The sequence below is a fragment of the Panthera tigris genome, chromosome B3, assembly GCF_018350195.1.
Source record: "Panthera tigris isolate Pti1 chromosome B3, P.tigris_Pti1_mat1.1, whole genome shotgun sequence".
In the NCBI taxonomy this organism is placed as follows: Eukaryota; Metazoa; Chordata; class Mammalia; order Carnivora; family Felidae; genus Panthera; species Panthera tigris.
Genome location: NC_056665.1, coordinates 41138168 through 41678682, shown reverse-complemented (window position 1 = coordinate 41678682; position 540515 = coordinate 41138168). Strand labels below are relative to the sequence as shown.

At 40.9% G+C, this 540515-nt stretch overlaps 5 protein-coding genes, 1 long non-coding RNA gene and 1 pseudogene across 33 annotated transcripts; 5 read left to right on the top strand and 2 right to left on the bottom strand.

Moving 5' to 3' along the window:
* Positions 1–7184: 7184 nt before the first annotated feature.
* APH1B (aph-1 homolog B, gamma-secretase subunit) lies at positions 7185–146803 on the top strand. Of its 6 annotated transcripts, XR_006218586.1 has the most exons (8): positions 7185–7441; positions 8861–9031; positions 14592–14662; positions 16020–16142; positions 35305–35432; positions 45464–45658; positions 74325–74399; positions 82921–83393. XR_006218586.1 is itself a non-coding variant. In XM_042988698.1 (7 exons), exons 1-6 carry the CDS (start codon positions 7329–7331, stop codon positions 45629–45631), a joined length of 774 nt encoding a protein of 257 aa, XP_042844632.1. In that variant the 5' UTR covers positions 7185–7328; the 3' UTR covers positions 45632–45658; positions 146153–146803. The 6 variants fall into 6 exon arrangements, 5 of the variants coding, with proteins under 5 accessions (XP_042844632.1, XP_042844635.1, XP_042844631.1 ...); XM_042988698.1 differs by lacking the exons at positions 74325–74399; positions 82921–83393 and adding an exon at positions 146153–146803; XM_042988701.1 differs by lacking the exon at positions 74325–74399.
* On the top strand, positions 31920–34953 carry LOC102958545 (annotated as a pseudogene).
* Positions 65455–116600, bottom strand: CA12 (carbonic anhydrase 12). 4 transcript variants are annotated; one of them, XM_007084485.3, is made up of 11 exons: positions 116415–116600; positions 111325–111345; positions 85241–85420; positions 84230–84372; positions 81796–81891; positions 80856–80919; positions 80515–80672; positions 79123–79249; positions 69790–69822; positions 68832–68919; positions 65455–68008 (listed from the first exon to the last, which is right to left on the bottom strand). In XM_007084485.3, the coding sequence occupies exons 1-11, from the start codon at positions 116494–116496 to the stop codon at positions 67936–67938; spliced, it is 1065 nt and encodes a 354-aa protein (XP_007084547.1). In that variant the 5' UTR covers positions 116497–116600; the 3' UTR covers positions 65455–67935. The 4 variants fall into 4 exon arrangements, with proteins under 4 accessions (XP_007084547.1, XP_007084548.1, XP_007084549.1 ...); XM_007084486.3 differs by having other exon boundaries at positions 65455–68005; XM_007084487.3 differs by lacking the exon at positions 69790–69822.
* Positions 146804–235015: 88212 nt separating the features above from the next.
* Positions 235016–337392, top strand: USP3 (ubiquitin specific peptidase 3). 7 transcript variants are annotated; one of them, XM_042988693.1, is made up of 18 exons: positions 255206–255267; positions 255414–255582; positions 265017–265077; positions 266188–266305; positions 268699–268830; positions 286138–286221; positions 288147–288228; positions 289453–289535; positions 291787–291900; positions 294601–294714; positions 304791–304937; positions 305609–305653; positions 308299–308405; positions 308548–308628; positions 332706–332824; positions 334051–334164; positions 334306–334373; positions 336614–337392. In XM_042988693.1, exons 5-18 carry the CDS (start codon positions 268802–268804, stop codon positions 336777–336779), a joined length of 1353 nt encoding a protein of 450 aa, XP_042844627.1. In that variant the 5' UTR covers positions 255206–255267; positions 255414–255582; positions 265017–265077; positions 266188–266305; positions 268699–268801; the 3' UTR covers positions 336780–337392. The 7 variants fall into 7 exon arrangements, with proteins under 7 accessions (XP_042844625.1, XP_042844623.1, XP_042844624.1 ...); XM_042988694.1 differs by lacking the exon at positions 255414–255582 and having other exon boundaries at positions 255213–255254; XM_042988692.1 differs by lacking the exon at positions 255414–255582 and having other exon boundaries at positions 255237–255267.
* Positions 337393–342460: 5068 nt separating this feature from the next.
* FBXL22 (F-box and leucine rich repeat protein 22) lies at positions 342461–346771 on the top strand. The gene is made up of 2 exons (XM_007099275.2): positions 342461–343355; positions 346435–346771. The coding sequence occupies exons 1-2, from the start codon at positions 343021–343023 to the stop codon at positions 346769–346771; spliced, it is 672 nt and encodes a 223-aa protein (XP_007099337.2). The 5' UTR covers positions 342461–343020.
* A 6398-nt stretch (positions 346772–353169) lies between these two features.
* On the bottom strand, positions 353170–540294 carry HERC1 (HECT and RLD domain containing E3 ubiquitin protein ligase family member 1). Of its 10 annotated transcripts, XM_042988679.1 has the most exons (79): positions 540132–540294; positions 503484–503553; positions 495585–496540; positions 491092–491187; positions 483703–483897; positions 482597–482908; positions 480336–480432; positions 479597–479740; positions 478241–478368; positions 475628–475772; positions 475354–475525; positions 474034–474168; positions 473501–473666; positions 468291–468416; positions 466972–467193; positions 463062–463214; positions 462803–462935; positions 460817–461008; positions 457843–458064; positions 455601–455774; positions 452306–452420; positions 452097–452217; positions 449786–449957; positions 447178–447490; positions 446590–446710; positions 440351–440402; positions 433368–433636; positions 431391–431606; positions 430630–430750; positions 430163–430400; positions 429819–430012; positions 426463–426618; positions 424250–424356; positions 423608–423718; positions 420584–420760; positions 416339–416578; positions 415887–415970; positions 413611–414131; positions 411058–411833; positions 408810–409008; positions 406408–406568; positions 400448–400564; positions 400014–400245; positions 398993–399117; positions 397822–398042; positions 396609–396877; positions 395804–395856; positions 394911–395111; positions 394117–394291; positions 391616–391886; positions 391270–391483; positions 390250–390506; positions 389026–389153; positions 387529–387656; positions 386103–386303; positions 384779–384909; positions 383774–383973; positions 383288–383393; positions 380949–381095; positions 378878–378979; positions 377644–377817; positions 375885–376178; positions 374555–374620; positions 374277–374402; positions 373360–373498; positions 372119–372300; positions 371261–371416; positions 370423–370545; positions 369338–369440; positions 367613–367782; positions 366107–366245; positions 363986–364155; positions 362598–362767; positions 362152–362317; positions 361282–361358; positions 360234–360486; positions 359580–359732; positions 356456–356761; positions 353170–353821 (listed from the first exon to the last, which is right to left on the bottom strand). In XM_042988679.1, exons 3-79 carry the CDS (start codon positions 496512–496514, stop codon positions 353636–353638), a joined length of 14637 nt encoding a protein of 4878 aa, XP_042844613.1. In that variant the 5' UTR covers positions 496515–496540; positions 503484–503553; positions 540132–540294; the 3' UTR covers positions 353170–353635. The 10 variants fall into 10 exon arrangements, with proteins under 10 accessions (XP_042844613.1, XP_042844612.1, XP_042844620.1 ...); XM_042988678.1 differs by lacking the exon at positions 503484–503553; XM_042988686.1 differs by lacking the exon at positions 503484–503553 and having other exon boundaries at positions 390250–390455.
* LOC122239454 lies at positions 408430–455050 on the top strand. 5 transcript variants are annotated; one of them, XR_006218583.1, is made up of 6 exons: positions 408430–408852; positions 413651–413810; positions 413989–414085; positions 419346–419454; positions 423649–423791; positions 423885–424241. It is a non-coding gene; the product is annotated as an uncharacterized LOC122239454 (long non-coding RNA). The 5 variants fall into 5 exon arrangements; XR_006218584.1 differs by lacking the exon at positions 423885–424241 and adding an exon at positions 454915–455050 and having other exon boundaries at positions 408431–408852; positions 423649–423757; XR_006218585.1 differs by lacking the exon at positions 423885–424241 and adding an exon at positions 449723–449791 and having other exon boundaries at positions 408431–408852; positions 423649–423757.
* Positions 540295–540515: the final 221 nt, after the last annotated feature.

The window sequence follows — 540515 nt, the reverse complement described above, 5'->3', positions numbered from 1 at the left end:
TCAGCATCTAAGCAGCCCTGGTGTTTGATGTACCTGCAGCAGATCCCAGGGGAGATGTCTAGTAGGCAGATCAACTTGGAAGTTGATCCAGCCTTTGGCCTCGTCTCTGTCTCCCCTATTGCCCTTTTTCCTCTTCTGTTGTAGCTAAGCTTCTTCAAAGAGTTGACTGCAGTTACTGTCTTCAGTTTTTCAGTTTTCATTTATCCCTCAGCTCTCCTCCAGTTTGGCTTCCACCCCTGCCACTTCACTGACATTGTATTTACAGTTGCCTAGTTGCTAAAGTAGCTGACAATTTTCAGTCCTTATCTGGGTTAACCTCTTGGCAGCATTTGAGCAGTATATCTCTTCTTCCTAGAAATGTTCTCGTGACGGCTTCTGTGACAGTGTTCTCCTGGTTTTCCACTTTTTCCAAAAATAATTTCATCCCTTTTCATGGCTTTTAAATGTTCATAACTTCTGTGGTCAGCTGAATAATGGCCCCCAAGGATGTTCATGTCCTAATCTCTAAAACCTGTGATTGTTACTCTATACAGGGAAAGGGACTTCGCAGATATGATCAAGTTAAGCATCTTGAAATGGGGGGTTGTCCTGCATTATCGGAGGGTGGGGAGCATGTAATCTCGAGAGTCTTTATGGGAGGGACACAGGAAGAGTTGGAATCAAACGGAAACTATGTGATGACAGAAACAGAGGGAGAAAAGGTGTGATCGTGAAGGGCTGTGAGCCAAGGAATGTAGGTAGCCTCTGGAGTCTGGAAAAGGTGAGGGAAGAGATTTTCTCCTAAAGTCTCCAAAAGGAACCAACCTGGCCCTAACAGGTTGGTAAGGTGTATTTCATAATTCTGCCCTCCAGAACTCTTAAGAGAATAGATTTGTGTTGCTTTAAAGCCACTAAATTGTGATTATTTGTCACAGCAATGATAGGAAACTAATACAGCTTTCAAGTTTATATCTCTAGCCCCAACCTCTCTGCAGATGGGCAGACTTCCAAGTCGATCTGCCCACCAGACATCTCCCCTGGGATCTGCTACAGGTACCTCAAACATCAAATACAGTCTGAAACTCATACTCAGCTCTCCATCTGTCCTCCTCCCCAGCAGTTCCCACCAACAGCCCTTAAACCTAAGAGGAAAAAGCTCTTCTGTCTCCTTTTTTCTTCCTTGTGTTAGATAGCATCATCACCTACTTAGATCTGTACACAGTTCACTAGCCTCCAAGTCTTATTTATTTATTTTTTTAATTTGAACTAAGTAGGCTTCACGCCCAACGTGAAGCTTAAACTCACAACCCTGACATCAAGAGTTGCGCGCTCTGCTGACTGAGCCAGCCAGGTTCCCCTTTGGAGCATTCTTTTTTTTTTTTTTTTTTTAAAGATTTTATTTTTAAGTAATCTCTCTGCCCAACATGGGTCCCAAATTTATGACCCCACGATCAAGAGTTGCATGCTCAGTAGCCTCCAAGTCTTATAGATCAAACACCTTAATCTCTTTCTAATCTGTCCACTTGTTCATTGTTTCTGCCTCTGTTCAGGCCTCGTCATCTTTCGCCTAGATGTCTGCAACCTCTCCTAAGCAGTCGCCCAGTGTCGAATCTTATTTTCCTCCAAGCCGGTTTTCACAGTGCCAACAGGCTTTTAAAACTGTAATCTTCAGGGGCGCCTGGGTGGCTCAGTCAGTTAAGCCTTCCACTTCGGCTCAGGTCATGACCTCCCGGCTTGTGAGTTTGAGCCCCGCGTCGGGCTCTGTGCTGAGATCTCAGAGCCTGGAGCCTGCTTCGGATTCTGTGTCTCCCTCTCTCTGCCCCTTCCCCACTCTCTCTCTTTCTCTCTCTCTCTCTCTAAAAAATAAATAAGAATTAAAAAAATAAACTGGAATCTTCTATCACTGCCAAATTTAATACTTCAGTGATACCTCATACCTTGGGGTATAAAAAGCTAAACTCTTTAGCCTGGCAAACAGAGCCATTTACCACCCCCACATCTTTCTCTCCAGCCTTGGATCTTGTCATACCCTAACTCATACCCGTTTTAAATGTCACCACTAATTGCAGTTTCCCAAATACACCACGTTTTGTCATTCCTTTTCTTATGCCACTCCTTCTGCTGACTTCCTACCCCTTTCCTGGCTAACTCTTCCTTATCTTTCAAGACTTACTAAGGGTTTTTCTGGGAAGACTTCTTGCACAACCCATCCAGGTTAGGAACCCCCTCCTCTGTAGGCCCAGAGTGTCACTGTACCGGATTCAAATTGTCTGCTTATTTCCTTCCCACTAGACTCTAAGCTCCCAGGAGCTTGAATCTACGGTATCCAGTAAGGAGCCTGGCACAGAGTAGGTGTTTAATCAGCGTTGAAGGAATCAGTGAACTTCATCGAAATTAACATGTGATTGAAGAAAGCTAAGTAATTTAGGAGTTTTTCCCCCCATTTACTTCATAGAGAAAAATTTAAAGTAAATTCATCAATGCCTCAGTGAGTATAGCAAGAAAAAGAGGAGCTTCATTATCTGGTTTTTATTCTAGCCCTTACCTTACATTATTTTAGTCTTTATTAAATACAGAAGAATTTCCTTTTAATAAAATAAATCACCCAGAATGCTACCTATGTATTGATAAATTGAGGAAACTTTTTCTCTCCTTTTCTTCATGTGTCCTACCTTCAAAATTTGGGTTTTCCAATATTGGTTCCGGGAATATATAAGAATTCCCCCATAGCAAATAAAATTAATTTCTGTCCCTCAGAAATGCCCTGCTTTCTTTCACTTGGAGGCCTTTCCACTTGTCCATCCATTTCTCCCCTGCTTCTCATCTTTGCTAACTCCTAAGCAGAGACCTGAGTGAGTGCATGTTCTCTTTAGCAAAACTTCACACATCTGGACTGGGTGCCCTTCCCTCTTCCTATACATTCTCACAGCACCCTGTACCTGCCTATCCGGCTTCCCACTAGACTGTAATCTTCACGGAGACAGGAGCACAACTGGCTCCTGGTGGATTCCCCTTGCCCAGCATTGTGCCTGATAACTTCATCGCTATTCAGCATGCATTTTGAATGAATGAATAGATGGTTGAGTAACTCTGAATCTATCAGCACTACCAGAAACAAAGCTCAAGTGAGTTCATTAGTATCTTGTGAGTTACACGTAGGTATGTCAAAGCCTTATCTGATAAATTGCTAAAATGTGGTATTACTTTTGTACCCCCCCCCCCCAACCTCCCTGCCCACACCCAGCTTCCTACATGCACCCAATTCTGAGGAATTCCCAGCAGGCTATATCCAGAGCCATACCATGTGCCAGCCTCCTTCTGCCAGTCACCTCTTAGGGATTTAACCATCATCACTTAGTACCTTATGTTTTCAAGTTTTCAGGGGACGTTAATAGTGCATAAAAGCTTGAGGAGTCAATAGCACTGCTACTTAGCCTCAAACTCCTCTCTTGTAAACAGAATTGTTGAAGTCAGTGTAAAAGTGTTCTTCAAATAACAATGCATTATATAAATGTAAGGTGCTATTATTCAGAGAAAACTTGAAATCAGTTTTTCCAGTAAATAACCATGAATGCTGAAGATGACTATTTTCTTGGTGATTTTTCCAATTTGGTCTAGTTGCTTTCTTTTCTCTTCCAAAAGACATCACTTAAAGATGTCTTTACTGATGGGGGCGGGGGGGCAGACACATTACATTTTACATTACCTTCCCATTGTTTTTAAGTGGATTTGAGGACTAAGATTGAACTGAAATATGGTCAAGACACTATGAATACAAATTGCCCCAACTTACAGTTCTGCCTGTTGAGTTGCCTACTACAAGATATTTGAGGCAGCTTTAACCAAGACACAAGATCTTAGTTACAATTGGGGTAATCAAATCATTAAAATAGGGATAAAAGAATACGTCGTTTTCTGAGGTCATGGCAGTAATTATAATGCTAAAAAAAACCAGAATAGTTGCTATAACTGACTATTAAATTTAGCTCGAAGCTTCCTGAGAGTGCAATAAAGCCTGAATATGATGAGTTAGCTCTCAAAGCTGAGCATGTGTATCTATCGGGAGAAACAAAACTTTTTTCTAGCTCTGAACTCAGGTAGTAAAGCATGGATCTACTAAAGATATTGAACAATGATAAAGTTTTATAAAATATGCAGGAAAAATGTAGATGGCCACTTGTGGTATAAAAATCTTAATTTATGCTAAGGACATGAGTCCATTACGCTTCGTGAAGACATTTCTGCATGGAGCTGAAGTAATGGAATTGCATCTGGTAACTTTGATTCAGGATAGAACCAAAAGAATATGTAATGGTGAGTCACTCCATCATTTTGAACTGTGGTCTCAACCTGAGTTTCAGTAGGTACTATATAAGACATTTCAAAATGAAGTATATTGTGGAGTAAATGGAAAGTATATATGTCTGTTTTCAGTGAGCAAAGGTGACGTTTTATAATTAAATACTTGTAGGGATGCCCAGGTGTCTCAGTCTGTTAAGCTTTTGACTCTTGATTTCAGCTCAGGTCATGATCTCACATTTTGTGATATCTAGTCCTGCATCAGACTTTGTACTGACAGTGTGGAGTCTGCTTAAGATTCTCTCTCTCTCTCTCTCTCTCTCTCTCTCTCCCCCTCTGCCCTTACCTCTCTATCTCTTTTCTGTCAAGATAAATAAAATAAACTTTAAAAAAAGGAAGTAAATACTTGTAGTTGTATTACTTGAAGGCCCATTATCAGAGACGAGATGCAAAATATTTTCAGTCAGGTCCTGGCTACCAGCGTTTCTCTTTTCAGTGTTCATTTCCAAGAGCTTTATTCATGATATTAAAGGATGAGTAGGAATGGCTAACACTTATATACCACTTACTGTGCAGGCACAATCCTCAAAATAACACATAAAGTATTATTATCATTATTATTCCCTTTATTATTTTTTTTAACGTTTATTTATTTTTGAGACAGAGAGAGACAGAGCATGAATGAGGGAGGGGCAGAGAGAGAGGGAGACGCAGAATCGGAAGCAGGCTCCAGGCCCGAGATGGGGCTTGAACTCACGGACCGGGAGATCCTGACCTGAGCTGAAGTCGGACGCTTAACCGACTGAGCCACCCAGGCGCCCCTATTATTCCCTTTAAACATGGAGAAAAATCTTAGATGTGAAATCCAGGAACTTAACCTTCTGATTTTAATTCTTAAACCTCTCAGACGTTGTTCCATTAATATAAAGTAGCAAATGTTTATAAGTTCCATCTTTTAAATTGTTTCATTCACTTAACAGCTATTTAGTCAGCACCTTCTAGGTGTGTGGAAACAGCAAAACAAAACAAAACAAAACAAAGCCCCTACCCCCTAAAAATTTACATTTTAATCGGGGACGCAAAGGAGTAAGTGAAAACAGAGCAGGGAGATTTTACTGTTCGTATAGGGTTGGGGGTAACCGGAGAATGTCTTCAAAAACATCTTTTCTGAAGACCTGGGGGTGAGGGGACAACATAAATAGAAACAACCCTGAGGACAGCTTCGTCCACCACTTTTTCGTATGTGTGAGTTATCACCTAGGTTACCGCTATTCCAGCTTGGGTTTTATATACGATGGAGCACGAAGTTCCCGCAACTGTGCCAATGGCAAAATGTGCTTTAAAAAGACACATTTAACTTTTACTTAAAAAGTTAAAAAAGACAACTTTATTTAGAGATGGAATCCTGCTTGTGTCCGGCGCTATATTTCTTTAGGGGATCTGGAATCTTCCCCCATTCTGGCTCCAAAGAGGGCTGGGACCTCCCTTCCTAGACGCCTCGCGGCCGGCACCAGCGGCCTGATCGAAGTGTAGGAGCGGTGATGGTGGTTTCGGGGACTCGGGGCCCTAGGCTAATGTCGCCAGGTACCCAGGGAAGGGTACCTCGGAATTCGGTCGGCCCTAAACGCCCAATTCGGGGGGTGGGGCGGGAGCTTGGCGATGAGGCCCGGCCTCCGCCCCGCCTTCCAGCATCATTGCTTCACACCCTCCGCCCCGCCCCAACATCCCTCCGCCCCGCCCCAACATCCCTCGCCCCGCGCCAACCTGCCACTAACCTTCCAGGCTAAGACCCGTCCCGCCTGCCCCAGTTCCCTCCGCCGCACCCAAACACCCTCCGCCCCGCCCCCATCACCGCCGCACCGCCCTATCTCTCCGCCGCGCTCCGCCCCTCCCCCTTCTCCGTGTTCCGCCTCGTCCCCCCTGCTGCGCCCCGCCCCCGCCCCGTCTCCAGCCCCCTCCGCCGAGCCCCGCCCCACCACCCCGCTTCCAGCCCCCTCCGCTACGCCCCGCCCCCCTTCCAGCCCCCTCCGCCGCGCCCCGCCCCGCCTCCAGCCTCCTCCGTCGCGTCCCGCCCCTCCGCCCTGCCTCCAGCCCCCTCCGCCTCGCCCCCCCCTCCAGCCCCCTCCGTCGCGCCCTGCTCCCGCCCCGCCTCCAGCCCCCCACCGTCGCGCCCTGCTACCGCCCCGCCTCCAGCCCCCTCCGCCGCGCCCCGCCTCCAGCCTCTCCGCCGCGTCTCGCCCCCCGCCCCACCTCCAGCCCCCTCCGCCGCGCCCCGCCTCCGTCCCGCCTCCAGCCCCCTCCGCCGCGCCCCGCCCCCTTTGCGCCTCCAGCCCCCTCCGTCGCGCCCCGCCCCCGTCCCGCCTCCAGCCCCCTCCGTCGCGCCCCGCCCCCGTCCCGCCTCCAGCCCCCTCCGCCGCGCCCCGCCCCGTCCCGCCTCCAGCCCCTTTCGCCGCGCCCCGCCTCCAGCCCCCTCCGCCGCATCCCGCCCCCGTCCCGCCTCCAGCCCCCTTCGCCGCGCCCCGCCTCCAGCCCCCTCCGCCGCGCCCCGCCCCCGTCCCGCCTCCAGCCCCCTTCGCCGCGCCCCGCCTCCAGCCCCCTCCGCCACGCCCCGCCCCCGTCCCGCCTCCAGCCCCCTCCGTCGCGCCCCGCCCCCGTCCCGCCTCCAGCCCCCTCCGCCGCGCCCCGCCCCGTCCCGCCTCCAGTCCCTTTCGCCGCGCCCCGCCTCCAGCCCCCTCCGCCGCACCCCGCCCCCGTCCCGCCTCCAGCCCCCTTCGCCGCGCCCCGCCTCCAGCCCCCTCCGCCGCGCCCCGCCCCCGTCCCGCCTCCAGCCCCCTTCGCCGCGCCCCGCCTCCAGCCCCCTCCGCCGCGCCCCGCCCCCGTCCCGCCTCCAGCCCCCTTCGCCGCGCCCCGCCTCCAGCCCCCTCGGCCGCGCCCCGCCTCCAGCCGCCTCCGTCGCGCCCTGCTCCCGCCCCCGCGCGGCGCTGAGCTCTGTCGGCGCCTGGCGTACTTCGAGTCCCCGCCAGGCCTCCGGGCCGGCTTCCGCGGTCGCCATGACGGCGGCCGTGTTCTTCGGCTGCGCCTTCATTGCCTTCGGGCCTGCGCTGGCTCTCTACATCTTCACCATCGCCACTGAGCCGTTGCGCGTCATCTTCCTCATCATCGGGTGAGGCGGTTGCGCCGGGAAACCCGGGCCCGGGGCTCCCCTCCCCCGCCGGAGATACCGGCGACCCCCGGCGTCCGCACCAAACGGCTCGATCTTGTTGGGCTTGGAGGGGGGAAAGGTTGGGAGGGGTGAGCCGGGACCCCGGTCCCCTAGTACTCCTCGTCCTCCGAGGGTCGGCGGGAAAAGAACAGGAGCCCTGGGACCCCACAGTGGGGGCTCTGGGGAAGGAGCTCACACTGGGTCTCAGAAAACCCTGATGCTAGGCTCCTGAGTTTTTGCCGAGGGTCCATGGGTGTGGGCTTTAGTGAGTCGTGAACCCATTAGAATTGCATGAAAAAATTGTGGGTAAGTTCACATATTCACCTTTTATATTTCTTGAGGGGGGGGGTCTCTAGTTTCCCTCAGATTCTCACAGGCATCTGTAATCCCGAAGGGGTTAAGAGCACATTAGCACTTGGGGTTTAGGTGCTTTTAGAACGTAATGCCCACCCCCTACCCCGGATCAGCCACTTCGGAATGTCTCGGGCGGGGGGGTGGGTTCGGGCTACGGATTTTTTTCCTTAATGCTCCCCAGAAGGACAGCCAAAGGCTGGAAACCTGTGAAAACACCGACGCACCTGTCAGTGCATCTCCTGGCAGGAGCTTGGTAAATACTGAACTCTGGTGGCGAACGTGATCATAATCCCGGTTCTCACCTGTCCTGCAGCCTTCCCGGGGCTCCCCACGTCCCCCTCCTCCCTTGAGTCTCACTTAGTACCAGGAGAAACAGCCTTGGTAGGCCAGTGATTCCCACCTTCTCTGAGCTGTTTCACCTCTCGCAGCTGTAGTGAAAGTGCTGCATCACAGGTGTCATTTTAAACACAATAGAGATTTGGGCAAAAGGTTTGTAAAGCTGGTTATAATCATTTAAAATCCACAGGTATGTTGCAAAAGCGGGACTGGAAAGCTGATTTAGATTTTCAACCATCAGCGGTTTCCAACCTCTGAATTTTATACTAATCACTGTGTTAATAGAGATGTAGACATTTTTCTGGAAAAGGCTCATACTTACACATCAGTGGGCAAAGCCTTAATTAGGAAGAGTAGCAAATAACCAAGTTTCTAGCTAAATGGCCCTTGGCAGGTAGTCTGCAGATGTACTTAGAAATAGCAGAGTCACTGGAAAAAAAAATGACTGTTAGGAAAAATCTCACGTTCCTCTTGGAGGGCATGTTCGTCTCCCTGGGGAAAACGAACCAGTGATGAAGAACAGTTGATCCAAGCATCACTTTATGAGGACTCCCCCCCCCCCCCCCCGCCGCCTTGTTAAGGAGTCAGGAAATCTGTTGCTTCTCAAGTAGGGGTTGTTTGTTTGTTTTTTTCACTTTTAAGTCTTTATTAATCCTGTTCACTTAACCTTTTCCTCCCTCTAATTTTCAGAGCTTTTTTCTGGTTGGTATCTCTGCTGTTTTCGTCCCTTTTTTGGTTCATGGCAAGAACCATTACTGACAACAAAGATGGACCAATACAGAAATATCTGCTGATCTTGGGAGTGTTAGTCTCCGTCCTTGTCCAAGAAATGTTTCGATTTGCATATTATAAACTTTTGAAGTAAGTTAAATGTTTGCTTTACCTTTTTTTGCATTTATACTTGAATTATGATTTAGTAGTTTGAAAATGTTAATATAGTGTGGTGTTTGAGGGTCCGTGTCTTCCTAACAGAGTTGAAAGTCAAGGGATTGTACATTTTCAGTCTGAAAATACTGAATATTTTAACTGAGTATTTTAACTTCCTTCATTCACTCATTCAAAAAATACTTCTTCAGAATTAAATTAGTGCCAGGCACTATCCTGTGCACTGGGAATGATACATCCTGATTAAAAGACAGTTTCTGTCTTCACGGAGGTTATTTTATAGTGGAAAGAGATGACAAATGAATGAACAGGAAGATACATTGTATGTTAGAAGACAATAAGTGTCTTCCAGAAAAATAAGCCAGAGAGTTATTGAAACAACAAGAAAAACTGTTCCAGGTTAGAATTTCTGTGTGCTTCTTTTTGCTGCCACTTAAAATAAATAATTCTTGTGGAGATTATGCCTACCACTGTTTTAAATGCATTAGGGGAAAACTGGGGTTTATTTTGTGATAGTTCATGGCATTTCATATCTATAATAGAAAAATAGATTTAAAAAGAAGCCATTGTCTTGAGTTTCATTTTTTGGTCATAGGCTGTCTGTAGGACCCATGAAGACCTCACATGAAACCACTGATTTGAAACACAGCTTGATCTTGGGACCATGTTTTCTTTCAGGCAGTCATGAGGTTGACTTTGATTATGTAGTAAGAATTAATAAAGTGATGTGTGCTCTTTTTATTTCTGCAAATGAGATGATTAAGGCATTCCACGAATTTCATAGATGAAATCAAGACAGAGCCTCAACAACATCTCTTATAATAGGCTTCTGATAATTTGTTCTTGCCACTATGCCAGGCCTTCTCTGTTTTTTTTTACTTGTTGCTTTTAATAACAGATATTGAAATTTAACACTGAAGCTGTTTTAATTACAAATAACAAACCCAGGAAGCTACTGTTTAAAAGCAAAAGTTCTATCTTAGAACAGGTTTAAAAATGATATTTCCCCTAGTTTCTGGAAATATTAAAGAGCAAAAACAAAATACCGACAATTACTTTTCAGTTTCCACAGGAGTACAGTACCCTTAACAGATGGACCATCTATTCACCTGTGGATGTTTCTGGTATGCAGCAGTTACTTTCATTCAAAAATTTAATTTTAACTTTAGAATATATTAAGGTAGACAAAGTCTCCCTCTTTCTGACCTCTGCCCCACATGGCCAAATGAAATCTTTGTTAACATGGTTGTCATCTTGTCTCTTACAAGGCTACCCATACCTCATTTCTTCACCTGGCCCTCAGAAGACGTAGATATGGCTTCCAAACCTATTCCATCTCTGTTCTTTACGTCACTAGACACCCCCGTTTTTAGTGCCTGGAGTTCACCTGTGCTTAAGACAAGCACAGTACTCTGCTGTGGTCGAAGTGGTACCGAGCAGTGGCCCTTCCCACCCTTGACTGGGCACTGTCCTCTGAACAACTCAGCCTCAGATTGCACTGTTTTTTTCCTGTCAGCAACATCATTGGCTCATGTTAGTTTTACATTTTCCACATGATGATCCTGATTTTGAAGTAGGTTAATTTTGAACGATTTTACAGTGTAGGGATATGGGTTTAATAACCCCTTAGGGCTTTAGGTCTGTAATTCAACTTGCCTGGAGTGGCTAAATCTGCCGTTCTTTACCACCTTCGTTCTTCATGGTGTCTACCTGGAATGCAGCCTTTTATTTTGCACTGTCCTATGTTTCTAAAGGACCGCAGGCTGAACATTACCATTTTTAATAAGGGTAGTGAGGGAGTGGGGCCATATGTGGAAGGAATTACAGGTCAGTCTGATGGCTCTCAGGCCCGCAAGTTCAGTAAAGCCACTTTGGCTTTCTGGGGAAACCATGTTTACTCCTCTGAAAGGGCCTTTGAAAATTAGCAACCAGGTAACACGACAAACCTGTATTCATAGGTTCCTTTAAGGACACCTGAGTGGCTCAGTCGGTTGAATTAGGCTCAGGTTATAATCTCACGGTTCTTGGGTTCCAGTCCCGTGTTGGGCTCTATGCTGACAGCTCAGAGCCCGGGGCCTGCTTCAGATTCTCTGTCTCCTTCTCTCTTTGCCCCTCTCCCACTCACACTCTGTCTCTCAAAAATGAATAAACGTTTAAAAAATAATAGGTGGCTTTATTTGCCATTGCAAAATGCATCTTTGCTGAAACTTTGGATTATTGTACCGTATCTTCCTAGCACATTTTAGACATACTGGCTGTCACGTAGTTATGTGTTAAAACAAGTTTGAGAATTATTATGATACTTTATTCATGACTAACCTATAAATACATTTAAGTTGTTGTCTTATGCTATGCTGTATTTAAATATAGGAACTTTGGTTCAGTCGATATTTTAACTATCTTCACTGTTAAAGTGGGTTCTTAACTTTAAAGTACTGCCTTAATCACATATTTGCTATCCGAATTTGGTGCCAAGATTAAAATGTGAACATTTTGCACTGTTTTTTTTTTTTTTTTTTACATATATGAAATTGAATCAAAATAATTATCATTGTAATCTCATAGTTTTATTTCATGGGTCAGGCTTTAGGAAGAGTACTTCATCTTGAATAATGAATAATAATTTTCACCCTAGCAAAGAGTTGTACCCTGAGAAACTGGCATGTGGCCACAAGTAATAGCTCTTCCTATATTAATTTTTTAAAAAATCCAAATTATGGGCCTGTACATTGCCTACAATATACATTAAAAAAATGTTGGCTTGGGTTAACCTTTTGCAATTTAATCCAATTTTGTCTTACAATGCTGATACCATAAATATTTCCTAATTTTAGAAAATCTTCCATTCATAGAAAAGATACTCTTTACTATAGTTTCTTAAAAGGCATAATCTATTTTTAAAAATTTCTAAAATGGAATGTTTATATGCATATTTTTTGATACTGTTTGTCTCTTACTACACATACACAAAAGAAGACAAAACATGATTTATCAGTAGTTTTTCAAAGTTTGTATTTTAAAAATTGGTCTTTTTCTTTTATGTTCTTGAAAATAGTAATAAATGCAAACAAAGAATTTTCCACTTCAGTGAAACTGTCAAAAACGCTGTCCATCAGGAATATGGAAACGACTTTTTCATTTCCTAATGTTAGCATTGAGAACTGTTAATGCCATTGACCTTTCCTCTCACAAATTTGTAATGTGGAATGAGGAAGTTTATTAAACTTTTGAAATTATATATTTAATATATTTGTGATAGCAGTACTTTGCTATACCAGATAGCAAAAATCTTTTATTCATTATTGAGCAATTTAAACAGATCCTCCAAAATTTAATGATTCTGTTGTATTCTTACGTCCATTTGTTGATAGAGATTATTACTATCATATATGTCTCTAAGCATTTTTTTCTAAGCTTTATTATTTTTTTTAAGTTTATTTATTTATTTTGAGAGAGAGAAAGCACGAGTCAGGGAGGGACGGAAAGGGAGAGAGAGAGAATGAATGCCAGGCAGGCTCCATGCAATCAGCACAGAGCCCAACTCAGGGCTCAAACCCGTGAACTGTTGAGATCATGACCTGAGCTGAAGTCAGATGCTTAACCTACTGAGCCACCCAGGTGCCCCTTTTTCTAAGCTTTAATTAGCCTTTAATAACATTCTTGTGACAGGTTATTTTATTTTATTTAGAAAAATTGAACATTTTAGTTGGTTACTGCTCCAGAGAAAGATGATGACAGGCACTTAATGTCACTGTCCTTGCTACCAAATAATGCTTCTAAATGGAGTACCCTGAAATCGCATATTGTTTGTCTTGAGTCTGGAAAAGCAAAAGGCCTTTTTCATTATGCTTATTGCTATTTTGGTTGAATTCTGCATTGCCTTAATTTACTTTTTAAAAAAAAATTTTTTTTTATGTTTATTTATATTAGAGAGAGAGACAGAGTGTGAGCAGGCAAGGGGCAGAGAGAGAGGGAGACACAGAATCGAAGCAGGCTCCAGGCTCTGAGCTGTCAGCAAAAGAGCCCAACACGGGGCTTGAACTCACAATCCGTGAGATCATGACCTGAGCTGAAGTCAGACGCTTAATCGACTGAGCCACCCAGGCGTCCCCGCATTGCCTTAATTTAAAGAAATCCGTGATATTTATACTTATGTAATGAATAAGCCAGCTGTACTGAATATGTGTACCTTGAAATTTAAATTAATACAATGCCCAGAATATAAGTATGTTTTGGTTAATTTAAATTTTCTGTTTTTAGAGTTAACCCAACTCATTTTGTTTCCGCATTTGCTAAGAAATCAGTCTAAAACGTTCAGTTTCTTTATTGCTTTAACAGATATACTTTATAATAAATATAATGTAAATATCCTTGGAGTCAGGATCATTGTTGCAGAGTTTCTAGCCAACAAATGTTAGTAATAGTGACAGTAGTGGAACAGACCAGCCACGTCTTGCATTCCTACATACATCTGCATGGGAGCAGGGACTCATGGTAAGTTTCTGAATTGTTCACAGCACAGATATGATCACTCTGAAGATCATTTCACATTGAGCAATATTTTAATGTTTCATTTAGGTATTCATTTATCTCCTTTTCTGAGCGCAGCATTTTATTCTCCTCTGATTATTTCTTATCTGAAGCCTGATTGGGATATGAAACAAATATGTTCAATACTTTTATCATCCGAAGACCAGGTTAAGTACTCATATAAGAGTTCAGACCATGGGTATTCTAGGATTTAAGAATAAGAAAGTAGAGCACCTTAGGGACCTAGATCCCTCACTGAGTGGCTCAGTGAGTGGAGTGTCTAACTTTGGCTCAAGGCATTATCTCACGGTTCGTGAGTTCAAACCCCATGTAGGGCTTTGTGCTGACAGCTGGACCCTGCTTCAGATTATCTGTCTTCCTCTCTCTCTGCCCCTCCCCCACTCACACTGTCTCTCAAAAATAAGCATTAAAAAAAAGGGGTAAGGAGATAATAGCAATCACCAGTCACTGGCAAAGGTGGTTTCTTTGAGACACTGCTGAGTCAGTGAGACTTTGGAGGATGAGTATAATTTAGGTCCTATGAAGTGGAAGGTAGAAGGGAGGGTAGCAACATAACTATAACCCAGGCAGGAGATAGTATAAAGTACCACTAAACTGGGATTGAAGATATAGTACTTTTGAAAGAGAAAACAATTCAGAGTGATAGATGCCATAGGATATTGAATTAATTATTTACTGAGCTCAGAAAGTAGTCAGACCCATACTTTTTTTCTTACTAAACCCAATCCTTGATGGCTTGTTTACTTACATTTTTCTTATTTTTTTCTCTTCTACATTAAAGTCAGATAAAAGGCAAAATGTTGGTTGTAAATTTCGATTTATTTAAGTTAATTGAAAATTTTCTGGGTTTCGTTTAAATGGATTTTAGATTTAGAGTATAACCTGATTAGAAACCTCAATAAGCATCTAGGTTTTGAAATATCTTGTGTATTTTCCTGATATGCTATTTTCCTTTTAAAAAATTGTCTGTATGGTTTTATTTTAGAAAAGCCAATGAGGGTTTGAGGAGTATAAACCCAGATGAGACAGCACCCTCTATGCGATTGCTGGCCTATGGTAAGTTGGAACTGCATGTTGTCGTCAAGAGAAAAAACCATGCCTGGCATAAGAGCCATTTTTACTTTCATGTCTTTGTAGATTTTAAATAGTATTTTATCCCTGCCTTGGCCTGTTGGTGTACATTGTGTCTTTTTCTAGCTTTTCAGGACCATTATATAAAGAAAAATAATTATACAGGTGATCTGTGTGTCCATTAAATATTAACTAGATTTGAAACTTGGGTTTCTAATATGTATACACCCTAACAGTTTTTAAGTGATGTTTCTCTTCTCTGGATGGTTACCATGACTTTGGCTATACTAGGAGGACTTTTCATATTAAATAATTAATACCCTTGTATAGTCTTCTTTCAGAATTATGTTTTAAAGACTGGATCTAGGTCCCTAAGTTGAATCACCTTTGTTTGACCCAGGAATTACTTTCTATAATCCAGTCATCCCTCAAGATCAGTTCCAGTTTTGAACCCTCAGAATTTTTTTTTTTCATTTTATTTAGCTTTATTTAATTTTACCTTATTAATTTTTGGAGAGCTGACAATATACATTATGACATAGGTGTGCAAAGATGAATACAGTTATAGACTTTAAGGTGCGAAACATTAACCAAAACAAGAGAAGTATTAACTCCCTTACTCTATGCCTGGCAGACCAAATCTAAACACTGTTTTAAAAATGATATTGATAAAGTAATGACAGCTCAACATTCTGACCTCTTAGTTTTTGACCTTTTCATCTTCAAAGACCTACCTCCAACTTTCCTTAGCCTCCCCCTCCCACGAATGGTAGGAGGCAGAGTTAGGAGGAATCTGTACATAGTTTATCCGTGTTGATTCTCTTGTCCTAAGCTCCCAGTTCCCAACCCTGGCTGCACATTAGTGTTACTGGGGAGGCATTAAAATATATTCATGTTTAAAACCCACTCTGGAATAATTAAATAGAGTTGCCATGAGGAAAGGGAAGAGATCTGTTCAATTTTAAAAGTTGCACAGATGTTTGTAATGTGTGGTCAAGGTTGAAAATTAGTTCTACAGACTGTTAACATAAACCAAAGCCAGAACTTCAGCAGTGTCTTTCTCTGCCTTGCCTATTGCTTCTGTGCCTTTCTAGATCTTTTTCTCTCCTTTTCATTTCTCTGCTACATTCCACTGTTTATTTCCCTTCCTTTTACACCATTCTTGCTCTATTTATCATTTAGCCAAGCACTCATCTTTTCTGAGCCAGCTTTCTCCACAGCTTCTCCAATAGCATGTGTCCTTTTTCTCCTTTAAAAAATAATATTCTCTAATCCTTGGAAATTTTATTTGAAGAGAAATCATAAATAAAAAGGGTCTAACAGTGTGTTTCTTCCTCTTTAGTTTCTGGCTTGGGTTTTGGAATCATGAGTGGAGTATTTTCCTTTGTAAATACCCTTTCTGACTCCTTGGGACCAGGCACAGTGGGCATTCATGGAGACTCTCCTCAGTTCTTCCTAAATTCAGGTATGTGCCTACCAGTTGTGAATGTCAAGTCTTCTGGTCTAAATGATCATCCTTATTGAAGTTACCTGGCTTAGGAATTCAAGTGAATATAAATTTATGTGATACCTTTTAAAGGCAAAATACTGTTAGACATCAGAAGGAAAGGACCTAGGAGGGGCGCCTGGGTGGCTCAGTCAGTTAAGTGTCTGACTTTGGCTTAGATCATGATTTCACAGTTGGTGGGTTCAAGCCCTGCATCGGGCTCTGTGTTGATAGCACAGGAGCCTGGAGCCTGCTTCACATTCTGTGTCTCCCTCTCTCTTTGCCCCTCCTCCACTCACATGTGTGTGTGCTCTCTCTTTCTCTCAAAAATAAACATTAAAAAAAAAGAAAAAGAAGTAAAGGACCTAGGAAAATAAAAATTTGGTTAGGGTATTTAGGATTTTAGGGTGGAATTTAGCATACATAAAATTTATTTTTATTTTTGTGTACTAATAATGTTGCTGTGTAGTTGATATATTGTAAGTGAATTTTTATAGGATATATGCTTTTTGATTTTTATTAGTTTGTATTTATTTTCAGTATAAGCAGTAGTCTTTACTTAGTCATCTTGGCCCCTTTTTGGGATAGGCAGTATAACTGGATTTTGAAATTGGGAGGGAAAATGGTTGTTTAATGTGATGTTTATGCGTCTACAATGTATATTTAAACATACCCGTATCATTTAGAGACTAACAACAAATCTTCCCTTTTCCTTAAGAACTAGAACACTAATAGAACCTTAGAATCCCTTGTTTTTCATTGTTTCTTCCCCACAGGTAACTATTGCCTTGACTTTGTGTTATTAATTCCCTAGGTTAACCGGGTTTGAAAGGTAGGGTTTGTTTTTTTTTTTAACTTATATACGTATTTTGTTCTGAAGGTAAAACATGAAAGTTTTACCTTCATGTATGTATCTGAAAAGAAATTAATAGTTTTCCTGCTTCTGAATATTTAAAAATAAATCATGCGACATTCTTTGAAAAAAGAAATTGAGAGGAAAAAATGATAGTAGAGAAGTTGACCTTTTTTTTTTATTGCTTTTCAAATTTTTATTTAAATTTCAGTTAGTTAACATAAAGTGCAGTATTGGTTCCAGGAGTAGAGTTCAGTGATTCACCACTTACATACAACACCCAGTGCTCATCACAACAAGTGCCCTCCTTAGTACCAGTCACCCATCTAGCTCATCCCTCACCCACCTCCATCCATCAACCCTCAATTTTGTCTCTATCATTAAGAGTCTCTTATGGTTTGTTCCCGTCTCTCTTTTTTCTTTTATTTTTCCCCCTTCCATTTGTTCATCTGTTTTTTTCTTAAATTCCACATATGAGCGAGCTAATTGTCCTTCTCTTTTTTCGCTAAGCATAATACATTCTAGCTCCATCCATATTGTTGCAAATGGCAAGATTTCATTCCTTCCGATGGCTCAGTTATATTCCATTGTATATACATACCACATTTTCTTTATCCATTTATCAGCCGATGAACATTTGGCCTGTTTACACAGTTTGGCTGTTGTTGATAGCGCTGCTATGAACATTGGGGTGCATGTGTGCTTTTGAATCAGAATTTTTTTTTTTATGAAATTTATTGTTAGCTTGGTTTCCATACAACACCCAGTGCTCATCCCAAAAGGTGCCCTCCTCAATGCCCATCACCCACTTTCCCTTCCCTCCCACTCCCCATCAACGCTTAGTTTATTCTCAGTTTTTAAGAGTCTCTTATGGTTTGGTTCTCTCCCTCTCTAACTTTTTTTTTTTTCCTTCCTCTCCCCCATGGTCTTCTGTCAAGTTTCTCAGGATCCACATAAGAGTGAAAACATATGGTATCTTTCTCTGTGTGACTTATTTCACTTAGCATAACACTCTCCATTTCCATCCACATTGCTACAAAAGGCCATATTTCATCCTTTCTCATTGCCAAGTAGTATTCCATTGTGTATATAAACCACAATTTCTTTATCCATTCATCAGTTGATGGACATTTAGGCTCTTTCCATAATTTGGCTGTTGTTGAAGTGCTGCTATAAACATTGGGGTACAAGTTCCCCTATGCATCAGCACTCTTGTATCCCTTGGGTAAATTCCTAGCAGTGCTATTGCTGGGTCATAGGGTAGATCTATTGTTAATTTTTTGAGGAACCTCCACACTGTTTTCCAGAGTGGCTGCAACAGTTTGCATTCCTACCAACGGTGCTGGAAGGTTCGTTCCCCTTTCTCCACATTCTCATCAATATCTGTTGTTTCTTGTATTGTTAATTTTAGCCATTCTCACGAGTGTGAGGTGGTATCTCATCATGGTTTTGATTTGTATTTCCCTGATGGTGAGTAATGTTGAGCATCTTTTCATGTGTCTGTTAGCCATCTGGCTGCCTTCTTTGGAAAAATGTCTATTCATGTCTTCTGCCCATTTCTTAACTGGATTATTTGTTTTTTGAATATTGAATTTGATAAGTTCTTTATAGATTTTGGATACTAACCCTTTATCAGATATGTCATTTGCAAATATCTATCCTTTCCTATTGCGTTGGTTTCCTTTTAGTTTTGATTGTTTCCTTGGCTGTGCAGAAGCTTTTTATCTTGATGAGGTCCCAATAGTTCATTTTTGCTTTTGTTTCCCTTGCCTCGGATGACATGTCTCATAAAAAGTGGGTCAGAGGGGTTGCTGCCTGTGTTCTCCTCTAGGGTTTTGATGGTTTCCTGTCTTACATGTAGGTCTTTTATCCATTTTGAATTTTTGTGTATGGTATAAGAAATTGGTCCAGTTTCATTCTTCATGTTGCTGTCTAGTTTTTGCAACATCATTTGTTGAAGAGACTGTCTTTTCTCCATTGGATATTATTTCCTGCTTTGTTGAAGATTAATTGCCCATATAGTTGTGGTCCATTTCTGGGTTTTCTCTTCTGTTCCACTGATCTGTGTGTGTGTGTTTTTGTGCCAGTGCCATGCTGTCTTGATGACTACAGCTTTGTAGCATAGCTTGAAGTCCAAAATCGTGATGCCTCCAGCTTTGCTTTTCTTTTTCAGGATTACTTTGGCTATTCAGGGTCTTTGTGGTTCCATACAAATTTTAGGATTGTTTGTTCTAGCTCTGTGAAAAATGCTTGTGGTATTTTGATAGGGATTGCATTTAATGTGTAGATTGTTTTGGTGTAGTATAGACATTTTAAAAATGTTTGTTCTTCCGATCCATAAGCATGGAATGTTTTTCCATTTCTTTGTATTCTCTTCAGTTTCTTTCATAAGTGTTCTATAGTTTACAGAGTACAGATACTTTACCTCTTTGGTTAGTTTATTCTTAGTTATCTTATGGTTTTTGGTGCAACTGCAAATGGGATTGTTTCTTTGATATCTTTTTCTGCTGCTTCATTGTTGGTGTATAGAAATGCAACAGATTTCTGTACGTGGATGTTATATCTGCAACTTTGCTGAATTCATTTATTAGTTGTAGCAGTTTTTTGGTAGGATCTTTCAGGATTTCTACAGAGTATCAAGTCATCTGCAAGTTTGGCTTCTTCCTTGCCAATTTGGGTGCCTTTCATTTCTTTTGGCTGAGGCTAAGACTTCCAATACTATGTTAAATAGTGTTGGTGAAAGTGGACATCCCTGTCTTATTCATGACCATAGAGGAAAAACTCTCAGTTTTTCCCCATTGAGGATATTAGCTGTGGGTTTTTTGTATATGATCTTATGATGTTGACATATGTTCCGTATATCCCTACCTTGTTGAGGGTTTTTATCAAGAATGGATGCTATATTTTGTCACATGCTTTTTCTGCATCTGTTGAGAAGATAGATCATATGGTTCTTATCCTTTTATTAATGTGATGTATCACATTGGTTTGCAAATATTGAGCCACGCTTGCAGCCCAGGAATAAATCCCAGTTGATTGTGGTGAATAAATCTTTTAATGTACTACTCGATTTGATTTCGTAGTATCTTGTTGAGATGAGTTGACCTTTTTATTCAAAGATACAGTATAAAAGGACCACCTCATTTCAAATTGCTTTTTCATCCACCAGGTAAAAATTGTCGTCATGCTGCCATGATCATACATTTAGAGTTGATAATGTACATAATATAAAATTTATCTTAAATGTTCAAGAAGAATCTTTTAAAAATAGTTTTAAGAAAATTCCATTGTATTTTTTTCTCCACAAGTTATATCATTAAAATAAGTGTCCCCCATAAACACGTTCTATTAATTAAAAATTATTTAACGTCTTATGGGGTGCCTGGATGGCTCTGTTGGTTAAGTGTTGAATTCTTGGTTTCAGCTCAGGTCATGATCTCATGGTTCGTGGAATGAGCCCCGTATTGGGCTTTGCATTGACAGCACAGAGCCTGTTTGGGATTCTCTCTCTCCTCTTTCTGCCCCTCCCCCCTCAAAATAAATAAAGATTAAAAAAAATATTTAACATCTTATACTAAAGGAATTTCTGTCCTCAAGGATCTTACCCTCTGGCAGAGAAAATGAGACTAAAAAAAAAAAAAAAAAAGGAATAACTGTTTTAATACAATTTAAGGTAGCAGTAGAACCAGATATTGGAAGGTATGCCCAAATTTTAAAAACTGCCACAGGTATGGAGGTTCCTCAAAAAACTAAAAATAGAACTACCCTACAATCCAGCAATCACACTACTAGGTATTTACTCAAAGGATATAAAAATACAGATTGAATGTAGCACATGCACCCCAGTGTTATAGCAGCATTAACAACAATAGCCAAACTATGGAGAGAGCCCACATTCCTTACACAGAGGAATATTACTCAGCCATCAAAAAGAATGAAATCTTGCCATTTGCAGCAATGTGGATGGAGCTAGAATGTATTGTGCTAAGCGAAATAAGTTAGAGAAAGACAAATACCATATATTTCACTCATATGTGGAATTTAATAAACAAAACAGATGAGCATATGGGAAGGAGGAAAAGAGAGGAGAGAGGGAAACAAACCACAAAGGACTCTTAACAATAGAGAACAAACTGAGGGTTGCCTGAGAGGTGGGTGGGAGATGGGCTAGATGGGTGATGGGTACTAAGGAGGGCACTTGTGATGAGCATTCGGTGTTGTATGTAAGTGATGAATCCCTGAATTCTCCTGAAACTATGATTGCACTGTATGTTAACTGAAATTTAAATAAAAACAAATTAAGCTGCTGAGGTAATTTAGTCATCCTGACTGTTTTAGTGATCCCCAAACCCAGTAGACTCTTGTTCTTCATTTTAGTCCAGGCCTTGGTATCTCCTGTCTAGATTACTACCATCAACTCCCAACTGCTTAGTCTTTCCTCAGCACACATTTCATATGAATCTGTCCTATATGCAGGCAGCCACCAAACTGATCTTCTTTATACAAAAATGCATGACTTGCTAAGGTCTCTTCTTTCCAGGGATTAAGTCAGGGCCCATTACATCTGGCTACAAGTTCATGGGTTGGACTTATTTAGAGGCATCTCCAACAAATCTAATTTTCTTCATCGTAAGCATTCCATAATTACAGCATTTCCGGCAGTTTTTTAAAGGAATTATAATGAACATTAGGTTTTTAGAATAAATGTAATGTTAATAGCTAAAGTCTGTTAGAGTCTAGTATAAATGAACAAAACATAATCAGGAGGGAGTATTACTGCTACGCTTTTCTGTATTTTCTGAAATTGGCCTATTATACTGCTACCTAAGCAGTTTGGTTCACGTAGCATTCTCCTAATGGAATTTCTTCTGCCAGCTTCTTTCGCTAGATGGTGCTAATTCCCTTTCATAAGACTAGCTGAAGATGATTCTTTTGGAAGAAAGTGAAAGAAAGATGTGCTAGCAGTTTGGGGATTGTATTTGCAATTTCTATAAATGCAAGAGAAAATGCAATATTCCAAAGAAAATGAAGTATTTTAATGTCTCTGGCTGTTAGGATGGCAGGTTGACCATGCTGTGAATATGACCTATAGAAATAAAGAACAGCTGTCATTTTATTATATGCAAGAGTTTCTTATTTGTTATAGCATCATTATTTGGAACATAAACTCTGAATTATTCATTGAAGACATTTTCATTGCATTTTTTTTCAATATATGAAGTTTATTGTCAAATTGGTTTCCATACAACACCCAGTGCTCATCCCAAAAGGTGCCCTCCTCAATACCCATCACCCACCCTCCCCTCCCTCCCACCCCCCATCAACCCTCAGTTTGTTCTCAGTTTTTAAGAGTCTCTTATGCTTTGGCTCTCTTCCACTCTAACCTCTTTTTTTTTTTTTTTCCTTCCCCTCCCCCATGGGTTTCTGTTAAGTTTCTCAGGATCCACATAAGAGTGAAACCATATGGTATCTGTCTTTCTCTGTATGGCTTGTTTCACTTAGCATAATAACACTCTCCAGTTCCATCCATGTTGCTACAAAGGGCCATATTTCATTCTTTCTCATTGCCATGTAGTACTCCATTGTGTATATAAACCACAGTTTTTTTTATCCATTCATCAGCTGATGGACATTTAGGCCCTTTCCATAATTTGGCTATTGTTGAGAGTGCTGCTATAAACATTGGGGTACAAGTACCCCTATGCATCAGTACTCATGTATCCCTTGGGTAAATTCCTAGCAGTGCTATTGCTGGGTCATAGGGCAGGTCTATTTTTAATTTTTTGGGGAACCTCCACACTGTTTTCCAGATAGACTCCACCACAAGTCTGCTAGAACTGATACATGAATTTAGCAAAGTTGCAGGATACAAAATCAATGTACAGAAATCACTTGCATTCTTATACACTAATAATGAAGCAACAGAAAGACAAATGAAGAAACTGATCCCATTCACAATTGCACCAAGAAGCATAAAATACCTAGGGATAATTCTTTGCATTTTAAAATAATAACCTCAGGGGCGCCTGGGTGGCTTAAGCGTCTGACTTCGGCTCAGGTCATGATCTCATGGTCCGTGAGTTCGAGCCCCACGTCGGGCTCTGTGCTGACAGCTCAGAACCTGGAGCCTGTTTCAGATTCTGTGTCACCCTCTCTCTGACCCTACCCCATTCATGCTCTGTCTCTCTCTGTCTCAAAAATAAATAAACGTTAAAAAAAAAAAAATTAAAAAAAAATAAAATAAAATAATAACCTCAGATTTGTATATATTTTGTGTTTGTTGTATATGTTATTTATAATTGCTATTGTAACCACTTATTTAGGTATAAGCTCATTTTTTTTAAGTTTATTTATTTTTGAAAGAGAATGAGAACATGTGCGAGTGGGAGATGGGCAGAGACAGAGGGAGAGAGAGAATCCCCAACGGGCTCCGCACTGAGCATGGAGCTCAGTCCCACGAACATGAGATCATGACCTGAGCCAAAACCAAGAGTCAGTTTTTTAACTGACTGAGCCACGCAGGCACCCTGCCATGAGCTCATTTTTAATTTGTTAGTTAAATCTGTAAGTTTATATGTTAGTTTAACATATGTCATTACACATGCCTAAGTAGTAATCAGAATAGGGCCTATGGGGTCACTATGTTAGTGTCAGAGATACACTGTATATAATACCTGTCTGTACATAAATTTTTGTGTTACAAGTAGGCATAGTTTATAAATGATATGTATTTCTAAGTTAATTATTTTTATTTATAGTTGTGTAGCAGGCGAGCATTAAATTTTATTAGAGTCATTACCATCTTAGTAATGCTGTATAGAGGCAAAAATATGGAAATTGGAGTCCTAAGTTCAAGTCTTTTTCTGGCTCATTAATTTAGTATTTTGGGCAAGTCCATTCGATCATTTAATCACTCATTCCACACAGGAATATTAAGTATTTTTATCAAACAGAAGTTATACCAAGCTATGAAAATACAGCTTAATTGGTGTCTGTGCCTTCCACTCTTAGTGGGGGATGAAGACAAACAGCTGATTATAGTAAAGTGTGATAAATGTTATGATGAGGAAGAGCCATGAGCACACAAAAGTCAAGCCCTGACCCATGCTCAGTTGACCTTGTGCTTGCCTTTTTAGTACTTTCTGCAGTTGTTATTAAGTGGTCAAGTGTGTAGTTATTTATGTCTTTCTCTCCAGCTGGATGCAAAGCCTTTTAAGCGCAAGAACTGTATCTGTTTTGTTCACACCAGCACCTCGTGGAGTCCTTTATTTCTCAAATATTGATGGAAAAAATGAAAGCTGGGCACAGCTTATGGAGAAAGTGCTATTGGAGTAGAAACTGAAAGATGAATAATAGCTAGGCAGGCAAAAGAAGGAGGTTGTCAGGGAAGAATGTACTAGGTGGAGGGAAGAGGTCTTTTCCCTACTGTCCTGGAGGTAAGAAAGACGTTGTTCATTGGGTAAAGGAAGTACTAGACTTCTGTCTAACCCTCAATTTCCTCATCTTTCTTTTTTTTTTCTTTTATATTTGGCTTTTATTTATTTATTTTAAATATGAAATTTATGGGGCGCCTGGGTGGCTCAGTTGGTTAAGCGTCCGACTTCAGCTCAGGTCACGATCTCACGGTCCGTGAGTTCGAGCCCCGCGTCGGGCTCTGGGCTGATGGCTCAAAGCCTGGAGCCTGTTTCCGGTTCTGTGTCTCCCTCTCTCTCTGCCCCTCCCCCGTTCATGCTCTGTCTCTCTCTGTCTCAAAAATAAATAAACATTTAAAAAAAAATTAAAAAAAAATAAATAAATATGAAATTTATTGTCTAATTGGTTTCCATACAACACCCAGTGCTCATCCCAACAGGTGCCCTCCTAAGTACCCATCACCCGCCCTTCCCCCCTCCCATCCCCCAAACAAAATTTCCTCATATTTCAAGAAGAACAAAAATGATGCCTAGCTCCGAGTTGTACTGAATTAAATGAAATTAATTTAGAGAGTAAATAATTGAATAAACTGTAAAATGGCATAAAGGTAGGAAAGTCGTTCTTATCAGGGTAGAGAATTTGGTTCTTGAAATTAAAAAACAGGATTTGGAGGATAATTTCTCTAGTTTATGTGGAATCTGGGTTTATTACTCTGAATTGTGTCTCATGCTTTAGAAGAAAAATGTCTTTAACTGGTACTCAGTAAGAAGGGCAGCTAATATTTTATTTTTAAAACTTCCCCAAATCATTTCATTTATATTTTCTTGGCAGTGCTCCTATCTAGGTAAGGTCTTAAACATTGTACCCACTCACTAGGAGAAATCAGCACAGGTCAGATCATCATGTTCAGTTCTGAGCATTGTGATTTAACAGGAATACTAAAGAACTAAAATTGGTACAGAAGAACATTGTGAGTATGGTGAAAGACCTAGAAGCTGTGTCCAATGGGGACTGATTGAAGGAAGAGGAATGTTGAGCCTGAAGGAAAATAAAAGTAAGAGGAACACAGGAGATTCGATATTTGTCCCAATTTGTCATTCCCGTTATAGAATTATGCATCCACATCCTTGCATGGCCTGTCGTGGCCAGGATGTACTTCTCTGCGCTTGAGGTTACACGCAGTAATGTGACGTGAGTTGGTTAATTAATGGATGTAAGGTAAGTCAGAGGCCAAAAAAGCACTTTATGGTTGGGCCTGCCTCTTTGGACTCTGGTCATGTGCCATGAGAACGTGTCCCGCATAGACTTGCATGCAGCTGTAGCAGCCTGTAGCAGTGCTGCCCGGCTGAGCCCAACCTTAATCAGCCAGAGCACAGTCAGTGAGACCTTTAGACCAATGAACATGACTCTTATAACCCAGTGAGTTTCCTTTTTTTCCTATAATATTTTAAGTATAATCCTTATAATATGTCAGTTTGTTATATGTTTAGACTTTTATTATTTTTGTTAATGTTTGTTTATTTTTGAGAGAGAGAGAGAGCGTGAACAGGGGAGGAGCAGAGAGAGGTAGACACAAATCTGAAGCAGGCTCCAGGTTCCGAGCTGTCAGCACAGAGCCCGATGTGGGGCTCAAACTCATAAACTGTGAGATCATGACCTGATCTGAAGTCAGACGCTTAACCAACTCAGCCACCCGGATGCCCCAGGTGTTTAGACTTTTAAATGAAAGCTCTTTGTAAGCAATATTATCTCAAATGACTGTCTTACCAATTACAAAGTGGTAGACTAATAGATTAACATCTATTAATGATACAGAGAAAGTTTTAACAATGGAGATTAATCTGCAATTCCTACTCTTTTCTGAATGTATTAGAATCTTAATTTCTTAGAATAAATTATCAGAGCTATCTGCCACTGCTTGTGATGCAGTAATATGTCATCAGTGTTGTCATCACATATATTTTTTCGTTATGTTTTCATTATATCAGTAGCATAATAGTCTTTCCTTCAAGCTGTCCATGTAACAGAGAATGGGAAACTCTACTGTTGGAATGTCCTTGGCTTGTTAGAGACTAGCAGCTTGTGATACGTTATCATGGATGCAGAGCACCGACAACCGTCTTCAGGCACTGTGCAAACAGGCAGCTCAGGAGGCTGCTTCACAGTTTGGCTGAAAAGAACGATGCAGGCTGTGGCTCTAAGACTTGGTGGCTCTTTCAGATATGTTCCAGGCTACTTTCTGAGACACTGATGTCTTTTCTGTCACATGGCTGAGTGGCTGGCCCCTGCTGACCCCTATGCGGCTCAGGTAGTCTACTGGCTTCTGCTGATTTTTCTTCAGGCCATGTTTCTTCTTCTTTGCATGTGAATAAGTCCTTATTTTCTTCATCCACTACTGCCTTTAATTTTTGGTGTTTTTGTGTTTAGTTTCTTTTTCTTCCTAGAGAAATTCCCAGAGAATTTTTTCATAGCAGTGATGAGCAGGATATTACTCTGCAGATGATTTGCACTGGATAAAAGTAACATTTTTGGAATATCATCTGATATAGTATCTTTTTTTCCTTCAGTCCCATAGGGACATATATTTTTTCCACTACCTCACTATTTACAAGTTTGAAAGGGGGGGCTGGAACCCACCCTGTTTCCAGCTTTATTGACCAGTCTGGCCTTTCTCAGTCACCTCAGCGTGATCCTGTGAGCTCCGTTGCTGTGTTGGGAGCATGTTCTGGGAGTCCTGGCATTTGCTGATCTGTTCTGTGCCTACTTCTCGTCACCAAGGATGCTCTTCACTTCTGGGATCAGTGGTGCCAGTTTGCTCCCCTGCCTCTCCATGGTTCTTCTAAAGAGAACTAGAATGTTCACATCAGGGCCGTTGCATTGCATCATTTCTGGGGAAATCTTTCGTATTGTAATATGTTTCACTGGTGTACTCTGAGGTTTTCCTCAGTACTCTGAGTGCTATTACTGGAGCAAGTCTTAGCCAAATTTCCTGGAACCAGACTTTTTGTATTTTATGCATAAATGTTTAGAAATCTTTGTGGTTCTTTTTTAAGGAATTAATCAACCTTGAGGTTTATTTTAAGGGATAGGTCTATTTGATTTTATCAGCTTTTTCATTATTCTGCAGTTCTTCACCAAAGAAGATATATTTTATTTCATCAAAATATCAAAAAATATTTTGATATACAAAGATTTTGATTTACAAAGGTTTACTCAAATATTAACTTTGAATATTGAATATTTTTTTCAACTTTTTAATGTTTTTTATTTTTGAGAGAGAGAGAGTGAGCGAGCGTGAGTGGGCAGGTACAGAGAGGGAGAGGGAGACACAGAATCTGAAACAGGCTCCAGGCTCTGAGCTGTCAGCACAGACCCTGATACGGGGCTTGAACTCGGAAACGGCGAGATCATGATCTGAACCGAAGTCAGATGCTTAGACTGAGCCACCCAGGTGCCCCTTTACTTGAATATATCAATCTTGAGATTGAATTCCCAGTTTCAGATGTTGATTTTCCATCTTTGGGGGATTTTTTTCTTCTTACATTGAATGGAACAATGATTTGAAAATCTGACTTCTCATCAGTAATTCTGGAGGACAGAAAACAGTGCAACAACATCTTTAAAGTGATGTTCTTAAGAAGTCTTCCTCATTTCAATTGATGCCCTTCCATCCTTCCTCTTGCTCAGGCAAAAACCTTGGCACAATTCCTTTCTTGGCACAATTTTTCCTTTTTTCTTATAACTCACATCCAGTCCAGCTACACATCTTACCTCCAACTTTCATTGAAATCTCCATCCAAGTTCTTTTGGCCAACTACACATTTTATCTCCAACTTTCATTTAAATATCCATCCAAGTTCTTTTGTGCTTAGTTTTGGTTTATATATAGCATTAGAAATGAACGGTTTGAGAGCTGGTTTGGAGCAAACACTTAAAGGTAAATCTTGGGATGCCTAAGTGGCTCAGTCAGTTAAGCGTCTGACTCTTGATTTAGGCTCAGGTCATGATCTCATGGTTTGTGAGCTCAAACCCCATGTTGGGCTCTGCGCTGACAGTGTGGAGCCTGCTTGGGATTCTGTCTCTTTCTCTGCCCTTTCCCTGCTTGCTCACTCTCTGTCTCTCTCAAAATAAATAAATAAACAAACAACTTAAAAAAAAAAAAAAGGTAAATCTGATGGTGCTGAAACTATTCCAGGCCAGAGACAAACATGGAAAGGCCCTAGTTAATGTCGTAAAGCCAACACAGCATTAATACAAAGCAGTAGAATCCCGAGAACCCACACTCCCGGCCCACTGCCAGAGGATGGGTTTCCCATTAGGGAGTTGTACCCTAGGTTCCCATGAACACTGCCTTAGGCCACTCATGCTCCCAGTGGCAGCTGTAGCCAATAACTTTTGGCATAGTTATCCAGCATTTTTGTGACAATAGCTGAGTAGTAGAGTTTCAGTTTTTTTTAAGTGTGCTACATATGGGAAATAAAAGAGTTGACTCATTCTTCTTCAAAAAGCCTTCCTAGGATCAACAAGCAGCATTTGGAGCAGAGTTTCTTAATGGCACTATTGACATTTGGGGTCAGATAATTCTTCGTTAGCGGGAGATGGAGGGCAGTCTTGTGTATTGTAGGGTGTTCAACAGCATCCCTGGCCTCTGTCTACTAAATGCCAAAAGTACCCCGCCCCCAGTTGTGGCACCCAAAAATGTCTACAGATATTGACAAATGCTCTCTGGGGGCAAAATTGCCTCACTTGTGAATCACTGAGTTAGAAGGCAGATTTGGGTTCAGTTGGAGAAGAAACTTTCCCACCGTGACTGCTTTAATGAAGTAAGCTTCTAGACTGGATTTGAAGTGGACCCTGTGGGATTTACTTTTTCATTGCACAGAGATTAGTTCATAAAACATGTAAGAAGTTTCCCAATGCTGACTCCCCACTCTGATGAACTAATCTGAAGAGAGGATTTCATCATTTTTTAACATTTGTTAGGGAGACTTTAAACAAAATCATATCTTTGACAGTCTGTTCAGTTCATGAGAATATTTCAGAAGCATTTTCGTAAATATGAAATGATAAATGCTGTTTAAACACCAGTAGTTAATTCAGATTGCTTTCAGAACATCTCTTTTATGATCTGTATTAAGGGATAGTACTACCCCTTTCTTATTGCTATGTAATATAAGATAGTTTTCAACATGTCTTTTTTAAATCTTGGAGAATGTTATTTGATCAATGTATATATTTCTATATTATTATAATTAGGTCACAGGAATGTCATGTTTTTTAACGCTAAATTTTAAGTTAAATCACTCTTACAGGAAAAGCATTTTCAAAAATATTTAGTTCTGTGGCTTGACTTCTACTTTGGCTAGGTCAGTGGAGATTGCTCAAGAATCCAGAGAGTTTCTGCAACCAAGAGGGATGGAGAACAGTCCCTCACTTCACAGAACCTTGACACCCCAGACTCTTTTCTTACTTAGAGAAGGAAGCCAGAAGCTCATTAGTAACTACATTCTGTCTCTAGGCAGTTGAGGCTAACCCTTGGCTTTGCTAAGTCCTCCTCTGCCTGTTGCCGCCACCACCCAGCAACAGCCTTTGGCTCTTTCTGGCATAGTTGGAGATACTCTGCAGTTGTCGAGGGAAGCCAGATGATAGCAGTGTCTGTGCTGGTAGGATCTAGTATTAGAATCAGTCGCTGTTTTAAGCTGCTATCTTTGCAGGGACAGAAAAGTAGATACAGGAATAAGGGAGAGAGGGACAAGCATGAAAATGAGGATATTTGTGAATCTGTGTGCTGAAACATTTAGAGTATATTCAGGAAGAACAAAAGAGCCAAATAGTAAATGTGGCCTCTTAAAGATAACACTGAAACATTTTGCTTAAAAATGGGTTAGATTAAAACATTCTTTACCAAGGGAATTTGACTTAAAAGATATTTGGAAGAGGAAGTCCATTATCAAACCAGCAGCTACAGTTTCACAAACAGATGTACAAAATTCGTTAGAATGTTAATCAGGTTTCTGATTAATGTTCCAAAACACTAGAAATTATAGAACTTCCTTTTATCAGTCTGTATTATAAAGAAGTTGTGAAATTTATATGATTAAGTTAGAGAAGTTTTTTTTTTCTATTTTTAAGAATATTAGAACAAAGCACACTTAGGGTTAGATTCATTGAAGGAATTGTTGAATTTTATAGTTAGGAACATGAAATGAGAAAGTTTTACTAATGAAAAGATAATATCCTAGAATAGCAAATCCTCTAGTTGGAATTCTGTTTACTAGAGACAAGCATCAACATAGTATGTATGTACCTCTAGCTACATGTACATGGCAGGATACTCAGGTCTCCATTTCTCTTGGACCTCTAACCAGTTGCAGAGGGAATAAACAATGAATCGCAGTATTCTAAAGAGCACATTGTAATAGGAAAGTCTTGTGATGACATGGAAGCCAGCCAGAAATTAATGCCAGCCGAGTAAATAAGCAGTCTGGTAAGCATATGCAGTGTTTTCACAAATGTCCGAGAGGTCCCCTTTGGATACTGTTAATAAAACAGGAAACTGAAAGGATGAGGCAGAGTCCCATGGGATTGTGTTTTGTGCGCCGTGATAGCCCCAGTGCCTGGAACAGTGCCTGCCCATAATGGACATTGAATAAGTATGGGGAGGAAGAAGACAAATGTAAAAGTAATACCAGGTCAGAGGAAGAAATAAATGTCCAAGAGTGAAGAAGAGTGCATTTTAAAACATAGCCCAGTACCTAGGAAACTTGGATAAATGTGGTAACCGCTTGCTGCTTTGCCTCGCTTTCTTTCCCATATGACAGTATAACTCATTAAAGGCTCTGCCCTACTCATCTTTGAACCTGGAGACGTTGGCAGATGGTAGTATCATTTATTGAAAAGCTGTGGTTTATATTAAAGCACTGTTCTTCCCTGGAACAGCCCTATGAGGTATTATTGGCCCCATTTCTGAAATAAAGGAAACAGAAGGGGAGGGAGGTTAAATAATCTGGCCAAAGCCATATTGTGGAGCTCGCATTCCATCTCAGGATTATGTGACTCCTGAGCTCCTATACAGAATCTTTAGGCCAGACTATCCAGGTGCTCAGTAAATGTGTGCTCAGTGTTTTTTAAAAATGAAGACTAGGTGTCCTAAAGAATTCACCAAGGAGATGGCATCAAGCTAGATCTTAAGTAAAAGTAAGATTTGGATGTGGTGAAATGTTGCCATCATCCCAAAGGTACATATTTTAAAACTCCTCCTCTACTTTAAAGTATTTGTCATCGTTTCACTAAATGATGTCATTATATATAAAAACTTGCCTTCTAGGGGAGCCTAGATGGCTCACTTGGTTAAGCTCCCGACTTAGGCTCAGGTCGTGATCTCACAGCTTGTGGGTTCAATCCCTGCGTCAGGCTCTATGCTGACAGCTCAGAGCCTGGAGCCTACTTTGGATCTGTGTCTCACTCTCTCTCTGCCCCTCCCCCGCTCATGCTCTGTCTCTGTCCCTCTCTGTAAAGTAAACAAACATTAAAAAAAAATTAAAACTTGCCTTCTTCTAATCACAACAATTATATCCTTTTAATGTATAACAGTTTTGTCCTTTTAATATAGTTTTTAGATGTTTTTAACTTTGTATAAATAGTGGTTGGTGTCTTACAATATACTTATGTCCCCACTAGCATTATATTATTGAGATCATTTATATTATAGAGCATATAGTATTCCATTGTGTGAATACACCACAGTTTATCCATTCTGATAATGATGGAAATTTTTTGTTAATATAAACAATGATAGTATAAATATTCTCGTATATGTCACTTGGTGCACATATATTAGAGTTTTCCAGGGTAGTGGTTCTCACATTTGAGCATACATCAGAACCACCTGAAGGGCTGTTTAAACACAGGTTGCAAGGCTCACTGATTCAGGAAGTCTGGGGTAAGTCCCAAGAATGTGCATTTCTAACAACGTCTCAGGTACTAATGATCTATTGATCCAAGAACTAACTGCTTCAGAGTATATATCTAACTGTGGAATTGTTGGAGTGAAATAGAGAGTACATACTTTCAATTTTACTAGGTAATGCTAGATTGTTTTCCTATCATCAATGTGAAAGCAAATTGTCAGACTTGAATTTTTGCCAGACTGGTGGGTGTTAATGGTATCTTTTTATGTGGCTGAAAGGGGAAATCGATATGCTTTTTTTTCTTCATATTAAAACTTTCAGAATAGACCCTAGAAGCAGCTTCTTGGCTGCTACTCGAACCTCAGGCAGGTTCAGCCTACCTGCCTCCACTCCAACTTCCACACTGGCCTCCACCATGTCTATCAGGGTGACCCAGAAGTCCTACAAGGTGTCCTCCTCCGGCCCCCGGGCTTTCAGCAGCCTCTCCTTCACTCATGCGCCTGGCTCCCGCATCAGCTCTGCCCTGTCCTGGGTGGAAAGCGGCAGCAGCTTCCAGTGTGGCCTGGGCAGCAGCATGAGTGTAGTTGGGGGCTACGGCAGGCCCGGGAGTATGGGGGGCATCACGGCTGTCTCAGTGAACCAGAGCCTGCTGAACCCTCTTAAGCCGGAGGTGGACCCCAACATCCAGGCCATGCGCAGCCAGGGGAAGGAGCAGATCAAGACCCTCAACAACAGGTTTGCCTCCTTCGTCGACAAGGTGCGGCATCTGGAGCAGCAGAACAAAATTCTGGAGACCAAGTGGAACCTCTTGCAGCAGCAGAAAACCTCTCGCAGCAACATGGACAACACGTTCGAGAGTTACATCGACAACCTTCGGCGGCAGCTGGAAACCCTAGGCCAGGAGAAGCTGAAGCTGGAGGTGGAGCTTGGCAACATGCAGGGCCTGGTGGAGGACTTCAATAAATATGAGGAGATCAAAGAACGTGCAGACATGGAGAATGAATCTGTCCTCATCAAGAAGGATGTGGACGAAGCTTACATGAACTAGGTGGAGCTGGAGTCCCGCTTGGAAGGGCTGACTGATGAGATCAACTTCTTAAGGCAGCTGTACAAAGAGGAGATCCGTGAGCTGCAGTCCCAGATCTCGGACACGACTGTGGTGCTGTCCATGGGCAGCAGCCACTCCCTGGATCTGGATGGCATCATTGCCAAGGTCAAGGCCCAGTATGAGGAGATCGCCAACAGCAGCCAGGCTGAGGCTGAGACCATGTACCAGATCAAGTACTAGCAGCTGCAGACATTGGCCGGGAAGCATGGGGATGACCAACATCTCCCAAAGACGGAGATTTCCAAGATGAACCAGAACACTAACTGACGCCAGGCTGAGATTGAGGGCCTGAAAAACCAGAGGGCTTCCCTGGAGGCCACCATAGCTGATACCAAGCAGCGTGGGGAGGTGGCCGTGAAGGACCCCAATGCTAAGGTGGCCGAGCTGGAGGCCGCTCTGCAGCGAGCCAAGCAGGACATGGCCCGGTAGCTGCAGGAGTACCAGGAGCTCATGAACATCAAGCTGGCCCTGGACATCAAGATCACCACCTACTGCAAGCTGCTGGAGGGCGAGGAAAGCAGGCTGGAGTCTGGGATGCAGAACATGAGCATCCACACTAAGACCTCCCACCAGCTACTTGGGTGGGCTGGTCTCAGCCTACAGGGGCCACATGAGCCCTGGCGTCAGCTATGCCTTCCAGTCCGGCTTCAGCTCTGGCCAGAGCTCTGCTTCCTCTGGCCATGTCAGCTCCTCCAAGGCTGTGGTGGTGAAGAAGATCGAGACCCGTGATGGGAAGCTGGTGTCCCAGTCGTCTGACGTCCTGTCCAAGTGAACAACCACTGTGGTCCCTCCCAACCTCCCTGCTCCCGTGGCTGCCGTAGAGCCTGTGGGGGAAGGAGCTGTGCAGGGGAGCGTCGGGAATGGGAGGCCCACCTAAGCCTCACCTCAGTTCTTGGCCTACCCTTAGGGGGAGTCCACCACCCTGGGTACCCCCCTCTTGCCCATGTCCCCAGCTAAAAGCCAATTCAAGAGTTTTTTCCCAAATAAAGCCTCAGATGGCTCTGCCAATCCCCCTCTTCCCCCCAAAAAAACCTTTCAGAATATGCGGAATTGGTTCATCTTAAATAATATTTTCAGGGCACAGGAAACACATTCTTTTCGACAGAAAAATCTGGGATCAAATTCAGTTTTGGTTGCCTAAGAAGAATCTTAGATAATTGTTGTAATTTTTAATGTTTTTATTCTTCCATTGGCCTTTTTAAAAAGGAAAGAACACAGGAGCAATTCCACTTTAGTGAGACTTGTGTAAACTGAATGTACTCCATTTAATTGAGGATGGTGCAAAAGGCTAATTTGGAAAGAGTTGATTAGATACCACACTAGTTTTATTGCGTGCCTCAGAGATACTCCTTGAAAGCCAGGTCCAAGCTGACTTTAGGTTTAACAGGTTTAACAGGTTCACATTCTGGATGAGAAGCTACTGCAGACCTGGCGCCTCTTTCAGAAATGTTGCTTTCCAGGGGCGCCTGGGTGGCTCAGTCGGTTGAGCATCCAACTTCGGCTGAGGTCGTGATCTTGGGGTTCGTGAGCTCGAGCCCTGCATTGGGCTCTTTGTTGACACCTCAGAGCCTGGAGCCTGCTTCGGAACCTGTGACTCCCTCTCTCTCTGCCCCTCACCCTCTCACGCTCGCTCTCTCTCTGTCTCTCAAAAAATAAACATTAAAAAAAAAAAAAAGTGTTGCTTTCCAGTTTACTATTTGAGCAAATGTGTGTCAAAGTCCTGCTTCTGGCAGGTGGTAGTTAAACTCTCAAGGTGGTGTACCGCACCCCAAGAGCCTGTTGTATCATGACCAAGTGTGACTGGGCTTTGGCATCCGTGTCTGTATGACTGGACACTAATTGATAACTGTCTTTCAGCTTTCATGACGCTGGTTATCATATTGCTGCACGTGTTCTGGGGCATCATATTTTTTGATGGCTGTGAGAAGAAAAAGTGGTCTGCCCTTCTTGTAGTTCTTCTGACCCATCTGCTGGTGTCAGCCCTGGTGAGTATTGATTGTCACCATGCTCACAGTATTTTTTGGATCATAAGTCCACATACGGTACATTCCACTCTCAATGAAATACATGCTCATGGGAAGATGAAGCTCTTTAATGAGTGAATGGTAGATAGATAAATCATCTATTCCTACAGAAAAAGCCACTCTTAATTTGTTGGTTGATTTCATTAAAGATTTTATTCTATGTATCTATCTATCTTTTATGGGTATAGTCAAACCTGAAATAGTCTTGCATTAGGCTTACATTATGTAACACATCTTAAATAAGTACCATGTTATTAGAAATCCTTTTCATATATACATTTTAAGAGCCTTATATCATTACATAGAATTATATTATAGTTTGCTTAACTGATCACATCTATTTCAAAATTTTGTTTCTTACGATGCTGTCTTGAACATCTTTGTACATGAAATTTTTTCAATATGATGTTTAGATTTCATAGAATGAAAATATGAAATTAAATGGTACAAATATTTTTAAAGCCCTTGATATAAATTGGTAAAGTCCTCTCCACAAGGGTTGTACCATTTCTACTCACTCTGATAAATAGCAAGGGTGCCCATTTTATTCCCTCCTCACTGAAATTATAATTATTATGCCAGTTTTCTAAATAACTAAAATTTAAAAAGAAAGCTTGACTAGCTATATTTCTTAAGAATATTTAATGGTTTGGGTTTGACTTTCATGGCCATTTGCCATGTATTTACATCAGAATTATCCCCACTACTGCCTTGTCCAGACCCTTCTCATTTCTCATCTCTTAGTTTTAGAAGGGTTCTTTCTGATGGTGTCCTACCTCATGTTTCTCTCTTCTCCATCCACTTAGAATTTATATCAAGTTTTCTCATACTGGGCTCCTTGACCTCTGATGCATCTAAAATGAAGTTTTGCAGGGGTGCCTGGCTGGCTTAGTTGCTAAAGCATGTGACTCTTGATCTCTGGGTCGTGAGTTCAGGCCACCAGTTATAGGCGTAGAGATTACTTAAAAGATAGATAGATAGTTAGATAAAAATGCAGTCTTATTGCTTCCCCTTCCTAAAACCTTTCAGCGGTGCAGGATACTAAAGTTAGTGTGATGGCAACTATGTGAAGCCAAATCTTCATGGAAAAAAAAGACTGGAAAGAGAAAGCATTAAAATACTAATAGTATTTATCTCTGAATGGATTCTTTTCTTCTTTATAGTTTTTTGGCATGTTCCAAATTTTCTGCAATGTACACTTCTATAATCAGAAAGGAAATTAAATGAAAAAACAAATGTCCTTTTCATGGATCCATTTGGCTAATTCATTCATTCGACAAATATTTACTGAGTACCTTCTATGTTCCAGGCACTGTTTTAGGTAAACAAAACAGTTTAGTGAACAAAACAAAGATCCCTGCTTTTACAGTTTAGTGGTGAGAGAAAGGCAGCAAGCAGCAGGCATAATAAATAAGAAATTTTATCATGATAGGTGCTATGGAAAGTAGAGCAGAGTTAAAAGGAATCCAGAGTGTGGGGAGGCAGAGGATGTCCAATTTTTTAATTAGGTGGTCAGAGTAGGCTTCGTTGTGAAGGTGACCTTTGAGCAAAGAAGTGAAGTAGATTGGTCATGGGGCTCTCTGGGGAAGAGCATCCTGGACTGCACAACCAGTAGCAAAGTCTAAGATCAAAGAAATTGCTTGGCGTATTTTTGGAAGTGAGGGTGGCCAGAACAGAGGGAGCTAGGGTAAAGGTAATAGATACTGTCACAGAGTTGAAGGTGGGGAGGGAAGTAGAGGTTAGAAGTGAGAACCACATCTAGATAATGCAAGACATTGACATTTACTGTCAGTGAAATGGGAGTCGTTGCAGGGTGTTAGGGCCATGATCTGACTCAAATTTTTAAAAGATCACTTGGCCGTGTTAAGAGTGAACTGTAGCAGGGAAAGATTATAGTCATCAGGAGAAGGATGGTGATAACTTGGGTGAAAAAGCAGTGGATATAATGAGAAATGATCAGATTGAGGATATATTTTTGAAAGTAGAGCCAGCAGTATTTCCTTACAGATTGGGTAAGGCATAGAGTGAAAGAAGAGGAGCCAAGGATGTCTCCAAGGTTTGGGCCTGGACAGTTAGAAGGATGGAGTTACCATCAGCTGGGATGGGGGAGCTTGTGAGGGTGGATCAAGGAGTTCATCTGGACACATTGTAAAGATGAAATAAAGGTGCCTATTGGACATCCTAGTGAAAATATCCATTAGGCAGTTGGATGAGAAAGTACGGAGTTGGGGAGAGAAATCCAGGCCAGAAATCCAAAGACTGAGCTCTGGGACGCTCCCACATTGACACTGGGGAAAGAGAAGGTGCCAGCAAAAGAGACTGAGAAAGAGCCACTAGTGAGGTTGGAAGAAAACCAGGAGCCAGATGTCCTGGAAGCCAGATGTGTTAAGGAGAGAATGATCAGCTGTAGTAGATGCCTGTGGAATAAAACCCAGACTTCTTTGTTTGACATAAGCCTCTTATCAGCCTTACTGGTACAGAACTTAACCTCCTGCTGCTCCCCACAGTTCACATCATATGCTCCATCTAAATTAATCCATTGTGGCTTCCCAGTAGGTGTGCCTTGTCCATGCTGTTTTATCTGCAGTGACGCGTCTCCCCCTAACCTAAGTCAGTTTGGAAAAGGCTTCCATGTGAAGCCTCCCTGGAAAAGGTGCATATTCCAGACTGAGCACGATCACCAGCCCTTATTCATAGCTCTGTTATAACACTTATCCACAGATAACACTGTTTTATTTAATATAGCTATTTATTCATTTATTATTATTTTTAAAAATTTACATCCAAATTAGCATATAGTGCAATAATGATTTCAGGAGTAGAATCCAGTGATACATAACAACACCCAGTGCTCATCCCAGCAAGTGTCCTCCTTGATACCCCTTGCCCATGTAGCCCATCCCCCCATCCCAAACCCCTCCAGCAGTCCTCAGTTCTCTGTATTTAAGAGTCTGCAGCTACTTTCGAGGGAGTGCTTTTCCTTTACTCTCACGATGTGCTGCACGCTTCTCCCCTTTCTCTGTCCTCTCTCTGCAAAAACAGCTCCCTACCCTCCACAGCTTCTCTCTCTCTCTCCCCACTTCACCTCTCCGCACCATGTACCTGCCAAGTTCTGTGGTTCAAGTTATGCAGATTGTTGTGTTAATCCTCAGATCAATTTCCTAGATGTGCAAAATAATGTGGTGCTGATCTAGCTGCATTTCAGGGATGAGAGAATCTGAGAACTTGAGTGCTGTGCTGCTCTCCCATCTTGGCCTCACCATCTTATTTAATATCGTTTTTGTATATCTCTCTCCAACTAGAGTTTGATCATCAGGGATGATCTTATCTTGTCAGTCTTTGTATCCTCAATCCTATAAATGTTGTAGAATATTGAATAGTTGATATTCTCTTTAATGATTAAAGAGAACCCAGGAAAATAAACTAAAATAAAAAAGAATTTGGGAAATTTGGAAGATTATCTACCAAAATTTTAATAGTAGTTATCTCTGAATAGCAGAGGGAGGAGGGGAATGGGGTAGTGCTTGGTGGCTCAGTCGGCTAAACATCTGACTCTTGATACCCGCTCAGGTCTTGATCTCCCGGTTGTGAGTTTAAGCCCCCTATGGGGCTCCATGCTAGACATGAAGCCTACTTAAGAAAAATAACACACACACAGAAACATATACAGATCAAAACTGTACATCTTGTAACCTATGTAACTCGATCCTACATGAAAACTGAAACATCAGATCCCATGAGCCTCCTACCACGGTCCTGACTTCTAACACCATGGCTTGCCTTGCCTTTTGGTAGTTTATGTAAACAGAACTATATGGTATTTACTCTTGTGTCTGACTTCTTTCGCTTAACATTATCTTTGTGAGATTCATCTATATATATTGCTCATTTATTGCACTCTAGTATTCTACTTTGTGACTGTACTATGATTTATCCATTCAACTGCAGAAATGGTATCTCTAGTTTTTGACTTTTGTGACTAATTATAATGCTTTGAGCATTCTAGAATATATCTCTTTTGAATATATGTGTACATTTCTTTTGGATGTATGCCTAGGAGCGGAATTGCTGATCATGGGGCGTGCATATGTCAGCTGTTCATACCACTCAGCTTTTCAGAGTCGTTGTATTGACTTATATTCCCATTAATTTGTGAGTGGCAGTTCCTCCACCTCCTCACCAGTGGTTGGTATGGCACTGTCTTGTTACTGATCCCCCTGGGTATGTGGTGGTATCACATTATGGTCTTAATTAGCATTTCACTAATGATTAATGAGATTAAGCAGATCTTCATATATTTATTGGCCATTTGGATCATTCTTTTTTTTTTTTTTTGAGTTGTAAGAGTTATTTATTTTTTAAATTTTTTTATATGAAATTTATTCTCAAATTGGTTTCCATACAATACCCAGTGCTCATCCCAACAGGTGCGCTCCTTAATGCCCATCACCCACTTTCCTCTCCCCTCCCACCCCCATCAACCTTCAGTTTATTCTCAGTATTTAAGAGTGTCTTATGGTTTGCCTCCTTCCCTCTCTGTAACTTTTTTACCCTCCCTTCTCCTCCTCCCTGGTCTTCTGTCGAGTTTCTCAGGATCCAGATATGAGTGAAAACATATGGTATCTGTCTTTCTCTGCCTGACTTACTTCACTTAGCATAACACTCTCCAGTTCCATCCATGTTGCTACAAATGGCCAGATTTCAGTCATTCTCATTGCCAAGTAGTGTTCCATTATATATATAAACCACATCTTCTTTTTTTTTTTTAATTTTTTTTAACGTTTATTTGTTTTTTTGAGACAGAGAGAGACAGAGCATGAACGGGGGGAGGGTCAGAGAGAGAGGGAGAGACAGAATCTGAAACGGGCTCCAGGCTCTGAGCTGTCAGCACAGAGCCCGACGTGGGGCTTGAACTCACGGACCACGAGATCATGACCTGAGCCGAAGTTGGTCGCTCAACTGACTGAGCCACCCAGGTGGCCCAAAACCACATCTTCTTTATCCATTCATCAGTTGATGGACATTTAGGCTCTTTCCATAATTTGGCTGTTGTTGAAAGTGCTGCTATAAACATTGGGGTATAAGTACCCTTATGCATCAGCACTCCTGTATCCCTTGGGTAAATTCCTAGCAGTGCTATTGCTGCGTCATAGGGTAGATCTATTTTTAATTTTTTGAGGAACCTCCACACTGTTTTCCAGAGCAGCTGTACCAGTTTGCATTCTCACCAACATTGCAAGAGGGTTCCTGTTTCTCAATATCCTCGCCAGCATCTGTAGTCCCCTGATTTGTTCATTTTAGCCACTCTGACTGACATGCGGGGGTATCTCAGTGTGGTTTTGATTTGTATTTCCCTAATGAGGAGTGACGTTGAGCATCTCTTCATGTGCCTCTTGGCCATCTGGATGTCTTCTTTAGAGAAGTGTCTATTCATGTCTTCTGCCCATTTCTTCACTGGATTATTTATTTTTGGGGTGTGGAGTTTGGTGAGCTCTTTATAGATTTTGGATACTAGCCCTTTGTCTGATATGTCATTTGCAAATATCTTTCCCAATTCCATCGATTACCTTTTAGTTTTATTGATTGTTTCCTTTTCAGTGCAGAGCTTTTTATCTTGGTGAGGTCCCAATTCATTTTTTGCTTTTAATTCCCTTACCTTTGGAGATGTGTCAAGTAAGCAATTGCTGCAGCTGAGGTCAGAGAGGTTTTTTCCTGCTTTCTCCTCAAGGGTTTTGATGGTTTCCTGTCTCACATTCAGGTCCTTCATCTATTTTGAGTTCATTTTTGTGAATGGTGTAAGTTAGTGGTCTAGTTTCATTCTTCTGCGTGTTGCTGTCCAGTTCTCCCAGCACCATTTGTTAAAGAGACTGTCTTTTTTCCATCGGATAATTCTGTTTTTTTGAGAGCAAGAGAAAGAACAGGCATACACACGTGAGTGGGGGAGGGGGTGAGAGAGAGAGAGAGAGAGAGAGAGAGAGCATGTGAGCAAGGGGGGGGGGGGCAGAGAGAGAGAGAGGGAGATAGAAAATCCCAAGCAGGTTCCATGCTGTCAGCACAGAGCCCAACTCAGGGCTCGATCCCACAAATTGTGAGATTATGACCTGAGCTGAAATCAAGTCAGACGCTCAACCGACTGAGTCACCCAGGCGCACCTGGATAATTCTTTTGTGAAGTACCTATTCAAATCTTTTGCCTATAAATCATTTTGATTTTTAGGAGTTCTTTTTATGTTCTCCGACAAAACGTCTTTGTCAGATATACACGTTGTAAATAACTTCTCCTGTACTATGGTTTATCTTTATCTCCTCATACTGTTGTCTTTTTTTATAAGCAAAGTTCCTCATTCTAATGTAGTTTAATCAATTTTTCTTTATGGTTTGCAGTTTTTGTGTTCTGTTCAATAAATACTAACCTATCTGAATTTCAAGTTTTAAAATTTGTTTATTTTACTCATTTGTGTATTCTAATTTTCTGCAACAATCACAGCTGCTTTTGTAATTGTTTAAAAGAGAAAAAAATTTAAAGAAACTAAAGAGAAATACAAAAGAGCTTAGCACCCTGTAAAATAAATTAAAATTCAGTGGATTTGAGGTAAATTATTCTGAAGAGTCCAGAAAATGCTCAATGCCTGCCATACCCACTGATGCCTCTTGAGAAAAGCACTTTTTCTGCATAAGTAGCTACGTGCAAAATCAGCCCATTTTCCTGGCCAGAGCTGATAGGTGGGATCATGTACAGGTATGGTGAGGGTAAGGACAGTGAGGAGCCGTGGAGGCACTTCCCCTGAAGCCCCTTATTGGCAAAGGTGTATGGTGGCAAGTTGACCCAATCAGATTCTCTCCTTTGGTACGTGTAAGTGCTGGCTTACGTGGGAACCCATCTCCTTATCTTACCCTGGCCCAGTAAAGGAAGTATCCCTCTTTCCGTCAAAGGCCAGTCCCTCCTCCTGGCCACCAGATCCAGTTCTCGTTTAAGGACTTCACTCCTCTGATTGTGCCCTTTATCCCATACCACCAGCTTTTCCCTCTTTTCATCAACATACAGACATAACTTTTTGCTTTTTTTTAGAGAGCATAAGCAGGGGAGTGAGGTGGGGGGGGGGGTGGGGAGAGAGAGAGAGAGAGAGAGAGAGAGGGAGAATCTTAGGCTCCACGCTTAGCTCAGAGCCCGATGCAGGGTTCCATCCCATAACTCTGGAATGATGACCTGACCCGAAATCAAGAGTCGGACACTCAACCACCTGAGCTACCCAAATGCCCCCATGTAGACATATCTTTAAAAAAAAAAAAACAAAACTCTCCTCTTGCCTTTCCCCCTCCTAGCCTTCACTCCTTTTTTTCTCTTCCACATCACAGCCAAATTTCTCAGAGTTATGTCCACTAATTTTGTCTCCACTTCTTCACCTCTCCTGCTTCAATCCAGTCTGGCTTCTGCTCAACCACCTTCTTTGTTGTTGTTGTTGTTGTTGTTGTTGTTGTTGTTCTTAAATTTTTTTTTTAACATGTATTTACTTTTGAGAGAGAGAGAGTGAGCACAAGTAGGGGAGGGGCAGAGAGAGGGAGACAGAGGATCTGAAGCAGGCTCTGTGCTGTGAGCATAGAGAATGATGCTGGGCTGGAACTCACCCAGCATCCCAGCTGGAGCCACCCAGGTGCTCCTCAACCACTCTTCCAAGATTGTACTTGTCAAGGTCAAAACAGACTTTCGTTTCTCCAAATCTGATGGACATTGGTGTTTTGGTTTCTTTTTTTTTTTCATTTCAGCAGCCTTTAAAAGAGTTCACCTTCTGTGAAACATTTTCCTCTTTGCTATATCACACTGTCCTGATTTTTCTTTTACCTCACTATTTGCTCTTCTCAGACCCCTTTGCTGACTCTTTCAGTACAAGTCAAGCTAACAGATTGGGGTACCTGGGGGTAACAGATTCAGTACAAGTCAAGCTAACAGATTGGGGTACTCAGTCAGTTGAATGTCCGACTTTGGCTCAGGTCATGATCCCATGCTGCATGGGTTCGAGCCCCGTGTCGGGCTCTGTGCTGATGGCTCAGAGCCTGGAGCCTGCTTCAGATTCTGTGCCTCCCTCTCTGTCTGCCCCTCTCCTGCTTGCACTCTGTCTCCCAAAAATAAATAAACATTAAAAAAAATGTAAAAAAAAAAAAAAAGAGTCAAGCTAATAGAAAGGTGTTGACACTTTTAATTTGCTCCTATAATACTAAGCAGCACAAACAATCTATAAATGTTCTCAGGGCTTATTCTTCTCCTTTTCCTTCTTTCTACAGTAGCTCCCTGGGTAGAGACATGGCTTTAAATACCATCTATGGGGGTGCCTGGATGGCTCAGTCAGTTGAGTATCTGACTCTTGATTTCAGCTCAGGTTATGATCCCAGGGTCATGGAATTGAGCCCCATATTGGGCTCTGCACTGGGTATAGGTCCTGCTTTAAGATTTTCTCTCTCTCTCCCTCTCTGTCTCTCTCTGTCTCTCTCTCTCTCTCTCTCTCACACACACACACACATACACATTCTCTCTCTCTTTTTTAGAGAGAACTCTAAAAAATAATAATAAAATAAAAATAAAATTTTAAAAATTTTTAAATTTTATGCTTATGGACTGTGCTTTTGTATTCCTCTTTCCAGCCCAGGCCTCTCCTCTGAGCCCCATGCTCATATACCTAATGCTTACCTGACATTCCGTCCTTTGAAATCTCACAGGCATTTCACTCTTAGCGTGTCCTTATTGGACTTGATTCTTACCCATCATTTCAAGCCTGGTCTTCCTCAAGTCTTTGTCATCTCCTTAAATAGCACCATCATTTACCAAGAGCCAGAAACCTGGAAGTCATTTTGGCCTCCCCCTTTCCCTCACATTGCATCCATCAGCAAGTCCTGTCAGTTCATACTGCCCACTCTCTCCATCTCTACTGCCACCACCCTGATTTCATCAACCAGTGCAGAATCTTCCCAATGAGTCTCCCTGCTTTCACAATTGCCTCCTTTAATCCATTCTGTGCAGTTTTAAACATCTAAGCCAAGTCGTTCAGCCCCTCCATGTAAGCCTGTTCTGTGACCCTCCATTGCACTGAGGATAAAATTTACACTCCTTACCCATATGCTACATAGCTGGTCCCTGCCTTCCTCTCTGATGCCTCATCTCTTGTGCTGCCTCTCCATCCCTACACATCAGTCATAGCCCTCTCTCAGGTTCTCAGCTGCCCCAGACTCTTTGCTTTACTGTCATTCCCTCCCTCAGTCTACATGAGGCTGGCTCTCTCCTCCCAACTATGTGTCTCACTTTACGTGCCACTTACTCAGGACCTCTCCTGAGCAACCTCAATAGACCACCTTATTCTTACTTATCCTGGCACCATCACAATTAGAATTATTCTGGCTAGCATTCATCACAATGTGTAATTATTTAATTCATTTATTTGTTCTTTCATTGTCTCTCTTCCTAGCGTATAAGCTCCAGTAGGTACATACTTTGGTCTTCACTGTTGTGTAACAGAGTACCTCTTGGCTTTTCATCATTGTTTTTTAAATAAACTTTTGGAAGCCTCAGCAATTATGCAGCTGAAAAAGAAATGCTGTGCCCTCTTGTTCCCTTAAATACTGAAGGTTCATACTAAAGTAACTTGGACGTGTCCTACTTTCTTGCAAATATTAAGAGCCAGCTAACACAGAAATTATTATAAACTGGGCCCAGATTATATAACATGTATCTTCTCTTGGGTATTCCATTAGATGCTGACTTCTAATTACCCTCTAGGTTTGGCATTTGAATATTGCAAAGTGCACACCTATGGGTTAGCGTCTGTTGACTAGGTTAGTTCTGTTCGTCTTTGTGGAACTCCGCAGTACATGACATACATCATATGTTTGTTGAAACACACCCCAGCTGTTGAAAGTATCCTAGATTTTCCTTTAGCTTTGGTTACTCTACATGTTTAATAAGCTTGCTGTTGCTACCCAAACTGCTTTATTTTCCTTTTGCAGACCTTCATAAGTCCTCATTATGGAATAAATTTGGTGTCAACATATATAATTGTGGTACTCATGGGCATTTGGGCATTCTTTGTTGCTGGCGGCAGCTGCCGAAGCCTGAAACTGTGCCTACTCTGCCAAGACAAGGACTTCCTCCTTTTCAATCAGCGTTCCAGATAACCTCTGACAACCAGCACCTGCCAAACAGTAAGCTGCATCTTTAGAGGAAGCACAACTGTGCCTTTTTCTAAAAATTCCTTTTCCTGGTGGGATTTAGAAAAAACAAAACCCTCTAGATAAATAAAATATGACTTCATGCAACAGCTCTCTGGAAGGATACAGCAGTGGATGTACACATCCTGGCTGCACATTAGAATCGAATCCCTTGGGGAAGCGTAAAGAATATTGATATCTGGGGCTTCACCCTCCACATATAATTGGTCTGGGCATTTGGTCATTTTTAAAAGCTTTTCCCAGATGACTCTGATGTGCAGCCAGGTTGATAATCATCAGCGTCCAGATAGGAACTTTCTGAGAACACCATAAATGAATAAAAGTCCGATGTTTAGCCGTCTCTCAACTCAGCTTGTGCTGAGCAGGTAAATCTCTGACTGTCAGATCCTGCTTAGCCTTTGTCTTTTTAAGTTATGAAGTCACAAAACGCTAAAGGGCTCTCACTCCTGTGAACTTTTCATGTTCTTTATTGTACCCTAAATTTATGAGAACATGGTAGGTTGTGCTTCTAAATGCAATAGTAAATTGCACTGACTTACTATGATAATTTAGCCAAAGTAAGCTAGTGATTAACAAGCTGCATTTTTTCCTGTAGTTTTACATTCTGGATTCTGCTTTTTGAGGCATTACTTTGTTCGTGAGCGTAGATTCAGTTTCTTTACCTAAAAATCAATTATTTTCTGATTTCTGGGAAGGTATGATAAACCAAGAATTTTTGTGAAACTTCCGTAAATCTTTCCTGGGTTTAAGGCTTTTCGTGAGCTGTGCCCCGAGGCAGTGTTTCCCAGCTGAGTGCTAGCAACCAGCTGGGCTAGTTGGGGTGAAGTCCATTGTTCTATCTCTGAGCAGTTCTGCAGGTTGCTGAGTGATGTACCCTGGGACACGCTTCACTAGAGCTGGTGAAAGTTCAAAAGCATGAGGAAAACAAGCCAGTAGAATGATGTTGACACTTTAAATTTGCTCCTGTGATACTAACCAGTACTTCCTCCTCCTCACCAAGTGATGTAGTGCAGAATTAGAAATATGTCTTAAACTGCCAAATTGATGCTTTTACAGAATCCGTATAATCTTTAGAGCTAGCAAATGTCTCTGGGTTTTAGTAGCAGATACAACACTCCCTTTATAGGAATACCCAAGGTGTTTGTTCAGCTTCTGAGCAACCTTTTGATTTCCTTTATAAAGAGGAAATGCCAGTGAATTGTGCCTTTACTAACTAGAAATTGCTCCCAGTTAATGGCTTTTAGAGAGTGGATGGTGTGAAATGAAAATTCCCTACACATTAAAGTGATAAGCTCAATGGATCCCATATGTGCAGTAGAACACCCAAAAGAAATGGGAGCAGCAATGAGAGAGAGCTCACCAGTGCCATGACAGATGGAAGAATTGAACGGTACTGTGATGGGAAAGAATAATGAACGTGTCTAAAGTGGAAATGTGGCCAGTGTTTTGGGCTAGCCACACATCATTCCAGGGGCCAGACCTTTCACATGAACTAGATCTTTATCGGTGAAATCTCCCCCCATGTTTAAATTATGAGAATTTCTCAATCTAGGGATTCAAGAGAAATAGGATTTCTAGCAAGGCTGTAAACAGTCCCATAGCAATTACAGTTATTACCCTAAAGTTCACTTCACAACACAAATACTGACGCTTCCCCTGGAGTTTGCAGTTTTCCCCCTTTATACCAAGTTTTCCTTAGATGAAAAGAGCCACAGGAAGAGTCAGAGGCATAGAGACTGAGCAGTGAAATTTACTGTGCAGAGTTAAGGGAAACAGGATACTCACTGAACTGCCCTTTATTCCTATAGGAATGTGGTGTTCTTTGATGAACAGAATAAGAAAAACAGATAGTTGGTTATTAGTATTGACTTACACATCTCTTAAATGGATAGTCTGATAAAATGTTTGATCTGTAAAGTATTGAAAAATCCGAGAATATTAGTCGTACACATTCCTGCCCTCTGAGGATATCCTCTGTGCTTTAATAGTTTAATATTAAGTAAAGAAGCTGGGATATGGTACAATCTTATTTATAAAAATTTCTCAGGCCAGAGGAAAATTTTCTTTGATGCTAAGACTCTTGTCTGAGGAAATTATTTTTGACTCCCTATGAATAAAGGAACTTTGTAATCCTGATTTCTCTTAAAATGTGAACATTGCCATAGTCAGCTTAGGCACTGTTGTCATAAATAGCCCTGATTTGCCTGATGCCAAGGACACCCAGAAGGAGAGGAGAGGATAGTATTCCTCTGTTGCTGTGTATATATCGAGGTGCCTTTTTTTTTTTTTTTAAACATTTGTTATCTATGGTGAGCCTTCTGAGCCCTGATAGTATTTGTAGAGGAGGTGGTGTTGATATTTTATGTTTTCCTCCGCACCAAGCTTTCTCAGTTTGGAAGGAAATGTGGGTTATAGAGTTAAAGTTGACCTTGGAATATGAATATTGTTGCAGTGCTTGAATATTTTGCCATGTGATTAATAGAGATTGGTTTTGTTGCTCTCTAATAAATTTGTATTTATTTTGTATTCATTTAAGTCAGTAGTTGTAACTGCAGAAGTTTTGTTACCTCAATCCTGGCCCACCTGGCTGATCATATAGTAAGTAGCAGTTTCTTTTAGAGCATCTAATGAAAACATGGCTGAAAGGAAGAAATGATGATAATGGCAGATTGTCTAGAAAATGGTTTTTGTTCTCAATGTTATTTTTTTATTTTAAATCACACTTCAGTGTTTGCTGAGAGTGGTAGATTCACATCAAAAATATTAGGTGTTCTTATCCATAGAGTTGGTGCAGTATATAAGCAGCTGTTGACAGAAGCTTCCTCGTACCTGCTACTCCTCCCACTTCCCAGTCACCTCATACTAGCGCCAAGACAGGGATTAGCTGTCATTATGGGCCTGAGGGCTCCAGGGAGGCCAGGGTGGCGGCCTGTCTTGGGCAGCGGCAGCCTGATCCCCAGGAAGAGCTCCTTGAAGGTGCTAGCTTTTGTTAGCTAATTGTTTCTTAGGCCCTGCTATTCCTAACTCTGGGTGGACCAAGTAGGTATCACAACAAACCAATTTTAAAGTGCTTTGCTTAGAGCATTTTGTTTATGATTGCAATGTTTACAGTTCTCATTTAATACAAGGCTTTACTTCTATTAAATTCTAGTGTTTAGAGAGGTGGGGTACTGTATGTATCATTTTATGTAAGTATGCAATATGTATCATTTTATATAAGTTACGCCGTTATGTCATGTATCCTTGTAATGTCAGGCCTTGCGTTCAGTACACAATGCAATAGACTCTTTGCAGAACTGTATTTTTCAGTGAACAATAAAAATATTGTTTGGCACTATTCATTTCCCATGTTTCCTCTTTTTGGAGTAGTGTATCCTTCAGTATGTGTTGTTACAGTTTTTGTCTCTTATAAAACTTGGCTGTATATTCTGTTGTTTATGACTGGTCAGCTCTGAGACTTTTTAAAGAGAAATCTTTGTTACCTTAAAGTTCCTAAGGCCTATTTCATTTCTGTGTGTTCAGAAGCAGTTTGGTGCAGAGAAGTTCTTTGAGGTGTTCTAAACCAAGTGGAAGATTATTCTTGAAGATGCTAGAATCACCTTGAAAAATCTCCTCTAAGTAATTTTTTTTAAAAAGTTTGAGAGAGAGAGAGAGAGAGGGAGAGCATGAGCAGAGGAGGGACAGAGAGAGAAGGAGAGAGAGAGAATCCCAAGTAGGCTCTGCACTGTCAGCGTGGAACCCGATGTGGGGCTTGAACTCACCAAACTGTGAGATCATGACCTGAGCCTAAGTTGGACACTCAACCGACTAAGCCACCCAGGCATCCATCTTTCTAAGTAATTGTAAAACAATGAATTTATAAAACAGCATGTAATAGTGGCTAAAGATGGGAATTGGTTGACAAAGAGAGTATAGTTTACTTTCTACCCAGCGACCCTGAGCAGCCTATAGAGTCCTTATGTTTTTTTCTCTCCTTGATGTGGAGGCAGGGCAGCTGAGGCGTTGAGCTTGGCTTTCACCATCAGACAGGCTGTGAAGAGAATTGTTATGGCCTGAAACGCAAACCATGTGATACCTGTTCACTCTGGTTTGAAATGAGGCTGCTCAGGTTTATGTTGACTGTGTTATTCTGTGAAATAACCTCAGAGACCAAGAGCCTTTTGGTTGTAACTTGTAAGCCAGTGGAAGAGATGTACATTCTGTAGGTAATAGCCCAGATTTGTGTACAATTTTTTGGCCCTTTCCCACTGAAACTGTGGCTCTAGTTTAATTCATATTTAGTTGGAACAAGGATTTCTCTGTGACCAGCCTCAACACATGAGAAACCTCCAGTGGAAAGAAGTACATATTTTATCTACATCTCATTGAAAATGTTGAATAGAAGGAGCTACTTAACTGGCTTTTGGATTTATCTTAGTAAAAGAATTGGGGACTTGACACATTCTAAGGCGACTGTAATTATGAGCCCTGAGCAGGTCCTGGCTTTAAGACTCAATAATACAAGGTACATGTTGCATGAGTGTGGATCACTATAAACCTTTCTTCGATTTTGTAGTAAACCATTCTTTTTTCAGTGCTTGAGCAAAATCAGAGATGGAGTTTGTAGTGTTTAATCAGGGCCTAGCATGCACAGAACACTGTATTAGATACTTTAAAAAGATGGAAAAGAACAAGATGGTGGAGATCTTTGTTCTCTGGGAACATATAATCTCACCGCACAGATTAAAACACATAAATATTACTTTAAGGCAACTAAAAATGTACTACCAATTATGAAATAATACAGAATAGCTTGAGTGCATGATACTTGCAATTTTAGTGGTAGATGAAAGGCACCTAGGTAATGGATGTAGATCCAGAGGAGAAGGTGTGACTGAGGACTGAACCCTGGGAAACTCCCAGCTGAGAGGTTGGAAAGGGGAAGTGGAATTGTGCCCTGAAGGAGGGAGGAAAACCGGGAGGTGGCCTGAGAGGGGAAAGTATGTCACATACTGTTGGATAATGAGTAAGATGAGAAGTGAGAATTGATCGTTGCATATGAAGAGATGGAATTTCATTGTATGGATGAACACCTAAATGGAGTGGGTTATAAATATTGGGGGATAAGGACGTAGACACAGCATATTGGGTACAGACAACCATTATAATTGTAGTAGAATGTACTACATTGTGTAGTAGAATTGTGTAGAATGGGATGATAGCCTGAGGAGTATGAGGGGGCAACAGAGGGTGTCTTTCTTCCCCCCAACCCCCATAATTTATCATTATAACAACATGTTTGTATGAAGATGGGAATTATTTAGTGGAAAGGGAAAATTGATTGATGCAGGAGATGGGGAGGATAGTTGCCAAAGCAAAGTACCTGAGGGAAGAGTAGAGTGAAATTTTTAGTATTAAATGCTTATATTGGGTAAGTCAGAATGCTTAAAATAGATGACTTCAAGCTTTTTCTTAAGAAACTAGAAAAAGAGCAAACTAAAGTTTACAAAATAAGCAGAAGAAAGGAAATAATGAAAAGAATAGCAAAAATCACATAGCAGAAAAACAATGGAGAATTTCAATAAAACAAAAATCTAGCTCTTTGAGAAAATCACTACAATTGATAAAGTTCTGGCCAGATTGGTAAGGGAAAAAAAGAGGGTACAAATTATGACTATCACTACAGATCCTACGTTTATTAAATAAAAATAGAATATTATAAACAACTTAATGCCAATAAATTAAAAACTTAGATGAAATGGACAAATAGCTTTAACAACTCACCCAAGAAGAAATTGAAAATCTGAATGACTCTTCAGACTATGATAATTATTTATTAAACCTGCACACCATATATTGAGTAACAGGAACTGAAATAGGCTTTTAGTGTAAATTTTAATCTGAGCAGAAGTTGGATTGTATTAAATGTTTGTTGCAGCTGTAAGTACCAGAGGCTTCAGATTCCTCTAGTGTCCTGTTTTGGTCTCCCCTCTTGACTTTGGGCTTCTCTATATGCTCCTTGTCAAAGAAAGTCTAAGTCTTACAGCTCTTTCAGCTATAATCCAGTTATTATGTTGGAAACCTATTGGTGTGACAGTAAAAGACATAAGAGAAAGAAGGTGTCCTATACTCTTAAGAATAAATTTCAATTTTGTAGTGGGCCTGCATCCTTAAACTAAGCGTCTCTTAACTTTTTACCCACCCTGGGTAAGACAGGAAAGCCAAAGAGGGCTAGAGTGGGAGGAATGCCTTCCCCCCAGGTAGGATAAGGCTCTTATAAGGTCTTTTTCTGTGGAGAGTAAGTCTTTGTTATGGATAACACTGGGCATAATTTACGATATTTGCTCTTACCCTTTCCCTGACTGAGCCATAGGGGATGGACCATGAGATTGTGGTCATGTTTCTAGAGGTAAAACCTAGAAAAATGTGAGCCTCTTAAGATTGTGTGCTAGTCTTAGGGATTTCTCACTGTTAGGCTATTACACACTCAGACTGCAGCAGTTTGTTAAAATTAGCCTGTAAGTGTCCCTATTTATGACTCTGGTGGCTTCTGCCCTAGGCAAGCAAATCTCAGTTGTGACTCTGCAGGTTCCCCTGTCTTTCAAGATTTCAGGGTGGTGGCGTGTCCTGAGACTCAGTTCTGTAAGAAGTGCAAAGCATTATTGATTGTTAATTGGTTTAGTGTTTTCTTGTTGTAAGGATGGGAGCGACAACTTCCAAACTCTTTACTTATTGGAGCTAACCAGAATTCCCCTGTCTCTATTAAAGAAATTGAATTTGTAGTTTTCATGAGGGCAATTCCTAGAAGGCTTCATTGGAGAATTCTACCACACAGAAAGAAGAAAGGAGAAGGAAACAATACTGATTCTACACAAACTGTTCTACAAAATAGAAGAGATGGCACACTGTCCAGTTCATTCTATGAGCATTACCAATGATAACAAGACCAGACAAAGATATTATAAAGGAAAACAAAAATAAAAGCTACAGATCAGTATCTATCATGTATAAACATGTAAAAATCTTCAACAGTCTTTTGGCAAATTGAATCCAGTAATATATAAAAGATAAGATGCATGTGACCAAATGGAGTTTATCCCAATAATAAAAAATTAGTTTAACATATAAATACCATTCAGTTCACCATGTTAACAGACTAAAACAAACAAACATGATCATATCAACAGATCCAAAAAAGCTTTTGACAAAATCTAAATTCCATTTTTTTAAATTAAACAACTCTCAGCAAACTAGGAATAGAAAGGGATTTCTTTGACCTGAAAAGAAGACATCTATGTAAAACCTGTATCTAAGGCCATGCCTAATGATAAAGTACTGAATGCTGTCTCCACTAAGATTGAAAACAAGGCAAGAATGTCCACATTCACCACTTTGATTCAACATTGTACTGGAGGTACAAAAAGACGAAAGGAAATAAGTCATCGATCAAAAAGGAAGAAATAAAATTTTCTTTTTTCAGATAATATGAATTATTAGTGTAGAAAATCCTAAGGAAGCTACAGAAAGGTGATTACAACTAATTAGTGAACTTAGTAGGGTCATAGGATATAAGACCAACATAGAAAAATCAATCATGTTTCTCTATACAAGCAGCAAACAATTGGAAATTGAAATTGGTTGGCTCTCTGGAACTAGTTTGCTTCTCAAACTGTAGTGAAGGGCCATTTTAAAAAAACCTAATTCATCAATACTTTTGTAAAATACAACAAAAATGAATTATTATAAAAATGTAATAAAACATTCAAATTACAAACCCAAAATTGTTGTTGTTAGAGTCAACAGATACAAAATTACATTCAGTAAATAAACCAAAGCAAACATAGAGGAAAAAAAGAATTACGAAAATGTATACGTTTTATTGACCATGTGCTTATAGGCAGTTAATATGGAACCAATATTATACTCAAAACTTTCTGTTCTATAATAACTGAACAAAATGTCATAATGAAAAGGATATTCTCCATGTTGAATGCCTGTTTAACACACCATGAAGCTTTTTTATGTGATAAATAATCTTGTATCCTGTTTCTTAATTTACCTAGTCTATTCAAAGAATAAAGCATATTTATAGTATTTCTGTGTTTATCATACTAGTTACCAAAATATACCATAAATCTACAATAATGGATATGGATAGAAGATTCAGGGGCAGGCCAATGTGTATATGAAAATCTAGTATATAATAAAATCAGCATTTTAAATTAACAGGGGAAGAATCAGCTATTCAATATTTGGGCTGTTTGATAATTTGATTATATTTGGGGGGAAAATGTACAGCCAGGTCTTTCACTTTTACTGTAAAACAAAATCTAAACATTAAAAATTCAAATGCAAGAAGTAAAACTATAAAAGAACTAGAAAAAAATTAGACTACAGTTGATCCTTGAAAAATGTGGGGGGATAGTGGTGTTGACTCCCCCGCCCCCTGCATGCAGTTGAAAAATCTGTGCATGACTTTTGACTCCCTAAAAACTCAACTACCACTAGCCTTACTGTTGACTGGAAGCCTTACTGATGACATAAATAGCCAATTATCACATTTTATGTGTTATATGTATTACATACTGTTTTCTTAAAGTAAGCTACAGAAAAGAAAATGTTACTCAAAAATTATAAGAGAATGGGAATGCAAGCTGGTGCAGCCACTCTGGAAAACAGTATGGAGGTTCCTCAAAAAACTAAAAACAGAACTACCCTACAACCCAGCAATTGCACTACCAGGCATTTATCCACGGGATACAGGTGTGCTGTTTTGAAGGGACACATGCACCCCCATGTTTATAGCAATACTATAGACAATAGCCAAAGTATGGAAAGAGCCCAAATGTCCATAGATGGATGAATGGATAAAGAAGATGTGGTATGTATATATACAATGGAGTATTACTCGACAATCAAAACGAATGAAATCTTGCCATTTGCAACTGCATGGATGGAACTGGAGGGTATTAGGCTAAGTGAAATTAGAGAAAGGCAAAAATCATATGCCTTCACTCATATGAGGACTTTAAGAGACAAAATAGATGAACATAAGGAAAGGGAAACAAAAATAATATAAAAACAGGGAGGGGGACAAAACAGAAGAGACTCATAAATATGGAGAACAAACTGAGGGTTACTGGAGGGGTGGTGGGAGGGAGGATGGGCTAAATGGGTAAGGGGAATTAAGGAATCTATTTCTGAAATTGTTGCACTATATGCTAACTAATTTGGATGTAAATTTTTAAAAAGTAAAAAAATAAAATTGAAAAAAATTGTAAGAGAAAATACATTTATAGTACTGTACCGTATTAACATTGTAAGTTTACATCATCTGTTTACAAGATGAATTGTCTGTCAGTACCTACATCAGTATTGCCTCAAATGATACAAAACACTGTAAATGTTATATGTATTACTAACACTAGACATCAAAAATGAAAAGATAATGTGAAAAAGAAACTCATATTTATTTACAGGTATAAGAACTCATGCATTGAGAAGCAGCAATATGATTGCTTTATGATAACCATATTTTTATGTAATCAATAAGATTGCTTCATGGTAGCCTAGCCTACACTCTGATGAATTAATTGTTATAAGATTATTATGGCTTACAGTATTACAGTCATATTCATAATACAGTATTGGAAATATTGTTGCTAAAAAAAACGCTTGTGAATGATAGGCTGATATGCAGTTTCTCTAATTATAAGAAGCGTGCTGTAATTCCTGAAAGCAAAATTATAAAACAGAAAACTAACACATTATTAACTTTATGTTAAATATCACTCACCTTATGCCTATGTGAGGATAGGCTCTGCACTCCCATGCAGGTTTCACATGCAGTGTTCTACATGATGAACACTTAGGTGATGATGGTAATGGTGACACAAAATGTCTCACACAATTACTGTACAGTTGTTAGATTTTCATATGAAGACACTCACATATATACATAACACATAAGTTTTTTGGCTGTACAGCATGATTGATTATTAAATGGAAGTGAATCACCATAAAGGTTTTCATCCTCATCATCTTCACATTGAGTAGGCTGAGGAGGTGGAGAAAGGAAGGATCGGTCTTGCTATCTCAGGGCTGGCAGAGGTGGAAGAGGTCAAAGGGGAGGCAGGAGAGGCAGGCACACTCAGTGTAACTTTATGGAAATACATCGCAATTTCTGACTTTTTGTATTTTCATTTCTCTAAAAATGTTTCTATCCAGTATCAATTGTTTTTCCACCGTTTGTTTTAGTTTCGGTGCCTGTATCATAGAAGGGTCCATGTTGTAGAAGTCACAAGCGGTCTTGAATAATCAGAACCCTTCTGCCAGATTGTCTAACATCAACTTGTTTTCTGGCTTCTGTGACTCCTTCTTTGTCTCCTTCCTCATCGTCTGGCACTATTTCCAAAGCATTCATTTCCATCAAGTTGTCTTCTGTTCATTTTTCTGGTGTGGTGTCTATTAGCTCTTGAATTTCTCTAAGATCCTTGAAACTCTCACCCTCCACCTTTTTTTGCCATATATAATCTCTATGACTGGCCCTGTTGTAAATCCTTTGAAGTCATGTTTAACATCTGAGCACAGCTTTCTCCAGCAGGAATTTATTGTTCCTGGCTTGATGCTTTCATGGCTTTTTCTATAACAATGATTGAATCTTCGATGATGTGATCCTTCCAGACTTTCATAATGTTTTCCCTTTCAGGGTTCTTTTCCATAGTGTTGACTATCCTTTCCATAGAGTATTATGTATAATGAACCCTAAAGGTCTTAATGACCCCCTGATCTAGAGACTGAATTAGAGATAATTGTGTTTGTGGGTAAGTAAACCACTTTGATGCCTTCTGTGATGAGCTCATGGAGTTCTGGGTGAGTAGGGACATTGTCCAGTATCATAAGAACTTTAAAAGGCAGTCACTTACTAGAGATCCTGTCTGGCTCAGTAGGAACAGCATGCAGTTTTTGATCTTGGGGTGGTGAGTTCAAGCCCCACATTGGGTGTAGAGATTACAAAAAAAAAATAAACATTTAAAAAAAAAAAGCCTGGCTGTCACTTACTGGCAAGGTACTTCCTAACTTCAGGAACATTGACGGAACCAATCCAGAAGAAGAGTTCTGTTGTCCTCTTGTCGTATAACCAAAAGATTGGCACCTGGTCTTTTTTTCCCTTCAAGGCTCTGAGCTGAGTAGCATTACAGATAAGGACAACCCTGACTGCATCTGCACAGAACAGTAGAGGTAGCCTATTCCTTCCTGCCTTAAATCCTGTTGCTTAATTCTTTATTAAGAAATGTCCTTTGTGGCTTTTTCTTCCCCCCTAGAATAGGGCACTTTTGTCTGTATTAAAAACCTGTTCAGGCAGATAATTCTTTTTTCAACAGTGATTTTCTTAACAGTGACTAGGAGCTCATCTGTTGCCTCTTGGTTGGCAGAAGCTGTTTCTCTTGTTATCTTGACACTTTTTAAGCCAAACCTCTTTCTAAAAGTATCAAACCACTCTGCTGGCATTAAATTTTACAGCTTTCAATCCTTCACCTTCCTTTTGCTCTGAGTTGTCACATAATCACTTTTCTTTTTCTCAAATCATGATTAGAGTATATAGGAATGCCTTTCTTATAGCAAGCCTGCACTCACATTAAGGGTGCATTTTCAGTACAAGATAAAGATGTTTTGCAAAAAAGTGCAAGATTTTTTGCACCTGCTGGCATAGCTGCAGTGACAGCTTTGTGAATTTCGGTTTTGTTGTTGTTGTTGTTTCCCACAATGGTCCTTACACTGGATTAATTTGCCTTGGAAAAGCAGGCAACCGCAGCTGCAGACCTCAAAGTATGGTGCAATTCCACTTTTTCTTGTAACGTCGTGACTTCTGTTTCTTTTGTGACTTCTGTTTCTTGGCAATGTTTCCAGCATTACTTAGTGGTACTTCAGAAGGGTCCTGTAGTGGTATTCAAGGTTTATAGTATTGCACTAAACATAATGAAAACTATGTGAGACCTGAGAGAGATCACTTTTTACTGTGATATGCAAAAATACTGGAGAGGTAAATTGGTCATGCAGAGACGATTAGCGTCACACAGCGTTTTAAGCAGATGCTTGCAATGCTTGAGTCCACCTCAATAGCAACAGGAGGTGGCTGTGAACTATTACAGTAGTACGTTATGGATTGCAGTTAATTTTATGCAGTTAAGATTTAATGCTGCATTTTTGTGTGTTTACATTTCTCCTGACTAAATGGCGCCATGTAGGTAAACTTTCACTTTTTATGATAGATTTGTGTATATTTCATGGAAATAAATGATAAAGTAGACCATTATCTACATCTTTTGTATGCATGATATACCTAACATTTTCTTAATTTTTTTTATATTTCTAGGCTATGCAGTTGTCTAAGTTTTTTTAAATTGTTGCAAGTCTCCAAAATTTTTTCAATAAATTTATGGAAAAAAGTCTGCCTGTAAGTGGACCAGCACAGTTCAAACTTGTGCTGTTCACGGGTCAACTGTGGTTTCATAATCTTAAGGTAGATAGAGTATTTCTAAGCACTTTACTATAAATCACAAAGGGGAAAAAATGGATGGATTTAACTGCATAAAATTTAAAACAGCAAAAGATACCCTAAAGAAGAAGACTGGGAGAAATATCTTTGGCATATATTACAAAGAATTGCCACCTATAATATATAAGAAGCTTCTATAAATAAAAAGATGACTGATTTAGTGAAGTGATCAAAGGAGGTCAACAGATAATTCACAGTATATAAATGTAATAGCCAACAAACATAAGATAAAATGCTAAACTATTAATAATAAAAAAATATAACATAATTTTTAGATTTATCAGATTGTCAAAGGTGAAAAAGATTGATAATATCAAGGGTGGTTGAACATATGGTGGAAACAGCATGTTGTGAGATAGCAAATTAGTACAACCTTTTGGGTGGTAATTTAGCAAAATTTATTGTATCTATAAAATGTTGAGATATGCATATTTTGAGCCAGCAGTTCCTTTTCTGGGAATTTATCCTATTAAAATATATCCAAGTGCAAAAGGATCTTGCATTAGTATTGGAAGGTAAGGAATTTGCAATGTCTGTCAGTACAGCTTTGCCTCAAGGAGCAGAATACTTTATAGCCATTAAAAAGAATGAGGATGGGGGCTCCTGGGTGGCTCAGTCGGTTGAGTGTCCGACTTCAGCTCAGGTCACGATCTCACAGTCCGTGAGTTCGAGCCCCATGTCGGGCTCTGTGCTGACAGCTCAGAGCCTGGAGCCTGTTTCAGATTCTGTGTCTCCCTCTCTCTCTGCTCCTCCCCCGTTCATGCTCTGTCTCTTTCTGTCTCAAAAATAAATAAACGTTAAAAAAAAAATTAAAAAAAAAAAAAAAGAATGAGGATGTTGTTTGTTTTATTAGGAAACAAAAGCAAGGTATAGACCATTCTTCCATTCAGCACATATTTCTTAGGCTAGGCATTGTGCTAGATACTGAGAATACAAGAGTGAAAGTAGACAGGTATGATCCTAGCCCTTGTAAAGCATGCAATATGTATCCTATTAGTCCATTTTCTTAAAAATTTAAAATAAATATTAAAATATGCACACACATAAAAGCCAGAAAGATAAAACTAAATTACTAGCAATTTTTATTTTAGGAGTTAGGATTATGGGGGACTTTTGGTTTTATACATATATTATTTGTATTTTTTAATTAGCATATATTGTTTGTGTAATCAGACAAAATGATAAGCCCTTTCATGATTTTTGTTGTCCTTATTAGAAAGTGGATATCATTCGAGGCCTTTCACAATCTGATCCCAACCACTTTTTCCCTATCTTTGTTTCTCAGATGTTCCCAAACACATCCCTGAGAGCTCTTATTATCCACTGTGGACTTTCATACCTCTACCTTTTTGCTTTTGTTTTCAGTTTCAACCAGAAAGCATCCTATTCCTCCTTCAAGGTCCTGCTCAAATTTTACCCTTTGTGAAGTCCTTCCTGATTAGACTCAAAACAAATGGCTTTCTCCACTGTTATCCTTCAGCATGTATTTTCTTAAATCAAGGAATAATTTACATATGATAAAATGCACAGATTTAGAGTATACAATTGGATGAGTTTTGACAAACGGATACGCCTATTTGGTAAACACCACATCTATCAAGATATAGAACATTGCCTTTCCCCAGGTGGTTTCCTCATGCTCCTTTCTAGTCTGTTCACCCCAGAGGTAATTGCCAGTTACAACTTCTATCGCCATTGATTAGTTTCACTTGTTTTGAACTTCATATAAATGGAATAACACTAAATGTACTCTTTTGTGTCTGACTTCTTTCATCCAACATAATTTTCTGAAACTGATCCATGTTTTTGTGTATATCAGTAATTTACAACTTTTTGCTAAATACCATTCCATCTTTTGGATATACAATTTGTTTATCCATTCTTCTGTTGATAGGTACATAGTATTCTTTTCATATTACTGTTCTGTATATTATGTTTAGTGTTTTCTGCTTGCTTCCCCAAAAGACACTGTGATACCAGTTATCACTGAATATAGGAACTCTATCTAAATCATGTTTGAATCTCCATCACTTAATCTATGCTTAGCAGACAGTAGTTATTCATTAAATTTTTGCTTTTGAATAAGGAGGTGTGAGAAAGGAAGGCAGTTGAAAATTACTTTGAATGATAGAGGAGAGATCAAGGAAAATGCTGTTCTGACAAAATGTGTGAGGTTTTCCACACCAAGCAATTCTCCAGTTCTCAGTGGACACTGTGTAGATGTTCTATAATTTAACTCATTTCTAACTAACTCCCCAGACCCACAGGTTAAAGGCTCAATCCCACAAGACTGCCCCCACTTCAAACACCAGTTTGTCTGACACCAGTTTGTCCCAGATTGTCACTTGTACTTCTGACCAGGCATAAGTTGTAAGTTTCCATGGCTCCCTTCTCAGGTCTGATAATTTGCTGGAACAGCTCACAAAACTCAGGGAAACATTTACTTATATTGACTGCCTTATTATAAAGGATATTACAAAGAATACAGATGAACAGCCAGATAGAGAGGTACATAGGTCAAGGTGTGGGGAAGGGGCACAGAGCTTCCGTGTCCTCACTGGGTGTACCACCTTCCCAGCACCTCCAGGTGTTGGAAGCTCTCTGCACCCCATGGTTTAGAGTTTCTGTGGAGGTCCCATTCTATAGGTATGATTGATTAAGTCATTGGCTATTGGTGATTGAACTCAATTCCCAGTACTCCCCTGGAGGTCAGAGGATAGGGCTGAAAGTTCCAACCTTCTAATCACATGGCTGGTTCCTCCGGCAACCTGCGTCCCATCCTCCAAGCATCACCTCTTTAGCATAAATTTAGGTATGGCTTAAAGGGGCTTATTATGAATAACATTTGGGATCTCTGTACCAGGAACTGGGAACAAAGACCAAACACATATTTATTATTATATTACAGTATCACAGGAGATTAATCCAGATTTCACCCAGTGGCTAAGAGAAGGTGGTAAGCTCCAAAGCATGCTTGTCCAACTCCATGAAAGATTGTACGTTATTTAGGAAAACTTTTTTTTTTAATTTTTTAAAATGTTTATTTTTGAGAGAGTGACAGAGCGTAAGCAGGGGAGGGCAGAGAAAGAGAGGGAGACAGAGAAGCCAAAGCAGGCTCAAGGCTCTGCACTGTCAGCACAGAGCCGGACACGGGGCTCAAAACCAGGAACCATGAGATCATGACCTGAGCCAAAGTTGGACACTTAACTGACTGAGCCACCCAGGCGTCCCAGGAAAACTTTTCAAATGGTTATGTGTTGGGTGGCTGGGAAGGAAGGAAACTAAGGTGCATGAGAACTATTGTTGGATGTCTAGGTATCTTGGGAAACTAGTTTCAGCAGACGAATGAACTGGTTATATTACCTGACTCACCAGGAGAGTCTTTGCTTCTTGTAGAGAAGGTAGTAGACCCTGTCATCACTGACAACAAAGTTCCTATAGAGGTCTGCATCTGTCCTTGAACCTGTGGCCCTGTGTTTGTTGTTTTCATTGCAGGTAATTAAAAGTTAATATTTGATACTAGTGAACTCAAGCAGAAACAATGACTTTGACTTCCAGTATCAAGAGGTCATAGCTGGTCATGTGAATAGAGAGCACACTTCTTCCTGGGCTCCCACCCACAGGGTGGGTCCCAGGGAAGGTGCCAGTCCTGGGCAGGCTTCTTCTAGATGGACCAGGAGGATAAGCTCTCAATGGAAACTCCAGGACAGGGCAGGATGTCATTTGGCTGTGTGTGGGCACGTATTTAAAGTGTAAAATTTGACCAGTCTTGACCTATGCGGAGAAACCATCACCACAAACAGGATAATGAACGTATCCATCACCTCACCAGTTTCTGGTACCCCTTTGTAATCCCTTCATCCCCCACCTTCCACCCCCACCTCATCCCTAGGCAACAACTGATCTGCTATCACTATAGTTTATTTTGCACTTTTTAGAATTTTATACAAATGGAATTAAAGTGTGTGTGTGTGTATGTGTGTGTGTGTGCATGTGCACACGTGTGTATTTATTCCTTCTCTCCAGTTCAGCCGTCAGATAGAGAAAGTTCAATGAATGCATCCTTGGGACACATTTGGTTTGCAGAAGTAAGAGGTGAGGGTTACATCCCAGGAGCTGTGCTGACTCCTTTTTCGACTTGCAGTTGGCAACCTTTGGACCGACTTTTCCTGAACAGAGGCCAGGGGTTAATATGACCAAGCAGAGTGGAGGCAGGAGGTGGTTGTTGACTTTCCAGAAATTGTTGGCACAAATGCCTTTATTTCCTTTAGCCTTTGGGGCTTTATGAGGTTGTGGCATGATTGAGATAAGCATAGTACGTTCTATTATAAGAAGGTGTTTTCATGTCACTGGAGCTGCGAAGGGCAGACCGTACTGTCACTGCAGATCCTAGAGCCGCAGGAGCTGTGTCAACTTAGCCCAGAGCAAGAGCCCTGGTTTGATTTCCTACTTACAAGGGCAGTGTTTCCTCTTTTCCTGGGTTGTGAGATAATGGAGTGAAGGTACGTTCAGTCTAGGATATACAGGTGGGAGACTTACTGAAGCCTCCCTGGTTGACCTGCAGTCATAACAATATGCTGACCTGGTTGCAATGATTTGTTTATGGTGAATAATTCTATTACAAGGCACTGTGGCCCTTATCCCTACCCATTCAATATAAAACGAAAAGGCACAGGTAGAGCATGGGGCCCCTCCTCTCCAGCACTGTCTGGGCCTATGCCTTCTCTCCCACCCTCTCGTAGTGGAGTCTGAGCCAGATGACCATAGAGGATCATGCACTCCTGCCAGGCTGTGTACAATGTGGACATAGATGGCAATGCCAGAATGTGCGGTGGGCACCTCTGCTTCCCAGCAGGCCTCTCCAGAGGTCTCCTTTCCTCTTGTCTCAAGACTTCTCCCCATACCTGAATGGAAGGCAACTTACAGCCCCTTCCAATATGAGGGGCCAGGCCCAGCTGACAGTTCAAGGAACTCAGGTTTCAGGCATTTGCTCTCTTCAGGCTGGCCAGGACTGGAAGAGTGGAGACAAAGCAGCAATGTTGGGACTCTGAGATCAGGAAGAGGATGTTGTCGGGGAGGTGGGGGGGCGGGGGTGGGAAGAGGGGAGTTAGCACCTGGCACTTGGCCAGGGAAGTGCAGCAAGGTCCCCTAACAGGTTAACCAGGCATCCTTGTGCCTTTAGCTCAAACTCCTGCAAAGTCACCAGAATGCCCTAGATCGAGTCACTACTGAGCATCTGGACCCCAGGGCCTGGCCAGGGGACATTGCCAGGGTGAGGAGGGCTGGGAGCCCCCATGGAGCTACAAGAAGAGGTGTGAGGGAAAGGAGATCTATGCCTAAGGTCTGCTGCTCTGTTCACCTTGTCCTGATTTTCTGTCTGCCCTCTTTTCTTCTGTCGTCCATATCCACCCACCTGGATTCCCCCATTTTCTATCTCTCATCCCCCATCCCTTGCCCCTCAAAACTTTGTTCTTAGGTTGATTTTGCATGAAAGTTCTCTAGGTTTAACTCTCACCAAGGGTATGTCCCAGGAGGTGAGCGGTCCATCTCTGCACAGTGGTTGTGCTGGCCTCTGGCCATATGTGGCTACTGAGCACTTAGGATGTGTCTAATGAAACTGAGAAAAAACTTAATGTATTTTCCTTTTTTTTTTTAATGTGTATTTTTGAGAGAAAGAAAGAGAACAAGTGGAGGAGGGAGAGAGGGGAACAGAGGATCTGAAGCTGGCTCTGTGCTGACAGCAGAGAGCCTGATGCAGGACTTGAACTCTTCAAACCACGAGATGACCTTAGCCAAAGACATTTAACCAGCTGAGCCACCGAGGTGCCCCTGATTTATTTTACTTTAATCACTTTAAGTTTAAAAGCTGATAATTGATTCAGTTGTTGGGAAAACTTTTAAGTGTGTTTGGAGCAACTCCTGGCATGTGAATCTGCTTTTTCAACTGTAATTTTGTCAAATCTAAATACAGATCAGATATTTTCAATGAAAGTTCAGCATCTGAATCAAGATGTGCTATAAATGTAAAAATACACAGTAGGTTTCAAAGACTTACTACAGGAAAAAAGAATGAAAATAACCTCATATCAAAATATTGATTACAAAGTGTAGCGTTTTGGACCCACTTTTTTCCTTTTGGGAGGTGTGGCTACTGTGAATGTTCATGTGTCTTGCATTATGTTGTCTTGTATTCTGTTGGGCTTTGTGCTCCAGAATGTCCATATAGCTGGATTTACAAGAGGAGGTAATGGCCAACCTGAAGAAGGACTTGAGTGTCACCTGGCATCCCATGGCTCTTGCCACCTCACATCCCTGATCATCAACCCTGATGAATCTTGAGTTCAGGGAATGGGGAGAGAGGCTATGGAGAGATGAGGGAGATGATTTCTGTTGCTCGCCCCAGCCTCCTCTCCCCTGTCGCCCCAGCCCCAATGGGAATGAGAGTCACAGGCACTCTGTGTATGCCTCGCTTCACCTGTCCTCACCCCAGAAGGATGCTAAAGGGGGCAAACTGAAGAATCCCTGTGTTCTGACCAAGAGACCATCAGAACCTGGAGGGTTCTATTCTAAAGTGTTTCTATTCTAAAGCTGGGTCCACTGTTTTATCACCTACTGGAGCAAAATTACCCTTGGACAGTTCATCTATTTCCATCCTTGGGCAACTAAAGTGAAGACTGGAAGCTTTTCTAAATAACTCAAACAATTTTGTAACCGGTACAAGACTGCCTCTTTTAGCAAACCAGAATATGAAATCTGGAATTAGATAAAAATTATATGGAAGGCGATAGCATGTTTTGAAAAAAAAAAACCCAAAATAGGTAGCAGGCAAGCTAAAGGCTACCAACCTACTAAGTGCAGTAGCTACTAAGACCCATTCTCTATATTCATGTCACTTTGGTTAGGAATGCCTCCCTCTTTCCATCCATCTGTTCAAATGTGACATATTCTTTAAGGCACAGCTCAGATACCCGCTTCTCTCTGAGCGTTTCCCTGATTATTCTAAACTTCCCAGCTGTACTCCCTAAGCAGCTGTGTGATCCTAGGACTTTACTGCACATACCATAGGCCTCCTTCCTCAGTAAAATGATTAAATACATCGGTGTATTTTCCTTTGGAGCAGGGTTCTAAGACCTGGATGCAAGTGACATCATTATGATCAGTTACATGTCACCATAGACCAGGAACTACCAAGTGCTTTGCCAACAGTAATGCTTAGCCTCACCTCCAAAAAATCAGTCTGATGTGAAAAACATTTTATTTATAATTTCTCATATTTATAGTTTAGGTCTTCATTACAATCATTCTTACAATAAATACAGAAGTGCTAAACGTCATCATCACAGTGGCCCATGATCCATCCATGACACAGGAATGGAGGGGTGCTGCAGACCCCACTGCTCCCCAGCGGTGCTCAGGAGGACTTCAGAGAGTTTAGCAAAGGGGAGAAGAATCTAAGGTCTGAACTTGAAATAGGATTAATAGTCAATGCAGCAAAATCCTAGAATGTCTATTAAGGAAACAAGTATAAGTTACTGTTTTTACCAGACGGCACTAAAGAAACAGAATATAGAAACTCAGGTTATCCGTTGGTGAAGCAAAGAAGCCAGGGCCTTCCGTGTGTCCCTTTCCCAGTCTGTGCCTGGTTTTTGTGATCTCTACCTGCTGTGCACCCAGCACAGCACCGGGGCCCTCCACCAGGTGCATGGGAGACAGAGGAGCGTCACACACCACAGTCTGGGTTCCTGTAGTAGCCACTGGTGTCAGTGGAATGAGAGAGTATCTGAAGAAAGGCTTCCCAATTCCAAAGCTGCTGTGTCCTCAGAGGTCCCATAATGATTCACATGGAAGTTGACAGTGTTGATTCTTGGAGCCTTCTGCCTGCCTCCCTAGCATTGCTTTATCTCAGCCACAGGGCAGGAAAAAATGCCAGTTTTCATGGCTCAGTAGATCTCCCTTTCTTTGAGCAGCTGTCATGCCAGGTATGATGATCTCTTTGTTCTCTTACAAAATTTGTTCAAAAAAGGTATAGAGAGACATTCCCATGGCTCTGGAGTGGTTTATGTTGGTTTCTGATGGACAACTTTGGGCCAAGGCCAAGAAAGCATCCCCTAAGTCACATTGCTCTGTCATGAGGGCTGTCCCTACTGTCATTTGATCAGCATCAGGCATGCTAATGGCAAGGTTGGGATGCTGCCCCAGGCTCCAAAGCTGTCAGAGTTCTCATCCACACACATCTGAGTGTCCATTAGGTCTTTCATAACTTTGTTTAGCAAACTAGCTACAAAGCCGCAGGGCTTGCCATCGCTACAAAAAGTCATGACAGTAGAAAAGGGAAAAGACTTCTCAGAGTCAGAGAGAGGAGTAGAAGGAAAAAGATGTTATAAAGAAATCTGTGCTTTGATAGGACATTCCATGCTGTCAAAATGAGACCAGGAATCAGAAAGCTGTGTGTGAACTGCAAGGTGCTGGCCATGAGAGGTTGGTGCTGGAAGCTCCTTCTCAGTCATGGAACTAACTGATCTCCATGGGGCTCTTACATCTAGGAAAGAGTTAAGTCTTTTCAGAAACTGCGACTTGAGTGGAAGACCATGAAGAATCTTTGTAACATTCCATTATTATTGGTCCCTAAATACCGTGGTGCCCCCACCCTGCACAGATAACTTCCCGCTTTCATAGCTCGAAAACAGATTTTAACCAAGCCCCCCCCCCCCGATTTTAACTCAATATTCCCCAAGTCAGAGAAGTAAGAAGTCCCCATTCCATCCAGCTAGGCACTAGAGATACCACAGAAGTGGCAGAAATGAAATTTGGGCAAAAGAGATGAAGCTCTTCAATCGTTTTGCATCTGCCCGTTTCCTGTAGAGTCAAAAGCAGTTTGGGTCATCTCAGAACTCATGTCTAGGAGAGAGAAAGCAACAACACATTTTCAAGGAATAGCCTAATCATGTATAAAGTGTGTGGAGTACAAAGCATAACTGCCCCACCTACAGGAGTCTGGGCTTGACCTTAATATTCTGTCCTTCTCACACTTATGGCTTGACAGACAACTTCTGACTCCAAAGTGAGGTTCCTCCAGACCTTAGGTGTCTTCTCATTCTCTCCCTCTCAGGTCCCTTCACTACATTTGAACCAAAGTACAGGACTTTGGAAATGCCTCTACTCTGTTTCAAAGAATCTCTCTTGTTTTCTTTTGTCTCTGATACCTTGACCCTTCCTGAATCATTCTTCCTTCCAATTGTAAGGTCAGACCAAAGCTTTTGTCATAGCAGGAGGAAATCAGAGGAGAACAACAACCCCTTCCCTGAGGAAAGAAACTGAGTCTCAAAAGCAAATCCTAAGCAGAGAGTGCACATCCAGGTCTGGAAGCTTTGACAAGAAGCAGGATTTCCAGGATCCTTGAAATCACACTCAGGTGAATCCCTGGGTCAGAGTGTTTTGTGCCCCCAGAATCCAGACACCTTAATGGTCCACACAGCTGAAGCAGACTCAGAGTTTCTGCCTCCTTGGTGAGTTATTCCCATCCATGCATCGCACTGGCCAGTGGCCGTTGCATCAGGATGGCAGGGCACCCACCGAGAAGCGCCCCCATGGGTCTGGAGTGTTTGTGGGTTGAGCGTCAGAGAACCTCAGCTATTTCAAGTGTCTAGGGAGCCACACTGTGTAGTGTCCAAACCAAAGTCCTTCCTTGGACGTGCCTGGGAGTTCTGGGGCCTCAGGCATGAGCTTCGGTCTCCTTCTTGATGGCCGGTTTGTAAATGACTCCTTTGTTGTCACCTTTTTTGCTACTGGAACAGGAAGAACACACATTTAGTCTCAGTTAAAGAGAAGAGACAGGCAGAGAGTAGCCTGACTCAGCTATGAAATAAGATGAACTTTAGGGGTCAGATTCCTTTCTTAGGGACCTTTCCCCAGTTCTGTCACTCTTGGGAGGAATGCCCCCAAATAAAGCATCAACCAAAAAGGAACCTCATCTGAAGAGCTTGTTTAAATGTAGACTTTTTTTGAGCCCAACCATCAGAGACCGATTCAGTCTGGAGTGGGGCCCAGGAATCTGCAACTGTTCTCTTTTAACAGCTGCATTTTGAAGAAGGTCTCATGACTACCCTGACTTCAAACCTTTGATTGTGTATAACAAAGCTCCTGGAAACTTTTGTTACAAATGCCAGAAGAAATAGATTTTATAAAAACCAAACATGACAATAAAAACATGAGCAAAGGGCATTAATAGCTAATGTGAGTGATGAATCAAATTTTCCTTCTTTTTTCTTTTTGGGTTCAGAGAAGAAACGGAGACAGCCTTGCAGCTTGTATTTAGTCAAATGGGGCCTCCCGCGCCCCAGTCGAGAGACTTGTCTCTTGTCTAAGGTGTTAGCTGGTGCAGCAAGGCTGGCAGACACACCTCCAGCTCTAAGCATAAGGATCCTTAAATGACCAGCATCTCCTGCAGAGGATGCGAGGGGCAATTGTGTTCTGGAAACAGCACCCGTAGGATAAGTGTTGGTACAGGTGACAGGGGCCCTTCGTTCTGCAGGCTGCCTTTCCAGACAGATCAACCCTCATGGACAAATAAGCTACCCACTCTCATTTAGAACCAAAACCAGCTCCTACCTCTTCTTTCTTCTGAAAAGCCAAATGGACACTGCCAGGACAACGCAGATGCCAAGAACGCCAGCCAGGGCCACTGAAAGGATGATGCCTGGTGAAGAGGCAATGAACACACATTACCTTCCTCCCTTCCCCTGCGTCTCGTCCCATGGCACATGGGTGTGAAGTCATGTGACAGCTGTATAATCTGCCACAGAAAGGTGTCATTTCCCTATTTCTGTTCTCAGGTTCTGGTCTTTAGCTCAGCAGAACTGGCTGGAGTACTTGGGGGGGATGGGCATTTGCAAACTGTAGTGACTCTTCAAGGGTTCTCAAACTTATACCAGGATCATCTGAAGAGCTTGTTTAAATGTAGACTTTTTTTGAGCCCAACCATCAGAGACTGATTCAGTCTGGAGTGGGGCCCAGGAATCTGCATTTTTACCAAACAAACAGCTCTAGCTGATGCTGATGTAAATGGTTCATGAACCACACTTTGAGAAACCCTGAGCTACAGAATAAGAACTTACTCTGTCTTTGTTTGCTGGATTTAAGGCCCATTGGGATGCCTCTATTGGCTTTTCCCCCAAGCTCCATTGCACAGTCCTAAGCAGTCCAAGACAACCAGGGGTCCATTGCCAAGATCACCTAGCCAGTCACCCAACCTCCACACTGGGCTCAGGCATGTTTTTTTTTTTTAGACAATGGCTTCCCACCATGGCCAGCAGGTCTTGGATAGCTCGTTGAATGTACACATGCTATAGAGTGATTAGGTCTTTCATTAGGGAAGCATTTGATTGGCGGTTCATCTTTGAATCACAGAGTGACCTGAAGGTAAGACCCACAGCAAGGAGAGGACCGGGAGCCAGAGCAACAGCACAGAGAAGCAGGGAGATTGGGCTGGAAGTATCACAGGCCCAGATCACACCAAGAATCACAGAGATCACCCAGCTGCAGCATGCAAGGCCGGCAGGCCACATACCCAGACTCAGTCCTGTGTAGGTAAGGTCTTGCACTTCAAAGGGGAGAGGAAAAGGTTGAAAATTAACCACGTCAAACCATGGTGGATTTGACCAGTGTGCTGAACATTTGGTTGGAAGTACAGGGCTTATACAGACTTTCTGAGAGTATTCATTCTTGACTCAGGTGCCTGATGGTATAGAGGGAATTGCCCACCTTGGGAGTTCACACTGTGATCCTCCTTTCCAATTTTTGTCACAGCAGTCTTTTTGCTAGGGCAAGACTTCAGTTTTTAGTACAACATGGCTAGAGTGGGAACATAAGGAAGGGTAAGGATCAGAGTCTCCTTGGGCAGGCTATTATCTGCTGCTTGGATACCTATCCCTCTTCATCTGTAAGGAATCTTCCAGGTTCTGGCTGTCTGGGGCTGGCAGGGCTTAGCTGGAGCCTGTGGCTAGACTTCTGCTCCATCCCTGTCTAGTCCTGTTATCATGATTTGGTTTTGTTTTTGCTTTGGCCCCACTGGACAAACTGGAGAAACCCCTCCCTGATACTAGCCTCCCTTCTCTGATGTGGAACGAGAAGATTGTGGCTTCTCTTAGTGAGTTCCTTTGGGGGTAAGTTAGGAGTCTTCAGTGGGGCTGAAATAGTGCCCAGCTCTCTGAAATAAAATCCCATAGTCAGCCTCCTAGGGACCTCCCTGGGGGAGGGTAATGGGTGAGCCCATCTTCTTGAGTAAGACAGTGATGCCCAGTCATGAAGCTCCCCTGGGTAACCCCAGCATGCTCCTTCCAGGTTCTTAGAACTACTCCCCATTCTCCCAATCAGGTCCTGCATCTAAAGAAAGTCTCTGTTACACATACCCTCTTGTCTGGTGGTTTTCTGACCTTAGCAGAAACTTCTAGCATATGTGTGTATGTGTCGTGTGGGTGCTTGTTCCAGCTCACATTGGAAGCCAGAGTTGTGCTCGGAGTTGTGGCCACCCAGCGTGACACTCAGGAGAGCCTGTGCCCACAGAGCCCACTCTGAGACTCAGACCTTGGGAGAGCCCTGGCCAGTTGTGAGATGTCAACAGAGGACCAGGGACTCAGACTTGGGGGCACTTGACACCCTGGGGAACCAGACCTGAGACTGCAGGATGAGGGTTTTTTTGTTCACTCCCTTCTCCTGTTATGTGGCCAGAGTCTGGTTGATTCCCCCGGAGCCATCAGCCCTGTGTCTTTTCCCGGCTGTCCTCTTCCACAGTCTCACACTGACCCTGCAGCCTCCCTCATCCAAGGCTGGCCCCTAGGAGTCTCTGGTCTGGCCTCCCCAGGTGGCCCGAGGCTGTTGTCAGAATAAGCAGAGCCGGTATGGAGAGGAGCTATCCACAAAGTACAGGGTGGCCTGTTCTCTTGGCTCTTGCTCGCCATCAGCAGCCCATGGCCTCCCAAGTGGCAGAGAGAGTGTGGCTCCGATGGCCTGATTCTCTGCTCCAAGTCTCTTCTTGTAACCTGAATACAAGGACCAGTCTGTGGCTTAGGGAGACACTCAGGATATGAGTCTCCCCTGAGGAGAGTGTCCAGTATTTGTATAGCATATGCTGTGTTCTCTGTACAACCTCTGGCCTCTGCACACCGTAATTTGGTATTTTTGGGTTTTTTTTTAAGTTACCTAGAGGCAACCAAGGCCTCTAAGATCTTAAAAACAACAACCAAACCCCCAACTGCTCATGCTTTCTTTTCCAAGCCTTTTGATGAAATATACTTTTGTTCTTTGTTCCTAAAGCTCCAGATGTCTGTGGTACCAAACCAGTTCTCGCCACGTAAGACCATCACTAGTAAGCCTAACCACTGGCTAAGCCGCCCCAACTGAACAGTTTCTAAAGTCATTGCTTTCACAGTCACCTCAAACATCCTTGAGAAACACACAGGGCCCCGGACAGCTGAGCAACCCCACTCCAGACTGTAGGGGGCACCCCCAGGGAGCTTGGGGAGCAGAGCCAAGTCTACAGAAGCAAGGCCCCCAGAGATGGGACTTTTCTCAAGAGTCCATGGCCCAAGTTGATGTCTTATCTGGAAGGAAATCTGGCTGCCCTTGGCTGTATTAGGCCCTGTAAACAACGGCCTAATTTAATCCAGGGCTCTAACCTGGGTTCCTTGCTCCTGGATGACCACTTGTGAGGGCCTAAATTGCCTTTCTGTGGAAATAATGAAATGAGCAAGCAGCCACAAAGGCAAAGTAAGCCCCGGAGACTGGGACAGATGCTTTTCAGCCAAGACTTTGATGCAGCAAAGACAAAGCGGCTTGACTGAGCAAGTGAAAAGCGTAAGCCACTATGGAAGAGGAATGGTAGTGAGGGTGTCACCTCCCAAGAATTCCACCCCCAGGGGAGCCCAGGGCAGGAAAATGTTGTTGGGATGCTACCCCCTGCCAGTTGAGACAGCACCAACCATCCAGGAAGCGGAACTTCTCTGCAGAGCCAGATGAAGTCCACAGGGCTTGGGCCCCCCTGGAAGCAGCTGCTAAAGCATCTGCTAATTAACAGGAGAGGGGAAAGTCAGGGAGACTTTGGGGGCACAGGGAAAGCTCTTGGGGCAACTGAAGAAGTAGAGCCCAGAGAGAAAAGCCAAAGCCTGCATCAAGCAGAGCCTGTGTGATGGTGTAGAGAATAGGGAACACAGTTGATGATGGGAGGGACACAGCCAGAGAAATTCATCTGCAGATTAAACAAAGAAATGGTTTGGTTTCTAAATGGCGACTAACACAGGCAGTTCCCACTGAAGAACAGTGAGACAGGAGAAACAGAGACAGGCTGCTTGACGGAGATGGCCCACAAGAGCTACTGCATGAGAACATGACGAAGGGGCTTCCGAGCTGGTTGGTTAAGAGGGTGCATGCCATACAGATGTGGGAGCTATCTGCTACTAGAAAGTGCTCTGGTACGGGTCAGGGTGAGCAAAGATAGGGCAGTATGACACAGAGAATGAAATCACACAGATACAGAAGAATTCGGTTGTCACATGCCTCCCCAGGAGGGTACAGATCCCGGAGAAGGCAGACAAACTGATTGCCACAGGGGCACTGCTACCTGTTGTTGCTGGCTCAGGAGCTGGATCTTCCACTGGTATCTCGCTGGACCGAGGGATGCTGGTTAACTGCTTTTGAGGTCTTCTGAAGCCTCAAGTGCAGACACAGAAAAGCCCAGCAGAAGGAACAAGCCCCTCGTTCACACAGCTTGCCGTTCCTGGAACAACTCTAGCATTTTCGAGATCTATTTGCAATTCTGTTTATTCAAACAGAATTTTAAATAAAGAGGAATACAATCCTTACTGTTATTCCTTTCAAAATGTTATTTTAGGGGCGCCTGGGTGGCTCAATCAGTTGAGCATGCAACTCTTGATTTCGGCTCAGGTCATGATCTCACGGTTTGTGGGATTGAGCCCTGTGTCAGGCTCTGTGCTGACAGCATGGAGCCTGCTTGGGATTCTCTCTCCCCCACTCTCACTGCCTCTCCCTCGGTCATGCTTGTTCTCTCTCTCAAAATAAATAAACATTAAAAAAATATTAAAGTATGGACTATTTTGGTAAGTGACATTTTACATAGTTACATACACGTGTATACATATGTATATGCCTCTTTAGCAGTCTCCAGTCTTATAAAAGAGACAAGAAGAGCTTTGGCTTAGCAGGGATTTGATAGTTTTAAATACATAAAATCCAGTTTGAGATGATAAAAGCTCTTATTATTATGCTTAATACAAGTCATAGAGTGAAGTAACTGAAATGCTAGTCCTCTCTTTGGATGATGCTTTGGTAAGAAAAGCAAGGAAGATGCCCTCAGTGACCACAGAACATAGCTATCTTTGGAGAACATATTTAACTGGAGGACTTTTTTATTGACACTATGGAATCCCAAAAAGAAATAATTTCTACAGATCTGCCAAAAGGTTGCCACCACATTACATCAGGGTGCTGGTTTTCTACAACCATGATAGGGACTGAGGGCTTTGCCCTCCAGATGGCAGGATTGTAGGCCCAGGACAGAAAGCCACACATTGCTCTGAGGGGCCTGAATCCCGGGGCAGTAGGCGTGGGTTACAATCCCAGCACTGGGGGTTTAGTGCGCTCCGCTCCCTTCAGTGGCCAGGCACAGGCTGTCTGTGCTGAAGGAATGGTAGGTGGTGGCACGGGGGCCTCTTACTCCTTTTAGGCCAGAGCAACAGAAAAAGCCTGACAGCATCCCTAGGCGACTCTTTCCTAAGACTTTGAAACTTGCCGGCTAAGTTCTGATCTTTAAGGCTTCTTAAACCAATGGATTGATTTGAATGCCTGTCGGCAACCTGAAACAAAGCAAAAGAAGACTTGAAACTAAAAGGTGACCCCTGGCCAGGCTTATGTTCAAATCATTCTGCAGAGAAGAGCCTGGGGAGGGGAGCGGAAGGGAGCTGGCTTGGTTATATCCTCTCAAACTTGTAATGAGCACCAGGCACGATGCCTGCCACAAAAGTGAGTCCCTGTCCTTAGGGTCTTGGAGCGTGTGGGTAATCTAGACATTGTTTTTCTTTTTCTGTACAGCAGTTCATTATCCTGTGCTATGCTAAGAACCATAACAGAGATGAACGGGTTGTTCTAGCCGCATTGAAAGAGACTGTAAGTCACCTTCAGGGGAACAGGGAAGATTTCTGGCATGACGTTAGAGTGGGGTCGTGAAGGAATTTTCCAGGTGGAAAGCTGAGGGGCATCGCCGGCAAAGGGAGTCGTGTGCAGAAGTAAATCATATGCACATGTGAAAGCAGTGCCTTGCTAAGGGAGGCCCTGCAGGGCGTGGACGGGTGCCAGGGGGAGAAATGCCGGAAAGATAGCTGGGGCCACCTCGCCGTGGGTGGGTCCAGCTTTCTGACTTTCCACCTGGTCTGCCCTGTGCCAGAGGCTTGTTTTTAAGGAGCAAGAGAACATCCACAGTGAGGTTTTTGTTCTCCATAATGCTCGGCTTGGGGTATGCTGAGGAAACATGTGGTGTGTTGAATTGCACTAGATGAAGGGGCTAGGGACTTCGTAGCACATTTGACAATTACTCCTGACTGTTCAGCCCCCTGGATCCAGGGGAATTGGAAGGTGGGAACCCCTCTGTCTTTCATTTGGATGTCTCAGTAGACTTGGTGATACTTTCCATCTAATAGTTTTTATTTAAAAATAGGAACTTTTAGAAACAAGAGGTCAATAACCACAAAGCATACAGTCTAGTCTCAAAAAGTAGATAATTAGCCATCTTAGCTTTGTAAGAGTTTTTCCTCTTTTTAAAGGTTTTATAAAACTCCCCAGGTCTCTAAGGGTCAAGCAGATTCTAATCGTGCGACTCCACAGATTTAGCACGGGTCAAAGCCCTGCCCCACTACTGTCCAGTGCTCTTGTCTAAGAGTGCCTCAGCTGGCTCTGGGCTCTGCAGTGGGGAACATGCAGTTGCTCAGCAAAAGCCCACTAACGCATGATTATAGAAACTCTTTGGCTTCCCCTTGTCCCTCGAGTGTCCCTTGCCCTGGTATATTAAAAATAGGACTAGATAACATTAGCATTTAGGTTCGATAGGCTCTTGCTTTATTACCCACCACCGTCAGGACCCAGTGTTGCTATCTTTAGCTGGGAAGAGGCCAACGTGAAGGAACTAAGAATCAGGCTCCTGGACTGTAAATCTGCCCGTGCCATCTTTCTCCTTCTTCACAGAAGGCATCTGACTCCTGTGAGATCTGGTCTGGTCACAGGATGTCTCCCCCCTCTCTGGGGTCCCACCTTGAGGGCAATGACTCTTGTCTCCCCTCTTCAGCTCAAGTCCTCCATTTGTACCCCTTGGAAGAGGCACTTTCACAAGAGCTTAAAAAAAAAGTGCCTGACGTGACTTTCACCTCTCCATCAAGAGTGGTCATTTTAACTAAAGGCAACAAGAAACAAAACACACATGAGAGAAAAAATGGTATAAAAGCGAGGGAGAAAAATGATAACAAGTTTCCGAAGCAAATTGCTGCCTCGGAGGCATCTGGAGCCCTGATAAAGGGGTTTGTATGCTTCTCTTAAGGGTGGATAGTTCTCGCCTGTCCACTTCTCTTGGCCTTGGACATAGCCAATTATACAAAAAGCAGGTATATTCAAATTCTAAAGGAAGGTAGGGAACAGGGTTTCTCTTGAGTTTGGTGGTTCTACCTTAGAAACCCAACAACCTTTCGGTTTCAAGGGTAGCCATCACCAGATTGAAAATGTCATGCTGTAATAGAGGAAAGACCAGGGCATATGATAGAAAACTCCAGAATCCTATCATATAAGTGAAAAAAAATCAGCATGGGCCTAGGAAATTCATCGTGTAATTCCTGGGTAGTGGTTCTCAATTTTGCCCCTCATGCCCTGGAGACATTTGGCAATGTCTGGGGACATTTTTGGCAGTCATAAGTGGGGGGATGCTATAGGCATCTAGTGGGGAGAGGGCAATGCAATGCACAGGACAGCCCCCCAGTGAGAATTATCCAGACCAAAATGTCAATAGCACCAAGGTTAAGAAACCCTGCCCTAGGGCTAAATCATAGACTACCCCTTAAGGACAGATTACTACCTCTTAAGGACAGAAATTAAGTTCTTTATTCCTTTTCTAAGCACAGTTGAGGAAGCCTGGTAAAGTTAAATGATTTAGTCCCAGTTGTTCCAATTTGGCTAAACCTCAGAGCCTACTCTCAAAGTCCTTGCACTTTCTCTCCTAGAGGATTTCCTTAACATCACTTTTCTCCTGGCTCAATGTTCCAACTCCATAGTTCCTGTTAACTTCCAGAGAAAGCTCTGAATAAATCAGGCCCTAATTACAAGTTTGCCTTAATGGAAGTTTACAGATAATTCAGCACAATTGCTAAAGGTTCACACTGACACAGGCTCACTCCATAAACCTGTAATGGCATGTTATGGTCTGAGGCCCCTCCAAGTTGGTGTGAGAGCCCCTCATAAATGCAGGTGCCCCCGGGGGGTGAGGTTTGGGGCTTCTCTCCTTTGTGGCCGTCCTCCCCATTGTTCCTTGGGAAACAGCCCCAGTAGCTGCCTGTGTCTTCGAGAAGTGGGAGGGGACAATTCTAGCCAAGTTTCTATAATCAGCCTCCAAATGAACAGGTTTGCCTTGGACTGCCAGGGTTTCTCACTCCAAGGGGAGAGCTGGGCACAGCCTGGGCTCTTGGAAGCAACAGTTCTGGGTGAGCCGTGCAGGAAGGGCAGTGGCAAAGCTGCATTTGGGCTTTGATCTTGATGTCCTGAGCTTGGAGTTGGTCTCCAGGCTTCTGCTAAGAGGCCCCTCAAGCTCCCCAGCCAGACTGGGAGAGTCTATTGAAGCGCTCTGCTACAAGCCTGACTGCACTGCCCACTCTGTGAGGGCCAACTTAGACCTGAGCTGGTCTAAGAAGATGGCTAATTATTCCCAGTGCCATAGTCCATTGTTACAAGTGGAGGTTACTTTGGGATGTCAGACTCAAGTTCCTGTGTGGTTTCTTCTGATCCTCTGTAACTGCCCTCAAACACTGTCCCTGCAACGTAAAGTCAGGATGGGCAGTTGTTAGTATCCACTTCGAATCCTATAGCATGTTAGCGTTGAAAGGACATTAGCTCACCTTGTCCAACCTATCATTTTATGGCTAAGGAAACCAAGGCCAAAGAAGGGACATGATTTGCTTACATCATACAGCAGGGAGGAAACAAATTGAGGCCTTGAACCTAGGTCTTCTGACTACAGGGGGAGTCTTTATGACCGTATCCCTTGTGACTTATATAGACCAATCCAGAGAAGAGATCTGATTATTATCTTGAATCACAAATAAGATCTACCTTATCTATGTGGGCCAAGTCCCTTATCTCCAGGTAGTTTTTTTGTTTTGTATTTTATTGAAGAGTTGAAGTATTTTCCATTTACCCTTGACTACTACTCCATTTAGAGGAATGGGAAAAGAGAAATTTATATCCAAACTAGATCACAAAGGGATGATCTGTACATTTGAAGCGTTTTCCTAGAAAAGAACTTGACAGTCATCATCATATGCGTTCTCTGTGTTTAAGAAGGACCATTGTTCACAGATGACGTTTTCAGACCAGGAAACTGAGAAAAAGAGAGAAACTACCTTAACCAGTGGTGTGTGGCAAGGAGAGCACAAAAGATAAATTCTTGGCCAGGTCTGATTAAGTGATTGACAGGACATAATTCTGATCATATATATGGGTCAGTGCAAAAGGGCATGTTTCTAAAGCTTTCTGGCAAGGGCCCTGAAATACTATCTTCCTATGTTTAAGCTTAGTCAGTGGTAGTTATAATCTCACACAATAACAAAGGAATAAGAAGGTGAGACAAGGAGAACTGATTCTCGGACAAATGGGTTAATGGGGTCATCTTTAGATATGAACACCTGGCCCAGTTCCATCACAAGTGACATAAGGAGAAAAAGTGGAACTTGCACAGACCTACCTGTTTCTGACCATGAGATTCCCATGTTGGGAGTGGCCCAAGAGTCTATGGTGAGAGTGAACTTGGAGGTTTGAAGAAGGGTGTGGCCCCCCAGAGTGCTCTCTTACCTGTTTCCCTGAACCCCCAGCTTCCAACAGTATTGACAGGGGTATTGAACAAGTAAAGATGTTAAATGTCCTTCTGGGGAGTTATGGTTACAGATTTAAGAGGAAGAACGGAGCTTTCATAGCATTAGGAATAAACCAAACTATTCAGCTTCATTCAGTATAGCTCCTGTGTGTCGGTGCTTAGGCAAGCTTAAGGAGATGAGACAAAAAGGCAGTGAATGCAGACGCTTTCTTGCCTGATGGATCCTGCTACATCAGACCATGAGCTACTTATGCCCACAAATGTGGATTATGCCCACTCTCTGAAAGTTTAACGAAGGAGCATCCCTGGACGTTGGTGATGCTGATGGTGCTATGAATCACCTGGTGAGGCTGAAGATGGGCCTTGATGCTAAGAAAGCCTACAGCAAGAAGTTAGGAGTTTGTCTCGTGAAAACAGTCCTACCATGTGTCTTAGGAGACATAGTTCTCTGACAGAGAGGACCCCAGAACATCCTCTCTTCCCCATCTGTGAGAGTCTCCCAGACTTAATGGGGGCTCCGGTCCAGGCACCTAGAAGCCCTGGCTGGTGCTTCCCTGTAAAGGCTCAGGGAAGTCAAGAGCAGTGGAGGGAGACCTCAGTAAACCCACACACAATAGCTTCTTACATACTTGGTTCCCTTGGCAGCCAGAGTGCTCTGAACCCACCCCCTAAGTGTATCAGTGACAAAACCCCGAGGGTAGGGCACCCGACTGCAGATAAAATGGATGTCCTGGCACCATACGCCCCCCACACACCGCATCTTCTCACCTTGTCGGAAAGAGATATACACCAGCCTCTCGTCAAAGTTCTGGACCCGCCGGAAATTGTTGACCATCTCTCTGGGGGATGGGTCATCCACATGTGTGCAGTACAGAGCAGTCTCCAAAGCTAGAAGCTGCAAGGCAGGAACACACCCCATGGGCAAAGTGATGCTCCCTTGCCTGACCTCAGTGGGGAGGAGAACTCTGGGGCTTGGCAGGAGGCACGTCAGAAAGCAGTGGGAAAGCCAGAGAACTGTTTCCCCTCCCTCGCAGGCGTCTGGTTGCCTGGACACCGGGTGAGCTGGTCTGTCACCACCTCCCAAGGCTTGGGGGGAGGTTACAGCTCTTAGCTGCTGGGTGGTGGAGGGGCTCCTCAGCCTCTCACAGGCCTGATTTTGCAACCCGACTCTAAATCAGAGGGGCCTGGGGCTTATTCTGGTGGTCCCATCACAAGGAACAAAAAGAGGGAGGCAAGAGTTTCACAGTTCCTCTGACCACTGGTTCCATGGAATTTTCGTACACCCACATACATTATATAATCTGTTTCCAAGGCAGCTTCTAGGTTACTGCTCCCCTGAACATTTCATCTCTTGATTCATCACATCTCTATTCCTGTCTGCCCACCTGCTGCCATTTATCTACATTACTCAGATCAGTAGCTCATAGTAAAAAGAACGACCAACAGTGAGGGCCTTACTGGTCCGGAAGAGGGGTTGGGGGTGGGACGGGCCATGAGCCAGTGTGCAGCACTGCCCCTGGCCCTGTCTCCTGGACAGTCAGTTTTCTTCTTGATGAATTTCAACTGTGGAGTAGGGGATGGGCAGCGACCAGCAACCCCAATCTGACTTTGGGGCTTTGTCTCCAACCAGCAGGCGATCCCACAAGCTCCCTCAACTGTCTATCCCTCACTTTCATCATCTGTAAGATGAGAAGGTTGGAGATGATTGCTGAGGCTTCTGTCCCCCAGTTTTGCACTAGACTTTGAGCTTCTTGAGAACAGAGACCATTGCCTACTCACTGCCGCAGTCCCAGCACTCTGGTTGGTTAAACCATCGAAACTGGGTCTGTCTTTATTCTGCCCTGTAAAGGAACCGTGCTCGCTCCACCATGGAGGCAAACACTATGCAGCCACTGAGGGGTATATTAGGAAATGCAGCCTAACGACTTGCTTGTAAGGAATTGTGGAGATGGGTTCATTTTTCAAGCTTGACTTGATAACTCTGTTTTTGAAGCTCGGCCTGTAATTTTTGCAGTGCGTCCAGGAACCCGCACTATTTGGAGAGGTTTTGCACAGCTGTCAGTGAAACTCTAAGTGAGGAAATCAAGTTGTTATGATATTGGGTGATGGTAGAGATGGAGGTGCCACATGGCCTCTGTCTCAGAAGAGCACGACAGTTACCTGCTCCTGGGAAATTTGCACAGGGTTCCGGAAAACCGTCCAGAGCACTGTGGGGTGGCAAGGAGGTGTGGTCAGGGAGCCTTTGTAGCGGTAGTATTCGTCAGGCCTCTCAGGAAGCAGCTCTTCAATGCTGAAACCCGGAATGAGCACTTCTTGGCCTGGAGAGACATATTGGGGAGATGGTGTCCGCCTTTCTCCCCATGGCAGAAGTGCTGCTGGGCATGCGACTGAGCCTAGAAATGTGAACAGCACCTGCCCCCTGCATTCATTTTTCTTCAGGTCACACGGGGGTGACTGTATTCTCCTCTCTAGGGGTAGATAAGCATCCAAGAACCCCTTACCTTTGTATTTGACATCTTGAAGGTGCCTGAAGATCTTGTCATAAGATGGATTGAAGGAACCCATCTGCAACATAGATGGGGCAGGTTGAAGTAGGACAGAATTATATAGGCTGAGCCTGGTGTAACAGTTGCTAATGGAAGGACTGGACTAGGGGTATATAGTCATCACTGCCAAGGTCCTCCCTGAAGGATTCACTTTACTAGGACAATTATGAAGGATCGCTAGCCTGTTACAGAGTGAGGGTGATGGTCCTGTCCTCTTGCATCTCAGGACGCGAGGCACTGAGTCCTCAGGGCACTGGGGCTTGAGCGTCGCGAGGCAAAGAATATAGCCTGTGCTCTTGGCGATCAGGCTTTGAGTCTGAAAGCCACAACTAGCATGTTTTCTAACCAGAACTCAAGAGAGATGTAGTACGTACAAGCCAAGTCAGGCAAGCAAGCATGTCGAAAAACGAGGTACTTGTCTTATTAGGGAAATACATGCAAGTGAATCAGGAAACATTCCCATTTGGGGGATTAAGGAAAGAGCTCACTCCAGGGTCCATATAAAGACTACAACTTGGATGTTAGGAGTTGTGTAAGGGATTCGACACCTGATGAGGCAGCGCTGAATGATCCCCACCCCCCAACCCCATACACACAGGGCCTGCCTCGCTGGACAATTCCAAGCTTTATACAATAGGGCTAGCACCCAGTGCTCATTTTCTCCAGTGTTCCAAAGGACATTCCCATTTCTGCTGCCCAGCTACACAAAGTGCTGCCTCCTGGCCAAAAGACAAGGTCCCCTATGGGGGCATACCTCTGGCTCTAGAGGCAAGACACAGCCAAAATGAGAGTGAGCCACACACATCCAACGGACGGGCAATTCAGGGACCAAATGCCGAGCGTGATACCATCCTGGCTTCAAATTTCATGTAAAACCCCTTTCAACATCTCTTACCTCTATGAGAACAGCTAGGACGGCGAGGCCTTCTGACTTGTTACTGGCGGTGCTGGCGTTGGCATACAGGTCCGAGTTATAATGGACGATATGCAGCTGCAGTGGAAGGAAAGCTGCTCACCATGGGTGGGCGACTCATGGGAACCTTTTGCTTTTGCAGGGGGAGGACACATATTTATCCCTCCGGTGGAAAAAGAAATCACAGCCCGGCTTTTATACGGGTTTAATCAGCCATATTTCAAGAGGCCAAAAAAACAAGGACGTTACTCTCTGAATGTAGATTCTTAGCATTCACAAAAAAATTCTAAGCTCATTTTTTCAAAGCAGGAATTACTTGTGATTATTAAAGTGAGGGAAAGAGAACGTTCTGAGAAATCTTGGGTTTCAAAAGTCTAGGTAACTGGGACGCCCAGGTGGCTCGGTCGGTTAAGCGTTCGACTTGATTTCGGCTAAGGTCTCGTGGTTGTGAGATTGAGCCTTGAGTCCAGCTCTGTACTGAGCCAGGAGCCTGCTTGAGATTCTTTCTCCCTCTCCCTCTGCACTCCCCCCCGTCAACATTGCATGCACACATGCTCTTTCTCTCTCTCTCAAAAAAATAAATAAATAAATAAAAATGTCTAGGTAAGCATTAAGGTATTGTTATGATAAATTCTGACAATAGGTTGGACCTAGTTTTTAATCCAAAATGTGGTGTCTGTCACTTGTCCTCCAAAAAAACTATATTAGTAGATACATCTGTATATGTGACATACATTTTTGCTGAGTCTTTGCCTCTTGAGACTGTGACACGCTGAGATTTTCTCTTTTCCTTCATCTCTTTCTCCGTCTTACATGGTCGTAAATAGAATTCAAGCAGATTTTACTGAATACGGCTTAATGTTCCCCACCTTTCAAGTGGCCCTTTCTAATTTTCACAAGTGACATGACATCATTTCTTTTTTTAAGTAGTCCTCGCTATGAAGGATGTAGCCTGCCGCCTTGCCCCCCACCATGTTAGCTTGGCACAGCCTTGAGAAATGGGGGATTCTGTATGGCTGACACCCTGCAGGTCCTAGATCCGTATTTCTTTTTACAGCTGCCCTTTGAGTGTGCGGTCTGCTTCAGCACTTTTCTTACTGTGTTCAGATTAAACGGAGAGGAACAGAATTCCCTGCTGAAGAGATGAAGAGACTCTTCTCTATAGGACCCAATCCAGAAGAACTGTGCACTTTCAAGGACCCTCCACAGGGAATCTGCCACTTTCGGGTCACCTTGATGTATTTTCTCTATTAGAGACATTTATGGCCCATCTTCACCAGGCCCTTGGTGATGATGTGGCTTCATAGCAGAAAATATAATGATGAGAAATCCATTTAAATGCCCACACTCTCCCAGCCTACACCCTAACTCCTTCTTTATTCCCCGGGTGTAGGTAGAAGCCTCCACATTGCAATTAGCCTGAAAGAAATTGCAGTCCTGGGGTTTCAGAGATGGGCCTGGTTTGAAATGCGTGCCCCTCCAAGAGTGCCGTCCTATTGGGCCAGAATTATAGCCCCTCCACACGTGTAACTCTACCTATAATTAGCCTGAGACATTAAGCAGTTCAGCAGTTAAGAACAGAGGAGAGTGGTCATGTCATTATTTACCTTGGGCTCCACTGGCTGATCAGTAGCATTTATCTCCTTGTATTTATTGCCCTGTAAACAGTCAGAGCCACACCCCCAAGTTCTGTCCTCTGGGAGCACTTAAGTGGAGCACCTCAAGCACCCCCACCGTACCCCCTGCACACCTATAGTGCAGGAACAATGCTCCACTCCTTCCGTTTCCTCTGGGCATTTTGGGGTAGTGCCTCAGAACGACACAACACAATGTTGTGCCGACGTCCCAGACTATCCTCTTTGACTCTCTCATTGCCGTGATGTCCCGTGAATTATAATGCCAGTCTTCCCTTGGCTTGTGGCCCTGGGCCCCAAGGTTCCAAGCACAACCCATGCCCAGGAAAAGGAAAGCTGGAGTGGGAAAGGCCTGTGCAAACAGCATGGCTTGTGAAGAAAGATGGAGAAGGTGGGGGAAGCAATTAGCCCAGTAGGATTCAGCAGCGAGATACGATACGTCAGCCAGACAAGCCGGTGGGATCCCGATCTGTGCAGGCAGAAGAGCGATGCCGACAAAAGGGGCATGTGTGCCCCACTGTGCCACCCCGGGAGCATTGCCTTCTGAGCGGCGCCACTCAGTAAAGACAGAGACAAACTCCGTACGTTCAGGAGGAAGGGGACCAGGGCACCGCGGAAGAACCGCGGGGGGATGGGAGTGGCTCTGCCTTCCCTGAGTGGGTGTGTGGAGCCTGAAGGCAGCCCTTGCTTACGCTCTGATCTTCGCTGCACACCAGCCAGATGGAGGGGTGCCAGACCACCCACCGCCAGGCAGCCTCTGCCGGCCTGCCCGCTCCACTCACCTCAGCAGCAAAGTGCTTCCCACCGACAGTGTGCTCGGAGCCGTGAGGGTCATTCTGGTTCCCCCAGTGCAGGTGCAGCTGGGCGGCACTGTAGCGGGACCGGAGGCCCTGGATGTGCATGTCCGAGGGCAGGTTCAGCCTCACTGTGGGGAGTGGAGCCTTCAGAGCCCTGGCCAGCTGAGCACTGCCTGAGAGCAGTTAGCGATGCGACACCGGCCCGGGGCCCAGACAGGAGGCAGGTGGATGCAGTGAGTGGAGACACAGCCTGGGGCTCAGAAACCTGGGCTCTTCTCCTGAAAATGTCCCCATTTCCCTAAAGCAATTCTAGTTGCACCAGCCCCTTCTAAGCTCCCCTGGGAAAAGGATGGCAAGAGCACTAATACTAGATGGGTGGGTGTGTTTTTACATATCCACATATTACACACCCAGCTATCAAGATAGAACCTTTAATGAAGTATCTTCCAAGCCATAGAATAATATAACAGCAACAATAATAATTGCTATTTATGAAGCATCTTCTGTATTCCAGATCCCCAACATACATAATCTCTAGTCTTTCCGCAGTACCCATCAATATGCCCATTTTCCACATGAAAGCTCAAGGAGGTTAATATTCTTACCCAGAGTCTCATGACTCATAAATAGTCAAGCCAGGATTCAAATCCAGGTTTGTCTGACTCCAAAGCCTGGGCGACCCCACAGTGAGTTGCGTGGCTCCTGGTGTGTTTGCACCAGGGAGCCCAAGGGCTCAAGCCTGTCCCCCGCCTCCCCCCCACCCTGCCCCTTCCCAAGAAATGTGCTTCTTATGCGAGGCGCTGCCCTGGAAGAACTGCCTCCAGCATCCCCCCCAGTGAGTGGTCCAGGCATCTCTCATCCCTCCCCCCTCCCACCGCCCCATCTCTTGGGGGCTGTATTTCAGTGTAGCCCCCTCCCTGCCAAGGGCAAGAGAGCAGGCCAAGGAGCTGAGGGGAGCTCAGACATCCCCTTGCAGTCCTCAGAGGTCTCTCTCACCTGAATGGCCATCGTTGGTCAGGAGAAACTGCTCATTGGCAGAAACATTGTAGCCTTGGAACCCAAGGGGCACAAGGCTGGCGTCGTACTGGAGGATGTCACTGTGCAGGTCTATTGGGGACTGCAGCACGCCCCCACATGACGGGTACTTCTTGGACCAGCTCTTCTCCCCATCTGGACCTGAAAGGGGAGATTCAGGCCCTAAAGTGAGTCCATTTCCCACAAAACTGTTTTCCTCACTTTCTAATTCTGTGTCCAATACAATCACTCCTTTTCTCCTCTTAATCCCCAGAGGTATATTCTTCGAGGCCCAGAAATCTCAGCCTCCTGCCATTTGTCCTTAAAGGGAGATGGGTATAGAAGGACTAGAGCAGCCCCATGCCACGGAATAGGGCCCACCAAGCTCCGTTTTCATTGCTCATATTTTGGCACAGTACACATCCTTTCCATGTGAGGACCTGTTGATATTCAGCAATTTAGCCTCTCTTTATGGAGCACCTATTATGAGCAGGAATTACTCAGGGTCTTGGGGCCACCAGGTTGAACACAACCATAGGGCTCCTGCTTGCCCAAGCTTGCATCCTCTGGGATGCTCCAGGCTGGAAAAAGTGGTGTCTTACTGACCACAGCTCCAGGAAAGTCTTCAGGGCTTGTGGATTTATAGATATGATCATCTTGATAGGAAACCTTTGAGGACATTGACTCTTGATAGCCACATCCAGAGCAAGTGTAAAACCCCATCTGATAGGGATGCTTGAAAAATTCCAAGTAATTAGGGGATCACAGAGCTAAGTGCACAGTGTACCCTGAGAGAGGGTGACAACACTACAAACTAATGACAAACGATCAGTGAGGAGGAAGAGACTTAAAAATAAATCCTCCGGGGCTCAGGCTTCTTGCTAACTACCAGGTGATTGTCCTTCCTCTGGAAATGGAAATAAACAATCCAATCCCATGTTCAGATAAACTTTCTTACTCCCACAGGGAAAAATCTTTAAAGAATGTAAAGCTGTGCTTAAAAGATTATCTCCCGTGGTAATTAAATGGATTTTCAGGCTGAGGTTTCTCCAGAAAAGTGAATAATTGGCATGTCATGGCTCGTTAGGGTAAAACCATTGTGCCCTGTGGGCTCTGAGTTGGGGACCACGCTTTGCCATCTGGGGTCCATTCATCAGTATTTTGGCACCAGGAATGATGTTAACTGGAGCAGAGGGGAACAGAACTCCGCTTCCAGGGAGCCTTCCATAGACAGCGGCACCATTTCCCAAGAGTGTACGTGTGTATTCTGGTTCCCTACCCCTTGTTCTCTAACTAGGGGACTTCATCTGAGAGTAAGGAGAGTCTAAAGAAGAACTTGGGTGCCCGTGTTCATTTAAAATGCTATGAGGAATTGATCCGAGGTCTGGACACGCAGTGGAACCCTGCTAATTTTTCCGACTGTCAACCTTTGGATAGACCTTTTGGGAAATGTTAGGGCTTGAAGGGATTTCACCATCTCCTGTCCAACCTTCCAACAGACACCAGTTTCCTCACTTGCACAAGCCAGTCAGAGTCTTCACGGAGATATATTTTAATTTCCCAGACCTCAGAGCCCTGGACTCAGAAGCAACTCACACCAAGATGGCAGAGGGAGAGGGAGGCCGGAGGACATCAAAGCTGTCACTCCATGGGGCAAACCGGAGTAAAAGTAAGACCGTTACTCAGCTGAGGGCAAATCCAAATTCCTTAGGGACAGTAGGAAGCATAGATGAAGCAATCATGGGGACCCTTCGAAACCCTCGGGTCAGGAAGAGGTACAGCTACCGGGTGGCAAGCCTTCTGGAGTGAGGCCACCAGCCTTTTCTCTGATCACAACATCGTCTGGACCCACAGCCAGCGTGGCAGAAGGCTACCAGCCAGGCACGAATGGAAAAACTCAGTGAGTAAAGAGGCGTAGCGATGAGATGATTTCTCCTTGCCCACATGACTAAAGGGAACTGGGTCAGAAGGACTTTCTCTTCCCAGAGCAGAGGTTCCAAAAGGTGTCATGAAGACAGCCGTCTAGTGATAACTAAACCAAGAGCTCCTGGGGGACAGGGACATCTCTTGTTCATCTCTGTGAACTCATGCTGTGATTAGGGTCCCATGCATAACAGGCATTTAGTAAACAGCTTCCCAAAGAATAAAAGACCCCAAAGAACAGAGAGCTTGGGAAAAGGTTGTCAGGAGGAACTTTTCTTTTTCATTGCACCCTAAATACTCTTTGTTGGAAGCCACACTGAATTAGGTATTTGGGGGGCAGAAAGACTAGGGATATAAAAGGCAACAGAGTCTGTGTTGGCAAAACCTCCCGAGGAAAGAAAAGCAACTGCACAGGACCAGAAGAGTCCAGAAAACAAGATTTCAGCGCCAGCTGTCCCAGCACCTCGGTGAGTGACCTTGAGCAAGTCACATGCCCTGCCTGAGTCTCCTTTACCCTCGTACAAATGAGAGGATTGAACGCTGCGTTCTGGAAGTTCCATTCTGGCTCTCAGTTCCGAGACTGATTGAGATTACCTAGGACTAAGCACCTCCACCCTCGGTGTCAGGCAGGTTTGAACGGGTTGGAGACGGTTGCTCATGCCAAGGCAGCTCCTGGGCATGTGACAAGGTGCCCAGTGGGGAGCGGTGGTGAGGCTGAGCGCAGGGTGCTGCTACTCCGAGGTCTGGCTGGAAAGCCATCTGCATCAGAAACTTGCCACAGGTGTTGGCTGCCGTCCACAGGGCGCCTCGTCTTTGAGCCCCACTCACAGGCGCTTTTATAAAAGGGGCAACAGGGTCTAGTAGAAAAGGCTACTCCTCCTGCCTTGTTATTATTTTTAGTAGTTTTGGTTGTTACATCTCTAAACTCTATAGGATCCGAAAGGCAAGAATTGCCCCATTTTACAGATGAAGAATCGACATTGAATGATTTGCCCTAAGTTAGACTTGGGCTCAGGTAACAGAGTTACCTTGCCTGGGTGCCAGGACCTCCATGCCCTTCTGTTTTAGTATGTACCCAGGAGATTTGGTGCATGCCTGTTACCCCCCTCTCCTGTGCTCGCCATGCAGGTAAGCATCATGTCATGTTCACCTGGCACGGAGCAGGCCCTTACTTGTTTACTGAGCTGGATTCTGATGCTAATTTTGTGCTTGTTCCTCTCCAGGGAAGCATGCACCTATGAATGCCCCTAGCTTCCCTTTTACCCCGTATAATTTATTTTTTCCCATTAAAAAGAAAAGAAGAAACTTAGGTCCTTTGCTCAGGTTCAAAATTTACCCTCCTAGCTTCCTCGTTTACCTGCCTGAGGGTTCGTTCTGTTTGGGGGCCACTCACTGAGAACAAAATCTGGTTGCTGCCCTGGAGCCTGGGAGATGGTCTGCCAAGTATGGGGCTTCACCACAGTTCATAGGACCCTCCACCAGCACGTGGCAGCCAGTGTCCCCTTCTTGCACATCTGGGGACACTGTCAGAGCAGCCTCCCATCGTTGTGGCTTGTGAGTGAGACAGGTGTGAGGTGCTGTGTGGGTGGACACCAGGGCAGCCGGTATCAGGGCTGGGGGTGTTGTCAGTAGACCTCTCTCTGCCCCCCACCCCTCGCCTCCGCCTGGGCAGTTTGTGACTTGTTGCAGAGGCAATGCTGGCTTTTTACAGGCAGCTCCAGCCCGGGCTGTGGTTTTTCAACTTGGCCACGATTTTCACACTCATGCCAAGTGCTCTGGTGCCAGAAAACCGCCCTTGGGATGGACTCTTCCAAAAGAAGCATTTATTATTTCCAGCTATCAGAAAAATGCCACTTTTCTCATCTGAGTTTGGACTTTGCCTTTTCAGTTAGTTGGATTCCTCGCATGATCCTAATAAAGGAGATCGTGTGTATCTCCCAGTTTGTTTTTCCAAATAAAGTCCCGGCATTATTTCTTTTCCAGCACATGTTTTTCTGCTTTAGGCAAAACAGAAGTGGACCTCATTTTTGTTTTGAAATGTGACAAGAGATTAACATGGCCCAGCTCAAAATGCCTCTCGCGATCTCTGAGTGGGAATTATGAAGCTCGGGGTCCAAGATTTGATGCCCAAGGACCAGAATTTTTTTCCATGGAGAATTTCAAATACATACAACGGGGGAGAGGGGAGCACAGTGAAACTCCGTGTCCCCCAGCTTCGACAACTAACAATTTGCAGAAACAAATCGCACCCACTCTCCCCATCCCTGGATAATTTTGAAACAAATACAAATGTATTTTTTCTGTACGTATTTCAGTATGTGTCTCTAAAACACAAGGACTCAAAACCACAAGACCGTTACCACACTTCCAGAGTGAACGACTCCTTAATATTATCAAATCTAGTCAGAACTCAGTTTTCCAGTTATCTCCTAACTGTTGAATGGTTTATTTGTAAGCTTCGGGGTTGAAGTACGGTCCACAAACTGCAGTTAATCAACCTGTGATGGCCTGGATCTCAATTCGATGGTGTGATGCCTCATCAGAGAACAACTGACCCCACTCTTCCAAGGCTCCAGATCTCAGAGCCAAGCTGGCTGTGTCCATCCTGTGCCCTCACTTGGTCATGGAATCAAACAGAAACTGTTACCACCACCGTCTCCACCACCCTGGGGTAAGCCCTCATCATGTCCACCGTCAAGGCTTCCTGCAGAGTTCCGTGCCTCAGCCTCTCCTGTTAGTTGCCAGGCTCCTTTCTCTCATAACCGAGTTTAACCAGACTAACCAGACGTTGCCCTGCCTCTGTGGCACCGCCCCTCCACCCCACCCCCCTTCTCCAGAGCACGCCCACTCCACCCAACAGATCAGAGCAGAGCCATAGCCATCTTTCAAGGCCTGTCGAGGCCTTCGGTGGCCCTCATACCCTCCCCCGCCAGCCCCCATGATCAGGCCGGCTTCCCCATCCTCAGAACAAGCTATGAACTAACTCAACCTTCCCATATGTTCTTATGCTAAAAAATGTGCTTAAAATGCCACCTTCTTTCCTCTTTGCCTTTCTGAATCCTGTTCACTCTTCCAAGTCCAGCTCAAGTCCTGCCAAAACTACTTCCAGGGCTTTCTCCCTGCCCCGGGACTCCTTGGCCAGCCTGCTGGGGGTTCACACGGTGGTACAGTGATATGAATACTCACTTAAGTCTCATGTGTGACTGCTGTCTCCAGACTAGCATATGAACCTGCTCCAGACTAGAACTCTGTCTACAAATTTCACAGTCCTTTTGAAGACTAGAGCTTTTTGTCATGTCCCTCCCCCATGTCTGATGTAGCAACACTTACTAAACACTTAGTAAATTGATTTGGGGGATTTCTTAAGCTCATTCCAGAAATCTAACCATAAAGGGTTGAGAAAAGACTCTGTGTGTGTGTGTGTGTGTGTGTGTGTGTGTGTGTGTACATGGGCATGCGCACATGGTTATAGGAAGATGAGGATAACAAGAAGGGTTTTGTTCTTAATAGACAGACTTAAGCATACTTCCATACAGAATGGAAAGGGGAGTAGAGAAGGAGAGTTGGATCCAGGAGAGAGAGGAACCTATGGATGGAATGTGGCTCTGAGAAGACAGCGGGTTGGGGAGGGTCCAGCCAGCAGAGCACAAATTGACTCCAGGCTGAAGGAGGCACTCAGTAAGTATTCAGCAGATGAATCAGAGCAGGACACTGAAGGCTGCCTGGAAGTGAAACCCATAGACTGAAAACCTAGGCAGAAATCCAGGAGCTCAGCGGGCCCGCAATGCTGATCAGAGGGGATCGGCTATGGGAAGACAAACTTTCTCCACATTCTGCAGTATATGCAACCAAAGTGCGCCAGTGAGCCTAAACAAGTCAGTGTGATTTTTTTAATGAACTTATATTTTGATATTTTCTTCATACATCTTGTGTCTTGTTTTAAAACTTAATTACAGAGAACTTCAAAGCAGGTGCAAAGGTACCATATAATGTACCCATCTGTCAATCCATGATTAGTTTAGTTTTTGTCTGTCCCCCCACCACTGGATCACTTTGAAGAAAATCTGTGGATGCTTATGTAAAGATAAGGAGTCTTGGGGCGCCTGGGTGGCTTGGTCAGTTAAGCGTCCGACTTCGGCTCAGGTCATGATCTCATGGTCCGTGAGTTCGAGCCCCGCGTCGGGCTCTGTGCTGACCGCTCATAGCCTGGAGCCTGTTTCAGATTCTGTGTCTCCCTCTCTCTCTGCCCCTCCCCTGTTCATGCTCTGTCTCTCTCTGTCTCAAAAATAAATAAACGCTAAAAAAAAAAAATTAAAGATAAGGGGTCTTAAAAAATAACCACAATATTATTTTCACATCCAAAAACTGTTGGCAGTAATGCCTTAATGTCATCAGATATCCAGAGACTGTTCTGGTTTCCCCAATTGTCACATAAGTTCATTGAACAGTTTGTTTGAGTCAGGGTCCAGGTAAGGTTCATGGATTATGACTGGTTAATATGGCTCTAGGTTTCTGTTTAATGGCTTTAGGTCTCTCTTTCCTGCCCCCCCTTCATCTCTCCCCAATATGGGTGTATTTACTCTGTACATATATGAGGTATGTCTTTGCCTCAAACAAATAATAATTTATGCAAGTAAATGGAGGATAATTTTATTATTTTATAACCTGTTTGCAGACATGGTATGGGGTAAGTAAAAACTTTATGGGTTGAGTAATTTCTTATATTTTTATGCCTGGTACATATACTGTAATAATAAAAGCACGGAGAGCGCCTTCGAAGATGAGAGCTATGTAGTTACTGCTACAATGGGATTCCGGTTTCTCACCGATTATTCTCTCTCCCTGACTATACATCCTATGTGCTCAAGAATAATAAAAATTTTAATAAAAACATTGTCTGTAACTTGCACTGTATCCGATGAGTCTGGACAAAAAACAAAATGCATTCATTGTCATCCTATTTTGAGGTTTGTCTTTGAGCCTTTCTTAAGTCGGTCCCTCAGATCCACCTGCTGCCCCTGACATTTCTTCATGGTCATCCTCTCTGAGATAGACTCATCTCCGTGTCTCTGTGAACCCTTGTGCAGGCAGCTGCCTGGGAAGCCAGTCCTGTGCCACAGGCTCCAGGGCGTGTCTCTTCAGCATGGCCGCCGAAACACAAAGTCAGATCAAAACTTGTGCCAACAGATAAAACCATCGTGGGAAGGTTTACAAGGTCTACATATTATGGATGTTGACATGCCTTTTTTTCAACCAGTAGTCAAAGTTTCAGTGCAATAAAAGCTTCCGGTCAGTCCCCCAAAGGATCTGACTATATAATGAAAATGGACCTAGTCCTGGCATGTATATACTTAAGTGGAAGTGATCACAGATGGTGTATCAAGTTTGAATACATTTAATGAAATTGATCCTGTTTGCAATTAAAAATGGGTATTCAAATGTTGAATAGAGGAGGAAATTGCTACTCTCCTTGGAATGCTACTTAATTTTGAAGTTCATTCATTCATTTCTCCAACAAATGTGCCTACTATGTGCCCGACACTGTATTGGGTACTGAAGATGCAATGGAGAACAAAACAGATGTGGTCTCTGTCCATGGAGCATCCATTCCAGAGGAAGAGTCTGATAATAAAGTGCAAATAGGGAAACCAATACATAAATATAATAATTACAGTCTGCAGTCAGTGCTATGAAGGAAATCAGCAAGGACTAGGATGGAGAAAATGGAGGGATCACTGTGGACCAGGTGCTACAGGAAGGCTTCTCAGAAGAGGTGCCATTAAAATTGAGACGGAAAGGATGGATCTGAGCCAAACATGAGCAAAAACAGAGGGATGGCATTCCAGAGAGAGGGCACCACAAGCTCAGAGGACTTGCTGCAGCAGAGAGCCTATGTATTTTATATGCATGTGATGTATCAACTCAGAAAGAACCTAGGATATATCTGGCTTCCCCATGCCCAAGATGGGCATCGCCCTATGACAACGAATCTTTCGGCACCTGCTCATGTACACTCCTCTGTTAGGTCCCCCTTTCAGGGAGCTGGTACCCACCTTTCCCTGAAGGCCATCAGTCATGGTCCTGTGGCTAGAGCCATATGGAGCATGGCTAGGCCATAGGACCCCATTCAGAGGAGAAGGCAGCCTCTGGGGCCCCCTCTAAATCCATCTTGAAACCACACATCCTGAAGATGTCATTAGGACATGGGAGCCACGTTTTAAAACTATTTAATATATACTTTATAGGTCCTGCAGTTTACTTCCAAAGTTGATTAAAAGATATACAGCTTCTCATAGAAGTCCAGTGGGTTCAGCCTATGGGGAGTAGGGAGTTCCCACAGAGTCCACCCTAGCTGGGTTCTGGCCCCCCTGCAGAAGGCCATGTTCTGCCGATTCTGCCTGTTTTCCTGCCAGTCAAGTGGAGAGGCATGGCCACAATAACCAAGATCCTGCCCGGAAGGAAAGGAGGCTAGCAGGGCTGTGGGTTAATGATTGGTGGATGAGGTCTTACGATTTTATTATAAACAAGTGGAGGCCAAGGAATCAAACTGGCATTTTCCTTTGTTAATGTTACAAATGAGTCAGAGACAGGGCAGTGAGCAAGGACTGGAGAGTCAGGGTTACTTATTATTTATACAGCTTAAAGCTGGATTGCTGAAGGAGGCCCATTCTTCTTCCTTGGATTTTATGTTACGGGTTAATAAAAAGGGAAAAGTTTATTTTTTAAGTTTATTTTTGAGGGAGACAGACAGAATGAGAGGGGGGAAAGGCAGAGAGAGAGGGGGACGGAGGACCTGACAACGTAGGCCTTGAACTCACAAACCTTGAGATCATGACCTGAGCTGAAGTCAGATGCTTAACCAACTGAGCCAGCCAGGCGCCCTGACAAGGGAAAAGTTTTCTAAAGATGCTTTAATCTGTACTTTATCTCAAACTTTCCTCTTTGTTATTTCCATTAGTATTTGGGCCAGCTTGAGAGGGAGAGCTGATGCTGGCGTCAGCTGGGCCAGTTTGAGAGGATCAAGCCTTGGTGTCATTTCTGGCTTAGCCGTGGCAGTAGGGGGAGAAGAGGTGAGCTGTGAGACTGACCGCCAACTCAACTCTCTGCTAGCCCTCAGAAGCCCCTCCCCTCTGCTTGCCATATCTAGAGGTACCCCCACAGTAGCACTGGAGTTGTGGGGGGGGGTGGAGGAACGAGGGTAAATATCTCTCCCTGCCCCTCTCTCCCCCTAACACAGGACAGAGTGTTTCCCACTCCTCTGCCCTCCTGTAGAGCCCTTGGCGTTTCTCTTTCCTAGTAACACATACACTTTTCAAAATAGTATTTTCTATCTTTCTATCCCAGTAGACCAGTGGTTCAGTCTAGTCTCAGAACAGCTGTTGTCAAGCTTGAGTGACCATCAGAATTCCCTGGAGGGCTTTTTAAAACACAGATTGCTGAGCCCCACCTGCAGAGTTTCTGATTCAGCTACCAGGTGAGGCTGATGCTGCTTGTCTGGGGACCACACTTTGAGAACCACTGTCTACAGCAGTGTTTCTTAACCCTGGATTTACACTGGCATCTCTGAGAGCTTCTAAGTGTGCCCCTGGCCCCAGCCCCTGACATCTGGTTTAATTGGTCTTGGGTGGGATCCAGACACAGGAAGCCTTAAAAAGCTTCCCAGGTGATTCTAATGTGCAGCCAATTTGAGAAGAGCTGATGAAAAGCCCTTCCCAGATCAAAGGCCTTGAAGTTGGAGCCCCGGCTTTTACTCCCCATCGTCAGGGTAAGATTGCTTTTTTTTTTTTTTTAATTAATTAATGTTTCATTGTGGTAAAATATATATAACATAAGTTTGCCATTAGTGACACTTGGTATATTCACAGTGTGGTGCAACATCGTCACTCTTTAGCTCCAGAACATTTTCGTCACCCCAAAAGGAAACCCCATCCTCATCCCCCATTTCCCATCCCCACCTCCAACCCCTGGTAACCACTAATCTACTTTCTGTCTCAATGGATTTGCCTATTCCGTATGTTTCATCTAAGCAGATCGTACAACATGTGGCTTTTCTGTCTGGCATCTTTCACATCATAGAACTGTTTTCATGGTGCATCCATATTGTAGCATATATCCGTACTTCCTTTTTATAGCTGAATTCTATCGCTTTGTATGGATATACCTTCATTTATTCATTCGTATTGTTGCTTTTTATTGTAGTTTAAATATCTGACTCTGGTTAAATTGCTATTCTGTTGTGTAATAAAGCATCAGTGCCTCTCCTGTGAGGGTTTTAGAAGAAGTGTGACTAGAGTCAGCAGAAAAGGAAGATGGAGAAAATGCAGGCTGCTTTCCCGAGAACAAGAGTCTAGGGGTCAACGAGGCTCTTACTTGAATGAAAAGGGGAACCTTCCATCATCATGCTAACAAAGGCATGTTCCATACAATGTGGTGTAGCCGTGTGCCCTCCCACAAGAAGGAAGCTGGTGGGAGGGCAAATTAAGTGGGCAGAGGCTGCCTTTGTGACAGGCTCTTTGGCGAAGAGAGATGTGAAAATGTCTCAGGTGCTCTGAATCATTGGTACAGCCGTCTCCTCTAGCTGACAAGAAGCTGCTTGTCTCCAACGCCACCCCCACCCCTTTGTTAAAAGGGTGAACCTGGGGGTGACAAACCGTGACTGCATTCGGGGTTAGACAGTAGGTGAGGGACAAAACTGGATATCTAAGTTGAATGTGGCCTTGGCAAAATACTTAGTTGTGGACCTTGGATGTCTGTTTACTAGAACGAGTACTTCCCCTTTCGCTTTTACTGTGATATCTTTCCTCCACTTTTCAGCCAAGCATCTCACAAGAATTGTTTAAGCTGCTGGCTTCTGCGTCTTCACTTCCCATTCAGACTCCCTGCCCTGCGACTCTGACTTCTGGGTCCATGTGCCACTGAATTCAAATAGACTCTTCAGCCCTCGTTTTTCTTGCAGCCCTTGAACCCAATGCCCCCACCCCCGTTTCTGAAACCTCTCCTCTTCCACTATCTGTAACTCACTGCCCCCTTAATGACAGCTGTCTTACGGTTTTGTTCTTGGCTCTTTCTTTACTTTCACACATGCCTCCGGACTGAGGCCATCCCCTCCCATGGTTTCAGCACCACCTCTGCCCTACGCAGTTTCCTCCTGAGCTCCAGACCGGCTGCCTACTGGATGTCCCCATTCGATGTCCATGGCTCCCTGAAACCAGACATGGCTGGAGAGGAAGGCAGACAGACAAACCATCAAAAAAGAATAACCAAACTTGCCATATTTTCCTCTCTTACCCTCCTCCTTCCAAAACCTCCCTTACTTCTTTCAAGGTTCTCTGTCTCAGCTGATGGTACCACCCACCACACCAAAGCCTGGAATCCCAATCTACCTCTTCCTGTCCTCTCCTTTGGCCCCATTGCTAGGCACAGAGACATAATGATTTTATTTTCAGGTATCTTTTTTAAAGACTTTTTATTTTGAAAAATCTTAAATGTATGGAAAATTGAAGGTACCACAATGAATTCCCATGTACTCTTCACCTAGAGTCACTAGTTGTTAACATTTTGCCACACCTGCTTTATTACTCGCTCTCTATATACATATATATGCACATTATTATTGTTGTTACAGTTCCTCCTCAACCTGTGACAGGATTACGTCCCAATACACCCATTGTAAGTTGAAAATATCATGTAATTTGAAAATGCACCTAACCTCTCGAACATCTTAGCTCAGCCTCGCCTACCTTAAACATGCTTAAATTAGCCTACAAATGGGCAAAAGCATCTAACACAAAGCCTAGTTTATGAGAGAGTGTTGACTATCTCATGTAATTTGTAGAGTGCTGGGCTGAAATGCTGGTCAGAGTGCTTGTCTGGATACAGGATGGTTGTAAGTCCCTCAGGTCTGTACCCTCGTGGTGGTGTGACTGCCTGGGAGCTGCAGCCGCCCTACCTGGTGTCACCGAATGGAATCACACCAGGTATCCCTAGCCAAGGAAGAGATCCAAATTCACAATCCCAAGTATGGCTTCTACTGAATGCGTATCACTTTCACACCGTCCTAAAGTGGAAAAATTGTAAGTTGAACCATCACCAGTTGGGGCTATCTTTTGAGAGGAAGTTTTAGACCTCATGCCTTCCTGTACTTAAATACTTACATGTCTGTCTCCTGAGAACAAGGACATTGTCCAACATAATCACAATATAACGATCCCAGTCACGAAATTTAACAATTAGTACAGTTACCTAATATACAATCAACATTCAAATTTTTTGTACCCAGTCTCAAAGGATCTTCCCATAGATTGCCTATGGTAACGTTAAAATGGAAAGCTACGGGCATTATCTTAACCATGTGATCAAAATTATCACCAGTCGAGAGCCTCCTGATGAAATACATAGATATTCAAGGACACATTATTTCTACGGTATTCATGCCAAAACGGACAGCCTAATCTCATGAGAAACCCTCAGACAAACTCAAATTGAGAGACCTTCTAGGAGATATCCAGTCTATATGCTTCAGAAATGTCAGAGCATGAAAGGTCTAAAGAGGCATGCATTGAGTTACCTGGATTGACTCCTGTATCAGCAAAAGTGCTATCAAGGACCACATTAGTTTCTTTTAAACTTGGCCTTCATGTGTTCCCACTGGCACAGCCTTTGTTCAGACCCACAGCTCCATATCTGTCCGCCTTGTCTGGCCTTGTCTCTCCAGGCTTACCCCACAGCCCTCGCCTCTCCACACTAATTCACACCACTTCTGAACATTACTTTACTGAAAATTCTTCAGTGGCTCTTCAAGCCTTTAGGATTAATCCCAAGGCCTTTGCTGCAGCCCTCAAGACCTTTGTGATCCCCCCTTCTCCAGCCTTTGCTTTCCCCACTGCCACCTGTCAAAAATCTGAGGTCAATGGAGGGGGGACCTAAAATTTCAACCAGACTAACAAGTTAGGCTACCACAGTTTCATGGGAAAGACACGAGACTCCTGAGTCAGAGACAAAAGACAGTTTAATACTCACAGCAGTAGCAGAGTGACATTTGTGTCTGTTTCCCAAGCCCCAATTCCACAGGGTACTACAACGAGGGCCAGGTGACACCTGCACATGCCAACTGCTCTGCATCATGGCCAAGCAACTCCCAAGTTGGGAAAACCTGCCCAACTTTACCCCCAAGGGAGATACTGTCTTTATCTTATTGGATAGCAAACAAACCTGCTCTCTGTCCTGGAGGGAGACACTGTCTCTGTCTTCTAAAACTATTTGCTACATACACATCCTTGAAATGATTGTCTGGAACAAAAGCCATCAGTGCCTCTGCCCACAGATTTGCTGAAACACAAGAGACCTAGGGAGAACAAGCTCCCAACACCACTCCTCAAACACTAGGCTGCTGCCACCCTGATTCTCTAACCACTCCACACACTCTTACCTGCTTTTTGGACCTCTCTTGCCTTCAGTGGAAAGCCATCCTCATCCCTAAAACACACACCACCCATGCACATAAACATTCACATGCTCTTCTTGCTGTGCTCCTTTGTCTTTCAAGAAACAGCTCCTCAGGCAGGCCTGACAGTCACTCTGCCTCCAAATTGAGGCTTGTTGTCATCTCTCCGTGTCCACAGCTCCAGCACACATTGTCATAGCACTTAATTTGCTCCACTCTAATTGCCTGTTTACATGTCTGCGGGTCCCTTGGCTGTCAACCCATTGAAGGCAAGGGCTGTGTCGTGCTTGTCTCTAATCCCAGGACCAGCCCAAAAAGGAATCATTAAGGACTGCTGGCAAGAATAAGTGACTCTGTGAATGGACTGTTATTGTATAGCAGCCAGCAGTTTCTTCCTGTCACTTGAGGTAGAGTCAGATGTACAAACCCTTGAAGCTGGAAGATTGGCATGGGACAAGGGGTGGGGCAGGTGTGGGGTTCATAAGCACCTTCAACGTTCTGGGGGAGGAGCCAGAAATTTGTCCTCGGGGAAGCCCTCCCCGTGTTGTAGGATGGAGCACTTGGATAAGCCTTCTTAGCTCTACACACCTGAGGCCTGGAACTACCCAATGTTGCTATGAAAACGTAACCCTGCTGTAGCCATCCAAATGCTCGTGTTTCAGGCTGAGATGCTAAGCGTTCTGTTTAGTGACCCAATGATACAAACTGGGTGCATCTTTAACAGGTCTGTGTCCTTGCAAAGAACACTGTTTTTCTAAATATGAATTTAGGTGTCCTGAACAGGAACATTGTTGTCCCACTTGTGATGTTATTTCCAAAGTTTAAGTCATTGTGGTCAAGAGGAGTGATATTACCCCTCCGGGGACATTGGCAATGACTAGAGACATTTTTGGAATCCCAGCTGGCAGGTGCTACTGACATCTAATGGGTAGAGGCCAGGGATGCTGCTAAATTTCCTACAATGCACAGGACAGCCCCGCACGACAAAGAATTATCCTGCCCAGAATGTCAGCAGTGTAGAGGCTGAGAAGCCCCAGGCTAGTCTATTGTGACTTCCTCTTCTGGGCGGTATGGAAGAAGGACCAGGTCATACAGTGCAGAGGAGGTTTTTCTTGAAGGAGTTGGGTGCTCTCACTGTGAATCATCCTGGGGTCACAAAGAGGAATAGAAACCTGGTGTCAGGGAGGAGGGAACACAGTCAGGAGGACTCCAGGCCAGGAGACCAAGGCCGGTGCCTACATGGTGGTAGGGGACCCATGGCAAAGGGATGATTGTTGCCCTCAGGGAGATCTGTAGACTGTAATTGCCTGTGTCATTCCAGGGCCTGAACCAATTTTTTTTTTTTTTTTTTTTTTGCTAAATCCCAAGGCCTAATGAATTGTTTTTTAGTATTAGTGTTTTTTGTTTTTGTTTTTGTTTTTTTACACTACCATATAATGAGCGCTTACTATGTACCAGGTATCACTCTGTATCTGAGGTTGGCCAATATTTTCTGCAAAAGACCAGAGAGTAAAATATCTTAGGATTTGCAGGCTGTACTGTTTCTGTCACAACTATCCGGTCCTTTTGCTATAGTGCAAAAGCGGTCCTAGCAACTGCGTCAGTGGATGCATGGAGCCACACACCAAGAAAGCTTCGGCTACAGAAACAGGTGGTAGGCTGCCTTTGGCCCACGGGGCATAGTTTGCCAATCCCCATTCTGTATGCGTAACATCTGTTAATTTAATCTGCGTACGAGCCCTATGACATAGGTACTATACTCTCATTTAATAGAGGAGGTGACTGGTGCACAGAAGTTTGAATAATATGCCCAAAGTCATACTGCCAGTGAGTAGCAAGGCTGGGCTCTGACCTTGGCAGTTCATACTGGCCACCATGGCAGCTCCCAGCGCACTTTATAGGGTACAGAGCCCGGGCATCGGCATTGGTTACAGGGTGGTTAAGAGGTGACCGGCAGGTAGGCCCTGGGTAACCGTCCAGAGCTAGAGAGGAGGAGCAGCCATGGAGGCATTTGTGACCTTGTAAACATTCCCCAGGGAGTCTGGGAATCATGAAAAGAAAGGATCTGGTAAAAGACAAACTTTCTGCAGTTACCCTTGGTGGAAGCTGAACTAAAGTGAAGGGTGACTGGCCTCGAAACACGGGCCTGATGTTAGCTCAATCCTTCACTTACCAGCTTTCACAATGAGGAAGTTCTTTCTGATAGCTAACCTACAGCACTCTTGCTGTTACTTAAAGCTACTCCCTCAGTTTTCCTGTCTAGTGAGAAAAGCTGCTTTTTCATGGGTCTCTCCCACCTGAAGACCTCATCCCGGCTACTTCTTACTATCCCCTTTCCGGAGAGGCATGAGGCACAGCAGGAGGGCTTTGGAGCCCTCAGGCTGAGCTGCTAAGCACAGCTCTGCCACTTACAAGCTGTGTGACCTTGGGCACATGTCATCGATGCCCTGAGCTTCACTCAGAAAATGAAAGTGACAGCACCTCCTCCCATCCCTGTCATGAGGAATAAATGTGGTAGCGTAAGATCAGTGTCTAGATGTGACAGACTCCCAAGACAGGCTGGGCCCTGGGCCATTCTGAGCTAAATTGTCTCAATCCTTTCTCTTGCGGGCCATTTGCCAACCTTTTCGAGCAAGCTCTCCCTTTCGCCTCGCTGGAAAATAAATCTAGGGTTCCCTGTGTGTCTCCGTTTACTTCTAATGAGATATGCGTGGTGATGTGGCATTTCGTTTCAGACTGGCTTTTACCTCTGAAATCCTATCATCCCAGATCAAGTGTCACCTTCTCCCTGGTGACTTCCCCAACTCCCAAAGCCAAAAATACGCAGAGAAATAAACCCTTCTTTCCTCCTTCACTCAACCAATGTTTCCCAAGCATCTTGCCTGGGCTGGGGTCTGTGCATCTGTCCAGGCAGCCCCTATGGGGAGGGTGTCGCTCCCCACAGGCCATGCAGTTATGTGCTCCTTCTGGATGACCCTCCTTGAGGCTGGAAATGGCTCCTTGCTCAGCCCCGTACCCTGCAGAGGCCCTAGAACACTGCCCTGCTTGCAGTAGGCTTATGCTAAAAAAAAAAAAAAAAGCCACTGAAGCAAAAACTTCTCCAGTGATAACTGGACACGTTAATCTTCACTGGAAAGCAAGCGCTTGGCTATTATTACCAACCCAAGAGGCACCTGTGCTTCGGGGGACAGTTATGTGAAAGGAGAACACTAAGTTCCTGCAGTTCTCCATTTCTCTCCAGGGTGTAGTAAGTTTTCGGACCAGGCAGCTTTGCATACTCAGTGTTACTTGCACACCTTCCATACTCAGGGATGGGACACTCCCTCCTTCATCCTTGCTGACAGACACATTGAAGCATCGCACCCAAAGGTTTATCAAGAGCCGGGGAGGTTCTTGGGTCACTGCCAGAAGGAGGCACAGAGGAGTCACTTGTAAGATTGCACCTGAGGGTCCCTCCAAGCTGAGTGTGTAAACAGACCATGGCTCAGAAACCAGCCGAGAGGCTACGCCAGCTCACAGGCTAGGGGATGGAATTGTGAGCGTGTGTGAGTACAGACGCATCTCAGAAAGCAGATACTCACATGAATATGGATGTGGGCGTGCATGTGTGCATGTGTATGTGGGTGCATAGGCACACCCTCCTTCCTGAGGAACCAGGACAGAGCACAATGGTCAGGCATTCCTCTTCAGTCTTGCCGGCTGCCTCTAGCCCTGCAGTGTCCCGTGCTCACACGACACTTGCCGACTAGATGCTCCCTCTGCCCCTGCCACCCAGCCCACTCACTTGACCTCCTTTTCTGACCTGCTTCCTCACCTCAATTCGTCCTCTACTCCCTACTCTTCCTTCCAACGCTGATCCTTCTGATTCCAATGATCACATTCCTTTAGCTGCCCTTCCTCTTCCTAAGAATCTGAGAAGGGTATTGATTCAGGAATGCCCCCAGAGGAACCCCGACAACAGTAACAGCCGTGTGTTGCCAACGGTAACGATGGCGGGGGTGTGTGTGTGTGTGTGTGTGTGTGTGTGTGGAATCTATTGATTTTTTTCCTACCAACCACACTGGTCCTTGATCTACATTTCCCATGAGTGTGGCACATGGAACCTTATCAGATATTTATCTATGTCAAAACGTATTGTGTTTTCTTTAACCACTAAGCCTTTTATCCTGACGAGGGGAAGAAAAGTACGTTAATTTGGCATAATTTGTTCCTGGCAAATCTACATTATTTACTTTAAAAAAAAAAATCACTGCCTTTCCTCAAGGGCTTTTACACAATGTCATGATGTGCAGTCTAGGGCATGCAACACCTGGTATAAAATAAACATCCGCAAAATGACCGGGAAAGCACATGCAATGGGAACCGGGAGACACAAGTTCTGGTCCTGGCTCGGTGCCTCCTGCTCTGTTTGGGCCACTGTGGAACTGTGAGTTTCCCCTGCCTCATTTGTAAGTGGGGGTGGGGTTTGGCTACATCAGTGTCCCATACACGCACACACACACACACATACACACACCCCAGGATCCCACGTAGGCAATATGGCAGTCTGGATGCCAGTTTGAACAGAGACAGGCACTCATCCACAATCAGGCTTCACCGTGTCTACATTTCTGTTAGGTGTCTACATTTCCAGCTGATTTATACCAACAGGTCATTACCCCTATCCCCCCTCCCTTGGTTCAGACCCCTAAGCCCCTCTCCCACATCCCTCTGGCCTCCCTTTCTCCAGTGTTCGCGCTCCATTCACTCTCTACCCTGCAGCTGAGATGATCCTTCTAAACTGCTCATCTGATCACCTCAGGTTTGTACTTGGAATGCTCCAGCAGTCCCCTGCTGCCTCCAGAATGAGGTCCTAACTCCTCAGCTGGCTCACACTCGTCACACTCTGGCCCTGGCCTGCCTCCCCAGCCCCAGTCCCCCTCATCAAGGTTCTTGGGTGGTCCCTAGAACATACCAGCCTAGGTGGTCATTGCATAGTTTGTCCCTTGGCCCCCAGTGCCCTTTCATGCCCTGCCCTTTGCCTGGCTTGCTCTTATCTGTCCTCCAGATCTCAGATTAGATATCACCTCCTCTAGGAAAGCTTTCTCTAGTCCTTTCCCCCAAACCCTAGGTGAGGTCTCTTCCATGCTTCATCTCTCTGTATTGTAAGGCCCTGTCTAATTCACTGTCTCCTCCCAGATTCACAGTTCCACAATGGTAGAGACCATGCCTTACTCGTCATTCTTTAGCATCTAGTCCAATACTTGGCACTTAGTATTCACTCAATATTTGTGGAGTGAATGTGAACCAATTATCTTGGGCTAACTGAAAACTCTGATTGGTTTTTATGTGCATCTTTGATTAATAACAAAGGAGAAAGATTATTTCATTAATGTATTAATTTGCTAAAACAAATCTTTTAAGCAGTGGTGCCCATGGAGGGGGCAGAATAAAAAAGAGTGGTAGAAATCTAGAGTATCCCTACTATAAGGTCCCTTCTCGCTAAAAATTCCAGAAAGCTATTTGTTGTAACCTTTTGGCTCAGGACCAGGAAAAATATCTAGAAACCAGAAGGGTGATATAAGGAAGAATCTTTAGATTTGTAGGTCATAGAAGAATAGACAGTTACTCGAGTCAGAGCCACCAATTTGCCTCTGGGCTTCCTGGTGGCCAAAGCCAAAAGGGAAACAGTCATTTGCATGATTGCCTCAGACTTGCTACAAAATGTCTTGGGGGGGGGGGAGTTTTTGTTCAACAACCTTAAGAGTCACCTTTTCTCACTTCTCCACTCCTCGTCCACCTCCCAGAAGGTGGAACACCCAGGAACAGCCGCTGCTACGACAGCACTAGGCACCATTTGCCAATGTCCTTGTTCCCTGCTTTAAGTAAATCGCACTTTGAACATAAGGAGCCTTTCCAGAGTGATCAGCCCCTGGAAGGTGGGGGCTGCCTGAACCTTGCCCTGACTGTGCTGGTGTCTGGACGGGTCTCATCCAGTTCACCCAGGAGTCACCCAACTGATCTAGTCACCAGTTAATGGTTGCAAAACCATTTAAAAAGTTAAGATGATTTAAACAAACCATTCTGAATTACACCAGTTCTGAGTCAGCCTTTATAGGCAGAAGGAGGTGCAGCTGGCGTTTCTTCCTTCCTGGTTGGCATAAAATCGAGTGCTTGTGAGGAAATCGGGGAGCTTGCTTCTTAAAGAAACACTTTTGTTAAAAAAAAAAAAAGCTCCTAAATTACTTTGTTTATGAGTACTTGTAATATTATCAAACAGAAAGCATACATCAACCGAAAATGGGAAAACGTTATAGTTTAAAATCAAATATGATGACCCATCATTCCCGTATGCTGTGTTGGGCAGTGTGCGTACCAGCCATTATTTTTACACTTTTTTGCCCCCACTGTTTTCGCTATTGAGTTATCAAAAGTAATCATTTCAGCTCCTTTCCTCGTGTTCTTAGCATGTAACAGGGTGCTTCTCAGTGAGTATTTGTGGAACAACTACCATATTTCATTGCTTCCAGACACCATTGATGGTATGTCCCTATTTCAGAGACGCTAAAATGTGGGGGAAATGTGCGTCTGAGAATCAAGCCATTATGGTCTTTGTCCAAGGCAGGCACTTGGCCACATGGTGTGGCCCCTGGAAGTCTGGCTGTGCTTCTGGGCTTCTGTACCCCTCACCCCTGTGGGTGTCGCTGCATAGGACGGTAACAGAGCAGGAAGGAAGGCCCTCCCGCCCAGGGGATTGCAGAAAGGGTCTCGGATCCATTCTCTCCCTCCCGGAAAACCAGACTTTCCAGTCCCTGCCTAGAGCCTCCTTCACACACCTGCTTTGAATTCAGCCTTTTTTTGCTTTAAATCTTCCTTTGAGCCAGTTTACCCCAAGGTAAACTGCCAAGGGCTTTCACCAGCTCCTGGGGGGCCCTGTTCTGCCCTCACCAGGAGGCCTGGGGCAAAGGGCAGGAGGCGCAAGTCTGAGCACCGCAGAAGGCCTGATGGGGCCCCTGAGGAGACCTGCTCCTAGCTCCAGTCAGCCAGCTCTCACCCTGCGGTCCCAAAGCTTGACTCTGCCTCAGGTGGGTGAGGGTTTCTGCCTGGGGCTGGGCTTACTTAGCTCACAATCCTCACAGCCCAGCCTCAGGTTTCTGCCCAGGTTCAGACCTCCACCCTGGCATCCTAAATCAAGGATCAGCCTTGGCGCTTCCCAGGGGCTGGGTCGGGAGGCCAAGGAAGCTGCAGTGACTTCAGCTGTCTGGCTGAGGTGGCTGAGGTGGCTATGGCTGTGGAGCCAGGTATCTGGTCCCTAGAGGCCAGAAAAGCACCAGGGAGATGATGTCTGACTTCTCCCTGGCCTAATGGACAGAGCTAGAAGGAACATTCTGGCCTGTGAGGAGCTCGTGTTTTTTGCCCGGTCCCTTTCTTTCTCACAAAGGAAATGTCCATTTGCTCAGAATACAAAAGGAGTACCTCCTTGCTATTAAAAGCTCAGGCAATTCAGAAAAGCCCGAAGAAGCAACCCCCTCCCAACCCAGATCACGTCCGTTTGGTGCGATAGGGTTTACAAGGCATTTTCCCACATATTAGCCAATATAATTCCACTCTGTGGGGTGGAGGGAAAGAAAATGGTGATTAGCTGTATTAGGGGCTCACTATGTGCCAGGCTCCACTAGGCTCTTTCCACACGTGATCTTACTCAATCCTCCATGAAGCAGACCCGTGCTTCTCAGACACCAGTGGGCCTCAGGATCCTCGGGTGGGCTTCCCCAAATAGATGGCTGGGCCCAGCCCCAGTTTTTTAATTTGTAGGCAGATCTGGGACGGGCCTGAGGTTTTGCGTTTCTAACAAAATCAAACACGGTGCTTTTGTTACTGCCACAGAACCGGAGCTGAAGAGGTTGCTGTTTCCTCCCAGCCTCCTTCATGTGTTCCTCTTCCAGTTCTTTCTTAGTGTTTGGGAAGGGCATCGCGAGTCCCAGGTGACGCTGATGCTACTGATCTGAGAACCACGGAGTAGACGCTATTACTCCCATTCGGTAGTTGAAAAAAACTGAAGTTCAGAGAGGTTAAGTTCCTTCCCGAAGGCCATTCAGCCAGAAAGCGGCCCAGCAGATATTCATGGAGGTCTGCCTGGGTCTGGGTTCCATACACTTTCCACTTCTTCCTCCTGGTTTTCTGCCTCCCCCACTCCCGAGCCACTACACCTGCCTTTAGGAACGAATCCTGGCTTCCCTATGGTACTACCCAGCTGGTAAGGCCAGCCATGAACACTAAAATGCAGACATTTTGGTAGCTACAGGCCAGGATCCCCCCGAACACACAAACCTCAATTCCACAGCTCAGAAGAGATGAGAAATGAGTATGAGTAGGCAGACCATACCACATCCTAACAGACCCTGGATGTCACAACCTCAGTTAGAAGTAACTGGAACAACAGCACAGATTTCATAAATGATAGTGGGTTGGATTGCTAGCCTCAAGGGAAATCCCTAAGGCATAGGGCTGGGGATTCAGTTCCCTGGTATGAGAAACATGTTCCAGCCTTTTCCTGCTGTCTCTCCTCACTGTGCTCGGTGCCTCTTGGCATTCACCCTCAGGACAGCAACTGGAATCGGGGGAGGGGCGGGGGGGGGGTCACTGGGGTGTTTGGAGTTGGTTGGGCCTCTTACCTTTGGTAAAGACAAGAGCTATTTTTTTTTTTTTTATTCATTTATTTTGAGAGAGAGGGAGACAGAAAGAGCAGAGGAGGGGCAGGGAGAAAGGGAGAGGGAGAGAATCCCAAGCAGGCTCCGAGCTCAGCACAGAGCCCAACATGGGGCTTGAACTCATGACCACGAGCTCATGACCTGAGCCGAAACCAAGAGTCGGATGCTTAACCAACGGAGCCACCCAGGAGTCCTAAGACAAGATCTGTTCTTAACTAATTGCACGTGCTTCCTACCTGTGTTTTAAGTTCTCCCTTTAGCTCTTAGTCTGCTTCCCATACTACATTTGAGAGTGAGGTCACAAGTTGCCTTTATCTATACTAAAGAATAGAAAGTGAAGAGTTTTTCCCCCAACCTCCCCCTTGTTTCGTATCTAGCCTGTAGAGTTTGGGGAGGCCTTGGGAAGGATGTCATGTGTCAGGGAAAGCTTGTTTGTGGCAATTTAGTGTTCCAGAAGATTTGGGACAGAAGGTGGGTGGAGCCCAGAGTTGGGAAAACCAGAGAGGTTTGCCCCGTAAAGGATCCCTGCCTGATTCCCAAGGAAAATCCTTTAAGACAGGGAATCTATTGTGTGGGACCAAGGGGAGCAGCATGAGGAATGCAGTGACAGGGCCTGGATCACACGGAGTCTTGCCAGAGTCCAGGGCCTTCTGGCCACATGGCAGAGACGCTGGGCAATAGGGCCTGTGAGGGGCTGCAGCCCACTGCCCGGTGCCCCCAGGCCACACCACCGTCGTTCCAGAGTTCCCTGCACCAGGATGGTGGGGCTGACCCAGCGGATGTCCTGCAGGGCCCCGACTCCAGGAGAGTGGGACGCCCGCCCCATGTTCCCCATCCATCCCATCTCCTTTGAAGGCTTATCTTTTATCTCCCAAATCTCTAGCAGATGATGGTATCTGTTTCTGAGTTAGCTCACATCTAAGGAGCACCGTAGCAATGACTGCTATGCTCAGGCATGGGGCACGGCACCCGTTCTCTGCTCATCTGACGTGTCCTTAGGTCATTAGTTCCAACACATTCATCCTTTTTGGCTGCTCTGTCGTTTTGAACACACTAAGGGGTCTGGGGAGCATTTTTGTCGGGGGAGAAGTAAAAAAAACTTCCAGGGTAAGGATGACTCTCCCAGCCAGCTGGAATTGGTTGACTCTTTTATTGAATATAACACACGTACAGAACAGTGCATGGAGCATCCGTGAACAGCTTGATGAATTCTCCCCCCTCTGAGCACAGCACCCACACCAAGGAACTAACCGTGACCAGCACCCTCCTGGTGCCTCCTTCCAGTCACCTCCACCCCATGAGGGCCCCGGCTACCCTGACCTCCGTCAGCAGACAGTGACTTGAGCGGGCTGGCGTTTATCTCCCGCTCACAGGACAACCTGACTGGAAGTGCCCTCCAGTCCAGAGTCGGCGGAGCTTCCCGGGCTCAGCAGGATTGATCTGGGACCGACGAGCGGTGGGGAGGGCCTGCTCGGCAGCTCCAAACCCCGCTGACGCACCCAGCTGCTGCCCCAGCCACCCCAGAGGGGTGCACAGGACCGGGGGTGGGGGGGGCCATCTTGCCTATCAGAGGGTTCTCCTGTCTGCAGGCGGGCCATCCGGGAGCTCAGCCTGGTGACTTTGTGGAGGGGGAGGGGGTAAGAGCTCTCTTTCCATGTGCTTCTAGAAGTCCTACCCTGTGTTCCAGGCCTTGGGAGGTCCCTGGTTCAGGATGACTCACCCGCATTTACGTGCAGAGTAGCTGAGGTCTGCAGCCTGGGAAAACTAGCACGTGGCATTTGGTTGGACTCGCCTCATTCAGGGCAGCCCTCACTGTTTGGAAACCATTTCCCCCGAGCACCTATGCCAGGCCCTCTGTTTCGCCAGGTGACGCTGAGCACAGGTGCCCGCTGCCAGCCTGGACCCGTCCCCAGCCATCCTTCATTCGTCCTCCTTCACTGGCCCCCACTGAGGGCTGACTCCACATCACGTGTACTCATGTCACTAACAGGAAGCCAGATCTGTCTTTGTGCTCACCCCACGAATGTCACGCACCATTAGACTCTGCCCTCTGCTTCCTCAGCAGGGGGCTGCTACAGAGGTGCCGGCCAGAGCCCGTGGTCAGGAAGAAACGCTTCTGCACCGCTCCTGAGGCCCCCCCCCCAACACTGACCCTCCCGAGGAGCCCTGGGGCCCAGACTCTGTGGGTTCTTCCTTTGTCACGTCCCTTGCCCTGCCCTTTCCTTCCCTCTTCAGCCCCTACCACCACATTACTCTCCCTAAAACACAGACTACTCCCGGCCCTGCCCCTCCATCTATGGAAAAAGTGGGAAAGCTCCACCCTGCCCCTGCCTGTCTCCCCTGTTCAATCCAACCTATCTTTCCAAACTTAGAGTTAATCACTCCCCTATAACTCTTTTTTTTTAATATTTGTTTATTTATTTTGAGAGAGAGAGAGAGAGAGAGTGTGTGTGTGTGTGTGTGTGTGTGTGCAAGAGGCAGAGAGACAGAGGGAGACAGAGAGAATCCCAAGCAGGCCCCTTACTGTCAGTGCAGAGCCCAGTGTGGGTGGTGCCTGGATCCCCTGAACCATGAGCTCATGACCTGAGCCGAAATCGAGTCAGATGCTTAACCAACTGAGCCACAGATGCCCCACCTCTTTCTGTACTTGTTGCCCCTCAAATACCACCTTATTTCCTGCCTCCACTCATGTGATCCCATCATCTTGGCCAGTGCCACTTCTCTGAATCCACCACCACACTGAATCCTCTCCATCCTTCACGGCCCAGGTGAAAGCCCTTCTCCTCCAGGAAGCCTTCCTTGACCATCCAGCCCTAACCCTCTCTATCCTCCTCTGAACCATCAGAGCACTGAGCCACTTATTACCTGTCATTATCTATTTAGCTTTGAATTGTGAGCTTAAAGTATTCCCAGGTACAGACCACAGCCCACCCTTCTGATCACCCACGCACTCCGCAGTGTGCCTTGCACACAGCAAATACATAAGGGATGTTAGTAATGATGGAGCCATGCAGTGCTAGGACCAAGGGGACCTTGACCTGTAGGATCATTGGTTAATTAGCTCAGTGACTTTGCTGTGCCTCCTGGGTTAACAAACATCCAGAGGTTAGCTTTTGCAAATCTAAGGCAGACCTTTTTTGGATTCTGCTTACGCTGTCGAGATCAACTCCTCTGCCTGTCACCACTCCTCCTGTGCCAGTGAGGCAGTCCCAGCCTCCTCACTATACCAGTCCATCTTGCCCATTGCTTGTGACCGTCCCTAACAAGACATTATTAACATTCCTGTGCTTGTCAGTGGACCTGCTACTTGGCCTCCATTCCCACCCCAGCTGACGACCAAATTTCCAGCTCATTGCGACACAGCAGCTGGGCTGATTTCAGGCTGCTAACCTTGCAGGCCCGCCAGAAGTGGCTAATGTCATTCTTGAGCCAATCCCGCAGAAACCCCATTGCTTACTCAATGTCCCTCTCTCTCCTCATGCACAAGGCAGGCATCCCTCTTTCACGAAGGACTAACTGTCACTACCCCTGAACTATGCTTGTTTACAAACATGGCAACAAGAAGTTAATCCTAGGCACACTGACAGCTTAACTCCTGGGGCCTGAGCCAAACTTCCAGAAAGGAGCCCTTTGTTCTTTGTTTTTTGGAGAATAAATGTCCTCCAGAGGAGAAGGTCTCTCTCCTAGCCAAGGCCCTTGCAGTCTGGAGGTAACCCGGGCACATTCACCTGGGAGGTTTGGTAGAAATCCTTGCAGGAAGCTGGAAACCTTAACGCTGGGATTCACAGTTTACGTGCACAGAGCAGGCTCCTCGGCTTGGAGAAAGTGCTGCGTGGAACCTGGGTGGAACCGTCCTTTACAGAAGCCGGGGTACCCCCTTTTAATGATAGCAGAGTTGCTCTTCTCAACCCCCACTGTCACCTCCACAGATGGTGGAGTTTCTGGCTTTCTCATTAAATACAGCCATCCATCTCCTCAAAAATAAAAAAGTATGCAAGATCTCTACTTACCAAAATAGCTCCACTTGGATCCTGCAAAGAACAAAACAAGGCAAAGTAAGTGCAACTGAACTTGAGCAAGCTGGAGAAAACTAGAGATTTTATTTTGAAACGGGTGCGGTCACAAAGGAGGTGGACACCCAGGCGTAAGACGTCATTGGAGTCGGTGTCAGCACAACCGGTTCCCAGAGTCACCGTGCTCCAGAGGGAGGCACAAGGCCATGGGTTCGGGCAGGGGCTCAAGGATCAGGGAGGGGGCTTCTTGATTAGAAGCCTCCCAGATCTTAAGCCAAATTTTATTTTTCTGAATACGTAATAAAATTCACAAGGCTCAAAACCCAAAAGCTCCCGAAAGGTACCAGTGAAAGCTCCTCCTCCCACCCGCTCTCCCTGCTTCCATTAGAGACAGCCAGTTTTATAGTTGATGAGAACATTTTCACGGTCTGACTACGCACACACATGTAATCACGTTCTTTCTCCCCCTTTGCACACAAACGTCCGCATACTGGAAACGTGGGTCTGCATCTTGCTCCTTCCCACTGAACAGCATACCCTGGAGAGCGGTTCACCTCCGTGCATAAAGAGGAGAAAAGTCATCTCAAAAGGCATGTTCTTCGTGGAGGAAGCTGCCACCCTCACCTGCGTTAGAAGGCCAGGGGCGGTAAGAACGTGGAGAAGTTCTGCCGGGAATATAATGGAAGCCGCCTACCCCCTCCCGCTCCACGCCCTTCACAGGTAGAAGTCCTCTGTTCCCACGTCAAAACACAGTTTGGGAAAAGAGGCTGCTGGGCGGCACTTTTAGTACCCCGCCTGACACCTCCCTCGTCACCTCCAGAAGGACACAGAGACCCTGAATCGAGACTCAGGGTGTCTCAGGGGACACCGCCAGGGAGAGGGACTCTCTAAATCCTAAGTGCCTCTCCTGGCTTCTCTGGAGGCCTCCATCATTCTGGGCCCACGGGGTATAGTCGGAAGAGGCTCTCACGGCTCCTTTCTCTCCTGGGAATTGATTTGCAGTAAAGCTTTAACTGACCAGCAATCTGCTCACTTAGCACAACTGGCCATTTTCTACTCAAGCCAATGGTGATTTTGCAAAGCTAAAAGAGTTTTTTAAAAAAGGGAGGGTGCGCTTGGGTGGCGCATTTGGTTAAGTGTCCGACTCTTGAGCTCGGCTCAGGGCGTGACTTCACAGTTTGTGAGTTCGAGTGCCGCATCAGGCTCTCTGCTGTCGGCACGGAGCCTGCTTTGGATGCTTTGTCTCCCCCTCTCTCTGTCCCTCTCTTGCTCATTCTCTCCCTTCCCCCTCTCTCTCAAAATAAATAAACTTAAAAAAAAGTTTGGAAATTGTTGAGTCTCCTTCTCAATCTGTAGTGTGGGAAAGAAGGGGGTGTTCAGATCTCTTAGAATATCCGATGAGTACCTAAGGACCTCTTCCCCAAAAAATGCCTGTAGGCTTGGACACACAAGATTTCACATACAGTTAATTTCCAGAGGTCCACAGACCCTCTAAAACCTGCTCTGGACCCCATAGGAGTTAACAGTCCTAAGATTAACCTTCCCTGAATTAAGAGTTAGATGAAGACACTCAGAACCATGGGGAAACCGAACTTGTACACTACCCCCAAGTGTACCGCTGGACCTTTTACTGAAACAACACTGCAAAGGAACAAAGGAGGCATTGCCGTGGAACCAAGCTACAGAAGACCTCAACCCTCTTTGCTGAACATTTTCCTTCAGCGGTTTTGCCTGAGGGGTTCATTATTAAAATACAATCATGGATTTCAGAGACAGAAGAAAGACTGCCACTTAGGCTGGGCAGCGCACTTGGAAGCTCAGGATCTAGAAGTTCACAAGTAACCGGGGAGTTTATCCTCGCCCCTAACCCGGAGAGACGGGCCACTGCGGTGAGCCTGGAGACCACCAGAAACACAGCTGCTGCCCGTGAGCAGTCCTGCCTTGTCCAGAAGTTGAATTGCACCTGCCCCAAATCAAATCATAGCCCCAGTCTTCCGCACCTTCCGCTCTCCTCCCCAAAGCTGGCCACGCTGGGGTTTTCCCTACTGTTGTAGCTCTTCCTCTGATGAAGCATCTGTGTGATACTTTGGAAAGCTCAGGGACCAGTGGTATAGAGTGGACATCTGGGACCGTAAAGCCTCGCAGGACCAAGGACTCGGTCTTTAAAAAGCAGCAGCATCCAGAGTAAACGTTCCCACCCTCCTCTCCCCGAGCAGGCCTGCCTGGTCCTTAAGACCAAGATACAAATGGCAGTCTCTGGAAAGACTCAGGAGCTGGAGGCTGGGGAGAGGAAGCATGATAAAATGAAGGGGAGAGTAGTCTAAGGGGGAGGGGGTTTCAGATGAAGGTCAAGGCCCAGCCTGGTCCATCTTCAGCTCAAAATTAACCTTAGGAAGACTTTCTAAAGGAAATGTGTGTGTGTGTGTGTTTGCTTTATCTGCAAGTAGCACCTCCTGGTTCCTCGCCTCTAGCTTTAGGGGCAGGAGTCTTTTTTTTTTTTTAATGTTTATTTTTTTTGAGAGAGAGAGAGACAGAGTACTAGCTGGGGGTGGGGGGAGGGGGTGGGGGTGCCGAGAGAGAGGAAGACACAGAATCCGAAGCAGGCTCCAGGCTCCGAGCTGTCAGCACAGAGCCTGATGCGGGGCTCGAACTCACGAACCACGAGATTATGACCTGAGTTGAAGTTGGACACTTAACCAACTGAGCCACCCAGGCACCCCTAGGGGCAGGAGTCTTAACAGACTCACCTGACCATACACAGGAGGCAGGCCAGGCCAAGGCTCCTTCAGCCACATTTCAGAGGCTTCCTGAGGGAGCAGGCTCTTCCAGAAGGAAAATTTTCCCCTTCCTGGAAAGGTGATCTTTTCTGTTAGATGTTGGAGGCTCAGCTCAGTGCCTGTTAGAACCTGCAGGCCTACTCTGTACTGGGCAGGGAGAATGCCCTGAGGGCTCACTGAGGAAGTAGTATGGATAAGGATCCAGGCCAAGGGTTCAGGGCCCGCCTGCTCCCTGTCCTGGGTGTTAGAACCTTCTCTGAGTAACTGTCGTTGGGGAGGCCAGAGACTGTCTAGCTTTCTATGCCAGGTTCAGACAGAGCAGGCTCTGCAGAATTCATTGAAATGTTCCCCCAAAGCAACTAAAAATTCCAAGGTTTTCTCCAGAAGACACTTGACCTCACTTTATTACATTCCCTCCTTCCCGACTCAAGTCATTTTTTTCAGACATTCACCAGTGCCAAACGCTGGAAGTTTAAGTGCTCCAGGGGGAGGGCAGACCACACTCCGACCTCTTTACCTAGTTTCACCCCCCTCCATTCCCAACCTTGGGTTAATACTGACACTCTACGTCTCAGTGACGTTTGCTTTGACCTTGTCCCCCAAGGCAGTTAAATAGCCAAGAAACCTGCATGAGGAATAGCAGAATAAAACCCGTGTTCTTCAACTCTGGGGGGTAGGCAGGCTGGCTACTCAGTGTGGGATGAAAGTGAATTTTTTTACTTCAAGCTTCCCCTGCCCCAACTTGGAGAATGGGGAGGGAAGCAAGGCAAAGGAGGAGGGAAAGGAAAGGAAGAGGGAGGGCACGGAGAAGAGGGGAAGAAGAGGAGGGGAGGGCAGGGAGACAGGGGAAGAGACAGCAGGGAGGAGGAGCTGCCCCAGAGTGAGGGGAGTAACAGGCTTTCTGGAAGGCGAGCCAATAAATGACTGTTTCTCTCCCGTCTTGAGCAGCTTGGAACTACAAGGGAGATTTCTAGCAAAACTTGAGGTCTTGGTGCAGCTTTCTTGAGAGGGGAATATATGTCAAAGTCTGCAACTGTAAAAATTAATTTCCACTTTTAAATAACCCCTTTCTCCCACCCACCTTCTATTTCTCGTGGGCCAGATAGGGGAAATAATATCAAGCCTATCTTGCCAGCCAGCGGATTTGAGTTGAATTAAGAGTAATGCCAAAGCTGCAACAGGCCAGCTCCCCAGACCTTCCTCCTGCCCTGCCCCACGGGCATAGTGACCTCCAGGAGAGGAGGAGGGTTGGAGCTTGCATGCTACAGAGGAGGTCCAATGTCCCATGACCACTGCCTAGTAGGGGAGGAACCATTTCCAGCCATCATAGTCACTTTCAGGCCTCCTATAAATGTTTCACCCTAATCTCGGTCCAGGAACCAGGCACCTACAAATGCCCCTACAACTTGGGACAGACTCTGTCAAGGGCAGGAGCCACCATCGGTTAGCCACCCAGAAGTTTCCACAAATGTCACCATCTACCCTCAAGAAAAGTGCTCTGCCGGCAGCTGGAGAGGCAGGGGACAGGTTGGAGTCCTGCTGTTTGTTCCTAAGGATGAACTAACCTTGACTTTGGCTGCTCACCCAAACTCACTGCCTTGACCTGAGCCTGCAGTTCAGGTCCTCCCCGTCTCCTGTCATCCCATTGGGCACCCTCAGCCTCCAGCCCTTCGGGGTTAAGGGCCCTAATTACACTCAGAAATGATGTGTGTATGCTCTCCTGAGTGCACACACACTTCCCTTCAGGATAGTGGAGCCTTCTGGAGAAAAACAGTGATTAAGGATGGGATGCATCATCCCTTAGACTTGGAGGTAAAACGTCATGGTAGAGAGTCTCTCCTCCAAAGAAAAGCATCCTCCACTGTGGAAGGTTCTGCAACTGGGACGCGGCAAACCCCTCCTGGTAACCACGCAGCCCAGAAGGCCACACTCACTTCTCTGCCATCTGCACGTGGACCGAGGCACAGTACCTTAAATCCCGGTTCCCTTTCTCCTCCCTTCAGCAAGTTCCCAAGCCGCCCCTGCCGAGCTGGCGGGAGCTCAAAGAACACACAAAACATCTTTCAATCCGAAGACGACATGCTTCCCCCAACCGCAACAGGTCGTGCCTTCCAAAAGAAAACGAATTTCCCAAAACGCATTTTCTAGATTGTCTTAAAAACACGCGTTTGAAAGTATGCATGTCCTTCCCGGCTCCCCCGCAATGATTTTGCTTTAGCATGAGAGAGAGAGAGAGCCCTGCAGGAAACCCTCCGTCCAGGTGTAGCTGAGCTCCTGGGACCGGGAGGAAAGAAGAGGCAGGCACTTTACCGTGGAGCGGGGCCGGGCCGGCAGGCTGTTGGTTTAAGCACAGGAGCAGGAGGACGGCGGCGGCTTGCAGGCTGCGGGGCATCGCTGGCTGCCGGGGCGCGGCGGGGGCGCAGCCTGGGCTCCCGCTCCGTCCCCTCCCGGGCTCTCCGCGCTGGGGACCGCGTGCGCGAAGCCCCACCGCCTTGCGAGCACGTCTGCTCTTCGGGCTCCGGGCTCCCCGCGGGCTGCTTTTAAGGAGCGACTCAGCCCCAAACACATGATGTCATCGTGCTGGGGTGGGGTGGGGGGGAGAACGCCCTGCCTACGGGAGGTCTGGTGCCCGGGGCTGCGAGGTGAGTTGTAGCCTGACTCGAGCCGCGCTCCGCGGGGCAGCGCTGACCCGGGAATCCAGGGCTCGTTGGGAGCAGCCGGCAGGTGTGGGTCGAGAGCCGCCTGCCTCGGGCCCGCCGGGACGGGTGCGGCTGGGGACTGGCTCCACTGGTCACCGCCTTGATCTGTGGCTGCCCTTAAGTGAGAAGCGCCCTGAGTATAATGCCATAGGGACAAGTGCCTCCTTCGGGACGCCCAGTTGCGTGCCTGCCTGGACCGGGCACACACATCAGGGACTGGAAAGGACAGCAAAGGGGCTGCACTCCAATTCAGAATTTCCGCAGGTTGTGCAGTGCAGCCTGCTTTTGAATTTGCACACAAAGAAATTAATTAATTAAGAATAGGTAAATAGGGTGGGCAGTGAACAGCTTTAGGAAGCAATTAGACTTTCCCTAGTAACATGTTAAGTAGACAAGGCTCATATTCGTTCGTAGTACCAATCCGTTCTCTACGAAGCTGGGGGGCGGGGTGTCCCTTCTGTGGGGTAGAAAAAGACTTCGATTATTTATTGAGTACCTTCTATGTGTCAGGCACTGTACTAGGCATTTTGCATCATGCATCAATGTCTGAGTTCTGCTTCCAATGCATATTATCATCACCTGTTGCTCATTTCTGCCCATTTTTCTCACATATCTATATTCTTTTTTTTTTTTTTTTTTTTTTTTTTTTTGAGAGAGAGAGAGAGAAAGCTCAAGCAGGAGAGGGGCAGAGGGAGGAGAGAGAGAGAAGCTTCAGCAGGCTTCATGCCCAGCGCTAGCTGGACATGGGGCTCAGTCTCATGACTGGAGATCATGACCTGAGCTGAAATCAAGAGTCCCGTGCTTCACTGACTGAGCCACGCAGGCACCCCTGTATTCTTTTAAGTATGTGTATACATACATCTAGTCACATACTCATGGTTCTGATTCCCCTTTGTATTTAGTCCATGTTCATTTGTTAAGTCAAAAGTCTTACTAACCTGCTGCCTCGATACATCTTCCTCCTGCTGTTACTGCCACTTGCCGTTCCCACATCCTTGTCATTTGTTCTTTTGGCTTCCCCGGGCCATCTCCATGTCTGCACTGCTCCTCGTGCTGGGCTCAATTTCCTTCCTGCTCTGCGACCTTGCCTGTTCTCTTGGCTCCAGCTGCCTATAGACGCTGTACAGACCACATGGTCTGCTGAAGGGCACCCACCGGCCCTGGTACACGACCCCTGCTTTTGTGACTTGGCCCATCCTGCCCTCTTCTCTTGGCCACAGCAGCCTGACCAGCCTCCCATCTCTCCGGTCTGTGCTGACTCTCAGCCTATGTGGACTCTCAGGCTGGCCTCAGTGACCAGGGAAACCACTTGTCCATGCAGGTTTTGGAGAGAAGAGCAGCTTCTGTGCTGACAGTCACCAGCAAGCACATGCCACCCACATTAGAAGGGGTGCTACTGTTCTGTCCCCAGCAGCTCAGCTACTGTTTGCATTAATCAAGAGCCCTGAAGTCTTTGTAAGGAAGTAGCTACAAAGACAATCTTGTTACCGGCACTTCCAGACCACAGCAGGCTTAAGGATGACCTTTTCTGCCTGCAAATCTTGATAAAGAGCCTTGACTAAGCTCCAGAGCAGCGAGTGAACAGTTCACTTACAGTTCTTAAGACATTCCTGCCTCCGATTTGTCATCAAGGGCTTTAGAAGATTAAATGTACTTGAAGGACACAAGAGATAGGGAAGAGCTGTTGCAGGTTCAGAGATGCACACACTGAACCTGTGCAGATGAAATCATTCACCCCACGTCTCACAACGACTTAAAGGTACCCTGGGCCATGCACACACATTTCGTTACTCTCAGTTCAGGTGTTTTCCCATTATGTCTGGCTAAACATTAAGTTCAATTTCTCCTTGAACATGCATCTCTAAGTCTTCTCCAAGGATCCTCTGAGATCAAGGTGGACGGGTTTAGAAAAGAGGGGGAATTTAATAGAAGAGTAAGGCAAGATTGTGAAGTGGGTTTGGTGCAGAGAAAGGAGAGGGCTGGGATGTTCACTGCATGTCTAGAATAGAGATGTGGTTAATTAGTAAAGAATGGATAGCAATCAAAAGAGAATTGGGAATATCAACTAAGATCCAATTGCCCTGCTTTGAGTGATTTTTTTTTTTTTTAAGTTTAGGGGATCAGAAAGGGGGAAAAGCAAGCAGGAATGGATGGAGTGACCAAATTTCTGAAGTATTAAAGCTGAACATCAAGCACCCCCTCGCTCCCCAACAAACAGCACAAACCTAACCAGCTTAAGTTCCCAACTCTGGGAGCCTTCCCTGCCAGAGGCTCCCTGAAGCCTGCGTAACTGGACACGCACGGGCTCGCTTTGCCATCATCAGATGGGGCTGTCATCCGCCAATAAATAATCCATTACTCAATGGGTTAAGGTGGAAAACGGACCTGTGGCACACAAAATGTGGCAGCTGGCCACCAAACAACATGCCCAGGCAGAAGGCTCCAGGGTGAGGAGCTCCTGTATAATGTCGCCATCTGAATTGACGAGAGGGCGAGGCTGCTGAGTCAAGGGGCAGAGAAGTGTGGGGCAAAGGAGCTCGAGATTTGGTGTCGGGGGGTCTGGGCTGAAGTGCCTGCCCCATCACTACTTACCGAATGGCCTTGACAGTGGTACAACCTCTTGAAACTTCAGTTTCCTCCTCTGTATAGTGCAGGTTGTAATCCTGGTCCCTGGGTGACTAACAGAAATGATATATGGCTGGAATGAGGGCGAGTGGAAACTTTTCTGTTCATTCATTCACCCTCTGTATGCTAGGCGCTGTGCTAGGCGTCCTCCTTGCTCTTGGAGAGTGTGGAAACGTAAAACAACCTCATAAACAACTATATCAGATTGGAATAAGTGTGATGGAAGGTTGATGTATAACCAGACGGGAACCACTCTGCCTGGGGCAATGAGGGAAGACATCATCCATATAAGAATTAGATTCTTTGACTTCATAAAACCTCTGAAGCACACTGCTAATACCAATCTCTTCTTTCCCAGAGCTGGCATCGTTTGTCCATACATAAGCTAATGTGTAGCCATAAGCATTCCAGTATAAAGAGTTTGATTTCCTGGGGCACCTGGGTGGCTCAGTCGGTGAAGCGTCCGACTTCGGCTCAGGTCATGATCTCATAGTTTGTGAGTTCGAGCCCCGCGTTGGACTCTGTGCTGACAGCTCAGAGCCTGGAGCCTGCTTTGGATTCTGTGTCTCCCTCTCTCTCTGCCCTTCCCCCATTCGTACTTTGACTCTCTCTCTCTCTCTCTAAATAAGTAAACATTAAAAAAAAATTTTTTTAAGGAAAAAAAAAGAATTTGATTTCCTAAGGTATTAACTAACTTTTCACATAGTGTCACTCAGGGTTGCCCAGGTGGCTCAGTCGGTTAGGCATCTGGCTCTTGATCTCAGGTCAGGTCTTCATCTCAGGGTCCTTGGGTTCAAGGCCTGTGCTGGGCCCCAGGCTGAGCGTGAAGCCTACTTAAAAACAAACAAACAAACAAACAAACAAACAGTGTTACTCAGCTGGGAATGACTTGTTTATGGGGCTAACGAAAGGACTAGTGGGCAGAGGACTAACATTTAGTGAGTACCCACTGTTTGGCACTGTGCATGGCACTTTATTCTTACAACAGCTTGTGGGGATAGTGTTAGGATTGCCATTTCACAGATAAGGAATCTGAGGCTTGGCAAGGTTAACTCCTTTCCTTGAACGAGGCTGTTGGGTGGCAGAAACTGAATCCTCAACCAGACGATTCTCTGTCTCCAAGACCCAGGCAGGCTCTTTTCACGGCTCCCCTAACAAATACCTTAGATGGGGATACTTTATATCCTTGTAGGATGAGGATTCTTTCATTTTTTAGATGCTTTGATCATTTATTTGTGGATTAGGGGCACAATGTGCCAGAATGCCCAGCATGGGCCGTGGCTGTGTCCTCCCTGACCCCCATGGGGTTACTGAGAGCCCCTGCACTCTGATCAACACATAGCACATCTGCCAAAATGTGATACGAGGAACCTGAGACCACAGAGCTTTGATATGACACGTCTCTCCAGCAAATGAGAATATGAGCCCGACTGCCTAGTTACTTGTTATATTAATGGACTTGTTATATAATGAACCAAGGAAAGGGAGTATGGAGGAAGGCAGAGGGAAAGGAAGGAAGGAAGGGAGGAAGGGAGGGAGGGAGGAAGGAAGGACAAGGAAGGACAAGGAAAGAAAAGGAAGGAAGGAAAGAGGGAAGGAAGGAAAGGAGGAAGGGAGGAAGGAAGGGGAGGGAGGAAAGGAAAGGAAGAAGGAAGGAAAAAGCCACAGGTTTTCCTTTGACTGGGTAATAGCTGAGGAGACTTCTGGGCCAAGACTTGCACAGACCCCTTGATCCTGGTGCAAGTGTCTAGGTCTTTGAAAATGCAGTCACTTTTGTAGCTTTATTCACATGGGCTTCTTCACTTGTGAAGCTGTGGCTTGGAGTCATAGCCTCTGTGTGAACCCTAGCTACCCTGCTCACTTTCAGGCAGGAGCGTCACAGGATAGAGTGACCCACAGGAAAGAATGCTGGACTCATGGCTTTGCCAGGAATGAGCTCTGGGCTTATAGCAGATCTCTTGTCCAGCATAGGCCTCAGTTTTCTGATCTGTAAGTGGAAGTAAGAACGTCTAGCCACACAGAGGGTTTCGAGTGTGGGATGAGACCATAGATGTGAAAGTACGTCGGAAAACCAAGTGAAAGTACTCGACAAACACGATATTCCTAAGAGAGGGCTTGAAACAAAAGATATTGTTTTGATCTCGGCCTTGGTTTACCAAAGAAAATGAAAACTGGATTCCAACAAGGGACCCTAAGTTCTCATTCAGCCCTTGCCACCAGTTACCATGGCAACTTGTGACTCTGGTCCAGCTACTTGTCCGCTGAATCCTTCAGCTGTTGCTTCTGTCAAGTGGGAAATAATGGCTTGTCATCAGGACTTTTATAAAGCACTCTGCATGATTAATAACAAAATGACAGTAATTTAAAATTCTATGCACAAGGAAAGTACGCATTGTCAGTGAAAATAAACCTTGGTGCAATATGTTTCCTCTTTCCAGGCAAACGATTCTGAAAACCATGGTTAGCCGACAAGAGACTGCTTAGGAGATATAATTAGACTACAATAGCTTAAGGTTTCTCACATCCATCTCCTTTCACCCCTGCTGGTTGGATCCACTCTTCTCTAACCTCGGGGGTTTGGTCCAGATCCTGGACTATTCACCAAAAGTGAATAGTCCTCATATCAATTCTGACAACTTCCGCCCAGGGTTAGGAAGGCCGAATGGTATAAGGGAAAGAGTTTGGCATCACATGAACCTGGGTTTTGAAAGTCAGCAACACCACTCACTACCCATGGGAACTTGGGCAAGTCACTTAACCTCTCTGAGTTTCAGTTGCCTATTTTTCTTTTCTTTCCTTTTCTTTTCTTTTCTCTTCTTTCTTTCTTTTTCTTTTTCTTTTTTTTTTTTTGAGAGATAGAGGGAGTGAGAAGGGAAGAGGGGCAAAGGGAGAGAGAGAGAGAGAGAGAGAGAGAGAGAGAGTCTCAAGCAGGCTCCATGCTCAGCACGGAGCTCAACATAGGGCTCAGTCTCACAACTGTGAGATCATGACCTGAGCCAAAATCAAGAGTCAGATGCTTAACTAACTGAGATACCCAGGCACCCCTCCTGTTTTCCTTTTTAAAGAGATGAGGGCCATAGAGTAAGAATACCCCAAAGAGCAATAAGGAGGAATAAACAAAATAAGCTAGGCCTGTAAAGAACTTAGCCCAGTGGCATATAATGAGCACCATATAATGGTAGTTCTCTGCTATAGAAAGGCCTTGAATGGCTGATGGGGGACTATTTCACCCATTGTTCCTGGTTTAGGCAACCCCACCAACTTCCCTGGTTTGGGCAACCACACCAACTTTCATGAACCCTAAGAGAAGAATGAGTGAAGATCTCAAGACATCTCTTTTCCCCTAATTTTACACATTGGCCTCTCAAAGAATGTCACTTTTGTCATAACACACCAGCCTTCCTACAGAAGCAATGATACCTTTTAATCAAGGAGACTCAGAACTACTTTATCACGGGAAATGCCTGATCACTAGAATCTCGGAGCTGGGAGGTACTCCTGAGCTCAGAGATGCCACATGCTATTAGAATAAGCTAGTAATTTCCTCTTGCTTCGATACCCTTGTTTTTTACAATTGCAGGAATTTATAATCTGATCCCTCATTTCCTTTCCTTTCAAAGAAAACTGGCAAGCAACTCCCACCTTCCTTCGGCCCCAGTGCCAGGCAGAGACTCAGTAGGCTGGAAGCCTGGTGCAGTTAACATTGCTGGCTTCATGGCATGGACAGGTGAGGGCCACTGAGCATCTCAACAGACCATCCAAGTTGAGTTGGCTCTCGGGTCAGGTGCCAGCCCTTGGCAAGGACCCAGCTCCATCTCAAGCCCTGAGAAAGGGCTCAGGTGTACCCAGTGGCCAAGGACAGCAGATAGGCAGCCAAGGCTTCATTGTTCTCTCACCCAAGAGAGTATGGCCAGTGAACTAGAGATACCTCCCTGAGGAAAGGCTGCACGGTGAGCTCACTGAGATGAGTAAAGAAATCTTACCTATGGAACTAACTTCTTTATGCCCACCCCATCCCCCAATCCTTGAAATCAAGAGTCTGAGGCTCAGGGAAGAGGAGAGGGGCCGGAGGTTGAATCAGTCACCAACGGCCAATGATTTCCTCAGTCATGCTGATGTAATGAAGCCTCCAGAAAAAAACAAAAGAACTTCTGGGTTGGTGAGCACATGGAGATGTGGGGAGGGTGGGCCCTGAAGAGGCATGGAAGCTCCATACCCCTTCCCCAGACCTCATCCCCTGCAGCTCAGCTATCTGTTCCTGAGTTGCACCCTTTAAATGTGTGGGGTTTTCTTTTTAATGTTTATTTATTTATTTTGAGAGAGAGAAATATATGCGTGCATGCACACAAAGGGGCAGGGCAGAGAGAGAGGGAAAGAGAGAATCCCAAGTGGGCTCCATGCTGTCAGCACAGAGCCCGACGCAGGACTCGATCCCATGAACCGTGAGACTGGCAAGATCAAGAGTTAGACACTTAACCAACTGAGCCACCCAAGTACCCCTGTTTGTTGTTGTTGTTGTTTTGAGAGAGAGTGGAGAGTGGGCACAGGGAGAGAGACAGAATCTCAAGCAGGCTCCAGGCCCAGTGCAGGGCCCAACACAGGGCTCAGTCTCACAACCACGAGATCATGATATGAGCCAAGATAAGAGTCTGATGCTTAACTGAGCCACCCAGGCACCCCGAGTTATATCCTTTGATTATAAACTGGTGATCCAGAAAAAAAAAAAAAAAAGAGTTTGAGGCTCACTTTACAGTGGAATAAATTATAACTAGGTTACTTACATCTTCAAATTCTGTTTCTCTTGGGGAGGATGGGAAGGAAAAATGCCTCAGATACCTCAGTCATTCCATTTTTGTAACAGAAACTGTGCCAATTAATTCCAGTGAGAATTTGTAAAATTCTTTTGAAACATTTAGGAAGGATTCCATACTCCATAATTACAAAGTGTACTGATGCTTGTTACTATTGAGTTGTTCATCTTTAGTGAAGGCATCTGATCCCCCTGTGATAAGAAGGATCTCAGAGTCATTACCCCTCTGAGACAAAAAACATGTTAACACAGGCCCAGTTCATAGTAAAGAAATCACTTCAGAGCTAGTGAATAAGAGAAATCCCGTCATGGGGTGCCTGCCTGGCTCAGTCAGTAGAGCATGCAACTCTTGATCTTGAGGTTGTGAGTTCAAGCCCCATGTCGGATGTAGAGGTTACTGAAAAAATAAAATCTTTGAAAAAATAAAAGAGAAATCTCATCGTAATAGTTCCTATATAACGAGCTGCCAGCAGAAGGGAGATGGTAAAAACTGGGGAAGAAGGCAGAGAAAAGTTATGGAAGGAACAGTGTTAACCTGTAGCCATTGTCCAGACTAAAGGGGAAGAAGCCTGGGGAAGTCAACGATAACTCCATGGTCTTCCGCCTGAGGGATGAGCAACATGTGATTTTGTGAAAATTCAGGAGTCTGATGCTGGACAAAGCATTCCTGGCCAAGACTGGAAACACAACTTTTTTTTTGTTTCTTTTTTTTTTAATGTTTATTTACTTATTTTGAGAGAGAGTGTGAGCAGGGGAGGGGCAGAGAGAGAGGAAGAGAGACAATCCTAAGTAGACTCTGTGCTGTGAGCACAGAGCCCGACATGGGGCTCGATCTCATGAACCATGAGATCATGACCTGAGCTGAGATCAAGAGTGGGACGCTCAACCTACTGAGCCTCCCAGGTGCCCCTGGAAACAGAACTTTAAATGCTCAACTATAACAGGGAAACATCTCAAATGATTTTTTTTTAATTTTTTTTTCAACGTTTTTTATTTATTTTTTTTGGGGGACAGAGAGAGACAGAGCATGAACGGGGGAGGGGCAGAGAGAGAGGGAGACACAGAATCGGAAACAGGCTCCAGGCTCTGAGCCATCAGCCCAGAGCCCGACGCGGGGCTCGAACTCACGGACCGCGAGATCGTGACCTGGCTGAAGTCGGACGCTTAACCGACTGCGCCACCCAGGCGCTCCTCAAATGATTTTTATAAACAAAGTTATTTAGAGGGAATTCATAAAAGGAAAAGAAATCACATACGAATGCATCCTAGTTGACAATAACTTCTTGCACGTTCCATTCTTATTCATGTGAACAAAAAATATTTATCCAGTCACTATCAAGTATATTTACTTGATAATGTGCATACAACTTTTAATAAAAAAAAATGACAGTGGATCATAAGCACTTTTCTACTTTTCTACGTAATCTTAATAATTTTTACATTGACAAATCTTAAGTTTCAAGAAGTCATGAAACCTGGGAAGACTAGCGATTTAAAACAGGGAATCAAATTTCTTGAGGGAGTTCCTCAAGAAGGTCAGGAAACTCCTAGAAGAACAATGGAAGATACAATTTGACGGATTTAGATAAATATGACACTGGGTAGATTGTAAGTCAGTGGCTTGATGGCTTTGGGAACAAGGGGAAGTGATTGCATATACAGCACTGGCTGCACAGGGGAAGTGAGCCCACAAGGATGGGTCCAAGTTCACAGCCCAGAGCAGGAGCAGCCATAGTGTATGACAATGAGTCTCTTTCGAAGTTCACATGCTGCACAGTGTTTCACCAGTAGGCACTCTAAAGAAGCTTCTAGGCTTCAGAGCTCCTAAAAGAGCCCAAGACCAAGACCAAGAACCAAGGACATTCAATGAAAGGAAAAGTTTGGGGAATCATCAGAACCACACATTCAGGACATCCAGAGCTGGGCATTTTCTTCCTTGTCCCACTTCTAGGTTGCCAGCCACCCTCCTCCCACTCGCTTGTTGTGCTTTTCCTTTCTTCTTCTCTATTTCATTTATTCCTCCCCCGTGAACGTTCTCCATCTTTCATTCTGAAGAATCAATGGGCTAGGGCGCCTGGGTGTCTCAGTCAGTGAGTGTCCGACTTCAGCCCAGGTCATGATCTCGTGGTTTGTGAGTTCAAGCCCTGCATCGGGCTCTGTGCTGACAGCTTGGACGGAGCCTGGAGCCTACTTTGAATTGATGTCTCTGTGAAGAGGGATTAGCTAGGGCAGTAGGAAGTAAACTCCGAAGACCCTGTCCCAGGAAACAAAGTGACAGTTTTACTTGTTACACTTCTGTATTGTTTGAAGTTTTGGGATTGTTGTTGTTGTTGTTGTTTGTTTTAAGCAAATCTGTTACACAGTGAAACAGTCACACAAGTCAAATTTTAAAACCATTGAAAGAGGCAAATGTTTTCTTTTTTGAAGTAAAAAGAAGCAACAGACAACTGTTAAAGAACAAAAGTGCAACTGAGTACATTTGAAGCTCTGATTGGCTTTATGAAGCGATTCAAGAATCTCGCAAGTGGAAGTGAGCTTCCGGAGAGGAATTCGACCACATGGAAGGTTTTTATAGGAAAGACAGTGGGACAAAGACGTCATTAGCAAAAGAAATGATTGTTCCAGGAGAGGGCGCTTTCTCTTTGGGAAAAGGGCGGGGGGGGGGGGGGGGGGGCGGGTCTCATCATGCAGATTACTTCATCTCCCCTTGGGTGGGGTGGAGAGGACCCTCGGGACAGGTTGCCTCATTGGTGCTGGCTGGCCTGCATTTGTAGGGAAGGTTGAAACTACAGTTAGGTTAGGTATAAAGCCCCCGTTTCAAGACTTGGCCTCAGTAACGCCGTGTTGAGCCGCTGGTTCTTTTTCACACTACCTAAGGAGAGTCTACAGTGCCAATAAAAGCAGGGGCAAGATCCCAAATAGCAAATGCAGAGGAAAGGTCTCAGATGACAGGCAGTTAGTGCCTCCGAGAAATCCCGTTCTGCAAACACACAGAGCGAGCCTCGAGAAAGAACCCTGATAGGAGGGAAATGGCAACTGATAAGAGGTGGATCATTTAACAACGTCAGCAGGGAGGACAAGGAGACAAGGCAAGAGCAGCAGGAGTCTCGAAGATTTGGAAAGCTTGAGGCAAATACAGAGAATAAAAGGAGCTGCCATTTCCGAAGCCAGGAGGGAACATTCCAGACAGAGGAGAGCTGGAGAAAAAGGGACCAAGAGGAGGAAGGAGAGAGCAGTTAGGGCTTGCACTGCAGGAAAAAGAATGGTTCCGATTTTTTAAAACGTTGTACTAGGGAAAGCTTCCAAACACATATAAAAACAGGGTACAGGGGCACCTGGCCAGTTCAGTTGGTGGAATATGTGACTCTTGATCTCAGGGTTGTGGATTCAGGCCCCACACTGAATGTAGAGATTACTTAAAAACAAAATCCTGAGGCACCTGGGTGTCCGACTCTTGGTTTCGGCTCATGACATGATCTTGTGGTTCCTGGGATTGAGCCCCGAGTCAGGCTCTGTGCTGAGTGTGGGCCTGCTTGGGATTCTCTCTCTCTCTCTCTCTCTCTCTCTCTCTGCCTGCCCCTCTCCCCCCATGTGTGTGTCCCTCTCTCTCAAAATAAATAAACTTTAAAAAAATCTTTAAAAAAAAAACAGCAGTGTAGTTACAATGAATCCCTGTGTACCCATCACCCAGCTTCAACAATTGGCAGCTCATGACCAACTTTGCCTCCTCTATACGCTCACCAACTCATTACCCCTTCCCTGGGCTGGCTTGAAACAAATTCAAGATTCAACATCCTTTCAGTGGTTCTCAGACTCGACTGAGCATCAGAACCCCCTAGAGGGCTTGTTCAAACATGGATTGCTGGACCCCACCCTGGGTTTCTGATTCTGCAGGTCTGGAGGGGGACTGAGAATTTGCATTTCTATTTATTTACTTTTTTTAATGTTTATTTATTTTTGAGAGAGAGACGACAGACAGAGCACAAGCAGGGGAGGAACAGAGAGAGAGGGAGACACAGAATCTGAATCAGGCTCCAGGCTCTGAGCTGTCAGCACAGAGCCCAACATGGGGCTCAAACTCACAGACCTCAAGATCATGACCTGAACGGAAGTCGGACGCTTCACTGACTGAGCCACCCAGGTGCCCCAAGAATTTGCATTTCTAACAAGTTCTCAGATAATACCAGTGCTGTGGATCCAGGGGCCACACTTTGACAACCACTGTATTATTTCATCTGTACATATTTCTCTTTCAAAAACGACCCCCTTATCTAAAACATAATCACAATGTTGCCACCACTCACAAAAATCTATCGTAATTCCTTACTATCATGTTTTCCCAGTTGTCCTCTCGGTGGTCTTACCAGCCACTTGTTGATCTGTGCTCCGGACAAGGTCGGGGCCTTGCCGTTGGTTAGTCTATTTTCTACTCCTCTGGTCTAAGGGGTGGGGTTTGAATGAGTAGCGTGAGGGTCGTTTGGGCGGTAGCATTGAGAGATGTGCCACTGTGTATTGTGAATAGAGCACAGCCTTTGGGTCTGAATCGCGCTCTGCCACTTGCGACTGACAGAGGTCGGACCTGCCACCGAAGTGCTCTGAGGCTCATTTGCGTCATCTCTGAAATGAAGAGAATAAGCCTATCTCATGGAAGACTTGCGAGAACTGCACGAACATCAAGCCTGTGGCATGGTGTCTGGTCACCTGTTGGGCTAAGGAACCAGAAGGCATGGTCGGTAGCAGCTCTGTGACCTTGGGACCTCAGGCACATGCTTCCCTAAGCTCCAGCTTCCTAACCAATAAAATGGAGATGATAATAATAGTACTTTCGTGGGGTGTGAACGAGCTAATGGGCGCAAACAGCTGAAGCATGGCATCTAATGTGCAGTAAGCTCTCAGATTTGTTGTTGCTCTTAGGAAAATACCAGTTATTATTAGGAGCACAACGAATGTCACTTCTCTTTCACCTGAGTAGGAACGCCTTCTTAGAATCTTGGTTTTCAGAGTGACGGGCTGGGAGATCCCAGGCCGTGAATGTTCATGTTCCCCATCTCACTTATTTCTTAGTTTGGTTAATGGCACCACCATCCTCCCGGGTGCCTGAGTTAGAAACTGGGGGTCGCCTCGACTCCACGCCACATTCAAGTGCATCATCCATTATGAGGGTTTCCCCCTTCAGGTTGCCGCTGGGATCCCAAACTGAATGAAAGAACCTAATAGCGCCCGGTATACAGCAGGTCCTTAATCAACACTGATGGTTTATTTTTACTTCCATTGCCTCTGCTCTCCTTCTGACCACCGCCCTCCCCCCACCCACACTGCCCAGCAACTCCCCTCCCCAACCTCCCTGGCCCCCCCACCCCCCCGCCAGCCTCTCATTCTTCAGATGACAGCCTTTCTCCCTGTTTCTCCCCCTCCCCCACCCTGTCTGCAGTGCAGTCTCCCTCATTCTCCAGCTGTGTAAGGATCCACTTTCCTTTTGTTGTGCCTCTCTCCCTTTGTCCCTGATACTTCCGGCTGCCTCCTTCCCATAGGCCTTCACTCTCGTGGGTTTTTTTAAATGTTGATTTATTTTGAGAGAGAGAGAGCATGCACAAGCAGGGGAAGGGCAGAGAGAGAGAGAGAGAGAGAGAGAATAGCAAGCAGACCCTGTGCTGTCAGCAGGGAGCCCGAGGTGGGGCTCAGTCTCGTGAACCCTGAGATCATGACCTGAGCTGATGTCAAGAGTTGGACCCTTAACCGACTGAGCCACCCAGGTGCCTGGCACGTTTTTGATAACGTGTTCTTGGCTACGTATGTGAACTTAAAAAATACATTATGTTTTTTTGCGTACATTCTGTTCTTAAACCCACCTACCACATCTACTTATCCGGCCCCCTGGCAAATACCCTCAACTCCCCGCGGCCAGTACTACAGTGAGACGAATGTCTTTGTTGATGATCCTTTAGGACCTGGACAAGAGTTTCTCTGAAGCATATGCCAGGAGGGGAATCACTGAATCATAATATCTATGCCAATTTCCTTTGACAAAGTACTGCCGGGTCATCCCTGAGAACTACAGAACTCTCGGCATCTGAAGACTCCGTTGTCCAAACCCTTCCACTAACAGACTTGATGAAACTCTGGCACGGCTTCAGTCGCTTAAGGTCATCCCTGGGATGATCCTAGCCCCCTGGAAGGGCCCACCCGGGATGAAAGTTCAGTGCTGCCAGGAGAATTTGCTGTTCGTTCCCGCAGATGGGCCCCGAACCCCCTCAAAGGGCAGTTACTTTAGAAAGCTTGCAATTATGAATTCTTTCTCTGCCCTTTGAAACGCAAAGCTACCACCTCAAACTGTTTCCTAAAAGACCTAAGAGGAAACATTCAGGGAGATAATGCTCCTCTCCCGCCTATCCCTGTGGGAGGACAAAGACCTAACTTGAGCGGGCACCTCGTTGCATCTCACACCACTGCCTCCTTCATAAAGACTGGAGAATTTGTTTCTCCTCAAATAAGCACCAATTAACGAATCCAGGTAGCCTTGTCACATGGGCTGAGCCCTCTTAACCCCCATCTCAGTATCTTTCCCCTTGCACATCCTTTCAACACCTCCATGTTGAAACGTTTCCAGCCTTTTGTTTTGAGGATGTTGAGTCCCATTCCCTCTGGACTCATTTTCCCTGTTGCAACATAGTTACTGAATAAAACCTGTCCTCGCTGCTTAAACTCGTGTCCAGCTTTATTTGTGACATGCGCTAGAAAAGTCCTAGCAGTGTACTTTCTTCCCAGCAGGCGACCAGAAGAGTTTCAGACCTTGCGAGAATTTCATATTACCCAGTCCCCTAATTCTTGCCAGCCTCCTGGGTAAAAAGAGATCTCTTTTGCTATTGTTTGGATTTTCATTTACCTGTAACGGGTGGGATTGAGCAGAACTAGTGGACTTTCTTGTGTGAGTCACATATTCATATTCTTTGTCCATTTTCCTACTGGGTTCTCCATCTTTTTCTGATTGATTCGTAGGACTCTCTTATACATCTAGGTAATAATCCCTGTTGGTTTTTGAAGTCTCAAATATTTTTTCTCAATCACCTGTCAGTTAATTTTGGTAACAATATCCATCATTATCATTAATTTTGACATAGATCTCTCCATTTTTTTGGCCTATGATTGTACTTTTTAGGTCTTGGTTTTAAAAGAATCCTTCCCCACTTTAAAATCATAACTATATTCTCCTACATATATTTCTGTGTCTTTTTTCGTAGGGATGGTTTTCACAGTCAATCTTTAGTGTATCTGAAATTCACCTTTGTTTATGTGTGTTGAGGCTTCAACTTAAGTTTTCCCCATGTAGTGAGTCAGTTTCCCTGTACTATTAACTTAGCAACTTACCCTGTCCCCACTGATTGTGGTACTTTTTTCCTGTACATCAGGTACACTCACACCCAAAAGCATATACGTTTCTGGGCACTTTATGGCCCTTGGTCTCCTCACACGTTTCTGCACCATAGTGTTTTTTATTCCATGACCCTGGAGTATAGTGAGGTAAGTCCCTCCTCTTTGCTCTTTTCTCAGAATTATGGATTTTGATTTTATTCTTCTAGATAAATTTCTGAATATGCTTTACCTTTCCACTCAAAAAATTATTAGATGTCTATTGAAATTGCCTTACATTTTTAGATTCACTTTGGGAGAATTGGGATCTTTACATGTTAGGGAGTCTTGTCTACCAACATGGCATATGTCTCTGCTCATTCAAGTCTTGTATTGTGCCCTTTAATAGTTTTACATTTGGCTTCCAAAAATGATTTTGAACTTTTCGTTAATTTTTAGGTACTTTATAATTTTGTTGCTCTCATGAAAGGAATCTTATTTTCCATTATATTTTCTGGTTAAATATTGCTAATACAGAAGAATGCTACTGATTTCTGAAAGCAGACCTTGTTCCTGACATCCTTGCCAGGATTCTATTCATTCTGGGGTGATTTTCTATATGGATAATCAAATCACCTGTCAATAGTGACAGTTTTGTCACTTCCTTTCCTTTTTTTTAAATTTGAGAGAGAGAAAGAGAGAGCAAGCATGCAAGCATGGGAGGGGGCAGAGGGAGAGAGAGAGAATCTTTTCTTTATTAAAAAAATTTTTTTAATGTTTTATTTATTTTTGAAAGACAGAGAGAGACAGAACAGGGTAAGGGCAGGGAGAGAGGGAGACACAGAATCCCAAGCAGGCTCCAAGCTCTGAGTTGTCAGCACAGAACCTGACACGGGGCTCGAACCCACAGACCATGAGATCATGACCTGAGCCAAAGTCGATGCTTAACGGACTAAGCCACCCAGGCACCCCAGAGAGAGAGAGAGAGAGATACAGAGAGACAGAGAGAGAGAGAGAGAGAGAGAGAGAGAGAGAATCTTAAGCAGGCTCCATGCTCAGTGTGGAGCCTGAAGTGGGGCTCAATCCCATGACCCTGGGATCAAGACCTGAGCCAAAATCAAGAGTCAGATGCTTAACCAACTGAGCCATCCAGGCACCGCCCCCCCCCTTTTTTTTTAATTTAAATCCATGTTAGTTAACATATGGTGTAATAATGATTTCAGGAATGGAATTTAGTGATTCATCACTTAAAACACCCAGTGTTCATCCCAACAAGTGTCCTCCTTAATGCCCCTTGCCCATTTAGCCCATCCCCCCACCCAACACCCCTACAGCAACCCTCAGTTTGTTCTCTGTATTTAAGAGTCTCTTGGGGTTTGTCTCCCTCTCTGTTTTTATATTATTTTTGCTTCCCTTCCTTTATGTTCATCTGCTTTGTATCTTAAATTCCACATAAGAGTGAAGTCATATGATATTTGTCTTTCTTTGACTAATTTCACTTGGCATAATACCCTCTAGTTCCATCCACATAGTTGCAAATGGCAAGATTTTATTCTTTTTGACTGCTGAGTAATATTCCATTATATATATATATATATATATATATATACACCACATCTTCTTTATCTATTAATCTGCCAATGGACATTTGGACTCTTTCCATACTTTGACTATTGTTGATAGTGCTGCTATAAAGATGGGGGTGCATGTGCCCCTTCGAAAAAGCATACCTGTATCCCTTGGATAAATGCCTAGTAGCGCAATTGCTGGGTCGTAGGGTAGTTCTATTTTTAGTTTTTTGAGGAACCTCCATACTGTTTTCCAGAGTGGCTGCACCAGTTTGCATTCCCACCAGCAGTGCAGAAGGGTTCCTCTTTCTCCACATCCTTGCCTACATCTGTTGTTGTCCAGGTGTCCCTTTCTTTTTTTTTTTTTTTTTTTAAGTAGGCTCTACACCCAACGTGGGGCTTAAACTCACGACCCTAATAAGATCAAGGGCCACATGCTCTACCAACTGAGCCAGCCAGGCACCCATTGCTTCATTTCAAATCCTTATACCTATTACTTCTTTTTCATGTCTTAACATGTTGGCCAAGACCTCCAGTATTCTGTTGAGAAGTAGCATTTCCTGTTCTTAGAGGGAATGTGGATCTACCTGAACCTCTTATCTCCTTCCTATCCCCAGGGGCTAAGCCTGCCTTCATGTAGCCACAAGCTCTATTTCCTACTCGTGCAAGACTGGTGATTCTGTTTTGCCATGTAGTAGAGTTGGGATAAACCCTAATCTGTCCATGGAAATATGGGGGAGATGTAAGTTCCCCCACCTGTGGCACCTTTCCTCTTCCCCTATAGACTGTAGTCACATACACATATACCCTGGGACCCAACTATTTGCTGTCTCTCTAGAAGCTTCTCACAGTTATTACATTAGATACTCAGATTCACCACTGCTCCATTTCTGAGGTGTTCATTCCCAGCACTGGGTTGAGGAAGGTAGCCAGTAGCCTAAAATGGGTTGCCATTTTGTCAAGATCCAGAAGCCAGAGTGACATTTCTCAAATAATTCCCATCATGAGAGTGCTTTAATCATAGACCGTTGAAGGCCCTCATTATAAATTAATAAGAGCATTCAAGGACTTGACAAGGTGGCCTCACCTCCTTTTCTGCTTACCACAGCATACCCCACACTCAGACCATCCTGGGTGATCTCCTTTTCCTGAATGTGTGTCCATTCAACCTTATCTGTTTACCATCAGTTCCCTCTGCAAGGGATTCTCTCGCCGTTTCTCCACATTGAGAAAGCCTAACCATTCATCAAGGCTCAGAACAAAAGTCATCAGTCTTATGCTGTCTTCCCAAGTTTATCTCATTGGTGTAAATCATTCCTTCCACCATGCTCTCCAGAGCACTTGACTATCAGATTTGCCTTACAGTTTGTTGTTACTTATCTAACTGTTCCATTAGATAGCAACGTCCAGAAGGTCAAGGACTGTGTTCTATTCATCTCTGTCTCTGCAACAATTCCTCGTACACAACAAATGCTCAATATAAATGCTTGTTCATCAAATGAAAGGGTAGAGATCACAAATTACAGTCGTGAATAAAGATGAAGTAATGCCGATCGAATGTGTATTTGCAGAGATGTTGTTACCTGCAGTAATAGTCGGCAACACGCAGATAGGAGCGAGAACAGACCCCGTACGTGCCTAGTCATTCTCGTTATTCTGTGATAAACCTTGCGGGTGCTATAGTGACAGGTGTTCAACCTGTGCAGTGCGGAGCAACCCTGGGGACAATTGGGGAAGTTAGCGTGTGGGCAGACATCCCTGGGTCTCTCCTTCTGAACGATACTTCTTTTTTTTTTTTTTTTTAATTTTTTTTTAACGTTTTATTTATTTATTTATTTTTGAGACAGAGAGAGACAGAGCATGAACGGGGGAGGGGCAGAGAGAGAGGGAGACACAGAATCGGAAGCAGGCTCCAGGCTCTGAGCCATCAGCCCAGAGCCCGACGCCGGGCTCGAACTCACGGACCGTGAGATCGTGACCTGAGCTGAAGTCGGACGCTTAACCGACTGAGCCACCCAGGCGCCCCTCTGAACGATACTTCTACTTATGCTGTATGCTACAAAGGCCCTTGAACTGTGCCACTTTACAGATCAAGATTATAAGATACCTGGAAAGGGCTTTCGAAATACTACCTTTGGAGCACCTGGCTGGTTCAGGTCTGACTTTGGTTCGGGTCACGATCTCACGGTTCTCGAGTTTGAGCCCCACGTCAGCCTCTGTGCTCTCAGCACGGAGCCCACTTCAGATGCTCTGTACCCCTCACCCCGTCTCTCTGCCCCTTCCTGCTTGCTCTCTCTCTCTCTCTCTCTCTCTCAAAAATAAATAGAAACATTTTTAAGTACCTTTACTTTTGATAGGAATTTTCAATAAGTGGGAGAGATTGGTCATGTGGTAGAGGAAACATGGAAAAAGTAAATGAACAAACTGAAGTAAAATTAATCACGTTTGTATTGTTGCTTTTCTTTGAATGGTGGTTTCTTCTGTGCGTTTATTCTTTTTGGTTTTGCCTGTCTAGGCAATAAGTAAAGAAGGTAATATATATATACACACATATATAATTAATATATAATGATATAAATATATCATTATCATATAATAGCTGAGATAAGGAGGAATTAAATTACTTTTCTTCCATAGATTGTTGCAGCAGTGGCCCTCAAATCGTTCACACCTCCCTGTACGTACATCCTTGGGTAATACCTTTCACACTGACTCCAGGCATGGCCATGTAACTTGCTTTGGCCAGCGATAAGAGCAAATATGACATTAGCAGAAATTTTATTTTTTTTAACATTTATTTATTTTTGAGAGACAGAGACAGAGCGCGAGTTGCGGGGGGTGGGGGCAGAGAGAGAGGGACACACAGAATCCGAAGCAGGCTCCAGGCTCCGAGCTGTCAGCACAGAGCCCTATGCGGGGCTCTAACGCACAACTGTGAGATCATGACCTGAGCCGAAGTCAGACAATTAACTTACTGAGCCACCCAGGCACCCCTGACTCTAGCAGAAATTTTGAAGGGCTTGCATATTGACCTTGCCATCTCCTACTGCTCTCTGGTCCCCTGAGACTGCCATGGTGCGATCACCACGTGAAGCCTGGGCTTGAGGATGAGCGAACATATAGAGTAGAGACAAGCCATCACAGCAGAGTCCCCAAGAAAGGAGCTTATCAATCTTCGGGTATGTGAGTGAGGCCAGCCAACCCCAGAGGAGCCACCTACCGACCTCAGAGATCCATCACATCAACTAGATCAGAAGAACTGTCCAGATGACTCACAGAAGCCTGAGAAAAACTAAATGTCTGTTGTTTTAAGCCATTAAGTTTTGAGATAGTTTGTGACACAGAAAAACCTAACTAATACATTCCTCAAGAAAGCCTACTCGGGCTAGAATCTAGAGGTCCTGGTCTCCAGGTTCATGTTCAATTGCTGTTACTCCTTTTCTAGTCAACGCTCAGGTTGAGATATGCAAAACTTATGTATCTTAGGTATGCTCAGGCCTCTTGAATTCCTCGAGGGCAAAGGTCACGACTTTATTTTTCCAGTTGGCTTAGTACATCACTTTATTCATAAAATATGCTCAGTACAAAGTATTACTTTTTCTGAAAGGGAGTGAAAGTTTAATTCTTACAAGGATAAAGGTAAATTACATGTGATATGTATAACCCTCAAACTTTATATAGGACGGAGGTATTTCTAGTTACAAAGAAGGTTTTAGACTAGCTATCTATCCTAAGAGAGAAGACAGAAAGGAAGGAAAAAGCAAAGGCCATGTTTTTGTCCCCATGATACAGAAGAGAGTCTTGCAGAGTCACTGGCCTGAACAACTTCAGGGAGCAACCATTCACATTGAGGTCTATACTAATAGTCTCCCCCCCAGTTGTGCAGTGCGCAATGTACACAACTGTACACGAGGCCCCTGCCTGGCACATAGTAAATGTTGAATGAATGAATGAATGAGCAAATGAGTGAGTGAGCGTGTGTGTGTGCCTACACATCATGTTTGTGGCATTTAGCAGAGTTTTAACTGGAAAGAGAAATAAGCCAAATTAGAAGGAGTATCCCTGTTTAGTGGGCTCCCAGAGCACAAACCACTTTGCTTTTGGTGTGGAAAAGTGAGAAAATAGCCAAAGCAGCTATAGATTCAAAGAAAAAACTTTCACCAAATGTTTGGTTAATGGTGACACCTAGTGGTAGTATCCAAGGTGTGGGTTTTCCTTGGAGTAATAAACTATTTTATTTTACACGTTAGGGTAGCGGAGTCCTTGGGAAGGTCGATTCCTGCTCTCCTAACAGATTGGGCAGTTAAGGCCGATCGGCTTCCCACGGTCAGCACAGCTGGGACATTTGTTGTTCTGGAATTTAGCCCTGGAGAGGGCATTCCCTTGCTGCTGCCACAGAGACCTCGGAATAAATGCCAGAGGTGGTAGGAAACTCCCTTCCTTCCAGTGGTACAGGGTCACTCACTGTCACTTAAGACAACTGTTCTCATCTTTTCCACATATGTCTTAATCTTTCTCCCTCTCCTTCCTTTGCTTCTTCTATTTGTCCATTGCCCAAATCGCCAACCCATGTGGCCATTTAGAATGAAATGAATTAGGGGCGCCTGGGTGGCTCAGTCGGTTGGGCGTCCGACTTTGGCTCAGGTCACGATCTCGCGGTTCGTGAGTTCGAGCCCCGCGTCGGGCTCTGTGCTGACAGCTCAGAGCCTGGAGCCTGTTTCAGATTCTGTGTCTTCCTCTCTCTCTGACCCTCCCCCGTTCATGCTCTGTCTCTCCCTGTCTCAAAAATGAATAAATGTTTAAAAAAAATTTAGAATGAAATGAATTAAAACTAAATGAACTGAAAAATTCAGCCCCTCACGTTTCAAGTGCTCCACAGCACTGGTGGCCACTGAAGTCAGTGCAGAACACGATCATTTCCATCATTGCAGAAAACCCTCCAGGAAAGCGCCAGCCTGGAGTTTGGTTACCTACCTCTCCAGCCTTCCCTCTCTTTTCCTTCTCAACACCTCTTCTCTAAGGGGTGATTCTGCCGCCTCCCTCCCTCCCTGCTCACTCCGGTTTATTTGGTGGCTTTCCGTGTTCTGTATATTATTATGTAAACTCGTTGAGGTGACCTTACCAAGTGAACACAAAAATATATAATCATATTGGACAGTTTATTCAGGACAGTCAATGATTCATAGCATCTTGTTTTCCATGCATTGGAACACATCAAAATATTTTTAAACTCAACACATCAACACATCATTTAAAACAATTATAGCTCAGGCTTTCTGTCTCTCTCTCTCTCTCTCTCTCTCTCCTGCTTTTTAAATCCACAGGTTTCTGCCCTTCTACTTTGTCTTGAGTTAAAGTGGCTTTAAAATTAAACAGTATATCTTTTTTAATGTCTGAAAAAAATATTTTTTAAGGTTTCATTTTTAAGTAATCTCTACACCCAAAGTGGGGCTTAGACTTACAACCCCAAGATAGATTGGGAGTCGCATGCTCTACTGACTGAGCCAGCCAGGTGCTCCAGAAAAAATATTTTTTATGCATAGAATAGCTTTGAAGTAATATACCAGAAACTTTTGGTTGAATACTCTTTTATAATATCTTAGTTTTTACCAGATTTTTTTGCATGTGTATATTTGTATCTGTGTATGTATTTATCTCTATGTATAACTTTTTATTACTTTTTAGACTTTTTTAAAGTTTATTTATTTTGAGAGAGACAGACAGTGCCTGTTCAAGAGGGGCAGAGAGAGAGGGAGAGAATCCCAGGCAGGCTCCTCACTGTCAGCACGGAGCCCGACGTGGGCCTCGAACCCACGAAACTGTGAGCTCATGACCTGAGCTGAAACCAAGAGTCAGATGCTTAACCAACTGAGCCACTCAGGCGCCCCTGTATGTATAACTTTGTAAATTAAATTGAATTCTAAATCACTTTTGCAACTTAAATCCTTTCTGAAAATAAATGTCACAACCCTGAGAGGATCCAACCAGAGGCTTTGCAGGATACATGAGCTCTCGGAGGGAGAGTAATTTCTGAATGAGCCTGCAATGTTTGGGTGGTGACCCATCTCTTTAAAGAGATCAGGCGGGACGGGGCGCGGTGGGGGTGGATGTGGCACTGCATGAACTTCAGATTTATGCCTAATGACAATTTGCCAAGAATCGGAATGCACTGACAAGTGGCCCTCTTGACTGTCGATAGGAAGTTACATTGGCTGGAGAGTCTTCCTTTTCCTTCCCACCCATGATTAGAGAAGAGTGACTGAGAGCTTGTCCCCTTGGTGCCCATCTCGAAAGGGACCTTGGAAGGTGCTAACAGCTTGGATCCTCCCTTTCAGGGGCACACTCACCCCCCCCCCCACGTCTCTGTAAGGGCTTGATGAACAGGGTGAAACTTACCATCTCTTGGGGCACTTGGGTGTCTCTGACGGTTAAGACTATGACTCTTGATTTCGGCTCAGGTCATGGTCTCACTGTTCGTGGGTTTGAGCCCCTCTGTGCTGACAGTGCAGAGCCTGCCTGAGATCCTCTCTCTGTCCCTCTCTCTCTCCCTCCCCGCCCCCTCAAAATAAATAAATGAACATTAAAAAAAAAAAAAAGAAGAAGAAGAAGAAGAACATGGGCTCGGGGCATGATCTCACGGCTTGTCAGTTCAAACCCCATGTCCGGCTCTGTGCTGACAGCTCAGAGCCTGGAGCCTGCTTCGGATTCTGTGTCTCTTCCCCTCTCTCTGCCCCTCCCCCTCTCACGCTCTGTCTCTCTCTGTCTCTCTCTCTCTCTCTCTCTCTCCTTCAAAAATAAATATTTAAAAAATTCTTTTAAACAAAAAAAGAACAAAGGTTACCATCTTTCTTCCTTTTCCTCTGATCCCTCGGCTAGTCATGGCCACCTACCCTCCGTAGAACCATCAGCTTTCAAAGAAGAAAACCGGATAAACCCTGAGATCTCTCCTGACTTCAAATCTGGTTTCAGCTCAAAGTTACTTCAGAACTTGGATTTATGCAGCATTTATGTAAAGACATGTATCTCTTTGAAAAGAGATTTGGGGACCAGGACAGAATCACCATACTTCCATGATAAATAACGGCTCTATTGCCAGTATGAGAAAAAGGGAAACTGAGGCAGGGCACAGTAACTGTGGTGTGTGCTGGGATTTGCAGCCACTACTTTTGACTTCCCGTAAGCCAGTTTGCATCAAAACCATATAATCATATGCCCAGACCAAACTGTAGCATCTCTGTGTGGATTCCTCTAAATAAAGTGCCGCCTGGACCATGCCACCCAGGGGAGTTGGTTTGTGGTTCCTTCTGACCGTGGACGCCTGTGGTGCCAGCCTGGCTCGGGCAGAATCATGGTCCTTCTGAAAGAACAGGCGTTTATGTGTCAGCTCCGTGGGACATGCAGGAGTCCGTTTCTAATGGTGCTCTGTGATGGGAAGACAAATAACATCCCATCCCTTCCGTGGAGGACCAGCATGGTCCTTATCCCAAGGCAGACTGGCCATGGAAAATGGAAAACTCAGGATCATCAGTGCTATGAAGGCCCATGAAACACTCCTAGTCCATCCCCAATTTTATGGAGAGGGAAACTGAGGCCCCAAAAGGTTAGGGGGTCAAGCGACCTTCCTAAGATTATATAAAGGGAGTACAGGGCTGCAGCACAACCCCGGCCCCTGCCAGGCCTCCCAAACCATTTGGTGCTGCCTTGTCTGCACCATCCCAGCGGCCCCGAAGCCCCCTGTGCAAAGACTTCCTCTAGCCTCGTGGAAAGATGCAAACACCTTCATAGTGTCCATTCGTTAATATGAAGATTCACATACTGAGGATTACTCGGTGAGTGTTTTCAGGTCAGATTTTTTTTTATTTATTAATTTTGAAAGAGAGTGCGTGCGAGCAAGAGAGGAGCAGAGAGAGATAGGGAGAGAGAATCCCAAGCAGGCTCTGGGCTGATGGCGGGGCTCGAACCCAGAAACCCATGAGATCATGGCCTGAGCCGAAACCAAGAATCAGGCATATAACTGATGGAGCCACCCAGGCACCCCTCAGGTCAGATTTTAAATGTAGATCTGTGCTAATAAATTAGCTAGTAGCCACAGGTGGCTACTGAGCTCTTGAAATGCAACCACATAAACATGCTATAACTGTAAAATACACATCAGATTTTGAATAGTTGTTATGAGAAAAACAAACTTTAATCATTTTCATACTGACTAAATATTGAAATAATATTTTAGATATATTAGGTATTATTTAATGTATTATTAAAATATGGGTGTATTTCTTTTTACATTAAAAAATTTTTTAATGTTTATTTATTTTTGAGTGAGAGAGAGAGAGAGAGGGAGAGAGAGCATGAGTGGGGGAGGGGGAGAGAGAGAGGGAGACACAGAATCCGAAGCAGGCTCCAGGCTCTGAGCTGTCAGCATAGAGCCTGATGCGGGGCTTGAACTCACAAACCGTGAGATCATGACCTGAGCCGAAGTCAGATGCTTAACTGACTGAGCCGCCCAGGCGCCCCAGACAGGCTTCTTTTTATGGCAGTCTCAGGGCATTCTGAGTGATAAGGGCAGAAGCTGCAAGTCCTTTTGGGTTCTAGGCCCTGAACTCACGGGATGCCCGCTTAGCCATCTGATATCAGTCAAGGCAAGTCACAAAGCCAGCCCCACTTGAAAGAGTAGGAAAATAAACTCTGCCTCTTGGTGGGAGGAGCTGCAAAGAATCGATGGCTGGATTTCATTCACCACACACATGTACTAAAATATTCATTTACTCTTTTGAAATCTACATAACGCACGGCAAACCTAGAAAGCATCGTCTCAATTTCCACCATCTCCCTTAACTGGTTAAAAGGAAAAGCAACTATCGCGAAACTATCCAAACACAGAAGGTTTAATTCTATTTAAACCTAGATAAATGTGTGGGTTTTTTTCAATGGAAGAATAAAAGGGGGGCGGGGAATGGACTTTTAAAGAGAATGATGAAATGCAGGCCTGGAAATGGAGTCCCCAGCAGGAACATCTGCTACCACTTAATATTTAACTGTGTGAGCCCCAGACGATGAGAATGGGTGGGATTTTAGTGTTTTGGAACTTACTAAGCACCATCTATTTGCTACACTAATTTTTAGTTGATGTGGTATTCTGTATTTTAGGAAGACAATTTGAAGGGCACAAAATAAAGCTAAAATGAATATAAGTGAGCAAAGTGGGGGGAGCCCCGCGGGACAGCAGGTGAAGGGGGTTAGCAGGAGTGTAGCTGGGTATTCATTAGATGTGATTGTTACATTAAGTATCAGTTTTGCACTAAGACAAAATGCATGAAAGAGAAAAAAGGAAAGGGGAAACAGCGAGAGGAGGAGAATCTTAAATGTTAAAAAGTGCAATTTGTGAAAAAGCTTTACTTCCAAAAGAAAAGAAAATTCATTTAATTTTGGAAGAAACTCTTTCTCAAACAACTGCCGTTTTCATCTCCAAACCCAATCCACCACATGTGAGATTGCGTTCAGTTAAAGAAAACATGTTCTGGAAATGATTTACACACTCAGGCATCAGGAAAAGTCACTGATAAAAGTGAATGTGCAATTTTCTTGGGGAGAAATGACCAATGACCACAGGGATTCAGAGAGTATGGAGTGGAATCAAGGGCTGGGGGATCCAGGCTGAAAACAAGAGAGAAAATGTAAGCCAGGTGAGAATGATCTGGATACGAGAATTGCAGGCTACGAGAATTGCAGGCTACGAGAAAGGGAGATAACTGGGCAAGAATCTGCTCGATTCCTCCCTACTGGGATCCTGCAAAAGCATTAACTGGCCTTTTAAAAATGAGAAAAAGGAGAAGGAGAAACGAAACGAAAAGGAAGACCCCGAGACATCACCAGCCTGGACCAAAAGCCAAAATGGGGCGTTTAGAGAGAGTTGCAAGGCCTGTGGCAGCTGTGGGGTCCTGACCCACCCCTCGCCAGCCATTTGACCTTGGGTGAGTAATATGATATCTTTGAACTTCAAGTTCTTAGTCTGTAAAATGGGAGCCGAAAGTGATGCACATAGCTTGCCAGGCACTCAGTAAATTCCTATTATTCTCTCGGGGCGAGCTAAGCTCCTGCCATTTTGTCACGCTTCCTGTCTCCTCCTCAGCCCTGACATTTAAGCTCATTCAAGACAGGCCCCGACTCAGGCACGGCAGCTTTGGGGGTCCCAGCAGAAGCGGTGAATAGTTTTCCTTCTGGTTGGGATCTCGTGGGGCCCAAAGGGGCAAACCTCAGCACAGCTCTCATTTTTAAACATTTTGTTGCCTTAAGAGGCAAATGTAAATACTTCCCAAGAGCCTCAGTAGATTTCCAAGCGTTGCCTGTGTTGCGGCATCTGCGTCACCCCAGAGGTAAAATGCTTAACGTTTTTAATGTGGATTTTCCTTCTCCCGAAGCCTTTAAAAAAGATCTATTTCTCTGAGTGCCTTTTGCCAAGAGACAAGAGAGTAGAGAACATGCCTCTGTTGAGTTTTACTTCTAAGCATAACGTCATCCTTTGCATTAGCTGAATTCACTTTAAAAAATACTTACTGAACATTTACTATGTGCCAGGCAAATAGAGGAGCTCAGGTGAAACAAAGAAAAGTGAAACATAGTTCTTGCCCCTGAAGAGGGGCAAGAGGTCCAGAGGGAGCTAAACCGAATACACACTCAGGGACCCCCAATCAGGTAGGAACAAGGTAAACCGGGGAGTTTGAAGGAAGGGTAGCATTTTCTCTAGATTTTTATCACATCAACAACATTCTAATAAAAATAATGCTCCAATGAATAGTGATTTTCTGTTCTCTGTGCTCCCTTACACAATCTTATTCAAGCATCTATGTGATTTTTATAGTATGTTCACAGTACAGTTTTGTGCTCTCCTAAGCATCAAGTTATAAGCATTTCCTTTTGCTAAATACTCTCCATCATAATTTCCCTCTGTTGGTGAATGTAATTGCCTTTACGGTCCCCCACTGTAGGATGGTTGGGCTATTTCCAGTTTTTTCATAGTTAAAATTTATGATGTAAAGGGTATCTTTACGCATGTAGCTTTTTTTCTTCTTTAGTATAATCTTATTTAGGTTAGGTCTGCAAAGTAGGATGGATAGGGGTCGAAGGGCATGAACATTTCTGTATCTCTTGAAATATATTGCTCTGTTGTTTCCAACACCCTCCCCCAAAACTTGGACCCATTTACGATGTCACCAGCAACCTGTTTCTTCAAAACAATGTCAGCATTGGGTGATTTTTTTTTTTTTTTGGCTTTTTGTTTTTTTAATCTGATGTCATAGCTATGCCATGATGCCTCACTGCTATCTTAATTGACATTTCTGCAATAACTTTTTCCATATCCTTCCTGGTTGTACCTCTTAGTGAGTTCCTGTTCAGGGCAAGGGGGCAGAATTCTACAGGCAGAGAGCCAGTGAACAGGCCCGTTGGGGAAAACAAATGGCTCAAGCAGGTGTCGGGATGGAAGGGAAATGCAGACTTTTTGGTTGGGGGATAGGGTATACCAAAAAGAGAAATGGTGGTGGTGAGGCTAGAAAGGGAAGTGGAGACCAGCTTGTGCAAAAGTTTGCTTTGAATCCTATGGGTTTTTAGTGTAACTGGTACAAAATGCCTCATAGGAGCGAACAGTGAGATGGCCTGAGTCTCTTTACCTTGATGAATCTATGTGACCAACACCCAGAACAGCCAGCTTCACGACCCCCTATTGCTTCTGTCCAAACAAGCTCCTGCTGCTCCCTTCTTTGGCACCCGGGGCCTGCTGATTCCCTGGCTCCTGCCCACCTGCCTCACCTCCAGTCGCACACTCGGGGAATCCTGGCCCGCCTCCTCAGCGGTGTCCCGCACTCACCCTCAGCATGTGGCATGGGTCATGCTACATGGGCTCTCTCCACCTGACCCAGCCCAGGACCCAGCATCAGTCCTGAGCATTGGCTCCCCAGTCCTGCACTCCTCCTGCGCCCACCCCGGCCCCCTTGGGGATGTGTTCTCTCTGTCCCGCAAGAGGGTTAAAAACCACCAGACTGGGAAGGAGGCATCCACAAGGCCATCCTCACCTACTGGGAAAACTGGGCAGCCTGAAACAGAGCTGTAGAGGAGTGTGTTGTCCTTTGAGAAAGCACCTAGGCCTTGGTTCCTAAGCTTGGTGGAATCTTACATAATAGTGTTTGCAAGTATGAGAATCTCAGCTGTGAAATAAGGCTCCCAAGACAATGGCCTGGGAGCACTCTCTGACCCAAGGGTTGCCCTTGTGACTTTCTATAAGCAGACCTTTTGATAGAAAGCCCTTGGTTCCCAAAACATGCCTGTGGGAAATTTCATCCCCCCACTAAGCCTCAGTCTCCTTATCTGTGAAGTGGGAAGAATAAAACCTATGCAAGGTGTTGTGAGGATTAAACAAAATAATGTATACAGAGGACTCAGTGCCTGGAGACACTCCATAAATGGTGGTCACGATAATTTGGGTTGATTTGGTCAGCTGCCTGCCTCTGTGCCTCTTCTGAGCGCACCAGCCTGAACACCCACGATGAGATTATTGAGCATCTGGCCCCAAGCCCTCAGGCCGGGGCCATTCCCTCCAACCAGATCTGTAGACCAGAGCTTCCTTTCAGACATCTGTGGTGGGTCCAAATGCGGGTCTCCCCGATGCCCGCCCATGTTAGTAACAACTGTTCCTCCAGGGCAGGGAGGGGAGAGCCAAAACCAAATCCATGCTGGACCTTGATGGGAGGGGCTGCACCCAGGGGCCTGAGGTGGGCGGCTTCCCTCGAGGCATCGTGGCTTCCACACTGGTTAGGGGCCTTGCAGCACGTGGCACCGCCCAATCTCAGGGGCCACTGGTGGGCCACGTACTGAGCTCCCGGTGCTCTGCTCAACCCACAAAGCCAATGTCATTTTCTCCCAGTGCCCTCCAAATAGGAGCGGGAGAATGCTGAGGGTTCTGTCCCTGGGTTCTCTGTGTGGACAAGCACTACTCTGTCTCCACAGGAGGAAGGTGTGAAGTCATGTCTGTGGCAGCCCCGTGGAAACAACAAAGAGCTACACAGTGTCAGGCTCCCAACTGTGAGTTTTGGCGTGAGCCCCGCCCCTACGATTTACTGACCCCTGGAGACCAGCTGCAGGTAGCGTGTTGTGATATTTGAGCAGATTGCATGGTTCGCCAGCATGGTTTTTCAGACAAGGCAGATGAAATCACACCCTCATCAAACTGGATAGACGCCCCCAGCTGGGGTCTGGCGTAAGCTGTGTTGATGATATCATCCGGATTCCAAGCTTGTCCCCACACTTACCTGGTGCACAGCCCGAAGGGAATTCTGGCAGCTCCAAAAAGTAGAAAAACAGTTGCTTTTGATCCTGGACTATACTCTGCTCTCATATTGTGGGAGAGCAATTATTAACTTGTCTTAACTTGACATTCAAAACCATCTCAGTGTCTGGTTTTTATTAACTATATCCCACCAGACAGCCTAAGACAAGTGAAGGAAAAGGTAAAGCTTTGAACGTTATCTTAGAGACCAGCTGGAGGAAAATTAAAAAAAGAACAATCATATTAGCATGTATTCAGTGCTGCCCTCCGCTAAATCCTGCCTGCGTTCTCCCTTTTTCTTGACAATGATGTGGGAATCTCGTATAGCCATTTGCCAAACAAATGGATTTCAGCTATTGGAATAATCAGTATTTGGTTTTTACAATGAAAAATAAATTGAGCTTTATGTCCACATGTAGTAAAGTAATGGGGATGCTTTTCTCTCTACACCAAAACACAAGTTGTGGTAAATGTGTTGGTTGCATGACTTTTGTACGTTCTTTGACTAATTCCATCTCTTCTTCCTGGGGTAAGCTCACTACTTATATTTGCAGAGGCTAAAGCATGCATTTAAAGGGAGGCTCCCTGGCCACAGCTCATGTTGCTGCTCTGTGCACATGCTGTTCTGTTCCTCACTGCAGAGGGCCCTGCATGCACATAGGCTGACTTCGTCCTCGTGCTCCCACCAGAGCGCCCTTGGCTACCTCCTGGGCCCCTTGCTGTGCACGTCAGACACACTACCCGCCTTGGGGAGGACGGATCTGGGGAAAAGTTCATCAAAGGGTCTGGGGCTCATTTCAACAGAGAATTCCAGGGCCCCAGGCACCACAGCCTGATCTGGAAGGTGCATCTTGTCCCCGACCCCGTTGGCTCCATCTTGCTCCATGGGGGAAGAGCCCAGGATAGGAAGGCCTAAGCACGTGGTCCCGTAGAGCTGAGTGTATAGGGCAGGAACCCTGACTGCCTGATCCAAGGGTGACATTTAATGGTGTGTGCCAATGCCAGCCCGGATGGGAAACCAAGTGGAGAAGCATCGGCTGTTCTGGCCCCAGAGGGCCAATAAGTATATCCCTGGACCCAGTGGAGGTCCCCAGAGTGGAGCTGACAAGGACTGGATGCCCTCTCCACCTAGATATCATGTGGGTTTGTTTTTTTTTTAAGTTTATTTATTTATTTTCAGAGAGAAAAAGTTAGCACATGTGCATGCAGGGTTGGGGCAGAGAGAGAATCCCAAGCAGGCTCCGCACTGTCAGTGCAGAGCTCAACACAGAGCGCAAACTTATGAACCCGTGAGATCATGACCTGAGCCACAGTCAAGAGACAGACACTTAACCAACTGAGCCACCCAGGTGCCCCTATGTCAAAAATCTCCTTAGCCTGGCCTCAACCCATTCCTCCCAACTTAGTCCCAGCATGTTTCCAATTAAAGGTTAACCTCCTCTCCCCAGTAAAAGGATCTAGGCCTAAAGCAGCTACTTCAGGAGGCTTAAGCCATGAGGCCCCCCCAAGCACGCAGAACCGACTAGGTGAAGTAATCAGAGAGAAGGTTGGCTCAAAGGCTAGACAGAAGAACAGATGAGAAAAATGAGTCCTGCTTCTATTCCTGAGTATAGTACCTGGAGAAAGGGGTTTACAGACCTAGAATTTAGTGGGTAAAGGCATCATGCAAAAGCAGGACTTGAAACCTTCCACTTAAGTCAATAAGAGCACTGAGCCTCAGTTTCTTCACTACAAAACAAGAATCTACCTCCTTGCAGGGATATTGTGATGCGTATGTGGAGATAATGCAAATGAAGTGTTTTATGCTATCGAGTGCTTCACGTATGTAAGGGCGTGCTACTGGGTAATCTTGGAGGTCTTTTCGAGTCACTTGGAAAAAATAGTTTTGATGAGGTATACTTTGTGTACCATGAAATTCACCCATTTTAAGTGTACAACGCAGTGATTTATTTTTGCACAGTAACAGAGTTGTGCAACCCTCGCCCCGATCCAGTTTTAGAACATTTCCATCGCCCCAAAGGGACCCCTGATGCCCATGTGCTGTAGAGTTCCATTCGCACCACCCCCCAGTCTGAGGCAACCATTGATCTGGTTTCTGTACCTTTGGATTTGTCCTTTCTGGACACTTCACATAAATGGAGTCATACGATACATAGTCATTTACATTCAAGTTACTTTTTACAACATTTTATATGTTGTCTTTTCCTTTTTCGCTCTGTAATTCCCAACTCACCAGACGAATTTATTCTAAAAGTTTATGTCTTGCATTGGTCTTTGAACCTCACTTATGCTTCCCCAAAGAAATACTGTTGTAAGTCATGGTTAAGTTCCCAGACCAACTCCCAATGCCTACTTAACCCCGAACAGAGCCGAACTAGAGTATAAACACTTCCAGCCTGAGCTTTGAGTCCTGAGAGGAGGGGGCCATGGGATACAGAAGGGACATAGGTTTTCTCCTGCTTTCCCTTATACAGGGTGCTCCTAGTAACATCCTTGGGTTGGGCAAAACTTCCTACTGCACCTCTCTCTAGATCAAAATGGGATCCTTGGATTACCCGCATTAGAATTCATTCATTGGGGCACCTGGGTGGCTCAATCAGTTGAGCCTCCGACTTTGGCTCAGGTATGATCTCAGGGTTCATGAGTTCAAGCCCTGCATCGGGCTCACTGCTGTCAGTGCAGAGCCTGCTTGGGATCCTCTGTCCCCCCCTCTCTCTCTGCCCCTCCCACACTTGAACTTTCTCTCTCAAAGAGAAATAAAAATCTTATTTTAAAAAATTCATTCATTCATTCATTCAACAGAAGCATTTCAAGAGCTCTATGAACTATGCATCAATTCCCCTATCCCATATTTGGAAACAGAATATCTGGGAGTAGACCTCAAGAATCTATCATATTTCACAAGCTCTCCAAGAGATCAGAATGCACAAGACAGTGTGCCTCTTCTATGCTGGACTGGCTGTCCCTGAATTTAGGGTGTCCTAAGCCATTCAGGCCTAGGCTAGCCACAAAGTATCGATTACCTATCTCCCCTCCAATTAATAAAATTCCCTTCCCTCAGTGTAGCTCTTTTCTGCTAGATAATAAAAGAGCATCCAGCACTGCCCCTGCATGTTTCTGTATTTTCCAAGTTTTCTTGTCGAACAGTTTAAAATTAAAAAGAAAATAAAGATAACAACAGAGGCAAAACTGGATTCTGTAACCCCTTGTCCTTCCCTGCTCAGAGCCCTATAAAAACTGCACTTAACAGCTTGATTATTGTCTCCCTCCCTCCTGCTGGGGCACACGCTTTGGGGGGGGGGGTAGGGAGGGAAGGGGGGTGGGGGGCTGCCTTTGTCTGGTATATTCCTGCTGCCTTGCCCAATGGCTGCCAAATAGTAGGTGCTCAATAAGAATCTGCTGAAGATTGTGAAAGATATTAGAAATCTGATTGAACAGCTCAATACTTTGAGGAGGGGGCACCTGGGTGGCTCAGTCGGTTAAGCATCCAACTCCGGATTGCTGCTCAGGTCATGATCTCACGATTTGTGGAATCGAGTCCCACGTCAGGCTCTGTGCGGACAGTGAGGAGCCTGTTTGGGATTCTCTCTCTCCCTCTCTCTCTCTGCCCCTCTCCTGCTCACGCCCTCAAAATAAATAAACATTTAAAAAAAACCCAACAACTCAATTCTTGGGGTTAATATTTCCATTCACTCAAAGGTAGTTAAATTTTTCAGAGACTGTCTCTAAGAGCAGGAGGGGTACCTGATGATTCCCTGCAGTTTCTGACAGAGAAATTAAGGGAAAATAAGAGTCCAGGCTTTTTGAAGAAAGAGGATTTGGGGCCCAGAGACCATCACATGCAGGCTCTTGCTTTTAACTCCGCCTTCCCGGTTTGTGGGACTCTGTTACAGAGGCCTGAAGAAATCAGTACACTGTCTCACCTCACTTCCATTTTTCCTTCACTTTTGCTGTGCCGTGGGATTATGTCCTTCCATAAAGTGTTTGCCTTAGGCTCTGTTGTCAAAGGCAGTTAAAAATATTATATATATATATGTATATATAATATACATATAATTTTTATATATTACATATTATTATATATATTATTTTATTATATATTATATTATACATTAATGTATTTTACAATATATAATAAAATTATATAATATGTGTATATTGTAAAAATATATATAATATATATTTTATAATAAAATATAATTTATAATGTAATATATAATATCTATAAAATTTTAAGTATTATGTATATATTTATTATGTGTATATAAAAATGATGGTAATATTACATATTATGTATATATACATTTGTGTATATAAATATATATTTGTGTGTATTATGTATACCTGAGGTGGAATTCGACCCATGATAGATAGGAGATGATTATATATATATATATATATATAATGGTTCAAAGACAGCCTAAGAAGGCCAGAGGCCCTGAAAAGGACACAGAGAGTACAGAGTAGAATGGCCTTGATGACCAGATAACAGATGAGGTACGTGATGTCCCAGAAGCCAGCACATTCTGCGCCAAAGCCTAGTCAAGATGAATCACAGTTCAGGGAGTAAACATGGGCAGGTGTCTTCCTCCACTATTGTGATGACACGTAAGCCCCCAGGATGAAGGAGGACAGTCACCCTAGGGAAAAGAAAAGAGAGGAACAAATACAGACTTCACTGAGCTTAAAACTAAAATGACCAAGAAAACCCTCAAGTGTCTGAATTTTCCTGGAATTGACTATCGTCTGACTGTTACTGTGTCTGCATTTAACCAGAAGGCAGGATGGGAGCTCGTGATAGTATTTAAAGCTAAATTTCAGAAAAATTTGGTATTTTAATTGGTATTTTCCCCATGTTACAGATGGGAAAACCAAGACTTAATCACGGTTAGGCAACATCTACGTGTTAGAGCTGGGTGATAGTGTCAAACCTAGGTGCTTCTAGCCCCCGAAACTGATGCTTTCTTCAGGACTCCACATTCCATATTAAGTGGGGTTTATCTGGTCACTTTTCTAAGAGAGGTCCGCACATCTGCCAATTAAGTGGCCAATTGGCTCTTAACCAAATGATGCTTTGGGGTCGGGAGTAGGAAAGACTGAAACTGGAGAGGAATGGAAAAAATAGAGGGAAAGAAGTGAAGTCCCACGCCCACTCATCTTTGTTTCTCTTTCTGGAGAAGGTACATCTTGTCCAACAGGTTACTTCTCCCTTCAGTACAGTCTGATCCAGGTGTAGCTCCCACTTGGCCTGAATTCTTGGTGACCCAGTGTTTTGGGGGACTGATTTGAGAAGGTTTGAGTTGACAAGCTATGGTGTCATGTCACAGGATGTCTATTATTGCCAGAGTGTTCCCCAAGGGACAATGATAATCTGGGTCAGTCATAGACTGTTCTCTTGGTCTGACTCATAGACAGGCAGACTGTCTCATAGACAGTCATAGACTGTTCTCTTGGTCTGACTTTATAAAATTCGAAGGATTCTGCTCCCAACTGGTTCTTGTAATTAAAGAGCAACAGTATTCCTGTGGCAAAAACTTATAGATTATTTATATAAAAATAAAAAGAATGCCTGAAACTATAGAAACTGGAATCTTCTGACCTAACTATGGTTAGCAATAGGAGAGCTTCATGTTTACCAAACACTTCCTTTCCTTTGGGCCCCAGAGTTACTGAGTTCATCTTCTACCAATCTACTTATTCTAACAATTATTGGGAGAGAGGTTTTAAAATCTCAGACAGTTGGGGCACCTGGATGGCTCAGCTGGTTAGGCATCTGACTCTTGATCTCAGCTCAGGTCTTGGTCTCAGGGTTGTGAGTTCCAGCCCTGTGTTGGGCTCCACACTGGGCATGAAGCCTACTTAAGAAAAAAAAAAAATCTCAAACAGTAATTGTGGTTTTGTTTATAACTCCTTGTAGTTCTATCAGTTTTTCCTTCATGTATTTCATGAAGCTCTATTATAAGGTATACAAGTGGTTAAGATTATTGAATTGAATTGACTTCTTTGTCATTATTTCATTACTCTCTTTATTCCTGGTAATATTCTTTCTCTGAAATCTACATTGTCTGATATTTGTATAACCACTCCAGTTTTCCTTTGACTAGTGTTAGCATGGTATATTTTTTCTATCCTTTTACTTTTAACCTATTTGTGTTTTTATATTTAAAGTGAGTTTCTTATCGATAGCATATAGTTGAGTCTACTTTCTTATCTTTGTTTTAATTTGCATATTTAGCTCATTTGCATTTACTGTGATGATTTTTATGATTGGCTTCAATTTTCTCTCTTGTTCTGCCTTTTTTCAGCTAATTAGATATTTTTCATGATTCCATTTTTCTCGATTTATTGGCTATAGCTCTTTGTTGTGCTACTTTAGTGACTGCTTTAGGGTTTATAGTATGCATCTTTAACATCACAGTTTAACTTCAATTGACATTATACCACTTCATGTATGATGTAAGAATGTTATAATGATATACCTATGTGTAATATAAAAACCTTATAACTGTATATCCTTCTGGCCTTTGGGTTATTGTTCTCATACATTTACTTCTAAATAATGGCATTATTATCTTTGCTTTAAATAGTCAATTATCTTATTTTTTAAGTGTTTATTTATTTATTTTGAGAGAGAGAGCGCACAAGCACAAGCTGGGGAGAGGCAGAGAGAGAGGGAGAGAGAGAATCCCAAGCAGCCTCCACACTGTCAGTTCATGGAGGCTGATGTGGGGCTCGAACTCACAAACCATGACATCGTGACCTGACCCAAAGTCAGACGCCCAAACAACTGAGCCACCCAGCCGCCCCATAAATAGTCAATTATCTTATGAGGAGATTAGGCTAGGAAGAAAAAATCCTTTAAATTGCTGATGCAATTGTCATTTCTGATGCTCTTTATTCTTTTATGTGGATCTAGGTTTCCCTTTGGTATCATTTTCCTTCTGCTTATTAGACTTTCAATAACATTTCTTGTAGAATATGTCTGCTACTGATGAATTTTTCCAGCTTTTGTGTTTCTGAAAAAGTATTTTACCTATCTTTCTTTTTCCTTCTTACAAAACTTTTTTTAAAGATTTTATTTTTTTTAGAGCAGTTTTAGGTTCACAGCAAAATTGAGAAGGAAGTATACAGATTTCTCATGTATCACCTACCCCCATACATGCATAGCCTCTCCCCTTATAAACATCCTCCACCAGAATGGTACATTTGTTGCAGTTGATGAACCTACATTGACACATCACAGTCATCCAAAGCCCAGTTTATCTCAGGGTTCATTCTTTGTATCATACATTCTGTGGGTTTAAGGCAAATGTGTAGTAACATGTATTCACTATTATAGTATCATACAGAGTGTTTTTACTGCCCAAACAATCCTCCCTGCTCTACCTGTTCATTCCTCGCACTCCAACTCCTGGCAACTACTGATCTTTTTACTGTCTCCACAGTTTTGCCTTTTCCAGAATGTCATACAGTTGAAATCATACAGTATATAGCCTTTTCAGATTGACTTCTTTAACTTAGTAGTATGCATGTCTTTTCATGCCTTGATAGGTCATTTCTTTTTAGCATAGAATAATATTCCATCGTGTGGATGTACCACAGTTTATTTAGCCATTCATCTATTGGAGGACATCTTGGTTGCTTACAAGTTCTGGTAATTATGAATAAAGCTGCTAAAAACTAAGGAGTGCAATTTCTGGATCATACGGTAAGAATATATTTAGGGCTTTTTTTTAATGTTTATTTATTTTTGAAAGAAAGAGAGGGAGAGGGAGAGAGAGAGACAGCGCGTGAGCAGGGAAGTGGCATAGAGAGAAGGAGACACAGAATCTGAAGCAGCCTCCAGGCTCTGAGCTGCCTGTCAGCACAGAGCTGAACACAGGACTTGAACCCACAAACCACAAGACCATGACCTCAGTTGAAGCCGGACGCTTAACCGACGGATACCCAGGCGCCCCAAGAATATGTTTAGTTTAATAAGAAACCTCAAAATGTCTTCCAAAATGCTCATGTGATTTTGCACTCTCACTAGTGGTGAGTGAGAGTTTCTGTTACTCTGAGTCCTCACCAGCAGTTGTCATAGTTGACAGTGTACCAGATTCGGCCGTTCTAATAGGTATGTAGTGATACCTCATTGTTTTAATTGGCATTTCCCTGATGACATAGAGTGTGGATTACCCTTTCATATGCTTATACATCATCTGCATATCTTCTTTAGTGACATGTCTGTTACAGTTTGGCCCACTCTTTATTTGGGTCGTTTGTGCGTTTAAAAAAAATTTTTTTTAATGTTTATTTATTTTTGAGTGAGAGACAGACAGACAGAGTGTGAGCAGGGGAGGGCCAGAGAGAGAGGGAGACACAGAATCTGAAGCAGGCTCCGGGCTCTGAGCTGCCAGCACAGAGCCCAGTAAGGGGCTTGATCTCACGAACCATGAGATCATGACCTGAGCTGAAGTCAGGTGTTCAATCGACCTAGCTACCCAGGTGCCCCTAGTTGTTTGTTTGTTTGTTTGTTTGTTTGTTTGTTTTTTTAATTACATCTTTTTTTTTTCTTATTGCTATCTTATTGTTGAGTTTTAAGAGTTTTGTGTATGTTTTGGATAACAATCCTTTATCAGGTATGTCTTTTGCAAATATTTTCTCCCTGTCTGTGGCTTGCCTTCTCATTCTCTTGATCATCTTTATTTTTTAAAGATATTTTCATTGAGTACAGAATTCTAGTTTGACAGATTTTTTTTTCTTTTTAGCACTTTATTTAATTTTTTGGTAAAGTTTATTTATTTTGGGCTAGAGTGTGAGCAAGCACAAGCAGGGGAGGGGCAGAGAGAGGGAGAGAGGGAATCCCAAGCAGGCTCTGTGCTGTCAGTGCAGAGCCCAGTGCAGGGCTCGATCCCACAAACTGTGACATCATGACCTGAGCTGAAATCAAGAGTCAGATGCTCAACTGACGGAGCCACCCAGGCACCCCTCTTTTTAGTACTATAAAGATGTCATTCTACTATCTTCCAACTTGCTTCGTTTCTGACCAAAATAATCTGTCATCTTTGTTTCTCTGTAATATGTCTTTTTTCCTCCACTGCTTTTTATTCTCTCTTTATTACTCGTTTTAAGCAATTTGATTATGATGTGCCTCGAAGTTTTTTTCTTCATGTTTTTGTGCTTAGGGTTTGTTGAGCTTCTTGGATCTGTGGGTCTGTAGTTTTTGTCAAATTTAGAATATTTTTGGCCATTATTCCCTCAAATATTCTTTTTGACCCCTGGACCCCCATTTCTGGGACTCTAATTTCTAAATTACACGTATGTTAGGCCACTTAAAGTTATTCTTCATTTTACTGAAGCTGTAACTTTTCTTCAGTCTTTTTTCTAAGTTTCATTTGGGATAGTTTCTATTGCTATGTCTTCAAGTTCACTCTTCTTTTTTTCTATAATGTACAATCTATTTATCCTACCTAGTGCATTTTTCATCTTGGACATCATAGTTCTCATCTCTCAAAGTTCACTTTGGGCCTATTTTATATCTTCCATGTCTCCACTTATTATGGCCATTCTTTCTTCTAGTTTCTCAAGATATTGAATACAGTCCTAATAACTTGAAAAATACATTGTTGTACATGAATTATAGCATCTGTATTCTTTCTGGGTCACTTTTAACTCACTGATATTTGTCTTCATTCTGGATTATACTTTCCTGACTTTACGCATGCCTGGTACCTTTTGTTTGGATGCCAAACATTGTGAATTTTACTTTGATGGATGTGAATACTTTTGTATTTATATAAATATTCTTGAGCTTTGTTCTTGAATGCAGTTAAGTTACTTGGCAATAGTTTGATCATTTCAGGTCTTATTTTAAAATTTTGTGAGACTAGATCAGAGCTGCATTTCATTTACAGTTATTTTTTCCCCCAAGACAAGACCCTCTTTAGTACTCTAGTCAGTGCCTCCTGGATTGTGATGTTTCCACTCTGGCTGTTGGGAAAAGGAATTACTTTTGGCCCAGTGTGAGCTCTGAGTACTGTTCCCTCAAATCCTTTTAGGTGGCTCTTTTCCTTGTCTCAGCAAGATTCTTCACATGCATGGGCTGACGAGTATCCAAATGTGTACTCAAGGGGCCTCCTTTGCAGATCTTCAGTATTCTCTCTCTGTGCAGCTCTCTCCTCTCTGCTACTCTGCCCTGTGAGCTCTAGCTGCCATGGCTTCCCTGGACCCCACCTCTGTTTATTCAACTCAGAGAATCTCTCCTTCTGAGAGAAGCCTCACCTGAGATCAGGCCCTCCCCAGGGCAGCTCACATCTGGAGACTTAGAGAGGCAGACGTTTTGCATCACTGTGGGACACTCTGAAGGCCACTACTCATCCCTGAGTTCCCTGTGGGTTGACTGAAGCTTTGTCAGTCCTGCATAACAGTTCTTCTTCTCCCGATGCCCAATCCTGGTTTCTCTGCCTGCGTTTTGCAGGCAGTAATTCCTAACAAATGCCTTGTGCCCAAGCTCTGGCTCAACATCTGCTTCTGGAGAAGCCGGCTTGAGATGATTATCAAGCCAGTGACTACTGTGGGCAATTAAGTGGAGCTTAACCTCCAGGGACCTCTAGGAGACAGTGCAGGGCATGTGCCTCAGAGTTATTCTGTCTGAGGATCAAGGGAGCTGGAGAATGTATCTACCAGCTCCCCTCAAGCAGGGACTGAGGGCTGCTCTGGGAGCTGTTAAATCCTGGCCCTCTGGTCTGCCCCTCGGGCAGTACAGCAGGTTCCAGCAGCCAGAGAAAGCCCTCCGGCAATTATGTGGGATGCTGGAGCGGGGCCAGGCCTAAGTGCTGGATCCAGGCAGGCAAGATTCCTGGTTGGTACAGGGACTGCTACATTCATACAAAGGAAGAGTAAATAGCAGGAAAAATGAACGAAATATTTGTATCAATATGAATAAATCTCACAAAAATAATATTGAGTGAAACCAGCAGGTTGCAGGAGGAGATATGTAATAGCATATAATTTATGGAAATGTTTAAAACATGCAAAACAAGAGCAAATATTTTTGCGACTTAGGTATTCATAGTAAAAGTAGAAAATGTGATGAACAGCGAATTCAGGTGAGTCATGACCACCGACAGGGAGGGAGGGATGGGATTAGAGGGTGCACACAGGAGGCCTTAAAATAAAAGTGTATTTTAAGTGTTTTGTTTTTTATGCTGGGCAGTAGGTATACCTATGACCATGACATTATAGTCTAAAGTTTTTCTAGGTCTGAAATTTTTTAAACGAAAAAGTAGTATTAACCAAAGTAAAATCTTATTGAAAGAATCCAAATGGTTTTAAGGATTAAAGATCTTTTTAAGTTGAAAAATGCATCTGTGAGAAGAGCAACAGAGAATGTGATAGGAATTGCCATTGGAAAGTAGAAATACTTCCAACTTCATACTTTCCCTGTCTGAACTTTTTTTAACATGAGCAGAAACTGCCTTTTAAAAGTTTTTTTTTTTAATATTTATTTTTGAGAGAGAGAGCATAAGTGGGGTAGGGGCAGAGAGAGAAGGAGACGGAGGCACTAAGACGGAGGCACACACTGGGGTGTGTGGTGTATGGGGATACAACCCTATTACCATACCATTGCCGGGATTCCCTCCGTTGCACCTTCATTCCCCTGACTTATTCATTCCCAAACTGGACACCTGTATCACCCTCTCCCTGCCATCCCCCCTTCACCCATTTTGCCTAGGCCCTCACCCCTTCCCCTTGGGCAACCAGTTTGTTCTTTGTATTTGTAGGTCTGTTCTGCTTTTTTTCTTTTTCTTAGATTCCACATCTAAGTTAAGTCATAATGGTATTTGTCTTTCTCTCACTTATTTCACTTTGCATTATACCCTCCAGGTCCATCCATATTGTCCCAAGTGGCAAGATCATTCTTTTTTTTTTTTTTTTTTTTTTTGTGGCTGAGAAATATTTCATTGTGTGTATCTATCTACCTACCTACCTATCTCTTTATCTGTGTCATATCATCTTTATCCATTTATCAAGTAATGGACATTTGGGCTGCTTCCATATCTTGGCTATTATAAATAGGGTTGCAATAAACATAGAGATGCACACATCTTTTTTAATTAGTGTTTTCATTTTTTGGGGTGGAGGGGTAAATAACCCAATAGTGGAATTAACTGGATCATATGGTATTTCTATTTTTAAGTTTTTGAGGAAACGCCATACTGTTTTCCCCAAGAGCTGCGCCAGTTTGCATTCCCAGCAACAGTGCATGAGGATTCCTTTTATTCCACATCCTTGTCAACACTCGTTCCTTTTTGTCTTTTTGATACTAGCCATTCTGACAGGTGTGAGGTGATATGTCATTGTGGTGTTGATTTGCATTTCGCTGATGATTAGTGAGGCTGAACATCTTTTCATGTGTCTGTTGGCCATCTGGATGTCTTCTTTGGGAAAATGTCTATTCAGGTCCTCTGTCCATTTTTTAATCAGATTATTTGGGTTTTGTTTTGTTTTATTTTGTTTTGTTGGTGTTGAGTTGTAAAAGTTCTTTATAGATTTTGGATAGTAAACCCTTATCAGATATGTTATATGCAAATACCTTTTCCCATTCAGTAGATTGCCTTTTTATGTTGTTGATGGTTTCCTTCACTGTGCTAAAGCTTTAACACCACTATTTTAATTTCCATTAATCCTTTTCCAGGTTTGCCCACACACATACATAGTGCCGAACTGCAATCATATTGCACATGTATTCTATACTCTACTTTTCTCACCTAATCATACATGGTATGACCATAAATGTTTCTCCATTTCTATATAGTCTAAAGAATCATCCTTTTAAATGGCTGCACGATGTTCCGTTGTGTTGATGCATTCATCCAGTCCTCTATTTTGGACATTTATATTGCTTCTCAATTTTAGATATTGAAATAACTTTATGATAAATATACTCATAGAAGTTTTTGTTTATGTTAAATATAACCTTAGCAGAATCCCAGGGGTACAATTACTAAGTCAGGGGGTGTGACTGTCTGTGTGGAATTTTGCCACGACACACATAAAGCTTTCCCTCTGACAATGGCTGTTTACTTAAAGCCCTGGCCCTCCCAAATGCCTAGGAATCTTCATTTTAGAAATAATCTATTTTGGGCTTGTTTTTGTTTTACTAGTTTGTGGGGAGGCTAAAGAAGACAGCTGGGAGGAGATGGGCAAACCCCAGTTTGCCCAAAGAAATGTCTATTTTCTTTTTTTTTTTTTAAGTTTATTTCGAGAGAGACAGAGACAGCACAAGTAGTGGGGAGAGGTGCAGGGAGAGAGGGAGAGAGAGCATCCTAAGCAGGCTTCGCACTGCCAGCACAGAGCCTGATGCGGGGCTCGAACTCAAGAAACTGTGAGATCATGACCTGAGCTGAAACCAAGAGTCAGATGCTTAACCGACTGAGCCACCCAGGCACCCCAGAAATGTCTATTTTCTAAGGGGCATGAAGAATTTAGGGGGAAGGCAGTCCTGACTTCTAATCCTGACTACTACTGCTGAGTTGTGCAGCCTTAAGAAAGTGGTCCCCTCTAAGACTCAGTTTCCTCATCTGTGAAATAGATATCAACTATGTCTACCTCACGGGTATGTTCTGAGGATGAAGTGAGAAAACGCACTGAAATGCCGGATGCAGAGCTTGGCCCCTAGCAGGTGCTCCCCAGATGCGGACTGATACTACGATCAGCAGAAATACTCCCCCACAGACCAGTGCATCAAAGGCACAGCCCAGCCCTGCTGATGCAAAGGGTGCAGAAGCTGGACCCACAAATCTGCCTGGCCGCAAAGTCGCTTCCTATGTGAAAGGCTGGTATTTCTCAAGGGTTCTGATGCTGGTGATAGTTAAATGGTTGAAGGAAGGGGAGGGAAAGAATCTTCTCTGAACTTGGGAACCTGTACTTTCCATATTAGCCCAGAAATGAGAGGAGACTGGTGTTCCTTGGACAACTATGATGTCCTAGGTGTTTCCCGGGCACTTGTTGCCCCACGGTCTCTGTGCAGTGTGAGGAAAACTTGGAGTCGTCTAGGTAACCCATGTTTGCACCCTGACCCCCCACAGCTGGGGAATTGCACAACTGTATGTAATGTTTCCTTGTGCATAAGATGGGGGTGATCAATCATCCTCGTGGGAAGAAACCATGCCTCTAAGGCGCCTGGTACATAGTAGGCACCCAGTGGCAGCTGTAATGGAAACTTGCCCCAGCGCTGAGCCTGGGGTGGGGTCTCCTGCCTCCAAAATCCACATTCTTTCCACCACCATTCTTCCTCTCTACGCACATACCATGGTCTGTGTGACACAGAACACTGAAGGAATACTTTCATGTTGATTCCAGGAAAGGATTCTTCTGGGCGTCTATGTTCAGAGCATTCTATAATCATGAAATTCATCTCTCCACTCACTTCTGAAAGTTTCCCTTCTTATTCAGGACCTCAAAAGGGATGGAGACCCCGAAATGTAGATTTTCCCCGGATCAGAACAGCCACTGGAAACAGAAGCCCTGATACCCTCATGTAGAGCAGTCCCTGCCTCTTCTTGGATGACGGCTTTCCCTGGAATAACTGGACATTCATTCATTCACACAAGGGGAAGCAAGCTCAGAGAAAAGCAAACCCGAGTTTTAAAGCCTTGGAGATATTCACCACACCTTGTTGAACCTGTTTGGTTAACAGGTAAGGAAACTGAGGCCCAGTCAGTCACGTTGGTCACAACTGCTCCACGCTTTCGTGTCTGAAACAAAATTACTAACCACCCTGTGCTTCTGGTAAACAGTGTTTGAGGTTTCACATCAATACGAGCGATCATATATGACAGCGTCTCTGGCTGTGCCGTTAAATTACCACCTTTCTAGAGTAATCTCTGCCCGAAATACGCTGCGGCTGGAATGGCCTCTTGCACGTGAAATGACCGCGGGCCCCATGGGCATGCAGAGGTCTGAATCAGGAGAAAGGTGACCCCCTTGGCAAGATGGGAGGAAACCTCACGTATTTCAACTTGCTGGTGCCAGACTCCACACAGGGCCTGCTTCTGTCAAACAGTCCCTCTCTGCAGCCATCCTCACGTGACGGGGTGGAGCCACCACGCTCGCTTATTTTCAGCGGGAGCAAGCAGGGGCTGCTTCATAGAGGAAAGAGCTAAGAACGCACTCTGCCCACAGCGGGTACCGCGTTTTGCTGTTCTTAGCCTCGGTTTCTTATCTAGAAGGTGGGGACGGTAACCTTTCCCGCATCCAGTCCTATGCATGACCGGCAATACCGTCGGTAGATTGATGCCTCCCACATTCGAATCTCCGTCCCCAGTGGCTCTCCTGAGCTCTAGATTCATGCATGTGACTGTCCCCTGTACCTCTGCTTTGTCATCCAATAATCAACACGCCTCTTCTCTGTAACCCATCAGTCTTCATCCACCTGCTCAGGCCAAAGATCCGGGGGCCCCAACTCCTCTTCCTCCCCTCCCCATGCTTAATCCACCAGCTGGCTCTGCCAGCTTCACCCATAGGATGCATCCAGAACCTATTTGTTACCACATACCCTATTTCCACTAGTGCCGGCATTTTCTTCATTTTCTTGCCAGGAACTGAAGGATCCCTGTATCAGAATAGTGTTTTTTCAGTACATAAAATGCTGGGGATTACAAAGAAAACCAATCATACTGAAATATAGCTACCAAAATATTTTAAATAACAGACTTATGGTATATTAATGTATGTGCTTCACTGGTTAAGTGAAAAGACCTAGTGGCAAGTCTAATAATTATTATAATTACAAAGTAGTGACGAGGATAAGCAGTATTTCTAGACACCTGCAGAAACTGTATGTAACATGATGTAAAACCATCTGTGATTTCTAGCAGTGACAAAGTCACAGGCACTGTCCGTACTGTGATCGTTGCCTACATTTATCATCGCGGGCAATGCTAACGTTTAGTTAGAGGTTAATAAAAATAAAGCGAAGCCCCATCTAAGGGCATGAACTCCCCGAATTCTGCATGCGAACACCTGGAGTTTTACAGGAAGCCTCCAGGCTTGCAACCCGGCCTCCCTCCGTCCATTTTCCACACCACAGTCCCCCTGACTGCTTCCTATGTATGTCCTATCATATCACTGCCCTGCTTCAAACCCTCCAACAGTGTCCCATCACCAAAAATAAAATACCAAGGGACCACAACAACAGGGCTTCACCTGATCCGGGCTCTGGCTGCCTCCCCGCCCTCATTCTACCACTTTTCCCTCACTCGTTACACCTGGTGGGCCCACGGGGTCTTGGCCCAGTGACACTCCTTACCCCAGTACCCACACGGCTCCCTCACTTCCCAGGGGCCTCTGCTCACATGGTGCCTCCTCAAGACACTTCCCGTGGTCCCCTCCCCACCTACCCTGTCTCAAAAAGACCAGCCCCTCTTCTCAGTCACCTTCTATCCTCATGCTCCACTGTAGGTCCTTTCTAGTGTGTATTCCTACCTGAAACGTGTTATATGTGTCTGGTTTTTTCTTGCCTGTCTTCCCCACTAGAGCGTAAGGCTTTATTCACTGTTCTTGGGGAAAACAATGCCGGCCCTATAGAGAGAACTCTAGACGGAATGAATGGAGAAATGTAAGCTTCAGACTCCTCAGCCTTGAGAGCACCGGCCAGGAGAGGCCAGTCAGGGTAGTTCCTGGAGAAACTGGAAGGCGAGCAGGGCCCCTGCCAGTTGAAGTTGTCCTCTGTTTCAGTGCCTCACTTCATATGCTCCGGTCCCCACGTCACTCATGTTGCCAGTGGACAGCCCATCTCAGAACCTACAGAGAGCCCAGAGGAGAGCGGGGCACCAGGCAAAAGGAAGTCCTGCAGTAGCCGAGCCCAGCCTTGGAGGGCACTGAGTGAGCTCTTGATGTTACCAGTGCAGCACCGAGGCTCTCAGCCCCTGCCCCAGGCTGAGGTCCCCTTCCCCAACGTCATTGTGCTCTCCATGAGGCATGTTGAGAAACACACTTCCGGAGGGGAACCGTCTTAGTCCATCTGGGTGGCTGTCTCAAAATGCTATAGGCTTCATGCCTTATAAACAGCAGGAATTTATTTCTCACAGTTCAGAAGGCTGGAAGCTCAAGATCAACATGCCAGCATATTCTGGTGAAGCCCCTCCTCCTGGTTCATAACCAGTGCCTTCTCACTGTGTCTTCCTATGGCAGAAGGACAAGCAAACTCCCTGGGTCTCTTTTATAAGGCGCTGATCTCATTCATGAAGGCTCCACCCACCGTGACCTAATCACAATCCCAAAGGCCTACTTCTTAATACCATAGGCTTGGGGGTTAGGATTTCAACATATAAATTTCAGGGGGACACAGACATTCAGGCTATAGCAGGCTATACTGTCTTTATTGGTCAGTGCTCCGCCGATGCCCCTGTAATCGACCGTAGTGGGCTTTTCAGCCTCACGGTCTTGTCCTGGACAAGGACTGGGACCTGGACAAGGACAAGGATCTGGACTTCCCTCTCTCCTGGCCTGGCCTACCTGATCTCTCAATTTCAGGTTTTGGCAGAGCCCCAATAACCTTCAGCTCCCTCCAACCATCATGCTGCCTGTGCCCCAGATCTATGGTGGACCTGCCTGAAGAGTCAGCCCGTCGGCCACAGAAGAAAGGGGCTGCCCTCCCCTTTAATGGCCTGTCACATCTTGAAGCAAACAAAAGCAATAATCTAGCTTAAGTCCCAGCCCGATTCACCAGATTTGATTCCCAATCGTTGAAATTTCCTTCCCAGGCCTCTCAGGACCCAAGGCTGGGCGGAGGAGCTGGGTTGAGCTGGCCCCTGGGCCACATGGCATGACACCACGGGGGAGCTCTAAATCAGGATCTTGGGTGAAGTTGGGGCCTTCCAATGGAGCCATGCTGAGAGGCCGACACCAGCCCAGAGCAACAGGCCTGCCAGCTTGGGTCTCCTTAACATACACAGGCTAAGTGTTCAGAGGTCACAGACCATATACATCAGTATTTTAAAATTACAAATCAAGGGGCACCTGGGTGGCTCAGTTGGCAAGCCTCCGACTCTTGATCTTGGCTCAGGTCATGTGATCGAGCCCTGTGTCTGGCTCTGCGCTGACAGTGCAGAGCCTGCTTGGGATTCTCTCTCTCCCTCTCTCTCTCTCTCTGTCCCTACCCTGTCTCTCTCTCTCTCTCTCTCTCAAGAGAAATAAACATTAAAAATAAACAAATAAAATAAAATTACAAATCAAGCTAACAACAGCATGAAATAAATATGTTCTATCCTCCTACCTTGGCAAATACACCTTTATACCATACCTTCATTCCACAGGATGGAATCCCAGGTTCAGTTGTAGAATTTTCACATTCCTCAAAGTTCCAAGTCCAAATACGATAGCAGAGGAAAGCCCCCAACCCCCAACCTGTCGGTCCCCCTGCCCAGTTTTCTTTCCATTGCCAACTCTGTGTCATACCACGAGGGGACTTAGGTGAATGCATCTCGGCACCCCAACTCCCCACACAAACGTCATACTCACAAACAGCTGCCCTTGATATCTCCTCAGCCGAGGATAAGCACAGCAGCAGTGTAATCTAAGAGGGAGGTCATGCAGCTTAGAGGCTCTTGGGTAGGGAATGTGGGAGCCCCTGGTACCCTGAGGATGGTCCAGTAGTGAGGGCACAGCCACTTGGCACCATGAACTCCTGACCCCACGGGGAAGGCCAGGGCTAGAGAAGGGCCAGAGCAGGCCCTATAAAGTGTGAGGCCCAGGGCAAGTGTCCCCCTTCCCCCAGGTCTAAGGGTGCTACCTCCCCAGACCTCACAGCTGAGCTGGTTGTGACATGGGACATGGGAGGGTACTGGGGAATGGAGCGTAGAGCACTTGCCTGAGGTGGCAAAAAGGAGTGAAACTCTGTTTAGAGGGTGCTAAGGATAGACCCGTTATAGCATCAGAGGCAAATCCAAACCCATCTTCGGCTGTTTCTAAAAATCTTCCCTTAAAGGACGATTTTGTTCTCATTGAGGATTTAAAAAAGAATCCCCTACAAATAGTTCCAAAACATTCTCTTGTAAAAATTCTAGTATGTTGGCAAAAAATAAGCTTTTCTGCTTGATGGCTTTACCATTCATAAAATATTCGATCCATCCAATTCAAAAATTGGAACAGGATATTTAAACTTTCAATAAATACAGGTAAGGACAATGAACCTTGAATTGTGGTTTTTAACCTTGTTTTTTAGTCATGACCAGTTTAGGGGAGAAATACCAGGGGAAATGGGAATAAAAAGGTAAAGTAATTTCTTAATGTAATTTATTGTCAAGTTGACTAACATACAGTGTATACAGTGTGCTCTTGGCTTTGGGGGTAGATTCCCGTGATTCATCGCTTACATGCAACACCCAGTTCTCATCCCAACAGGTGTCCCCCTCAATAAGGCAAAGTAATTTTTAAAAAATAAATGAAGTTGGGGGGCACCTGGGCAGCTCAGACTGTTAAGTGTTAGACTCTTAATTTCAGCTCAGGTCATGATCTCACAGTCATAGGCTCAAGCCCCACATCCAGCTCCGTGCTGAACGTCGAGCCTACTTGGGATTCTCTCTCTCTCCCTCGGCCCCTCACCCCCAACTTGTGCTCTCTTTCTCTCTCTCTCAAATTAAAATAAAATAAATGAAGTGGAATAGGTATAGGAAGAAACAGAGATGTGTGCACAATGAGAAAAAGAAGCATAAAAGACCTACCCACACTGATGAATATTATACTAGTGCCTTTTAAGACACTAAGTATTTTGAAACCATGTGGCATTTTTACAACCATAGGCACCAACAGCGATATCATCTCTAAGTACTTGCCATATGAGTTGTATGAACTTGTGTGACAGACTTCTGGTTTCTCAACTTTTTCTAAAACTGTCTGGGCATGAATCACAGAGGCTGGTTTATCTTAAAAGCATTAAGCAAGTGGCAGGGGTCAGATATCTGAATCAGCAGGACTCTCTTTTGTCCCTATAGCAACCAGTCATCCATAATAACTAATTTTTAGATAGGACTGGTACCTTTTAGCCTGTGACGTCATATTGCCTCTAGTGGTCCCACTATAGCCACGGGTGGGTGCCTATCCTTGAGATACAGATAAAGAAACTGGAGAAAGGGGAAAGTGCTTGCCTAGGGTTTGAAAGCAAGTGAGTTACTAAGAGATCTAGGGCAAGAAGGAGCAAGCACCTAGGTCTCCTGCCTTCTAGTGCTAAGTGCTCGCCATTTTGCTGACACTCAGCCTCCCTTCCCCCACCTTCCCCACCCACTCAGTGGAGAAGAGCTTGGGACATCCATGTTCCCAACAGCCAGGTGACTCAGGCACGGATGCCTGACAATGGCAGCAGGGAGGCATCATTCTGGGCTCTTCTGATGAGAGGTTGTAGGTGTAACCAGCTGTATGTGGTAGGGGAGGGCCCAAGAGGCAGCTCTAGGGTGCCTTGTTTCTAAGAAGCCAAGAAAAAACAGGGTCTAATGGTGCTTTGAAATTAAATGCATGACATCCAGGTGGGCCAAATATAGAAACAAAATAATAGACGTGCTTTGGGAAATCACCATCCTTGCCACGTCTGAGGACACTGGCCCAGATTAAAAGGGAAGGAGGGAGGGAAGGGGCAAACCAGGGAGGCCAAGCTGCGGCTTTGAGCCAAGTTTGCCCCTTGAAGAGAGGTGCCAGGGACACTGTTCCTGGCTACAGCTAACTGTGACCACTGGGCGAGCCATAAGTAACTCAAGAGGTGGCCCTAAGAGTCAGAGCTTGATAAATACACGTGGGATGAAAGAATGACTGCATGGACAGATTGACGGATGGATAGAGGAACAGAATGAGTAATCAGTGCCTTGCTATCAAAGTTTCCGTGGGCACAGGGTTCAGGTTACATTTACTGCTCTGTATTTCTGGAGCTGTTTTTCAGGTTGGAATATTGGATTCTGCCTTTAACCAAATTTTTCAATTTTCAGAGTGACTTGGCCACTCCACAAAGCTGCAGACATTGGAGTGGGGAACCCATCACTCAAAAGTCACATCTAAAACTTGGCTTGATTTTGTCTAGCCCTTGACAAGAATTTCTAAAAACATTGACCTATGACTTGACTCTAATGGGCTTTTGTTGTTTAGTTTTAAGAATACTTTTGGGGGCGCCTGGGTGGCTCAGTCAATTGATCGGCCTACTTCAGCTCAGGTCATGATCTCGTGGTTCGTGAGCTCAAGCTCTGCATCGGGCTCTCTGCTGACAGCTCAGAGCCTGGAACCTGCTTCATATTCTGGGTCTCCCTCTCTCTCTGTCCCTCCCCAGCTCATGCTCTCTCTCTCTCTCAAAAATGAATCAACACTAAAAAAAAAAAAAAAAAAAAAAAAAAAAAAAAAACGAGTACTTTTGTCCATGTGGCAGAAAACAATAGAAAGAGCACTGGTGTTGGAGTCAGAAAACTGGCCTCTGTCCTCAGATGAGATGTGTCATCATGTGAATCTGAGTTTCCTTATTTGTAAATGGATAGGATTCTCTGCCCCTCACAGGATGTTGTAGGAATCAAACGCAAATGAGATGATGCCTCTGAACATTCTCCACACATGGAAACTGCTAGTTATAATAGTTATCGAGTGCCTTCTTGATGCGAGGCATTAGTTCTAAGTTCTAAGAACTTCACATGAATCAACTCATTTCATCTTTATCACAACACTGTGAGATACTGTGAGATACCTGTGGCACTGTTAGTACCCTCACTTCTAAATGAGGCAACCAAGATACCAGCCCAAGACCACTCAGCCAGGAACCGGAAGCCCTCAGATACAAGCCAAATAGTCTGGCTATTGCCGAGCCTACACTGCAGCGACCGCCCATGTGCTCCCGAGCGTCGCTGTCATACCACTAAATGCAACGTACTCAAGCCTGTCAGTGTTGGGGTGGACGGTGGAGTGCTATTGGCATTGACGTCAGACCAAAGGCTGATTTTAAAACTTGTACCAGGCCCGCGATTATTGCTGATGTTTGTCTGAAGCCATTGGTAGAAATGTTTCTTCAGATTTGTGACCCATGACGCTGTCACAGAAGGGGAAACTAAGGCTGAGAGGTGAAGAGCCTTAGACCGTGGTCACCTAGCTAGGAAGTAAAGTAGCATGGGTGGGATTTGAACCAAGTCCCCAGAACCCACGTATTTGCCCTCACAGCAGGCCACCTCTTCTTGTCTGTGCATCCTGCTTAGATCCTGGGACGGGGCAGGCTGGACACTGGGACAACGTGAAGAACATATTTTTCTCTTGCCACTCGAGGTTCCACATGAAGAAAAAGCAATCATTTTTGTTTTGTTTTTATTTACTCCGAGAGAGAGATAGAGAGTAAGTGGGGGAAGGGCAGAGAGAGAGGAAGAGACAGAATTCCAAACACCAGTGCTGACAGCACAGAGCCTGATGTGGCGCTCGAACTCACAAACCGCGAGATCACGACCTGAGCCGAAATCGAGAGTCAGACGCTCAACCGACTGAGCCCCCCAGGCACCCCAAAAGTAGTGGTTGAATGATATGGCTACGGCAAGGCAAACAGACCATTTTGGAGGACAGGTTACTGTCCTGGAAAGGAAGACACAGACAGGACTCAACAGTGGGGGCCGGGTCAAGGGGGCGTGCAGTGACCAGAGGGCATCAGAGGACACGGGAGGCGAACTTGGCCTATTCCTCAGGCCAGCCTGGTGTTGAGAAGAGGTTTGAAATGAGTGTGTTTACCTTGCCACGGCCCTTCCTGCAAGGCAGCGTGGCCCTGGTGAACATAGCAGTGTGGCTCCTCAGATGGGATCTGGTCTCCGGGCTCACCTCGGTATGTCTACAAGTCCCATACGCTGTGGCTCAGAGGGATGGAAACACGTTTGTCTTTGAATGGACAGGTCCACATCCCACCCATGCTATTTAAAATCAGAGTGGGCCAAAACAGCAAGCTGGGATCCCAAACACCAGTGGTTTTCATTCTGGCCCCCGAATCCAGGGGAATGATTTCCAAAACCTCTTTCAGTTGCCCAAACATGGCGTCCACCTTAAACCATCTAAAGATGTTCAGAATAGCCCCAGACGGGAGCCCAGAGCATTTTGGGCAACTTGGGAGCTCAACTGAGTCACAGCTTTGACTTCTTTTAGGTCAAGACTATTCATCTAAATAAGGCACAAGAGAAGCTGGTGTTTTAAGCTGTCAGGACAGATGAAAATAGCTCCCCAGCCTCCCTGGAGTCTGCTTTTCCACCTCAGCACCTGACACAGAAGTCACCAGGCCTGCGGCCAGAGATCTGTAATCCAAACTGTGGTGAAGGGGAATAACCGCCAAGGAGGCTCCTCTGTTAGCTTTGGATCGCCAAGTGAGGACGGGCCTCTGGCCGCCGGACTCTGGCTTGGCCCACAGACCTCAAATGTCTGAGACGGGAACGATGACATGTGTGGGGCTCTGATCACCAGCCTCGGAGGGCACTCGCTGACCAAACGGGATGGCGTGCCATGAGCCGTGGGCGTGGGGGAGGCCTGGGTCTGGCTGGCGAACAACAGTAGCTGCCTTTTCTGGAGCACCTGCCTGGTAGAGATTTACATTAGAGACTCCTTGCTAAGGTCAGGTTGGACAGAGGAACCATCCTGAGCAGAGGAACAAATTGGAGACCGAGTGACTCTCCTGATTCAGCTCCGTGAGGACAGCACTAAGTCTGTCCCCTTCACTATCCTTCCCGACACTCAAACAGTGCCCAGCCCAGGGTAGAAATAGCAAATCGTTACTGAGTGGACTTGACCTCTCCTCGTGGGGCTATTGGCATCAGAGTACTTTCTTGGAAATACCGGACATGTCAGCCCCCGTTCTGTGGAGAAACGTTAGTTCTTTAGTTTCTCTATCTGTAAAATGGGCGTAAGGCTCCCCTGCCTTTTTCCCATGGTTGCTGCAATGAATGCGGGAAATATTTGAAGTCTGAAAGCATCTTATAAGCGTAAGGGGTTAGTACCGTTGCCGATGAGGGAATCTCTGCTCAGATCTGTTGTCCCCGACTTTGAAAGCAGTCAGAACCTGAAAGCATGTCAGAGATTCGAGATGCCCTTCCGATTGTGAAACATGGTATACTAAAGGACTTTCTCACCTTCGGGTTTCCATTATAGCACTGCACTGTGGCCACCCCTGTGATGATAATGTTGGATTCACATCCACCAGAGGGACAACCAACCACCATTGTAAGTGGCTAACGGTGAACTCAGCATTCACATCTGAGCGGTGAAGAGTAAAGAAGTGGGAATTCTTCACCTTTCTTAGGCACATTAAAATAGACCTGACCAACACAGTATCCTCTTTAAAAATCAATTCTCTGGAGGGGCACCTGGGTGGTTCAGTCAGCTGAGCGTCTGACTTCGGCTCAGATCATGATTTTGTGGTTCGTGAGTTTGAGCCCCGCATCAGGCGCTCTGCTGTCACCGCAGAGCCTACTTCGGATCCTCTGTCTCCTTCTCCCTCCCTCCCTCCCTCCCTCCCTCTCTCTCTCAAAAATAATAAATAAAAATTTAAAAAATAGATAAATAAATAAACTCTTTGGGTGTTTTGTATTAGAATGAAGATCCGGGCAACTCCGTGAATATAAACATTAGCTACTATTCAGTGAGTACCTTCACCTGGGCCAGGTGTTTAACCAACACAATTTCCTTTTACTCCTTCCTTCGATGCTATGAGGCCAGTATTATTCCCATTTTATAGATGAAGAAATCCGAGCCCAGAGACTTCAAGTAACTTTCCCAAGATCACCAGCAGACACCGGGGATTTCTCCAGCAGCAAAGAGGAAGAAGCAAAGAGAGTAACGGTTTTGGACCAACCAGTGGAGTGACAAATGACAGCAAGATCCTTCCGGTTTGTTACAGACCATTTTTTCCTTTTCCACTTCAAAGTGTGTAACAGGCTGGAGGCATCTATAAGCTGCCGTCCGGGACATCCGGCTGCACCTGAAGTAAATGAGATCAATGAAACGAACCGAGATGTGCCCACTGCCAGGGATAAACTGGAATGACCAAGTGGTTAAGGTTAGTTTGCAGCAATCACACGGGAGCTAAGCCCTCCAAACCACTGCTGTTCTTTTCAAAGGAAGCACCTTGGAGGACTCCACTTCCTGCACTGGGCGTCGCAACCTGGCACATCGGAATCACTGGGAAGCTTTAATACACTGATGCCGGGCCCGACCTGCCAAGATTCAATTGAGTTGGGCAGGCAGGGCCGAGGCATGGGGATTTTTCACATCTCACCGGGCGGTTCTAACATGCAGAGGGTTGAGAATCACCGCCCTGGGCTGAGCCTTTTGGGAACTCTTCCTGTAGAAATGCCTTCAAAGTCTGTGGCACTTTCCTTTGAATCTTATCAATAGTAACCAATCTTCTTCCTTTAAAGATAGATTGGGGTTCTTGAAAAACAGGCGAAGTCATTCAGAGCTGAACCTGTGGGATAAGAATGAGATACTCTTCTTTGTCCCAAATAAGATGAGAAACCTCAGAAATGCACTGGATCCCATGTGTGGCTCTGCAGGGGGTTTCAAAGGCAATAATGCACTAAGCACCTGCCATACGCCAGGGGCGGGGCTGGGGCCAAAGCTGTCAAGATCAGAGCTGGTCCTCCGGGAGAGTGGGAACCAGGACCCAGGCCTTGGATTCCCTGTCACCAGGGCTTGCTCACACTGGCCTCCCTTTGAGGGACTTTGCCAAATGCCCCATCCCTCTCCTGCCACATGGAGTTGTGGCATCTAAACGCTCCTGGTTTCTGGGGCAAAGATGCTCTGCAACCAACATCTCACCAAGCTACATTTGATCCTGAGCTGTGGCCTGAGGTTGAGGGTGGGTGACTTCCCATCCCTTCCTCTGTGCCCACCCATAGATGCCACAGGCCCTGCCCATCTTGCCTCATCCCTTGATGGAGTCTTCCCAGAAGTAGGTTCCAGAATGGGAATCAAGGTGTCAGGAATAAAACTCTGGGACACAATGACAAGGGGAAAGGGAGGACCTGACTTAGCCTTTCTTAGTAATGCCGTGGTCTTTTTTTTTTTTTTTTAAAGAATTGTGGGTTTTGTTTGTTTGTTTGTTTTAATGTTTATTTATTTTTGAGAGAGAGAGAGCACAAGCAGGGGAGGGGCAGAGAGGGGGGGGATACAGAATCCAAAGCAGGCTCCAGCCTCCGAGTTGTCAGCATAGAGCGCGACGCAGGGCTTGAACCCACAAACCATGAGATCATGACCTGAGCCGAAGTCGGATGCTTAACTGACTGAGCCACCCAGGCACCCCAGTAATGCCGTGTTCTGGACAGTAATTTCACAGTGTAACCTCAGCAGCGTCTACACAGCTTGAGATCCCAGTTTCCCCAACTGTACATAAAGGAGATTTATTTATTTTTGTTGTTTGCTCTTTTTTATTTATTTATTTTTATTTTTTATTTTTTTCAATATATGAAATTTATTGTCAAATTGGTTTCCATACAACACCCAGTGCTCATTCCAACATAAAGGAGATTTAAATCATTAATCTTTAAGATCCTTTCCAGCTCTAAAATGCTGTGAATCTAAAACTCTATGGGCCTGATTTTTGTTTTAAGTTTACTTATTTATTTTGAGAGAGACACACACACAGAAGCCCAATCAGGCGCCGGGCTGTCATCAAGAAACCTGGTGAGGGGCTCAAACTCACTAACTCTGAGATCATGACCCAAGCCAAGATCATGAGTCAGACACTCAACCTACTGAGCCACCCAGATGCCCCTATGGACCTGAATTTTTAAAATCAAGACTGGATTTTAAGACAAATTCATTACAACTCTGGTTTGCTACCCAGAGGGACTAGGAGAGGATGGGCACAAAAGTAGAGTGGACACCTTGGGCTTGAAATCCGGAGACAAGTCTTGATGGCTTGTGGTGTATTCTAGATGTGTCCATACAATGAGCTTTCCAGATAAGGTTGTGAACAGTCCCCTGGTGCCAGAGTGAGAGAAATGCCTTTCCTTGCTGCCTCTTAACACAATTATTGTCATGTCTGCGTGGTGGTGGTCATAGAGGCAAGACAAAATCATTCTGGAAGGAGAGCAGAACTTCTGCAAGTACTGCTTGTTGGCTTGATTATTTTGTGGAGGGGCAAGCCTTGCTTATGAACCCTCGTATTTCTGTAAACCAGAGGAGCTGGTGGAGCTGGATCATTTGGGCTTCGTGGACTCACGTAGCTGAACATTGAAAGGGGAGTCTGCCAATCACCCTTGTAGGTTAAGGCCCGTTTATCCCTGGCCGCTTTCAGAATTCTCTCTTTATCCTTGTATTTTGCCAGTTTCACTATGATACGTCGTGCAGAAGATCGATTCAAGTTACGTCTGAAGAGAGTTCTCTCTGTGCCTCCTGGATTTCAATGTCTGTTTCCTTCTCCAAATTGAGGAAGTTCTCAGCTCTGATTTGTTCAAGCACAACCTTCAGCCCCTTTCTCTCTCTTCTTCTTCTTCTGGAACTCCTATGACACAGATATTGTTCTGTTTCATTGAGTCACTTAGTTCTCTAATTCTCCCCTCGTGATCCAGAATTTTTTTATCTCTCTTTTTCTCAGCTTCATCTTTTTCCATAATTTTATCTTCTAATTCACCTATTCTCCCCTCTGCCTCTTCAATTCTGGCTGTCACTGCCTCTAGTTTATTTTGCGCCTCATTTACAACATTTTTTAATTCCTCATGACTATTTTTTAGTTCTTTGATCTCTGCAGCAATAGATTCTCTGCTGTCTTCTGTGCTTTTTTCAAGTCCAGCAATTAATCTTATGACTATTATTCTAAATTCTTGTCTAGTTGTATTGTTTATAACTGTTTTGAGCAATTCTTTAGCTGTCATTTCTTCCTGGAATTTCTTTTGAGGTGAATTCTTCCATTTCATCATTTTGGTTAGTTTTCTGTCCCATATGTGTTTTAAAAGCTTGTTATGTGTCCTGCACCTGTGAGCACTACTATATTAAAGAGGGGTCATGCACTGTCCAGGGCCTGGCCCTTCAGGAGGTGTTTTTTGGAGAGTGTTACTTGCTCTCTCTTGTTGTGAGTTTGGTTACTTTCTCTCCCTACTCGTGGTGATGTTTTGAACCCTCCACTAGGTGTGCTTTGATTTGTTCCTTGAAGTAGTCCTGTGGCTCGTCAGGTTGTCCCGGTGGGTCCCTGGAAGCGCGACTGTCTCTTTTCCTCCCGGACTCTCAGAGTTCAAAGTCCTTTAGCTTCGACACTGCTTTGTTTGTGAGACTAGGAAACTTCGGATCCCCTTATTTCTCTGCCATGTTGGCTCCTCCCCCCTGCAGTCTGCCAATCAGACTTGGTTTCCAAGCTTGGTCTTGCCACTTACTAGCTGTGTGACTTTGGACAACTTTGTCACCTCTCTGAGCATTGGTTTTTATCACTGGAAAATATGTAGGGATATATCCAGCTTGCAGGGTATAGGTCCGATTAGACACAATAATGCACATGAAGCAACTGGCAATAGGAGGTCAATGCTCAGTAGCTGAAACCTCCCCGTAACCTCTGGGTGTTTACCACCTAAACAGTTTGAGAACCACCTGCACTATTTATTGCAAGATCTGCGCAGTAAGGGAAAGATCTCAAGGAAGCAAAGACCTCTGCTCGAGGGAGGAAGGTTGGACCTTAGCAGCCAGGACTCCTGGGTATTTCCCTTTCTCTTCCGTCACCCCTCTGACAGTGCAAGGGGACACCGCCCTCCGTCTTTGGCAGTAGAGGCACTAAATTATAGCAGCTCGAAAGCCGTGCTAGCAAAACCATAATATAAACACAAAGCTTCATTGTAATTCCCAAGCCAAAATTATTCAAATCTGGGCCAGGGACCAGCCCGACATTGAAGGGTCTGGCTGGAGGGCACCCACGTGGTTTCCTGGAAACCTCTCCCCGACAGCACAACATATGGTCAAGATGACAAGCCTCTGTGTAACCCCAGGTTAAATGCATAATGTGCTTATTACACATTTAAGTATGTTGTTGATGTTTTGAACAGGCAGCTTCAACATTTCAGTATATACCTATCATTAAGGAGAGTTTTAAAAATAAGATCCTATGTACCTGGGGTGGGAGTGATGAGAGATAGAGGCATCAGCATGATGTCACTTAACTTCAACCTCAGGGAGCCTGGGTGGCTCAGTTGGTTAAGCGTCTAACTCTTGATACTGGCTCAGGTCAGGTTCTCACAGTAGTGAGATCGAGCCTGGGTAGGGCTCTGTGCTGACAGCCCACAGCCTGCCTGAAATTCTCTTTCTCCCCCTCTCTCTGCTCCTCCCCTGCTGACATTCCTTCTCTCTCTCTCAAAATAAATAAACTTAAAAAAAAAAAAAAAAACCTTCGACCTAAATACACTCAGGAAAGAGGCAGTCTCTGAAAGGCTTGCCCATACAGAAGTGCCCTCCTCATCACCTTGCCCCCAGGCCTAAGGTGCCACCATTAGTCTGGGTCTTTGTCCCAAAGGGAGAGAGGAGAAAGGTCAACAGGAGTTGGGTTTATTAACTCACTTAACATTGGAGTCACCTGGAGAGTTTACAGTAGTGATGTCACCCCAACCCTCAAGCCTCTCCTCCCCTCCCCTTCCCACTCCAGTCCTGGTCAGTCTAGAAAGCCTGAGGCTCAGCAGACACCCAGTAACAAACTACAGGTAGGTATTGTGTTCCCATTTTATAGATGAAGAAATTGAGGCCCAGAGAGTTTAAGTGATTTTTCCCCAAGGGCACCCAAGTAATTAATAGCAGACTGGATTTCTCTGGCTTCAAAGAGATTCCCGGCTCATCAGGCTGCCTTGATAACCCAGAAGCATTAACTCCTTAAGCTATTAATACATCAGAAGATTTAATTTATAGTAATAATGACCTCTTACATTTTTATGGAGGTGTTATGGTTCACAAAGCACTTTCACGGTAATTTGTTTTTTGATAGTAAGAATAAGAAAGATAAGAAAGTTTAAAGATAAGAAAACTGAGGCCCAGGAACATTAATACATAGTTACACAGGTAGAGGAACCACAATTTGAGTGCAAATCTTCATGTTCCTATTTCCAAAGCCTGGAGCACTTGGGAGAAGGGGGTGGGGGAGGTACCTTTTTGGATCTAGGGAACTGGAAAGTTTCAGAGCAGGACAAGCTCTCGGGTTCACTAAAGGCAGGAACCTGAGGGACTTCAATACCCAGGAGGCAGCAAAAGAGGGCAGGTGGCCATAAAGAAGGCTCCATCCTTTCTGCAGTTGGGTTTCTGGCAGCCAGCCCAGCTCAGAGAAGCACGTGTTGCTAAGTGTAAGGCCACTAATGCCCAAGTGCCCTCCCAGGAAAGACATGAAAGGAGAAGGCCTTTTGTCTGGTTCCCTGTGCAACTGCCCCTGCATAATGTGCTGAGTTCTGTTTTATTTTTCTAAATTCTATATCACATTCAGCACCCAAATATTGGTTTCCAAACACCATTGTCCAGTAAAAGCACCAAGGGCTCCTTAGAGAAATAGTTGATTCCAGGACTTGGGCAGAGAAGTAGAAGGTGAGTCTGGAACATCTTGCAGGACCAGAAAATGAGGGAGTTTTGAAATTTTTTAGATGGGAAATATCCCAATTAATTTTAAAAAGCTGATAGGGACATTAAAAAAAAAAAAACAGCGGGAAAAGGTTACCTACTGGACAAACCAGAGACAATTTGGGCATCAAAATAAATAATAACTGTAAAAGATTATAAGATGTTATCCATCCAAAGACTCTATTAGCCCATATTGACACTTATAAACACAAACAGATATACAAATAGATAAATAATTAATTAAGGGATAGGAAACAGTAAGGAGAAAGAAAGCTCTTCCTGTCAAATAATAAATGTAGAAGAAATGATGAGTAAGAAAATCATCATTTTCTAACTATTATACTAATAAATGATTGTGTATTTAAAAAAATTTTTTTAATATTTTGTTTTTAAGTAATCTCTACACCTGGGCTGGACCTCACCACCCTGAGATCAAGAGTTGCACGCTCAAAAAAAAAGAAAAAAAAAATCACATGCTCTAATGACCCTAGCCAGCCAGGCCCCCCAATGATTTGTGTATTTTTTTATTATTGTGTACTTATTTATTATTTTTTAACGTTTATTTATTTTTGAGAGAGAGACAGAGAGACAGAGCATGAGTGGGTGAGGGGCAGAGAGAGGAGACATGGGATCTGAAGCAGGCTCCAGGCTCCAAGCCATCAGCACAGAGCCCAACACGGGACTCGAACTCACAGACCATGAGATCATGACCTGAGCCGAAGTTGGTCACTCAACCTACTGAGCCACCCAGGCACCCCTGGTTTGTGTATTTTTAATTACAAAGTGAAAAGAGTCCCTTTACAGTTGAAAGATCTAGAAACACAACCTTAACAAACTGATCAAAGTTAACCTCACCATTAACGAGACAACCAACATCATGTGCCTCCTGGTATGATGCACTGAGGAGGACACACTGTTTCTGCCAAAAACTCGTAAGCTGGACCTAATCATGACAAAACAGCCAGACAAATCCAAATTAAGGGACATGCTACAAAACCTGTGCCCATGATTTTCCAAAATGTCAATATATAGAATATATATAATGCACTAAAATGTTAAAGCTAGCGGATCTCATTGAAGAGTAAGCAAATGTTGTATTATTTGCCACTCTTCCATAGATTTAATTTTTTTAAAATAAGAACAGGAAGTACAGGTAGCTTTAGAAATAGCCACACAATATTCAAAGTGAGTTGTGAAGAACCAGGGAAAATACTTTTATTCTGAAACTCGGTTACTCTTTCTAACAGCAAAAAAATACTGAATCATTTACCTGTGTCACTGCAAGGTGGGAAAATCCTGTATGCCGTATAAGCACAGCTCTGTGTCAGTAGTTTCTAGGTGAAGCTCTTCAAAACAAAGTTATTTTTTTAATTGAAAATGAAATTTTAAAAATGTTTTTCTAGGGGCGCCTGGGTGGCTCAGTCGGTTAAGTGTCCACCTCTTGATTTTGGCTCAGGTCATGATCTCATGGTTCATGAGTTTGTGAGTTCGAGCCTTACATAGGGCTCTGTGCGGACAATGCAGAGCCTGCTTGGGATTCTCTCTCTCCCTCTCTCTCTGCTTCTCCCTCACTCACACTGTCTTCTCTCTCCGAATAAATAAATAAACTTTAAAAAAATAAAATAAAAAATGGTTTTCTATAGAATTTTATTTTTTTATAGACTTGGCAGTTTTGCTCAGACTTTATAGTTATTTAGCAGGGCTTATAATTCAGTAGAAATGAAAATATATACTATGTTGCTATATTAAAATAGCTACACAAAGAATGTATTTACTTTTAATTTAGTTATAAATAAATAATAGTTTTATATAAATTAAATAAATTTTATATAAATAAAATCCTATGGGAATTTTCATTCTGGGATATTGATGTATATCCTATGACTTTAGAAACATGTTAGAAGTAGAAACTTTATAAATATATAGTTCGTTGTAATAGTCTTTATCATAAGGAGACAGTACACAAAAAATACCATGGTGTTACTCTCCTACTTGAAGATTCTTGGAGTGTCCCATTAAGTCAACAGAAGCCCATGCTCCTTATGTGGACCCCCATATCCTTCATAACTGGCTGCAACCCACTTGCTAAAATCATCTCTCTTCCCTGCCCAGGCACTCCCAGGCTCTTTCCTGAAAAGGCCCTATCCTTTCAAGACAGAGTCTTAGCAAACATTCTTCCCTGGCTGGAAGGCTCCTTCCTGCTCCCCAGCAGGTGTCTCCTTCAAATAGCAGCCCTACCTCAGCCCCATCCCTAACCCCTGCCCCTCTTTCTGCTCATAAATGTCCCCGGGGTAGCACTGCCTCACTATATTTGAACAACATATCATGACGGTGGGATCTTTCCTCTTTTCCAGAATTGCCTGTGAGAGCCCATAGCTGGAAACCTCACATTTTTAGAACAACTCCACCAGCTACCCCTGTACAAATTTTCTAACATGCAAAACATCATTTCTAGAGAACCAGCACCCCATTTCTCCCACCCGAGCCCCATGATTCCACCCTGGGTCCCTGCAAGATGCACTGGGGGAGGGGGATTGATGCTTAACTTTGAGGGGTGAGCACGTTTGTAAATTGAGATGACTTTTTTGCCATCTCCTGCCATTGTGAGAGGGTCCCCTGATTGGTCCCATGCATAAAGGCCAACAGTAGAAGTGCCAAGATAATGACCCTGAGACAATCTTTTGTAGGGCCTCAGAGCTTGCTGGCCTGAGCAGAGCTGGGGGAGGTGAAGAGGAGGCTCACTAGGGTGAGTTAGCTAGAAGGGACCAGGGCCACTTCCTCTGCTGGGGAATATCATCGCAAAGACATGACCTCAGATTGATTTATAAGCCAGACCCGGGCACTGGGAGGCTCCTCACTCCTCCCCTGTCCTGGGAAAGTGAGTTCTGCTGGCTTTTCCTGCTCCCAGAGGCAGCACCAAGGACCTGGCCTTGAGACAGTGATGTGTTGAGAACATCTACTTTGTAGGCGTGACTAAACCCAATTAAATCCTCTTTGTAAACTTTTAAGGGTTTGGAGGGCGGCTGCAGGGACCTATTGGTCTTGCTGCAGCCAGACGAGCCTCATATGTAAGTTCCCTTTGCTTATTAAAATTGCCAGGACCAACCTGGAGTGGCTGCCTCTTTCTTCAGTCTCTCTGAACTCTCTGTGCACCGACCCTTCTCAGGTTACACCAGGGGAGTTCCTAAGAGGGTTTCAAACCAACATCCTCTAATCCCATTTCTGGAAAAGTACGGCTGGGGGGTCCAGAGCTGGAAAGTAAAGAGACAGGGAGAGCAAGCTGCAGCATGGTACCGCCAGTGGGGGATGCACATGAGGTGGGGGTGGAGTGAGGCAGCCGGAAGTTGGGAGCCTGATCAATTCTGCGCCGACCGATGTCAAAGGGATTGCGTGAGCTTGAGTCCTGTCACACTGGGGCTGGATGGAGCTTCTACCCATCCACACGGAACCTCTTGACAATGAGGTGGCTCAGGGACCAAGGTCCCCTGGCCATCCCAAAGATCAGCAATTAGAGCAACCAGGGGGACCTCCTCCCCATCACAGTCAGTCAGTTGTGGGAGAAGACTGGTTTCCCTCTCAGGTTTCCAAGCCTGGAAGGGCAGGAACAGGGAGAGAAGAGGGGCTGGAAAAGGACATTTCCCCAGGGATACACTGCGGGAGCTGTGAAGCTGGGGAGGGGACCCAGAACCCTATGAAAGAGAAAATGGGAGTTTGCTGCAAGAAGTGCATATTTGTAGATGTTGGCACTGATTTTTTTTAATGTTTATTTATTTTTGAGAGAGACAGAGCACGAGCTGGGGAGGAGCAGAGAGAGAGGGAGACACAGAATCTGAAGCAGGCTCCGGGCTCTGACCTGTCAGCACAGAGCCCGACGTGGGGCTTGAACCCACAGACTGTGAGATCATGACCTGAGCTGAAGTCAGATGCTCAACCGACTGAGCCACCCAGGCACCCCTGCACTGAAAAATTTTAAAACAATTTAAAGGCCATGTATTAAGTGTATTCCCATTTTAAAGTACGCATTTGGGGGAGCCTCGGTGGCTCAGTCCGTTGAGTGTCAGACTCTTGACATCGGCTCAGGTCATGATCCAAGGTCTTGGGATCAAGCCCCAACTCAGACTCTGTGCTGAGTGTGGAGCCTGCTTAAGAGTTTCTCTCTCAAAATTTAAAAAAAAAATTTTTTCTCTCTCTCTCTACTCCTCTCCCACTCACATGTTCTCTCTCTCTCTCTCAAAAAATAATAAATAAATAAAGTATGCACTTGAATGGCTTCCTTGTGTAAAAATGTGGAGCACATAACTGTAATACACAAACTCCTTACTTGTGAGGAGCCCAGGCGCTTTATCATTGGGTAGTGAAACCGCTGTATGCTGAACTTCAATTGTATTAAAGTGGTGAAATTTAGTTATTTCAAAGTTGTGTTTATTTTGTATGATGGGATTTTCTCCTGATGGCATGGCATAATACTTACTTTAAATTGTCCAAATTTCCCCTCTTTGTGTGTCTATATGTGTCCTATGTTATTTTAAGAGCATGTAAAATGCTAACAACTTTTCTGAAAGTTTCAAATGATATAAAAATAGGGGTGCCTGGGTGGCTCCGACTGACTTGGGCTCAGGTCATGATCTTACGGCTCACAAGTTCAAGCCCCACGTTGGGCTCTGTGCTGACAGCTCAGAGCCTGGAGCCTGCTTCCGATTCTGTGTCTCCCTCTCTCTCTGCCCCTCCCCTGCTTGTGAGGTCTCTCTCTCTCTCTCTCTCTCTTTGTCTCTCAAAAATAAACAACCATTAAAAAATTAAAAATAAACAAATAAACAAAATAAATAAAACATTACCCCAAAGAAGTTATTATAAAGGTTGTGATAACTACCACTGATGTTTATACATGGGTGATCACACATGGGTCCCTTTTATTAACGAAGTTGAAATGATTTAGACATCAGGTCACTTTTTAAGAAACGTAAATGCCAATGGAAAACAACATTTTCTTAATGGAAATAATAGCCCTTTCTACTTTTTTTAACAGCTTTATTGAGATATAATTCACTTACCGTGCAATTCACCCATTTAAAGTATATAACTTAAGGCTTTTGATATATCATTAAATTTTAAATCGAGGTAAAAAATATATAACATAAAATGTGCCATTGTAACCATTTTTAAGTGTATAATTCAGCGGCATTAATTATATTCACAATCCCTGATATCACACTATTTTTCTTACTAGGAAAAAAAAAAGTTGATTTTTCACGTGAAGTGCTTTTAATTCTCTGCAGGGAGGATGAGATCTTTATGTTCTGATACCACTTGTGAAAGATGAAGAATAAATTAGAAGGGAGACCTGAAAGCAAATTTAAAGCCCTCACATCTGCTGACCAGGCCTGTGCCTTGTGACTTTAAAAAAAAAAAAAAATGATTATTTGTAATTCCTACATACTACGAAAATACATGCTTTTAAAATGTTTCATCCTTGGGGCACCTGGGTGGCTCGGTCGGATAAGTGTCCGACTTGGGCTCAGGTCATGATCTCACGGTCTGTGAGTTTGAGCCCCGCGTCGGGCTCTGTGCTGAGAGCTCAGAGCCTGGAGCCTGTTTCGGATTCTATGTCTCCCTCTCTCTGACCCTCCCCCGTTCATGCTCTGTCTCTCTCTGTCTCAAAAATAAATAAACGTTTAAAAAAAAATTTTTTTAATAAAAAAAATAAAATAAAATGTTTCATCCTTCTGGGGAAAACGTGTTTTCAAAAGGAGAAAAATCCCTCTTTGGGCTACAAGAAAAGTCACCTGTGTGAGCAAGTGTATCCACATGGTAACCTGGGATGAGCACTGGGCGTTGTGTTTAAGCGATGAACCACGGGAATCTACCCCCAAAACCAAGAGCACACTGTATACACTGTATGTTAGCCTGTTTGACCAGAAATTAGATTTAAAAAAAAAAAGATAATCTGCTGATATAATAAAGTGGATTAATTGTTACTTCTCAGGGGAGAAAAGAACAATCCGTCACAGTGCACAGACATACACGTTCAGGAGTGAAATACAAATGTAGTTGCGTTTTTATAAAGGTCCTCAATATCTTACTCAACCCAAAGAGACAGCTGAACAGTGGGAATCTGAGTTAAGGTGGCAAACCCCAAGGAGGGAACGATAGTGAGCGAGGGGCACGAGGCATAGTGGAGGCAGCCTTGGACCTGAACTCAGGTACAGCTGGGACTGGGACCCTTTTCTGCGGTTTACCAGCTACTCGGCCCGGGCAAGTCATTTCCCTTCTGATGCCTCAATTTGTTCTCACCCATGAGAAGGAGCGTGTCGAGTGGAATGCTTTCAGGTGCAAAGAACAGAAAACCCAACTCAAAACAGCTGAGACAATCAAGAGTCTCGCAGGGAGAAGTGGGAGGGAGGAGGGTCAGGGTGGGCTCTCAGCTCCAGGCTGTTCTTCAGCCCCCGGGTTCCTTCCGTCTCCCTGCTCTGCTGGTGTCTGCTCAGGATAACTGCTCCTTCTCCAGGCCTCAAGCTCAGACGCAACACCGTCCAGCAGCCAAGGAGCAGAACAGCAGCTCTTTGAAGAGCAAGGAGAATCATTCCTCGAAGCCCTTCACCAGACTTTCCTGCATCCCTCTAGAACTGTGCCAGGTGCCTAACTGGCGACTAGCAAAGGGAGTGCCCCCCACCCTGCCCTGTGCTGCTCCGTGATCTGGGAATCGGGGAGCAGCGCCCACCCCCTCTGAGGCCCAGGAAGAAGGAACAAAGCCGAGGCCCAATATTCACAAAAGGAGACAGATGGGGACCCCCGGAATAACTGGTAAGTGGGTAACCAACTCTGCTGCCTGCGGTTAAAAATAAGACCTATTCTAAAGTCTTGATATGAAGGGGCACCCGGGTGGCTCAGTCGGTTAAGTGTCAGACTCTTGATTTCAGCTCAGGTCATGATATCGTGGTTCGTGGGTTCAAGCCTTGTGTCGGGCTCTGCACTGACAGTGTGGGGTGTGGGGCCTGCTTGGGATTCACTCTTCCTTTCTCTTTGCCCCTCCCCTGCTCCTGCATTCTCTCTCTCTCAAAAATAAATAAACATTGAAAAAACCAGAGGCGCCTGAGAAGCTCAGTTGGTTAAGCGTCTGACTTCAGCTCAGGTCATGATCTCGAGGTTTGTGGGTTCGAGCCCCGTGTTGGGCTCTGTGCTGACAGCTCAGAGCCTGGAGCCTGCCTGGGATTCTGGGTTTCCCTCTTTCTCTGCCCCTTCTCTGCTCGTGCTGTCTCTCTCTCTCTCTGAAAAATAAATAAATATTAGAAAAAAGCCTTAATATGAAGATTAAATAAGATAAACATGTGTAATCTATTTGTAAATGTTAAAACACTGGGCATGTGTTAATTACTGAAATTACAAAGTGTTGAGCACAAAGGAGGGAGTAATTTTCGCCTCTCCATTTTCATATGCTAAATCAGATGAGTGGACAACCAAACTTTCCTTCCTTCCTTGTTTCCTTTTCTTTCTCCTTCGCTCCCTCACTCCCTTCCTTCCCTCCTATCTTCCTCAAACGGTCCTGGGAGCTATGCTGAGTGATAGAAACAGAGATATGAATTAGTGTCGTCTTCCAGGTGCTCCCAGTCTGCCAGGGAGCCCTTAAAACTTGTCTTACACTGTAAATGCCATAAGGCGGGCAGAAAAAGCCCCAGCGAGCAAAGAGCCCAACTCTGCCTGAGCGGTGAAGGGCAGGTGGTGGCGCGGCCAAATAACACTACGCCTGATCTGATTTATTTCCAGTTTAAACTTGAACATAGCATGGACATACTGATGCTAAAATAATTGCTCCGTGATTATCTAAACTGGGCGCCCTGCGTGTTTGTGGTCATTGAATCTGACAATTCTGGGAGTCGGGGGATATTAGAAGAATTGAACTGAGTGAAATTAAGTTGCTGTGGCCAGTTCGGAAAGCTGCAGGAGTTGGGGGGTGGAGAGGAGGGATGGAATTGGGTTGTTGACCTGAGTTAAATAGAAAGGAATGGAATTTCACTTGTTGGGGTGGAATAAAACACAATGGAATCGGCTGAGTTGAGAGGCACGTAGTAGACCCACCTCTTGGCTCCTGCTCACCATTTATTGAGTGCTTGGCTTACACCTGACACGATGCTAAGCACTGAGCATGCGCTATCTCCTTGCACCCACTCAGAGCAAGGACCAAGGTGAGGCAAGTGAGGTGCCTAGGATGCAAACCTTACAGGGACCCCCATGCTCAGGGCCAGACAAGTATGCCCTCTTCCCAGCCCTGCATCCCTTCTACAAAACACAGCCCCATGTCACAGATAAGAAAGCTGAGGCTTGGGAACGATTTAGCAACGTGTTGAATTCATCAGCAGTGGAGTTGGGAGGCAAACCCAAAGGTCTGTGCCCCTAACACACTCATGGGCTGTCTGAGAGGGGCAAGTGGTAGAACCACGAAATGAACCAGTCTCCCTTCCAGCCTGCACTTCCTACACACAGCTTAATTTGTGTGGAATGAAATTCATGTAACATGTTTAATCTAGGGTGAGCAAAGTCTCTCTACGTGGGACAGAATGGAGAGAAGTAACCTGTCTTTGGGGTTGGGGGATCCACAAATCCTTGCCACTCTGGCTACCCATTAGCATGCCTGGAAAACTTGAAGAAATGCGAGCCCCACCACAGATCTCCAGGGGTGGAGCCCCAGCATGGAAATTAAAACATTAAGGTTGAAAATCACACCTACCCCTAAGACTTGAGAATGCCCGGCTGATGAATTATCAGACATAAACTCCAACTCTGAAGAGAGATTGTTTCTGCCTTCCCACTGGGCCCCTCGCCAAAGGCCTGAGAGGTTTCAGGGGCCAAGTTGGATAGGCCATGGTAGGCTGTGTGAAAGGGAGTCTGGGGATACGCTGAAGGCTGGGGACCTTTGGCCTTCCTGTGTCCTATAAACAATGAGAGCAAGAAGATAGCAACGTGGGTGTTTTGATCCCAAACAGGCTTGTTTTAGTGTAGGCAAGACTGTGACATTTTTTAGTTCTGATAGGGGTCAGGGGGCAAAGAGAAGGGTAGGACTATTACTAGCTCTATTATCTTAGACATCTGCCGATACTCTTTGCTAGAGGTTCTCTCGCCTCTTTATCCTTGAAGCTGCCTAGTTTGTGCACCCACCAGAGGGAAGATGTGGAGTTGCACAGAATCCTGTGTCATGTCCTCAGAAGGGAAGGGGAGGGGAGGGGAGGGGACCCAGGTGCTGAGAGGAGGGGCCTTCCATATGCCTGGCTCAGCCACTGACCGTCCAGGTGCCCTTCACAGGCCCCTTAACCTGCTTGAACTTCAGCTTTGTCATCTACAAAATAAGGACAATTGTTCCTCTTCTACCTACTTCCTAGACTTGGTCTAAGCAGATTGAAGGGGATACTAGTTTAAAGCTGTGCTTGGAAAATGTGGACACTTCATGCAACTCTGAATATTTATCGTTCTAATTAGAATTTCGTATGTCGTCTCTGGGCTCTCGTGGAAGGCTCTAGATATTTCTGTGAATACCTGAAAGGACTTTCAAAAAATCTTGATAGTATTTCTGACGCTATCTCTGCAAGCTTCTTATAGAACCCATATTAATTTATTTTATCTCTACGGACCTTACACTGACACTCAAAGTTTGCTACATGCTCAGGGGTCCATCAGCTATTCTAACTTAACATTTCCAGGGACTTCATACCATACTTCGCAGGTGTTTGCAAGGATGAGAAACAATAGCACAACCTGGGAGATGTTTAGAAATGCAGACTCTCGGGTTCCACCCCAGACTTGTGACTCAGAAATTCAGAATCTACATTTTAAGATCCCCAAGCGATTCAGTGTACATTTTGGTGTGAGAAGCCTTGTTCTAGTCACCAACTACAGAGTTAGAGAAAAGCTATGGGAAAGAAATGATGCCTGTGCCTGTGATACTTGAGAAGCCCTCACTCAGAAAAGCTTCCAGACCCCTGTGCCAGGAAGTCGTCTTGCACCTGCTAAGGAGGGCAAACACCCCCAATATTGCACAGCTCCCGAGACAGGAGAAGAGGTGAGAAAGGGAAGCCAAAGGCAACCAAGTGATGAGTGTGAGGCTCTGTACGTGCAACTACCTGCTAGACAGACTTCATTGCCCCATTTCACAGATGAAGAAACAGAGGTTGATCAAGAGTGAGCAACTTGACTAAGGCCTTGCATCTGGCTAGTGGAGGAACTAGGATTCTAATTAGTATCTCATTAGCTACCTCATAAGGCAGAATGCATTCCACCACTCCACTTGGAGCAGAAGACCTGCATATAAACGCTGTGTTAGGCTCATGCATCTAGCTTCTAAATGTAGATCATTGTATTACAAAACTCTCATTGTGGTTTTCCTCCACTATCTCCTTCCAGAACATTTTTATCATTCGATAAAGAAATGCCATATCCGTTAGCAGTTACTACCATGCATCTTCCCCCAGCCTCTGGAAACCACGAATCTATGCTGTCTCTATGGATATGCCCATTCTGGAAATTGCATACAAATGGAACCATACAACATGTCTTTGGTGACTGGCTTCTTTCACTTAGCAAACGTTCTCAAGGTGCATCCATGCTTGAGCATGTATCAGCACTTCATTCCTTCTTAATTGCCATGTAAGGTGCCATTGTATGGTTATAGGATGGTTTGCTTATCCATTCATCAGTTGGTGGTTTCCACTTTTTGGCTATCATGGATAATGCTGCTGTGAACATGGGTGTGTGATTTTAAGTGGACGTGTGCTTACAGTCTCTTGGGTATATAGGAATGGCTTTTGCTGGGTCTTACAGTAACTCTGTGTTTACGAACATTTTTCAGAAACTGCCAAACTGTTTTCAGAGAATCTTTTCACTATTTTGGTACTATATTGGAATTAAACAAGATCAGCGTGCAGTTAAAGAGACTTGGGGAGCCACAAAACTGAATAGACAAGAAATAGAAACGATTCAGTGAACTTCAACCCACACTACATCTGAAAAGTGGGCAAAAAAAAAAATGAATTTGACCAGGACCTAGAAAAGCCAGTTGTCTACAGGCCTGTGACTCATTTGTTTTGTTTAAAAAAATTTTTTTAATTGTTTTTTAATGTTTATTTACTTTTGAGAGAGACAGATCTTGAGCAGGGGAGGGGCAGAGAGAGAGAGGAGGACACACAGAACCCAAAGCAGGCTCCAGGCTCTGAGCTGTCAGCACAGAGCCCAACAAGGGGCTTGAACCCAGAAACCACCATATCATGGCCTGAGCCAAAGTCAGACGCTTAACCAATCTAGGCACCCAGGTGCCCCTACAGGCCTGTGACTGTTAATGACAGCACAGGATGCTGGAGACCTGGGCCCAAGTCCCCACTTGCCACTAGCTGACTGTGTAATCTTGAGCAGGAGCCTTCCTCTTGCTGGCCTCATTTTTGTCATCTACACATTGAGAAGTTCTGTCTGAATGTGATCTCACTCCCTGTAGTTCTATGTCCATCTTCCGCCTTCCCACATCTCGGAGCTCCTACTCCCAGTGATCAGGTGCTTTCCTGATATAGATATTCACCCTGGAGTTCCAGAAGCCTCAGGAAATGGCTAAAATTACAGGTGCCCTGGAAGACCTTTCAAGAATGATGACAAGTCAGGAGGGCAGTCATATGCACAGTGGCAAGCGAAGTCTAATACCACAGGCACAGATGGCACTCAGCCACTGTGAACTGAACGATGTGGGTGAACAGATCCTGCATGCTGTGGATATGAAGATAGGATCCATCTGCACTGAAAGAATAAAACAGAAACAGCAACCACCTGACCAAACTCCACATGTTTAAGCTTTGCATTTGAAAAAGAATATTTATTACATGTTAGTCACTCTAAAAATTCTATGTACTCATTACAGAAAGTTAAAACACAAAAAATTATGAAAAGAAAAATCAAGCATCCCACTACTATCAAAAATAACCATAATTTACAGTTTAATGTTTATTCTTAATATCTTTATAGTTTTAATTATTGGTATTCTAGTTGATAGTTTCCTATTTTTTTCTTATTCCATGTCATCAATGAGTCATCAGGAACTTGATTTTCAAGGATTACAGGCTATTCCATTGTATAGATAGACTATTGTTTTTTTAACCATTCATTCATTATTAGATGTTTATTGGGGGGGGGGTCCTAAGTTTTGTCTCTGAAAATAAACGATGTTCATCTTTGGGAATCCCAAGCACCTGGGCATTTAAAGCCCTTCACAATTTGTGGTGCCTTGTTGGCTCAGTTGGTTAAGCATCTGATTTCAGCTCAGGTTGTGGTCTCACGGTTCCTGAGTTCAAGTCCGTCATTGGGCTCTGTGCTGACAGCTCAGAGCCTGGAGCCTGCTTTGGATTCTGTGTCTCCCTCTCTCTGCCCCTCCCCTGCTCATGCTCTCTGTCTCTCAAAAACTGAATAAACGTTAAAAAAAATTTTTTTTGGTGGGGTGGGGGGGCGCCTGGGTGGCTCAGTCGGTTGAGCGTCCAACTTCTGTTCCACTCATGATCTCACAGTCTGTGAGTTCGAGCTCCGCGTCCAGCTCTTTGCTGACAGCTTGGAGCCTGGAGCCTGCTTTGGATTCTGTGTCTCCCTCTCTCTCTGCCCCTCCCCCATTTGCTCTCTCTCCTTCAAAAATAAATAAAAACATTAAAAATTAAAAAAAATTTTTAAAGATTGTTTCTCTCTCTCCCCCTCCCCTTCCTCCTCCCCCTCCCCCTCTCCCCCCACTGCCCCTTTCCCCTGATTGTGCTTTCTCTCTCTCTCTCTCTCAAATAAATAAAATGAAAAAAAATGTTAAAGCCCTTCACAACTTAACTCCAACGTGACTTTACAGCCTCAGCTGCCATTAGTCTCCAATGCAGGGCAGATGTTTAGCCAGCAGGCACTGATAGAGCCATCCTGGGTGTTCAAAGACGAATAACATCCTTCAGCAGGTGGTTAAATCGATCAGAAGTCATCTCTAACTGCTGTCCTGAGCTCCCACGCGCACACACACACCTCGGGGTCCCTGCCCTAGGAACGTCTCCCAGACCCAACAACTGAGACTCACCTGGCCAGTAATCATCAGGACTGGTTAGCACGTGCACTTTACCAAGTGTTAACTCGGGACTTTGCCACCTTCTCCAGGGTGACCCTTTTGTTGGTGCTGCTTCCCCCTTCCTCTGCCTCTGGCTACATTTCACCAGTCCTTCAAGACCTAACTCAAGTCGCCTTCTCCATGAAACTTTATCCAACTACTCCAGATCAGTTCGATCTCTTGGTTCTGTGAACTCTTACAGTCTTTTGTTATCGTATAGTTACTGATATAGTCAGCAACTATACTGCGAATGCTATGCTTGACACGGTGTTTGCAATTGTACTGTTACTCACATTTTCATACATGCTCACTTTTCTCCCCAGCCAGATCCTGGGCTCCTCTGACACAGGCACGTGTCTTAAAGTCCTCTTGACTCTCTGCCACAGACAGTGCTATAATTTATTTATCAAGCTGTTGCCTCTTCCTAGACATACTGGAAAGTGATTTCCTCATATCCCTTGCGGTTCTGTTGGGACTGTTTGAATTCTAACCAAGAACATGTGTGCAGAAGTAATGTGCCTCTTCAAAGGTCTCATGCAAGCCTTCAACCCTCTTTTCTTCTTTCGCAGGATGGCAGAGACGGTGGCCTCACATGATGGAGGTGGCCTGGGTCCCTGAAGTACCACACGGAGCCTAGCTGCTCAGGAGATCACTGAGGCTGCCTGGGACAGTAAGTGAGCAAGTCTAAACCTTCAATGTGCTAAGCCACTTAGGTCGGGAGATTGTTAGTGCCCCCAGTCTGTTTTTATTGGGAATACAAGCTAAGAAAGGTGTTTGCATTTTCAAAGGGATATAAACAGAATGCAAGAGCTGTATGAGGCCTGCCAAGCCTGAACTATTTGCTCTCTAGCCTTCTACAGAAAATTCTTGCTGAGCCCTGGAATAACCGATGATGCTAACATAACTCTGCATAGCATTCAGTGGCCGTACAAAGTTCACTCCTCTGGTCCTTCCCCAATAGACTATCTGCACAGTGCATGAAGTCATGTGCTTGATGCGTGCTTCATTCATCTCTGCACCCTTATGGGTACTGTGCAAATAAATGTCGAATGAGTTAAGGAATATGGACATACCTACATCCATGTGGATGCGCTGTTCTAGGAAGCAGAGGTCACATAAATCTAAGAGTGAAAGATGTACCAGATCCAGTTTATATGCTCCCTATTATGTCTCCTTGGCCCTCAAACATTCCTTGTCCCAGGCCTTGACCCCTCTCCTTAATTCTTGGCCCAAGTGGTCCTGGCAGAGCTCATACTATTTGTGAGCTCATAAGGTCCTAGCAGCTACCACCATCACCCCCTCTCCCAGTGCCACTGGTTGCCTCCACCTCCTCTAAGGACAAGGGCCAGAGTACTAGGTGCTTCCATCTTGCCCACCACAGCAAGAATCACAGCAGCTCAGACCCCCAGACCTGAGCTCACCTGACTCATAGAGGCCTTGGCTTCTCCAGAGGTTGCCCGAAGTCTCAGGGGGGTGGGCTTGTAGGGGCGTGCAGAAATGCAAGGACTAAGTACCCCGTAGGGCAAACTTTGATTAGCCAGAGACAGGAAATAGGAAGGTGCTGGAAAGTAAGGTGTTCTTCTCTCCTCCAAGGCTCCAGATGGTCTCTTCAGAGAAATCCCGCATGACCCCATAACCGGCCATGCCAGCTCAGTACCACCATCCAGTATTTGCTCTTCCTTCCTCCCTCCCTCTCTTCTCTTTCCCCCCTCACTCTTGTTGCCCTGGGTGAAGCCAGCCAATAAAGCATCAGTGCATAAGACTGGCTGCAGGCTCTGTTTTCTGGGGAACTCAAGCTAAGACAACAGGAAACAAATACTTATGGATTCCTATTAAGTGCCAAGCACAGTGAGCCTTCCCTGTGTTGTCTCATTTCATCTGTAATACTACGATTATTTTTTTATTTAAAAAAAATTTTTATTACATTTATTTATTTTTGAGAGACAGAGTGAGACAGAGCACGAGATGGGGAGGGGCAGAAAGAGAAGGAGACACAGAATCCGAAGCAGACTCCAGGCGCTGAGCAAGAGTTCAGCACAGAGCCCAACGCGGGGCTTGAACCCACGAATGGTGAGATTATGATCTGAGCCAAAGTCGGACACTTAACCGGCTAAGCCACCCAGGCACCCCTATAATACTGTGATTATTAACTGGGTCTTCCAGATAAGAAAACTGAGGTAAGAGGAAATAGGCAGCTATTAACTGGTGATAATGAAATGGAGTATTCAGACAGGCAAAGGGCACCATGCCTCACCCTCAGTATGTTACACTTTTTGTGATCTCCTAAGAGTTTTGGTCCTTTGAGGAGCCTTTAGTTCATTCAGTTACATGCCAAAGAGGTTTGGGGCAGAATCAAACCATAGATAGCAGCATCTGACCTAATAACAAACTGTTGTGAGGGGTCCTCCAAATGACCATACAGAATCAGGAGGAATTCCAGGAAAGGAGACAGAGCAAGAGGGAGGAGGATGGGTTTGAAAGACTGGTGAGGAAGCTTTCATGTGGTTCTTTCCAAACCAAGGAGAAGCCTGAGCCCCAGAGGCTCAGGCCCAGTGTGAAGCTGGGTGACGGCAGGAGTATGTTAGCTGATGCAGAGGTGCTACCCTTGCGGGCTGCTGGGATGTGAGAGCATGGGGGCAGGAGCTGGGCACAGCTGAGCAGGGCCGAGGGACGGGCTTCACCACCTCTGAGCCGAGCAGACTGTAGGGTAGGGAGCTCCATATCTGGTGTGGAGGCGCCTCCTAGGGGTTTTGGAGCAGCTGAAGGATGCAGGACACACGGCCTTTGAGAGCCAAGCCTGCAGCCCCCAATGAAGTCTTTCTCTTGGCACCTGTCAGAACTGAAAGCCCTCTGTGCTGAGAGGAGACATACTAGAATAGAAATAACCTCTGGCTTACATTTTATGGAAAGATGCAGGAGCTCAGAAGACAGAACAGTCCTAAGAAAGGCATTTGGAATTTTGTAACTTACAGCAGGAAATGTGGGAGATTATCTGTGTGATCTCAGGTGAAAAATAATTTCCTAAACAAGATGCCAAAAGTGAAGGAAATGATGAAGGGAAAGATGGACTGTGCATTAAAATAAGAACTTCTATTCATTGGGGGAAAAAAATCACAGAGCGTGACAAGACAAGCCAGAGACTGGGAGAAGATCACTATCACACATACAACTGGCAAAGAATTTGTGTCCAGAATCTATAAAAGGCAGCTACACCTCAATAGGAAAAAACTTAATTTTTAAATGGGCAAAAGACATGAACAGGCATTTCAGACATGAAGACCAAAAGGCCACAAGTACATGAAAAGATGCTCAACGTCCTTATTAATAAAGAAATGCAAACTAAAACCAAAATGAGCAAATACTGGATGGTGCTATGGAGCTGGCTGTAGCTAGTCACAGGATCAGGTGGGATTTCTCCTCTGGTGAGTTAGTCTCGAGCCCTGGCTGACAGACAAGTGCCTTCCTACTTCCTATCTGTTGTTAATCAAGATTTGTCTTGTCCACAGTAACCAGAAATTTAGAAGCAATCAAGCATGAACAGGAATGCAGAACAGTGCAAATTCTCATATACTGTTGGTGTGTTAAGTTGTATAACCTGTTGGAAGAGTTTGGCCTTATCTTAAAAATTAAAGACCTACATGCTAAATGACCCAGCACTTCCACTTGTAGATACATACAAGCTGTTACCCATATGCTACAGGAGACCTAGAAAAGTATTGTTTATAATATTCTCAAACTGGAAACAACCCAATGTCCATTTGCTGTAGAACAGGTAAGTGAATGATAGCACATCCCCATCATGGAATACTATATACCAGTGAAAAATGAACGAGCTGCAGCTGTATCTATCACCACAGGGACATCACAGATGCAAGAAGTAAGTTATAGAAACATACTTATAGTACAATCGTCTTTATAAAAGTTCAGAGACATGGGGTGCCTGGGTGGTTCAGTCAGTTAAGCATCCAACTCTTGATTTCGGCTCAGGTCCTAATCCTGGTTTGTGAGTTCAAGCCTTGCATTGGGCTCTACACTGACACTGCAGAGCCTGCTTGGGATATTCTCTCTCTCTCTCTGTCTCTCTCTCTCTCTCTCTCTCTCTCTCTCTCCCCCCCCTCCCCCTCCCTCCCTCCCTCCCTCCCTCCTCTTTCTCTGTCCCTTTGCCTGCCTCTCTCTTTCTCTCTCTCTCTCTCTCTCTCTCTCTCAAAATAAATTGACTTTAGAAGTTCAGATACAGGCGCCTGGGTGGCTTAGTCTTTTAAGCATCTGACTTTGGCTCAGGTCATGAATTCACGGTTCATAGGTTTGAGCCCCACATTGGGCTCTGTGCTAACAGCTCAGAGCCTGGAGCCTGCTTCAGAGTCTATGTCTCCCTTTCTCTCTGCCCCTCCCCTGCTTGTGTTCTGTCTCTCTCTGTCTCTCAAAATTAAGTAAACATTAGGGGTGCCTGAGTGGCTCAGTCAGTTAAGCCTCCGACTTCAGCTCAGGTCATGATCTCATGGTTCATGGGTTGGAGCCCTGTGTCGGGCTCTGTGCTGACAACTCAGAGCCTGGAGCGTGTTTAGGATTCTGTGTCTGCCTCTCTCTCTGCCCCTCCCCTATTCACACTCTGTCTCTCTCTCCCTCTCTCCCTTTATTTTATTCTCAAAAATAAAAATAAATGTTTAAAAAATTAAAACTTTGAAAAAAGAAGTTCAGAAACAAAAAAACTAATACATTTCTTAGGGATATCAAATATGTAATGAAGCTATTTTTCAAAAGGACAACAAAGATCCACACAGAGTGAGGCTAGCGGAGTGAAGGGAAAGCATCTGGGAAGGACAAGTAAGGGCTTCACAGGAGATTTGGGGGATATTTTTTCTTAAGGTCAGTATGTGTTTTGTTGTATGAATGAACTTTTCACTAAAAACTCTTTAAAGATCAAGAGCTGTTTTTTTTTTTAATTTTACGTATGTATGTATGTATGTATGTATGTATGTATTTTACATCCAAGTTAGTTAGCATATAGTGCTATAATGATGTCAGGAGTAGATTCCAGTGACTTATCCCCTATGTATAACATCCAGTGCCCATCCCAACAAATGTCTTCATTAATGTCCCTTACCCACTTAGCCCATCCCCCCCACCCATTACCCCTCCAGCAACCCTCAGTTTATTCTCTGTATTTAAGAGTCTCTTATGTTTTGTTCCCTTCCTTGTTTTTATACTAGTTTTGCTTCCCTTCCCTTATGTTCATCTGTTTTGTATCTTAAATTCCTCATGTGAGTGAAGTCATATGACATTTGTCTTTCTCTGGATAATTTCGCTTAGCATAATACCCTCTATCCTCTAGTTCCATCCACATAGTTGCAAATGGCAAGATTTCATTATTTTTGATTGTCAATTAATATTCCATTGTTTGTATGTATGTATGTATATGTATATATATGTATACATATATATGTGTGTGTGTATACACATATGTGTGTGTGTGTATACACACCCACCACATCTTCTTTATCCATTTATCTGTCAATGGACATGTGAGCTCTTTCCATACTTTGGCTGTTGTCTATAGTGCTGCTATAAACACTGGGGTGCATGTGTCCCTTTGAAACAGCACACCTGTATTCCTTGGATAAATACCTAGTAGTACAATTCCTGGATCGTAGGGTACTTCTATTTTTAACTTTTTGAGGAACTTCCACACTGATTTCCAGAGTGGCTGCATCAGCTTGCATTCCCACCAACAGTGCAAAAGAGATCCTCTCTCTCCGCATCCTCGCCACCATCTGTTGTTGCCTAAGTTGTTCATGTTAGCCATTCTGACACGTGTGAGGAGGTATCTCATTCTGGTTTTGATTTGTATTTCCCTGATGATGGGTGATGTTCAAGGTGCTGGATTTTTTTAAAGGTCAGTCAGATAAGGGGCGCCTGGGTGGCTCAGTCGGTTAGGCGTCCGACTTCAGCTCAGGTCACAATCTCGTGGTCCGTGAGTTTGAGCCCTGCGTCGGGCTCTGGGCTGATGGCTCAGAGCCTGGAGCCTGCTTCCGATTCTGTGTCTCCCTCTCTCTCTGCCCCTCCCCCGTTCATGCTCTATCTCTCTCTGTCTCAAAAATAAATAAACGTTAAAAAAAAAATTAAAAAAAAAAAAAAAAGGTCAGTCAGATAAGTTTCAGAGGGTACTTTCTATGTAGCTGATCCATCTGGATGGGCTCAGGACAGAACATCAGGGCTGGGGGAAGGGAGGGCATTCACACTAACGGGGGGCTTACCCTACGCCAGGGTCTAGTAGGCATGCACACTCTCAATGGGCATCAAATGCTACATTGCCAATAATGCAAACCACAAACAAACTGAGGGGCTGAAATTCTGAATGACAGCGAATTAGAACTTACTGCTGTACCCAGTAGTCCATGTGGAATATTTGCACAGTGTTTCACAATTTACAAAACCCTTTCATATGAGTTGACCCGGTTGGTTCCCATGATCTCTCTGAGAAGTAGCCAGAGAAGGTTATTTTTAGGCCTCTTGTAAAGGAGAAGAAGTCAAGTCCAAGAGAGGTGATGTGACTTGATTGAGGCCACACAGCCAGCACTAGGTCTTAGAACCTCTGGTCAAGTGCTCTATGGTAATAGCTGCTGCCTCTCTGTTCTGAGTGTGGTAGAGAGAGATTCTACCACAAATCTGCCACCCACCTACCCCTGCCAAGCCTGCACCATGCCCCTCTTCCCTCCAGCCACATCCTTCCTGGGAATGGGTCAGCCTGCCCCCCCCCCCCGCACCCTCCCACCCACTGGGACTACTTCTCTTCTCTGGTCTTGAGTTATATTTCCCTGTGTCCCAATCCTTAGGAGTCTTCTATTTCTTTTTCCCTAAGGAATTTCTTCAGATGCTCCTTTTCCTTACTGTCATTATAGCCCCTCTACATAGATTTCAATCTGCCTCTTACTATATACATCACCAGTTTATTGACACCTGTCCAGACTAGAATATCCCGGGGGTGGCACCCTGGCACACAAATCTTATAGATGGCTCTGTACAGTGCAGTCATTGTCAATGGAAAACATAGCAAGATGGTTTGGAAAAGCTCCCTGGAGACTCTTATTGGCCATTCCAGGTCCCCACCATACCCCCATTTGAGGATCAGTGAGTAACACATCTTAGCTGTGGGAGCTGATGGAGTTACCTGACCTCTCTGAGCCTCCATTTCCAAATCTGTTACTCTACAGGTGTTTTTAAGAAACTAAATGAGGCGGTGCCTAATGCATAGTATGTGTTAATCAAACATTTGTTCCTTCTTCATCCAATGATCCCAGAAAATAGTAGTGGGGTGGGTTATTAAACCCAAAGCCTTTCTGACAGAGTCAAAATCGCTCACCCTCACACAGGCCCAGTTTCTAACATTTCCAGTCTTCTTTCAGGAAAAGAACTTGTGCTTAAGCCAAGTATTTGAGCTCCTGCTTGGATCCCTGGGTGGTGGGGCACTTGGAGTTCCCAGAGAGGAAAGGCCCAGAGTTCTTGTTGGAGGCTAGGTAGGAAAAGGAAACCAACTCCCACAACACAGAAAGTGTTCCCAGAACCGTGTTCTGGAAGTCATCCAGGCAGGCAAGAGGTGGACAATTGGGGGCAGGGGCCTGGAAGGAGAGAATCACAGCTTCATTTAGATTCAAATCTAGGACAGATGAGAACCAGGAGCTAGAGGTTCTAGCTCTCTCTGTAAGCTTGGGCAAGTCACTTGACTGCTCTGGGCCAGGGCTCTGGGCCATAGCAGAAAGACCTTTCCAACAGAGACATTCAACGATGCTTTGTATCCTTCAGAGTCACTAGGAAACGAATTAACTCTCCAATCACATAATTTTCATTTACGTTATTGTAACCTGGGCTGATGTCCAACTCTTTAATAAACAGTGGGCAATTATGTCCCTTCCATTAGTGAGTCAAGCCCAGCCAAGGGTGTCACAGAATCCCTTTCCTCACTTAGTAGTTCTGGGCAGCAGAACAGAGTTGCACTCTAGATTCTGAAACAGCTGAGCTTTCTTAGGAAGATTCCAGAAGGACTTATTAACCCAGTGAATAATGCAGTAAGTGCCATTCTGACTCCCTGGGGTGCAATACTGCAGTCTTCTGGTGCTTTTCTGTCTTCACAGGAAAGACTCAAATGCTTAACTGCAGTAAGAACAGCCGTTTCACAAAGGAGCAATTATACAGGCAAAAAAAGAACCTGTGCACTGATATCCAAAGAAATGCAGATTAAAGCAAATTTGGGACCCTCTTTTAAAATATTAATCCTCAAAAATGTGTTAAAGTCACAACATTCAACGTACCCAATGTTGCAGCAAAATTGGCTCACTTATATAATATAAACTATGCCATTATAAATAGTAATAGCTCTTTGGGGAAACAATATGGCAACACATGGGATCCTAGAACCATATTCATGATTACTAAACAGTAATGCAATAAAAAGTCCGCATGAAGAAGTCAACATCAGCAACTTCTCTTATAGAAAAAGAAAAGGGAAAAAATGTGTCCAAGCTTAAGGGAATTGCTACATGGATTTTGATAGGCCACACATTTACCTCCTACGTAGCTATAAGGATAATTATGCAGATTAGCAACATAGAGAGGAGTGTTCATTATGATTGAACTATAACAAACTTCAGGGTAACATGCATTTTGATTATAGCTTTTTAAAATGTGCATACACGTGTAAAACAGCTGGAAGGTGTTGAAATACAAGTCGCTGTAGCATTCAGTTTTTCTGTTCAGATGACATCTTGTCTTCAGTTAAGGTATATCAGTTAAAAAAGAATTCATCTTATCACCAAACTTTCCCACTAGACAATGAGACCAGGAACTTGGCTTGTTTTGTTCAAAATTATTTACCAAAGCACTTGTCTGGTACGTATGAAGTGCTCTGTAAATATTTGTGGACGGACTGACCACTGCTGTCTCTAAACAGGGTCTAATAAATCCCCGACAAAGACCTCCTGTCTGTGCAACGACGCCCTTGCCAGCACCTTCCCAGTCTCTAAAAACAAGAGCACTGTCACTTAGAAACAGCTTTTCAAAACTCAGTATCTTCTCTTTCTCAGAGTTTCACTGACAGAAGGAAGACATCACCCTAAAGCCACCACCGGCCCCAGGGTCACCTCGGCTTCCTCCTGCAGCTTCACCCGAAGGGCAGATCTTGACAGGGACACAAGGGGGAGCACTGGATCTGGATACTAATTCTTTACACCAGAAGGTGGCAGTCTATACACTTTGTTAGGGCACAGAACCAACACCTTCCAGGACCTTTTTGATCATCAGATTAGTCAGTGGTGGACCATAGTGAGCATGTGACAAGGGTCACCAGGGCCTCAGGCCAAAGTCAGGAGTAGATGGAGGCAATCGATGTCTACTGTGCCTGGTACTAGGAGAGATGGCATCTCCTTCGTTTTACAGTTGGGGAAACCAAACTTCGTAGAGGCCAAGAGACTGCCAAGTCCCCAGTCTCTAGTAGATGAGTACTGGCCAGACCTGAGCTCAGGTCTCCTTACTCCCATCCCTACCCTCCTCTACCACATCCTGTGACTCCCAGCTCCCCAGCAGCAGCAGCAGTCTGTGAAAAAGTGGGCAAGGATATTTCTAAACCATGATTTAAATGCTTTTTACACAACTTAGATCATACCCTTTGATCATACTCTTAATATTACAGTTAAAACTGGAGGCAGCCTGAATGCCGACCCTGGTAGGAGCTGGGGATACTGTACTATGGTCACTATACTGACACTGGGAAGATCAGAGCTGATGTCCAGCTTGTCACGTGGGTACTGTCATACTGGTTGTTCCATTACTGAAATAAATATTCCCATACCAGTCGGTAAATAGTATGACCTGAGTGTCCCCCACCCCCACTTGCCAACCTCCCTGGCTCCTCCCCTAGGATCCTCCTGGATCTCCCCATCCAGCCACTAAATGGTGAATGCCTGGCCCAGGAGGATGCTCCAGGACCCTACCCTGTCAGTGGTCAATGCATATCCTAGGAACAGTTCTTAAATATTTTCTAAACCTCCTCTGGCTAAGATTCCCTACAGTCACGTAAAGGGGACCTTGTTTTAGAAGGAGACCAAAGACACGGAGATCGATAAAGGCAGAGACATCATATGACTTAGTAAAAAGAGGTAGATCTTGATGTAATGAATATAAGGAATAGCAATGAGGCAAATTTTTATTTACATAAAGAAGAGTTTCTAAGAAGCCACAGAGTTTGTAAATATTTGGTAATTTCATGAATGGGAAAAGTGGCAAATATTGTCAGTTGCCTACTCAATAGCCTTTCCCCCTCATTCCTTCTTAAAAGAAAATTGCAATTTTGTTCATTTTCCTCCTACTCTTCTGACAACCAAGTGCTTTGGGGAAGGTTGAGCCTGGAGGTCTGGAAAAGGTGGGGGAGGGTTGGTACAAATCTAAATTGCCCAAGGCCCACGTGGCAGCCCATTTCTCTTGCCAAGAGGTTAATTTAGACGTGGGCTGGTCATGCCATTCTGGCCAGTGAGGTAGAAGGGAAGGTAGCTGGGAGATTCTAGCAAGACTTTCTTTGCCCGTATAAAGAGTTCATGGCAGGAATGCCCCCTTTGTTTCCTTTGAGGATGTCTTGCTTAAAACTAAGGCAAATATCTTGCATCCCTAAAGGGAGAGCTAAGAGAACGGAGTCTTAGTCATGACGTCTTTGAGCTGCTAAATTAATCAACCCTGGAACTGCTCTACAGCTAACCTTCTTGTTATTGTTCAAGCCACTTTAGTTGGATTTGTTGGTATTTGCAGAGTCCCACTAGAACGTAAGCTATTTGTTCACTGCTATATCTCCATTATCTATAATACTGTCTGGTACACAGTAGACCCACCATCAATATTTGTTGAAAGGATAAATGATAGAAAGCACCCTCATTGATGTAGGAGGGTGTTAAGTTTTTTGATAGTCTTGGTGTTAGACTTTTCCATTTAATGAATGTCATTGACCGTTTATTGTGTCTAAGGCATTCGTGTTATAGAAAGTGGCAGACAGAACCAGATTTGAATCTGGCCCTGGTACTTACCACTCAAGTACCCTTAGGCAAATTGCTCATCTTCATTCAGCACACATGCAAAAGGAGCACAAATGACTAAATTATAGGGGGGTTATGAGGCTTAGATGAAAAACAGCCATAGAATCAGACACACGGGAGGGGCTCAGCTGGTGTTTGTTCCTCACTTCTCTGGATTTCCACATCCTCAGGTACCAGGACACCAGGATGAATCAGGCCAATTCCCTCCTTAACCTTGCAAAGGGCCTCACTGGCCAGGGGAAGAATCAGACACATCAACAAATCAACCAAGTGATCAATGTTAACATGACCAGAAATGAGACAGTGACCTCATGGACATCTTGATAGTGACACCTCAGGGTGAACACAGGTGAACACAGCATAGCCCATGGGATACTCCAGCCAAATCTGTACACCATGAACCCATCATGAGGAAACAACCGGCCAACCTACAATGAGATGCTTTGTATAAAATAACTGGCCTAGACACTTCAAAAATGTCATGAAAGACCAAAAAAAAAAAAAAAAAGGTAACTCTTCTAGATTAAAGAATACAAAAGAGACATAACTAAACGCAATGTATGAATCATGATCTGGACTTTCCTTTGTGATAAAGGACTACATTGGGGTACTTTGTGAAATCTGAGGAAAGTCTGTATGTTAGATAATAATCAATATCAAAGTTAATTGCCTAATTTCGATAATTGTTCTATGATTAGCTAAGAGGATGAGAAAACATACACGTTGAAGGAATAGAGGGGTATAAAGTCTGCAAGCAACTCACCAACAGTTGGGAAAGAATAAAATTATACCTCCAGATAAATAGACGGATAGATCTAGAGAGATGAAGGCAAATGTGGCAAAACATTAACATTTAGGGAATCTGGGTGAACAATGTACATGAATTCTTTGTATACTATTCCTACAATCTCCCTTTAAGTCTTAAATTATGTCAAATAACATTTTAAGAAAACATTTTTAAGCAATAGCAGAGCCACATCTGGAAGGAAACTAGGAATTCTGAGGTTGGGAAGGAGGAAAAGGGAACCCCGGGCCAAGTAAAGACTGAGGAAAGCATTCAAGAACCCACTGGATGCTGGTGGGCCCATTTCACAGAAAGCTACATTTGAGCAGGTTCTGGAAAGAGGAGTCAGGGCGCTCCAACCAGACAACAGGAGGAAGGGCCTTTCAGTAAGTGGCCAGGAAGTATGAAAGAATAGGGCACTGGCAGGCAGGAGTCACATGTGGGCAGGCACTGGCTGTGGGCAGGAAAGCCAGACTGTAGGTTGGGGTTGAACTCTAAAGGAACGAACGCCCTGCACAGGTGACAGGACTTTATCCTGTAAGCAGGGAGTGGGCAGGGAATAAGATATATGTCATACACGGTGGGGGGATGAACGTAGAAGAGCAGGACAGGAGCTACGGAGACCCAGGACTACTGCAGCGTTTGGAGGCTAAAGACGTTGAGGGCTTGAATGTTGGTTTCCCCGGCTACCCAAAAGTAGAGTGTTACTATGAAAACTTTTGTAAGCCACAATAGTATAAAGTGAAGCAGGAATCCCCGTTAATTTATGTGGAAAAAATTTTTGAGCATTCCCAGAGCCAAAAAAAATTGCCTCTCTTAGGCCTTTCTTAGGACACATCTTGCTAACAGAAGCACAACATAAACCAAGAAAAGGCTGGGATGCTCACACTTTTCAGGGCTGTGAGGGCTGGATGCTGCCACGTGAGTGTAGTTCATGCGGAAGGAGCTTGGTGGCGCCACTGTTGCGGCTGGGGTGTGTGCTTGATAGTGGCTGACTGTAAAACAAACACTAAATGCTATTCTCAGTTTTCACATTTAAAAAAAAAAATCTTTTTTAATGTTTATTTTTGAGAGACCGAGCATGAGCGGGGGGGGGGCAGACACACACACACACACACACACACACACACACACACACACACACCGAATCCGAAGCAGGCTCCAGATTCTGAGCTGTCAGCACAAAGCCCGATGCCAAGCTTGAACCCACCAACCACGAGATCATGACCTGAGCGGAAGTCAGCGCCCTAACTAACTGAACCACCCAGGGGCCCCAATTTTTGCATTGTTTTTTCAATCATAAAAGTGAAAATCCTCTTTAGATCTCTTTTGGCTAGTGAAAATAGATACTAATGTAGGGTTGTTTTGTTTTGGTTTTTTTTTTTTTTTTACTTTTTTTTATGTTTATATTTTTTTGAGAGAGAGACAGGCAGAGTGAGAGTGGGAGAGGGGCACAAAGCGAGAGGGAGACACAGAATCCAAAGCAGGTTCCAGGCTCTGAGCTGTCAGCACAGAGCCCTATGTGGGGCTCAAACTCACAAACCACGAGATCATGACCTGAGCTGAAGTCGGACGCTCAACTGAGCTACCCAGGCACCCCTGTAGGCCTTTCTGAAAAGCAAAGTGATGTAACATGAACTTTTGATAATTAGGGGATACCTGTAATGCCTTTCAGCCAGAACTAGAATGGTAATATTTACATTTATGTCTCCAGGGGGAAAACTGGAATCCCATTTTGGTGCTCTAATTTGCAGAGGCCACGGGACAACTGCTTTGCTGGCAAGGGCGAGTTCCTTTCCAGGCTTAGAGGGTGAAGCAGACATGGACACGTACGTGGACAGCCAGGGATAGAGGGCCACTAGCCATCGCATCATAAAACGCCTTTGCAAAAAAAAAAAAAAAAAAAAAAAAAGCCTTTGCTAAATGCAGAAAACCACCTACATTCCCTGTCCTAGTCAGCTCAGTCTCTGATAAACCCCACAGTGCCTGCCTGATTTGCCAAGATTTCAATGTGCTCCCCACGTGGGTACTATGGCCACTCCTGCCACATTTCCACCCAGGATCCTAAAGACCTGGCCACAGACTTGACTCCTTTTATTGCACAACAGTTGGGCATTTTCAAATCAAATAGAGTCAATCCATTCACTTAACACTCAGCAAATATTTGCCCAGTGCTACTGTTTGCTCAAGGGACTTAACTAAAAGGAAAAGGGAAAGCAGGCAGGGTGAGAAAATGACTAGGTTATATTAGGATAAGAGTGGTTTTTCCCGTCGGGTTTTCACTTGGTATACCCAAGTTAGATAGGGATTTGGAATTTGGATTTCAAACTTGAAAGGAATTGTCGTTGCTGGATGAATGAGAAGTGGCATTCTGAGCAGCATGTTAAACGCTCGTGGAACAAGATGATCCATATTCAACCTGAAGATTGTCCTTAGATGCATCTAGAATTCTTACTCGACCAGGGAGTTGTTCGTAGTCATGGTGGGTAGGATGATGATGATGAGCACCTTCTCTGTGCCAGGCACTCTGCTAAATGCTTTCTGCATATTCTCTCCACACCTAACCACCTAATCCTACAAACCAGGTATTGTACACTTGAGGAGGTCAGGATTCAGAGAGGCTGATGCACTTGTCCAAGGCCACGTAGGGGCATGTAGGGGCAGAGCCAGGATCTGAATTGAGGTCTTCTTGTCTCCAAAAATTACAACCATCCACCCTCATGCCATGTCCCACCACTTCAGAATGGGAGGGGACTTTCAGGTAAATTAACAAAAGTGTGTGCTAAGTCAGGGGTCCTCAAACTTTCCCAGGCACCAGAGTCACTGGGAGGGCTTATTACAATCAGGTAGTTGGGGGGGAGGGGGGCGCCTGGGTGGCTCAGTCGGTTAAGTGTCTGACTTCAGCCCAGGTCCTGATCTCACCATTTGGTGTGTGAGTTCAAAACCCCACACCAGGCTCCCTGCTCTCAGCACAAAGCCTGCCTTGGATGTTCTGTTCCTGTAGCTCTCTGCCCCTCCCCCACTCTCATTCTGTGTCTCCCAAATAAATTAACATTATATATGTAGATATATAGTACAGATAGTTGGGGGCCACCCCTAGAGCTTCCGATTCAGTAGGTCTGGAGTGGGGCCTGACAAACCCAGGTGCTCCTGGTGCTGCTACTCAGAACCACCGCTCTAAGGGACAGACTCCATTAACTTTCCCACCTCCAGGTCAGTTTGGCCCCTCCAAAGTCTACTCACTTTACCTGCCTGAAGAGAAGAGGGAGGGCAAGTGCTGCCCCAGATCTTCCCCTCTGTTTTCATGGGAGCCCGTGTTAGAGACCGCAGGCTCCGTGCCGACAGAGCGGGGCCGCCCTCCCCCTGCACCCCGGTGTCAATCCCAGGCCCCCCTGGACTTGCGCTCACTTGCTGCTGCTTGGTGGACCGAATCCGCTTTCATCTACTCTGTCGAGTATGGTTTGAGAACTCTGCCTGCTTGCAATACCCTCTTTCTTCCCATCCGCGGGACTTTAGACTGAGAGTAAGAGATCTGATTCAGGGTGACATGGGCCATAGGTTATCTGCTACCTGAGATCCTTGTTCCTCTGGAAAGATAAACTTTCTGGCAGCTGGGTGACCTTCCCGACTTACAGGTTAATATGGGAATATGTGTTTCAAAGGCTCATGAACTTTTAGACTTGGAAGAGATCTTAGCCGAAGAGGAAAGGAAGGAAACTCATACTTAGAATATGCCACGTATCAGGCACAAGGCCAGAGGCTTAGTATGTGTCATCGTATTTACTCTTCAGAGTGACTCTATGCGTTAGGGTGTGTGTGTCTTTTGATCCCACGTACAGATGAGAAAACTCAGATTCTAAGAAGTTCAGCAACTGGCCACTCTGACACAGCTAGTAAAGAACTCCTCCACGATCTGCCCCCAGGTCTGCCCCTGCTCTCTCCACTAATGCTGGCCCGTCAGTTCACAACACTGATATCCTCTCCACTTTCAACATAAAGTTATTGAGCTTTGGGCCACCCACGAGGTCCAAAGCCTGCCTTAATAAGACAAAATCTGAGTCAGTCACGTAGTAGTCAGTGCTAGGGAAGCAATAACAGGTCCAGTTTGAGATGCAGCCGTGGTGGGCAGGAAAGAGGCCATGGTCAAGTGCTGGGGGAGCAAGTGGGAGGTCCTAGGATTCTAGAAGAGTGGGTTGCAAGAGCTGCTCGGGGCAGGCAAAGACAAACAGGGTCACACGGGTCTCAGAGGAAGATGTGACAGCCAGTCTGGGGCCTTAAGTTAGAACTAACTGCTGTGCTCCTGCAAAGAGTCAGGTGCCAGCCTTCCTGGCCAGGCTGCGGGCCTTTGTGAAGGCAGCTCCCATGCCCAGAGGCATGTCTGTCAAGTGCCTACCTTTGTGCCCCAGCATTGTGCAAAATGAAGAGGCTACACCTTTAAAAAAAAAAAAAAAAGTCATCAAAGAGTACCTGTTTAGGAACAGGTACAAGCAACTAACTAAACCCAGGCAGATAAATTAATTTGAATATAGTGCCTTATAGTTTGGAAAGGCTGTTCACATACACACACGGTGTCCAGTGACCCTCACGAGGACCCTACCACAGGGGCGAAGAGGAAGGTTGCTGTGCTAGGCATTCTGTCCTTCCACACCTGATGTCTCACGGACACTTGGCACACCCTAGGAGACTCACAGCGGAGGGGTGGGTGAGCCTTCCTGGAAGTGTAGCAGTTGAGTTGGGCTTGGAAGGACAGGTTAGGAGTTCTATGTGCAGAAAAGAGGAAAAGGAGGTTCCTGCAGGTGGAGGGAACGCTGCCATTTGTTTCACTGTGACTTCGGGGTTGTAGGCACTGTAGCCTTAGCTGAGGGGAGGGAAGCTTGAGACAGCCTCTGGGCCTCTTCCCTTCCCAGTTGAAAGGCTGTAGCTTTTTTACATCTGCCCTCTTGTGACAGCTCCCTCTGGAAGAGCCAGTATGTCTCAAATGCTGGCAAATAGGCATCTCAGGGGCTGGGGACATGTGCTTTCAGCTGACAAGGGCTGGCTTGGGGATAAAAGTTAAGATTGATTATTTTCTCTCTCTGCCATCCATTTTTCCTCCATGACTGTTTTCCTAGAGTCCATCATGTAGTGATGGTGACAGACCAGGAACAAATGAGGGAGGAGCCATCAACCATGGGTGTCATCTGTCCTTGTTGAGTCACTGAAAGAAAATGTTAGCCCAGGGGTGCCTGGATGGCTCAGTTGGTGAAGCACCTGACTTCGGCTCAGATCATGATCTCACAGCTTGTGAGTTCGAGCCCCGTGTTGGGCTCTGTTCTGACAGGTCAGAGTCCGGAGCCTGCTTCAGATCTGTGTCTCCCTTTCTCTCCGCCCCTCCCCGCTCATGCTCATGTGCGCATGCTCTCTCTCTCTTTCAAAAATAAGTAAACATTAAAAAATCAGAAAAAAAAAAATGTCAGCCTGGAATCAATGAAAAGTTGAGCATGAAGCCAGAAGAGGAGGAGATTTAAATGTGTCTCTGAACCAGGGCAAGTAAGAAAGCAAGTCTTGGACTGGAATTTAGCAGAATGGCTTCACCTTAGCAGCTGGGGAACCAGGGGCCGGGAGGACCTGGGAAAGGACTCTCACAAGAAAGCACAGACATTGGTGAGATTGAGGGAGGAATGGGAAGAACCGTCAGGCAGCCTGAGTGGTCGCCCAGCCCAGCTAGCACCAAGAGGAAAGACCATTCCTCCACCCCAAACAGATGTGGCCACCCCTCTGGGGTGCTCTTTGGTGGGGCCAGACTGAATACTGCCCAAGGGAACCTTGTACAGCACTCACACTGAGACTGTCTCTTCAGTGGACCCTGGACTGAGCAGGTGGAGAACCTGGCCCTGCCAACCCCAGCAGCACCTGGATGAGGCCGTGGCCAGGAGCCAGATAGTATGACTCAGGCAAGGGGAGTCCCAGGAAAATCACTGTGAATCACTGTGAACTCCTACTGCCATCAACAGGCCCTCATTTGTTTCCTCTCAACACTACCCCGTTCCTCAGGACCAGGAGGAGGAAGGATATTGAAATCGTAAACTGCGCAGTGACTGAGATTTTAATAACCAGTTGGAACTACAAGCCTGTAAAACCTTAGAGGGACCTAAATAAATTGCTTGCTCTAAGCCTATGGAGGGATCCAGGCCAAGAAGGGTTAATGCCATTATGGGAATAAAGCTAGTTTCATGTTTGCCCATGTAAAAGTGATGATAAAAACAAATCCACCAGACTCAATCCCCCCACAACAACCCTTGGGGATATTTTGTTTGTGTTTTTGTTTTGTTTTGTTTTATTTTGAGTGTTTATTTAGTTGTTTTTGACAGAAGTGAGCAAGTGGGGGAGGGACAGAGAGAGAGGGAGACACAGACTCCAAAGCAGGCTCCAGGCTCTGAGCTGTCAGCACAGAGCCCAGTGTGGGGCTTAAACTCATGAGCCATGAGATCATGACCTGAGCTGAAATCGGATGCTCAACTGGCTAAGCCACCCAGGTGCCTGTTTGTTTTCTGATTGAGGTGAAATTCACATAACATAAAATTAACTATTATAATGTATACGATTCAACTGGCATTAGTAGATTCACAATGTTGTGCGACCACCACCTTTAGCAAGTTCCAAAGCATTTTCATCACTCCTTGGGGTTGTTTTTATGCCCTTTTTATGGGTGAGATATTAAGGCTCAGGAAAGAAAAGTGACTGATTCAAGTTCATCAGTGGTAGAGGCCACACTTGAACCCAGATCCTCTCGCTCCCCTGAAAGGAGGGAATGTTTGTCTTCAGACTTCAGTAACAGCCTCTGAACCCACTTCCTGTCCTCTTGTTTCCCCTCCCTCCAGTTCTCTTAGACACAATTAGTAGATTGATCTCCTACAGCAAGGCTCCAACAGCATCATTCCCCTCCTCAGCCTTCCAAAGAGTCTTCTTAGCATCGAAATAATGTCTGAGCTCCTTTACATCGAAATAATGTCTGAGCTCCTTTACGGCTTTAACCTGTATGTGATGGAATCACCCCGCACCTTGCAAATGCTCACTCATTGTTGGTGGGAACTCTGGGACTGGAGGCTGATCCCGGCCCTGCCCCTTCCTTTATCCTGTCCATCAGCTGCCAGCCAGCCTGCATTTGCCCTTTAGATTTCTTAGTTTTGGACACCAACGTTGGCTCTGAGAACAATAAGAAACCCTTATTAAGTTCTTTGAGTGTTCCCATCAGAGCCCCTTGCCTTGACTTGAGGGGAAGGACAGGAACCTCTTCTCCCTCCACTTTGGCTGGCTAAATTATTTTAAGGTCAAATAATGGATGCAAGGTAGATATTAAATATGTTGATGGCAGCATATATGTGTTAGTTGAAAAGATGTTCTTGGTGTATTGTAAGATGCCAAAGGGTAAAATCATATATATATAATTGTTCCAAAAAATATCAATCTATAGAAAGAGTGCATATATATGTCTTGAACTGATGCACATATTTGCATGAGAAAAAAGTGTGAAAAGATATACTCCAAAATATGAATGATACTTCTCTCTGGGTGGTGTAATATGGAGTGATTTTAATTTTTTCCTTTTGCTTATTTTCACATTCAGTAAGATTTTTTCCTAGAAAAACATGGCTTGCGTAAGAAAAAGAATACCGAAGGGGAAAAGCGTTCCTGTAATACTTTGGTTGCCCACCTCAGTGTGGTTTATCTCACAGCTCATTCATATATGCGCCTGCTTTCCCTTTACCTTGGGGACATGGATCTCCTCTTATTCGTTTTATCTTCTCCATGACAACCCCATGACCTGCTCAAGAATGAATTAGCTGGCTAATGAGTGGACTCAGGCTCTCCTCTCTCTAACCCCTCTGATCCTAGCCCCTCGGGCAGGCCACCAGGAGATAAAGCTCCTGACACTTCCCAGTCTTGAGTACCTGAAGTTTCCTGCCAGGCAGGGGTGCCAAAGAGCAAAAGGGGCAAGGGGGCAGCCACAGGCATACACAACTACCTCATCTGTGTCCTGTATTCACTAGACGAACATCAGAGGGAGAAACAGCAAGACTGTAGACCCAGCAAACTCTTGTGCATGTGGGTTTCTTCTCCATATGCTTTCATTACCGTAAGGCAGATGTTCCATTGCCAGGGCAACCAGACCGGGGAGTATGCACAGAACAGCCTCCACCTCAACCTTAATTCTATTTTGTTAAACTCCCACTGGGTTTTGAGCTCACTTCACATTTGTGGTTGCAATAATGTAAACATTCTTCAGTTCTCCTGGTTGGGTGGTAGTTGCGGGGGAGGGGGGCAGTCTTCATCTTGTCTTGTCTCTCTTTATAAGGTCTGCCTGACATGTATTATTTCTTCTACAAATGACCTACGAAACTCATTTTATTTTTACCAGCTCACTTTGATATCTTTCACTCCTCCCCTACTGTGTTGTGATCAGTATTGCTCACTCAAAATAGATGACTATATATATATATATTTTTTTCAATATATTAAAAACTAACAAGAATATCAGAATTGGAAACTTCCAGTGGAGAGAATGCTAGAGAAAACAGCTTTTAACTATGTTTTTCCCCCCTTGATTTGCATCCCCGCCCCCCTCCCCCCCGTTTGGTTTTCCTTCTCCAGCTCCATAGTAGCACAAACACGCATGTTTCTAAACTACATTGGAGAAGCAGCTCTCTGTGGCATGGCCTGATTAGGGTGAGCCATGATTCTGCCTCTCTTTGGTAAAATCAGAGGTCTCAGCATGACAGGCTGAGAACTAGACTCCTCAGTAATAATGAAACTCATGTGCCCTCCATTTCCCTCTCATTCCATCTCTTGTCCCAGTTAAATTATTTGTGAAGTAGACTCCATTCCTGGAATTGTGTCCCAAACAAAGTGGTTTTCTGGAGAGTTGAGCTTCAGTCATCGAAACACACTAGGCTTGCCCACCACCTGAAGTTTAATTGTTAAAAGGAGTTAAACCTAATTAAATAGAATCAAACCAGATTGAACTGATAGGCCAAAACCTAGCCTTGCCCGTAAGGGCCACTGGCCCTTTAAATGTAGCCCAGCTGAAACCACAGTGTCTAAGAGGAGGCACGCACACTCCTAGCACCCATTCTGGTAGTTTGGGAAGGTTCTCTTCTTACTTAGCTCATTGCTCTGTGGTTCAACTCTGGTTTCTCAGTTACTGCCTGTGGTAAACGACTGGCTTTGAATCAAGTCAAGAGCGTGAAGTCTCTGAGAGAATCCGGGTATGAGCTCAGCCGGGGTGTGAATGAGCATAAACGGGGTGGGGGAGGAAGAGAGGCCCCACCTACAGTCAGTGAGGGGAAAATGTAACTCAGAAACATAAGAGAATTATGAGGTGAAATGGTCCCGCCCTCTCTGGATAGGTCCCAGCCATGAAGGTATCCGAGAACAGCCAAGGCTAGAGAGGTACACACAGGCAACTTCAGGCTACAGCCTGATCCTGCACCCGGAACTTGAAGGGAAAGAAGAAAGGTCAACCAATGTGCTAGGTTAAGCAGTTAGTTTTCCATGACAAATCTGGGACGTAGATCTTATTCCCATTTTACAGAAGGGGAATCTAGCCCAGAAGGCTTAAGCTGTATAATGGGCAGGCCATCACCTTTAGAGACGAACTGGGTATCTAATATCACTGCTTCACCTCCCTGACCCTCAAACTCCTCATCTGTGAATGGAGATATTAATGCCCGCCTCCCGGAGTTGTGAGGATTCCATCCAATTAAGGACAATAATGCACAGAAAACAAGGCCCTGACACACAGGAGGTGGGTTTTCAGGGAACGTGGCTCCTCTTGTTCCTTGCCCAAAGTCAAGGTCACCCATCCCCCTGGGGGGTAAGTCGGGGACCTCACTTTAGGGCAGGATCTCCATGCCTCCTCTGGTCTCCCTGTGTGTGCTCAGGAATCGGCAGCTGAAAGGAGAGAGAGGGGGGTTCTCCAAGCACCCAGTCAGCTCTTCCTCACACTTGTCCCTCCTCCAGCCCACTTCATTGCCCAACCTGTTGCTGGACTTGCTTGCTTTCAAGTGACATCCCTTAATGTCCACAGAAGAGCCAGTTCTGCCATGTGGAGCTCATAGTAGCCCCAACTCAGACCTCGACCCACTGACCATTCTGGCCCCTTCAACCTCTGTATTAATACCCCCTATTTCCCCCCTTTCCCCCTCAGGGCCCACCATCTTTCTTTCACGTGGAGGCACAATGTTTGTGGCCTCCTCTGGGAAGCCTCCCATCACACTCTTAGCTGCAAATAACTTTGTCTTGCTCTGCTCACTTACTCTTGACCAAACAATTGTCACCTACTGCTCTGCGTCCCAGTAGTTAGCTTGAGACTCATCCGGGGAACTACAACTCCACTCCCCAGGAAGGAGGGCCCCTGTCTCTTTTTCCCTTCAGTGGTTTCTGTCCTGCCTCCTCCCCCAGGGAGGCCCTGCCACTTGAGGAGAGGTCAGCAGGGGAACTTCCAGTTTGCACTGACCAGCTGAATCAGGTGAGAAAGAGGAAACCATGTGCCATCCACTTTCTCTAATCCAGTTTTGCCAACCATTAAGACCCTTAGCCCTGGGTCAGTTTCTCAGCTGGTTGAAACCCACATGGAAGGAGGAGCAGGATTTCTGCTCAGACCTCAGCGGCAGACTGGGACCCCTGTGGGGTCAGAAACTCTTTCTTGTTTTCAGTAAATTAAAAAAAAAAAACAAAAACAAAAAAAAAAACCCTACTACATATAAAAGAAAAATACAGCATATCTGTAAATTATAAAGCACAATAATAAACACTCCACTTAAAAACTAATCCAAACGGTCTCCTCCCATATATCCTGTCTCTTCTCAAAAGGTAACCACTGTCCTGTATTTTGAGCTTAAAATTGCCTTCTATTTTTTTGTTTTCAGTTTTAGCAAATATGTATGCACTTCTGAGCTCTATATACTTTACCTGTGCTGGGTTTTGAGGATGCGGTTCTCTATAAACAATCTCAAGCTGAATTTAAACTTCAGTGGTCATGAGATTTACCATTTAAGGATGGATATGTACCTACCCTGTCACTCAACAATTCCACTCCTCAGTATGTACCCTAATGCAGAGCTTCTTAAACTTTTTGGTTTTAGGATTCTTCTGTGCTCTTAACAATTATTAAAAGATCCCATCCCAAAGAATTTTTGTTTTTGTGGGGTTGTGTTTATTGATATTTACTATATGAGAAATTAAAACTGGGACGCCTGGGTGGCTCAGTTGGTTAAGCATTCAACGTGGGCTCAGGTCATGATCTCCTAGTTCGTGAATTTGAGCCCCATATCAGGCTCTGATCTCAGCACAGAGCCTGCTTCGGATCCTGTTTCCCTCCCTCAGCCCCTCCCTTGCTTGCATGCACACTCTCTCTCTCTCTCTCAAAAATAAATAGATATTTAAAAAATTAAAACTGAAAATTAAATTAATTAATTTTATTTTTTTAATGTTTATTATTATTGAGAGAGAGACAGAGTGTGAGCAGGGGAGGGGCAGAGAGAGAGGGAGACACAGAATCTGAAGCAGGGCTCAAACTCACGAACTGCGAGATTATGACCTGAGCCCAGGTTGGACACTTAACCGACTGAGCCACCCAGGCACCCTTAAATTAATTTATTAATTTTAAAATAAACTCATTACATGTTAACACAACATATTTTATGAGAAAGAATTATATATACTTTAAAATTTGGGGAGATGAGTGGCATATTTTTACATTTTACCAATCTCTTTATTGTCTGGCTTAATAAAAGACAACCTCACACAGATACATAGTTGGAAAAGACAGGAGTATTTTAATTTTTTTTTTAATGTTTATTTATTTTTGAGACAGAGAGAGACAGAGCATGAACGGGGGAGGGTCAGAGAGAGAGAGGGAGACACAGAATCTGAAGCAGGCTCCAGGCTCTGAGCTATCAGCACAGAGCCCGACACGGGGCTCGAACTCACGGACCACGAGATCATGACCTGAGCCAAAGTCAGATGCCTAACCGACTAGGCCACCCAGGCACCCCAAGACAGGAGTATTTTAAATAGCCTTTTCTGATCACGATGCATATATCCTACAACCTCTGGAAAACTGCACTGCATATGCCTGACAGAAAAGAGGGAAAAATTATTGTGAAAATAGTTTTGACCTCATGGTCCCCCAAAAAGGACATAGGGACCCCTAGGGTCCTTGGATCACACTTTGAGAAATGTGGTCTCAGTGAAACTTAAACATGTGTGCTGGGAGGAATGTGCTAGATTGTCCATTGCAGTATTGTTTGTAATAGAAAACACTGGAAACATTCCAAGTATCACCCATCAGCAGGAGAATGAATAAATGAATTGTAGTTCATTCACACAATGGAATATTTTATAACAGTAAAAATAAAGCCTCTTTCCCCCATCTTTGTATATGGGAAGTCTATGTATTAGCAGAGTTCTTGCATTTTGATTGAGTAGCTCAACTGATAGGTAGACTAGAGTGTTAAATGAGGCCTTGCACAGAGTAGGTATTTAAGAAATGGACAAATGAAAGAACGTGCCCAAAGGCTGTGACTGAAGAAGCAAAGCCAGAGTCACCTAACTTCCTGCCGTGACTTTTGTCATGTTAAATTCTCAGGCTGAAGCCTTCCTATTTTCTGAAGCACTTGATTTCAGACAGATGATTAAAAGCTAACTTCCTGTTTTAAAATGATGTTTATGTTGCTGTAAAATACTTTGCAAACAGCGGGACTTGATAAACTGTGAGCTCACAGAGAATTCAGCACATTTATAAAAGATCTTCCCTCTGGAAGTTGGAGAGCCCAGAGCTAAAACAAGTACATTCTGTGTTTAAAACTGAGTCTTCTTGCTGGAATAAAAACATTTCAAAGCAAAATCTTCCCACACATCTGATCCCCAGTTAAAAGGGAAGAAGGAACAATTGAGAGCTTTATAGAGGCCAAACAGGCCACTGAAATAATCCTCATCAGCACAAACTCCTAAAGGTTGTAGGGAAGTAGACCCAAGATTCCTATGAATGGAATTGTTTCCCAAAGGGCTCCCTTCTCCACCATCCCCATCACTCCTGCTCCTCCCCACCCCCCCACCATGGGCAGTGTATGGTACATTCTTTCAACTACAGGTGCAGGCAGTAGCATTACAGGGGCCACAGACTAAGGAAGTAGTAAAGGATACGTGTTACATCTGTCCTTCAAACGCACTTATATTAGTAGTTATGAATACGGTGACACTTCATGTATCCAGAGGCTCTTACCCAGCAAACTTACTGGTTTCCAACATAGATTCTCCACATATTAGTATTTTAATATTGTTTTGAGATATCAAATATCAAATTTTTTCCCAAAAGATTTTTCCATTCTGTACTGTCCCTATGTTGCCAATGCCACCTCCCCCACACCCCCCAACACACACACACACACACACACACACACACACACACACACACACACACACTTCCCTAGCTTAACTCCCAAAGAGCAGGCAGCCAGATATACACCCACTAAGCAGGAGACTGGAGGCCCCAAGGGAAAAAGGCTTAAGAGATTGACAGTTGAAGGTCACCTAAATAAACAGTGGGCTCTCTGCCTAGTTGTCCTGCCTGAAGCCTTTTTATCAAACAACCTTATTCTCCCTCTTAGACACACACACACACACACACACACACACACATACATTTTCCAGTCAGTTTTTCTGATGCTCCGCTCTTAAATAAGGATAAATAAGCAAAAATCATATAATTAAGGCAAAGTCTCTAATTTAAAAGCAGCTAAAACAAAACAATGAACTCAGAGAAAAGAGAGATATACAGAAAAGAGGAGGGAAAAAATTCTATATTTAATCTTCAGGAAGGGAAGAGAAAATAATGTATCCATGAAACAAAAAAGGAGCACTTGGAAAATAATAAAACACTCTTGGACTTAAAAATATGATAGCAGAGTGGGGTCTGGGTGGCTCAGTCAGTTAAGCTTCTGACTCTTGGTTTCGGCTCAGGTCATGATCTCCTGGTTCATAGGATGGAGCCCTGCGTCCCACTCTGTGCTGATAGTGCAGAACCTGCTTGGGAGTCTCTCTCTGCTTTCTCTCTTCCCCTCTTCTCTCTCTTTTTCTCACTCTCTCTGTCTCTTGAAATAAACATTAAAAAAATTTTTTTAAATATGATAGCAGAAATGACAGCTCAGTAAAAGAGTCACAAGATAGAATTTAAAAATCTCCCAGACCAGAAAGTAAACAAAAAAACCCTGCATAACTTTTTGTTGAAATCAGAAACTTAAGATGCATTTGCTTTATCAACCAAAAAGTATTCAAGAAGCCTTGGTTTAGGAAATCAACTTTTCTATATTTCCTGTTCCATCAACATCTGGCTTCTTAGACATGATTGGATCCCACCCTCTTTATCTTGTGTTTTGACGTCCAAGAGTTACTTACTTCAAATGTAGAGGTATTTGTATGGATGATTCCATAAAATCAAATGCTGATTTCTGGTTAACAAATAAAGTGTTACCGACTGAGAAATAGACAAACCAATAAAAAAAAAAACTGTCCAGCAATAGACCCAAGTATATATATGAACATAACACTTAATAAAACTAGCATTTTAAAGGAGAAAGGAAGTACTATTCAAGTGTGTGGGTATTGAGACAATTGACTAAACACCATTTTCCATTTGGGAAAACTGTTTAAATTATATTGCTACTTCACTCCTTACTCCAAAATAAATTCCAGATGAATAAAAAACTCAGTGTAAACCATGAAGCCATAAAAGTATAAGAAGAAAGGGGCACCTGGCTGACTTAGTGGGTAAAGCATGCAACTCTTGATTTTGAGGCTGTGAGTTCAAGCCCCACATTGAGTGTAGAGATTACTTAAAAAATAAAATCTTAAAAAAAAAAGGAATATGTTTATAATCTTGAAATTAAGAAAGCATGCCATGAAATATAGAAGCTCTAAAGGCAAACGTTGATAAATTTGAGTATATAAAGTTTTTAAATTTCTGAACAAGAATAAACAGAAACAAAGGCAAAAACAAACTAATAAAATCATTACATATATGATAATTGGCTAATTTCCTTATACAAAGAGTTCTTACAAATGAATAAGGAAAAAATCACCCAAGTGTATCAGTCAAGATCCAGTCAGGAAGACAGAAACCATGCTAGGTAATTCCAGCAGGGATAATTAATGCATCTGATTACACAGATGCTGGAGAGTTAAAAGACAACGGAGTAACACATTTAGAATGCATATCATACATAGAGAGCTAATAGTGTTAATTTAAAAAAGTGCCTGAGACCAAAAAGAAAAACCAACTCCACATCAGGCAAAATACATGAAAATTCACGTAAAATAAAAATGGGTCTTTTTAAAAAAAATGTTTGTTTATTTATTTATTTATTTATTTTGAGAGAGAGAGTGCACAAGCAGGAGGGGGCAGAGAGAGAATCCCAAGCAGTCTCCAAGCTGATGGCACAGAGCCCGATGTGGGGTTTGATGCCACGACTGTGAGATCATGACCCCAGCCAAAATCAAGTCGGACACTTCACTGACTGAGCCACCCAGACACTCCTAAAAATGAGTCTGAAATGCATGAAAAGATGCTCAATCTCATTCATAAGAAAATAAAAATTATAAATGAGATAATATTTTTCATTTATCATTTTAGAAAGATCAAAAGCCATTTAAAAAAAAAAGTACAGACTTAGAACCATCCAAAACAATTTAAGCAGAAAAACAATGCTGCAGAATGGTATGACCATTTGCTGTTCAAAAAATGAGAAAAATAATATATATATAAGCATATACAGTAATATTAATATTATATAAATATATATCCACATTCACATACATACAATAATAATTTCTGGAAAGAGAAGAGTTCTAACAGTTGTTTTTGTCTTCAGGAATGGAACCTAAATAAACCTTGTGTATTTGTATTATGGTAAAATAAAGTCATCACTTTATTTTAAAGTGTACAATCCAGTGGCATTTAGTGCACTCACGATGTTGTGCAACCATCACCACTATCTAGTTCCAGAACCTTTTCATTGCCCAAAAAGAGACCCCATACCATTAGGAGTCACTTGCCATTCCAACGTTCCCCCAGACCCTGGCATCTACTAATTTGCAGAGAAGAAAATCTCTATGGATTTGCCCCTTCTGGATATTTCATATAAATGGAATGATATAATATATGGCCATTTGTATCTGGCTTCTTTCAGTTAGCATAATGTTTTCAAGGTCATCCAAGCAGTGGCATGCATCAGTACTTCATTTCCTTTTATGGCTGAATAATATTCCATTGTACAGATACACCATGTTGTGTTTATCTTTTGTCAGTTGACAACATTTGGGTTGTTTACACTTTTTGGCTATTGTAAATAGTGCTGCTCTAAACATTAGCATGCAAGTTTTTGTTTGAACACCTGTTTTCCATTTAGGTGAATATATACCCAGGAGTGGAATTGCTAGGTCATAGGATAATTACTGAAAACTCTGTAGTGACTTTGGAATGTTATCCCATGTGCATATATTACCGAACCAAAAATGGACTAGTGTAATAAAAATAACGAGAGACAGATATTTTGTTTTACAATCACTGTTGGGCAGCGCTGCAAAATCAGCATTGGATCAATAACTGGCCTTGTGAAAGAAAGAAACTAAAAGAAACTGAGGTGTAGGAAGTAAAAAATCCAATTTTAAAACATGACTCATAGAACCAGTAGGTCTTCAGGCTACAAATGCTCCCCATCATTAAATGTTCCAGTAGCATTGCCCTGGTGAGCGTGGGAAGGGCTGTGAGAATGTTTTCTAAATCCATTTTTTAAAAAAAGTTAAAGCGGTAATTAAAGTTGACTTGGGCCGCGTGATTACGTTGGTTTGTCAGTTGCGTGTACTCTCAGCGGGAGCCCTGGCTCCCTCAACACCACGGATGTCCTCTAGGGGGCGATCCCAGGGGACACGCAAGAGCCCCTGAGTTGCTCTGCACAGGCGGCCAGGGAGAATTCGTCCAGCGGAGCTTTTACAAAGGCGAGAAGAAGAAACATTGTACAAAGAATCTAGTGTGGGAAGGACACTTCGAAAACATATTTCTCAAGTCCTTTATTTTTATAAAGGAGGATGAAACCCGGAGTGGTTGCTGATGGTCACACAGACTTTAAACATCAAGTCTGGAAAATGCCGCCTTGCTGCAGTGCGAGGTGTGTGGAGAGTGACTTTTCAAGCCCCATCTAGCTGAGTTCGGATCCCTCTTCCTTCCCCCTTGCGTCCCCCTCGCGTCCCCCTCGGCCCCCTGCCACCCAGTTTTCACCACTTACTTAAATGTGTGACCTTGAGCCAGTTACTTAAGCTTCCTGAGCCCTTTTCATTATCTGTTTAATGAACGGAAGAAACGCTATCATGTACCTTCAGGACCTTCCTCACGTCTCGTGCATTGTTGGTTCTCAGTAAGTTTCTGTAGCCTGAATGAATAGGTCCTTCCTCTAGCCCTCTAAAAGGCAATGGTTGCGCTGCCGGAATAAGTCTTTACTGATGACATTTTAGGCAGTATCTTAAGGGCTTTCTCATACTGGGAAGGCAGACTGTGGGAGGGGAAGGAACGGAGAGTTTGGGGTGGTAGCCCCACTCCAGTTGGAGTGAAAAGCTCCTCTGTGCAGCAGGAGCAGCCCCGGTGACCACCTTGCTCCCCTGCCAACATCTGGGCGCCTGCGTATCTATCAGCCAGAGGTCTTCAGAGCTCCCAGGTCCAGACATTCTTTGCCGGAAAAGCGGGGGCCCTCGTGAGGGAGAGTCCCATTCCTCTTGGCCCAGTTCCTGCCTCCTCTCCCCCGGTGCTCTGACAAATGGCCCTGTCTGGTTGTTTCAAGTAATACTGATCAAAGCATTTTATGAGAAGTGCTGTTTATGCCCAGCTACACAATGATTATGCATATCATCAAACACCAGAGTAACATGGTGATAAAGCTTATTTTGGTTGCATTATGAAACTGAGGTCGTGTTTTCTCAGTCTTTATAATGTATATGGCACAAATTTGTTTAAAAAATTAGGTAGTAGGTTATTCTCACAATTCTTTCCTTGGGGGAGAAGCAAGGCAGGGATGGGGTTAAAATATGCTTTTTTCATTAAAAAATATTGCTACAATACACAAAATATGGAAAATAAAGAAAACTCCCATACTTACATCATTCAGTTGCTATTAATATGTTTCAGTGGGTTTTTAAAACACTTTTAAAATGAGCTTTTTAAAAATTTTTTCTTTAATTTTTTCAATGTTTATTTATTTTTGAGAGAGAGAGAGTGAGAGACAGAGCGCAAGCCGGGGAGGGGCAGTGACAGGGAGACACAGAATTCGAAGCAGGCTCTAGGCTCTGAGCTGTTAGCACAGAGCCCTACGCTGGGGCTCAAACTCAAGAACCATGAGGTCATGACCTGAGCCAAAGTTGGATGCCTAACTGACTGAGCCACTCAGGAACCCCTCAATGTACTTTTTACAACGTTGTAGTCATGGTAACATTTCTGATTTTAAAAATTTGGCCTCCTCCAGAAAAAAAAAGGGGGTGCCTGAGTGGCTCAGTCAGTTAAGCTGCCAACTCTTGATCTCGGCTCTGGTCATGATCTCATGGCTTGTGGGTTCAAGTCCTGCGTCTCTCTCAAAATAAATAAAAATTTGGCCTCCTCAGTGCCTAGCAGTGATATTCACTCATCAAACATTTCCCAAATGCCTACTCTGTGCCTGGCAGTGGGGCACAAAAATGAATTACACAGGGTCCTTGCTAGGATACTGTTCCATCTCCTCTCACAGTATCTTCAGCTTGTTTATGTATCTGCTAAATGGTCCTATTCATAGAGGGTGGGGACTCTGGGAAGGAGAGCACAGTGATGGATTAAAGGCAGGTAGGGGAATGTATGTGGTAATAGCAAGGAACAGCAAAGAGCCTGGTGTGGCCAGAGAAATAGGTGCTCCGGTCAGCACTTGCTAAGTGAAGGACTTATCCCAGCATGCAGTGCACACACTTAAGTTTAGTCCTTGGAGTTCAAAGTGGCTCTCAAATCACAACTCCTTCTGCCTCCTTTATTCCAGGTTTTAAAAAATGTTATCTGTGCAGATGTTATCCTCTTCAAAATAAAACCAGTTTTTTAAGAACTCATTCCTCCCACCGTCCTCTATCCTTGCTTTCCATTTCACTGAGAACCTGTCTATGACCTTGAGTTTTCCTCTTCTCGGTCACTTACATGGGTCTCTTCTTGGTCTCATTTCCCCAGTGCCTAGAATTGTACCTGGTTTAATTCAGTGTTCAATCAAAATCTCTTGAATGAGTGAATGAATGTCCCTTTGTGAGTTTCATCAATCCTTTTGACATCCGCCCCCCTTCCTTTAGCTTTTCCATCTGTCATACCCATGCCAGTTTTATTTACTTGTTTTTTAAAATTTTATTTATTTTTGAGAGAGAGACAGACAGAATGTGAGCGGGGGAGGGGCAGAGAGAAAGGAGAGAGAAAATCCCAAGCAGACTCCCTGCTGTTAGCGCAGAGCCTGATGTGGGGCTGGAGCAGGTGAACCCGTGAGCTCATGACCTGAGCTGAAACCAAGAGTCAGACGCTTAACTGACTGAGCCACCCAGGCACCCCCAGTTTCATTTACTTGTGTGTGGGGTGTGTGTGTGTGTGTGTGTGTGTGTTAACCCACATGAGTTACTGTCAGTTTTTCATTTACTCTGTTCCTTTCCCTGGGAGAGGTGCCAGGTGCTACCTCCCAGGGGTGTCTCATTACACACCAGCCTCCTTTGGACTTTAAGAGGCTGGAGATCTTTTAGGGAAGGAGGGAGAGAATGCCTGCCTGCCTACCTACCACTCAAAAAAGCAAGCTGATCCAGCCAAAACTCTCATGCCTTGGACCTTCCCCAACTTCACCCCAAGATTCCATCTGAGGATGAATCTAGATACCATTTGCACGTCACCAATAGGAATGAGAAGCTGCAAGTCAAGCAAGAAGTAAATAAGGGTTCCAATTTGAGAATAGAACAAGCAAGATTCGTGCTTTCTAGTCAAATCCAGATTTCCAACCACGTGGTGACACCTTCATCATACCACACCAAAATGCCTTTATGAGGCTATTATAGAGAAACAGGATAAAAACCCTGAACTAGGGGTGAGGAGACCTGGGCCCTCCTTCTGATGATTTGATATCCTACACATTGTACACACTCTTGGACTCTTTTTTTTTTTTTTTTAATGTTTTAACATTTATTTATTTTTGAGACAGAGAGAGACAGAGCATGAACGGGGAAGGGGCAGAGAGAGAGGGAGACACAGAATCGGAAGCAGGCTCCAGGCTCTGGGCCATCAGCCCAGAGCCTGACGCGGGGCTCGAACTCACGGACCGCAAGATCGTGACCTGAGCTGAAGTCGGATGCTCAACCGACTGAGCCACCCAGGCGCCCCAACACACTCTTGGACTCTTTAGGTCTCATTTCCTCATCTGTAAAAGGGTGGGTTGGATTAGATGATCTCCAAAAGTCATTCAGATGCCAAATCCCAGTCCAAGATTGTAACTCCAAGGGAAAGGCTGCCACATGACATTCAATTCCTCCAACAATGAGTGTTTTGCAAACTAGTGTCACCACCAACCCCCCCCCCCCAATCCCACAACACTGCCCTGTCACAGGGACCTAGATTTTATACAGGCTGGTGGAGGTGGTGTCTGGAAGGAAACAGATCACCTCATTCAAGGGAGCTCAGCCCTGGGAAAAGCTGATGGCCCTGCCCAAATTCTCAGAAGACTGAAATGCATCAGAACGCCCACTTAATGTGTACTGAGAACCACAGCTGCCAAGCAGAGAATATTGCTCTGTTCCCACTCTACCCTTTCCACCCTACACTATACCCTGTCCCCCCATCACCCTTTCCAGGATGCTGCTCTTAGAAACCAGGGTAAGATCAGAAGGCTGTTGGGCAAGGTGAATGTCTCCATGATAGCATAGGCTCTCTGGTACTCTAGAGTCTTGCCCTCCTGGGCCTCTGTTCCCCACACCCCAGTGCCAGGGACACACTGGCCAAGATCCTTTGAAAATGCTCTTTCTCCATGCTCCAAGCTGTCATTCCTATTCTCCAGTTACCCAGGCTCACATGAAGGTATGGAGATGGCTTTGGGAAGGGTCTCTTGTAGGTGCTCATGTATCACAAATGAGACTGGAGGGGCTGATTTCCTGGGCAGTGTATGACCTCTTGGGTTGGGAAGGGAGTGGCACACCTCCTCCAGGGCCTGGAGTCAGCTTCAGGCCACAGGCCTTTCTTTAGAATCATTTGGTCTTTGCCATCCCCTCTGTAACCAGACCTAGTTTGCAACCAACTTATCTTTATCTTCCAGTGCAAATATTCTAGTAGCCTTCTTCCCAGATATCCACTCCACGGGGTCCTTGGCAAAAGTTAGGGCTTGAAAAATGTGCAGAGGATGAAGTTGGTGACTCATGTCAAAGCCAAGGCTCTATCCATCAAGTCGCTGTACTCAAGGGCTAAACATTTATTGAGAACCTACTATATGCAACCCCCCGGGGCCATGATAAATGTGCAGATGAATGAGGAAGGGGTAGTTCTTGCATCCCAGGAATGCAGTTTCTAATTGTGATCTGGGGTGAACGTAAAGGATTCTATTCCAAAGCAGACTGAAATAAGTGAGATCTCTAAAGTACAAGCAGTGTCCATGGGAACTGGATGGAGAGAGATCAATTCACACTGTGTGTGTGAGAGAGGGAGGGGTGGGGGAGGGGAAAAGGGAGAAAGGAAGAAGAGAAGGGACGAGAGAAAGAGAAAAAATATGACTAAGATGGGTACTGGGAAGAATTTTTCTAGAAGATGGGCTTTGTGTTGGGTCTTAGATCTCCCACAGGCTGCAGTAACATGGGCAGAGGAGGCAGCTTGAGTGAGAAGCCAGGGCGAGAGTGCTCAGAATCTCATTAGCAATCAGGCCAGTGTGGGGGTGTAGAGAGAAGCCAGGCAGGTGAATCAGGACCTTGATGCCAGGGGAGGGTCTAGCTTGCTTCTGGGAGCAGTGGGGGAGCTGCTGGAAGCTTCTGACAGAGCACAGGCAGGAAGAGATGACCAAAGTTTGCAGTGAGAACTGGCCGTGGGAGGTAGAGATGAGGCCATTGTGGTTCCTCCCTTCTTTGGCCACCGCCTGCTGCTAGGCCGGGCACTCAGTGCGGGATAGAAAGAGGAGGATTGCTTCCAGCAGTGGGAGCTCCCTATCTTAGCACAGGCTGAGCATAAGGCCCCTAAAGGCCTGTGGGAGAGATTCAGAGAAGGAAGTGGCCTGATTTGGGGGCGTGGGGTGGCTGTAGGAAACTCAGAAGGTCCCGAGGCAGGAGGAGATGGTGGACATGGGCAGGGGGAATGGAAAGGAAACACATTCTGGAACATGGTGAAGAAGTCTTTTCAACTCAGCCAAAGCAAAATAATAGCCTTCACCCCCTACAAAATCAGGCTCATTTCTGGCTTTGAAAATCTTGCTTTTTTAAAAGTTTATTTATTTATTCTGAGAGAGAGAGAACAATCACAAGTGGGGGAGGGGCAGAGAGGAGAAGGAGAGAATCTCAAGCAGGATCCGCACTGTCAGCAAAGAACCTGACATGGGGCTGGAACCCTCGAACCTCGAGATTATGACCTGCGCTGAAGTCAGATGTTCAACAGACTGAGCCACACAGGCGACCCGGAAAATCTTTTTTAAGGAAGTGCAGATGAATTTTTCTTCTAAGTGCAATAAAAACTCAGTGAAATTAAGAACACAATTGCCTGGGTGTTCAATCCACTGAGAGAGAATTATTATTTGATTGAATTATAAGAAAAAGAGGTAAATGACCACAGACAAGTTAATATCAGAATATTAGTCATAAAAACACCTACTATGGATACCGCAAGCAGATGACTCAGCCTGGGGCCCATTTGAAGGGTGTGGGAGAAGCAACCCCACCTAAAAGTTTGCTCCACCCTATTAATGTTTTTAGAGTCCTTAAGTTCTGAAGAACTTCTGGTGTCCTCCTCTATAATGTATAAAAGAGAAAAATTACACATATGCTACAATTTAACTTCATTCTCTGATTGCAAATTTTTTACTTCATTGGAACCGATTTTGTGTGTGTACGTGTGTGTGCATGCATGCACTTTTCTTTTTACCTGCTTTGCTGATTCCTTAACCAGGACCGCCCTTACTAGCCTGTCACCATATCCAACAGCCTACCATTATAAAGACATTTGGGGGGGCTCTTGAAAATGTTTATATTTTAAGGGTTCCCTATTGAAAAGGAGAAGATGGAACATTACAAGGCAGCAGAGTGGAGGTGGGAAGAGCCAGGCTGGGGAGGTAGCCTGCCTGGCTGTGAGACTCTGAACAATTTTCTCAGTCCCTCTGGGCCTCAGTTTCTTCATCTATAAGATAAGGATGGGGGTGCCTGGGTGGCTCAGTTGGTTAAGCGTCCGACTTCGGCTCAGCTCATGATCTCACGGTCTGTGAGTTCGAGCCCCATGTCAGGCTCTGTGCTGACAGCTCAGAGCCTGGAGCCTGCTTCAGAGTGTCTCCCTCTCTCTCTGCCCCTCCCCCGCTCATCCTCTGTCTTTCTCTGTCTCTCAAAATTGAATAAATGTTAAAAAAAATTTAAAAAAATATATAAGGAGGAACCAAAGAATAGTAGTATCCCTCAGGGTTGTTCTGAGGGTGAAATGAATCGATACACAGAGAGTAGCTTCAGAAGGGTATCTGGTCCGTGGTGAGGCTCTAGAAGTGTTGATAGGTTATCTCATTTACCTTCACAACAGTCCAGTCGAGGATCATTGTCCTCGTTGTGGTTAGATGAGGCCCAGAGTGAGGCTCAGAGAGGGTAGATAACCTGCTTTAGGATACACAGCTTGGAAGTAGCAGGATTAGCTGACAGTCAAAGCCAAGGTGATTTGACTCCAAAGACCCAGCTCTCCCTCTTAATGTGGTGCATGGTTCTCTGAGTGGGGAATTGCCTTAGCCTTACGTTTTTTTTCTTTAAATGTAACTTACCTTTTTGATAACCAGTAGTACACAACTCAAAAGAAATAAAAGGGTGTACAGTGAAAAAGAAATTTCCCTTTCTCCCTCCTCTTCACTCAGCCTTCCTCTCCAGAGCCAACAGCTGTTACCAATTTCTTGTATGTCTTTCCAGAGTGAGCCTTAGACTGAGCCGCTCACTGCTTAACACACACTTATTTACCAGAGTAATGTAATTCCCTGAGTGCCTCATATGCACTGGGGACTTTTTTCTGGGCTACTGCTGCCTTCAGAGGGCTCACTGGCTTGAGTCTAGAAGTTATTTATGGAGGAAGTTGCTGTACTGAGTGCTGCACCCAGTATTTTTCCCTCTCTGGCCATCTTTTTCCCCAGTACAACCAACATCCTGAGCACAGGAAAAGGCCGAAAGAAGTGCACAAAAAAACTCTTCTCTAACTTGGCTTTGCACAGACTCTGGCAAGCGAGGAGCACTCTGGTGTCAGAAGCCAACCAGAGGACTCTGGGGGGTGCTGGACAAATGTGACATCTCTCTGGGACCAGCTTCCTCCTCTGTGAAACTCCTGACCCTTCCAGCTCGTTAATCGTTTTGCCCGAAGGACTCTTGAGAAGGGTCATTTTCTGTGAAGCCTTGTTGCTTCTGGTCTCACTTCCAGCCCAAAAGGGCCAGCTACTCCACGGGTGACTGAGAATGGCCAAGAGGGCTGGAATGCCTTTTCCCTACTTTCCCACCATTGTTCTGTAGATGATAATAATGTCAAATACCTTTTTTCCCCATGCTTCTGCCAGTTTATAACTGGATCAGCCACAGCACTGCTTTCTATAATGTAATTATAAAATATGTTTATAGATGCACCTGGATGGCTCAGTCATTTAAGCGTCTGACTTGGGCTCAGGTCATGATCTTGCCATTTGTGATTTCCAGCCCCGCGTCGGGCTCTGTGCTGACAGCTCGGAGCCTGGAACCTGCTTCGGATTCTGTGTGTGTGTCTCTTTCTGCCCCTCCCCTGCTCACACTCTGACTCTCTCTGTCTTTCAATAATAAAATAAACGTTAAAAATAAATTTAAAAATTAAAAAATATATATGCTTGTAACCTTTGAGGTATAATTACATAAATGCAGAAGTTATGGGTGTTGGTGACTTCAGAAAATGGTTCCAATCATGACATGTGAATCCCTGTTCTCTCTTTCCAAATAGTAAGTATATGGCTAAGGGAGAGTGAGCATTAAGTAGGGAAGTCACCATTTTGGAAGCAACTATTATTATTCCCATTTCATAGACAGAGGCTCAGAGAGGTCAGGATGCTGGCCTAAGGTCACACAGCAGGCCAGTGGCAGAAGCAGGATCCTAGTCTGATTGGCACCAAAGCTCCACTTCTTTCCAATGCACCAGGCACCTCACAAAAAGGCCTGGGACTATGTTCTGCATTTTGAGAAATTCATTTTCTGGTGAGCTGAATATTCCAGATAGCTGAATTGTCAGGTTAAGGTTAGGAAAGGAAAGGGGAAGGTAGAGATGGAGGTTCTCCAAGCCTAGGATTCTTTCCCCATCAAAATTCCATGAGCCTCTCCTTTTCAGTGGGTTGTAAGCTCCTCCCATCATGACACAGTCAGGACACAGTCTCCCCTCACGATTAGGGGTAAAGGGGAGTCACATCTGCATTCTAATCCCTGCCTCTTTGTTTCTAGGTAGGTATACACTGTGGTTTTAGTTTGCATTTTCCAGGTGGCTAATGCAATTCAACATCATATAGGTGTTTAATAATTGTTAGTGCCTTTCTTTACTCTGTCATATCTCTTATTCTTCTGTATCTTTGCACCCTTATCCCCTTTCCCAGGACCTGGCAAAGTGCAACCCCGAAAGATGCCAGAGTCTTGGGGCCCCAGATTTCTCTGTGTTGGCAGTTCTCTGCTTTGGGGAGTCAGTAGTCCTACGTTGTCTGTCTTCTGCCTACCTCCCAGCTCATCTTTCAGCTTTCCATCTCCTTCTATATGACTCTCCAGCCAGACTGGCAGGTTCAGATCCTCTCCAAGCCTCTGAGCATTTGCAGATACAATTCCTTCTGCCTTGGACACTATGTTCCCTTCCCACCACCATACTTTACCTGGCTAACTCTTAGGTATCAATCAAGTCCCACATCATATCTCACTTCCTCCAGGAAGCCCTGCATGATGCTTTCCCTCACCCCCACCCACCAGTTTGGGTTAGTTGCCCCTTATTTGTGGCTAAGCAACATCCTGTACTTCCCCTCCTAGCACTTATCACACTGTGTTGCAATTGCCTGCTTCTCTTGCCCCTTCCTCATCCCTTTGAGATGAGACTTTTTGTATCCCATGAGCCTTGAGCATCTGTGATATTTATTGAATGGTCTGGCCCAGATGCCTTTAAACGAACAAAAATCTAACCTTCTGGGCCAGCTATACTAGAATCAAGGATTTCGAGCCATCATCCTCCATTTCCCACACCAATCCTCCTGTTTGACAAGGTATTGAGAAAACGAACACTTCTTGAGGATCTACTGTATGCCAAGCACCAAGACAGGCCCTTTACATGTAAAGCCATTTTCACAATTAGAAGACTGGAAGCTCCACGTCTAGATAGCACTTTGAAACTCAAAGGCTCTGATGTGCAGTCATGCAACGAACAAGGAGAAAGGAGTGATACCACAACACTTTCCATCTTGTTAGTGGCAAAGAGATGTTAGTAGAGGGGGACCCCCACATAGCACCAGGCTCTGAGTCCCTGAATCTTCAGTGCCTCGCATATGGCAGCAGCACAGACAAGATTTGTCAAACAAATGAATGAACGGTTGAAGAGAGAACGCAGAAAGAGCAGATTGGAAGCCTAGGAAACCCATCTTTCTTTCCAGATCTGACCTAAAATATTCCCCCCACTTCCTCCATGTGTTGATACACAAAACTGGACACTGAAGTATTTTTGTCTTGGGCAGTTGTCCACAGTGCCGGCCAAGGTTGATCCTTGCGATTTCTGCTCAGTCTCTATTGACTAAAAATGGCTACACCTAGTCACAAGGGAAGCTGAGAGATTGCTGGTTGTGAACCCAGGAGGAAAAGAGACAGATTTGGGGTAAACAGCTAGCAGTCTCTGCCACAGGACAGAAGGATCATCCTGGCTCTGCCAGTGTCACTGGCTGGCCATGAGTTATCACAGGATCACTGGATGCTCACTCTGGAAAGGCCCTCGGGGATAATTTAATTCCACCCCCTAATTTTACAAATGGGACACTAAGGCCTAGTGAGAGAAGTATTTCCTTCACTGTCAGAGTTGTTTGGTGCTAGGGTCATGCTGTTTTGCTTAATCAGTCAGTGCTTTATCTGCAAAGGGGATCTTTTTAAATTTTAGTTTAGTTTTAGTTTAAGTTTATTTATTTTGAGAGAGAGGGCACGAGCAGGGGAGGGGCAGGGAGAGAGGGAGAGAGAATCCCAAGCAGGCTCTGCACTGTTAGCTAGGAGCCTGATGTGTGGCTCGAACTTAGGAACTGCAAGATCATTACCTGAGCCAAAACCAAGAGTCAGACGTTTAACCTACTGAGCTACTCAGGTGCCCCATTATTATTATTATTATCATTATTATTGTTTATTTATTTATTTTGAGAGAGAGAGAGAGACAGAGAGCGTAAGCAGGGGAGGGACAGAGAGAGACACACAGAATCCGAAGCAGGCTCCAGGCTCTGAGCTGACAGCACAGAGCCTGATGAGGGATTTGAACCCACCAAATGGAAGATCATAACCTGAGCCAAAGTTGGATGCTCAACAGACTGAGCCACCCAGGCACTCCTATTATTTTTTTTAAGTAGTTTTTACTCCCAGCGAGGAACGTGGAGCCCAACGCAGGGATTGAACTTATGACCCTGAGATCAAGACATGAGCTGAGATCAAGAATTGGAAAGTTGGATGCTTAAATAACTGAACCACCCAAGCGCCCTTGAAAAGTGGGTCTTTAAACAAGAGAACCTTCTCATCTCCTTCCTGAAAGCACTGTGAAGTTTACATTTCAACGATAAAGAAAAAAGCATTAAAAGCAATACAAATTAAGATGTTGATGAAATAATGATTATTACAATGGGAGTAAATGATTCTTTAGTTACTTAGAAGGCTCTTATGTGTCCTGTGGTCCTTAAGAGTCTTCATTATTAGGAACATCAGCTACCCCCCCCACACACACATAATACTGCAAAATCCTTTAGCTGACCATGTGTATGAGGGGTGAAACTACCACACCGGATAAAATACCAAGTACTAATTGTGTAAATTTGTGCAATTACTTCACCTTTGAGCTTTAGTTCTTTCACCAATAAAATGGAAATGATAATATCTACCTCTCAGGTTTGTTGTGGGGATTAAACAAGAAATGAAAACCACTTGATGTAATATTTGGCACCTAGTTGGGACCCAATAAACGTTAAGTTTCTGTTGTTATATAACTGCAATTCTTTCTGTGAACACCTAGGGGACCATTACATAATGATTGATATAATCACTCTCGAAAGGGGCACTTTCAACATTTAATCAACTAATAGGATGTTTTCTTAATATCTGCAATCGCTGAACTAGGTACCTAATATCCATTGAGAAAAAGATAAGCAACTCTACCCAAGGGAGACTGAACCCTAAACAGAAAGTAACAGCACTATATGACAAGCTTAGGGGACAGAATGGGTGGGGGGGGGCAGGGGGGGCTAGGAAGTCTGCTTACCTGAGTGATGGAGGACTTTCTTGAGGAGATTATATGCTTCATGGGGAAGGAGCAGGAGCTGTCAGATAGAAGCGAAACAGGTAGGGGAGGACACAGACGTGTAAGGAAGCACATTTTCTAAAATGAGGGAGCTATTTCAGTACTGCTGGAACAGTAAAATAAATAAATAAAAAGCTTTAGCAAAAGAGAAGGGACAGGTGATTGACAGCAGTGGGTTTCTGATTGATTTTATCTTGCCGGAGATGGGGAGCCACTGGAGAATTGGGGGCAGGGAGATAATGCGAATGGGGTAAATGGAAGAAGTGGGAAAATTACACCGCAGGTAACTATTCGTGACTACGAAAGAGAACGCTGGCTGGCTCAAGGCCACACCCACCTTCCTTCAGTTTTTCAAATAGTTACCCAGGACCTGCAGAGAACCAGGCTCAATTCCAGGAGTTGGAAATCAGGCAGTGAACAGGACTGGAAAGGTCTCTGTTCTCATGGAAGAGACTGATACTAGATAAACAAGTAAACAAGCAAGGAAGTATCAGATAAGAGCCTCTTGGAAAATCAAACCAGGTGATAAAAGAGTCCCGAGGGGCTGTTCCTACCTGCCCCCTCACTTCTGAATCTTCGCCAAGCCTTCTCTAGATCTAAGTTTGGTTTCCCAAGGAGGCTTTGCTCTTAGAAAAAAAAAATCTCTACGGTAAATAATTAACTCAGCTCTCTGTGCGCTTCCAATAAGCCTGCGTGGAGATAGCTAGTCTTCTCCAGGGCCTGGTCAGTTTGTAATCCTTGCTTCGGGACCACCCACTTCTGGTACAAATCTCAAGTGTAAGGCTAGGGGAAGGTCACAGCAACCTTGCGACCTTTCCTGATCATTGTTCCCATGGCAACGTATGATGTCCCCTCTCAGCAGGCCCCCTCCTTTATATATATATATATATATGTGTGTGTGTATATATATATATATATATATATATATATATATATATCCTTTATAAGAGAAACCGTTTGATAGCATGGTTGAAATTGTGTATTCCTGTCCTCTGAAAAGTGCAAACTTTTAAAATACTCCCGCTGCTCCTGGCAGGAGCTCCCCCCACGTCCCTGCCCCGCCCCAGTTCCCCTCTCTAGAGGGCTGGTCGGGGAATCCCCATCACTGCCTTCCCTACTGCCCGAGCTGGAGGTTGGCTTGTCACCACCAGGGCTCTATGTATGTCAGGGCTCCCAGGAGCCAAAGGGATGTGGGCTAAGAACAAAAAAGCAAACATTGTTATAGGTAGCCGGGAGATATCAGGAACTGAGAAAGTTGATTTCTCAGTGTGCATGGCCATGGTCTTCCCCCTTTTGACACATTTACTCACCGTGAAGGTTCCCCCCCAAAAAAAATGTGTGTGTGTATACACATGCATATGTATGTATGTACATGTATACATATGTATGTATATATGTGCATATGTGTGTGTGTGTGTGTGTATATATATATATATATATATATATATATATATATATATAAAATGAAAGCTGAGACACAGGAATGTTCTCTGTGTTTTAGGGAAATTTAGTGAAAGCCCCAGGAGGGCCTTTCTGATTTTGCCCAGCTTCTCTGGACTGTTTGACTGTTGGAAAGTCATAGTTTGCCCTTTGGGAACTTTAGCAGTCAGTGATGACTAAATTAGGGCCCCTACTCACAGGAGTTTTTAATTCTACTTGGGAGGAAGAAGACGCTAATAAAAACCTTCTTTTCCTTTTCTTTCTTCTTCTTCTTCTTCTTCTCCTTCTTCTTCTTCTTCTTCTTCTTCTTCTTCTTCTTTTTTTTTTTTTTTCTTTTAGCAGTTTACACTTTAGGTGCTTGCACATTCCTAATGTCATTAAAATGATAAACTCAGAGCCCAAAGGAAATTTAGAGATCAACTGGGAGGGGCAGGGGAGTGGCAAATACCTGGCCTAATACCAGCCACTTCCTCAGCTCCTGCCCCTGGTGGACATTGCTAATTGATCACTCATTCATTCATTCATTCATTCATTCATTATTGAACACTTACTTATTGGACATCGTCCATGTTCCATATGTTAGGAATACAGAAGGAAATCAGACAGACTTGCTTGCTACTCTCATGGACCTCCAAGGGGGAGACAGACATTAAATAAATAATTACACACGTGAAGAGTGTTTCGAATAGGCAGAGTATGGGGGCAGACAAGGGCATCACATAGGCATCACCTGGAAATAACCTAGGGGTGGAGAGGGGTCAGGAAAGGCCTTTCTGAGGAAGTAATGTTTAAGCTGAGGTCTAGAGGATGAGGAAACTGAGTCTCTTGGAGGGTGAAAAAAGCAGTACATACTGGAATGAAGAGGACATGGGTCAGCGCCTGCTCCATGGCTAAATGAGAGGGTATGGATACTAAATGGGGGGTAGTTGTTTAGAGAGAAACAGAGGTTGCTCTAGCCAGGCATTGGAAGAAGGACTGGAGAGGACTGGAAGGTCAGATTGAGCAAAGGTCCGATTTATTGTTTATCCACCCCCTTCCTGGGGAATTATGTCCTCACAGGCTATTAAAAAAAAAAGCTATAAATTATGGGCTATCTACTAAGTAGTGGCAATTCTTATGAAGTCTTCCATCTTCCTTGTGAGATAAGTATTATTTTTCCAGTTTTACAGATTAGAAAAAAAAGGGTTGGGAGGACTAGAGAGACATTTGCTTGCTAAAGTTGGCCATCAAGTAGACAACAGAGCTAGTATTTGAGCAGCTACACTTTCCACACTCCTCACTGCCATAAAATCCCCAGACCGGGGCATGCTCTAAAAGCAATCAAATAAAACTTGGAAAGCAACAGAAGAACTTTAATTCCAAAATATTGCTGGGAGAAAAGGGTCGGCAGAGGTGCTCCAGGTGACTGACTGAACATCATGAGGCAGAAGAATGCGAGGAAGAAACCGAGTCCTGGTGGAGGGTGTGGGGGGGGGGGGGGCGGGAAGGGGGGAGTGGGGCGTAGGAGGGGTAGGAATGGGAAGGCGTGACAAGTGACCGGGAGGGCGTCCTGGGCTGCTTCAGGACTGCGCTGCTGCGGGGAGTTGCCCAGCTCTAACCACTACCCGGCCCTGCCCGGTTAATCATTTCCTGACCTTCCTTCCCCCTTTCGCCCTGCCCGCAGGATTGCCACATCAGCCCCCACCCCCACCCCGCCCCCGCTCGCCTCCTGGCCCTGCAGCTCCTTCGCCGGGTTTTACAAGAAGCTCCAACTTTGAGGCAATATTTGTAATAGCCCCGGACGTCCTCAAGGCCATTCCCCAGAGAGATCGCAGGCTAGCTCGGGTGTAATGACTGCCCAAGCGGCCGGTTGAGGATTGCCCTGGCCCCTTTTTCTACAGAGCGGTCTGAGAGCTAGGGATCCAGTCCTCGCAAGGATTAACCAATTCCCCCAGGCCAAAAAGGGTATGGTAACGGCAGCTAGCAGAGCGGTGCGAGGTTTAAATGAGATATTGTGTGTCAAGTGCCTGGCTAGTAGGTGTCTAACGAAAAAAGTAGTAGGATCTAACCAATGTTAGATCCCTTCCCTTTTTATCACATAGTAATTGAGACCTCGCACGCAGCAAACCCAGGTTACATCTCGCTTAAACCCACACTGGGGGGTTAGGGATGAAAGTCCAACCACGTGTTCCAGGCAAAGCAGATGGTGAGTCACAGTGACAAGATCTGAAGCCAGGTTCGTGGGCGCCCCCGCGGTCCCAGCCACACAGCACCCAGGTGACTGGCTAAAGGCCACGTGTTCAGAACCTGGAACCAGGTCAATATCGAACCTGTCGCAGGGAGCATAACACTAAATCGGGACTGTTCTGGGATGTATGCAGCCCGCTGGGCCACCGGGAGCCAGTACCTAAACCTCTCTGCGCTTGTGTCTTCGTGTGTAAAATGGGAGCTCCAGTCCCCGTCTGCCCAGGTGGTTTTTATTTTCTTCACACTTTTCTGAGTGGCCAGATGTTCTACCACAGAGTAGTCAGACCACCACACAACACGCCGGATCAGTCTTCTCTGTGAGCACTCGCTCCTCCGCGGTAAACGCAGCGGACCTGCCCGGCGTGTGGGGGCTTGGCGCCCCACCCTTACCGGTAAGAGGGGGAAGCCACAGCCGCTCCGCGCTGCAAAGTTGGGAAGTCACTCGCGAACGCAGCGGGATTCTCAGCGCCACCCGCCCGCGCGCTTTGGAACCCCACCCGGAGCAAGAGGACGGGGGCGGGGCCGGGTCTGGGGGCGGGGCCTGACTAGGGGCGGGGCGGGGCCGGCCTGGGAAGACGGAAGCCCTGAGCCTATGGGTGGCGGTAGAACCCGGATCGCGGAATTCCACGTTCTTGGGAGCGGGGCTTCTGGAGACGGCGGGTGGGAAAACCCGGCGCCCGGAAGCCTTTGCTTTCTTTGACGCAAGGGCTCGGGACGCAGCCGCCGTCGGCCGAGCGCCCGGCGAGGAGCGACCCCAGACGGAGCCTTCGCAGCCGCGCCGCCCCCCGCCCCGTCTCCCAGTCTCCGAGCCTTAGTCTTCCTCGCCGCCCTCCTCGTGGCAATGGAGTGTCCACACCTCAGCTCAAGCGTCTGCATCACTCCGGACTCAGCCAAGTTCCCCAACGGCTCCCCGTCGTCTTGGTGTTGCAGCGGTGAGTGCGGCCCCGGGGCGGCCCTGCCGCGCACCCGAGGCCCCGGTCTCGCCCGGCCTGCCGTCTAGGGGCCGCGGGCGGCCGGCGCGCGGACCCAGGGTGGGGTGAGGGCGAGCCGGGCCCGGCGGCTGGGGAGGGGTACTCGGTGAGGCGGGCTCGGGCGGGCGCCGCGGGTGGAGCGGCGGCGGCTCCTTTGTTTCCCGCGGCCCGACGGCCCGGCCCGCTGAGGAGAGGCCCGAGAGGGGCGGGAGCCCGCGGGGGCCACGAGCGCGTGGGGGCAGCGGCGGGCGGGGGCCCGGGCCCGCGCGGCTCGCCCCCCGCCCCGCCCTGCCGGGGGGCTGTACTCACCCGTGTCGCCGGGTCCGGGGCTGTGGGGGCGGGTGTCCGGCCCCCACGCGGCGGCCGCACGTGTGGTGGGGCCCGGGTTGCGTCCCTCCTCAACCGCACGAGAAAAGCGCCGCTCGCCGGGCGCAGCTTTGTCTGGGCTGCGGGGCGCGCAGGGGCCCTTCGCCGCTTCCTCCGCCCGGCTTCCTTTCGCTTCCCGGCAGGCTCGGGCAACTCGATCCACGCCAGGTGGGAGCCCTCAGCCCCGAGAGGCGCTCGGAACTCGGGCGGCGGAGGTTGGAGTCTTTCATCAAACGTGAAGGGTGAAGTTTGAAGACAGGCTGCGGGCTAAAAAGCTCCGGAGGCTGAGCCAGCAGCTGGTTTGGAAGGGCGGTTCGAGTTGCCTTTCATATCTTTTGGGTTGTCTGAAATTGCGTTAGGATTCCCGAATTCATGTGCTGTAGGACCGTTATTAGGTTTATGTACTGCTTCTGCGTTACTTAAGCATCTTAACTCCTTCTGTTGGGCTCTTTGGAAGCCCCAGTGCCCTCTTATTGTCTGCTCTAGCGACTTAGGATCGCACCAGCCACACTGCTTTGATTACTTCCTGGTAGGGCCCTGGTGCCGCCGCTAGAGTCTTTGTTTATTAGCTTTGAGATGATCAATGGTAGCTTGAGGTGTAGTGTAAAATTTGAATTGTGCATTTCAAAACCCTTAAGTTCATTTGAAGAAATATAGGAAAATGGCAATGGTACAGTTTGGATGTGTGACATTTGTCATTGTGGTTTGGAGCTGGGAAGGTAGTTGAGAGAACGCTTTAACACTTTTGACAGGTTACTTCTTAAATGGTGATTACGTCCTTGGAGAAAAACATAGGCAACGCCACAAAGAAAAAGGTACTCTAGGGTAAGGACTAGAAATAACTGCGGTTTCTTGGAGCTTTCAGAGGTTTGATGCTTTTTCGTGCCTTTGTAAAGTCAGATGATCTTTTTCTGCATGATGCCTTTAAAGATTAACTGGTTAAATTGGTTTTACAGTGCAGTATTGCAGTTTTTTTATGAAGGTGCAGAAACTTGTACAAATTAGCTTTCACCTACAAATTTCTCTTCCACAGTGAATGTTGAGTATGGAAAAATAAATACGGTGTAGCAAATCGTTTTACAAATTGGTTGGGGGTGCATTAGCTATAATTGTAGCTATAGCTGTCGTGCTATAACCTAACTTTTAATCCTCCCCCCCCCCCCCCACCTGCCCCAGAGATTTGAAAAACAAAGGACCAAAGTAAACACTAGGAAAAGCTTATCACTTGAGGAATGGGGCTCTTGCTCATCTGTAGTAAACTTCAGGGGTACAAAGTGGACAGCACACTTCTCGTTTTTTTCTAGGTAAAATCACATCAGATTTAAAGATGGCCTCGCTGGGCATATGCATCTAAAAAAGAGGGACGCCTGGGTGGCTCAGTTGTTGAAGTGTCTGACTCTTGGTTCCAGCTCAGGTCATGAACGGTTCATGGGATCAAGCCCTGTGTTGGCCTCTGTGCTGACAGCACGAAGCCTGCTTGGGATTCTCACTCTCACTCTCTCACTCTCACTCTCTCTCATTCTCTCACTCTCTCTGCTCCAGTCACCCATCCCTGCCCCCCCCCTCCCCTGTGCTTGTGGGCGTGCTCTCTATATCTCAAAATAAATAAACATTAAAAAAATTATAAAGGGGAAAGAGCTTATGCAAGTGGCAGATAGCCTGTTGTGAGTCGGTCTTGGCCTTTGTCAGTCAGGGAGTCCACTTGACTGTGGAAATAAGTGCAGAAAAATGAGTATCTCTTGAGGAACTGAAGTTAAAATGGAGCATAACTAACAGACTAGTGCTGATAACAAGAACAAAGTATTATGTGTAGCCTTAAAGATGGGGTGATTTCTCTCCCAGGAGGAGGATGGCGGTCTTTGCATCTTGAAACAAAATTTGTCTCTGACATTGCTTCACAAGGGTGGTTCTAGTCACATGCTTGGATTTCTAGAATCAATAAAGCTAGATTCACAACTTTATGTTTTTTTTCCTTCTGTTCATGTTTTGTGAATTGAACCCGTTTTGTATGGGCCTCCCATTTTAACCTGTTGTCATCCATTTGTTGATATAATCTTCTGTTACTGTATTGAGCTTGATCTTGTTCTTGCCTGCCTGTTTCAGTGATTAAATGATTAGTAAATCTGTGAGTCCTTAACTAATTCATCATCTTGGAGTGTTATGTATTCTGGTATTTATTCTCTAACTCTTGAATTTATTTTCTTTCTTTTTTTTTTTTTTTTTTGGTAGGGGACCAAAAGGGTAGCCAGTGTGTTGAATAATGCTGTGACTGAGTATTGAGTCCGATTACATTCTTATTAAGGAGGGAAAAAAAAATCCCTGTTTTGGCACTGGGACAATAAAAGTAATGCCCTCGCCTTGTTTTCTTTGGGAGCTTGCAATTACACCACAGTGAAACAGCCTTAAGGCAGCCAAGCAAATTGCAAAAGGCCAACATCCTAGGCTCTGTTAGCTAGCAGTACATCCTTGGACAAGTAGTTCTTTTTCTTTTGAGCATCACTTTGATTATTTCAAATGTAAAAAAAAAAAGGGGGAGGTAATACTTCACATCTACTTCACAGGTTGCTGCTAGGATGAACAAGATAATTTTTCGTGAAAGTGTTGGGAAACTCCTGTACACTAGGCAAGTAATAGGTGGTATTACAGCCAGAACATCTTTATAAATAGGACTCTGCATACTTAAATATCTAAAGCCCCTTAAATAGGGCCTGGGACAGACTGGCTTTATGCTGAATTACGCTTTGCAAGGAGATATCTTACCCAACAAGATTAGGGTGTGTAAGAAGTAATTATATTTCAGCATTAACTTGAGCTTCTTATTTATGGAATAAGGCACTGTATGTTAGGTTATATAATTGTATACTACAGTGGTTCTCAAACTTTTTCTTCTTGGGACCCCTATATACTTAAAAACTACTGAAACCTCAGCTTTTGTATGGCTTGTATCTATTGATATTTGCTGTACTAGATATTAAAACAAAATTTAAATATATTTTAGTAAGTCATTTACAAATAACAGTAATAAACCCATTACCTGTTAATAGAAACAATAGTTTACATAAAATAACTGTACTTTTCAAAACAAAGATTTGATAAGGAGAGTGGCATTATTTTACATTTCTGCAGCTCTTATTATTGTCTAGCTTAATAGGAGACAGCTGCATTTTCGTATCTGCTTCTGCATTCAGTCTCTTGAGATACCACACATCATGTAGCCTCTGGAAAACTCACTGTATGCTTATGAGAGAATGAGGGTAAACAATAAAAGTAACATCTTATTATTATTTATGAAAATGGTTTGACTTCACTATACCCCTGACAGGGTTTTGGAAACTCTCAGGGGTCCAGGACCACACTTTGAGAATGCACTAGTAATATAACTTTACTAACTGTGAAGGACAATTGCTCTAATAAAAAGCTTTAAAATATTAGATAAATCCTTAAGGCTAGCCACATTTATGTCTTTGTGGAGACTTACAGGGTTTTTCAAATATATTTGCTGGGAACGGATCCAGTTCTGTTGGGGTCCAGTTCTGTGGGGATCCAGTTCTGTTGGGGTCCAGTTGTCCTGTCCTCTCAAAAAAGTTACAGTCTAATCTAGTTGGTGAGAGACAGGAAGCTAACAGGTTAGAAGATAAATCCATGTTGTGGTTTAAGGTAAATGTTGAAAATAGCAATTTCCTAATAAGGTAAAGGCTGATTTATGTCTAATCTTTGCTAAGGGCATTTCATTTTAAGTGAAAAAGTTTTAAATAAAAACTAGGACATTCTCTCAAGATCTTTGTTACGTGCACATACCAGATGTTATTTTCAGAAGCTGGAGGCTTGGGCATTTCTTACTTTTGTGGGTAAAATGACTGAACCAGTGGTAAAATACAGGAGAGAAAACACAAATTGTTTAAAAAGGTGCCCTAAACACAACTGTTTTAATAACTAAAGCCAAAGAATAAGCATTTGGGCCTCAGGCGTTTGGATTAAATAAAATAGCCAGTTAAATTGGAGATATTTTAATAGCGTAGTCATGAGAATTTTCCCTGATTAATTCTTCAAAGAGCTGAGAATACCTGTTTAAGTTTCCAGTACACAGTTGCCCTCACATTATTCTACCCAAGAAAACTAAGTGTAAATGAAGTAAGTGTTCTCCAGTTGGGGGTGGACATTAGAGATACCCCCACCTGTTTTGAAGATCCGTTTAGTAAGAATAGGCACTAATTATTGAGTCCTTGACAGTGGTAATAAATTTGTGATTTTTAGTAAAGCTTGTGATAAATGTGAGAAATTACCTTGATCTGGTGATGGGTTATCTTGTGTCATATTTCTCTTACAACCTTCATCTAAAGAAGACTCTTGGATGCCCAGTAGACTAAATTTTCTAGATAGGATCAGTCATTTGTTCATCCTTGAGTCGAATGTATTTTCTGCTTTTGGTAACACTGTTTGAAGTACTTATTAGGTGCTTAGCATGTATATAAGACACTCAGTAAATATTTGCTTAATGAATGAAGGAATTTCTTCAACTTAAGATCATGGCTGGAATGGCCTTAAACTTTATGTTGAAAATAAATGCAGAGTGAACTTCTCCCCAGAATGCTTTCACCAGACCTCACTCCCAATATTTTAGTTTCTAAGGTATACTTTGTCTGGATTAGAGCAAATGGCCTTCTGCAATGTTGTTGGCACAATGAATTTGTATTCTTTTGGCATTCTGTGTTTATAGATGGGCATGTGTACATTTTAGTGTCAGTGTGGTTGGGGCAGTTAAAAATCAGTGGACAGGTGATGCTTTTCACATTAATTCTAGAGGCTAACATTTGAATTTTATATACTTCTCTTGAGAACTTAAACTTTGTTGGTAATATTTGTAAGCTTAAGTCAAATGTAATTGTCTTTCTAGTTTTTCTAGCAGGATTGCCCCTCACCCCCAGAACCTTAAACCAGCCTTAGCAAAGTCTCTAAATAATTGGTAGTAGATGTGAAATACCTAGAATCTAGAGTGTGCTTTGTGTATTTGCTTGGAGAGGCTGCAGTCTGGGCATTGAGCCTAACGTTTTGCTGTTGTGAAGTTTTGACACATTGATCAGAAGTTATTTTCTAAATAGTATTCTTAGTAGTATGCAAAGAATATCCTTCATGTCCAAAGCAGAAGAAAGGATAGGGTTAAGAGGAGAATGTGAACTCTTTGTTTCGGTTTCCCGTTATTCATTTATTCTCAAAATAATTCCTTCTCATCATTATTTGCTTTTACAGCATTAGCCTTAGGCCTTTATAACATCCTACTTTTTAAATCATTTTAATATATGCAATTTCCTTCTTTACTGGAATTTAATAGATTCATTTTTGGATTGTTGAAACTAGATTTAGAAATACTTACGTTTGAAAAAAAAAAAAAAAAAGAAATACTTACGTTTGTAGTATTTGTAGCTCAGTAAGCAGGAGAGTAAGTAGTTTAGTTTGAGCTCAGTGAGTAATTTAAATTCCTGTTTTAAAAATTTAATTGAGTCTCTCTTCTATCAGGGAGTAATTTACATGTACATTTCCCCCAACTTTGTTTTTTTTCTTTCTTTTAGAGTTTTTCTCTCTTTCTTGAGCTATTTTATATATTTTTTCTTTTTTTTAAATATTTTTGAGAGACAGGGACAGAGCGTGAGCAGGGGAGGCGCAGAGAGAGAGAGAGAGAGAGAGAGAGAGAGAGACCCATAATCTGAAGCAGGCTCCAGGCTCCAAGTTCTCAGCACAGAACCCCACATGGTGGCTTGACCCCACAAATGACGAGATTATGACCTGAGCTGAAGTCTGATGCTTAACTGACTGAGCCACCCAGGCACCCCTATTTTTCTCCTTCTTTAAAAAAAAAATATTATCCTTCGATTAACTGCAGTTTCCCACCTCCCTCCTTATGGGTTTGGTGTTCAGCCTAGGCATTGGAATAGAGTTGGGTAGGTAGTTTATCAGTGCTTGAAGTGGAAAATATATACGGTTTAATATATTTTAGTGTTTCATGTTTATTCATAGCTCCTTTAGACATGAGAGCAATTGCATTCTGGGTGTTTTAATAGAGCTTTCCTGGACAGATGGCTTAGAAGGAAGTACTTAGATTCTCAGCAGGGGCTAGTACTTTTTGGATGGTATATTTGTGATGAAGCTTACCTTGATTGACAGTTTAGAATGGTGAGAATAGCATTGATATTAGTAACAGCTTGTTCATCTTACCTAGAATTATTTTGTGTCAAGACCTCTCAAGATGCTCTGTGATTCATAGTAAGTCTAAATTGAGAATGTAGGTAAGAGTAGGTGTCTTTTAGATTGAAAGAAAATTTACCTAAAACTTGTTCATTGCAGTTGTATCCTGGAATCTTTTGGGGTTTGAATGCTTTTTAATATAGAAACTTGTATGTAGAGATCATCTTTTAGCTGCTGTGAGTCTGCAGATGTTAGTATCTATAGTAATTCCAGATGTTTTCTCATCTATTAGTTTTACTGAGTAGGAGGAGAATGGAGAACAACATAAAGTAACTTCAAAGAAGATTGCTAGCGTTTAATCCTGACTAATTTAATTAACTGCCCATCCTTGTAGTTTTTCCTGTTTTATGGATTGTGAAACTGAGACAAAGATTAAGAGAGTTGCTTAAGATGCTTGGGGGTATTAGAGATAGCCCAAAGCTTAGATTCAAATACCATTCAAACCATACTTTCAGCTTGCCTTTTAAAAAGCAGGGTCTTTATTTTGTCATCCAGTAACTTAGTGCTTAATAATTTAAAGGATTTAAAGTGTTTGGAAACATACTGGAAATAATTCCTTTGAAGATTTTTGGCAGAAATATGTTTTAAATTCCACATTTTGAAAATAATTGATTTTAAAATTCTGTATTTGATTAGCCTTTCCTCTCCCTGCTTATTGATTAAAGTGCAGACAAGTTGGAACAAGATTGGTAATGTGGTTGGAAGAAACTGCTGTTTTTGAATGTCATAACTTCATTACAGTTCAGATCTAATTTTTTTTGTTGTTGTCTGAAATTCATATTACTTTAGTTCAGATATAATAAATCAGCCTTCTCAACATAGCAATGGATAAAATGCAGTTAGCCTTTGGTTATTTTTAAAATGCGCTTCTGTTCTTCCAGCACCTAGGTGGCTGGGTGAGCATCTGACTTCAGCTCAGATCATGATCTCACATTGTGTTCGTGAATTTGAGCCCCACATTGGGCTCATTGGCTCACTGCTGTCAGCTCAGAGCCCACTTCAAATCCTGGTCTCTCTTTCTTTGCCCCTCCTCTGCTTGTGCTGTCTCAAAAATAAAAATAAAACATTAAGAAAAAATAAATGTGCTTCTGCTCTTGAAGTTGTCCTTCTCATTTTTAATTTTTTTTTTAATGTTTATTTTTAAGAGACAGAGAGAGCACAAGTGGGGAAGGAGCGGAGAGAGAGGGAGACAGAATCCACAGCAGGCTCCAGGCTCTGAGCTGTCAGTGCAGAGCCTGACATGGGGCTCGAACTCATGAACTGCAAGATCATGACCTGAGCTGAAGTCGGCGGTTAACCACCTGAGCCACCCAGGTGCTCCAAGTCCCTTCTCATTTTTAAATTTTGTTTCTGGTAGAGGAGATTCTTCTTGGAGGTGGTTTTCATATGGGGTAGGGAAGATAGGGAATTCTTAAGATATGAAATTTTGCTTTTGCTTTTGGTAGCTCAGAGGTTTTTTGAATTTTTGCTTTTAGGCCAGTGTACTTTGTAGATTCCACTTAGTTATAGTCTAAGATTTTCCAGTTGTATTTCTTATAAAGGTTAATTATAGTTTTTAGACTACAAAGATTAAAACAGATTTCCCTCTCTTAAGTATTGAAAAGTATGTATGTGTGTTATTTACAGATGTATAAAATGCAGATGAACTTAGGCCATTTCAGATTTTGAAAACTATTGTTGAAATTAAACTTAGACATTGAAGTTTATAGTTGTCTTAGTGTTTGTGTTAGCTAAATGCTTCATGATTAATAAATACAAGGTGGGAATTCAAAGTTTATTTTTACAATATGAACTAGCTTGTATCTTTGGAAAGATATAACCAGCTGGTTTTTATGTGAAGACTTTGTACTGTGCTTTAGGATTGAATAGTTCTATCAGTGGGCCGTTTTCCATCTTGAGTAGACATTCAGTCCTGATATTTTTTCTAGTTAGGTTTAAGACAGCCTTGTAAACATCTGTTTGCCTGTTTATCCTTGACCTACCCTGAAGGCTCGTCATTTTATAGACTGTTCTTGTACTATCTCATCATCAGAAAGAGCAGGCTGGTGATTAACTGTCATATTCCTACATGTTTAATTTAACTGCTTGTAAGATAGTACACTTATTGTATAATAATAGATTATTCATTCCTTTGTTTTGAACATTTGTTGCACAATATTAGGATGGTAATGTTTTGGTCAAAGTTTTTGAAGATCATACTGAAATTTCAAGGAAACAGTTTTTGCTCTAGAATGTTTTGGAAAAATTGGTAGATAACATGTTAGAGAAATGCTTTAATGTAATATTTCTTAAAAAAAGAACTTCTATTTAAAACTTAGAGTTAGTTGCTGGCGTGGCTGGGTGGCTCAGTCGGTTAAGTGTCTGACTGGCTCAGGTCATGATCTCACAGTTCATGGGTTTGAGCCCTGCGTCAGGCTCTGTGCTAACAGCTCAGAGCCTGGAGCCTGCTTTGGATTCTGTGTTTCCTACTCTCTGCCCCTACCCCCCTCACAGTCTGTCTGTTTCTCTCTCAAAAATAAATAAACATCCATCAATCAATCTGTCAATCATTCTTAGAGTTCTTGGGTCCAGTACTTAGGTTATTGATTGATGAGCTTTTAATTTTAATGCCACACTGTTAAACATCCTTTGATTTATTTGAGATTAAATCTAGCTTCCACTTAAATTATTTTGAATGTTAGGGGAGCCTGGGTGGCTCAGTTGGTTGAGCCTCCAACTTCTGCTCAGGTCATGATCTCATGGTTTGAGAGTTTGAGCCCCGTGTTGGGCTCTGTGCTGACAGCTCAGAGCCTGGAGCCTGCTCCAGACTCTGTGCCTTCCTCTCTCTCTTCCCCCTCCAGCTTGTGCTCTGTCTGTCTCAAAAATAATAAATAAATATTTAAAAATTTAAAAAAAAGTTATTTCGAATGTTAATTGTGAGATGCATTAACATTGGAGAAATTGCTCTGCCCCGACTAAGGACTCAAGTTTTACCTTATGGGTATGCAGTAGTTGCCAGACGTCAGCATTCATGACATGAGAGTTTAACTTGAGAGCTTTACTACATCAGTTACATTCAGTTATTTTAAGTGTTTTGTTTGTTTGTAGTCTTTTTAGAGCCTCATTTAAAAACATTTTTTAGGCTTTTGTGGGTTTTTCTTCTTTGAACAACTAATAGATATTTTGGGGAAGTGTGGGTCAGATTTTAGATTTGTGTCTACTATTTTTTATAAAATTCCAACACTTGTTTTTTGTTAAACAATTAGAACAGCTGTTGGAGTTTGCAGGTGCCTATTTTCTGTAATATTTGGTATCTAGCCCCTTAGGCAGAATATAACCATGTGCCCATTTTATAGTTTTTCTTTCCATTTTTTCCATAGTCACACTGATTTTTGGAGAATGAAGAGGTTCCCAGCATACCAGTAAATACAAGTGTGGTGTTCCCCACCCCACCTCTTTGTGCTTTACTGTTTCCCTTTATTATGTAACCACAGAAAACTAGGAAGAGAATTATACAATGCAGATATTAAACCTGTTCTCTCAGTAAAGTCTTTGACAATGGGAGGTTCTTGAACTTCTTACTTATTTTATTTATTTATAAATATAAATTATAAATATTCATATATGTACACACATATATATATGAGTCTTGTATTGCATATACTTGCTGTTTTGAAATAATAGTTGTGTGGTGTTTATATTTATGACCTGATTGCTTTCTTTTGAAGATCTCACTACCATTGGATTTGCTTACTCAGTTTATTGGCAAAAGCATGGAATAGATTAGATCTTGCTATGTGAAATAAATGGAAAAATTGGATGTCAGAATTATTCTTTTTTTTTTTTAATGTTTATTTATTTTTGAGAGAGAGAGACAGAGCACAAGCGGGGGAGGGCAGAGAGAGAGGGAGACATGGAATCTGAAGCACACTCCAGGCTCTGAGCTGTCAGCACAGAGCCCGACGCGGGGCTCGAACTCACAAACTGTGAGATCATGACCTGAGCCGAAGTCAGACACTTAACCGACTGAGCCACCCAGGTGCCCCATCAGAATTATTCTTAAGTGATGCATGGCTTTTGTTTTCATTCTGCATAATCTGCTTCATAGGGGAAGTTATTTTTGAAACGATATAAATATAAACTCTTGGTAATTTTTCTGTAGTTATTTGTGTCTGGTCTTCCAAAGGCAAAAGTGGCCCATTTTGACTCTAGATTTGGTAATCTGCTTTGGCTTTAGTAGTTTTAATCCTCCTCCCCACTACCCTTTCCCCTCATTTGGAGGTAGGGGCACAGTTCCAGCAGTTAGCTGAAGGCTGGTAGGGTAGATATAGCATACATAATAGCTTCATTAGGTTTTTCACCAAAATAGGTCTGAAGAAGTCAGAGTTTGTGATAGAATGACTAATAACAATTTTATTTAATGCATTACTGTTTGGGGGCTTATATAGTTTCACATACATTGTTTCCATATGCTGTTTGCATTTGATGTTGAAAACTGATTACAGAAATTTCCAAATAGATTAAAATGCTTGAGCATTTAATCTCAGGTGAGGGGACCAGCCTTATGGATCAAAATTTGCCTCTATGTGGGAAGTCAGCAAGACCAGATGCCCTCTCTTTTCTAGCTCTGTAGGTAACTGGATCTGCTAACCTATAGATGACACGTTTTGGCCAGTTTTGAAATTATATTCTCTAATAAAGAACACATACAATTAGCTCTGCAAATTCTACTTGTAGTATATAGGGACTTCACTGTGTGCCTAACACACCTCATATGATAAGTTGCTATTGTAAATTTTATGTCATGTAAGAGATTTTTAAAAAATTTTAATTCCAGTATAGTTAACATACAGTTTTATATTAGTTTCAAGTGTACGGTATAGTGATTCAGCAATTCCGTACATCACTAAGTGCCGTGTAATAATGAAAAAATGGTTTGGGCAGTTACATGAATTGATAGGACTTTATCAATTTACCTTTTAAAGATTAATTCATGTTTTCAAAAAGTAATACGTGTACATAATTAAGTCATAGTAGCCAAAGGTTTAAAACACAGCAGCAATTTCCCTCCCCTCTGCCCTCAATTTTACTGCCATAGACAACCACTTTAAGGCCCATTTAGTTTTCTCTCTCATGCAGGTAAATACCTGTATATTTCTAAGTAATACATTGTTATTTCTTAATTTATTGCTTTTAGGCTTTATCTCTTGACATCTTGCTCTGGTAAATGGGGACACTAGTGTTTCTTCCACCCTCCTTTCTGCCCATTTTTGCATTTCTCAATATAGTTAGAGTACAAGTTTTGGTTAATATGGAGATTACTTTTTCTTTCTTGTCCAGAATTTTATTTTTCCTTGAGTTAATAATTGCCTTTCTTAAAAAATTTGCCTTCTACAAAATTTCTCCCAGATTTACTTCTAAATTTGTCAAATGTCTATGAATATTGTTTTTCAAGCACTTAAGCAGACAGTCTCTTAGTATTATTATTATTTTTTTTTTCTGAAGACCTCTTTTCCAGGGCCTTCTTGCTCCTATTTGAACAGATTGTTCTCTAGGCCTACTGTGCACTTTTTATCCTATTTTATCCTATTATTCCCTTGCTGTTCTCTTGTCACTGAGATCTCCCATTTCCTGGATCCCATTTCTTTTTCTTTCTTGGTTTATTAGACTTTTGTTGGAGTACGTCATACAGCCCCCTCCTCATAGAAGGCAGATTTTTGACCCCATGCAAGCCTGACACTTTTATTCCACCTTCATACTTGATTGCTTGACTGACTATAGAATATTAGTTAGAAAAGATTTTTCTCTGAGAAATAGAAAAGTGTTGTTTCTTTGTTTTTAGGCTTCCAGTGTTGCTGTTGAGAAACCTGATGCCTTTCTGATTATTAAGACTTCACATAGTGTATGTCCTTTTATTCTTTTTTCTGGATGCTTTTAGGATATTCTTTTTATCCTTAGTGTTCTGAAATCTCAAAGTGTGATATGTGTTGGTATGGGTAGTTTTTCTTTTATTGTGATGGGTACTGAAGGGGCCTTTCAGTTTCCATGTGTGATAGCATACTTATCTTCCCATACTCACATCTCTCAATTTGTTCTTTTTTCTTTCTGGAACTCCTATTAATTGAATGTTGGTTGTCCTGGATAGAACTTGCAATTTTCTTATCTTTTTATTTCTTTTCCCTTTGGCTCCAGTTCCTGAAATAGTTCCTTACTTTTTTCTTCTATCCTTTTTATTGAATTTTGATAATCATATTTTTAATTTTCAAGAGCTTTTTCTTGTTTTTCTGACCATTGCCTCTTCATATATCCTATTGCTTTTTTGCAGTATCTTCTATTACTCCAGAGTTTTAGAATTTGTTTTAAAGTTCTTCTGTGCTTCTGTGCTACAACATTATTTGTTTCCTCTGGATTCCTCTTGTTCTTTTGTTCTTCCTTCCTTCTTTTCTTCCTTTCTTCCTTCCTTCTTTTCTTTTCTTTTCTTTTCTTTTCTTTTCTTTTCTTTTCTTTTCTTTTCTAAGTAATTTCTGTGCCTAACATGGGGCTTGAACTCATGACCCTGAGGTCCAGAGTTGCATGCTCTACCGCCTGAGCCAGCCAGGTGTTCCTTTCTTTTAAAAGGATTCAGACTAGGGGTTTTTTCAAGGATTTGTTTAATCTTTGTCTGTCTGTCTTCATACAAGAGTGAGGTACTAAAAAGCTTCGTGAGTTGATGGGGCTTGTTTATATTTGGCTTTGCTATGAGGTAAGGGAACTTTTTTCATTGAAGGTGACACTGAAGATGTCTGTATGAGAACTTTTTTTTAGCTCTATTCAGTTTTTCAGTTTTCCAGTTTTCCCAGGCTATACACCTGGCCACGAATGCTCTGACATCAGGGTGTAGGAAGTTTCATGATTCAGTTGTTCCTTACAGCCCTTAGATCCATTGTTTTCAATCCTGTCCTTCTCCTGCTGTCTGCTGTGCCTAGTGTCCCTGAGTCCAGGGCCACCTCCTGTCTGCATTCTTTTCTGCTGGCAGTTAGGTTGTAGCTTCCTTTGCACCACTAAGATTCTTAAAGCTCCTCTAACTTCTTCCTGACTTCCAAAAACATGTTGAAATCTTTTGTGTGCTTTGGTTGCCTCACATGTTCTCTTTATCCTTGTAAATTATTATCAATTTAATTCCTTTATTGTCATTTTAGTGGGATGTTAGGAACAGGAGATTAGAGAGAAGTTGGTCTGCCATGTTTAATTTGGTGTCTATTTTTAAATGAAATATTTTAAATCTGTTTTTAGGGCAAGATCTTTGTCCTATCAAAAATGGATCTTACTAATTATCATTCAGATAGTTAAATCACTGAGACTGAACTTTTGCCTTACTCTGAGTAAAAATTCAAACTCAGATTTACCTTCTCTGATGGACAGAGCAAGATATTGTTTCTATTAGAGTCAGCAGAAAAACTAGGTAGACCAGAGGGGTTTTTTGACTCTGCTTAGGAAACCAAATCACAAGCCAGACTTTGAATATGTAAAATAAAGTTGTAAGGTCTTTTGGACTACTACATTTAATATGTTGGAATATTTTTACTGGATTAGTTCATCATCAATATAGTGGAGTTAATGCTGGGTTCATAAAACTCTTTGGCTCTGTGCATTGGTAATTTAGCCTTGTTCCTTGTGTTTTGGTATTTTAAAAAAAGTGTGTTCTTTTTAAATTAATTAACTTTTTAAAAGTTTATTTATTTATTTTGAGAGAGAGAGAGAATGAGCGGGGGAGCAGCAGAGAGAGAGGGGGGAGGACAGAGGATCTGAAGCCAGTGGACTCCTTGCTGACAGCAGAGAGCACAATGTGGGGGGCTCGAACCCACAAACCATGAGATCATGACCTGAGCCGAAGTCGGATGCTTAACTGACTGAACCATCTAGGTGCCCCAAAAAGTGTGTCCTGAATTGGAAGTAAAGAATAAAATTTTTTTTAATCTCCAAAAACTTGTATTTTGATATAATTCCACACTTAGAGACACATTGCTAAGAATGGTACAAAGAACTCCCATGTACTTTTTTTCCCCCAAGGTTTTATTTAAATTCCAGTTAGTTAACATACAGTGTAATACTGGTTTCAGGTTTAGAATTTAATGATTCCACACTTTCAAACAACACGCAGTGCTCATTACAACAAGTGCCCTCCTTAATCCCCATCACTTGTTTAACCCATTCCCTCCCCTCTTTGGTAACCATCAGTTCTCTATGGTTAAGAGTGTTTGCCTAGACTCACCAATCATTAACATTTTACCCCATTTGTGTTATTTATGTATGCACCCTCTGTTTGTATATTTCCCCCCTGAGTAATTTGCAGATAAAATGCTTCTTTGTCAATAAATACTTTAGTTTGTGTTTTTTCTAAGAACAAGGAGTTTCTTTTCAGTAAGTGTAGGATATTGGTGAAAACAGGACATTAATACTGATAGAATATTAATGGTATGCACATTCCATATTCAGATTTCTCCAGTTGTCCCAGTAATGTCCCTTATGTATGTCCTTTACAGCACTTTTCCTTTGTGTTACACCTACCTAGCTACCTCAGATCTAATCCAGGATCATGCATTTCATTTTGTTGTCATAACTCTTTAGTTTTCTTTAATCTGGAACCGTTTGTTGGCTTTTATCTTTCAGATCATGGTATTTTTAAAGAATACAGGCCAATTATTTTATAAAATGTACTTCAATTTGAGTTTTTCTGATATTTTCTCATGATTAGATTCAGGTCATGCACTTTTTTCATAGGACTACTACAAAAGTAATGTGTCTTCTCAGGACATCCTATCAAGAGGTATATGATGTTGGTTTGTCTCATTTTTGGTAATGTTAACTTCCAGTATTAAGGTAATATTTACAACGTTATTCCACTGTAAAGTTACTATTTTTCCTTTTGCTATTAGTATCTTTTTTGGAGGTCCTTTAGAATTTGTGTGTATATACTGTTCCAAGCTTTCACCCAATAATTTAGCATCCATTGATGATTCTTGACTGAATCACTTATTAGTAGGATGGTTGCGAGATGTTGAATTTTTTTTTTTTACGATGTTGAATTTTTAATTTGTATTTCTTCTAAATATATTAGTATTCTGTAGAGAAGAGCTTTCCTTTCTCTCCCACCTATTTATTTATTCATTTATTGTGTTAGTATGGACTCATAGATTTTTTAAATTTTATTCTGTGATACTGTTATAATTTGAGGCTCATATTAGCATATATTTGACTAGTGGGGGCAACTTAAGCTATAGTTTTGACATGTCCCTATTGTTGTTTGAGCTCTTTCTTACTTTCTGACACAGGATACTCCAGTCTCGTCTTATACTCAGCCTTCCCCAGCCTTGGAGTCAGCCATTTTTCCAAGTATCCCTTACTCTGTTTAGTGGGAGTGATGTTTGTAAACTAGGACATCTCAGCAAATAAGAGCTAAGAAATATAAATAAATGCACATGTCTATGTGTGTGTGTGTGTGTGTGTGAGTTCATATTAATCCTTATAATTCCAATTCAACAATACAGGTCTGGTCTTGCCCAGTATTTCCCTTCAACAGCCTTTTCATATTTGCAATTCTCTTCTCTGACATTGAAAATCTGGTTCTCATTTTCCTCAGTATATGTACTTATTTGTTCTGTGTGCCATAATCAGAGAAAGTAGTTCCAGAACTGCTAACCCATACCATTATAAAGAAAACCCCTTTTAACTAGAGTTCAATATTTGTTTATAGTTATGTTTGTCTGTATACTGACAATATATAAAGTATTATGCTCAAAAGCCACTTAGGTTACTTTCTGTCTTTTAATAAACTTATTTATTTGATTTACATTTGGGTTCATTTGCATTTGATTCCCATTTTGGATTTTTTTCACTTTATCTTTAAAAGCTGATTTTTATTTTACTTTTTGAGTGTATAAAACATTAGCATGGTTCCAAAAGTTAAAGCTATACTGGTTGGGGGGGGGGGTGCCTGGGTAGCTCAGTTGGGTAAGTGGTTGACTCTTAGTTTTGGCTCAGGTCATGATCTCGCGGTTCATGGGTTCAAGCCCCATGTAGGGCTCTGCACTGGCAGCACAGACTGCACTGGACTTTGCTTCTTTTATTTAACAGTATACCCTGTATATCATTTTATGTTTGTAAGAATTTTGTTTAATGTTTGCTTATTTTTGATAGAGTGAGCGAGCACAAGCTGGGAAGGGCAGAGAGAGAGAAGGAGACACAGAATCTGAAGCAGGCTTTAGGCTCTGAGCTGTCAATACAGAGCCTGATATGGCGCTCAGACTCATGAGCTATGAGATCATGACCTGAGCTGAAGTCGGATGCTCAACAGACTGAGCCACCCAGGCGCCCCTCCGTATTATTTTTTAACAGCTTCATAGTACTCCATCTTTGGATGGGTCACAGTGAATTCAACAATTCTCCTGTGTTTTGGCTCCTATATTTAGGTTGTTTCCAATGTTTTACAATTACAAATAATGTTTCAATTAATAACCTTGTACAGATATGCTTTTGTATCAAGCGTATTGGAAATTTTAACTTTTTAGTTGTGTGAGCAGTAATGTGTAAGTCATTTTATAATTATACCTCAACCTATTTGCCTGCCTGCTCATGTCTTCCCATCTGCTTTGGCCTTACAAATGTATTTAAGGCTGTTGAAGGGAAATACTGTGTTGTAATTATTTTTCTGTTTGAGAAACCTTGAAATCAGAGAGCTCTAAGTGGCCTTGGAAACATTTTTAGTCAGTACATAATAGCTAATCATATGTGTTCTGGGCCCAGTTTCATTTTAAGCAGTTGACTGCTCCTTGTGCATGCTAATCAATGCTATTTTACCACCTGAGTGTGCAGACTGAACTGTTTCTGGGACTTCTTTCTTTCTTTTAATTTGTGTTAGGTTCCTTCAAGTTGTACTGCTGACTGGCTGCTCCCTGGGGTTATAGAATTGCATTGGATGAGACAGAAGTGGATATTTGGGCATCTGTTTTCTCTGATGGTCTCAGAGCATTAGTCAATATTATAAACTGCAGATTTTCAAAGGAATGGCTTCTTGGATTCCCAGATAATGCTGCTGGCCCTCTCAGGTGGCTGAGGACTTCCAGTCTTTTGTTCCAATACGTGGGCATTGCAGCAGAAGGAAGACTTCTTCCTACATTAGTAGATAACCATGTAAAACATTGGCTAGTACAGTTTCCCATCACAGGGACCATGAATGATTATACATGTGTTGAGGTAATGATTCCCTCAGCCTAAGGGTAGCTGTAGCCTCCCAATAGATCACTTTTGGTTAAGAGAAGCCTTTTGAGTTTATGTGCATGTGCCATACAGATGTTGATCATTTTCTGTGCATGTCCTGACATGGAAAAGGTTGGAAAAGTAGGTTAGAGCACAGTCTCAAAATTAGCGTCAAAGAGCCAAAGACTTGGCTTTTTTTTTTTTTTTAATGTTTGTTTAGTTTTGAGACAGAGAGCGAGGGAGAGAGAACTTGAGCTGGGGAAGGGCAAAGAGAGGGGACAGAGGATCCGAAGTGGGCTCTGTGTTGACAGCAGAGAGCCTGATGCAGGGCTCAAACTCATGAACTGTGAGATCATGAACTGAACTAAAACCAAGAGTTGGACGCTTAACTGACTGAGCCACCCAGGCGCCCCAAGGACACTGCTTCTTAAAGAGAATCTGGTAATAAGGTGGATAAAGAGGAATTAAATTTCAGCCTACTGGTTCATAAAAATTGGCTGAACACCATATATTTAATTTGGTGTGATTTAAAATCATTCCTATTTTCTTCTTTGCTAAAAAGAAATTTGCTAAAAAAGAATTGGAAACTTAAAAAATATTTATGTTTACCCAAAGAAAATGAAAACACTAATTCAAAAAAGATATATATACCCCCGTGTTTATTGCAGTGTTATTTAGAGTGGCCAAAATAAGGAAGCAACTCAAGTGTAGACTGATAGATGAATGGATAAAAAAGATGTTTTATACACACACACACACACACACACACACACACAGGAATATTACTCAGCCATCAAAAATAATGAGATCTTGGCATTTGCAGCAACATGATGGACCTAGAAGGTATAATGCTAAGTGAAATAAGTCAGAAAGACAAGTACCATATGATTTCACTTCTATGTGGAATCTAAAAAGCAAAACAAACAAGCAAAGCAGAAACAGACCCCATAAACAGAGAACAGATTAGTGGTTGCCAGAGGGGAGGGGTGGAGAGACAGGGAAATGGGTGAAAGGGAGTGGGAGGTACAGGTTTCTAGTTACGGAATGTTTAAGTCATGGGGATGAAAGGTAAAGCATAGCGCATGTACAATGGTATTGTAATAGTGTTGTATAATGACAGATGGTAGCTATACTTGTGGTGATATAGAGTTGTCAAATCACTGTTGTATACCTTAAACTAATGTAACATTGTGTGTCAACTATACTTCATTAAAAATAAATAAATTAAAAAATTTTTTTAATGACTTGGCTTAGTGCATTGTATTGGATATTGGAATACCCAAGGTATATTTTGCTTGATTAGATTGGTGAGCCATCATATAATCTCTGTTCTAAATACCTTTGAGTTGAGTGTATTTCAGTGTGGTTTTGACACTTAAGTCGTTTCTGTACTTAAATATTTTATCTGTGTCTTTTTATTAAGTTATTTAAACCTCTTTGCACATCTCTCAAAATGTACATCTAAAATGCATTTGCTTTCTAAATACAGTATATTTCTTTTACATTGGATATGTAAAATTTAATGATTCTGACATTAAGGTGGTTATCGTACTTCAATCAATTTTGAAATAAACTTCTTAAAATTGACTATTTTACCTCTTTCATTTGATGTTTTGAATATTATAATTTTAGGTCAGATATAGGAGGGGTTTCTGAGGGATTTTTGCTGACTTTAATGTGACTTATGTATTTGAATTTTTTTATGAAAAAGAATTGTCAGCTGCAATTCCTTTTAGTGAGTGTAAACTAAGGTAAAAAATTCTGAGAATTGGTACTCATGGTATATGTGGACATATGTTAACTGTATTATATATAATAGCAGCCACCAGAATTAACCCCTGGCAGCCATTTTATTCTTTTTAATACATTTTTGAGGGAAATAAACTGACAGTCACTGGTGCTGTCTCTTTGTTAGGTCCTTTGCTGTGCACTTTGTATCTTTTGTCTTAGGAAATCTTTACCATAGCCATGTGAGGTGGTGTTTGTCCTTTATTCCAGATGAAGAAGCTAGCTCTGGAACCAGCCTCTTAAGGTCACAGAATAAAACAATGGTAAAGCTAGAAGGTAAACGTAAAACTGTTGGTTATGAAGCCCATGCTTGCTTCATTATGTCACATGACCTCTTAACATGTTTATTTTGAGTCTGTAGAGTAACAGCTACCTTCCTATAAGGGTTAACCTAATCATTTGGTGTATTTTTTGTGTTAAAGAAGGAAGATTTCTTTTGGCAGCATTGAGTCAAGGGCAGATGATCAAGGCCTCTGCCTAGTTCAACCAAAATGATATAGAAAGGAGTTCTGGCCATTGTGCCCGTCCTTTTCCTGTTCCTTCTTCTAGGCTGGCCATCCAGCAATTTTCTCAGAAATCCAAGAGAAAAGTGTGAGTACTTCCTCAGAAATCTTGGCATTCTAGATAGGATGGGGGGACTCTTGATCCCAGCTAGAAAGGCCTGGGATCAGACATTGCTGAGTAAGATAGGGATCAAGTCAGGCTGGCTGAGGAGTATGTTAGAACTCTTAGAGCGAAGATAGAATTGGAAACAGAGATAGAGTATTCATTCATAACTATACAGTTTTTCCAATCGAACCTTCTGTAAAATCTGAGGTTACCCAGAATGCTTATTAAAGAGCATATTCCTGGGGATGCCCGGCTGGCTCAGTTGGTTAAGCTTCCCATCTTGGCTTCAGCTCAGGTCATGATCTCATGGTTCGTGAGTTTGAGCTCCGCTTTGGTCCCAGCACAGAACCTGTTTGGGACCTTCTCTTTCCCTCTCTGTCTGCCCTCCCCTGCTTGCTTGCTCACTCTCTCTCAAAATAAATAGATAAACTTAAAAAAAAAATAATCCAGAGAGACCAAAAAAAAAAAAAGAAGAAGAAGGATAAGCTCCTGGGACACCTGGGCGGCTCAATCAGCTAAGCCTCCAACTTCGGCTTGGGTCATGATCTCACAGTTCGTGGCTTCGAGCCCTGCGTTGGGTTCTGTGCTGGCAGCTGGAGCCTGTGCCCTGGTTCAGATTCTGTATCTGCCTCTCTCTCTGCCCCACCCCTGCTCATGCTCTGTCTCGCTCTCTCTCAAAAATAAGTAAACATTTAAAAAGAACAAAAAAAAAAAAAAAGAAAAAGAAAGTTGGATCCTTAACTGACCAAGCTACCCAGGTGCCCTGAGGCTTTGTAGTTTTAAAGGAGAGAAAAGGAATTCTTGAAAGTGCCCATAACACTTCCATAAGAATCTTTATTCAGAATTTGGGGTTGCTATGGGAATAGTGTTTTTGAAATTTGAAGTTTGTTTTTATAATATAGGGCAACATTAGAAGTGATTTTTGTGCTCAAATAAGAGTTAGGTTGTCATATGGTAGTGACAGCACATCTGGATTTGAGTTATTAAAATATTGAGAGGATATAGAAAGAGCCAGTCCCAGAGATGATGGCAGTTTAGTTGATGATAGACCACCATGTCTTTACTCTCTTACTACCTCTATTGCAGAGAGGATAGTCTAGCCCTTATATAATTTTGATTCGTATGGGTAGAACCTTTTGAAGGTTCCCATCCTCGCTTCTCTTAAACAATGTCAATCATTTCAGTGAGTTTGGTAGGTGTGAGTGATGGATGCTATATCACTGATAGCTCTCTTTCTAGATGTGGTTTTCTGGTTGTCTACTGCTGCATATCAAAGCTACATGTTAATAGCTTAAAGCAACCATTTTATGTTGCTTATGATTTTGTGTGAATCAGGAATTCAGGAGGAATTTGGCTTGTGTTGCATCTTATGGAGTACTTAGGGCTGGAGCCGTCTTCTTCCAAGATGGCTTCTTAATTCACATGTCTGGTGCTTCTGTGCTCCATAGTCTCTCTTCCTTTCCCAACCCCTGATCCCATGGTATCGTATTCTCCAATATCTCTCGATGTGGCATGGGTTTCTCATAGTATGTTGGTCTCAGGATGATCAGACTCCTTAGATGGTGGCTGGCTTTTCCAAGAGTAAGCATTCCAAGTAATATCAAGAGTAAGCTGTCAGTTTCTTAAGGTCTGGACTTGTAAATGGATACAGAGTCTCTTCTCTTATATTCAGTTGATCAGGGCAGTTACAGAGCCTGCCAAATTCAAAGAATGAGGACATAGACCTACCTCTCGATGGAAGGAATGTGAAAGTATTTGTGGCTATCTTTAATCTATCACAGGGCCATTAAACAGGAGAGAAGGATTATGAGAAATACTGAACCGTGACTTTACCAGAAAACAATTTACTTATTTAATGATTCAGGAGAGATTAATGGATTGCTAGCCTTGAATAAGAATGGGAGTGAGCAGGAGAGAGCTGCCAGAAGGAAGAAGGTAGAAAAGGTTCTTATGGGGCAAAGTGGAAAGGCGACCAAGGTACGCTTTGCTTCATAATTGCTTTTCCTGCCTTGGCCCTGAACTCTTTGTTCTGTGATCTTGGCCTTGAGTCCCTCCCTGCCACTTCTTTCCCCTTTGGATTTGGTGCTCATGCTTGGTGGTCATCGTTGTCACCATCATCATCTTCTCCTCCTCCTCTGCACCCTCCTTGCTCCCTCCTCCTCCCCTCCCTCTAGTATTTGGACCTCTGCCTAGTCTCCCAGACTCTGCATTGACTTACTTCTTTGGCCCTTGGCACCTCCCGTTGCTTTTTAAGAGAACTCTCCTATTTCTCTGTTCCTTGGGAACCCGATGCCCACTCCCAGAATGAACAGCATTGGGTGATGGGGTGCGACAGACAATGATTTTGGCTGTGTTCAAACTGCTCTGGCACCTTTGGCGTTTGATTAGTATAGCTGGATTTCTTCTTTTCTGGACTACATTGTGGCCCAGTTCTTGCTGTCTTTATGTGACTTTACCAACTCTTTTCCCCCAGTGATTTCAGAGGATTCGAGTTGAAGATAGAGACTTCAGAATTTGTAGCATAGAATAGGCTTGTGAACATATGGTTCAAATAATATTTATGGTATAAAGAAGATTATATGCCTTGCTCTTAAATATCTAAAAATACATTAGTTAGAGGGTAAGCTGGTTTAGTCCTAGAATATTGTTCTACTTATATTTACTGGAATACTCATAGAATTTTTATGATAATACTGCTCTGTTCTTCAGTTTCACAGGCAATAACACTTTTACTATTGACACTTTTGTGTAATGTGTATGTGTGTGTGTTTTGAATAACACCTGCAAAAATTTTGTTTTCACTGATTATATTTTTACAAACCCGTAAGTTGTAGTCTTGGATTTTGATATAATTTACCACTCATGCTTAATAATTTAGAATTAAGTCTGTTTCATTAGGGCAACTTCATATTATCAGCATCTTTAAATTTAAGCCATTTAAAAATTTTACTATACAAGTAGTAATGGTTTCTGAAAAAAATTCAAACACTGTAGTAGAAAATAGGCCCATGTGGCTCCAATCCTCCATCCCATTTGTTTTACATAACCACTAACAGTTATATACTATATATCTTTTCAGACTTTAAAAATTCCGTAAACAGGTATATAATATACACACGGAAACACATAGTATAAAATCTTTCTAAAAATATGACAACCTTCTGGACTTACTGCTTTATAGCCATCCGTGCCTTCAAACAGAGTTTGATTTCCAGTTCTGTCACTTACTAACTTAGCAAGTTACATACCTTGTCTATGCCTTAGTTTGCTTATCTGTACAAAGAATAATATATTCCTTATTGGATTTTAGAGGATTAGATTAAGTAATATTCATAAAGTGGTTGCCATGGTGCCTGATACATAGTATGACCTAGATAAATATGAATTAGATAAAAGTGAACTTGCTTTTTTTTTTTATTTTTTTAACATTTATTTATTTTTGAGACAGAGAGAGAGCATGAACAGGGGAGGGTCAGAGAAAGAGGGAGACACAGAATCTGAAACAGGCTCCAGGCTCTGAGCTGTCAGCACAGAGCCCGGCGCGGGGCTCGAACCCACAGACCGTGAGATCATGACCTGAGCCGAAGTCGGATGCCTAACCGACTGAGCCACGCAGGTGCCCCTGAACTTGCTTTTTAAAAAACCCGTATTGTGGATGTTTTCTTATGGCCTGGTAATATTTTTAGAGTGCTACACTTAAAAAATTTTGTGTGTGTTTGGGGGGAGTAGTGTTCTGAGTTTTACTGTCATAGCAGCCGTGTTTGTCTATAACAGTTTTATACAGTGATTCCATACACTTACACTTCCTACCCCTCACTGTTGAAGTGAGTTGCTGTTACTGATGGGCGATGTGGTGGGAATGTGTTTGCCTCTCAAGTGGTGGGAGGCAGGAAAAAAAGCTGAAAACCATTGGTTTAGAATTTTATACTACATTAGCAATTAATCCTTGTGTTAGGCCTTCAGATTAGGTGGAGAGTAGAGTTGGGAGACTTCTGCCTATATGGGAAGATGACATTATTGTTTCATTTTTTTCCTTATATTCTTTGACTAATTTTATGATTAGAGAGGACATGCCTATCGCCTAGTCTTCATTTTACAATGAAGAAATAGACCCAGAATAGTAGTGATGGTCTCAAAAAATTTTTTTTAAGTAGGCTCCATTTCCAGCACTGAGCCCAATGAGGGTCTTGAATTTATGACCCTGAGATCAAGAGTCAGACACATAACTGATTGAGCCACCCAGACACTCCTGATATTCTCAGTTCTGGTTCTAGTAATGGTAGAACCAGGACTAGAATCTTGGTCATTGGATCCTCACCTTTCTGAATTCTTAAGAAGGTAAAGAGCCTCACTTTGAGTTGAAGCAACTAGTGAGTAATGGATGCACTATAGGTGGCTTGCCTGTCAGTGCTGTATGCTTGAACTATTTTGTGGGTAGAAACAGTGACTAAGTTGTATCATAAGCATTGGTGCATGATGTTTTATTAAAAACATTTTTAGAATTTCATGAGAGTTGTTGATAGGCTTTGAATATCAAATGTCCTGTATATTATTAGGTTCTAGGTAGTGACTACTAAGGATATTGGATATCAGTGGTTATGTGGAAAGAACGTTGTATTCAATGTGGATGCCATCTTGTCTTGTGAACGAACTCCTTGTCTTCGGAACACAAGCTGAAAACATTTGTGTGTAAATGACCCTTTAAGCACAAAATGGGCCCCTAGTTTTCTGCCTTTCTTTATCTCTTGATAAAGGAGCACACTACCATTCCTTTTGCAAAAGTAGTTAAGGAATAAAATCATTTTGGTCATAGATCACTTGGATGCCTTCCCTCTGCCTGTGTGCCCTATTAGTTCTCACCTCCTGGTTTCCAGGAGAGTTAAAACTTTGGGGCTTTTAGGAAGAAGATCTGGCATGAGCATGTTTTAGAGGCTGGTGCTCCTTCACCCCTCTCAGCATATGTGTTACAGCTTCTACCTTCTGGAGACTGGCTCTAGCCAGGAGAAGATCAAGACTCTCTACCTCCAAAAAGGCCCTTTTGCCAAACTGTAGAGTTTGTGGCTGAGGTGAGAACAGGGCCAGAGGAAGGTTGTGATGCCATAGTTGAAGGAGGAGAGTAGAGGGAGCCTAGTTAGTACCAACCTCTGAGCTGAGATGCCCAAGCTTAGCTTACAGTTGGAAGAATCCAAATAAATTGGAGAGATTGGTGAAAGAAAGAGTAACTTTGAGGACATTTTATAATCTGAGTAAAGGCAAAACTCCATTTATGAGATCCAGTGACTCTGTCGGGGCCAAGTGTAACTGAGAAATACACCACCTGACTTCCTTGCCTTGATATCACCTTTAAGTATAATTAGGTGTAATAAAAAGAGCTCTAATAAGTTCTTAGATTTATCTTTTTAAACTTCTACAAGTTTCTATCCTTATAACTGTTTCTGTCAAGTTCTAGCATTTAAGATTTAAAAAAAATAAAACCTCTTCAGTTTAATATTTTTATTTTTCACTGAATAGATAGTATGAATATTCATAGCTTAAAAACATTTTTATTGACTCTGTGTGGTTGTGTTTTTAAAAAAAACATATATATATATGTATATATATGGTCTACCCTTGATCAACACAGGTTTGAACTATGTGGGTCTACTTATATGTGGATTTTTTCAGTAAATATAGTGTAGTACTGTAAATGTGCTTTCTCTTATGATTTTCTTAATATTTTCTTTAGCTTACTCTTATATAGCATACAAAATATATGTTAATGGACTGTTTATGTTATCACTAACACTTACAGTCAACTATAGGCTATTAGTAGTTAAGTTTTTGGGGAGTCAAAAGTTATATATGGATTTTTGACTGTGTAGGGTTGGGACCCTAAACCCTCCCTGCATTGTTCAAGGGTCAACTGTATATTATTTCAGTTACATTATGGTTCATCTAGCATTTTATAGAAGAGCCTGGGAAACTTCTAATACTGTTTCCATGGACAATATGTTCATCCTACAGATAAACTTTTGAAACTCATCTGCCTATAAACTGAGACTACCTTTTATAAGATAGTGCCCCTTAAGGTGATAAAATAAATAATTTTAAAATTATTTGTAGTGTTCTTTTATTCATGCTACGTCTTGTTCTCAACAACAATTGAAAGTTAGTTTAATGTACCCCTACAGTGGGGTACATTAAAGGTTCCTTGTTTGGGAGTGCCTGGGTGACTCAGTCAGTTAAATGTCCGACTTCGGCTCACGCTATGATCTCATGGCTTGTGAGTTTGAACCCCGTGTTGAGCTCTGCTGACAGCTCAGAGCCTGGAGCCTGCTTTGGATTCTGTGTCTCCTCTCTCTGCTCCTCCCCTGCTCATGCTCTCTCTCTCTTTCTCTTTGTCTTTGTCTCTCTCAAAAAGAAAAGAATATAAATTTTTTTTTTAAAAAAGGTTTTTAATTTGGATAAGGTATGTATAAACGGTGACTGTTCCCCAACACAGTGCAATAAGTGGCTTCAGAATGTCTCATCATAACCCTATTCTCTATAGTTTTTTAGCTTTCAAATGTTTTTTTGCTGTTAAAGTATTAAGCCCTCAGAAAGCACTGTCATTTAAATAGCCAAGACCAACCTTCTTACTGTAAATATTCATGTTAGAAGAAGTCAGGTTTCTTAACTTAGGAAGTGAAGTCTTTTTTGAGTTTTATTCAAAGGCACAGTCACTTTTTGCAGTATTTCTGAAAGTCAATACTGTATTTTCTTTTATTCTCTTTCTTCATCCCTGTGTAACATACCTGTTTACCTACTTATTTATTTTATTGAGGTACAATTCACATAACAAAATGAACCATTTTAAAGTGAAAAATTCAGTGGCATTTAGTACATCTACAGCCATGACCTCTATCTAGTTCTGAGACATTTTCATCATCTCAAAATAAACTCTATACCCATTAAGTAGTTACTCCCATTTCTTTCTGCCCTAGCCTCAGGGTACTATTTTAAAATTTGACATTGAGAAATTAAAAAGCTAATAAAACTTTTTGAGTTAATTGAGATGCTATAACACAAGATGTAGAATATGTTGTTCTAAATTCAACAGCATGCAGAAATGCATTTAATATGCTGACAGTGGAGAAATTAGTTTATAAAGTTGTATGTGCTGTGTGTATAGTTCCAACTATAAGGAGGAAAAAGGAATACTTCATAGAAAACACACCAAAGTGATAGTGATATTACTCTAGATTTTTTTCTCATTTAAAAGAGGGAAAAAAGTTTCCATAATTAAAATGAAAACAAACTCTAGATAGTTAAAAACTTGGGCCTAAACTTACTGTTGTAATATAATTACTTGTTTCAGGTTAATACTAAACTTCAACAGCTCCCCCCACTCCCGATTGAGTTATATGTTTCTTAGTATTTAATAAGAGAAAAAGATTTGCTGGAGGAACAAAGTTATAGTATTCATGGTTTTTCAGTCCTCCAGTTATATCTCAAACCATGAATACCTGTTTTGAGTAAGCTGTGTTCTAATTTATTTTCCTTTAAAAAATAAATACTTTAGAACTTTCTTTTCAAACTATAAAAACATCATATTCCTGTTGATATAAATCAAATACCATGGGGGTGTACAAATGAAAAGCTAACACTCTCCCCTCAAATATAGTCTTCTCATGTACCTGCCTATAATAATTGCTGTTAGTAGTTTGGCTAGAATTCTTCATGGCCTTTTGGTCATGTGGCTTACATGCCACGTATAATAAAATTGGACCCAATCAAGTAAAAACCTCAAATGCCTTCAGGATGGCCCTGGCAGTTACTGTAAAGGTGTGAATGCATTAAGGAAAGGTAGGAACCTTGCCTGCTGGAAGGAAATTTTACCACACAAAGCTTTCATATTCAAGAAGGGTTAGAGCCCTGTGCTGGCCAGACAAGCAGAATCCCTTGGGCAGTGTATCACTGTGCTTTCCTATTCCTTGCCCACCTCTTCCCTCCCATACAAATATAGAATGAATGTATGTCAGAGATTTATTTAACTCATTAATGAAGGAAATAGCAGTATGATAAAGCTGATTCTAAGAGCATTTGAGGAATTGAGTGCATGTAGATATTGAAGAAAGAACATTGAAATAAATTGCTAAACTTGATGTAAAATTGGTTAATGTCCTATATAGTAGTAAAACCATTACTTTTGGAGTGTGCTGGACAGATACATCTCAAAAATCTACCTGTTTACCTCTAACTTCATAGAATTTGGGTCCTAATCAACAATAAACAGTAGTCAAACAGTAGTGCTATAATTAAATATCTTTGGGAGGACCTCTTAATGCTTCATTACATGTTGAAAGGGCCAGTGGTTCTTGATTAACCTCATTTCAAGTTTTGGTCAGTTTTTCTTACCAGCCAGAAAGGCCTGTTGTAATGTGTAAGGCAAGAATAGTACAGTAAGGACCAGGATTTGGAAGAGCTTAAACTAGGAAATTTGAACTTTCAGCAGATGTTTATTGAGTACACACTGTGTGCCAGGCAATGGATTTATTATACTCCTGAGTGTGGTTGTGCCATGGTGCCCCTCCCATACCCCTAGGAGGTGGACTTATGGTTCTCAAGGGGTTGTATTACGGGGTCACCTGAGAAGCTACTTTTCTCAAAATACACATGTTCTTTGTCCTCTTTCCCCACCCCAATGTAGATATCTTTGCCTGAGTAAAACATAGGAGTTTTGAATAGCTTTCCACGTGATTTTTGTGTCTCTTCTTTTTGAAAATCATTGTTATGTTTATTGGGCTTTTTTTAAAAAAATTGAATAGGTAAACAGTAGGCAAAATTATAAGCAGTATTTTAAAAGTTTTCATGCTTTTCTTGCCTGTCCCATCCTTATAATACTTAAACTAAAATAATGTCCTGATTTACCCTCAGCAAGAATTATATGCAGTTGTCCTATTTAGAATTGAATTTCATGCAACCAAGACATTCATCTGGGAAGAGCTGGGTTTAGTCTTCCTAATTGTATCTTTAGGCTTTGTCTCTAAGTAAACTGAAAGAATTGTCATTTATATTAGTATATAATCTGCCTGGCAAAGACATGTGATTAAAAAATTAGACTTAAAAAATGTTTTTAAGAGAAAATAGACTGTCATTAGCTTGTTGGAGACTGGTAAAAGTAAATGTATATGTTCTTAACTTGTGATTGAACTGTTTGAGTCAACAATTAAAATGAGCAGCTGCTGTGGACATGCATTTCAGTTCTTTTCAGTGTAACTTTAATTAGGCAGCCATTCTGTGTACATGCACTCACAAAGCAAGGATTTAGGATTTCAGTACACCTAAGCAGCCATGGAATTTATAACTTAACCACAGGATATGATATTACAGATTAGGGGAGAAACTGGGAAATAACATGATACAATTGGTATATTGTGTATTTTTCTTTTTATTAGTGTGCCGGTCCAACAAAAGCCCCTGGGTCTGTTTGACTTGTTCAAGTGTCCACTGTGGAAGGTAGGTGACATACTTATTACCTCACTACCCTACTTGATTTTTTCAATTTGCCTTTAAGCTTTATGTCAAAGTTTTATTGATTTGGATTATCAACACCATTGCTTAATCATAGTCTGTAATTTCTCTGTATGGCTTCCCTCTCCTAATACAGTCTATTTGCTCAGTGATAAAACTGAGGAAAATCTAGGGGGAAAAACCTTTGTATTGATACTCAGAAGAATTAATTTGATGATCAGATAATCTAGTAATATTTGATTAAAAAGATGAAATGAGAGAACTTCGAAATCTTTAAATAAAAGTTTACCTTATGGTTGTTTCTTAAACCTTTTAATAGGGTAAATTCAAGCATACACAAGAGTAGAGAGATAATATAATTGAACCCCATTACTTTCATCACCCAATTTCAACAGCTGTCAATACGTTGCCTGTCTTATTTCTTCTATTCCCTATACCATGCCCGGCTTTACTAACTTTTGAATCAAATTCCAGTTATCACATCATTCTTCTGAAAATAAAATAACAAAATGTTTACAGATAAAGAGTTCCCTTTATTACAGATAAAGGATCCCCTTGAAAATGATCTCACTGTGGAGTTCATTATTAATTGGTGTCTAAGATGTACCAACTGTTTCATTGTTCCATTAATACATTTTTTGTTTTACAAAAAACTCCCACCCCCACCTCCCCAATTCTGGTTCAAGCCTAGCTTTTCCTCCCCATTCTTGGCTTCAAAATGATGTTACTTAAATACTTTGATAACTCTTTTCTTCAAACTCAAATAAATACCAACCTTTGTGTTCTTTTACCTTGGCAGTAGCACATTTATTCCTATTGCTCTTTTAACTTAGAAAATCCACTTTGAATTTACTTAGAATGGGAAATCATACTGTCACACAGGTGGAAATATACTTTGTATTTATTAGGACTATTTCCCCATTGTTATTTTTAAATCTTCATTGCATGAAGAAAGCATCTATGTTCAGTTCACTTTTGATTTTTTACATTTTGAGTCGTGGAATTGAGTATTTTTTCCATGTACACTTAAAAGTACGTTTGGAAAATGTTAACTGCATATCTTAATTGTGGCTGTTGTGGTTTTGAAATCTCTAGGATTTGGGGAACCTGAAAATACTTTGTACAGATAACATTTTTTTTAAAAAAAGAAGAAAAGTACAAGCACTTAAATTCTGCACTTGAAGAGACAGATTCCTCTCCTAGATTTTGAGAGGTGAGAATTATAATGCACTAAAATTTATGTAGTTCTGTTCTCCAGTTGTCTCATAGTGCTCTACGACCTAAATCTTGAAGGTCATATGCCAGCAAAAAGACCTAGCAAACTCGCAAAAATTGGAGAGATTAATATTCTTAATAGCAAGCAACAAACAATTCTCTTAAGTAGGTTTTGGAAAAACAAAATGAAAAATTTCTAGACTCTGCAGGTAGTCTGTTTCTAATTGCAAGCAGTCTTAAATTTAGAAATTTTACATAGTTTCAGAGAAATATGATTAAATAGATTAAACAGATAATGACAGTAGCTTGTGTTTGGTTCTTCATTTTACATAGCTGATTGGTTAATTTTCTTTCATGTAATCCTGGGTATTGATTGCCAAGGGTTCTGATTTTCAGTAATTTTAGGCCAGTTGTCTGCAGAAAGTCTTAAATTGAATATTCCTTCAACTGGAAAACATAGTTTGTCAGTAGCATATTTGATTTATGTAATTTAGTTGGCCTTCACGACATCATCCTGTTTATTTTTCAAATTTTTGTGATTGTTAGAAGTCTGTGATATATACATTGATGCTTTTCCTTCTTAGACCAAATTGTCCAGTTAAAATCTAATCTAAATGAGGGAAATACTTGTTTTTATGTTATTCATCTTATACGTAACTGTTAACTTCTGAGTGATATATTTGAATATTACCCAAAACATTGCTAATCTTAATGTCAGCAGTAATACACTTCCTACTTTTCAGTGATATTTTACAGTAACCATTGAAACCTCTAGTACATTGAAAGACTATAGTGTGGTGGCTAAGTGAAGTATACGTACTATGTACAGATGACCAGTTTTCAAAGACTTAAAGTAATGCCTTATTATTATCATCATTCAGTACTGCTTTTTCTTTGATTTGGAAGGTGCTCATTATAAATAGTAGTTGTGTTTCTCATAGGACAGTATAAATTATATAAGCATAGGAAATTGAGGTAATTAGATGTTGAACCTATATGATGCCTTGGAATTTAAATATTGGGTGTTTCTTGACCTATGCAACGTATGTGCGTAATATGACCACTTTCTAAGCACAGAGGTTAAGTAACTCGTCTAAGTTCATGATGTCTAGCATGTGACAAGGTTACTTTTGAAGCCAGGAAGTCTAGTTTTTGAGCTTATACTCTTAATCTATATTTTATTTTAAAATTGCTTTATACCTTTGTGGACAAAGGACTCATATACACACAAGTTTTGGTTTTGTTTACTATGATGAAAAAAACAGGGGAAAAATACATCAAAGTTTAAGGTGAGGTTGTAGTGCCTCTGATGCTTCCAGCTTTCCTAGGGTAGAGGCTGGACCTGAAGTTCATCCTCCCTATTTACCCCAACTGTCCTACTTTCCCCAAGGTGAGTGTTGCTCCTAGTATAATTGAGATGCCTCATGACAAAATGTTACTTTAATTCTCTGAGTATGTTTATTTTGGTACCATTTAAACAACATTTGTTTTGACTGAGTTTTCAATTAGGCCTTGCCTCCTATAAATCGACTACTGTCTAGGGACTGGGAAATTTTGTTTTATAAGGTCTTCACAGTACTGGTCAGTTACAACATAGTACAGTATTTAGGTGGAGGTTGAGAGGAATTTGGGTGTACACCATACGCATTATTTCAGTTTCATTCTGCCTTCTGTAATACATTGATTTATTAAATCTGAGTTGGAAAGTATTAGGAGATTTTTATGAATATAGTTGACTTTTGATTGTCCATGTAAAGAAATAAGTTTAGGTTTAAGATGATTTGTACTTTCTGTTGTTTCCAAACAAACGTGTTTCCATATGAGTGGAACTAATTATTTAGGCATTCGAATACAAGATCTGAAGCCATATTGATGAGAAAGAGACAGAAGATGATCTTGTTTCCATATCTGACTTTCACCTTTTATATTAAGCAGCAGTCCAGGCATAACCTATGGTCCTTTGGGAAGTGGTTGAGTGATTTAGTTTACAGAGTTCACCTTTGAGAACAACCTGAGTTGGGGGTTAGCAGTCTGAGAAAAGCTTAAAAAAAGAAAAAAGCTACAGCAAAAGCCTTAGCAGAGGGGTTGATAAGTGATAATGTCAATGGTATTGAAACTGATTTGCATAGATGATGCTTTTCCTTGCCTCACCCTAATCTGTGTATAATTAAAAGTTGACTGTCATGTTTGATTGTAAAAAAGCATATTTTAAGCACTCAGCTTAATAAATCACTATCCAATTGAATGCTTTTATAGGGCTGAGTACTCTTAAAAGGAGGAATTCTTTCTCATTCTAGTTTGATTATCATCTGATTTTATTGTCATCTGCTACTATTTTAACTTCCAAAGTAATATTTGGATTAAAATAAATTTTTATTTGGTTTTTATAAGGTATGTGAATGGCCATGCAAAAAAACATTATGAAGATGCACAAGTACCCTTAGCTAATCATAAGAAATCAGAAAAGCAAGATAAACCTCAGCACACAGTGTGTATGGATTGCAGTAGCTACAGTACATACTGGTAAGTATTAGTATTTTCTGGAAATGATATTCCTTAGTGTGCAAACGTTGTCTCATTTTCCTTGCTCTCACCTCTTCCCCGTCAATCTCTAAACCAGTGCTGCTGCCATTACCTCCTTTTTGTTCTGTTAGGACTCATAGGGGATTGGAGCCATTGGGAATGCCTGGCCTTATTCATTCAGTTTTTACTCTGCATTGTTCCCTTCAACTTCTGGGCCTCCTTCTCTTTCCCACCCCCTCTGTTCCTTGTTCATCTCAGTAAACTGCAGGGCAATGAAAAGCATTTGTTTGTGGTTCTTTATAATTCTTTTTCTTGTTTTGTTTTTTATTGAAGAATATTATGATACAAACTTCTGTTAAAAACAAACAAACCAAAAAAAAAACAAAACACCAAAAAAAAACCAAGCGTATGCTTTTACTGTCTGGGTAACATTTTGTTATGTAATCTTAAAAATGTAACTTCTTTTTAAAAAAACTGTTCTGACACTCTGTCTTCTTCCAGCACAGATCCATTCTCTTCTCCTCCTCTGTAGATAAATGTTAAGGATTTCATGTGTAGCCTTTCAGGCTTTTTTTTTTGTTTTGTTTTGTTTTGTTTTGTTTTGTAAATATCACATCCTTTAAAATATTAGAGTCCCTGTTCTCTCTTTGTAATATAGTATACATATATATTTCATATAAATGGCAATGAAAGAAGTATCAATTTTTGTGACTACTTAAAACTAGGTTATTTAATTTACAGTAACGTTTAACAATTCATATCCATTTGTTATACTCAGAAGGTCACTGTTTTTGCAGTTTTAACTTCAGTGTTAAGCAAATGTTTTTCGTTGACTAGTAAATTATGATGATGAATTCTTTACTTGTTTTAATCAGTTTACTCTCAATTCAAAAGGTTTTTGACATTGAAGGGGGGAAAAAAGCCATTTGAAGGATCCCTTTGGAGATTTTTTTTTTGGCCATACAGCCCTTGAATGTCACATGAAAGCAGTACTGGGCGCGGATGGGGATTTAAAGTCTAAATACCACTTTTGATTCACACTCTACTGAAGTTTTGTGCTAATCTTTTCTATATCATCCTTAGTTGGTTATTGTATTGTAGGAAAATGTCCATTAAAAGGAGGAAAGAATGGCTTCCCGTCTTTAAAATTTTTACAGGTTGAACATTATTAAATTGTGGCTATTGAATAAATACCTTAAGATTTAGTCATTTAGACTACTACTGTTTCGGTGGAAGATGTCCAGACCTGGAAGAGAGAGAAGTTGGAGGTAGATAAAAATAAAAAGTTTCAATAAAAATGAAAATCTTGCCGAGATTTTGACACATGGTCTAGTGCTCAGTTTATTGTTATTTGCTGTTGTAAAACACTGCTTCCTATGAAAGTTAAGCATTAGCCAGGCTTTTAAAGTGTTCTCATTAGTTTTTCCTCTTTTCCTTCAGGACACTTAGATACTAGAATGAGGTAGCTACCTAATTGACAGAACCATGTTTCTTTAAGACTATTTCTTTTAGTGAGTGGAAATTAAGATCATTCTTTAGGTATAATCTCACAATCATTGTTGTGAGTCAGACCACTCTATACATACCAGATATTGAAAACACACATTTTTCTTCATTTTCATTTAGCAGTGTGCATGAAATGTTAAATTGGGAAGTTTGGAAATACAATTCGATCTCTGTGTGCTATGTAAAAAGTTTGCAGTGGGTTTTCTTGCAGCTGGTAAGATTATGAGGAAACAGTAACTCTGAGGAAATTTAAAAAATTATCATAATGGAGTGGAATTAATATTCATAGGTCTATTTAAAAATATGTTGTATACTTCAGTGTCTTTATTTGTAAAAATACATTTGAGACTTTATGAATTTTGAAGGAATGCCTTTATTAACCAGAATTGCAATTTGATTTGTTTTATGTTGGTATAATATGCTAAAGTACGTGTGGTTTCATGGCTGAATTGGAATTAAATGGCAGATGTTTAAAAAAAAATTTTTTTTTAATGTTTTTTACTTTTGAGAGAGAGAGACACGAGTGTGAGTTGAGGAGGGGCAGAGAGAGAGAGGGAGACACAGAATCTGAAGCAGGCTCCAGGCTCTGTACTGTCAGCACAGAGCCCAACACAGGGCTTGAACTCACGAACCATGAGATCATGACCTGAGCTGAAGTCGGACACTTAACTGACTGAGCCACCCAGCTGCCCCTTAAATGGCAGATCTTGGGGAATATACACCATGGCAGAGCCTTCTTGGCCAATTGCCAGTCTTTTGTGTGAAGTTATACAGAGCTGCAAGTGTATGGACACTCAGAGCTTCTGCAACGTAGGACGGGAACTGCATCTGGTCACATTACTGTATCATTTGGGGGTTTAAAAACAAAATGCCAGGGACTCACCCTGTAGCAGGATTACACTGATGCCTTAAAAGAAATCTGTGATAGTTGCAAGCTGAGAAAGCTGTACTCTAAATTAAGTTTCCTCATACCTCGGTGTGATTAAGAAAGAAATGAAAAAGGATTTCTTCTTTCTGTATGAATGTGTGTGTGTTATTTTCTAGTACACTTCAGTAATTTCACTTCAGTTTATAAATTTTCCTTGCCCATAAGTTTCTTGTGGTTAGACTCAGTGATTTGCTTCGTTGGTAAAATATTGGTGCATTAGTTTTAACTTTATTGTTATTACCGTGGTCAAAATCTTTTTACTTTAGTTAATGTTAAAGCTCCTTTTCCATGTGCTCTGTACTCTAAAGAAGTTGAAACATGCTCTTGAGAAACATGCCATATCTTTATTTCCCCTTTCCAAGAGTCCCTGCCCTGTCTTATCTTTGCATATCCTTCAGTGAAGTTAACCACTGAACTCTCCCCAGTCCCTCCTCCCAGCTTCTATTGTAGCTAGATGTAATCGCTCCTAAACTCATAGTTCTTGGGATACTTGTAATTTCCTGCTGTGCATTAGGTTATTTGTAAATGTCCTTGGTGACTGCAGGAACCATATGTCAGATCATCTCTTCCGCGCTACTCAGTGTCTGGTGCAGAGAGGGCAGTATGTGTTTGGAGGTTTGTATTTTGTTACGTATCTTCCAAAAATGGGGAAGGTTACATCACATCTATAATATCGTGTCCTTTGGTCATTTTGGAGGACTGAATAGCCATGGAAAATCTTTCTCCAAGAAGACCTAAATCATGGCAAGTGTGAGCTATTTTATTTACCTCCCAAGAAGGACACCTTGCTATAGCTCCCTTCACTTCTCACATAAACAGGACATCCGGAAGAAGTTCATATCATCCAAACAGAACAACATAAAATGGGTCACTGTTTCTAAAGAGGGAAAGCGACACCAAAAGGAGTAATTTTGATTTGACACAGACCTACTCATTTAGGAGATCAGTCAGCTAAACTGAGCTTTGAAGTCAAGTGAAGATTTCTATAAAAATGAAAATCTCCCCAAAAATGAAAATCACTCCCACAAGGGCTAGTGTTCACTTTTATTATTTAAGTAATTTATTTTTTCCTCACACCCCATCTTCTCTCTCCAGTCAGTAAAAATGGAATTGTATGTGGTATATGTTCTTTTATCACAAAGAAACTAAGATTAAAATTAGGAACTTTGATTTCTTATGTAGATATTTGGAGTTAATAGTTTTTAAATACTGAACAAATAGCTTTTGACATCTGACATAGTCTTGCCGATTCCGATCCTTATCAACAGTAACTGAATTTCTGAGGATACAAAAATATAAAAGGAATATTAAAACTAAATTACTAGAATTTTTCTTTTCTGGCAGGTAATGTTTTAAGGCACTCTTTCACACAAGGGAATAATTATGAAATGTTAAGCAATTCATTTGTTTAGAAAAAAGACTTGTATTTCAGATTTTAAACACCTGTAACAAATAGTTTTAACTAAAACTAGTAAAAATAAAGCTCTTATTTGTGGACTTAAATTGATACCGAATTGTTCTCAAAGAAAATTGTGATTGACTATTAAAAAGGGGAACATCTTTTCACTATCTTTATAAACGATTTTAGTACAAATTTTCAGTGATGTAAAGATTAGAGAACAGGAAGAGTTTTGTTTATTTAAAAACAGCATTTTGAAGTTTATTTATTTATTTATTTTAATATGAAATACATTGTCAAATTGGTTTCCATACAACACCCAGTGCTCATCCCAACAGGTGCCCTCCTCAGTACCCCTCACTCACCCTCCCCTCCCTCCCACCCCCCATCAACCCTCAGATTGTTCTCAGTTTTTAAGAGTCTCTGATGGTTTGGCTCCCTCCTTCTCTAACCTTTTTTTTTTTTCCCCTTCCCCTGCCCCATGGTCTTCTGTTAAGTTTCTCAGGATCCACATAGGAGTGAAAACATACGGTATCTGTCTTTCTCTTTATGGCTTATTTCAGTTAGCATAACACTCTCCAATTCCATCCATGTTGCTACAAAAGGCCGTATTTCATTCTTTCTCATTGCTGTGTAGTATTCCATTGTGTATATAATCATTTTGAAGTTTAAAAAGAACTTTTTTAATAGAGGTGTTCTGAAAACATAAAGGGCTCTTTCCTAATAAGCTAGTACTTGTTTGCTTTTAACAAAGGATATAGATTTTCTCTGCAGGTATTGTTCTAATTTTCCAAAATTGGCCTATTCGATGGCAATACATTAGAATTTAATAAAAGAATTTAAAAATAAGCTTGCTATGTAAATGAGTTCTTTTGAGTTTTAACTTTTCTTGGTTTGAAAAGATGAAGTCACTAGATTACAAGCTTTTTTTTTTTTTTTTCTGTATCCATATCTAGTATTTATAATAAAACCAGAGATCAAATTTGCCTCCAAATATAACAATACTATACAAGGGAATGAAAAGGAATTTAAAATTTATTGCTGGATCCCCTACTGCCCTTTTTGAGGGGTACTTTTTGCATAGAAATTTTTGTTTTATTTTGAGGGGATTTTTTGGTATTAGTATTATACTCAACTTACCGTTTAAAGATCACTTTGTAGGGGCACCTGGGTGGCTCAGTCGATTAACCATCCAACTCTTGATTTCAGCTCAGTTCATGATCTCACACTTCATGAGTCTGAGCTCCATAGCAGGCTCTGCGTTGACAGTTGCCTGCTTGAGATTCTCTCTCCCTCTCTCTCTCTGCCCCCTCCGCTGCTCGTACATGCACGCTCTCTTTCTCTAAAAATAAATAGCATTAAAAAAGATCACTTTGTAGCTGTAGGTTAAAAGATTGTTTCTTTACTGTCGCATAAAAAATCAGGTTCATTTGTATGATGGTTGCTTCTTGTTTCCGATTGGTGGAGAGTCGTTTGGCTTGGGAGTATTTTCTTAGTTCTTCAAGGATGCGATACGGATCTTTGTAACTTTAATAGCACTTAATAGGAATGGAAAAACAACCTTAGAGTTTTAAAGTTAAGAAAGAGAAATTTTTCTCTGTTTTGGGTGTGATATGTGTGCCATAAAATATGGTAGCATTTGAGCAATTAAAAGTGGCTAGTACAGGGGCACCTGGATGGCTCAGTACGTTAAGCGTTCAACTTCAGCTCAGGTCACGATCTCATGGCTCATGAGTTTGAGCCCCGCATTGGGCTCTGTGCGGACAGCTCAGAGCCTGGAGCCTGCTTCAGATTCTGTGTCTCCCTCTCTCTCTGCCCCTCTCCTGCTCTGTCTCTCTGTCTCTGTGTCTCTGTCTTAAGAATAAACATTAAAAAATATATAAAAATTAAAAGTGGCTAGTACAGGGCACCTGGGTGGCTCAGTGGGTTAAGTGTCCAACTTTTGATTTTGACTCAGGTCTTGATCTCACATTTTGTGAGATAGAGCCCCACATCAAGCTTTATGCTGACAGTACAGAGCCTGCTTAGGATTCTCTCGCTTTCCTTCTGCTCCTCCCCTGCTCTCACGCATGTGTGCATTCTCTCTCTCAAAAATAAATAAACTTGGGGCGCCTGGGTGGCTCAGTCGGTTAAGCGGCCGACTTCAGCTCAGGTCATGATCTCACGGTCCGTAAGTTCGAGCCCCGCGTCAGGCTCTGTGCTGACCGCTCAGAGCCTGGAGCCTGTTTCAGATTCTGTGTCTCCCTCTCTCTGACCCTTCCCCGTTCATGCTCTGTCTCTCTCTGTCTCAAAAATAAATAAACGTTAAAAAAAATTTTTTTTTAAATAAATAAACTTAAAAAAAAGTAGCCAGTGGGACTGAGGAATGTTTTGTTTTGTTTTATTTTAATTAATATAATTTTAAATCACCACATGTGGCTGGCAGCTATTGGACAGTTCAGCCTCAAACTATTACAATTTAACATTGATATATTTTAATGTTATAAATCTTTCAAAGCATTTAGACAAAAATCTGACAGAAACTCCAAAAAGAAAATAAGTCAGTTTCACAAATTAAAATAGTTGCAGATAATTAAAACTTAAAGCAAATATAACCCAGCAAGATGTACCAAAAAGAAAAATTAAATAATTAATTTCATGTGAAGTCTGCAGACATATTCATTATTTGTATCAACGTATTTCATAAAGAACCCCCAGTTATTATATCATTACAAGCAAAAATACATTTATAAATAGCCATTTCTGAATTTAAAAATCCTAATAACATTGAAACAAAAGGAAATTATTAAAATGTCACAGTCTTCTAAAAACTAAAAAAAAGGAAGCATCATGTACTAAAGCCATTTCCATTAAATCAGAAACAAGACAGAAATAACTTTTATAATCATTTACATGCGGGGTGCCGGGGTAGCTCAGTCCTTTGAACATCCGAGTTCAGCTCAGGTCATGATCTCGCAGTTCTGTGAGTTCAAACCCCACTTGGACTCACCTGCTGTCACCTCAGAGCTCTGTCCTTGTCTCTCTCTGCCCCTCCCCCTCTCATTCTCTCTCTCTCTCTCTCTCTCTCTCTCACACACGCACACACACACACACACACACACACACACACACACACACAAATTTTAAAAACTGTTAAAAAATGAAAAAAAAAAAAAAAAAGATCAGGGTACCTGAGTGCCTCAGTCGGTTTATCATCCAACTTCAGCTCAGGTCATGATCTTAAGATTCCTGAGTTCAAGCCCCATGTTGGACTCTGTGCTGATGGCTCAGAGCCTGGAGCCTGCTTCGGATTCTGTGTCTCCCTCTCTCTCTGCACTGTACCCCCCCTCCCCCACTGCCTGTGTGCGCGTGCGCTCTCTCTCTCTCTCTCTCTCTCTCTCTCTCTCAAAAATAAATAAATATTTAAAAATCACTTACATGATTGTCAGTATTATTTAGCATTGTTTTGGCAGTTCTAGCCTTTGAAGTAAGACAGTAAGTAAATGAGATAATTAGTATTAATATTGGAAAATGGGAAAAATTTGTTTTCAAATTACATAATAGAATGCCCAGAAAATTCACAGAAACTTTAGTAGAAAACAACTAGAATTAGTTAAGAAATTTTGAAATGGTGATATATCATATACAAATAATAATAGCTTCATTAGCAGTTATCAATCAAAAATGGAAATACCCAGGGACAGCTGGGTGACTCAGTTAGTTTTGGCTCAGGTCATGATCTCATGGTTCGTAGGTTCAAGCCCTGCAGCCAGCTCTGCACTGGCAGTGTGGAGCCTTCTTGTCTCTCCTTCTCTCTCTGTCCCTCCCCCATTTGTGCTGTCTCTGTCTCTCTCACAATAAATAAACTTTAAAAAAAAAAAAGGAAATAATCAAAGAAACAAAAAAAACCCCAGCGTAATGGCAAAAACTATAAACTATATGTAGGAATAAACGTATTAAAGACACAAAGCAAAGACATAGATCCTTTGTGAATAAAATTCCGTGTTATAAGCAGTCCTTGCCTCCCCAAATTTTTACCTTCAAAATTTTTACTTGAGAGTCTAATTTGCATAATGATTTTCAAACATAATGTGAACAGGAGTGTCTGGGTGCCTCAGTTGTTTGAGTGTCTGACTTTGGCTCAGGTCATGATCTCACGTGAGTTTGAGCCCTGCATTGGGCTCTGTGCTGACAGCTGAGAGCCTGGAGCCTGCTTCAGATCTCAGATCCTCTGTCTCCACACCCCCACACCCCCTCCCCCCCCTTCCCTTGCTCACGCTCTCTCTCTCTCTCTCTCTCTCTCTCTCTCTCTCTCTTTCTCAAAAATAAATAAACATTAAAAAATAAAAACATAATGTGAACAGCATCCAGAAAAAATCACAAGAGCAGATGTGTTGCTCTTATTCAGTAAATATCCATTGAGAACCTACTCTGTGCTAGGAACCTAGTTTTTTTAGTGCCAGCAGTCACCAAAATAATGCCCTTGAGGGGATGAAAGAAAATATAGGACTTCTATTAATGTTTTTATTGGGGTTCCTGGGTGGCTCAGTTGATCATCAGACTCTTGATTTTGGCTCAGGTAATGATCTCACAGTTTGTGGATTTGAGCCCTGAGTTGAGCTCCGTGTTGATGGGCTCTCTCCCTCTCTCTCTGCCCCTTCCTCATTCATTTGCATGTTCTCTCTTTCTCTCTCAAAAATAAATAAACTTTTTAAAAAAAGTTTATTAAAAAAAAAAGCTCTGGCCAGCATTTCATATACCTGCTGCTGGTAGTCTTTAGATTAAGTGGTCATGTGTCATGAACTGTACACAGAATGTCTTGAATCAGAGCTTCGTGTGTGGAGTCCTCACCCTTGTTCACCTTTAGCGTTTTGCAGTTTATTGCAGTCTGCTTAGTTACATGGATTTACTTAGTTTTTCCAAGTCAACCCTCATCACATGATACACTATTTAAATGATTTTTACCAAATGGGGCACCTGGCTGGCTCAGTTGGTAGAGCATGCAACTCTTGATCTCAGGATTGTGAGTTCGAGCCCCACATTGCGTGTGGAGGCTACTTACAATAAAAAAATAATACAAGAGATTTTTACCAAATGAGCCCTGCAAGATAAGAATGCAAATACTAGTGAACAAGAAAAGGGAAAGCTAACAGACTTTCCCACTCTGAGCTCATCAAACACAAGAGAAGATAAAAATATTGGCTATCTAATAAAAACACAGACTAATCAGATCCGATAAGTTTGGACAGAAAGCTTAAGCTATAAGAAGTATGAATTTGTATCTATTATCATTAATGTCAAATTTCACCCTGTGTATATTATGCTTTGAGATATTAGTTTAATCATAGTGTGAAGATATCATGAATAACAGGACATTTTCAAATAGTTTATTTTACCTCCAGCTTATTTTAAGATGTTTCTTTTTTATATTATGCACATTAATTTAGATTTACTTACATATATGTGATTTTTTAATACAAACGTATAAATATATTGGGGGTAGTTTTGTGGTTTACTTTTTAACTTGATTAGGTGCCTGATGAAACTAATTTGGAGATTTCTTCTTAATAGATGAGGGTTTTGCCTTTTAGAATTAGAGGGGGCATGTAGTGCAGGAGTGAAAATAGGGAAGAAAGAAGTGTTTCTAAAGTTAGAATTGGGGCGCCTGGGTGGCTCAGTCGGTTAAGCGTCCGACTTCGGCTCAGGTCATGATCTCACGGTTCGTGAGTTCAAGCCCCGCGTCAGGCTCTGTGCTGACAGCTCAGACCCTGGAGCCTGTTTCAGATTCTGTGTCTCCCTCTCTCTCTCTCTGACCCTCCCCCGTTCATGGCTCTGTCTCTCTTTGTCTCAAAAATAAATAAACGTTAAAATAAAAAAAGAATTTTTTTTTAAGTTAGAATTAAAAAAAAAAAAAAAGCCAGGGAAAGAAAGCACATACGGAGATGACCAAAAGTGAGGAATATTTTTGTCATTAAACAAGTGAATGGTCCTACATGGAAGATATTAAAGAAAGGTAAGGGAGTTGATATATATGGGATGAAAGCTTAAATCTAAATGCAAAGCATGTAATACTGAAGTGAAAGGGAAGATTGGGAGGGAAAGGTGAGAGAGAAGAGAATGAAGGTAAGACTAACATTGTGGGACCATCAAATACTATAGCTTAATTTGGCTGTAGTTATCTGTAGATTTGAAAGTCACTGTATAAGGGGGTGGGTGGGGTGGGAAAGATCATACCAGAGGAAGTAACCAAAGTAGAGAATAGAATGTTAGTTGAAATAGAGGAGAAAAAAGATCGATCTGGGGGAGATTTTATAAACAGAAAAGTAGAAAGGATTAGATATGATTAGATGTTAGAAATTAGAAATAAATGAAAATCTAAAAGTATACACATAAGGAATCAATGTAATCAAGAAATTGGGCAGTTTTATTTTGCTCTTTATTAGAGTAAGCAGAATGTGAAATACACCTCTGATTTTATCCATTTTTTTACCTCCCTAATTATATAGTAGTATAAATAACATATTTTTTATGAAAATTTAGCTGCTACTTGTATATTCTTTCAGTGCAAGGTAGTAAAGTTAATTATTATCTTAACATCAGTGTACATGTAATTCCATACTATATGCTTAATTTCTTTATTAACTATTGGCTTAAAGTAATTTGAAACTATTTAGAGATCATTTTTGGCTGAGGGAATTTGGATTTGAGAAGAGTCTTTACGTAGCCAAGATGATAGTGTGGTTTGTCTCAAGGTGTTAGAAATAAAGATACCAATCCCCTTCCTGCCTTGTTTTTTTATATCCTATTTCTTTATCTAACATCACTAATATGTTGCCTGATATGATTTGTAAGTGTTATTTTTTACCTTTAATGCTCAAGTTACTTACATTTTCTTAAAAAGTTCCTTTTTCTAAATACAAAAGTGGACCTTTTCCTTATCTGACAAATAGTCTATTAGAAGTAGAACTCATAGCCATCTTTGTACTTTCTTGGAAGTTCTTCTCTAAGCCTGAAATAGTCATGTGATGCTTTGATGAACTAAAAAAAAAAAAAAAAAAAAAAAGAAGTAGAGCTTATCTTTACTTGAAAAATCACCTAAAATCACTAAATAAGAACTTTCTTAATTGTAAATTTAATAACCTAAAAATTGGTCGTGTAATATTGGTGGTTCTTGACTTGTGTTGTTACATACTTGAAGTCCTATGTGTATGAGGAGATGCTGAACCCTGGCCTTCTTCGAGAGAAGTACTAATCAAGTTAGTTACCTGAACTCTGACCAGCTTCCTCCTTTCACTCTCAGTGACAGCAGTATAGAAAGAAGAAAAAGAGGAATATAACTCTTTATAGTATTATTTCAACTACATTTTGTGAGCCAGGTGTATGTTCACCTTATGACATTTAACCATATTTTATAACATTTATTTCAAAATGGGAAAAGCATTCCGAGTTTCAGAGGACCAATCTACAAGCTTTTGAAACCCATCCTACAAGTTAAGTACTTTTTTGTACTTCTTTTTCTGACATAATCTTCTTGAAGGGAAAACCAAGGAGAGTGACTGTTTTGTTTTTGTTTTTGTTTTTGTTTTTTTTAGGTGTTTGAGGTAAGTATAATTCTGACCAATTGGCTTCAACACAGTTGTAAACCAGAAGAGATGTTTAAATTTTATTTTTTTTAATATATTTTTTCATGTGTATTTATTTTTGAGAGAGAGAGAGAGCACACAGGCAGGGAAGGAGCAGGGGTGGGGGATGGCGGAGAGAGGATCCAAAGTGGGCTCTGCGCTGACACTGTAGAGCCTGATGCAGGGCTTGAACCCACAAACTTTGAGATCATGACCTGACTGCTTAACAGACTGAGCTGCCCAGGCCCCTCCAGAAGAGATGTTTAGAACTTGTTTACTTTTTTTTGTTTTAAGCTTATTTATTTGGGGGGAGAGGAGTAGAGAGAGGGAGAGAAGAATCCCAAGCAGGCTCCGCACTGTCAGTGCAGAGCCCAACACAGGGCTGGAACTCACAAACCATGAGATCATGACCTGAACCAAGATCAAGAGTTGGATGCTTAACTGACTGAGCCACCCAGGCACCCCAGAACTTGTTTACTTTAAATCCTTCTGTTTGCCTTGGGACTTTTTAATACCAATATTAGTGGGATAGTTTCCAGTTTGAAAGCAGTGTCTTCAGCTAGGACTAAGGCAACCAGACAACATTTAAATTCTCATTTATATCCTACTTTTGCTACTTGTTATCTTTTGACCTCTGGGTCAGGGAGGAAGAAGAAATCAAAAGGAGATGGGGCAGGTAGAGAAGACTGTGCTGTGAGGCAGCTCTTGGTTACACAGAGGAAGGAAACTAACAATTATTGATCTCTGCCACATGCCAGGCACTCTTAGAAGTTTTGACCTATAGAAGTAGGTGCTTTCCTTTCAAAATGTCGTCGTCGTCATCATCATCATCATCATCAAATAATAGTGGTAAATTATTTCAGTTATCAAACCATGTGGTAAATTCAGAGAGTATAAAAATTATAATCTTAAAGATAAGTGTCCTTAGTGACTGTAAGAAAACCTAAAATTGGCTCTTGAGAAATAGGGGCAGTTGTGAAAACATTAAAAAAAGTTTCAAACCAGTGAAAACAGCACCAGACAAAACAAAAATGATTTCTTATAGTTCAATAAAGTTAAATTTGTTACCCCTTTATGATATTGGGTAGTAATATAGAGTATTCGAGTGGGTAATGTCCTAGATACCCTTTAGATTAGCAGTGCTACCACCAGAAATAATACAAGTCATACATGTAATTTAAACTTTCCTAATAATCACATTAAAGCAGAAGAAATAGGTGAATTGATTTTAATTGTATATTTTATGTAACCCATTTGTTCAAATAATGTGTCAACATGTAATCACCATAAAATTAGAGATCGTTTGTATTCTTATTTTTACATGAAACCTTCCAAATCCAGTGTATATCTTACACTTACAGCACATCTCCATTCAGATGCTAAATTTTCATTAGAAATGCTTGACTTCTATAAAAATTGCAGTTAAAAAAAGTAGATTCTAGGGGTGCCTGTGGCTCAGTTGGTTGAGTGTCCATCTTCAGCTCAGGTTATAATCTCACAGTTCATGAGTCTGAGCCTGCATCCGACTCTGTGCAGACAGCTCAGAACCTGGAGCCTGCTTCGGATTCTGTCTCCCTCTCTCTCTGCCCCTCCCCCACTTGTGCTCTGTCTCTTTCTCTCTCAAAAATAAACATTAAAAAATTTTTTTGAAAACCAATTTCATAAATTGGTGATGATGCATAGCATTTGCACATATATACTGAACAATTTTAATAACCACATCCATGATACAGTCTCCTTCAGAACACAAATATTTTCAATATGTATCATACAGTGGAATGAATAAATTTTAGTAAAGGGAATTTTAGTAAATTTTTTATTGTAAAAAAAATTTTTTTAAGTTTACTGTTTTGAGAGAGACCGAGTGTGAGTGGGGTAGGGGCAGATAGAGAGGGGAGAGAGAATCCCAAGCAGGCTCTGCACCATCACTGCAGAGCCTGATGCGAGGCTCAAACCCCCGAACCATGAGATCATGACCTGAGCCAAGATCAAGAAAAGGATGCTTAACCAACTGAGCCACCCAGGTGCCCCATAAATTCAGATTTTTGATCTCACATAGCTGGCCCATTGTCTGTCTTGATAGAAACTTTTTCCTATCTACAGTCGTTTGAGACAAAACATACCCACAGTATTAATTGGTCAGTATCTCTTGTGAAACTCATGTAAAGCTAAAAATAAAAGTACTTGCAGTTTTTCAGATGTTGAATTGATTGACTTTAATTGTTAGAAAAGTTCTTTATTCACTGACACTTGCTTGGTGGGTCAGTTTAAGATCTTTTACATTTTGGGGGTGCCTGGGTGGCTCAATTGGTTAAGTGTCCAACTCTTGATTTTGGCTCAGGTCATGATCCCAGGATTGTGGAATTGAGCCCTACATCAGGTTCTGTGCCACGCGTGGAGGCTGCTTAAGATTATTTCTCTCTTAGAAAAAAAAAAAAACTTTCACATTTTGTAAAATCTCTTTTTAATCTTTTCCTCAAATTTTAAATCCTAATTCCCTTAATGAACTGACAATTTTTTTTTATCTCTTCTTCTAAAAATGGTTTTCTTTCTTGAGCAAGAATCTAGGCCATTTTATAGTTGGCCAAAATTATAAGCTCAGATCCTTTACTAATTATTGAGACATTTTTTTGTTGTATAATTCTATTTCATGAACTGCTTTAAGTTTTGTCTGTTGAAAGGCAACTTCTTATTAAATGAATATGCATTTGCTGAAGGTGACTCTTAATATTGTCTACTCCATTATCTTGAAACCTTTTTTAATATAACATTCATTTTGCTCTGCTGTAACAAATTGTAATTGCCATCCTTTGTAAAATTTGTGACATAACTTCTCTACTTGATACTGCCTCATTAGTGTGCCTTCATGTGAAAGTTAAAATTTTTTTCATAATTTTTAAGCTAGAAAAAAAATTTTATTATAGTTAAAATAAGTATTTCAACTTAACTATCAATTACTGTTTACATAACAGTAACTCTGCTGTCTGTATAAAATATTCACATAAACATTGCAGTGCTGCATTGTTGCATAGAAAAATAACGAACTCAACCATTCTGTTGACATAAACCAGATTGGTAATATGCTAATGCGTAATACTAGAAATGACACATGCATCCATCATGTGATGTAATAATAAAAATGAAACATAGTTTTACCAAAACCATAAAATTGTGTTTAGTGGAAAAGTATTTTGTAAAAATACTTTAAATTTTTTTTTCAACGTTTTTTATTTATTTTTGGGACAGAGAGAGACAGAGCATGAACGGGGGAGGGGCAGAGAGAGAGGGAGACACAGAATCGGAAACAGGCTCCAGGCTCCGAGCCATCAGCCCAGAGCCTGACGCGGGGCTCGAACCCACGGACCGCGAGATCGTGACCTGGCTGAAGTCGGACGCCCAACCGACTGCGCCACCCAGGCGCCCCTGTAAAAATACTTTAGATGTTAAGTGAAATTTTGTATCAGTTAGAATTTTTTAAAAATTAAAATTCAATTATTCAGTTGCATCAGTCACATTAGCACAGCTGTGGAGTCTTGAGCAACTTATTTAATTTTTTTTAATGTTTATTTTTGAGAGAAAGAGAGACAGTACGAGCAGGGGGGAGGCAGAAAAGGGGAGACAAAATCTGAAGAAGGCTCCAGGTTCTGAGCCATCAGCATAGAACCCGACACGGGGCTCGAACTCACCAACTGGGAGATGATGACCTGAGCTGAAGTCGGATGCTTAACGGACTGAGCCACCCAGGCACCCGGCACCTTACTTACTTTAATGATGAAAGTTCAGAGAGATGAAGCAACTATATCCAGTTAAGCCAGATTTATTTAGAATGGAGCAAAAGCATAAGTAAATCTATATTTCAGTATATGAAAGTGTTACTTTAACAAATGTTATTTTATATTCTAGGCTAAAGCCATATTACACCAAAAAGAATTACTTTAATAAGAAAAAAAACCCAGTTATTTAGTTTAACTGGACATAGTTTGTTTAAACAGAACAACAACTTTTTTGTAGAGGTTAGAGTTTCCAGTTAGATATTATTAGATATTATGGCTTAGGGTAAATATATGAAAAGTGATCTAAATTTACTCTTAGACGTTGCTCCCCAGTTGAACACTAGCATTTAACATTGTTTTTGTTTTGAATACTGAGTATTTTATTTGTAATACATGCATAAATTTATGTAAACATAAAATGAAAATGTAAGGAAGAATGTAGCAGTGCAATTTGATTCTTCAGTCAATGCTTAAGCTTCATGGAGGAACCAAGTGATTTAAGCCCAGATTCACAGAGTAGACCTTAACCCTCTTAACCTTTATGCTGAGAAGAAGCAAGGAATTAAACCTTTTCACTAATTTAACTTTTTATGTTTTTATCATAAAACTGATAAAGAATTATTCTCCTGCCATTGCTGGTTCTTTGGTCATAGAAAAACACTCCAGGATGTAAAAGGTAGCTTTTGCTGTTTGTGTACATGTTAGGAAACTTGGAGAATACATTAGAGACTCATGATTGACAGCATAGGTAGTCAGTTAATGGGGGAAGGGGTGTTAAATAGTTACATATATATTATTATTTTAGAGTTTTCAAAAGCATCACTTGAAATTTTAACTTCTGTAAATAAGAGACACAAGCCATGCTTTTGTGTGTGTAATCTTTTTTTTTCATTACTCTCCCCCTTTTCTTCTCATTTTATTATAGACTGATTACAGACATGTAAGAAATATTTTTTGGATTCTGCTGAAATGACCTAATTTTTACTAGTTGCTATGCATTCAAAGTTTAATTTGCTCAGAATGGCAGCATTATTGTCATTATTCTTTGGTAGTTAAAATAGTGGTTTTATACAAAGCTGCTATTCAAAAGAACATATTGGTACTAGCTTGTAAGGTTTTTTGTTGTTGTTGTTAAAATTGGCTTTATTCCAGGAAAAAAATTAAATGCTAATGTACAAGGTAATGTCTATTACATATGAGTCCTTGTAATTGCTTACTGACTTGCTACAAACACACACAATATCTGTTTTGTTTCTTAATTTTTAACAGTGTTGATTTTTTTTTTGAGAGAGAAGGTGCATGTGGGGGAGGGGCAGAAGAGAGGGAAGGAGAAAATCCCAAGCAGGTTCCATACTCAGTGTGGAGCCCAACGTGGGGCTCGAACTCATGACTATGAGATCATGACCTGAGCTGAAATAGATAGAGAGTTGGATGTTCAACTAGCTAAGCCACCCAGGTGCCCCTCACAGTATCAGTTTTAAAGAACACCTTAACATCTTTCTTCAAAGCAGTTATCAGTTTCCTAAAAGGTGTAGCTGCTGTTTATTTTTGTTTTCTAGCACCTCAGAATGAAGATTCTTCTCAACCATCTGAATTCAGTTTATTTTAGTTAAATTGTTTTAAATGTATATCTTTTAGTTTAGTTTTTTTGTTTTTAATTTATCCCTACCTTTTCCCTATTCTTCACTTAAATCTTTCCTCCCTGCAAATTCCCATTATTTTGAGTTGGGAAATATCACCTGAAAGCTTTAGGCTTGAGGCTATGTGAATCGACTTGGTGCTTTTTACTTTCTGTGTATTATGCACCACTAAAAAGAATGTAACACCTGTAGCAGCTTATTTTGTTTTTGAAGGAGAAATTGAAGAGCTTTTGAGTAAAAATGTGAAAAGAAGCTAGTGATCATTGCCTGCATGGCTTTTTTTAAAAGGCTTTTAAAAAAACATTCCATTGTGGATTCCAAGTTCTCTTTAAAGTTACCACTGACAGTAACTGCCTGCAGAGCCATGTGATCATCTTGGCAGCAGCCAGGCCTTTTAGTGATTTCATTGCTGTGGTTTCCTCAAGCTCTTTACACACATTGATTAATATTTTTCTTGCAGTTATCGCTGTGATGATTTTGTGGTTAATGACACCAAGCTGGGACTGGTACAGAAAGTCAGAGAACACTTACAGAACTTGGAAAAGTAAGTAATAGGCTTTGGGAAAGGAAGGGAGATAGAATGGGGTTGAGGGGTTGTTTAGAATTTTTGAGTGGGATTTTTCTTAATGAGTTCCATAACTTCCATCATGTTTTTAGTGTGATTGAAATGTTAGTGAAGTAAACTTTGGGTTTACTTTGGATATCTGAGACTGTGCCCATAGTTAATGGTCATAACTGAGCATTTATTTCATTTAATATTTATCATAAGTTATAGCCAAGAGTCCATGAGCCTTTTTTTAAGTTATTACCCATCAGTGTACGTATGTATGTCCACACACACATATATACATATATACATATATACATATATACATATATACATATATACATATATACATATATACATACACACAATGGAGTATTACTCGGCAGTCAAAAAGAATGAAATCTTGCCATTTGCAACTACGTGGATGGAACTGGAGGGTATTATGCTAAGCAAAATTAGTCAGAGAAAGGCAAATATCATATGACTTCACTCATATGAGGACTTTAAGACACAGAACAGTTGAACATAAGGGAAGGGAAGCAAAAATAATATAAAAACAGGGAGGGGGACAAAACAGAAGAGACTCATAAATGTGGAGAACAAACAGGGTTACTGGAGGGGTTGTGGGAGGGGGGATGGGCTAAATGGGTAAGGGGCATCAAGGAATCTACTCCTGAAATCATTGTTGCACTATATGCTAACTAATTTGGATGTAAATTTTAAAAAATAAAATTAAAAAGTTATTACCCATCAATTTATAAGCTACTCAATTTATTTGCAAGGGGAATTTTGGAGGTGTAAGGAAAGGACATAAAATGATAGAAAATCATTATAGAGTTACCTTTGATATTCGAAAATCCTTGTCAAATGTTTTATGAGGTCTTCTTAGAAGCACTAAAATTTATGCATTATTTTTAAGGGAAATTAGGTTTGTTATATTATTGTCCCTTTGCACCTGTATGATAGCACAAGATCTTATTTTCTTCTTTTCCTCTTTTTTTTTTAATTTTTTTTAATGTTTATTTATTTTTGAGAGACAAAGAGAGGGACAGAGCACGAGCAGGTGAAGGACAGAGAGAGAGGGAGACACAGAATCCAAAGCAAGCTCCAGGCTCTGAGCTGTCAGCACAGAGCCTGATGCGGGGCTCGAACTCACGGGCAGTGAGACCATGACCTGAGCCGAAGTCGGATGCTCAACCAGCTGAGCCACCCAGGCGCCCCTCTTCTTTTCCTCTTTTGTGAGGGGCTGTGTCACTTGAAATTACAGTAACTTGTGAAATGCTTTGCCATCATAAAGAAATTACAGTACTTATGTGAATAGAATTTTTTAGCTCTAGCAAGATAGGTTGTTATTCAGATAAAACTCCCTGAATCCAAAATTGAAGCAATAAACAGAAATTAAACAGTGATGGCTTTGAAGCTGTATGAATAGAAATGGCTCTGGAATGGCTGCTGATGCTAGTGAAATTTGTACAAATCACCCCTAGTCATCAGGTACCATTTATTTTATTTTGACAGTTGATATTAAAAGCTGTTGTATGAACATACCAAAACTAGGTGTCCCTTAGGAAACTTAAATGTAAAGGCAATACAATATTTTTAAATCATATAATGAGAGAAAATAGCCTGAGGTCTTTGAGTAAAACACGGTATAGTTTTCATTAACTGAAGTCTTTATGCATGTCTTACTGACTAAATAGATTATAAAGCTGATAAGGGAAGAATTGATTTCTTTAAAATCTCAACTAGTTAAAATACTTGGAGTTTAAGTACTCTTTGGCCCCTCTCATTTCAAGGGCTTCCTCCCTTCTTGTAATCTGAAGAGAGCAACAGAAGCCCCGTCTAGGATTCGAGGCGGAAGTATAGGCTGTGTAGTATGTGTGTGTCAGTGTCTTTTTTACTATCTGTTTTTGTTTTAACAGCTCCGCTTTCACGGCTGACAGGCACAGGAAAAGAAAACTTTTGGAAAATTCGTCACTAAACACCAAGTTATTAAAAGTAAATGTAAGTAATTAAAATTTATGCAAATGTAGGAATTGGTTTAGACCTAGTCACTGTTTTTGTTACATCTCTAACACTAATGTTGGTCCTTATGAACTTTCATAAATGTATGCCTTGGATTTGGAATATTTTACGAAATGTTTGCCACTTGTACTAATGATTCTTGATGTGACTGAATACCCCAGTGAGTCCATCTGTCAGTGCCTTCCTTCCATCAGGATTACTACTGTGTTCCTCTCCCTTAGCAAGTGTTCATTCTGAAAGCCTAGTCATGTATTTTATTACTCTTTTCCTGAAGATCCCAAAGTTCTTTGCTTCCTTCTGTTAAAGGTCCTAAGTGCAAATTCTATGGGTCTGAGGTTTTGGTAAGTTTTGTTTCTTAGGACTTCATTAATAAAAGTCTGTCATGAAAGAATATGCTTCCTCATTCTGGTAACCATCTGTTACCAGATGTATGAGCCATGAATACATTAAAAAAATTTAGCGGTCGCTAAATACTTACAAATACATCAGTAATTTTGCCCTACACCTGCCTCTCTGCTGTCATGCTAGTTATGTTTAGACGTGCACTTAATTGAAGTGTTATGATTTTGTGTGATAAAGAGCTTAAAGTGTTCCCTGGCCATCTGAGTTATGGGCAGAGAGATTTTGTGTTGGATTGGTAGATTCACTTCTCAGGTGTAATATTTAGATGTCATGGTGCATTTGTAGAGTTAATCAGAAAACACAGCCTTGGTCTTTAAGGGAAATTCAGGTAGTGTTTTAAAGACTGATATCCTGTTGCTAGGAATACATGTATTGGTCTTTTATGCATGGCTTAAAGTTAAAAGTTTGGAGACAGATTTATTTGAGGTGTATATGTTTATATTTTTCAATTTGTAGTAGTTTTAATAAAATCTTGTAAAAGCATTCAGTCTTAAAACTTTATTTCATTTAAGGATCTTCCTGGTTTTTATATAGTGTACTCCATGGTATTTATTAATGCTGATTTCCATATAAGCTTCCACGGGGTACTTCCATTGAGAACAATCCCAGGATCAAAAGTAGGCTTTTAAAAATATCTGGATACTTAGAGAGTAGAACGAGAGTTTGAAATATTCATTGGACAAAAAAGGACCAATTCCAAATTGGTTTGATGCTAGAGTTTCAAATATAGGCCTTTGCTTTGATGTCTGACACAGCCTTCTCTTGGTATTGCTGATGGCCTTTTCTTATCCCATTTTACAGGGAAGCACCACTGGCATTTGTGCCACAGGCCTTCGGAATTTGGGGAACACCTGTTTCATGAATGCCATCCTTCAGTCACTCAGGTAATGTTCAGATCAGAGTTAGTTTCTAGCAAAACGGTTAGGAGCAAAGGCTCAGGCTTCAGATTTTATCTCTGCCACTAACTCTAGTCATGTGGCCTGTTATCTCATTTCCCTGTGCCTTAGTTTCCTCATCAGTAAAATTGAGGTTAATAGTTCTGCCTCATAGGATGGTTGGGAAGATTAAATAATATAATTTATATAAAGTGTTTAGAACAGTGTCTAGCAGTAAGTAACTGTTAGTTGTCATTATTTATATACTGTTGCTTCTTGAATGAACTAGAGCAGAGGTCAGAAAACTTTTTCAGTAAATGGCCAGATAGTAAATACTTTAGTCTTTGCATCCCACACACAGTGTCTCATATCTTCTTCTCTTCCCCCTCTCTTCTACCCCAACCCTTTATAAACATCTCTTTAAAAATGTAAAAGCTTGGTGGGGAGCCTGGATCGTTCAGTCTGTTAACCATCAGACTTCAGCTGAAGTCATGATCTCACAGTTCATGAGTTTGAGCCCTGCATCAGGCTCTATGCTGACGGCTCAGAGCCTGGAGCCTGTTTCAGATTTGTGTCTCCCTCTCTCTGCTCCTCCCCACCATTTCCTCCCTTCCTCCCTGGCTGCCTCCTTTTCCCTTCTCTTTCTCTCTCTCTCTCTCTCTCTCTCTCTCTCTCTCTCAAAAATAAATAAACATTAAATAAAATTTTTTTAAATGTAAAAGGTCACTGGCCCAGGATCAGATTTGGGCTGTAGTATGCAGACCCCAGGATTATAGGGAACCTTGTTCAGAGTTGAATCTGATTATAGTTGAGTCTTTTTTTTTTTTTTTTTTTTTTTTAAGAGAGAGTGCATGAGCAGGAGAGAGGGGCAGAGGGAAAGAGACAGAATCCTAAGCTCAATCCCATGACCCTGGGATCATGACCCGAACTGAAAACAAGAGTTGGAGGCTCAACCAGCTGAGCCACCTAGGGGAGTCTTATGTTATTTATTTATTTAATTAATTATTTAACTTTTTTTTTTTTTTTTACATTTATTCATTTTTTGAGAGACAGTGTGAGCGGATGAGGGGCAGAGAGAGAGAGACAGACAGACAGACAGACAGAATCGGTAGCAGGCTCCAGGCTCTGAGCTTGTTAGCACAGAGTTGGACGTGGGGCTTGAACTCACCAGCTGTGTGATCATGATCTGAGCTGAAGTTGGACGCTTAACCAACTGAGCCACCCAGATGCCCCTATTTATTTATTTATTTTTGAGAGAAAAGGAGACCAAGCACGAGCGGGGAAGGGGCAGAGAGAGAAGGAGACAGAATCTGAAACAGGCTCTGAGCTGTCAGCACAGAGCCCAAAGCAGGGCTTGAACTCACGGACCCCAAGATCATGCCCTGAGCCAAAGTCAGATGCCTAACCGACTGAGCCATCCAGGTACCCTTCCCCCCCATTAGTTGAGTCTTAAATATGATCATAAGATCAGATGTTTAGAAGATCTTTAAAGTGTAAGATAAGTAGTAAAAATAAAATACCCAACAAGGTTGACCTCAGTTATATGGAAGAAATTATTTTGAAAGCCATATACTTGTAGATTTTAATGCGCCATCAAAGGCCAGAATAAATTATCTTCCTAAGGCCACCTTGCCAATAAGGAACAGAAATCATACTTGGTCCCACCTTAAAGATACTTTCTCTTGCCTTCTCTAGTTTTTTTCAAACAAGAAACTCAAATCACTGCAGAATTCTCCTTATTACTCTGTACTGTATATCTAAACAATATGGTTGGTTTCATGGTTTGTTTTTATTTGAGGAAATTATTGAATACCTGGAAACAGGCACCCCCCCCCCAAAAAAATGGTGACAACCTTTGGGGGAAGGGAATTGAGGATATAATGAAACATTTTTTAAAGTTTTATTTATATGAGTAATGTCTGCACCCAACGTGGGCTTGAACTCACAGCCCTGAGATTAAGAGTCACATGCTGTTCCAACTGAGCCAGCCAGGCACCCCAGAAGTGAGGAATTTTTTTTTAAAGAGATTTTGCTTTAAGCTCTTTGTTCATTTCTACAAAGTCATCTGTTAATACTGTTTTCTTAGAGTAAATGAAGAAACTTAATGAGGAAACTCAAAGCAATTTCTTGAGAAAGTGAAATCACAGTTTCAAAATTCACATGTGGGTTTTATACAACTTTCTTTACAGTCCTAGTAAATTCTTTTTTTTTCTTTTCTTTTTTTTTTTTAAATAATTTTCTTCCCTTCCTTTTAAAATAGTAACATTGAGCAGTTTTGCTGTTATTTCAAAGAACTGCCCGCTGTGGAGTTAAGGAATGGGAAAACAGCAGGAAGGCGAACATACCACACCAGGAGCCAAGGGGATAACAATGTGTGAGTTCTAAGAATATGTCCTTTCTGGCTTTGAGCTACAAAACAAGTGACTCTTACTGGTGATTTCCATTTCATTATGTGAGTTAATAGGCACATACATTTTAAAACACTCTCCTAAAAATTGTGTTTAAGTATGTAGCTGGTAATCTTAATAATTGTTGGAATTCTTTTATTTCTGTTTACCTAATGGGAGGATAAATTTAGCTCTCTACTTATTAAGTCTTTGTGGATTTGAGCTCTCAAATTGATATCTATATATGAAACACAGTTCTAGGTTTAGACCAGCATGAATATCATTAGCCTTTGTGAGTTGATTTGTCTTATAATAGTAGATAAACCTCTTTTGGCTAATAAAATTAATTTGTAGTCCTCACATTAATTATGGGGCAATGCAATCAATTTTTAGTTGACACGGAGAAGGGAAAATTGACAAATGATTATTGAGAACCGATATGTATGCAAATTCAGTGCAGCTGTGCTCTATTTGGGGTTCAGATAATCTCTATTATCTATTATCAGTGGGCACATTTTTTCATATTTTAACATTACTGAAATAAGGCTATGATTTATAATTGGTATATATTTTAACGTAATATTCTTTCTGCCTGCCCATTCCTGCTCCCACACACCCCATCCCCACACATTCTGAAAAACCATTTTACGATCTGACATTATTCTGCTTAAGAGGCTCAGGGAAATTACGATAGAACATGTTAGAATAGTGTACAGTTTGCATAGAGCCAAAATACCAGGGAACTTTAGAGCCAGGCATTGGAGTAGGGAGTAGTCATACCACTATAAGTGATGTCTTTAAGAGTTTACTTTGCTAGCAGCATATAGAATGAACTGGAAAAATGCCTGCATTCAAGGAGACTTCACACTTTATAGTATTTGGGTTGGAGGGGATAGCAGTGAAATAAGGAGGAAAAAATACATTTTCAGAAAAATTAAGGGCGTATGAGTAGTACTTGATGCATTAGTGTCATTTAGGGTTTAGTTATAAATTGCAGAAATTATCTCTGGCCATCTTAGGCAGAAAAAGAATTTATTCAAAGTCTGTTGGTAAGCTATTACTGGATGGGTGGAAAATCAGGTCTGGCATCTAGACATCCAGAACCATAGCCACAATCACCCCCATGGAACTATCCCATAAGGATATTACTGTCCTCTAACACACTTCCCATTGTGACACCAGAGTTCCTGTTGGAGTTGAGTGCTGGGTGAATGCTGCGGTTTCTGCTATTATTGCTGCCTCTGTACTCCAGGTGATGTTCTTTGTCACCAGAAGGAATTTGCCACTGCCCCAGCTTCTTCGCCTCACTAACTTCTGCTTCAAATAGGCAGGACCCAGGCCATGTACCTGAGTGCTGGCTGCAAGGTGGTTTGAGAAAGCAAGTATCTGGGCTTTCCAACTTCCATAGTGGGAAGCAGGCTCTGACTCTTACCCAGACTCTTAACGTGGGGAATTCCTCAAATACAGGAAGAAGGTTCAGGTACTAGGAAGCAAAAAATATGGTTTGTGAGCACACTACTGGATGACAAAGGTTGAGCTATTAGTGAGATTCTCTGAGAAACCAGTCAGGTATCTGTGAGGATGGTAGGTGTATTGACAGACACAGGTATTGAAGCTGTTTGGTGATGTTTCAGTTTAACTGGTTATTGGAGGTGTTTCATTCTAGCTACCTGCATAGGAAAACAAAATTAATAGTGACTTAAACAACCATTGTTTATTTTCTCGTGTAAAAGTTAGAGATTATCCCTCTAGGGCTGTTTGACACCATCATCGTGCTCCTTGTAGCTTTCTGTTCCACCAACCCTAGGGTAGGGCTGTCATCCACATAGTTCAGAGTGGTGCTGGATCGCCACCATTTTGTCCTTCCAGCTAGAAGGAAGAAGGAAGGGATTAATGACGACTACTCTTTCTCTTTAAGGAAATTTCTCAGAAGTTGAACACACTCAAAGTTTTTTATTCCAGGAGTTCTTACACCAAGCAAAAATTGGAAGTTCTGTTCCTATGAGAGAAGAGAATGGTTATTGGGCGGTAGTAGGGAGAGTATAGAGAGCAGCTTTAGTGTACATTGGGTTTGAAGTGACAAAGGACATTCAGAAGAAAATTCCCCTTGGAAACTGGAAAAACCTGACTGAAATGTGGTCATGAGAGAATCTGGCTTTTAGATTTGGATTTGGGAGTCATGGTGTAGAGCTGAGTGTTGAAGCTTTGTGGTCAGATGAATTGTCTCAGACAGAAATGAGCCGATTCTCACACACTGAGGTCTGGGAAGTGCTCCTTGTAAGTGGTGAGAAGGAAAACTACAGGAAATGGAGAAAGAGATTCTGTTACTTAAAAACTTAAAAAGTTTTTTAAAAATGTACATTTTGAAGTAATTTGTAACTTCTCTATTGCTTTATTGTACAAGTATGCCATTACTCTGGCACACTCCATGTTCGTTGTGGGGTTAAAAAAACCTAGTTTTGTCTATAATTGCTGCTCTTTATGTGGGTTTTTGAGATGCTCTTACTTAACTGTCAGAATTAGGTTAGAAGAAACCAAACCCTTTTTATGTTTTCATTTTTTTTAATATATTTATTTTTTTTAATTTACATCCAAGTTAAGCATATATGTTTTCACTTTTATTATGAGTTGTAGCCAGTTGGACATTATGCATTGAAATAGTAGCCTCTCACTTTCTTCTTTTCCAGGTCTTTGGTCGAAGAGTTTAGAAAGACACTCTGTGCTTTATGGCAAGGTAGCCAGACTGCATTTAGCCCAGAGTCCTTATTTTACGTTGTTTGGAAGATCATGCCAAATTTTAGGTAAGTATTACTTAATGAAGCATATTTTAAAAATCAATATTAGTCTTCATACTATTCCTGGAACAATTTCCTATGAAGCAGTGGTATTCTAAATAATAAAGACTGGCTTTATTTTGTTTTGTTATTAAAATGAGAAGAACAAGAGTTGGATCATTTGACTAGACAAATGTGTATGTTTAAATAATATATAGACATTAAAAATGACTTTAACAAAGGGTAAAGGGTAAGGGCAGTGCCTGGGTGGCTAATTCCGTTAAGTGTCTGACTCTTGGTTTTGGCTCAAGTCATGATCTCACGGTTCACGAGATCAAGCCCTGGGTCGGGCTCTGCACTAACATGACATTGACACCTTGACACCACAGAGCCTGCTTGGGATTCTCTTTCTCCCTCTCTCTCTCTCTGCCCCTCCCCTGCTGGTGCACACATGTTCTCATGCACTCTTTTTCACACACACACACACACACACACACACACACACACACACGGAGTAGGATATTTTGTTCTGAAAACAAAGCCCTTATAAATAACTTAGGTGCTCTAGGAAAACATACTGGACAAAATTTCCTTGATTCTTTCAAAAAAAATTTTTTTTTTTAATTTAAATTTTTGTTAACCAACATACAGTGAAGTATTGGCTTTGGAGTAGAAGTCAGTGATTCATCACTTACATACAGCACTCAGTATTCCTCACAGCAGGTGCCCTCCTTAGTACCCATCACCCATCTAGCCTGTCTCCCACCCTCCTCCATCAACCCATAGTTTGTTCGCTATCGTTAAGAGTCTTTTGTGGTTTGTTTCCCTCTCTTCTCTTACTGCCTCCCTCCCATATGTTCATCTGCTTTGTTTCTTAAATTCTAAATATGAGTGAAATCATATGGTATTTGTCCTTCTCTGATTAATTTATTTCACTTAGCATAACACATTCTAGCTCCATCCACATCATTGCAAATGGTAAGATTTCATTCTTTTTGGTGGCTGAATCCATTGTATATATTGTATACATACAATACATTGTGTGTGTGTGTGTGTGTGTGTGTGTGTGTATATATATTATATATATATTATATATATACACCACATCTTTTAAGAAAATTTTTAAATGTTTATTTGTTTTTGAGAGAGAGAGAGAAAGAGAGAGCGAGAGTGCTCAAGTAGGGGAGGGGCAGAGAGAGGGAGACACAGAATCCAAAGCAGGCTCCAGGCTCCAAGCTGACAGCACAGAGCCTGATGCGGGGCTCGATTTAGTAACCGTGAGATTATGACCTGAGCTGAAGCTGGGCCCTTAACTAACTGAGCCACCCAGACGCCCCATAGCACATCTTCTTTATCCATTCATCAGTCAGTGGACATTTGGGCTCTCTCCATAATTTGACTATTATTGATAATGCTGTATAAACATTGGGGTGCACGTACCCCTTTGAATCTGTGTTTTTGTATCCTTTGAGTAAATACCTAATAATGCAATTACTGAATCACATGGAAGTTCTATTTTTAGTTTCTTTTTTTTAATGTTTATTTATTTATTTATTTATTTATTTATTTGTATTTTTTATTTTTTTAAATTTACATCCAAATTAGTTAGCATATAGTGCAACAGTGATTTCAGGAGTAGATTCCTCAGTGCCCCTTACTCATTTAGCCCCTCCCCCTTCCCACAACCCCTCCAGTAATCCTCAGTGTGTTCTCCATATTTATGAGTCTCTTCTGTTTTGCCCTCCTCCCTGTTTTTATATTATTTTTGTTTCCCTTCTCTTATGTTCATCTGTTTTGTCTCTTAAAGTCCTCATATGAGTGAAGTCATATGATTTTTGTCTTTCTCTGACTAATTTCACTTAGCCTAATACCCTCCAGTTCCATCCACGAACTTGCAAATGGCAAGATTTCATTCTTTTCCATTGCCAAGTAATACTCCATTATATATATATATATATATATATATATATATATATATGTATACACACATACATACATACATACACACACACACACACACACACACACCACATCTTCTTTATCCATTCATCTATCGATGGACATTTAGGCTCTTTCCATACTTCGGCTATTGTTGATAGTGCTGCTATAAACATGGGGGTTCATGTGTCCCTTTGAAACAGCACATCTGTATCCTGTGGATAAATGCCTAGTAGTGCGATTGCTAGGTTGTAGGGTTCTGTTTTTAGTTTGTTGAGGAGCCTTCATACTGTTTTCTAGAGTGGCTGCACCAGTTTGCATTCCCACTAACAGTGCAAGACTGTTCCCCTTTCTCTGCATCCTTGCTAGTAGCTTTTGTTTCTTGTGTTAATTTTAGCCATTCTGACAGGTGTGAGGTGGTATCTTATTGTGGTTTTGATTTATATTTCCCTGATGATGAGTGATGTTGAGCATCTTTTCATGTGTCTGTTAGTCATCTGGATGTCTTCTTTGGAAAAGTGTTCGTATCTTCTTTCCGTTTCTTAACTAAGTTATTTGTTTTTTGGGTGTTGAGTTTGATAAGTTCTTTATAGCTTTTAGATATTAGATACTTTCAAACTTTTATGAAGAATAATTACCATATACACCATCTTGTTATTTCAACTAAAAAAAAAATTCAAATGCAACTGCAGAAATATGTGTCTTACATTTCACTGTTTGGGCTGGGTTCTAAAGGTGTTAGAAGACTAGTCAAGGCTAGTCCATCGGGATTCAGTTTTCAGAAGGTAACTGGGCCACATCCTAATGTGCCTGTGGAGTCACTGTGTTTTCCTTGCTGTCTCTGGCCTCACTTGAGAAGGGAAATAGCCTTGCTGACAGAGGAATCTGCCTCTTCTCCTTGGTTAGTCATCTCTGTAGGGATTCAGGTAGTAGCAGATTTGAGGCACTGCAGGTGTTTGACAACAGTCTTTGCTACCTTCTGCTGATTTCATCCTTCTGAAACGTGTCCGTGCTCTTGCTAGTCAGGATGTGGGCATCTAATGTATATTCCTCTCCTTTAAAAACAAACAAACAAAAAACACAACAGCCTGCTTTAGTAAAAGTTAGCTCTTTTTCTTGCTCTATTGCCTAATAGTAGTTTAGATATATTAGTAATATAAAGAAATGTTTAAAAGGTAATAAACAGAACTGTCATTTGTTACCTTAACTTGAAAAGTCTAGCCTTGAGGACCTGAGGTGATCGACTGTTGTTCCCCCTGGTCTTTGTTTTGAAGGAAATTTCTTTTATATATCATGCCATTTAAATCCGCTTCCAGAGGAGATAAATTTTGTAAGGATTTTAAAGTTTCTTTTGTTTAATTTTAAAAAATCTTTAATGTTTATTTTTTGAGAGAGCATAAGTGGGGGAGGGGGAGAGTGACGGGGGACAGAGGATCCGAAGCAGGCTCCACACTAATAGAAGTGAGACCAATATGGGTCTCACAAACTGCGAGATCATGACCTGAGCTGAAGTCGGATGCTCAACCAGCTGAGCCACCCAGGTGCCCCAGGATTTTAAAGTTTCTTGACTCTAAGTAGGAAAGGTGGAAATGACGGTTTCATTTACCACTAACCAAGTTTGGACTTAATATTAACATTTCTAACACAGTCTCCTAGTTAGACTCTTGGTAGGGACTTTTAGTCTTTGTGTTTTGTAAACTATATATTTATAAATACGTACATATTTTTATATGTTTTTATATAGCTTATATGTTTTATAAACTATATTAAAATAGTTTCTATTTATTGAATGCTATGTGCCCAGTACTTTACGTCTTTTATGTCTGACTTTAATTAAAAAACCCAACAATAAAATTTGTCAAGGTAGGAAGGGTTAGCCCCATTTTAAAAAAGATAAAACTGAGACAGAGGAGGTAAACTTGTTCAGTCTTAAGCATCTAGTAAGTGTAGGACCAGAATTAGAACCCAGGTCTTTGTGGAGTTGGTAAATGATAGATGTGTGAGCAGTAATTTGTCTACATGCCTGAATAAAGCTCACCAACTAACTTTATACTATTCTGCTTGGTCCCCATGGTGACTCAGGTCCTTTATTTTTCTTTCTTTTTTTTTTTTTTTGAGTTTATTTTTTTATTTTGGGAGAGAAAGAGAGCACGAGTAGGGGAGGAGCCAAAATCAACGGTTGGATGCTTAACCGACTGAGCCACCCAGGTGCCCCTCAGGTCCTTTATTCTTAATCAGTTTAGAAACAGTATGAAACTTGTATTCAATAGAATTGTACTTTTCTTCTAAGTCTGCCCACATCTCTGCCCTTTGTATAAAGTTTCTGTAGCCTGTGAGCATGATTTTATTTTTAGCTGCTTAATTTTGTACATCCTGTTCCCTTACCAATGAAAGGAAAGGACTCTTGGAAAAGGTAACCACGTTTCTGTTTATTTAAGGATGGACGGCACCCTAGATCTGAGAGGGGTGGCCCCATTCCCTAGAGAATAAATTGGATTATTTTCTAAAAAAAAAAAAAAAATTGAGAAATGGAGTGATTCCTACACATGAACTCTTAGATTTCCTTACTGACTGATGAGAGTAGAATGACTGTGTGTTGTTCGCAGGGCTTTCATTTAGTTCTGCAGTAATTGAGATTGTTCCCCATTGTCTTTTAATCAAAGAATAATTTTCTCTTGGTTAGATCTAGATCTTGAGATTATATCAAGGATAAAGCTCAAGTGTAATGTTACTGTACAACACCCAGGTATGAGTCAGGGAGGTGTGGGGCTTTCTTCTTAAAGCTGTTACTCCTATTAGGTGTGCAGGGTAAAGTTCCTATAGTGTGCCTATGTAGAAGTGTAGGGAGTCTTGAACTATGTTTTTGTTATATTTATGATCCCCAAATAAATGTTTTAAAAATGTTAGGAAGTGGGGTGCCTGGGTGGCTCAGTCTGTTAAGTGTCTGACTTCGGCTCAGGTCATGATCTCATGGTTCCTGAGTTTGAGCCCTGCATCAGGTTCTCTGCTGTCAGCACAGAGCCTGTTTCAGATCCTCTGTCTCCCTCTTCCCCTGCCCCTCCGTCACTTGTGTGTGCTCGCTCAAAAATAAATAATAAAACATTAAAAAAAATGTTAGGAAGCCCATTTTCCTGATTAAAACCTATGACAGTGTCTCGGGAATTTGATCCCTTGGAATGAAATAAAAACATGCATCTGGAAGTAGGAACAGCTTTCATTCATTAAATAAATGCAGAAAAGAATACACTGTAAATGTAATCAGCACCTTTGGGTATAGAAACCACCTAAGCTATTCTTTCTTTTTCCCTACTCAGACCAAAAGCCAGCAGGTAAACAATTGCCAAAGTTTGACCTCCTCAACATGCGTATCTACTTACCACACTTCTTACTGCTACCTAGTATGTCCTGCTTTTCCTGTCCTTTTCCTTTTCATAAAAGTACCTTTACGTTTATGTTTTTTAAATAGATAAAATACAAATGGCTCCAAATTTCCAAAGATGAAAAAAGAATATACAATGAAAGTTTTTTCTTTTACTGTATTTACCAGCCATTCATTTTGTTTTCTGGAAGCAGTCATAGTTACTAGATTTTTTTGTATCCTTTTGGTGATACTCTGTGTATGTACAAGTGTGGGGTGTGTGTGTATAATTTTTAACAAATGGTAACAAAATTTTTTTCCTACTTTGAAGTGATTCATATTAGTATCAATAACTTTCTTTCTCTGTTCATTTTATGGCCACATAGTGTTCTACTTTATGGTCGTATCATAATTTATATACAGTCCCCTACCAGTGGTTATATAGACCATTTCTTTTGCTGTTGGAGACAGTGCTGCAGTGGATAGTCTCATACGTGTATGTGCAAGGTTCTAAGAGAGCAGTTGCTGGTTCAAGAGACAATTGCTGGGTCAAAAGATACTGGCTTTGGGGTGCTTGGCTGGCTCAGTTGGTAGAGCATGTGACTCTTGATCTGACTCTTGATCTCAGGCTTGTGAGTTTGAGCCCCACATTGGGCATAGAAATTACTTAAAAGAAAGATACTTGCTTTTAATTTTGATAGACCTTTTTTTTTTTTTTAAACTCCTTGCTTTCCTTAACATGATGTTTGTTGTCTCATTGCCTCTGTATCTTTGTTATGTTTGTCCTATGGGATTTGCTTTATGATGCCCAGTTTCTTCTTTAAGGTCAAGTTTAATGCTACCTCTCCAGGAGAGCCTCTTGATAATTCAGATCAGGTCCTGGTATTTATTCCCTTGCTTCTTATATCATTTTTGTGCTGTCTCTGATTTCAGATAAACTTGACTTAATATGTATTGGCCTTGACTTCTCAAAATCGAGTTTTCTGTAGTTTTGTTTTTATCAGTTCTTGTTGTAATTAATGTTTAAAAATGGTGGGTGAATAAAGTACCGAAACATTATTTTTATATTTGCTAGCTAACTTGGCTTTGTAGAGAATATAAAAAATATCTTTGTGGATAACAAATAAGTCTTTGCATGTGAGATCTTAATTTAATGGTAATCTTTCTAGGTATGCTGTTAGCAATTTATAATTAAGTAGTACTATTTCTTCTGAGTAGGAGTTTTGCTTTTGTATGTTTTTGTGTGTTTTGTAAATAAAAACAATCATGTTTGTTATTTTCACTTTTTGGTATTTTTATCTCTGAGAAACTCAGCCATGGTTGATTCCACAAAATGGATAGGAATAGATAATTGTAATTGATTTTGGTATTTCAGATAATTTAGAAAAAATAGTAACAATTATTTTATGAATGTTAAAGTTATTTAAAAAATAAGAACACGACCTAAAATTAGAGTATGTCCTAGGTATTTTAGAAGAAGTTTTCTCTGGAATGATAAAATTTGATTCTGTATAGGCATATTCTGTTCCCTATTGGACTTTGCATTTTATGCATTACGTACTGGTACTGCCAAAACAGAGCATAGTCAGTAATGTACAGGTGTATGTCACGACTGTGTGTGTGTTGGCTTCATACAGGAAGTACTTGCATCTGTTTGTATTCTGTGGTATCTGTTTCATTACTTGGAATGTCTGCTTTTCACACTTAAGCCCAGGTACAAAGTAGCATTTTCTTTTACTATTCTTTATTGGAACACTTCTTTATTTGTACGATGTGAGTAAATATAGCTTGTCTTGGGGCACCTGGATGGCTCAGTCAGTTGAGCTCCTGACTCTTGATTTTGGTCTCAAGGTTCGTGGGTTCGAGCCCCACGTTGGGCTCCATGTTGACAGTGCGTTGCTTGCTTAGGATTCTCTCTCTCTCCCTCTCTCTCTGCCCCTTACTTGCACTCTCTCTCAAAATAAACTTTTAAAAAAATTTTAAAAAACATAGCTTGTCTTATCGTGCCAAAAATTGTTGTGAAGAAACAGTTGCCCCTGTATTCTTATACGTGGTGCTTCAGCAGTGCCCCTCTTTCTCGTCTCCGTCACTCAGAAGGGATGCTTCATGATCTTTTGGGCTTTTTATATTTGCATTGTGGTCGCCAACCATTATTTCTCACAGCATCTTTATGACACAGATTTTCTGTAAGCATTAAGGAGGTAATCTTTATCTAAGGTTACAAACAAATGGAGATAAGGAACAGTATTAAAACTGGAGCCACTGTTTTTTCCCCCTCCGTCTTTACTTTCTTAATTCTGGTCTGTCAGAGAGATACCAGTTGGCTTTTTTTTTTTTTTTTTTTTTTTTTTTAATGTTTATTTATTTTTGAGAGAGAGAGAGACAGAGAATGAGCCGGGGAGGGGCACAGAGAGAGGGAGACACAGAATCTGAAGCAGGCTCCAGGCTCTGAGCTGTCAGCACAGTTGACAGCGGGGCTCGAACTCATGAACTGTGGGATCCTGACCTGAGCTGAAGTCAGACACTTAACTGACTGAGCCACCCAGTTTTTTTATAAATCTATTTCCTCACTAATTCACAAGCACTTGCTCGGGTGACGTCACTGAAATGATTTGTATCCAAAACAAACATTGCATCCAATGTGAGGAGTGTTTCCTTTAAACATGATTACCAACCAAGAGAGACCTAAGTTGAATGCAAAGGAAATTTTGAAGCTCCAGATTGTATAATTGGGAAATAATTGAAAAGCTAACTGAAGTTTGTTGGTTGTAACTTACTAAATAGTATTTTTTAAGACTTTCAGATAAGTCAGTGAAAGTGTTTAAAAATGGAGTTGTAAATGTCTGTTTAGTCAATCAGAAAAATTTCCTAGTCTTAATTTTTTTTTTAATGTTTATTTTTGAGAGAGAGAGGGAGAGAGAGACATGGTGTGAGCCAGGGAGGGGCAGAGAGAGAGGGACACAGAATCCGAAGCAGGCTCCAGGCTCCAAGCTTCCAGCGCAGAGCCCGATGCGGGGCTCGAACTCACAAACTGCGAGATCATGACCTGAGCCAAAGTCGGACACTCAACCGACTGAGCCACCCTGGGGCCCCAAAATTTCCTAGTCTTAGAAGAAAAGAAGCAGAGCCAGTGGTTTGTTTTTTTTTTTTTTTGTAAAGATCACAAATTGGAACAAAAATATAAGTTATACCTTTATAGAACAGCTGAGTGTTCCATGATCACATGAAGGTTAAAAAAAATGTTCCTGACGGTAAGGGAAGTGTTCGAAAATAATGTGCTTTTATATAAGAAAAGAGAATCGTGGTGTGTTGGGAAGCATTCATGAATGTACATTAGGAAGATTGTTTTTTAAAAAGGAATGGATATGTGTTTGATGAAAGTACAAATCAACATAACTACAAAGTACTGGTTTTCATGACCCATTTGAGAAAAATGATTAGAGATTAGCTTATTTCGGTGAGAGAATAAAACTGTTTTATATGTGATAGAATTTCACATATGATCTGAGATACTAATCTTAACTTTGAGTCATAAAAAAATTGGATGTTATGATGAAAAAGTTTAAAGCACCTCCATAGATATGTAAAAGAACTACCAACTTGGAATACTTTTGACTGAATTTTAACATTTTTGTTTATAGAAGTCTTAGAAGAAATCCTTGAACATATATTGATACTTAGTTGCTAAAGAGATCAGTTAAAGCTATAGTGGTCAAGTGACTTCTGACTTACGTTGCATTGGTTGGGTAGATGTTTTCAATAATTGATGATTTCCAGGATAAATTTTAGGGAAAGGAGGAAAATATATATTGAGGGAAACTCTGCTTGAAAGAAATTTGTTTGTGGAACCACTGCCTAGAAGAGTGGTGGAAGTTTTGACTCAAGACCAAGCCAGAAAAACTTGTGATTTAAAAGATAAAAAGAACCTCCATGCTAGCAAACTGTAGTCAGAAATGTTTTCTACCCATAGTGTTTTAAAGTACTTTATACGTGTATCATTGCTTGATTATTTTATGTACGTTAACCTCTATAATCTTCAACTGTACCAGCTTCATTTTCTGTCTGCCTTCATTACTGTTCACTTGTCATGGTCTATATTAGTATCAGAATTCCATACAATTTCCTGTCTGAATATAGTACAAGAAGTAAGTTAAGAATATGTTGCTGCTTATATTCAAGTTTTAGGCTAGAGCATAATTGTATATGAGTCAATGCATTTTTTAAAGTATTTATTTAAAAAATGTCTTTTGAATCAGAGATTAGGAACCAAGTATAGACTCTTTAGAAAGTTAAAAAATTAGTATCTTTCAATCTAAAAAAATAGTTTTAAATTCCTTATCTCTTATAACAGTAGTTTAGACCTAGTTTTCTGGTGAGGGCAACATGTGACACTTTTAACATTTGAGCATCTTCTAGAGAGGCCATGTGTGATAGTGGGAAAGCTCGGAGTCCATCTAGGAGAAATGGGTTAGAGTTTGTCCCATCTCTGTAAGTCCTTTGTTATAGAACTTAGGCATGTCATACACCCCTTTTCTTGCCCCCTCAGTTTTTATCTCTAAAGTGAGTTCAGTTGAGATCACTGCAAGCCCAGTTAGCTCTAATGTTCTGTGTTTTCACACTTGTTTTAGGAGAATTGTTCCTCATGGAGAAATTTTAGAAATTCTCCCTGAAGAGAAGTAAAACCCGGGGCAAGCGGGGGGACTGTGCTCTGAGGTGGGACTGCAGCCCTTCGCAACGCTTTGCCTTCCTGAATGTTTGGCTGGGCAGGTGGAGCCTCCCCAGTGACCGTTGTTTCTTTTTGCTTTAGGGGCTATCAGCAACAGGATGCCCATGAATTCATGCGATACCTTTTGGACCACCTGCACCTGGAACTCCAGGGCGGTTTCAATGGCGTTTCCCGCTCAGCAATTCTGCAGGAGAATTCTGCTCTGTCTGGAAGTAACAAATGTTGCATGTAAGATGTAGTTTTCTTCTTTTGTTTTTAGGAGGAGCGCAGACATTTCTGTTGGTGTTACTATTTATTAGCTTTGTAATGGAAGGTGGAGAGTTTTCCTGGATCTTTGGTGAAATTTTTGTGCACTTGAATTTAGTAACAAGTGGGTGAGCATGTGCCTCCTGCTTCCATACCAGAGGCATCCTGTACTTGCTTCTTGGTGTAGTACCGATTGTTTTTGGTATATTTTAAAATATGAAAAAGAACAGAAAATATTTTGTACAATTTAGCATTTAAAAATTCCTTGCCAAATGTATTGAATAATGTTTGGGAGACTTAATTTTCTTTACTAAAATAATTATATTTATTCAGTAGAAACAAAGGCTTAAAATATTTTGAATGTAAATTTTCCTTACATTTGTTCTTGAATGAAATTGAGGCCTTTGTAAGTTCTCAGATTTTTCTTGCCTCTCAGTAGGAATAAAACAAACCTTTTAGATTGTTTTCCCGGGTACTAAAACCCCAAAATATACATTGAGATTAGAAAGTTTATTTTGCTTGAGGTTGGGATGATTTGCTGTTATTTCAGGCTGATTTTGTTTAAGTGTAGTCTCCTTTTGTTCAAATTATTTTGAATTGACCTGTGTCAGAAAGGGATTTACAAGACACATTTTTTGTATTGACCTGTGCAGGAAAGGGATTTACAAGACAAACTCCCTAGAGACAGAAGGAAAAGAGTAAGTAATATATGGGGGTCACTATAGTATTGCCTTGCAGTTCACAAATCTGATTTAATTTGGAGTTAGGGTCCTTATAATGACAGAGCAGCCTCATAGCTAATCTGGCTGTATCAGAGAAGGGCAACCATTTGAATTGCCATGCTTTTCAAAATGTTTGGCTCTCTGGGTCCTACTGGCTATGATTCCAGTTAGAATCCAGTACAGAAAGGGAGGGATCTGTGACCTGGTAGAACTCTTCTTGATGCTAGCACCAAGTTGACAGTAGTATTAAGTGAAAACTTCTGCTTTGTATTTTATGATGGAATTTCATACACTAAGAATATTGAACTGGGCCTTTATCAAGGATAGTCTGTGTGAGGTGAGAGGGTATATGTTTTTATTTTATTTGATGCCCAAGGCACCCTCATGGGAGTCACAATGTGTAATAGTCCTAGGATGATCTTCTAGTAACTGATGAGTTTTCAGCATTAGCTCAATCTTTTCTTGATATTTTAAAGAGTAGTAATTGTAAGTTCCATTAGTGAGTTAGGAACAAAAAGAAGAAAATTATCATTTCAGGATCTAAGCATCCTATTTGCTAAAACTGCAAAAAAGGTCTCCTCTGCACTGTTTACTTGTGTAAACACATCCAGCCCTGCTGAAGGTGGGGATGGTAGAAATAAATGACAGACGTGTTCTTTTTAGTACACAGAAAATCATTACTGCCAATATAAAAGACCCTAGCGGCGTGAGGCTGTCCAAGGAACTAATATTTCAACACTCTTATAACACAGTTATAATACATGGGAAAGCAGTGTTGAAATTATTTATGAATCTCGTTTTAAATCATTTAATGCCATACATATCACATAGTCAAGACTTGATTAGTATCCTTTTCTCAGTGGAAGAAATAAAGCAGTTTCCATTTTAACTAAGGGTGTCATTGTATGAGAACATCAGTATGAAAAGATCATAGTCCCTTTATTTCAGTAGTTTTTTTGGTGTGTCCTTTATGACATAGATATTCCACCTGAAACCTGAAGTGGCTTTATGTCACATAGTTCCAATGTATCTTCCCTTTTTTAATTTACTAAATCTAGATATCTTATGAAAAACTTAAAAAAAGATGAAGCAACAGTGTATTTCTTTGCCAGTAAGGAACAGAAGCCTTTCTGTGGAAAAGGAAGCAAACGTTTAAAATAATATAATTGCTCAAGTAGGTTTTGTCTGTCTCATCATTGCAGTGGGTTTAATTTTGGAGCAAATCAGAAAGTACGGTTACGTATGTTAGAAGTATTACTGCTTGCAAGTGACAGAAACCACCTAAAATTGCTATAAGCAGAAAAGGAGCATTTACTGACTTAACTGCATACGTAAGTGCACAAAGGTTAATAATACACAAGTGTTTGTGGTAGGTACTATCAATGATAGCAAATAGTTGAAACCACCTGAAAAGCCATTACATTATATTGGTTAAATTAAGAAAAGGAGCATAGTGTTAAGAGCATCTGCTCACACCAGATCAGCTGTGTGACCCTGGGCCAAGTTGGACCTCAGCTTCCTGGTCTCTGAAGTGGGAATAATTGTATCTACTTCATAGAGTTGTTTTGCAGATGAATTGATTTAATACATGGAAAGTACTTTGAATGTAGTTCAGCATCGATTCAGTGCTAAGTGTTTGCTAATCCTGCTTTCATGGTGTACTTTCTTGGTGGTTCTTGCGTCTATTACGTGTTCGTACTGTGGCATGCCATACTGCTGTCAAAGAGAGTGAGGTACGTGTTCAAGACATATATTTGGAAAAAAAAAAAAAAAAAGCAAAATGCAGGTATGAGCCTAATTATTATGCTAGTAGAAAAGCCTTGAAATAATTTGAAGGCTTTCTTTTTGGTAAGCACTTGTCTGAAAGCACTGAATGTGTAGACTCCATTTCATCTTCACACCAGGCCTCTGAGGTAGGTAGATGTTATTCCTGTGGGACATGTGATGAAGCTGAAGCACAAAAAGTTAAGTACTTTAGGGCTATTGGTTTTGGTTTTTTGTTTAATCATTCTCAACGTATACTCTTGATCTCAGCAAGGAAATTACAGTATTATTTTAAGTGAGCTTTTTAAAAGACTTGTTGACGGTAACATCTAGCCTTCAACTGTGAAGTCATACCTCCATCAGTAATTAGTATGTATTACATTTCTTTACCTTTTTTTCCTCAGCCTGACAGTTGACCATGTAAAAAATCTAAAACTATCCCTGAGTGAAGTTATTCAAAGTAATTGAGAGAGATCCATATGAGAGACTTTGCAGAAATTTGAATATAAGGTTGTTTCCCTTTTTTCTGAGGGATATATTTGTGGGTAAAGGGGTCCTCTTGTCCTGAGTATAGGCATGCGCGTGATCTGTTAGTAATGACAAATGTCCAGGGTTAGTGGCTTTTGGAGAAATCAGTGGAATTGGAAGTGGTAGTGGGGGGGAGGGGGGGCAGTGGCTTAAACCTTTTATTTGGTAGATATCTCTATAGCGTTAAAGTTTTTGTATTTCATAATTTAAATAAAATATTTAATAAGATACCTGTTAAATAAATGACATACATATTTCCCCAAAGGGGAGCTTTGTACATATTTTCCATTTTTTACTGAGGTATTTTCCTCTGTGGTGATTTTCTTTAGAAATGGAGCATCTACGGTTGTCACAGCTATATTCGGAGGTATTCTCCAGAATGAAGTTAACTGCCTCATATGTGGGACAGAATCTAGAAAGTTTGATCCATTCCTAGGTAAGACATACTTGGCATGTGGAGATAAAATAATGTATTAAAATGACCGTAAAGAGATAAATGTACAAATATGCCAGTTTTTGAAATTCTTTTTTGAGTGTGGTATATGCCTTTAACAGCTGTTTTCCTATTTCCTTTTAAGACCTTTCATTAGATATTCCAAGTCAGTTCAGAAATAAGCGCTCTAAGAATCAAGAAAATGGACCAGTTTGTTCATTACGAGGTAAAGATACTTTAATGTTGTAGTTTCCACCTGAATAGACTCATAAACTCCATCTACATGTGCTATGATGTTAATTGCTTTAATGAACTTGTGTTATAACAAAAGTCAAACCTGAATGTCTTTTTCTATCAAACAAAAGAATGTGTGCCAGAGATACTAAATCAGACATAAGGTATTTCTCACCTTTTTCTTTAATACTGATTTAAAATTGAGAGTCTGTGACAGTTTCTGACCTAATGAAATAGAATTCATTTTGTGGATATACCACTAGTATCCATAGAAGGAAAGAACACTCAGCTAAATTTTTTTAAGTTAGGGTGTTATTCTTTTCTGTGACTAAGTTTTAGAAATCTATTTATGCTACATCTGTTGGTTAAGCCTGAGGCCTTGATTTTAAAAGCAGGACTATGAGATTTGGAACAGATTTTTTCTTTCATAAGTGACTGGTTGTTCTCACTGATCATAAAAAGAAACTAAGATAGGAGAAAGAGGGCCTAGTGTGTGTTCTTTGATTAAGTAACTCTACACTGAAGGCAAATAAGAATTTATACCTGAATTGTCTGTTCACTGAAAGTAATTCTTTTTTCTTTCAGCTGTTCTAGAGAGCGTTGTCATAAGGATTTTTATATATTTTATATGTTTAGTATTTTATATATTATATATATCCATTTATATATATACACATACATACACACACACACACAGTCTTTTCCTACAGAAAATTCTAATTGGTCTATAACTACAATGTCCACTGTGGTGAAGTCATACCACATAGGTGGTTGGTAAAATTAAAAATTCATTTGCTTAGCTGATCAATAACCACATGTGACTAGTGGCTACTGTATTCGCACAGATGGAGAACATTTCCATTATTGCGGGAAGTTCTGGGTAGTACTGCTCTAGAATCAGATTATCCAAGTAGAAAAGAGTAAAACCACCACCACCATCACCTAGTAAAAATAACTGTTGGGGGAGGGGCAGGCTTGTCTGTGTCGGGTACATTGGGCAGCATCTAGTTTTGTTAAAAAAGGAGCAGCATAGGTGCTTGTAGTGCTGTTCCTCAGGTAGTATGTTGAAATCTCTCGGGGTGGCTGTCCAAGACACTGGACTCCTGTAAGACAGGAAAGAAACTGGGTATGAAAACATTTTCTAGATGCTTTCAGTGCCTCACCTTTGCAACAGTATTGATGGTCTCTTTTGAACAGAAGAAATTTAAGCAAATCCTATCTGCTCCTCTTCCCTGTAAAAGACATGGTTACAGGTTTCAAAAATACCACAATGTACTTGGTATCAAATGTCAGATTATTTTCTCTTTATGTTGATGGCATGTGAGCACAAGCTAACTTAATCATAAGACAAACATTTGATCATTTAGCGAGGAAAGCAGTGAGAAATTATTAGTTATTGTCGAAGTCTGGTTATCTAAACTGGACATGGCTTCATTTTATAACTCCTTCAATGAGAACAGTAATAATGCTGACATTAGTTAAGAAAAACCCACAAATGTTCTTTAGTACAGATATGTGAATATATATTTGAACAGTATTTCCTACTGTTTAACAAAACCCAGTAAGTCCAGATGATCTTGGAAGACCCAGAGACCCTGGTTTGTTCAGGCTTCTTACCTTCCTTCTGCACTGTGTGCCCCTATCCTGAATTGGTTGTGTACATGGTTATTATAGTCCCCTCTGGCATTTCACTTACTACCTATTCCAGAATGCTGTAATACTCAAAGACCTTACTCTCTGGAGACTGTCCAGCAGGGGAGAGTGTATGACATAGCTTAAGTGGTTGATTGGTAGTATAAACAAGTGGCAAATGGCATCTGCCTTGCTTCCCAAGTGGTATTTTTCTTGGCATAGACTCCCTGAAATCTGATTTGATTGGGATTTAGCTTCAGGGGGCCCAGACCATCCTGAGGGGTTTAGGGTTTGGCTGGAAACAGGTTTCCTGTATTCTCAGCTGGTTTTCCTTTGAATTTTCAGACTTGATTTTTATTTTATTAAAGAGCTTACTGTTGGCTTAAAAAACTAGACGGTAGAGTTGGGTATCTCCTCCTTCTTTCTGTTTACCACTGTTATCAATTAAAGGTACTACTTTTCTTGGGACATCCAGAATGTGATGAATTTTAGTCGATATGCATTTCTTTATTAAACAGATGGAGATGTGATTACCTTTCACACGCTTTTACATGCTTTATGCAAGGATTCCTTGTGTGGTTTCTGGAATGTTAATTGATAAGATTAGTTTTCATAGAAAGGAAAAATATGGTAAGAAAGATCCCTGGAATTTGAAATTATGTAACTGAAAGCATGCATATCATGAGAAGCTAAAATAACCCCAGTTCTAAAATCTCACAAAGATGGCATCAAAAAGGAAGATATTATTATAGACCAAAGAATCCTACATAAAATATTAGCTAATAGAATTTAGTACTGTAGTACAATAACATAAAGAGATCAAGTAGGATTTTTTCCAGCAGTGCAGGACTGATATATTGGGAAGGAAGCATTTCTTCTGGCCATCAAAGTCCTAGGTGGACTAAAAACCAAGTTGACATGAGACAGATAAGCAGGAGAAAACCAAATTTAATATCTTATGTATGGGGAATGCACACAGCCATGAAATTCTGAAGACAAGCAACATGAGGTAAGGAGAGGGGTAGGAGGGCAAGGAGTATTAGCAGGAAGGTGAGAGGAAATGTTTGGAAAATAAAGGTGGTCCTGTTACATAGGGAAGTTTCTTCAGTAAAGATGTATCTCTTGTTCATGGGACAGGCTCGCCTTTCCAATGTAAATTTAGGCAGTTGAGGGAAAGGTTAAGAGCTTTTCCTGAATTTTAACTTAACAGAATGTTCATGCCAAAGTGGCCTGTCTTTGGGGCTGACTGCCCTGGGCCCCTGCAGTTTCCTCCTCTGAAACTTCCCTCAAGTTTCACACATTAAAATTAAGCCGGTTGATTGTTCTGTCTGGTTGAACCAGTCCTGGTCAGTAGATCAATTCAGTTAAACTCATTTTGGGGGGCATGATGCAAGTGTGTTCTCAGAGTTAGGCCTTGAACCATAGTTCAAGCAATCAGGTATTAAATAAGAGGCATTTCTGTGGAAACACAAAGAGCAGTTAGTGATTAGATCAAACTTTAAGCTGGTGTCTGAGTTTTGAGGGTAGCCAGTTGAGAAGATTTCTAGATGTCAAGCTTAAAGCGTCTTCAGTGCAGTGGCAGTCTGACAGATTTTCTCTGGTTTGTAGTTTGAATGTCTCTGGTGATCTTTTTGAATGGCCCACAGAGCAAAAGGCATGAAGAGTGCCTGTATATGCTGATGTGTTTATTTCTCTGAGGTTTACATAAATTTATTCATATTTAATTTGGAGAGCTTCAGGGGAAAGGGCAGTTTTAGTTCTCAGATGAACTCAATGTAGAAGGTTGGGACAAAAATAAAAAATGTGGAGAGTTATAGCTAGGCATCGTAGGAAACTAGAAGAAATCAGCATCTAGTCTGGATTATAATGAACAGTATTAGAATCTAATAGGTATGTTACTGAAACCTGTTTAATCACCTTTCGTAGAGAGCCAAATTAATAACTCATTTGTTTGTAAAATCTAGTTTCAAAAAAACGTGGCCTGATCATTTATATAAGTGCAGCAGGAATAGCAATAAAACCTGCTTTGCCTGGAGCTTTTTCTAGGTTGAAGCTTTAACAGCCTCTTGAGACCAGATCCCCAACAAAACATCATCACAACTTCTGCAATACCTATAGATTTGGGTGAATTCCTCTCTTCCCGAGGTCCCCAAAATATCCTGAGGTTCCTGTACTTGTCAGGAATTAACAACATTTACTCACCTGGTAAGGCTGCTGAGAACTCTGTAAGCAAGGTACTAAATTGATATCTCTGAGGGGCTTTATTGGCTCCTTAAAGCTGTCTGGTCATATCTGAATTTATGCATGTATTAAATGTGACATTCCAGTCAAAGCCTTGGTTATATAACCAGTGTTTCCAATTGTGTCCTGTTACAAGGAGAACAGAATTGAACTTGTGCAAATAGTTATAAGAATACTTACTGAGAGTTTCTGAATTCTGGAGGGTTCAGGTAGAGAAAAAGATGCAAGTTTCAATTTGTTCCAGTGGTAGTATTCTATCAAATTTCTCTAAGTCATTTAGCTTAAGAGAAAAAGTTTTGTTTTTTTTTTTAGAAAAAAATGCTAAAAAAATGCTAAAATGCTGGAAAAACAAAGCATTTTAGAAAGTCAGTAATGTGGTAAATAAAAAGTCATAAAATTTCAAATTACCCTTTTCAGTTCTTTCATTTCCATGTCATTAATTCTTGTTTTGGGTTGAATCCAGTTTTTCTCCTAGTTCAGAAATTCTTACCAGTTTCATGGTAAGAATTCAGTTTTATGATCTTAAGCTTATCAGAAACCTACACTTAGAGTTCTTTATGTGAGTCTCACTGAAGATAAGGCACATCTGCAGTACCATCAGAGTAAAACAGTGACTGCATCAGAGTTCATTACACAGTGTCTAATTACACTACATTACACAAGGAAATTTGGTTATTTCTGTGACACACAACACATAATAACATACTAGGACATCAGAGTGCTAGGGGTTTTATGTAAGATATTTGACAACATTTCCCACATAATTTAACATACCTAATTAGTTTAATTTCTCACAAAAACTTTGAAATATTCTAGGACCACTCTCGAACACCTTACATTGTGGTCAAAAGACTTCATATTAGAATCACAGATCATTATGAAACAATAATTATCTATTTAACCAAAGTGACAGTAAAAGATTTCAAAGGCAAATATAGAACCTTACATAGTTGTGAGCAAAATTTAGCTTTTTTAACACTGATTATTTAAGAAAACTGGAGTCTAGTTAAAGACTTGATAAATAAGCATTCAGTGATCATTTCCTCATTTCTAGGCAGATTACCTTTAAAGATTAAAAACAACAACATTTGTTTATGTTTAAGAAAACCTTGGTCTTTTAGCAAAGAGAAAAACTTAAACTTAAGTTTATCCTAATCTTAGCCAGTACCGATCATATATAAAATTCCTTTCCCATAAACCTTCTGAAACCTCTTTTATATTCACTTCTTGTTTTAAGTTTTCCCCTCTTTAAAAAACCAGTCTCCCTTCACGACAAAATTTTCTTTTCCCTAAACAAAAAAATGTATTCCTATCCCTCATACCTTTTTCTACCAAAACCACATATCTTTCTTTCCTTCCATATGGAATCGTTTCTCTTATTGTTTCTAGTAGTCTTAATTACATTTATTAGTTTCTAGTGAAAACTAAGTGGTAAGCAACTATGAAGTTATACAGTATTCTTTAGAATGGCGAATTTGTGAATACATTTCATAATTTCTGAAAACACAGTTTTTCAGTAAAAAACTAGGTTTACTAACAGACTTCTGTTTTAGTTTCTCTATAAGAAGACAAAAATAAATTAACCTATGTTCAGTACTTATGGTTTTATTTTACTTTATTTGGAAATGACCTAGATATTCAATAAATTTCACTTAACCGATCATTTAACTTAGTTTCAGGGATTTGGGAAACTAAAAGTTTACCTACGAATCTTTTTATCTTATTTACATCTGTTTGCTTGTTCTTAACAATTCCCAGAAAACTTCATGAAGCGTTAGACAAAAATCAATATTTTTTTTTTCCTGATAAATTTTCAGAGGTGAACTTACTTGACTTTCAGTAAACACAGGTAGGATGACAGTCTTAACATTTCATGCTAACTCTAAAGACATGTTTTTTAGTTAAACCAACTTTAAATTAGCTTTTGTACTGAAAATTTCCCAGATCATGCGAATTTGGAAAACATTTGGGTTAGTTTCTGTCTTTCTGAGTTTTGGAATTCCCAGTACTTACAAGTGCTTGGCTTCAAACCAACTAAAAAGAACTCTTTTACAAATTAATTTTGGTGATACCTTCTGGAGATAGAGAAAATATCTTACATTTATAACATATACGAACATACACAGTCAAGAGACAAAATATTATAGCTTTTGTTTTTACTAATAATTTGTGGAGAGGACATTTAAGGCCCAGTTGCCCTTTATTTACAAACTTCCCTAAAGTTTGTATTTCAAAGGAATGGCTTTTAGGTCCTAGAGAAGATGCGGACAGAAAACTTAGATCACAAAGAATCCCAAGTTTTCTCCAAAATGGAAATCTGGAGCATATCTGCCTATTACCAGAGGTGCTGGAATCTGGGCACAAGACATTTTAGCAGTATGCATTTTAAAAGGTCTTTTATTTTTTCTTCAGTCTCAGGTGACTGTGAACTGTGTTTAAAGACATGATGAAATTTATAATTTTAGGGGTGCCTGGGTAGTTGGCTAAGTGTCCAACTCTTGATTTTGGCTCAGGTCATGATCTCACAGTTTGTGAGATAGAGCCCCGCACTGGGCTCTGTGCTGACAGCGAGGAGCCTGCTTGGGTTTCTCTCTCCCCCTCTCCTGCTCACGTTCTCTCAAAGTAAATAAATAAACATTAAAAAAAATAATATAAAGAAAAAAATTTGTTTAGAGTTTCAGGGCAATTGAGATTTAAAACTTACTATTATTTTTAAGTATAGGACAATTTTGTTCCAGTATCCTGATCTTTTATCATAAATAGCTACTAACATTTTGAGGGGAATAGGCGAGCTTTAGGGATTGGTAAAAATAGCTGGGATTTGACTTGATACTAGAGTTGCATTTCTGGTTTTGGAGAGGTTTGTAAGCCAACTGTTTCTAATTTCCAAAGGACTGGATTACAGTCAGAATATCAAGGGATTGGCTTGCCTTTTTAAATTAACCCCCCTCTCTCCCTTTTTTTTTTTTATTTTTTTAACTAAAATGGGAATCAACAGATGTAGTAAAGTCCATATCAAGCAATTTAACAAAAGCCTTCTTGCAGCATACATAATTCAGTCTTGGCTTCTGTTAGCCCCTGAATGCTGGTCTTGTGCAGATCATTTGTGTGAGGGTCTGGGAGAAAGTTTGGTCTTCTTTTCTTTGTGAAGGGGGTCTAGGTTACATCTGCAAAGTATATTGCAAAGGAATGTCTCAAGCTAGCAGAGGGTGCTTACAGAGCCCTGGAAGGTAGGAGCAAAGCAAGCCTTATTGCCAGTCATAAGTGCTTTTGTCAAATTTATTACCTGGCTTTCAGCCTCTACATTAGCAACATGTATTCTTTGAACCCAGAGATTTAGCTGCCTGTAATTCTTGGTAGGAAAAGGGAGGTTAAAACAAGTAGATGAGGCCAGATTTTAAGGGGATTTTACATTGGATGTGGACATTTATTTTTAAGTCTTAGGCCTGATTTCTGTTCAGCTTGTCAAGGGAGTCCCTAAGCCTCGCTGTTCTCTAATAAGACCATTGAGATCTCTCTATACAGAGTGTCTTTCCTTTAAATATAACCAATTTAAAGACCATCTATGAGTAGGATCTATTAACAGTGACTCCAATTAACCTTTTAATGGCTGAACCAAAGAAGCAAGAAGCATCCAAAAAGGGCATAGATGATACACCCCCCATGATCTAAAAATCTGCTCCCAAAATTAGTCTAAGCAAGCAAAGACATTCATTTCACAGTGTGGTAAGGATGGTAAAAACAGGTTCTCTGGTCTCCCAGGAAAACACAAGATTCCTCCAGTCACAGCCTGCTAATCTGTGACACTGGGCAGGTGCTGATGGACTGGGACTTGCCAGCATGAACAGGCAATGGTGACTGAGATGGCAATCACTTTTTTTTTTTTTTTTTTTTTTTTTGAGAAAGAGAGAGAATCCCAGGAGGGGCAGAGAGAGAGAGAGAGAAGTTGGGCTCACCCGAAGCAGAGCAGGAGCTTACCCGAAGCACGACTCAAAGTCATGAACTGTGAGATCATAACCTGAGCCAAAGTCAGATGCTTAACGACTGAGCCACCCAGGTGCCCAAGATGACAAAGATTACAAGGGTGTGGGACCTCCCATGACAAACACCCCTGAGAGCTGCCTTGGCCAGAGGGAGAGTCCAAGCCCAGTCTATTCCACTGGCCATGAGGCTACCCTTTTAGGATATAGAATGAGATGAAAGAAAAAATATCTTCTATACATGTTAACAGCTTTGGCTAAACCTTGGGTTTCTTGGAGCCACATGAATACCTAGAAGGGATGTGCTGTAGGTTTGGGGACTGTGTGTTATATTGCAATGTACCTTGTTGCAAGGAAGTTTGTTTGAGGCTAGTGGGTAAACCTAGTGTCAATCTAACCTGTTCTGTGATCAACTTACCTATCACAAGAGTCTTCTTGAGACAGCACTCTAATAGCTTTTAAGTGCTTGATCTGTGCCCACCAGTTTTGGGGCTTTAGCTTCCAAGATGTCCCTTAGCAACAGTCTTTACCTTATGTGCATATTCAAAGTTCATATGACAAATGACTTAAAACACAAACAGAAAATCCCAACAACTTTTTTTTGGAGGAAATGGATCAGTAACCAAAAGAGGACTCTACCAAATTCAACCAGAGTTGCTTAGCCTAAGGAACTAGGTTCCACCAATATTTTCTACTGCTAATTTAACTTAGCAAGAGAGAGGAGGACTCTCACCACTCTTGGTGTACTGGACTCTGCAGATAGAGATTTTGGGAGGTTGACAGGGTAAGAAATCTTACCTTCTGCCGGGTGTATGTCAGATGTCCCAAGGATCTCCGTTGCAGTGGTGTCTGGTGAGTTAAAGTATCCTACTGACTATGTCAGCTGTTGAAGAAGAATTTCCTCTGCCCTTCAAGGTCCTTCTCTCTGGGCAAAGAACCAAAGTGACTCAAGATAGATTAACTGGGTAAAATCAAATTTAGGTGTGTACAGGGAATCCACACAGACTTGAAATCCTGAGGACCAACACGAGGCTTTCACAAGCTAAGGAGAGGGGTGGGGGTCTGAGGATCAAAGGGGAGAAGAGATGTTTGTAAAACAAAGATTGTCCTGTTATTTAGGCACATAAGTTTCTTAGTTAAAGAGGAATCTCTTCCTGGTGAGCTGGCAGTTGAGGGGGAGGTAAAGAGCTTTTCCCGAGCCTGCTGAACCTGCTGGGTTTTGTTTGCTTTAACTCAAAATAATGTTCATGTTAAAGTGGCCCATCTTAAAAAAAAAAAAAAAATTGGGGCACCTGGGTGGCTCAGTCGGTTGTGTCAGACTCTTGATTTTGGCTCAGGTCATGATCCCAGGGTCATGGGATCAAGCCCCATGTTGGACTCTGCACTGAGTGTGGAGCCTGCTTAAGATTCTCTCCCTCCCTCTCTCTCTTCCCCCTCTGCCCTTCCCCTCCACTTGCGCTCTCAAAAAAAAAAAAAAAAATTCAAAGTGGCCTATCTTGGGGCAGCCTGCTCTGGCCAGCTGCCTTACGCCCCTGCAGATGAAATATTGGAAAATATAATTTAATGGGGGAAGATAAAAACACCCAAATAGGTTTTGATACAATTCCAAATAAATCGCTGATTAAAGAAGGAAAAAAACCTTTTACTGACTCTTAGTAAGCTAGGAATAAAAATGTTAATTTGATGGAGATTATCAAAAGCTGTCAGTGATCTTCATAGTTAACAGTGAAGCAATAAGGATTTTCCATTACAGTGTGGAAGCAGCCAGGAGTCCTGCCACTGAGGTACAAGGCATTAGACAAGGAAAATAAAAATAAGGACGAGGAAAGACCAAATTGTCAACATTTGCAGATGAACTGGTTAGACGCTACGAACATTTCAAGAAAATTAGTTGGAAATTATGAGAGAATGTTTAATAGCTATCCCTGAAGAGCAGCCCTGGGTAGGAGACTTGCTTTTCTAAAACTGTCAATTTTTTAAAAAACGGGTATTATTTTGATAAGTTCTAAGCATGGAGCTAAAAAGTTTAATAAGGCAGCCAAATAATAAATAGGCAAGGGGTCCCTGGGTGTTTCAGTTGGATTTCGGCTCAAATCATGTTCTCACGATTCAGATAATGGAGATTGAGCTCCGCCCATGTCAGGCACAGAGACTATTTGGGATTCTCTCTCTCCCATTCCCCCACTCAAGAATGAGTTTGTGCTCTCTCAAAATAAATATTTAAAAAGTAGGCAAAAAACCAATTGCTTTACTATACATAGCAGAAGATCCTATTCACAGTAGCAGTAAAATCTTTATTGAAAAATATTTAAGACCTAGATGAAGAACATTATAAAACTTTATACAAGAACAGATTAAAAGTCTTAATAAACAGAGCCATGTCCTATTCTTGGATGGGAAGACCCAATATGAAATGGTAGAGATGTCAGTTATCCCCCAAATTATTCCCTAAGTTTATTCTAATTTGCTCAAAAGTTCTCCTGTAAGCAGAAAAATTCTTAAGAGGTGCTTAAAAAGTTTTTTAAGTGAAGATGAGGAAACAGGTTAGAGATGAGGTAGAAAATGTCCTAGATGTACTAATTTAGCAGGTACTAGTGCAGAAATGCTTATATATGGGAATTTATATAGTGAAGAAAAAAATTTTTTTTTAATTTTTTAACGTTTATTTATTTTTGAGACAGAGAGAGACAGAGCATGAATAGGGGAGGGTCAGAGAGAGGGAGACACAGATTCTGAAACAGGCTCCAGGCTCTGAGCTGAGCTGTCAGCACAGAGCCCGATGCGGGGCTCGAACCCACGGACCGCGAGATCACGACCTGAGCCGAAGTCGACCGCTCAACCGACTGAGCCACCCAGGTGCCCCGCAAAGAAAAAATTTCAAATCAGTGCAGAAAAGAATTTAGTCAATAGATAGTGTGAGTGAAAATTAAAACATTAATTTCATCCCTAATTCCTGTGTTTTCTCAAATTAATACAAGGTTTCAAGATTTAGTATGAGGGGCACCTGGGTGGCTCTGTTGGTTAAGTGTCCAACACATGATTTCAGTTCAGGTCATGATTTCATGGTTGAGTTTGAATCCATTCGGCTCTGTACTGACACCGCGAAGCATGCTTGGGCTTTCTTTCTCTCCCTCTCTCTGCCCCTCCCCTGGTCTCTCTCTCAAAATAAATAATAAAAAAACTTTAAAAATTTAATATGAAAAATAAAACCACAGAACTCTATAGGCAAGCTTTTTTTTGGATCTTGTTGTAAGGGAGAGCTTTCACCAAGGCCAGAACCCATAAAGGAAAATATTCATAAATTTAACTGCATAATGGTGAAAGACACCATAAACAAAGTGGAAAAGGAGATGACCTGTGAGAAAGAGTACTTGAGTAAAGTATACGAATAGGAAGAGAATTGCAAACAGTTGATTTAACATATGAAAATGCATTGTCTCACATAGTCAAGAAAGTGCACATAAAGCAGAATTGTTCAAAATGACAAAGATAGGTAATATTCATTGTTAGTAAAGGTTTTGGAGAGTGGACACTCTCACATATTGGGGTCAATGTAAATTGCTGGTTTGGGAGGACAGTGATCATTTTCAGTGAGCATTTCCTTAAAAAGTAATTTTACTTGTGAATGTGGACAATGAAACCTGTAAAAAGATGTCCTTGAAGCATTCTTTGTTATTGCAGCGATCAGAAACAGTTTTATGTGCCCTCTAGTTTAATAAATTGTGAATTTAATAAATAATGCTATGTAGTAATTAAGAAAGATGTAAAGTTGATCAGTAGCCAGGCCACAGAAAGATAGCTACAGAGTACTATGGAATACTATCTATGGAAGTATGTTTATAGAATGATTCCATTTGTATAAAACAAAAAACATTCAGATGTACATTAAAATTCTTGAGCAGCATATCCATCTGTTCACAGTGATTTCTTAGGGACAGGCATTCCAGAAGAAAGTGAACTAGGACTTCCTTTTTCATGCTCTTTTATGTTGTTTGGATTTTTTTAACCTATTCTATCACCTTCATAATTATATATTTGCTTTGGGGGAGTAAAAAAAAATGTGGATTAATTTAAACATACTTCCCAATTACTGTTTTGCTAAATTAAATTTATATAGTGCATAAAGGGGATCTAATAACGTCAACAAATCAGTTTTATTCCCTGCTCTCCATAGGGATGTATTTAACAGTTTAAATAATGTGGAAGACTGACACTTGTGAAATATATGCCCTGAAACCTTTGAGAATCTTAGGAGTTTCAAAAACCACCATGGCATATATTTTTTTTTGCTCATGAAATGCAGTAATGTACAAATGAAAAAAGTTTAAGCAGCTTCCTCAGATGGGAGGTGTGAAGGTAAGTAGAGAACAAAGCTTTGCTGAGATGTGAATGCTGGGTAGCTAGTAGACTGTTCACTGGCCATGTGATTCACTTCCACATACAAGCTTTGAGAAGTGAAATTTGTATTCATGCTGCTGCAAAATAGTAAACTGTAGTCATTTCAGGGTCATTCAGACTTTCCAGATAATTAAAACGGCAGGCATCAAATCTGTGAATGTCAGGGGTAGGCTGTGCCTAAGCAGTCTTTTTCTTTGAGAAATAATGACTGTATGCATGTATGTTTCAATAATAAAAGTTGAAGGACATTAAGAAAAGTGTGTATATTCATTGTAGAATTTAGCAAAGATTCAAAAGAATACAAAGGGGAAAATAAGTGACCCTTATAATTCTGTCCAGCAGTACCATGGTTAAGAGAATTTTTATTTAAAAACTGATATAAAAGCTGTTTTATAAGAAGGTAGCAGTTGGAAATTTAGAATTATTGTGGATTGTTACTGTTTTAACCCATAGAAGCCATTACAAATAGGCATTAGTTTTAAGGAGAGCTAAAAAGAAGCTTTTAAAACCCATATGGAGAGGACTATGTGGGTAGTTCTTTACTAATCCAACGAGGGTTTATAATGTTCCTTCTTTATTAAAACTAGAGGCTGCCCACGGACACGACAGTCTTCTGACTTTCTGATGCAGCTGTGACAATAAAGCTGCCTCAATGTCTGAGGGGTATAGCAGCAGGTGTGGGCTGTTGAGCTTGTAGCAAGAAAGAGGTGTGAGAACACAAGATGGCTTTGAGAGACAGTTGGGGCTACCATTTTAAAAACCGAATGTTTGAAAAACCAGATTCAGCTTGTATGGCTTACTAATGAATTGTTTAACGAGCCTTTTCTGTCTTCTGTTGTATTTTGGTTTATCATATATCAGTTATGCATAAATCAGTTATGGGACCACTTACTTAGGTCACCCTTTAAGTTTAAGCCTTTCAAAAGCAATGGAGCAAAACCTGGTCTTCTGTGCCCCTGTAGCTGTGGCACAGAGGCTAATTGCAAGCAACTAGGCTGAATGTGGACTTCACCCAACAACGAGCCCAACCAAGGTGGCCTGAGGCATATAAAGGGCATGGGACCAAACTGTGCAGCATACCCACAGCAGGCAAAGTAGGTCATTGCAGCTCCCGGTGCTGAAGGCATATGCGGCTTACCCACAATAGTAGGTCACATGTAACCCACACAAAGGGCACCCCTGGAGGACCTGGTTTTGGTGACCTGAGGGGGGTGTTCTCTCCTACACAAGGCCACCACTTTAAAGACCAGGAGATGTAGCTGACCTACCTAATGCATAGAAGCAAAAACACAGAGTTATAAAACATGAGTAGAGAGAGGAATATGTCCCAAATGAAAAAGCAAGACAAAATCACAGCTAAATGAAATGGTAATAGGCAATATGCCTGATAAAGAATTGAAAGTAGTGGCATAAATATACTCACTGGACTTAAGAGTGGATGAACTCAGAACTTAAAAATATAAAAACCAGTCAGAGGTAAAGAATTCAATAACTGAAATAAAAAATACATTAGAGGCCATCAACAGCAGATTAGAGGATTCAAAAGAATATAGTCATCTGGAAGAGAGGGTAATCAAAAGCAACCAATCTAAATGGGGAAGAAAAAAGAAAAAAAAATGAGAATAGGTTAAGGGACCTCAGTGACATCATCAAGCATAGTGACATTCACTTTATAGAGACCTCAGAGGGAGCAAAGAGAGAAGGAAGCAGAAAACTTACTCTAGGGCAGAAGGAAATGACAAGATGTATTCAAAGTACTGAAAGGAAAGAACCCTGCAAACCAAGAATACTCAATCCAGCAAGGTAGTCATTCAGAATAGGAGGAGAGATAAAGAGTTTCCCAGACAAAAGTTAAAGGAATTCATCACCATGAAACAAGACTTTTAAGAAATGTTTAAGGAATTTTTTAAGTGGAAAGAAGAAGCCATAACTAAAAGAAAATTACAAATGGAAAAAATTTCACAGGTAAAAACAAATATATAGTAAATGTAGTAGATTAATCACTTAATGGAGGTTAACACACAAAAGTAGCAAAATAGATTATATCTACAAAAATCAGTCTAGGGATCAATAAAAAAAGATGCAAAATCTATCATGTACATAATATGGAGGGGGAGTAAAAATGTAGTCCTTTTAGAACTTAAGGGACCATCAACTTAATATAGACTGCTAAACACATAAGATGTTATATATGAACCCAAGTGTTACCATAAATAAAAAACCTACAGTAGATACAGATACACAAAAAATAAAGGAATCCAAGCATAACACTAAATAAAGCCATCAAACTACCAGGGAAGAGAGCAAGAGAACAAGAAAGGAACAGAAAAACTACAAAACAACCAGAAAACAGTTCAAAGAATGATGCTTACTTTAAATGTAAATGGACTAAATGCTCCAATCAAAAGATATAGGGTGATGAAATGGATTTTAAAAAATCCAACTGTATGCTTCCAAGAGACTCACTTCAGACCTAAAGAAACATACAGACTGAAACTGAAGGAATGCAAACACATATACCATGCAAACAGAAGCAAACAAAACACAACACACACACACACACACACACACACACACACCCGAGGTAGCCACAGTTATATCAGACAAAATAGACTTTAAAACAAAGACTGTAGCATGAGACAAAGAAGGAGACTACATAAAGGGATCGATCCTACCTGAAAATACAATTGTAAATATCTGTGTGCCCCAAATAGCATCTCAACACATAAAGCAAATATTAACAGACCTAAAGGGAGTAATTGACAATAGTAATATCAGGGGACTTTAATACCCTACTTACATCAATGAATGGATAGGTTATCTAGACAGCAAATCAATAAAGAAACAATGCTTTTGAATGATACATTGGACCAGATTGGCCTAACAGGTATATTCAGAGCATTATACTCAAAAACCAGTAAAATACGCATTATTTTCAAGTGCACATGGAACATTCTCCAGGATAGATGATGGTAGCCCACAAAACAAGTATATTAAAATCATATTAAGTATCTTTTCCAAACATAATGAAACTACAAATTCATTACAAAAAAAATCTTGAAAAAACACAGAACAGATGGAGAAACAACATACTACTAAACAACCATTGGGTCAGTGAAGAAATCAAAGCAGAAATAAAAAAATACATAGACACAAGTGAAAATGACATTAAGGTCCAAAATCTTCAGGACATAGCAAAAGCAGCTTTAAGAGGGAAGGTAATAGTGATGAGGCATACCTCAAGAAACAAAATTCTCAACCTAACTTACACCTGAAGGAGCCCGAAAAGAATAAATGAAGCCCAAAACTAGAATGAAGGAAATAAAAAAAAAAAAGTAGATCGCTCAAACTAAGAGCAGGTTCTTTGAAAAGGTAATTGATAAACCTTTAGCCAGACTTATCAAGAAGAAGAGAGGACTCCCAGTAAATAAAATCAGAAATACAAAGGATATAAGAGAATATTATGCAAAGTTATATGCAACAAACTGAAAAACCTAGAAGAAAGGGGTAAATTCCTGGAAACTTACAATCTTTCAAAACTGAACCAGGAAGAAATAGAAAATTTGAACAGATCAATTACTAGTAATATAATTGAATCAACAATTAAAAAGAAAAACTAACACAAGTCCATGACTAGATGACTTAACATATGAATTCTATCAAGCATTTAAAGAAGAGTTAATACCTGTTTTTCTCAAACTATCCCCAAAAATAGAATAGGGAGGAAAACTTCCAAATTCATTCTACAAGGCCAGCATTAACCTGATAACAAAACCAGACAAAGATACAAAAACAAAGATACAAAAAACAAAAACAAAACACCAACTATAGGCCAGTATCTCTGATGAACATAGAACCAAAAATAATAAAGTAGTAGCAAACCAAATTCAACAATACATTAAAAAAAAAAAAAAAAACACTCACCATAATTAAGTAGGATTTATTCCAGGGATGCAAGGGTGGTTTACTACTCGCAAGTCAATCAGTGTGATAGATCACATTAACAAGAAAAAGGACAAAAACCATATGATTATCTCAAAAGATGCAGAAAACGCATTTAACAAAATACAACATCCATTCATGATAAAAACTTTCAACCAAGTAGGTTTAGAGGGAATATACCTCAACATAATAAAGGTCACATATACAAACCCACAGCTAACATAGTACTCAATAGTGAAAAAGTGAGTACCTTTTCTCTAATATCATGAACAGGACAAGGATATCCACTCACCATGTTTATTCAATATAGTACTTGAAGTCCTAACTGTAGCAGTTGGACAAGAAAAAGAAAAGGCATTCAAATTGGTAAGGAAGAAGTAAAATTGTCATTATTTGTAGATGACATGATAGCATATATAGAAAACCCTAAAGACTCCACCAAAAAACTCGTAATGAAGAAGCAGAAAGAAAATCCTGCAGCAAAAAGATACATACCTAGGAATAAATTTAACCAAGTGAAAAATATATACACTGAAAACTGTAAGACATTGATGAAAGAGATGAAACATGATACAAAGAAATGGAATGATATACCATGCTCATGGGTTGGAAGAGTATTGTTAAAATGTCCATACCACCCAAAGCAATCTACAGATTGAATGTAAATCCTATCAAAATACCACTGGTATTTTTTATAGAAGTAGAACAATCCTAAAATTTGTATGAAAGTACAAAAGATTGCCAAAGCCATCATGATAAAGAATAAAACTGGAGGTATCACAATCCCACACTTCAAAATATACTACGAAGGTATACTAATCAAAATAGTGTGGAACTAGCACAAATAGACTTGGAGATAATGGAACAGACTCAAGAGCCCAGAAATAAATTCACAACTATATAGTCAGGTAATCAGCAACAAAGGAGGCAAGAATATACACTGAGGAAAAGACAGTCTTTTCCATAAATAGTGTTGGGAAAATTGGACAGCTACTTGCAAAAAAGCGAAACTGGACCACTTTCTTACACTATACACAAAAATAAACTCTAAATGGATTAAAGACCTAAATGTAAGACCTGAAACCATAAAACTCCTGAAAGAAAATACAGGCAGTTATCTCTTAGACATCACCCTTAGCAACATATTTATGGATAGGTCTCCTCAGGCAAGGGAAACTAAAGCAAAAATATAGTAATAGGACTACACCAAAATAAAAAGGTTCTGTACAGCAAAGGAACCAACAGAACAAGAAGGCAGCCTACTGAATGGGAGGAGATATTTGCAAATGATAAATCCCATAAGCGGTTAATAGCCAATACACACACACACACACACACACACACACACACACACACACACAACTTGACACCAAAAAAATCTAAGTAAAAAATCAAGATGAATAGACATTTTTTCAAAGAAGACATACAGATGGCTAGACATGAAAAGATGCTCAACGTCACTAATCAAGGAAATGCTAATCAAAACCACAATGCGGTATTACTTCATACCTGTCAGAATGGCTAGTAGCAAACAGAAAAGAAATATCAAATGTTGGCAAAGATGTGGAGAAAAGGGAATCCTAGTGCACTGTAGGCAGGAATGTAAGTTGGTGCAACCTACTGGGGTAAACAGCATGGAAATTCCTCAAAAAAAATTAAAAATAGAAATACCATATGATCCAGTAGTTCCACTGCTGGGTATTTATCCAAAGAAAATGAAAACACTAATTCCAAAAGATATATCCACCCCTCTGTTTACTGCAGCATTATTTACAGTAGCCAAGATGTAGAAGCAACCCAAGTATCCATCAGTAGATGAATGGATAAAGAACGTGGGATAGATATATATACATGATGTATATTAGTCATAAAAAAGAATGAGATCTTGCCATTTGGGACAACATAGATGGACTCAATAAGGAAACATTGGCCTTAAATGACACATTAGACCAGATGGACTTAACAGATATGTACAGAACATTTCATCCAAAAGCAAAAGGATGTACATTCTTCTCAAGTGCACATGGAACATTCTCCAAGATAGATCATCTGTTAGGCCACAAAAGAAGTCTTAATAAATTTAAGAGGATTAAAATCATATCAAACATCTTTTCTCACCATAGGAGTATGAAACTGGACATCAATTATGAGAAGAAAACTGGAAAATCCACAAATATTTGGAGATTAAATGACATGCTACTGAACAACCAATAGGTCAAAGAAGAAATTAAAAGAGAAATTTAAAAAATGCCTTATGACAAATGAAGCTGGAAACAAAACATACTAAAACTTAAGGGCAAAAGCAGTTCTAGGAGGGAAGTTCATAGTGATAAATACCTACCTTGAGAAACAAGAAAAATCTCGAGTAAACAAAATAACTTTACACTTTAAGGAATGAGAAAAAGAACAAAGCCCCACGTTAGTAGGAGGAAGGAAATAACAGAGATTGGAGTGGAAATAGATGAGACTTTAGACAACAGAAAAAAATCAATGAAATAGCTGGTTCTTTGAAAATATAAAATTGACCGACCTTTTGCCAGAGTCATGGAGACAAAGACAGGGCTCAAAATCTGAAAGGAAAGAGGAGACATTACAACTGATACCACAGAAATGCAAAGGATCCTAAGAGACTATTACGAACAGTTACACACACTGGACAACCTAGAAGAACTGGAAAAATTCCTAGAAACCCACAACCTACCAAGACTGAACTATGAAGAAACAGAAAATGTGAACAGACATTACTAGTAAGGAGATTGAATCAGTAATTGAGAAACTCCCAACAGACAGAAGCCAGGGACTATATACAACTTCAGTGATGAATTCTTTTGAACATTCAGAGAATTCATACCAATCCTTCTCCAACTTTTCCAAACAATAGAAAATGAAAGAACACTTTTTTTTAATGTTTATTTGTTTTTGAGACAGAGCAATAGAGCAAGCAGGAGAGGAGCAGAGAGAGGGAGACAGAATCCTAAGCAGTCTCCATGCCTTCAGCACAGAGCCCAATGTGGGGCTTGAACATTCGAACCATGAGATCATGACCTGAGCTGAAACCCAAAGTCAGATGCTTAAGTGATTGAGCTGCCCTGTCGCCCCAAGGAGAGAACACTTTCAAATTCATTTTACAAGGCCATGTTACAATGGCCTTGATACCAAAGACAAGGGCACCATAAGAAAAGCTGATGTTCCTGATTAACATAGGTGCAGAAATATTCAACAAATCATTAAAAAAGTGAATTCAACAATACTGTTGACCCTGGAATAACATGGGTTTGAACTACACAGGTCCGCTTATATGCGAATTGTTTCAATTAATACAGTATAGTACTATAAACGTATTTTGTCTTCCTTGTGATTATTTTTAAAGCTTATTTATTTTGAGAGACCCAGCATGTGCGTCCAAGTGGGGGAGGGGCAGAGAGAGGGAGAGAGAGAATTCCAAGCAGGCTCCTTCCTGTTAGCACAGAGCCCATCATGGGGCTTGATCCCACAAACCCTAAGATCATGACCTGAGCTGAAATCAAAAGTTGGACACTTAACAAGCCCAGGAGCCCCTTCCTTGTGATTTTTTAAAATAACATTTTCCTTTTTCTTACTTTACTGTAAGAGTATAGTATATAATATATATAAAATACAAAATATGTGTCAATTGTGTTATTAGGATTCTGGTTAACAATAGCCTATCAGTAGTTAAGTTTTAAGGGAGTCAAAAGCCATATATGGATTTTTTTTTAATACATGGATTTTCAGCTGCACAGGGGATCAATGCCCTGAATCTCCGTGTTGTTCAAGGGTCAACTGTACACTAAAGGTTCATATACCATAATCAGGTAGGATTTGTTCCAGGGATGCCGGGAAGGTTTAACATCTGTAAGGCAGTCAGTGTTATACAACACATTACAAAATGAAGGACAACAATTCTATGGTTATCTCAGTAGATGCATAAAAAGCATTTGGCAAAATTCAACATCCATTTATGATAAAAATTCTTAAAGTGGGTATAGAGGGTACTTTCCTCAACATAGTAAAGGCCATATAGGACAAGCCCACAGCCTAACATAATACTGAATGGTGAAAGCTGCAAGCCTTTCCCCAGAACGATGAATAAAACAGGGATGTCCACTTTCACCACTTCTATTCAATATAGTATTGAAAATCCTCACCAGAGCAATTAGGCAAGGGAAAAAAAAGGCATCCTATTTCAAAGATGACACAGAATTATATATAGAAAAACCCTTAAGATTCCACCAAAAAGCATATTCAAGTTTTAGCATCAAAATCATCATAGCAAAAATCTATTGCACTTTATACACTAATAATGAACTGTCAGAAAGATAGAATAGTCCCTTTACAGTTGCATCAGAAAGAATACCTAAGAATAAATTTAACTGAGGTAAAAGACCTGTACAATGAAAACTGTAAGAATGAAGAAAGAAATTAAAGGACACAAATAAATGGAAAGATATACCATGCCCATGGATTGGGATAATTAATGTTGTTAAAGTGTTCATATTACCCTAAGCAATCCCCAGATTCACTGCAACCCCCATAAAAATTCCAATGGTATTTTTCACAGAAGTAGAATAATCGTAAGATTTGTGTGGAACCACAAAAGACCCCAGATAGCCAAAGAAATCCTGAGAAAGAAGAAGAAGGCAGGAGGCATCACACTCCTTGATTTTTTTTTTTTTTTTTTTAGGTTTAGGTTTAGTTATTTGTTTTGAGAGACAGAGAGTGGGAGAGCAGGAGAATCCCAAGCAGGCTCCACAGTGCCATCATGGAGCCTGATGCGGGGCTCAAACTCACAAACTATGATATCATGACTTGAGCTGAAACCAAGAGTCATATGCTCAACCGAGCCACCCAGGTGCCCCACACTCCTTGCTTTTAAACTAAATTACAAAACTATAGCAGATCAAAACAGTATGGTTTTGGCATAGAAACAGACATATTTATCAGTGGTACAGAATAGAGAATCCAGAAATAAGTCCATACATACATGGTCAGTTTACAACAAAGGAGCCAAGAATATACAAGGGAAAGGATGGTCTCTTCAATAAATGATGTTGGGAAAACTGGACAGTCACATGCAAAAGAGTGAAAGTGGACTACTTTTTTTTAACTCAAAATGGTTTGAAGACTGGAGCCTAGGACCTGAAACCATGAAGATCCTAGAAGAAAACATAGGAGGTAAGTTCCTTGACATAGGTCTTGGCAGTGACTTTTTGAATCTGTCTCCATAAGCAAAGGCAACAAAAGGAAAAATAAGTAAGAGGGATTACTTCAGAGGTGCCCGGGTGGCTCAGATGGTAAAGCATTTGAGTCTCGGTCTTATCTTAGGTCTTCATCTCAGGGTCATGAGTTCAAGCCCTGCATTGGGCTCCACACTGGGCTTGAAGCCTACTTAGAAGAAGAGGAATAACTTCAAACCAAAAAGCTTCTGGACAGTAAAGGAAGTAAGATAAGAAGGCAACCTACTGAATGGGAGAAAATGTTTGCAAATAATATTTGCTAAGGGGTTAATATCCAGAATATATAAAGAACTCATATAATTCAATAGCAAAACAACAACAAAACAACAACCAGTTCCATTTAAAAAATGGGCAGAAGATCCTAATAGACATTTTTCCAAAGATAACGTACAGATGGCCAACAGGTATATGAAAAGACGCTCTACGTCACTAATTATCAGAGAAATGCAGATGAAAACCACAATGAAGTATCACCTCACAACTGTCAGAATGGCTGTTATCAAAAATATAAGAAATAACGTGTCGGCAGAGATGTGGAGTACACTCTGGTCAACATGTGTATTGGTGTAGCCACTATGGAAAACACTATGGAGGTTCCTCAAAAAATTAAAGTAGAACTACCAGATGACGCAGCAATTCCACTTCTGGGTATTTTCCCAAAGAAAATGAATATACTAACTTGAAAAGATATAAATGATCCCCATGTTCATTGCAGCATTATTTACAATAATCAAGATATATAAGCAACTGTTACATGAATGGATAAAGACAACATATTTATACAATGGAATATTTCAGCCATAAAGAATGAAATCTTGCTTGCCATTTACAACAACATGGATGGAACTCAAGGGCATTATGCTGAGTTAAACAAGTCAGAGAAAGACAAATACCTTATGATCTCACTTCTATGTGAAATCTAAAAAAAAAAAAAAAACAAAAAAAAAAAAAAACCAACAACAAAAAATCCAAGCTCATAGATAACAGAAAAGAAATTGGTAGTTACCAGAGGTGAGGGATGGGGGGTGGGCAAAATGGGTGAAGGGGAGCAAAAAGTAGAAATTTGCAGTTAGTAAGTCATTGGGATACAATTTGAGCATGTTGACTACAGTTAATAATACTGTATTGTATGTTTAAAAGTTGCTAAGAGAAATCAGAAGTTCTCACCACAGGAAAAAAAAATTAAACTATGTTACGTATGGTGATGGATATTAATTAGACTTACTGTGGTGATCATTTCACAGTACAAATATTGAATTATGTTGTGCAGCTGAAAATAATATGTGCCAGCTATACCTCAAAAAAATCCCACAAAGAATGCATGGTCCCCTTTTCCACACATTGGCCTGTGCACTCCCAGGCTCTTCCTTATACTGTCTCATGGAAGCCAGCATGGACTATGACCTGAAAACTCTTGAGTACAGAGACCAGTGTCCCTTTTCCTTATATAGCTAGGTTTGTGCTTGCTACCCAGCTTTTCAAACATTATATTGTTTAAAGATGCATATATGCATATATGTGATCTAGAGAGGGAAGCAAAAAGACAGTACAGAATTCAGGATAATGGCTATTTCTAGGGGGAAATACGGGGTTTGTGAGTGGGAAGATACAGGAAACTCCTAGCAGAGCTCCCACACATGGCTTTTTAAAAGGGTCGTTCACTGCAGAACTCTAGGGGAAGCCATATATATACATAAAGTCTGGCTCCTCCAGTACTAGAGAGAATCCATTTTTTTACCTGAGGGCTGGGTACAGGCATTCATATTCTTCTCTAAAAAGAATATTATTTCTCTACAGAACAATACATACCTTACTGATTACAATAGGAGTTGGCAAACTTTTCCTATAAAAGGCCAGATAGTAAATATGTAGGCATTATTGCACAGAAGTTCTGCATCCCAACTACTTAACTCTGCTGTTAAGTGTACAAGCAGCTACAGATGATATATAAATGAGTGGGTGTGTCTGTGTTCCAAGAAAACTTTATTTACAAAACCAACTAGCTGGATTTGGCTTGGGGCTGCAGTATGCCAAACCCCAGATTACACAGTTAAACCTTTAAAAGAAAACAAAACAACTATCTGTGGTTTGTCTAGTGGATTCAGAGTAGAGCCTGGAACAAAGGATTCACTGGAGGTATAGTAGGAAGGTCAGTAACGTAGTTTCCTGCAATCCATGTTTTTAAGTAAGTTATGACTGAAAATGTTGGATCTGACTTTGTCCAACTATAATGTAAGACATTGAGAGAAAGTTGCTGCTCAAACTTGGATTTAAGGAAACCATTTTTATCAAAATGATCCAGACTAATTTCTTCATTAAAAACATCAAACCCAATAACCGTATCACCTGTCGTTAACTGATCACTACCAGATGTCAGACATGATGGCCAGGAACTTCACACATTATTTTCCTCACAACAGTTCTTCAAAGTGGGTTTGTTTGGGGTTTTTTGGTATCCATTTTGCAACCAAGAAAGGCTGACTTTTCCAAGGTCACAAAGCTAATAAAGCTGAGATTTGAGCCATAGTTGTCCAGCTTCAAAGTTCAGTCTGTTTTCTACAGCACACTGTCTCTGTAGAAGGCTTTCTGTTTTAATGTCGCCAAAATCAATTTGGTTTTAGATTGTCTTCGCAGTTTTACTGACTTAGAAGAACTCGATGAGACAGAGTTATATATGTGCCACAAATGCAAAAAGAAACAAAAATCCACTAAAAAGTTTTGGATTCAGAAACTACCCAAGGTAAGCATGGAGTTTCAAATTATGCAATTTTGAGGGGAAAAATGTTTATGATTGATGAGAAGACAAATTATTTTTGTAACTTCAGCCTATGTGATCTATTCTATATTGGTCTCTAGAGTTTTCAGCAAGAGGTAAATAAACCCTTTGAGAATGTATAATTAATGTGTCCTGATCACAATTTCCAGTATGTGGAGAGGATGGTTTCCTATCACACCACTGCTAAGCAGCCAGCGGGGTGTCCTACAATTCAGTGCAACTCTGACACTGTCAAAGCCGGTGATAGTGATCAGATTCCACAGGTTCAGGGCTCAGTCCCCTAAGACTACCTCTGCTTCAGAAGGCCAGCAAATGCAGCTTGTTACTTTATGCTTCTGCCCAACAGGCTAGACATGTATGTGAGGAGATGTATAGGGCAGGGTCCTGAACAGAGGAGCTTCTGCCCTTGTGGAGTTTGGGCCTGGCACAGTAGCACTTTGAAGTGTTCTGGTTCCCCATCTGGAAGCTGTCCAAACTTCTCCTTTAGGATTTTTATGGAGCCTTCATTACATAGGCATGGCTGATTAAGTCATTGGCTGTTGGCAGTTGTTCAACTTTCAGCCCCTCCGCCCTACCTGAAGAGTTGGGTTGGGGAGACTGAAAGTTCCAATTCTGTAATCACATGGTTGGACCCCTGGCAACCACGCCCGATCCTTTGAGGCAGTCAAAAAGTTACCTTATTGGCATAACAAAGACACCTATATGGCCATCCCTTTGGAAATTCTAACAGCTTAGGAGCTGTGTGGAAATACATATATAATATATATACTATATAAGTCTAATTAAAAATATAACATTATATAAAGTATATATAACTATTTTAGAAAATACATAGTGTATATATATAACATATATATGTATATTATATATATATGTGTGTGTGTATATTAGGTCTTAACCCCCTTTCCATACAGCTCCTAAACCCTTAGCATATATATTTTCTAGTTTTTATTTCCAGTCAGTTAACTACAGTGTTGTATTAATTTCAGGTGTTATATTTATTATAAATCACAATATCATAATAAGGTATGTGGAAGAAAGTACTATCAAGGTTCAAAAAAAAAAAAAAACTGATAGGCCACCTAAAATATTACTGAGAGGTATTAGTACCAAGTAGTTAATTTTACTGAAAGGGAAATTAGATGTTTTTGGTTTTTTTTTTACAGTCTTTGTCCTTATCTCTCATCCAGGTACTATGCTTACATCTGAAACGATTTCACTGGACTGCATATTTAAGAAACAAAGTTGATACCTATGTAGAATTTCCATTGAGAGGCCTAGACATGAAATGCTACTTACTAGAGGTATGGTAAATTAATTACCTTTGCTAGGAGGGTGCTAAGATGGCTTTTCAGTAAAATTAAGTCCTCACATTGATAGGAGCTAGGGTGTCATTGACCTCTGTTCCTAACTCAGTCCTGGATGTCTTCTCCCTTGTTCTATAGCCTGAGAACAGTGGCCCGGAGAGCTGCCTGTATGACCTTGCTGCTGTGGTGGTGCACCATGGTTCTGGGTAAGTGTGTCAGTGGCTTTTCTTATGGTTGGTTTTCGAAAAGCACAGCAAAGGGGCACCTTGGTGGCTCAGTCAGTTAAGCTTCCAACCTCAGCTCAGGTCATGATCTCACAGTTTGTGGGTTCGAGCCCTGCGTCAGGGTGTATGCTGACAGCTCAGAGCCTGGAGACTGCTTCTGATTCTGTGTCTCCCTTTCTTTCTGCCCCTTCCCCACTCACACTCTGTCTCTGTCTCAAAAATAAGTAAACGCTAAAAAAAATAAATAAAAAGCACAGCGAAGACCTGCAATTTTGCACCACTCTTGATCATTCTCCGTCAACTCCTTAAAAATGGTTTCAGATACATAACACAGGTGAGGTAGAACTTTCTTTCAGTCGTGGTGTGAAAGAATGTTCTGGAGAGGATGTTGTGAAGGAAGAAGAAAAGGCACATGAAAGCAAAATGGAGAAGGGTTCATTTGAGCTCAGCATTGAGAACCTATTTATCCACAAAATCCTCAGTAGGCTTTACTCCAAAGTTATTTATTTCCTTTGCCATTTGACTTTTAAATTGGGGGAAAATGGGAAATTATTTAGAGTAACTTACTTCATATCGTCTGTTTAAAGATTTGTTTTTTTATTTTATTGAATAATTTTTTTCTGGTAATTTTGTTATTAGTTTATACTTTCTGATTCCTTGAGAATGGCTATTTTACTTTTAAACATGGACAAACCCCTATCCATGTTGAGAACCCTTTTCCCTCAGAACTTTGTAGACATTGCTCCCTTGACTTCATCATTCCAGGGCCAAGTCCACTACAGGTCTGATTCTCATCTCTTTATAGGCAACCTTTTTTTACTTACTGGAAGGTTGTAGGATCCTCTCTCTTCGGATTTAAGAAATTATAGTAGATGTATTCCTGGCTTAGTAGTTGATAGGGACACTCTTTGGTGTCCTCAGCTCATGGAAATATTGTTTGTTCCACCCCATTCTCTCCCTGTTACGTGTGTGGCAATCCCTCCGTATCTGCAGAGATAACGTTCCAAGACTCCCAAGTGGATGCTTACAGTCATAGTAACAAATCCTATATATACACTATATTTTTTCATGTACATACAAACATACCTATGATAGCTTAATTTATAAACAATTATAATATTAATTATAATTGTGACAGTGTTAGGCTTCTCTTGACCTTTGGACAATATATTAGAAAGCATCACCTCTTGGACCGCAGCTGACTGTGGTAAACTGAACCGTGGAAAGGGAAACTGAGGACAAGGGGTGACTAGTATATAGTGAATTTTCTGGTTCTTTTCCACATTTTAACCGTTGTTTAATGATTTCCATCTCTGTTTCTGAAGACTGCCATGGCCTATTTTTCCAAATCACCAATTTGGATTTCATCTGTACCCAAATTGAAGATGACATTTTTAATACCATGGCAATCCCATTTTTCTGGTAACTCCTTTTCCTAACATACATTTTTGTTTTATGGTTGCGCTTTTTTAAACCATTGGTATTAATTAGAATTTTTAAAGCTCCTAGGTTTTCTGCATTAAATTTGTTAGTGGTTAATTGCTTGTTCTTCCCAGTACTTTTCTTTCATACTATGTCCCCACCACTGCCCCCCAAGGGTTTGATGATTTGGGGCTGTTTAGAATCCTAATAGATGATGAGATTGATCATTATCGATAAATGGTAAGGGTTTCTCTAGCATTTATGAAAAGTGTTCTACCTGAGGCTTTTCTCTCACCTGGGAGGGCTGACTATAGGGCTGACTGTATGGTTGAGTGGGTGGGTCATGCTGAAAGAGAAAAGCCCTTTCCTGGAGGCAGATTACTTTCTTAAGCTCAGGTTTTTTCCAAGGCTGTGATGGAAATCTGTTCCTCACTTTTCCATGTGTCCATAAGCCTTGACCCATGCTTGTTAGGTTGAGCTCCTTGGCCCCTTTGGTATTTCCATTAACCCAGTGCTATGTGAACACTGCTTTTAGGTGATGTAGAACATCCTCAGTTCCTGCTCGTTCAATGGCCCTCTTCCCTGTATTTCCAATGCCTGCACATTCATTGTTACTTCCTTGAGTTTTGAGGAACATAAACACATGAGTTTAGTCCGCCATCTTAAACCACAAGTCCCTAGGGCTTATTCTTTATTACAGTATTTATAATTTATTGCATATCTAACAGATTATATGATTGCGCAGATTCTTCTGTTATTTCTGTAGTCCTTTTCTTTCATTTTTTTACGTTTCCTTATAGGGTCGGTTCTGGACATTACACAGCATATGCAACTCATGAAGGTCGCTGGTTCCATTTCAATGACAGTACTGTAACGCTGACTGATGAAGACACCGTTGTGAAGGCAAAGGCCTACATCCTTTTTTATGTGGAACGCCAGGCCAAAGCTGGATCAGATAAACTTTAATACCTCCTTTAAATCATTATTTGTCAACTATACCGGACAAACATTTCCAGTTTTCCGTAAATACTTGATCCGAGATTTAATTTCATTATGCACTTTTCAATTTCCTATTTTTGGTTTAGTTTTGTCAATGGTAGTGACATATTAAACATGGGCACCAACTAATTTTTTTTTTAGTTCTACCAGAAAACCTCAGCAGATACTTTGATTTGCTGCTTTAGTTGTAATAATTGTTTTTATATGTAGTTTCAAGAACTTAGTTCTATTTGACTTTTTTTATATTAATGTTTTCAATTCTCACTTTGAGGCACATTTACATCAATGCTTTGTTACTGTCACATGCTGAAAGCAAGATATGTTCCTGATTGCGAAGAGCAGAACTGCCTGCTGCCTTTCACAGCTGTAATGGGAGATCAGGTGGACTCGAAATCCAGGATCATGTGCGCACATCATTTGTGGCCCACAAGATTTCAGTGACTGTCAGTAATCGTTCTTTTCGATTGTAAGAGGTAACTGGGAGAGCATCATTTAGTAGACCAGGTGATTGCCGCTCTTGGTATCTCTCAAGGCTGCTGCTTATCAGCACTGATTAAATAAATTTGTTGGATCACTTGTACCTGTACTGCAAATTCAAGAATTAGTCCTTTGAAGTTTTATTTTGTTTCGGGGTTATTTTTTGCTTGCATGTGTTTTCATGGAGAGAAGAGTACAGAAAAGTCCAGATAAGACCAGATACATATAGTGTTTAAAAATGTCTGTGACTCAGCTACACGGTATAGATACTGTCAGGTGAGGAGACCACAGCTTGTTTGCCTTTAGAACCAGCATCTAGTTCCCCCACTGTCTGTGGTGCTGGATGGAAGGAACTACCTGTCCACTTTTGCCTTATTTCTTGCTTGGCCATCTCAAGTTGAGATGCTGACTTCCAGAGCTGATTTGACCATCACCTACACTTCCCAGAAGGAAATTTGAGTCTTTGCTACTTTGGGTTTTAACAACTCCCACTGGCCTATCCTGATAGCAGAGCAAGCTGAAAATATTCTCACTGTGAACAGAGTTTCTATTCTTGAGTTTAGCAGTCTTGGTTTTAAAACTGTGTTCAAGAAACATAGGTACAGGCTCCATTAAGATTTAACTCAAATTGAAATTTGGAACCAGAATTCCATCTAAGAAAGGTAATTGTGATTTCTGCAAGTGTTCCAGGTTAGTTTGTTGATTTGGGGGTGGGGTGGGGGGCAGTGGCAGCACTGATGAAGGAATCAGAGAAAGGGATTCCCAGAGAGGGTTGCACCTTAGGACTAGGCACTGTTTTCAGGTTCATCTCTCATTCCAGCCTTTATTTTCTTCTCAAGTGTCTACAAGTTACAAGGGGCAGAATGTATTTCATATTAAGCCAACCTACCAGACTTTTTGGTAATCTTGTTTTTTTCTATTAAAAGAAAAAACTGTCAAGTTTTAAGTGCATGAATGTAAAATAAAGTCTAACAGCTGTCCTCAGGGTGGATATTTGAAGTTGCAAGAGAAGATGTGGCTCCATTTCAGTATTAGCTAGGTATATCTCCTGTTCTCTCAGAGCAAAAATCAGCTGCTCAACACTTTAACATGGCCAGGAGAAAACTGCAATTGTGTCTAAACTTGTACTATCCACTATGGTGGTCACCAGTTATATGTGGTTAAAGTTTAATTAAAATTAAATTTAGGGGCGCCTGGGTGGCTCAGAAGGTTAAATGTTCAACTTTGGCTCAGGTCATGATCTCTTGGTTCCTGAGTTCGAGCTCCACATTAGATTCTGTGCTGACAGCTCAGAGCCTGGAGCCTGCTTTGGATTCTGTATCTCCTCTCTCTCTGCCCCTCCCATTCCCCCCCCCCCTCAAAAATAAACATATATTTTTTTCAATTAAATTTCAAACTCAGTTCTTCGGTCACACAAACCACATTCCAAGTGCTCAGCAGCCACATGTGGCATAGGACTGCTGAGGTCTAGGGCAGTTCTCTTAGATAGCAGTGGTCTAAATTTTCACTCCAGAGAAAAAAGCTTTGCCTTTATGTTTAGGTCTGACACCTTAGAAGATAATTAAGAGGGCAACATATATTTTAAATAGTTTACACTTCTAAATTACATTAGGTTGAACCATAGGAAATTTGTGGTATTTGCCTTTTTGATCTACAAAAGTGAAAGTTTCACATAATTTGACCTAATATATTAATATATTAACACCACATGTAATTGAACTTGGAATGTGCATCTTCTTTGATTTTTGTTCAGTGTCTCCTATGAATTCAGGCTCTTTTACTGAGACGGTATATAGCTGTGACTTCTAACATTTGCACTTAGATTATTCCCTCTTAATGGGCAGCTGCTATGACTTCAACAATAAAGCCTTGGGCAGTGTTGATGTTGGTGGAGAAAAACTGTCTTTTCGTGCCAAAAGGAACTTAGTGACAGCCAGACTGCTTTGCTGGGGGAAAGTGGTCCTTAGACAGGTAACATCATTGGCTTAAGAGATGGGCACATCTCCTCTTTGAATTTTTGGAGTATTTTTAGTGTTTGATTTTACTTAAGCAGAATGTTTGGTGTTATGAAGGAAGGCTGTTTGGAAAAGTGATTGGATCCATTTCAACTGTGCATTTGAACACCAGTGATGTAAATGTGCCTATTCGTATTTACAAAATTTAACTGTGTAGCCTTATCACACCTATTTTAAAAGCTGATCTTTGTGTGCTCTTCAGGGCTTTCCCCTTGTGCCATGTCGTCTGTGTGTGTGTGGCTTCTCTCGCAGAGAGCTTATGCTGAGGCGGTGCCTCATGCTGTCACACCTCTCCCCTGGAACAAGAAAACTTCCTCAGAAGTCCTCCCACACAGGTGGGTGATAGAAACCGTTTGTGGCAACACAAATCTCTCTCCATGGTGGAGAAACCTTTGCTTATCCACTGTATTCTACTCAGTGTCTAGTGATGACAAATGTAATAGAATTAAACCAGTGAAGTGTACAGGCCCTGGTCAAGTGCTAAATGTGTATCTCACCTGGGGAACCTACTCAGCAGCTTGGTTCTGCAGTTGGGGACATCTTTATTTCTTAACAGCCAAACCTCTTTCATGGGTTTAGTGTACATAAGTCTATTTAGATACGCTTCTCCCACTTCGGCCCCCAGCATCCCCTCAACTCCCTCATGGACCCTGTGGCTCAAGTGGCCTCTTCACTCCGGCCCTGAAAAGGCTCGTGAGCAGTCCGTTTCTGCGGCCAGGGCACCGGTCCCAGGGGACTGGGGTGTAGCCCACAGGAACGGGCTGCGGTGCAGGAAGAGGCAGCCACGGGGTGGGTCGTGCTGGAGGCCAAGGTCTCCGCATCGCCTCGCGGGTCTGAGCATGATGGACTCCAGAGCGCCCTGCCCTCCGCCGGTGCTGGTTGTGTCTGATGTGACCGTTTGCCGCGAAAGCCTCGTTTGTGTGATGCGAGAGGATTAACTGTGCAAGTGACTAATTTCATTTATGTTGTAATCACATCCCTTTTCTGCTTCACCAACCTGAACTGTTTTATGGATGAACGTATCATTAAATTTCTGGTCTCTTTCCTCTTGGCTGTTATTTCTGAGCTCCTTTCATGGGAGCCAAGGAAGTAATGGTGCACTTGCTCCAGCCATGGGCCTTGTCAGTCAGTCAGCAGTTTGCTTCTCAACCCTCCCTACCTGGGGCCGCCAGAGTACAGAGGCCGGGATGGAGTGACTTGCAGGGACAGGTAGTGGCGGGAAGGGACACCCTGGCACCCGCAGTCAGGTGCTGGAGGAGCAGCCCGTGTGCACCAGAGCCAAGTGAGATCACCCTGCCTCTCCTGGCACAGCTCGTCTTATCAAGTGCTGTCTGCTTGCCTCCTTCAGAGCTAGACGCCACCCTGAGGAACTGGCTTTTGGGCTCTGAGCAAAGGATGTTTCTTGGTCACCTTTTAAATAAAGTAAGACAGGCAAATAAAGTGCCACTGTTAAGAAATAAACATTCTGGTTTTCAGTAAGCTCCTATACACACACACACACACACACACACACACACACACACACGACCCCTCTGCCCCCATGGTCCCTGGAGAATGAAAACACAAGAACCATCCCCCTCTCCCCTGTCCACATCCCTCCTTTTTCCCTCTTACTTATTGGCCTGCTCCTGTCAGTCTTCCACCTTTGGAGACAGAGGTGCCGGAAGCGCACATGGTTTTGCCTCCAGCTCCCATAGGCAGCTGTGCTGGTCAGAGGCTTACAGGCCAACTGGGAGCAGCAGTTGTCAACAGCACCCTGGCGGTCCAGACCCTCCCTGCAGGTGCGCCTGCCTCCTTGGGCCCACCCCCTGCTCCGGGATATTCCTCCCCTCCCCCAGGCTCTGAACATTGGCCGTGCCAGCCTGGAACTGTTCCAGCAGGGCCCCAGGACTCCGTGGACGCCACAACAGACCACAAGGACTTGCCAGTGGCCAACCTTTTAAGAAGTTCAAAGAACCACCTATTTCTAAGAGGTCAGCCCTCTGAAAAGTACTGGTTTGGAAAGGAACTGGGAGGGAAAGTGGAGATCGTAAGGCTTTCTATTAAAACCCAGCCGAGCATACCTTTAGACTGGCTAAGTGCAACCAGAGCCAGAGGGGCCGTGGCTGTCAGCTGTACTTGTGAACCATTAAAATGGTTAGTCTGGAATATTAGCTGTGACTAGTGGCCCTTTCCTTGAGAAATGCTTCTTTTAGCTGTCTCTTGGTCTATGTTTTTAAGAAAAGTCACCCCTTCCACTTCGCCTTGGCAGTGCTGGGGTAACCAAGCACACGGGACCGCTAAGTCTGGTGTCTCAGAGGTTTCTTTAGCTGAATTATGGTTTGTTTTGTTTGGGGTTTATTTCCCAGAGAGAGTGGTGGGCTCCAGGGGGGGGGCAGAGAGAAGGGGACAGAGGATCCGAAGTGGGCTCTGTGCCAACAGCAGCGAGCCCAGTGCAGGGCTCGAACCCATAAACTGCAAGATCATGACCTGAGCCGAAGTCAGACAGTCAACCGACTGAGCCACCCAGGCACCCCTGCATCATGCTTATTTCAAAGGTAAAGCTGCACCAGGAATGACTAAGCCTTAGTCTGCATTCATCTGCATTATAGCCACACAACTGGACACCTAGTATCCCCTTATGTCCAATTCCAATCAAATGGGAGAATGAACAAAGCTAACTTACTTAGATGGTGTTCCCTGGAGCAGAGAAAAATATGGTCCATGCCTCATGAGGCAGCATGCGGCCTTTGGCCTCTTCCCCCAAACAAACTAACAGAGGGGCATATAATGCCGGTAATTCACAATAGCAGAATACATACGGTAGGATCCGGGATGGGAGTGGGAGTGGAGTATTAGAAAATAGATCCACGTACTGAGAAACCTAAATTACGTCAGGAAAGGAGAACTTAAGGGATGATGCCTCCAGGCAGCCTGCCTAGGCTCAGGGGCCCGGTTATGAAGGCATTCACAAAGAGGATGGTGTGTGGCTGGCTTAAAGGGCAAGCTTAGGCTAAAATACTTAGAATTGTTTCAGGCAGTTTTGTGCTAAGAGCTACCTCATCCATCCTGACATTTTGGGAAATATAGACGAGATACAGCAGGGCTCTTAGCCGGAAAAATAGTAAGATGTAAAGCCAAGTAAACTGAAGCTTAAAAGGTTCACAATTGCAAAACTCACAGGAAAGGGGGCATTACCCATGGCTTCACCTTCCCCCTCTGCACACAGAACTGTCACCCTTAGCTCTCTAGACAACAGGCTGCTTCCTACTAAGTGAAACAGAAGACTCCTATTGATACACTAGAAAATGAAAACATACAATTTATAATTAGGGTCTCTCCCAGTGAGCGGAGACTGCAGGCCTAGACAGGTGGTCTGGCCGTCCACCCTCCAATGAAAGTGCCTTGGGAAGAGCCAAGAGAGCTCTCTGCTAAGCACCACTGTCAGCTAAAAGGGAAAGAAATCCCTTTTAAGGAAGCTATTTAACTTCAATAGCCTGCTTTTCTGCCAGGATTTTCAATTCCTCTGAACATAAGCCGAACCACAGACTGCTACACGTATGTCTGGATCTTGGCTTTCCCCCCCGCCCCGTTCTCAGAGCTTCAGCACCAGTTGTTAGCCAAAAATAAACACCATTCCTCAACCATATATGTCCACCAGCCCAGAGCGGGGGAGGAGGAGCAGGAGGTAGGGCAGGTCCCCGGGCTCCGGCCACACACTGTGGCTGCTGCACGCCATGCATCTCACCCAGCTCAACCGGGAGTGCCTGCTGCACCTCTTCTCCTTCCTGGACAAGGACAGCAGGAAGAACCTTGCCAGGACCTGCCCCCAGCTCCAGGACGTGTTTGAGGACCCCACACTCTGGCCCCTGCTGCACTTTCACTCCCTCGTAGAACTCAAGAAGGACAACTTCCTGCTGAGCCCAGCCCTCAGGAGCCTCTCCATCTGCTGGTACTCTAGTCGCGTGCAGGTGTGCAGTATTGAGGACTGGCTCAAGAGCGCCTTCCAGAGGACCATCTGCAGCCGGCATGAGAGTCTGGTCAATGATTTCCTCTTCCAGGTGTGCGACAGGTAGGCCACCTCCTGAGCAGAGCTGGCTTTGGTGGGGTGTGGATTCTAGAGCTCTAGGAGACTTCTGGGGGACAGGGAAGAACAAACCACAAGACCAAGATAGCTCCATTTTGGGGACAATCTAACTAGGCCCAAGGCAGACTGTCCCGGCCTGTCCACAGCACAGTCCCCAGAGGATGATGAGTACAGTCGTGGGGATTCTCCTCCTCTTAGCCTCATAGGTCCTGGAGCTGCTTCTGCCACAAGGAGGAAGCATTCGGGCAGCTGTCTGCCCTGGCAGCCATTAAGACCTCAGGGGCTCTGGCTGGGCCTCTATTTTCAAAGTCAGGCCCTGGGAAAGGTTCTTAAGACTCAGCTATTAGCTTCCGCCTCCACTCTTCCCCTAGCAAACAAACTCCAAGGTTTGTGACATGCAACTAAGGAAGGAGAGCAAGGGTGCTCTGGGTTAGTCCAACCAAGCCAGACTGCGGGGGGAGGAGGGGTGGTGGTATTGAAGAATGGTTTCCTCATTAGAAATTTACTAATCTCACTGTACCCCTAGGGAAGGGTGTTTTGGCCTATTTTTACAAATGAGCAAATCAAAGCTCTGAGAGATCATGTGATTTGCCCATAGCCTAGGATTACTGGATTTTAGGGGGGAAAAAAATGCAAGACATCCAGTTAAATTTGAATTTTAGACGAAATTAATTTGTTTAAATGTTTATTCATTTTTTGAGAGAGCAAGTTAGCGAGCATGAATGGGGGAGGGGCAGAGAGAGAAGGAGACACAGAATCCGAAGCAGGATCCAGGCTCTGAGCTGTGAGCACAGAGCCCGAGGTGGGGCTGGAACTCAGGAACCACGAGATCATGACCTGAGCCAGTCGGAAGCTCAGCTGACTGAGCCACCCAGGCTGCCCCTAATTTTCTGATGTAAGTATGTCCCAAATACATCCTGTACTCATCCTTCAAGCCTACCATGGGTAGAGGCTGAGCCACAGGCAACCCTCCATGGTCTCACCCTCCTGCCTAAGGTAGCCCACACAAGCAGACTTCTGCTGCCAGCCTGTCTCTCAGCCTGTATTTACCAGTCCTGTCCTGACTTTGAGGAAGAGCACTCTTGGTTGGTAACACACTAGGCTCCGCCAGTTTGCTGCCACCCAGGTTTAAAAGCTGCTGTTTACTGGCAGCATGACAGGAATGAAGGCAAACAGTGTGGTGGCCCCGCCCTGCCTTTTTTTTAAGGCAGCAGGAAGAAAAGCCCATCTTGGCTAGGCCCTGCCAGGATGAGGCCATCTCGATGGGTTTAACAAGGCCCGGAAATCAGACTGGAGTGACATATACGGGAGGGTCACGCCTACTCTCAAGTTGTTCCATTCTTGCTGTAAGAGAGCTGGCAAGGTATGGATGAGGCCCCTCATGGCACCATGTGGGTGCAGCAAGGGGCCCCAGTGACACAAAAAGAACAAAGAGCTTGGTGGTCAGGGTTCTGTGCGGAGTCTCCCAGCTCTGCTCCTGTCCAACCATGGGAGCCCAGCCCAAACATTTACACTCTTTCAACCTACTTTCTTGATCTTTAAAATGGGATAAGTCACCTTTCTCACAGGCTAAGAGGATGAAATGACACAATAGCACTGGCACACAGTGGATACTAATATCCACCAAATCTGGTTCTTTAGCAATTGGCTCTTGGCAGGGAGAGACGGGAGAACAGGGAAGGATGGCAGGGAAGGAGTCCGCTTTCTCTGTTTTGTTCCTACAAGCAAGATTATTCTAAAGGTTCTTACAACAAAAGGGACCACTCACCATCTTTGTGGCTTAAACACCTAATCGTCATAACCACCCTGAAGGTAATAATTTCTCCCACTTGACAGATAAGGAGGACTAGCACAGCTCAGGCATTTGTCCTTGGTCAGAGCGCAAGTAAGTTACAGGCAAGTTACCTGAGCCCTCATTCACACAACAGGGTGTAGACAGAGGATTGGATATGAAGACTAAAGAAGCCATGTGAACTTGGGGAGGTGAAATGGGCTCAGTGCCTGAAATGAGGCGGTGCCCAGTCTGCTACAGTCAGGGGGTTAAGGGAGAAGCTTATCGGGAAAGGGAAAGCCCCAGTCTAGACGCCAGCAACTTCTGGCTACAGGGAGCCAAGGCCCCTGCCCACAAGACCGGTCCTTCTTGACTGCAAAGCTGTCTGGTTCTGTGTGCTCCCAGAAAAAGTGAGTTACAATTGCCTACAAAAGGCCCTGTCTAAGGCTCTTTACACTCCCCATCTCAATCTTCACTACAACCCCACCGGTAGGCATTATTCCCTCCCTGCTGTGCCTGCCCCACTTCCCCCAAGAAACTAAAGCTCAGTGAGTGGGTTAGCAAATAAGCCAAATCTAACTTCTGCTCAAGATTCTTCTCAGCAGCCGGTGCTGGTTAGGTTGGGGCAGAGGAGCCTCCAAACTGTGTAGAAGTGGCCCTGACTATACCCACTTCACTCTGGTTCCTGACCTTTTCTAGGCTGGCATCCCAGTGGGCATGCAATAACTGTCTCAGTTAACTGAGCTGAAACCCGGGCTCTAGAACCCAGAGACAGGCATACTGGGAGAAATGTCCCGACCCCAGATTCACGGGTTGAACGTGCCCGTCTCTAAGCCACCCTACAGGGAACCCTTGTTCCCACCTGACCATCCTCCCAGGAGCATCAAGGCCTAAGTTTGAAGCCAGACTCGATTGGTCACCCAGCATCTCTTCTCTCACCCCAAAGCAAACGAGTCCGGAGAGAACCCAAGAACATCCAGAGTTGTCCACCTACAGCAGGACCAGGGGCGGCTCACGAGGCTGAAAGCCACACAAAGTTTGGTGGAATGGAGAGGCAGAAACTAGGGGAAATGGGACAGAAGCCTTGGTTTTGATCCTGGCCGCGGCATCGCAGGCCAAGTTCCTTAAACTTGCTGAGTCCCTTTTCCTGTTTCCGTGCCCACAATATGCAGAGAGTCCCAGGGTTGTTAGGGGGCAACCTGGCCTGGGAGCTCCAGGACCGGGCGGGGCCCAGGGCAGACGCAAATCGCGACCCCGCGGGCCCCTCCCGGGGTCACTACGATCTCTCCGCAGGTGCCCCAACCTCGAGTCCGTCACGCTTTCAGGATGCGGCCATGTCACCGACGACTGCCTCGTGCGCCTACTGCGCTGCTGCCAGCACTTGCGTGCGCTGCGCCTGGAGAACTGCGCGCGCGTCACCAACCGCACGCTTGCTGCTGTGGCGACGCACGGGCGCGCGCTGCAGACCCTGCACGTGGACTTTTGCCGCAACGTGAGCGCGGCCGGCCTGCGCCGCCTGAGCGCCGCGTGCCCGCGCCTGGCGCTGCGAGCCGAGCACAGCGCGACGATGATCCCCGACCAGCTCCCCAGGGCGCCCGGCACTGCCCTTCGTAAGCTACTGCCGCGCTAGGCAGACGGCGCCGAGGCACGACACGCGGCCAAGGGCCGCCGGGCGGAAGGAGCAACCTGGTTTCCAACCACAGCCCCTCCACCTCCCAGAGCGTTGTCACACCTCTGAAGCTCAGTTTCCCTGTCTGCAAAATTGGGACACTAATGCCTACCTCACATTAATGACGGTTTTACGCACAGGAGTGCAAGATTAACCGGATGCTGGGAAAACACTCGGATAGTTCTCACTAAACACCAGCACATTTCCCGACGCCCTTCTGCCCCAGGTCCTCAACCACACACTGCCTGCAGCAGCGGGACAGGCCTGCACCACGCATGGACTGCAATCCCCGGCGGGGGCCGAAATACCCGCACGGGAAGGCGTGGCCACCGGGAGCTCTCCGGCATCGCGCAAGCGCCCTGGGAACGGGGGTGGGGCGACCTCCGCAGCCGGCCTCTCGTCCCGCACTACGTCTGCGGCTCCGGCTTCCCAGGAGCGTGGCCTCCGTGCAACGCGAGCGGGCGGGACAAGCGGGGGACCCGGGACTCACAGTCGGAGAGAGCCACCGAACCCGCCACCGCGGCCCTGTCGCCCGCACCTTTGCTCGGTGGCCGGGAGAGGCGGCTTGCCTTTCCCCAGCAGAGACCGCACACATAATTCTAGAAAATGCGCTGGTAGATGTGATTCTTTCATAAATAGCATATCCTTATTTTCTATGGTTATCTTATCACAAAGGCAGAAGAAATCGTTTGAAAAACCCTAAGTAAAGATTTGAAAACAAGAGCAGCAGCCCCGCTTAAGTCTCTTGATAATGAAACCAATTAGAAGCTGATACAAAGTTAGATTTTTACATGCTGGACTTGCTCAACATGGGCACACGCCTTGACTTAACAATTTCAGGGCTTTAGTCACTGATGTCTCACCTTTAGCCACAAAGTATAGGCTCTCGTCCAGGCAGCAGCCTCCGGATCCCAGGTACACGGTGAAAACTTGGGTTAAGAGCAGAAGGCAGGGAGCCATGGGCCGGCGGGCAGGCGACGCTCACGCTCTGGCTCCGCCCACCACCAGCGGTTACCTAGGGCCTTTAGGCACTTGAGGCCAGGTGTTTCTTTTCTGGGAAAGAGGATCTCCATCCCTACTCACGGTTGCCCAATATTGGGGAACCAGCGAGGAAATTCCATTCTCACGGAGCTTACCTTCTAGTAGAAGGGACAGTAATTGGTATATAAAAAGACAATAAAGCTACGGTGGCGGAAGGTGGGGAGGAAGCACCAGGGAAGGGGATATCTGGCAACTGCTGGCGAAGGTTTGGGGAGAGGGAAGCTACTTAAAAGGGGTTGATCAATATAAGCCTGAGTGGCGGCATCTGAAACAAGAAGTGAGGGAGGGGGCCAAGCAGCATCTGGCAGGAAAATATTCCAGGTGGAGGGAGGGAATAGCCGGTGCAAGGCTCCAGACCAAGGGCAGAGCCCGTGAGTTAGGGGAGGACTGGTGATTAGCGTGGCCGGAGCAGAGTGAGTGAGGAGGAAAGGTGAGCAGAAAAGGAGATCAGAGAAATAGGGATGTGGGCGGCCGTTGGGGCCTCAGAGGTTATTGTGAGCACGAAATGAGAGCTGGAGGTCCCCCACCCAACCTACCCGCAGGAGCCAGGGCCCCAAGCAGAGATGATATACATGTAGGTGACTCCCAGGAGCTGAAATTTCTCCAGGCAGAACCTGTGGGCAGGCAAGCAGCAACCCAGCCCATCCCAACCCCTCCAGGGACTGCCAAAAAGGCCTCAGCTTCCCCCAGGCCCCCTTGTCTCGCCAGCGCTTAGCCCAGAAACAGGTGGGTAATTGCACTGAGGCCACGCCTGGCATAGTTCCTTCACACCCTTGTGTAGGGAGAGCCCGCTGCCTCAGGCCGCCAGCTACTCTGGAAGGGGAGGGCCCCACTCCTCCGGGTGGGTAATTTTCCAGTTTACCCACCATAGCTCCGGACTCTAGGAGGCCTTGCTGGCCTTTCCCCCACTCCTGCAAACAATGTTTAAAGAAAGCTCAGGCTTCCATGGGGTTAAATGTTTGTTTAAAATAGCACCACTTAAGCCCTGGGCTTTGCTTTTATTATCTCTGATAAGCCTGAATTCTCAGCAGGTTCTGTTTGCCCTGAGTTGGGGGGTTTAGTCTGGGGAACAACAGAATCCTAGTTTCTGGCTCTCCTCTGACTGAGAGCAGTCAGCCTTCTCCAGACCTCACCTTTTTTTTTTTTTTTTTTAAGTTTATTTATTTTGAGAGAGAGAGAGAGCGAGCGAGCTTGCATGAGCGAGGGAGGGGCGGGGGGGGTGGAGGGGAGAGACAATCTCAAGCAGGCTCTGAGATGTTGGCACAGAGTCCTACTCGGGCTCGATCTCATGAACTGTGAGACCATGACCTGAGCCGAAATCAAGAGTTGGACGCTTAACTGACTGAGCCAGGCGGGTGCCCCTGGCCCTCAGCTTTTTAATCTGTGGATTGGGATTGCTAGAGAATCTTGCTTGCAGGGCTCTCCTAAGGATTAAGACATTATGTGTGTAAAGCGGAAATCACTGCAAGTTCAGCTGGAATAGGGTAACCTGAGGCCCCCTTTCCCTCTCCCTATGGAAGCTCTTTTACAAATGAGGGTTAAATCCCCTGGCTAAGCTTCTGGTGCCCAGTAATCCCCCACATACTGAGGCTGTAGTGACCACAGAACTGAAGCCGTGCTGACAGCTGCATCCAACACGGTTTCTCCAGCTTGAATCGGGCCCCGCCCCCTCCCCGGGGCGTGAGGGCCACCTGAGGTACAGCCAGAAGGCAGGCACTGATGAGATGGCTCTCCGATCTGCCTTCTAACAGGTGCTGTTCACATCAGTGGGCACTGAGCAAAAAGCCCTTGACAGAACAGTCAGTCCCCTGCTTGATCAGTAACAATGTTCCAGGTCTTCTCTCAGATCTGCATAGAACAAGGGACATCACATGCCTAATTAATCCACGGACTCAATCATCTGGGGTTGCGGGGAGTGTTGAGTGATCTGCAGCTCTGCCATCCATCACTTCTGACAAGTTATGACCTCTCTGAGCCTGTTTATCTCTACAATAGGACCAGTACCCTCTCTGTGACGCTCTGATGAGATCAGGTCTAAATGTGCAGTTGCCTGGAGGGCTGGGGTAGGGAGAGGCGTCCTCACATCCACATCTGTGGGGGCCTGGAAAAGCCAAGTGCCTGGCAGAACCCACAAGGCCTGGGCACCAGGAAGATGCAAGCAGGGTCTATATGGGGGTGATCCAGGAACACTGGATGGAGGACATCACTTGATTTGAGCCACGCTGGAAGACTGACCCCCGCTCCCACGGGGTCTGTGTTCCATCAGCAGGTACAGTTCAGCAAGGGTGCAGCCAGAAAGCCCAAGGCATCCCCAAAGATGCCAGGGGAGACGGGAGCCTGTGTTCCAAAGCCACTTGAAAATGGCTCGGAGGTTACGAGTGTCCTCACGGCTTCCATTAGAGCAGACTACAAACTCTCCAGCTCCTGAACGCACTCTTCACTCAGTTTTGGCCAAGGCAGCCAATGGCTACACAGAGGAAAAGCTAGGGGGAGGACGCACAGCCTTGGCACGGGCACCCGGGCAGGAGAGTGCTCCCCGGTGGAAGGCTGATGCCAGTCACCACACGGTGCCAGCTGGTCTGCACGGGAACCTCAGTACTAGCAGAGACTGGAGCCGCACGCTCTTAGGTCAGGGGCTCCAGGATGCTCCTTGGCAGGTGGAGGCTCCTGGGGTGGGGGAGGTGCCATGAGGTTTGTGTTACAGGGACACACGGGCCCATTTCTGCACAGGTGGGATGACTGGCGGGAACTAAGCTCTCTGGGTTCTACCATCATCGGTGGGCGTGCTCACAGGAAGCCAGGGCTCCCAGCTCTAGCCTGTACACACTTGTGATCCGGCACTTTCCCTCTCCAGACCTCAGATTATGGTCTGTAAAAGGAGAGGTCACCTGACCCCTTAGCTCTAGGATTCCTCCAGCTGTAGGATACAATGCCCAAGACTTGTTTTTTCTGCTAAAAACCAAGTTCAACACATCTGACTGGCAGGGCTGGGCAAGGGCCACAGAGCTGGGAGGCCCAGAACAAAGCTGCACTTTGAAAGGCCTCTGGGGAAATCTTAAATTTTAAAACTTTTTTTTTTTTTTTAATGTTTGTTTATTCTTGAGAGGGAGACAGAGTGTGAGCAAGGGAGGGGCAGAGACAGCAAGAGACACAGAATCCGAAGCAGGCTCCAGGCTCCGAGCTGTCAGCGCAGAGCCCGGCACGGGGCTCGAACCCACAAACCGTGAGATCATGACCTGAGCCTAAGTCGGTTGCTTAAATGACTGAGCCACCCAGGCACCCCAAGGGGAAATCTTAAATTTTAAAAGCTGGGGGTCCAAATTCTCTGGAGACTATGTCAGGGTCAAAAAAACTGCAAGTATTTAACTGAATGAATCCAGCAAATAAAAAACTGCCCAAGCCTCTACAGAGAGGCTGAAAGTGAACTAGGGGATAAAGACCTGTGCTGGGCCCACTTCAGCCCCTCAGACCAGGGACTTCAACCTTCCTCTCTCAGGGCTTCTAAAAATCAGCAAATTACAAAAGAAAAAAAAAAGACAGGTTTCCAGCAAAGAAATGGCATCTGTTATAAAATCAAGGTGTCTATGCAGATTTTCCTTGCAGGGTCAGACCTCCTGAAAAGCCGTCCAGGAAGCCTGACAGGTGGCGCCTGGAACCATGAGCATCAGCCTGCTGAGGGCACCTTTGCCCTACAATCAAGAATCAAATGTGGCAGCAAAGGACAGAGCCTTTCAAAGGTTGAGGCATTATTTTTATTTAAAATAAACCCTGAGGGGCGCCTAGGTGGCTCAGTCGGTTAAGTGTCCAACTTCAGCTCAGGTCATGATCTCACAGTCTGTGAGTTCGAGCCCCACGTCAGGCTCTGTGCTGATGGCTCAGAGCCTGGGGCCTGCTTCAGATTCTGTGTCTCCCTCTCTGCCCTTCCCCTGCTCATGCTCTATTTCTCTCTGTCTCAAAAATAACATTTTAAAAAAATTAAAATAAAATAAAATAAAATAAACCCCGAGACTGCAGATGTAGCCTTCAGCTGGGCACACTCCCAGCCCAGCTCAGAAAGAGGGAAGAGCCACTTGTTACCAGGAACCAGCCCAGGAGGCTCTGAGAGACCCATCTTCTGGCATTGTCCAGGACCTCAGGAGCACACAGAGGCCTCTCTCCTCTCAGTTCCCTCCTGGCCCAGAGGCCTGGGCAGTGCGTTTCCACCCCAGGCTGAGTGCTTTAGGCCCAGAGCCCTTCACCACTTCTGTTCCTGCCGACTGAGCTCTGACATCAAGTATTAAAGGTTCGTCTTTGCCCAGAACCCCTGTGGCTTCCCAGAAGCTGTAGTTTCTCCCTCTGAGACCCAATTCCAATTGAAGGCTTCTCTTCGACAAAACTAACATGTGATCGTGACACGTATTATTAGGCACAGTCACTGGGAAATATCTATATAACACAAAACCGTATCTTTGTTCCAATTTCTCTTTGAAAACACTTATTTTCTACCTTCCTTGTGGAAAACAAGTGCCTGCAAAGCTCTCCATCTGGCACCTCATTTGACTGAACTGTCCTCGGTCCATGAAGTACTGCAGCAACGAACTGGCTGTAGATGAAGACAAACCACCCAAAGGCCTTGCCCTCTTCCTGTTCCCACTCCCCGCAGCCAGAACCTTCATAGCTGCTCTTGAGATGGCCCCCTCTCCCAGAACCACCCGCTCATTCTGACATGCCCAGGAGTGTAACCCCTTCCCCAGCCCATGCACAACTTCCCACCATCCACCATTCAAGGATACGAAAGCCACTCACTGGTTCTCATATTATTCGCACATTCACCCGCTCATTCTCGTGGTCACTCATTCGTGCGTGCGGAGTGCCTACTAGCAATGGCGGTCCGTCTGCACGACCGTAAACCGCCCGGCTCTCTAAGCCCCCACGTACTCCTCACAGGCAAGGTTAAATCGTGTTACTCTCGTTAGCTTCCTCCTTGCTTAGGAGAGCCACTCCCCACTGGGGCTATTCTGGAAAGGCTCTTGTTAGCATGTTACACTCAAACCAGCATCAGAGGAGGAGGAAGGGGGTTGCTGAGAGGACAGGCCAACGGGCTGACCCAAGGGCCCCGGGTGATGGGTGAGGGGACGAAGTAAGGCAGCCAGGATGATAGAATAAATGAAAGTAGGGGCTGCCCACTCCCAGGGGCTGCTCTGTCATCTCCAAGCCAAGCTCACTCGGTGTGAAGGAGTGTTTCTGACGGGTCAAAACGCCGTCACAGTGAGACTAGCCCCAGAGCTTGTCCTTTCTCAGTCAGAGGCTCCACTGGAGGTAACAAAAGCAGCCCACGCTCTGGTTCCTGCATCGGCTTTATTTCTCTGCATAAGGAACCCTGCACAGGCAATTCAAATTAAAACAAAATAAATATATGAATATTCATGTAAAACTGTCCTTTCTAATGAACAATTATACACAATGTACAATTTCATGTTCACTGGGTGGGTTTACAAAAATGTACCATTCCCAACTAAAAATGCACCAAAATGGTTCCATGCAAACTTATCAAAAGTGACCAAAAATGTGGAGGGAAAAACCTGACTGAGAGCACTTTGTCTTTTTTTTTTTTTTTTTTTGTACAATCACAGAAAAATAAAAACATCTAATTTCTTTGTTACATTTAGAGTAACTAAATGTGGCCACTGTTTGTAATGTCGGTTTATGTTCCTAAAACATCTATGTAGTTACCATAAAAGTGTATCCACATGAAACTGGAAGTGAGCATCACTGAGAAAAGGGGCTGGTGGCCCCCCCACGCGGTCAGTAGTCGGTGTCGGAGCCCTCGGCGTTGTCCACGTTCCGCGAGAGCATGTAGTTGTCCATGTCGATGGAGCGGCAGTTGTTGATGGCATAGCGCAGGCGCTCGGCCATGACCAGCTGGCTGGAGTAGGGGGGCAGCCGCAGCTGGAAGAAGCAGGTCTGTGAGGTAGGCAGACTGTCATAAGGCTGTGGAGAGAGAGACCCGGAGCCGTGACTGCAGCATCGGGGTGTCACGGGGTACCTGTGACTGCTGCCCCCCCAAAATCAGGAAAGCACTTCTCCCGGCCTTTAAGATGGGCTCCACAGACAGGACTGCAGGGCCGACTAGAGGGGAAGGACAGACTGTGCTGTGTTGGAAGGAAGGCGGGCTCTGGTGTCCCACGGCCACCAAAGTTTTTGGTGAAGAGGGTTCCTTCCTGTCCTCACTCCCCCAGTGGCCCCGTGTGGAAGGTGAGAGCAAGCCCTGACCGGCAGGATCATGTGAGAGAACACACTTCTCACGGTGCCTGCCACGGAGTGTGGGTGCAGCAGAGCTCGTTCCCTATCGCCTGAGGCGCCTGAAGCGGCCGCAGGGATCCCCTGCCAGCCGATGAAATGGAAGGAACTGGGAGGGAGTCACCACCCTCCTCCACGCCCACCCCACCCCCGCCCATCCCTCCCAGTGTGCATTCTGTGTCCCTCGTCTGCGATGGCTGCCAGCACACAGCTCGCACGAGGAGGGAGCAGTGAATTAAATCCCAGTCCATCCATCTAACTGACAGTGACACAGACATTTAAGATGATCATTACGATGACCAGAAGCAAAGCCGAAAAGTGCCTGGGGCAGACTGCGCTAAATACAGCACACAGAACCACATATGCTGGAGGCTGACTGGGAGGCGCGCCACATACGTGAAAGGTGGAAAAGGCCGCTACTGGGGAGGCGACATACGCTCTCTGGCCCTCCCTGCAAACACAACTGGCTGCCCAACTGTCTGTACTGATGGTAATGATTCTACATTTTTATAACATTAAAAAAAAAGTTTTTAAAAAAGCATTTGGCCTCTCTTTCTCGTTCACCTCCTTGAAACTGGCTCTCCTCCTCCTCCCCGGAGCCCTACACCTGGTGAATACACCTCAAAGACGTGGGAGATGGAGGGCCTACAAGCCTAACTGGGCCTGAGTCAGTGAGGACACAGAAACCTCGATCGAAGAAAAACAACAACCAGCAAAGACACTGAAGGGGAATGTCAACAGGTGCGTCTGATCGGGAAGGTGGAGCGATGGTCTGAAAGTCACAAAGGAAGGACCTGTAGTGGTCGGTTTTCTGAGGCTGAAAAGTCTCAGGCAGGGGATTAGTGATGGATTAACTCCCGGGATGGCAGGGGTAGCTTGGGACGGACACACAAGGCAAGGGTTTTTTCCAGAGCTGAATAGAAGCAAACCATTTCTTCCACCCACCTCTCTCTGAAGCAACAAAACAGATTTACAACTTATAGTTTCTGGCAAGTCATGTAGAAAATTTATGGAAAGGTTCTTTTCATAGCCCTTCCTGTGCACGGCCTCTCCAGCAAGCCTAGCCTAGGCCGGCAGCTTCAGGAGGCAGTGGGGGAGGGACAGCTTTGGCTACAGCAACCTCCAGGAATAGTTACTGGAAAAACACCAGAAAGGCAGACGCTGAAACTGGCAGGAAGGGTCCTTGTGTGAAGAGGCCCTACTTTCCTTACTGTTTCCAGAATAAACATGATGGGCCCTGCTCGGAAGACTGCCCAGCTCTTGAGGAGTTGGGAGGTAAAGAGATAGAGGAAACACATTCTAATTTAATGCTGGGTTCAAGGGATGTACCAGGTGTCCAGGAAGTAGATAAAGGGAGATCCAAGTCTGGCCTCAGGAAGGATCAGGGGCAGCAGGAAAGCATCCAAGAGGGCTTCCTGGAGGAGATGACATTGGTGTCCGGACTAAAGGATAAGTAAGTGCTTGCCAGGCATAGATGGAAAGGGGTGTGAAGAACTTCCTAAAGCAGAGGGAAGAGCCCACACAAAGGCACATGAGTGTAGAAACAGCGTGGTCTGTCAGCAAAAAAGATAAGCAGTCTGTTACGGTCAGAAGGCACTATGTGTTAAGAGGTGGTATCAGAAGGCAGGGACAGAGGCCATACTGTGGAGGTATTTAAGGCCACTAAGGCAGCTGGCATTTATCCTCGAGTCAGGGGGCTCCTGAATGGTCTGAAAGGAGGAGAGCGACAAGGTCAGATGGGTGTGAGAAAGATGACTCTGGCAGCAGCGTGCATTTAAGGCTCTGAGCCCTTTTATTTCTAAGCCATCTGTCAAAATGGCAGCTGGGCTGGGGCTGTGCCGCAGAGAAGCCACACCACCTGCTCCACGGCACGCACCACACAGCAGCCACAGGGCACGTATTGCTGTTCCCGTCTTCATGTTCCTTCTGCAGTACGTGCGCCAGTTACTGGTTAGTATTTTGTGAAAACAGACAAGACCACGTCTGAGCGCACAAGTCACACGATGAAAAGGCGCAGGAAATAAGGGCAGAGGCAACACGATGGCCCCAGTGGCAAGCTTAGCTTTTACTCGGGAAGATACTGGAGGATTTAGCAAATGTTGCTGGCTGTAGTGTGATTTCTGTATCCATTTAGGGCTGTTTTCAGTCAAGTTATGTTTCTTAACAAGTTTTTCTGCCGGATTTTTTTTTAAATCTGGAAATTCCAAACATTAAGCCTGAATTGGCAGGCCTACTTGAGGGTCACCAGTTCAGTTTTCCCAAAATGCAAGCAACAAGGAGGCGGCGGGGCGGACATTAGCCAGGAAGGCAGGCGTGCTTACTTACCCTATCAACCTTCATGATTTGAAATCTCTGAGAAATGTCAGCAGTGTTGGCTGGTAGTCGAGATCTTCCAGACACAAACCTCATGAAAAGCACCCGCTCCTCGTTCGAGAACTCCTCCAGCGTGTGCCAGAACCACTGCACCAGCTGGTGCTGCTCGTCCACCTCCCGGTACCGCACCACTTTCTTCAGAACTTCCACGGAGATCTCGGGCATCCCACACACCATCTGCTCCAGCTGCTTTGCCGTGAGGAGGGACAGCAGCGGCACAGGGACGATCCAGGACATCCCTTCTCGGACTGCAGCCACCTGCTCCCAGGACAAGTTGCTTGTTACACGTGTGCACGGAGACCGGGAAACTCCCGCTTGCTCATTCCGCAGACCCCCACTTTTCCCCAGAACTCAGGTGCACATGGCCCACCTGCCCCTGCCCCTTTGTTACAGCTTCTCCCTGCCTGTGGGACTTGTACACCCCTTCTGGTCCCAGATCAAGTCCATTTAGGAGCCTGCCTTCCGCCTCCACAAAACTCAGCCCGCTGGGCCCCCCAGTGCCATCCCCGCTCATACCCCTAATTACATGTGGCCGCGCACTGTTACACTGGGCTCTGTGGGCTACTTGGTCTCCTCATTAGGGTAAGAAGCTCCTGGAGGATGTGTCTAGCTTCTACTGTTTTTGTCATTCATATTTTTCTTTTGAAAATAATTCTATCCTTTTGTAAAATTTATTTGTGCTCATTGTAAAAAAAAAAAAAAAAAAAAAAAAAGAAACGTACAAAGAAGAAAGTAAAACTGGCAAGTCTTTCTGTGGGAAGGGGCTAGAAAGGACAGAAGATTTAATCAGGAGACTTGGGGTCTGAATCCAAGCTCCACCTCTTCAATTTTTTCATCTGAGAAGCAAGGCAAATGGTTGCTGCTCACGTGACTATGACGAGAATTTTTAATGCAAGTCTGTGTGACCAGACAGTTACATTGCTTCTTTTCTCCTAGTGGGGTGCTCACAACAGGTCAGCTGGGAAATGTGGAGCGGGAGCTGCCAGGGGCTGCCCGAGTCTGTTTAAAAAAATCCCCCCCAAGGAGGGTGCCTGGGTGGCTCAGTCAGTTATCGTCTGGCTTCAGCTCTGATCATGATCTTGTAGTTCTTGAGTTCGTGAGCCCTGCGTCGGGCTCCGTGCTGGTGGTGTGGAGCCTGCTTGGGATTCTCTCTCCTCTCTCTGCCCCTTTCCCATTTGTACCCTCTCTCTCTCTCAAAATAAATAAACTTAAAAAGAAAAAAAATAACCCAAGGTTGCACAGCAATGCACACACCCTACGCACAGACTCATCACCATTCAAGACTTGTTCACAAATACTTCTTCACTCTTGGCCAATTCAGAAGCAACAATGATAAAAAGCAAAACAAAATCTGAGGACCTCAACAGGAGCCACACCTTGGGGAAGGCCCTAGGGTTGTGACTGATATAAGGCTGTCCTGCCCAGGGCTAAGAAACAGGAGTGGCAGTGAGGGCAGTTTGCACTGTTATTAAAGGGAATACCCTAGCCAAAGTTTGTCCCAACACAAGCTGTCATGCCTGGCAGAATACAAACCAAAAGCTGTCTGGAAAAAAATGAGGCTGGGGTTTGGGGCTGGCTGCTTGGCAGGGAACAAATGGGGACAGCTGTGGGAAAAACACTGGGTTCTAAGAGACATGGAGGAAGTGAGAGCGGAAGAAGGCCTCATTTCTGAGAAAGGAACAAAGCCAGGGCAGAGAAGAGCTCAGCTGAGAGTGGAGGGTCAATCCGACCCTCAAAGGAAGGGCCAGCAGAAGAGCCTAGACCCCACTGTTAAACCTGGTTTGGGATCCTGGCTTTGCCTTGGGCACATCACTTCATTTCTCTGGACTCTGTGCTTTCATCTGTGAAATGGCGACAGTAACCCTTATGTTACAGGGTAACTATAGGAAAAACTGCACCTGAGGGTGCCTGGTCCCAACCTGGCCTGCAGGGGTGACCAATACATTTTTAGTCAATTATGTACTCTAAGGACTAAAATTCTGAAGAAATGGAGACAAACCCTAGGCCCTGGCTGTTGTTAACAGCGTCACTCACAGGATTTGCTTTCACTAAGCTAAGGGATAACAGTTTTCTGACCGGACTTGGCCCAAAGCCAGAGTCAAAGAAGGAAGCAGGAGTGAAGAGTGCAGAATATATATACACTTCAAATTACTACATAGCCTTAGAGTCTCAGTATAGCTCTCAAGAAGACCCTAACATATTCTGCAAATAAAGTATTACTAAAATGGCTATTAAGGACTGTGCACCCAAAAAAACCCATTTTTGGACAAAATATTCGTTTCTCTGCTCACTCATCACATTCTCATTATTTATTAAATGCTTACTACATGTCAGCACAGAACAAGAATATTGAGGATACACCATATATATATGATGTGTGTGTGTGTATGGATATGTGTATGTATGTATGTGTGTGTGTATTTATACATGTATATATACATATACACACATACACACACACATACATACGCACACACTTCACTCAAAGTCTGACAGGCTAATTAAAGAAACAAAATCTAAACTTTGTGGCCTAGTTCTTAGACCACAATATAGAAATACTGTGATATCTTGAGAAATTTCTAAGTAACAAAAAAGAATTCTACAGGCTATGGACCTGGAGGAAAGCTGGTCGGTAGAGATGAATTTTCAACTGGAGCTTGAAGGACTGCAGCAGGAGGGAGAAAGAGGGATTTGTGTGGGATTGCAAGGCCAGTGTTTAGGGGTTCACTTGCATGGGCCCTGACTGACCCAGCTGAGTGGGGACACTGGGCTGGAGACAGTAAGAGATACAGACAAACAAGACAGGGGAAGAGTAAGATGTTGGGGTCTAAAAGCCTGGGTGAGAGCTTGGTCCTTCAATCCAACCAGTGACCAATTCAGAGCTGTCCTAAGGCCCTGAGTAAGATGACAGGAAATTCATAGATAAGGCCTGTAAAGTCTCTGAAGAGCAGCTGAAATTCTGATACAAGTTAACTGACATGGTTAAGTTCATACATTAAAATTCAGTAGTAACCAGTTATCTCTTCTTTGAAGACAACTGCAAACACTCACAAGCACGTCCCAAATGTCATCTCACCTGTCGGTCCATCTCATGAAGTCGATATTCAATGGCCCTCTCCACATACTCCTTCCTGTTGGAAAATGTCAGTGGGATACTATTTCCACCAGGGATTATGGGAACCATTTTGCCATCAGCACTTTGGCCAACAAAAGAATCAAGAGGAATCATCTAAAAAGAGAAAAAAAATTTTTACAAAAAGAACCCGCTTTTTTTTTTATGTAACAAATAAAAGTAGATTACACACAAATATAGCAAAAACAGTAATAACATCAAAAATATTTTAAGGATAAAAACAAGGAATCCAGGTAGCTAATCATGCCACTTGATCAGAAGGGAATGTGCTGACTTATGAGGCTGTAGTTAAAAATTCCTCTGTTCTCAAATGAGGCTTGATGAACTCTGGTCACCCCAGGCCTCCCTCTCTCCAACTGGGCCCCCCCGCTCGCCCATCCTGGAGGCAGAGAGTTGACTGAGGAGGAAGGAGCAGAAGCTGGGGTGCTGGTGTCAACTCCACCCATCGGCAGCTATGTCAGTTGCTGGGGCTGAGCTGCTCAGGCAGCAACGGGATATGGCGTGAGTTAATCAGACAGCAAGTGGAAGACTGTATCTGAGTTTTACACAGAAAAATTCTAGTCAAAACCAGCAGAAGGCAGACTGGCCAAGATTCACCTCATGGAAACTTTCCTCGGTAATCCCACTGTCTTCAATGTGAAGAATGCTGTTGAGGGTCTGCACGTAGAGCAGATCCACCTCCTCCAGGTCTTCTAGGGTGAGTGGGACACAGCACAGCTGCTTCCACACCAAAGGGGCCAAGTGGAGGTCCAGAGGCTTCTTTGTGCGAATGGCAACCCCCATCAAGATCCCTAAGAACTTAAACTGCATTAAGTGTTCGTCAAGGCAGGCAGAGGGGTTAAAAAGGAACCTGCAAAATTAAAGGAAATATTTCAAATAAACTGCCTTCATTTCTATTAGAAATAAGTTATCCGACAGCTACAGCATAATCCAGACCTGTGCTGTTCAATATGGTTGGTAGTCATCTGCCACATGTGGCTATTCAAATTAATTAAATAAAATGTAAAATGCAGTTCTTCAGTGACTCTAACCACGTTTCGAGTGCCCGACAGCCACATGTGCCATGGGGCTAGTGTTCTGGATAGCCCAGGGACCATATTTTGAATTATTTTTAGAAGAACCATAAAATAGCAACTGAATGGTCTATTAGCCCCTAAGCTACCTGCTCCAGGATGCTCTGTTTCCTAAAATCATTTATCATTTATGAGTCCATGCAGCAGGATTCAAAATTCAAAATTTGGCAATACAGATAATTGCTAAGACTAAGTGCTGTGACTTAATAGCGTAGCTAATCTTTCTGATGAATTGTGATGCAGCAAATTCCTTGAGTGGAGGCCATATGGGCCTTCAGAAACACAAAATAAGTCAGGTTTCATTATCAAGTCTGAGTTTCCTCTCCCCTCTGTATGATATTTGAATTGGTCCTATAACAAAGTCATGACGGAAGTGCCCCAGTTTCCTGACCTGTAAAATGGTAATAATAACAGTTCCTACTCCTTTGGGTTCTAATGAGGATTCAGTGGGATAACATATGTAAAGCACTGAGAACAGTGCCTGGCACACAGTCAGCACTCAATAAATGAACTATCATTATTATTATCATTATTACTGTAGATAGTCAACAAACACTTGCTGACTGCCTTACCTATCCCTATTGTAGCCCACTTCTGCAGTAGCATTGGGAGAGGGTATAAGAAGGTCAACAATACCAGTTTCAAGTTCCTGTAAAAGAAAGAACAGGTTTTTGAAAAATGACAATCAAATGCATCAAGAGAACAAACTAAAGATCATACTGAAAAGAGAATATTTTGAAGAATTTATAGTTATGTGACAACCAGGCAACTCTATAATTTTTGTGGCTTTAATTTAAAATGAAACTAGAAACCTTCCCCATGTAGAAAATATCCTGTAGTATGCGGAAGTAACAAAGTCAATCCAGGGCAGGAGTTGGGGTATCTGTGAGCAGGGTATAGGTCTATTCGAATATACCCAACAAAGGAGAGCCAGAAGTTATTTCAGTCATAGGACTGATTAGAAAAATCCTGCTACTAAGCAAAGCAGGAAGGGTCGAGTGGATCTGGAAGCAAAGTTGTCACTGCAGATCTCAAAATAAGAACCAGTTCAAACTCTTAGTATTTGTTTTTCTAATTCCGCTAGAACCTGGCAGTTCACTTCCTTCTAAAAGCACCAGAATTAATCGGAGCACACGGGTGGTCCTGGATTTGTCTATTACATAAATGTAAGTATGTGTCATCATTGTTTCCTCTGCCAGTATTAGAGCACCACAGACTGTGAGTCATTGGTAGATGGTTAAGCACTGACAGGTACCTTCACACATTATTTCACAAACCCTAGCTATAATTCACCTATACATCATTAACAGCGTGATTTTTATAAGGCTCACAAATGCATCCTTGCTACATTTACAAAAACATGTCAGAGCAGTCACTGGAAACAGTAAAAAACAGCCACCACTTGAGCACATGACTCAGCAAGGGACACTGCATGAATATACCTGGCACATCTCTGTGATCGTGTCATCAAACACTCCCCCAGCATCATCCGCCCCTTCACCAACCAGCTTAACCTTCCACGCTCGTGAGGGCAGACGGAGGTCTGATGCATTCAGCTTAACTACTTGTCTTGCTATCTGGACAAAGATGGGCTTACACTTCCGTCCTCTTTAAAAGAAAGGGAAAACAGAATGAAAAACAACTCTCACTAATTTTCCCAAACCACCACAAAGGTCCCTTGAAGGTATCTTCCCATCAGTGAATGAACAATCCAGCCTAACAACAGTCAAACAGTGTGCTAGGCCCACTATAACCACACTGGGCACTAAGGGAAGCACTGCCACTATCCTAGTTTACAAGTGAAGAAGCTGAAGGTCACAGAGATTAGTTAGTAATAAGATTCATCTAAAAAAATGCTAGACAGTGAAACATACACACATATGCTAACCTGGTTGATATCCTCTTCACAGTAATTTGAGGTCCATAGTTTTTGCCTTGAACCATGGTTTTCCCTATGGAGCGCACCATTGGCAGGGTGTAGACCCTTGGAGCTAACAAAGGCCGAAGCTGTCCCTGTACAATGCCCCATGTTCCAGCATTATAATGAGATGTACTGTTCTGTAACAGAAAGTAAGCTACTCAGAAATGGAACACTCTAAGGCTCAAAAGAAATAACACCTCTCACTTTTAGAACATAATTCTTCATGAATTAAAAGCATAAACCTGGGGGCATCTGGGTGGCTCGGTCAGCTAAGCATCCGACTTCTGCTCAGGTCACGATCTCATGGTTTGTGAGTTCAAGCCCCAAATCAGGCTTGCTGCTGTCAGCGCAGAGCCCACTTCGGATCCTCTGTCCCCACTCTCTCTGCCCCTCCCCGGCTTGAGCACACACACACACACACACGCACGCGCTCTCTCTCAAAAAAAACAAACATTAAAAAAAAGTATAAACCTGGATAGTAGTATTAACTTTTTACAAATACTTTTTTCTGATAAAATACATGATTATCATTTTTTAAAACTTGGAAAATACAGAAAAGGACACACACACACACACAAATGAGTCATCCATAATCTACATTATCACTCTCATCTATTTCCTTCCAGTTTCCTTCCGTGTGTGCATTTTTTGCATTGTTGAGAACATACTGTTTATACAATTTTTTGTTTTTCTCACTTAACTTTTTATCATCAACATTTCTCCCATGAATTACAAACAGTTTTCTAACATTTTCTTTAGTGCTGCCCAGTATTCTGTTGCCTGGCTGATCACCTATTTCTAACAGTGATCTGTCAAATCTCTCATATGCCCCATGACTAGCTACCCAAAGATTTCTGACTAACAGTTTTACAAACTGTGACACATTTTGGCAGGCATGTCTATACATTACGCAAACAAACAAACATAACCAGCTTGCTTTCTTCCTAAATTACTGACTATCCTACACAGGCAGTCAAACCAGCCAAATTTACTTTATCTCCCCCACAGGACCCAGAATGCTCATTTGTAAGGAGATAAGGAAGTCTCCCCAGTGTCTCAGATTCATTACAGAACCACTTAGACTGTGGTGCTAACATCTGTGTGTGCTTAAGTTTTAAAAATCACATCACATATTGGACTTTACAGAAAATACATGCTTAGCATTCATACTTCCTTGAGCTATGGACAAACCAAAGCATTGTGTCTAGCAACACAGTTATCAGTATCTGGACTATCGCTAAACCAGCAACAAAATGGAAACAGAACTATTGCCTTTTCTACATCTTTTGGGAGCTGAGAGTAAAAAGTATTTTCCTGGGACCTGGAGAGCAGTGCTTCCCAAGCCAACATGTTACCTGGTTGTTGGGGCTGAGGTTCAGTAGCCTCCAGGATGAGTACATGAGGTCAGAGAAATGGTAGAGCAGCCGGAGCCTGGCCCTCGCAGTGTGAATGCTCACCTCCCTCAGCGCCCCATACTGGGGGGGGACCGCATCGGGCAGGCCCAGCTGCAGAGGTACCGACACACCTGCCCAGAGAGCAAATGGACACTTACAAAGGAAAATGCACTGCTTTCATTTTGAGTATTTGGAAAATTTTCAAACACACAGAGAAGGTGAGATAAGTGTACAATGAACACCCATTCCTACCACCTAAGTTCCCTAATTATTGTCTATATTTGCCATATCACATATTTATCAGTTCCTCTCTCCATCAATTCACCTTTATTTCTTGAGGCATGCGTGTTGGTTTTTAAAGCATCTTTTTTATTTATCATTATGGAAACTTTTAATTTAATTTAGTTTTCCATTTAACTATGGGGCCTAAACAGTTCCTTCACAAGAAAACAAAAACACCCCAAATTCTTCCTTTCATATTCAATAACTGCCATCTTCATAAAACACAAGATGTAAGCCAGGACTAGGTAGGCAATTCTGGAAAACGGAAATGGGCAACTCAGCAGTCACTTCCCACACTCACTAGGGATCTGAGAGAAAGTGACCATGACAGAAGGAAAGCTATGGGTGCATGGTTTATGAAGGCTTTGTACTGAGGAATAAGAGCTCTGCAGAAGCAAGGACTGTAAGGACCACATTCATGGTGAACCTCTTATTAAAAATGCATAAAAGAGTAAACATACAACACCCTACTTATTTGAGTTTTGTGTAAATAAAGATTTGTACAGCTCAGTTCCCAGCTTATTTTTATTCTAGTTAATTTTATGAATATTATTAGTAAAAGCTAACATTGAGTACTTCTATGTGCTGGGCACTATTCTAAGAGTTTCACACAAATTGTTTAATCCTATAGCCCTTTACAATAGGGGCTATTTTTATCCTCATTTTACAGACAAGGAAACTGGGTCTGAAGATCATTCATTCAGCTTGTAAGTGGAGAAGCTAGGATTCAACCCAGGCAATGTGGCTCCAGAGTCTGGACTTTTAACCACCACACTGCATAGCCTCTCTCCTGAAGTGCAAGTGAAATCTCTCTGGAAGATGAAGAGGACCCTGAATACGTGGAATTGTCAGTGTGTGCATAGCACTGCTCATTCCGGATTCTGTTAATCAGAAACCATCTCCTGCTTGTTTGGCCTCTACTTGGCAGTCCTCATTTGCTCTCTAAGGATACCTATCTAGAAGAAAAAATTCTCTATGGTGAGTCTTCCCCAGGGACCTATGGCTTAGAAGCAGAGGTCAGCAAAAAGGGAAGAGGATACTGAGTTCCCAGGTACAAGGTTGCTTTAGGGAAACTCTAGTCTCTTAGAAACCAGAGAATGGTAGAAATAACGGGCTTAAGGGCCTGGAAGAAAAACAGCCCCAATATCAAAAAAATGCTTAAGAATGATAAATGCCCCACATTTGCAGGGAATGGAAGATGGACCCAATCTGGACAGTACTTGCTAGGATGTTAAGTACACAAATACACATTTTCTTAATATGTTTTTGTAGCTCTATAAGGATTTAATAATAAACAAAAAGGTAGAAAACTGCCTATCGGTCCTACTACATGCTGGAGTAAAATGGCAACATTTTTTTTTTTTTCTGTGTCAGTGCACAGACATCATGTTTCAAATGGTTAACTTGGGGGGTGGGGGTGTGAAGAATTTGACAGACGGTCTCAGACCTTTTAATCTTTATTCCTAACAGCAAGCCTTAGAAAGCTGTGATTCATCACTTCTTTCATATAAATATGAAAAAACACTTAGTTGCTGCTCTAAAATTGTACATTTTTGCCTAAGTGACAGGTTTTTTTCTTTGGCGGGGTGCAGAGAGGGAGTGCTTTGTGTGAGGTCTGCAGGAGAATCACCTGCTATCAAAGCATTTACAGTGCTGGCAGCACAAAGACTGCTTTGGCTGGGTGGGGAGGCCTGGCGGTTTTAGAATGATGCCTCGATGCAGTCTGAAAATGGCAAGCAGACAGAGCAGGTGGGCACTGCTGAAAGAGAAGCTACAGGAGAAGGGTAGTTCATCCCTCACCGGGTGCTCTTGGCGGGACAGGTGGCGCTGTCCATGCAGCACTGTGGCAGCGGCCAGCTGAGATCTGCCGGACATTTTTCCCTTGCAGGACTGTTACCAGGGTTGGTTCTCGAACATGGTTGGTGTGGCCTAAGCCAAGCTGGAAATAAATTACAAAAATACAGAGCCAATTACAAAGAGGAAGAAAGGAAGTCAAGATGATGAGATCTGCCTTAGGTGGTAGCAGATACAAATAAATATCTGTACTGACCAACATCAAAAAAATGAAGTTAATTCTGATTTTCTCGATCAGAATAGTCCTCACAGCTCAGACTGTCTCCTAAAAACCAAGCTGCAACAAGGCTATTCCAAATCTAGCAGTGAGTCTTAATGACTTAACACATCCTTGGATTCCACTTCTAGAGAGGAAATTAATTCATGAAAAGTTTAAAAAAATAACAGAATGATCTACACAGCTTTTATTTAAAACACACTGATTTCCTTTTAAGATGGGATGCCTGGGTAACAATAAATAAACAGCTATAAAAACGTACACAGAAGCAGATTCTCATCTCCAGGTCTCTGTTCCTAGGGTGTGACTGGACACCCACTGTTTCAGCAGCTAAGCACCTTGACATCATTAGAGAGAATCATGTCAAGACCCTACCAGTGACCTCCCTAAGATGTCTTCAGCATCAACTCTCTTCTCATTAAGACACTGTGCATTCAAACCACAATGATGAGCAGCTTCCTCATCTGTTAACATAGTGATGAGGTGACCACAGAGTCACCCATGAACAATGGAGACCTTGAACTTGAGGGCCTCTGGCTCTACGGGCAGACAGACCCAGAGAGGATTTACGGAGGAAGGGAATGTGGCTCTGCACGCAGGGTTGAAAGCCACTGTAGCAGCAGGCATCCTAGACATCTCCCACCCAAATCTGTGTCTCCTCCATATATAAGGTAGGATGAATACATCAACTTCTTGAATCTTTTCTCAAGCTCTTAGAGGCTCAGTTTATTCCTCTGTAGAACAAGAATGACAAGACTTCCTGCAGAAACACAAATATACTATGGATACCATACTATGTACAGTACTATGTCATATTATTAAACATAAAAGTATGGGTTCATTCTTTCCATTTTCCAGATTAACTGATGCTCCTAGGACCTAATCTCACCCATTACCATAGTAAAAATCATGATGATGCCAATAGCAAATACCCCTAAAGTGCTGCTTACTATGTGCCAGGTACTTAATGAGTGTAGATACACACACATACTCAGTTAATTCCCTTAACTGCTTTGCTATACCATCAGATTTTTTTTTAAAACCATGGTGTAATGCCTACTTGGCCACAATCAAGAGAGACACACACAACTGGACTCACAAATAATTCAGTCCGTGTCAAAGCGATATGTGTGAGGCATCGTGGTAGATCTTATGAGTTTCCTAGCTTATCCCTTTACCAAACGAGGAACACTGTCAGATTTCTAGAATATGAGGCAAGCAAGATAAATATTTACCTGCCCTTCTGAATTGCTCCCCCAGGCATACACATCTCCAGTTGATGCCAAAGCAAGAGTGTGCTCAGCTCCAACCGCCACATCTTCGATGACCACTCCAGCCAGCACAGGGATCTGCTGTGGTCGGTTATGATTGCGAGCACGCCCCTCTGGCAAGCCTATCAAGCGATCTGAAGAAATAGAGGAAATTTATGGATGGCACACAACAGTCCTTTATGTTTTCTAATGAGTTCTCTAACTTTTCTGGTGGAATGGCGATGACATATAGAACTCTTTAGAGCCAAAGCTGCTATTCTGGTAAGGTATACTGGATTCTGAGCGGATGAAGTTTGAAACTGTTTCTTTGCAAAATGTCACAGACTCCTTATTCATAAAATAAATAAATCTAAAATTAGCAGCTTATTTCAAACCAAGAGGCACCTCCAGTATCCTCCTATTTGAGAGGATTGGCAGGTAGTTAAGAAAGGCCCTACAGTTCTTGTACTCTAAGAAAAGACGTTGCTCAACTTGCCTTGTCCTCAAACTTCCAGCCAACTTCTCGCTTTCCCTCTGCTGCCAAACTTCTAGAAAGTGCAGGCCAGCCCCTGTTACCCCATGGCCTCTAGAACTGTTTGGTTTGGCCACCTCTTGCAGCCTACCTTCCACTCTCACCACTACACTGAGACTGTACTGTCAAAAGCCATGAGCAGCTCCTAACTGCCTCTTCTCAGCAGCCTCTTCTCAGGCTCCAGCCCCTGGAGCTCCACATAACCTTCTGATGACCTGGCCTCAGCCCCCTCCCACCCTGCAGAGACTTCTCACTACCCTGGCTCACTGGCAACCTCTCTTTCACCCCTTTCAAAGCCAACTCTCCCCAGTCCTCTTTCTGTGCTCACCTGCCCTAGACTTCTATCCAAGTCTTTTTATTGTATACTCTCCGTGGGCTTCCTGAGCCTGTTAACATGGTTCTAAGTACTATTATTGTGCATTATGCAAACCTACATCTCCATATCCAATTTCTCTGGAGTTCCAGATCCAAATCCCCAATAACTTGCTAGACATCTCCATACATATACCTAGAGTATATGGCTCCAATTCAGTATGACCTTAACTAAGTTCTTACCTACTTCCAAACCAGCTTCCTGTCCTCAGTTAGTGGCATTAGAGTTCTTCCAAGACTAGAAACCTCATTCACGACTTACTCCTTCCTCTTCCTCTTCCTCACATTTGCCTTACACCTTCCTCAGTCACTACAACTTGCTAAGAAGTTCGATTTAAGAAGGTGAATATACTGCCAGGGAATCCCACAGTGGATGACTCGACTACGAACCACTCAAGATCTGAACCCTGAATGCCTGTGAATTCCTAAGACCTGAATCCCCAGTCCCTGAGAGGGCTGGGGAATCAGACAGGATCCAGAGGAGCTCTGTTGGTCAAGAAGTGTTTATGGCAGAACAGTGGAGGGAGAAGAAAGGAGGATGGGAAGGGCTTTGGCAGGAACTCTTCTAGCAGGATCAAAGGCTCTGGTATGACAGACTATCAATGGGGAGAAGAGTTTGTCCTTATGACAAATTTCATGAAAAAGGAGCAGAAATGTAGCTAGTGAGTGAAGGTCACAGTGGCCATTCATCACCCAGAACAAAACACAACTCAATTTAGAGCACTTTCTGTAAAACTGGAAGGCAAATGTTTCTGTAATACATGTGTACACAAGACAAGTAAAGTATTGCCTGGAAAATGCCTCACCTTGACCAAAGGTATACACATGACCATCTTTGGTTAATGCAACAGAAAACTGAGTTCCACAAGCAACCTTTTTTATTCCAATTCCACAAAGGACATCAACTTTCTGAAAAACATAAGCGTAAAGCACATACTTTAAAAAGAAAATAAGAACACTTTTGAATTTGCCTACTGGCCTGTATAAACAAGCATTGTCTACTAATAAAAATACTAATTGTCACCTACCTGTCTCCACCCAAATTCACACTCCTAAATTGAATCTGTGGGAGGGAGTGTTGGGGACAGGGGCATTTGACTAAAATCCCTAGGACCCCAGGTGAGTGAAAGCATTTCTCTAGGCAACAGAGACCAAAGAGAATCCTGTGGCCTTTTAAATAATACTGCAAGACCATGTCCACGGGCTGCTCCCAGTTAGGCTTTTTCTACTTTCAGAGGTGACAATAACTGCTTTATATGCACCCCAGAGATGGTTTCCTGGCTTTCCACATCCCTAGCGGAATATTCAGCAGTCTAGATATCAAGATGTTACAGACTATATATGATAGGGCATCTGGAGTTGAAGATACATATTAAATATTCGTAAATCATGCTGCTTGTTAAACGTGTTAGGAAAATCCACTAAAAGAATTGCACAGAAGGTCTTCTGCAGAGCCAAGAAACCTGTAACATATTAGCTTCTAATTTATTATTTTCTGCATTTCCTTTTTATTATTTTTTAAAAGGAGGCATATACCTCTATAATTCAGTGATAATAATAAGCTAAAATGGCAGCTGCAAGCATAAGGTTACAAAAGATTGTTCATGGTTCCCTCCATAAGACACCTTGGAGACATGTTTATAACTATTTCTTCTCTACATGGGAGATAGTCCTATATTGTTTGGCCTGTGTATGGAGACACAGGCTTCTCCATGCAGAATTTTTACCTTCATTTTAGCAATTAATGGCTTATTTAAAACCAAGATCCAAAATGCTGGACATTTAAGAGTAAGTAATAGAAGTTTCCAAATTTCATTATGAATTTACTAAAATGTTAAAGGTAAATGATTTTCCAAGTACAAAGAGGCACTGACACAAAGACAATACTGACCTGAGGGGAAGATTTTGCAGTGGAATTTCCTAAGCCTAGTTTTCCATAGTCCCCGTCTCCAAAAGCCCACACCATGGAGCCATCTGCTGATACTGCCAAAGTGTGGTTTAAACCACAAGCCACCTGGAGAAATAACAGGGTACTCAGTAAGATAAACGCATAGCACCTAAACCACATACCCGCTTCTGAGACTTCGGCTATATATATTTGTATTTTTATTAATTTCAGGACTTTCTGCATATGTTAACCAAAATGTGTAAGAAAAAATTCCTAATGTCTACAAAGAAAAAAATAACTTTTTCTTTCAAGGCAAAATCCTTTAAATACCTGTGGCTAACTGAGAATCAGAGAGCATAAAAGAGGAAAAAGTACATATGACTAAAAACATTTATACGTCTGAGGAATGATACAGGAAAAGATAAAAATATCTCCTTGTTCAGAGATAGTCTCAATGTATACAGGACAGGGACAATATTGCTTAAGAGCAGTAGCTACCCATAATGCTGCACTTCAGCCATCTACTTCAAAACTATCAGATAGCAATGACAAAAATCTGTATTGTTTAAAGGTTTTATATCAAGTTGTACTACAGAGGGGTTTTTAAAACATTCATATCCTGAATTAAGGCTTCTATATGTTGGTCACATTGTTTGCCTTAAAATGTTAATTTTCACATTGGGAAAAAAAATCATGACAAATGATCAAGTACGCCAAACAAAATGTACATGAGGTTAAGTAGAACTGGCGATTCTAGTCTTCCTGAAAGAACAGAGTCTCAGTGCACACAGAGGAAATACGAATCTACGACCATGAAACATATTATGGATTTATTCCTTGCCTGTCCAATCTGATATCCCTCCAGTGCAGTCACTCTCTCTGGTAGTTTTTTGTTAGAGGTGTTTCCAAGACCCAGACGACCGTAGTCACCATTCCCAAAAGTGAACAGTTTGCCGTCTGAAGTTACCACTGCTGAGTGCTTGAAGCCACAAGACATCTACAGACAGAACCAAGAAGAAAAAAAAAAATTAAGAAGAGAGTATACTAAGAAATAAAGAACTCCGTCATTTTCGGGTAATAATATAGTAATAAACTTCACTGACAACTCTGGGTCTTCAAGACCAGTATGTCCGACCTGCCCAAGTGGCCCTCCTGCTCCTTCAAATCTTATCGCCTCATCATCCTCAGGAAGACCAAGCTGAAGAGACTACGTTGGAAGAACTGTTGCTATCCTGTAGCTGTGTACAGATGACCTAGACCACGTGTAATAGTAAATGTGGAAATGCTTTGTGAACGCTAAAGTGCTAGGCAATTTTACATTAATCACTAACTGACTTTCCAGAATATGTGTACAACTCAGCCTTGGTAACAATAATGATAAATGGAAAGCTTTTCATTCAAACTAATACTGTGTCCAGAACTATGCGGCAGAAGCTAAACCCCACTGTTTTTCTTCCAAGGACCTGGAGTACCCCAGCCTGGGCCAACCAGCTGGTTCAGGAAAAAGGACTCCATTCTAATACCAAAGCCCATTCAAACTTCTGACAAAGTCAAGAATGAACAACCAGAAACAGTGGATCTCTTGTAATGATTGTATAATGTATTTTTACCATTATCTCCTGTTACATGAATTTGAGAACCCTATTCAACAACTAGTATATTTTCATTCAAAGGCAAACTTATCCATGTCCTGCCTGACCTGCACCACTTCTTCTCCTTGTAAGGCCTCGATCTGCCTGGGGCGCCGCTGCCTGTCGCTGTTCCCGTGGCCGAGTTTGCCATAATCGCCATCTCCCCAGCTAAAGACCTCACCACTTTCAGTCAGGGCCATTGAGTGACCATCAGAACCACAAGATGTCACCAGCTGGGTCACCACAAATCCTGAACAGAGCAGAAAGAAACCCAACAAGAATCACTGGATGTTAAAATTCTTTAGTTGCAGCTGCTACAGAATACTCTTAGAATGGAAAAACACCAAAACTGCACTACAGTAATAAAAACAATGTCTTTAATTTTAAATCACATTTGTAGCCATAACTTAGTAAATTGAGAGCAGTCCCATAAAATAATGATGACCAGGAAGGAAAGGAGGGTGACGGAAACAGTTAGTCATTAAGGACTATGTTCTAGCCACTCCTATAAATGCTTTACCTGGATTATCTCTTCTCTATTTTCACATAAAACCTACAAGGCAGATATTATCATCACCACTTTTACAAATGGGTAAACCAAGTCACAAAGAGGTCTAGTATAGCTTGTGCAAGGTCCTAGAGGCAGGACGTGGTAGTTCTGGCCAGGAGTCCCACCTTCCCGTCCCCACTGCTGTGCTCTCCACACTTAGATCTCAAGGAAGAAAACTTAGAACTGTTTCGGAATTGGTTCTCAACTCATTATTACTTGTATGCTTTTAATACAAAAACGCTCTTTGCTCTCTTGTAGGCTTTGGAGTCGGTAAAAGTTGACTTAAGGAACAAGCCAGGGGCTCCTGCAGTGGTTTCTCCAGGGATATACTTTTTCCAAGTCAGAGAACTCTGACAGTCTTTAAAAGCACTCTGAGAACTCTATAAAAGTCTTTCGTACATTTGCACATATCCATAGAAACTGATTTTTACTCTTAAGGAAACACATGCATGATTATTGCTATTAATAGTTGCCTAATTTCAGTTTTGTAATTTTACAAGAATTTGTTTACAACAATCTTTATGGGTTTTAAAATAGTTATTTATATCATTGAATTCTAGCACTGCCATGAAAAACAGCTTGCAAAATAACAGCTTAAAATATGGAAATCAGGCTGTACATCCTAAATGAGAATCTAAATAAGTGAAAATCCTATTATGACTTTATCCAGCAAAGGTTTGAGATGAGTTCCAACATAAGCAAACATTCCTATGGTTAGTCCATATTTTCTGACCAGCTTTTAATTGAGAATAATTTTACCTTGTAAGGCTGAAATAACTGTCAGCACATGAAGGTCATCTGAATTTCCTTGCCCCAATCTGCCATAACTTCCTTCCCCACAAGCCAACACTGTGCCATTGGCCTGGATGACAAAGGTACAATTCTGACCACATATGACCTAGTAAAGAAACATGGAACTATATTATCCTTCATTATACAGCCTTAACACTTAAAATGATTCTACATATACTTAGGATGCCTTTATTAATTATTTTATCCTTTCACTAAAGGGGATGACTTGAAATAAGTATGGGGTTCCTACAAGCCCTTGATTGTTATAAAACTGCTTACTTAAAGAGATGTAGGAGGCTCATTGGACTATTTAAAATCATTTAGAACTATGTGATCTACAGGAATTTCAGCCAGCTGTGCGGTGTTAAAATAATAATGTTAACAAAACAGACAGCGGAAAGGATGATGGGGAAATATTAAAGACTGGCTAGAGATCATCAAGAAGCAGAAGCCTGAGGAGATATACACAAGAAAGAGTAACGCATCCTGGGACTCACTAAGGTAGAGAAGAATGGGTAAGAAAGCAGTGGCTTGAGAAAGGGTTTGGGAATATAGTACCACAATTATTAGAAGAGGGGAGGGGTGTTAAAGAAATCTAGCTAAAAATCCCTGTAAGTTAACGGTCCTCAAACAGAATCAATAATTAGGAGCATGTTAACTTCTGTAAATATGTACTAGGCAGGTCTAATGCTGATGCACTTGAAAGCAAGAAAAACTTAGAAAATTAACAAAAACCCTAGAAATCTTCTATTTGGAGGCTATACATGACTTTGTTCAGTTATTCCTCACCACAGATTACACAATGGTAAAATTTTTTTTAACGGCAAGGGAATCAGAATTGTTAGTTCCCAAGTTTCTTCTCCATTTCTTTACCCAGTAGTTACCTGTTGGGCCTGTGAGAATGAGGGAGCTGCTGCAGGTACCATAACATTTCTTCCAGCTTCTGCAAGCTGTCCATGCCTGCCAGCACCCCACAGGTAGACATCACATTTACCTCCCAAGTGCCAGTCCTGGAAAACCACAATCATCTCAAAATTAGATTCATTCATTCATTTATTCATTCATTCAAATATGTGCCAGCCTCTAAGAGACATCAGGTGACAAACACACACTTAAAATCAGAAGATTTACTGAGAACCACCATTTAGTTATCTTTACTGACCTCAGGTCTGGATGTTGCCCAAGACATAATTTGTTCATCCATGCCATTAATCCATTTACTGTTATCCTGTAAGACACAATAAACACCAAGATGAATCTTGCTTAATCAAAATGTATCTTTGCTTAACTAAGTCTTCTTTCCATAAAAGAACTTAGTAATACTGTAAGAAATTAAGAGCAGTTTTACAATCACACCAAATTTGACTATGCATGTTAATATTCTCCTTTATCATAAACAATTTTGCTATCTACTATCACTATCACTAATACAATGGTGATTCGAAGTTAACCATTTATGTTTTCTGAGCACCAACAGGTACAAGAGTCACCACCCCCACGAACTAGCTGTACAGCAGTAGCAGGTCACTTCATCTTTCCAGGCTTCAATTTCCTCATCTACGAAATGACAAATTTGGGACAAATGGGCTCAGAAGGACTCTTCTTAAATTAAAATTATATTTTATATCTATAAATAAATGACCTATACTTCGATAATTTCCCTCAATTCGTATTTCTGTTTTATACTGTGTATTTATGTATTCAAATGTTTGTATGTACAAATATATATACATTTTTTAACATTTATTTATTTTTGAGTGACAGAGAGAAACAGAGCATGAGCAGGGGAGGGGCAGAGAGAGAGGGAGACACAGAATCCGAAGCAGGCTCCAGGCTGTGAGCTATCAGCACAGAGCCTGATGCAGGGCTCGAACTCACAAACCACGAGTTCGTGACCTGAGCCAAAGTCAGATGCTTAACTGACTTAACTGACCCAGGTGCCCCCTGTATGTACAAATCTTAATTAAGCAAATATATTGTTAGATCAAGTGCTGGCCTGCACTATCTACATAGGCATTTTATCTACATCACAGTTTCTATATCTAGACACTCTCAATTAGAATAAGAAATAACAACTGGAATGCTCTTCTATATTCTTACTTTATGGAGATTAAAACATGATTAGAGTGTCAAATAATTCAGAGTCTTTATGTGGAATAAATCTCACAAGATGACCCAGGAAAAGATGCTAAAATATGTATAAATGAGGTACTAAACGTGGCACCTATGGAGAAAAAGTGAGAAAATATGGGACTATGTCGTTGAAAGCCAACAAGTTTACAGGTGCTTCACAGTTCTCCTATAAACAATCTTTGTCACCATAGAGGGCTGCCATAAGACTGAAAATGACTATCTGAAAGCAAAACATTTTTTAGTTTATCTAAGGGCATGCTTCTAGCTATCCAAGCTAGGAAATCCTGAAGGTCTGCTACTTGCTAAACATCCATGATACAATCTCAGCTGCATATAACAGCAGCTAATTTTAGGCTTACCATTAGGAATGTAAGCTCATCCTCTGGAACAGGCTCTAGATCAGGAACGGTAAAAGATTCTGGAAATTGTGCTCCATTGGTCAGGGCTTCAGCAGCTTTTATGGTGGTTGAGAAACATTCTAACCAGGCCCACTCATTTGGATTCCAGGATGCTGGGTCAGGGAGGCAGTTCTGGTGGTGTGGTGGCACTGGAGGGTTACATAACAGCTGATCCAAATGCAGTCCCACAGCGAGGGAAGCCAGACATTGCATATAGGGGCTATGAACAAGCTGATCGCCACAAACCACATGAGGCTAAGAGGAAATACAAGAATGTTAAGTTGAAGAGTCTGTACCAAATATTATAAATTAACCTACCAGGCACCTGGATGGCTCAGCCCGTTCGTTAAGTGTCTGATTCTTGATTTTGGCTCAGGTGATGATCTCATGGTCGTGAGATTGAGCCCAGCATTAGGCTCCACACTGGCCGTGGAGCCTGCTAAAGATTTTTCTCTCTCCCTCTGCCCCTCCCCGGCTCACACATGTCCTCTTTCAAAAGAATTAACCTGCTGTATTCTGAAAATCTGTAATCGTATTTTTTAAGTTTACTATTCTTTTACACCTGAAACTAATATTACTCTGTATATTCAACTATAAATAAAACTAAAAAATAAAAACAAAACAAGAAAAAGTTCAGTTCTTTAAGATTTTTACTCTGAAATAATTTTAGATATACAGAGAGTTACAAGAGATAGTACAAGAATTCTTGTAAATCCTTCACTTAACTTCCCCTAATGTTAACACATAAGCATGGTGCATTTATCAAAACTAAGAAATTAATATTTGGTTTTTCTACTAATGCCCTTTTCTGCTTCAGGATCTAATCCAGCACATCACACTGCATTTAGTAGTATATTTTCACTATATAGTTTTTCATGAATAATAATGATAATGATAATAAAGGTAAAAAAGCAAGTAACTAAACCAAGGCAACCTCCTCCCTTCTCACATTTCCTCCTTTACAAGAGAATCCTGGTAGCCATCAAAGGAGACCGCTCTTCTGTGGCCCTCCCTAACTGTGGCAGAGCAATTCTGTGAGACTCTGAGTAATTCAGAAAAGAGAACCTAGGCAAATGCATCAGTGAAGTTAACTGGGCACAGTAACAATTGACTGTATTAATACAGCTTGGCTGAAAAAGAAGGAAATAACACCAAACAGCTCTGCCTAGGGGCAGCACACAGTGACTACTGAGGTCTGGAGGACAGACTACACAGTATCACAGCCTGGGCTACAGCTCCCAATTCCATTATTCCTCATTCTAGTATTTTAAGGACCCTACTCACTTCAGCCTTAGCTCTTCTACTTAACTTTCCACATGGATTCATCTGATACACAGAATGTTTACTCCAACATCCATATCCACCCCCCTCTCTCAACTTCAGGATGGCAAAACCACACAAAAATAGATTTATGGGTCACAAAAGATGATACTCTGAGGGTACAGGTATTTTAAGAAGTTTTGGAGTGAATAAGTAATCTGAAAAGAAATTATACCAACACTATACAAATTTGAGGGTTATTTTAAAGTTTTACTCCCACTAAAAGTAAAAGTAGGCTGAGGATTACTCAACAACTGTTCTAGACATGACTTAACTTTATTTGATTCTACCAAACAGCCCCACTTATTTTCCTTAGACCTTATGCTCTTAATTGCCATGCAATTCAAATGCTGGAGCAGCAGTCATGTGCAGATCTGCAGCAGTGAGTGTAATCGGTTACCTTTTCATAGGCATACTGCTCCTGAAGCATCATGGGTAGCCGCTCCAGAAATGCTCTCATGCAGGGAGCCATATTTAATCCCAGAACACCCTGCTGTTTCAGTGCTGTCCTACAGGTTGCTAAAACATGATTGGCGGCAGCCCATTCTGCTGTACAATTCACGACCAAAACATCCTGTTGGAAAACAAATCATGCCACACAGTTATTTAAATAAAAGATAAAAGAGAGATCATTCTATTACCATTCATATCTGAAATCCTTCCAGTTATTCCATTAAACACATTTGCTTTTTGGACATTTTATGCTGTACCTTTAATGCTTATCGACTTCAAAACATCCTAAATTTTGCTAAGTAAAAACCAGTGAATAAGAAACATAAAATTTGTGAGCTACCTTGGCTTTGCTGATGCTCCTTAAAGAGACAACATTAATTCTTGGCTGTTTCATAGGACTTGCAGGAAAAGGTACCATGACCACAGGGGTACTATAGGAAGGAGTACTCTGTCTGCTGAGGGACACATCAACAGGACAAGCAGCTCGGCTCTAACTGTGGCTCTATGATTTATCTATAAAGGCCACTACTGCCTTGGCTCTGAGTCTGTATTTTACTGTTTATACAGGTTTAGAGCTCAATTTTATTATCTTTTACCTACATAAAATATAAACCAAAGCAGCACATTGGCTCTACTCATTAAGGGTATGAAGAGCAAGACTGCAGGAGATAATGTCATCTCTGACTTACTTCACAGAAGGGGGCTAGTATGTATACATGTATACATATTTGTGTGTGTGCGTGTGTGTATGCAGTAAGTATTTTTTTAACTAGAATATTAAATTGAAAGTCAAGATACATTTTGTATACTCGAGTTAAAGGTCTTTGGGGTGGTCCTGTGGTCCTACTTTTTAAAGAAAATTCTTTTGAGACAATTTACTGTTATCTCAAAAGTCATGGCAGAAAGTAAAAATCCACTTTACAACTTCCAATGGAACTTAAGTCATTTGATGATTAGGCATTTAGCCAAAATCTAGGGTATGGTAAGAAGAGTACTAGATTATAAATCAAGAGGCCTGGGTTCTAGTTTTCCTTCTGTCACAAAATAGTTGTATTATCTTAGGCAAATAATAATCCCTCTGGATATGAGTTTTCTCCCCTGTAAAGTAGGCTACTTAGACTATGATTTCTAAGGTACCTTATAGACTTATCCCTTACGATTTTAGAGAATTGTAAAAGTACCTTCGATCTATTTGAGCAAGCAGCTACCCCAACATCTGGAATCCATACTGTGGTCTGAATAGCTCCAGAGCCTATCACTACAGTTTGCAAGACAGAGCCATCCTAAAATGAGAAGTAGTTATATCAGTACACATTACTTAACCTTAGTCATTATTTACATTTTTTTTTCATTTTATTTTATTTTTTAAATTTACATCCAAGTTAGCATATAGTGCAACAATGATTTCAGGAGTTCAGGATTCCTTAATGGCCCTTACCCATTTAGCCCATCCCCCCTCCAACAACCCCTCTAGTAACCCTCTGTTTGTTCTCCATATTTAAGAGTCTCTTATGTTTTCTCCCCCTCCCTGTTTTTATGTTATTTTTGCTTCTCTTCCATTGTGTTCATTTGTTCTGTGTCTTAAAGTCCTCATATGAGTGAAGTCATATATTTGTCTTTCTCTAATTTCACTTAGCGTAATACCCTCTAAGTTGTATCCACATAGTTGCAAATGGCAAGATTTCACTTTTTTTGATTGCCGAGTAATACTCCATTGTATATATATACACCACATCCTCTTTATCCATTCATCCATCGATGGACATTTGGGCTCTTTCCATACTTTGGCTATTGTTGATAGTGCTGCTATAAACATGGGGGTGCATGTGTCCCTTCGAAACAGCACACCTGTATCCCTTAGATAAATACCTAGTAGTGCAATTGCTGGGTTGTAGGGAAGTTCTATTTTTAATTTTTTGAGGAACCTCCATACTGTTTTCCAAAATGGCTGCACCAGTTTGCATTCCCACTAGCAATACAAAAGAGATCCTCTTTCTCCGCATCGTCGCCAACATCTGTTATTGCCTGAGTTGTTAATGTTAGCCATTCTGACAGGTGTGAGGTGGTATCTCCTTGTGGTTTTGATTTGTATTTCCCTGATGATGACTGATGTGGAACATTTTTTCATATGTTGGTTGGCCATCTGGATGTCTTCTTTGAATTCTTTTTTTTTAACGTTTATTTATTATTGAGAGACAGAGAGACAGAGAGACACAGAGAATGAACAGGAGAGGGGCAGAGAGAGGGGGAGACACAGAATCTGAAATAGGCTCCAGGCTCTGAGCTGTTGGCACAGAGCCCGATGCAGGGCTCGAACTCACAAACTGTGAGATCATGATCTGAGCCAAAGTCGATCCCCCAACCGAGCTACCTAGGTGCCCCTGGATGTCTTCTTTGGAGAAGTGATTATTCATGACTTTTGCCTATTTCTTCACTGGAATATTTGTTTCTTGGGTGTTGAGTTTGGTAAGTTCTTTAAAGATTTTGGATACCAACCCTTTATCTGATACGTCATATGCAAATAATTATCTTCTCCCGTTCCGTCGGTTGCCTTTTAGTTTTGCTGATTGTTTCCTTTGCTGTCCAGCAGCTTTTTATTTTGATGAGGTCCCAAAAAGTTCATTTTTGCTTTTGTTTCCCTTGCCTCTGGAGATGTGTTGAGTAAGAAGTTGCTGCAGCTGAGGTCAAAGACGTTTTTGCCTACTTTCTCCTCGAAGATTTTGATGGCTTCCCATCTTACATTTAGGTCTTTCATCCATTTTGAGTTTATTTTCGTGTATGGTATAAGAAAGTGGTCCAGTTTTCCCAGCACCACTTGCTGAAGAGACTGTCTTTATTCCATTGGATATTCTTTCCCGCTTTGTCAAAGATGAGTTGGCCATACATTTGTGGGTCCATTTCTGGGTTCTCTATTCTGTTCCAATGATCTGAGTGTCTGTTTTTGTGCCAGACATTTTAAATTTACACACTTCACATTCACAAAAACATTTTAGAAAAAAATCTATATACTCCAGTGAAATTTAGCAACGTCTAATTACATAGGTACTACCCAATTTTCTGGGGCCTTTTCTAGATGACTTTAAAAATATATCAATAAGAAAAATTAAAGAGTGGAGAATTCTGAAAGGAGTTTCTTCAGTACCCAAAGTATTAGTACACAAAATATTCCTAGGGATGGTTGGGTTAATTTTTACCATATCTAAGTTAATGCATAAACATTTCTTAAGATAAAAATAACATCTGTACTCTTACCCTTAAAGACCAAATGTTCATGAGCCCACCTAGTCCACCAGACACGAGGGCCAACCCATCAGAACTAAAGGCAACAGTCCGGACAGGGGTGATGTGTCCCCGCAGCTGATAAACACATTTGGCTCCGGCTGATTTCCTATATCCATCCTGCAATTCATTTTGATTTTTAGCATATATTGAAATTAAAACAAACTTATAGATTCAAGATTTATAATTCATTCCTGGAAATTTTATATTTCAGTAAAAAACTGGGCAAGAGGGAAGGACAACTCTCTCATAGGTTTAGCTTGAGAAAATAATAAAATAACAACGTGGTTCTCCTTGGCTCCTCTGAAACTGAGTTCATATTTTTTGACACCCTTCTAAGTGAATTTCCTATTCTTCAAACCGGCAGAAATTACAATTGTAAGTTCCAATTATCCCTCAGAGATAGAAAAATCCTAACTTCTGCTTTTTAATGAGTGTTCTAATTTTTAAATTTAGCTTTATGTAATTTTCATTTTTAGCTCCTAAAATTCATGAATTGCACATGTTGGGTCTATATAAACAGGCTCTTCTTTTTGATGGCCAATGGTTCTGTTACGTGGTGTCTAATTTCATGTTTGCATTGTTGCATCTTGCACGTTTTAATTTTTTTAAGTTAATTTATTTGGTGAGGGAGGGAGAGAGACAGAGGCAGAGACAGAGAACACTAGAGGTGGAGGGGCACAGAAAGAGGATCCCAAGCACGCTCTGCACTGTCAGCATAGAGCCCAAAGCAGGGCTTGAACCCACAAACCATGAGATTATCACCTGAGCTGAAATCAAGAGTTGGAAGCTTAACCAAATGAATCACCCAGGTGCCCCTGCCTTGCACGTTTTAGAAGTGAGATAGGTCCAAAGGGCTACTCTCTAGTACAAACAGAAAATCAGATTTATCTTTAGTGCCTCGACTTCCACTTCTTTTTCATTAAGAAAAAAATTTTTTAATGTTTATTATTATTTTTGAGAGCAGGGGAAGGGCAGAGAGAGAGGGAGACACAGAATGAAGCAGGCTCCAGGCAGTGAGCTGTGAGCACCTGTCAGCACAGAGCCCAGTGTGGGGCTCGAACTTACCAACTGCAAGATCATGACCTGAGCTGAAGTCAGATGCTTAACTGAGCCACCCAGATGTCCCTCCCAATTCTACTTCTATATTTTCCTCTCATTAGTGAGCTATTTACCTCTCCCTCTTAACCTCTTTCTTCCTGTCCTTAAGCTCCCTCTTCCTTCTAGTTATGACAGTGTATATTACCAGATGTACTTATTTATCCAGATATAACATAAGGTATATTTCTTCCAGGGGTATTTGTATCATGAGCAAAAAGAAAGAGCAACAGAAGGTGCAAACCGTTAGCTCAGGGATGCCATATGACTGGCCACCAAGTATTTTAAAGAATTTTAAGTCAGGTGCCAATGTTTAATATTGGGAGATTTTACTTAAAACGCTGGGTTTCTGGCTTCTATCAGGAAAAAAAGAGACAATCTGGTAACAATAGCCTCATTTCTGGATGGCGGCAATCAGCTCTCTGGCAGCCGTGTCCTTTATAGAAAGCATGTGTGTTTCTAGGTTTTTTGTTTTTAACCTCTCCACACCAACTCCCAGCTTTTTGAGTTTATGTTGCTTGTTTAGATGGCCTTATAAGCATCTATCTGAATCTGTAAACTCTTTTTTTAAATCATTTTTTAAAAAATGTTTATTTATTTTTGAGAGAGAGAGAGAGAGAGAGAGAGAGAGAGAGAGAGAATGCGATCAGGGGAGGGGCAGAAAGAAAGGAAGACAGAGAATCCTAAGCAGGCTCTGTGCTGTCTGCACAGAGCCCAGTGCAGGGCTTGAACTCACAAACTGTAAAATCATGACCTAAGCCGAAATCAAGAGTGGGACACTTAACAAACTGAGCCACCCAGGCACCCCCTGTAACCTCCTTTGAAGTTAAAGGAATTGTTCTTCATAGGTGGAATGCGGTATCAGCAGCAGATACTTTGGACAGGGGTGTTCCTGTGGTGTTCCCATTTCACTGTACCAAAGATTTAGGACTTCTCTATCTGTAGTACCAAATAATATCCATTACTATAAATGATCACCACTCAGTGTATCTTGAATGTCTCACTTTAACAAGCAATCATGCCGTCCTGACTTATAAAAAATAAGGCCAATTCAGAAAACACACAAAGTATGACAATTATTCATGTTTCCCTAATGGATCTTGCCCTTTAAGATACTGAGTAGTGAGTATCTCAGTAATCAAAGGAGGATTACTTTGATAACACAAACCATCTTTGGTTTCAGATAAGGTCTTCAAAAGCACCAGAACATTTACCTGGCAATTTGGCTCCTGGTCCCACCATCCTTCTGAACTAGTCACACTGGTCTGTGTGGTATCTTGTGGAATACGCCAAACACATACCAAGCCACTCTGACAGCCACTTAAAATTAATCACGTAAAACCAAAACATGTCAATATGCAGAAGTAAATATACTTTCAAAGAGCAATCAATTAAAGACCTGATAAAACTATTACAGTATTATTTTAAAAATTATCTGCAATAGGTATATGCTATAATCTTTTACAAGAATTACAAGAAGAATCGATAGTCTAGCAACATCACACCCAGATAAGGAGACTGCATTCCAACTTCCACATTTTGCCTTATTTCTCTAAGGTAATCTTATGGAATTAGACATTATAAGAATAGTAACAGGCAAACTGTTTAAGACCACTGAAAAGCCATATTTAACGCAAGTAACAGTCCATAATAATATAAAAATTAAGACACACACACACACACACAAATTTGTAACATACGTAGCCATCAGTAAATGCAATTTGGATCCTTTCCCTGGGAGGCTGCACCAAGCAATGCCATTTACAATAGATGGATGGCAGAGTGAATGTAGACAGCGCCAGCATCCTGAAATAGGCCCCCAGAGTTTCACATTTTCTTCTTTGGCACATGTCATAAGAATATGACCTGTTGGGTCCCACTTCATACTAACAAGAGTATCCTTAAAATGACAGGGAGAGAAAAAAAAATCATAGCAACCTTCCTTCACAGATATGTAAACTCAGTAATTTATGACCTATACTTCCATTACTCAATTATTTTGAAATCAATATTTTATGCAAATAAGATACTGTCATATCATTCCCAATCACAAGACAACTCACCCTTTAATATAATCTGCATTATATACACTTGCTACAGTCAAAGCTCAGTAAATGTTAGTTGAATGAATGAATTAGGAAATTCTGATTCAGAAGTAATATTTATCTTTCATTAGCATTTTTAAGAATTATTGACTTGTAATCATTAGAATAATGAAAAAGAAACTTAAAAAAAAAGCATCCTTCATACCAAAATAGCAAACATTATGAGAAACTAAGACATATTGTACGTTTACATGGTTGACGTCGTGTTCTTCTGACATTTTTTTATTTTTACCCTCCTTCACACTTTCAACCCCTGCCTTCGTGCACTTGTGTTTTGCCTAGATGGCCCTGTAAGCATTAGAACCAGCAACTCTTTTTAAGGTAAAGGAATCATTCTTCATAGATGGAATTTCTAGCATGACAGGGGGTGTTCCAAGGGTGCTCCTATTTTACTGTTTTGGTTTTACTTCTTTCTTGGCTTTCTTGATGGCTTTCTTACACAGACCTTTCCATGTATATACATGGTCGAAAGATTTTGTGTAACAATAGAATATGAAATCATAAGTGAACTATGTTAAGAAAGTTTAAAGAAAACTAGTATCAAGCAATACTATAGTAAAAAAACAAGAAAAAGTAACCATCTGGGAAAGATGTTTTTACCTTATGTGCATCAATTAGAACAATGCCTCCTTTCTCAAGTGGTTCCTTCGTTCCCAGTAACAATTTTCCATCAAAAAATCCTACCGCAAATGGTCTGTCTTCACTGAACCAAGCAATGCAAGTTACAGACACTAACATGATTAAAAAAAAAAATTTTTTAAGAAAAAAATATGACACTCATATGTCATTGTCTAACTTAAAAGACATATTTTTGCAACAAACATATGCTACCACAACCACTCCAAGTAAATTTCCAAACATCTCTTTGATGCATTTATTAGATAAAAGGTAGGCTGAGAGCAGGGATTCTGTGTAACTTACTTTAAAAGTATTATAATAAGTGACAAGGACTACCTCATTTTTAACCTTTTATTCTTTTCAGATGATTACTGAAAAGTTAAATTCCTTGCTGATTCCAAGTCCATGTACCAGGTTCCTTCCTTTTGGACCAGAATCTACCATGAAACTGAGAAATGAAATAATCCATCATAGAAGGAAAATTATCTGTCCCTTCTTTTGCTTAATATTCCTTACTCTGTGTGTTTCCATATTTTACCAAACATGTTCTAACAATCTACATTCATATTTGCTTCTTCAAGTACACATTAACTCTGGAAAACTACAAGAGAAGTAAGAAACAGTATTTATCTGTGGGAGTAGAATGGGGACATGTGGAATGAGTAGATGGGAAAAAGACTTTTCACTGCCTATCTTTTTAAACTTTAAGATTTTTGAACCCCATGAAGGTATTACCTATTAAAAAAAAAAACCTACATTTAAAAAACACTTGTTCTATTCTGTGCCATGTAAGCTGGGACCGTGATCTGTGAAATACTCCACTCCCCCAAAACAATGAACAAAACCATGTAGTAAGATGTCTATGCATCCAAAGGGAACACAGAAAATAAATGAAAGGAGACTTCCTACTATCTCTTGTCATACCAGGAACGTCCCTCCTCCTCCTTCCATTTCCTCAATTTCATTTGTTAACAATTTCATCTCTACCAATGATTATAATTCTTTTCTCTTGGACATTCCTAACTTTCAAGGGAAATTGGCAGCCCCACTTAAGTTTCAGACACTTACACAAAGGATGAATGACTAATACAATACTATTAGATCTCATTTTGGCAGAGGTATGTGGTAGATGTTGGGAGGGAATTATCTTTCAACGTAGTAACTAACTAAAACGAAATACCAACTGGAAAATTTAGAAAACAAAGCCAAAAGTAATACTAACTCTGCATTTTTAAAAGCAAGTGCCAAAAAAAATAAGTTTTTTGATTGGGGGAAATACTTTCTTAATGAGACGCAAGTCATTTACCATCTTTTCGATAGCAATGTTCCAATTCTCGACGGTGCATAGTGGATACATCAACAACTTCTATCAGTCCTAGAGAGCCATCCATCCGTCCCACCAACAATAATTCTGGAGACTCTCCTGACCAGGCTGTAGCTGGACCCTCTTCTGGCCAAGCCAGGGCAGATACCCAATGAGGCTGAATATCTACTAATCCTTTACCTCCTAAAGAGGGAGAAAATGTTAACTAGTTACTTAATCCTTAAAAACAATAATACAAAAATATTAATTCTAATATTCACTCAAGGCAGTCCTCAATTTCATAATAGTCTATTAATAAATACAATTATAAGGCAGGATCCTTCATTTATATACTATATATGATTATCAAATTCACAGGCTTTCCTATAACTACTAATGGGACAAAAATGATAGCTTTACTTAAAGTTTATTTATTTTTGAAAAAGAGAATTGTGACAGAGTGTGAGTGGAGGAGGGGCAGAGAAACAGGGAGACACAGAATTCCAAGTAGGCTCCAGACTCTGAGCTGTCAGCACAGAGCCCAATATGAGGCTCAAACCACAAACTGTGTGATCATGACCTGAGATGAAGTCGGATGCTTAACCGACTGAGCCACTCAGATGCTTCAAAGTGATAGCTTTATTAAAGAAGGAGTAAAGGAGGGGCGCCTGGGTAGCTCAGTCGGTTGAGCTTCGGACTTTGGCTTAGGTCATGATGTCATGGTTCATGAGCTCCACATCAGGCTCACTGCTGTCAGTGCGGAGCCTGCTTCTGATCCTCTGTTCCCTTCCCCTGCTCACGTTCTCTCTCTCAAAAATAAATACAAACTTTAAAAAAAATAAAAAGGAGTAAAGGAAAATATTCAGTGTAGAAATGTCAAACACTTACATCCTTTCCTAATAATTACTGAAAATCAAATTAACGTAAGAAATTTCTCTAGAGTTAAGGCTAGCTTTTCCTTCAAATCTGTGAAACATAGAAAAGCCTTTCTTCAAATATGCAAAAACAAACAAAATTATGCAATAAGCCTAAGATTATAATAATTTTTACTTTCCAGAGACATATCATTAAAAATTGAAATGAGTTTGTACCTGTGAATTAGACAAAATTAGTAGAAATATTTCAAGTGATTCAAAAGAATGCATCACTGAAAACTCATAGCTCAAAACCTATTCTGAACACTTATAGTTGTATGGGAAAAGAATTTTTAGCTTACAACTACCAGGTTAGTCAAAACTCTTAGAAAGAGAAGTCAGGAAATGATCATTTCCTCTTTAATTTAAACTATAATATGCACACATCTACACAGCTGAAGAACAGACTGTGAGTTTCAAGGTGAAAGGAAGCCACTGTTTGGACTCAGAAAGCTAAAAAAAAAAAGGCTTAAAAAGTACCTTCAGTAATTTGCTAGTATTGGCATGACTCTTACCATTAACTTGCCAAATATTCACCATCTTTTCCAAGGCCCCAGCTAGATATTTGCCACTGATACTCCAGGAAACAGGTGAGAAACTTGGATCACTGGGTGACCCCAGGCTCTCCTCAGCATCTCCTTCTCTAAAATATAAAAGACACATATGGGATTCTAATCCTCATCATCCAAAAATATATAAAACCTCAAATCTTAAAATAAAGGTTTCATATGGACTGAAGTAAATAATAGAGACTCTTCATTTCAGAAGCTTGGCTAGCAGTATTTGACAATCACATATTTGCTAGCATTTGTCATGGTGTGAAAAATGTAGAATTAAAGAAGAGTGATGCTTAGATTACCCAATTACCATAGTAGATAATTTCTCAACAAAGACATTCTGATTCTTTACGGGTTGTAAACCTGGTTATTATTCAGAGCACAATGATTCTTGTTTGCCTAATCTCTAGGGAAGCTCTCAGAAAGGAAATACCTATGCCAGCTATAAAACTATAAAGGCTGTTAACATTCTGTAAGAAATATCATTAATTCCTAAATAATCCTTAAAGAATGATGGAATATTAGCCTACTGTTTTACAGAATTTAACATTTATAATGCTAGCATAGTAGACCTTGATTTAATTCTAAGACACTGATTGTTAAAATTTTTATTTTCTTAATTACTATCCCGGAAATTTAAAAACACACACCAGAGATATAGTAAGACTATTCTAAAAGAAAAACTGTAGGGGGCCTGGGTGGTTCAGATGGTTGAGCATCCAACTCTTGATTTCAGCTCAGGTCATGATCCCATGGTTGTGGGATCGAACCCCACACTGGGCTCCATGCTAAGTGTGGAGTCTGCTTAAGATCCTCTCTCTCAGAGCACCTGGTGGGCTCAAAGAGTTATGCATCTGACTCTTGATTTCAGCTCAGGTCATGATCTCACAGTTTGTGGGATTGAGCCCCATGTTGGGCTCTGCGCTGATAGTGCAAAGCTTACTTGGGATTCTCTCTCTCTCTCTCTCTCTCTCTCTCTCTCTCTCTCTCTCTCTATCTCTGCCTCTCCCCTGCTCTCAAAATAAATAAACTTAATCAGGGCACCTGGATGGCTCAGTTGGTTGAGCATCTGACTTCGGCTCAGATCATGATCTCCCAGTTTGTGGGTTCAAGCCCCACATCAGGCTCTGTGCTGACAGCTCAGAGCCTGGAGTTTGTTCCGGATTCTGTGTCTTCCCCCCCGACCACCCCTCCCTCACCTGTTCTCTGTCTCCCTCTCTTTCTCAAATATAAACATTAAAAAAATTTTTTTTTAATTTTCCCTTTCTCTCCCTCTGCCCCCTCCCTGGCTCTTGCTCTCTAAAAAATAAAACAAATTAAAATTAAGAAAAAAATAAAAGAAAAATTGTAATAACTTTTAATGACACTGTGATTACATTAACACAACCAAGATGAAGCATGTTTAGGATTCTCTTATTTTAAATGTTACACATGAGAGCTGATGTTAGCACTCACAATCTGTTGAACACACAGGTTTGTTGCAGTGAATATTGCTTCTTAGTAACATTCCATACCCGGATGGTACCATCATTGCCACTTGTAGCCAAAAGTCCTTTTTTATTACACCAAACACAAGTCATCACCTAGAAAGGTTGAAAAAGTCCAATGATTTTTAATTAAGTTTTTTATTTTAATTCTAGTATGGTTAATATACCATGTTATATTAATTGCAGGTGCACAATGTAGTGATTCAACAATCCTATACATTACTCAGTGCTCATCATGATTAGTGTACTTTTAACCCCTTCACCGATTTCACTCACACTCCCACCCACCTCCCTTCTGGTAACCTTCTCTACAGAGTTCTGTTAGAGTTAAGAGTCCACTCTTTGGCTGGTCTCTTTTTTATTCCTTTATTCGTTTGTTTTGTTTCTTAAATTCCACATATGAGTGTAATCATGGTATTATCTTTCTCTGATTAATTTATTTTGTTTAGCATTATACTCTCCAGCTCCAGCCATGTTGTTGCAAATGGCAAGATTTCATTCTGACAAAGTCCAACATTTTTGAGCAAGTTTTGATTCAAATGATTTTGTCATTCTATATCTATCAAATTAAAAAATAATCTACCAGAAAATTGTAAAAGAAAAATATTCATGTTATAGCATAATATACATGGTTTCACTCTTTCCTAATTGGCTTGTAAACATACATCTATTTGTATGGCTTTAAAGTACTATGCCTAAACTCATTTGAGTTATTGCAGACCTATGAGAATCTTTACTAAACATGTTTAATTCAATAAAGTATAAATATTTCAACATATGTTGTACAAAATAAACAACACAGACTAAGAAGTGACTTTTAAAGTGGTAATAACGGAAGTCAGTCTTCATTTCCTAAACTGCCCTTGTCAATGCTCAAGGGTCTGGTAAGTTAGATTAACACAGCAGTTAACAATTTCTTCTCCTCTTGCACATATAAGCCCTCATCTTTGTGAGGTAATTCCCTTGGTTTTCTTCTCATCCCCCATCTGATTTTTCTATTTGTACACTACTATGTCAACCCAACATACAGAGAAAAGAAAGCTGGTAACTACTAGACAAATATTGGTAATTGTGCATGTGTGTGCACGAGGCAGAGAGAGAGAGACACTTAAGATCTAAGCTCTCAGAGAAGGGCAGAAACTATTTCATCTTACATAAGGTGATTAACATACTTAGGGCTCAAAATACATACTCTGTTTTGATGAGCCTCCAACTTGATAAAGGAGCATTTCCTGAGATCTCCTCCCATATCAGCGAGTGTTTGGGGAGTAGTTTGGTTGTCGCGGTCATGTGCAGCAAGAGTGCGCACAAGCTGTTGAGCAGCCCATTGCCTATGCTGTGAGGACAGCCTGGAGGAGAGGCAGCAGGCTGCCAGGGCATTAGCCAGCTCCAGAGGGCCTACAGCAGAAGGATCATAGGAAGGATGGGCATACAATTGGGCAGTTAAACCTGCTTAAACAAAACAATGAAATGATGCCCAGGTAAGAGCTGGTGGTGGTAAACAAAAAAAATGGGTTAACCCATATCTTTTAAAAATTAGCACTTTTGCAAGCAATCAATTCACTAAGATATGCATACAAGGTATAAAGCATTTATCTCCTATCACATTCTCTAATAAATCTGATTCATTGCAAATATACATTTATATACACCAAGACTCTTTGCTCTAAGTACACACATATTCAGAATGCATCAGAAATAATTTCAAAGCCAGGGCAGAGACAGCATGCCCTAAAAAGTAAGAGTTTGGCTTTTGCTGCTCAAAAGTGATCATAACAGCCAGTCAAGAGGCTGGGCTGATAGATCCCAAAGCCCATCTATCTTGGCCGAATGGTCCTGATGAAGAGAAGGGTAGAGACAATAATGATTAAGGAGTCCCTTCAAACTGTTATCATCTTATGACAAAGAGAAAAATAACCGTATCTTTACATAAATTTTATTAAGGACACCTAACCAAGATTATTATCTATTGTGATTCAAACCATAATCTAATAGAATAATCAAACCAAGATTAATTTGGTACATTTTCTAATATCTGTTTCCATGCACCATGAGAAAGGATCCATGTAGTTTTTTATGATCTGAACTTAAGAAGTATACATGACGCTATGTAATTTATCACTTACAACAACTCTAAAACACGTTTTAAAAAGCACACATCAAATTGATTACAAGACTGTATATTTAAAATGGTAAATGATATGAAACTTACCTTTCTTTTCAACTTCAGATTTATCATAGTTAGGTCTCAGTTTGGCCCCCTTGTCTGCTAGTAATGCCACAAGGGCCTGAGTTACAACAAAGTTTGGGGAGGTTACAAGCTTATTCTCTTCAGCAATTCCTCGGAGAAAGCTGGGTAGAAACTTTCGCTGAATTGGATCATCGACCGTGGTTAGATTTACACCTGTTGCAGCAGAAATCAAGTTCTGAAGAGGCAATTGGAACAAACAGGTTTAATTTTTACATATAATTTTGGAACAAAAAGATTTCACCTCAAAAGGCTCTTTAAGAACTGGTCAGAAATAACGCAACACGAAAAGCACTGAAAACCAGCTTACCTGTGTACACAACTGCACCAGGAGTTTGGCAGCACTAGGAGTGTTTGATGCCAGACATCCCACTGCTGTGCTCAGATAGGCCAGGCAAGAGATGGGCTTACTGGCCTTGCTGTGCCCACCTCGTGAGCGTTCTGAGGTGCTTGCCATGGCAGAAGGGCTGGTAGAAAGGCCAGCTCTCCCTGCTGCGGCCAAGCACATTAACCGAACCAGTGTTCGGATATCTGTAAGCCCCAGAGATTCCAGGCCAGCAGCCAGGCTACAGCTGGAACCACTGCCAAGAAAGAAAAAACACTTCAGATGGATAAAGAAAACAGATTTCTGAAGGGACCACTGGGAGCCCCACCTATCAGCCAAAGTACCAATAACTAAAATAAAAGTCAAGCTGCAATATTACTAGCCATATGTATCTTAAGATAAGTCAAAAAATATTAAGCTGGAAACTGTTAAGATTTTAATTATTTTAATTTCATGAACTTGGAAGTATAACTAAGTATAATACACAAGAAAGTTCACCAACTGTGAGTTTTCACAAACAGGACCAACATGACCAACACCTAAGAAGCCTGCTTGGGTTCTTCTCAGTCACTAGACCCCTAAAAGTAACGAATACCACTGACTTTTTAAGTCATGTATCAGTTTTGCCTGTTTTGAACTTTATATAAATAAGATAAAGTCTGTAATCTTTTGTGTCTGGCTTCTTTTAAGACTCATCCACGTTGTTGCATTATAGCAGTAGATACTCTTTTTCACTGACATATTAATAAAATCTACCATAATTCATTTCTCCATACAGATGACAATTAGGTGGTTTCTAGCATGGGGCTATTATAAATAGCAGTGCCATGAAGTTCTTGCTTATGTCTTCTGGTGCACATATAGAAGCATTTCTGCCGAATATATACCCAGGAGTAGCTTTCTAGGTGATAGAGTATGTTCATATTCACCTTTGGTTGGTACTATTGAACGGTTTTCCAAAGTAGCTGTACCAATTCACTTCCTTACTGGCAGTGTGTTCTGGGTGTTCCACATTTTCTAGGTGCTCACATTTTCCCACCAGTCTTTTCCATTTTAGCCTTTCTAATAGGTGTATTTGTATCTCACTGGTTTTCCATTTTCATTTCTCTGAAGACTAATGAGGCTGAAGACCTTATTTTCCATGTTTACTGGCCATTTGGAGATCCTCTTGTATTATTTTGCATTTTGCCCACTTCTTCTATGGGTTGTCTCTTCTTCTCATAGATTTGTAGAAATTCTTTACATGTTCTGTTGGTTATATGCATTGTTCATATGTTCTCCCATTAAGTGGCTCATTTTTTTTACTTTCTGACTTTTTATTTTCTTAATGACTTTTGCTGAAGAGAAGTTCTTTTTTAATGTAGTTCAATTTATCAATCTTTTTCTTGATGATGAATGGTTTTTGTGACTCACTTAAGAAAACTGCACCTATCCCAAGACTGAGAATAAATTCTTCCTACCTTAGAGAAACATTATTGATTTATCTTTCACATTTAGATCTAAGAGCCACTTGGAAATATTTGTCTTATATAGTGTGAGGTTGGGGCCAAGACTCACTTTTTCCTGTTGAATAAACCATGTGACCTAAGCCCAAGTTAGTGAGGAGACATGCTTTCCTCATTGTTCTGCCATACAAACATTATCATAAATCAAACCATACACCAAGTGTTTATCTATATGTGTGGGTCAGTTTCTAAATTCTGTTCTCCACTATCCAATACCAGAGTCTCATCTATTTTTGAATTTTTATTTCAGGGTCCTTCTGTCTTCACTGATTTACTTTTATATACCTCTACTCAACAATTCTTTTTTTTTAAGTTTATTTATTTATTTTTGAGAGATACAGAGATAGTGCAAGTGGGGGAGGGGCACAGAGAGGGAGACAGAGAATCCCAAGCAGGCTCTGCACTGTCAGCATGGAGCCCAACGTGGGGCTCGAACTCACACGAAACCGTGAGATCATGACCTGAGGCGAAACCAACAGTCAGACGCTTAAGTGACTGAGCCACCCAGGCGCCCCTGCTTAACCATTTCTTAAATGGATGTCTTTTAGGTATTCTTGGCTCTCTTCCTTTTTTAATATTACATTCTACAGTATGAACATGGCAGGAGTCTCCATGATGGAATCTGCAGGTTGAAATAGCTACACAGTTGGGTCAATTTTGCAGAAAATTCATTCAACCTTTTGATTTTATCCTGCATCAAATGGATTGAAAGCTTTAGTTTCTCATTTCAGATAATAAAATTAAAAATGTTTGCAGTTTACTCAGCTACTATAATACTCTTATTTTCTACCTAAAAAGAGCTAAGTATTTACCAACTGGATGAATGAATAACAATGATGACTATCTCCAACTTCTTTCATTTGACAGCCTAGATACTCAAGGCTCTAAAAATTCTATCTCATCCTCCCAAACAATACTAAACTCCTGTCTAATACATACTAGGAACTAACTTAGCATCACCTGACACAAGATAATTCTTACCTGACCGAGAGAAGAGACAGAGCTCTCATTACCATGGTTCTTGCCAGAAGAACCTGAGCAGCAGCAGTCACTCTCCTTAAAGCCACCACCCGGTCATGAGGGTTTGCTAAGGCAGCGGCCTGCTCACCTAGTGTTATTCTTCCAGAGGAACTCTTTTCTACAGAGCCATGGCAACCTGAAAAACATATCCAGAGCACTGAAAAATTTTCCCATTCTATCTACGTTCTGGGCTGCAAGGAAACACAGCAAACCAATGTGTTTTGTTCATTTGGACTTTGTTACACAGAAAATTCCTTGGGAGAAAGAGACAGTTCTAAGGCAATAACCTGTTATATATGTTCCTTAAATTTTTTTGGTTTTATTTTGTTCATATATCATATTATATATAACAGACACAGAAAAGATACAGTTTTTAAAATATGCTTTAAGTATACAGAAAGGGCTGAGTCACCAATACTAATTCTTTATTTTGTATTCCCGAGAGCAAAAGTTACCCATACCCTTTCATGCACATAAAAAAAAAAAGACTGCAAAATTGGTTTTAGTCAGTTCCAGGATTTCCCTATTTTCTTTAAAAAAAAATCATACTCATATTTTATAAATTTTCTTTTTATTACTTTGGCATTTCATAAAAGCAAAAAATGAAAAATATTACCTTATACCTTGAAAATGTTCAAACAACTAGCTAAGGATACTTGACGGGGTGGAACAATGTTGTATTACTATTTATCCAGTCTAAGAAACAAATTAATACAGACTCTAAAAAATCAATACCAATTATCATTTCAGTTTACCTATTTGCATTAGAGTCTCTTCCATACTGTTGGTAGCTGTTACCATTGCTACTGATGCTCCCAAGGGATCACTGTCAGGGAACTGAACTGGTTCTGGTACAATGCGTCGGTCGTTTAAACCAAGTGGTCCAGCAAGTAATTCAAATTCTTCTTCACCTGTTAGCTTTTCATCTTCATCAACATCTAACATGTCCCAGTCTTCTGGAATTTAAATAAATAAATTTATGGTATGTGAATATAAACATGAAGTAACTCTGCTGGCAACGGTTACTGTGAGATATGTCTAAAATGCAGATGGACTGAAAGCCCAGTGCCCACAAAATATGCTATGGCACCATCTCCTGGTGACCCAACCAAACTGCACTCCCTGAAACATAGTGAGAGTCTAAGGGAAAGGGAGTCTGAGTCAAACCCACCTAAAGCAACAGCAAATGTTACAGCTGGTAATGAAGGTTTCAGCTAATAAAAGCTATTGTTACGGGGCCAACAAAGAGTTCTTAATGCTATCCACAATCATTAAAGAATCAGTTATTTGAAGTAAATGAATGCTCCGTATAAATTCACGCTGTCATCAGTTTTGTACTTTTTACTTTCCTCAATCAGGATGGAAATTCAAAATGTACTCCATACTTTCCCTACTTCGAAAAAAATATATGCCACACAGAAATTAACATTCTGTGGTAAAGCTAGTATTTGAACCCAGGTCCTTTCCCTTTGATTTTTAAAACTAGGGCTGTTGCTTTCAAACTACCTTTAACTTTTCAGAGAAAGTTTTAAGTTAATATGTACTTAAATACCAACACATACACATAAAGTAAATTTTAGTAACAGATGTTAAGCAGAAGGTATATACAAAAATACATGTAAAATAAAGAAGCTCTCAAAACAACTACCTTCATACACACTGTCCTGCTTGCCAATTAGATCTGGAGCTTGTCCCTTGTACCTGCACCAAACATGAAGAACATTGTATTTTTATACAAAACAGTTAGTACCCAAAAATGCAAATTAAGTCATTAGAACATTTTAAAAGGTCATTAATAAAGCAACACAAAATAAAGTGTTTCAGGTTATGGGCTAAGAAAAACTACTGGTATGTAGGTACACACATGCTTACAAAATCAATGATCATTTTACCAAGTTACTGGGGGGGTTTCTAGGTCACCTACAACACTCATCCAGACCACCTTAAAGATTTTAATAGTTGACAGTAAGGGCAAAAGCCCTGCTCACTACAGATTAATTGCTATTCAAGGATATAAAGAAGTAATATTTTCACGGAAGCTCAATTTAATCTAAACAGTCTATTTTCTTTTTAATCACCAAAAAGATCTTAATTAAGATGTCAAACAAAAACAGAGTGAAAAACACAATGAAAAAATTGACCATAAGCCTCCTGAAGGTTAAGGCAAGGGTCCTGCCTTAAGGCAACTTGCCTGCCAACAAGTTGAAGGTTCATAGAGTCAAACTCCAGTCAAAAACCTGCTGCCATGGACTGCAGGATCCCAGCTCTGGCAAAACATGAATTCCTCAACCACCTTCATCCTTCCTGCCCCCAATTCAGCAGTCATTGGACTTAGGGAAAGGTTAAGTGTAACTCTTCACGTTAAAATAAGCTTTAATTCCCACGTCTTGATGAGAGATACTTTATACTCTTCATTCAGAGGGGGTCTGGATATCTACGCAATTTCAAGGTACCTTTCAGAACTTGTTGTCTTGGATTTGGTCTTCAGGGCTAAGTACTTTTCCCTGCAGCTGCCGCAGAGCAGGTAGTATGGATTTCCACTCCCACATTCACCACCGAACCAGCCATCCACATAGGAGCCGTTGCTGCGATAGCCCTGGCGGTTTGCACTGCGCCCACAGCCTGGGTGATTTCTCTTCATGTGCTGGTTGAAGCTGACGACACTGCACTCACACAGTTCACACACCACCACTTCTTCCCTGTCTTCAGACTCACAAACATGCTGCACAAAATTTTATATCAAATCATTAGTCAATTTAACATAAAATTAAGAAGAGGTAGATATTTATATGTTAAATTAATAACTTTGTTTACGCGTGTTGGAACATTTGCAGGATTTTCATTAATGTTACATAACAAATTTCTTTCAAATCAGAATTTAGATCACATGATCTCAAGGTGTTCCTTGCTCTTTCTCAATCTAATAAGTTATAATAAAATTAACTCACTCTCCTACTGAGAAGAGTTAATAAAAATGACAATTAGCGCTATCTCAAATGGCTTTTTAAAAATCCCTCTAATAAACCTACTTTACATCTGGTCATAACATGCATATCTATTATCTGAATTTCTAAGAAGTCATTAGGATTCATTTATCTTATTAACTTAATATAGTGGATGCTCTTTTCTATAGGATTCAGACCTGTGAAATTTTCACGCTCCCCGCTACAAAAGCATAATGCTAAACAATGAAAACATACAAACCCACCATGTACCCTGCCCCTGGATGGAGGTAGTTACAAGACCTAGGTGGCACTGGTTCTTAGAATGAGGCACTACAGTGATTAAATGGAACCTATGAAGGAGAAGAGCATGCATTCAGATAGAAAGGTGAGCACAGCAGCCATGTTATACACCCAGAAGAGCTAAGAAGTGATGCCAGTTTTGTAATCTATCTTTGACATTACAATCAAATATTAACAAAATATGGCTCTATTCATCTAGTCTGGGGAGGGAAACGATAAAATCATACAGAGAAAGCAAGAGACGCTTTTTCTTTTTAGTTTGTAGGTATCAAAGTAACCTTAAGCATTAGAGCCCCAAACTTTAGGAAGAGATCTAAGACTTTTCAGTGTTACAACTCTAGGCAAGGCTGTTATTAGTAAGCTCTATGAACAGGAGGGCAGGAAAATAAGTCAGAGCAGCCCCCGCTGCAATCACACACACCCAGGTAGGCCAATCCAGTACCTCTGGGATCCACATTCCCAGAATATCATTGTCACTGGTCAGGTCTTGTCCAAACATAGCTTCCATTGCTTCATCATCAAGATCAATTTCCAATTCCTCATCTAAATTAAAGTCATACAACGCCCCTGGGTCTTGTTGCAAAGATATTCCTTCTCTCCGACTTTGATTCCTGTGGGCCTGCACAGAGCGGTATAACCCCGCTCAGAACAAAACAAAAAAGGCATTTTATTTACATGCATAAAGTAATTCTGAATATTTCACCAGTTCTTAATTGCCTGGATTCCAGACCATAAACATAAAATCTGACCTATCATGTGTGATTCTTCTTCTATAAAATGGGGTAATAGCACTCATACTTCACAGGGCTGTTAACAGGTTTAAGTAAGATAATCCATGTAAAATACTTCATAATGTAATATGGAAAACACTCAGTAAATGTGAGCTGTTATTATTCTTTTAGGGTTACTTAAAAAAATCAGTCATTATATATTAAGTACACATCCTGTATTTTCTAGTTCAGTCTTAACTTCTCACTATTACTATAAATTACTGAAAAATTATGTTTTAATAGTTCAAAAATCAAACACCATTTTGACAAGTCACACATCCTAGTTTTTAGTTTAGAAAATATGTTCCCTATAAATTACACTTCACATGTCTAGAGCATAATCCCAGAAGTATTTACTAATGTAACAATGAAATTTACTTTTGCTTTTCTGGGGCCCTACCTAGTAGTTTTGTCCTAAGGTCCACAGAGTACATCAGAAAAGCCAGTGACCACTTTAGCACAGTGCTCTTTTTAGCTCCTTCTTAATATTAATGTGACATTTTAAACATTCATCTTCACTTCTTAAAGTATAAACAGCTCGAGGGCAGAGACAGCATTTATGAAATACCTCAGTATCTACAAGTAACCAGTATAGACTTCTGTACCCAGAGGGAGCTTAAAAATAAATTTATGAAAGTATGCTGTGATTTCAATGCAAAATTATGTAAACAGGAAGAAAAATGCAAATAGCTGCTCTGTTAATGTGGAGGAACTGAGTACTTAGTATCATTAGTTCATCTTCTTTAATGCTGCTTTCACACTGACTTTAAAATATAAACTATACGACTTTCACCAATAGAAGGATGTGAAACATATAATTACCTGCTCTTGCTAGCAATGTGCGAGCAGCTAAATCAAACTTGTGCCTTCTTGTTACTGCTGAGCGACCCCTAGCTGGTGGTCCACTTCCAGAAGCTGCATTCTCTGCATGGTCCAGATTATCAGCGCTACAAGTGCAAATTTAAAAGCAACACAGATTTTTAAGAACCATCATAAATGGAAAGCACAGGCACAAGCTTACTTATGGTCTTGCTTTTTCCTCCAAATATTACCAAGAATAAAATATATTTATGATAAAACTGAAACATAGCTTGTCTTTGGTAAAGCTCCTAAATTATAAATATGTCATATTGCCCTAAGCAGTAATTTTACCTATTTTTTTTTTTTTACTTTTATTTATTTAAGTAGGCTCTACACCTAACATAGAACCTGAACTCATGGTCCTGAGATCAAGAGTCACACACTCTACCAACTAAGCTAGTCAAGTGCCCTTACCTGATTTTGAATTATGCCAACAAGGGAATGATGCTTAATGCATGTTCAGATCCAAAAAAGATCAATGGTCTTAACTAAATTCTAAATGATTCAACACTTAAAATTTGAAATGAAATGACAATCCCTGCCTACGAGAAACGTATTGCAAAGTTATGAAAATATCCACTGAGATTGTCAGAAACAAGCCTGCATATAAGACACAAGCTTTGGTAACCAAATCCATTAAATCAATTTCTAATATTAAAATTAACATTCTATATCATTTATAAAGGAGAATTATTTTATCAGAATGTTTATTTCAGAATAAACTTGTTTTTAATTGTTTCTTTTCAGTTTAATTTCAAGTAAAAATTATTACCTATTTTCTACAAAAACATCCATTCAAGACTTGTCATATCATTTTTACGCTTCACAGAAACATAAACTTGTAAGCGAAACGTCCATCTTTTCATATACCTCTAGTTAACAGCTTTACAAACCATTAAAAGCATCTATGAAGGGAAATAAATGGGACACTTGGAAGCACCATTTATAACGCATAAAACAAGTACGGAAACTGGACTCTCACCTTTCACTAAAGCCTTCTTCCATTTCAGCAGCATCAGCTGATGGTATGTCTCCTGGTGACTGCAAATAACAGGGATCATTTGATTTCCCACCACTGCCTAGGACAGCTGCTCCGTGTCTTGAGTCAGCTGTGCTGCCTGGCTGGGGTTCCTCCTCATCCTCATGCCCAGGGTGCTCTATCATCCACATGGCAAGGACAGTGATGTTCTGGGCATCAGCCTCTCCTCGAGCACCTGAACAGGTGAAAAAAAAGTATGATACTGATTTTGGGCAACATAATTATTCATGGCATCAATTTAAGAGTGTCTGCTATGACACCATTATAACTAAATCTGCTATTAAAAAGTTTTATGGTCTCTTAAAACAATGTGTCACCCTCTATAATATCGGGCTTCTCCTATATGTATATACTGATATATTAAAAACTTATCCTACCTGTGGCTTCCATGGCTTTGGCAATCTGCCGGAGAGAGAACCCCATCTCCAGCAAGGGTACTGCAATTGCTGGAGGAGGAGGAGAAGTTGAAAGTCTGCTGCTTGGGTCTGACAAGGCTGAAACAAAAGAAAGAGAATAAAGTCCTAAATATCAGTACATACTATGAGTAAAAAGTGTCCTTATAGTAACTGTTAAGTCCCCAATTTCCTAATACTGTCTACATTTATTGAAATTTTATTCTATTCAGGGGCGCCTGGGTGGCGCAGTCGGTTGAGTGTCCGACTTCAGCTCAGGTCACGATCTAACGGTCCGTGAGTTCGAGCCCCGCGTCAGGCTCTGGGCTGACGGCTCGGAGCCTGGAGCCTGTTTCCGATTCTGTGTCTCCCTCTCTCTCTGCCCCTCCCCCGTTCATGCTCTGTCTCTCTCTGTCCCAAAAAAAAAAAAAAACAAAAAACAAAAAACAAAAAAAAAAGTTAAAAAAAAAAAAAAAAAAGAAATTTTATTCTATTCAGAATTCACTAAATGTGGAACTAAACGGGATTTTGTTACAGCTTTTTAAGGTTTTTCATAAAGCTAACATAAAACAAAGCTGCTGAAAAAAATATTAAATGTTTTCTTACTTTGAAATAGTTTCTAACTTACAAAAAATTTCAGACTTAAGAGAAATTTGCAAGCATAGTACAAAAGAATTCTTTCATCCATGAACCACTGGAGAGTAAGTAGCAGACATGATGCTTCAACTCCCTTGAATACTCTAACAGTTAATTAACTCCTACAAATAAGGACACTGTCTTGCATAACACAGTCTCAAAGTCCGGAAATTAACAATGTTAATATCTATCTAATCCAGATCTCATTCTAGTTTCACCAGAACTCCTGACAATGTTCTTTACAGCAGAGTCCAATCCAGGATTATCACCCTTCCATTTAGTTTTCAGATCTCTTCAGTCTCCTTCAATCACTTTGATACTTTTAAGATTACAGGCCAGCTATATGATAGGAAGACCCTCAATTTGGGTTTGTCTGATGTTTCTTCACGTGCTTTTTGGCAGGAATACAAAACTGATTCTGCCTTCTTCTCATTACATTCTACTAGATGGTACATGATTTCAACTTGTCCCATTGCTGGTGATGCTAACTTTGATCACCTGAGTTAAGCTGGTATCTGCTAGTTTATCTCCTGATTAACTAAAAAAGGTACTCTTTTTTTTTCCCTCCCTTTGTAATAAATATTTATTGGGAGGAATTATATGTAAATAGCCCATTCCTCATCAAGGTGAGACTCACTAACATCCATTAATGTTTATTGGCTGAATTATTTATTATGATGATGATGATGATGGTTGACAGATGAAGATTTTCTAATTCCATCATTGCTTTCAGATTTATCAGTCTCCTTTCTCCATCAGTAGAGATTTTCATTGTATTTGTGGGTTATTAGATGTTATTATAACAATGATTATTTATTTTGATGCCCCAAACATTCCAGATTTGGCTAGATGTCCCTTCAATCTAGTTTCTATATCCTTGAGGCATGTGCCCATAATTCTCTGAGCAGTTTATCACTTTCTGGCACAAGATATTCTAGGCTCATCTCATACTTAACCCTGAAATCAGCCATTTCTACCAGGAGATAGGGTTCTCTTTTAGTAGAGAATGGTATCTAGAAGACAGGATCTTGGCACTAGGTGTGTTTATTGCTACTAAGGCATCACTGTTCCTAGGTCCTTTCAGTGGACAGTGCTGATAGAAGCCCTGTGCCTCATTTAATGGTTTTTGAATTCAATTAAGAAGGAAAAAAGAAGGAAGCAGGGAGAATGACAACTTTCATTTTTGCTTAAAAAATGTCACTACTCCTACAGTGGTAATAGTCCTGACACTTTTGTTGGACTTCTGCTTCTAGCCATGATAGAATAACAGAGACTGGATTTACCCTCACCTTAACAACTAAAAGAACAGATGGAATATATCAAATGATGGTCTGTAGACACTGGATGGCAGGCAACGTAGGACAGTGACCTCTGAGAGAAGGAAATCAAATGAGGCGAGGTATACAATTGCCTCAGCATATTTGCTGGAGAGAATTTCCAAGCTGCAGTTCAGGGAGGGCAAATTCAAGCTAAACTCAGCGGCCTCTCTGAACTGAGGACAAAAAAGTAAAGAATTCAAGATGGCTAGCATTCACAGGGTAGAACACCAGAAAGGAGAAAGCTGTATAGAAAGAAGAGAGCTGCACAAAAAGCAAAATTCAGAAATGTACAGAAGGTCCTTCTTTTTCCCTCAAGTCTTCAGCTGATGCTAATGCAGCAACTACCCAGAACTAGGGAAGGAATTACCAAAAAGTAGCAGGCAGAACAATCCTTGAGGCTCATACAGGGTTGGGAAGAATTTGTGTTACCAGAAGGAAAGAACTACGATACACAAGGCACTGAATAGAATACTAAGAAAGGTATTAGTTCAGTGGTGGGGAAAAATTCAGCCAAGCTAAAGGCTGTTCTGGTCCCTCCTAACAAAGCTTAAGAGGAAGGCTTGAAAGAATCAAATTATTTCCAAGTAATTTAACTGTATCCTATAACAAAGTTAAAGTATATTTAAATAAATACAAACTATCAAGCACCCAAAAAGGTAAAATTCACAATGTCTAGTAACCAATATAAAATTACCAAACATCCCCCCCTCCAAAAAAACCCCGAGAAAATATAATTCAAAATAAGTAGAAAAATTAGTCAACAGAAACAGACCTAGAAATTAGATACGTGCTAAGAAGAGAATGATATTTAAACCGGTATAAAGTTGATGTTCATTATTTGTGCATTCCATATTTGCAAATTCATCTACTCATTAAAGTTAATTTGTAACTCCCAAATCAATACTTGTGGTGCTTTCACAGTAATTTACATGCACACAGTGACAAAAACATTTCAATCTCCTGACACACTGGTTCCTAGCTGAGGTATAACAGGTGATGCTTACATTCTTGTTTGAGCTCCGAGACTGTAAACAAGTCTCCTTTTCATGGTCTATTTAGTGTTATGTGTTTTGCAGTTTTGTGCTTTTTGTTGGTGGCTTCACTATTTAAAATGGCCATGAAGCATAGTGCTGAAATGCTGCTAGTTTATTTTTTTTTAAGTTTATTTACTTATTTTGAGAGAGAGACAGAGTGTGTGCATACAAGCTGGGAAGAGGCAGAGAGAGGGGGAGAGAATCCACAAGCAGGCTCCACAGTGTCAGTGCAGAGCCCAATGCTGGGGGCTCAATCTCACGAACTGTGAGATTATGACCTGAGCCGAAATCAAGAGTCAGACGCTTAACCAACTGAGCCACCAGGAGCCCCTGTCTAGTGTTTCTAAGTCCAAGAAGGCTACGATATGCCTTATGGAGAAAATGTATGTGTCACATAAATTTCATTCAGGCATGAGTTATGGTGCTCTTGGCCATGAGTTCAATGCTAATGAATCAATAATATATATTAAATATAATGTACTTAAATAGAAACATACATAAAACAAGGTTATATACTTGACAAAATGTGACCAGAAGTTCACAAAAACCTACCCTTATATCTCCCTTAGGAGTAATGGTTCAGTTTTCACTAATTCAGTGTTCACAATGACTTTATAGAACATAACTATCCTAATAGTGAGAACTGACCATTATTCCATGTATTTGATAAGGCAGAGAAAAGATTAATAAGCATGTTAAAGACATGGAAGACTGTCTTTACAATGTATGAATGGAAAAGTACTAGATGGGACTGAGAGAAAATCTGATTCTGCAGGAGAAAAGATTAATGACCAGAAGACACAACAATAAAAACTATACAAAATGGAAACAGACATTAAATAAACAATAAAAAATAAATAAAAAGATATTAAAAAAAAATCAAAGCATTAGTGATCTGTGGGACAACGTCAAGTGGCCTTGTATACACATAACCATAGACACTGAAATGGAGTTATACAACAGAAATACATCTGAAAAATAATGAATTAAAAATGTCCAAATTTAAAGACAACTAAAAATCCACAGATCCAACAAGCTCAATAAATCCCAAGCACAAGAAAACTAAATCAGGGCAGATCATAATAAAATTGCTTAAACCTAGTGATAAAACAGAAAAATCTTAAAAGCAGCCAGAGAAAAAGGCATATTATATCAAGATTAGAATGACAGAAAACTTATCATGCAAGCCAGAAGACAGCAGAGGATCTTAAAGCACTGAAAGAAAAAAAATCGTGAATCTAGAATTCTATACCCAGAGAAAATATTTTTCAAAAATGAAGGTGAAATACACTCTTTTAGATATACAAGAGCCAAAAGAACTCATCACTAGCAGATCATTACAAGACACGTTAAAGGGAAAGCAGAAGGAAATTATACCATATGGAAATTGGGAACTACATAAAGAAATAAAGAATCTAAGACCTGATAAATATGTGCGTAAATATAAAATACATACTTTAGATTTCAAATTTCTTGCAAAGACAACTGGCTGTTTACAACAAAAATAATAACAATGTGTTATGGGCTTTATAACCTATGTATATATTAAACGTATGATAAAAGTACAAAGACTAAGAAAGGGCAAATAAAAGTATACCATTGTTAGAATTTTTAATATATATGAAGTACTTGAAAGGAGCCTGTAATAATTAAAAATGTATACTACAGACCTGAAAATAATCTCTAAAAATACACATATAGCTGATAAGCCAACAAAGGAGGTAAAATGAAATAATATAAAATATGAATTTAACAAAAAGACAGAAACAGAAGGAAAAGAGAAGGAACAGACGACGTGAACAGAAAGGTGGTAAATTTAAACACAACCCTACCAATTATCACATTAAATGTAAACAGTCTACACACACCAATTAAAAGATAGAGAATACCAGGTTGGATTAAAAAAGCAAGACCCAATGATAGGTTGCCTTTACAAAGCCCCTTTTAAATATAAAGACACAAAAAAGTAAAAGGCAAAAATGATGGGAGACAACATACCATCCTAACACTAATATATTTATATCATATAAAGCAGATTTAAGGACAAAGAATATTACCAGGAGTAAAGAGAGTCACTTGGTAATGACAAAGAGGTCAATTCACTATGAAAACATAAGAATCTTAAATATTTATGTACCCAAAGAGAGTTTTAAAAGACATGAAACAAAAACTGATAAATGAAAGGAGAAATAAACAAATCCACAATTACAGGCAGAGATTTCAACACTACTCTATTAATAATTGATACAGTAAGTAGACCAAATACTGATATTTACTGATACTTCTTTATCAGTAGAGATAAAGAAGACTTGAAAAAACAATCAACTACCTTGACTGACCAAACATTTACAGAACACTCCACTCAACAATAGCATAATACACATTTTTTCCAAGTCACATGGAATATTTACCAAAACAGACCATATTCTGGGCCATAAAATAAGTCTCAATAAATTTAAAAGAATTCATATTATACAAGATACATTCTCTGATAACAATGAAATTAGAAATTAGTAAGAGAAAGACATCTGAAAAATTCCTAAAGATCTGGAAACAAAATAACATACTTCTAAATGACCAAAATTGTCAAAGAAGATATCCATGGTAAATTAGTACTTTAAACTGAATAAAAATGGAAACACAGCATTTCACAATGTGGAGGTTACAGCAAAAGCAATGGTGAAGGGAAATTCATAACACTAAAAATGCCTATAACAGAAAATAAGAAGGGTCTAGTATGACTGATGTATAGCATATTCTTTCTCTCCCAACTAGCCATAAATGAATCTACAACTTCAAAATAGAGAAGACAATTTAGTTTGATAGGGCAGATCACCCTTAATCAAAATCACTGTTTTACCTTCAATGAGAAAAAACAGAATGCCCATGTTATGAAGTCCCACACATCAGGAATACCAAGAGGTCTGGGTGTCATAGTGCATGACAGCACACGCACCTGTGCGGTTAGCTGGCCTTGCTGACTGGGAATCAGGAGAAGTTAAGCTTTGCCTTCTTCCTACTTCATCAGAAGGAGAGGTTGGTAATGATGATATTGGAGGAGTCTGTGCACGACGTGTGGGAAGTACAGTGGTAGTTGGGTAACTAGAGAACATTTGCCTTTAAGAAAACAATAATGGTTAGCATAAAAATCCAATTAGAAAATAATACATACATCACAGTCTTCTTATAGAAAAATATTCAACCTGGAAAACTTTAAGTTAGCTATGGTTTAATGGAGGAGGGGAGAAAGACTCCCAACAATTTTAATAATCATTATCACATAGAATACATTTACTATAAAAGTAATGTTACCATTTGTTTGGCAAAATGCCAGCAACATAGCAGGTGAGGGGAAGGCAGCAATTAATAAAATAGATTTTTAAAATATCCCTGCTTTCATGGAGCTTTCCTTCTACTGTAAGAAGATGACAGTGTTATTTTGATAGGTATACAGTAGTTAAAGAATAAGGGCTTTTAAAGATAGCTAAATTACAGTTACTTCAAATATAAATTTACTAGCTAGCCGTGAAATTATTCACATGTATTCAAAGTAATAGACTATAGGTAAGTTATGGAAAGAAAAGAGAACTGCCCAGTCACTTAACACAACTGAAAAACAGCATATGAACGGTATGCCAGCCATGTAGAGGGGGAAAGGTACAAGAGAGGCAGCCCCCTCAGGCTGAGTAGGCACACATTGGCTTAAGAATAAAATCCAGGAAGGTCCTCATTGACTGTCTACTCTTCAGATTTGTCCAACAAAATAACCTTTTAAGCATCAAAAAATACTGTCTACCCAGTCAAATAACTGATACATGATATTCACACAGGCAGCAGTTGTTCCCTGATCTTTCTAGTGTTAAATGATGCTTAGTCAGGCAGAGACAACAGCAGCTCTAATATAGTCCCAGCCAACAACAGGCAAACAAAGACTGAGAAGAAAGGAGGAGTCACAAGGTCTATGAATGCCTGTGAGAGCAAGGGAATATTATTCTACCAGTGAATGCCATGTCTACATTGCACAGCTTGGAAGGCAACAAGGATTAAAAACCATATTAGAATATCCTATCATTCTTCTTTTCCTCCTTTCTTGAACAGAAGCACCCCCGTGGAACTGTTATCAAGTGAGAGAGTTAGGATGTGTGAGGACTGGGCAATGGTAGCTGCTAGGATTATTACTCCTCCTGCCCAAGACCAGAACAGTAACTCAGTTGTGTGAGCTAAAGACTACTGCATTAAGGGTCCGGTCAGGTCCCTTATGACTCAGGTCATAATCTCTCAGTTCGTGAGTTCAAGGCCCGCATCAGGCTCTCTGCTTTCAGCGCAGAGCCCACCCTCGGATCAGATGTCTGTGACAACCCTCTCTCTTGGCTCCCCTCTGGCTTATGCGCACATGCGCACTCTCTCTCAAAAACAAACATTAAAAAAAAAAAAAAATCACTGGGGAACCTTAATTAGAATGTAAACTGTGCCCCACCAGACCTACTGAATGAGACAGGGGGATACTTTACAGTCCCAGAGCCTTAAAAAGCCTCCCAGGTGGCTCCTGTGGACACCAAAAATTGACAAGCATTACAGTAATAGCCCCTCTCCTACTCTCTAAGATGTCAGCCTACACAATGGGAATGATAATAACCTGTCAATTATGGGAAGGGAGGAAAGAAAGAAGAAAAAGGGAGACTACCCATTCTACTGCTCTTTATTTCACTTAGGCCCTACTTAAGGGAGCTCACAAAATAGTCCCTCCCTAATGATTTTCTCTTAGAAGTTTTCATTTTGTGTATATAACTGGTAAAGTGAAACAAAAAGAAAACTCAGACGTTATTTGGAATTTACAAACCTACTAAAATAGGGTTGGCTGAAGAAGTATCTATTGTAAGACAGGCTCTTTCATTTGAAAAGTAGACTTGTTTGATCTTACAGTAAGAATGAAAGTATAATTAAGAAATTATGCTTAAAAGGGAAATAACTAGAGAAAATTATTTTCATGGAAGTGACCTCCATCTTGAAGCTCTAATATTCAATACAAGCATTTACTTTTTGAGGAAAAAAATATCCAAAAGCCTAGCTGAAAGAAAAGAAAAGATCATTATAAGGAGATAGACTCCTACACTATCTGACTGTCAGCAGCATGGGTGATAAATCCAGACCACCCCTCGACTGGCTATGAGACTTGTGCAAGTTATTTAACTTGAGGGGCATTCCCAACTTTAGCAAAATGGGTTTGACTTTATGATCTCTTAGGTTCCTCCTAGCTCTAGAATGCCTTTAGTTGGGCACATTCTTCACTGACAGAACAATCACGTGTTCAGAATCATAGGCATCAATACGGCAGATGTTAAAGGTCAACTTCCCTACCTGAGAAGACTAAGTGGCATCACTCCTGGGGATTCAGATGCAGGTACTGTTTCTGTGTCAGTGACTGGAGTGGTGGCAGTTGTGGTGTCTTCCAGCGAGCTGCTCATAAAGGAAGTTGTGCTCGAGGCTGATGGGCTAGTGGTAACTGGTGTTTGTGCCTGCTGGGCTTGGTCACTTTCTTCAGCTTGTTGATCAATCTCTATAAACCAAGGTAAATATTAAGAAAGTAGTAAGGATTTGTTTTTTTCACAAGTGACATATAAATGAAAAACTTACAATATGAAAAGTTTCTAAATATATTTCCTAAGTGCCAATTTCTACGACATATTTTTTTAATGTTCTTGCATATATACACCCTGTATTCACTACTGTAGAGCCTTACTACAGACTCTACTAATAAATACACTTTTGTAATTAATTTTCTTTTTTAGAGAAGAAGGTTCTCTTAAAAACAAAAAAGAAGCCACCTGGGTGGCTCAGTCAGTCAAGAGACTGCCTCCTGATTTCTGCTCAAGTCATGATCTCACAATTCCTGAGATCAAGACATGCATTGGGCTCTGCGCTCATTGCTCGGAGCTTGCTTGGGATTTTCTCTCTCTCTCTCTCTCTCTCTCTCTCTCTCTCTCTCTCTCTCTCCCCCCCCCCCGCCCCCCGGCTTGCACGTGCGTGCTCTCTCAAAATAAACTTAAAAAAAATAAAAATAAAAACAAAAACAGTCTCACTTTTGTTTTTATGATTTGACTAGAGGTTCTCTAAAGGTTATCTATCTAATCATTAAAATTCTATTTCCTGGTTGCACCTGAGTGGCTCAGTTAAAGGATCTACTCTTGATTTCGGCTCAGGACAGGATCTCACAGTTCAGGGAATTGAGCCCTGCAATCAGGCTCCATGCTGCCAGCACAGAGCCTGCTTGGGATTCTCTCTCCCCGCCCCTCCCCGACTTTCTCTCTCTCTCTCTCTCTCTCTCTCTCTCTCTCTCTCTCTCTCTCCAAACAAACAAACAAACAAACAAACAAACAAACAAACTAAAAAAACGGCTGTGTTTCCTGGGTGTCTGGGTGGCAAAGTCAGTTGAGCATCCGACTCTTGATTTCAGCTCAGGTCACAATCACAGAGTTGTGGGATCGAGCCCCACATCAGGCTCTGCACTGAGTATGGAGCCTGCCTGAGTTTCTCTCTCTCTCTATCCCTATGTGCTCTCTCTTGCTCTCAAGTAAAAAAACAATACATTTTTTAAAAAACTGTATTTTCTTAGCACTTTGATTTTGATGTGCCTATCTTTAAACTTTAAATAGGCAAAGATGAAGACATGTTAATACAAGTAATACATGTAAATATAATACAAATCTAGATAGAAACCCCATGCTCTAAAAAGGACAATGTCTCACAAAATAAACTACTCCCAAGAACTAAAAAATTAAAATGTCTAAGAGCTTACAAAGTATTTATAATTTTTTTTCTTATCTGGTGAGGGAGCTTACAAATAAAGAGAATATCAAGATAGCAGTTACCACAAAGACAGCTACTTCTATTGGGGTTGCTAAATGGCCACATACCTACATAATCATGATCTTAATACTATTTATATGCAACATGTACTTCCCTCTGCCTATCTACCATTTAATCTATGAAAGGAAGAAAGGGAGTGAGGAAAAAGGGAAGGTAGGAGGAAGAGGAAGGGAAAGGGAAAAAAGAAAAAAGGAAAAGAAGTTCCATGAAGGCAAGGGACTCTGTTCACTGCTGACTTTCCAAGAACCAAGAAGAGTACCTGGCATATAACAGGGACTCAGTAAATATTTACTGAAATAACTTCATTTTTATCTCAGAATTCATATTCCAAAAGGTGAAGATAAAGATAAAATAAGGGCTTTTGTCCCCTTCCATACAGAATCTATAAAAGTAATACTTTAAATGTCTCTGGGAAGATATCAGTATATATACTATATATGTTTTGAATCAGATCAATAAATTATCGAGTATCTTTTGTGGCATGAGTTAAGTTTTACAAAATGTAGTAATAATTATTAAGTTCTGTGCTTGTATACGTTTTAAATAGAAAATTATAGGTAAACAGATAATTATTAATATAAAAGAAACAAACAAAAAAACCTGTTTACCTTGCAAAGGAAAAACAACGTGAAAACTGCTGTGGCCAAAAAAATTTTTGATGAATAACTTATGGAATATATCACATCTGACATGAATAATTTCAACAACACATAAGGAAAAGAAAAAGCAGATAATATACCTTGCTTAATTTTGCCCCCAAACTGGTCTTCCAGGAGCCCATGGACCACTAATTTGTAGATCATGGCTTGAGCTCGTTCCAGATCAGCTAATCCCAACGCTCTCTTTATGGGCGACCGCATGACGGCTCGCTTCACCATGTGTCGCATCAGGAACTGCAAGGCTGCTCGCATCTCCACATCTTCATGAACAACTGGAGAGCTTGCACAGTCTGAGTTATGGCCATTTTCAGCCAGAACTTTTGGTATCAGCAACAGCTCAGCATATTTACTACAGCCAAGAAGAGCACTAAGTGATTTCATAGCACCGAGGTAGAGATAGGACAGTTGGACTGCTCTGATTTCTGATTGGGCTATGTCATGGTTTTTGGATATGTGTTCGTGATTTCTTCTTTTTCCTTCTGTTATCTGATGTTGGGATTCCACACTTGGCAGTGTTGGGTCTAAAGAAAATGAAGCTATTTCGTTTTCAGATTTGGAGGCTGTGGTACCCTGATTTTTGACATCATCAGATGTTAAGCCTGTTCGCGTATCTAAAGCAGATTCATTCTCGGTTTTCTGCTCAACATCTCCTTTCTCCTCAGACTCATGTCGGTGTTTCTTTTCATGTCGCTTGGTGCTCTGTTTGCCCATGTCTTCATGAATACCAGTCAGATATGTGAGGTCCAGCAACACAGAAGCCGTCAGGCCTCGGAATCGCGCCACATCAAAAGGCAATGGTTCACAGGGCTCCAGATTATACAATGGAGTATCACTAGGCGACCAAAAAGTTGGGAAGCTTTAATAAAGATCAGAATGACACAGGAAGAAGCAAGTGAGGGATAGACGGGAGGAAGGTACAGAAAATAATGTAAACAAATAAGATGTATCATGTACACAGTACAAAACATAATTTACACAAACTAGAGAAATCATTACAAAGAGAAAAATAAATCTATTATGAGAAAATGGGGAGATGTGATGCTAAATGCAAAAGCAATGAGATGTGCATGTACTTTCAAATCAGAATATTGTTACTACAACGCAAGCCAGGAATTAGCAAAATTTCTATAAGAGGGCCAAATAGTAAATATAGCTTTCAACCCTGCCATCATAGTATGAAAGCAGTCACTGAATACCTAAATGAATGTGTGTGGCTGTGTAACATTATTTACAAACATAAGAGGTGGGCCAGATGTAGTCTGTCTATCCCTGATATAAGCTATGTGGAAAGTTTGTATAATAAATTTTACTTATTATGTGGGTAATGACTATAACCTATTTCAGAGAAGACTTTATTTCCATTTAAAACATAACTTTGTAGTCTTCAATTAATGCCTCTAATTTGTAGTTTAAGCAAAAATAGGATCACACACTTCCTGATATTTGGCAAAAATTTACTGAAGTTTAAAAATGTTATAAGTACACAAAAAATGTAACAGCTTTAGCAAGCATCTAAAGTTTGGTGGCATAAATTTGTTATATTAACCTAAATCTTAATTTTAGCTTGACCTTCTTAATCTTTATTTTCCCTTTGTCTTATTTCCTTATTTGTTTTGATTATTCTGCTATGTTACATTTGCATTTTAATAAGGAATCATAAATCCTTTCTGAAACAAGGCAAAGAATAAAAGAAAAGGTAAATACTTTCATGTAACACTGTAAAATTTTCATTGGTTTCTTAGCTTGGTGGAATGGGGTAAAGTAGGGTCCATTAACTCCTAAAATTGTGTATAAAGGTTACACGTGTTATTTTCAGCTGAGAGAATCTGTAGCTATTGTTACATTCTAAAACAGCACTGCCTCGAAAGAAATCTTATGAACCGCTGTTTTAGATATTGTCCCATGTCATATTAACACTATTAAGCAATCACTTTAGGCAGTATAATGAACAGTTACATATTATAATTAATAAATCTACATTTTCAAAGAAGATACATGACATATTTCCTTTGAAACGTACGAAGTTTCTTTTTCGCACAAATCCTATCTGACTGCAAACATGTCTAAATGTGTTTAAGTATATCATTTGTGTTAAATAAATGTAATTTCCATATCTATCCAAAATATTGCACACTGAAGGGACAGAAGTATGTGCTTAAAAAACAAAAAAAGTAAGAGTACTTATATCACAGTTAATCCCAAACTTAATTTTAGTCACTCAAATGTTTCTGCCTACACTCAAAGCCCACCTACACAAAATGTAACTGACAAACCTGCTGGCTGGCTTTTTTCTATCCCGGTATGTAATGGAAATGATCAAAAAGCAAGTAGCCAAATGAAAAATAAAGACAGATCCCAGTTAAACCTGAATTAGCGAGCTTACCATTTCTTCACAAAACAAAACAAACAAAACAAAACAAAACACCATATATTTTATTAACTACTAGTATTCCAGGGAACATGGGTTTGAGATAAATTCCTTTATGAAATCAAATTACTCATACCCAACTGTATAAAAAAAACTTATTTTAAAAACTGGCTCACCTAAAACACAGTTACTCACTGTCCATAGGCAATGGCCCATTTCACCATTAAATACTCGTTTGCTAAAAGTGTAACTCAACAGATCATACCTGATGGTAATTTCTGCTTCATCCCATTGGACCTTAGCAGACGTGCTGCCCTCTTTGACCACTCCCAGCAGCGTGGCATGGCGCCCAGTTTGCTTGTGAACACACCGACCTCCAACTCTAAGACCAGCATCAACTCCTCCTATCACTGCCAGCACAGGCCACACCTCTATGCAAAGGGTCCTCAGCTGCGGCTCTGAGAGGTCAGCAAGGCCATGTCTATTATGTTTACCTTTCTCTTCCTCTTTGCTTTCCTTCTCCTCTCTCATTTCATTTTCCTCTCGGCTTTGAACCGAGCGGCTTTTCTTTAGCTTCTGACCTGACTCTTTAATACATATCTTAATTTTATGCAGCCTTTCCATCATTTTTTTGTTAATGCAGTAAGTCCAACGGTCTGTTCGGTGAAGGATACGGATAAGCTGAATAGTGGCCTCCGCCAGCACTGCTGCTACTGGACTACAAATAGGGTCTCCTGGAAGTAAGTCTCGTGGCGTGCCACGCATTTGCATATCACAAATTTTCACCTATAAGAAAAAAAGAAGGCAGCAAATGTGTGATTAATAGTTCTTATAAACCATTAGTCACTATACATTCTAGTACATGTAATCCCATGTTGAACTAGTGTTTGGTCTCCTAATATACGCGTATTTATACCACTGGCTGCTGGTAAAGAGTGAGCAATTATTACAAATTTACTAAAGTTAGGAGCAGTATGGTCCTCTGAAACAAGGTGCCCCATTATTTAAACTTCCTCCTGCAGCCTGTATTAGAGCTGTTGCAGCCACCCAAAAGGTGGATATAGACTAAGGTGTATGGGACTGGCTCAATTTACTCCCTACCCCCCCCCCCGCACCCCCGCCAACAACAACAAAAAAGCCTTGAGAATCTAGTCATTCTTATCCTCAAGACAAGTCCTCAGAGCATCTTACACTGTTCAATGGTTACAAAGATAAAATTGTTAAGTCTAGATAACTGGGATATTCCCAACCTACACACATTTCAAATAAGACACTGAGGTTAAATTAAAAGAAGAGCAAGATTTGGATCCAGATCTTAATTCTGCACAATCTTAGGAAATTATTTAATCACAATAAACCTCAGTCTTTTCATCTGAAAAAAATTGCACTAATAATAGTAACTGTCTCTTATGGTTAAAGATTGAGACTATGTACTTAAACTGCTTATTACTACAGTGCCAGATACATAGTAAATGTTCAAAAAGAGGTTAACTACCATTAATATTGTTTTCATCAGAGACTGTGAAATTTATCAGAAAAGGCTTCTGGACAGAATAAATTGATTGCGACACAGTGTACAAGTGAATTAATTCCTTCAAGGTTCATAGATGTTGGGGAGCAATAGGCCATCACTCTAACCAGGTGATAGCAGAGACTATTTTGGGCTGCAAGAATATCATCAAGGAAAGAATTGACTGCAGGTACTGGGCTGTCTCTGAACTTCATCCCCAGTTGTGCTGACTACCTACTCAGGAGGCAGCTCCCTTCACTTATAAAATGCTAGCTTAAAATTACATGACCTTGAAAATTTTAAAAACACATTTAAAAGCACAGAATAAAAGGTAACTTTCATAGGTAGGACTGATCAAGTTCAGCACTTCCACTATAGATATATGACAGTGTGAAAACTTTCTACTACAAAAGAACTAGAAATTCTGGAGACGAGAGCTAGGCCACACTTCATCCTCAAGTGAAAGGATGTGGTAGAAAAAAAAGCAACAGGGAGACCACAAAGACGTTTGTCTCTTCTTGGCTTTTAGATGAAGAAAAAAAAAGTTTTTAGCGAGAGTATAGCCCTTTAATACTGTCCCCTCCTGAAGGTTTGGGGTTCAAATTAACACCATCTATAAGGTGTAAGAACCCCCTCAGCTGAATGAACCTCAGGTTCCATATCACAACTGGATCTGCCATTATTCAGCTAAGGGTATCTGATCACATTTAAGATTATTTCTAGATCTCTTTCTCAAATGAACAACTGCCAATGAACCAGATTACTCCTAAACTATCGCCTATGATTCCTATAATTGAAAGTTGACTCATTACATTCAAATTGCCAGAATATCAAATAGTGCCTTAATGAAGAGTAAAGGCAATTTCTAAAAGTAATCTAACTTTCTAGGAGAATAAATTACCTGAACAGGTACTTTTAATGGTAGAAGTAGTTTATTCCATTTATAAACTCTATCTGATCCTAACAAATATTAATTTAAAAGAAGACAAATATCCTTTACACTTAAGTATAAAAGTTTGAAGTTTCATTACCTTCTCCCCTGGGTTGCTACTATAGAACATTACACACGGGTATAACTCTGCCGCGTCCACATCTTCAAAAGCCAATTTGGGTTCCTATAGTGTGGCAGAGGAGACGAAAACACATTTTTTAAAAAAATATGGAATATCTAATTACATTAAGACTCAAAGCTCTTATGAGACAGAACACAATTTATAAGATCAAATCTCAACCCTGCTAACCAAGAAAATTCCACATATAACTAATGATCCTGATTTGTTCATCTGCTTCAAAAATCTTACTGGGAATTTACTATCTTTCTGTTGTTTGTGTGGTCCTGGTAAATACTAAAAGAACCAAAAGGTATTAGAGAAAAAGCAAAGGGTGGATAACATATTAATTGAGTAATCAGCACTTAAATAACTGAGTTGAGTGTAAATAAAAAACAAGAAAACATGCAATGCTTGTCAATGAGTTTCAGTACCTCTCCATTTTTCCCAAAGGAAATGGTTCTGGCTTCCATGTCTAACACACAGGTAATGAAATCTCCTTGAGTAAAACTGGACAACGTCAGAGTCTGTTCTCCATTGTGATAGAGGTTACCACTGTAGGCCCGGTACAGCCACATATCGGAGGTAGTACGGTGGTTAAAGTCATGTACTGGCCAGCGAGAAACTCCAACACACGTGCCTTCATTACCTCTGTTTTCCTTCACAATGTAAAACTAAAATGAAAATGGTAATGTTCACTAATATCCAAAAAACTTCTTCATGTATAATTAACTGTATAAACCAATACTGGGGAATATGCTCACAAGTAACATTGATGCATTTATGGGAATACGGTAAGTTCATTTTCAGCCCAAGTGAAAATAACATATAAATGAAACAACTTCATCATTTTATAAAATAAATGAAAATTCACTAGACTAGAACAATTCTAACTCATTAAAACATAGTTACAGTATTATTTGGAGAAAAGAGAGAGAGACAAGTGGGAAAAGATGGTGCTCTGGTGCCTGGTGGGCTACAGAGTTACAGGTGTTATGAAACAGCAGGTAAAGTGCTATCTGTTGAGAGAGATAAAAGTTACCTATGGAATTCAAAAGTAATAGATCCAACCATAGGAGAGTTAGTTCACTGACTCCAGTGACTGCTTTAGGCCTTGTTAGCTAAAGTGAGTCAAAAAGAGGATAAAGTTTGTAGTGTGCTCTCTTGTAGGCGGGAAGAGAAAGGGGCCCAAACATCCTTATAAAAAGGCTTTGGATGGGCCAAATAATAAAAATTAACTTGCAGTTGCCTCTCCTCTGGGCAGGAGGGGGAAGAGTTCAAATTTCCCTGAAGGAGAGTTCTGGGTAGATCAAAAATATTAGAAGTTTGTGTTGCTTTTTCCTCCAAGAGGAAAAAAAGATCAATCAGTTCCCAGAGCTGGAGCAAAGCTTTAAATAAACAAAAAAGAAAAAAGAAATGAAAATACAAACACCTCTCTAGATATTTTCTTTAGCCTAGATGATTCCACTGCTGTAGCAGTGGCCCTGACCCAATGAATTACCCTAAATTTACTGCTAGGGCTTTGAGTAAACCTAAAATCTGAGGGTAAAAGTAAATTTTTAAAAAAAGCATTTGCAAGTGTTCTGTGGCTACTGCATCTGGATGTATGATAAAAATTGATGTAAAATTAATAAATCCTAAGGGATCATCCTGATCAGTGAAAGCTGCAAAAGAAAAATTGTTAGGGAGATCCAACTTCCATGTTTTCTACCACTAGTGGGCAAATTTAAACTCTTTTGAGTATTGGAAACAAAAATAAGTTTCCATAACTGATGATTTTTGCCTCTGGAAAAAGAGAGACCAAATAAAAAGAGTGGTAATCTCCAGAGAGAGATACACAGATATACTTTCAGAGTTTTAAAAAGCAGTTTTACTTGCCATTGAGTTCTTGTAAAATCTGATATCTGACTCTTAGAGGCTAATGATTTTCCAACCTAAATTTTGACTGGCGAAATTTGGACTCTAAAGACTGACAAGGCAAAAAAACAAAAACAAAACAAACAAAACCACCTACAAAAGTATTACTTGTCACTTTGACTTAAAACACAGCAGTTTGGTCTTACAAGCATCTATGCTTCATTGCTGCCAAAAAAGTTGCTTAGCTTTTTAGAATCCTGAATTTATAGATCCTAATTACCTGGACCTGACTCTAATCTAAAACCTGAAATTATCTGCCTTGGGCTGTTTCAACCTAACATGAGCTATGCTCAACTTAAAAGCAGAAACTGGCCCAATGAACAAAACCTAAATTCTGGGACTGTTGTAGATTTAGGACTCCTCTGTGGGGCCAAAAACTATGAAAATATCATCGATTCTGCTGGACTGTCCAGGTCACTTGCAGATACCCCTGGGTAAGGGCTTTTTCTTTTATGGAACCATCTAAATTTGAACTAATTGGCTCCATATTTCTGAAAAAAGAAAATGATTATACTCCTAACTTGCAATTCCTGCTCAAAATAGAAAGTTGGAGGAAGGCATACCCCAGGGAGTATAACCCTGCCATCCACTCTTAATTAACTGGACTGTCAACCTCTTCTTGGGGACATCCCACTGCTGTTGACTTATGTTCAGGTTTTTGGATTAGTTGCAGTTTGCAACAACAGACTGATAGCTTGACTACATGTCACATCTTTCTTCTGATACACTTATTTTAGTAAGGCCTTTTATTAAAAGAAGCTCTCGCAGAAAGAGATTTATCTTTCTAGGCTGCTAACTAGATAAATGATTAGGATAAAAGAGGAGGTTTTCAAACTTTCTATTTTGAAATAAAAAATTTTTTTAACTGGGCTTTTGTCCTGACCAATCTCCTAACTAACTCTTCTGGTTAAGTTGTATGAAAATGTTTTTGTGTGAAAATTCTTTTGTCCTTGCACCCAACCCTTCTGGACAAAAGGTCTAAATGAAGATAAAAAAAAATGATCGAAAAAATCTGAAGTTATAATTACTAAATGAGACATACTGATTTTAGAATAAGGGGGAAAAAAAACAAAAACCCAGACCCTTGGGAAGTGTGGAGGAGTGGGGAAGGCATTAATGATCTTTGTTTTTGAGAACTGCTTCTCTTTAGAGGAGAAAAAAATCCACATTGTCTTGAAGGCTACTGTGAGTACTTCATATTCAACCTGACTGCTGAGCCTCCCATTACAAATCACAGGCTGTAAGAAACAGGGGGTGGCTGGCCCCAGCACCTGCACATTTCCAGCACACCTCTAGATGTCATCATGCTCTTCAGGCAGATAAAGTGAAGTCAGAGAAAAACAAAACCATTTAAATGACTGCCTTTAGGCAGTATCTGAGTCCCACTGACTCTAGATTATTCAAACTGCACTGGGAATAGAGAGTGGGGGGCCCTCTGGTGGAATGTCACAATGGGGCCCTGTTAACATGTTCTGCTTAACCTGATTAGGGGTATCCTAACAATTATAAACTCTTTGTTTCCAGGGATAGCATGTATGCCTTCTAGAATTGTATTTCTTGTGTGTACACCCTATCATGACACTACCTGAGCCCTGGACTGGCCAGAGGTGTGCTGTGCTGAACTGATGCCTAAGTGAGTTAATATAAAAACTTAAAGACAAATCTACATGGCTTTCTATGATAGACATTTATGGTTAATGAGATTTGTTTTTAACTAGCTAAGTCTAAAACCACCAAGGAAGCATAACTGAAGTCAATAGTACAGGCTGGTCTCACCCTGTTGCCTGGCGTCCTACTGATAATAATATACTATATATATTATATATAGTATATACTATATACTATAAATAAATATATAAATATAAATATATATAAATATATAAATATAAATATATATAAATAATATATATACTATATACTATAAATAATATAGTATATACTATATATATATAATATATATATGTATATATATGTATATATATATATATACACACACACACACTATATAATTTTACTATAAAGAGACTATGGCCAAGAGCCAACGGGGTCAACTGTGACAAAAAGGAATTAATATAGCAGAGACTGCCATCCATAGAAAGGCCTGCTTGCAATGTTGGTCCTTGGCTGGCATCTGGAACTAGAATGATAACCAGTTCCCTTCAGTGATAAAAACTTTACAAGGGGTAGCTCATTGTGCCTAGACTGTTTTGTACAACGTTATAGTTTAACATAAACACCTGCTTTCCTTCTGGGAATCTAAAATTTTAGTGTATGTCAGAGGGTGACCAGCACCCAATAAAAATCTTGGGCATGGAATCTCTAATGGGGTTTCCCAGGCAGAAACATCACATCATTATTGTATTTTCATGGCTGAGTATGATCTCTGTGATCCCTCATGAGAGGGATTATCATAATTTTTTAAGTGTTCATTTAAAAAACAAATTCAGGTAACTTTAGAAGTCATTAAGTTACAAAAATAATAGAGTTCCTGTATACCTTCATTCAGTTTCCATTTATGTTAACATCTTACATAATGATAAAACATTTACATATGATTCTTTTTTTTTTAAGTAGGCTCCATGCCCAACATAGGGCTTGAACTCACAACCCTGAGATCAGGAGTTGCATGCTCTACTGACTGAGCCAGCCAGGCATCCCTACATATGATTTTTAAAAACTTTTTGATACATATTTTTGGCAAGAACATTTTTTGGTAAGGACTAAAACACAAAATGCTAAAAACTACTTGGAATTCTACATACCTTCCACTGATAGCATCCAGAAGTTACTCCAGTTGATGCCAATCCATATCCTTTTCCTCCACTGCCATGAGTTAAAATCTGTCCATTCTCCACTAGACAACACTGAGCTTTCTCTGGATCAAAGGATACTTCTTGTATAGGAAGATTCTCATCTTCTTCCTCTAACTCTCCCTGCTTCTACCAAAAAGGAAGCTGGATCAGTATTTTGGAATAATTCAGATCTCAGTTAATATATATTCTAAGACTCTTTGGTTTGATTTCACACCAAAGAGTGTGAATATATATTCTAAGACTCTTTGGTTTGATTTCACAAATATTTATGAAGTATCTACCATGTACCAGGTACAATGTAAGCAAGGAAACTCAATGATAAATACAGCAGGGTCCGTGCATAAAGCTTACGGTCCAATTAGGGGTCAAAGAAATAAGTACCACCAGTACTGTGGAGAATAACAAGAGTTACATGCAAGTACTGCAGAAACAAAAAGGTTTAAGTGTCTAAACATGCTTGGGAAAGAGAAGGAAAGCATTCAAAAGAGGAGGACTTCTGAGGTGAGTCCTAAATGATGAGGCATTCAGCAGATGGTCAAAGAAGAGGAAGACATTTAGGCAGTATATACACCATGGTGCCAAGGCATGGAGGTACAAAAGAGTTCAGTGACCTATGATAATTGTAAGCAGTGTGGAATGTCTAGAGGATGAGACAGCAAAAAAGGAGGCTAGAAAGAGAAAAGAGAACATCATGGAATGCCTTGAACGCCATTTTAAGTTTGAACCTAACAGATAACAGGGAGTGCCTACACAAATTTATATAGAGAATCTCTAATCAGATGTGTGTTTTAGAAACATTGTTCTACCAGGTGTATATAGGATGAAGGCAGAGAGATCAATCAGAAGATTATCACAAGAGTTCAAGTAAAAAATACTGAGAACTTGAACTTATTAATTCATTCAATGAGTATTAAGTATCTACTACTATACCAGGTCCTATATATTCAGCAGTATATTAGATAGATAGAGATAAGATCTCTGCTCTCACAGAACTTATGTTACATATTATATATTAATTATAAAAATATGATATATATTATATTTATTAACTATAATATATTATATTATATATATATTAGAACTTACATTTTAGAAGGTAGAGATAGAAGATAAATAAAAAATATCAGGTAATAAGTGCTAGGTTAAAATTAAAGCAAATCATGTAACAGAGTATGTGACAACTAACTCTAGATTGAGGATAAGGAAAGGACTCTCTGAAGTGGTAATTGAGACCTGAATAGTAAGAAGAACTTGACATCTGAAAAACCTATGGGGGAAGTACTCTAGGTAGAAAGAATAGCCATGCAAAGCATAAACAAAGGAACAAACTTAGTGTGTTCAAGAAACAGGAAGAAGGCAAGTTGTTCTGAGTGTAGTGAGCAAAGGGGGGAGAACAAATAGTTCTAGATTTTATCCCAAGAATGATGAGAAACCAGTGGAAGGTTTTAAGCACAGGACCAACATGCTATGACTTACAATTTAAAAGATCATTCTAAATCCCATGCAGAGAAAGGACTACAGGGAATTAAAAATGAAAACAAAAAGGCCATTTAGGAGACTACTGCATAGTCCAAGTCAGAGATGATAGTGGCTTGGAACAGGGTGATGGCAGAGAAATGAGGAGGTGGGCAAATTCAAGTTATATTTTACAAAGGAAACAATAGGACTTGGAGATTGTATGGAGGGAGAAAATGGGGGGCGGGAGGGTAGTGGTGACAGAAAGAGGATAACATCTAGGTTTTTTTAGTCAAGTCACTAACTAGGAAGATAGGAAAGCTGAGGAAGGAACAGGATCTGATAGAACTAAAAATGCTATGAAGTATGAGATGCCTACTAGACTATTATTCAAGTGGTAAGGCAAGTAGAAGATGGATATAGTAGCCCAGAATTCAGGGAAAATGTCAGAACTGGAATTAAAAATTTGGGAAGCAACAGCATATGTGTCTGAATAAGGTTTTGTTGGGTGCAGGAAAGGGAATGGGGATGATGGTGAGAAAAAGAAGGGGTCTTGGGAGGCCTGGGATAATCTAACACTTAAACAGAAGAGGGAAGAACCAATAAAAAAGAATGAGAAGAGGTCACTGTACTGAGATAGAAGGAAAACCAGAAAAAGTGTGGACTCAAAAAACCAAGAGAAAGATTAAGGTAGATAAATGAATGGATTTAAGAGCTATATAGGAAGTAAAATCAATGGGGCCCAATGACTATGTGGATGGGGAGACATCAGGAAAATCCAGAATTCCCAAGAATTCAGGTTTGAAATGCTATGTGAATGATGGTGCCATCAATTAGAAAATGGGACAGGGAGAAAAGTATAAAGATTTGATGGGGAGACACCTGGGCTAGCATTTAAGTTTGGAAGGCACTGCATACAGGTGAAAATGGTCCTGGATATACTGAGGCTGTTGGAAAAGCTAAGACTGGAACTCTGAGGGACAGCAGTGTTTGGGATGGAGGCTAGGAGAACGTGGCACCAAAGAAGAGATGCTTCTAAGGGAACCAAGGATTGGCAGAGGACTAGAGATGTAGAATAAGGTAGTTTTGAAAACAATAGAAGGCTAGAGTTTCCAGAGATGGAGTAAGATGTGGACAAAAAAGTGTATCCTATATTTAGCAATTGGCACTTACCTTTGTCATTTAATTTCGGTGTTCTGATGGAAGATCAACAATTGAGTTGAAGAGAAAATTAGAACTAAGGAGTGGCCCCAACATGTATAAAATTGCTTTTCTGAGAAGCTTAGCAATGAAAGAAAAGACGGGAACACGGGAGGCTTCTTGGTAAAAAGGAGTTTGGGAGGGTGGGAATTAGAGATGTTTATAAGCTGAGAAGAAAGAACCAGAGGAGAAGAAAGTGCAGAGAGAATATGGAGTAACTGGTAGAACCAAGTCCCTCAGAGAAGAAGGGATCCAGAGACAGGAGACAGGCTATTTACTTGTGTGGTCTAAAAATACCTTTTTGGAAGAATCGCTTACCTGTAACTTTATTTCTTGTTCTTTTTCCTTTATCTGAATAGCATGTTTGGCCTGAGCAATGGGTGTCTCCCACATACAGTCCGACAGAAGGGAAAAGAGGCGTTCAACAACCTATTTATTGAAGGAAAAAGAATGATGAAATTTGTAAAGGTGATTTTAAGTAATATTAGAAAAGATAAATCATGTAAGTAATACTAAGTCACATGTAAAATTTCATCATACCAAAGTCAACAACTACTTTCAGTGGTTGGCTGTAATTTAAATATCTTGTTTCTAGAAAGATCGCTAATCCACTAGAAAGTGGGTCCCACTACCCTCATGTTTCTTCACTACATGGACCTCTGATGAAGACACACAACCTCACACACTTCTCTCTCTAAAGGCCCAAACCTAGGAAGAAATTCCACAGATCTTCCTTTCCTTCTGACCTTTTAAGTATTCACTATCTCCCTACTCCTCACACCCATAACTTAATTTCTCTTTCTCCTTGCTTGGAAATTAAATAATAAAGCAATTTCAGAAGGAGAAGTCTAGCTATCAAATAAATGATACATTTACAACTGAAGAGACTATAATTTAGATTTTGGAAAAATAATGTTACAGATGTGAAAAGTATCTTCTAACAGCTTTAAAAATAGAAACCTGAGCCATTTGATCATCTTCTACGCCAGATTCACAAGCTGGTAGCACAGCCTCAAGGACATGAAGTGCAAGGAGCCTTGTTCTTAGGTTACCAACGAGAGGAATACCTGGGGAGGGAAAAGACATTTTCTTATTATCAGTGTGACTTAAATTCAAAGTGTAAATGAGGGGCGCCTGGGTGACTTAGTTGGTTAAGTGTCTGACTTTGACTCAGGTCATGATCTCATGGTTCGTGAGTTTGAACCCCATGTAGGGCTCTGTACTCCAGCTTGGAGCCTGGAACCTGCTTCGGATTCTGTGTCTCCCTCATTCTCTGCCCCTCCCCTACTTGTGCTAGGTGTCTCTCTCTCTCTCTCTCTCTCTCTCTCTCTCTCTCTCTCTCTCATTCTTTCTCAAAAATAAACATTTTTTAAAAAGTGTAAATGGGGCACCTAGGTGGCTCAGTCGGTTAAGCGTCTGACTTTGGCTCAGGTTGTGACCTTTTTGAGTTGGAGCCCTGCATCAGGCTCTGTGCTGACAGCTCAGAGCCTGGAGCCTGCTTTGGATTCTGTCTCCCTTTCTCTCTGTCCTTCCCCCACTCTCACTTTCTCTCTCAAAAATAAACATTAAGAAATTTTTTTAAAAAGTGTAAATGAACTTCTTGAATAAACATATTTGAGGCTCCTAAGCATTTATGGGTGGAATGGACAACACTTCAACCTATTATCACAAGAATTCTGGACTTAGCCCAGACCCACTAATGTACATGAATATTCATGTTTATGTCTCAGTTTTTCTGTATATAAAAGGGAACAGCACTATAATAACTACCTGTGCCAGGTACTATGCTATGCATTTCACACACATTAACTCTATTGATCTTTATAAATCCTACATTACATCCCTGTTTTATTGATGAGGAAAGTGAGGCTGAGAGAAGTTAAGTAATGTGACCATAGCTCAGTAGAGGCAGAAGGAGAATTTTAAACAGGTCTGTTAATCTCTAAAGCTCAGGTTTTCATATCCTTTCATTGCTTCTCCATCCATGCCCTGACTGCCTCACAGAGACTGTTCGGATTAATGGGGAGTAAGCAGTTTGTACTTTTCTGAAGTAAGCAAAAGCAGAGTCAGAATAATGATGCTCTTTTTTATACCTACTACTACAACAAAACCAGTTAAAAATAAATGAATATCTGGTTTTTTCTTTATGCTCCAAGACTTTAATATTATATAAGCTTCACCTTATTAAATGAGAAAAAAGCCTGTTATAAGTTATACGAGTTAAGAAAAACTAGCAAAGTATATTGAGAACGTATACATATAAAACAACACATACCATGGAAAATTAAATTTGTTTTAGCCTATTTAAGAAAGACTAGGAATGATAAAAAAGTTCCAGAATGCAGAGTAGTAATGGTTGAGTAACACTGTGAATATAGTGAATGTCACTGAATTATACACTTAAATAATTAAAAGCTGTACATTTTACACCACTGCAAATTTTATATATATTTTACCACAATTAAAAAAAAACTGGAGGGTGGGGCACCTAGGTGGCTCAGTCATTTAAGTGTCCGACTTGGGCTCAGGTCATGATCTCATGGTTCATGAATTTGAGCTCCACATGCCTCTCTCTCTCTCTCTCTCTCTCTCTCTCTCTCTCTCAGTTCTCTGCCCCTCCTCTGCTTGTGCTCTCTCTCTCAAAATAAATGAATAAACTTAAAAAAAAAAAAAAAAAAAAGAGTAGGAAAGGACTGACAGTAATCTATGAAGGCTGACCAGACTTTTAGACTAAGAACCTGGAGTTAAGCTTATTACAAAGAGCTCACATAGACAGCATACAATCAGAAGTTACAATCAAGACAACAGAAATCATATTATGATTAGAGAGAATGGACAATCACATCTGCATTTTGATAATCCAACAAGTGACATCAAAATCTGCGCCAATTATTAAACAGGATGTTCTCTGCTTATTTTTATTATGGTAATCCAAACAAATAGAGCCAAGTTCTCTTTAGATTAAATCCATAATCTAGCCTGGTGCTACTTTCTATTAATTCCTATCAATTTTTACTCCTGAAATTGGACTTTTCTTTTGACCAAGTAAGTACTCAGAAAACAAAAGTCTTGAAATCAAGGTCAAATATTCAATGTTGTTAAAGTGCGGTATTATCTGAATAAAATACACGTAATGTATAAAAACACTCTAAAATAAGGCAAAAGTCATATACCTGAAGAACACTTCTGAGATGCTATGTTTAGAAGCACCTCTGTCCATTTTGGGGAAGCCATTTTTGATTGAATTGCTTTTGAAGATACAACTCTGCGAAGAAAAACTAAAAAATCCCCCAGATGCAGTTCTGCTGCATGTTGTTTCCTAAGAGCAGCTGAAGAGTAAAGAGAAAAGTTTACATTACAACCAAAAATCAACAGGAAAAAGTCATACCAAGTAACTTGCATTTAGATTGTAGTTAGCCCAAACCTAATTCAAAATCTAAGTTGTCAGTTGGCTGCTGAATTTTTAAAACTTAAAGAACAGCATGGGGAAAGGTCAGAAAACAAAGCCGAACTTAAAAACATTTTTTACATCTGTGTACAATAATAGTGAGGTTGCTAGAACAAAGTATGTGTACTTGGTTTTGTGCATTTTTTTTTTACTGCTATTTTAAAATGCAACAGTTCTCTATCCAAGTCTAGAGTTCTATGAGGTAGAATCTGAGGGAAATGGTCTGTGAACCCCCTAAAGTTGTATGAAAATTGTGTGTACATTTGACTAGTAAAAGAGTTCACAACTTGATTCACATTTTCAAAACGTCTGTGACCTCCCCAAGCCCCATCAAATTAAGAATAACATCCCTAAAGAAGACTTTGTGTTTTCAGATTCTACAAAGAAACACATTTCTAAGGCTGTGTCTGGTTTGCCTGAGCACCAACTCCATGTATATCTCTTATATAAACTTGCTCTAAGCAATCTTCTCGGTTTTTCCACCAGTAGCAGTACCGGCTTCTCTCCTGTCGCCCCTCTCATAGTTTCCCTCCACCCTGTGCATTTTTAGGCCAGAGGACTGTCTGGTCTTCCTATAACAAACCACGTTCTATCATCATCCATCACCCTTCATACCCTCTCAGCCTGGCAAATCCTACTCAAAGCCAAGAGGAAGAAGTATGCCAGTGAGGCAGTTGCCCAGAATATCAATCTCTACAGGGCACTAAAACATATAAAATCATAATGATTTGGAGGCAAGTATTATACACAGCATTCCTTTCAGGGAGATCCTGGCATGTCAAATTAAGGAATACACAGACGAGTCACTTAGAAGGAGACCCCCGCACCAAGGGCACCACACTTAAATGGCCAGCAATCTACTTTCACAGACATCTTGTCATAACTAGAGGACATCTGTTCTGCTGAGATGGGTGTGCATGTCTATGACAGAATTAGAACGCTGGTGACAATGAGAGACAATTGTACTCCTCTGCTACAATTCCTCTACATGGTCCTCTACCTCTTCTTTACTTAAATGCTAATAAGCAAATATTTTTATAATATCAGTATGAAGAATATAAAGTTATTAGCCTGAGCTGGATACCCACATACTACTCCAACCCTGTTCCTACACATTCTTCAAAATCCAGTTCAAGAGCTACCTCTTCTATGAAGCCTTCTCTCTTGGTAGAGATCCTTGGGAAAATCTGTTATGAGGGCTCTATCCTACTCCCCATCCTCACTCCCAGCAAGTATCTCTGTAACATGATACTAAATTAGTTAATTAGTTAAATTAATTAAGTTTGGAGACCTTAAATAGAAAGATGGTTAATACAACTTGGAGATGGTATGTGTTTCAGTACCAATACCAGTTTGAAATCAAAGGTACACCTTACTTTCAGTTAAGTATTTTAGAGTGTCTGTGGGGTTATTAATAGCTGGCCACTGTTGACTTGCATCAGTCTCACTCCCAGCCATCCCCATGAATAGAGATGGTGCAACAGCCCTCTCTCTAGGACGACCTGAGAGGAGTGGATGTGAATCCCATCTGCTCTTACACCTGCTGAGATGCACTTATGGAAGCAGTGCTTCTTTCTTTACTAGATATGGAAGGGCCCAGTTTTCCTAGGGGCCTATAAGTTGAGAAGTAACTCTATTAGGTCTTCCCTGCTGTCCATATGTGCAGTACTCAGCACTGAGTGGTGAGAAACTATTACCTTAATCACCCTGTATCCCTCACTGCATCTCAGAAAAACAGGAGGAGGCATTAAAAGCTTGTTTATTTTACCATGCCTTGTGAGTCTGGCATGGTCTTTGTAGAAGTACCACACTCTTTATATAAACAGGAAGAAGGAATGTGACACAGGGGTAGCCCCTCAAACCAAAAGCTAGTCCTTAATTAGACTCATATATCCTCCTAGATTCTGACTTAAGAGATTTAGCTATTTCTTCTGAGCTTCTTGTATTACAGTGTAATTATCTGTTGACATGTCTGCCTCTTGGTTACCTTAGAAGGTCTCTAAGGGTAGAGACCATGTTTTATCATTTTTGTATCCACAGGTATTTCCTCTATCCACCCACCTATATACACAATATTATTTAAATATTACTTTATTTAATTTTAATATTATTTAGTACAGAATTCCAGTATTAATATTAACATCCACATTCATAGCTCTCACTACGTGCCAGACACTGCTCTAAGTGCTTTACATGCATTTAATTAGTCTTCAAACACTCTAAGGAGGTTGGTTCTATTATCCTTATTTACAGATGAGGGAATTGGGGGCACAGAAAGGTTAAGTAACTTGCTCTCTCTCCATCCATTCATTCATCTGGCTGGCTAGCTAGCTAGCCAGCCAGCCAGCCAGCCATCTTGGTCCAGAGAGGATTTAAGGTCTCCCAGAGTTTATTACAGTAATAAGACATGGTAGTTTCATAAAAATCTCTTTAAGAAATGGCCAATCTTAAACCTTTATTCCTTAATTATGTAGCAGATATAGGAAGTACTTCTACTGTTCAGGGTTAAATTCTAACAAAAATACAATGTTCACTATAGTTTTATAGTTTTTTAAAGCTATGAGCAGATGGTCATAGTATAGCAACCAAATAACTGACAACTAAGTATAATAAGAATTTTTTTTTAGTGACCAGGAAACATAACAGCCTAGCAAGAAGTTCAGCTCCTTTAATTTTAACCTAGTTTCCATATATGAAAACCTGTGTTCCTGAGGGAACACTTAAGTCAAGACTATGGTTAAAGATGGGTTGTCAGGATCAAATGCTAAGAAAACAGAACCTGGGGGAATCAGTCACCTAGAACCTCTAGATTCTAGAACTAGGACAGCCAAGGAGAAGCTGAACTTAGGGAATAGTATGGTTGCTATATCAGGGTTAACAGACTTTAGAGAAGAGGTTCAGTCAGGAGCTCATCGAAATCACACTTATTTGGAGAGCAAAAGAGTTTATAAATGAGTAAATGAAAATTCTTTCTAAAAAAATTCTTTCACGCCTCACAACAGAAAGCAGTCTACATTCTAATATCCACATGAGGACTCAATAAATGCTTGTAAATAATGACAAAAAAAGGGTTTATGCTACCTCTGAAATCTCTCTTCTCAGTTTCTCCACTGGAGTCAACTTTTCTTTCTTCTTCTTCACCCTCTTCTCCTTCCCCTTCTCCAAAAGAGGCCATAAGTAGTACACCAGCTTGGGACAACAAATTCTTCAACTGACTACAGAGTAGATCCAACAAGGACTGAACTACTTTGGGGCTCAGTTTATCAGCGTAAGTCCTACATGAAGTAACAGGGAAAAAAAAGGGTAATAACATAGTAGGGTAAATGTACTTAAACACATAAAGGACACGAGGGGGAAGTGGAAATTACTCAAATGAGAAAAGACCAGGTCCCATACAGTTCCATCAAGACATCTATAATGCTCACCCTGTAGTGATAGCTAGAATTTGGAGCAATCTTGTACTAGCCACTTTTAAAGCCGTACTAAGCTGAGAAACACCCGTCTTTGGCAGTAACTGCAGAGGCTGTCCCAGCATGGTGTCTGTACCACATAACTGCGACAATACGTTTAGCAGACCAGTGGAAATTGCCAAAGAAACATCCACTGGTTGATAGTGAACGCTCAGAGCAAAAACTGTAACCAAAAGGAGACGTTGCTGGGCTTCTAGAAAAAAAAGAAAGAAAAACAATTGGGAATTTTCTTTGAAGTAAACAACACACTAAAACAAAGCATATTCAAAAATATAAATAGTAATGTGGAACACCACTACATTTTCAAATATGTATTCTTTTACATGTAAATTGACCTATTAATGTTAAAACAAGATATAGAACATTAAGTATCTAGCATAAAATGTAATCTGCATCTTATATTTGTGGGGGCAGTTACTCACCAATGTGATGCTTATTTGCCTGTAGAGCTCTCTCTAGGGTAGCAGACAACTGTTGATAAATCTTATGCACAGCCACCTGGATTTCAATCTGAATATTTCTTTTAGCTGCTCTGATCCCATCCTGAATAAAGATTTACTTTTTCTATTAGTAACAATGACACCTCCTACCCAAATAAAAGTAATAGCATTTTATCCTACTCTGTGCTAGAGCCCTATGGCAGTTTTTAATTATTCAGTATGGTTCAATATATAAAAGCTTTATAATAAATTTATATTTAAATGCTTGACAATTCCTGATTCTATATATTCTTTCTCCTTTCCCACAAAGCAATTTTTCTTCTCTAAATATGGAAGACATAAAGATAACACTCAAAAAAATTTTTTTCAAGTCATCAGAGAAACTGGGTAAAATGATAAAAGTATAAATGTAAATTCTGGAAACCCATCCTCCCAAACACCAATCCCTATCCCAAATTAGATCTATCTCTATCCAATTTGGCTAAGGGTTATGACAACTGAGCCAGCAGAGGATCTAAAAAAACAACAGTACCATAGTTCACCTAATCTCCACTATACTACTATTACTCAGGAAACTAAACGACTTAGATCGCTTTAAGAGTCATTTAAAAGTCTTTATATTTTTAAATCTCAATGTTAAACACCAGAAACCTTAGCATTATTAAACTGATGTTTAAAAAAAAAATGGCCAGAATCTGAATATACTGCAAGGTGCATCCTCACACGCCAGATCTGTCACCTACCTGATAGTGATGCAATCGGCCACTCTCTCCTTTGGCTCCTGCATGTCCCACAGTGCCTAAACCAAAACACCCTGCTAGAAACTGCAGCCTCACAGACGTGAGCAGTGTGGATGACTGGAAGCCCAAGTTTGATCTGCTTCCTGTCAGAGAGATGCTTCCTTTTTCCTCCATCCCAGACAACAGAACGAGGATCTGGTGAAGTGCTTCTAAACGTAGCTTGAGAAAAGCAAAATAAATATATTTTAGAGTTCTTCACTGAACTGAGACACAAAGGAATTCCAACACAGATAATATACTTAGCACAGAAAATCCTGATGTTTCTTAGGGCTCTATTCTATTAAAGTAAACATTTATTTTAATATTAAAATCAAAATATTTCTAAAAACTCTACTAGCACACTTCAGTAATTAAGAGGCTACACAGGACAATGAGGAAAGCAGATCTGGATGTATGAGACCTAATTTCAAGGCCAGACTCTTCCATGTACTTTGTGGCCTTGGGAAACTCACTTAACTTTCTGAATTGCAGTTTCTTCATGTGTCAAATAAGGCTAATCCTATAGTACTTTTCTAACCTACTCACATAGCTACTGTGATGCTCATGAGGATGGATATATATATATATATATATATATATATATATATATATGAAGGGTTCAAAACCATAAAGTGTTATGATTATTGCTTCCTTCACTTACAGGGAAGTTAAATAGAATGAATAGTGTTTAGTTCAAGAATTAGAAAAAGAATTTCTGGAAGGTTTCTCTGTGGGTCTCTTGAACATCTGGCTCTCTCTTCCCTAGGAGGGCAAAACCTACCACTGTAGTCCATCAGCCTATCCCTCTTTTTTTTTTTTCCAATAACTTTTTATTTTGAAATAACTGTACATTTAATAGTACAGATGGGTTGAAAACATGGTATAGATTATTCCTGTATGCCTTCCTCCTACTTTCCACTAATGTTACCATCTTAGGTGACTATGGTACATTTATCAAAACTAAGAAATGAACACTGGTACATCACTATAACTAAACTACAGACTTTATTTGGATTTTACCAGTTTTCCCAAAATGTTCCTTTTCTGTTCCAGGATCCAATCCCAGATACCATTTTGCATTCAGTTGTCATGTCTCCTTAGTCTCTTTTAGTCTGTCCCAGTTGCCATCTTTCCTTCGAAAGAGCTGTTCATGTATTTTACAGAATGTCCCACAATTTGGGCTTGCCTGATATTTTTTCATGACTGGACTAGAGTTATGGATTTAGGGGAAAATACTATAAAAGTCCTCTTCTCAACACATTATTTTCAGGGATGTATGATGTCACTATAACTTATTGTTGATAATGTTAATCTTGATCACTTGGCTAAGGTGATGTGTGTCAGGTTTCTGCAATGTAAAATTATTCATTTTTTTCCCTTTTCATACTCTGCTAGCTCCGAGACACTAAGTCCTGCTTACTTTAAAAGAACGGGAATTAACCTCCACATCCTAAAGGAAGAATATTAAAGAATTTGTGTACATGTTAAAACCAGAATAATAAATATTGTGAGGGAAATACTATGAGGCTACACAGGCATCTCAGGTCCCTTTAAAGTTCTGTTCACTAACTTCAGCATTCATCATTACTACTGTGGTGTCCTAATCTAGCCTTTTCTAAGTGGAGACAAATGGGTCAAAACCGGAGGCTCTAAGAAGCAGATGTACATGCTCACCAGCCAGTCTCATTTTAGTTTCTAGGAGACAAGGCAAGACTTAAGATTACAGTATCTTGCTCTAAGAGATGGCAATTAAAAATGCACTTTGTCCATTTCAAACAATATATTATGCCATTATATGATAGTGACATCAAAAAGTTCAGGTGCAGGAGAGGGAGAGGCAAAGAGTAGATGAAAAGGAAAAATTTTTTCTACTATTGTACAGTCAGTGATTACATTTAAGTTTCCACAGTGCCTCTTGAGGAGTAAGTATCAAAGACTTACTTCTGCCCTTAACTGCTGCTGTTCCATTGCAATGATAGAGGCCTGGGGACTCGTAGACATACTTTCTTCTGGCTCTTTAAAACCTGGAGCATTCCCCACATCTCCACTCACAAAGCTTACAACATTTTCGATCAAAGTGTGAACTCCCAAAGACTTGGTAAGATCAAAATCAGACTCAAAGGAGTAAGAGGAGTTGCATAACCAGTCTCTGCTATGTTTCAGGCGAGCCCAAGAGTCACTCAAGGATTCCAATTGACTGTGCATAGGACCTACATACAAACAGAACAAACATGTATCAATAACAACCAAGTAGAGCATACATTCTGAAACTAGGGGAGGGCTGAGTGCTGCTACCATACCAACTGGTGAGAAATGGACACTCAACGTTTGAATTACATGCATGCATTAAGTGAATCTGAGCAAAATGCTTTGGTAAAAACAAAAAACAAACAAAAACCAGAGCAATGTAAGAAAATAAAGGGAAAGCCCTGTTTGATGTATCAGTGTCTCTGAAAGCGCTTTAGCAACACACTGCCACAAGAAAAAGAAAGGCAGAAGCTGCTCTCAAAATGCTTAGCTTAAAATGCTCTGCGATATTAAACTAGACCATCATTTACGAACACAAAAGAACTAGGCACTTGGAACACTGCTCGTAAGACCTACAAGTACTAGAATTTCATCCAATTTAACATTATCATTGCAAAGAGTAAGTTAAGACTGAGCAAAGTGTCTACATATCTGCAATGAAACATTACCAAAAAATGGATATAGAAGGGCAAGTAAACTTATACAAAAAGGAGACACAAACATCACCCTTTGGGTTTCATTAATATAAGGAACACTTTCACTGTGTCATATGCATATTTACTGCATGTTGTGAAACTCCTATATAGAGGAAGCAAAGTTTCACAGACAAGAATATATGAGATTTGATGTAAAATGATATCTATTTAAAATTATCAAGTGATGTCACAATAGTTGCTAAATATAATATCATTAGTTTGGCCAGTGGACATTTTCTAGACTAAACAGACTAAAACATTAGACAACAAATACGTTAGTATGTTTGAACACAACAAGTCATATGCCAATATTAGCTTTAAATAAATATATAAATGTCCAATTCTTACAAGCTTTGTCTTTTTTAATTTAATTGATATCAGGTACATGAATTAGATTAACCATAATCCTTGGCTCATGATAATCTCTTATCACTGGTCCACACATGGCCTGCTTTTGTATTCATATTTATTAATAATAAATGTGAACACAAGAACTAGAAAACTGATAGTAACTTGTATCTACCTATCTGTTCCTCCTCTAATCCATCTCTCCATATCTCTTCCTACCTAAGGCTATATTATCCCCAAGCCTGGGTTTATCATTCCTTCGCTTTTATTAATGTTAAATATTGTTTTATCTTATATGTATTGCCAAGACAAATAATGTTTAGTTTTAGTGAGTTTTTACTTTATAAAGAAGTATCATTTTATGTAATCTTTGTGGGCATACTCTCTTCCATCAGTATATTGCCAATATTCATTCACATTATTACATGTAGCCATAATTCATTTGTGTGAGTACTGTATAATGTCCTATCACATGAATATATCAACTTTCTCTATTAGGAATGCATCTTAAGGTAGTCAATAAAATATGCATTCCAAAAATTGTTTTGTTGTATAACTAGATGGAAAAGATATGGAAAGAGAACTATTTAAACACTAATGCCCACAGAGAAAAAAAAATTAATAAATAATGATTGCCTGACTTATTTCTGAATTACTACACTGGTGTCAATAAAACCCCAGGACTTCAAAATCAGATGTAGAAATTTAGCTAATATTATAAAGTAACCGAATTAATTTATATGCATTCTACTAGAATAATTTAGAATAGCAAAGAAGACATGGTTACTCTGCCTTCCATGTTTTAGCAAGAATTCTTAAGATTAAAAAATGCTGAATTTTCAGTTTTACTGAGCATGAAAAATAACCAATCTGAAAAATTCTCCAAACTGCATAGCTGATTACTTTTTTCACGTAAAACAGAAAAGAGTAAAACAACCCAAAGAATAACGCCAAGTATGCATAATGGATTAAATTAAAAATTATAAAGAATAAAGCAGAAGCTAATTAAAAAAAAAAAAGAAATAATCATTTTCCATTTCTGTAAGCACCCCAAATCCAGAATGTGGATTTAGCCTTAACTTACAAATAATAGTTTTTGGCTCTTTGCACTGAGCTTGTTTGTTCAATAATAAAATTTCAGAATAAAATGTTGTTTTCCAATACTTACAAATTACTTTTCAAAATGAAAATAAAATGTGCAATGAGCTAGTGTTAGAACCACAGATGTAAAAGAGACCTTGAAGATTATCCAGTCCTCAAATTCCAATTGAGGAAATGGAGGTCAAAAATCTGATCTATAAAATTAATAATGCTAATTCCTTAATTTTATGGGAGGGAGGTGATCTTACAAATTCCTGTTATTAATCAACTTCATGAGTCACCAATACACGGAAATGTCAAGTGCCTGCCTACACAAAGGTTCAACTATGAAGAATATACAAAGAGTGAATTGCTTTGATATAACCCAAAATGTTCTAGAAATGGGTGGCCAACCCATTAAAATCCTCTTGGCAAATTAAAGCAAGGGTCAAACTTTTTGTATAAAGAGTCAGACAGGAAATATTTCAGGTTTTTGTGGGTCTTAAAGGTCTGTGCTGCAACCACTCAACTCTGCTGTTGTAATAGGAAGGCTGTCACAGACAATATATAAACAAATGAGTGTGGCTGCATTTCAAGGAAGCCTTATTTACAAAAAGAGGTAGCAGGCCAGACTTGGTTCACCAGGCATACTTTGCTGACCCCAATGTAATACATGCAACTTATTAGGTATATGACCCAAACAAAATTCTGTATGACTAAAACAAAGAACAGGAAAAGCAGCATATGAAAACATTAGGATAAATAAATAAAATAACTGTAAGCCAAATATTTAGGCTGACATCAAAAATACTTTAAAACAAAAACTTATATTATGGAAATGAGAGATGAAAGAATTCTTAAGTCTTTAAAAAAAAATTGTAACAACCTGATTAACTTTGGTTTGTTCAATATTGTTTCACTGGAATATAGGAAATACTGTGTCTGAAAAGTACAATAAAAGCTTCTACAGAGTAATTGTGACTAAGTCCAGTTCTTACTTAGTATTATTTCAGAGTCATCTACTATAAAAAGGAAATACAAAGTTCAACAAGACTTTTTTTGAGATGGTTTACTTGTCCTTACAATTTTGGTTCTTAAATGGAATTTTCAAAATGAACATGGCAGAGCTGCAATACATACTTTATAAACCATAAAATATGTAGGCAAGCTAAAAGGGGAAAAAAAATTAAACATGCCATCATGTACTTGCTTGAAGCTCTTCTTTTTTCTGGGGCTCAACTGGCCAAAAAGGAGTAAATACACTACCACACAAAAATCAGAAGACAAAAGGAGAAATTTGATACAGGAGACAACATTTACATTTGCTCTTCTTTATATAATCTAATTTGAAATGCAAAGATAAAAACAGCATTTCACCCATACATGTTATACCATGAAACACACATGCTGATAAATGTTTCCAGTATTATTTTTAGCTGTAAAACCCTAACACTTTATTTATAAGGCCTAAGGAGTAAAAAAAATCAAGTCATATAGTATTTTAACTAATAAGATTCCTGATGTTGCTTCTTAAATTGCTGCTTTGGTATCCCTACCATTATTCACTGCACCAGGTTCAGCTTAAGTATGAAAACTAAAGTTAAGTATCTGCAAAGTTAGGTATCGTCTTTCAGCGATGGATGAGCTCAGTTCTACACAACTACAGCAAATCTTTTACGTATTTATCAAAGTACCAAAACACCAACACATTTAACAGGTTTTGTATAAAATGTTGATGAGCTGTTGTAAGAATTAAATGAGTTAATATGTTTTAAGCATCAGAACAATGACTGGCATATGTAAGTAGTTTACAGGTGTTTAATGAATACAAAATGTCCTATTATCTCTGAGGCACCAAGCAGAAATGTTTCACCTATCTCTTTTTAAAGTAATTTAAGACTTTTGGTTTTAGAATTTAGCTTTAATGCCTCTGAACAGGTGAGCAAACAGCTACATTTATGTGCTCTATTTGCTCTACCCATTCCTACCATATTTGCTTGCTTGGACCAATTGTGAAAGATTAACTTGAATGAAGGAAGAAGCAGCAATCATGGTTCAAAAGCATGAATCCTAGTATCCCCAATGCCAAACACTGAAATTATAGGCACTAGTAATCCCAAGGAGGAGCCTTTGGAAGGAAAAGAAGAACAGCTGAAACGAGTATACAAACATTAATTGTTATTGATACATCTATTTAATTTCAGTGAATGTGACATAGTAACTTATCTCTAATTTCTGTTACTAGGTTTTTAATAACTCAGGGCCACTGAGACTAGTAAGTACAAAAGCTATGCAAGGGAAAAAACTGTCATTTCCTCTTCAAAATACTGGAAAGGGGTAAACAAGAGCATAGGAGAATTGTCACTTGGCAGGGCATCTGTTTGTCCTTCACAGCTCAAGTTATAATCAGAACACCTAAATGGCCCCAAACGGTTCTGACTTGGTTCGTTTGCCCAAATGAAGATAGGCATCTAGTCCAAATTGGCAATAAATAAGGAAAAAATAGGATTGTTTATTCTACCATTTAAGAACAAAACAAAACAAAACAAACCACTGCGGTCCGAAGGTAGTCACTAAATACAAATAATTTTTAAAAATTCCTTTCAAAATATATTCCCCTTAATGTATTTTCAATGTTCTTTTATTTTAAAGAAGGAAATCTATAAGAAAACTACTAAGTGTACATTTTCATTGTTTAATCTGTAAGCTCTAGTATTCATTAGATTGAAAACTATTTTTGCTGCCTTCCTAAAAGAGTAATTCTACTTTCTAGTCACCTATTCCTAAGAACAAAGCCATCAGCAGATTTTTCTCTGGGAACATTAAAATGCAATGATTATTAGGATAAACTGGTACCATATTAAGTGATATCATGAAGATTTATATAACTAGTTTCCCTCCCTATTATAATTTCCTAAGTGAATAATTAAAAAAAAAAAAAAACTTTTCCCATGAGGTCCTGTATTTGCTTTTCTGTTTTCAACAAAGTAAAGTTAAATTCCAAAAAGTTAATAGGTTTTGGTACTGCCTTGAGCTTTTTGGAGAAGGTGGTTTATCCACAAACAATATTTGGATTAATGGCTTCATTCATTTGTATCTCCTTATACCTACAACTATAGAAACTCCACATCTACTCATAGGATAACAGTTTAAAAACTTGAGCAGAAACCAACTCTAGGATAGTAACTTTGAAGTGTTCTAGCTATTTTTCCTAAGTAATTTACAATGAAATTCTAAGTCATTTGTAATTCAGAGAAAAGATACCACTTTCTGTTTTATTCTAAACATTACTTTGCACATACTGACATGGCTAATATAGACTAAATCTCACAGGATAAAGGTTTACGAGAAAATAATTTTAGCTAATGGACTATCATGCATAAATATAATCAGTACAGCAGGAAGCTCTTACTAAAAACTGGATCCCTTATGCTACTCATTAAATTTGGAGCCATTGTCTCTCTAGCACCAAATGATACACATATAACAGAAATTTTAGCAACAGTGCTCACCTGAGCTAACCAAAATTTTAATTTCTACGTCAAGTGGTTATGCAAAAAGGATTTTCTGGATAATTATGACACATGAACTCCCAATTTTCAAAGAATTAGAAAATAATAAAATACATATCGCACATTACACTAAACATCATTTAATTATTTTTATATCACAAATAACCTTATGATTTTTTTAAAAAAACCCAACAGCTATGTTATAGCTTCCAAAGACTTTTCAAATAAACAAAGTACCAGTTCTAGTCATTATTCTTAGTATTTCAGAAAAATCATTCTCTGTATTCTAATTAAAGGACAAAGTATCATATTTTATTTGACAGAATGCCAACATTTCTTCCTCTAAGTTATAAACACACAAATGAAAAAACTGTGCATGCATTTCTTCCCTTCATTCCTCAGTTTTCCCTCATCTCTCAGTTTGCTTCCTGTGGGGAACTGAACATTCTGCCAAGGAAGCTATCAAGAGAAGGGTTTGGTTTTGAAGTACAGAAGACTTACTATCACAGAAAATAATTTTTCCCACAGGCTCTTAAAAATTGCCACCAGCACCAATGTTGAACATTTCACATTTTCACAACCACAGTATAAATGGGTTTAATAAAAGTGCCAGTTAATAGAGAGCAATACTTGGGGAGTTTTTAGGTATCCTTGAATTTAGAGTCTCTGAAACAGCTGTCCTTTCCATACATTTTTATGTATAACCAAGAGTTAACTGTATTATTTACTAAGAAAGAGCTTCTAACAAACAAGCTAAACTCTTGATAACACTCGTAAAATTGTTCCTCATGGGAAAATTTGTCTAGAAATCATAAGCTTATGTCTTACATGCTGTATCTTAAGAGGCAAATAGTAAAAAAAAAAAAAGTGGAAACTTTCTGAAAGTGTGCATGCAGAGACAGGAGGTGAGTGGAGAAGAGTTCTCATGTAATACCATTAAACTATGGCAACTGTACCAGTGAACTAAAACATAGCAAATAATGTACATAACCCCCCATAATGTAAAGCATTACTTTTGGAGTTCCACACAACTTTTTAAAAAGTCAAAACACATGACAAATGAGAAACAGACTGGTTATTAACTCCTAGACATTTCTGTTTTAAAAGTGTGTATGTTAAAGAAAATGATTTCCTTTTAACTCTTCCAATAAAATGTTTCTAAATTTGTTTTTGCAATAATGTTTCAAAGACAATCATATCTAAATACATCAGATATAAAAACAGCTACATCATTTAACCAGATTTTTAATTTAATACTTACCTCTCTTTCTATGAGATGATGCCAAATCCAAATCAACATTTCGTCTTCCACTCTATTAAGTTAAAAATGAAAAATTTAGTTGTGAAGTGTTTTCAGATTAGATTTAATACAACATTAGAATAAAAATACATAAAATTATAACAATGTGCTACCTGTATACCAGTCCAGTCAGACTAAAAAGTCTAATAAAACGTCTCAAAAAAACCCACTGAAAACAGCTTTAAGAAAGCCCAGGTACATAACTCTGAGATACTAAAACACAAAGTCAAGGTGTATGCTAATTAACATTGTAGAGTAGCATAAGTTTTTCTTTGTTGTCACCTTTTCTTTTTTGGAATTATTGCCTTTTTTTTTTTTTAAGTTCATCTATGTATTTTGAGAGAGAGAGCAAGCACATGCACAAGTCGGGGAAGGGCAGGGAGAGAGGGAGAGAGAGAATCCCAAGCAGGCTATACACAGTCGGCACAGGGCCCAATGCTGGGCTCTGAACTCACAAACTGTGAAATCATGACCTGAGCCAAAATCAAGAGTCAGACGTTCAACCAACTAAGCCACCCAGGTGCCCCAGGTATCTTTGTCTTTTATCTTCCAAATACACTATAATCTTATTAATACCTTCCATAGATCTAAAGCCTCCTGTAGCAAAGTCTCATTTTCAAAAATTGCTTTCTCTATTCTTATTTTACATTCTTTTCAAAAGCCCCACTAGTCTTGGCTAGGCATTTTAGAGGAAGAGAATCTGATGAATCCACCCTAACAGAAAAGTAACATAGTCCTAAGACTACTGGCAGTATTTTAAAGGATTTTTAAATGTTTTTAAGGGGTGCCTGGGTTAAGTGTCCAATTCCTGACTCCAGCTCAGGTTATGATCTCATTGTCATAGAATCAAGCCCCACATTGGTCTCTGCACTGGGCATGAAGCCTGCTTAAGATTCTCTCTCCCTCCCTCTGCCTCTCAAACGGGCATGCGCGCGCGCTCTCTCTCTCTCTCTCTCTCTCTCTCTCTCAAAAAAAAAAAAAAAAAAAGCCTATTAAATCTAGAAATCTCAAATTGCTGAAACTGCAGACAGCTCAATAAAATAGTGAAGGTTTTCAGGAAGAACAGAAGTATATTTCTGTTGGGGAGGGGTGCAGACAACTATCTGCTCTGCTCATATGTACAGCCAACCAAGTACAAACCATAGGTGACTGACTCATTTATGCAAAGACTTGACATTATGGTCTTACTAGGCATTTCATTTTTACTCTATCACATAATTTTTAAAAATGGTGGCAAAGAAGAAAGGTTGTAGAAGTGATAAAACAGATTCATTTAGGAACTGCCATTGTAGAAAATCATTACCTGGTTACACACAGACACATGTACCTACATTGTAGATAAACACATTTCGTCTTACATACACACACACACCAAAAATAAGTATGTTGTCAGGCCATTTGGTGCTAGACAAAATATGAAATGTTACAACCGCTCCTGAAGATATCAGTGGATCATGCAAGAAAACATTTTTATCACATAGTACCTTGGTCATGAGGGGTCACAGAATAATTTTATCTCAGGCCTCAGAACTAGAATTATCTGTTTCCCTTGAACAACTGGTTTGTTATATCTTTTAGACACTGAATCTTGTAAATCATTATGCTGTTCCTCTTTGGTGGCCTACTTTTAGCCAAACATCACAGGATATGGTCTGAGGTGTACAAAATCTCACCCAGGGCTTTATCTTTCAGTTTCTTTCAGTCCTAATTCATTCACCTAATTCATCCTTTTATAAAGTATTTATTTTTATACACTAAATCAACTCCTTTGTGGAATAAGGAAGAGAGGGAATAGATTAAGAGAGTGTAGTATGAAATGCTGGATAGGTATGACAACTGTCAATCACACAGTTGAACTTACGCTTAGTTAACTGTTGAGGTTTACTAAGACAGAGAAGTAGATAATACATCATGTAACACTCTTTATAAAAAAAGGATAAAGCAAAGATTGAGCATTAAACTGATTAACTTCAGTTACGTTAAGAAAGCATTTCATTCATTCACAAATCAGAAATGAAGTACCACTAGATATTAAGAATATGAACGGAAATCCTAAATAACCTGACAGAAGGATAATGTATTTTAGCTGGAAAAACCCAAACTGCCCCCACTGTTTGCCCCTCTTCATCTATACCAGGCTGAAGGCTCAGCCCACATCTCCCTTCATCTGCAAAAGAATCTGATCTGGTTCTAGACTTTCCTATCTCTTACAAGACTCTCCCTTCATCTGCAAAAGAATCTGCTCTGGTTCTAGACTTTCCTATCTCTTACAAGACTATCTTTCTAAACATTCTGTAAAGAAAGATGATCAAGAGCAAATCTTTTTCAAAAATGTGTTTATTAATCTTTTATAAACTGTAGGAAACTCAATGTTAACCTTGGCAACTAAATCTAGGCTCAATCTACTTCCACTGATCTCTCTTTCCATTCTGTTCTGAAAATATATTTTTCAACACGTTTTAAATATTACCAAACTTGTTCTTTACAACAACCCAGTTGAAGCAAGTATAACAGGTAGTTTTCTTTTCTTTTTTTTTTTTTAAGTTTATTTATTTTGAGAAAGACAGAGAGTATACACATACGCAAGCAGGGGAGGGGCAGAGAGAGGGAGAGAGAATCCCAAGCAGGCTCTGTGCTGTAAGCAGGAAGCCCAATGCAGGGGTTGAACTCAAAAACCGTGAGATCATGACCTGAGCCAAAATCAAGAGTCAGATGCTTAACTGACTGAGCCACCAAGGTGCCCTGCATGACAGGCAGTTTTATTCCCCATTTCAAAATAAAGAAGCTGGGTTCAGAAAGGTAAAAATCTTGCCCCAGGTAAAAATCAATAGTAAATCTTAAGCCTACTATGACTAAGTGAGATTTCACTATTTGTTTTCTCAAAGTATGTTGCTTTAACTACATCTATCCTCATTTTTTATCTTTTCATTTCAGTGGAAATGAATTATCAATCTACAAAGCATACTGTAAAAGACATGAGGGGCATTACAATAAACCTGCCTTCTAAGAGGTCTGCTGGAAAGAAATACTAATAATACATAAATAAGTATGATGTGAGACAAAACATTAGTGGTTCATTAGAGATACTACCAAAATGTCACAGAAATAACATGAAGACTCCTGGGAGTAACGTGATCTTGGAAAGCTTTCTGGAAGAGATGACACTTTAGCCAGTTCTTAAGAAAAGATAAGACCCCCATCAATAAAATCCAGGAGAAAGACATTTAAGGCAAAGAGTGCTTGAGCAGAGGCTCAAGAGGTATGTTTGGGGTCTGGCAGGTGGACTATCATGCCAAAAATACAGATTACTGCAGGGGATAACTGGTTCCAAAGGCAGGCAGGAAACATCTTCCAGAATCTTGATTTCTTGGTAGGTAGTGCAGAATCACAAAGTTTTCTAAGTAGGAAGGGAGCGTGACCAGCTGGTATTATTTTTGTTGTGTTTTCTTTTTAATTTTTTTTAATGCTTATTAATTTTTTAGAAAAAGAGAGACAGACAGAGCACAAGGAGGGAAGAGGCAGAGAAAGACGGAAACACACAAGCCAAAGTAGGCTCCAGGCTCTGAGCTGTCAAAAAAATAAAGAAGCATTAAAAAAAAAAAAAAAAAAAAAAAAAAAAAAGCTCTAACTTTGGGAACAGGATCTAAGGAGAGGAACTGAAAAAAGTAGGGAGATCAGTTTAAAACTACCAGTCCAGGCAAAGGTAACAAAGGCCTGAATTAAAGAGTAGAAACACTAAAAAATAAAAAAAGGGCACCTGGGTGGCTCAGTCAGTTGAGCGTCTGACTCAGCTCAGGTCATGATCTCACAGCTCGTTCAGTTCAAGCCCCACATAGACTCTGTACTGACAGCTCTGAGCCTGGAGCTTGCTTCAGATTCTGTCTCCATCTCTCTCTCTGCCCCTCCCCTGCCTGTGCACTCTCTCTCTCTCCAATATGAATAAACATAAAAAAAAATGTTTTAAGAGTAGAAAGGACAGAATGGGCACAAATATTTTACCAAAATTCATCCATTCCAAAAACTTAGTGATTGCCTCCTGCTACATACCAGGCACTATACTGCAGGTACTTGCAATACAGCAGTAAACGAAACAGCAAAAACTCCTGTCCTCAAGGAGCTTATAGTGTAGGAGAGGCCAACAGAAAGTGATAAACAAAATTATGTTTGGTGCTGGGGGATAGGGGGGTGGTGGTGGGGGGAGACCTACCTAGCAAGGCAAGGTAGACAGGGACTGAATATGTGGAAAGGAGGGCAAACTACAATTTTAGACAGAGGGGTCAGACTAGGCCTCACTGAAAAAGTAAAAACAGAAGGAAACATTGAAGTGAGCCAATTAGCCAGGCAGACAACAGTATTCTAGTGGGAGTGGGGGAGGGAAATAGGTAAAAGCCCTAAAAGGAGGTTGTGTGGTATGTTCATGGAAAAGGCAAGAGGCTAGTGTGATAGAAGGAGAGTCCTCAATTAAGGAGGCCAGTAAGAGATCAGAGTGACAGTGGAGCCAGCATATGTAGGGTCTTGTAGGCCCCTGTAAGGACTTATGCTTCTAAAAAGCAGTCACTGGAGGTTTTGAGTAGAGAAGTAACATGATCTATGTAATAAAAACTATCACAGGGTTAGGAGACTAGATTATGAGACTGATCAGACTGAGAGGAATCTCAGAGACTATAAGAGAGGAAACATGAACTGGGAGCACAGAGATACTAATGGTAATGACTAAAAGAAGGGAAGAACAAACAAAACACCATGGTACAATAAAATCTGCTTAGGGACACTGCTGAACTTTCCTTAGAGGAGGAATCTTCTTTGCTTAGAAGTTTCTCTGAAACAATACTTTTCTGTTTATGTAGTACTTTATACTTTTCAAAAGTATTTTCATATCCATCATCTCAATTTACACAATAGAGGAATTTCAGAGCTAAAAATGGAGCTTATAAACCACGCACTCAGTCCAAAAAACCAGAGTTTCTGTTTGGGCTGCCATGTGACATGACCAAAGTCTCACACATTGTCATAAACACAAGACGCACTAATGTCCTCCTATCACAGCGGGACACTAAGGCCCAGATAAGTCAAGTAACACGTATAGATTATTCACATACAAGACAGAGGGAGAGCCAAAATGCAAATCCAGCTATGAACTCCAAGTCCAAAACTACTCAAAACTAGTAATCTCTTAGACAATTTGCACACCATAATTTACCTATCACACTACAGCATACTTTGTTCCCTGCTTCTTAGGTAAATCAGCATCTCATCTGTTTGATTTTTCCTGTAAATGCCTGCAGCCCAGGTCCTGAGGCTTTTTTGGTAGGTAACTGAGAATTACTGACAGATTTTAAGTAGAGGAAATATAAACAGACTTGTGAAATGTGGAAGATGGGCACAAAACAAGCAGTAGGTCATCAAGTTTGGAGGCTTCTGGACTAGTCCGAGCAAAAGAGAAGGAAAGTTTGAACAGAACAGTGGCAAAAGGGATGGAAAGGACATATCAGAAACATACCAAGGTTAAAATTTGCAAGACTTGACTAACTAGATGGTAGGGAGTGTGGGGGTTTGCAAAGACAAGAAAATAAGGAAAAGAAAAGGATGAATCCTGAGTAGTTAATAATACCACCTACTAAGATAGTGAATATAAGAAAAGAAAGTTTGAGAGAAAGATGAATTTATTTTTGGATAGGTTAAGATTGGGGTAACCTCACTTGTTCAGGAGGACTGTCCACCAATGAGTCAGATATATGAATTTGAAGTTTAGGAAGAAGTCAGAGCTAAAGACAGAAATCTGAGGGGCATCTGGGGGGATCAGTTGGTTGAGTGCCTGACTTCTGCTCAGGTCATAATCTCACGGTTTGTGGGTTTGAGCCCTATGTCAAGCTCTGCACTGACAGCTCAGACCCTTGAGCCTGCTTCAGATCCTGTCTCTCTCTCTCTCCACCTTGCCCCACCCCCATTTGTGTGCTCTCTCTCAAATGTAAAGAAATAAAATAAAACTTAAAAAAAAATAAAGATAGAAATCTGAGAATCACATTAACATATAGGTGGTAAATATCTATGCAATATAGTTATCCCATTTTTCTTAAAAGTTCTTTTTAAAAAGTTTTTATATGTCTAAAACAAACATATAGTACTTACTGTAACCAAACTCTTATATATCTATATGCTGAAAACAAAAATCCCTCTTTACTCAATCTAGGTATACCTACCAGCACGTAACCCTCTTCATCTGATTCAGGCTGAGACAAATCAGATTCACTCCTCGATTTGATCAGTCTATAATTTGGACTTGCATGGACTAGCCGGCTCTCTGCAGTAAGACTTTCACTCCTGTCTCACATGCACAAAGAAAAGTTTTTCAATTTGGGATTGTTAGTAAACATAAAATTGAATGGAACTAGCAGCACAGACCTAATACATACACAGTGAGGAGTAATTATATCTGTCAAAGGGAAATCCTGACTCTTGTGTAAGCACAAAGCCCTTTACGATGACAGCAAACCAACTTACATGCCACTACATTACAGAGAGATGCAACAAACTTCGTATGTTTGTCAACTACTGTTGTTTATATGTATGAAAAATTGTGCCTCCTCATCTAATCAGAAATTTCTATTCCAGGCTGAATCAGTATCACTCTTTACATTACTTTAATACATTAATATATTACTTCACCCTAGTCAATTTGGATTTCCTCCTCCACATGTGTGTTCATTTCAGAAGACCACTATAACTTCGAGAACAAAGTGTTGCACTGCATAAAGTCACAAATGTTTCAAGTTTCTAGTCAGTCCCACCTGGTCATAAGTCCACCCCCTTCAGAGGCACTTGTTGAAGGCTGCTGCAACTGTCCTTCTTCCTTCCGCTTCTGAAGCTCCTCAATCACAGGACTTACTCCTAATATTAACAGGGCACACCGATGGATCACAGAGTTGCAGGCAGCGGTGTACACATCCTGGCCCTCAGGAAGGTCTGTGCTGACCCTTCGCTCTTGCTGAGACTGGGGAGGTGGATCATCAGCTCGAGCCCCAGACCCTGCCCCACTGTTCATTCTATCTCGATCTCGGCTACGAGCTACTTCACGGGCTGAGAGGAAACACTGAAAGATTTCTGTAACATGCAACACAAAAACAAGGTCTTAACACATGGGGAGAGAAGAGCAAAGAAAATAACAATAAAAATAGTCATAAAGTTTGGATCAAAAACTTACTGAAAGAGGGAAAAGTTATTTTTTAGACATTAAATACAGCATACTAACTAAGTTAAGATTATATTAAATACATGTAAAACATTAAACTTTTCACAAAAATTAAAATAGGAAATAATTATGCCGTTATAGAATTCAGATTTGGTTTATTCTATTTCTACTCTTACTCATGACTTAGATCAATGCTTTCCAAGTGGCCCCAGACCAGGGCATCAACATTTTCTGGGAACTTGTTACAGATGCAAATTATCAGGCCAATCCCAGACCTTCTGAATCAGAAATTCTAGGCATGGGGCCAGCAATATGTGTTTTAACAAGCCATCCAGCTGATTTTGAGCTCTGCTGAAGTTTCAAAAAGACTGAGTTAGATTAAAATAACTATTTCTGAAATGTTTATGACCTTCGTATGAAAAATGTCAGGTTACAAAAGAAACAAAATTTAAGTTGCATGAGTTAAGAATAGCCCCCCCTCCCTCTCTAAAGTCTATGTAATTCCTGACATCTATACTCCATTGTATCTCAAACACATTTAAAAAGTAAAACCACTAAAGGTCTTTGCTGAAACTGAATATGATAACAATATACAGCCAAGACTGCTTCAGAAAATCAAGTGGCATCACCAAGAATGTCCATCTAATACCAGCCCTTCCCAATTCACAAGTGTAAAAAAATAATGAGTTTAGTGAGATTCTGATGCAGTGGCAGATACTTCACAACAGGAAAATAATTTTTTGTTCAAATTTGGAGTGAAGACAGTATTCTTTATGGGGCACCCAAGCAGAAAATTTGGATAAATACTAGATTCATCTGTTCATACAGAAGTATAAACTTTAAAAATGGCTTTCATATGTGTATTTTATAGAATTATTACATAATATTTTCATTATGCTGTTTGAAGTCTCATTGCTGTAAAAACCAAAGCAACAAACTCAGTACAAAGCTTGAAATCAGTTAAAGTAATTAAGAGAAGGGTCACTGGAACTTTGGGCAGATCTCATTCGATTTCCAGCTGCTACTAATCTGGCCCTAGGCATAAATTTTGCCTCCTTAAATCTCAGTTTGCCCATCTTTAAGATAAATACCAGAATTCATCTCATTAGACTATTGTAAGGATTATCCATCTATGTGAACCATATGACCCAGTGCCCAGCACATAACACAGGTGCTCAAAAACCGTAGCTGATTTAAAATTATTACTCCCCAGTGACTATTATGCTTTCTTTTACTATAATTGAAGGTTACAGTTTGTTACCATGTTTTCCCCTTTGGCCTTTGTTTTCCAGAATTTTTAAACTAAGTTTTAAGTTCAACTGCAAAAGTCCCTTCAGCCTAGGTTTTTAAAATATAATTATTCTCCCTCCCCATCTCCAATCCCTTTTCTCCTCGTTTTTTAAAGTAGTTTCTGGTTTTGAGCCACCTCCATATATCATTTTTACAACTATGCAAAACACAAATTGATAATAAAATGTCAAATTGATTAATACACAGAGATAATCCCAATACCAAATGCATAGCTAGCCATAATGTTTCAGTCTATAAAGTGAATATACATTTTAACTTGAAATAGCCAAATCACTCAAAAGATACTAACACATGTTTAAAAGCTTTGGTATTTCCTTTTAAACATCTAAATGATTACAATAGTTTTCTATTGTAGCCTTGAAATATACAAGTATGGAAAGTGTTATAATCACCCAGCCAACAGAATTCTCATGCATATTCTTGCTCTCTACTGACAATGGCAGTGTAGTCAGTGGGTGATATTTATAATTTTAAAAGTGTGACATATAAAAAATAACTAGGCTCTCCTAGTAAGTGCTGGAAGAGGCTCTCTTCCTCACCACACAGAGGGGCCAGGCCAATGGACAAATTGGTACCCTCCAAAACAAACTCTGTATGACCTTATCCAATCACTCATGGGCATTATTGCATGCATAAGACTCAGTGGAACAGTTACTGGTTCTAAAAGCCTGCTTTCAGAGCTTTTCAGCCCCAAACATGCAATCCAATAGCTTCAAAATGGAAGCACAGTTTTTAAGAGCTGAAACATTAGCTAATGTAAATTCAGATCACCAGGAGAATATCAGATCCTTACAGAAAAACTACAGAGAAATGTTTGCCCTTCTCTTCTCCAGTCAGTTCCCCTACCATGAAGAATGCCACGATGTGGATCTGTTAATTAAGAAGGGTGTACTCACTGCCAGCTGTCATCACTTCATGTTCCCGTTCTTCTTCTTCATCCTCCGGCTCGGGATGCCCCTCTTCCCGGTCTCGCTCAGCCTGTTCTTCCATTTCAGCTTCTTCATCAATGGTCCGGGTAAACGAATGCTCCTGAGGATCAACATCTGCAGAGTCCTGGTTTTCCGAGATCTGAAAGAAACCATCAAAGCTACACTGAATATAGTTTTCAAAACTCTGAAAAACTTCATCAAAACTTTGACTTTTTGATCATGGAAAATATTGCTAAAACCAACAACACATGAATTTTACTACAAAAATCCAAAAGATACACTGAATAAATCTGAAAAGATCAGAAACAATGTATGTACACAAAATATGTACAGAGACACCTATATGCTCTTTCCCTCAGTATTTTGATTAGAATGTCATGCTATAAGTGGATTTGAATTTATACTGCTACTCAGCTATAAACTCTTACAGAACTGCAACTTAAAATGAGCTGAGTATAAAACCAAGCATAAAAGGTAATTTAAGAACAGAATTTATATACCATTCAGTCTCCTTCAAGCTGTGTATGCTATTACTACTCTGTATAAATGTTTAATAATTCTTTTTTTTTTTAATTTTTTTTTTCCACGTTTTTTATTTATTTTTGGGACAGAGAGAGACAGAGCATGAACGGGGGAGGGGCAGAGAGAGGAGACACAGAATCAGAAACAGGCTCCAGGCTCCGAGCCATCAGCCCAGAGCCTGACGCGGGGCTCGAACTCACGGACCGCAAGATCGTGGCCTGGCTGAAGTCGGACGCTTAACCGACTGCGCCACCCAGGCGCCCCTAAATGTTTAATAATTCTAATTTAAAATTGTATTTTCCAGACTTTTTTCAGAGAAGGACACCTATGCTCTACTCTTAGCAAATTTCAATTTATAAACAGTACTGTTTTTAATTTTTTTAAATTTCTTTACTTTCCCCTGAAGAAACCACAAATTAGAAATCTGATAAGAATAATGTTAATTTTATTTCCCAGTGGTTAAGCTAACTAGCAGTCATCTAGAGGACAGAGTCCTTACAACAAAAGTTAAGAGTGTCACAAATGCCATAACAGTATGCAACATTTCTCCCACAGACTTTAGTATAAAGTGCAAGTGAAAAAATTTAATGATCTTCTCAGATGCATAATAAAAGTTTTTTTGTGATTGACAGCCAGTAAATAATTCAAGAATTTCACAGAGATGGGGATACTGAGCAGTCAGTCAGACTCATATAATACATTAAAAAGTCATTTATTGCCATAATATGTAAGTTTCAAATCTGAGCCTCAACAAAACAGCACATTAATACATTTCCTGGATTTTCCAGGTCACTAATAGTTAGATTCACAAATGTTAAATCAGTGCATGCCAAAATTCTATAGAATTCTATTATATGTTATAATAGAAATTACAGAGAATTCTATAATACAAATGCAGAGACAGAGTTTGGTTTTTAAAATCTAAGATCTCAGTAACAGGGTGCAATTCATCTAATGTATAAAGTTTCAAAGTAAGCATTTCTGAAGCTGATGTACTATCCAGGCTTATAATTTATAGGAGGATCATGTTATCAGGATTACCCAGCACTTTAAAAATCGCCTATTTTTGCTGCAAGAATAACTTCCGGAGTAATCTTTAAGAAAAGGTTTCAATCTTTACCACCAGTGGTGGACAATTGTAATCATGATAAGGCTTTCTTCCTTATGTTCAGCTAACCGTGATTTTCCATTCAGTTGTTACCTTTTGGTGCTGCCTATGCCTTCTAGTAAAAGAAACACCCTTACTTCCTCTTCTACATGGAAGCTTTTTAAGTATTGTTAAGGCAGCTATCATGTGACTCTCTTCTGTTTTCATTTCCCTAGGCTAAATGTTTTTGACACTTTCAGTTTTTATATAAGATGACTTTCAGACCTTTCACCAATCCAAGGTAGCTTTTGTTAATGTCCCTCATAAACTATGGCACCCCAAATTAAAAGGATAATTCAAATGTGGTCTGATCAGCACAAAATAAAGGAATAATATTTCATATGATTTGGACACCTCAATTTATTCTTACTTATACAGCCTATGAATATACAAACTTTCTTAGCAGCCATATCACTTGATAAATGTGGTGTTAAATAAACCCCAAATTTTTTACTCATCCAATTTCTTCACTATAAAAAGAAGTATGTACTTGATATTTACTGAATATCTGCAATGATCAAGGCACATTTTTTCCCCTCACATAAACCAATAAGGAGCTATCTCTCATAGCTTGCAGAAAAACAGAAATTGACTGATTTCCAACTTTACCCATCTGTCTCGTGATGATGACCTGGTCTGAATAAGTTCAAGGTTCTTGCAAGCAAGTAAACGACTTCGAACTTTGTACACACAACGGTACACTTCTGACAAGCTTTTACCAGGCTGATATCTAAATAAAGAACCAAAATAGAAAAGTTACCTAATTTCTAACATCATGAGAGCAAATATTTGTCTGAGGATAGTTTTAAGTTACTTGCCGGCTTTCTCCACATGCTTGGCTAAGTAAATTTGTATGTTTCAGAAGGGCTGCAAGAACAAATCTAGACACAGTGTCCAAGAGTGACTCGTTGCTTAAAGTTGCACTGTCCCAATCTGAAAACAAAAATGATTCATTAACATTTAAAAGGGCTCAGAAAACAGTTCAGAGATAATTTTAATAGCTTTAGTAATCCAACAGGAGAATGTTATCATTTCCTAAACGTTAACAAATGCACCTACTAGGTCCTATATACTGTTCTGTGTGCTAGGGATATAGCAGTCAACGAAACTAAGTCCCTGATCTCACAGAATTTATATTCTAGTTGGGGGGTGGGAGACACCAATAAATATAAACATTAATATGACAGGAAAGTGCTATGGAGAAAAATAAAGCAGGGCAAAGAGAACAGGGAGTGCCATACTATTTCATACAGGCTAGTTTGCAAAGATCTCTGATAAGGTACAGGTGAGTAGAGATGTAGACAAAATCGGGAAAGGTACCACAGAGAAATAGTGTCCCCTCAGAAAAAAACTAGTGTAGAGGCCCTGAGGTGGGTTCAAGGAGGCCAGTGTGGCCAGAACAAAGTGTGCACACATAAGTTGTAGGAGACGTTAGAAAGTTGGCTGGAGACTAGATCACACAGGGCCTGCAGGCCACTGCAAGTCCTTTAGATTTTACTATAAGGGAAACAGGAAGCACCATTAGAAGGCTTTGAGTGGAAATACAATATGATCTGATTTGTGTTTTAAAAGGCCAACTATAACTGCTGAGTGGTGAACCAGATATGGACTGCAACAGCAGTACTGCAGTAACTCAAGTGAGGAATGATGGTGACTCAGACCAGAGCAGTAGCAGTGGAGGTAGGAAGAAGTGGTCAGATTCCAAAAGCGTTTTGAAGGCAGAGTTGACAGGATTTGTTGATGGATCAGATGTGCGAATACAAGAAGTCAAAGTTGACTAGAAATGTACTCAGACTGTGGCTGATTTACTCAGACAGCCAGACTACAGAAAGAACGCTTTGGGGAAATAAGGAGCTGGAATCAGGAGTATGGTTTTGAATACTGTCTATTAAGCATCCTAGTAGAGATATTGTGTAAACTAGTCAAGTGTGAATATATGTGGTATTTGAAGCCATTAAGTAGATACTGTGAATACAAAAATGAAATGAAATGAAGTGGGTAAGAAACGAAACAACAATGGACACAGATGAGTACGTGCAATAGAAAACCAAAATCACAGCATCAGATGATGAGAACTAGGCAGGTGCTTTCTTTAATTCCACGTTAGCATACTAATGCTATACTTTAAAAATGTAGTACATGCAGTAGATTCCAAATAGGGGTGGGAGCTTTACTGTCCACTAGACTTTTAATTTGACAGATTTACCAAGCTACTTAAAAATAAAACCAAACAAAAAACACCCATGGAAAATATCATGCCCCAAGTCAACATTATTTGTTCTTAATCCCTTCTTAAAACTCCTATCTCAAGAGATAAAATTTTTTATCTTGGTTTTGTAGTCATTTCTGTAGGCTTTGGTAAAAACTAAGTTCAGACTTACCTATTTCACAGGTAAAAAAAAAAAACAAAACCCTGACAATATAAACATGCATGATTTTAAAAAAATCTTATAGGCCACAGCAAATCTTAAACGATAGACTCTATTACATAAAAAATTTTCCACATTAAGTTCTTGAGAAATCATCTGTTCCAAGGGAATGCTTGCTATTCTGACAGCTACTACGACTTAAAATCAAACAATGACCCATATCAAGGACTCTAATGCTCAACTTAAAATGCAAACTATAGACCCTCTGCTGTGTTTCCAATTTAGCAAGAGATTATCCTCCTATAACAATTTGTAAAGTAATGGGTTCTTTTCTTCATTAAAGTTATGGTCATTTCATATCAAACACTACAGAACGTTTCCACTATTCAGGTATAAAGTCTAAGCTACAGTGTACAAGCAGTTCCACAAAGGGAGCCATACAATTAGTTTTTATTCATCTTATGTTTATATCTTGTTTTTAAAAGTTCTAGCTGCAGGGGTGCCTGGGTGGCTCAGCTGGTTGAGCGTCTGACTTCAGCCCAGGTCATGATCTCGCAGTTTGTGAGTTCAAGCCTCCCATCAGGCTCTGTGCTGACAGCTCAGAGCCTGGAGCCTGCTTCGGATTCCATATCTCCCTATCTCTCTCTCTGCCCCTCCCCTGCTCACGCTCTGTCTCTCTCTGTCTCTCAATAATAAACGTTAAAAAAAAAAAAAAATTTCTAACTGCAATTAACAAGTGATATGATTAAAAAAAAAAAAACCCTAACTGAACATTCCAAGCAAATGATGCAAATATGAGAGAATATCAGAAAATACAACTTAGAAAGTAAATTTTTTTCCTCCTCCATTACCATACTTTTCCACTTCTGCTTGGAGTCAACACAATACAGAATGAATAAGTAAAATGAATAAACTGGATGAAATTAAACTTTCAAAGGTATCATATCTAATGGTGTTTTAAAGATGTAAACAATACGCACCTCATTTCATGTTTATTACACAAAATGAAAGGCAATAAAAGGTAAAAAATGTATTTACTTTTACCATTTTTATCACAGAAGGAAGACAATTCAAAGAATAGGGGGAAACTAAAGATATGATAAGAAAAAACACCCAGAGAAAGACAACTTATGGACATGGGATTCTGAACAATCAAGGTCATTATTAAAAAGGAAAGCATGGGAACTAAAAAGAAATCAGGTATACCTTTTGAAAACTTGTATATAAGGTTAATTTTATTTATCAAATAATATTAGAAATTGAAGTAACACTACATACTTGCATGGCACTTTACTACTGTACTCAATAGTCCATCTTATTTCAAATCGGTATCTTCACTAGCACTCTGTAGTGGGCAAATGTTTCACAGAGAAGGAAAATGACCAGGCTTAGACTTCTACATATACCGCTTTTTAGTTCTTACCCTAGGGCTTACAAAGGGAAGAGATTCATTAACAGGCTCTTAAACTAGGTCTATTTACACTGCAGGGATCCTGCAGTAAAATGTTTGCCTCTGTATTTATCTTTTATATAAATCTCAATTTTCCCATAGTGTTTGCTAAAATGCATGCCCAGAATATTTTCCACAAAGAAGAAAAAGAAACTTATGTTTAATGTTATTTGTAAAATACTTTTTTCTATAAAAAATAAGGTGATTCCTGTGATTTTCTATTGATACGTATCACACATATTTTAGTATCACAAGCTATCTCCATATTTACCAACTTCATCCCCTTCATCTTACCTTTACTAACAGCATAATCCTGCATGCTGATCCAAAGACTTCGAGCAGGCTCTTTTGAACAACCCAATGCCAAGTCTACATAGACAGCAATTTCAGGCCGCAGTTTATAATCAAAAGGCTTCTGTTCTTCATTTCCCGAAAGAGCTACTTCTAGCAGGCAACTCATACATTTATCTAAAAAGAATTATTCAAATTATCAATTTTAAACCTGAATAATTATGGTGCTACAAATAAAATCTCAGCACTTTTATTTAATCCATATGAAATCATACCTTTCAAACCATTTTAAGTAGATGCTACAAAGGTAAAGTCCTTTAACATTTCTCAATGGGAGGTGGTATCACCTTCTAATCACAGCCAGAAGGATGTGTGACCACAACATCCAGGGAGGAGTTGTGGCATTTTGGTAGGCAGGGGTCAGGGAGGCTAAATGTCCTACATGTGCAGGTCCTGTAGAACTCTTTTGTTCAAAATGGAAGGATATCCTCACTGAGAAATATGGGAACACAGGGAAAGGGACTAGACAATAACTTAATCTTTTTTTCTAGAATTAAGGGAAAATAATCAGTTAAGTACCATTCAAGAGAGGGCAAAGATACCATGAACAATTTCTCTACTGATATTTACATTTGCTCAAGTGGTTCCTAACCTTTTAATGGGACATTTTGGCATTCAGAATTCATTTCCCATTTAAAAAAATAGCTAAAATGATAGGTTTGGGACTAATACCAAAAGTCAACGTAACCCACAATAGAACTGAATTACCATATATTTACAATTTTACAAAGGACAGTAACCTTTTCCTAATACATGGAAGTATTTTTTTAAAGTGTATTTAGAGAGAAAGTGTAAATGGGGGAGGGGCAGAGAGAAAGAGAAAGAGAGAGAGAGAGAGAGAGAGAGAGAGAGAGAGAATATGAATGAATCCCAAGTAGGCTCCGCACTGTCAACATAGAGCTCAATGCAGGCCTTGAGTTCACAAACTGTGAGATCACCACCTGAGCCAAAGTCAAATGCTTAACTGAGGGAGCCACCCAGTCATCCCTGCAAGTATTTAAACATAAAATGTAACTAACTGACTAAAGTAAATGTAACAGAAATATGAGGAAGGTAGAGATAAAGATATTTTTGTCCTCAGGAGGACATTTGCAACTACCATAGAATTAAACACTAACAGCACTGGAAACATATTTACAATGTTAAACATCCCTTGAAAAACCATGATTTTACTTTTCTTGGTACAACTGTATCCTAAGTACCCGTCTAGCATCATCAGCCATGGCTAGAATCACTATCTGGTTCATAATTGACATGATGAATAGATACTCTATTTGGAAAAGGGAGAAAATCTTAAACTGCTCTTCTCAATCCCACTCCCCAACCCTCCAAAATCCAAAGCAGAATATGGGAATTTTGACTTGATTTCTATCTATTGTTTTCCCTCTCGGTTGAGATCCTCTTAGATGGAGATTTCTCTTAGACTTTCCTTCTTGGACACTGAGTCTCTTTCTCTCATCAGAGGAACAATGAATTTGAGGTCAGTAAGACCACATAAGCTGTCTAATCAACTCCTTTTATGGATCAAAGTTAGAGACCCAGAGAGACTAAAGGATCAATCCTAAATAAAACAACTAGATCATCTGTTCAGGAACTGGAGAGGTCATCATGTTCGGATAGTCTGAGAGCTACCCTACCAGCAAAGTAGACAAATGGGAGATGAGGCAGGAAATAGAAACCCCAAAAGGTCCATAAATGGGGAGGAAAAAATGAGGAATTACACAAGGTAGCATCAGCATCAAAGTAGACAGGTTGCAGCGGGGGGGAGGTGGAGAGAAGGGACTGCCATTCACATCTGAGAGGCGTTTGAAAACTGAGTCATGGAAACTTTACAGAGCTTTACATTCTATGAAACAGTTTCATAACCTCCAACCCCCAGAACACAATAATCAAAGCATTTTCCCATTTTTATGAATTAAATGACTTTGCTCAAAATGAGTGATAAGTAATAACAGAGTGGAACCAGACCTACATTGTCCTAGTTTGGAGGCTCTTTTCACTATACAATGCTGCAGGATTTTACTTTTTCTGAAGGCTCCAAATTACAAATCTCAGATCCCCCACCCAGCTAATGTTTCATTTGTTTGCTATCAGTTCTTTATTCAGCAAACCCAGAATAAGAGAAAGCTCCAATGGAGGTACAAACACAAGCATGTATTTTAAACGTTATAGAGAAACACATTACCTAGCTGAGGGGTGTCCATTTCTACACCATCACTAAAAAGTGGTGTTTTCATCCAATATGCGGTGTCCTGTTCCTCTGGAGACACAGGGGAGCCCTGAAGCATACCACCAAGACACCGCCCAATAAGGAGAGCAATCGTTCTTTCCAGATCCACAAGCCACACCCAGGACTGAGCTGGCTGAGGTAACGGCATGCCGGCAGGATCAATCAGTTCTGGTCCTCCTGAAGACAAAATCATTAATAACTGTGTCTTACCTGGTATTCAAGAGTCTCAATCTTTCTCATTTCTATTGCACTGCAGTAAGATATTGAAGCAAATTAATTTTATATTGAAAATATAAATTATAACACTTTCTGTATTTATTCTCTTCACTAGGCTAATTTAAATATATTCTAATAAGTTTGCCATCAAATAAAAACTTCCTTCGTAAAGTTACTAATTTTAAGATAAATATTAAAACAGTATAAGACAAAAATATCCCAAGGGATTGTTTTCCTACTTTTAATTATCCATATCAAATTTCACCATACAAGTGAGTACCTGAGGCAGCTCATCCCTCCAAAATTGATACAAGAGTTGTTTTAGTAAAATGACAATTAATAAATTTTTTTTTGAGAGAGAGAGAGAGAGAGAGAATGCACACAACCAGGGAAAGGGAAGAAGGAGAAGGAGGGAGAGACTCCTAAGTTTTAATGGCCTGAATTGAGAACTGTCTGGTACTGAAATCCACACCCATGCTTTCTTACTATCATCTGTTTTTAAAAGCTCTTCACTTAAAAAAGAAAAACTGCACTCAGCCATTAAGAACAGATGTCAATGAAATCCTTAAAGAAAAACAAAAAAGATCAACAAATCCAAAAGCTTGTTATTTGAAAAGACTGATAAAATGGACAAACCTCTAACATAATTAATCCAGAAATAAAAGATGGCATAAATTTAAAAATTAGAAATAAAAAATAGGATGTAACCACAGACACAATAGAGATTTTTTAAAAACCATCAATGAGCGGGGCACATGGGTGGCTTGGTCAGTTAAGTGTCTGACTCTTGACTTTGGCTCAGGTCATGATCTCACAAGTTTGAGTTTGAGCCCTGCATCAGGCTCTGTGCTGACAGTACGGAGCCTGATTGGGATTCCGTTCCCCTCTCTCTGCCCCTCCCCCGCTTACTCGCTCTCTCGCGCTCTCTCTCTCTCTCAAAATAAATTTAAAATACTTTAAAGAAACCATTAATTTCCACTACTGTAAATCTGTTATTTGGCATTATTTAGCAGATTATTTGCCAAAGCCACAATATATCTAAATGTGGGGAATAATAAAGAAACAAACAAACAAAGAAAGCAAGCAAGAAAGAAGCCATTAATGAGTATTATGAACAATTTTATGCCAATATATCTGAAACACAACAAAATTATATTTTCTAGAAAAATATCAACTCCCAATTTTAGAAGAAACAAAAAGCTAGATGACAACAATAACCACTAAGGAAAGAAAATTAATAGTCAAAGTCTATCCATATGCCAGAGCCAGGTAGTTTTATACATAAAGTCTTCTAAAGCTTCAAAAAGAGAGAACCTCTATTTTATACAAATTATCTCAGAGAAAAGAGAAAAAAGGGAAGACTCCAAACAGATGCTATGAGATTAGTATAACTGTGGTAGTAAATGACACAAAGAATGGGAAATCATAGAAAAATATCAGTTATGAGAATACAGATGCAGAAATCTAAAATAAATGACACCTAACTCACCTAATACAAACAGATGAATCTTAACAAGTTCTGATATGCTTTAGGAAAACAAGAGTAAAACCTGGAATAGTTCCATATAAAGCCTAATCAACACTGTGCTACAGTTGTAACCTTGATACTCAACTTCACCTAACTCTAGTTGGTACAGAACCGTACAATGCTAAAGTAAGATAGGCCTTCAGTGTCATCTTGTCCAATCCCAATCCTTCCAGAAGAAACCAAGGTTTAAGAAATTATAAGCAACTTGCCCAAGATCATACAACCAAGTCACTAGTTTTATTCCTTAGTCCAGGATTCTTTCTAATAAAACATGTGGCCTCACTTAAACTTGAAAGGTTTTTAAGACTTCAATAATCAAACTCCTTTGATGACCTTATGATAGACTTCAATGGAAAAATGGCGTTAATGTTTTCTAGACATGGTACTTTAAGCTATATCCAACTGAATGAAATCATCAATATTTTATAAATTGGAGTGAATTCACGTGCCATGCCTAAAATCAGAATGCTGTATGTATGTATGTGTATATATACATAGGCATGCACACACGCACTATATATGTATATATATATGTATATATATATATACACGTGTAAATACATATATGTATACGTATATGTATATATATGTATGCATATATGTATATGTATGTATGTACGTATGTACATATACGTATATATATATTCTATCAGGTGCCTTAAAAAAAAACCCACGCACAATAAAGATAGATTCTCATTTTTTACATTCAGTTATCTATATATCCAACCAAAATATAAAATATTTTACTGTCAAATAGAGATTTAAAACTAAAGATTCTCTTCATTTAAGAAATAAAATTTTCTAATCAAATCAATCCATTGATTTTAAAATCTGTCATCACGCTGCTGACTGAACTATGAAAGAATGCTTTCTTATTATCCGATGTAAAATATGTCCTAATTTCAACCATGTCAAAATTTGAAAAAAACGTGTCTCAGAATCAATGAAATATACTATTGAAACCTGATGACCATATAAAGACCCTATTTATGCACTGTTACATATGAGCACCTTTCTTAAATTTTCCCATTTCAGCTGCCCTTTAGACTGCAAGTTCCTACACCATAACAACCTTACCCTTTGATTACATAAAACACCCAAGTGACAGATATGATTTACCTGATGCGTGCAAGAAGAAGAACTTTTCTCAAAAGCATTATTTATTGTTTTACTCTCCTTACTTACCATGAAGAGGCCACTGTAACTCTTGGTCTTCTAAAAGAGCGGCAGCTGGCAGGAGTCTGTTAAGGCAATCAAGAGGTGGCAACAAGTCGAGGAGGTAACTCAAGAGAGGCCGTGCCACCGACACAGGGAGCAACAGTAGGGAGTTAACAATCTGGCAGAGCATACTCCCTGCAGCTGAGACGTATATCACATCTATGAAAGGTAAGAAATTCAACATGGATCAATTGTTTCAAACAAACTTTAAAAAGAAAAAACCTAAGAAATACTATTTTAGCTTAAAACTAGAGCACACTAATTCAGTAATTCTTTGTCAAACATCTATGTGGCAGCTGATGTGGTATTAGTATTTGCTCACTTTCAGAAAGTACCACCAGCAGAAACTTTGTGGGAAAACACACATATCCTTGTGCCAACACATTCAAAAGATTAAAGCTGCTTCCCTTAAAATGCATTATGAATTTCTCATTCACAAGTTTATCCTCATTTTCAGATTTACTCAAGAAATATTCATTGACTACAACACACAAGGCACTGTTCTAGGTGAAAAGGAGACAGCCGTGAACAAAGAACTAAAAACTCCTACCCTCATGATACTTACATTCTATGTGTTTTATTTTTTATTTTATTTATGTTATGTTTTGAGAGAGAGAAAGAAAGAGGGCTTGTGCAAGAGTGGGGGAGGGGAAGAGAGAGTGAGACAGAATCTTAAGCAGTGCAGAACCCGATGTGGGGCTCGATCCCACAACCCTGGGATCATGACCTAAGCCAAAATTAAGAGTTGGAGACGCTCAACCGACTGAGCCACCCAGGTGCCCCTCTATGTTTTTTAAAACGAATTTACTTTTCTTAAAAAAATCAAGGTCACTTCAAAGCATCTGTCTTTTCATCTGTATTGGTTTTAAATTAATTTTATTTCAATATTTCATCGTATTTGGGGGCAGGGAGGATCATCAGAGATGAGCTCTGTTTGAACAAATTTTAAATACCTATGGAACAACAAAATGGAGGTGTCCAGAAAACAATGGTTTTAGTTTCTTTCTTTCTCTTTTCAGTTGGGGAAATTCAGAAATAAGGTGGTTGTGAAGAGACATACTGAATTTTAGTTGCCTTTGAGACAACCAAGAAGAGACACCCAGTAGATAACTACAAAAGGCTTTAATAGTGTGAAAAAGGAATTCTCAGCCAGATGCAGACACAGGAATCAACATATAGTCAAAGAAAATGGGACCAGATAAGATCAGTTAGGGAGAAAAGAGGGTTGAAGGCAAAATTCAGAGAGTCTTAAACATTAAAGGGCATGTCCAAGAGAGAGGAACTTATAGGAACCAAGTGGAAAAAAGCAAACAGAGTGACAGAGTAAAAAGATGATTGTGACTACAAAGAAACCAAGAAAAAAGAAAGCATTGCCAAGAGGAAAGTGGAACACTTGGCATATGCTGAAGAAAGGTAAAGAAACAGCAAATAAAAATTCACTTTATGCCATTTAAAATTAATCTTTTTGAGTATGTATCATCCAACGCCTTTAAATTAGGGCTCTTCCGGGGGTGCCTGGGTGGCTCAGTGGGTTAAGTGTCTGACGCTTGATTTTGGTTCAGGTCATGATCTCATAGTTTTGAGATCAATCCCCAAGTCAGCCGCCACGCTGGGCATGGAGCCTGCTTAAGATTTTCTCTCCCTTTCCTTCTGCCTCTCCCCCACTTGCTCTTGCATGCTCTCATTCACATGCACTCTTTCTCAAAAAAATTAAAAAATTTAAAAACAATAAATTAGGGCTCTTTCATGCCAATTAACATCTTTTAAGATCAGTCATATGAATCACTACTACCATCACCCCCAAACCAAAATCAAAAGGATCTTCAATAGGAAGGAGATTCAAGATCATTCCTATTCCATTCAGAGGTTTCAGGCTCCCTTAAGGCTTTGGAAAGGCTAAGAATTCTTGCTTTACAATCACTGATTAAATGTCAAATCTAGTACCAAACACACCTCTTAATTTTTCTCCAACACTGCCATTCCAAGGACTTTCTTTGAGCAAATTTGCCGAACGTGAATAAATATCCGTGGCATGAGGCAACAAGAGCTGAAGGTGTTTATGAAGCAATGCCACGCTGCTTGAGTTCTAGGGGAGAAAAGTTCCTATATTACTACTGTAAAACATTCAAGGTACAGAAATATCATAGTTTACCCAAATATCTGAGTTTCAAGGTCCCTGAGAGATCATCATAAAAGGCGAAGAATCACATACCTCACTAATGTTATTGATATGGCAAAATGCCAGCAGTTGTTTCTGCAGTGAACACAGGAGTTCATGAAGATGAGCAGGCTGACTGTTTTCCGAAGATGATGTTCCAAGTAGAAATTTATCACTATTCTTTTCTAGCTCTCCAAATGCTTGATCCTAAGATGATACATAAAAGAAGATTAAATCCGAAGTACTTAAAAATAAAAGTAATGTCCTACCATAAATGATTGACTTAAGAAGCCACTGTCTCCTTTCTCCCGTTATCAATCTTCAAATCTTTGCACTATTGTTCTTAGCTATTAGATAGCAAGATTTGTCAAGCAATTTCAATTTGTTTTACTGTTTAAACAAAAGTAATGCGCGTTTCACCACAGAAACTTTGAAAATTGAGAAAACCATGTAAGATCCACAGACAACATATTTCAACATTTTAATGCTGTTGCTTTCCATACCTCTTGTGTAAAAAGTTTTGTTTCCACACACCGTGAAACGACACAAATGAACACTTGAACACAATTATTCAAAATTAAATTAGGTTATGATTATAAAAGAAATAAATGATTTCAACTATACTTAAAAAATAGGCAGAAAAAAAAAGAAGTGGACTAAAGAGACATAACAACTAAATATAGTGTGATCCTGGATTGGGAGAAGGGGTCGCTATAAAGCACATTATTGTGACACTTACACAAATCTGAATATGGATTGTATATTAGATAATAGTTCTGTATCAATGTTAAATTTTATGAATTCAGTAATTGTTCTGCTGTTATGCAAAAGAATACCCTTCTTAAGAAATACATGCTTACGTGCTTAAGAAGAGCCAGGAGGGCATTTATAACTTACTCTCAAACTATTTAGAAAGATAGAGAGATAGATAGATAGATAAATAGATAGATAGATGAAGCTAATTTAGCTAAAGGGTAGAAGGGATTCTTTGATTCTTGAAAGTCTTATGTAAGTTTTAAATTAGTTCAAGCTAAAAATATTTTTTTAAAAATTGTTCCTGTAGAGGCGCGTGGGTGGCTCAGTCAGTTAAGCATCTAACTTTGGCTCATGGTCCATGGGTTCAAACCCCACATCAGGCTCTGCGCTGACAGCTCAGAGCCTAGAGCCTGCTTCGGATTCTATGTCTCCCTCTCTCTGCCCCTCCCCTGCTCACACTGTCGCCGTCTCTCTCTCAAAAATAAACATTAAAAAATAAATAAATAAATAAATAACTCTTCTTGTAAAAAATTTAGAAAATACCAAAACTGTATTTTAAAAAATAAGTTATAATTATCATTTAGCCAACCCAAAGAAAACTCACTATTAATATTTTTTAGTGTATTTCTTTCCTGATTTTTGTGACCGTTTCATTTTTTTCACAATACTGCATATTCTATGTTTAGACTTCTCTTTTCCAGCAGATTCACAAATATTTTGTTTTCAGAAGCCATGGTTATATAAATTTTAAAAGTCATAATATTCCCTTGAGCATATATACCGTAATTTACCTACACATTTTAGATATTTAAGTTGTTTCCAAGTTTTATTTTTTATAATCATGTGATGAACATCTTTATGCATGAAGTATGGTTGATGTTTACAATATCCAAGACAGAGTCTCAGAACATTTTAAGGCTCTTGCTATATAAGCACCATTATAAGCTGCCAAATAAGCACTGCTATAGACTGAATGTTTGTGTCCCCTCAAAATTCATACATTGAAACCCAATCCTCAATGTGGTGGTATTTGGAGACGGGGCCTTTGGGAAGGGATTAGTACCCGTATGAAAAAGACCCCAGAGAGCTCCATTGTGTGAGGACACAGCAAGAAGATGGCTATCTATGAACCAAGAAGCTAGTCACATCAAATTTGCCAGCACCTCTGTAACAGTGAGAAATAAATATGTTGTTTAAAAGTCACCCAGTCTATGGATGACTACGGTATTCTGTTACAGCAGCCCAAAGAGACAAGCACCACCATTTTAAAATCTTGGGAACATGACAAATTTGGACAAATAATTTAGGACTGTAGCCCAAAATCACTTAATATTTTATTTCCATTTCCATATAACATACATATCAACCCCACCCCTAATGAAATTAGAAAGGCACTACTTAATTTATTTTCACTTGTTAATTTTATTTTTAATTATAGTAAAATACATACAACATCAAATTTATCATCTTAACCATTTTTGAATGTGCAGTTCAGTAGTGTCCAATGCGTTCACATCATTGTGGCATGTGCCACGTTTAATTATATAAATGCAAGATTGTATTTTCCTTTGTAAAAAGACCAAATAAGGGACACCTGGGTGGCTCAGTTGGTTAAGCATCCAACTCTTGATTTCAGCTCGGGTCATGATCTCACAGTTCTTTACTTTGAGAGAGAGAGAGAGAGAGAGAGAGAGAGAGACCGACCCAAGTAGGCTCCATGCACTGCCAAGGACTCTGTCTCTCTCTCTCCTCCTGTCTCTTCCCCTCTCTCTCTCTGCCCCTCCCCCACATGCTCTCTCTCATAAATAAATAAACATTAAAAAAAAGAACAAATAAAAGCATTAAGAAATCTCTAGTCAAAGAGGGTAGATTCTGGCCTAAAGTACATGTAACAGCTATACAGGAACTGCCCTAAGGATATATAACTAATTACCTGGCAGCAGCTTCTACAGCTGAAGGCAAAACTATTAAATCACAGTAACTGGAGGGTGTTTTCTTCCAAAGGACAAGCACACCAAACTATATTTCTGGTGTTAAGAATCCCATGGGCTTCACACTTGACAGTGACAGCCAGTTGACTTTAAGAGAAAGGCACTACTTTAATGCAGCATAAATATCCCTTACAACTTTGGAAAAAATGTTCTGTCAATAACAAATGGATATACCATGACACTGTTCCCATTCCACGCGCAGCCAAACATCAGATCAAATTTACATTCTTAAATCTGAAAGAAAATTATATAAGCTCAATTGTCACTCTGACTTAGCCACCTTTTAATGTGGACAGAATAGAACACTAAGACTTGCACAGAAGAATATACAGACCCGACCCTTCAGGGGCATAGGAGACAATATGAAACAATATATGAACTATTCAAAGTTAAGTCATACAGTACACGTAACTCTGAGATCTAAGGATATGCAGTTATAATTACATGGTTAAATAGGGTTATTTGGTAAGGCTTCCTTGAAGAAATCACAGATTAGTAGAGGAAGCTGGAGACAGACATGTCTCCATGTCATGTCCATGAGCTCAGAGGAGTGGTGTGTAAGCCAAATGATGAAGTGCCTGAAGGGGTTTTAATTTAATACAATGAGGTTATTTAATACAACTAGGTTATTCCAGCAGTAAGATGCAGAGACCAGCAACAGTGACAATAACTACAACACTGGTATTAGCATTAGGTCATGATAGTGTGGGTCAGAACCAACAGAAATGGCGGGGGGCAGGGGGAGATGGATCTAAGAAATACTTAAGAATTAACTGCATCCTAACACAGGGAAAACTATAGCATCTACTGTCTTCTACTGACCAGCTATTCTTAGTAAGTACCAACCACATTGTAACTATAGGAGTATATATTATTCCCTTCCTCACTATTTTTCTTTTGCAAAATGCTTTTGACTATTTTTATGTTTATTCTTGTACACTAACATCAGAAAAAATTGGTAAAATTCTAAAATAAATCTTTTTGGAATTCTCAATTACAAGTCATTTGGCTTCTACAGTATTTCAGAAGATCTGACACATGTTTTCCCCCTTTGGGGGAGTGAAGTCCAGAGTTTTATTCATTTCATACATATTTAAATGTCAAAATACCTTAACCTGAAGCCATCCCTATCGCCTCCAAGAAAACAACAAACAATAAACAACCAAAAAACCCCAAGCTTTATTCTTTTTTTACTACAAAGAAAAAGAGCAACTTACTGTATAAAATCCTAAATTTCTTAAGAGAGTTTTCATCAAAATTTCAGCCAGATGAGTGTCTGGATGGCAGCTCTGAGTGCCATAAGGTTGATCTGACAGGTTTCCATAGCCAGTACAAACAGAAGAGAGGTCAGCAGCATCAGAAGGTGAGCTATAGCCAAGTAAGGAAGCTACATGGGTATGATCTTGTAAACTTGTCAGAATGATATCCAGTTGCATTCTCTAAAGAAAAATATTTTCATCCATGAAATAGGTACAAATAGTTTAAAATGCATTTAAAAAGAAAAAAAATTCCATTTAATATCCTGATATTTTAGGAAGCATGTATTTAAAAGAAAAGCTATCCCGGTGCCCAGATGACTCAGTCAGTTAAGTGTCCGACTCTTGATTTCAGCTCAGGTCATGATCCACTGTTTGGGTTCTGTTCTGGCAGTATTGAGCATACTTGGGATCCCCTCTCTTTCTCCCTGCCCCTTCCCTACTCATACTCTGTTATTCAAAAATAAAATAAAACTTAAAAAAATTTTAAAAAAGAAAAGCTATCCCATTAATACAATTTTAAAAATGTAACTAATAATATTTTATTCCTTTTTACAATAACACATAATACCCAAACTCTAAGCAAAATGATATTCTCTGCATAATGATTTTAGTTAGCACTTTAAGAATAGGAAATGTTACCAGATAAATTATACTACACATTGTTCTACAGAATTATCAATGTAACTATTTATTCTAATATTTCAAATGAATCAACTGAAATCTAAACTAGTAAAAAATACTCACTGGAGTCATCGGTGGATTATATTGCCAGTAAGAACCACTTTTTCCCTTAAATCTACAACTCTACAATTGATTGTTCTACTTGAGTTGAGCAAAATGTACTTATTTTAATGTATATAATATTAATAATGTAATATTAAAAATGGAAATAAACATATTTATATCCTCAAATATATTTTCACAGTCATCTTTTAGTTTTTATATAAGAAATTTCACATAACATTCTGGGCATGGAACCAACAGTAGCACATGACCTTGATTTCAACTCAACACATTATAAAATGTCTCTGGCTTGACAATATAAGTAACAAATTTTGAAATTTTAATAACTAGCCCCAAATCATTTAATAAATTATCATTTGCTTCACCTTCATTAGAATTCTGGGAACTCTTCCAGCAGAAAACATTAAATATTAGGATTTACTAGACCCATCAAGAATTATTCCATGAACACATGGCAATTGATTAGCTTTATTTCCCTCTATTTTTGTGTGTGTGATATTACTGGTTTACTCAGATACAGTGTAAAGGCTCACCTGTCCTTTAGATAAGCTTTCCCATCTATCAGGTCCTTGGGGCAAAAGAGAATGAAGTAACTCCATACGTTCTCGTAATGGTGGTAATAGCATGGTTGCTCCCACTGACAGAGTTTCAATTACCACCTAGTATCAAAAAAGAAAAGTGTATTTATTGACCTAGTCCTTACCTTTTTAAAAGAAATACATGAAAAATAAAATGCACTGATTATTAGGATCACAAAAGTCTAAAGAAAGTAGATCACAGAAGTCTGAAAAAGTGACATGAAAAAAGAAAGCATGCAAGTCCTTTAGAGGTCTTTAAGTAAACTAGGATACATATTTTGAATTTGCCACTAAGAGCTAATCATCATCCAACAAATATTTAGTATTGACTTTTTAGTTCAGGTCCTGGTAAGGCTCTTTGCAAAGTGCTGTAGACACAAGTGAACAAGACAGACAAAAGCCTTCCTTTCATAAGCATACAGTCTAATGGGAAAGAGATCCTGAGCAAGTTTTTACAAGTGTGAAAGGAGTCACATAGGGAAAGTACAAACTTGAATCACACACACACGTAATTAACATGGCCTATGGGCTCATGGAAGGTCTCCCTGAGGATTAGCCATTTAGGTTAAGAATTTTTTTTTTATCTGTCTCTCTCTGTCTCAAAAATAAATAAACGTTTAAAAAAAAAAAAAAAAAAAAAGGGGGCGCCTGGGTGGCTCAGTCGGTTAAGCGTCCGACTTCGGCTCAGGTCATGATCTCGCAGTGTGTGAGTTCGAGCCCCGCGTCGGGCTCTGTGCTGACTGCTCAGAGCCTGGAGCCTGTTTCAGATTCTGTGTCTCCCTCTCTCTGACCCTCCCCCGTTCGTGCTCTGTCTCTCTCTGTCTCAAAAATAAATAAACGTTTAAAAAAAAAAAAAAAAAAAAAGAATTTTTTTTTTAATTTTTTCTTAATGTTTGTTTATTTTGAGAGAGAGAGAGAGAGAGAGAGAGAAGGAAAACACATGCACATGTGAGTGGGAGAGAGGCAGAGAGAGGGAGACAGAATCCAAAGTAGGCTCCAGGCTCTGAGCTGTCAGCACAGAGCCTGACTCAAGGCTCGAACCCGTGAGCTGTGAGATCATAACTTGAGCTAAAGTTGGACGCTTAATTGACTGAGCCACCCAGGCGCCCTGAGGTTAAGAATTTTAAAATGAGAAGAACTTAACCCAACAAATGTTCAGGTAGCTATAAAGACTAGCTACAGGGGCGCCTGGGTGGTTCAGTCGGTTAAGCGTCCGACTTCAGCTCAGGTCGTGATCTCGTGGGTCCGTGAGTTCGAGCCCCGCGTCGGGCTCTGTGCTGACAGCTCAGAGCCTGGAGCCTGTTTCAGATTCTGTGTCTCCCTCTCTCTGACCCTCCCCCGTTCATGCTCTGTCTCTCTCTGTCTCAAAAATAAAGGTTAAAAAAAATTTTTTTTTTTTAAAAAAGAATAGCTACATTATCTTAGGCCTCATAATTTCTCAGGGCTATAGCTTCTTTATCAGTAAAATGAGGGTGTTGGACAAGAAAAAATAAACACTTGAAGATTAAGGGCTCTTATAAATTTAAAATACAAAAGAAGAAATTTAAAAAACCTGACTAGAAGAGTTAGAATATAAAATTAAATTCCTCATAAAGTAGAGGGGAAAAAATGGAAAACAGGAAAGAAAACCAAAGAAAAATTATGAGGACTTGTATTTAGTATTTAGTATTGACTTTTTAGTTCAGGATGTCTAGTAACCTAAATAATAAGGGGATGTCTAGTAACCTAAATAATAAGGGGTTCCAGAGAGACAGAAAACAATGAAGAGGAAATCAATACACAATATACTTCAAGATAATTTCTTAAAACTGAAGGCGATGAGTTTCAAAATTAAAAAGGTCCACCCAAGTATAAACTGATCCACATCAACTGAAACATGAGAACACAAAGGACAAACAGAATTTGCTATAAAACCCATAGAGAAAACAGATTTCTATACAAAGGATAAAAATTTGAATGCATTTTTTTCTGAACAATAACACTGAAAACTAGAAGACAATGACTTCTACAAGAGAATGAATTCTTACAGGAAAATGATTTAGATCAGAATACTACACTCTCAACTATTCGTGAAAATATTCAACTCACAAACTACTTCATTTTGAGGACATTTTCAAAGAATATTTTTCCTGTCTACCCTCTCTCAGAAGCTACTGACGGATACAGAAACCCAGCAGACAACGCCCTAACCAACTGACCAAGGTCAAAATCTCCAGTAGTAAGATATATCAGTACCATGAACCCCATGATGCGATGTACTAAGGACACATCATCATTTCTGTGGCATTCTTGTCAAAAATGTATAACCTCAGTCCAATCATAAGAAAACATAAGAGATAGATATTCAATAAAATAACTGACCAATATTCAAAAATGTCTAGGTCATGAAAGACAAGGAAAAAATGAGGAAAAAACAATGCAGAAGACTAAGGAGAAACATCAACTCTAATATGGGATACTGAATGTGATTCCTGCAAAAGAATAAGATCATTGGTGGGAAAATGATAAAATTTCTAATAAGCTGTTTAGGGTAATGAATAGTATTAAACCAATGTTATTTTCTTGGTTTTGATAATTGTATTGTGGTTATGTATGGCATTAGCATGAAGCTAAGTGAGAAAACCATATTTTATGCAACTTTTCCTGAAGTCAACAAATGGCTCAAAATAAAGCATTTAAAAAGAAACAAAAAAGAGCAGCAACAGTGATTATTGCTACAAATGGATTAAGTTACTAGAAGTTTCAGAGATAAGGAACAGAAACAGGCCCGTACACATTCTGAGAGAATTCATCTCCTAAGGACTCTCCTAACAGAGTAGATATCAAAGACATTCAAGGAATAAATAAACAATTCTAAAGATAATTTTTTAACGTTCACTTTCCTTATTTTATTCCAGTGATTTTTGACCTTTTAAAAATACTACACTACCTCATTTCTGATAAATATTAAAAACTCAAAGTCCCCATTCACCACCAGGTTAGTATTTCTTCTACCTGCATGCCAGGGATATGTCTCTCAAGTTGAAAAATCGGTTATCTTTTTTGCTTTTTTTTTTTAAATTGACATCTAATTCACATGTCATAAAATTCACCTTTTTTCAGTATAAAATTCAGTGGTTTTTAGTATATTCACAGAGTTGTACAACCATCACCCCTCTTCTAATTTTAGGACATTTTCATCACCCCCAAAAGAAATTCTGTGTCTGTTAGCAGTCACTCCCCATCTCTCCCTCCCCCAAACCCCTCACAACCAACTGATTTACTTTCTTTCTCTACGGATTTGGCTACTCTGTACATTTCATATTTATGGAATCATGTAATATGTGGCCTTTTGTGACTGGCTTCTTTCACTTAGCACAATGTTCACAAAGTTCAGTCATGTTGTAGCATGTATCAGTACCTCTTTCTTTTTTATGGCTGAATAATATTATCCTCCATGGACATACCACATTTAGCTCATCCATTCATGAGTTGACAGACATTTGTTTATTCCCACTTTTTGGTTATTATGAGTAATATTGCTATGAACATTCCTGTAAAAGATTTGAGTGAAAATTCTTTTGGGTATAGACCTAGATGTGGAAATGCTACATTATATGGTAATTTAATGTTTATTTAAGGAACTATCTTCCAAAAGCAGCTGTCCCAATTTACATTTCCACCAGCAATTAAGAGAGTTTCAATTTCTCCACATCCTCACCAATACTTACTTGCTATTGTCAGTCTTTCTGATTGTAGCCACTGAGGGGGTTTGAAGCAGTATTTCATTGTGATTTTGATTTGCATTCCCCTAATCACTAACACTGGTGAGCATTTTTTTTTTCATGTGCTTATTGGCTATATGCATATTTTCTCTGAAAATGTGTCTACTCAAGATTCTTTGCTCATTTTTAAAGTTGGGTTACTAAAAAAATTTTTTTTAAAAAGTTGTGTTATTCATCCTTTTTATTGTTGAGTTGTAAGGATCCTTTATATGTTCTGGAAACTAGAGTATTATCAGACATATGATTTACAAATATTTCCTCCCATTCTATGAGTTGTATGTCTGTTTTCTTGATAATATTCCTTTGAGGCATAAATGTTTTTCATTTTGATGAAGTCCAACTTCTTTTTTTTTTTTTTTTTTGGTTGCTTGTACTTTCAGTGTCATATCTAGGAAACTATTGGCTAATCCAAGGTCTTAAAGATGATGGATGAGTTGATAAGCAAAACATGATATTTACATACAAAAGATTATTAAGCCTTAGAAAGGAAGGAAATTCTGACACAGGCTACAACATGGATGAACTCTGAGGACATTACACTAAGTGAAATAAGCAGTCACAAAAAGACAAAGAGTAAATGATTCCACTTACATGATATATTTAGAGTGTCAAAAATCAAAGAGAAAGAAAGTAGAATGGTGGTTGCCAGAAGCTGGAGAGAGGGTGGAATGAAGATTTATTGTTTGGTGGGTGTAGAATTTCAATTTTATAAGATGAAAAGAATTACAAAAATGAATGATGATGATGGTTGTATATTACGAATGTATTTAACACCACTGAACTATATACTGAAAAATGGCTTATGAGCACTAGGGTGGCTCAGTAGGTTAAGCATCTGACTCTTGATTGGGCTCAGGTCATGTTTCTCAGGGTTATGGGATCAAGCTCCACATTGGACTCTGAGCTGAGCGCAGAACCTACTTAGGATTCAATCTTTCTCACTCTCCCTTTCTCCCCCTCCCCTACCTCCGCCCCTTTCCCCCACTCACATGCTCCTTCTCTCTCAAATAAAAAAATAAATGGTTAAGATAGTAAAGTTTAAGTTGTATGTATTCTACCATAATAAAAAAATAAAACTGGGTCCTTGCCCTCAGAAATTCATCCTCTGAGAGAAAAGGAGCTGTATGTGAACAGACAATTCCAAAACATTGTGATGCAATGAAAACATATACAGGAGAAACCTAACCTGGCAGGAGAGCAGGGAATGAAAGGTTTCCCAAAGATAACATCTGACTTTTGTCTAAAGGATGAGTTAACCAAAAACATTTACTCCCACCAAGAAAATAGGAGTAAGGGAAAGAACATCCAATTGAATTTTTCCAATATATGACTGAATTTATGAGCAACAAGTTCAGGGAAAGATGTGTCTGGAGAGACAGATTCCAAGTCCTATATGCTTACCTCTTGAATTTCATCTGGGACAGTTGAATCCATCAGTCTGAAGAGCAAATTTCGAAGTGGACCTGCCTGTCTCCCAAGAATGCTGGTAGCCACCCCTCCCGCAAGCGCAAGAGCAAGGTGATTTGAAAGCAGCTTCAGGCACAGCTTGAGGAAACTGTGGTGTTCCCTGAAACCAAACAAACTACTATGAACTTCTGATCTACAAAAGAACATGTTCTACCCAGTTTGGGTAACATTTTTTTTCTCTTTAAAAATTTTGTCAAATTATGAGCAATAGTGATTTTTAAAACATGATTCGTGAAATTATGGGTAATTTTTCTTAAAGGTTATTATCAGTAAGTACCTGAAGGTTAGCTCTTTTTTAGATTTTAAAGGAGTTTAATATAAATGAGGGCAAAATAGGACAAAAAGAACAGTAAGTCAAAACTCAAAATGAGTAATAGGTGTAGGCGTGCACATGAGCAAACACACACACACACACACACACACACACACACACACACACACCCCTTATATACATATATATAACATACCTTGATGAAGGGAAAGGGAGTGGGGGAATCTCACTGTTTATTTTATCACAGTATCTCTCAAGAAAAGAACGCAGGTGTGAGAAGGTACTCTCTTCAAGATCTACACAATAAGGTCGGTGCCACGCAACAACTTGTCTAGAAGGAAGAAGAAAATCATGTAACAGACTTGACAGGGGAATTTTCACACATGATCAAAAACAAAATTTAAACCATTACTAAAGCTGAAAGATTTCAATAAGATATACAGAAGATCTTCTTGATTATGAAAGTTAAAACCCTTCATTTTAGCAACCAAGGAAAACCAAGCACTTGCCATCCCTAGAGTTCTTCAAGAAGAAAACATATAACCACAAACTGCTTTGGAAGGTTGGATATTCACTCACTTAAAGGCAGAGGGCTGAGTCACATGACCTACTATAGGCTTCTAGTTCTAAGGGTCTATACAATGTATATTTCATATTAAGAAAAACAGCCTGACTCTATATAATGATAAACTGAAATCTATTAAAACAACAACACCTAATGACTCTTGTGAACATTGTCAGGATCTTGAGAACCAATTATCTACATATGAAGTGGAAAGTTGCAAATTTAATGTTAATAGAAAATTATTTATAATCAATTTATTATATCTTTAGCTTTTGTTTTGGAAGGTAAATATCTATAAATGTTTTTAATTGGTTAGAATGTCCTAATAAACCCATCTGAATCAAAGGTCTAGAATGAAAATATAATACATGTCAAGTTTAAATTAGCCCACATGCATAAGAAAATATGTATCTCAAACAACCCTAAAATTCCTTAAAATTCACACTAATACTGTCTAAAACTCACCTACCTGATTATCTAATAAGATACTGTTACCACTTCAGGAAAAAGCTAAATTCCTACAAAAGTAACTTCTTTTATTTAGAAGTACAGCCAATTTCTTTTCAAAAACCAACCACATAAAGGCCACTGAGGCTAATCAACTGTTGAATAAAGCCTAGTTCTAATTTAAATTATTTTAATGTAACTTCCTCTTAATACGCATTTAATTTTTGAAATCATTATCTAGAGACAGAGAAGGAATTCAAAATGTTTAGAAGACACTTAAATTAAGAAAATATCTTAAATACAGGGTATAAACTTCTTGCTTACATATCTAACCTCAACATTCAAATCAAAAGAACTCTAGATGTCATTGCTTTGATAGTAAAAATACCAATACTAGAAATGTTCAGAAGGTCATTTTTATGAACAGAGTATAATTATTTTTGCTTTTATTGGTGTTTCTGTCGTTATTAGAACACACGCATTTTTAAACGTGGGCATTCTTACCTATCCCTAGGAAGAGCAGTCCATGCCAGACTATGTGATGTTCCAGCAGAAATCTGCTGAATAGCTATGCCATCTAAGCCACTCACTTTCTTTGGTTTAGTAATAGGACCTGTGGAATTTCCTTGGCCACACTGCCCCATCGAATTATTGCCCCAGGCATAAACTTCATTATCTAAAAACAAAATGGAGAACACAAGAAAAGCCAAATTTAAATGTAATACATTTATAGAAGGTAATAGTTAATACTATTTCTTTTAAAAACAAGTAACGTTACCGTGAGAAAGAGCCAAACAATGACTGTCTCCAATAGAAATATCAACTATTCTTGTGGCAGCCAGTTCTTCAATAAGCTTGGGTCTCAAAGCAGTAGCTTCTGAAGAACCACAACCCAGACAAGCTCCACAGCCCCAAGCATAGACCTGAAACAAACAGAACAGCACTACATGTTACATCCTGTGTTACTAGGTCAAAGACTTACACTGTTTAAAAATAAATATCATCTATTAAACAAGAGTGTGGTTTGATACTAAATAATAACTTTCTGTTGTTAAAAATAATATTTACTGACTTGTTAAGGATTTTCAGTTACTTGTTGTGCTGTTTTTAAGTGTTTACTATATACGCAGACAAGCAGCCAAACTGAAAAGAAAAATAACTGGTCACAGAAAAAATGGAAGGATCTTAGAAGAATCTTGGCTTAGAAGTACTGTTGCTATCTTAACTTCTTCATGTGTTTCTCACTCTGCAGGTCTCAACAAATATTTCTTGGTTGACTAGACCAAGGTATAAACATATAAAATGAATGATATAAATCACAAGACTGATGTTTATAATTTAGTTAAAAACCACCACACCTCATTGTTACAAGAATTTTAATGATCACTTACAAAGATGGCCATATGAAGCAGGAGTCCACACAGTTCTCTTTGAACATCTGCTTTTTTTTTTTTTTTTTTTTTTTTTTTTTTTTTTTTTTTTGGCTAATTACTACAACAACCACTGACTGATTTAAGAAGCTTGGGGGAAAGGTGAGATGACAAGGAAGATAAAAGGGTGAATGACTGCCAGTTTGGCAACCCCAAATCAAAACAATTAGCAAACTAAATGACCTTCTTTTCCCTTCGGTGGGTTGTGGTAACGTCATAGAGACTTTAACCCTTACGCCACCAGGTTTGGGACTTTTTTTGTCTTGCAATTCTTTTAGTAAAGACTACTGAGAGATTAAACCTCTTAAACAAAAAATGAGCAGCAAATACTTGTACCAGTTGCTAGAAAACTACTTAAGACAAAGATAGAAAGAACAAAATTCCAGTACAATTAAAGGTTTATCTTCGGAGGGGTTAAGAACTAAACACAAGTAAGATGAAAAAATATGTAGTCAAAGTCATTCTAAATCTCCTAAATCACTCAAGTACAATACAGTACTGTCAATAAGACACATATAGCTAGAGTTTGCTCTTGCCAAGTTACTTTGGCTGAACACCAGATAAAGAAACACTTGGCCTGTATTTAGGGACTCTGTTGTCTAAAAAATACATACTGTATTTTTCAACATAAGAATCACACTTAATACGATGGGAAGTCAGCAGTGAAGTGGCCTAAGAGGACTGAGGGAAAAGCAGATATCACCTTATGCTTAGCAACTGTAACAGTAAACAGAAGTATCCTTGCCATTTAAAAGTATTTCTCTCTTATTTTATTTTTTCCTAAGTATATATATTTGATTTCACATAACTTCGTGTATTCATGATACAACTATTCTATCTCACAACTAACTTACAAGTTCCTTTGGATTTCAAGGTAGTAAAATGTATTATCAACTAATAGCTGAATAGTACTTGATAATTTATACAAACTTTCAATAAACATAATTACCTTATCTGATCATTTGTAAGCAAAATGGAAATCATTAATCGTTTCATACAAAAGAACCACATGATGATCCAGGGAGGTCTGTGATTTGACTATGGCTATACATCAAACAAGTGAGCATCTGCTGTCTTCAATTCACAGATTCTTACCACAAAACCCGTAGTGACAAAGATGTGCAAGAGAAATTTCAGATTTTAAGGCAGCATCCAGCATTGTAACAAATGACTAATGTAATGAAATACAGGGTAATGAATAGTTCAATTTTTTAGGACACAGGCATTCTAGACCCTCAAAAAATAATTAAACTATATGCTAATTTCAACTTTGCTATTCATCTGTCTTGTGAATTAGTCACAAAACATTTTTATACCACTACCTGGCACATAATGGATTCTGACATGAGAGAAAATGAGTGGTCAGCTCACTTTTTCACTGTCACTGCTGATGGAATAAGAAGGAAATTATCATCAATCTATCACCATACCTGGACCCTCTCTAACACCAACAAAAACAGAAATCAAAATATGCATACAGAAGTTCAAAAGTTTATATAAAGGTATTCTAAAGCTCTGACCACCTTAAGCCTGACACACCCTTTCTTACAAATACCTATCCCCTCAGATTATTTTCCACTTGGAAATTTCTCCTTGCCCTCTCTATTTGATCACCTTCTTGCCTTCTTAGTTCCTATCACTGGTTCCAACAAGATCTATTTGCACTTTCTCCCATTAACCATAATTTTTAGGAAAACGTTTAAGGGGTGCTGAGTGCTAAAAAGGTTTTATACAAAGAACAGGAGGCTGAGGGCAGGTTTATCTGGATCATACAGGACAGGTGAGAAAATCTGATTCCTTTGCAAATATTCCACCTCTTCAAACAGGAGAAAATATTTCATTTCAGTAGACTGCCTTTAAAATATATTTTTTAACTTTAAAGTTTAATTATGATTATTACTTTTTAGTTACTTACTCCTCTGAAATAATTTAAGCTTTTTATGCTCATCCCTTAGTCCTACCTGCCCTGTTGATGTTAAAGCAAGTGAAGACTGGCTCCCAGCACAAACTTTGCGAATGAACATTCCTTGTAAAGCTTCAACAACTTTAGGCTTATACACTCTGTTAGTATCGCCATGGCCGAGTTTGCCTATTTAAAAAAAACACACACACACACATTCAAATTAAAAAATTTACTTGTTTTAAAGAACCTCTATTCTTTACCTAAGTATTTATTTTGGCAAATATTGCTCATCTTTCCATCATGTACCTGACAGATGTGCAAAACTCTTAAGTTTCTGACAGCAGAATATGTGAACAAATGAATGTTTTTGTTACAAGATAGAAACCAACAACCAACAGGCTTCTGAATCTTAATTTCAAGTAATTAAAACAACTTTGAGAGACATGGAAAACTGTTTTTCTTTCTCCACTATGATGGTCATATTTCTAACTTCAAATTTGCCGATGTAATAAATACATTCTACACAAGATTGTGTATGTATCTATTATTAATTTTTGAACAGATCCAATAATTACTGAAATATAAGACTTGGCAAATCACTAAAGAAGAAAAACAAATGGCCAACAACAAATTCAACCTAAGAATCAAGGAAATACTAATTAAATGATACCATTTTCACTACTGAAATTATTTTTTTAAATAATCTTAATGCCCCATGGTTTGTTGTTGAAAGATATGGGGAAATAAGCAATCTCACACTGCTGGTAGTTGTGAAAAAGTAGACAAAGATTTAGTTATTGTTGTGTAGTTTTGATCCAGGAAAATATTTGGAAACCACCCAGATACTCAACAATAATAAACTGATTTTTTTTTTTTAAGTTGTGTTACAATCACATAAAAGAATACATTGAGCTATTTTGGGGCACCTGGGTGGCTTAGTCGGTTAAGCATCTGACTTCAGCTCAGGTCATGATCTCACGGTTTGTGAATTCAAGCCCTGCATCAGACTCTCTGCTGACAGCTTCAGATTCTGTGTCTCCCTCTCTCTGCCCCTCCTCCGCTTACACCCTGTCTCTCTCTCAAAAATAAATAAACATTTTTAAAAAATACTGTTAGATAAAAACCAACAGGTTATAAAATAGCTAAGGTATATATGAGTCTGCTTTGGTTTTCAAAAAAGACATCCATATGGAAATATATGTACATATTTAAATATATATCATTTAGAGGTCCATCTATGAAAGTTTTAACAACAGCTATAGCAACATTTCTTGAAACAGTTCATTTAAATTTAAATTTCTGCTCATCTTAATATTGAGTTTTTCTACAATAGGCATGTACAACAGAAAAGTAAATTTTTTTGAAATCTCAAGAAAACAAGCCCAAAGTTATCAATAAATAAATTTTTACATACCATTGTCTCCTCCTCCAAAAGACCATACAGTTCTCCCATCTTTAGACAAAGCAATAGTATGTGAACTGCCACAAGAAACCTCTCCTACGTTGCTAATATCTTTCACTAATGTTGGAATGTTACGGCTATTACTGTCACCATGACCTTGGATAAAACATATACAACAAAGAAATAATGTTGTTAACTCTTTTTCTTTAGGCCATTACTTCACAGGTAGAATAAACATTTTAAGTTAATGACAGAAATGAGGTATTTTCAAAGTAAAATTAAATAAGAAAGAATCATTTCTAGTATCTTCTCATCTCATCTTCTAGGCTGCTCTCACACTGAGAGACCCAGTCCCTTCAGTGAATAATTAGAATATGCTATATGTGCTCCTCTCCCAACACTTGTCTAACGTTATCTAGGATCATGCTCATGTCAACTAGTTTTCACTACTAACTAGATTACACACTTCAGGATCATGATGGTATCTTTCTTACCCCTGAAAGTGTCTTACCCCTTAATCCTTCAGTGTCTGCTCATTATAGGTACGCAGTAAATGCCTGGTGGATTTAATTACAGCTTAAATTTCAGCACTAGAATCCAGGTATTCACTATATAAAAACTATCTTCCTCTGAGCTAAAACTAACAAAATAAATAACAATTTTTTTGCCTATTAAATCTAGTCTCACTACTTCTTAGGAACCATCATTTCTATTTTTCTGTGAGAGTAACTGCAATTTAAAAAAATCTTACCTAATCTTCCAAAGTCTCCTTCACCCCATGTGTATAATTCACCATCCTCTGTGACAGCAGCACTATGTCTGTATCCAGCAGACACACAAACAACTACCTACACAGCACACAAAGCACGCCAAGATGAAGAACATGAATATGCTAAAATATATAGTTCATATTTGATCTTATGCACAGAGACTTCAGAGATACTGATATTCACAACTTATCCAGAAGTTGCCATGTACAGCTGTAGAGGCTGTGCTCAGGACAAAAGTACCTGGGGTCAAGAAAGTGGTGAAATATAGCCTCTGCTCTGTTTCCCAGCCCATGAAACGTGGCTTCCACTCAGAGAAGGTAACTTTCCTTAATTCATGCAAAGGCACTGTAAAGGCTAGCAGGAGCCCTGAATATATTAATCTAATCACTTGCAAGGATATGGTATCACACCAACCAAGTTTTTACTCAAAGAGTTGGCTGGGGCTGAATGCTCATGTACAATGAAAAAATTTTAAATATAATGTTAACATAAAACCTCCAATCCTGGCTAATCAAGAAAAATTCATTACATAATAGGGATAACTCAAAAACACAGTGACTATTACCAATGCAGAAAGATCTAAGCAGTATATAAGCTTACATTAATTAAACTCCTAACACTATCTCTTTACCCTCAATTAGCTATATAGCTGATGAGTAGAATCAGGGGAATAAGATTATAAGCAACATAATTGGGGGATCACTATCATACCTTTTAACACTAATCAAATAGTAATTTAACAGAAAAAATATACTAATTATTCTGCATCTTTTCAATATTCAAAAATTTGAACTCACTTTAGAAAATTTAAAGTTTAGATTCAATTAAAAATACTGAGCACCTAATATATTCTAGACAATATGCTAAAACTTTTGAAATTTTTATCTGTAAAAGTAATTTACTTTTTGGAACATTTTTCCTTTATGATGTCCATACTAAGTTATATTTAATTGGCAATGTTTCCACTGCAAAATGGGACATTAAAAGGAATAGAAGTAAAAAAATTTTTACAGCATTAGAATTAAGGAAGAAAGAAGGTGCTGGAAAGACCAGAAAAACGCAACTTCAAGTAGTATTTGTCTGAAAATCTTAGAGCTCCACATTCAATATCTTATCAAGTATCCCATTATGTTGTCAAGTAGAACATTCCAAGGCTCATTGCTTTGGGGCTGATGTCTAAGTTAAAATACTGAAAGTTATAATAAAGTAAAATTCATTTGATAGCCAACCTTGTCAGACAATCTCCTATGAAGTAAAAGTGCCCACTTGTAATTCTGGTATAAAATAAAAATTGAAACTTTAAAAGGATTTTATATAAAAAAAACTTTTGTGGAAAGAATGCAATCTTAAAATGGAGGAATCCATATAATTGCATATAAGTTTAGGAAAATACCTTTAAGGAATACCTTGAAGGAAAATACCTTTAAGGAAAGGTAAAACAGAAATAAGAAGACGAGGTCTAGGGGTGCCTGGGCGGCTCAGTCAGTTAAACATCTGACCTCGGCTCAGGTCATGACCTCACAGTCTGTGCTGATAGCACAGATTCTTTGTCTCCCCTCTCTCTACCCCTCTCCCACTAGCTTGCTCCCACGCTATCTCAAAAGTAAGTAAACATTAAAAAAAAAAAAAAAAAAAAAAAGAAGAGGAGATCTAAGTTCAGTTTGTAATGGTGCTAATTATTCGTGTGTGACCTTAGGCAAGTTAGTTAACCACTCTAAAAGCCTCATTTAGGTTTCTATTAAAATGCCACCTCCTTTAACCTTACGACCTCATTATCTAATACCACACCCCACCCAAGTTAGTATCTACTACATTACTCATTTTTTTCCCTACTATTATTTGAAATTATTTTATGTGCTTACTTATTTTTTATCTCTATCCACAGATTAAAGCTCCATGAGAGCAAGGATCTTGTCTGTTTTGTTCACTGCTGTTATGTCAACTACCTAAAACACTGCCTGGCTCTTGGAAGGTACTAAACAAATATTTGCTGAATGGAGGATTCTCAGTTTCCTCATGTGAAATGAGAATAATAACTACCTTAACAAAGTTGTTGTGAGAATTAAAATTAAACACTGCATGTGAAAGTGTTTTGTAAACCATAAAGCAAACATACAAAAGATAAGCCAAAGGATTTGCGGGTAGAGTGCCACTTCGGAAAGAATACATCAAAATCTGAAAGATACCATCCTTATAGCACAGTGCATCTAATTATTTTTAAATACAAAAAGAAAGCACATACCTTTCCCTGCAGAGGGCCCTGAATAAGCTTGGGATATTTCTGTGTTGAACTATTTCCATGTCCCAGTTTCCCATAATCACCATCTCCCCAACTGAAGACTTCTCCTTCTGTTGTAAAAGCTAAAGTGTGACCATCAGATCCTTTAGAAGATGAAACCTTTTTAATGGACCTGTGAGGTTCAAATGTTAACTTCTTTAAAGTGGACTGATTATTAGAATCTCCAAGGCCCAGTCTTCCATAGCTGCCTTTACCACAAGCTCTGACAGAGCCATCCGTAGAAATAACAAAAGTGCAGTATTGCCCAGCTTCAATCTATAAGCAAACAAAGAGAATAATAAATTAAAATGTGAGAATCAAAGTATAATATCTGACGTTAGTTTTATCAAAGAAGTTCAAAGGAAGTCTTTAAAATCAGAACTTGACATGAATCTCCAGAGAGATTAAACAGAAAATTAAGAAAACTATTAATGGCCTTTTTATGTTGACTTTATTGTTGAGCTCAAATTAATGTATATGTTATCTTTTCAGGGTATCTACCCAGTCATGGTTCACTAAAACAACACAGTAAAATGTTTTAGCCTCATCTTATAAAGGCTGGGTAAAGGGCAAGAAATAAAATTATCCTATAAATCCCTTAGAGTCCATTATGGTGAAAGACCATACACAGTATTTTACACTCATTCAAAAAAAAACCACATAAATTTTAATGAAAATAATAATAAAATGGAAGGTTCTAGCTTAGCTTAAAGGTAGCTACAAATGAAAAAAAGTGATAATAAGAAAATAAAATGCTGATTTGGCAAAGGGAAAATTCCAGTTTTTATTTAGTCCTATTTATTATTTGCATTGAATATAATGGTAAGTCTGTTGTCATTCATAATTCTTTTTAAAAATCCAGCTCCCAATTTAATTTTTTGAAACTTAGAAACAAAGTTAGGGAAATGGACTAAAAGTTTTTTTCTAGTAAAATGAAAAAAGTGATGCAATACAGTGTAGAAATGATACAGATAAGAAACAAGAATCTTCATCCACTTAAAAAAAGCCCTGGACACTATTTAAAGAGAACCCTGTCATCTACCAATCTGTAAAGTATGCAGAGAACTCACAGTTTGAGCATCAGAGAAACTGGGAGCCAGTTTGGGCTGTAATATTTTCTCCTGTGTGCCTTCCACCAACTGATGGCTGCTATTGCTCCCCCAAACATAGACCTCACAGGTTTCTGAGACAATGGGAGTGTCACCAGTCTGAATGCTATCTGGGCTAGCACACGTTCTTGAGTAATCAGAAGCCATTCTGCAAACCTATTAAAATTAAAAACATGCAATAAATAGGCAAGATATTTTTAATGGAAACATTTTTATAACTGTCACCTAAAATTACTGTTTACTTTCTTCTAAAACTCTCAACTGCTCAAATAACTTAAGAACAACACATCCAATTTTAAATACAGATGGCTAGACTACTCACTCCTGGAAAAGATACTAATAAAGGTGGCAAAAGTGGAGGAAGAGACACACAATCAAGACTTTTTTAGCTAAAAATTATATTATTGTACACACATTACAGAAAATCAAAGCTTAAAAAACAAAGAAGTGGCTGGCTCAGTTGGTAGAGCACGCAACTCTTGATCTCAGGGTTGTGAGTTCAAACCCCATGTTGAACACAGAGCTTACGAAAGAAAGAAAGAAAGAAAGAAAGAAAGAAAGAAAGAAAGAAAGAAAGAAAGAAAGAAAGAGAAAGAAAGAAGGAAAGAAAGAAAACACAATTGATAATCTTATCACCTTAAAACAATGAATGCTATCTATTTTAGGTATGTTTTCCCAGATTTTTGCATATACGTGTTCTTTAACATTTTTATCACAGTGCATATATAAAAGTAATGATACAAAAGTCATGCAAAATTTTCCATGTCTACCTAATCTTCATGATTGAACTGATAATTTCGCACCTAACATAAAAACACAATTTACTTAACCCTTTCTTTAAAAAAATTTTTTTTAACGTTTATTTATTTTTGAGACAGAGAGAGACAGAGCATGAACGGGGAGGGTCAGAGAGAGAGGGAGACACAGAATCTGAAACAGGCTCCAGGCTCTGAGCAGTCAGCACAGAGTCCGACGCGGGGCTCGAACACACGGACCGTGAGATCATGACCTGAGCCGAATTCGAACGTGTAACCGATTGAGCCACCCAGGCGCCCCTTAACCCTTTCTTTTAAACAGGACATTTAGATTCTTTTTGTTATATAGAACATTTTAGGGAATGTAGTTTTTACTACATTTTTTTTTTATTACTTCTTAAATAGAGAACCTCAGAAATGGGGCTACTATATCCCAAAAGGATAACAACCTTACAAATCTTGAAATATACTAGGTAACAAATTGCTTTCCAAAATGGTGCTACTCTAGGGGCGCCTGGGTGGCGCAGTCGGTTAAGCGTCTGACTTCAGCTCAGGTCACGATCTCACGGTCTGTGAGTTCGAGCCCCGCGTCAGGCTCTGGGCTGATGGCTCGGAGCCTGGAGCCTGTTTCCGATTCTGTGTCTCCCTCTCTCTCTGCCCCTCCCCCGTTCATGCTCTGTCTCTCTCTGTCCCAAAAATAAATAAAAAACGTTGAAAAAAAAAAATTAAAAAAAAAAACAAAATGGTGCTACTCTATTATTTTATCACCAGCAATATATTCTATGTATAATAAAAATCATCGCTTATTTACAATCTGTGTTGAATACAATGGTAAAGTCTGCTGTCATTCATAATGCTTTTTAAAAATCTAGACTTCTTCACCTGCCGCCCCCCACAACCCACCAAAAGGATTGGACCCAGTGTGGCCATTTCAGTTGCCCTAACCACGGAATACATCTTTATGAGAGTACCAGTCTCACTGAATCGATACCAATATATGTATGATTCTAATTTTTTGGCAAACTTAAGTGGGATAAAGAAGGATGCCTTATTTTAACTACACATTTCATTATTATCAATAGAACTAAAGTTTTTTACATCTATTTGTTTACCACTAACTTCTGCCCATTTATTTGTTAGAGCTTAACGGACTTTTAATCGGCTTATATGAATTCTATACAATAAAAATACTAACTCTGGGGGCAGCTGGCTAGCTCAGTCTTTAGAGCATGCGACTCTGGATCTCGGGGTCAAGGGTTAGAAACTCACATCGGGCAAAGAAATTACTTTTAAAAGGTATATTAATTCTGACTGTAGCTGTTGCCAATTGTTCTGTCTAGTAGTTTTTTGCTCTAACAAAATAAGAGAAGGAAAACCTTCAAAAGTCAATCTTCAGAAGCCCATTAAATGGAAGGGGATAGAATAATTTTAGTCAGAATCATTAAATAGTATCCAAAACAAGAGAATGATATGTGCGTTAAATAAACATTTTCCAATGAACAAAAGGACAGTTTTGAGGACATACAAAATATGGGTAAGTGAAGGCTGCCAGTCCCTAATAAAAATCTGAAATTTTGCTGGAGACAAATGGAGAATGGTGGGGTCAAGAGTGTTAGAATTTTTTTTTTAAGTTTATTTATTTAATTTTTTTTTGGGGGGGGGGAAGAAAGCACAAGTGAGGGAGGGGCAGGGAGAGAGGGAGAGAGAAAATCCCAAGCAGGCTCTACACTGTCAGAGAATCTGTGAGATCATGACCTGAGCTGAAATCAAGAGTCAGATGCTTAACTGACTAAGCCACCCAGGCACCCCATGTGTTAGAATTTTTAATATAAAAATCTATTGCTATTAATAGGTTTTATAAAAAAGTCACAGCTCTCCTCCCCCCACAACCCCCAAAAAGAGCGAGATAGAAAAAAATTTACTTATAGGGCTTAGAAATGTGTGTTTAAAAACAACTGAGGGGTGGCTGGGTGGCTCAGTCATTTAAGTGTCCAACTTTGGGTCAGGCCATGATCTCGCGGTCCGTGGGTTCGAGCCCCACATCAGGCTCTGTGCTCCCTCTCTCTCAGCCCCTCCCCCACTCATGCTGTCTCTCTCTCTCTCTCTCTCAAAAATAAACATTAAAAAAAAAAAAAAACAGAGACAGGGGCGGGATAGGAACCTAGGAAGATGACAGCAGCAGCAACACAGTTTTCTAAACTCCCTGAACAGAACAGCTACAAGGCCAAACTTCAAGTTCACACTTAACATTCACAATAAAACTAGGTGATAAGGGTACCTCCAGTAACTCCTTTCAAAAATATAAGCAGATGCAGACAAACCACCACCCAGCACAAAAACTACATGGTAATGACATTTGCGCAAGAGGAAGCGATAAAGTATCCGACAGACCTCAGAACAGGAAAAACCTCAAACAACCAATTAGGTACTCAATGGACAGAACAGTAAGCCAATCTAAGAACAGCAGTTGCAAGTAGGAAGGGTTTTGCCTGGTCTCACAGCAGGTAAATACAAAGAGTCCATGAGAAGTTTGAAAGAAGCTACAGTAATCTACTTCTTGTGAACTCTTCAAGTTGACAAGCAAGAATTCCCTGCCAGGACACAGTCACCACACTAAAGAGAAACTACTGGGAGAGGAATATAAATTGAGCAGGATAGGGACAATAAGGAGGAAAGACAGAGAATGTCAAAATAAAAGTGGTGGAGGGGACCATGCTGCGAAACCATCTTGTTTTGTTTTGTTTTTTTTACAAAAAAATAATAGGAGTCTTTGGTGTTTGAAAAGCTATCTTGAATCCCATCTCCATTTTAAAAGTTCAGAAAACCAAACTGTCCACAAAAATCAGCAACAAAAATATCCAGGTAAAATTCCACATGAAGTTATTACTAGAAAAAAAAGGGAAAAGAGGCAGAATAACATTCCTACAATAAAAGCATGCCAGAAGGGAACTTTTGACAAAACAGATCAAACTGTAACCTATTTCGAAACAAGCTAAAGGGATTAAGAAAATGAAACAAGACATGAAAGAAAAACAAAAATCTGAAATAGAAACACTCAAAAGTGAGATGACAGAACTCAAGAAAAAATCAGAAATAAAAGAAAAAAAAATTTCAGAAATGAAGACTAAACTAGAAGGAATCCAAGTGTAAATATATACAGTCGACAATACCTTAAGAGCAACAAACAATAAAAAAGGAAAAAATGTTTAGAAATAAGTAAATGAAAAAGATATAAAAAGTATTCAAGAAAAAGTGACAAATACTAAAGTTAGGCAAAGATCCAACATACAGATAATGGTGGTCCTTAAAGAAGAAAACCAAATTAAAAAAAATTTTTAAATACTAAAAACCAGAATTTAGGGAAATTTTTCTGAAATAAAAAAGATTTTAAACAACATACTGAAATTCTCATATCTCTGATAATATCAATCCAGAATGTATGACATCTACATGTATTCAAGTGAAATACTGATCTTTAAAGATCACCTAACTCATGGGAAAGAAAATCAGATTATCTTCAGACTTTGACAGCAAAGGTTCATGCCAGAAGAAAACAGATGAACGTAACTCAGGTGCAGAAGAAAAGAAAATGTGAGCCAGAGATTTTATATTCTCAAAACTGACTTTGAAGTACAAAGTGGACAGCAATTATTAACACATAAGAAGACAATATTGTTCTAATGGACTTTACTGAGGAATGTACTAGAGAATGAGATTCAGATAACCCAAAAGAAGAAAAAGACATTAACAGAGAAGCTGACTGTGAGCATCAAATATATAGTTACTTATAAAACTAAAACTAAAACTAAATGAGGGTTAAAAGGAAGAGAAGATGATGCTCTATGTACATTTAATGTTAACTATAAAAAAAAAAACAGAACATATATAAAAATGTAATGTTTTCAGAGGATCTCTTTTGCATTGTTGGTGGGAATGCAAGCTGGTGCAGCCACTCTGGAAAACAGTATGGAGGTTCCTCAAAAAACTAAAAATAGAACTACCCTACGACCCAGCAATTGCACTACTAGGCATTTATCCAAGGGATACAGGTGTGCTGTTTCGAAGGGACACATGCACCCCCATGTTTATAGCAGCACTATCGACAATAGTCAAAGTATGGAAAGAGCCCAAATGTCCATCGATGGATGAATGGATAAAGAAGATGTGGTATATATATATATATATATACATATACATACACACACACTCTCTCTCTCACACACACACACACACACACACACACACACACACACACACACACAATGGAGTATTACTCAGCAATCAAAAAGAATGAAATCTTGCCATTTGCAACTACATGGATGGAACTAGAGAGTATTATGCTAAGCGAAATTAGTCAAAGAAAGACAAATATCATATGACTTCACTCATATGAGGACTTTAAGAGACAAAACAGATGAACATAAGGGAAGGGAAACAAAAATAATACAAAAACAGGGAGGGAGACAAAACATAAGAGACTCATAAATATGGAGACCAAACAGGATTACTGGAGGAGATGTGGGAGGGGGGATGGGCTAAATGGGTAAGGGGCACTAAGGAATCTACTCCTGAAATCACTGTTGCACTATATGCTAACTAATTTGGATGTAAATTTTAAAAAGAAAATTAAAATTAAAATTAAAAAAATGTAATGTTTTCAGTAGTCATATGGTGGTAGTATTTGTCTTATTTTAGGACGGCTGTTTGTGACTGTGTGCAATAAGTGATTAAAACAAGTAAGTAATTTTGGGGTATTCTAATTCTACCAACCCTATACCCTTGAGAATGAGTATTCTTAGTTTAGAAGAAAGGAGATATAAATGTAATATAGAAAAGATTAAGTAAAAATTCTTTGGCTCTGAATTTGAAAGTATCAGCATCAAATCATGAGGTATATTAGCTTTAAATACACACACTCTAGCTCTGTCCACTATAAAACCCTAGAAACAAAATACTCAGTAGTGATGAACATTTTTAACACTCTGATTGTGGTTCTGAAATACTATTTTCCACTAAAAGAAACTAGGGCTTTTTGAAGAAATAGCTATCTGATTCTAGATCTGGGGCAAGAAATGTACAAGATGAATCTAGAGTAATTTAATGTGTCAGACAGCAAGAAAGCTATCAAAGATTATTAGGTCTATGTCAAAAGAATTTAGGAACCACACTGAAGAGACTACTACCCCAAAAGACTATTGGCCCACTACTATGGGTTCATAATAGTATTTTTCAAAAGAAATCAACTGGTCAAGTTTGGAGGATAACAGACTAATTCAATAAACTGAACACTAGTAAATAAAAATCAGTGTCAAAATTTTAAAAAATTGGATAAACAGAATCAAGCATTTCTTCTGCCTTTCTTAAATGAACTGAAGCAGAGTAACCAAATAATTGATAAGGGAATCACCTTTATAAAAACATTCCAAAGAATAAATGGAAGAGGAATGATACAGTTAAAATATCACCGTTTTGCACTCAACCACCAATGAATTAATAAATGTAGCCATATAAATGTAGCATCAACAGTTGCTAATACCACAAAAAGAGAGACAATTAGAAGGAAGCTGATGGACGATCACAACGCCATATAGTCTTGCCAAAGGGATCAAACCTAAGATCAAACCTTGCCAAAAGGATCAATCCTCAGGTCAAGCCTCTGGATCCACCTGGCAATTTGCAGGAAATAAATAGAACATGGTGAACCACATTATGAGCAATCAATCAGCAAAAAGCCCAGGTTCCTGAGCAAAAACATTGAAGGAAAAGAAATAAATGGAGGGGACCCCATAGATTGATTTAAAAGACATCGTGTGTGTGTGTGTGTGTGTGTGTGTGTGTGTGTGTGTGTGTGTGTGTGTGTTTAGAGAGGGGGGGAGGGGGAGAGGGAGAGGGAGGAAGGAACAAAGGGAAGGAGAAGAAGAATCGTAAGCAACCTCCACACACAGAGCAGAGCCTGATCTCATGACACAGTGAGATCATGACCTAAGCCGAAATCAACAGTCAGACGTTTAACCAAATGAGCCACCCAGGCACCCCAAAGACATCTTTGTTTTTTTTTAAATAGGCAAGACAGTGTCTTTAATAGGCAAGACAGTGTCTACAGTGTCTAGAGATACACACCTGGGTGACACAACAACAAAGAAATGCCAAGGAAGTGATTACTCTGAAAGTCAGCTTAGTGGTTACATAGGAGAGGAGGACAGGGGTTATGACCAAAACATGAAAGGGCCATTCTGAGTGGCTGGTAGTTTTACTTCTTTACCTGGGTAAGATGAGAAGAAAATTTATTTTATAATAATTCATTAAGCCTGACATTTGTTTATATGTGTTTCTGTATCTATTTAATAATAAATGTTTTAAAGTTACCTGCACATGACACAAAGTTCAAAACGAATAAAAGGGTATATATAAATTGAAAAGTATGTCTCCTTCCCAGAGGCCAGACACCCTAGCTCTACTTTCTAGAGGCAACTACTGATGCTACTTTCTTTTGCATCCTTTCCAAAGATTGAATAATTATTTTTAAGGGATAAACACATGCTACAGCATTTTAAGACAAAGTAGTTTTAATGTAAATGATATGATTATTACATACCTCTTCAAAGAGACATAAAGCTGCCTCATAGAGTGAGCACAAGCCATCAGATGTTCTGGTTGGTTCCCTCCACTGACTTCGATCAGCAGATGAACCCTACAGTTTCAGGAGACATATGTATTAAAATCACTTAAATATTCCACAAAAATATCTGAGGAATTGTTTATATGATTATGCATATTAAGATCAAATCCTAACACTAGGTCATGAAACCAACTTTTATATAGAAGTGTTATAAAAGAAAGAGCTATAGAGTGAAACACTAAATTAAGTGCCAATTCCTCAATGATTACCCTATTCAATAATCATAGGGCTTGACCCAGAAAATAGTCAAGGAGGCAGAATTTTACTAATCACATATTCTTTGAGTGGCCAATATCCAGTAAATGAGGCCCCAGGAAATATTCTACTCTCCTGGGGCTGCCTTGCCCACCTGTCTCCAAGGATACAGCAAGTAGAACATAGCGAGCTTGAGTGATGACCTTGACCAGAGCAGCAGAAAGTCTGTTCCTCCCTTCTTAGTTTCAGCAAAACTAAAGTCTCACAAATCAGTTCATCAGTCTCACAAATCAGTGCTGACTACACTAGCAACAAAGCATCTTTCTCCTATCACAGCTGAGGAATCGTAGACCTCTCTGGGACTCTACAGAAGGGCCCAATGGCTGTGACAAGAAATCATTCCATCATTAAAAAACGACAAACCAGAAAGTGAACTTGATCTCACTGCTCCCTCAAATTCTCAAATGCTTAAATCTTTAGACCACAAATGTCAAGTTCTTTCTCTGGTTTAACAATTCTTTAATCATGAAATTTTCATAAGTAGCTTTATTTCAAAGGATTCTGTAGTGTAAAAATATTTATATTCTAGATGATAAACTGGCAGATATATGATAGGGAAGTATATCTTTTATTATGGAAGGGAGGCTGGCCCTATGAGATCCCATTTATCAATATCAATTTTATTAATTCAAACTATTTTAATCAACATGATTCCTAAGTAATTAAACAAATGAATATGTTGGCTATTTAAGTTATGGTTAGTTTATTAGGTACTAACCTGCTGCCACCAAATCAATTTTTATCTATTTAAGATGGCACTTCTCAAATTTTAATATGGACATGAATTATCTGGAGATTGTGTTAAAGCACAAATTCCAATTCAGTAACTATAGATAGGGTCTAAGGTTCTGCATTTCTAACAAGCTCCCGGGTTATGCCAATGCTGCTACCTGAGGCTTACTCTTTGAGTAGTAAAGCTAAAGACAGCCAGCCACTTGTATGTCTGGAATCATACCAGAAAGTGAGTGTTCAAAATTAACTAGCACCTAGATATATAAGGTGTTGCGATCTCAGCAAATACTTTGGGGCACAGATTCAATGAATTCCATCATTAGCTGTGCAGAACTTCTGAGGAAAACACAAGTGTAATCTATGGTTCCATTATTTAAAGGCCATCTCAAGTGATCATCAAATCAAAAGCAGATGAAGAAGTAGACTGCTGCACCTTCCTAGGAGCTAGTACCAGAGCCATCATAATCCTCTTTTTTATGCCTTTCTACAATATGGAGGAAAATGTTGAAAACCACATGAAGTTTTCAGTAACAGATCTGGGTTTAAATCCAGGCTCCATCACCTATTGGATGTGTTAATGAAGGATAAGTTTCCCTATCCTTAGACAAGAATAATGCAGATATTATTTAGGTTTGTTGGGAAGATTAAATAGAGTTATGTATAAAACATGCTTAGCACAGCTCCTAGTATATAATAACAACTCAAAACTGGTAGCAGTAATTAATCTGCATCATGTACACTGAGAAAGAAAATACAAGAAATCTTTAATAAATTCTTTTTAAATTTGAAAATACCAAACCAACAAAACATCCTTCAAATACTGTCACTGATTTCTGTCCTTCCCAATACAGTCAATACAGTACTCTCCCCTCTCCCCAATCCACAGTTTCACTTTCTGCAGTTTCAGTTACCCAAGGTCAATAGCAGTCCAGAAGCAGATGCTCCTCTTTCTGACATAGTCAGAAGGTCAACAGTAGCTTAATGCTAGGTCACAATGCCTGCTCATCCCCCTCACTTTATCTCATCAGCATTGTATCATCTCACATCATCACAAGAAGGGTGTGTGCAGTACATTAAGATATTTTGAAAGAGAAACCAGATTCATGTAACTTTTATTACAGTATATTGTTATAATAGCACTATTATTGTTGTTAGTCTCTTACTGTGCCTAATTTATAAATTATATCATATGTATGTATGTACAGGAAAAACCACAGTACACATAAGGTTCGGTCAGCACTATCTGCAGCTTCAGGCTTCTACTGGGGGGGGTCTTGGAACATAGCCCCCAGGGATAAGGGGGGGATAATGTAGTTAAGACTGAGACTACTCCAGCTCCAGTCAGTCAGTAAGGATTAAAGACATCTCTAAAACCCATTCTGTACAGAATTCTTAATGTAAATAAGAAAACAATACTATCCCTAAGTATTTTTTAAACAACTAAATTTTGGAAAATATAGCACATGAAATGTGATATGTTAACATATCACAGGAATTTCAATGGTATAAAGATAAGTGGAAATTAAAATAACATAAATTCATGATTTCACAGGTCTTCATTTAATTACCTACCTCTTAAGCACCTACTATCAAAAATAATGTTATACCTTTTTTTTTCCACATTTGTCTTTTTAAGATATTCTGACAAGAACATAATATCCAGGTACTGGATAGAGTACCTTTCCACATATTCTTGCTATCTGGTTTGACTCCACTTAAAATTGCTTCAATGACTCCCCACTGCCTATAGGACCAATTTTCATTGCATAGCATGAGATACAAGGCCCTGCCTACTTAGCAGCTTTATCTCATCCCATTCCACCCCATACAAGCAGGGGCTTGCTCTCCTACACCTTGGTCACTTTGTGAATTCTGGTCCTTTCATCTGAAAACTTCTCCAGCTACCTCCACTTACACATTTCACGTTTGCAGGCAAACTCTACTTTCCAACTAAGCTCAGGGATCCTTCCTCCACAAGGCATTTTCCGCCCCTTCCCTCCAGCTCTCCTCCTGTGTCCCATCACCTCCTCTCTGTGCAGACTTCTACCACAGCTCATTATCTTTAATTTGAAATGTTTGTGCATCTCTCTTTCCTTAAACTGTGAGTTGGCTGAGGGCATGGACGCTACAAAGCTCATTTATCTTTTTAACTCAGTGCCTGACAGCATCTGGCACACAGTGTTAAATAAACACGAAGTGGCATCAAAGGCCAATGGTGTTTTAACTGTTGTTTATTCTTCTAGAATCCAGAGATATACAATGACATTTTTTCCCTACTCTCTATTTAAATATAAGGTCATGAATATCTTGTGGACTCCCATTCAAACAATTACTACACATGTGTTATCACTGAAGGTTAAGAATCACACAACTAAATAAAATTTATGGATTGAACTTATTTTTGTTAGGCCTTACATCAGATAGTCAGTTAATGGTTATGTGTCTCTCTCTTTCACTTCTAACTTGGGTGGTGACTTTTGTCCCAGTTGTTCAGGGGTAGAGAAACTTAAGGCAGGGAGGATCAGGTCAAGTTGGGGTCCAGTGTACAAGGAGTGGATATACCAATTTTCCAAATTCTCAGACAACACTGTAAAGTGTAAGAAACGTGAGTTCTGCAGACCAAGAGCATCAGACTCTATCACTTACTGTGCAGGAAGGAATAATAAACATAAAATTCAACTAAATAACCCTTCCTTCCCTCTAAAGCCAATCTGAAATTAAATTAAATTCAATCTAATATAGGCCTCTGGTGATGTTAGGAGAGCCAAACTAAATCAAATATACAAGATTCTTCCCGAGAACAGATCCAGATTTCTGTCAAAAGCAATCTAGTTTTCTGAGGTGCCCTCATTACAATAAGGAGCTATATCATAGGGTATAAACTTGGAAGTTATGGAGGGAGGCCCCTTCTGACTAGGTGTATTTGACATTTTATCCAGGAATGAAAGAGGTAAAGTGAAGAGAAAACTGGAAATCCAACAATAATGTAAACTTATTATGTTTTATATCTACTTTAAGGTAGGCCTTCACAGGAAAAAAAATGAATAAACTTAACATAAATACAATACATGGTCTGCAAAGACAGACTTGAGGTAAGAAATAAATAACGAAGTGTCTGCCCCATAAGTACTTAATCAGTATATGTTTCACTTCTAGTTCTTTTTGCCAAACGTGTAAATTTAGGTAACTGTCACAGTTTCTTCTTCCTTAAAATAAGGATAAATTATATCTACCTCATGGATTATCATGATAATTGAATCACAGGATGCATCCAAAGCACCTTGTTGGTAGCAGGTACTCAACAAAGGCTAACTCTCTTCTTCCTTAATTGCTGGTATTGGGGAGCAGTAAATAAAAGAAGTCAAAAAAGGAATGAGATGGTTTATTACAGATTAAATTGAAGGCAGATTTATAGTACATACCAAAGAACGCCTCATCTGCATTAATATAGTCATAAAGCAGTCAAAGCTGATCATTCCTTCCTGGCTTGATAGTAGTTTGTTTTTCTCCATGGAATTTACAACCGCTGAAGCCCCCAAAGCCATTTCTATCCATTCAAGAAGGTACCGCAAAGAGCCTCGCTGAGCTGCTAAACCAAGCAGCAACTCAGAAGCTAATCTGCGACCTAAAGTGTCTGCCCCAGAATTGGGAATAGTTACTCCTTTAAGAAATGTTGTCACTTGTGATAAGCAGTCCAAACCCATTGGAGGAATCTTGCTTTCATTTGCTAAAGATAATGGTGGCAAAGAGCTGACAACTTCAATTGCAGTATGAATAACGTCGTTGCAAAGACTAAGACCAGGTCCTGACACAGGCATCATCCAACTTTGTCTTAGAAGTGCAAATAATAAACTTAGACCAGTTCGAACACCCATTTCTATAAGTGCATCAGTGCTTGACCGGGGACGTTCACTAACAGAATGGACATCTGCTGAACCAGAGCTGCTCTCCGGAGAATGCTGCTGCTGTTTCACTTTGCCTTTGTCATGGTATTTATTCGAAAGTGCATAAAAGACACGCTGGAGTACAAGCAGTCGTTTTCGAAGTGCCCCAGCAAATGGGGAATCTGAACATACCATCTTCGCTAGTGCTAGCTGGCTGCTAAGAAGGGCATCCAAATAGTGGTCCTGCTCATCACTTGAAAGAGACTCACGTTCAAAGTCTGGCAACTGTGGTCCTTTGAGGCACAAAACTTGTTGGGGCAAAGGTACTACTTCTTTATTGCTGACCAGTTTAGAATACAGAACAGCAACTCCCTCTCTTGTAGCAATAGATTCACTATCTTCTGTAATCCAGGAGCTGTTCAGGTGTTCAAGCCATTTCAGTTTCACTGGTGGAACCATAGTTGCCATGTTGGTTTACTCTTCAGCCATTAGTTCTATAAAGGGAGATGAAAAAGCAGTCAAAAACTTACACAATTGATTCATAAAATGTTTCTGAACTTCCATCTTACATTACAATTAGTGATTTCAAACTGGTGAGACAAAGTCTGAACTGGAATTAATAGCAATGTACCAATGTTAGTATTTTAGCTTTGATAAGTGTACTATAGTTATTTAAGATGCTAATATTAAGGGAAAATGGGTAAAGGGCATAGGAGAACCCTGCACAATCTTTGCAACTTTTGTGTAAACCTAAAATTACCCCAAAATAAAGTTTATTATTAAAAATTAGTGATTTGTGTGCCTCTTCTCTTCAAGTTCTGGCCCCACTGTCAGTATAACAGTGGGTTCTACATGCTCATGACCCCCAAATTCCTATCTCCAACCCAGAACTCTTCCCTGAACTCCAAATTCATATATACAATTCCTCACATCATCACTCCACATAGATATCTATAGGCATCTCAACATATTTAAAACTGAATTCCTAATCCACCACTACCGTCATGCCCACCCAAACCCATTCCTCCTATAAACTTCCTTATCTCATAAATGGCAACTCTATCCTTCTGCTCCTTTGGCCAAAAATCTTGGGAGTCACCACTGATTCCTCCCTCTCTTACACAACAAATCAGTCAGCACTACTTACAAGTACCTCCAAGAATCCAAACAGTTCTCACCCACTTCCTTACTAAAACCTGCCCCAAGCTATCATCTCTTGGATCATTGAAGGAGCCTTCTTACCAGTCTCTCTCACTGTACAGAGGAACCACAGTGACTCCAAAAAGGTAAAAATGTTTTTTGTGTATTTTGTTTACTACCATATTCCAACACATAGTAAGTGCTCCGTAAGTATTTGTAGGGGAAAAAAGTACTTAAAAACTAAGTGCTATGAGATAAAATATTCACAAAACATATATCCCACAAAGGATGGGCATCCAAGATACATAAAGAACTCCTACAACTCAAAAATAAAAAGACAATTTAATTTTTAATTTTTAAAAAGGCCAAAAGACTGAACACAACTTCATAGAAGATTTATGAATGGCTGATAAGCATGAGAGAAGTGCTCAAAATCATTATTTATCAGAAAAATGCAAGTTAAAAACACATCCATAAGAGATACTATTACACATCCTTAAGCGTGGCTGAAATTCATTAAGACTAACAATACCAAACATCAGCATGGATGTAGAGTAACCAAAACTCTCACAAATCGTTTGCAGGAGTGTAAAATGGAACAACCACTTCAGACAACCACTGATAGTTTCTTATAAAACTAAAAATATCCCTACTCGATGACCCAACAATTTCTTTCCTAGGGATTTACCTAAAAGAAAACATATGTCCGTAAAACAGACTTAAATAAAAATATGGTTACCCCTAGAAGGTAAAAACATGAATAAACTGGGAAGGAGCATGAAGGAGCTTCCTGAGGTGAATATTGGATTACCCAAGCATATCCATTTATCAAAGCTCAGTAAACATGCATTTAAGATTTTTACATTTCACTGAATGTGAATTTTATCTCAATAAACAATGAATTCTAGTTGATATGCATACTGAAGTATATTTAGGGGGCAAGTATACTGATGTAATTTATTTTGAAATGCATCGAAAATTGAGATGCACTGATGTATATCTTTATACATATCTATATATATATGATAGGTATGTGATAAAACAAAAATAGTAAATTAGTAATGGTAGAATCTCAGTGGAAAGTATATGTCTGTTCATTTCAAAATCTTTCAACTGTGGGGAGCACCTGGCTGGCTCAGTTGGTACAGCATGCGACTCTCAGGGTTGTAAATTCACATTCTACATTGGGTTTAGAGATTACTTTAAAAAATCTTTAGGGACACTGGCTGGCTCAGTCGGTGGAACACAGGACTCTCATTCTTAGGGTTGTGGGTTCTAATCCCACATTGCGTGTAGAGATTACTTATGTTTGCAATTTTCATCATAAATTACTGCAGGGGAGGTGGAGACTAAGTCTGCAAAAAGGAAGTCATTACAGTTGGTAGTAGAAGAACATCCTCAAATACTGAAGGGCAAGTTGGTAGAACATCCTCAAATACTGAAGGGCATTTCATTTTCACGATATAGGTAAATCTTCAAGAAAAAGCTCATGTTATAGAGATCCTAGGCCATCTAAAGGAGTTTCTTATTTCTCAGTATGCCCTGTTAAATTCTAAATATAAAATCTGATGACACTTCCCTTCTCAAGCTTATGATTACTATGCTTAATTATCTTCATTATATACTCAAAGTATGTACTTAGGAAGGGGGGAAAACATAAGCCTCCTCCCACTTCATTTGGTAATTATTTATTAAACATTGTGCAGAGGATATAAAAGCACCTTATTTACCTCCATCCCTGCAACCCATAGGTAATTTTGTTCTTTTTAATTTTGCTAGTTTGATAGCTATAAAGGGATATGTTGTTGCTCTAACTTCAATTTCCCTGATTACTAATAAATCTGAACAGCTTATGTTTATTGATCATTTCACTACACTCTTCTGGGAAATGTTTGTTCGTGTCCTTCTAGTCATGTATTTTTTATCAGGTTATCTTGTCAACTCGTAAAAGGTTTCTGTATTCTATCAATGTCCTCAAAATACAAATATTTCTTCTAAATCTTTTTACATACACATACATCTCTTTTATAGCTCTTGCTTTCCATCTTCAGTTAAAAGAGTACCCACACACACTCATACCCAGATTACACATGAATTCTGGATTATGTATTCACCTGGACTTTCTTGAGGTATTTTTGTTGTTTTTACACCGGTTTTTAATCCACATGGAATTTAAATAAACTCTACATTCATTTGGAACTGTAACAAGCTCTACATGTAAAAGTGGTTCCAAGTTTACTGTTTCCAGGTGTATGGCCAGTTATACCACCACAATTTAAGTAATCCAGGACTTCCAAGATGTCTGAGGCCAATGCAAGCTGAATGAATATTTCCCCAAATTTCTTTCCATAACAATAAGAAGGAAAAATTCTATTCTACACAAAACCACACACACAGCATAATTTGAAGATACAGAATTTGAAGAAGCAAACTGCAAAGTAACTGTGAATAAAACAGAAAAATCACCAATCTCAGTGTACACACTGTTACTTTTAGGTTTTGTGGAAGCAAAAGCAGACTAAGAAAAACTGTACAAAAGACAAAAAAGGAAGTACAGTGAAAGGGCCCACAGGTGATTTGGAATGACTGCCAAAGAAGTTATATCCACACTAAATCTGAAAACACTACAAATGTGTCCAGACAAATCACAGACTACAGGAACTGATTTAATTTAAAGAGTCAGACGGGATTTAAATGAGCAGGTACAATTTTGAAAAGACTGGTAATTTAAATGAGCATTCCTGGAAAAGCAGAGGGGAGGGAAAAAAAGACAAACAGGAAGAGAGAATCATCTTTTTGGCAACTGGGTGAAGGGTAAAAGAAAAAAGGAGGAAATGTTTACGGTTCTGAGAGAGAGGACAACCATAAAATTGTCAACATAACAAAACTTCACTCAAACAAACCAACCAAAAAACCCCTCTAAAGTACTTGGACTTTGCTATATTAACAGAAGAGGGTGACATTAAATTAAGAATATTATAAAATACCCAATACCATAAAAATGAACAAGAGAAAAGTCCATACAAAGCTACTGTAGAAAATCAAGAAAGAAAATTTCACATATAACTGATAGAAATCTTTCAGACAACAAAAAAACAAACAAAAAAAATACAAGTTAATAATCTAAACAAAATTAAACACACTGAAACATACGAAGGTACAAAAAAAAAACTGAATTGGAAATTTAAAAACAAAGCAAGAACGGACTAACAAAAAAAGGTTTTAAAAAAAGGAAAGGAAAGAGAACACAAGGGAAGGAAGGGAAAGAAAGGAAATCATAAAAGAGGGGCACCTGGGTGGCTCAACTGGTTGAGCATCTAACTCTTGATTTCATCTCAGGTCATGATCTCAAGTTTGTGAGTTCAAGCCCTGCATTAGGCTCTGCACTGACAGCCTGAAGCCTGCTAGGGATTCTCTCTTTCCCTCTCTCTCTGCCCCTCCCCGACTTGTGCTCTCTCAAAATAAACAAATAAATAAATAAAATGACATAAAAGAAAATAAAGAGTCAGAGAGAAATTAGCAGAAACAGAAGACAGGCAAAGGAGGACAGCTGTACTATTAACTACCTGAAGAAGTTTAAAAAAGAGAGTGTGTGCAAGCTGGTTTTAAAGCTACAAGCCAAGAAATCTCACCAGAAACAAAGAATTTCAATCAACACAGTAAGGGCTCACAATTACCTAGGAAAATTATCCCAGAACAATCAGTTTTAGGACATTAACCTAGTTAAACTATTAGATTTCAAAGATAAAGATAAATAATCCTCAAGACCTCCAGGCAAAAAGATTCAATAACTTTAAAAGGCAAAAGAATTAGGGGTGCCTGGCTGACTCAGGCGGTAGAGCATGTGACTCTTGATGTCAGGGTGAGCCCCATGTTGGATGTAGAGATTACTTAAAAAAGTAAATAAAGTAAAAGGCAGAAGAATTAGACTGACATCACATATGTTAAAACCAACCAAATACCACAGCAACAGCTTTTGTAAAGCAAAAACAAAAACAGGAGATGCAATGAAACAGAACCACACTAATGATGGGAGACTTTAATATACCACTCTCAGTACAGATGGATCAAGTGGACAAAAATAAAGAAACAGAAGATCTAAACAACAAAATAATTCACTCTTTTCCCATTAATACAATCTATTTCTGGATTCTCTACTCTGGTCCACTTATTCATTCTTAGGCCAACAGCGACTTTATTACAGTGGCTTTGTAACTGTTCTGATGGATGGTAAGACAAGTCCCTAATCTTTAAAATATATTCAGTCACATGCTACCTCCCTCAACATATTACTAATGTTCTCATTTGAATTACACTGAATTTATATATTAATTTTCAGAAAATAGACATTTTGGGAGCACCTGAGTGGCTCAATCAGTTAAGCATCAACTCTTGATTTCAGCTTAGGTCACGACCTCAGTTTGTGAGTTCAAGCCCTGCATCATGTTCTGCACTGACAGCATGAAGCCTGCTTGGGATTCTCTCTGTCACTCCCCGCTCCCCTCCTTGCTCACGTTCTCTCTCTCAAAATAAACCAACATTAAAAATAAATTAATTAAAAAATTATAATGCTAGAATAACCAAATGTGGTTCTTACACATGAACAGACATATTACATTAGAAAATATCAAAAGAAAAGAACTGAGAGTCCAGGAGATCCAAGTATATACAAAAAATTAGTACATGATAAATGTTGGCATATGATAAAGGTTTTAATCCTAATGAATGCATATACACTACATCCCAATGTGTACAAGGCCCCATGTTTAAGGATTTTCAATACACTCTCATTATAATAGGGAAAAACCAAAACATTCATCAATAGGGAAGAGATAACTAAAATGTTGTATATTCAAATGATGCCAAAGTATAAACTTTATACTATAAAAAAGTTAACACATGCAATTCAACAAAAATAACATAATTTTCTAATTATCAAAACAAGACTTAGTGTTTAAGGAACACAAAAAACAACACTAGAGGAGCTGTACTGCATAAGTTAACAGTAAAGCATCAGGGGCACTGGCTGCTCAGTATGTAGAATGTGCGACTCTTAAACTCGGGGTTGTTAAATTCAAGCCCCATGTCAGGTGCAGAGATTACTTAAAAAATAAAATGAATTAATTAAAAACGGGGGCACCTGGGTGGCTCAGTTGGTTAAGCGTCTGACTCTTGATATTGGCTCAGGTCATGATCTCATGGTTTGGTTCGAGAAATCGAGCCCTGCACTGGGCTTGTGCTGATAGCATGGAACCTGTTTGAGATTCTCTCTCCCTCTGTCTCTGCCTCTTCCCTGCTCACTCACACATGCTCTCGCTCTCTCCCAAAATAAGTAAGTAAACGTTAAAAAAAAATTGGAAAGTAAAAGCATCAAAGTCAGCCAGGCTGGCTAAGTTTGAATCTAGTCTACATTACTTACTGGCTATTAACCAAGCCCAAGTTCTAGGTTTGAATCTAGGCTGTTATCATTTACTGGCTATTGACCAAGGCCAAGTTCCTTAATTTCTCCAAAGCTCCAAGTGCTTTCTGTAAATTATAGGATAATAAAGAGAACCCTCTATGGTTATCACGCATATAGAGTTCTTAGAATCACTGCCTGAAACATAGTATACAGTCAATAAATGTAAACTGCTATTATAATAATGATTATTTTGTTCCTTATTGCTATCTCTACCAAATTATTGGTTACAGATATATGTGGAGATGTATATAAAAGTTTTTTTTTTAAAGATTAGAAGGACAGACCCCCCCCCCCAAACTCATGACAGCGATTGCCTAGGGGGGACAGCAGGTATTCAACAGGACATTAACTTTATTTATGTTTCCATTCTCTTATTTTTAAATTGATCACATAAACATGACAAAATTTTAACATTGTTAAATAATGGCAGAAAACAAAGAAGAGTCCTTTTTTATTCTTGTACTTCTCTTCAGTCTTAAATTTTTCTCAAAAAAAGGAAAAACAAAAAAGCTTGTATGATCATACTGTTTTCAATTATAATATAATCAAAATTTATCATCACTGTCCCATTACTGTTTTAATTTTTAATAGGCTTGTTTTCACAAAAAGCATTTTAACAAAAAAAAATCCTAAAAATTTCTTTTTTTTTTAAGGATTGATTTTATCTATCTTGTTCTAACAGTAACACAGGTTTGGAAAACAAAAATCAAATAACATAGGTTTAATAGTGTTTATCCTTTCTCATGCATACAGAAATCTGCAGTTATAGGACAAATACCGTAAAGCTGATATATTCATCAGCATGCTACCTCAGACACTGTGATAGTTTTACTTACAATTTTTCTGCATATGTATTACACATAAATAAGAGAAACATAACTTCTGGGTATATTCTGATGATGTATTCTGTAAAACAGAAAAATGAATCATCAGAGCAAGATTTGCCAAAGACAAGGGAATGATGCTTTATGAACAATTCTGATCAATGGAGAAAGGTTTAAACAACAAAACACTGCAGCAGACTAAACACTTTCAATAAAACTTTTGAAGTACTGGATAAATTCTACCTAGTTCTTTTTTTAATACATTATGTTGTAGGCAAATAAAAAGATAAAAAAACAATTCATCAAGGGTGTTCAAATTACAAATTCTGGTTCCTTCAGTGCTAAACCACTAATAATAAACTAATATCCCCTGGGATGTCTCCATTTTTCAAGCTATTCAAGCCATTCACATCAGCTACAACCCAAAGATCCTCTCTAAACGTGAAAAATTAGAATACATTAAATTTCTCCTTCACTTACACAAAATATAAAGTTAGTATTTCTTCAAATACTGTATAAAAGCTAGTTTCCAATCATCTGTACTTAGCTATAGAATCTCCAGTGTTGATGTCCTACAATTGTTCAAAAACAAAGCAAAACTGTTTATTTAATCAACTTTTTGATGTAGTTTTATTCCAAAAAACTGTCCAATTGGGGCAAGGTGCAGTAAGTGATAACTGATTTAATTTTTTCATTTTCCCTGAAACTCCAAGAAAGTATATAGTAGGTTCACAAAGTTTATATCTTTGTATTCAATCAACCAACATTTTCAAATCTTAGAAAGTCACAAGCCAGTTTATCAACCTCCTACCTTAGCTACAAACAAGACACGCATGATTCAATATATATTAGAATGGAATTAGGAAATTAAGATGCTACTACCCAAGAAATGACCTTTGGCAAAAATGCTTACTCCCCAGAGCGCATATGAAAAAATAAGAGAATCGAATGAAATAATCTCCAAAGTTCCTTCCAGTTTTAAAATACTATGGACCTTTATATTTAAAATAATCCCCTCAAAATAAAATAAAACCCAAATGTTTAATAACATTCAAATTTGGATCCTACTACATTCTACCCACTTCCGGAAAGAATACAAAAACACTGCACTAGGTTACAGTATACACCAAATTATTTAATTTTTTAAAAGTTTCATTTATTTAAGTAATCTCTACACCCCATATGGGGCTTGAACTCACAACCACAACATCAAGAGTCGCAGGCTCTTCCTACTGAGCCAGCCAGGTGTTCCCCAAATCATTTAATTTTTAAAAATTTAAAAATTTGTTCCATATTGCTCCTGTCTTATGGTTTTTTATGATAATTAAAATACCTGAAATCTAATAAATGCTTAAACTCTAAAGACTTGTTAATTTTAAATTTTAATCAAATTTTTTAAATTAAAAAAATTTACATTAGAAACTACTGGCTTTAGTCATATTTCAGTGCCCTTATCCACATGTTAATGTCAATTGGATCTTGAAAAGCAGGGTGGGGGGGAGGGACTTACATAATTTGATAAGATCACATAAAAGGTAAATGTCAGAATAAGGATTTAAACACAAGTCCCCAGAGTCTGAAGCTGAATGCAATTTCCACAGTCCCATAGTATCATTCCCTGGAAAAATTAATTCTAAATGCAGGCTAGCTTTAAGAATCAAGAGTGAGAGCTTGACAAAATACACATGTGCAGCTCCCCAACCATAACCTACCCCACCAAAGAATTTCTTTTGAAGAAGTGTGATACTGCAACCCCCCCATCTTCACCTTTGACATCAGTGCCTAAGGATGATAGCTGTGACATTGTGATTTACAATAAGAAATATATTTATACTTGGTTTTTGTCCCGATTTTGTCCCCAATCCTAGCAGAAAGCTCCTAAAACCCTTGGAATTTGCTGTGATGTCTTTTGTTACATTAATGAAGTGACTTGGGTGCCTGAGTGGCTCAGTCAGTTGAGCATCCCACTCTTGATTTCTGCTCAGGTCATAATCTCATGGTTCGTGGGTTTGAGCCCCTCACTGAGCTCTGTGTTGACTGTGCAGAGCCTGCTTGAGATTCTCTTTCTCTCTCTCTGCCCCTCCCTCGCTTATGCTCCCGCTCTCTCTCAAAATAAATAAACTGAAAAAAAGTTTTTAAAAATAGAGAAGTAACTTTTGGAAAGTACCTGAGGATAGGGGCTAGTTGCCAGTGGAGCTAACCATGTGACTAGAGGGTAGGAACTTTCAGTCCCACACTCTAACCTCTGAGGAGGGGAGAGTTAACTAAAGATCGACTTCAATCATCACTGGACAAATATTTAATCAATCATGCCTCTGTAATCAAACCTCTCAAAAAGGGGGAGGCACTTGGCTGGCTCGGTCAGTAAAGTGTGCAACTCTTGATCCTGGGATTGTGAGTTTGAGCCCCATGCTGGGTATATAGGGATTACTTACAAATAAAACCTTAAAAAGCAGGGGCGGGGCGGGAGGAGGTATAGAGAGCTTCCAGGTTGGCGAACACATGGAGAGTCAGGGAGAGTGTCATGCTCCAAGAGGGCATGGAAGCTCTGCACTCTCCTTCCCCATACCTTGCCCCATGCATCTCTTCCATCTGGCTGTTCCTAAGTTATATCCTTTCATGAATAAACTGGTAATCTAGTAGGTAAAATGTTTCTGAGTTCAGTAAGTCACCCTAGCAAATTAATCAAACCCAAAGAGGGTCGTTGGAACCTCCAAGCTATAGCCAATTGGCCAGAAATACAGGTGACAACATGTACTTGTGATTGGCATGAGGGGGGTGGTGGCAGCCTTGAAGGACTGAACCCTTAACCTATAGGACCTGACACCATCTCCAGGTAGATAGTGTCATAGTGAGTTGAATTGCAGGGCGACCAGCTGGTGTCCAAAAACTGCTTGGTTTTGTGGATAAAACCCACACATCAAAAGTGTAACTGGGATCAGAACTATACATCTAACTGAAAATTCTCTCTGTGCTGACCCATTACGGTAGCATACTTACTCCGCTCCCTGGTAACAGATTCTCCCTCACTCTGTTCATCCTCCATCTTTCTACAACTCTTATGCTCTTGTTTCAAGCCTCAAACAGCCATTGGTTTACCAGGTAAAGGCCAACTGCTTTACCTCCTTACAATTAGGAATTTAGGTACTTCCTCAGTTTATCTTCTTCTACCCTCTCCCATGCAAGACGTTTCAGAACTTGAAAACTAGGCTAATTCTCTCACAGGATACCTCTCACTTTGAACTGTAATTAGTCAGAGTTTTTTCACTCTAACCCTAATAGATAATACACTCCCTTGGATGGGGACTCCATCTCACTCAATTTTAATTCCCTAGTATGCAACCTAAAAAACTACAGTGTTTGTTAAATTAACAGATTAATTACAACTAATGTCTACATTTAAATAACATTAGCTACCCAAAGAGTAACTTTCAGACAAGTTAACTTTAAATCAGTCAGTTAATGATTGACTAAAGGCCAATTTAGGAGTTGTACAACTAAATTACAAACTGTAATTCAACAGAGACAACCTCTTTTACCTACCTTTTTCCTCAGTTCAGGGCTGATACATGACAAGTCTTCAAGAAATGGTTGCTATTATCATTATCATCCCCAATCATAGTTATAGTTACTATTCATATACTATCTATACCCAACCCCTAACCTCAAGTGTAAAAGTCTAAAACAACTCAAGTCTAGAAGTATTGAACTTTTAAAAATGTAGAAGAATTCAAGTGTGTCTGAATTATAAGTATAATATCGTTCCTTGCCCCAAGTATCCAAAGGAGGCAATGATCAGAAAGCCCCCGGAAGTTATTACATATCCTCGGGGAGCAGTGGAGGTCAGAGTTATGAGAAACTGGGGACTTTGAAAGCAAAGAAAATAGAATTTGAGCAAAGACAAGATGGAAGGTAATGAAACAGTAAAATACTACAAAATGACAGTATTTAATTAACAAAGATAGCTGCAAGCAAGACTAAAAATGCAGAAAGGCAAGATCAGAGAATTTCTGTGAGCAAATTTCAGGAGCTATTCCTAAGTCTGGCTCAAGATTCTGTGAAACCAAATGAAGGGAAAACAAACCAGAGGCTCATTTCAATTGACTCAGAAAACGCATTTCATGGGAAAAACAATCAAACTAAGAACAGAAGGAAACTACCTCAACATAATAAAAGCATTATATGAAAACCCATGGCAAACATCATACTCAATGATAAAAGCTTTAAAGCAAGGATGTCTACTTTCACCACTTCCATTCAACATAGTACAAATTCTAATGAGAGCAATTAGGCAAGAAAAATAAATAAAAGGAATCCAAACCAGAAGTAAAATGAGCTCTGTTCACAGATATCTTACATGTAGAAAACCCTACTAAGTCCACACACACACACACACACACACACACACACACACACAGAAACTGTTAGAACTCATAAAGGAATTCAGCAAAGTAGCAGGACACAAAGCCAACACACACACACAAAATCAGTTGCATTTCTGTAAACTAATGATGAACAATCTAAAAACAAAATTATGAAAACAATTCCAATTATAATAGCATCAAAGAGAATACTGAGGAACTAACTTAACCAAGAAGGTGAAAAACTTATACAATGCAAACTATAAAACACTGCTGAAAAAAATAGATGTTGAGAAATATTCTCTCCACTAAAGTATATGTTTTATTTATTTATTTATTTATTAGTTTATTTATTTATTTTGAGAGAGACAGAAACAACATGGAGGGGACTTGGGAAGGCAGATGCAGAGAAAGAGAATGAGAATCTCAAGCTGGCTCCACAGCACTGTCAGCACAGAGCCTGACCTGAGGCTCAAACCCACAATACCAGGAGATCATGACCTGAGCTGATACCAACATTTGGAACCTTAACCGAATGAGCCATCCAGGTGCCCCTGTTTGTTTTTTTAAATAAAAAGTTAATCAATTTAAAAGGGGGAAAAAAAACATTAAAATTTTCTCAGGAGCTTTTCAATAGTTTTACTCTAAAAAACAAAATCTGTCCATAGTTGTTAAAAAAGCCAAGAAATGACCTCTCTCCCCTGCTCTCCCTTCTACAAGTTATCTTGGAGATATTTAATTCCTGGAAGGAGTCATGCTCCTCCCTTTCTACCACAGGACACTTGCACATGAAGTTCTCCCTACTTACAGCCTGCCTTCTCCATCCCACACTCTTTCACCCAGTTACTGTCTAGTCATAAGATATCAGTTTAAATAGTACAGGGACATACTGGGTACTCCATAATTGCTAGTTGAATTAAATGTCACTTCCTCAGGGAAGCTACCCCTGACTACACCCATAAGAGATCAAGTCCTTCTTTTAAAATGCTCACATAGTACCTAGTACTTACCTTCTCAGAATTTTCAATTTGCAATTATGTACTATTTGTGTGAGTATGTGTTTAGTGTTCTCTCATACTAGTCTACAAAGTCATGAGGGCAAACATGCTTATATCTCCAGTGCTTAGCAAAGGTAAAGCACATAAAGGGACCTCAGTAAATATTTGCTGAACTGTGCTGAGCAATATGTGCCTATGTAATTCATTATTTACAATCTAATTTAAACGCAGATATTATTTTACTCTGAGCTGATATATAACAGAAGAACTTTAAAAGAACGGATTCCAGGGGCTCCTGGGTAGCCCACTCAGTTGAGCATCCTACTCTTAATTTCAGCTCAGATCATGATCCCAGGGTCATGGGATCAAGCCCCAAGTGGGGCTCTGCCCTGAGGAGTCTACTTAAGATTCTCTCTCCCTTTGCCCCCTCCCGTTTGTGCACTCTCTCTCAAATAAAAAAAAAAAATTTATAAACAAACAAACAAACTGATTCCAAGGATGGAGGTACCACATGCACAGACCACATGAATTCTGTCTTCAGTCCATTTCTGTCTCCTCTTCTCACTGTACATAATTTTTGGAATAATTCCAGCTACTCCCAAGGCTTTCACGTGCCTCTCATATGCTAATGAAATCTAGTCCAAATTTTTCTCTTCTGAGCTCCAGACCTGAATATCCACTACTAACATAATATACCCTAAAATGTCCCAAACGAATCTTAAATTCAACATGTTGAAAACTGAACTTGTCATTCACCACCACCCCCTGCCACACTCACACTCACCAATAAATTTATGAAACTCTAAATTTATGAATTTAGAGATTCATAAAAGAAAAACATCAATGAGAATACTTATTAACGGCATTATCAAGGAAGTGCAGAAGGGACAGCCCATCTGCAAAGTTCTGCAACTGAAAATTAAGTGCACATTGTGATCCAGCTCTACCTACCCTGCCCCAAGTAGTTCCCTTCTAGAGGGTTTTACTAGGCTGACTTATTTTGGCTCTCATTAAACCATACAAATTTTCAGTGTTTAGCTACACAGAATTAAACAGCTGATAAAAAGGAAAAAACTTCTTTTTTTGTTATTATCCCTATTTAGAAAGTGAGTACACTTAGAAAAGGAAGAGACTTGCTGAGTTCGCTGGCAAATTGTTTTGCTACATCAATAATGAGAACTAGTCAAATAAACCAGGAAGCAGACCTGCTTATGCAGCGAGTAAAGAACTATAGGCAAAATCAAATCAAACTAATGGGTTTTCGCTTGTATTCAAAAACCACCAATTCACAATCCTGATGAACCAGCTAAATGCTGGCAAAGAAAAAAACTGCTGTTGTCTTGTTTTATTTTGTTTAATTTACAGTAATGATTTATACCACTGAAAGACAATTGTTCTTTTTTCTATTCATGGTCCAATGCACAAATCCAAATTTAATTATGTACATAAATTACCAAATTCACCAGTGAAAAGTGGGGCTGGAAAAACTACCAAAGGACTGGAAAATAAACCAAATAGCACTACTACTATCTTTGTAAAACTGAAATAAATGAAACAAGCTGAAGGATTTGAGCACACGGGTAGACTAAATAGTTCTTATAAGTGAATTTATCAAATAGTGAAGCTTTTTTTTTTTTTAGTTTGTTTATTTATTTATTTATTTATCGAGAGAGAGAGCATGCATGCACACACAAGCGGGGAGGAGAAGGGAGAGAGAAAGAATCCCAAGCAGCCTCCTCACCGTCCGTGCAGAGCCCAACGAGGGCAAGATCCCACGGAACTGTTAGACCATGACCTGAGCCGAGATCAAGAGTCCGACACTTACCCAAATGAGCCACCCAGGCTCCCCAAATTGTGAAGCTTTCTAATGCTCTACTCTCTAGGTGAACAGAGCAGTAACAATAGCTAACATTCACTGAGCACTTACTATGTGACAGGCACGGTGCTAAACCCTTTACATGTATTATCTTATTTAATCTCAGAACAACTCTATAAAATACTCTTGTTATTCCCATTTGCCAAGAAAGGAAATGGAGGCACAGAGAGGCTAAATACAGTTTGCCCAACGTCACAGTGCCAGTAAATGATAGAGTAAGGATGCAAACCAGAGCGGTCTGACACTCAACCACTAAACCACTAAATCATGCTGCTTCTTATCACTATCATGGTGGTTTCACATGTCCTATATCACTTTAAATTTAAAAAATTAAAAACCTCAGAAGGTTTCAATGAATCAACAGCTCATTCTCAGAGTCCTATTGCTATGATAATACCTGTTCTTCCTAGCACTCTCTCAAGATCATTAAATCATCCCAATCAGGTAACAACAACAACAAAATAATTTTCAGTCCTTATCAGAAATTTGCAGGATAGAAATGCAAAGGACTACCACACTGAGATATCATCTCACGCCAGTCAGTGTGGCTAAAATGAACAAATGAGACTATTAGATGCTGGAGAGGATGTGGAGAAACAGGAACCCTCTCTTACTGTTGGTGGGAATGCAAACTGAGGCAGCCACTCTGGAAAACAGTGTGGAGGTTCCTCAAAAAAATTAAAAATAGATCTATCCTATGACCCAGCAATAGCACTGCTAGGAATTTACCCAAGGGATAAGAGGTGCTGATGCAGAGGGGCACTTGTACCCCAATGTATATAGCAGCACTTTCAACAATAGCCAAATTATGGAAAGAGCCTAAATGTCCATCAACTAATGAATGAATAATGAAATTGTGGTTTATATACACAATGGAATACTACTTGGCAATGAGAAAGAATGAAATATGGCCTTTTGTAGCAACGTGGATGGAACTGGAGAGTGTTATGCTAAGTGAAATAAGTCACACAGAGAAAGACAGATACCATATGTTTTCACTCTTATGTGGATCCTGAGAAACTTAACAGAAGACCATGGGGGAAGGGAAGGGAGAAAAAAAAAAAAAAAACAAGGTTAGAGAGGAAGGGAGCCAAACCAGAAGAGATTCTTAAAAACTGAGAATAAACTGAGGGTTGATGGGGGGTGGGAGGGAGGGGAAAGTGGGTGATGGGCACTGAGGAGAGCACCTGTTGGGATGAGCAATGGGTGTTGTATGGAAACCAATTTCACAATAAATTTCATATTTAAAAAAAAATGCAAAGGACTGAAAATAGCAAAACAATTTTGACAGAAAACAAAATTGAGGAATTTCCATTATGTGTCTTTAAGGCTTATTTTAATACAGTAATCCAGACATGTGTATTGGCATCAAGATAGATCAACAGAACAGAACTGCAAGTCCAGAAACAGACCCACACATACATGGCCAATTAATATTTAACTAAAGTGCCAAGGCAGTTTAATGGGAAAGAAAAATCTTCAACAAAGGGTGCTGGAACAACTGGATATACATACGGGAAAAAAATGAACTTCAACCCTAATTTCACACCATCTACGAAAATCAACTCAAACTGGTTCATAGACCTAAATGTAAGAGCTAAAACTATAAAAATTTCTAGAGGAAAACATAGGAAAAATTCTTAGCAACCCTGGGTTAGGCAAATATTTCTTAAATAGGACTCAAAAAATTGATACATTAGACTCCATCAAAATTAAAAAGTTTTTCTCTTCAAAAAGCACTGTTAAGAAAATCAAAAGGCATGCCCCAAACTGAGAGAAACTATTTGCAAAACATATACCTAACAAAGGACTTGTAGCAAGAATACATAAAATGAACGCTTGCAATTCAATAGTATGAAAATTTTTAAGTAGACAAAATATTTGAACAGACATTTCACCAAAGATCTATAAACGGCCAAATAAGCATAAAGAAGATGCTCAACATTACCATTAGAGAAATGCAAATTATATGATGATTCTATTACAAACCCACTAAAATGGCTAAATTTATTCAAACAGATAATACCAAGTATGGGTGAGGATGTGGAACAACTAAAAATCTCATAAACTGCTGGTGGTATGCAAAAGGGAAAAGTGTTTGGCAATTTATTATAAAACTAAACATATACTGTACTTACCATATATGCAGCAATTCTACTCCTTAAGGATTTGCCCAGAAGAATTAAAACACATGACTACATAAAAACCTACACCTAAAAGTCCAAAGCAGCTTAATTCAAGTGTTCATCAACTGACAGAAAATTAATAGTCTACCAATACAACAGCATACTACTCAAAAATAAAAAGTAATGTACTGATACAAGCAAGAACATGGATGAATCTCAAAACCACTATGCTAAATGAAAGAAGCCAGATACCAAAGACACATAACTATGCCACCATATGTGTAAAATTCTAGAAGAAGTAAAAGTATAATGATAAAAAGCAGATCAGTGGTTGTCAGTGACTAAAGGAATAAGAGCAGATTAACTGCTACGAGGTACAGGGGATGATTGGAAATGGACTTTCTGGGGATGATGAAAATGGACTATATTGTGATTATGGCAGCAACAAAATGACATACATTTGTCAAAATGTATCAAACTATTCACTTAAAATGGTGAGTTTTATTGTATACTAATTAAGCCTCATTTTAAAGCAGACCTAAAACACACAAACAACAACAAAGAAAAAACCAGTAATTTACATGCCTCTTACCACCTTTTGTCCACTTAATGCCCTAAAGTCCTCTTTTTCTTTGCAATATTCGTTTCCTTTCCTCTTTTTTTTTTTTTAACATCAACCATTTCTGTTCATTACTAAAGCTTAACTCATCTTCACTATACAGATACCTCCCAAATCCATGCCTCTGGCTAGCACCTCTGCAGAACTCCAGTCTTTTGTTTCCAAATGTCTGGTGCACATTAAAACGTCAATGCTTCCCACCCTCAATTCATCATATCCAAAATTAACTTCACCACCTCTTCCCGCTTCCCCATCTCCTCATGCTCCCTTTCCCCTCCCCTATAAAACTTTACAGAACCAGCTCCTTCTGATACATCACTCAGATATCACAGTCAAAAACTGTAGTGTAATCTTTGACCCCACTCTGTCTTTTATGCTCTAGCCTAACTTTCCCTTCTCCCCACACCCCTCCCACTGCCACCTTTATAACCTGCCCTTTATAACTGCAATGAGCTCCTAAGGAATCCCTGCATTCCACTGCATCTACCTACTTCTGCTAGATTAAAGCTCAGTTCTAACCAATTAATCACTGCACATGACGAGGTCAATGGCTCTACCATTTCCTATGAAATTGAATACAAACCATCTAGAGGGAGCCAAGTCTGCCTTCCAATTTCATCTTCCACAACTCCCCTATACACATCCTAATCTTGAAAAAGCCAAACACTCCCCACCTCTGTGCTTTTGTTCATGTTATTTCTTGTAACCGACTGTCCTCACCTATCTAACCTTTACCTGTCATGATCCAGTTCTCTTTCAAAGGCCAATCTCAAAGGTCACCTCCTCCATGAAGACTTTCATGTTTTATTCACTCTATTTAACAATATAGAACTCATCACTTCCTCTTCTAGACTCTTGTAACACTTTGCTTACACATATTATAACACTCGTCACACTCTGCCTGATGTATTATTATTTGTATATTTGTCTTCATTACCACTAACCCATTCACTCTAGAACCAACCAGACTTAAGCCTTTCAAAACTGGTACTCTGTACTGCACCCTCTTTGTCCCTTTAAGCCAGTGGCATCCTACCTTTCTTGTTGCAGAGGCTCAGAACTTTCTGTAGTAGAAGAATTTATTGTGAGCTAATGAGTCTACAAAGAAATTTAAAAAGTATATAGCCCATGAGGGGCTACAGAGAGAAATCAAGTAAGAGATTGCATTCTGCCTTTTTTGTTGTAAGTGGAAACTCTGCCTGGAGAGAGATTTTTTTTTTTAATGTTTATTTTTGAGAGAGAGAGAGAGAGAGAGAGAGAGAGAGAGAGAGAGAGAGAGACGGACAGAGTGTGAGCAGGGGAGGAGCAGAGAGAGAGGGAGACACAGAATCCGAAGCAGGCTCCAAGCTCTGAGATGTCAGCACAGAGCCCAACGCAGGGCTTGAACCCACCAAACACGAGATCATAACCTGACCCAAAGTTGGAGGCTCAACTGACTGAGCGCTACCCAGGTGCCCCTGGAAAGAGATTTTTTTTAAGGAGGCCCTCAAAATCCACCAAACCAGATCTTCCTGCATAACATTCCTCTGCTTACACATATACCGTAATTTAAAATGGGTCCTGGACTAGGCATTCTCTGTTTGACCTCAGTCTCCCAAAACAAACTTAATCTCTATTCTTCCATGATCTGCTTTGTACCTTTTGAGGCTGACCTCTAGGATTATACTGTCCAAGCTCCCCTGGCTTCCAGGTGGGTTAAGCCAATGAGAGGCACTAGAAGGAAATCAGAAAATGAGAAGAAAAAGAAATGGCAGTCCTTATTTCCCTGGCTCTTTCCCCACCTCAGAACCCTTTCCTCTATGGCCACAGATGCTATCCACTAGCTTGGCGTTCACTGTTTGAACTCTTATCAGGGCTTCAGTCTTCCTCCTCTTCTTGACCTCTGGCTTAAAAGTATCAACAACCTTCAGATATTATTGAGCCTTGAGAACTTCACAATCCCTTGTTGCTTTCCTTAAACTTACCCACCCAAACCTCTATAACTAGTCTATTTATTTCCTGCCAGGGCCCTGAGTGATATAGCTCCCTGGACTTAAAATTCCTCACTCTGCCTTTCAAGGTTTACAATCCACTGTTCCCTCCAACCTATCAAATCTTAACCATCGCATGCTCCTTAGCAGTCTCCTGTTCTAGTCAGGCAGGCATCCCTCCCAATCCTTACCATCTGGAATGTATTGACCCCTACCTCCATACCCTCAGTCATGCTGTTGCCTGACAGAATGCCCACCTGTCCTCTCTACTTAACAAATCCTGTACTTCTTCAGGTAATTCAGATCCTACCATCCCCTCCACCTCCCCCCCCCCAACACACACACAATTAAACCTATTCTTTTCTTTAAGTTTATTTATTTTTAGAGAAAGAGAGAGTGCATAGGGAAGGGGCAGAGAGAAAGGGAGAGAATCTCAAGCAGGCTCTGCTCGGCACAGAGCCTGACTCGGGGCTTAGTCCTATGACAGAGAGATCACAACCTAAGCCGATATCAAGAGTCGTGTGCTAAACCGACTGAACCACCCAGGTGCCCCATAATTAAACCTGTTCTAACAACCTTAACCCAAGATTATCTTTTGCATGTTGGAATTTCCATGTCTCTTACATAGAAGAGCTTTGAAAACTAAGAACAAATGCTAGATATTGCACTGTATAGTCTCTAATTGTTAACCACATATCCTTCAAAGGGAAATAATTTGAGCTATTTTAAGTCCTTCTTTTATATTCCACCATGGAAATTAGAATAACATTAGAAATACAGTAACTCTTGTTGATGAAATGTAATAAACAAAAATACATTCACCATAACATTCTAGTATAAAAAGTTTGTGATACCAAGCCAGAAACAAATTAACCATGTTTTTAATGATTCTATTTTCAAACTATGGCTGCTATCAACCTCGGGGTTTTTAGAAGATCAACACACTATCTAATGAAAGAATCTTTGAGAACAAAAGAGTAAAGCAAGTTATGAATTTGTCAAGTTCAACAACCTGTTATGCAAACAGATACAATTAGTCCAGAAATACGAAGAGAAATGCACATGCAGGATACCTTAATTTGTAGTTGGCCAGTGAACCAGACAATACCCTTCAATAATAATAGATTTTCAAGACACATGAAGAGACTAGTGGTCTTCATCATATACTGTTTGTAGAAAAAATCTCCTCCCCCGTCTTTGGACCATCAATTTGCTGGCATCTAAAGCCAAGTCACATCAATCATAGTATCTTTTGGTAAATTTATCCTGACTGAACTCCCAGTGACATATCCAATTTACACTTCAAGAACTTATTCTTATGAGGTTCCCTAAAATAAAAAATAGAGACATGGCTAAAATGCAAGAAAAAGGTACTATGGCTAGTTCCTCACACAATCTCAGAATATATGAATGTGATTTTGAGGAGAAAAAAAATTTTGAAGATTATATGAAAGTTCTACTGGTATCAAAAGACATTGAAGGGGGTGGCCTTAATAGTACCAAATGCTAACTGGCTTCAAAGTAACTTTTTTTTTTTTTTTTTTAAGAGAGAGAGTGCACACCAGCAGGGGAGAGGGGCAGAGAAGAAAGAGAATCCCAACAGGCTCCAGGCTCAGTAAAGAACCCGATGGAGGGCTCAATCCCAAGACCCTGGGACCATGACCTGAGTTGAAACCAAGACTCGGACACTCAACAGAGTGAGCCACCTAGGGGTCCCAAAGTAACTTATTTATCTCTTCATCCAAAAAAGAAAACAGAGGATGTACTCCTAGCACATTCACTAATGAACTAAAGTCAGTCCTATATGCACACTTTTTTAAAAATCTCTGTAACTATGTTAATTTTAACAAAGGCATTCCAATTTATTACTACTAAGAACTTGAAAAGAATGTGCAGATTTATACACAGTAGGAAGGTCTACTACATACACAGCCCAGGGCTCCTGCAGAACTCAGAACCCAGAAGAGAATTAAGTATATGTAAAGAACTACAATACAACATGCTAACCCTGAATAACAACGTTACCCAACAGGAGCTATGGAGAATACTAAGGGAATGAAGAGAAGGGCAGAATAGTGAGGACACAACAAACACCCCAGAAGTTGAAATATGAGGGCCTAAAATAAAAGATCAGTAAGGTATTTGGCTTGTGAGAAGATGAATTTTAAGCATATTGAGAAGGTATGCTTAATGAGACTAGGTTCAATCAACATTTTCACATTGCAGTTTTAATTTTAAAAAAGGCACTGCTTAAAATAAGAAATATCCTATTCATTGCAGCCTTGTTTAAAATAGCAAAAGAAAAAAACGGTAAAAAATGAAAAGGGATACAATTTAAAGTCCACCAATAAGTAAGAATCTAGTTAAATGAATTATATACATACAATGGGATTCAAGGTAATCATAAAAATGAATGAGGAAGATCTACAATTACCTGGAATATATTAAATTGGAATGATAAACCATGACATACTAAGTTTAAAAATACATTAAGATGTAGACCAAGCAATTCCACTCCTAGGTATTTATCCAAAGAAACTGAAAGCAGGGACTCAAACAGATATTTGTATATCCAAGTTCACAGCAGCATTATTCACAACAGCCCAAAGGCAAAAACAATCTCAGTGTCCATCAACAGATGAATGGATAAACAAAATGTGTTACATATATGCAACGGAGTATTACCCAGCCATAAAAAAAATGAAATTCTGATATATGTTACCACATGAACGAACCTTGAAAGTATTATGTTTAGTGAAATAAGCTAGACATAGAAGGACAAATATGATTCCCCTTTTATGAGGCACCAAGAATAGGAAAATTCACAGAGAAAGTACCACAGAAGTTACAGAGGCTGTGGGGGAGAGAAAGAAGGAATTATTACTTAATGGGTACACAGTTTTTGTTGGGGATGATGAAAAAGTTTTCGATATAGACAGCAGTGATGGTTACGTAACATTGTAAACACATTTAACTGCCACTTAATTGTATACTTCACAAATGGTTTAAATGATAAATATGCTACATATACCACAATAAAAAAGATGTAGAACAGTCTGCAATGCCTGTCATTTTTGTAAAAAGAAATAAAAATGAGAAGATATATATGAATGCATGACTGGAGGGGTTTAGAATTTCTGACAAGATACATAAAGAAACTGGCAACAGTTAATTCTGGAAAAAACTGGAAAGTGTAAATAGAGAATGAATGGTAGACATGCATTTTCCTGTGATCTCCTCTGTACCACGTGAAGTTTCTTACTATGTGTATATATTAAGAATTTTTTTATTAAAAAAAATTATTATCCATGCAAGGATAATCTTCCCACGGATGTTAAATCCATTGGGAAACGTTATGGGAGAAATGATTTTCACACAATATCAAAATACTACCGCCTAGATTGTTTACTAGTTGCATAAGGGAAAAAAATGTTCATTTATAAGTGATCTAGTAGTAGTCACCATCTTAAACAAGTGATCAAACTCAGCATCACTTATAATGGAAAAAGGGGGCATTAAGTGCCTCCTGAGGTGATGTAAGAAGTACACAGCACCTATGTAGTGTTCATGCAATTAATGTTTAACCTGAATATATAATGATAAAGAAACAATCAGCAAATTCAGATTGTAGGACATTATATAAGACAAATGGCCTAGATTCTTCAATAAAGTTAACACCGTTTTTAAAAAAGGCAGAGGACTGTTCTAAATTAAAAGAGACTAAAGAGAGGTAAAACTCAAAAGCAATAGGTCAATGTGACTGGATCCAAGATCAGGAAAAAAAAAAAAAAAATAGAAAAGATATGAGGGAAACTAGAAAAATTTAAATACAGACACTGCATATTAGATGATAATGAGCTCGTGTTATTTTCCTTAGGTGTGACAAAGGTATGCAGTTATGAAGAATGTCCTTCTATTTAGGAGACATATACTCAAAGCATGCAGGGGAAGTATCTCGGTGACTACAACTTACTTTCACTTAAAGCAAAGTGTGTAGAGTGTGTGTGTGTGTGTGTGTGTGTGTGTGTGTGTGTGTTTACAGAAAAGGAAAAAAGCAACTTCAGCAAAACATTACAATTTTTGAAACTCGGTGAAAAGTGGTATATGGATGTTTTCGTATAATATTCCTCAACTTTTCAACAGATTTAAGAAATTTTCAAAATAAAAGTTTGGGGAGGAGGGCAGGAACAGCTGAACAGGAACAGTGATATAAAGAGAAAAAGAGGGGCGCCTGGGTGGCTCAGTCAGTTGGGTGTCTGACTTTGGCTCAGGTCATGATCTCACGATTGGTGAGTTCAAGCCCCGCGTTGGGCTCTGTGCTGACAGCTCACAGCCTGGAGCCTGCTTCAGATTCTGTGTCTCCTTCTCTCTCTGCCCCTCTCCCACTTGTGCTCTGTCTCTGTCTCTCAAAAATAAATAAATGTAAAAAAAAAAAAAAAAAAAAAAGAGAGAGAGAGAGAGAGAAAAAAAGACTATCTTTTACAATAAAAGTGTTCATAAGAGGGGTGCCTGGGTGGCTCAGTCAGTTGAGCATCTGACTCTTGATTTAGTCCATTCAGGTCATGATTACTGGGTCATGGGAGTGAGCCCCACATCAGGCTCCATGTTGAGCATGGAGCCTGCTTGAGATTTTCCCTCTCTCTCTCTTCCTCTGCCCCTCTCCCCCACTCACACGTGCTCTAAAAAAAAAAAAAAAAAAAAAAAAAAACCTGTTTAATATTTTTAGAAGTATACATAAGAGTTAAATAATAAGCATTAATATTCCATAATTAACCATGTCCCAGGTTCCTGATGGAGCATATGTGATAAACTCATTTATTCCCAGGAATATCTGTTCTAAGCAAATCTCATGTTTAGTTTCCTTGCTACATAATCATTTTCCTTTAAGTAATTACAGTGATATTATCTCTTTAAATACAAGAGTTCGATTTATAAGTCTTACTCAAAAAGGAGCAGACAGAAAGTTCCCATAAATATCAACACTAAGTTGCCTATTTTTCCTAGAAGGAAGGTAAAAGCCAAGCAGCAAGATGGCAAGTTTACTTCAGCGTCTGCTTTATACAAACTGCATAGAAGGAAGCTAAAAGGCAGAGAATAGCTTGGGTTCAAGAAAAAAGAGAAGGCAGAGCTTTCCATCACTTAAATCTTCAACTCACATCTTCACTGTTTTAAAACAGTATGAATTCCTGTATCAGAAAACATCCAGGCAAATCTCTATTATAACATGATTGGATGCAAATTACAGCAGGGAAAATCCAAATAAAACTGATTTGGAAATGAGCTTAGCTATCCGAATATGTGTTCAGTCTTGAGAATTCACTTATAAATAAAACAATGAAGTCATACTATGAAGACCTGACTCAGAAGGGAATGGGAAGCTTTTCTTGTTCCCTCCTTGACTACCTCCCTCCTGCAAATCTCTCAGGTTGATGGAAAACTGAATTTGAAAATAAGTCCATCCCTGTGGAACTAATCAAGTTGTACACTTACTATATGTATATATCTATGAATTTATATTATAGTTTGATTAAAAGTTTTTAAAACATTTTTTAATGAAATGCCTAGGCTCAAGTCTACAAAAACATGTAAAGGACCTATATGCCTATATGCTGAAAATTTCAAGGGACAAATTAAGGAAACCAAAGGAGATCTAAATAAATGGAGAGACATGCCATCTTCCTAGATTTGAAGACTAAATATAAAAATATCAATTCTCCTCCAAAGTGATCTATAGATTTAATGTAATACTATAGACAAGTTTATTTTTTTAAGATTTTATTTTTTAATTTTTTTATGTAAACTCTACTCCCAACGTGGGGCTCGAACTCAGAACCCAGGATCAAGAGTCACATGCCCTACCAACGGAGTCACCCAGCCACCCTTAAACAAGCTTATTTTAAAATTTATACAGAAAGGAGAAGGCAAACTATAAGAGACTCTTAACTATAGAGAACAAACTGAGGGTTGATGAAGGGAGGTGGGTGGAGGGATGGGCTAAATGGGTGATGGGCTTTAAAGAGGGCACTTGTGATGAGCACTGGGTATCATATATGTAAGTGATAAATCACTAAATTCTACTACTGAAACCAATACTATACTATATGTTAACTAGATTTTAATAAAATCTTGGAAGAAAAAAATTTACATAGAAAGCTAAAATTGTAAGCCTTACCATCAACTTAGTACCAACAAGAAAATACTGAAAGATATAAATAAAATATAACCCAATCCTCACAAAGAAAAAATTTTTTAAAATTAAGACCAACCCAAAAATCTGCTTGGGCAAACAGACTGATTAACAAGGGAAATTACTAGATGCAGTCAATAAGCAAGATTTGCTAAAGCCCTGACTTCAAGTACAAAAATCTATCCGCAACACAACAGGCTTCTTTCCTCTCCTCACCACTCCAAAAGTACTGATAATCAGGGGCACCTGGGTTGCTCAGTTGGTTAACCATCGGACTCTTGACTACGGCACAGGTCATGATCTCACGGTTCATGAGTTCAAGACCCACACCGGACTCTGCGCTGAGGGCACAGAGCCTGCTTGGGATTCAGTCTCTTCTTCTCTGTCCCTCCCGTGTTTGCTCTCTATCTCTCTCAAAATAAATAAAAATATTTAAACTTAAAAGAAAAAAAAGAGCCATGCTTTATTCTTAATGTTTACCTAAACGTTAAGGTCTGAGTTACTTACCTTTTGATCCAGTATATTGTGAAAACACATTTTTTCCCCCAAATTCTATAATAAAATGAAGCTTTGTCCTACGCATTGCCTCCCTAAATTAACATAATCCCAAACAGGTTTTTTTTTTACCTATTCACCCAGCCTTTACTAACAGGTCAGCTATTAAAGTATGTGTGGGGTGTGACTATACATCCCAGTTTGCCCAAGATATTACCATTTTATGCCAATAGTCCTGCATATACCCTTTTATGATGGTAGAGGCAAAAGACCAAGTACCGATGGATATTCTCTTTTAAGAATACAGTATTTCAGGTTATAAAACAATATGTATAGAATTTTGAAAAAAGTTTCATATAAATGATCTAGAAAAAAAAATCTGGAGAACTACACATTAGAATTTAATAGTGGTTACTCTGCGGAGTTGAACAGTTTTTGCCTTTTGCTTTGTATTTCCCTATACTGTCTAAAAAAAGTATTTTTTACAATAGCATGTATTATCTTTCACACTTTGAAGGGAATTATTTCCATTTGTTAAAATGTAGCTTTCTTTCTGACCAAAATCCTCATCTCATTTCAAAAGCACACACTATTCATTAATATATTTTATTCATCAAGAACTGAGGCAATGTGAGATAGATACATAAAGAGACAGAGAGTAGAAAACTTTAGCTTTTAAGATGCAGAAAATCTAAATTCAAGAACTAGTCTTGCTGTGGAAAATATAGTACCTACCTACCTTTCAGAGTTGTTCAAAGCATCAAAGGAGAATCCATGTGAAAGTATTTTAATACAATACACTAATATAAGCTATGATTATTACTACAAGCACATGAACAAACTATGGAAACTCAGACTTCATGTATAAAATGAAGGCGCCTATTAAGTGAGCTCCAATTCCCTTCTGGTATTAACAGTGTCCTCTTAACTCAGCCTTCTACCTGCATCTAAGCTCTCTCTTCAGAAGGTATACCTTTTCTACAAGTAATAGTCCCCAGGTCTCTATGTTTTCTACCTTCACTAGGTCAGAGCCAGATCTCTACATTCTTCTCTTATGGCCCTGTCTGAAAGTGAAAGAAAATATGTCTGCTTCCTCCAAACAGACGTTAAAATCTCCTTTAATCTGATTTATATTTTATGATCTCCATCTGCTATACCCCGCAATGTGGAATAGTGGCTAATAAGCAGATGGACTTTGGAGCCAGGCTGCCAAGGTTCAGAACCTGGCTCTGCTATGTCACCAACTCTGCAATTTAACCATTAACAATTTACTTAATCTCTCTGTAAAACTGAGATAAAAACAGTACACCTACTGCATAAAGTTGTTAAACAATTATAAAAACAGTGCCTGACATACAGTAAATGTTATATGTGATTAAGTCCTTTTTAAAACTCCTTCTCTCTAAAAGTATAATGTTTATAGGTTAAGATAAAACAAGCAACAACCTTTCTTGTTTATTTTTCTCACTGAAAAATGTATTCTCATTTACCTATCAAAATTTCTCCACTAACTGTAGTGAAGTCATACACACTCATCATCAGATGTTCTTCTTTATTCTTTTTTCAAATCCTCTAAGCCAACATTTCCCAAAATCTGTTTCCTTTAGAAAATTTGTTTCACTAGTTCTTCAAGATGTTATGAGAGGGGGGAAAAAGGTTCAGTGATCAAATAAATTTGGAAAAGGCTGTTTTAATGTTAAACAGACTTCTTTTACATATTAAATGCACCATTACATTCCAAGAAACCATAAACTGCACAATGTTCACGAAGCATTAGGAAAATGCTGCTGCTCCAGTTCTTTACAACCTTTAATACAAAATATTCTATGTTAGGGGCACCTGGATGTTTCGGTCTGTTAAGTGTCCCACTCTTGATTTCAGCTGAGGTCATGATCTCACAGTTCCTCAGTTCGAGCCCCGGAGTCCTGCATGGGGCTCTGCACTGACAGTGCCTATTTGGGATTCTCTCTCTCCTCTCTGCCCCTCCCCTGCTCATGCTCACTAGTACTTTCTCCCTCAAAAACAAATAAACATTAAAAAAAAAAAAAAAGAAAGAAAGAAATGAGGTACTAAAAAAACAACAAAACCAAAATATTCTATGTTATGTAAACTCAACATTTTAAAAACCTGATTCAAACACAAGGCCTGTTCTCAAAATCATGCTGAGAAATCTGCTCAAGAAATCAGTAACTGCTGCCCTGCACAAATCACTTCTTAAATTTCTGAATATGAACACTGACCTCTAAAAAAGAACCACCACCAATAGCCAGCTAGCTAAACATGCTAGGTCACAGCTGTTATCTCATGATGGCATGTTAACCTATTTATTGGCCAAACATCCTTTAAACAAAGTCTAATTATTCAATATTTTTAAGTATTCTCTGAATATTCAAATAATAAGTACTTGTACTCTTCCCTTAAAGGAATTCCACCACAGAACCTTGTCAATCATCCCAGAACCAGTTCGGGCATAAATACAATGCCCTAAATATACAATCTACGGGGCGCCTGGGTGGCTCAGTCGGTTAAGCGTCTGACTTCAGCTCAGGTCACAATCTCACGGTCCGTGAGTTCGAGCCCCGCGTCGGGCTCTGGGCTGATGGCTCAGAGCCTGGAGCCTGCTTCCGATTCTGTGTCTCCCTCTCTCTCTGCCCCTCCCCTGTTCATGCTCTGTCTCTGTCTCAAAAATAAATAAAAAAACGTTAAAAAAAAAAAATTTTTTTTAAATATACAATCTACATTGCTAAAGAGGTATCCAAAAGAACACCACTTAATAAATGAAGAACAACAGAATTGCACTATTTTGCAATTCTTGATGAATTAATAAATCTAAACAATGATTGTCAATAACTGCTAACATCCCAAGCCATAACAAGACCTTATGTACCTCCTATGTAAACAAACCACTCCCATGAAGTACTCTTACAACAACAAAATTCTGACAAATTATCAATTTATAGGAAATTTAGGAGACAGAATATGTTAAATGACATCACAGAAATGCATTCAGCAAAATGAGACCATGTGAAATTTCTCAGAGCAAACAACCTAGTTTCTTTCTAAGGAAGTAAAAAAAGAGATGGAGGGAGAGTCTAAAAGATTAAAATTGATTTAATAAACATGCCAATAAACTGTAAAGTACGGACTTTACTTTGACCCCATTTCAGGCAAAAAATTATATATGTATACATATGCAAAAAAATTATATATGTATACATATACACATATATACATACATACATGTAAGTAAAACAATCAGAAAAATATGAAACCTGATTATATACTTGGTGATATTAAGAACTTGCTATAAATTTATTTTGGTATGATAATGCTGTTTTGCCTACTGTATAAAAAGAGAGACTCTTTTAGAAATCTAAACTGAAATATGTGAAATTTACAAATTAAATATGCCTGGGATTTGGTTCAAAAGAGTCCAAGGATTTGGTGGTGTGGTAGTTGATAGAACTATAGAAAAAACAAGACTGCCCATAATCCTTCAAGCTCAATTATGAGTACATGGGAGCTCTTTATACTATTCTATTTTATATTAACATATGTTTAAAATATTTTGTAATAAAATTTTTTTAACGTTTATTTGAGAGAAAGACAGAGAACAGGGGAGGGGCAGAGAGAGAGAGAGAGAATCCGAAGCAGGCTCCACACTCAGCACAGAGCCAGACAGTGGGTTTGATCTCACAACCATGAGATCATGACCTGAGTCAAAATCAAGAGACCCAGCACTTAACTGACTGTGCCAAGCAGACACCCCTAAAAAGATTTTTTTTTAAATGTTGTCTGGGAATTGAATTACTTCCCTAGGACTACAAATAGTCTCTACATGAATTCCCACAATAGATTAATGCACAGTCAGGCATAAGAGAATGTAAATTTACCATGATCAAATTATATTTATAAAGTACTATCGGAAACAATTTGACATGAATTTCACTAACACCCAACATGCTAAACTCTCACATAATTACTGTTATTTGCAAGCCTACTACAATCTAACCAATTTATGGCTTTCTATGAAAAAACTACAGTGTTTCAGTATAATTTTTTAATTTTTATTTATTAAATAAAGCAACAATCACAGAAAAAACTTGCAGACAATACTGCAGAGTCATCACTATCTTTCTAGTCCTATGGGCCTATCCTACTTCTGGAATTCACCATTAGCAGACTCATTGCATAAGTGCTCCAGCGCACTGAGCTCCAAAAGAATTAGCTTTATCTTGTATATGAAAACCCTTTCCTGCCTTCCTACTCTGAAATAAAGAGCCAAACCAACAGATGGCAGACCAAGAGGGAGGGGGTGGTGATAAGGAGCCAGTTACAAGAGAGAACCAGGGAAAAAGAAAATAACACTGAGAACTGAAAGATGTAAGAATTTAAGAATACAAAATATTCAGCAATTCTGTAGATTTCTGCAAAGCAAAGTCACATTTTGTCAATCATCAACTACTTTAAAGTGAAGGGACTCTATGAATTTACATCTTACTTTACTCTCTTATGCAGTGTACCTTTAAGACTTTTGAGAAGTCCCTCTTAATATCTCAAACCAATTTAAATTAACCAAAGCAATTCAAACTATTTCCAAAATGAACAAGGGGAACAGGGGACTTACTAAGCTTTTATCAGCATTTCACTATGGCTTTACATTCACATCAGCCTTTTCGGAAGCTACCAATTTTTTTTTTTTTACTTCAAAAAAGTAAAGCTATCCTCCTCTTCTATCCCAATCTCCAATATAATAATAATAATAAAAAAGCATCAATATTAATGCAGCCTAACTGGTAGAAGGTTTTAATTAAAATATTAGTTTAAGAAACATTACAACAGTGTTGCTATTAGAAGTATAGTTTTAATCTAAATTATATTTCTTAAAAATGGCTAGGCTTTCAGTATAACATTGAGAACATGCCAATTACAGCAGGCCATCTTTGTCCATTCATCATGCCAAGTTACCTCCTGCTTCCAGATTAAGCAATTTATAATCACTTAATCAAGCCCATAATACCACATAATACAGAAGTCCACCACTCACGCTCTTGCAGTTTTACAAAGAAAGAGCAACTTCCTTTATGATCAGAACCTATTAAAAGAGGGTCCAGAGGCACCTGAGTGGCTCAGTCGGTTAAGCGTCCAACTTCAGCTCAGGTTCATGGGTTCAAGGCCCACATCAGGCTCTACGCTGACAGCTCAGAGCCTGAAGCCTGCTTCAGATTCTGTGACTCCCTCTCTGTCTGCCCCTCCCCTGCTAACACTCTGTCTCTCACTTTCAAAAATAAATAAACATTAAAAAAATTTTAAAAAAAAAGAGGGTCTAGCAACTAGAGGTTATCCAAGGGCTCATTCCTCAAAGCTACCTCTCTCCTCTATGGAAGCTTGTCAAATACCAGAGTCTCTATCCTGTCTATCTCACAGAGGTGTTAAGAAGATCAACTGAGAATATGGTTACCAAAGTACTTTACAAACTAGAAGCCATATACACTATACAAATATATATGTGTGTGCATATGTATATAAATGCACACACACAAATGTAAGTCATTATTATTTCACTACTTGATTGTGCTCTAGACAGTTTGCAGGCTAAACTTGCTCCCTACTATCATTAGGTTTCAACATCTACCAAGAAGAATTTCATCTTTCTATATGAAAATTTAACCTTTCTGTAGTGATATCCAATCCATATACTAATTGCTGTTCTCTTCTCACATCTATTCCCCCATTTGGGAGAACAGAACTAGAAACATTCTTTAAGAATTCAAAGCAACATGTGGCACCAAAAATTTTGTCTCACTGTCACTATGAGTTCATAAACATGTATGTAGAATGGTCTTGCTCAAACATTAGTTGGATAGGATTTTAGATCAGCCAAAACCATCACACTGAGGTTGGCCATTTCCAAACTCTGCCCCCAAGAGTTTCTGCCAACAGCCCCCTTTGTTACAGAATTCTAATCCACACTCCCACCACTTAATAGCTGTGTGAGCCTGAACAAGTTACTTAACCTCTCTGTGCTTCAATTTCCTTATCTACAAAATAAACAAGTTGAATGTTGTATTCAATCAGATTTAACCATGGTTTAAACAATAGATAAAAGCACTTAAAATAATGCCTGGTGCACAGTAAATGCTCAGTAAGTGTTACCCAGCATTATTCCTTTAAATGTGCATCTGTCTACTCTACCACACCACCTTCAGTGAATTACACAAATCCCTCCATCATTCTCTTTTTATTTTTTTTAAAGTTTATTTATCTGTTTTGAGAGAAAGTGCGAGCAAGGAAGGGGCAGAGAGAGAGGGAGAGAGAATCCCAGGCAGGCTCTGCTGTCGACACAGGGCTCAAACCCACAAACTATGAGACCATGGCCTGAGCCAAGGTCAAGAATCGAAGACTTAACCAACTGAGCCACAAAGGCACTCCATCATTCCTTCTTTTTAAAAGAATGAGCAATTTTGAGAAAACAGAATCTGGCCATATTACTGACAAAATTCATTATATGTAAATGAATACTTGGTTGTATAAGAAAGATCAATGATATCTTCTATAAAAGATACTTTTGCTTTTTTAAATATTAACACATAGATAATATAATCTTTCTAGTTCTAGAATAGATTATCCTATATTTCTAATACTATCAAGTTAGCAAAGCTACTTACTTGAATTGTATAACATAAAACTGCCCACTGCCCATGACCTGTATTAAGTTAAAAAAAAAAAAAAAAAATGCTTGAACAATATGTACCCCCCAAAATGAAAATCAACAGACTTTAAATTAAGAGTTTAGAATGAGGACAAATAGCTTGCCAGAGCAAGAGGAAATATTACTATTTCATTAACATCACTACCATTATAATGAGAATAACCAAACACTGCAATAAGCAAAGAGCTGAACGGCAAGCTTATTTTTTTGCATATTACTTAGCATAACCTATGCACAATTATATGCTCTTGATAATGGCATAAATTCTAAATCTTTTACTGTTTATTTATTTTTGAGAGAGAGAAACAGAACATGAGCAGGGGAAGGGCAGAGAGAGAGGGAGACAGGGAATCCAAAGCCGGCTCCAGGCTCTGAGCTGCCAGCACAGAGCCCAACGCCAGGCTCAAACTCACAATCCGTGAGATCATGACCTGAGCCAGAGTTGGACAGTCAACCGACTGAGCCACCCAGGTGCCCCATAAATTCTAAATCTTAACGTTTCACATGTGATAACACAATGCAAAAAAAATTCACACTGTGTAACTGATTTAATAGTTCCCCTTCGTCATAAAACATTAAAGACGTACAATTATTGAATCCAATTTAGAGACAATTTTACTCCACACTCAAGTTCCTAGAGCTGTATTCCTGGCTTTCTATATACCAGGGACTTTAGAGGCACCAGAATGAGTAAAATATATAGGTTTATGGTGTCATGGAGTTTACATTCTAGTGAGGAAGACAAATAAACAAGTAGACAAGTCACTAAATTTCAGGAAGCACAAGTGCTATAAAAAAAAACAAAAGAGAAAAGGAGAGTGGAGGAAAGATGATTACTATTTTCTACAGTGTGATGGCTAACAATTTCTCGAAAGAGGTAAAAACCTCTGAGAACTCCTTTTTAAACAAACACTTGAATGATGTGAGGGAGGAAACAAAGATCTGAGGAAAGAACACTCCAAACAGAGCAAGAACAAATAAATATTAAGCCCTGGAAATGTACCTGTCACAATCAAAGAATATAAAGAGTTCAGTATAGCACAGGTGGAATGAACAGAGAGACAGGCAGGGATGAACTATACCATGTGGTACCTTGTAAGTCAACACAAGGAATTGGGCTGTTACTTTAATTGTAAAAGGAAGTCATTGTAAAGTATTAAGTAGAGGAATGGCCTATCTGACCATTAAAAAGGTCATTCTAGCTACAAGTAGAAATAGATGGTCAGAAATCAAGTGAGAAAGCAGGGTTAAGAGACTACTGTGATTATTTAAGCAGGAGTTAATGGTGGTTTAGACCAAAGTAATAAGGCAGACATGATGACATGTGATCAGATTAGAAATATATTTAAAAAATAGAGTCAAGAGGTTTTGTTGATGGGCTTATTATAGGGTTTGAAGAAAAGAGAAAAATCACAGATGACACCTAGGCTTTTGGCCCAAGTGACTACTTGATTAGTTCTGCCATTTACTAAGAGCTGATTCAGAGAAAATGAAGAGGACAGAAATCATACCTTCTTTATTGTATAAATTTAATTTGAGATGCCTCTTAGTCAAATGAAATGGTGAAATGAGCAGATGAACTCTAACCTGGACCTCAGGGAAAGGGTCTGCACTACAAGACATAAATGTGGAAGTCAATCAGCACAGAGAGTTTTTAAAGCTATAGAAATGGATAAATGTAACTGGAAAGACTTCATTGTTTAATCCTCACATCACCCTTATGACGTAGCAATTACCACTACCCTCACTTTTATAGACCAGGAAACTGACACTAAGAGACTAAGACTTGTCCAACATCACTCAGCTAGCAAGTGGCAGAGTTCAAAAAAAAAAAGAAAAAAACAGATCTGGATTACAATGACCCTGACCTTTTTCAACTGAAGTTAGTCATCTGAACCAGAGAACCTGAACTGAATACTGGAGTAAATATTTTCTCAATTCTCCCAAGAATGGTAGATACCTAGTGGCATTCTAGATGCACCAGCGAGAAAGACTTAATTCTTTACATACAGTGCATGTCCAAATGTCCTAAAACATTAGTGTTTAGTTCTCTCCTGGAATCCCAGCTGAGGGAAAAAAACTCACCTATACTATTATTCAATTATTATCATTCTATTACTACTACCTCTACTGGCACCACTAGTACTTGGAATCCTTTAAGTTAAGAGAGAAAGAGATTGGTGAATAATGTTACCATACTATGACTTTTCATGGCCTTCTCCTTGTAACTAGTAAAATCAAGTGTCATTTGGGGTTTTTATAGGACCAAAGGTAATTTTACTAAAAGACTACGCAGACCTCTATTGGTTCCATTCACAATCAGCACTCAGCATCTCTTTTCCTGAGAACACCAGTTCATCTGAAAACTACTAGAATGTAAGCTCCTCCAGTGCAAGATTTTTTGTTTTTTTGTATGGACTTGTCAAATCACTATACTGTACACCCAAAACTAATGTAACATTGTGTGCCAATTAGAGTTAAAATTTTTTTTAAAAAGAATCATCTTTTTTTTTTTTTCATTAATGTGTCCCAAGCACTTGGAAAAGTGTTCTTTCTGGGAAAGAACCTAAATTTCCAGCTGGGCAGAACTTGTTACCTTATAAGATGGGGATGTTTCTCATGTTGTCTTAGTACCTTGGTCGCACTAACATCTGGTATTATCCTAATCTAGAACTGTAAACTCTCGATTGCATCCTCCTTAAGATTAACCTTCTTTCTCATGGAAATATAATAGCTTCCAGATATGGCCATTACCGGTCAAATAACTACCATACCATGATTTCACTATGTACTGTGTACAGTGTTCAAAATAACGAGCACACAGTGTGAACCAAAATTACTAAATCATACATACTATGGAAGAAAGAATATTCTTCTTACAATCTCAGCTATCTTTTGTTAAACTCCAGAAGTATTTCAGAGTACAGGTATTATGAATCAATGCAGCAACTCCATTAAATGCAGAAAGTTTCAATGAGCAAACCCAGCTAGACCAGAAATTGCACTCAAATTGATTTCACCTGCACAAAATAACATACATGTATCAGCACTATATTAGTGGACAATGTATTTCATTTTCAAACTATAAGAACCTACCAACCACAGGCATTAAGTGCCCCTACACAATAGGTTCAGGTCACTGAAATTACTACAGAGCATTTTTAAAAATCAGTCATCTCTTGGGGCGCCTGGGTGGCGCAGTCGGTTAAGCGTCCGACTTCAGCCAGGTCACGATCTCGCGGTCCGTGAGTTCGAGCCCCACGTCAGGCTCTGGGCTGATGGCTCGGAGCCTGGAGCCTGCTTCCGATTCTGTGTCTCCCTCTCTCTCTGCCCCTCCCCCCGTTCATGCTCTGTCTCTCTCTGTCCCAAAAATAAATAAAAAACGTTGAAAAAAAAAATTAAAAAAAAAAAATCAGTCATCTCTGGAAAAAAAATAGCACAACACATTCTCTGTTGGTAAGGTTATAAGGAAAATAGGCGTTCTCATACATTACTGGTGGGAATGCAAACAAGTACAACACTTCTGTAATATCTAACAAAACTACATACAGTCATCTACTCTTACCCAAAGGGGGACACCCCCAGCGGATACCTGAAACAGCAGTTCAAGACCCCCCAGTGGATACTTGAAATCGCAGATAGTACCAAACCCTATATCTGGTATGTTTTTTCCTACACATACATACCCATGATAAAGTTTAATTTATAAATTAAGTAAAGTAAGAGATTAACAACAATAATAAAATAGGACAATTATAACAATACAGCTAATCCTTGAACAACACAGGGGCTGGGGGCACCGACACCCCATGCAGTTGAAAATCCACATACAACTTTTGACTCTGAAAACTTAACTACTAATAGCCTATTGCTGACTGGAAGCCTTACCAATAACAATCAATTAACACATATTTTGGACATTATATGTATTATATACTGTATTCTTACAATACAGTAAGCTAGAAAAAAGAAAATATTACTAAGTAAATCATAAGAGAAAATATATTTATAGTACTGTGTGCACCCAGGTAGTTCAAACCCAAATTGTTCAAAGGTCAACTGCATACTATAATAAAAGTTATGAGGGGTGCCTGGGTGGCTCAGTTGGTAGAGCATGAGACTCTTGATCTCAAGGTCATAAGTTCAAACCCCACTTTGGGTGTGGAACTTACTTTTTTTTTTTTTTTTCAACGTTTTTTATTTATTTTTGGGACAGAGAGAGACAGAGCATGAACAGGGGAGGGGCAGAGAGAGAGGGAGACACAGAATCGGAAACAGGCTCCAGGTTCCGAGCCATCAGCCCAGAGCCCGACGCGGGGCTCGAACTCACGGACCGCGAGATCGTGACCTGGCTGAAGTCGGACGCTTAACCGACTGCGCCACCCAGGCGCCCCTGGAACTTACTTTTTAAAAAAAAAAAAAAAGTTATGTGAATGTGGTCTCTCCCAAAATATTTTATTGTACCATACTCAATCTTATGATGATGTGAAATGATAAAATGCCTACATGTAGTGAGGTACATATGATGAAGTGAGGTAAATGACAGGCATTGTGATATAGTGCTAGGCTACTACTAACCTTCTTTCTGACTATACATCAGGAGAAGGATCATCTGCTTCTCAACCACTGGTGACCACCGGTAAGTGAAATCATGGAAAGATAAACTGTAGATATGGGGGAGGACTACCATATGTACTTAACTTTTGACCCAGCAATCCTACTCATAGAAATCTTCCTTGAAGATACACCTCTAACAGTACAAAACTGCATATGCACAGGTCAGTTAACTGCGATACTGTTTATAACTGCAAAATATAGGAAACAACTCAAATGTACATAGAATGGCTGAATAAATTAGATAAATCTACTGACCGGAGTGCTATACAGCTGTAAAAAAAGAATGAAGACTAGTTATTAAAAAGAACGAAGTAATTTGGGGCCCTTGGGTGGCTGAGTCAGTTAAGTGTCTGACCCTTGATTTCGGCTCAAGTCACGATCTCACGGTTTGTGGACTCAAGCCCTGCATCGGGCTCTGTGCTAAAAGCGCGGAGCCCGCTTGGGATTCTATCTTCCTCTCTCTTTGCCCTTCCCCTGCTCCCTCCCTCTCTCTTAAAAACAAATAAATAGACATTAAAAAAAGAGACAGAATGAATTAATTTGGAGAGATTTCCAGGATATCCGGTGATTTCCAAGAAGTAAAAAAAATAAACTCCAAAAGAGTATCTATAACATGTTACTCTTCATATAAGAAAGAAGGGAAAAGAAAACAGTTGGGCAGTTAGTCAGAAAGTTAAACATAGAGTTATCATACAACCCAGTAATTCCACTTCTAGGTATATACCCAAAGGAACTGAAAATATATGTCCACACAAAAACTTGTACATGAATGCTCATTTGCAGTATTATTCACAATAGCCAAAAAATAGAAAACCAATGTCCATCACTGGATGCACAGATGTGATATATCCATATAATGGAGTATTATTCAGCCATAAAAAGGAATGGAGTACTAATACATGCTACATGGTAGAACCCTGAAAAAAATCATGCTAAGTAAAGGAAGCCAGGCACAAAAGTCCACATACTATATGATTCCATTTACATGAAACGTCCAGAATAGACAAATTTATACAAACAGAAACCAAATTAGTGTTAACTGGGGCTAAGGAAGATGGTAGGGGAAATGACTGCTAATGGATACAGGGTTTCTTTTTGGAGTGGTGAAAATATTCCTGAATTAGATAGTTGTAACGGCTGCACAACCTTTGAATACACAAAACACCACTAAATTGTACACTTTAAAAAGGTAAGTTCTGTGTTGGGTGAAATGTGTCTCAATTAAAACTATATGAGAAAGGGGCACCTGGGTGGCTCAGTCGGTTGAGCATCTGACTTCAGCTCAGGTCATGATCTCGTCATTTGTGGGTTCAAGCCTCGCATCGGACTCTGTGCTGACAGCTCAGAGCCTGGAGCCTCCTTCGGATTCTGTGTCTCCTCCTCTCTCTGCCCTCCCATGCTCATGCTCTGCCTCTCAATAATAAATAAATGTTAAAAAAAATTTTTTTTTAAACTGTAAGAAAGAAAGAAGAAAGGAATATAAAAAAAAACAAAACACAGGCTGTTCATTTCTGTAAAAGAAGTAACAGAAGAATAAACAAAAAAACTGAAGAGACTGGTTACCTACAAGGCAAGGAAAACAGATGGGCAAAAGGAGGTGGAAGTGGAGGTGGAAATGGGGTAGTAGGAATAAGAAGTGATATTTCTCTGTATCTTTTTATGTAGTAATGTTTAGTAACTACAATGTTTCATATACCAAAATAAATAAATCAATAATCAAAATCAACCAGGATTGAGGGGTAATCCAAAATGGAATACAAAGAAAAGAATCTAACTGCATTACAGATGAAAAACAGAACCACCCTAAAGGGAGTGGGGAAGTAAAGAACTAACCTAAACAACTTTGGAAAAAATAATATTTTGACTAGATACTGTAAGGCTAAAGACAAGACAAAAAACAAAAAACAAAAAACACTGGACACAAACACTGAACTCTAATTAGCAAATAGGCATCTCATAAGGGTACTGTTAGCAATCAGTAACTACTTGATATGCATTATAAAAGTCAGCAAGTGGGGCGCCTGGGTGGCTCAGTTGGTTAAGCATCCGACTTCGGCTCAGGTCATGATCTCACAGTCTGTGAGTTCGAGCCCCGCATCAGGCTCTGTGCTGACAGCTAGGAGCCTGGACCCTGCTTCAGATTCTGTGTCTCCCTCTCTCTCTGACCCTTCCCCGTTCATGCTCTGTCTCTCTCTGTCTCAAAAATAAATAAACGGTAAAAAAAAAAATAAATAAAAGTCAGCAAGTAATTTGGATATGATCTATTATCTCATTTTCTGTAGAAAACAAAAGCCAGATTTTTCACTATCAGAAAAAAGTTACAAATAAGAAACAATCAAAGATTGGGGGCCGAGGTGGGTCAGTCGATTAAGCAGCCAACTCCTGGTTTTGGCTCAGGTCATGACTTCACAGTTTGTGGGTTCAAGCCCAGCATCAGGCTCCACACTGAAGGTGCGGGGCCCGATTGGGATTCTCTCTCTCCCCCTCTCTACCCCTCCCCTGCTTGCACTATCTCAGTCTCTCAAAAAAAAAAAATAAACTTAAAAAAAAAAGGAAAGAAACGAGTAAAGGTTAAAATGAACCTGTGGTGTTGGAGTAGAGTAGAAGCTATCAATACAAACTCATGGTTTTTAATATATATAGAAAGATAAATATAGAAATAAACAAGCATGCGCGTGTGTGCGCGCGTGACTCATTTGTACGTTAGTATATATACCTGTATTTCCAAACCCTGCCCTCTGAGGGCCTAGGATTAGTGACACTCCCGTTAACTACACCTAGCATCCAGGTCTTAATTTAAATTCTATTCTCTGATCAAAGGAAACAGATTTCCTTAGACAAGTTCTTGATTCCAGGACTGATAAAAGGAAAGGTACAAGATGAGCAAGAAATAGCCTATGGTGCCAGAATATAAGGAAGTTCTTGAATAAGGATGAAGGCCAACATGAAAAGGCTCCTAATGGCCAAAACTGGGGAAATTTGAGTAACAAAAAAAATAGTATTGGGCTATAACATGTAGAATAAAACAAATAACCAATGACAGTATACTTATATAAATAAATAACCAAATAAATGAGGAAGAGATACCACTTCCTAATAGAAGAATTCTAATAATATGTATTTTTAAAATGAAGAAAATACAAAATCACCATTAGGTAGGAACCACAATAACTGTTGAGGACAAGATCTACCAAGGCATGGTAAAATCAGTGGCAGAAAGTTTGAAGAGAAACAGTTTATCTGCATAGTCCCCCTCCCCCCTCCCAAGACATGTACCAAAAGGATGAATAGTAACTTTATAAGGGAAACACAGCAGAGGCCACCTTAACAAAGTAATCAAGGTGAAAATATCACTAGCGATAAGATCTGTCAACATGTATCCTCTAAAATGATGCACCTAGGACACATCATTTCTGTGGTTTTCTTGTAAACATACATAATTTCAATCAAATCATAGAAAACATCAGACAAATCCAAAATGGGAAAAATTCTACAAATTAACTAACAGTACTCCTCAAAAGTGTCAAGATCATGAAAGACAAGGAAAAATTGAGGAACTGTCACAGACTGGAAGAGACAAGAAAGATATAACAACTAAATGCAATTAATTAAATCCTGCAACAGAAAAAAAGGCATTAGGGGGAAAACTAATGAAATTCAAATAAAGTCTGTAGTTTAGTTAACAGTATTATACCAAAACTAATTTCCTGGCTTTGATCATTGTGCTTTGGTTATATAAAGTGTCAACATCAGATGATGTATGAAGAGTATTATATAGGAACTCTCTGTACTATCTTTGCGACATTTCTGTAAGTCTAACATTATTTCAAAATAAACGGTTAAAAATAAATAAAATCCATCAATTGATCATCTTATGCAAGTGTCATATTTCCTTGCTCAGGGATCTCATCTGTAATTTAATATTCTGATTAATTTAGAGGGCCCAGTAAGTGACAACAGAAAAAACTAAAACCATAAAAATGAGATCTGGTATCTAAAAATTAATTATCTACTTTATGTTCCCTTAGACCTATAGTGAAAAGAAAAAAAAATTGCTAGCTGTTGTGACTTCACTGGCTTTGCAAACTTATTTTTAAATGATGTGGCCAATTGGTTGTTTTCAACATCATGATAATCTGCAGTATGTGCCTGTAGCAACGCATTTGTCTATTAAGCCAAAGTTTTACTTACATTAAAAAAAGTTAATAGGTTATAGTAAGTTTTTTACTTATTATTACATAGTTGTCCAACTATAAAATTCAAAATGTTTCACAAGTCAATATGCTTTTATCTTAACACAAACTTCTCTCCACACCCCAAACCACAAAGTCTTCATTACTATTATTTTACTGAAAATCTAAATTTTAACAGTGCAACTGTTCAATATATCGAGTCATTCTTTTTAATTTAAATACTAAGGAGTATTTGGGGGAAAAAAATGTCTTTTAGGAAAAAAAATGCTTGAAACATTAGAATTCTACTGCTATTTATTATTTACATCTTCTACTAACCAATCCAGACCAACCAACAACAAAGTCTTTGAAATTCCTTTAATCAAATAGGATTTGCAGACGATGTTTATATATATATATATATATATTTTTTTTTTTTTTTAATGTTTATTTATTTTTGAGAGACAGCACAGGCAAAGACAGAGGGGAGGAGACACAGAATCTGAAGCAGGCTCCAGGCTCTGAGCTATCAGTGCAGAGCCCCACACAAGGTTGGAACCCACAAACCGTGAGATCATGACCCAAGCCAAAGTCAGACGCTCAACCAACCAAGCCACCCAGGCGCCCCAGAAGATGTTTATATTAATAAACAGACTAAGTGACACATTTGCTTTCTCCTCCATGCGCCACCAGGACGCCTGCATAGGGAGTGGAATACATGACCAGCAAATGAATGGCTAAGTGTCACATGCAAAACAGCATGACTAGAAATTTAAGAAGCAAAGTGATAAGAGAACCTCAGGAAAAACAAAATTCATATAAGTTTAGAATTACAAAAGGCCTTAATAGGCCATTTAATCCATTCCAATAACAACGGCGGACAAATGACAATCTATCACGTTTTTTAAAACCACTAGATTTTCAACCTCCCTAGATGTTTCATTCTGCTATATAATACTGTCATATAATTTGAAAGAAATATTACAAGACTATTATTTTCCCTACTTAATGCTTTCTTTTCTCAAATAATACATTTTAACTCACTTCCAAGATATGCCCATGTGTAGATGCATTATACGTGTGTGTACATGCATACAGACACCTAGGACACTCAATTTTGCTTGTATAAACTCACACCATAGAAACCTGCATAATCAAAGGCAGGTATCCATCCTATCCCAATCACAAAGGCACTATGACAAACAATGTCACATAATGATTTGGGTCTAAAAATAACCAATGAAAATCAATGTTATAAAACCTTGAGGAAAAGAGGTTTCTCCCCACCGTGAATAATCATAGTTTGCTTCCCCCAAACACTGCTCCTTTTCAGCACCCACCAAAGAAAGAACTGTAAAAACATGTATGTACTAGATCCAAGCAGTTAACACTTGTTTAACTTTCGATTTTTAAAACCATTTAACTAACAATCATTTTGGAAGAGGGTCCAATGAAAGAGACAGTGATGACAGAGTACAACCAGTGATAATGAACAAGTAACCAGTCTTAATCAAGTGGACCCAAGTGACTCAAATAAAACAAATCATTTTGAAACATATACAGAATGGGGAAGTCCCAATCAATGATGAGCCAAGTATTATTCGAAAAAATTAAGCGTCTGTTAGGAAATACACCAAAATGCTAACCATGAAATGCTATCTCTGGAAATGGAATTACAAAGACGAGTTAGTTAAGATTGGGTATTCCTATAACTCTGATTATCCATATTTTCTACAGTACTATAGACATTATTTTAAAATTAAGGCAAATTCTGTCCCTGCACACAGCTCTCTGGGCCGGAGAGCAGGTCTTTTACATAATCTCTTGGGAAAGGTGGTACCAGTTCCTGTCCTCGTGTCTCCCAAGAACCTACCACTCATCACAGAAAAGGTTTCAACATGTTCCCTGGGACAACTCTTTTCCTCATCATCCTCATCTCACCCAGAGACTAAACAATGCATCTCGTCTCCTCTTTTGGTAGCACAGGCATTATAAATTCTTATTTTACCGAGGCAGGAGATTTGGAGAAAGGTGTACCAGATGAGCTGCCCCCACCCAAAGGCAGAGCAAAGGAGAAAGACACGTCGTCCCAATCTCCACCTCAAAAGGCGGCCGGTGACTGGGGGCACTGGGGTCGAGGCTTTCCCGAAACAGGGTCGGGCCGCTGCCCCACGACCCCAGCCCCGGCTGGGGGAAGGCCCTCGTCAGAGAATACAGGGGTGAAGGAGAAGGTCAGAGACGCGACCCCCGAGGGCCCAGGGACAGGTACAAAAAGCCGCTGGAGGGGCGGGTCCCTGTGCGAGCGACTGGGTTTCTAAGACGGCTCTGTAGGCGCCCAGGCGGCGGGAGGCCTCTGAAGCCGGGGGCGCGCACAACGCCGGGAGGGTTCCCCCAGGCCTCCGCCTGCCGCCCACCCAGGACCCCGGCGGCCCCGCTCGGCCGCGGCCCGGGAACGGCCCCGGCCGGCCTTGCCGGGCCGGCGGGGCGCACGCACAGGCAGCCAGGAGGGCAGAAGAAGAGGCGTTACCGTACGCGGCTCCGGAGCTGGCTGGCGTGGGGCGCGGCTCCGGCGACCCGAGCTCGGCTCGGCAGCGGCTGCGGCGGCCGCGTCCTTTATTTTTGCTGCAGCAGCGGCGACTTGTCAAAGGGAAAGACGTAAGAGGCGGCGGCAGCGACGCCGGCGGCGGCGGCGGCGGCGGCGGCGGCAGCAGGCAAGTCTCGCGGGATTTGGGCGGTACTCTCGCGCAGTCTTGACCGCTCGTCCCGCCCCCCCTTTCCCCCCCTTCCCCCCCCCCCCCCCCCCCCCCCGCCAAGGCCCAGCGCGGGAGGCTAGAGGGGTTGGAGGAGGAGCATCACCGTGGGATTGCGGGAGGAGGGGAAAAGGGAAGGAGACTTAATGGCGGGGGCGGGG

Excerpts from the sequence above, each read along its gene's own strand:
- USP3 (XM_042988689.1), top strand. The coding sequence starts at position 235,254 with ATGGAGTGTCCACACCTCAGCTCAAGCGTCTGCATCACTCCGGACTCA. Across the intron at positions 308,406-308,547 it reads AAAGTTTGATCCATTCCTAG|ACCTTTCATTAGATATTCCA; the intron begins GTAAGACATACT and ends TTTCCTTTTAAG. Across the intron at positions 334,374-336,613 it reads GTGGTGCACCATGGTTCTGG|GGTCGGTTCTGGACATTACA; the intron begins GTAAGTGTGTCA and ends GTTTCCTTATAG.
- APH1B (XM_042988698.1), top strand. The coding sequence starts at position 7,329 with ATGACGGCGGCCGTGTTCTTCGGCTGCGCCTTCATTGCCTTCGGGCCT. Across the intron at positions 14,663-16,019 it reads TATGCGATTGCTGGCCTATG|TTTCTGGCTTGGGTTTTGGA; the intron begins GTAAGTTGGAAC and ends CTTCCTCTTTAG. Across the intron at positions 16,143-35,304 it reads TCAGTTCTTCCTAAATTCAG|CTTTCATGACGCTGGTTATC; the intron begins GTATGTGCCTAC and ends ACTGTCTTTCAG.
- HERC1 (XM_042988679.1), bottom strand. The coding sequence starts at position 496,514 with ATGGCAACTATGGTTCCACCAGTGAAACTGAAATGGCTTGAACACCTG. Across the intron at positions 478,369-479,596 it reads TTTTGGAGGAGGAGACAATG|GCAAACTCGGCCATGGCGAT; the intron begins GTATGTAAAAAT and ends TTTTTTAAATAG. Across the intron at positions 400,565-406,407 it reads AAGGCCAGCTAACCGCACAG|CCTTGTCAGACCCAAGCAGC; the intron begins GTGCGTGTGCTG and ends CTTTTGTTTCAG.
- CA12 (XM_007084485.3), bottom strand. The coding sequence starts at position 116,496 with ATGCCCCGCAGCCTGCAAGCCGCCGCCGTCCTCCTGCTCCTGTGCTTA. Across the intron at positions 111,346-116,414 it reads CGGCCCGGCCCCGCTCCACG|GATCCAAGTGGAGCTATTTT; the intron begins GTAAAGTGCCTG and ends TGTTCTTTGCAG. Across the intron at positions 80,673-80,855 it reads TCAAGATGTCAAATACAAAG|GCCAAGAAGTGCTCATTCCG; the intron begins GTAAGGGGTTCT and ends ATGTCTCTCCAG.
- FBXL22 (XM_007099275.2), top strand. The coding sequence starts at position 343,021 with ATGCATCTCACCCAGCTCAACCGGGAGTGCCTGCTGCACCTCTTCTCC. Across the intron at positions 343,356-346,434 it reads CTCTTCCAGGTGTGCGACAG|GTGCCCCAACCTCGAGTCCG; the intron begins GTAGGCCACCTC and ends ATCTCTCCGCAG.